This window comes from Rattus norvegicus, chromosome 4 (assembly GCF_021556685.1).
Source record: "Rattus norvegicus strain SHRSP/BbbUtx chromosome 4, alternate assembly SHRSP_T2T, whole genome shotgun sequence".
Lineage (NCBI taxonomy): Eukaryota > Metazoa > Chordata > Mammalia > Rodentia > Muridae > Rattus > Rattus norvegicus.
The window spans coordinates 22,134,357-22,711,072 of NC_141537.1; the positions used below are offsets into that span (position 1 = coordinate 22,134,357).

General features: G+C 36.5%; 2 protein-coding genes across 7 annotated transcripts; both read right to left on the reverse strand.

Annotated features, from left to right (window-relative positions):
- Positions 1-9,999: 9,999 nt before the first annotated feature.
- Positions 10,000-472,615, reverse strand: Sema3a (semaphorin 3A). Of its 6 annotated transcripts, XM_087656813.1 has the most exons (20): positions 472,361-472,615; positions 368,373-368,454; positions 307,697-307,781; positions 217,603-217,796; positions 151,588-151,745; positions 146,631-146,693; positions 132,001-132,120; positions 91,844-91,937; positions 83,226-83,345; positions 55,078-55,220; positions 54,582-54,696; positions 54,428-54,497; positions 52,145-52,289; positions 48,368-48,587; positions 44,090-44,181; positions 35,526-35,567; positions 32,081-32,238; positions 27,850-27,917; positions 15,468-15,610; positions 10,000-14,089 (listed from the first exon to the last, which is right to left on the reverse strand). In XM_087656813.1, the coding sequence occupies exons 4-20, from the start codon at positions 217,712-217,714 to the stop codon at positions 13,634-13,636; spliced, it is 2,319 nt and encodes a 772-aa protein (XP_087512939.1). In that variant the 5' UTR covers positions 217,715-217,796; positions 307,697-307,781; positions 368,373-368,454; positions 472,361-472,615; the 3' UTR covers positions 10,000-13,633.
- A 64,922-nt stretch (positions 472,616-537,537) lies between these two features.
- LOC147994709 (uncharacterized) lies at positions 537,538-543,095 on the reverse strand. Its single transcript, XM_087659860.1, has 2 exons — positions 542,711-543,095; positions 537,538-539,155 (listed from the first exon to the last, which is right to left on the reverse strand). The coding sequence occupies exons 1-2, from the start codon at positions 542,968-542,970 to the stop codon at positions 539,044-539,046; spliced, it is 372 nt and encodes a 123-aa protein (XP_087515986.1). The 5' UTR covers positions 542,971-543,095; the 3' UTR covers positions 537,538-539,043.
- Positions 543,096-576,716: the final 33,621 nt, after the last annotated feature.

Below are 576,716 nucleotides of genomic sequence, written 5' to 3' on the forward strand. Positions count from 1 at the left end.
ATGTATGTTTGTATGTATGTATATGTGTGAAATGGTTACAGCCTGGTTGCTGGAGCTTTGCTCTTACCATTCTATGTGTGAACGTGTATATATCTTTCTGTAAGTCTGTCTGTCTGTTGTATGTATGTACTAGTGTGTATGAAATTATTGGATTCTGCCTTTGGTTCATCCACTCAGAGTATGTGGGTGAATTTTTTTTTCTTTCAAACCAGCCCCAAGGAAATAAAAGAGTTCATAGGTTTTCTGCTGGTCATAGGAGTGCCAGCCACAATAAATTAAGCTTTGTTCTTTCAGAAAAAGGACCAAGGAGTAACTTCTCTAATCCTTGGTTGTCATTGGCAGTAGCCTGTGTAGGTGTCTGCATCCACCCCATTAGAGCTCTAAGGTCTGATCCCTAAGGGCTGCCTGTTTCAGTTTATCCACCACATGGATGCCAAAGCTTGTCATTAGCAGTTACCAGCTCACATCTTTTATTTTTTCTGGTCACTTTTTTATTAGAAATATTTCTTTGCTTACATTTCAAATATTATTCCCTTTCTGGGTTTCCTGTCCATATGTCGGTGTCTCTCTCCTCTCCCTCCTCCACATGGGTATTCCCCCCCATCCACCCGCTTTACATCCACCCAACATTCCCCTGCACTGGGGGTCCAACCTTAGCAGGACCAAGGGCTTCCCCTTCCACTGGTGTCCCAACAATTCTATTCTCTGTTACATATGCAGTTAGAGCCCTGGGTCAGTCCATTTATAGTCTTTCAGTAGTGGTTTAATCCCTGGAAGCTCTGATTGGTTGACATTGTTGTTTTTATGGGGTTGCAAGCTCCTTCAGTGCTTTCAATCCTTTCTCTAATTCCCCCAAAGGGGGTCCTGTTCTCAGTTCAGTGGTTTACTGCTAGCAATGACCTCTGTATTGGACATACTCTGGATGTGTCTCTCAGGAGAGATCTATATCCTGTCCCTTTCAGCATGCACTTTTTAGTTTCATCAAGTTTGGTGGCTGTGTGTATATGTGTATATATATATATATATATATATATATATATATATATATATATATATATATATATATATATATATGGACCACATGTGGGTCAGGCTCTGAATGGCCATTCCTTCAGTTGCTGCTCTAAACTTTGCTTCCATATCCCGTTCTATGGATATTTTTCCCCCTTTAAGAAGGAGTGGGAGCATCTGCATTTTGGTCATCCTTCTTCTTGAGCTTCCTGTGGTCTGTGGATTACATCTTGGGTAATTTGAGCTTTTGGGCTAATATCCACTTATCAATGAGTACATACCAAGTGTATTTTTCTGTGATTGGGTTACCTCACTCAGGATGATATTTTCTAGTTCATTCCATTTGCCTATGAATTTCATGAAGTCATTGTTTTTGACAGCTGAGTAGTACTCCATTGTGTAGATGTACCACAGTTTTTGAATCCATTCCTGTGTTGAAGGGCATCTGGGTTCTTTCCAGCTTCTGGCTATTATAAATAGGGCTAATTGGCAGATGTTATTCTAATGATTATTATACCTAAGGTGACAACAACTTTCTCAGGTCTCGGAAAGGCAAAAGCCTCTGCAGAGACATTGATTTGTGACCAATGGATCATTAGTGTGTAAAAGTAGCTGTATCTGTATCCCTCACACAGGATTAGACCTAAGATTAGGTAAATGACAGAGGGGAGGTAAATGGTCAGACATTTATGTACACAAAAATCACACAAGTACTGAGATATGAGTTCTGATTTGGTCCGTTAGGATCGGTGTAACAAGTGTGAACTGCCAGTTGATGCCAGGGTCAGTGGTCCACACCCCTATCCATTGGGTTTAGTTTTCTGGACTTAGTGGACACTTGATCAAAGTAGCAGGAAAAGAAACTAGAACTTGTAGAAAGCAAATAGTGATGGGGCGGGAAGTCAGGAATTGACACTGGTAATAACATTCTGACATCTTTGTACCTTTCATGTTTTTCTTTCCTTTGAAGGTCAGCACATCTTCTCTTGTTCCCCAAGACTCTAGTCTCCCTTTCTAGTTCCACAAGAGTTAGCATATTCTGTTGATCATCCTCTTTTTTTTGGGGGGGGGTTGAGAATTACAAAATTCATTTTCTGAATGTCATGGTAAATACTTTATGTCATCATGTGGCTAATGACTGAAAGGAGAGCACACAATGAACAGTGTTGAATGTTCTGTGTACATCAATTCATCTCAAGGCTTTCCCAGGCAGCACCAAGAAACAGGCTAGAGCTCAATAGGAGAAAGCAGATCCTCCCCTTCCAATAGCTGACCCTCGTTTTTCCACACTGCCTACCATGAATGTGTGTGCTGCCTATTAAATTTTTTACTTTAATGTGTTCTTCTTAGTTATAGATAGCATGAAATATTTGTGTTTGGTTCTGATTCTCCCTGACCCTTCCAGATTTTCTAAATTACACAATAGCCTTTCCCGCGGACCTGCCGGGACGCTTTCCTAAAGTTCCTGGGAAAAGGATTGATTATATTTCCAAGTGGGCCTTATTGTTTCATCTCTTTAGGCTGCTTTTTATCAATTTCCAAGATAGTTAAAACCGAAAGATGACAGTACTTCAAACGAGAGGCAATTACTTCAAAGGCATTGCCGAATAATTGAAACCAATCAGTCTTCACACTTTGGGAACTTACAGTCCTTCCTTACAGCCTTCAAGTCCGTCAGCTTTCTCTGAGACTTTTAGCATCTGCACCGCGTCATAGCCGCCTCTGATTCTTGCCTCCCGCAATACATATGGTTTGTTTCTGGTGTTTATCCCTGGCGTGGCAGGGTTTGGATGTGTCAAGCTTCTTTTCATCTTTAAAGGGAGCGTTTTTGCATAAATTATTATCCTTCTGGGCGTGAACTATGGCGCTTCTCCTTTGATATGTGATTTAGAAATTTTGAGTAAATGCCTGCTCTTCTGGCGTATTTCTCTATGAAAGATATTGTTTAAAAGAGTATAATTTCTTTTATGCTAGACAGGTTTTTTTTTTCAGTTCTGACTCTGCTGTTGTAAGTTCTTCATCAACATTTTGCAATTGCTCAGATATATGCACTCTATTTTTAAATACAAACCTTGCTTAATTTCGCACACTTCATATTTTCTTCTATATAAAAATTATATAAATGTACACAAGCTATCGATATATATTATTCACATAAATGTTTCCCTTTGGTTTTGCCAATATGAACTTAGAAAAGTACATAAGAAGTTAATAGTTACTCAGCATCAGATAATATGACTAATTTACTTTAAAAATAAGAACAGGGTCCTAGCATGATGAAGACAAGAACTATGGAAATGAACACTACTGTGTAGGGGAGAAGATTATAACTCTATGACTCTTACTTTGGAAAGGAAGCAGGGAATATCACAGGTTCAAGAGAGTGAGTGACACAAGTGGCCATGGAGACAGAGAGTGTCCCATCATATCCCAGAACAGTTTTCTTGGGAACCTGAAGGAACATCTTTTTCCAGAAGACAAAAGCAGAGAGGCAAATGGAGATCATTGTCATTAGTGTGTGCTCCACACCAGGGATCAACAGTGCTCATGCCACAAGGAAAAGTGAAGAGAGACCATTACCACAAGTGGGTGCTTCACACCAGTGCTCATCTGTCTTCATGACCTCCATCATTTACCTCTTTTACAGACAGAAATTAGAAATCCAGTTTACAGATGAAAGATCTGGAAAGTATACAGAAAATTACCCAAAGGAATCACCAAGCAAAGAAGTGAGCTGACACTTAAACCAGGTGGCTGGTCTCTGGAACCCTATGCTTGTCCTGCTGGCTCCTTAGTATTTGATCACTTCTATTGCAATAGGAAGGTTGGTCTTCCCATCTTGTTCAGTTAGCCCAGAGTCCACTTCCTCCTTCATCTTCTAAGACTACTTGACATTAATTTTTTCTCTTCCCACATTGTATTTTTCCTAGAAATATATTTAAAATACCCTGTTATCTTTTGAGACACACGGATAGATGATCATAAACTATAACCCATAACCTGGCTAGGGATTTATTTCTATTGCTCTATTGCTTGTGTTTGTGTGTGTGTGTGTGTGTGTGTGTGTGGGTGTGTGTGTGTGTGTGTGTGTGTGCGCACGCGTGCGCGCGCGCACATGCGTGCGCACGTGTGTAAGAAGTGGTTATTGAATTACTATCTTGCACATTTTGTTTACTGATAAAAATAAGACCTTAAGCTCAGTCTTTTAACGATTGACTAGAGTAATAAAACTAACCTGATAATGAAAACCGTATGTTGTATCCTTTAAGCTGCTGTTACTATTCTTATTTCAATGGCTACAACGATGCTAGGTGTCCTCTTCGACGAAATGTGCTGAACATTTGGTTTCTTATTTTACAGCAAGTTGGTTCTCAGGAACTAATTTTTACTCAGCATTTACTCTTGTGTTGGGGCCTTAAGACACTCTCACACAAAGCGAAGTGTGAGCAAAGTGTGAGCAAAGTGTGAGCAAAGTGTGCCTTTGCTCACTTTCATCTGAGTCCTGACTGTCTTCATTGGCCTCAATTGCTCTTGTGCTCTTGTTTATTTCTAAAAAAATAAAATGTTCTCAGTTGTTGAGATTGTGTCTGAAGGTCCCATATATACAGAGTGCTATAGCAAGGAGGGAGGAAGAGGATGAACAAGGAGAACATCTAGCAACATAAAGTTCTTATGTCAATGTATCGTCACTTCAACTCAGAAATCTGCCAGGTTTCTTGCACTCTGACTTTTTAAAATGTTTTAATAATTAAAAATTTGCTCATGGAATGATGTCTCTTATCAGACTGATTTCTGTACAAGACCATGCCCACCCAACTAGAATTTACAGTTATTTTTAAACATAGTAATGAAAGTGTTATATTTCAATAATTACTTTCATTTATAAAACAGAGAATTGGGTGATACATGATAGTATCATAGCCCCTATTCTGCTCACTCAGTCAAATCTTTTATTTTGTATCAATTCAACCATTATTGGTATATTTAAACTATTTTTTCAAAATTCATAAAGCACTCTATTTTGTTTGTTGTTTAGAGAAAACACATTATAAGAGGCAGTTAAAGTGATGTGATCGAACAGTTGGACGGGATTTGATTGCTTCATTCATTTTTAATATCAAGTTATCCCAAACCTGAGCCAATAAATCATTTATTTCTGTGCACATTATTCCAAAACGATCCAAACTCTAATATTCCATATTGCCTGGTAATTTATTATACACTTTACATTTTGTTTTTTGACATGTACTGTATACCATGATAATAAAATGTTCACTTTTCCCATAACATAACAGTTTTATAAGTTATTTGGGAATTTCATACAATGTACTCCAATTACCTTTGCTTCCCGTTCCTCCCAGGCTTACTCTTCTACCGTTGTGCCACCCCATACCACTACCATCAAGTGCAGTATCTGTTACCCAGGTACTCTCTGGAGCAGGACAAAATTTCCAAAGGCCACCCCCTTGCTCCTTCCTACCCCTCATGAAGCCATCGACTGTGAAGAGCTATACTTCAGTGTCTTTACCATAGTTTAAAGAACTCTCTTCAATAGCTTCATGTCTGAACTCTTCCTGTATTTGTGTGTGTGTGTGTGTGTGTGTGTGTGTGTGTGTGTGTGTGTGCGCACGCACTGATGTTAATGGAGATTGTCACAGAGCCTTCAGTGCCTCTCATTCTCAGTTGAATCTGCAGTCATCAACACCAAGGCAAAAGAAAATTCCTTGCTCATAGTCGCGAGCTACAGCATGAATCATAAACATCAACATGGTTTCCTGTGGCAGCAAGGATCCAGGGCATCAAAATATTCTCTTTTAATTGAATCAAATTACAATCAAACTTGCTGGGTTTTAAATGTAAAGAAAATTTGTACATTATTTCTCTCCTTGAAAGATGCATTGACAAACATTTTCTACTTTGTAGAGGAAACTTCAAAATATACTCTGAAAACACCTTTGTTGTTGTAAAGTGATGTCAAAATCTATCACTTCATCAAGCAGTAGCCTTATCAGAGTGTATATTAATGCTTCTGAATGTCTAGTTATTTTGAAATTACTCAATAATGTAAAGTTAAATTATAATACACTGTAATATGTTTCAAAGACAGCTTGTCTAAGTTTTGGGGTATACTATCAATCACTAGATAATTTTATAAGATATAGATATTTTCTTTAAAATGTATGAATACTTCACAATATTAAATACTGACCCACCTGACATGACATGTTCAGAAGCGGTGTTAAGTGACAAAGAAGAACATAGAAGGGAAAAAATATGAATAGAGTCACCATGTATATATTTCAGGTTTCAAAGATGGCAAGGAGATGTAACAGTAACGGTTATCATAATATGAGATATGTGCCCTGTGCTCTAGAAACTTTGAGTTATAGACCTAAAAGAGAAAGAACCTTTAGGATGGCATATTTCAATGCCAAATGAGCAAACAACTATTTAGACGGAAACACAATTATTTTTAGTATCTGCATACACTTATGCTTTTGAGTGAACACCTTTAATAAATGGAAATGTTCAATATAGCCTTTAATAGTACATTTCTTCATAAAGATAACAGGAACCTTTTTTCCTATTCTATTTAGTAATTATTAGATGATAATTTCACTCACCTAACTAAAACCAAATACAATTAATTAACTTCAATGGACTTGTCATTAGGGTCAAACTACCTTAAAGATGAAAATATCCAATGAGTTTGCTCATAGTAAGTAGATAAAAAATTCAAATGAAATACATCAATTAATAAAGTCCAGGTTTGATAGAAATGTGGGAAAAGTGTACAAAGAGTAAGGACTAAATAGATGTGTGCTCATACTTGGCAATAGCTTGAGTCATTGCATGAATAATTTGATGATAAAAAAGTTACTCTATTTTGGACTCTTGGGAAGCACCCGCTGTTGGAAAATAAATTACTTTAGAAATGTCAACTAATGTAGAAAAGCTGTTTAGATTTGAAACAAGTTTGTCTTTTAAAAATTAAAACTTTTCTGAATTTAGCTATCAACAAGATAAACCATCAAGAAATAGGCTACACAAACAACATGGGTTTAAAATAATTTTACTGGTGTCTAATGCTCAACAGAACTTACAAAGAGAAGGGGGGTGAGTTAAAACTTCAAAATTACTCATGCTGTGATGACTTGAACATATATATGAGGATTTTTGCTTAGGTTCTATATAAATAAACATTATTTCTATTCATGTCCTGTAAAGATCAAAAGAAATAATATACATTTTCTTCTATGAAAATAATAATGACAATTTAATATAATAGTGTGTGGTTGACAGACTCAAAAGGAACCTAAGACTTTTACTTTTGTTTCTATTGTAGTTTTTCAAAATATATATCTTAGCCTTCAATCACATGTGCTTGCCTGACATGTACTGTTGCTTGACTAGGAATTATTCCACCGGAAAGACATTGAACAAACATGCAGTTCATACTTGAAAGGTGTTTTTATAATAGCCATACTGCTAGCTAGCAGGGCTAAGCTGGTTATCAAGGCCACATCTTCCAGCACTAAGAGAGATGAAGAGAACAGAAATTATCATTTGGACTGAATCAGTGCACAGAGGGTTTAAACAAAGAAGCCGGCATCTTTCTGTCACTCTTCTGTGGAACTCAAAATTCTAGCTGACACACATGGTGACCAATCTACCTACAAACTTTTGACTCCAAATTATTTCTGGTTAACAATATGCAGGGATTAAGATGGAGCAGAGACTGAATGAATGGCCAATCGGTGACCGGCTCAACGTGGGATTCATTTCATGGGCAGGCACCTGACACTCTTAGTGATGCTGTGTGCTTGTAGACAGGAGTCTAGCATAGCTGTCCTCTGGGAGACTCTACCCACTCAAGACAAATGCAGATACCCACTACCAAACATTGAATGGAAGTTTGAGGACCCCCTACGGAAGAGTTAGGGGAAGGATTGAAAGCCGGAAGGAGACGGCAACTCTACAGGAAGACCAAAGTGTCAACTAACCTGGACCCTTGAGAGTTCCCAAAGACTGAGCTACCAACCAACACTGGCTGATCCGAGGTTCCAGGCTCATATGTAGGAGAGGACTGTCTTGTCTGGCCTCAGTTGGAGAGGATGTACCTAATCCTGCAGAGACTTGATGTACCAGGATAGGGAGATGTGGGAGGGGGGACATCCTCTCAGCTACGAAGGGGAAGAGGATTGGGGGGGGGCCCATGAGAGAGGACCGAGATTGGCGTTGCATTTGGAATATAAATAAATAAATAAATTTTAAAAATACAGAAAAGATACTGGCAGAAAATATTTTGAATGGCTATTGTCATTGTCCATTGGCACAGCCCTGACTGAGGAGAGACACATGAGTTCTGTATTAACGAAATCAAGACATAGGAGTTGGATGAAACAAACAGAAGGGAACGTTCCAAAAACAAAGGTACAAGAAATAGTGACGCACTCATTAGATTCTGTTTTATCTAATTTAACTATTATTCCTTAAGAGCCTGTTTGTTTTCTAATGAGAGACAGAAAGAGAGTGGATTCCTATGGAAGAAAAGGTTTGGGGGAAAACTTGGAGGAGGAGACATAGGGGAAACTGAAACCGGGGATATATTATATGAGAAAAAATCTATTTTCAATAAAAGGAAAAGGAAAAGAAAAGGAAGGAAGCTAAGGATGTGTGGATAAAGTAGTGAAAAATAACTGACCTATCATAATATAAGCCAGGGAAGGCAATGTGGCTGAAACCCAGAGGGCAATAGTTCAAACTCATAAATTAGGACACCATTTTGACTTAAAGGAGTGGTATTTTGTTTGGTTTTTGTTTTGTTGAACGAACACTGTTCTCCATTCATGTGGGATACTTGTTCTCTGGGGGAAAAATAGAAAATTTCATTGTTCCCTCTTTAGTTGTATTTCTTCTACCTGGAGGTGCTTTTCTTTCCTCTTCTAGGAAAATTCGACTGATAGTTCAAATCGTGCCACTTATTCTCTGAAGCTCTCCTGGACTCTCCTCAAAACTTTGCTTCTCCCTTCATTTTGAATGACGGCATTTAGGCTGGGAAATTTAGTTTGGCACTTAGCACATTCCAATGTGGTTCTTTTCAGCACTGATTTGCCGAGTTCCAGTTTTATTTGGCATCATACAAGGCACCAGAAAGAAAAACAACTGGCCAACAACCCTACTAGGTACGGTGATTCATGTTTAGAACACTCAGGAGGTGGGGTCAGGATGATCAGACTCAAAAATCATCCTGTTGGCTAATGAGTGAGTTAAAAATCATCCTATTGGCTATTGAGTGAGTTCAAGGCCAGCCTGAGCTACAAGTGACCATGTCACAAACAAAACCAAGCTCTTGACTTCCAGGAAATCTCAGTCTAGAAAGGGAAATATGTACATAGCCGGTACATCACATCACTCTGATAAGTGCTGTAGACAAAGTGTAAGCAGGGCCAGGTGGTTTTTAAGGTAGATGTGTTGCTGCTGTCTAAGGCTAGTTGTAAATAAGAGGATTGTCATACATTGTGATGGCAAGCCCTGTCACCATTCATTTTGTTATGAGCTTTGTGAAATCAGAGTCACACCTCCTCTATCTTACCATCACAATGCCTCATGAGTTCACAGTCATGGGCTCTCTGTAAGATGTGAACAGATAGAAGCATAGTTTTGAGCAACGAAGTGTCTAGACAATATACTTTAATTTCTTTCTAATCATTTTGTTGGTTTATTTGTGGTAGGGTCCCATTAGTGAGCCCAGATGGACTTCCCACCCACCATCCTCTTGCTTTATCCTCCTTTTGGAATTGCAGACTGGTGCTGTCATATCTGGCTCCCAATATCTTAAAAACCATCCTTTTATTGGTTTAGTTTTATTTATACCATAACCTGTGTCTGTGCACTGGATATTTGAAATGAGGAAATAAGACTTTTCTTTGGTTAGGCAGATCAGGAAAATTGATCAGTTATAAGAAAACCCATTTCTGCGGCACCTTTCTTTCTCTCACTTTGGGTTTGTCTTGATTTATTAGTGTACGAATATGTAATTCTTGAAGTAACTAGTGTAGGAAAGTTTTTAAAATAAAACTAATAGGGTTTGCATACTTTTGAAAAACCGTTTTCTCCTTTAAGGAAAGATATACTGTAAACATTAACATTGAACTTAAATAATTATTACCAAGTTAAAATAAAAAGCATTGGATTCTTTGGCATCAGGCCAGTTCGTAACTATCATGTTGTTATATAATAAAAGAGAAATACTTGAAAACATTACACTAATAAATCCACATTAATACAATGCTTGCCCATGAGCTTCAGGATAGGCCTCTGAATGCCAGTCATCTGGAATCTGTATAGATCTCGAAATAGGATGTTTCACATCATAATCCATTGATTAAAGACTTTCATCCCTGTGTTTTCTTTCCAGGTATGACATAAAGAGAACAGCATTTAATTTAAAGGGCATAAAAGTTCACATCATAACTATAAATATAGAACACAGTTTATAGAATACTACAATGAAGAAATCTGTTAGCTAATTATATAGCTCCCTGACTCTGGTTCTTGAAGGTTTGGAAGCTTATGTTCCTCAATACCATATGTTACAGGGAACAGTAAAGACATCTGAATTCAAATATTTTGAAGAAATGTATATTTAGCAACTGAATACATGCTAAGAAGGAATAATTTACAGCAGCAATATCATTACATTTTTCTGTCCAGTTTTCTAGTTCCCATCTGAAATGCAATGATAAATACAGATACGGAACAATTTATGACCTGGCAAAAAGCATGCTCATGGAGGGGCATACCCTCTCTGCCCTTAAGTAGTACATAAGCTACCGCATCACTTGTATGGGAAATCTTTCACTTGAGGATGATGGTGAACAAACTGGGATGGAGCATCTCTAGAAACTTGTATTTTACAATGTTCTTTCTACTCTTTCCAAAATTATTTACACCTCTTTGTCTAATGTGTAGGTAGCAAAAATATTAAACACATACCATTATAAATCACTAAATTATACATGAAAGAAGCAATAAGTGTGCATTTGCATGCATTTACACTTTGCATTTGCTGTCAGCGGGGCCCGCTCTCTCCACCGTGATGTGTCTTTTTCCACATGAGACTATTTTAAGATTGCTGTAGTAATTTTTTTAAGGTCACATGCATCTCTTAGGCAGGTCTTACCAAATGATGATACAAGCATATGCCAAAGTCCATCTAAGTTACTTAGTTAATGGGACATTCATTCTTCTTCGTGCAAACTGTCCTCTCTCAATACACAATGGCAGGTTATAACTGTCGTAAGATTTATTTATTTATTTACTTATAAGTTAGATCAATAACTTTCTTTGAAAACTTAGACATGGTGCTTGATTGAGGCGTGTCAATATAGTTGCTTGTTTGCAACACTTTTAATTGAAACCTAAGTGGTGCTCTATTGCTAATTCGTAGAGCTAAGCAAAATGCATTCAGATCCTGAAAGGCATCCATAACGTTATCATACAACCTTCATTCTATTAGTTCCTTTATTGTTAAGAGCTAGAAAGAAATGGGAGAGTTATGTAATTGCAAATAAGCATGTGTCAGCTGCAAATTTAGAATGAAATATAACATCAAATATTTGGACAGTTAAGACCCTATTAAATGAGAGAATGGTCTACTTGGAGCTCCCTCTTTCTCTGACTTTATGTTCCTTTCATTTTTGTCTGTTCAGCGTATGTTCTTCAAATACTTCATCAATTCAGCCTACCTTTGAGGACTTATTTCCAAAAGCAACACCATGTTGGTTAAGGAGCCTAACATCAGATGTAGAGTGACTTTAGGCTTTTGTTTGAAAGACATGTCAACAAGTTGTTTATTTAAATAATCATTAAAGCTGAAACGTGAGCTTCTGTCTGTGAAAGACTGCAGGGGAAAGGGAACAGCGACTTGGTGTAGTGGAATTTGGAGACAACTAGAGCTAAAATAGCAACTCCACTTCATTAATTAGCAAGAAGATATTTACTTCTCACTTTTGTGCATGCTGAAGGGTGGAAGGAGGAATTCCTGCAGTGAGGCAAGGAGCACCAATTAGTTGTTCTATAATGTACAAGTCCTGAAGCATTTGGAACTCAGTGATCTCAGGAAACCATCTCCAACCAACAGAGGGCATACATTTCGAAATATTTTGTGTTATCTTATACTTTATTCATGAAACAAAGAACTTTGCACTTTCTAAGTGAAATGTATGATCTGATAATAGTTTATAAACTCACTCTCATTGAGATAAAAACACTTATAAGTTGTTCATACAAACAATTATATGATACAGGGTGGATAAAAGTTAGCTGATTCACAGAGAAAATGGTTGAGAAATGTGTCATTTTGTTGGTAGAATGTGTTCTGAATGTCACTAATCTCTCTCTCTCTCTCACCTCTCTCTCTCTCTCTCTCTCTCTCTCTCTCTCTCTCTGTTTCAGAAATTATTAAATGACTGAAACTAGAATCTTTAGTGGCATGTGGAATCATGAGAAAGTCCTATGCCTCACACATCATGCAAATCTTCAAGCCAATGGTAAAGGACATTTTATTAACACTCTGTTAAGACAATGTTCTTTTCATGAGACACAAAGCTCTTTTGTTTTCCCCCTTGATCCTTCCGGATGCCTCTAATGACTCTTTCTGTCTCTTTTGCGCTGTCTTAATTTTTGGTTGGCTAAAGAACATTACGTATGTGAGAGTTAACTTAGATAATACCTTTACAAGTCAGGGTGATAACCTTCTATCTGTTTGGTTTCTTCAAAGGGGAAACACATAATTCTTGGTGTCAGAAAGTAATAGTTAATAGTGAGTATGGGCCTAAAGTGATATACTGCCTCTTACAGAACCCGAAAACACAATGTGAAAAAAGCAGCACACGGTTGGAATTTTTAAACAAACGGTATAGCATGGTAACTGCAAGACAAAACCTACTCTAGCTTAGAAAACAGCTAATCTTTACTGCATGTTTGCCATGGTACATTTAAATTATAGCTTTAATAAAATACATCTTTAGATCAAAGCTGAAAGAAGACATCAGTAGTAGATCAGTGTACTCCATTTCTCTTCCGGATGATGGATGGTTTATGTTTTTATATCTCCTCAGACTATTTCACTCAGTTCCATTCTCCTTTTTTTTTACTACTCCAGTACATATAAACACGAGTGCTGGTAGACAAAACATCCTTGACTCCAATCACGTTTTGGAATAGTCATCTGCTTACTGAATCCATGCAGTTTATTTTCAACTCTCGCTTCGATAAAATGGCTTTGCTGATGCAGTTTTTCTCCTTTCGACGGCAGCATGGCAAATGACATTTTTATTTCTCAGGCAAAGAAGAAAGCAAAATGAACGCTCAGAGGAAACACTAAGTCAGCGGACATGGACACCTACGCTCACCTGTGATCTCTGTCAGGCGTTGGTAGTCTGAAGAAAGCCTGCTGGAAAGGTTCCTCGCGGACTTAAATTGGTGGAACATGGTTGAACTTCCCACCATTGTAAACATCCACATAATGCCATGAAATGGTCATGTGTATTGCATTTTTTCCAGTTATTATCTAAGCAAGTTTGTACTTGTTTGAGGTTTTGGGAGGTGGCGCAGCTCAGACACTTCTGGGTGCCCTCTCAAACTCGTGGGTCCTCCTGTTTCTACCTTTCTTGCTCTCCTGCATGTGCTTCCACTTGTTGCTGCTCCCTTGAGAGTGCCCCGGCCTTTGTCGGCGTTGTTTTCGGTCCCTTTTCCACACTTGTTCACAGAACTCATCCATTGTGTTCAGGTTGGGGTGGTTGATGAGCTGCATGAAGTCTCTGTACCAGACCTTCTGGCTGGGCGTCATGCTACTGGACATTTCTTTGGTCTTAGAGCCATCTCCATCGTCATCTTTATGAAGAAGTTCCTCCAAATGTTCTGTATCGATGACTTCCAGGGTCACCTTAAGAAGAGTTTGCATGAAACCGTGCTCCACGGCGTGACACAGGTAATTGCCTGAATCCTTCTTCTGCAGACTACGAAGCAGGAGCCCCTGTTCTGTCCTGATGATATGATCACCCACTCTGATCTATCAGGAAAAGGCAGAGGAAAAGGCATGCAGATTTAATAGAAACGCAATAGCTGACATTCCGGTTAGAAAAGCTTAGATATCAGTTGAGGTAGGTTTTAGAAATTAACAATTTTTAAGATAAATTAAAAAGACTATGTTTGGACAAGAGATTTAGTGTCTGCCAATAGTTTTATAGACCCATTTGAAAATTTCTACAACACTACTGTTTTTATAGAATATCTTATAACTATTAAAAATATTCAGCATAATTGGAGGGAAGAATCAAGGTACACTTGAATTTGAAAGCAAGTGTATAAATATGACACAAAGTCAATATTAGATAATGAAATGGGAACTATATGAACGTAAACCTAGAAAACATTGTATTACAGTGAATTCATAATATGACTTGTAAAGAACAAGATGAAATGTCAGCATCTGAGCAAAAGGAAGAAAACTTGTTTTATATTTTAGGTTTAGTGAATTATTTATCAGTTCACAAGGTGCTGCTTGTGGCATAATATGAGGACACACTCTGGAATATATGTCGCCTCATGTTTTCTTTGAATAGAATTCATAATATAAAACTCAGACAGCATAACCTATCAATGTATAAAACCAGTTTACATTGTTACAATATAATTCTACAATTTAAAACTTCTTAATATTTCAAAAAACAATATCAGCAACAAAAGAACCCCACAAAACAAAGACAACAAAAACTAATGGGGTTGCTCTTACGCTCATATTCACATTGCATTTGTAAAATTATCTGTACTTAACAATTTTTACAAGTAAATGAAATAATCTGGTTACCTTTATTTACTAGGTATAAGTAATTAAAATGTTGGAGCTCTCTGTGCAATTTTCTCTGATTTCCTTGGTATAAATTCTTACAATTGTCAAGGGATCTATCGAGGAGAGAGATCTTGAGGCTGTTTTAACAGTTAACACCAAAAGTAATGGTGGGACTCAACTTCTTCAAGTAAACCAAAGTACTCAACTTTCTTCCAACTTTTCATTTGCAGAAAACAAAAGGTTTAACAGAAATCAGTGAGCTAAAACTAAAATTACCAAGGGAAACCTGATTTTTTTTTTCATAATGTAGAAATGCAGGTAACACAAGTGCTTCATAACTAAACCAAGGCAAGAAATAAGTACTCTAAAATCTGTGCTCAAAGAGCTTCCTGGGCTGGAACGCTTATCAACTTCTACTTGTTTCTCATACACAGCCTGCTGTACACCCAGCCCACACTGAGTGGTTTTTCTAAGGAGCTACTGTTTGGTTCAACAGTGTGTTGGAATAATCAGTACTTTTCCGTCCTCCATGTCTATGATATTGGGGTGACAATATGTGTAACAGGTAGAGACCATTCGGTCAACTGAAGCCCTGTACCTCCTCCTTTCGATCTTCATTTCGCCTCTGAAATTGCCAATATACCAAGGCTCTCTGTGACTTCGGACTGCATTCCAAGAATGTGCTACTATTTTCTACTCCATAGATGATTCTCTCTTCAAGACTGTGCCCATGATGATTATCTAGCCAAAAAGAAGTTAAGTGAGAAAACATTAGCTACTTGCATTTTCTAAATATTAATTTGGAAATTCGGGTGACAAATGGTTGCCTACTTTAAAGTCATTTTTCAAATTGATTAAAGATAGTAAATATGTCAAGGATTTCAGACTCCAAATACTTATCTCAATAGATTAATCACTTTGGTTTGGACTGTATATGCAGAGTTTCATCATAAGTCAAGTAATATGACATGAACTGATCTGTTTATGTCCACTACAACCTTGAGTCTTTGTACTGTGATCCCTGCATTCTCCCTTTTCCTTAAACCTAGTTTTCTGGAAATCTGGAATTTTGCAGAGAAGAGCAATTTCTGAGAGGTTAGATTGCTGCTTTGTATTTATTTTCCAACTGTAAAATTAAATTTACCTACCAATATTTATCTAGCATTTTACAGAAGGCAGAGTTTATGATGTTTATACCCCCCATCAATAAACCTTAAATAATTCACAAGTTTGTCCTGAAGTCCAACTGGTGTGAAATGTTTGGGATGGCTCAGGAGAAACTCATATAATTACAATGCAATATGGTTTCAATTGTTCTTATTTTAAAATGACATACCCTTTGTTATTTTCCAGAGTTAGGCTATGGACCATGGCAGGAGCACATAATAAAACACAGCAATACAAAAATCTGTTTCCTGATTAAGTTTCTATTATTTTACCCTTTGTGTAACCTCCTTCAATGTGGTAACTGAAACACAACTCAGATCAAAAGTATGACACAGAGGGGCTAGGTACAACTTAGTGAGAGAGCAAAACTCTGTGTTATCTTGTGTAATCCTGTTTCCATTATGACATCCTGAACAGTCTGGAACTCATTAAATTAATTTAGAAAATAATAAATATATTTTCACATGCACAGAGAGCTGACAGTGAAGACAGATGAAAATTTTCTGCTCTCACCTTCAAATTCAGCTAAGATCTTAATTTTAAAAATGTTTTCCCTCCTCCTTGGCTTCACTTTGACAGCTTTACTCTTGTCTTAATCAACTTAGTGCTTTTGTCTGTCATAAGCAATAGGATTTGCTTATGCTAGGTTTAAAGCTTTTGAAAACTGTTTCCATTCCAGTCTCTGGTGTAGCCTATGCTTTCCACTGACAACTCTCACCGTGCTGCAACGACTTTTACCACTTCACCATTCTAAATGCCTTGGTCTCACTGCCTGGTTAGCAAATGCCCTAGTTGGGGACAAAAATCTCTTCTGACACTGAGACATTTCTGTCCCTTCTTGTTACATATCAATACCCTGAAAACAAAGAAATAAACAGCAACAATTGATTCTGTGTCACATTGCTTATCTCATATGCACACACACACACACACACATACACACCCACACACACACACATGAACGCACAAACACACACACAAGCACACACACACACTGACACACACACACACAGATTTGCATTTGGGTGCACACGTATATGCAGACACTAAGTTCTATAATGATTAGGATAGGCCTTTCCCACTCTATGAGTCTCTGTGCTGTGTGGTAAGACATCTGTGCCCTGGTGAGAGGAGTGTTGAATTGTTATGTGAGGCAGTGCCTGTACAACCTACCATGAGTAATGAGTGTGGTTTGCCATGTAAGGCAATAGTGTTTATATTACATATATATTTTTGTTAATTGCTCAACAATATAAACTTGCTTGGTCAAGAAATCCTTGAACACTTGGAAAGATATTGTTCAAACTGTCTCAAAATTTTGAATTACAATATATGTGAGTCAAGGGTGACAGAAAACCCTATTAAATTTTTGTTTATAGGGATGGAGAGATGGCTCAGAGGTTAAGAGCACTGGCTGCTCTTCCAGAGGTCCTGAGTTCAATTCCCAGCAACCATATGGTGGCTCACAGCCATCTGTAATGGGATCTGATGTCCTCTTCTGGTGTGTCTGAAGACAGCAACAGTGTACTCATGTAAATAAAATAAATAAATCCTTTAAAAATTTTTTTTGTTTATAGCTGTATCCTCTAAGCCAAATATTCTCATGTCAGTATCTACAGTGATAAGGGAGCCATTTGTAGATGCATAGGTAAGAAGACCAATGTTGACTTACTCTCATGCTGGTATCTATAATAATGAAAAACTCTTTGATAGAGCTTTAAGATACGTGTTTTTGCTACACACAGGTAAGTACAATGTGACTTAAATACTAGAAGAGTTCTTTGCAATAAGTGGTATCTGTGAACCTGAGAGATATTTCAGCAGTTAAGGGCACTTGTTATTCTAGCAGAACACCCCAGGTTTGGTACCCATATAACAGCTAACATCTGTCTTGTCTGGGATGTCTGGGGCTGTCTACTAGCCTCTGTCAGTGCTGCACACATAAAATGCACCTGTATACATGCAGACGAAATCCTCATGAACACAAAATTTAAAAAAAATCTAATAGGATTAAAACACAACATAAAATTCTCGAAGAACTAATCAAAATACTTTTTTAAAATCACGGTCTGACTTGCCTCTTTGCCAATTAAACCATATATTCCCGATAGTGCTGGAAACAAATTCAGTTACTCTTTTACAGTACGAACAAGACTTTCTGAAGTAGCCATAAAAAATCATCTTAATAACATGTTTCCTTATGTTTATAAAATAACTCATTCTCTTTTATGGTTAAATCTCTTATAAAATGATGTATGATTTAACAGAGAATGTATGTACTGTGATATGATTCTCTTTAAAAAGAATAGTGAGGTTCTTAATTCCCTAGCGACAAAACAGCTGGTGGTTACTTTGGTTCATAGGCTAGATGCCTTTAGTTAGTTTGCTTTGATAACTACTCTCATAAAGACTTTTAAGGACTCTTTGTCTATTGAGTTGACCCACTTTCCAAACAAGAAGAAAGAGAAACATCTTCTAGCTAGTAACCAGTGAGACCAAATTTCCTCTTCCAGTAGCCATAAAATGTAAAGGGCACATAGATGTCCTACTGCCTTTATTTGGTTACAGATTCTTCTATTTTGTGCTGTTACATTGGTTTTGCTGCACCAGCCAGGAATACAAAGACAAAATTTCTATGAGGTTCAGTTGTTTCTGTTAAACTCTCTGTAGTAGGACCTCGGTACCAATATCAGTGTCTAACTTAGGACCAGAACCTTCATGTAGATAGCTGTACTTCAATACTCTGACGCAGTGACATTGTCGTATTTATATTCATTGCAATTTATATCTTAGAGCTTACTGTGTAAACATTTTGAACAAAATGATTAGAAAGCAATGAGACATCTATTATTGGTCCGGACTTTGCTTCCCCATCTACTTGCAAAAATGTTGGACAGCACCGGAAACATAAAGATACAATGACCTGCTTCATACTCTCACTTTTCTCCCTCACCATTTCCGTCCATCTTTGCTCTCTCAAGAAAAAATGTATAAACAGGAGAATATTATTTCCATTGATATCTTCCCATCATACTGGATATTTTGATTACTATCAATTTTCAGAAATGCTAGTCATTTGTAACAGCAGCACACTGTACTTTCGCAGAGCACACGGAGGTCACAGTTACTCCATTGGAGTCACAGGCATTACTGAACTTTGAAGACTACTGTTCATTTCCTGAAAGATACAAAGTCCTGCATAGTCAGGATCAGTATAATCTGAGACCTTGCTCTGGATCAAGCAGCAGCTGACCTGAGGGCTGCTGTCCTACAACATACAGTGTTAATAGATAATTTATTCTATCAAAGTGTGTTGAATGTGGAACCAACCCAGTGGAAGCTGATGGGCCCCAAAGCAACGCACTGTGGTACTACTTATCATGTTTCTGTGACAGCATTCTGAGTGCTGAGTGTGCTGTGCCTCAGGGCTTTGAGGATGTCCACCTTTCGGAAGTTGTATTTTCTGTTTGAGGAACTATTGAGATTATCTGATAGCAACTGTCCAGTAAAATGAACTCTTGCGATTCCACTTCCCTCTCCACTACCTTAGGGAACAACATCAAGCAATATACCCATGACATCTCAGTAAATGTGCTCTCGCCACATGAAGCCTTTTGTTCTGTATGTGTGCCTGTTTTTCTTCATCAGCATTTTTTTTTACTTTATTTTTGCTTTAGTAAAAGAAAAATGATTATAAACTGTCTTGGATGTATTATAAAGATCCATGGCACTTAAGGAATATGTGAAGTTATAACTTCAAAATATTTTTTTTCTTAAAATACATGTTGGTTACTCCATGATGCAGCCTCCATAACATAAAAATGTCCTTAATGCATGAGGCAGCAATGCAGTTGCTTTGGGGTCACCCACAAGCCTCATCTGCTATGTAGCTCAAGGCCAGCATGATACACACGGTCCTTTTGCCTCAGCCCTCCCAAATGTTATAACATCTACTACAATTTCTGGGTTAACTAAGAAAAAATGTTTAATTATATTTCTATCTTAAGAAAATGCCATGACTTTACAATCACACTACTAGTTCTTATATAAAACAACTGGACATGTTTTAGTTATAGAATTTTCTACAGAAACTGCTTATAAGGAAAGAAAGCAACAATTTTACGACTTAAATTTCTCAGACCATTAAATTACAAAAAAATATATCACTATAAAATTGTTAATTAAGGATGCAAAGAGGATTCAGCAATCATGGGAGCTTACTGTGCAATCAGGAAGTTCTAGAATTCAAATCTATCCCTGTAACAAGGTGCCCAGCAGGGTTTCTTCTTCTGGTCTTTGTGTGCATGCATGTGCAAAATTGCATACATATATGGACACATATAACAAATAACTTCTTCAAAAGTGAAAATTTCGATTGTTAGTCAATGAATAGGATTAAAATTCTACCACTGCTGTTTTATTATCAACTTCATTTTAACTTCAAAATAGCAGAGCTACTATTGAGAAAGGATATTCAAAGTTCTTAGTGTTCTCCTACTGCCTTCAATGTGTTTAGCATTACACAAACCGTTTAAAAATATTTACATGGCCATCTACCAGTCATTTTTCTGCCTCTTCTGGAGTTGAGAGAGGGAGCACTTTAGATTGCTTGTTTCAAATTCTAGAGAACTTGCAGTTGTCTCTCTTCTACTTATAGTTTTCAGATTTGTTTTAAGAGGCACACATAATAGAGACAAAAGTATCTAATTATCACAGTGCAAAAGCATAACAAAAGTTATTTAATAGAGCGTCTGCACACAGAACAGTTAAGCATGATTACCAATGATATTAATGTAATGGCTGTTGCCATAGCTTAAATTGTACAGAAGAAAATCTTGTGTTAAGAGTCAATACTGAGGTGCCCTTAATAGCCTCCTATTTCCGTGAAAGTATAAAGAATTAAAGAAAATACCTCAGCTTCAATGCATCCTAGAACTGTTCTACTCTTAGTGGCAAATGTAGTTTTATTATTTGCAATTGTTAAACTGACCATCTCTCTCACTTTCTGTGTCTACTGTAATTGTAGCAGAAAGACAGTCTTGAAATCTCACCAGATATTTGCCAAGTGACAAAGCTAAATGAATACACTGAATTTAAAAGCTGAAATCTCAAACGATTTTTACAATCACAGGCACAGACTGTAAGCCCAATCCATGTAAAAGGGAAAAGAAATTATAGTCATATGTTGATAGATTATTTCATTAAACTGCAGTTTAGATAGAATATTTGAATGTTAGTAACTCTAGAATAACTTATTCAAGAAATAGTAGGAGCAGATATGTAAAAATCAAGTATGTTCCACATTGAAATATTGTACTATGAAATAAAAAGATGATAAAGGTTTAACAAGTTACATAAATGGTTTTACCTTCTTCATGGACGTCTATGGTAGCAGTGGCTCATGGAAAATGTACCCATCCAGAAAGAAAAAATATAACTACAAAAACATTTTAAAATGTATTTTACACTACAGCCCTTTGTCATGTAAACCACCATAGACAGTAAGGCTATAGTTATTAAACTGAATAGTTGGAGCAAAATAATTAAAATTATTTAAAAGGCACCAGTGTGTTTGCATAACACAATGTTTCAATATGTTGCAGCTGCTAATGACAAGAAATAATGTTTTTGAGGAAGCAATCTTCAATTAATCATTTCCTCCTTTAGTGGGATAATTTATGGAAATGAAATGAGACTAATAAAGCAGAAAGAATGGGAGGAAAGGACGAAGTTAAATAAATTGCTTCCTTTTGTAACAACAGAAAGTCATGATATCCATCATTTGGCCAGAAATATCATGTTGCTTAAGGCCTTACTTAGCATTTGATTCTCTTCCAATAGTACAGAAACAGAAGGAATCACATTTCAGCTTCCCATTTATTTCATTCTTCATTTTAACCCCATAAGCGTCTCCTAAGATTGAAATGTGAACAATGTAACAATCTTGGAAAATGTAATGTCAGAATGGAGACAGATGGATGAGGCTGAGAGCCGCATAGTCATTCCTTCCTTGATTTCTGGTACTAGGTTTTGATGGTTTTGACCCTTATTAAGAGTGGAGTTTTCTAGGCAATAAATATAAAAATCAAATACAAGTCAAAAGAGTTGCAGACAGATACAAAGTAATTTAACTAGCCCTTTTAGCTCCTTGGGAAATAGAGAACTATTACTATTAGTAATAGAATTGATTTGTATTCAGACAAATCAATTCTAGTTGTTTTACAATATTGCTTTTTGGATATTTTTCATTTATATTCCCTAGAAATGGTCAAGCAACACAAATCAAATATAGCCTACAAATCTGGTGAAACAGAACACAATGGAAATGTGTTCTTTGGCACCAATAATCATTAAGGTTTTCTTACTGGTATCTAGATGACTGTCTAAAAATACATTTATTAGCAAAACATTTTCAAGGATATAAAAAATATATAGCAGTGGTCGATTACAAGGTGTATCATGGGTGAGAAGATATATTTCATAAGCTAATATAAAATTAAGAATTAAAATGAAGAAAAACTCATTATAACTGTAGCCTTTCTATACATTTTATATCTGCATATTTAGATGGCTAATAAGCAATTTATCAGTTATCTATATTTTGGGGGCAATTAAAAATCTAAAATCTAAATTATAATATAGAATGTGAAAGGAATCATACTTGTTTATCAATAGAATATGACATGTTTTTACAATGTCTGTACTGATGGTTATAGCCACTTATCTATGTAAATGTTAAAGGGCGTTTTCTCATGCAGACTTGTGGAATGAAGAATAGTGGATGTGGGCTGACAAGAACAAAATCATCAATGACACCTTGCAGAAAATATAGGCATATACAATACTTACTTAACAAAGCCAACCTAAATTATACACTATATCTTAGGTTCCAAATCAAGATGTGTTTTTGTGCTGTGTGGTACTCATCAACTGGGATATAGCATTTCAAATTCTAAAATTCAGACGGTTTTCAGTATTTCTTGTAGTGATATATTTATTTGGTTAGATTGATTTTTGCAATGTGTTTATCACTGTATAGACAGTGAGAGGGATACACAGACTAGGAAATTTTAGCTATATCTTTTGGAAAGAGTAATTTTATTGACAAAGTATTTTTCTAGTCACTTAATATACTACTGTATCTTACTTTTAGAAAAAATTTTGGAATAATGATGAAATCAATGTGTTATGAAATATTACATGAGGGGTTGGGGATTTAGCTCAGTGGTAGAGCGCTTGCCTAGGAAGCACAAGGGCCTGGGTTCGGTCCCCAGCTCCAAAAAAAAAAAAAAAAAGAAATGTTACATGAGAGTGAAATAGTTCCGCTTGCCACAGCTATATTCACTTGATCGTATATGGCACAACTACAGTGCATCTTAGTTAAGGGCATGATGAAACACAAAAGCTTTCAGAGAAATTCCAGTATGCATATATCAACTGTAATATTATGAATCTATGTGCAGCATCTGGTACATTTTATTTTCGTGATTTTGTAGTGAATGCATTACCAAAGAAAGCAAAATAATCTATATGCCAAAGCAGGATTGCCATAAGAGGAATTGTTTAAAAAAAAAAAACAGGAAACATAGGATTTGATCTTTCATTTTCTTTCCCCAAGCAATTTGATGGGAGATAGGAAACAATCGTTTGCAGAGGTGGAAACCTCCCATAAACAATAATGAAAATACTGTCTTGTATTATAATGATATATAATTCTTATAACTTTCAGAATAAAAGGGAAATATGCAGACAGCTTAGAATCTCCATTCATAATAGTTAAATTTAAGGGTATAAATAGATTATCTTGGACAGAATGATGATTTTTGTAAATAAAATATTGGGTGAAAATATTGCAAACCTCAAAGAGGGTTTTTGTCCCATTTCTTCCACATATGTTTATGTCTGAGATAGACATTTTTACATTGTTTTCTCATTTTTACAGAAGTTTATTTCTCACCAGGATTGCATGTGTGAGATTGAATCTAGGATCTGGCACTCAATGACATTCCTGGACCATTTTATTTCTTAGGAGTCCATGGTGCAGTAGTATATTTAATCTTCACTATTTCCCTCACAAGTGGTATTTCATAATTTATGGAACTTGGAGGCTTAAAAGGATAACATCAGTTCCTAGATGAAAATCTCAGGGCTCCTCTTTGGGTTAAATGTTCATATTCATATTTGGAACATGGTAAAGTACAGACCATAAAATCATAGACAAAATACTAAATTTATGTCTCTCTTGACTGGCAAGACGGTACTGCAAAAGACAGCTTATGAAATTTGGGCATGATTTTGATGGCAATCAAGACATAAATTGAGATGGGCTAGGTGTGGAGATAATTTAGAAGATTGACTTCTGTGGACATTTTATTGTGGGACATTAAAAAGGAACTTCATGTGTGCAGAACAGCCAAGAAAACTATTAGAAAGTGAAATCGAATGATACCACTAAATTAGAAGATAGGGCATAAAGTATCCTCATGATCCAGGAATATAAGATGATGGTATGATTTTCAAAATTTAGTCATTTGCTTTCTGGACATATAAATCATAGATTGTGTTGCGGTCCATTTTGGTTTGTAAGGAGGGAAAAAAGGCAACAGCACAGATGTAATTTATGTGGCCAGTCATTTTCTTAAATGTAAAGTTAGACAAGCTCCAGTTTCAGGCACACATTCTCTTTTGAGGGAAGGAATGGAGTGCAAACAACCGGAATACTCTGCTAGCATCTTGCATGGAATGAGATTGGAAAGAAAGATTTCCCAGCACACATGTGCTATTAGGGTTGATACTAGGTTTTGGCTGAATGGCTATGGTGATAGAAAAGACTGTTTGAGATCAAGAGAAATGGACTGGATTTTTGTTTCTCTCAGAATAGTTCAGCCCAGTGCAGTTTTGCACAACAAGGAATTTCAGTGAGGGTGTGTTGAAGGTTTCATCCAAAGTGCAATTTCTTCCACCTTAATTTCAAGCTATTTTTATATAGTCACTTTATTAGAATCTCAAGCTATGTAAAATATAGAGTGTTGCAGACTATGTTTACCATTACAGCTGGAAGCGATCATATCGAAGTGTATAATTTGGCTTCATGTTGCTTAGAAGCTTTCTGTTAAATAACATCGCATATCTTTACTTGTTTCCATATGAGCACATATATTTTGTTGAATGTGAGAAGTGACATTAGCAAGACAACACACATGATTTAAACAGGGTTGGGCTTTGGATTGGAGCCCATTTACGTTCAAATATTGACATCTACTATTCTGAGATAATTCACGGATCCCTAATGGTAGGACTGAGCCTGGCCAAATGGGGATTCCTAACTTACTTTCCACACATTTGAACTTTACTGTAACCTACGGTGAATATGCTTTATGTTTGTTCAATTAGCAACACAAGCAGCCAAAAGGCACAGGGATCTTTGAGATAGAAGTGTTTTATTGCAGTGGAATTTTGTGGGCTGTTTGAACCCTTCCTCCCATCTATCTTAAATGTAAAATAAAAGTGCTTACCAATCAAAAAGGAAACTAAAAATAGCTCTTGTAACACTAAACTATCACAATTCTATTTCATCTTAAATTATAAATTTTAATTTCATTATCCAGAGAAGAATTCATTCGCAAAGACTTTACTGTATATAGCCAAACAATTCTGCATAATTTTCATAGGCTCGAGCCAATATAATGCCACAAAAACATATCTTCAAAATAGGCAACATTATCTCAAGTAGAAGCATTAAGTGACCAACAATTTTATTTAAGCACAGTCTCCCTTCTGAAAAGTCCTTGGTCAGTTTTCCCACTTGTTTATGAGACATTTCTATCCCCAGTAGGTTTTATTTTGAAATAGTATAAGAACTTTACTTAAAAGGGACTGGATTGCTAAACAAATGGAGCGATCATCAAGATGATGCATGGATAACTGCTAATGGTTCCTAGAACAGCTTCGTGACACATTCATAATCAATTATTATTAGTTGAATGATAGCTTATAGTGATAATTATCTCTCGCTGTGTGCATGCAGGTATGTGTGCACATTATGTATTTGTGGGTGTACATATGTAATGGTGTGATTCACATATATGCACATAGAGACGAGAGGGTGATCTCCAATGCTGTTCCTTCTCAGAAATTGTCTTCTTTAGTTTTGGAGGCTCCCCTCACTGTGACCTCAGACTAGGTAGTTAGGATGTCTAACTAGCCAATAAGCTTCAAGCCTCTGCCTGTCTCTGTCTCACGAGTGTTGAGATTACAAAGACATCCCTTGATTCCAGTTGTTTACATAGGTGCTGAGGTACTTTACTGAGACATACTTTAGCATTCATAATGATATTTTGTTAAAAACAACATTAAGTTTACCGAATGTTTCTTATTTTCCCAATATTATATCCATTACATCAATGTAACAAAGCCCATACAGAAAAATAGATTATAATCTGTTCAGAAATAACTTTGAATTTTTTTCTCCCGCTTTTGTTTCCAAGAATCATTTTTAACCCTCAAGGTACAAGTCCATAAATTCTTCACTAAAATGAATTAATAATTAATAGTGCTTTATTTATGAAGTGATGGAATCATATTACAATAATTTCACTTGAAATAAGTTCATGAAAACTGAGTAAACATTTGGTCTAAATGGAGTAGTAGACTGTGTTACTCATGAAAAAGGAACAATATACTAATATAGGCACTTCCCTTGGTCAGAGACACAGAGCAACACCTTTGTTAACCTTGTTCAGTGGTCTTTTTCTTCTTCATTGTCGGGAGAGTAACCCACAGGAAAGCAGCTAATGGTCACGAATGTTTAAAAGTGACTGATTTTAAAGCACTTTTTCTAACATCCCCCATTTTTACCCCTAGTTCTACTGAGAAGAGGATTTATAAGTCTGATTTCAACACGTTGAGATTACACACAGAGGGGTCTGCCTTTGAAGAAGATAACAGATTTTCCTATGGATATTCAAGTGCTACATATGGCATTAGTCCCCCTTTAACATACATAAAGTAACAATATTCTACATACCTAGTAAGTCAAATAAAGATTAATTGAAAACACAGAGAGTGTTTTGTGATCACTAGAAAAGGCACTTGAAGAGAAAACAGAATAATTGTGTTCAGTTACAATGTTCATGCTTCGCATATTAACTCTTATTTTTTTTAGCTGTTCATTAGTGCCATTGTCATTGAGAAGTTTCCCCAGCAGAGGGAAGCACAGCTTCATTATTATCTCATAAATTGCAATAGGGAGAAAAAGCTTACACAGCAATTTATGTATATTAAATGGAGGTTGTGTGATTCAGCTTAAATTAGCAACTCTGACATTAAAAAATGTTTCAATATCTTGGTTTCAAATTGAAGCAATATATTGGTTCCAAATTGCTCACTCAAGGAGATATATGGCTAGTATTTTAATGTAAGGATGTGGTTTTGCTGTGTATTTGACTCAGACATTCAGAAAGAGTTAAAATCATCAGCATTAGATATATGGCTTCCTTGGTCCATTTTAACACTATTTATTATTAATTTATTTGATATATTTTGATGAAAATTTCTGTTGCTTATCTCTTTGTGTTGCTAACATCCAAGGGTATGTTCATAGACTTGGCTGCTTTGGTTCATGTAAGCCGTTTCAGTTCTATATCTTGTAAAGATCTAAAATCTTGAATTTTCACACCTTTGATCAAAATATATATTCATTTTGTGAGTTCATCAGCATCTTCTTCATTCCAGACCGCATTTCCCCCTAACTATTCTTGGAACGATATGTGCTCTCCTACCACTTAGCCCTGGAGGTGTAAAAAGTGGCTTACCATGATGCTGCAAGTCGGAGCAGTGAGTCAGTGGGTCTCCATTCCTTATATCCTGTCGTCTTGTGCGCCTAAAAGAATTGCATTCAAGAGACATTATTCTAAATCTCTGGTGTGAATGAAGAATCAAATCTGTACTGAATCTGATGGGCAAGGGAGTCTCATACATTTGTAGCTTGTGTGGCTGGATAAGGGGACAGGAAGGTGAGCAAACTGGGAAATGAATTCCATCCACTGCAAGGAAAGGGACCTTAACCATCAGGAGTAGACATTCTGATTTGTCTTCTACCAGGAATCAGCCAATAAAAACCTAACACTGAAAAGCTCCAGACTTAATTTTAGAGGAAAAGAAGATATAATATTTTGAAAGGTCAACCCATTTCTTCAATAAACCTAAGAATTGCTCTGATCATCAATGTGGGTGTAAGCCTGAACATTAGAATTCACATGAATGACGACTTTCCTCATTGTATATGTATTTCCTCATTGCTCCCACAATTCTCCAATGGATTTATGAGTCTGATGCTAACACATTGAGATTACATACAGGGTGAGGCTATATTTAAACTTTTGAAAATATACTATTGTCTAACTTTGATATATAATCTAAGAATTCTTCTACTGCTTTTTATTTTTCATCACTATTTTATAGGAAAGCATCTTTATTGGATCTTCTTTGATGTGGTGCTGGGTATTGAACAGAGAGCCTATTGTAAGTGTTACACCATTGAGTTATGCCTCCAGCCTTTGGTTTACCTTATTTAAGATTCAGTCTTATTCTACAATCATGGCTAGCTTGCTGGGGTTTCAAGGTGTACACAACTGTGACAGCCCTGTTATATAGTTATGGTTGTACATCAATTTATTTATGCCATGGAGAAAGGGGGGGGGAATTACAAATTTTGAACTTAAGGGCAAAGTCTCCTTTGCTAAGAGAGTAGGTAGACCAAGATGACCTTCTCTTTTACTGAAAAGCAAAATATATACATTGAACTCCAATTAGCATTCTTCTCAAGCTCTTCAAACTGTATGTGGGGGTCCCATGCAGTTAGATACACTTGAAGGAGAAAATGGGTCCTGCTATTAGATGCAAAATAGATGTATAAATTGAGAGATCAGAGATAAGGAGAATGGCTATGAAACACAGAAAGTGTTGGCATCTTGACTGATTTTTTCTTTTTAAAATATCTTGCTACAAAATTACTTGCCATCATTCAATGGCCATTGAGAAGTGTAAATATGGAATTCATTACTGTATTTATATATTTAGAAGTCTAAAGTATTTATAGATTTCTATTTGTAGAAGTTGTGCGACTATCAAGCAGATGTGTATATTTGAAAATTGAGCCAACAAAAGAACTTGTGAAACATGAATCCCAAAGCATGGGGGAAAGCCTTTGCCAGTCACTTAAACTTCAAAAAATGCAACCACAGAGAATACATAAATTGCAAGGCCTCCATGCATCCTTTTCAAAGACATATCTAGTCTGAGACACATGAAATTAGGTTAAGTAAAATCCATAATTCACAAGGAAAACAAGAGAACTTATGAAAATTCTTTAGGTCTTAATTTATGGTTGTGTGAGAACCACTTTCAATATATAAATACCAGTTCAAATTAGAGTCATGTTTATCTCTTTTCTCATTCTTTGATTAAAATTCAAACCTATCACCACCAAATCACGCAATGTTCTTTATTAACATTTCTTATAAAGGGAAGATTCCTCACTTTAGCTCACATAGGATTTCCATGTGCATATTTGAGTAATACAAAAGGCACCTAGAGATAAATAGTTTTAAGAAGTATAAAAATTTAATCTTAAATAATTTAGAATTATCACTGTAATAATGGTATATGTCAATGTATTAACTAGTTCTGGTTTCTTTAATCATTATATATTATCTTCAAACTAAGATTTTTCTAATATAAAATCTCAACAGATTGTGGAAGTACTAATTATAACACTGAAATATGGAATTTTGAAACAGTAAGAAAACTGTTTTATGTATGTAGTCTACAGTAGGAGTTTTACATTTAATATTACTGTGATTCTGTGTTCTAATTATATGACAATATAAATTAAGCTCTAGGTAATTGTTTCAAAAGATTCTTTCTTTCTCCTTTCTTTCTTTCTTTCTTTCTTTCTTTCTTTCTTTCTTTCTTTCTTCCTTCCTTCCTTCCTTCCTTCCTCCCTTCCTTCCTTTTCTTTCTTTCTTACATGGATATGTTTGGGAATCTCTGTGCACTTCTACATACCTTGACACCAGAGAGGAGTTACGTGCTCTAGTGCTAGAGTTATACATGACTATGAGTCGTCTGTGAGAGTCTGAGAACCGAACTGGGTGCTCTGTAAGATCAGTAAGTGCTCTTAACCACAGAACCATATTCTCTCCAGCTCTAGATTTAGATGACTCAATATTCAAACAATAGTATCTAAAACACCAATGCAAATAATTAAGTAGAGGTTACTTGTAGTTAGTCGATGCTTTCCTATAATATTTGTAATATTAGAAATGCTTCAGATCATTCTTCACTACTGTGAAAGACTGACAGGCAGAACTGCTCTGGAAAGGCTGACTGTGCTAAAACAAAGTCATATTGCTCCAGAAGTGCAGTGGGTTAGGGATGGTGGTGACCGAATCTATGTTTGAAAAGGTCAGTGTGCATGGTGGCAAGCTTGCAGGAACTTTAACAAGATTCTGTATATTCCTTTCATCCATCATTACCTCTTCCTCAAACAACATATATCAATAGAGAAAGGCAGCCATCAGCAAACAGGAGAGAATATGATATTGCTGCTTTAAAAAATTAAAAACTTTTTATTTTATTAAACACTAGTAACATAATTTGTCTGCAACTTTAGAGTATATCTAAAGAGGAAGTTTATATAGGAAGCTGCAGTTATATCTAATTTATATGTATTGTTCTCAATACATTTTTGGCTATGCATATATATGCCATATATGTATTCTGTACACATGGGTGCATATATATGTGCTTATTCTGGAGGCCAGAGGTTGAAAATGGGTGTCTCTCTATGTTGCTCTCTATCGTCATCAACCCTATCACCATCACCATCACTATCACCATCACCATCAGCACCACCACCACTGCCACCGCCACCGCCATTGCCATCGCCATCATCACTTTGAACCTGGATATCTCACTGGATGTGGAGTGCACTTATTTGCTTGAAACTGGAGCTCACCAATTATACTAGAGAATCTGATCAGTGAGCTCTCAATATCCCTCAGTCTCTCTACCCTTTCTTCTCAGTGACTCTAAACTAGGATTTCCCCTGGGTTCAGGACCTCGTCCAATAAGGACTTTACACATCAATCCATCTCCCATGCATCTGTTAATAACTCTCCATTTATTTATTTATTAATTAATTAATTAATTTATTTATTTATTTTATTTTTTGGAGCTGGGGACCGAACCCAGGGCCTTGCGCTTGCTAGGCAAGTGCTCTACCACTGAGCTAAATCCCCAACCCCATAACTCTCCATTTATAACTTAAGTTTTATTTCAAAATTTCCTCTAAAATAATTGTAAATAAAATATTATCAAGAATACACTTAGAATGCATGAGTAGTACACATACTTACACATGTACACACATGCGGGTGCACACACACACACAAAGACCAGACTTTATTATGTAGTTTTATGTTTCGAGTGAAAATCCTCTAAGTATAAGATGATGCAGTAAGAACAGGGCAATTAAAAAATTCTTGAGCTAAATAGGAGATATATTTCAGAATATTAATCACTTGAAACCTACGAACCTTCAGTTGACTGTCTTATGGTCCAACATGAGCTGGCACACATTTTATGCTAGTCACCCTGAAGCTGAATAACTTGTTATTATCCTGGATGCTTAATTGCAGTACCACTGGAGGCAAATTTCTTTTTAAATGTCTTCTCTAGTTTCTTTTTATTGGGGTCATCAATGACCCCTTGAATGGTTCTTCTGCCATTTCTCAATCTAACATATTTCACACTCAACATTCTACTTTTGTTCCATCAAATAAAATATTTTTATAAAGATTTAAAAAAAGAATATTAGCTAATCAATATTAATGCATTGAAGAAATCAATGCACCTTGAATTCCACCAAAAAATCTTATCTGCACAGAAAGGCAATATGCTTATTTATCAAGGGCTGGTCTATGAAACAAATCAATCAGGCTGCTAAGAGACATTATATTTCTCCTTTAATGTTCACCTTACCTCTTTGCAGTAGGAAAATAGCGTGAGCATGATGACCCATCCCAGGCACAATAAGGGTCCCGAGCAAGGCAGCATTCTGCACAGGCTTTGCCATAAATGTCACAACGGTGTAGAGGAAGCTGTGCTACTCCAGCAGTTGAGCCAATGTACAGTTGTTGCTTTGGATGAGTTAAGAAAACATTCATCTGAGTCTCCTTTATAAACTAACTTACTTCTTTATCAATAAATTATACTTATGGATCAAAATTGTCTTCAATTATTTCTTCTAAGGTCTAGTGGAAACTCCTACTTTAAGTTAATTAGAAACCAACTTTACACATCTGACGGCAACAGGGACAAGAGAGATATGCTATCCTTGCAGTAGAGAATTGCTTGATGATAAAATGAACCTTAAGAAAAAGTTATATAAATGGTACTCCAGAACACAGTTAATCAGATAAGCATATCTGCTGCTACGCCTGATATTCTGATGTATATTCCAGGGACCATATGATGGGCATAAGAACTGATTTCTGACTCTCACATTCATGACTGTACTGTGATAACCCCCACACATACAAGATGAATAAATATGCAATAAAACTTTAAGAGTTATGTAAATACTGAGACATGTAATAATAACCCACAGAAAAAGACATCAAAATATTTTTTAATTTTATGGGATTTAGATGAAAATTGAGTATTAGAACAACTTTATTGTGAACAATAGGATGCTCTTTGACATTATAAATTGTCTAATGGAAATCAACATAGTCAAAATTTCATTTTCAAAGATTCTCGCTTACAGAGTATATATATATATATATATATGAATATATAAGTTCTGTAAATGAATATATATTGATATACATATGTCATGTGTGTGTGTCTGTGTGAAGTTGAATGTAAGCTGAAGTATTTACTGAAATCTAAGTAATTATTACGGGAATGCTTTTATAGATAATGTACCTGTGCTTGAAGCTAAGCAAAATACTCATATTGAAGGCTATAAACCAGCATAGTTTAGGAAATAATGTTGATTCCTTAGTAAGAGAACATGTTCCATCTTTTAAAAATAGATTTCACTGGAAATCTATTGTATAAAAGCAGTGTCAGTGAGATGGTAAATGAAGCAGGTATAAAATATTTAAGCAACTACGAGATTACTTAGAGAGCTGCAGCAATAACCAGAAGCATCATTGGTTACAATGAGCAGGAACGCGATTGCCTGACACTGACATCCCATTTTCTTTTGATACTTTTGCGATCGTGTCATACAGACTAGCCTAGTCTTAAGCTCCCGAATCTCCTGCCGCCAATTCCAAAGTGTTTGGATGATGGGTATAGCTGTTAGCCCTGACTTTGTGATCTTGCTTGGAAAGGTTACTGACCAAATTAGCAATTCTATCAAAAGATCTTGTTTGCCTAATAATGTTTAAGAAGCCTATGCCGAACTCATAATTACAGACTTATATGACATTTGAGTAGACAAAGAATTACTCAAACGAAGTAACTATACCAGGCACATGCGTTTAAGAGAAAAAAAATGTACAGGAAAAGTGAGAAAAAGAAAAAAAACAGTATAGTCATCCAAATGATTTATGGTCATGAAAACCTAAACTCCAATAAATTGACCTAAATTAAATGCAATTCAATGTCATTTTGATTTTATCATAATTCTTCAGGATTACTAATGATACCTAAAATCATCATGCTATCCACACGAAGCATAGGGGCTTACAGGCATCACTGAACATAATCCAGTGACTAGCTAGTAACCTGATGTGCTTTTTCTGCCCAATTTAACATCACCGCAGGAGATTTCACTAGCCTCCTTATGACATCATTGGCCATGAGCTGGGTGTGATTTCATTATCTAGAAGGTTAGTTTCATCACTGCTGGTTCCTCTTGAAATACCGTCTCACTTTAAAATGCTTCTAAGAGTGAGCGCAATTGTGTCACACTGACTGAAATCCATCTTCCTCCATGAATAGCAAATGTGAGTCAGGGATTCCTTCTTTTAGTTGAATGCTGTAATAATAGGCAATATTTTAAAATATTTAAAAATCTTATTTCTTTTTCTTATTTTTTATTTGAAAAAACTTTAATTAATTAATTAACGCATATGTCTATATGCGTTAGTGTGCATATATGGAGGTCAGAGGACAATGAGTGGGGAGGTCGTCCTCCTACCACATGAGTTCTAGTTTCAAACAAGATGTTTTACTAAATTAGACTTAGAGGTAATTTGGTAAGGATTGGCTCTGAAGTCTCGCAGAGAATAAATATAAATAAATACCTTTAAAATCATTACAGGAAAGATTATCCCTGTCTAGTTTCCATCCTGGAAAGCCCCGGATTTCCTTGCCAAGATGTGACAATTTTTAGATGTGAAGAACAGGTGAATACATGTTAATGAGGTGTAAGATAGCAGTATCAAGTCAATAATATCTGCACTCTGAGTTTAAATATCTGGGAGATTATCAATCTATTTTGATACATCTGTGTGGAAAGTGTACACACTGCACTTTGTTGGCACCATAATTTAGTGTTTCGTTCAGGAGGTGGAACACTGTCAAAAGCAAGACAGGCAATCAGATCAGAAATAACTCTAGCCAACTAACTCTTAAGTTCACAGTTCCATAGACAATATTTTACAGCAGTAAGAGACATCCTAGTTCACTTTCGTCTTTATACTATACTTGCTAATAGACCTCAGTTTGGTATATTAATTTATTTCTAAAATTATATTCATTTAATGAATTGAAGTAGTGATATAGAAAATATGATTTTTAGAAGTCAAGCTGTGTCATATCTCTCGCTCAGTATTGGGAAATTAGTTGTTTTTCTTTCATGTCTTGGTGAAACATCCATTTGTTATAAATGAAAAAACTGATCATGAGTAACTCTAGAACTCTGAATTCTTAGAGTTGTAGAATATACTAATTGGTAGTGCTTGCTTGTATGTTTAAAAAAATTGAACACTTTTTTCATGAATGTAGGGGCTACTTCTTAAGATCTTCAACCAGAATAAGCAACTGCTTACTTTGACGAACATATAAAGTAATATTTTACAATCCTATGTGTTGTATGCTGCCTACTCATGCAAAGTTAAGTAAAATTTAAATCTTTTACTCTAAAATGATCTAACAGTATTAAATTTAAAATATGTGTATAGATACTGTTAAAATATAAAAATAGCTCTTGAATAAAACATCTCTAGACCCCGAAATACTATAAATCTACATTTAAAGATCACTGTTACTACTTTTCAGGGAAATACTTTCAAATGGCGCAGATGATAAAGCTTTTATTCCGTTAGCTTGTTATAATAAACCTTTTCCACTTCACTTTTTTTTTTTTACTACCAATTGCCTAACAATCTTCTCTAAAATATGCTGGATATCAAGCTCAAATGCAAAAGTAACAAAACATAGGGCAGACTATAACATATTATGATAGTACCTGTTTAGTAGAAAGCTCCATTGCTGAAATAGTTGTTGGTTCCTAAAACATAAACAAAAGAAGTGTTGGATAAATGAGAAAAGTTGGTTAACTAATTGGTTAATACCTTTACAAGTTCTGCAGAAATAGTGTAACCAAATACAACAAATACTCTAAGAAGAAATAGATCTGTGAAAGAGGCCAATGAGGTAAGTGCTAAATATGTGAAACAAACGAGAAGGGCGCACCGGCATCATCCAGATATCTTTGGGGATCCTGCCTGCAGTTCATCAAGTTGTGTTTGTTGCCCAGTGAATGGACCTAGAGACAACTCAGTAGGTCTATCGTAAGTCAAGAAAATGTAAATTGTCTACATTTCCCCCTTCTTTATCTATTTCTTTAACTTGTTATATTTTCCCTCTTATGTGTATGAAAGACAAAGACAAAGGCCAGCAGTATATGTGTTCTTTGGTTCTTTAGGTAGACTCTGAGCATTCTAACCTGACTGCCATTAGGTCTCTCCACTGCTCTGCCCTCTCCGTCCAGCCCTTCCTCTATATCCCCTCTCATCTTCAGAAACGGAATTCACCAACCGGTTCCATTATGCCTCAAAAATCCTTTTTGATTGCTTCCTTTTAGCCTTCCTTGTGGTCTTCTTTGTGCTTCTCTGACAGGTCTGACAGCTTTGCCTTCCCTTGCCTATTCTTCACACTCTGCTTTCCTTTTACTGAGCTGGGCTGCTCTGTGCTCCTGCCAACCCCACACGCACAGGCAGTGCTGACGCGCTCCACTTCGGAACTGAGCACATGATTTTCTTAATGACTTCCGTACAACCTGCCTGCTCACCAGTGAAACAAGTGATGAAGGAGACGCATTTCCTTAATGGAGTAATTTAGAGATTCCCAATACTTTTCTACTTTATAGCTTAAATGAGTGATAAGAATTACCAAGTACAGTAATGATTTCTTAAAGAATTACCAATCGCAAAGTCAACTATGGTGAAAGTTGTCATGGAACTGTATCTATACAGAAATGGTGTATTTACTACTTAGTAGTATCAAGTCACAAAAATAGAATTTATATTTCATTCTCAATATTTTGTTTTAAAAGGAGTTTTTAATTTCTACAATATTGGTATACATTAAGTATAACAGAAATTAAGAGTCAGGAGAAATTTCCATTGCAACTTTCCCCTCTCTAACTTTCCCATGAGACTTCATCATGTGCCTAAAGAAATAACTAACCATGCAAGTCTGTATCAAAGAAATTATATAGTCATCTAGGCATAGAAAAGACAACACCCCAATACAATAAAAATATGAAGTCTAAGCTATTTGAAAATATAGTTGATTAAATTTTTATTTCCTATTCATTGATTATGCAAAAGCAAACATTTATGAAGCAGATTGAAATGGGTCTCAACATATGTAAATTGTAAAACATGAGACAAACTCGAACATACACCAGATTTGATGAGGTCATATTATGCTGTCAACATTCTAGATTAAGATTATAGTATCCCTTAATTAAAAGAAATGTACCTGTTATTTACACGAAGAAATTAATAAGTTTAGAATATGTACTGCCTACAACTGAATTTTAATGTACAATATATTGCAATGACATCCATTTAAATAAGCTATAAGTTTTCTGAGAAATAACTGGTGACAAATATGAGTTCCATTTAAAGAAGAGGCAGCCTCATAAGCATTTTTATGACATTGGTTCTGATTGCAAATTTAATTGGTCTTCAAGCAAAAAAAATTAAAAACAGCATCTTTTCAAGATTTTCTATGACTCACATTCACTGTACATCTCATAGCTGTTTCAATTTAGTCATTATTAATCTTTTGCACTTGCAAGGCTTTTCCACCTGCTGACCCCAGGAGATTCTGACTTAGCTTACTAGCTGCTCAGCGCCTGGAGAGGAAGCTCCTTCAGAAGAAGTTAATAGGCTGGAATTTGCAAAGCATCAATTATGTTTTACATTTGAATGAAAATTAAACTCTTTTTTTGTTTGCTCAGCTGTTCACGGAATATTGCATAAATTGGGTGGAAAATGCAAGTGTTATTGATGGGACTTCCTTGAAATCTTTTGCAGTCAATAGGACTATACATAAACTCTTTTTGTCCCCGTGGCGCCATGACTGGATGTCGCACTGAATTGACTCAAAAGGAAAGTTCATTGGAAGGATGGGGAGGCATACTGTCCAGCGAGGGTGAAAAATTACCATGTGTCCAGCTTTTTATATCTTCTTAACTTAAGAAAAAGACAATGATATGGAAAGATTGAATTCCAGTATTCTGGAACAGATTTTTTTTCATGAATAACAATTTTTTTTATAAACTAACATTTACCAGTTAGCTAAATTTTACTATAAAAAGAGAATCTTTAAGAGTTCGTGATTATAATCTACATGCTAAGAAGAAATGGATGCTCCATTTACTAACCAGCTCACTCAGAAGCACATAGTAAGTAAAATACTTTCAAATTCAGATGATTGATGTCGAGTTACAGTTAGACTCAGGGTGTATGTTAGTGCTACAATGCTGTTTTGAATAGGTATTGGCAGAGCTGTGGGTTTCTTAGCCCAAAGCCAATGTTGACTTTACTTCACCTCTTATCATCTATTAAAATTTTTACTTTGCAAAATTTTATTGCTGAAGAACATTTTTCTTTCTATACAGTGACTGGAACATGATTTCACCAGAATAAAAGAACCTTGTAACCAAAACCACTGGAATGCTCTGTGATTAGCTGGCGTGTTTTCTTAAAACTGATCTCAAGATGGCAAGGCGTATGTACTGGTTTTAATCCAAGAATTTATGAGTTATTCAATCTGAAAGAGACTCATAAGGACATGGTCCCAAGAAGGTGGTAATATGGGTAAATTAGCCTAACATTAAATGTGTTTAAACGCTACAAAAGAGTAAGCCTGGATCATGACCCTAAATCTTTATCTTGTGTATTTACCCTATCAAGCTGTTGTAAAGCTCCGTTGATCTTTTTAAACTGTATTTTATTTTAAATGGAATGACACAAGTGCCAAATAGAAACATAGAAACCATAACGCTTTCCTGTTTTTTCAATGTATGCGGCTATCGCTTTAATGTGTTGCGGTTTTTCCTTTTCTGTCCACTGCTGTGAAATTAAACAAAGCTTGACAGTGAAATACTCCAATTGCTAGCCCACAATATATATATATGTGAACTTTGGCTGATAGAACAGAATGCTGAAGTAAATATTTCTGTAAACTCTGCCTAAAGATGTTTTGTCTGCTTGTGTGCCAAAGAAATAATTGTGGCAATATGCAGAGTAGAAATCAGTAGGAGAGTGAAAGCAGCTTCTAGAGAAGAACTTGTACTTCCAACTGCAAAAATCTTCTAACAAAATTTAGATCTCTACACAGTTTCTTCCTTTATAGTACAATGTTACGTATTCATAATTGTTAGAGAGTTATAAAGATTTTTTTTTCTCATTATACCTTAAGTGCCATAGAAATGTCCTAGCAGTCACCCCAAGTGTAATCTTGAAATGTATTGCTTTGGAAACCCCCAATTCAGAACCAAGTGTTGTAGATATTAAGTATCTATATCTGCTAGTCTGTTGGCTCATACCATGCTTTTGCTAAAAGCCCTTTTAGCTTAAACTCCCTTTAAATTGGAATTTTCAATAATATATCAAGAAATACAGTAATATGTGAACTATAAACCTCAGATGCCAGGAACACTAAGAAGGGAATTTAACTACAATGTTAAATTCTACTACCAAAACATGCATGATTTATTTAATAAAGAAAACTTAGAAAAGAGTGAAAAGATAAGAAAAATTATTATTTATGAATCTCATAACATGACTAAAATAATTCTACACAGCAAAATTTAACTCTACTAAGTGACAACAAGCATCAGTCTTTGAAAACGAAATGTATAACCAGAAGACCTTTTCATCCGAATGAGGTCAGAGACTGTGCCCAGAGTGGACATCTCTCCATCTCTATGTCTGCATCTGTTGCTTTATCTCTGTCTGTCTGTCTCTCTCTCTGTCCTTGTCTCTGTCTTTTTGTCTCTCTGCCTTTCTCTCCTCCTCCAACATATGAGTATTTAAAAAAGCATGGATGCATGAAAGGTGAAAAGAAGTGTAGTTGTCTGTGAATAATTGGGTGTTTATAAGGATATTGTGCTAGTGTGCACAATGAGTTTATTTACAAAAGTTACATTGATGATTATTTAATTTTTTTCCCTTTCTATTAGAGAAGAATACGGAATCAGATCACCAGGAAAAGATTGTGCTATTTCTGAATCACCTTCCCGATGATCTGCAATCTTACTTGAAGACTAGATTCTGTGAAGAAGGTCCTTACAATCTTTATCATATTTCACTTTTGTATCAATATTGTTTCATTTAATAAATGTTGACTGAATTTATACTTTAGCCTTAGAGATAGAACAATGAATACCAGGCAGCCATTTATAAATTTAGCTCTCAGTGCCCATAATGTGTCTGCTAATCTAAATGGGCCCATTTGGACAATTATAGTTTTCAATTAATAGGCTAAGGTTCCAATGTGCTTTCCTTTTAAGGTAACTCACTTGGCATAATGTCTGGCCAAAATAAGTTCACACTCTATAATCGACACCTAAAAATGGCCAAAGGAACATTGAACTGCCTGAGGATCCAGCTATACCTCTCTTGGGCATATACCCAAAAGATGCCCCAACATATAAAAAAGTCACGTGCTCCACTATGTTCACCGCAGCCTTATTTATAATAGCCAGAAGCTGGAAAGAACCCAGATGCTCTTCAACAGAGGAATGGATACAGGAAATGTGGTACATCTACACAATGGAATATTACTCAGCTATCAAAAACAATGACTTTATGAAATTCGTAGGCAAGTGGTCGGAATTGGAAAATATCATCCTGAGTGAGCTAACCCAATCACAGAAAAACACACATGGTATGCACTCATTGATAAGTGACTAGTAGCCCAAATGCTTGAATTACCCTAGATGCCTAGAACAAATGAAACTCAAGACGGATGATCAAAATGTGAATGCTTCACTCCTTCTTTAAAAGCGGAACAAGAATACCCTTGGCAGGGAATAGAGAGGCAAAGATTAAAACAGACACAGAAGGAACACCCATTCAGAGCCTGCCCCACATGTGGCCCATGCATATACAGCCATCCATTTAGACAAGATGGATGAAGCAAAGAAGTGCAGGCTGACAGGAGCTGGATGTTGATCTCTCCCGAGAGACACAGCCAGAATACAGCAAATACAGAGGCGAATGCCAGCAGCAAACCACTGAATTGAGAATAGGACCTGCGTTGAAGGAATCAGAGAAAGAACTGGAAGAGCTTGAAGGGGCTCGAGACCCCATATGTACAACAATGCCAAGCAACCAGAGCTTCCAGGGACTAAGCCACTACCTAAAGACTATACATGGACTGACCCTGGACTCTGACTTCATAGGTAGCAATGAATATCCTAGTAAGAGCACCAGTGGAAGGGGAAGCCCTGGGTCCTGCTAAGACTGAACCCCCAGTGAACTAGATTGTTGGGGGAGTGCCACAAGGGGGGGAGGATGGGGAGGGGAACACCCATAAAGAAGGGGAGGAGGTAGGGGGATGTTTGCCCGGAAGTCGGGAAAGGGAATAACACGTGAAATGTATATAAGAAATACTCAAGTTAATAAAAAAAAATGGCCAAAGGAATCAATTTTTTAAGTCAAATTTGTGACATCACTGTTTTGAATATTTAAATTAAGGCTATGCAGAACATATATAAGGAAGTCATTCCATTTTTAGTTTTTATAGGTAAAAGCAATAAAAAGTAAACATTAATGATATTTCAGGTAAGCACTGTGGCATATGCCTGTAATCCCAATACTTAGGTAGTGGAAGCAGTAGGATTAAAAGTTTATCATCATCCTCAGCTACATAGTAAAGTCAAGACCATGCATAAGGAGATACTATCCACAAAGGAAAAGAAAAACAAATACAATTCCACCAAATATCCTGATAGCATTGGGGCAGCCAAAGACCTCCTATGTCTGTGTTTTTCAGCTAGAATATACTTTTAATCACTCTGGCTGGAATATATACATGCCCTTAGTACCCAACTTTAATCCCGAACAATGAAGTTAAAGTTAGTTTGTTAAAGGAAGCAGCCATGTTTGAAAGTAGCAACTAATTGAAGGGCAGACAAAGAGATGAATCAGAGAAAGACTTGACAGAATGAGTCAGAGATAGAATAAACTCTCATGAGAACATATAGGAAAGAGAGGTTACTTAAGAGAGCTGTTCTTTTTTTTTTTTTTATTAACTTGAGTATTTCTTATATACATTTCGAGTGTTATTCCCTTTCCCGGTATCCGGGCAAACATCCCCCTCCCCCCTCCCCTTCCTTATGGGTGTTCCCCTCCCAACCCTCCCCCCATTGCCACCCTCCCCCCACCAGTCTAGTTCACTGGGGGTTCAGTCTTAGCAGGACCCAGGGCTTCCCCTTCCACTGGTGCTCTTACTAGGATATTCATTGCTACCTATGAGGTCAGAGTCCAGGGTCAGTCCATGTATAGTCTTTAGGTAATGGCTTAGTCCCTGGAAGCTCTGGTTGCTTGGCATTGTTGTACATATGGGGTCTCGAGCCCCTTCAAGCTCTTCCAGTTCTTTCTCTGATTCCTTCAACGGGGGTCCTATTCTCAGTTCAGTGGTTTGCTGCTGGCATTCGCCTCTGTATTTGCTGTATTCTGGCTGTGCCTCTCAGGAGCGATCAACATCCGGCTCCTGTCAGTCTGCATTTCTTTGCTTCATTCATCTTGTCTAATTGGGTGGCTGTATATGTATGGGCCACATGTGGGGCAGGCTCTGAATGGGTGTTCCTTCAGTCTCTGTTTTAATCTTTGCCTCTCTCTTCCCTGCCAAGGGTATTCTTGTTCCCCTTTTAAAGAAGGAGTGAAGCATTCACATTTTGATCATCCGTCTTGAGTTTCATTTGTTCTAGGCATCTAGGGTAATTCAAGCATTTGGGCTAATAGCCACTTATCAATGAGTGCATACCATGTATGTCTGTCTGTGATTGGGTTAGCTCACTCAGGATGATGTTTTCCAGTTCCAACCATTTGCCTACGAATTTCATAAAGTCGTTGTTTTTGATAGCTGAATAATATTCCATTGTGTAGATGTACCACATTTTCTGTATCCATTCCTCTGTTGAAGGGCATCTGGGTTCTTTCCAGCTTCTGGCTATTATAAATAAGGCTGCAATGAACATAGTGGAGCACGTGTTTTTTTTTTATATGTTGGGGCATCTTTTGGGTATATGCCCAAGAGAGGTATAGCTGGATCCTCAGGCAGTTCAATGTCCAATTTTCTGAGGATCCTCCAGACTGATTTCCAGACTGGTTGTACCAGTTTGCAATCCCACCAACAATGGAGGAGTGTTCCTCTTTCTCCACATCCTCGCCAGCATCTGTTGTCCCCTGAGTTTTTGATCTTAGCCATTCTCACTGGTGAGAGGTGAAATCTCAGGGTTGTTTTGATTTGCATTTCCCTTTTGACTAAAGATGTTGAACATTTCCTTAGGTGTTTCTCAGCCATTCGGCATTCCTCAGCTGTGAATTCTTTGTTTAGCTCTGAACCCCATTTTTTAATAGGGTTATTTGTTTCCCTGCGGTCTAACTTCTTGAGTTCTTTGTATATTTTGGATATAAGGCCTCTATCTGTTGTAGGTTTGGTAAAGATCTTTTCCCAATCTGTTGGTTGCCGTTTTGTCCTAACCACAGTGTCCTTTGCCTTACAGAAGCTTTGCAGTTTTATGAGAGCTGTTCTTAAGAGAGGGAAGGAGGGATAGGGACTGGGAAGAGTAGGTTGGTATATAATATATGACAGAAGAGTAAATTAAAAAAGAAGATATGAGACAAATACAAAACTATAATCATTCTACAAAAATACTGGTCTACAATTTTGCTGAGGAGAGGCAGATTTACTGGGATAGTTTTATAGAGACAAGTTCAGAAAGAAAAAGCTAGACACATGTAAAGACAGAACAGGCGAGAGAATAAGCAGCCAGAAGATAAGAACATATTGTCAAAGTTCATATGAGGCCAAGCAGAGTCATTGTGAGAAGCCTAGAGAAGCTGGATTGAATCAGTCAGCTTAAAAAGGAATTTTTAGCCAGAATGTGTGAATTGAACCAGCCAGCCAGGATTCAGAGAGAACTAAAAAAGGTGAGCTTTTCCTACAGTAAGCCTCCAATTGCATCTACCTCAGTACACCTAGGACTGCTTACATACCATGCCGGATTCACTATAAATTGAGAGAAGAGATTTTGAATGGGAAAACATTTGTTCTTCAAGTTTACATATAAATAATGTAAATCACAGATTTAATTATTTAAAATAATAAGAAACCAGCCAAGAATTTTTCCATCTTTACATTTAAGTGCAATGATACTTCCAAGGTTCATTTTGTCTGGGTTTCTACTTGACCAACTAATTAGAAAGGCCTACAAGAGTACCATGTACTATGGCTTCAGGGTGCAGTTGTTCTAGGGGATGACTGGAATTAGGCAGCACTCACCCGGAAGACTGTCATTTCTTCCAGAAGAACTTCTTCTAGGTCATGCCAAGTCTCCTTGGGGACTGAAACCACTTTAAGGACAGTTCCAACATCTTTCAAAGAAAGCAGAGCAGAGGTTACAACTTAAATAGATTGGAACAGAGGTCATCCCTAATGTAAACAGCAAGGATTTTTGCAAAAAAAAAAAGTTGTTTTTTTTTTGTTGTTGTTATTGCTTACTTTTTAAACTTGTGAAATGGGGAGCGTGTGTGCTTGCCACAGCACACATGTGCAGCTCAGAGGAAAACATCTAGAAATAAGTCTGTGCACTCCACATTGCTAGAGCTGGGTCACTGTCATTGTTTGCGATGCCTTGCTCCCTATCCTAGGTTAACTCGTCTTCAAGCTTCTGGGTATCCATCTTTTTCCTCCCCATAGAAATGCTGAGATTATCTTATATCTTTCTGTGATTTCCAGAGGTCTGAATTCAAGCACTCACCTCAAGCACAGCGAGCACCTTTCACCCACTGAGCTGTCTCCCCAGTCCTAACCAAACAATAGTTTACCAACTTCACATTTCTTTACATGAAAATTATTTTATTTATTTATTTGCTTATTTAATAATTTTTACACTCCACATTTTATCCTCCTCCCAGTCTACCCTCCCTCTGTTCCACATCCCATACCTCCACCCTGCCCCCGCGTCTCCATGAGGATGCCCCTACCCCACCCACCCCACCAGACCTCTAAACTCCCTGGGCCTAGATTAAGAGCACCGACTGCTCTTCCAGAGGTCCTGAATTCAATTTCCAGCAACCACATATGGGTCATAACCATCTGTAATGTGATCTGATGCCTTCTTCTGGTGTGCCTGAAGAGAGCTATAATATATTCCCAGACATAAAATAAATAAATAATTCTCTTTAAAGGAGTGGGGAGGCTGTAGTGATGGCTTGATGGTTGAGAGCACTGGCTGCTCTTCAGAGGAGCTGGGTTCAATTCCCAGCTCCCACACGGCAGCTTACAACTGTCTGTAACTCCAGTTCCAGGGGACCCAACCTCATGTTTTATATTTCCTTTCCACGTGAATACATCTGTAAACTTCTACATAAAAACCCATTTTACCCCTCTTAGTTTATAAACTATAAAGATAAGCTTGGAAGCATAAAAAACAAAATTTAATACTATATCAAACTTTAAAACGTTTTTAACCTAAAATGTACACATTTTCAAAAATACAATATATCCAATGAAAACTGCCTAAGTTAGATATCTTTTTATTTGAATTTTTTTATGGTTTATACATTCTAGAGAAGAGGAAAAAAAACTAAAAAAAGAATTTCCAATTTGACATGACAGACTTTTCCAGGCTTATTTTGAAAGCAGAATGTGTCCACAAAGGAATTTGTAGGTGTGAAATGTAAGGGATACTGTTCATCTCCAGGTATAACAAGAACGTCAGTGTCCATCAGCACACTCCTCTCCAAGAAGAGCTGTAGTACTTACAGGCCCTTAAGTCAGGTTCAATGATACTGACTTGACAAATGACGATGTGACTTCTCAAAATAAACATTTGAGACTACATACCATAATAGTTTGTCTACAAAACATACACTGGGCAATCAATTTTAGAATCTTAAGAAATTTAGATATAGGAATGCAAATTATTAAAAAGCATTGATTAAATCTTTATAGGGATTTGGGTTACTATCTAAATTCCATTGTCAAAAGAAAAGATGGCCAATGAAAACATCTATCACTTTTATTTAAAGTTTCATTTATGGAATGTTAATTTTCCCGTATTATAGGTGTGATTCAACTCTTTGTGAGAAGGCAAATAGGGTCTTCCTTGGTTAAGACGTTGAGTCTAAACAATTTGAGCTTTTTGTAAACTTGATCAATTCTTTTCAGTTCCAGTTGTTTCATTTTAGCAAACTTTTAACTTTTTCCAAAGGAAATCTTACTGCTGCGCCAGAAGTATAAACTAATATATTCATTCTATTGGCAACTCTTCTCAGTGAATTGTAACAATGTACTCTGTGTGATCAGGGTTATCCTTTCAAGAGTTTAAAAATAGTCCACTTTTAAGAGGACCCTTCATTGTTTACAGGACCCTAGTAAACTCATAACACCAAAGATTAAAGGGAAATTAGGTTAATCTACTTAGTCCCTCCAAAGGGTCTGCTGGACCCAAACACAACTTATCTGTGTTCCAGATCAAGTTTTACCGAATAGTATTTCAAACAATTTCACACAAATTGAATCAGATTACTCAACAAGGATCAATGTGCTATGAAGTGAAACTTAGTTAAAAGATAAAATTACTGTAATCAATTTACTTGCTGACAGATGACCCTGGTCCTTACTGACATACAATTATCCACATCATAGGACATTCAACATCCTCATGAAAATGGGACCTTTAAAGGCAGTGTGAGTCCTAGAGGAATTAAACGCTCATGATTGGTTTTCTTTGTTCACATACCCGGAAATAACCTTGTTGCTTTGAGAGTGAATAAGGGACTTCTGAACCAGTTTAAGCTAGAGATGGAGAACAAGGCTGGTGTGATATTATTAAACAAACCAATTACTCTTCAGAGACTTAGTTATAAGTCAACATTAAAAGATAAGCTACTATTTACTGAAAAGGAATACTGTCTTATATTTCTTGGTAGATATATTTGCAATGTTAGGCCCTACTCACAGTCATATGGAGTCTCATTAAGATTCTTTTACTTCGTAGGAAAATTTTCTTATCCGTAAAAGTAGACTTTAATGTGCTGCTAAGAACCTGACACTATTAAACCTGATATCATCAGGATTTTGCAATTAAGGTATGAAACTTTGATTCTTTAAAGTAATTTTACTAACTGCTATCATGCTGTAGTAGATGTAATTTTCTCTCTGTTCCTCACCAAGGGAAAATACATGCTATCATACAATGCTTCAGTGGAGCACTCTGTTTTTGTTGATTTATGTCACTTAATGAAGACTAGGGATTTATTACCTTGAAATCTGACTCTAAGTAGCAAGTTTCAGATTTGTAACTGGTACTTTCATAAATAGCACCACCATTTAGGGAGATTTGGGAAACAAAATAACATGTAATAGTAATAATAAGGTTGATTCTGAAATATGAACCTGCAGACATTTGTTTTTAAAAATAAGATGAGGAAAAAGATATCATATTATTAAAGAAAGGTATCTGATGAATATTGCATAGACTTTCTGGTAAAGATTTTTTTCTTAATATTTCACTTATATGGCAGAAAGAGTGAACAAAGTATTTGGGTAACCCTCTTTTTGATGGAAGGTTTTCATTGGCGGTAATGGTAAGATTCAGATAAGCTTTGTAGTTAATATATTCTTGGGCATTTATTGAGTATCCTGGAAATTTTAGTCATGATTTGAACAAAATTGTGTGTGTGTTCCTAACCAGAAAAATTATGCTTCAATTATGATAACTGATTACTTAATTATTAAATTTACTTGATATTTGTCAGTCATCTTTAATCTGGAACTATCAATTTATTCATAGATGTGACATTTTGAAAATTGTAGACCAGTATTTTTGTAGAATGATTATAGTTTTGTATTTGTCTCATATCTTCTTTTTTAATTTACTCTTCTGTCATATATTATATACCAACCTACTCTTCCCAGTCCCTATCCCTCCTTCCCTCTCCCCCAGATCCACTCCTCCTCTGTTTCCCTTTAGAAAATACCAGGCCTCCCGAGGATATAAACAGAACATTGAATAATAAATTATAGTAAGACTAGGCACATACCCTTATATCAAGGCTGGGTGAGGCAACCCAGTAGGAAGAAAAAAGTCCCAAAGCAGACAATACTCAAGAACATAACATATATATATGAACTAGCGCAGTCCAATACAGGATTCCTAATTGTCACTTTAGTCTCTGTGAGCCCTGATGAAACCTGCTTTGTTGATTTTGTGGATCATGTTCTTGTAGTGCCCTTTGACCTCTTGCTTCCTAGAATCCTTCCTCCCCTTCTTCTGCATGATTCCCTAAGTGCTACCTAATGTTTCACTCTGGCTGCAACTGCTCCTATCAGCTGCTAGATGAAGCCTCTTTGAGAACAATTATGCTAAGAAAATAAATTATCTTAAACAAATGTATCTTTAAAAATGATACCATATTTAAAATGGTAGACTATTGTTGTACCTCGACAATGTATATAGAACTTTGCCTTGGCAGCCTTGGTTGTCAGTATATTTAGTCAGCTAAGTACACAGTATTCTGAAGGAAAATAAACAGTTGAAGCACAAAAGTGTACCTGTTCCGATGAACATAACATCATACTGGCCATCTTCTGCATCCACCCGGTCTACAACAATTTGTGTGAACTGATAATTTACATCTGTTTTGATCATTATTGGGCGATTATTAATAGGAAACACTGGGTTGTACATGGCTGGATGGCTTCTTGCAAAGGTTATGACATCATCAGGAAGGTCCTTTGTGGAGTCAAATCCACCAAATGTTTTACTGGGACACTGTTAGAAAGAGAAGAACAGCTTTTAAATAATGTCTAATGAATAAGCTTCTAGATTATAAAGTATTGCTTCTTCAATGGTCTAAATCTAACCTTGTAATTATTTCTTATTATCTATATTTGAAACTGGCTGAATAATTAAGCTATCACCAGCTTTTATATAGTTAAATTTGCAGATGAAATGATCAGTATATATTTCTAAATAAATATCCATTCTCAGTGTCAATTGGTGTTTAGTCACATCACCATTTCTGACAAAAACTTGAAATGCATCTGAGAATTCAGTGTTTAGGAGGAGCCTGATGCCTCTGCTAATTGCATCAGCCTGTACTTCATTTCTATAATAAATGTGTTACATAATGGGTACACTATGCTATAATCAAAAAGCAGCTAGGATGTTTAGAGAAACAATACTTTTATTGAGTTATATTTAACTGTTTTTAGTTTAGAATAATACCCAAATATTAATCCCAGGTAAAAAGCAATATAAATTATTCCTTATTGTCTGACTCATAATTCTGAAAACATATTCCTCATAACTTTAATAAAATAAAATAATCCAAAGGTTTTATTTAGTGTTTATAAGTATATGGCACAGCAACTAACCAATCAGAATGGAGTCAGCATGGCTAAGATAAATACATACTGGTACAAGAAGCAGGAAAGAAGACACAGTTGGGAACTGACAGTATACGAACTCTGGATAGAAATATTCTTATAAGTCAGTAAATAGATTTGAGGAAATCAGCTTTCATTGTCCTGTCATTGTAACTGATTATGTAGAACAGCATTGTAGAGCACAGTATACCCAGTTTCATGTGTCTTATCCTACAATTCAGTCATGCTTAACATTTACTGTAAGTGCTTTATAGATAAAATATTATTATGAGATGATCCTTATAAGATTAGAATATGAAATCAACCTCTTGACAGTTACTTGACAAATTCATTAATAATTCATGAGGAATTAAATAATGTTTTCCGGTGAAATATTATATGTATGTGTATATTTGACATATACATGGGTTAGATATGATAAAAATAATATACTTTCATATAAATTAGAATTCATATTAGTTTTCATATACATTAGGATCTTTGTCCAGAGAGGACTTTTCAGGTATTGTACATATGCGATGTATACACATATGCAAGTGAAACACCCACATACAGAAAACAAAGAAAACATTATGTAAAAGAATATATGTGGTTTCCTTTATATCATGTAAGGACATCAAGCACAAATTTAGAAATATGAGAGTAAAAACTTTAACACAAGATCATTTCAGTTTTCCTATAACTTGTTTTAGCTTTTCCCCTACTGTCTGCTTTTAAAATATAAACTATAATGAGTTTATAGGATTTTCTTCACATTTAAACAATAGCATATTAATTAGAGTCCAAAATGTCACCTTTAATAAATTTATTACTTTCTCTTCTTCCACTCCTGCATTAAGCCGTGGAGCACAGTACTTGTTGGCATAGTTTCTCATAACAGCTTACAGTGAAAATAAGCTCGTATTAGCTCATGAGATGAAATGCTGGCACCAGTCCTTAACATAGTTTTATCATTAAAATGGGAAAAATAATTGGCTGTTTATGTCTATCCTGTGTGTGTGCATGTGCACATGCATGTGTGGTGCACATATCTACTCTAGTGTATAGCATATCTCATAGAACAAAGTCAACCATAGAGTAATTTCCACATTTGAATTGCTATTATTGATTTCACATACATAATTCATATTCATATTAAAAGGTACTTTCAGCAGAGAATTTAAGATATGGAGCTCTTTCAGCCATAGGAATAAAAAGTTGTCTACTAAGTAAAAGAAGACAATTTGATACTAAGAGCTGGAATAGATATGTTGTATTTTTATAAATCTCATTTGTTTTCTCATAACCAAAAATATTATATCTAGTCATTTATTATTCTCTAGTCCTATTGAAGATTTTCTTACAGCATTATTAGCTAGGAGCAATTTTTATAAAACACGGGGTATCTAATTTTCTCATAATAATGTTAGAAATGTAGAAAAAATGAGAGCACTAAATGTCCTATATCTAATGAAGAAATGAAAACATACTTTACTTGAATTCATCAGACTATTAAAACACTGAGGTGAAATTAAAGTAGTAGTTAAATTTCAAATGTAAACTTTTTTCCTTGTCTAAAATTATTGTCCATAAATGTTATTTTGATCAGAAATGTTACTTGTAGTTGGGATTGACAAAAAAAATGACCTTGGTCATGAGCTGCATGAACAGAACCTCTGACACACAGGTAGAAGGGTGATCTGTTCACTAAAACCTGGAGGACTGCCAAGCTGTGGCATAAGCCATTGTAAGTAGTTATTCAGAAGGGTGAGGCAAGGGAACAAGACTTAGCAATTTAGTGAGAACACAAGAGAAGGTGGAGTCACTAGCCACATAAGTCAGTAGAATACATGTCAAGCCCTCTAGTGTCTGGGGATGAAAATCCTGAGTACTGGGGTAGAAGGTTACTTATAAGTCTTAATCACACCAAGTAAAAGAATTCTTAGTGTTTGAATAACTGAAAGTTGTGATGGTCAAACAGACAAACTAAATGTTAGAGTTCAGTAAAGTAATGAGGCGAAGGAGACATTAAGCCTCCAAAAAGACACAAGAGTTCCGGACTCAGCTTCATATTAGGATTAGATTTAGCTCAGAGTTACCTGAGAGCTTGTCAGCTGGGTTTGGCTAGATTGGACTGGTTTATGGACCTGCCTTGAGGTATATGATTAGTAACTGATGGAGGAGAACTCTGCTCACTGTGAGCGATGCTGTTATAGTCAGGAGCTCCTAGGTGGGAGAAGTGAACTAGTTCAGTAGAAGCTAGGGTGCTAGCCATTGAGAAGCTTTCTCCCGTGTTTTCTGCCTCAAGCCCCTGCCTTGGCTTCCCTTAATGATAGACTGTAACTTGCCATCGGAAATAGACTTTTTCTCTGCTATTAATCTCCCTGAAAAAAATGTTAATTCTGACTTGGTTCTTAGGGTGAATGCCTTGTATTTCTATTATAGCCATGTGTTCCTTTTTTATGGTTTTTAAAATAATATTTTCTTGCATGAGGTTCTTCATTTCTCTTGATATAGATTCATTGGGATAATAATGTTGCACGTTCATTCTAAACCCAGGGAATGATGAGGTTGGTTTTAATACTGTCTCTTTGAGCAAAGCCCACTATATATTTAGAATAAGCATCCTCCTGACCATCAGAGGGAGATAGCCCCAATACTTCCTATTAGATTCAGTGTTCCTTGGTCTTCTGTTCAGAAAAGAAAGTGCATAGGCTGATTATTCTGGCTTTATGAAAAAAATTAGGAACATCGAATCACAATCAAATAATTTAAGTACTAACATGTGTAACAAACATGGCTTTACATGTAGAATTATAGGAACCTCATAGAATCCCAATCTCAGTTCTATCAAAGTCATAGACTCTTTGTTCTATAGTGTGTCAATGTTTATAGCTCCAATATTTGTTTCCTTTGTCAAAAACATATTCATTTCATATGTTAATTATCAAGGTTACTTACAGTTCCTGGTCGTGGATAAGGGACTCTTCCTTGGTAAGGTACCCACTGATAGTTGGGACCATCTCTGTGAGCATATGGACCAAGGAACACCCTTCTTACATCACTCATACTGTACATACACACAGCAGAGCCCTTAAAGATGTTGCTAGAAGAGAGTAGAAACTTTTTTAACATATAGTCAATGGCAATGTGGTAGCATACACTGAGTTATTAGGATCTTAACGATCAAAACAAATATAAATTTTTGTAGTCAAAATATTGTTTAGGATTTGTTTGATCTCATAGATATATTGCATCAATTGGTAAAGAATTAAATGATAATTTATCCCAAGCATGTGAAATAATATTTGGTATTCACTAAATATATACACATTCATATTAAATATAAATGATTAAAGATGAACAAGAAAGACATATACAGATGATCACCTGTGAATGAATAGTTGGTTTTGATGTCATAAAGAAATAAAAACTGAAAACTTTTAACCTTCAAGAATTCTTACTGAAGAAAGAAAACTATCATGGTATAAAGACTGTTTAAGAAGTCATTTTAAAAGCTAAAATGGATGTTCTATTGAAATGTACAATGACACATGATAGGACATATTATACTATTTTAAATTCCTAAACCAATGAGGTAGAAGCTTAAGTAACAGAGCTGGTTATCTGTAATCAATGAGGAATTAAACTTTATCTCCATACACCACTGAGCATAGGTCTAAGGTCAAATTGGAGAATCAGGGCAGTTATTTCTATCATTCCCTAAATCAAAAACAGGACATTGAAATAACTTTAAGTTTGCCACCGAGATGAAACCATCTCTTATTTTGTTCACAAAACACAGTTTTTATATTCTATAAAAATGTAACAGATGCATGCATTCATAAGTCTTATTGTCACCTATAAGTCTTATTGAAATCAGTCGTAAATCATGCCACATGAGAGCTATGACTTCTTAAATTATAAAAGTTGTTCATTAGCAAGCAATGATGCATGAAGGAAGTTACTGTTTATTTTTCTCTGCCAACCACTGATCATGATGAGTACTTGGCTGAGTACTAACCACAACAAATATGCATAACATTTATTATTATTTTCATGTAGAGTAAATAACAAGCTAACACATTGATATACCCCCTTTCAGTACGAGTTAGCTGCAAAAGCCCATTTTTCTTGCTACATATTTAGTCACCTATTGGGGAATCAGGTAGCTCTGAGGTTTGATACATACAAGTCAGAGACATTCATCGTTAATAGCCTACCTCATTGAAAAAGAGAATAAGCTATTTCACCATTCAAACTGTGGTAAGGAACACGTTGGTTCCTAAACAGTAGCATGAGAATTATCTACAAATTGGTTAGAGATTTAGACTCTTAGATCCAGCTCATTCTCAAGGGGTCAGAGACTCTAGTTGGGATAAACAGGATGGGTTTCTATCATTTATATTTTACAGCTAAAATTTGTACATATGATTTGTAGAATAGAGAAATTGTTTTAACACGTTCTTAGTGATTCTCACATACACTGAAAACTTGAGAAATGTTTGTTGCTCTAGGAAGTGAGGAAACAGAAAAACAGATTGGCACTTGCCACTCACTTCCCATAATCTTTATTGCAGTTGTCTAGTTTTAACACCAAAGCTCATTAATACATAGGCATAAGGACGTGCAAACAGATTTAGTAATATAGGTTTCTTCTTTTCCAAAGTTAAGTTTATTAAGTAATGATGTCAGTGTGATTTATAATGCAATATTTATAAATAAATCAGATTTAGGTTCTACAACTTATCTTTCTCTTTAAATGGCCATAATTATCTCCAGTACTGAGTGGATTCAATATTACTTTAAATGACCATAGTCACCTATAACACTTCTGATTGGAATCAATATTATTATCATTTTAAATACTTTGCTATCTCTCATTGCATTTGCTTACTAATAGTCATGCCAATATGTGTTTATATCTTCTAAAAAAAATCTACAGATAGTTTGCTGCTTGTGCATTTAGAATTCAAAGGACAATTTGCATAAGTCACTTCTCTCCTTCTACCATGTAGAACACACCAGAACAGGCATCCAACTCTGGTCATGAGACTTGTTAGCAAGCAGCCTTACCCCAGGAGCCTATCAGCAGCCCAACCCCCATGATGATTTTTAAAATTGAAGAACTAATTAAGTCAGTATTAATTCATATCAGCAGCAAGAATTCACACTCAAAAACCAACACGATAAAAGAAGCTACCGTCTGCAATTTACCTAAAATAATAATAAAAATCCATTTACCTTGATGTTGTGAACACTCCATAGACAATTGGATTTTTAGGATCTTTAGAGTTCATTAAGAATACATCCTCTGTTTGAAAACAAAATCTATTAGTTTATAGTTCTGATAAATGCTAAACATATATATCTTATGCATCAAACATCGGCCACTTACGTAATTCATCAAAATGTGTGTCAATGCCATTGGGACCTGGCACAGAGCAAATCAGGCGTGCTTTCAGGAAAGTTGTCCATTTATTCACAAGACTTCTGTGTCCTCCAAAGTCATTCTGAAAGATAATAAAAGTCATTCCATAGAGAAAGTGTGCACAGTAATGTCAATATGCCTTTATTTTCTATTTCTTAACCTCAGACACATAAATATAATCTTCATTTTTCAGTTCTAATTTTTTATTATTAAAGAGTGATCTTTGTAACCAAGAAGTTCCTCATTCTTCATTTCCAAATGTGTCATAGCCATTCTAATTGATTACATATAAGCTATTATCTCATTTATTATAGAAGCTTCTTCACATTATGACTTTTTCAAAAGCAATTAATTAGAATATAATTTTCAATCATTCTTAACATTTATATATTTGGCATTATACTCTTTTACATCAGTGGAAAAGAAATGAAATTGTAAATGCTTTTCCCCCCCTTTACCTCACCTTGCATATCTGACCTATTCTAGCATGAGTGGCTTTTCCAGAATGTTCTCCATCTATTGCATTTTCTCGGAAGAAAAAATATACTTTGTCATCTTCAGGGTTATCACTCTCTGGGATGAGATGGGCACTGATGAATCTAGGATCTGAGAAAGACATGTTTATTAATTTGAAATTGAATGAATAATAATATTACATAGTATTCATTTTTACTTCTTTCTGACTCCTTTGTGACATGTTAAAGTAAAACTTCCTTGCTTAGCTCACGTTTTTCAGGCTCATTTGACCTGATGCTCATCCGTTATAAATTATATCATAAATTATATTGATTTCAACAAAATCACTTTTTTTCCAGAGTGTAGATTGCAAAAGCCACATAGTTAAAAATATGATAAAATGACAAATGACATAGAATCTACTAATAATAGCAGAAAGTATATTAGTAATCTTCAGATTACCTCTGTTAAAATACTTTTGTGTACAACCGAGTTGGTATGACTGAATATCCTATAAACTAAAATTGTGTGATCATTTCAGGTGTTACCATGCAGTTTGCTGTGTTCAACTCATAGAAAATATTTTTAGAAATAGTGCAGAGATCTAAATTCCTGCAGTAATACAATTTCACACTGATGGTCAATTATGTTATTAACCTAATAACAGAATATATATTACATTAATTATATAAAATTAATGAGCAAACCATAAAACTAACTTTATCCATGCCATCCAGTCCTGACCTAAACCCTTAAATAATCATATGTTCTAGACTTATGACATCTTCTAATATGCTCCACAGTGTCCTTCACAAAGATATACACCTCAACATTTCAGCCTAATTATATAGACTCCGGAAGTAATGTAGAACATGTGAAATATTTCCCATGAACAAGAATAATGCAGCAATAATTTAAAAATAGAATCACCTAGTGCTAGAAGTCTGAAGGACTCTTATAACAACAAGTCATTTTCAGGTTAATTATTGATAAGCTTGCTTTAGTAAATAGAATTCTATTTGATCATCTGCCTCCATATATTTACATATGCATTCCTCATGAGGAATGGCAAGTAAATATGTGACATATGTTATTGACCAAAAATTACTACTACACTGATGAGATTAACTCTTAGAACGTGTGTGTGTGTGTGTGTGTGTGTGTGTTTAAATCTCGTGTACATAGACAATGCAGAACAATTTTGAATCTGAAAGAAGTCTATTCAATCACTTGTTATTTTATGTAGTCTTTGCAAATTGCTTTTCTTCCAGAATTCAGGTGCTTAATTTTTAAAGTGGTTTTACTTTAATTTGAAGTGCTTAAAATAACGCTCTAACATCTTTTTTATCCTAAATAGTTTATATTAAAACTATTTTAAACTTTAGGTATGAACATATGATGTTAACGTGTATGCAATTAGCACTGGTGTGGTGCTAAAAGAAGTCTTACACTAATCCTGGAAATGGCGTTCTAAGGCAGATACAGGGGAATGGTGAAAATTGCATCGCTCTGTTTTAAGACTAGAAAAACTGAGGAAGAAGTGGTCAAATGTCACCTTCTACACTGATGCTGTTGTTTCTACAAATACTGGAGTAGCAAAGAATTTAAAGTTACCAAAGTTAACGACCTTTAGTTGGTTGGATTGCTTCTTGTAGAAAATAATTTATTTTGAATCTAAGTATTCGGCAAAATCCACATTTGTAAGATCACAATTAACTAAATAAATTTGAGAGGGAGGTAAGATAATATATAGCACATCCTCCCGTGACCAAGCCATCAGCTTCAGAACACATAGCATTGTAATTATAATTCATCTTTTATTATTTTGCCATTTTATGTTTTTAAGAAGGAAGACCTTGTGTTTTCAAATTGATATTCAAATAAATTTTTCATGCATCTCTTACTATCTGCATTTTCATTTTACTAAATAACCTCTATGTATCTACTCTTTATTTTGATTATAGAAGACCAGAGGCTACTATGATCAGTATTTTCTGTCCTCATGATGGTTATCAACACTCTCAAAGAAGAAAATACTCTAATTCTTAAGTTTCACAAGAAAGAGCCAAACCAGGAGTTCAGGAAGACAATAAAGAAATGGTTGTACTTTTTTCTCATACATTAAGGTGTGAGGAACAGAGTGTGTCTCACAAAGAAGGCCAACATGTACAAGATGACAGAAACAACAGAGAACATTAGGTCCACAGAGTAGGGAAAGTGGTCAGAGATGCTGACAGGAAGTTAAGATTGAGGAGATGAAGTTCTCTTCAGGGATGAGGGTTTCCTCAGAGCAGTGGGAGGAAGAAACAACCAGGCATTGGAAACGCACTAACATTCCTATGTTGCTATGTGGAAGGATTGCCACTCTGATTGCTTCAGATAATAAAATAAGAAAGAGGGTGGCAGAGAGCCGAGACAGACACATCTCAGAAGCAATAGTGTAACCTGAGTGAACAAGAGACAGAGAAGAGTAAGAAAAGGATACATGGATTGATCATTTAAAATTAGACTTGCTGACTTATATTCACTTGTAGAAAGTAGAATGCATAGAGTAGTGATTAAAACAATGGGATTAAGAAACTTCTGATGTAAACCAGTGGCCAAAGAAGTCCCTTTAGAGAAAGAGAGAATGAATAAAAGAGGGCCAAATGGAGTGGAGAAGAAACATGATCTCAGTTTCGTGCATTTAAGACTGAAAAACGTATGACTTTTCTCTTACACACACACACACACACACACACACACACACACACACACACACACAATTATTCAGAAGAAAGATGACCGTATTTGAAGTTATTTGAAGTGGAGATGATAAAATGACCTGAAGGCTACCTACTAAAGGAGAATAGAACTTAGGTCTTGTGGTTGGAATATAAAATGCCAAGCACGAACTCATGTGTTTGCACACTTGGTCTCAACTACCAAGGCCATTTTGGGATACCTTTAACATATTAGTGTAACTGAATGAAATGGATTGCTAGGAAATGTTCTTCATATTTCCAGTCCAGCCTCATTTCCTGTCCCCTCTTTCTTCAGTTTCTGAGATGCTCTCAGGACAATTACCACTGCTCAAACACAGCACTTCCCTGATAGAATGGACTATGTCCAGTACATTATGAACAATTAAACTATTGTCCTCAGGCTCCTATAGCTGGGTGTTTTATTAGAGTGACAAGAAAAGTAACTAACACAGACACTAAATCCTGAAGAAAAATTATTAAAAGTAGAAAGAAACTAAGAGGTTGCCACAGAGGCGGTACTCTGCGGACTTTATCCATCTTCCCTCTTCAACAACCCCTTCCTTTGACTTAAAGTTTCCTTTTTAAAGTTTTCCTCTTCAGAATGGAAACATACCCACAGGCAGAGACTTAGATGGCATTGGAACGTCTGATGTCCATCAGAACACAGCACCAATGCACAGTCCCCAGTTGCTATCTGCTCTCCAGTTCCACTAACTCGTTCTTTTCATCTTCCCCAGCATTTCCTTGTTAGGCATCAGGAAACACCAAACCATCCAGTAAAGATTGGTTTGGATGTGATTATCTAGTGACAAAAATATACTCAGGTCTTTCTACAATTTGCATTTTTTTTTTATTTCCTGAGGTTTTTGTAATACTGAAATTGAGTTGTTAGTTATCTAACCCCATTCTTCCTTTCTATTTTTTCTTCTTTTTCTTTCTTTCTTTCTTTCTCTCTCTCTCTCCCTCTCTCTCTCTTCCTTCCTTCCTTCCTTCCCTCCTTCCTTCCTTCCTTCCTTTCTTTTTCCTGTTTTCTAAACCTCTCAACATTTGCACTTTCTGAACTTCTCTCTGGATGATGTTTTTTCCTTTCCGCCCTTTAAATGAATTGATCTTCTAGTTTTCCTTCCACTACTCTGTGATCTCAATCTGCTTATTTTATTGTTTCCCTTTGAGCACCTATTATCTCAACGTCTCACATGTTAGCAAAGCACATCCCCATTGCTTTCTTCTCATATCCAAATTGTGCACTCCGTGGTTCAGGTTAAAAGTTCTCCTCAGTTCTATATTTCCGACTTGCTGTATATGGCCTCCTGCTGTACTTTCCTTTCAAAGCTTTCTTGTTCTTGCGGTTCTTGTTTTGTTCGGTGCTCACTCTAGTGCCTTTATATAAATAGTCATTTTGCCTAAATAGTCTCTGCTTTTTACAGAAATCCCCTCTGTCTCCTAAATCCTTAAAACTTTTCTCTACTGTTTCACAGACACAGTCCTGCTCTCATTACTATATAGACATGTTTTCTGCACAAATCTAGTGTCCTGGTATCATAGATAGGGCAGAGCCATCATAGTAAACAAAGATGACACAAAGAGAAACGTCACACTGAGACACTGGTTATTACAGCCGAAGGTGGTCAGTACATATATACTTGAGCTCGGTCAAACTTTTTACTATAAGTGATCTACAACAAGAAACAAGTGGTAAAAGAAGCTGCCAGTTACATTAGTCACAATATACCTAAGTTAGAAAAGAAACTATGAGAATGAATGCTGTCCACAATCTAAGCTCCACATCTCTTTCCCACAGAATAGACCATGTCTCCTTCCGGTATTCCTTCAATGAACTGTTCACTATCTAAAACACCTCACCAGTGGCTTTCCCACCTGTGTTGTTCACATAGAATGACATTTTCTCCTGCTCATGTAATAGCATTGACTTCTTTTCCAGAATTCTTACTTTTATAGTCATGATAGACACTTATTTGATATTTCCAACTCCCTCTCTTTAGTTTCTGCATATAAGAGGGTTTCCTCTTAGCTTCTGCATTTTCCCTAGATCTCTGTTCAGGGGCCTATGCCTTTGTCTCTTCTCTCCTGGGACACACATTTAATGTATCTTCTATGCTTTCTGCCTCACCTTCCCCTGAAATTGTCGTACCTTCTTGCACCTCTCAGTATGTGTGGTAATTTGACTGAGGATAGCCTCCAGAGGCTCATATACTTGTATTCTTAGTCACCAGGGAGTGGAACTATTTGAAAGGATTAGAAGGATTAGGAGGTGTATTCTTTTGGAGGAAATATATTATTGGTGGTAGAAGTCCAGAGTCTCTCCCTCTGCCTACATATCGGGACGTAGTTCTCAGCTATTGTTCCAGCATCTGCCTGCGTGCTGCCATGCTTGCAGCCATGATGACAATGAACTAAACCTCCTGAACTGGTAGAAAGACCTAGGAAAATGTTTTCTTGTATTATAGTTGCCATAGATGTCTCTCCACAGCAATAGAACAGTGACCAAGACAGTATGCAAACCCACTCTCTGGCACCTGGTACATATACCACAGCTGGAATGTATAATACTCTAAAACTCTATTTTCATTATTTGTTTTGTCTCTCCTTTTTAGTTGTTCCTATTTTTTCTGAATATTGTATGGAAAACAATATATAATTAAAAACCAAATAATTTTGTGAATGAATAAGTCTATCAATAAGCTAAAATGAATTAAAAGAAGGAATAACATTTCCTTTCTTTGTTGACTTACATTTGTATCTGTTTACTTCATGTGCCAGTCTATATTTGTGTGGGAACAGTTATCCATGCCGTGCTAGAGGAAGTCCAACTTGTTGGACTTAGTCCTCATGTTTAACTATGACAGGGTCCCATTGACCTTTCTGTGATTGTCAGGCTTAGTGGCCAACACCTTTAATTGTAGAGCCGTTTTGATGATCCAAAGGTTACAACCAAGACTTGCCTTGAACTCATGATATTCCTTCCTTTGCCTCTTTTGCATATCCTAGGAGCATGTGCCACTACAAATAGCTTCCTTTCCTTTTGACATGGCTTGCTTAAGTTATTTTGATGGCACAAACCCATTATAGACCCAGAAACATTTAGGTTTCTGGGTCTAAAAGTGATTAGACATGGTTCTTTAACTGAAACTACTTTGAAAAGTTATTGCACAATGACAAGTTCTCAAAATGTTCTCTGAAAGTCTGTGAATGTTCTTTGAAGCTAGGAAAAGCTTTTCTTTTTTGATCTTATCCTTCTGCATTAAATAATTAATGAAGTAAAATTAATTTTCTGTTCGTCATATTTTCAAAATTAGATTTCATCAGTAAGATTGAAATAATCTAAAACATGTTCCTCTGTTCTATGAGCTAAAAACAACACATACATTACAGGCCAGAGATTCCCATCATCCTAAGGATCATCAGGCAGTTCAACAACTTGCCTTGCTTCCAAATCCTCCCAGACAAAAGTTTTCCCAGACCCTTCCAATGGTCCTGATTTTCTACTTTATGAATTCTCCTTAGGAGTCTTAGACTTCTCCTAGCATTCAAAAAGAAAGCTACTATTCTGTCCAGCTACTTGTAGAAGGGGGTTACAAAAGTGTAACACACGCACAAACAAACAAGCAAACAAAAATCCACCTAGTTGGTCCAAAAGGAAAAGCGACAATTTCCATTTCTCAGATAGGAATTCTTGTTTCACTCTCCCACCAAATCCACTGAAAGTAATGTAAATAAAACGGACTCCTAAGAGCGTAAAGCTGCAGCTTCACGAGCTACTCTCAAACGTTCTCTACTCTGTGAAGTCTGCCAAATCCCAGGTGATAAGGTTCAAGGAAATCATCCACCTCACACCCTTTGGACTAATTTCTCGGGATGTGGAGCAGGAAGTTAGTGATAATGTGTACTGAAACCTAAACATCAAACGAAGATGGCAAGATCCATTCAAAGAAGATCAAAGGGCATGAATCTCACCATCATAAAGCTTCAATATAAATACCATGAAAGTAAACATAGTTGTAAAGCATTCTCTCATTTGGGTGGCTTGAAAGGCATGCCTCTGGCAAAGGGACTTTGTCTTCACAGATACTCGGGTGCCTTTTGCAATGCTGTGGGCATACAGTAGAAGCTAAATAAATAATCTTATTTATTAATCTTGGGCCAAGGCTGTTAAGCGAAGCATGGAATCTTTAGTCTCGTTAATGACAATAAATCCTGGGTACACACAACACTGTTTTCTCTTCGTCTTTATCTCCTTCACCACCCGCTTGACATTCTTCCGTGTCTCATCCCGCAGATGGCGGTTCTTGCAAAATTCACGTTTGGCACCACCTGCCACTTGTAACAGTACCACTCTGTTGAAATATTTTTAGCAGCTGCAAATTAATCTGTCCTTCAGGTGCAATCTCACACTTAATGAAAATGACAACTTGGCACGGGCCACGTGCTGTGTTACCTTTATGATTCATTTGAAAGCTTTAGCTCATTTAAATAAAGAACCATATTGCTACTCTCAGCACTAGAATCAATTTGCACATGAAATTCACCCATATTTGGGCTAGAATCTGGGTGGACTTTTCCCCTCAACCAACCAGCTAGGGCAATGATAAGATTGTTTTGTTTTTGTTTTCTGAAAATGAATTAATTGTATAAATATTAATCAGAATTTCAGAGTAATCTGTTGCATTTTAAAGACAGTTATTGGTTATTTTCTAAGATGTAGTTTTTACATAAATTTTGGTTTGAAAAATGTGGAACAGTGATTTTCATCTCCTTCACATAAGTACCGAAAGGCCTAGTGAATGTTCCTAGTGAATCAGACACAGACAGTTGTGGTGAAAGTTCTTCAGTGGTTTCTGAGCAAGGCAGGGGAAACATAGCATGCCTGCAGAAAAACTACCAACCAATAAACAACCCAAGTCACATAGTTCTCTCAATGGCGGCCCATCTAAGAAAGTAAACGTGAGAGAATGACTGTTTGGAATGTTGCTGATCCATCACACTCACCTATTTTTTTTTTTAACAATTTCAGTGGGATACTACTGACACTAATACAACGTGGTATTCCATGATGGGAGTTAAAATAAGATAGAAATCATTTTTCAAACTCACTGAGTATTTAATATTAAACTATATCAAGTAGAACAATGTATGGTGGTATGACTTAAAATACTAACGTTACAGAAGCTGAGGCAAGAGAATTATGAGTTCATGGCTAATCTAGGCTACCTAACATTCCTGAATGGAAACCCTGTTCCCCATCCAAGTACAAAATGTGAGTTAATGTCAACTAGCTTCAGATGACTGTCAAAAACTAGCTGTCTCCAAGGAATGTTTGGAGAATTTAAAAAGCGATAATGCAGTTCTACCTATGTCTGTCGAAAGCATTCCATGGGCTTTCAAAACTGCCAGCAGCTATTAATTTATAGCACTGTTTATAAAACTCAGTGATGTCCTATAAAGTATAAATGTTTAAAAGTTAATGATAGCATAAACTTTTACAGCTAGCAAAGCAAGTTGAATTAGACACTGGTTGATAAGGAAGCTATAAACCTGTTAGGAACCCCCGAGAAAAGTAGACTCTTTGTAAATTATTTAATGGGCAACACTCTTTTGTTTCCAGGATTGAAGCCTCTGGAGTCAAAACATTTACTAAGCAACTAGCTGGGCTGTTGGTTCGGGGAAAAGTCATCAGAGATGGCAGCCAGCAACCAGAATAGCAGGCAAAAGTGACTGCTTTCTTCCTTTAACTTTGTGCAAAAGGGTAAACAAAAGTCCCAAAGAACCAGCAGACCAGGAACAAGGCCCAGAACATTGGGAATGCAAGGCATGTAGCTTAAGGTCATCCCACATTCTTGGCTAACAGCCTAAGCAGAGTAGATATATCATTTTTGGCTGTGGAATAGAGAAGCGTCTGGCTGCCAAGGAACAGGCCTGGAAGAAGTTTTGCAGCTAAGTTGGCTGGGTAGCTGTGAGAAGCCCTCCCTTAGTATAGTTTAACCCTAGGAAAATTTGAGACTAGTCACATCTTGGAGAGGGAAGGGAGGATTCCGAAGGAAAAGGGACAGAATGAAACAAAAGCACCAGCCAGTGCTGCTGGTGCAGCTTCCTGGGTGGAATGCACATCCCTCCAATAGTCACTCACCCTGGAAGAGATTCAGATACAGAAGATGTCAAAGTACAAGCTAGTTACTGACAGAACGTGAACAGGCCCAAGCCCTTTCTCCGGCCTCAAGCCTCATCGGCTCTCCACACCAGTCATCCTACTGTGTGCAGCAAGCTGTACAAGCTGCTGTACTGTGCGGATTAAGAGTCTTGCTTTTGACATTATTGAAAGCTGGTAGAGAGCTTACTTCTTTCTACTGTAACCCAGTAGGGCTGTTGGAACTGAATGGCCGTAACCAGTCCAGATGTCTGCAGCATTCCTCACCCGAAGGGAAATGACAGCAGAGGAAGTGAAAGCCTTTGGGATATTGGACTTATTAGCATAAACATGTGAAGTTATCAAAACCATCACAGTGGAGTGTCACGCCTTCAGCCATCCATGTCAAATCACATTAATCTCCACTTCCAACCTTTTCTTTCTTGATGCCGTCATGGAGGTAGGGAATGTCTTTTCTATGAATTCACACATCCTGTTTAAAGCACCCCTATTCTGAAACATTCTAGACTATGCTCTTTCCATCAAAGCCCACACTCTTCCAAGCATGCTCCTTCCCAATCACCGTTGCACGATATTGACAGGACACGTTTGGGAACATGCACAGAGTACGAAGCTTTTCCGTGGGCTTAAAAATGTAGAGTCCATCCAAAGTCATACAGCTATTCACCAGCCCAAAATAATTCTAGGTTCACCTCCCTTATACTGTACGACCCTAGCATCCCGGACTCCAAATTTCTCCACTTTTTAAAAGTTTTATTTCTTATTTTATTTATTATGTACATTTCAAACGTTATACCCCTTCCTGTTTTCCCATCTCTGCTTGCCCCTGCTTTTTTTTTTTTTTTTTCCGGAGCTGGGGACCGAACCCAGGGCCTTGCGCTTCCTAGGCAAGCGCTCTACCACTGAGCTAAATCCCCAACACCTTGCCCCTGCTTCTATACGTGTGGTCTTCACTCACTCCTGCCTCACCACCTTAGCATTCCCCTATGCTGGGGCAGCAAGCCTTCACAGGACCAAACACATAACCACCATAAAGCATTCTGCTTATCAATACTCCAAGGAGCATATTCTTAGTTCACGAATCTCACCAGAGGCAAGAAGCCCTGACAGTACATTGATTTCTTTAAAAAATGATTATTGGTGTATGGAGACTAGAGCATCTATAGATAGAGGATATGGGAAAAAAACTTTAAATCTGTAAAAAAATATATAGAAAGGGATAATTCGTTTTACGGTAAAATTCTTTTATTTTTTTCTACTTGGATTTCTCATATTAAAATATCAGAAAAATATTTCATGAGACTCTTCAGACAAAAATAATATTTTTTTCAACCTTCATCAAAAGTGAACTTAGGACTTAAGGATTAAGACAAAAATTAAGAATATTGAACACATAAATTAATCATTGTTCAGACATCTGTGCTTTATAATGTTAAATATGGAGGAGAGACATTTTGTTAACTTTATATTTAACCCAGATATATCGACTATATGTTTATTGGCATTTCTATAATTCTGCATATTTATGCTTTCTTACCTGAAGGAACCTACAATATGTTTAACTCTATTAGACCTTCAGTAAGTAAATTCATGCCATAAACGTGCTCATTTGTCTTCAAATATCCTCTCACCATTCATGCTGTGCTTTTGAGTTATATTGAGTCTAAAGTACTATATGATTAGATTAAGTAATTTGATCAAATAAAATAAAATTTCATGCTGTAAGTAATTTCTAGGAAGAAAAAAATTAAATTATTTCACAATGTTTGAAGGCACACTCAAATTCCATTGAGGCATTGATTTTTATTTTATTTAAAGATTTCAAAGACTTAAGTCATATTTTTGTATCCCCCTCAAATTTCAATAAGATTACAAATATTTGGAAGAAAAGAAACCATCATGCTCTTATATGAGATTTGAGAAATGAATCAAATATATCCTTCTTTAAAGAGAAAACTTTGAAGCAAATGGAGACCAGAGTCACATAGAAAATATTTTTATAAATTAATATTAAAAATATCTTTACTTGAAGAAAAGCATGTTCTCATACCTTTATTTCTATTAAAGTAGAGCTTCTTGTTTAGAAGGCTCCATGATAAGAGGTAATTCATGCTTAACCAATGATAATACTAAAACCATCCCTTAATGAAAAAATTGGTAGAGTTTCAAGAAACATGACACTTTCTGACTCGCCTCATTTGAAATTAAAGCATGTCTTTCTTCCCTTTGCCAGAAAAATCTATCACAGTTTTACATAGTGTGCTTACTCTGATTTATTAAATAAATGTGATTTATTATTTTTAAAGTTTTTGTGCCTAGTTAAGGAACTAACACACACACACACACACATACACATACACACACACACACACTCACACACACACTCACACATATACAAAATACACTCAAAACACCAAGGAGATAGAGTACAACTATAGTTTAAATTCCACTGAAAGGGAAGAAAACCCTGGAGTACTTCCTTTTACCAGCTCCTACCATACTTCACTCCCTCCTAAGACTGAAAATAGAGACCCCAAATGCTGAGATGCAGCTCAGATGATTTCACTTGGATTAACATTGTCTCCCTGTGCATTAAGAACTTCACTTTGGGTTCGTTATTTCTTCATATCATGTTAAAACATTTTTATATAACCCTAGCTCATGTGCTTAAATCCACCAGTAAAAAATTATTCATCTTATTTTTAAACTTGTATTAAAACATAGAACCGATATATTTTCTTCTTCAGTATTTACGTGAAGAGATTTCTTATTACAGAACCATCTTTACAATATAAGAATTAATTTTTTACTTGTATATAAATTCTTCATTTGTATTCATTCTGAGCTTTTCTTTTTGTCAAGCACTGTGTCAGTCTCAGTATTAAAGTCTGGTATAACATGAATAACAAAGATTTCTTCCTTCAAGAAACTGAGGAGGAGGACAACATCATAGAAAGACCAGCAGGCTCAACCAACCTGGATCCCTGAGATCTCTCAGACACTGAGCCACCAACCGGGCAGCATATACTAGCTGGTACAGGGCCCCCAACACATATACAATAGAGAACTGCCTGGTTTGGCCTCAGTGAGAGTCAGTGCACATAACCTTTGAAAGACTTGAGGCCCCATGGATGGGGAAGTTTGGCAGAGGGGGGATGGAGTGGAGAAGACATCCCCTTGAAAACAGGGAAGAGGAGGAAGAAAGGGATGAGGAACTGTAGGAGGGCAGACCAGGATGGGGATAATGACTGGACTATAAAAAAAGATTGATGATGATGATGATGATGATGATGATGATGATGATGGTATTATGCAATTATGCAATTTTCTTATCTTATATCTGGTATATGATTCATTGACAGACTGGTTGATGAAGTGAAATTGTGTTCCAAAATGAGCAAGCAAAATAAGTAAGCATCACAAGCATGAAGTGCCAACTTAACCCACCTAAAATATAGGCATTTATTTAATTTCCAAACATAACATTTTCCTGGAAGCAAGTCATGTGGAAAAACTGGCTTTTTGAGTCAGGCTTTCATAAATAAAGACTAGTTTCCACATCATTCTAATAACTACTGGCTAAAATCTTTCTGAATACATCATTACATAAAATGTTTTTCACTGTGAAAATGTAAAGATGTCTTGTGACAGATGGAGAAGCTATGCGTGTGATGCCTGTCCTTTTCACAGGGCAACCAGCAGTCTCTGGATTCATTAAATGTTTCTAGACTGGCAGGGGACCTTGCCTTCCTCCATGCTGGAGCCCATGTCTCTGTGCCTATGAAGACATCCCTTAGAGAATGCAGTTTGCTTTATAGCATAAAATAATGATTCAGGGACCAGGAACGATTTAGGTCAAGCTGCATTTGACAAGCGCTTTGGCAACTTCGTAATAACTTGAGTGTTATTACAGCTAGGACATAATTATCCTGATTACAACACCAGAGAAGGTTCAGTATTTCCATCGTTTTCTGGTCAGAAAATGTTCTCAAAACTACCGGAAAGTCAGGATCTTAGCAGAAAAACGGTTTTGACTGCCATGTAATTAGCAGTTTCTATGGCATTTGCTCATAAGAGGCTGTGATACTTTTGATTCTTAGAAAAATGTCTAATTAGATGTGAAGACAGAGACACATACCTCTTATAACACAGTTTTTGAAGTAATTTGATTTTGCAGAAAACAATTATCCTATGCCTTGTTAACTGAAATCTTTTCTCTTCAGAAACAATAATTCGAGTTTTACACTGAGACTTTTTGTACTTTCCTAGTCTCTTCTTACTTAAAATACATTATTACTTTTTATATTTTTGTTTCTTATCAGTGTAAAACAAATGGTAGGATGGTTTTAGTTGTATCTATGCAATTTTGGAAATGTTGGGCTTCTTACTTAGACATGCCATTTTTTAAGTGAACAAATTTAACACAACACTACTCAAATATAATTTGAGATGTAATATAATACAAAAGTTATAAGTTGTAACCTAATATTTGTATTTGTGGCTTTATATTTTTATACCCTTACAATTTTACATTAAAACCTTTTCTAGATTAAAAAAAACCCTGTTTCTGTTTTATCACCTGTGTTGTTATTTAAAAGAAAATATTATTCCTGAACAAATTCTGAGAGAAGACAGTTAATTCATCTTAATCTAAAGGCAATTTGGGGGAAGGTATGGACTATTGTTAGGTGTTGAACGATGTTTTAATTCTTGGTGCAATGCTTTAGCACTGTGGGTCTTGAGTGATTATTGCTAGAAAGTTCAGTCCATGCCCCTATTTAAATGACTCATTTATTTTGTGATTATATAATTCCCCATTCAGTGAGGATAAAGCTTACTGACAGAAGAAGGTCAATGACAGAATGCAGAGAAGTAGATTACATCATGGGCAAATCTAGTCTAAACAATGACCTCTGCCCTTATTCTACCCCTGCCATAGTTGGGACTATAAAACCTGAGGGATCGAATATTTTATATTTCATCTTTAATATTAAATACTATAACATATTTTGTTAATTTGGTTTATTCCATTATAACTTTTAATGGAGAATTTTAGATAGAGCATACATTCTGATTTAGTCATTATGTATGATCTCTGAAACTCCCCCTTGAATACTTCCCCAGGAGACATATATTGCTAATTATTCCAAAGGGCATACATGTAATAGCAATTTTTTAAGATAATATTTTAGTGACTTAAAATATGTACAAATAAGACAGCTCTTCATTTGGAGAATCACTATGGGATAGAATTCTTTAACTTTGTGTTTTTTTAAATTCTTCAAGAAAAGTATATTACTCTATTCAAAATGCATATAGGGCTTAATATGTATTTCCTATGTCTTAACTTTGAAAACAGCAGAACTAGCCAACCATGGTGGCATTAACCTTTAATCCCAAACTTGGGAGGCAGAGGCTGGTATATCTCTTGAGTTTGAGGTCATCCTGATCTGTCAATCTAGTCCAGGATAGACAGGGCTCTGTTACATCAAGAAACTGTCTTAGAAACCCACAAAAAATAAAAAAAAACCAAAACAATAAATATTAACAGAACTATGCGCATTATATAATACTAGTGAATCATGTAAAATATAATTTATCATATAAAACCATAATAATAATATAGGAAAGCAAATGTAGGATTCAGTAGCTACTTTATCTTTACCACCCAGAATAGGTTATTGCTAACCTCTCAAAGACTACACTATTTTATTTTTTAGATTTATTGTATGTATGCGAGTACAATACCGCTGTTTTCAGCCACATCAGAAGTCATCCAATCCAATTACAGATGATAATGAGTTACCATGTGGCTGCTAGGAATTGAACTCAGGACCTCTGGAAGAGCATGCTGTCAGTGCTCTTCAACACTGAACCATCTGCAGCCCAGGCTACCCTATTTTTATTACTTGAAGCACTCTGCGGGGTATAGGGAGGAGAGAATCTCAAAAAAGTCCATTGAAAGTCAATAAACATTATCTTATAGAGGATTTCTATAGTACAGCATTTCAAGTATTTCTCTCTGAATAGATCTATTTTCTAAAATAGCATTGAATTGTTAAAACTTTAAAACACACAATATGATGACCATGTGGGGAACAAAATGACCATTCATGGTAAAACTGTTACAGAGGCTAGTAATCTACTCTTAATCTTTGTTCAATGAACATATTGCAGCCACTCTATTCCTTTTCCTTTTCCTGTTTAGATTTACAATAGAGATGTGTTTCGATAGATATATTGAATAATAAATGTGTCTGCTAAACTTGATACCTTTACCTTATTTTAAATAAATAAAGGTTTCCCTCAGTACATTTTAACATGACTAACAAATAATGATCAATGTGTTTAACCTAGATTAAACATAAGTGTGGTTTGCTTTTTAATCAATCTACTTTTATATTAATCATTGAAAAATACTAAAAATATCAATTATTACTATTTCTAAACAATACTGTGTTTGATAGTATCTTATATTAGCTAGAACAAGTTTAATAGGGATTTTGACAGAAATGCAATGTTGATATTAGTTGGTTAAAGGAAACAATGAAAAATAAAATTCCCTGATTTGAAAATGGTATTTGTAAGATATTATTGACACTAATAGAAAAGGTTAGAGATTATGTGAAAATAAAAAGACAGATATAATAACATAAATGCAACTTAAAGGTTTATATCACAAGTCCTCAAATATTGGTATATTACTGTATATTTTGATTCTTTAATGATAAAAACAATCAAAATATTGCTATGTAACGGGTTAATGATGTAAAATACCAAATAGTATATTATAACTCTAAAACTAATACTTAGTCTCTTCTGATGGTGGAATTATAGGAAATGTAGTCAGAACATATTCTTTTAACTTTCCTTTTTCCTTTAATAAACGTTTACTTTATTGTAACAAAACTGTTCAGCTAAATGAAACACGTATATTCTTAGAAAATTCAACAGCTACAAAGGTTGGCTATGATTGTTTTATGTGTTGATTTTAAAGTTCAGGCACAGAAGGGACTAAATATTTTGTTAACAGTGCAGGGTTCCAATTGTTGAACGCTATTGTGAAGAAAATAAAATGTCCACCATTTTCTTTTGGCTCCATTTCCAATCAATTCCTTTTATAGAACACTCTCTTCATCATGTTACAATTTTACCTGTGTCTTTCCTTAGGTTTTTGTTCATTTGATTAGGGCTGTTTACCTGGAAAATACTATCTCTTTAAATATCTAGTCCTATTACCTGAAGTTTTCCTGATTCTGGCTGATTTCTAGTTTGGCCTCAAATAAAAACGAATTTCCAATTTCTCTCCATTTTAAAGTCTGTTACACATACATGCTAACAAATAATTATGGGTATTTGAACATAGGCCACATACCCTTGTGTTTTTGACTGTAAAACCTTTAGTTTGTGTTTCTGATCTTCATTTGAAAACCTGGAAGTCAGTTAGTGTTCTTATGTAAAGACCGAACCCGTTTTTTCATCATTTTGTCAAGGTGACACAAACAAATGTGTTTGCTTTGATTATTAACTCTCCTGCATGACTGTCCCTCGGATGCACATCTCCATTGTGATTCCATTCCTGTGGTCTTTGGGTTTGAATTCTCTGCTCATCTTCAATGTCATCATTCGTATTTTACAATCAAATTCTAAGGGTCTTTGAATAAGGAAATATTCTCCTTCTCTCTCATATGTGTTCTGACATTTTTTTCCAGTCTTCTTTTAATTCTTTTGATAACTTACAGAGCACTAGCATGTAACAAAAGATCAATAAGGAACTATCAAATATTAAAAAAAATCTTAAAATTAAATGAATAAATAGTTTCACTAGAAAGGAGATGGAAAGTAAATTTCCTTTACCAATTGGGCTAATAATGCTTTTTAGGTACAAAGACATTTTGGAAATATAGGTTTATGACCTTAAAGAGGTGATAAGTACTTCTAGAGTTCTTTACATTCTTCGTGCTTTATGATGGAAAGCGTGTACTTCTCCTATTCAGCACTGTGTCTCCTGAGAGTCTTAGTCCCTAGTGAGTACACATTGCATGTAGAAAATAGAAATTAGCCACAGTAACTCACTGGTACCTGACAAAGATATATCATATATTATTACATGGAATTCTAGAAGGACACAGAAAAGAACAATAGGGAAGGAATTTGAGAAAAATAGCCTATGGTATTGATTAAGGTGATTGATAAACCTACTAATGTATGGATAAATAGGAATAACTGTTGGGCAGGGTCAGACTGTGTTTCAGAAAACTGAACCTCCTCATTAAAAATAGATAAATAGTAATGGAAATTGATAGGTTAATCTCCACCAAAATATCTTTTCTTAACTCCCTATTAATAATGCAGTTCTTTTACCTCTATAATATCATATTACATAGGGTCTTAATTGTTTTCTTACTGACAACCATATGGTTAGTTATAAAATGAGACTCTGAGTACCCTTGGAAATTAAAAGGTTCCAATAAAGTTTCACTGTTCTCTAACACTGAAAAAAAAATCCTTCTGTGTGTATGAAACCTAGCTTGCATTACACACCTGAAGGTTAAATCCTTAGATAGAGGAGTGTGTCACGGTTTTATTGGTATTTATTTCAACCTTCGAAGGCACACATAACATTTCAGTGGTGCGTCTATTCCATTTGACTGACAATGAAGTAAGTCTGATTAGGAAATAGATGATCGATTAACCTGATTTCTATTCTCTTCTCCCTCTTTTTTTTTAAACTTTTTTAAAAATAGTAATGGAATAGAGAGAAATGTCCTTTAGAAATTGTATTTTTCTGTAGTACTTCCACACCCTAAAGAACATTTAAATATTCTAAGTAATTAAAAGTGTAATGACTTGGTTTTGACCTCTGTGTTAAAGAACTGTCTCAGAGAGGGGCTGGGATTATAGCTCGGTGCTTTAGGGCTTGTATAACATACATGTGGTCTTGGGTTCATTCAAGTCTAACTCCAGAAAAAAAAAAGAGTTATCAGAAGAAATTTCCTTTTGTTGCTAGTATCAGAATATTCTTTAGCGACTGGACTTAATAACACCTTAAACATAGAATATATGTTTCTAAGAGGAAAAAATGATTGGGTAATTAATGTGTAGTTTCAAGACAGGACCATTAAATAAAGCAGCTATACATTTTTATATAAAACCAAGATGATAAAATCATTAGCAAGGACCACTATGGTCAAAATTGCTAATCCTCCATAATGTGGGTTATTTGTTCTTCAATGTTGCTTCTGAGTATCACAACCGAATGACAGCTGTACTACACTGAACACATCCTGAGACTGTATCGGCCTGATGAGCTTTGTTCTATTTGCCAATGCTGTATTCCTCACCCTGGACAGCATGCCCATGGCCCTCTGCAAATGTGTGTATCGTATGAACAAGGAAGGAAATAGATGCAGGTACTACTATGAAAATAAATAATAAAATTTCAGTGTTTAAACCCACTTATTAGGCAATCATATTTTCATATCAGAAGAGCAATTATACTATGATGTTCAGATTATACTATATTCAATTATACTATATTCAGATACCTGCTGCTTGATCAAAGTTACCTGTACTTATCATAATATAATACAATATGTTATTATATTCTTGCTTAATTTTAAAAGGAAATAAAGAGAAATTAAAAAAAACAGGAAGACTGTGCATTGGACTTTTCCTGAAACCGTAATTTTGTTAGCATATTGAATTTTCCTCAGCTAAAATATTTCATATGGTGACAGCAAAATCAACAGCAATTGATCAAATTCTTAATGCAATTGATTGTCTCATTGGCCCATCTTAACTTTATAAAATTTTCAATAATATGAATTGTTAGTATAGTAAGATTTTTCTTCCATATATATACAAGTCAATAAAGTTTTGTAATAATTAGTGTATTTTGCTTTCTAATTTCAGAACACACACACACACACACACACACACACTCACACACACACACACAGAGTCTAGAATGAACTATGTAGATCAGGCTGTTTTCTAAGTGAAAGAGTCATATATATATATATATATATATATATATACATATATATATGCGCTTCTGCCTTATGAATACTGGGATTAAAGATTTGGGCAAACAAGCTCTGCATTTATTATTTTTGATTCTTATTATTTTTATTAAATTATACTACACATTGAGTCTGTCTTTTCATAGGTTTGTGTAACTTTTTTGGTTTGTTTTTGTTTTTTCTTCCTTAGTATGGTCGCACTAACTATATAGAAGTTTGACATCAATTTGATGTTAGCCTCGTAACTACTTAGCTTTAAGGATCAATGTAAGAAAAATTCACTCGTTTTTGAATGAGTCAAGAAATAGCATATAAGCTGGAAACAGACTATGCAATTTTAATATTATACAGCAAGCTAAAGAGGCTCTGTATATCCCAAAAGAAAAAAAATCTTTCTGCTGTCACCAATTTTCTGTACACATTCTTTTTATAACTTTATGAATATATAAAAGGGGTAGTTCACTTTGATGTGGAAACCCTAGAATCCTTTGTAATTACTCATTAAATGAACCAAAAGGAGTATTTGGCTTTACACAAATATAGACAAATTTTTACACATATTGAAGAGGCATGGCTTTGATGGATCCCTTATGCTGTCAGCCTGCATTAATTCCAAAAATAGTTATTATTTAACAAATCAGCCTGTAACATAATGAGCAGTATGCTTCTGATGTATAACACTGTGTCCATTTCATTTATTAAATTACTATAATAAATCCTAATTCACATTCTAGGAATATAATTAATTTAGATATTTTTTAAAGAATCATAATATCAAATGAATAAGGTCACATGTAACACATATGCAGAAAACAAAATTTCCATTTGATAAACAGTATATTGCTTACAACTTGGGAGAAAGGAGACTTGCCTAATTTTTTCTGTCAAATGGCTTCTCAAACACTATATCTTGAAATGTTTCTTGTAAGAGTACCTAATGTACACAAACATTCTTAGTAATACTATCAGATATTAAAAATATTTAATATCTTTCCCTTGGAAGATGTGGTGGATGTATTTTCTTCAGAATGCATAGGCATCATTGAAAAAACCTTACAGACTTAGGTGAAAAAATAGACATTGAGTTAAGTCACTTTCACTGGTTTCTTCTAGGTGTTAGCTCATGGGAGAAGCTTACTTTAAAGTGACATGATCTACTTAGGTAGTTTTTTTAGCTCAGAACCTGAAAATTCCAAAAGTGTTCTGAAACCAACTAGCATCAACTGAATTTTGATGCTTTTATTTCTGCCATGGTCACTTGGCCAAATTAAATGTTTAGTCATCCACAAGCTTCGCAACATAAAAACAAGGAGGGCAATTTTTTGTTTTTGCAATTTTGTTTTTGTTTTTGTTTGTTTTAAAGAGGAAGGGGCATTTGAGCATACATAATTCATGACAGCTGCCTGCCTACCTCAGCTAAGGCACAGGGGAGGTAGCACCGTGAAGAATCTTAACACCATTCAAGGCTTGTGGATGTCTCCTTGTGAATAATTTGAAAGTTAAACTATGTGGAATCAGAAAAGTTGGTTTTCCTAAAGTTACTCACATAGGCAGCCACTATTTTGTCACAGTAGACAGCGATGACTATCACTGACATACTGTCACATGTTAAGATCATAAGACTAGAATCTTAATGGTATAGCTAAGTGGTAGCATTGTACACACGGAAACCAAATTAACATTAAAAACACATTTCCTCAAGTTTCACTTTTGTTATTGTTGACTTGAAAATTGTCTGATAATTTTGTGAAATACGATACGATGTTATTGGTTACTTTAAAGAGAAAATATGTACCGCTCTCCGACGTAAGCACAGGTGCTTCATGTAACACAAGTGGTTATGTAAGAAAACAAAAGAGTTTGAGACATTAGGGAAAGCAATGGTAGCTGAGCCTGCCTTTGAGACCCTGTGAGGCCCTATGGTCTGTCAGCCTTGGTCTGTTACCTGCAACTATTCCATGTCACTACATTCTGCTCTGAGCACCCACAGAGGCAATTTCACCCAACCACAGAAAACAATATGAAATACTGCTAAACCATGAAAAAAAAAACATATGCCCATAGAAGACACGCTTTCCATATTCAAGTGGGGAATTAAGGGGCACTGTGATATATACTGATATACCTTATTCCAGGGTTTATGAGGCAGAGTCATTAAAGACTTTCTTATTTAAGAAATGCAGATGACAGATCCTGTGATAAATATAAATGTGCTTTTAATTGTTCCTGAGGCTCAAAGTGGGGACATTTAAAATCCACCTGGAGAGTGGTAAAGGAAAAATTAAAAAACAAAACACAAGGAAATATCACAGTTGAATCCTATCAGCTCGATTTGAGTTGATTCTATTAAGGTTTAATATGGGAGAGGTCCCAGAATTACATGATAACTGTCTTGGATGAAAGGAAAATCTAGGTTTAGGGTGTTTTGAAAATTAGATGAAAACGACTTTTTTTGAATGGGAAAGCACTGTAATAGCTATCAGATAGCTTGTTCCTTAGGGAGATATCCACAAGCCGTACCACAAAGAGGAAATTATATGTGGCTTAAAATGTTAGGCATATTATAAAAAGAAATATAATACACTTTGGTTGAAATAAAATTTTATTATCAAACATTTCATTTAGAATACTTGCCTATGATATTTGTATGCCTATAATATTTTTAGGTATAATTATGTAGGCTAAAATGTATAAAGTAAATAGCAGAATATACATCTTCTGCATGAATATTTTTGACTATGTTTTCCATTAATTTTTGTAAGGCACTTAAAGATTACACTTCAGGTAATAGTTCAAGTTGGGCAAAGGTGCATTTTATCTGCTTTGAAAAATAGGTTATTTTATAGCTTTTTAAATTTAGATACCATCAGAGCAGCTTGGTTCAAATAAATTTCCTTCCATTTTGAATGCTCCTGTACTCTTTTCTGAAATAATTTGAATCAAGCCTATACACAGTATTCAATAATATTGTAAAATGATTCCTCCCATTCATGATTCGAATGTAATAAGTGGCTGTTTCTGGTGAAACTGCCTCTGCCATTAAAATTCAATGGCGTCAATTCCTGTCATCCAGCTTTATCTGGCTGAAATCCGTTAATTCCCAGCCCCTGCTGTTGGGGATCTCTAGGCTCATCATACTTAACCTCTGCAGAGCCTTCTCAGAATGGAATTTGTTTCACTCCATTCAAGGCTTCAATAGCTGAGCAAGCCACACGCAAGTATGCACTGGTCTTTTACCCTGAGCACACTAATCTGATTGTTTTTCCACTCTACAAACTCTGGGTCAACAATCAAGCTGCCGCCAGAAACTAATTAATTTGCAAACGGGCTTCTGTCTTCACAGAGGGAAAGCTTTTGAGTTCGATGTCAGGGAGGCCAGTCACACCATGGTTACAGGCATTGTCCTGGTATCTACTTCTCTGGGTAAATCTCTTGCCTGATGCCCCTGCACAGAGGACCCAGATTACACAGTTGGCAGTAAATCCCTATTGAGGACAACAAGGCTCAGAATGCCTTGACACTGGAAGAGGATATTGGGACAGACAGGAGCAGCATTCACCAAACTGATTGTTAATCAAGAGGGAGAGAAATGAGGGGAAAAGGAAGTGGGCTATAAGGAATTTTCTAAGCTATCCTCTCATCTTTTCTTATGCAAGTTTAATTTCAAATCTAAATAAACATTGCACTACTTACCTTACCTTCTATTCTTATCAGTCAATTAGCCTGTCAATAGGTGACTCAAAATTAAACTATACATCAAATTGGAGAACAATATTGCTTGGACCGTCATACAAAGTATTAAAATCTTAAAAGTTTAATTTAGATATGTTTTTTATAAAGGCTTAAAAAGAATCAATTTCATAGCATGTTTATGATAATGTCTTAAGCTTAACAGTAAATAATTTTTTACCATTATTGATTTGTTCAAATAAAACTGCTTTAAAGTAAGATACCTTTTTTTTTTTTTTTTCTTTTCTTTTTTTTTCAGAGCTGGGGACCGAACCCAGGGCCTTGCGGTTGCTAGGCAAGCGCTCTACCACTGAGCTAAATCCCCAACCCCAGTAAGATACCTTTTATACTAACGTAATACAGCTGGTGCGAGTCTGGTGCTGGGGCTACATGGTAGCTTTTGGTTCTTTAAAAGAAAGGCAGGTTTAGTAATTTCATATTGTATTTAAATTATTGTATTTAAAGGCTAGAACAATTTCGTGGTATACATTACAGATTATGCTATTGTGAGATATGTACTCTTTGTTAGATAATATTTTTTGGCAATCCATTCGTGGAAAATACAATGTGTGATGCTGAAGACACACTGAAACATGGAAGGAGACTTTCATGGCCCAATCCTAGAAAAGGACCTGAAACAACACCCCCCGGGAAAACGGCTTCTAATTGGTTCTCTGGTTGGTTTGTTTGTTTTGGTTGTTTATTGTTGGTTCTTTTTCAACTAAAGGAAATTTCAGCCTCTGGATACAGCACCTTTTCATATAACCACAAGTAAGGTTGATTCAGAAGCTTTCCTCCAATGGTCAGAAAAATATTCTCATTTACTAAAGCCACGGAAACAATGAAAAAAAATGAAATAATGAAGAATTCTGAGATTGTATAAAATAGGTAATTCATTCTGCTTATTAAAAAATTCCATTGGACCTCTGACATGGTTTATATCTTCAACCATGTTGGAATTAAAATTGTTTATTAAAAGTGTTTTACAGGCGATTCAGGACTGGGCCTCTGGTTCCAATATTAATCTGCGCTCTTGTAGTTTATTTGAAGTCATGTTTCTCGGTTTTATTTTTCTAAAAATGCATCCTGTGCAGAAATTTGAATCTTTGGAGAATGTGCAATATCCTAGTACATGACCACAGAGGAAGTTCCTCTGGTTCCAATGAGGGCAGAGCATCCTGGTATGACTGTGAGACTGGGAAAGGAAGTGGAGTGATGACTCACATACCATTTCAATTACAGGAGTGGAAAAAAAAGAAAAAAAAAGAAAAGAAAACAAGCGGGCCAGTTTATCCACAGGCACGATCCTTTTAGGAAATTCCACTAAAAGAAAACAGGTCTTCCTGAAATGAATGGGAAAGCCTCACACTCTGGGCATGTAATTAGGTCTGTTTGTGTTCACCAGGCTCGGCTCTCTCAAGGATCTGTGCGGTTTCATTATACTGAAGCCAGATCAGGTTGCCCTTTCACCCTCTCTCCAGGATAACCACTGACAGAGAGCCCTACACATCTCCCCAGCGTCCCCTGGACAAAGAAGTGTGGTACAGGACAACGCTAGCGAGAACGGAAGTCTTGCTATGACTCTGAATCTCTGTGCTCTTTGTATATTGGAATGCATCCTTTTTCATTTCATAGTCAATTATAGGTCGTGGTCAGTATTACCTTTCCATCACACATAAAGGTTAAAGTCAGGGAGAAACATCATTTTAAAGCTGATGGATTTTCATTTAAAGTATACAGCAGTCAGTATTAGTCGAGGACATGAATGATGTGGAAAACAGTCTTCATCAAATAAAAAAAATGTGGGATGGATGTAGCCATCCATCTAGTCTAATGAATGACTAAAGAATACAGTAACTAGATAGCCCACTAGGCAGCGGAAATTTGTTTTCTAACCACAAATATACGCAGAAAAAGCTAACCTATTTTCTAAATTATTAGAAGCTGAAATTAGAATCGAAGGTTAAAACTAAAACATATTGAGAGAATTTATGAAGCACAGAAGGGAAACATGACTTTTAGCACATATCAAACCAATCTTGTATATATTTGATTTCAGAAATTATTTTAATCACTAGGAAAGTCAAATTAGGGTTCTGTCTTTGATCTAAAACACAAGGACAGCTATAATATACTAACTTGTAAGAAAATCCCGTAGATTTCATATATTTAAAATTTTTAATGTCAATGTATGATTTCTTCTAATTCTTTCAGGTTCAAAGTAGACTAAAAATATTATTGGTATTATTACAAAAGTGTGGTTTTTTAAAATATTAAAGTAGTGCGGCTATACTTAAAAACTCAAGATATTTCAAGATCTACTTCTAGATAACAATATTTTTGCTTCTCTTTATCATGAGCAAAAATCGTCACCTTACATTGATTCATTGGTTCATCTAAAGCCATAAAGCAGTTGGTGAAACACAAAGTGAGATGTGCTTCCAAATTGCTTCAATGCCCTGAAGACCACTGAACATTGTCTTACAAGGCAATATATTATATGTGGCAACAGTGATGATTCTGTAGTGTGTGCCAATGCCTCAAAAGTTATTCATTTTATGCACACACAAATGTGTAAACATTATGTTTCCAATGTTCTTTTTTTCTTTCTCTGAAATGCTATCTCATTTCCCCAAGCCTGTGTTTCACAGGCCTCTGGCCCTGTCATGAACACGCCTGCATCCCCACACTCACAACAATCTGGTTCTGCACCCTGTCAGATGGAGCCTTTCTGTTAATTTCAGAAAAAAAAAATCAGTTCTCACATTTAGTGCTGAGAGACTGATAACTGAATTCTCAAATGAACCACACATTTTCAGAGATGAAGTACAGAACTGTGGACAATGCCTGTGTTTTCCCACAGTATACATTCTTCAGACTCATCTGTCAACATGTGTGTGTGTGTGTGTGTGTGTGTGTGTGTGTGTGTGTGTGTGTGTGCATCATGAAAGCAACTTTAGCTTGATGACTTTTTCCTTAAGGCCATAAAACATGAAATGGATACTATGCTCTCTTTTGTGTTATTCCATCTTCTAATCAGATTTTGTTTCTCATGGACAGCGAAACCCTCTAAGAGTACTAGGGTTCTTAGTAGATCAAAGACGCTTTGTTCCTGAATAAAAAGCAAAACAAACATTTTCTCTCCCACACAAATATTTCCATTTGAGAACAGGCCAGATAGTGATGTCGTACAGGGGGTTTTCCTATGAATTTTGCTTTCCCACACCATTCTAGCTGCAATGATTGGTGGTGGATAGTCAACAGTTCTCTCTCTCTCTCTCTCTCTCTCTCTCTCTCTCTCTCTCTCTCTCTCTCTCTCTCTCTCTCTCTGTGTGTGTGTGTGTGTGTGTGTGTGTCTCTCTCTCTCTCTGTCTCTCTCTCTCTCTCTCTCTCTCTCTCTCTCTCTCTCTCTCCATGCCTTTTCATCCAGTCATCATCTCCTCAGTTCTTCCCTGGGATTTCCAATTTCTCAAAGCCTGTAGGCATCTCGATATTTCCTATCCTGCTAGTAGGGTAGAAACTTGACTCTATGTCAAATGCCCTTTTATTGTTGTGAGGTTTGTACTCAGTCATGAATATCATCATGCTTATGTATAATTAAAACAACAGAAACTTTTGGGGGAAAAAAAGCAAAATTTGAAGAAGTCTGGAAAAGCAAGAAGTAAGTTGCTTTGGCTTCTTTGTCCATTTCAGGTACAGTGGAAAAATCCTCCACAGCAGATCCTTAATGGAGCTGGATGAAAAGCTACAGAAAATCAGGGGTGTACTTTGAAAAACAAGGTCACGAGATAGACTATTGCTGGAAAAAGTTAAGTTCAAGTCAGTTGACAATGGGGGAAAATCTTGTGGATAAAAGTCCCAAGCAAACATTGAACTTAATCATACGTAAAGACACATTTTTTTTTATGTAACATAATGGTATAAAAATTCCAGGTCAGGGGGAGACATTTTAGCAAACAGAAACGTAAGAGGGCAGGGTAGATGACTCAGGAGTTAAAGATAATATGTGTGGTTTCTGCTAGGTGTGATGGCTTCCTCAACACCCACATGGTAGAAGAAAACCAACCCCTGGCCCCAGAACTCACACACTGTGCCCTGTGCACACCCACACATGTATGCATACATACACACATGTGCATACACAATAAGTATAATGAACACTAAAAGAGATAAGAACACCACAATAAATTCAGTTTAGGTGAATTAGGGAAAGCAGTAATTCAATTAAGAAAAAGGCAAAAAGAAAACATGACAGACACAGTCCACATCTTTGCAACTGACACCTAAGCAATACAATTAAAAGCATTGACAGAGGAGGAAAGAGATGTTGAGCAGGGAGACTAGAGCTCTATTTTATGCCCTGAATGATCACTTTGAAGGGACTGATTCAAAATAATAATGATTCCACCCTCCCTTGAAGGTTTCCTGAGGTCTTGATGTGATTTTTCTTTTTAAATGGTCAAATGGTTAATAGAAGTAATGGCGTGGGAGGTTATGCTGCCCAGAAGTGCTGTGGATGCTTAGAGAACAGAGCTAGCATCCTGCTGAGAATGTAGATGACCATGAACTTTCATTCATCAAGGGAGCCTGTACAGCGAAGTCAAACTCCAAATATGAGACATTAGAACCTAGCAACATTATTTCATGTGATTAAGGAAACAGATATACAAAATCTAGATTAAGACATAGAAGTCACTGCCTTAATATCAGATAGAAAATTATAGAAGCATTTGATTGTTTCATGGGTAAGTCAATAATCAAAACATAATAAACTATATATAAATATATATTTACCGTCTAAATCACAATATGTATTATTATTTAAGCTTATATATTTTGCACATTTAAACAATGCTAAAATAAGTGAGAGCAATTTTCAAAAAATATTTTTCTTCAAGCGGTTAAACCAGCAGTGCTTGACACAGAGGAAACTGAGATCTCACTGCAGATCTAGACTGTATTGGGTAGATGGAGCTCTTCATTTGGTTACCTATAAAATTAAATCTTTTTTGTTCATTTGTTTGCTTGCTTGTTTTGCTTTTGTTTTTTGCTTTATTTGAGAGATGTAAGGTTCATTTAAATTTTGAAAACATTAAAATGTCATGTACTTAGCAGGGAAAAAATTTAATTATGACAAGCCTTGGAATGAAACTCTCAAAGCAATGACCAAACACGTGGAGGCAAACAAAAACTGTCCCTGAGATATGTTGTACGTCCTTGTAGGACGGTATCTTTTTTCCGTTACCTCCCTTCCGTAGCTTCGGGCCAGTTCCTTTCTTTCTATAGTTGACTACTGGCACAAAAACGAATACTCCCTAAGTTGTTAATCATCTTTTCTTTTTTTCCCATTTTCTCACACCCACAGTCATGACGTCAGCACCTTTATCTTAACAGCCGACTAAATCTAATGTAACTGTGTGTCCCATAAAAGAAAATATTTTCAGTGACAATGGGTGACATGCCCTGTGCCTGTGATCTCACACGTACAACCTACCATTGAGCCACCGGGAGTCGTGCTGCTCGGTCCTGATGGGATGATGGTGCCCCAATGTTCTGAAGATAGCAAAGTCTCGTCCCATGAAATCCGCAGCAGTTCCAGAGTATAACTCACCATCTGTGTTGTGACAAAGGGAAACCAAGCACATATTATTAATTGAAGGGATGCAGGGAAAGCAAGCAGCAATAGTATAATTTTCCTGTTAAGACAAATGCTATTCCCATCATTATGCAAAGCTACTTGTATTCTATCCTTAAGTCCTGAAAGAAGGGGGTCTACAGAATGAACATTGCTACGTTACTCATTCAGGAAATAAGAATGAAGTCTGCTTCAGTGACCATAGCTAAGCATGACATTTTTGTATTTTCATCATTGATGTACTTACACAAAAATGCAAGAGTTAAAAATTATATTCACTGAATAGTTTGCTTTTGCATGGGTAAACCTCTTATGGCTCAAAGAACCTTATTTTGCTCGGTGAAACAAATATCTGAAAATGCCATGTGTATAACATTTTAATTGTAATCAAATGTTTGGTGTACCATTTTCCAGTAGAATGAATATACAATATTTTATTGTAAAAACTAATGTTTTTTCTTGACTTCTTTTTTAATTTAATTTTTACACCAGTGCACTGGTGTTCATGTATGTGTGTGTGTGCACATGTGTGTGCATATGTGTGTGTGTGTGTGTGTGTGTGTGTGTGTGTGTGTGTGTGTGTATTTCCCTGTGGATACGTACACATTTCTGTAAGTGTGTGGAGTCCCAAACAAATTAACCTCAGATGATGTTCTCCATTCCTTTTCAATTTGCCCTCACTGAGCAAGGTTCTAGAGAATCTAGAATTTACCAGTTCCAAGGAGTTGGCCAGATGGCTCCCCTGAGTTCTTCCTGATTCTACGCATTGTGTATTGTGGTTACAGGTAGCCTTTGCAATGCCGGGCACATTTTTCTGTGGGTTCTAGAGAACCCAAAATCTGGTTTCCCACTTGCCTTGCTATTACTTTATCCACCTAGCTACCTCCCAAGCTTACATTTTATCTTTGAATATTTCCAATATAGAACACATTTCAAACTGGTATAAGACATTGTAAAGTCCAAATCTAAATCCTCAATGGGACCTCAGATTTAACAAAGCTCTTGAAGCATAAGCAATTCTGGAAACCCCAGATGGAACTCGGTGAGTTTAAGATTCTATTTCTTTTGGTGATTTGCCACAGAAACGGAATGGACCCTCAGTCATAGTTTAAGACTGGAAGAGTCATTATCAGGAGCTAAAAACAAGAAGCAAGGGTGGGAAGAGGAGGACAAGAAAGAGAAGTTACATTAGCTGAGTCCCATTCTGTGCTTTCCAGGAAGACAGCCTCTGCCTGGATGTCTTCAAATGATCTCACTCAGTTCTGTTGAAATCCCATGGAGAAAAAAATAATGTTGCCCCTGATTTACACTTCAGGAAGGCTAAGGTGTTCAGCTCAATGTTTAGGGAGCCAGGGTGAAGGTTCAAATCCAGGCCCCTGCTTAATTCTAAGGCTACCATGCTAAAACATAGACCTTTCGATTAAAATGAAGATTGCCAAATTTATGGTTTTTGTCATTGAGTCATATTCTTTCTTCTAGATAACACGTAATTGCCAAACTACTTGAAGTGAATCACTGTTTTTATGAAGCAAAATAAGTGAAGTGGTAAAATATGCTCCTACAAATAATACACAATCAATTAAAAGACATTAATATTTTTGATTATTAGAATGGGCTAATGCTCTCATAATTATTAACTTGGAAATAGTCACAAAGTAAAAAGATCATAGAGAAACAAGTTAAATGTTTATAAATCAATCATTCCCCAGATACTTCTCTATTAGATAAATATAAAATTTCTATCAGGAATAAATATTTAACTAATATTAAGTATTTAACTAATATCATTACTTACACCGTATCGTTTACTTATTCTGTTTCCACTCACAAAAGCTTTATAACCAAATGGATAGTCTCAATGATGTCACCCAAATCAGCATTATCAGTGAAACTTTTCATGTCTAACATATTTGTTGTTTTGTTTGTTTGTTTGAGACAAGGATTCACTATGAAACCCTGGCTGGCCTAAAGCTCCTTGTGCTGACCAGACTGACCTGAAACTCAAAGATATCTACCTGCTTCTGCCTCTAGATTGCTGGGATTAAAGATGTATGCCACCATGTCGAGCTTTCTGAACTGTTTCGTGAACTTTGAAGAGTACTGAAATGTTGAAGAATAGGCAGAGGAAAAAATCTCTTTACAACTAACTGCTTTTCTTGCTTTTTTAATGAACTTTAACATTGATAATTTGATTTAGATTGTGTGAGTCAAGGTAAACAAATTGGTGGTTAGACAATAATTTGTTACAAGTTGTAATCAAACTCTTAGAACTTTTAACAATACTCACAAATCATCCTATTTATGGTATCTTTGGAATTCCAAAATACCTTGTACTTCCTACTTAATTGTTAAATGGAAATATGACTTATTCACATAAATTATGATAAAGCACTATTTTGCCAGACAGAAACCTAACACTGTAAAGGTACTCATTCATTTCAGAGGCTTTTTGGAATACTTGAATGCTTATAATTCCTTATAACACATCTATATTTAAGTATTTTAATATTTCAATTCATTAAAACTTAACAAGGTTTTTTTTTCATTTCTTTTTTTCTATTTTTTTTCTTCAGTGAGAACAAGAGGACATTGTTTAAATTGTCTAGTTGGAGTTGTGGCCCTGTTACAAACCCTAGGAGTGGACTTCTTGTGCTTTGTCTTGAGATTTCCAAAGTGTAAAATAAGTTTTTGACATTTGCTATTGTTATGTTGTGAAAACTGCAAGCTGAGGAACTGAGCAATGTTAGTTAATGTAAATTAATCATACCCAACAGGATCCTACATCATAAGTGGAAAAAAGTATAATGCCAAGTTGTAGAGGTTTGATCTCTTGCTATGTATTGTAATGTTAAATTCTGTCTAGGCCTACAAGGGAATTCTCACATTTACAAGCCTTTGTTGTGCAAATCTTGTTCATTAATTTAAAACTATTGGTTGAATCAAATGGCTACAGCCAATTACTTGAGGGATTAGAAATAGTTGAATTTTGAGTTACGTAGTTGAGCTTACTTTTCTTGTTCACTATCATACAAGGAAGAAAAAACTCAGCATAAGGAAAAGAATCAGGAGGAGAGACGGATATTCTCCCGATTTTTACAGGACTTAGAAAGACAGTTTGGGAAGAGCACAAGAGCTCAATTGTTTTACTTTTTACTGAGAAGGTAACTAAATTTAAAAATTGACTTTTGAACAAATGAGTAGTTGAGGTTTAGGGATCCCTTGCCTGCAGCCGTGGAAAAGCACCTTCCACCCAAATATTAGTGCCAGAGAGTAAGTTTTGGGGGATGGATCATTTTAGATAATTGTGAGGAATTTCAGGGCACAATTTCTTCTAATCCATGTTCATTGTCAATGGCCGTTTTATGCTTTCAGCCTTAGATAGACTTCCCTGCTGAGACTTGTATGAGGATTCTTATTATAGGTGATGGTTACAGAGAAGATGTAACATCTTTGTTGTTTTGGCTGATGGTGAAGGAGAGGACATTGCTTAAAATTGTCTAGTTGGAGTTGTGGCCCTGTTACAAACCCTAGGAGTGGACTTCTTGTGTCTTGAAATTAACAAACACCCTCCTCTTACTTTTTTTGCTTGTTGCTAAGCAAGACATACAATACCAACCCTCGTCTGTGCCAGTTAGTACATTTGATTACTTTCAGAATGTACTGCAGTTGTGCCACAGTCTGTGGCTTTCTAAAATGATCTAGGTAGTTTTGAGTTTATATAATTCCCAGTAGCTTATGTTTGGAAACAGGTAAGTAAAACAATAGCACAAAACTGAAGTTTTGTCCTTTCTATGCCATTTATGAAGTAATCAAATTATATGTTGATTCTTGACCACAGTGTGAATATGCATTTTGGATACACGCTATTGAAAATATGAATATGTATTGCCTGTTTTGAGTGGCATTACTGTTGACATGTACCCTTGAGCTGTCTCTGTACTATAAGCCACTAGTGAAAGAAAAGATGGAATTGTGTCTAATTTTTTAAAGTTGATGGTAGAATAATATACTCAAGAATTGGACACCGTCTTACCAGCAAGAACTTAAAGCATCTGTGAAAAGAAATGCTCATGGAAAGGTTGATGGCTCAGAAACAGTGCATTAGACTATGATACACAGCGCTGACAGATAGAACTAAACTATCTAGAATGCGGCAAAGACCGTGAGGACTCTTTGAGTACATGTCCATTCTGTCTCCGTGGTGACCTTTTAAAACTGTGTCTAAAGGAAGCATAATTTACTGGGACGAATGAAAACAGCGTTGTGACCTCCACGTTAACCACAGCTGACTTCCTTGAGAAGCGTGCAGTAAAAACAAAGCTTCACATGCAGTCTAGGTCGCTGTTCACAGTTCAACGTGAAGTAACAATGTGGCTTAGATCAGCTAATGTCTTGGATTACGATTCCTAAGAAGGGTGTGGTGAGGTGAAACTGAAGAAGGAAAAATAAATTTCCTGATGAAATTGCAGCGTTTCTGGCACAGGTGAGGAGGGTGAAATGAATGTGTGCAAGTATCAAAGAAATGAAAAGACCAGGCCATTATGTTGTTAACACCTTAAGCAAATTCTACTCACAGAGGAGTCGGTAATAAGAAACAGAAGAATAAAAGTTTATCTCTCTCCTTTTCTATTCCCAGCACGCACTACAGGAATGAGACTCAGAGTGTAGTACTATGATGCAAAGAAAGTTTGACATCTTCCCTCCTTACTGACTACTCTCTCTATAGCAACACGTGGATTCCAGGTTTGCCCTATAGGCTGTTCTTTTAGAGCTGACAGCTCTCTGCAACGATGTGTTCATGTCGCACATTTTTAAAACATAAAGCTCATAAGGTACCAAAACATGCTTTCTAGCTTCTTCAGGGACAGCTATTATGACTAGATTTGTCTGGCCTGACGTCACATACCTTCAGAAATGCAGAAACACTCCAATAGCAGTACTGTATTACAATGCACGATTTAACTTTCTCAAGAAGCTGCTGGAATTAGCCAAACATACTGTTTTATATAACAGAGAACTGAAGTTCAGAGAGGTTCACACAATGTTCTCAATTATATCTAATCACGTGAGGGAGTACCTTTTTTGTTCTAATACCCACTGAGAGCATGTTTTAATGCCAAATTATCTTCTTTCCTGAGGCAAGGCAGAGTTCCAGCTTTAAAGCAACACTCCTTCCTGATGGAATATTTCTAAATTATTAGTTCTGCATTGCCTGGGAGAGATTTCACTAAGCAAACAAAACTGCTCTCAAGTTAGCTATTCCTCCATATCATGAAAATGTGAGCTACTATTTAATTAGTGTGGAAAGTACTAGGTTTTATTCTTGTGCTCTGTTCACACCTGGTATTTATATTGAGCAGGGGAACAAATGCTATCTTTAATAAGGATATTTTAAACAAAGTCAAAAAGTACTTGCAGGTGGAGGAACTAAGATATATTTTAAAAATAAATTCTGCCACACATCCATTATTTTAAAAGTTTGAAAAATTAACTTTATGTAGGTGACTTCACAATTTTAGAGCATGTAATTAGATTTGGGCACTTTTGGTAGCTATGGCTCTGTCAACGGAAAAATCTGGTTGTCTGTATTCAACATTTAAAAACACAGGACATTTTGCAGAGAGGTTAGTAAACTTTGGGAGTTTGTATAAACTACATTTTTAATTGTTCATTGACTTTTACATTTAGTATTGGTTGGACAGTTTCATGCTGGCATTGCAAGCATAAATACTTACTAAGTAGTTTCACATCATCTGCTGAGATAAATTCAGAGACATTTTAAGTGAAACCTAGATTTGTAGAAAAAATTGGCCTTATACTTTCTCTTTTATTAGCTGAACTGAAGAGGGATACCCATTATGAGAGAAAGGAGAACTTCCCCATACCTACCTTCTGATATGTGAAGTACCTCCTTTAGATTTCAGAGTACTTAGTACTCTATATTCAAGTTTGGTTATTGAAGAAATATTTGTATTTAAAAGGGCAGTAATGGGGGGAGGATGGGGAGGGGAACACCAATATAGAAGGGGAGAGGAAGGAGTTAGGGGGATGTTGGCCTGGAAACCAGGAAAGGGAATAGCAATTGAAATGTAAATAAAAATATTCAAGTTAATAAAGATAAAAAAAAGAAATGGAAAAAAATAAAAGACTCACAAAATTAATGAGTCATATTAAGACTAAAATTTATAATACAGCAGTACAGCAGAAAATACCTAAAAAGTCAATAAAGAGAATTTTAGGTACTATGAGAAGGAGAATTTGCAATATGCATCTAAAGCAAACAGCCACAGTAAAAATGATAGAGCTCTTGAATTAAAATGGCATTTCATGGGAGGGAATGATGGACCAGTGGATAACATGCTTGCCACCAGTCTGTCCACCTGAGTTCGTTCCTCACGTGATAGAAGGAGAGAAGCAATTCCCAGGACATGTCCTCTGACCTCCCCATGCAATCTGTGGTGCTGCCTCACTGGCAGCCCCCCATACTCAAAATCGATAAATAAATATTAAACCATTTTAAACATATCATTGTGGATGTTTTAAGGGATTTTACCAAATATGGAGAGGGAGCTGTTATTATTTCTGCCTGTTGTGTTTGTTTTAACAGAATCAGAAATTAATTTATTTTGCTTTATGAATCAGCATTTCATTACTCTGAAAGTTTCTGGCCACGTTTTGTTGTAGTGGGTATCTCAGTTCTGGACTCTCGTGCCAACCCTGCATTTGTAAAAGGTCTATTGTTCTTTCTCAGCCACGTCTTGCTAGACGTCTCTCTTTCTCCTTTCCTTTTCAGCAACCTATACATCTTTTTCAAAGAAACCCCAATATAAAACCAAACTTTGGAGGTTCTTTTTTTTTGGTGGACTTTGTGTGGTTGCATACCATAGGAACTATGTAATCCCAACTGTCATCATCCTTTCTCCGTGGAATAATAAAATAAATAAGCAAATCCCTTCTGCGGAGCACACCACAAGCTAACACAGCTTCAGGCACATTTTTACAGACTGCTTTTGGAATGATATTTCTCATTTTTACTGTGCAATTTAAATAAATACAGATTACAGGTTAGAACAAGGTAAGATTCCTCCTCATTGTTTAAGATAACTTTCAAATTTCAGTACTGTATGCAGGAGCAAGGCATCCATGTGTAAACATTAGGTCGTCCATGAACAGGGAAATTATAAATTTGCTAAGTATAAAGCTTTTCTTCAGGTTTAAAAAGTTATTTAAGTGCTTTGTAAAAGGATCAAATGGGTTAGAATTGTCTAGATTGAAAGGCTATGAAAGAGATAATCTATATTGCAATGTTTTATTCTAAAGGGAGCAAAGATTAGTGATAAAGTAAACACTGGACAACAGTGGACATGTATCTCTGTGGTTTATGCGGTTGTCTATATGATTAGAGTTTTATTTTTGTGAGTATATCTAGCAATTTCAAGAAGAACTGAAGAGCCTTATAGATTTATAAAAAACAAGTTAAGCACTAATTTACTTTAAAAATTCAACTAAATAATTTTTATTAAGTTTTTATATTTTATGTAAATGTAAAAAGTACAGAAATAGAATGTGTGGAGGGTTGTTTGTATGTTCAAAACTAAAATAGGCAGGAAGAATAAAAATCTTAAAAGGGAAGAAAGAAGGAGTGGGGGGAGGCCAGGTGAGGAGGAACCGCACGATTCCTTACTTTTAGCTTGTCTTTAAGACCAGCTTTCAATATTTAAAAATCTCTCTAGAAACTCTTTACCTTTCAAAACACACTAGCACTCCGACTTCTCCCCCTGCCTTTAACCTTTGTACCATTAGGCATTCTCCAGTCCTCTGCAGAAGAGATAAGCAAGAAAAATCCAGGAAAGAGAAGATGATCATAAAAAGGGAAGTCGCCTACACTGCTATGCTAGTGTTTAAGCAAAGAAGATACTGAAGCCAGAGAACATACGAGAGAATATTTTCCTTAGGCTCATACATATGACAAGATACTTCAGTGAGTCAAAGAAAATACCACAAGGGAGTCTCTGGCTTCCAACTCCCCTTAGCTTCATCATGTGGATGGAGTTGTCCAAATGTTGAAACAGCAGTGTCTTGAAGTGCAACTCTCATGATACACTGAATGCTGTTCTTTTTAAACCATATCTCAAAACTTTCTACTCTGGGTTCTCATGAAATGAAAATAAAATACATTCTTAAAAAATGAGAAAAATTAAACTTGAACCAAAGAAGTATAATGATTCAGCCATCTCTTTTAAAGATACAGATAAACTGCTTTCTTGAACATGATTCAGTTGGAGTGGGGCAAACATCAGACAACAATTGGTGATTTATTTTTCCTTTACAAAAGTGTATTTGTGAATACCACAGGTGAGGTTCTCCTCCTGACATTATTAACAAATAATAATTGAAAGTCTTGGCAGGTTAAAAAACAGGGCATCTTGTTATTAGTTATAACAGATTTGCTATTTAATCAATTGAGGGCTACATACCTATTAGAAGAGAGGCAGTCAGAAGTTTGGGGTCATAAGGACTCTTCCCACGACCGTTTTCAAAATGTGAGTCCTGCAGTTTAAAAATGTTGTCCTGAAGAATAAAACAAGAAAAATATTTCATTTATTTATAAAAGAAGCATTTTTCAACATGTTAGTAAATCAAAGAGAAGCTGAGTATTCACATCCAGCTTGGAGTACATTAATTTGTGTAAACTGTGGAAATGACAAAATAAATTAAATGGATTGAAAAGCTTACGCTAGCACACCAGACAATTAGCTATTTAGTTTTTTTCCAATCTGTGAGCATGCTGCAACTGAAAAGATACAAACGAAGACCAAAGTGCAGGATTTGTTATTGTAGGATTAGGGTGGTCTTTGAATGTTTCTAGTATGGGAAAAACATGTAATGTCATATTCAAATGGCTTTTGGAGAAGTAAAATTTAGATGTAACTGAAGCAACTCATTTTCTTTATTACATAGAAGACAGTAACAAATTACATTCCTAGACAATTTCTATCTGATTTTTGGTATACATAATCCATTATTAAAAAGTAATTAGCCAGAGCAGTCAATTCCCCTATTCTGTTCTCTGTGAAACTTATATGCTTCTCCTAGAATTTTCTGACACTTCATTATCTAGCAAAGGACATAAAACCATCCTTGTCTCTTTAAGGAAACCACTGGACTTTTGGCAGAGTTTGCCTGTGGGGCAGCATGAAGAGAAGTGAAGTAACCCAACCACAAAAGAACACACATAGCATACACTCACTGATAAGTGGATATTAGCCTAAAAGCTTGGAATACCCAAGATACAATTCAAAGATTACACGAAGCTCAAGAAGAAGGAAGACCAAAGTGTGAATGCTTCAGTCCTTCTCAGAAGGGGAACAAAATTACTCACAGAAAGAAATATGGTGACAAAGTGTGGCACAGAGACTGAGGAAAGGCCATCCAGAGACTATCACACCTGAGGATCCCTCCCATATACAGCCAGAAAATCCAGACAATATAGCAGATGCCAAAATGTGCTTTGTGACAGGAGCCTTATACACCTGTCTCCTGAGAGGCTCTACAGGAGCCTGACAAATACAGAGGTGGATGCTTACAGCCAATCATTGAACTGAGAACAGGGTCCCCAATGGAGGAGTTAAAGAAAGGACTGAAGGAGCTGAAGGTGTTTGCAACCCCATAAGAAGAACAACAGTATCAACCAACCATACCCCTTAGTGCTCCCAGGAATTAAACTACAATCCCAAAAGTACACAGGAATGGACCTATGGCTTAAGCCACATACGTAGGAGAGGATTGCCTTGTTGGGCATCAATGGGAAGAAGGTCCTGTCAAGGCTTGAGGTCCTAGTGTAGGGGAATATCAGGGTGGGGAAGTTGGAGGGAATTGAGGGGGTAACACCCTCATAGAAGCAGGGGGAGATAGTGGGTTTCTGGAGGGAGGGAGAGAGAGAGAGAGAGAGAGAGAGAGAGAGAGAGAGAGAGAGAGAGAGAGAGAAACAGTGAACACTTTTTTTTAAATAGGTAGGTCACCTCTTTTGGGGGATCCAGTACCCAGGTGCAGGAATAAACTTTTCATTGCATACAGAAGTATGTTCATGGCATATGTAACATATGTAACTTATGTATGGCATGACAACAAAAGCCTGTCAGTAGGTCTTAGACTTGTGGCTAAGAACCCTCTCTCTCAATGTATATGCTAGGTATATGTGACAGCTGAGTAAAGTCAGGAGCATTTTTGGCATTCTACATACATCGGTGACCCGGTATGAATTAGGTCAGAGTATGTATGCCTTTTCCAGTGGTGCATTAACATGTGCATAGATTAAATAAAATAGCAGTCTTGGCAATTTTTCTACTAATCACATAAAAGTATTTTCTAACTTCCAATGGCAAACGATTCATTTTATGGTCAGTAAGGATCACTTTAACACTTACTATTTCTGATGGAACTAATGGCAGTGTTTCAAGTTAGAACTCTTAGGATCCATTTCCAATGACAGAGAAAAGTACAAAAGGAAGGAAATTGAACCACTCTGAAGCTCTTTGCTGTGACCGTGAATTACCTGTCTTCTTCATCTTTCTGTTCATTGATTCAGTATTTTGTATCAGCTGGCTGCTAGCAAGATGGTGCTTGAGCATTATTCTGAAATTCATACCATGTAATAATTTATGGGTTTTCTTAGAATCTTGCAGTTATAGCGGGAATGTTGGTGATCAAGGCACCAAGCCCAGCTTGGCGAATAATCAGACTCAGATTTCATGTGGCCATACTGTAACTCTGAACCTCTTGTCTAAAAACTCGATTTTAATATAAATGTTTAACCTTATAGTATTACCAGGAAAGTCGCTATAAAATTTATATAAAGAATCTTAATGCAGAAAAATAAATAGCAAGGTATTTGCCTTTTAATGCTGTTCACATGATCACTCAAAGAATATGCATATGTAAAAGGAGTTGCTATTCATATTGTAACATCTTTAATGTGATATGAAAGAAATGATACGTTACTACTTAATTATGATTGAATAAATTGCCAGAGATCTAACCTTATTTTAGATATTTCTATACCAAAAAAATACAACATGAAAATTATTAACTTACACTAATGAAGGTACAAAAAAACATACATAATAGCTTGATTTCATGTATTTTATTAAAATTAGAAACTCAAAAACAAATTTGTATATTTGGGAGAGTCTATCTATACTTGAGTCTATAGTGCAGAAGTCAAATAAAATACTATTATAATCACTAAGTATGAGTGTTGAAAGTAGAAAAAACACTGAAAGAAGTCATGGAAAGAATGGAAATAATGCTGTCACTTCTTTTCCTTGTAGACATTTTACTACACTCTCTGACAGAGACAAGCCATTCTTTCAAAGTATGAAAGGCATAATGTCTAAGATCCTGTGTCCAAGTTAATTAAACAATGCCAACTTAGATGAGCTGAACTCATTCCAACATCATGTAGTGTTTGATTTACGAAGTAAAAGTTTAGGCTTCAAAAGTTCTGCATGTCAGTCATAGTTTAAGAGAAAAAAAAAAGACCATTGGTCATGGTAATCTATAATATACCCAGAACCTGCTTTCTTTTTCATTAATATCACATATGAATACTAAGCTAATTACTCCTCCTGCTGATAAAATACCTTTCTTTACTCATAACTGCTATCGAAATATGTTCTCTGTTTTAATAAGATTCTACAATGCTGCAAACACTTGCAGTTTTCTTTCCACTTTGCTGAAATGTGGTCATGGAATATATACCTGAGTTCTATGGAGAGCGGTATATAAAGTTACTTGCATACACACACTTGTAGTATAAAGTCCATACCCATTGCATATGGAAATAGGTCCAAAGATGCTAAAATTGGACAAAATGGTTGTTATTCCTGGCTCTGTCTTTTGCTAGCTTTGGACCTCAAACAAGACCCTAAGCCCTTCTAAAACTCAGATTCCCTATCACAGTAGAGTAAGAAAAATCTCAGTTTTATGTAAAAATGTGTTGTGAAGCAATCTAAAAATTATAACCTATCCTATAATCTGTTCCTTTTTTACTATAGTAAAACCATTGTGTTTCATACTTATCAAAATTTCTCATGCCACAGGGTGAATGTCCCTACATGTTCACAAGTAAAACTTAGTATGGATTTTCAAAACCTATTTAAATATTTGATCTCTCAAAGAGCACTGAAATTCATTCCTCTTGTTGGATGAAAATATACTTGAAAGACTTTATTGTAAAACAAAACAAGCAAACAGCATAACGACCTTCAAAGTGCAAAAATGTTGATTATCTCAAAATACGTGTGGTTTTCCTCTTCCTTAAATTAAGGTAGAGGGCAATTTGTTAAAAACACTTTACTGATAGCAGTACACCCATTATCTTAATACTTGGGAGGTAGAGGAAGGAAGATCAGAGGTCCAAAGATATCCTTGGCTACTTGCGAAGTTTGAGGCTAGCCTGAACTACCTGGGATTGTGTTTCAAAATGTCAAGGGAAGGAAAAGCTAATCTCTAGAAATCGCAATATTATTAAATAAGATACCTACAACAATACTCATTCTTGCAACATTCACAATTTTTAACCAATTAATCTTTACAATTATACTCCTAACAGAGTTAGCACTTATATCCTACAAATAACCAAATACACTGACTTCAAAGAAAGCAAATATCCCAAAGTTAAAAAAAAAGGGGGGGGTATAAAATAAACAGTCAATCGCCAGTAGATAGACAGGGTTTCAAGCAGAGAGATGCTGTTATCAACCCGCAGTTAAAATTTCTGACCCAGAAGTGTTCCTGTCTAAAAGAACTGCAGGAACAAAAATGGAGATGACAGATGGAAAGGAGGTTCAGTGACGGGGCCCCACTGGGGTACCAGCTCATGGAAACACCTAGGAACTATTACTGATGCTATGATGTGCTTACAGACAGGAGAGCCTAGCATGGCTATCTTCTGAGAGGCCCAAGAAGCAGCTTACTAAGACAGATGAAGATGCTTATACTCAACCACAGGACTGAAGTCAGGGACCCCTATTATTGAATTAGGGAAAGGATAGAAGAAACAGAAGAGGGTGACCCCATAGGAAGACCAGCAGTACCAACTAAGATGGATCCTGGGAGCTCCCAGACACTTAGCAACCAACCAGGCTGCATATCCCAGCTGCTCAGAGGCTCCGTATACTTAGTTAGCAGAGGACTAACTAGTTTGGATTTAGTGGGAGTAAATGCATCTAATCCTCCAGAAATTTGAGGTCCCAGGGAGGGGAGAAGCATAGTAATGGAGGAGCATCGTCTTGGATACAGGGGAGCAACAGGAATGGGGTGAGGAATTGTGGGAATTCTTTATTAAAGACACTATAGAAATTCATGTGGAGGCTTCTCAAAAAGCTATTATACAAACTTTTGGGGATGTACATAAAGGACACTAGATCTTACTGTAGACCATGTTCATTGCTGTTCTACTAATAATAGCCAAAAAAAAAAAAATGGAGACATCTTGGTTGCCCATAAATTGCTGAATGGATAATAAAAATGGAACACATTTATATAATGGAATATTATTCACCAAGGAGAGGAAATTATGAAATTTTCGTGCAACATGATGGAGCTAGAAATATTCATCATGAATGAAGTAATCTAGAATCAGAATGCAAAACTGCCATAACCACGGGGTTTAGGTAGTAAGAGATCTGACTGTGGGGGATTCTTCTAAGGAATAAAATGCAGTATTATGAAGGGATAAAGAGGGATTAGAACAGGAGGATTACATGGTGATGAATGGTGGAAGGTCAGGACAGAAGAGAGAATATCTGAAGGAATAGTTAATAATAAAGGCCTTTTAAAGCCATATGGAAACCTAGTACTATTGAAGAATCCAAAAATACACACAAATATGCGCACGCGCACACACACACACACACACACACACACACACACGCATGCACGAACCAACGTGCACACACACACTGAGAGAGAGAGAGACAGAGAGACAGAGAGAGACAGAGACAGAGACAGAGACACAGAGAGAGAGAGTTTAAATACTCTATAATGGGGAGACAATGCCCCAACTGGTTATCATATGCTATCAAATAGAATTCCCTCGTATTATGAATGGGTTATGACTTATTAAGTCATTGGATAAAGAGGTTTCTTAGACACTCTCCCAAATCTCATAGATTACTGCCAATGCTATCAGTTACCCTCTGCAACCTGACAATTATCAATGACCCTATTGCTAAATAGACCACTTACTTATGACATCAAACTTGAAAAGATCTAGTCAGTGTTCAAGTAGAAGTTTTGATCCTTTGAATAAAGCATTGTACTGCAAGTCACTATGAATATTACCAGAAGGGAAAAAATCATTAATTTCAATCAGCTAGGAACTCTGCAAGTTACACTAATGACCATTTACAGGATATACCCTCTGTTACCATGATAGCACAAATGTTATGTAACTCACCAACTACTTTTCTATTGGATTTAAGGCCTGCTTCGTGATATAGAATCCATACTAATACTGTTAAGGAGACTGTGAACCTGAGACTAGCTAGGTCATGGATTCCAGAGCAAACGTGCTAATATCATTCTGTTAACTGAGGATAGTAATGACTCCTAACAACATATTTCCATACCACAGATCAGTACATAGCTAAACCTTTATCAGATAAAATTCATCTACAACACATTGTACCGAACGAAAAGACCTAGAACTGGACAATTCAAAGACAGCGAGGGTCTTTGGAGCATTGTGCCCTAACTGAGTTGTCTTTACCATAGTTTACTCCTCAAAGCTCAGAGATCTATGCCAAAAAAGACGCAAAGATTGTGTGAGCCAAAGGTGGTAGACTAATCAGGAAAGACTGTTTTCCAGATACAACAGGGCATTTGCATGAGAATGCAAAAGTTTGTGATAACATGCAAAAGATATGCGTTAACTTCAAGCCAGACGAAATGACAGCACCGAGAAGCAAAAGGGGACACAAAATTCATCCCTGTCCAAAATGGTATTTGCAAGTGATAGCTTCTGGGAGCGGGAGAATCCGTTTTCTTCAATGGAGTTACATTGGCTATATCAACAACATTCAAGGCACGGTTCATGTACAAGGGTTGTTGGCAACACAAATAGATTCTATGTCAGTTTTAAGTGTGTTTTAAGTGTGTGTGTGTGTGTGTGTGTGTGTGTGTGTGTGTACACATGTTCTTTCTTACTGTTTTTGTTTTGATTTATTTTTAAAAGAGGAAAGAACATGACGTTTAGTGGGTAGGAAGTAGGGAAGGATTTGGAAAGTCAGAAGAATGCAAGACTATATTTAAAATATCAATGTATTTTAAATTTTCCAAAGCTCATCAAAATTTATCCCTTTTGAGCTGAAGCAATAGCTAAATGGTTAGGAACATATATTTCTCTTGCAAAGAACCCAAGTTCAGTTCCCAGTACCCATTATCAAGCAGCCTACTTACAACTCCAAGTCCAGATATTCTGGTTTCTCTGCACACAAACACACATTTGCATTCATACACTTTCTCACAAACTGACACATACAAATAATTGATTAAAAAAAATAAAGTGGGGCTGGGGATTTAGCTCAGTGGTAGAGCGCTTACCTAGGAAGCGCAAGGCCCTGGGTTCGGTCCCCAGCTCCGAAAAAAAGAACCAAAAAAAAAAAAAATAAAGTGATTCTTTTTATAGGTAAATATCCCATCTAGCATGTGGGATACCTTTAATATTGCTATTTCTAATTTTTTGATGAGGAAGGCCTATAAAACTTACGATATTTAATCACTGTGTAAAACTCTGCCACAATATAATTATATGTTAATTTCCCGTCTAGAAGTTATATATTACATAGTTCACGGATGGTCTCTACTCAAAAGGTCTTTGGAAATCTGGTTGATACCCAATAATTTTCTTTATAAGAGTGCTAAACATACCACATATGCAAATATTCACTAGAGATCCCAAAGCCGGTGAGCATAAGTAAAATACATGGCTTCTTCAATTTACTTACACTGAAACAGTTATTCATTTTTAGCAACATATGAACTCACTGCATGGACTCTAATGGCTTTAGCAGGCACTACACAGACACCGTGTAAGTTATTGTGCTATATTTTATTACACTATTGCATCAGTTTTCAACGACTATTTTTTAGCTTTCAAGACTACTCTTTCCCCTTTGTCTTTTGGATTTCCTGAATGTTACTGGACTGGTGAGGTAAGGCATTAGAGGAAATAATAACCATGCTAATGTCTACTCTAAAGTCTTATAAATTAGAAACCATTGGTGACATCATGGCAATAAATTTTTTAAATCTCAATCTTGTCCAAGTAATAAATTTTGTCAATAATATTGCAATTTAAGATATTTTATTTAATGATTAAAACATGAATGATATATAAAAAAATGAAAGGGAAATAAAAAGCTGTCTACATGAAGAAGAATACACATTGTATTGGGAAATTATAAAATGTTTTGTGAAAAAAATGTACATTAGACAATTTTTAAAGAATATATATTTTTGAGCTTCTTTATTTCCCTTTTTTCCTCTTCCAGCTTCGCACAGAATATATCATACTTCAAAGATAATTTGATTTCACAGTCTTCCCTTACTCTGCCATGATTCTGTGATCTCTGTGAAAAATCTCCCCTTCCTCCCTGACAAGTCTGTTTCCAACCCTATCATGACCTTCCCTTACAGACTAACTTTAGAAGTCACTTCCCAAGAGAATTCTTTATTGGTTTTTGCAAACATGTTTTATTACTTTCTTTGTGCACTTCTTAATTAACAACTGCAAACAGGCAATGATTAGACAGGGAAAATCTGTGGACTTCATTTGAGAATGAATGCAATAAGATATCACAGGAAGTATTGTGGTATACTGCTCTTTGACAAAGAAGTTCCTTTTGGGATCAAATTCATCCGGAACTTACTCTCCCTAACAGGGTGATTCCAGACTAACACTGTGCAACTATGTACAGCCATGACTCATGTCTCCTACTTTAATTTATATTAATTTAAAACAGGAAAACTTCCACTGCTTGCTGGCATTAGTCGCATTTCAAGTGGTCCACAGTTGCACATGGCTTATGGCTACAGCGCTGCAAAAGCTATCTTTAACAGGATCACTTTATTGCCTGAATGGATCCTTCCTCTCAGTAGCAGATTAGAGTTGGCTATTCATATATTTTTCATGAACAGAAAAGTTGACATCAGTCCCAAACCACCACATGTGCAAGGAAAGATCCTACTGTAAACTTCAGTTAAATTTTATTTTGTTACAAGAAAGCATTATACTCTATAATCCTTAAGTCAGTACTGACAGATAAACTCACATCTGTTGCTTTTAACCCCCAACACTGCCATGTTTGTATCCTTGTTTTTTATTTGGGCCTAGTATTTCATCATTTGCGTATATCATGTTTTTCAGTACATACAATGCCTCTCAATGTAGCCATGTTCCCGAAGGGCTCACCTCATTAGATTGTAGAATATTGCCTTCCTATTTTATGCCACATTTCCCTTGCATGTCCTACCAGCCAAGTAAAGGTTTTCTATATGATTTTACTCAGTAGGATTTATTACAGGTGTGTCTGGGATGTAAACATGTACTACATGAAACTGAAGAAACTGGATCTTATATACATGACTTTTGTTAAGAGTGGTACATAGGGTTTTTTTTTCCTTTTTTTGACATAAGCTCTTAGTATGTTAACCTGTCAAACCCAGCTCTTTCTATGTAGAACATGTAGAACAGACTTTGAACCCATAGCAATCTTCCTGCCTCTGCTTTTCAGGTGCTAAGATTAAAGGCATGTGCCACCATGCTCAGTCAAGGCACGATTTCTTATAGGTAGTTTCACGTTATATTTATTTTACAGAATTTGCTAATCCGTATGTTTTTAAAGTACTAGTGTAAATATTGTTTATGCAATAAATACACACTGAGTTTTTATTACGTAAGGTATTTATCTGAAATAAGAAAATGAGAGGTCTACTAGTCAGAATTGGAAATTATATCAGTAATATCTAACAGCAATGCATCATCGCCATTATTATAAAGTTTAAAAGTGCCCGGAGGCCATTAACCAACATTGACTATAAACTGAGAGCTCACTATGTGGTCAGCACTTGAATATAGCACTTCATACGTATTCCTAACAGAATTACTGCCATTAAACCTACTTACAGCAGCAGAGAGGAACAGTGGGTGTGACAGGAACTCAAGGAACTGTTCTGCTGCAGAAGCTCAAGTGTGGCTTCATTTGACTCAACTCTTTTTTTTTTTTCAGAGCTGGGGACCGAACCCAGGGCCTTGCGCTTCTTAGGCAAGCACTCTACCACTGAGCTAAATCCCCAGCTTGACTCAACTCTTGAAAGATGGTTTGAGACGTGATGAGCATGCTTATGTGTTTTTGCACACTGGGGATGGCTAGGGGCTTCAGCGGAGTCCACAGAAAGTGCTAAAGACAACGGGGAGTCAGATTTTGCTATCTGAAGGAAACAGAATGGGGGAAATCCCTACAGTAAATAAATGTGATCCACGTTTGAGCAATGACACAAAGTCGGGTTTGCACAAGGAAGTATACATACATATATTGAGATAAAAGAGAACAATAAATTTGGGTCCCAACTGGAAAGTTTTCTGTGCCAACACAAGCTGTTTGTTCTGGCTTCCAAAGGTGTGAGTGATAGCTCCAGTTGGATAACAATGGCATCAAAGAGGCTCGCTCTTATGACGAATCTGACAGTGATGTGGGATGGCGTAGAACTTGCCCCCGGGTACAGAATAACTGCCACAGCCTGGGGAGGGAAGAGCCCAGTCTCATTAAACGCCAGAACAGCTGAAAGAAGTTGTGTGTGCATGTTGTGACTTGACCGAGTCTCTTAGCTTATTCTCAATGTGTGCTTCTTAATCCTTCTTGTATCAAAATTCTCCTTGGTGTTCCAGGATATAGATGTCAAACATGGCTATGCTTTATAAGAACAGATAAGGGCTTATGTAACTCATGCAATCATTGTGGAACATTCTAGGTATCATCTGTGAAAACAGACTATTTCACCACAAGTTGTGACTCTTGCTTGTGTCTTTCTGAGCTCTGCAATTGCTTCTCTTGTTGCATTTTTGACCCCCACCTGCCCATACATATAGATGCTCTCTGAATTCAACTACTCTGTTGTCTGTACAACTGACAAAAATGTCTTTCTCTATTCATTCTAAAGTTCTGTTACTTGATATTAATTAATTAATTATATTTTATTTTTTATAAATTGAAGTATTGAACTTCAGCCCCCTGAATTTCTCTCTAATCAAGTTGTTCAAACTTAGTTTCCTGCCTTTTACAAAATCTCTTTATTATGCACTGTTATTTTAAAATTGAGAGCTATTAAGAGTCCTTGGCTCTTCAAAGGAATATAAGAGCAATCACTATAATAAGCTTCATAAAATTACTCTGTCAGAAGTAGTTATTTAACAATATACATTGCAGAGAGACACAAAGGAATTGTAACTTTGGTCTCTGTCACCAGTGCTGAGAAATTTTCAAAGGCAATGAACACTACGTGAATACACATGTATAATGTTCCCCCAATTATAATATGTTAGCCTTGCTTTTTATTTAGCAGATTTACATTCATGTCATATTCGAATTTTATAATCCCTACAGTAGAGCAAGCAAATGTTCCTGCAAATAAAGACTGTGAGGAGGTAAAAAGGAAAGCTGGTAAAAGATAAATTGAGGAAAATACGTACCCGTAAAGATAATCAGGTATATAAATACTAATAATTTCTTCTTTCATTAATGTTTTGAGTTAGTTGATAAGATGTATAATAACAAAAATATTTGTTACCCTAAATGCAGGTTCTGAAGCAAAAAACTTAAGTCAACTCATTCCATGGAATGATTTCTACTCTAAAACTATTACATAGCAACATTTCCATAGAAAATATAGCTATAATGCCAACTATATGATCACTTTTATAAAAATTAAATCTACCTATAAAACAAAATATGTTCATAAAATGTTAAAAGAATGCATTAATGAGGGGTTGGGGATTTAGCTCAGTGGTAGAGCGCTTGCCTAGCAAGCACAAGGCCCTGGGTTCGGTCCCCAGCTCAGGAAAAAAAAAAGAATGCATTAATGAAATATGATACCATATAATATTTATTAAAAGATCACCTTAAATTCTAATTCTATCTCTAATTCTAATCGCTCAATCTCATTCTACTGTAAGGTCCCATTATACTGAGTCATAAGGTATGATGGCATGGGTAGCATATGTAAATCATACAGAAATTTGAATATCAGTAGTTTTATTTGTCATAAATGCATTGTTCGTTGAACATGGCAGCTCATGTCAGTAATCTTAGAACCCTAAAACTCAATGACTGAGGCAGGAGGTTCCTATCTTATTCACTTCCAAGTAATCAGTCAATAAATAAATAAGTAAATAGATAACTATGTGTATCCTTGTTCTGACAGTGTGAGGAGAAAGCATTTAAAAAAAAATAGCCAGTATCTGTTGACCATATTTCTTAGCATTCATTATCAAGGTGCTTGTATGCATTTTATACCATATAGAAATATATATTATCATTAAATCTATATGTCTTTGTAAATAGAAAACAGGCAAAATGACTTGTCTACTTCATAGGACTAGTTTGTAGCAAAATCAGATAATTTGGTTGTGGACTCACTAGTACAAAAACAAAAATCTCATGTTTTTTTCAACCCCCTAAGAACAACAATGTCAACCTACCAGAGCTTCCAGGGACTAAACCACTACTGAAAGACTATACATGGACTGACCCAGGGCTCCAACTGCATATGTAGCAGAGAATAGCCTTGTTGGGGCACCAGTGGAAGGGGAAGCCCTTGGTCCTGCCAAGGTTGGCCTTCCAGTGCAGGGAAATATGGGGGGGGCAATAAGGGGGATGTATAGGGGGAATACCCATATGGGGGAGGGGGGAGGTAATGGGGGCTTATAGACAGGAAACCCAGAAGAGGAGTAATGTTTGAACTGTAAGTAAATAAATATATCTAATAAAAAATTAAAAAAAAAACAAAAAACAAAAAAACAAAAATCTCATGTTTTTCACTTGATTCATTTTTCTTGAATATACAGCATGCACACAGTGCACATATAATAAGTAGGTTATGCATATATTAGCATATATATGTGTATATACATATTTAATCTAGGACTTACAGTTCATGAAGCTGTCAGGTTCCTAATTAATCTTAATTGACTTGTCTCTGATACATAATGATGCACTTAACATTAATATTCATTCTGCTATTGTCCTGTGTATACATCAAAAGCAATGTGAAAGAATGAATATCCTACTCCATTTGTTGAAAAATCCATGAAGTCACTTTGTTTCAACATTCGTGAAAAAGTAGTATCTCTATTCCCCCCTTTCCTAGTAACAACACAGCATGCCTTCCAGTTGGATTAAATAGGATTTGCCCTCTCAAATTTAGGAGATCTGAATTTATCTGGGTTCCCCACACAACCCTGGGCCATAATTCATCTGCTTTTTGTCATCATTAAAATTAATGGTATAAACCAAAGAAAACAGAAAGCACATGTGTTCATACTTCATGCAGATTATGTTTTTAATGGGAGCTTAATTTGAGTTTATGCAGATATCGTATGCCTGTCATGGTATAATTATTCAACTATGAATGTCTGTTAACTCCCAAGGTGTATAATAATGAAAGAAAAATTCCTATCTTGGCTAGAATGAGAAATTCCAGAACATGACCAATTTACTCTGCATAGTTTTGCCACAGTGAGACCTAGTAAAGCAAGTTTGGACAGAAAAAAAATCAAAGAGGCAGAGAGCAATGAAGGGATGGCCCACTTATCTTTTCATGTTAGTATTTTTTATATTTCTTTTTATGTGTGATCTTAGCATCCCTCAAAGCAAACAAAGTGTCTGTATTACATGTGGGAATACAACTATTAGTTTATTCCACCTCTTACAAACTCTCCTCTGACATCTATTTTAAGGTAACACTGAGAAACCATACCGACTTAAATGTAAATCTGTCAACAAAAAGAGCATACACACACTGAAGAAAAATCTGAACTTAATCATATGTCTCCCCTCCCCCTGACAGATGCCATCAGAACACGACGAGGCCAAAATGATGATCATTTCATTTATACCAAACTTTGTTTAAGCTAGAGCTTGTCATTCAAGTGTGCTGTCATGATACGATAAAACTTTGATATTCTTTTAACATGTAAGTAGAGGTTTCAACCATGATCACTACTACTTTGGAAGAAATATTACCAGGAACAAGGCTTGCGGGTTTTGGTAAAAAATTAAACATAGAAGATACTTTAGGGATTGAAAATGTCCACATGACTTAACTTGATTATTTCACTTCTTGAACTATATTTTAATGGAAAGGGAAAGAACACACTCATTGCAGTGGTATTTAGAACATTGATCACTTTAATGCCAGGAAGGAGAATGGTAGAGAGTGGAATGTGTGCACAGCTGCTTGGTAAGCAGGAGATAAAGGGGCTATTTAAGCTTAATGCATACAAAACTACAACTTCTGTTCCTTATTACTGTGGAGTAACATAAATTATATTAAATATATGGAGACAAAACCTCAAAGGCATTGTGTGAAATATGTTCTGTAGTTTATGTTTGGGGTATTGTTTTTATTTATAACTTCTGTGTTGTAATACTTTCTAGAATTGAGCAGAAAGCATATATATATATATATTTAAAGTACAGGTTTCTATAATTTATCACATAAGTAAATATTAAAGAGAGCACTTCTTGGACTTAATCTAGTCCAGAGTCATAATTTATTTACTCAACATACTTTTTAAAGTTTAGATTTAATCCCAGCACTTAGGAGGCAGAGGCAGGAGGATATCTGAGTTTGAGGCCAGCCTGGTCTACAGAATAAGTTCTGGGACAAACCAACATTACACAGAGAAACCCTGTCTTTAAAGAAACAAAACAAAATAAAATAAAACAAAATTTTAAAAAAAATTTTTAAAAAAGTTTTGTGTAAATGCCGCGTCTTAAGACATGTAACTTTCTGTGGGGCAAATTGATAGTTCCATTGATTGCTTTAGGCAGTTCCTCTTTTACCTTTTGCTCATGTCTCCATAGCAACTCATAGGTATATTTCATCTAGATAGTTGTAATTCTACAGTTTTCCTTTGAATAATAAAAGTTATAGGAAAAAAAAAGTTATAGGAAGATTGGGTCATATTCTCATATAGTAGCATGAAGCTATTTTGTGATTTATTAGTTAATGGCAGTTGAACATTTAACCCAATAAAAACTTCAATATTTAAAGGTATAGTTACCATAACATAATAAATCATACTTGTACCCATTATTTCTTGGGTAATTAAACTGATTTTTGATCACAAAGGTTTTTCATACATTTTCACTATATATTAACATTCTAACAGAGTAACATAGTTATGGATGATTTGACTGCTTAAACATATATGAATTTACATCTTAATAATCTAGAATTTTTAAATAAGGAAAATATGATTTGCAAACATGATTAATAATGAGATAATGCATGTAGAATAGTCTTTTCCTTTTTGATGTGTCTGAGTTGTCTTGACGTTGTGCATGGATACATGCCATTTGCATGCCTGGTGTCTGCAGAAACTAGAAGAGGGTTTCAGATAGCCTGAAATTAGAGATCCATGTGTACTAGGAATGGAACTCTAGTCCTCGGTATGAGTAACAAGTACTTTTAACCACTGAACTATTTCATCAGTTCCCAGGGTGGTCATTAGACAAATAATCAGAAAAAATTGAGTGGATTCCTTGTCAGCACATTAATTACCACAGAGATATTCTGTGTCATCTGTTGAACTAGCATTTGGTAATAATTTACAGTCTTTTATAGTGAACACTTGAATTATTTATGTGAGTGTCTTGCTCCTAAATGTCAGTTTCTGCCTAAGGAACAAGACTTCTTTGTTTTAATTATCAAAATATAGTCATACATTTGATTTTACATTTTAACTAAAATGCTTGAGACTGAGGAATAGGCCATATGCTTAAAATTACCATTCTTGTAATCTTGACATATGTATAAATACATATATAATCAAATTACATTTTCAATTTGAGAAAGCATAATAAAGTCTTTAAAATGTATTTTTTATTTATAGTAGTTAATATAGTAATCTGTTATAACTAAATATATATGCATTGCTTTCAAAACATTACAATTTTGTAGGGAGCGAAGTTTAGAGAGATGTTTAGGAAGGCCTGGTATAAATGGTACATTGATTTAATAATAATGGAAAATTTAGCAAATGACATTTTCTAGCTGATCACATTCAAAACAGCTCATGTAATCTATTCCTTTGATTTCTGTATAGTATATTTATCCATGTGTAGTACTTATCATGTCGTATTTTCTAATCATGCCATTTACATTCATCTATAAATATGGATGCATAAATCTTAGCAGATAATCCTGAGTGTTGAGAAAAGAGAAATTTAGAATTAAACTAACAGATTGACTACCAGATTACTGCTTTAATTTCTGTTCTTTCTCGTTTTTGGTTTCTTTTTACAACAGCCTTGGAACAAAGTTGAGGGTGGCTTGCATCATGGTGGCAGAAACAGAAGATTAAAAAATAGACTCTATCTGTTGAGTTCTGGGACTCCCTCCAGGTTTGCTTTAGTGTATTTCTTTCAGTGCTGAGTCACCCATACAAGCCAATCTCTCTGCCTTCTTTGTGCCTAAATAGAAGAATGGAGAGTAGAATCCAGAGACAGAACAATATTCTACATCCCTTTCATGTTCAGGCTGTGAGTACTTTGTTTAAGCTATGTGTTAGCCAAAAAGCTCGATATCAGGATGAGCCGTGAAAGGTGAGAGGGGACCTTGCTAAATTTGTCATTATTAAAACATCAAAGAGGAAAAGAGACACAGTTTATCACACATTACCCAATAGTTAAGAATGTAAGTAATATTGTATTCCTACAATATGCTATTGTGTTGTAACTATATAAGTTTTGTATTACAATCTAAAACAAAAAATTGAAAAATAAGTGTATTTTCTTAGGTCATTTTTACATATGATATTACTTATAAGTGGTGAGCCTTAATTTAATAAAAAGTTTTTGTACAAATATTTGTAAAAATTTAATCAAAAGCTGATCATCCAAGTAATGACTAAGAAAAAGTTCAGAGGTTCTTGACCTTATAAAATTTATAGACAAGGTTAATGATGTCGTTAATTTTTGACTTTATGAGTTGCTCCTATTAACCAAGCTCAAAAGAAATCAAACACACTTAAAATTGTTTCTTGACAGTAGAACTAAATTTTGATACTATCATAATATTAAAATATTACCAGTGCCATAGTCTCCAACAATTATCTATGCCTAAAATATGTAGAAATATTGCAGTTAAACTTGTTCTTTGTGTTAATTATTATCCACTGCAAGAATGCACTGATGTATGGATAAAGTAGTGAGTCATTAGATCCTGAAGTGGGGGATGACTTTAAGAAAATACTGTTGTCTAGATGGAAGAAGACTGTTAGTTGGACATATAAACTCACAGAGATTTTGACAGCATGTAAAATACCCCCAACGTTTGACCAGACAAAAAGGCAGCATGGAGCAGGTGGGTATGCATAAAATTCTACCACTAGTTGAAGACCTATAAAAGTAACTTTTATATCAGCAACTGTAATTGTCATCTCATAGGTATACCGCTGAATAAACTCACCCTTTCTAGTTCTTTCCGAATTCTAGCTGACTGTTTCAGTGCTGCTGGTCTGGCTCATAATTTCTCTCCAAGCTGACTGATTCACACTGGCTTCTTCCAGCTTCTAGCTAAATTGCTCTGCTTAGAAAAACCTCCTCTGAATTCCAGGAACTGCACCACACTAACTGAACTCAACCACACTGCATGAACTCAACTCAACTGCATTCACTGCTCTGCCCTCCTTCCTAAGTCACACAGCACTGCTCTGAAGTATTTCTTGTCTGTTCTGATGACAGTTGTGTATATTTTATCTCTGACTGATCCTGTCAAATGTTCTCTGATTCTTTGCCTCGTCTGCCTCCCTATTAGGCATTAAGTTCAAACATGGCTGCTTCCTTCTGCAAACTAACTTCATCTTCATTGTTTGGGATTAAATGAATGTACTGAGAGTATGTCTGTATTCCTACCAGAGTGATTTGAAAAGTGTACCATTCCACCTGTATCACACAGACCTAGAAGGTCTTTGTATGGGACCCTCTGCCAGAACAGCTATGTTGCTGGATTAAAAAATCTCCTCTACAAGGAGCTATTTCTTGGCTACTTTTAAACTTTTTATGATTTTATTTCACACGTACGGGTTTATTACTCTATGTATGTCTAGGCAACACATGTATTTCTTGTACCCACAGAGGCCAGAATAGGGTTTCAGTTTCCATGGAGCTGGAGACACAGATAGCTGTGAGCTGCCATGTGTGTGCTGAAACTTGAATTGTAGATCTCTGGAAGAGCAGCCCCAGGCCCTAAACTCCCAGTCTTCTCTTCTGGTCCAAACATTAACCTTTCATTCAAAAAAACCTACCCATATTCCATCTTTTACATTCAGACTTAATTATTTTAGTAAGGGTCTGTGGGATACAAATCACTAGAGGAAAATGATAATTTTATTTATTTTGAGACTAAATAGAATGCAAAAATTAGCATACAATTAGCAACCCTTCACATGTAAATATTGTTATGATAGAAGCAATTCGACAAGTGTATTCAATGTTTTACAAATGTTTTCTTTTTCTTGTCAAATGTTTCTACAAATAAAGTCTAGAATTTCAAATTAAATGGTTGGACAGTAGCTTATAACCTTAGCACACAATTCACGGTTTCCATCTTCTCTAGCTCTGCTGTCGTTCCTTTCTCCCTGCCCTTGTAACACCTCTTCATCTCCATCTGGGTTTACTCATGGCTCTCAGCACAGCCCACCAGTTACTTTTTTCTCTCAGAGTAGTGTCTAGGATTTTATGGTGGATTTCAAAGCTCTGTGTAATATGATACCCTCCCACGGCTATGTTCTCATTTCCTAAAACACCCCCTCTTATCCTCCCTTTGCTCATCCTAAACTGCAATGTAACCCATTGATGCCATTAGCCAAAATTATCTCATCCCAAAAGTAGCATCCTCCCTTGTTAAAATTGGCACATCCTTCTCCTCTGCTCCTAACATCCCTTGAAAAGCTTTTGTTAGAAGTTCCAGTATCACATTGCATAGGTACTCTTGTGTTTCTACCCACTGTAAACCTCGTTTTTCCAATGCTTTGGCAGTGTATGATAGCAAAGGGTAGTAACTCACATGTAAATGTTTACAATTCTGGTTTGTGTTTGAGTGAAATCTTTTTCTAACCTGATCTATATTGAAAAAATGCACTTATTTTTATGATTACCTCTCTATTTTGTTTTTGTACAGGTCACAAACTTTGTGTCAAGTCTTAGGATATTTGAGATAAATGATGCTACTAAAACACATTAAACAGATACAAAGCTGCATCAATTTTCCATATTTCCTGACATGCATTAGCTTGTGTCAAGTTCTGATCAGTTCTGATGTCATAGCTTCACATAGATGTGGCTTTTGTCATTGTTGGACATATTATTTCTCTAATCACAAAATAGGCACCCAAGAGCCCAGAATAATATAGCAAACTTTTCTTTTTCTATATTTCTGTGGCTATAAAATGTTGGCATGAGGCATGATAATTTTGCAGAACTAGCTCATAGGTAGCAAAGACATAAGCCATGCTGCAGTTGGTGTGACTTCCACAGTCACCTCCTTTGCCAAACCTTGCCATCATTCTCCCCAAGACCAGTGTTAAATCACAGCCATGAAACCTGCAAACTGATTATCATTGCCATGTGTTAAATGAGTGGCCCCATGTTTGGGAGATTTGCTGTTCTGTGGATAGTTAAGCCTTACATTAACACCCCTAAAACTGTTTTGCTCCATATGATAGTCGCATCTTAGCTCTCTGCTGTGTTATTATTTTCTCCTATTTACAACTTTCACACACGATCTATGAAATTAGTCTTTTTTTCATTTTATAACTAAGGCGGTAGTTTGGTATATGATACAAAACCAATAATAGAACTGGATTTATTGTGTGAATGACCAAAAGATCCTGATAGAAGAGAGTAGGCTCATATGAATACTCTTTTAGAAAAACCATTTATTTTAATTCATGCGCATTGGTGTTTTTTACATGTATGTCTGGGTGTCAGATCTTTTGGAACTAGAATTACACACAGTTTTGAGCTGCCATGTGGGTGCTGGGTCCTTTAGAAGAGTAGCCAGGACTCTTAATCTCTGAGCCATCTCTCTAGCCTCTAAGAATATTCAAATTTATGCTCATGAAACAAATGGCTTTAAAAACCCTTAGCAAATGGGATGTGTTGGTAAGCTGAGGAAATATACTGGGAACAAGAAACCATTCTTTGTAATCTTAGAATTGTCTTAGATTGTTCCGTCACATGCTCAAAATGATAGCCAGAGGTCTGTTCGGCAAATGATAGACTTGAGAAACAGAGATAAGTCCTGCAATTTTTGAAGGATTAATTTGCAAAGATATTCAGACTCATAAAGATAAATTTAGCACGTTGCACAATTTGTTTTCCTCGTTGAATTACACATCCTGGAATCTGATTCCTTTTGCAAATGAGCCTCTGAGTTATACTGTCCTCTTTCGTCAATGATGCCTTCCACATTGGCTTTTATTGGAATGGCATCGTCCCATTTTCTATACAAGGAATGTGGAGAAAACACATGATCAACTTTTCTTGCAACAGTTTCAGGGTTTGTTTCGTGTGTTTGCTTTGGCTCCTCTTGCTTGGAGTTTTTACTGCATTTGGAAATTTGGAATACCTACTGCAAAGTATTGCTTTAAGATTTTACTTTGTATTTGTTTGGCCTATAACTTCTTTCTTTTTCTCCATTTTATTCCATAGCTACTCATGTTACTTCAGTGGACATCCAGAAAATTGAAAAGTTCCAAAACTGATGCTACTTCTTTTTCAACCATTTATTTATTCTTTTTATAAAAGTGACCTTGAACTTCACTTTTTGTTTTTGTTTGTTGTTTCTATTTTAGTGAATTTATTTATTTTATGTACGAGTATACTGTTGCTCTTTTCAGACACACCAGAAGAGGGTATTGGTTTCATTACAGATGGTTGTGAGCCACCATGTGGTTGCTGGGAACTGAACTCATGACCTCTGGAAGAACAGAAAGAGCTCTTAACCACTGAGCTATCCAGCCCCATATTTATTTACCCTTGAATGTTAAAAATTATCACTTAGAATGTTTAAAGTCATGACTCCCAACTATTAGGATTCAGACTAACAGCTGAGGTGCAAATGTCACATACCAACATGGACCCGGCCTGCAGATTCTTCCAGCATCCCTCAATATACATGCATACTTCACCCTCTTCCCTGAACCCAGTGGCTGGCCTTCCCCTCCCCCATAGACTCTTTCCTATATGAGGTAGACATCTTGGTCTCTCCCTATTTTCTCTTTTCTCTCCCTCTCTGCATGTTCTTTCTTCCTGAATGCACAAGTAGTTCTTTCTATCTTTCTCTCCCCCTCCTTTCTTCCCTAGCCTCATTCCTTGGGACCAATGAACCCACCTGAGAACAACTTTCTAATAAACTTGCCTTTATATCCTCTAATCTAGCTTGAATTGACTCATTTTCCAGGCAAAGAAATATCTTATCACAACTAAACAACAACTTCTTCTTCTTCTTCTTCTTCTTCTTCTTCTTCTTCTTCTTCTTCTTCTTCTTCTTCTTCTTCTTCTTCTTCTTCTTCTTCTTCTCCTCCTCCTCCTCCTCCTCCTCCTCCTCCTCCTCCTCCTCCTCCTCCTCCTCCTTCTTCTTCTTCTTTTCCCTTTTTCTTCTCCTTTCTCCTCTTTCCTCCTCCTTCTCTGTCCTCTTCCCTCTTCCTCCTGCTCCTTTTTTTCAGATAGGATCACAGTAAAGTCCTGGTTGTCCTGGTATTCACTATGTAAAGGAGGCTGGCCTCCAACTCACAGACATCTATATGTCTTTCTTTGTTTCTAACTGTTGGGATTAAACATGTATACCACTATTCCTGGCTCTACATATCATCTTTCTATCACCTGTAAAAAATACTCCAGAGAAACAACTTCAAGAAACATATTTAGTCTCATAATTTGAGATGCTTTAATCTATGAATTGCTGTTTCTATTATTTGGGCTTATGGTGACATTACTGTTGGCAGATAGGCTGTTTACCTCAAGACAGACCGAATACTGATGTATGTTTGTGGGCTGAAATATTAATCCTGAAAAAAGCAATTAGTCAGTTTACAATTGTTAGAAGAAAGAATCCATTTATGCAAAATTCACCTCAAGCAATATATTGCTGCATGCAATATTTTTCAAGTAAAATACTCCTTTCATACTAGAAATGGAAATATCTAGATGTCATATAAGCTCAATGTTCCCTAGTGTTCCAACTGAAAGAGAAAATGTGCTTTCATACATAACATATATATCACTACTGACAGAAATGGTAAAATAAAATTGGACATTTTGAACATGAATAAAGTACTTACTAAATGTAAATACAAGTGGTTTATAGTCTTGGAGTAACTCACCTATAATACTTATTACTTGTCTATTAATAAATGCAACCTAGCAAATGTTATTAAAAAAAGAACTTAAAATTATTGATTTTAGTTCAGTTACAAACATGAATATAATATTGAACTGTTCCATGGCCTTCAATTACTTAACTCAGATGCTATACATCTAAAGTACATAAACATACACACTAATTTCATATTCCCCAAACACCTAATAAAAAAACAGAGCTCTTCTGTCAAAGTACTTATTAGTATTTCTTATGGTAAATGCATCTTGAACACCATTTTACAAGTGACTGCTTCTTTTTTAATTATCCAATGAAAGTTGCATGTATGTGCATTTGTATACACACACATGCACATGCAGAAAAACTCACAGTTTGTTAACTATTTGTATCTTCATAGATATAGGTTTGCTTGTTGCAAAGATGCTCATTTTTAAACCTTACAAAATGTACTGATGGGACAATATTGAAGTTTGTAGCAGAAGCATTAAGAATATATGGAGAGATAGAAGTAAGACAATTTGAAAATTCTGCTTTTGAACTTTGAGCACATCTATTCTCTTAATAAGAATTTTTCAGAACAATAAAAGAATCCAGGCAATAAAAGTCAATTTAATTATTTAAAAACAAAGATGAAGATGTATGTTAAGTAAAATATTTAGAATTTGATGATCCAAAAAACTAATGGTTCTTGGACCGTAATCCACTCTATGGTACTTTTCTCCATTACTTGTTCTTTAAATGATGCAAGAGCATGAAAAGGTTCTCAGATAACTTGCTCAGATAAATTCATAGCATTAGTGTGCCACATGACAACCCGATGTTCTCATTTCAAGCAAAACAATTAGCTAAAATATAGAGACAAGAAAGCTTAGAATACAGTATTGATAGAAATGTTCATGAAATATGAAAGCTTAAACAGAAAAGCAATGAAAAATCGCATCTAAATAAGACTAAATGATTTTCAAAACTAAATTATTCCTTTTCTAGCAAAAGAATATAATATTTGAAGTCATTTATCTATGCTGATATCAGTAATTACATTTATTTATTTGTTTGAGGTAGCAAATATTATTATGAAGAGTTTAAATGTGTCCAATAATAGATTATTTATGTTTAAATTATAATAGATAATTATATGCAGAGATAGAAAAGAATATACTTCTTTAGAGATGGCTATCTATTTTCTGTCAGGCTAGAAATGTAACATATCAAAGAGAAAAGCACACACCATATCATTGCAAATGCCTGGGTAGGGGTATAAGTTTGAAATGAGAAAACTCATAGGATGATGGCAACTCACAGAGCACCCAGCAGATGGTTTGATTGGACCATGCACATTGGTAGCGACATTCCCTTGAGGTAAAATCATTAAGCCTATAATATAATACTGCAACTGAGTCAAAGGGTTTCTAACAGTCAGGACTACTGAAACTCCTTCACCTTGAAAGAAGATTCTATCTCTGTCAATCTCTCCCTCTGTCTCTTTCTCTCTTACTTTCCCCCCATTTTTGGCAATGTCTTCAGACTTTTCTCTATGAGTACCCAGGAATGAAGCAATTATTAGCATCTACTGAGTAAAGGGCTTAAACACAGAAGATGTTTTAAGGATAATGTTTCTTTCTCTTAAAAACTAATCATTTAAAACTCTCAGAGGGTTCTGTTAAAAATCTAAAGAACTTATGAACAAATACAATTCTGTTATATTAAATGACCATGGTCCTTAATAAATAGAGATGAATATTTCTTCTGAAAGTTACCTGAATGATCCTCTACATTTTGGATTACAGTCGGCTCACAATCTTCCCTTTTCACATTGTAGCGGATTAAAGTCTTACATATGTCAAACACACACTGTTCATACACAGGCAAAAATAAAAGGCACTTAAAGGGAGTTGAAGGAAAGTTGCTTCCTCTGGATTGAAATCCCTGATTGTTGGGCGGGCTGTATCATCTTGTGCCAATTGAAATCCTAATGGGGGAAGATGAAAGGCAACTCTTCTACCAAAATAAAATTTGTCTTTATTCTAAGAAGGCTTTAATTCCAAACTCAAACAGCAGAGTCCATTTTCCACATAATGGTACCTCGAATTATTATCTTCTGAATGTTAATGTGTATACTTACTCCCTTTGCTTCTCTCCTTTGTCCTTGAAAGCCCTAAACTTTGACCTCTCCATGCTTGAAAACACAATGCCCCAGATCACTTTAGTTTTGTTCTCCTATGTATTAGTCTTTCTTTTTAGAAACAAAAGCTGGTTCATTTTTAATCACTTTCCTTCAGCTGTGAAACTAATAGCCAGGAAATGAATGTCAAATAAGCAACCATAGTAGAAAATAAAATATATTATTAAGACCTCTAAGTCAATACTCTTGTAACTCTGAGTTGAAAGGTCATTTGCTGTCCATATTGACATAGATGAAGAATCTTCTATTATTCTTAATTCTCCAATAAAATGTCATGAGAGGAAAATTGGGACAATAATGCAGTAAGGACATCGGTAGGAATATGATGTAGACTTCAGTGTGGATGTGCTGCATTTTCTTAGTGCAGTGGCTAAGGGAGAAGTTCTTATACAACCTACTGAAGTACCTCTTTCCAAGTATTGATACCTATATAGGTCTAATCCACCTGAACCTAGAGCTCAGAATAAACCCAATGAATATTCTTAAGTGATAAAGTCTATGTCTAGCCATATCAGTTTTTCCAAACTTGATGTTGAGGCAGATTTTTCCTCTCTTCCCTCTTTTGCTTCTTTATACTCGCTCTTCTTTTTTCTTTCCTTTAGATGAGGATTTATTTATTCTCCATCTATCCCTAGTATATCTTTCTTGACTTACTGTCTGAGGACTCTTTGCAACAGAATCAATGAACATTTGTTATGAGAAAAATCATATGTAAAAGTTATAGAAAATCATTTGCATGTACTGTGTACACAGTACACAGTTTACGTATGAGTGCATGACAATCATATTAAGCAACACAAAATTTTTCTATAAAACTTTAAGGTCATTACTTGTTAATCAGTGTAAATTATTTTTACCTGCAAGTAGTGTTTTATGCTAAACATACACAGATTTATTTTCTGTATGAAGAGGCCAACTCTTTGTCTGATGAAGGCTACCTAGCTCTTTAGCTATAACTTTAAGATCCTTGTTTTTCATGGTTTTGTTGTAACTGGAACACGTTTCCTAAACACACACAGGTTAACCCCAAGAACATTAACCTTGATAAATGAAGAAATGATACTCAAGCATTCAGATAAGCTATGGGGATAGAATCCAATCTGTAGCCTGCACCCTATGTCAGACCAATCTCTAAGTCTTGTTACAGCCCTCATCTGCATCTGCTGACTGCCTCTGCCTAGATTAGCTACTAGATAGTATATATTTCTTGTACTACTGTAGAAATAATCCATGAATTGAACTCTGATGAATTGGACTCATTGGAACAGATGTATAAGAGATCTCTTCAGGAAGGAGAAATAAATGAAAAAAGCCTTCAAGGGCCAGACTAGGATTGGTCTAGGATTGACAAGGAATTGAAGGAGGAGGAGGGTGAGAAAGAGATCTCCACAAAGGGTGTGGAAATAGGAAGGACCCAAGCCAACAGTCACACTTTACCTTAGTTTCTGGTTCAGTGTGGAATAAAGTCCTTAAACAGGATGATGGGTGGCCTTCAGCTCTCCATAAAGACTGATCTGGCTTTGCCACATAAAGAACTGGATAGAAAACTGGTGGAGGTGAAGGAGTGGAGGAAGAACGATGGGATTGAAGAGACGTATTTCTTCAAGTGAAACCATATGTCTTGGTGCCCTTTTAACCTCTGCTCTGATGTAAAGCAGAGAGTCCAGAGAGTCTGTTACATGAGGCACCATTTTAGAGGCCAGTGTCTTCCGTTTGACATTTCCCAAATGCTGGCACACTACATCTGTGACTGTGCGTCTTCCTATTGCAGCCATATGACATTTTTCCAATCTTAAACATACCGTGTACTTTTAAACTTAAATGATATACTAATAAGGTAGATTTTTCTTAATATTTTTAGGTAATATGAGCCATTTCAGTTTTAAAACTATAATGCCTGTAATTTATTCATGGTCTTAATACAGCAGCAAGGATGTAATTGTGGTCTTGTGCCCAGGAATTGTTATATCTACATATACCATTCATGAGACATGATGTTGTTTTTATATTCTAACAGTAAGAACCACTTAGTCACAAGGGAGCAGGATCTACGCTTCTGTATCGACTTTGAAAAATCACCCCAATCTACAGTAGTACTTCCATGTAAAATCTCACAAACTGGAAAGTTTTTCAAAACTTTAAATGTACATGACTTATCTTTAGAGGACTTATAGCTGTTGAGAGATGGACAGGGCTCAGGTAAATCTAAACAGGAAGCTGAGTTTATGTCAGTTACTTTTCCATAACAAATGTCTATTTTCTCAATTACAAAAGAAGTTCACAGAAACATGTGTTGGGCGATAAAAGTAACTTATATTCTTAGTATCACACTTATATATTTTCCCAAGATATTTTATCTATTGTTGATACAAGTACATGAAAAGTTTATACAAATTTCCACATATAATAAATTTAAGGTAGATACACAGTGAATGATTTGGTCCCATTAAAGTTATTTGTGGAAGGCTAATGCAGGCTTCTGGGTGCTTAGGGGTAAATCAAAGTGCATTTATTTTAATGTTATTGTCTTAAATCGGAATATATCTCCTCGGACCGTGGAGGTCTGTGATGCTAACCATTCTGCAATTCATCTTTCTTTGCTTTTCTTACGCTCTGTGTCAACACTCAACTAGCCTCCACCTGTTCATTAAACCTTTATTCTAACAGATGCTGCCTCCTCTCCCCTCTCTTTTATGTTAGCCAGGGAAGATCAAAGCATCCAGTCATTCCTGTCCATTTTCTGCAGAGGTGTGTGGGTGAGGTTCTTCATGATGTCTGCATTCTTGCTGCTTCTCTAATGTGCTCAATAACTTTCTTTGATACTGTTTCATGTGCTGACTTCTTCACCTAACCGAAATCAACTTAAATCCGGTATCTTTAGTGAGAATAAGATTAAACGATATATCTAAATCATAGGTATTCTGGAAAGATGATAATTCATTTTTATAAGCAAATATTCTCCTTATGTGATAAATAATAATGACGTTCTCCTGAAACACATGATATGATACATACTCAGACATTAGATGCCCAAGAAAAAGAAGGTAAAATACATATTTATTTTATAATAATTGTTGAAGTTACCAGCAGAAACTGAACTTTTTAATTTTGAAAAATAAAATGATATGTACAATCTGCAACTTATCCAAAATTGTGACTCTCATTTCTTTCACAAGGTAGCAACACTGGCCAAATAATAAGTGTGCTATGACAGAAAGGATAGTGAGTTAGCGTTGAGGGAACTAAGCCTCATACTTGGCTTTACTATGAAGTTGCCACAGATTTCCGTGAGCTATTCCAACACTGTAAGTTTACCTTTTCCAAAGACTTATATATTACTCTTTTCAATTATGCAAGTGTCCGTGTGGGCATGCATGTGGCATGAGTGCAGTTGGCCACAGAAGCCTGAGGCATCACGTCCTCTGGGGTTAGAGTTACGGACGATTGTGTGCTGCTCTAAGTGATCTGGGAATTGAATTCAGATCCTCTCAAAGAGCAGTATGTGTCTTAACCTCTGAGTCATCTCTCCAGCCATTATAGTTAGTTAGTTAGTTAGTTAGTTAGTTAGTTAGTTAGCTTGTCTCATTTAATAACCTGAACACTATTTTGGATAGAACTCAAGGCCTGCTATATGCTAAGAAAGCACTTTACCATTAAGCTTCATCTACAGTCATTATGTCTTTTTACATTTAAAAATAAAAAGTAGAGATTAGAGGAGCTGCATAACAACTATTTGATAAATGTATTTTGAACAGATATGGAAGTTGACACGACTTATCAGCAGACATATGCTTTAAACAGAGAAACAGCAGACAGTTTTAGATTTGAGAGAAGTGGAAAGTGTATAAAGATTTCTCATTCAGTTGATAACTTAATATTGTCCAGATCAAACGAATCTTTTGACAATATAGTTGAAAATGCTTTTAATGTTTATCTTAGGAGATATGTAAATCTGACCAGGTAAATGGAAAGAATAAAGATCGTGAGGATGGACTATGGTCATGTATGGGGCAACATGGAATTTGTTTTCTCCTAAAATGTACTTGGCAATGATAGAACATCACAGCTTGCTTCTGGTGTATGGACACGGCACTCTAGGCTTAGTCTGCCACATGTTACAAATGGCTTGCTCACTGCTCACAAAATCTATATATAGTCTACTGTCAGATAAGTTATTATACATAACTGAAAATATTGTCTTTTTCATATATACCTAAGGTATTGGGCAAGTTCAGCCATAAACCAGAGATAAGATTCCATATGACTGCTAGTGAAAATGTGACGTGGTGACAAGGAGATATAAGGGACTTCTATCAGTCTGACACTGTACAGGAAATGGGGATTCTTCACTTCAGAGCTGACATTTGTCCCCTAGATTTAGGCCAGCCAAGGGCAAATAAATGTGGGGCACTAAGGATCTTTTTTTTCCAGGTTAATCAATTTAAATATGAGGTAAGACAGCTACTCAATGCCAACAAAATGTAAATCAAAAGAAAAAAATTACTGGGATAAAAGCACTTAAAAGGAGCTTGAACCCTGGCACACATACAAAACTGCATTTGCAGTACTAGAAAGAACAGACTCCCAGCCTCTGCATAGCTCTTAGGAAACCTCAGGTGCAGCAGTTAGTTGACGGAGACACCAGTCTCATGCTTTGTACTGGGTTTATCTACATGGTACCTATTAGATGGTGTATTTGTAACAAGAGGCAAATACTGAGGTCTGAGATGCTGAAGAGACCAATTTCATGTCATTTTAGTGAAAGCAAGAGTTGCACAATGTCTCAGTAGCAGAGCTGTGAATTGATTTTTAGATCCCATTAGACTCCCTTTTAAGCAGCTTAGCAATTCTCGAGATTGCTTTCAGTGGCCAAGGATGCACAATTGAATTAGAAGGGCAGATTGAAAAATAAAAATAAAATTAAAATGGAAAGTAGTCATTCTACGTGACTTGGTTTCTGACTATTTGCAATGCTATTATTTTCTGCCTAAAGTGTCCAGTTATCAACGTAGGTTGAGGTAGTAGGACCAACTTTTCTAGTCTTTGTAATTCAAAGGTTTTCTAAATTATAAAAGGTAATAGCAAATATAGTAATTATGCAAATATAAGCCTACCTAAATTAAAGTTGAAGGTTCATGCCATTCAGTTTATGACCTATGATTAAAGAATTATCTTTCATGCAAATAGATATTTCTCTAAGTACATTGATCCTAGTTGAAAAAATTTTAAGACACCCAACCAGAACATTGAATTTCAGTATAATGCAGCTATTTTTTTAAGCATTACAATATTTTACCATATTTATTGGCCTTAACACAGAGGCAAGGGCAATTTAAATCTTGACAACAGAAAGATAATTATGGCTGTTTACTGTTATTTAGTAATTTGGATGCCATATAAAATTCAGTACTATTTGTTTTTTAGACTCCTACTTTTTAAATTATGGATGCCTTTCAGTATAAACTGGTAATCTGTAGAAGTTCATTTTCAAAACATTAGAAACCAAGTCTTTATGCTGAAACTTTTCTTGAAGTTTTGAAAAGCTCACCAAAATTTGTATATTAAGTGATCGACTCAAAATGCAATTCCATTAATGTTGTAGATTCTAATCTTTCTGGTAAAAACAGATCACAGGTCACAGTATCACAAACACAGTCGTATTTGTCTCTGGACCAGTAAGAAATGGCTTCATTCATCTACCTAATCCCTAGGTCATCTCTAAAGAGAAAGAGTATCACCAGATGAAGTTGTTTCTATGGGTACCATACACTTGTGTATAAAAACAACATTCCCTGATTATTTTACCTTTATAATCTCTTAAGGGACTATGAAGAAGTCCTTGCCAAGGAATTTTACCAAAATGACATGGACTGTCAACCTTTTAGCACTAAGCATTTAGTGATTTCAAGAATATTCTGTTAAACTAAATGGTGGCGCACTAACTTAAAATGCAATGTTTTGAAATGATGCAGACTTGAATGTCAATAAACACATGGCATAGCATCCTACTAATGGTATATAGTATTGATGCCACCAGAAAGGTCATATGTTGTAATGGTGAGGAAAACACGTTTCTCATTGTGTGATAATTCAATGTGTCTGAATCTCCATTCCCCCTCACCCCCAAGGGAAAATGAAGGAATTTTCACATCTCAGGATTGTGAAATAAAATGTTTCAATGTTGATAAAAATTCATTCAGTATATCAGGTCTGATAGACACTGATACTATTAAGTAAAACAATCATCTTAGAAAGTCATTCTAACCAGAGGGAAACTGAATAGATTACCTCAGAGGTTGTTATGAACAACATTCCTTAAATGCTTCAAGTACACAGATACACAACAAAAGTTAAAGATAGCATGACAGTAATTTTCATTTTAAAATCCCTATTTACAGAGATATATCAAATATTCTTGTTTTATAGGTTTTTGTTTTAGGACATTTTTGAATAGAATGAATTTGCAATGTGTTCATAGTAAGCCTTATATAACACACTTCTCTCTGGATTTCCAAGTATAGCCTACTCATTTTTTGTAATTGCCAGGTTAGGTATTCCCAACACATTTGTATGTAACGCCTTAATGTTTTTGAATAACATGATAACATGTATGGTCTTTATTCATACACCCTTGTGTAGAAATTGAATATATCGGAGCTATAAAGGTTTGCCTTATCATCGCAAGAGAATTTGAAACCCATCCTCCACCTAGAAAACTCCCATCATTGCACTTATCCCTCACTAATTTATGAAATCTGAAGGATGTTTTGACTTCTCGTTTTCCTTTGAGAATCTCAGTTTGTCCTATGTCTCTCACCTGGTCTCAGTTTAGTTTTTTCAGTTGGTACTAGACCTTTGCCATAGCCTCAAAACGGATGTTTGGACTGCTCTTTTTCTCCTCTAATTTATGCCCCAGATATATATTTCTGTTTGAATGGTGGGAATAGTATCACTCTCTTGGTAAAACCTCACAACGCCCTCAATTAGTTTTCCTCAACTCAACCTTTAATGCAATTTCCAGCTTCCGTCCTTGAAATGTTCCATGCATCCTGTGCTATTCCCTCTTTCCCTGCAGACTGTCATTTCTACCTCTGTCCTTCGAGCCACTGCTCACACTGTCTATACTACCTCCTACGACTATTCATATGCCATTCAGTTTTCAAATTCCATTTTGAAGGTGCCAGCCCTTGCTTACTTTAACTGCCTCTTTGTCCACACTTGTCAAGTGGTCAACACTAGACTGAAATATAAATATATAAAATTAAACTTGACTCCCTATCATAAAACAGGATCAATCATTTCAGCTCTTTGTTTTCCTGCGTTCTGTAAGTCATCTTTTCATGATGCAGGTTTTGAATACAGCCATAAACCATAACCATTGCCTCCATGCTGGATTCAGGTGCATAAAATACTTGAAGAATTTTAGCTTTTTCATTGGCAAAACATAATTAATAAGAGTATCAGTTTCATCAAATTTTGTGATGAATCAGTATAGTTGAAACAGACACTGCCACAATACATTGATTGCTCAATAAATCTTACTTTGGAAGAATATAATTATTATTTTTGATGTTATAAGCTATAGCTCTTATGTTATGAATGATAATTATATACCTAAACTTCCAAGAAAAACTTCTTGCATAAGACTATTTGCACATAAATTATGGCAACCTACCCCCAGTTGGTTCTGATTGCAAAATAAAGATGCCAACAGGCAATAGCTGGGGAGGACAGCTGGAGGTGAGATTTTAGGATTTCCTGGCTTGAGACCAGGAGGAAGGGGAAGGGAGAGATCCACCATGCCGGGAGACTGTGGGGGACAAGAGAGATATCATGCCTGAGGAAAGTCCAGGACTGAGAGACATAGCCACTACATGAATGATACAGAAAAGCATGGGTCAGAGGGCTGCTCAACAGGGTCCAGGGCAGCCAAGACAGGACATAGAATGAATAAATATTAAGTCAGGATTAAATGCATGGGGGTTAGACAGTGGCCAAGCTATTATTGTTTAAGACAGCCTTAAAATATAAAGACTGTCTGTATCTTTCATTTGGGAACCTGTATCATTGGGGCAGGTAGCAACCCCACATTGGAATAATTAACATTAATTAGTTCTACCTAAAGCAATGTTAAAGTTAGAATTTTTTTGTGTGTATGTAGAGTTTGTATATTTGTAATCTTCACCATTACAGAGATTAGACACATCTTAGTATCTCATCTAGATGATATTCTCCATATTTTTACCTTACTACAACTTGTTACTTATTCATTGTTATTCATCCCTCGTTACTCAGCCATGGAGTAAAGCTTCACAAATAAAGAGATCTTCCCTCAGTTACTTTCTAATATTCTCCCAAATCTAAGAAATAAAGGTTCCATGCCAGGGATTTACTTGGTTTATTATGATCATCTTTGAACTGTTCTCATTATCACATGCTGCCCTCCTCCCCAGTCTCTGCTGGTCCTTCCCGCCTGGCTAGCCTGTGTCCAACTGCTAATGTGGACGTAATAGTTGTCAGTTATTGATCTTTCTACCATTATCATACCTTGTAGACTGGGCTATAGCTGTCAGCCACATTGGGTCACTGGGCGCTCTAAATCAGACTAGTCTAAACTGAGCTTAGTAAACTTTATAGTGAATTTCGTAGTAAAATAAATATAAATGTTGCTAATAGTACATGTAAACAATATTTTGAATACTTTTATCTAATTAAAATGTTATTAAAATTAATTCCATCTTCTTAGTTTCCCTTCTTAGAAGAGAAACCACTATCCCGTCTTTTCCTAGACCAGCATAGCTTCTAACTGTATTCAAAGTACTTATCCTTATAGGTTGTAGGTTAGTGTAGCTCTCACAGTTCATCAAAGAAACTTCTCTTCGCAACAAATGGAGACAATCACAGAAAACCACAACTCATCAAAATTCTGACAACCACTTATAATGGGGTGTCAAACCCCAAAGGCATCTATCTACAAGACAACATCTTCACTAAGGCTCAGGACTTGCAATGAAAAGGGGCTGAAAGACCATAAAAGTCAAATGGCCAGGAAACCTGTGGTAAGATACTATTTCCTAGCAGTGAAGAAGAAGCTAAACTAGACAGAAACTAGAAAACTGCCTAAACAATGACAATACCTGATGTAATTGTCATCTCAAACACTTAAAGCTGAAGAAGCTCACCCTTTCTAGTTCTTTCTGAACTCTGGCTGACTGGTTCAGTTTAGCGGTGCTGGTTCAAACTCCTCTCCAAGGTGACTGATTGCTCTCTGTTTCTCACTGAATTGCTCTGCTTGGAAAAACTGTCTCTGAATTCCATGAACAACTGCACTGACTGCAAGAATGAACCAGAATAAATGGAACTGTAGGAACTCAATTGAACTCAATTTCATTCAACTGAACTTCACCAAATTTACCTGAAATCAACTGGATTCAACTGAACTTCACAGAACTGCACTGAATTCAACTGAACTGCACTCCATCAATTAGACTTCCTTTTCAAAGGATGCTGAAAATTCTAAGATGTGTAAATCAAAGATTACTATCCTCCAAATGAATATGGGTAAAAAGATAATAGCATTTTTTTTACAAAAACAAAACAAGCAAAGAAATACTACAAAGCATTTTGTTAGAATGCTGCAGGGATTAACTTCCAATGTATATTCTCTAATAGTTGTTAAATTTGTAAATATATAAATATTATTTCCCTGCTTAAAATTAAACAAAAGCCAAATGAGAAAATGAATACACTGAACACAATAGCACTAGTGAAACTATGTGGCAAGATACTGTGATACTTCAGGTAAAGCAAAAGCCTTTTGCAATGAAAATTTGAGCCCCAAATAACAACCTAATACCGGGTCTACAATCCTACCCTCTCCAGCACCAGGGAGGGCTTACTGCATTCACCATTTTTGTTTTTGTTTTTGTTTTTGTTTTTGTTTTTCTATTTAATCAGGGCATACAATCTGCCTTGACTTTGCCCTTTATGTGGAAAACAACATGTGTGTAACAAGTGTGATTGTGTTGATTTGAATCACAATGGCTCCTATCAGCAAATATATTTGAATGTTTGGTCACCATGAATGACACTACTTTAGAAGAATCAAGCATGACTTTGTTGGAAGGAGTGTGTAAGGGATAGCCTTTGAGGTTTCAAAGGTCCAAGTCACACACAGCTCTTCCTCATTCTGCTGCTTGCAGTTCTGGATCTAGGACTCTCAGTGACATCTCCAGTCCCATGCCTGTCTATGTGCTGCCATGCTTTTTGACAATAACAGACTATACATCTAGAACTAGAAGCAGGCCCCAAGTAAGAGGCTTTCTACGAGTTGCTCTGTGCAATAAAACACTGATTATGGCAACAAGTCAGCCTTTGTCTCTCATTTGCCCAAGAAACTTAAAGAACATTCTTGGCACTTACAATATCAGAGACTTCACACAAATGATGACACCATGATTTATACATTTTTCATGGTTATAGAGTAGTCTTTCTCTTAAAACGTGATCAGTCATCATTATATCATTTTGACTTAAGAAAACCTTAATTTCATCCATAACCTTTTTCTTGTAACAGATAAACCAATCATTTTGGGAGAAAAATCAATTAAATATATGGACATTTCTTTTTTTTTATCTTCCACTGTTTTCAAGAATAACACCTGTGAGAAAAATTGTGATGAAAATGTTTGGTAATTGAATGAATACATTATAAAGAATAGAAGAATGTTAATATGAAAACTATGAACTTTTAAAACAAGTACTCAGGTCAAATCATGTGACTTGAACCATTTAAAATAATTATATAGACACTGCTAATTTAAATTCTCTTATTTTTTATTAGCTTTGACTATTTATTCTATTCTCATGTCATTAAAATCCATGTTAGCTTACCTCCTAACTCAGTCTCTGCTCCTATTAATTTTAAGAAATTGTCTTGTTGGAAGTACTTAAATGTTTAATGGAGAAACACATGTTTTTGTTAAATTCTCTTGGAATATATGAAATGGAAAAACTTTCAAGTACAGATAGCAGATAATTATAAACTTTGATTTGTGATGAAAAATGGAAGTATTGTTTATTAAATAATATCACACATGGTCAATTTTTAGCATGATTCAATTCTTTAATTCTTTTTTACAGAAGAAAATAGACACCATATAGGACTTAATTCTAATATGTCGTAGCTCACGTCAGCTGTGAAAAGGAAGAACAAATCACCTCTGGTAAAAATAATTAACAGCCTGAAAGAAACTGAAGAAGCACTCTGACATTTCTCACAGAGGCAAAGGTTCCTAGATGTGGTTTAGGGAAATCAAAAAGTGGTACAAGAACAATTTGTCATTAGTTTATTTATGCTTATTAGAAAGAAGTCTGTGCTTCATTATACCAGATGTAATAATAAATGAGAAAGATACCAGAAACAGAAAGGATTAGAAATCAATTAACTAACAGAGCCCTACCTGCTTTTTAAATAACATGTATGCTACAGACTTTCATATAAAACAAATTCTCCTTCATAACAAAAGGAAAAACCAGACAATTTTAGTTCCTGGACAGATGCATTGGCTGTCATTGCAAAAATGACCTGAGAGATAGCCATTAAGACTCATTGCTTTTCTTAATGTCCCCTTGGTTCTATCATAAATTGAGACTATGACATTATGAGAGTATTTATAGAGTTAATACTATCCAGCAGACATCTGGGTCCACCTTTCTTTAGGATTCCTGCCAGTACATAGAAGAGACCCATTTGGAATTCGAGACTATATCCAGAGACTTCTTCGAAAAGTTATACTCCTTCTAAATTTATACATTTTTTATTAACAGATGTAAATTTGAAGGGGAAATACCATATACTATAAGCCATTTGGGAATAGCTAGCCTCTAAAGGATGACTTACAATTTGAATGGCAGAGATGCTTAAACTACAGCTCCAAGCTCATCTGTGCTCTTGTCTGAATCACTCCTTCTGTGAACTCTGCAGGCATTTATGACAAATGTACACATGTGTATCAGGCATGTGACCTTGTTGGCAGTTATCTGCTGTGTCAAGGGCTATTGGCAGATGACCAAGAATTGATTGACACATATCTTACAGAACTGGAGTTAATTAATATGTCTACCAATTCCCAAACGTACCACAGGAAACAGAAAATCTGTTTAATACAGCAATCAATGGCATACTGTGTGTGGTCAAAAGGCATTCACTAGCAGAAAACTAGATTTTGGAAGACGCTATTCAAGAATGTATATATATATTTATATATATATATATGTATCAAAATGCTAGAAATGAAAAGACTATTTTTATAACTACAAAGCTAAACTTTGCAGTATTTTGGAAATGGATTTATCACTAGAAATAGCAAGTGATAATGTTTTTCTTGTAAGATTCAAAACTATTAAACGATGACTTGGGCCTAGCATTTTTTTCAAAAGTAGTGCTTGACTTTTGTGGCATGCTTCATAAAGATGCTTAGTCCATATGCAGTTTTCTAATAAGAAGCTGGGAAACCAAGTACAGGCAAAAGGGACTTTTAGGGAAGTGTACAGCAAACAGAAGTTGACTCCGGGAGTGTTGCTTCCTAACAGTCTTCACAAATGTTAAAAGTGAAGATTATTCTCTTCATAAAATATAATTATCTGTAGCCTAGAACACTGAATAAAATCGTTTTCTTTCTTTTTCTTCTAGCAGGAAAATATACATGTAATTTCCAGCCCAAAATTTATATATAAAACTAAAGAGAAAGAGGCTGGAATGTAAAAGAGAGCTGAGGGTTTGGGTAGGGGACAGGGGTTTGGAAAGAGGAAGGAGAAGGGACAGAAGATGTAATTATAGCATAATCTTATAAGACATAAATGTTATTTTAAAGACAATTTTTAATGATGGTATATTCAAACTCCATGTGTGCGTGTGTGAATATTAACTCAACATTCCTAGCCTCTCTCCTGGTGCCTCTTTTATTTTTTTTTCCTTTTCCAGGCTTTCCATTAGTGTCATTTTTTTCCCTAACAGTATAAAGTGCACATTGTCTCTTTTTCTCAACTTCATAAACAGCAAAATTGGTTAAAGCCAAGGGTAGCATTTTAAGTAATAGTATAGATCAATTTAAAGCAGATTGTCTCAGAAGGCAGCTTAAGCATTGAAAATTAAATTTGATGTAGTCTAGACAAGCTCTCCTGATAATATCTTTTCCAGAATTTCCTAGATTGCCTGTCTAGACTGCTCCAAATTCCCCAGGTAATTGCATAATCATCTTCTTTCTGACCTCCTACTCTGGAATGGTATTTCATAATTTATAGTTTTCATGCAAATCAAAATCACTGGGCTTCTCAATTTGGACCTGTTCGAAACTCTGAATTTCTCAGGAAAAAAAAAAACAAAAACAAAACAAAACAAAAACAAAAACACAAAAGAACAGAAAAACTTGTCCCTCAATATGTCATCTCAAAGGAGCTCACATAGGAAACTAGGCTTATTTACTATTTCAGTGGAGGGGAGCCTGAGCAATGGCCTGTAGCCCTTCACTCCACTACCAGCCCACCCAAAGAGCAGCAACGCTTAGTTGACTTGAAAGATAATATATTATTAACAACAGGAAGCTTAATTATAGGAGGGATGGGGACATCGTCATCAGAAAAATTTTAAAAACGCATGCAAATGCATAGAATTTTAGCATAAATACCAAAGTAATGGAATTCTCAGCTTTTAGGCATGGGAGATTTAAGATGAGTACAGAGAGAGCCTACAAGGGGAGCCTAGTGACATTATTAATAATCACAGACGAGGAGGCAAGGAAATAACAGGTAAGGTGGCAAAAACGAATGAGACAAATTGCCAAGGCTTCCAATCTGACACACATTCATAATTTCGAGTACTAGCTGTTCGTTTTTAGCAAGGATCTCAAACATCCTCATTCCAATTCTACATTAGACAGAGATGCGGGGAAAGAAGTCCCTGGTTCTACATGGAGCAGGTAAGGTTGAGTACAGGGAGATGCCGGAAGTAAATCCTGAGACCGGAAGAACGCTATGCTTTTACAATGAAACTAGAAGTTTTGAGTTTGTGTAGCACTAATTGTTAGGCGGGTGGAAGGCGATTTGAAGTAATGAGTTAACATAACTCTAATTTAACATATGTGGATACCTAGGCAAGGAGGGTTTTATTTTGTTTTACACTTTATGAGCAGAGACTATGAGATGTTAAATAACCTTCCCAGGGTTTCAAAGCTGATACTTTGTGGATTGAAATCTGCAGACTATTGTGACACCACCATCGATGTTTTTCTGTGCAGCTAGGGAAGGAGATTCCTGAAAGTGCTACTGCATCCTTGTGTGCTGTCCATCAGGGACTTTAGGACTCCAGGTACAAAATGTGCACCACAATGGGTCCAGCTTTATTGGCGTCAACAGTTTCACATTTGGGATGGTATCACAGGGGTGGTTATTTAATCAGAAGTGACTAAAACCACAATCTATAGTTTCTTCAGGTTCCAGTGTGCTGACTGATTCCTATTCTTCCTCAGTGTGAAACAGGAAACACAAAGAGGACTCCATTCCTAAAACGTCGCATCATGATGAAACATCTTGTCCACCCTAACAAGTATTTCACACATACTTGTGAGGATGAAAGAAAGAAGAATACAAGGGCCGGTGGGCACAAGCATACATTTACCTACACGGATGAGTCCTCAGGAAAGTGTCTTAAACTTTCCAGTCTTGTCAGGGAAGCAACAGCATAAACCATAATGCATAAGTGATTGTAGCATTTGAAACACACAGTCTGTACAGCATTGTCTTATATAAAGAAGATAAAGCATGAAATGTTTTGTTTTCTTGTCTTTGGAATCGATACAACACATTCCTATCTCATAGGACACCCTAAGAAAACTCAGCTCTAGTCAAGCTGAAGATATAAATGGCTGACATGTAAATTCAGTCTTATCTTTAGGATTCCAGAATATTCTGTGAACAAACTCTTTCTTTGTTGAGCATTTCTGAATTCCAATTTGGAAGTAAATTCTGTAGCAGATCACTCTCAGCACACTCACTCTCGGCACACAAACACTGTTGTTCTGAAGATTTAGTGCCAGAACTGACAACAGTGTTTATAGTTGAGGCAACTGAGAACAATACGCTGCTTTTGATAGGAGCGAGGTCTCCTCATTTTAAATTTGATTTAAATTTACTTAGCTATAATTCTCTCACCAAAGTTTCTCTCAACCACATCTTTCAGTAGAACAAAATGTATTTATTTCTTTTCCATGCTGGGAATATAATCATTGAAAAGATAAAGGTAAAACTTAACAAAGCAAGAACCCACATATGAGATTCCCATCTTGGAACACAAATAGAGAGAGAATCCCTATTACATCTCTGGCAGAAAATAACAACAAATATAAAACTAAACAAACAAGGAAAGACAACAAAGCAGTAGGAGGCAGAAACCTTTGGCTGAGGAAGTTAGGCGGGGGAGCTACAAATAAACAGATGAGGAGAATGGAGAACACCTGAAGCTGGTCTCCCTGGGTCTGATAGAGAGGATGACTCTGAAACCCAGGGTGAGGACAACTGTTCTCCTCCCTTCTCTTGCCCCACAGTGGTTGCTGAGTGATGGCATTGCTGTTTTATATTCACAGAATAAAATTAATAACAGCATCTGAGTTGGAAGTAGGTCCCATGTATAGTGAACAAGAAACTAGATGAGCTGAAGAAATCAGCAATGGAGCATTTGCACGGGAAGGAACCAGGAACGAAAAGCATTTTTACAAGTTAGCTTTACCTCAGGATGATGTCCAACTTCAATATAGGTGCAAATTGGATGGAAAGCCCCCGTTCCACAGGCGTACAAGTGAGTCTGATTATAAGCCTTGAGGACCTTGATGAAATTTGCACATTCTTTCTGTGAAACAAAAGGCAAACCAGTTACTTCCAGCACTCAGCCTGACTGAAGAATCCAGGGTGTTGGGCATGCTGGGACATTTTGTAAGTACACCTTTCTCAATATTTGGGGCTCATTGATGATTCTGTCATTTTGTTCACATCATTACATGCCTTAAACATAAAAGCCTTAAACTTTGAGGGAATACGTATACTGTACTGTGATAGTTATACTATACTGTGATAGTTTTATATCAACTTGGACCAGCTATAGTTACCTGAGAAGAGGGAACCACATTTGAGAATCCATCCATCAGATTGGTATGTAAGCAAGCATATGAGGCATTCTCTTAGTGATTGATAGGGGAGGGCCCAGTCCCTTTTGGGTGGTACCACACTTGGACTGGTGGTTCTGGGTTCTATAAGAAAGCAGGTTAATGAGGAAGCCATGGAAAACAAGCCAGTAAATAGCAGCCTCTATAGCTTCTACATGAGGTCTTGCCTCCAGGTTCCTTCCTTCAATAATGAACAGTGATAGGGATGTCTAAGGCAGATCTTTTCTCCAAGTTGTTTTGGACACAGTGTTTCATCACAGCAATAGTGACTCTGGATAAGACATGCACCCTTCCAAAATCTCTCACCAAAACTATTTCTAAAATATTGTCACCTAACGGAATAAATGTTCTGTGTTACCAATAACCGTGGATGACTTTTCCACACAGTTCAGACAACCACCACATCTCTAGATAACAAATTATTCAATTGAGATTATGGTGAAATTCTTATTACAAAGGTGACTTCTGAGTTTAAATTTATAAAACAGGAACTGAAATAAAGGATAATACAAGGCCAATCATCACTAGTAATATATACTGGTTTCTTTCTAATAAATATACATACATAGGATACCTAATAGATTTATTCAAAGAGTTTTTCTACATTTTGCTCATAGTTTTTAAGAAAACTTTCAGTTGAATATTTAAAAGTAAGCCCTAGAGATGGAACTATAAACTCCCAAAGCAGTCTACTGTATAAATGAGGCTGGCTTGCTCACAGAATGGAGAGCCAGGTTGAATGTTGTGTTCCAAAGTGTGTTATGCCCTCAAAGCTTTCTATGTGACCCGTGACTTCTTAGGTGTGAACGCAGAGTGCATCTGGACTTATGTAGTCGGTTAGAGTTTATAAGTGGAGTGTTATAACTTGCTGAGTACATTTCCACATGACATGTGTATCCAGTACTTACAGCTGAAGACTTGGGCCCATTGGCCCATAAAAAAAAAAAAAGAGCAGGCAACTTCAACAGAATAATTAACATTTAAACTCAAGAAAGTGCCTGCTGTACATTCTATCTAATTGTTCTAGGATGAAACCTGGTATTGTCCTTTGATTTTACTTCTTTAAAGATGAATTAGATTTATTTAAAACAAAATATAAGTTTCAGATGTGAGTCCCCATGCATTTTTAATAATAATATATAATTTCAGTAAGTAGAAATTACAAAAAAACCAAAACCAAAAAACCAATTCCTTTACTGTTTTGTTAAATAGACCCAGAATGTATATTTTTTCTTTTGGGCAAGACATAAAATTTTGCTCTGAAATCAACTGACTTTGCAAATTGTTCTTTTATGAGGAAGAATTTCCTAGCTTAAAGGCTGTACGTATACCCTTCCTCATTCACTTTGAACAGGTTAGTTCCTGTTCAAAATATCATCCTGTGAAGGAGATAAAACATAACTTCCCTTGTTCTCAAAGCCCAAACTTCATTTTGTATCAGTTCCCCCTCCTTTCCCTACAGGACACAACATGAATGTCTATGCAGAGGAAGGAGATTGGGGAAAGGAAACATCTGATAAATTCATTTACAAATGAAGCATTCATGAGTTTGCCCACAGGATATATTCCTACTCCTTTAAAAAAAAATCTGTCGTTTTCAAAGGAGGAATTTTTAAAAATATCTTTCTTTGAAACATGTAGGTGGCCACATATTCTGCTTTTACAGCCATCCCGCATTGTGGGCTCAATATTATTATATTCCAGAAGATAAATAATGAGTTCTGGTACCGTATGTCAAAATCAAGATATTGGCTGAGCATGCATCGTTAAGCAAATGGATGTTCCAGTAAATAATAGTGGCAGACTGAGACAGAAGACTTGTTCACTTCAGAAAAGAACAGGACTTTACTTGGTCTGTGAATTGCTTGTAAAGGCTCACAAGCCATTTTGCATGTAAACCTAACTTCTCCAGTTCCATTATTCACATCGGACACCTCATAACAATTTAAAAATAGACTATGGTTCTCTGTGGTATAAAAGCAAAACATAATCATGAGTAAAAATACTTGTAAACACAAAAGGAGGGTCATATTTCCCTTACCACTGTTATGAATTTAATACTATAGCTTTTGTGAGTTCATTATTTCTTATAGATTAGATAACCAATTAGCAATTTACCAGCAACTAAGGCTGTCTTTCTAAAGAAACTAGCAGGTTATAATTAACACAAGAAAAACTCCCTAAGCTCTTGAAACCCACAAAATTGGACTACATTGAATATCAAATTCTCAATTTGTTCTCTATTAACTGTTAAATAGGGAACCACTATACTATGACAACCATTCTTCTACAAAACTGCTGGAACAAAATCAATCATGGGACTCTAGCCGAGAAACCTGGCAAGGAGTCTGACTGAGTGTGCTGATAACAAGTGAGTCTGAGTTAGAGAAAATGGAGCCCCACCCTATTGGCCCAAGGCCTAGAATGATCTCCTTAATTTCCCCCCTGAACTCTCCCAATTGACAGCATGTTATACTGTTTGCCATGCCCTGAGGCTACCTTAGTATTATTTTCAAAGTAAAGGTTGATGCAAATAGAGTACGGAGCAATTTTTTGGACTTAGAGGGTAAAATGAAGGTTGTAGGAAAACAAAGGAGTGGAAGGAAATACTTTCAAGATTGGTTTGAAAATAGCCAAAGGAAGAACCCTCAGCATGAGTGGAAGAGGAAAGTAGACAAAAGGGACTGAACAGAGAGGAACCCAAAACTTGAAAGACATTCGCTCAAGAATCTGTTCTTAAGGGAATGTCTACATAATAGTGTATCAATCCAGTCATTCATTTGCCTCCCTTCTCTAGTTTGTGGCTGCCAAGCCTGGTGAGTATTCCAAACAGGACATTCATTTTATTCTGAGCCTGCCTGAACATTCTGTTAAACCAGGGGGAAGCGTGGCAGCAAAAGGAAACACACTTCACACATTGCTGCTCTGGGGAGACAGAAGAGGAGTGTTTTTGACCTTTCCTTGAACCATGACGTTTCTCAAAACTCAGAATGTAATGTACTTTTTGGCATTAAACGACTGCACTGCTTTGCTACACACTGGAGGATTTACAGTGCAATAAAGACAGTGCAGTCAGCTCAAAATGAATTCATTTTTCAAAACCTGATCTTATTTCAAACTTAAGTTGATATACACAGGTGAATTTGGTAACAAGTTGACATCCTGAGAGTCAGTCAATCTCGGGGACCTTCAGATCAACAGCATCCCACGATCATTAGTTTCGAAGCAAGAGCAGTTATAATCCAATAAAAACCCAAGCCCACACCTGAGGAGCCTTGATAAATCATCCTGTATGACAAGCTGTTTGAATTTGAGTTTTAGGGGGCTCTAGCCTTTTTGGATCACATGAATAGAAAAATTATGCATAAAAATATTGTCCCAAAGAATCAATGTTAAGAAAATATCTATCCTTGAAAAAGATATAGGAGCTGAAAGCAGAATGAATCAAAAACAAACATCACAGATACAGCTACGTAGCACAGATTAGGCTGTATTGCAGACTTTTCCTGGACCGTTACAAAAATAAAGCCCATCCATCTGTCAAAACAACTGCTCCATGCATGAAAATTAGAAGAGCATTGAGGTGTTTTTAACTAACTTCCGATCATTATGCTTTCTATAAAAGAATATAATTTACCTACAATTCCAATTACCTCCTTCCCTGTTCTTAAACTATGGATGAAATAGTGAAAATTTAATCTATATAAAGAAGCAGCTTTTTAAAAAAATGGGGAGGAGACAGTGAACAAGAACAATCTCTATTCAAATATATTCAGTTCATGATTAAATCAAGCAAACTTGTGCTGGTTCAAATATAAACCAGCCCCAAATGAATGGGGATAGTGTAGCACTGCCTCAGGTCAATGACAATTCATTTTAAAAGGAAAAATCAATAGACTCTGTGTCATTAGCTGCTCACGTGGAATTATTTTACTGTATAACCTAGCAGCTGGGAAAGCAAAGGAATCCCTGTCTATCAGGATGGGTGGATACACTCTGCAGGAAAATCCATTAATAAGCTTAATTCCTGAAGTTAATCCATTGACTCTTTTCACTGGTCCATTTATTTGGCAAGCTGGCCACATACTCCAAGGCTCATGCCAAAGCAGTAATCCGCAAGATTGTTCCTGTCACTCACTTTATCCCTCTTCTATTTAAGATGCCCTATACTTATCTGGCAGTAGTGCTTTGTCCTCCTAAATTGTTCTGTTACAACTGGGATCTGATCATTCTTGATCCTGTCTTCCCAACCCTTCACATTCACTACAGCTTGTTAGAGGTTGTTAGAAATCTCTTCATAGAATTCATACACTGTTATGTTCTCATTTTTATATTGTCCATCTAATATTGAATTTGTGACTTCTAACTTATTTACCTTTATCATAAAAGAATTCACCATGCTAACAAGAGATACCCCCTGTCCTTACACTGCTGGGGAGAAGACATAGAAAAAAGTCCAGCTTTTAGAGGACTCTTTGGTGTCATTGTTACACACCTACTTTCTGCCGTCTGCATTGTTTCTTATCAGGCTAGAGTTTGTTTTGATTAAGAGCCATTCATGTTCAAAATACTAAGCACATTATATAGTTAATAGTATAAAGTGTTCATACAATTCTCCTAGTAAATGGAGATTCTCTAATGAGTTTTCGAATCACAACACAGGTAGGATGTATCAGACTTCTGGTGAAAGTAGATTCTGTATATGAATAGTCAATGCCTTTACTCTTTTTTTCTTTCTTTCTTCTTGCTTTCCATTTGAAGAGCCTATGATGCATTTCCTTTATGATGATCCTAAGACATGAAATATGTTATCAGAAAAACATATTTCCATTTTTTTTCTGTCTTAGGATTATGGCAATCACCATGTACAACAGGCTGGCTTAGAAGTAGTTATTTAGACCAGACTGGCCCCAAACTCACAAAAGTTCAAATGACTCTACCTCCTGAGTGCTGTAATTAAAAACTTTCACCACCATGTACAGCAAGAAAGATTTTTGTAATAATATTAATGTGCTGAAAATCAATTAATTGCCACAGAGTCAAAAGAGCAATCTACATGCAGAAAAAGAGTTCTGTGTTGGCTTCAACCGTGTTACTTCAAAAGTCATGGCTAGAAGCCCTTGTCTAGTAAACCTTGAACCTGGTGATATCTGCAAATAGACCCTTGAAGACCTAAGTTAAGGAAAGCCCTTAGGGTGACCCCTATGCAATCTACTTTGTTTTTCTCCAGAGAGGAAGGAAAGGCACATAGAGGGACATCAGGGTGAAAGAGTACAGGGGGATGAGTACACAGAAGCAGCACAAGAAGGACTTAGGAACAAGCCAACGAGAGGGCCTCAAAGCCAGCCCTTCTGATGCTTAGCTCTTTTGTTTCCAGTTGTCATGACTGTGACAAAACAAATGTCAGTTGTTTCAAACCATACCGTGATTGTGTATTATGGCATCCTGGGAACAAATACAAAAGAGACTGCAGTCATGCTGATTAGCTAATGCTATAAGATGCTTGGTCAAAAGACTTTTACAGTTATTGTTAAAATTCTTTAGCCAAATAAAACATGTAAGGGAAAAGTTTTGATGTAGGCTATCTAGATTACGGTCTTCTACTTTATACATAATTAGATATTAAAGGGAAATTTCACAAATTTCATTTGTTCAGCTTTTGGAAAAAATACTTCTTCAAATAATTTAGGATAATAGAGCAAAGAGTACAAACATATGTGGACATATATGTTCATGTTTATGTGTATTACTGTATACACATATATCTATATGTTAAATTGTAGAAATTATTTCTGATTACGGTTATACCTAGGAAATTTAAAATTTGGTATTTATTCATGTTCAATGACAATTTTGGTTTCTTTAGAAGTATGGAATATAGGCTGGTGCTGGTACAAGTCTTTACTTTTAACATTAGCCAGGAAGCAGAGACAGGTGGCTTTCTGTGAGTTGGAGGTCAGCCTGGCAGTTAAGGCTACAAAGAAACCCTGACTAAAAATAACCAAACCAACAAAAAGTATGAAATATCTTCTCAAGAACATTTAGAAAATCTTACAGATCAATTCAAATGAAATTTTAAAGATAAAATCAAAACAGTATTGAAATAGCTACCTTTATCCATTTCTGAGGGGTGGGCTGGAATTAACCAGAGAATCTTCTGCTTTCTGTATGATACAGGAAGGTTATTCCAGATTTTTGACCTTAAGTGTCCTCAACTAAACCTGGATTAGAATGTATTAATGATACATTCTAACAAAGCAATTACGTGCATTCGTTAACTGGTTATCCTTTTTTTTTTAATTGTTGTTTTTGTTGTTTTGAGAAAAAGTCTTCTGCATAGACCTGCTTTCCTGAACTCACTACATAGATCAGACAGACCTCATCTCATAGAGTTCCCTTGTGAGTGCTGGGATAAAAAGCTTGTACCACCATGACGTGCAGTTATCCTTTCTTAAAATTAGCATGTCTTTATTGTTTTGAATGCTTCAAGACTGTTTAACTTTCATACTAGTCTGCAACCTATACCACTCTATACAACTATGCCAACAACTCAAATGTGAGTTCTTCATTTCTGATAAAGACGGACTTGCTTTAGAGTGCTTTGAATAAGTGTTAGTTTGTTCATTAGAATTGCATCGTCTTGCTTGCATCGTCTGCTTTGAATAAGTGTTAGTTTGTTCATTAGAATTGTCATGAAATTTCAGTACTCCAACAGGGGAGGACTCTCAAATATAGCCATTGTTGTCATAATATGGGCCTGTGGTCATCATCTAATTAAGCAGCAAAACACAGACATTGGTTTTTAGTAGCTGTAGAGGAATTGTACTGTGTCAACTTAGTAACCTAGCACCCTCTGGTATGAGTATCCACATTTTCTAAGTAGAGTAATGTTTGCATCCATACCCCTTCCCCTAACTCTCATTAAAGGCAGTATATCCACACTAACATAAAATAATACTAATGAACTTTGGGAAACCTTTATGATGTTTTGTAGATATATTAATTTATCTAATTGTTCCCTTTTGAATCAAATTAAAGTTAAACACAGTAAAAAACTGATGATAATATATTTCTCGTCAGACAGAGTTTATCATCTATAAGAAAATATTCCTAAAGTCAAGGTTCAATCTACAATGTGGTCAGTGTTTCCACAAAACTATGTAGAAATACATTTATATACATGACATAAGAGAAACAGATGACTATCAGATATCATCAACGATGACTATCAGAGCTACAAGTGAGTGTAACTCAAAGGACTTCTCACTATGAGGTAGGAAACCCTTTCTGTGGAATTTCCAGATATTATGCTAATGAATCATGCAGAATGGCAATGCCACTCTCCCTTAAAGTGAATTACCAGCCAGTCTAAGTAATAATTCTTTGGCTAGTGCCAAATGAATCACCTTCTTTGAGGCCACTTAAAATATAAATGAAATATCCCAAGATGATCAAATTTAAAATCCCTTTTAAAACTGAAAAAACGTAGAGGTCTGTACTTCAATTGCTAATATTATTTTGGAAGTAAAATGTTAAAGTAACTTACAATAATTGCAGATGTAAATCCTTATATAGGAGGTCTGTTCTGGGTAGATATATAAATGTTTTCATCTTTTTTGCTTCAATAATAAAATTTTCATTCAAAATTTGAATAATATCTACATTCTAAATAAATTTAAAGGTATAGTCTCATTTGTTGAGCATCTTGTAACTGACACAGGAAACTGAATTTCTTAATAACCTCTAAAACTAGGATGTGTTTGTGAGAAATGGGCTGTTTAAGCATGAGAAACTCTATTAGGATCTCTGGAATCTATGAAAATAGTTGGGTATGGTGGTACTTTCTAGAGAAGAAGGAGGAGGAAACTCTGGGCTCAGTGACCAGTCAGTCAGTCTAGGCAAATAGATGAAATTCAGATTATGTCCATATATTGAATATGTGACTGACCAAGAAATAGAAAATCAATCTGTAACCTTCACTAGTATGTACACCCACATACAAATGTGCACAAATACACTCAAGAAGGAAGCATTGTCCATGATAGATCAATTACTCTAATAAAATGTGCTGTGGTCAATATCAAGTATCCAGAAAACTCTCAGTTTTTGCAGTCAGGACTGTTGAATTTACACTTTAATCTGTAAATTCACTTTGTGTAATATTTCTCTCACAGAGGAATGCACACAGCACACAAAGGAATTTAAAAGTCTAAGCTCAAGTCTGTGTTATTTAATGAGTCAAGAGCTTTGTTGGTCTTCATTTAAAATTTGTGAGTACGTGATTGCAGTACCATCAACTTTCTCCAGGACTCACATTTGGAAATACGCTCTCATAGTCAATTGTAAGATCTTCTTCCTTATCAATAATCAACAATTATGAAGTATCAGACCTGGTCTACTTAAAGCAAGTTATTCTGCTATGGTTTTATGGATACTTGTAAAACATACATGGCTTCCGGGTCAGAGACAATGGTCTTATTACTCCCAGAACACACTAGCCATTAAAATCAGCATGAATTGTACAGTTTGTCCAGTTCCATTGTGGCAGTGCAAAGAGAACCAGGTAACAGCTACCTAGAGTTGGTTTTATACCAGAAGAGTTATCGTACAATAATCTTAATTTTTAAAACTAGGTGGGTTAGGATGCCTTTGAATTGAATGCGATGTTATGTCACTATCCAGTCACTCCACAAACAAGCTTCAGTCTCCAGAGGAGATGGCCCTTGCTTTTCAAGGCTGTTTGAAAACAGCTAATGGCTTCTAAGGAGTAATTAATTTTTTATTACTCTTACAAAAGCACAATTGAAAATAATCTGTGACATAGGTAGTCAATGCTACCTCTCAGACAAAGATGTGACACAAATATATGTGTACAGAGAGAGAGAGAGAGAGAGAGAGAGAGAGAGAGAGAGAGAGAGAGAGAGAGAGAAATTTTGATATTCGGTGAATGCGTATGGGTTTTGCAGGCTCCAAAATTTGAAAGAACAATAATAGCAACACAAACAACCTCACTTGCAAACTTTTATCAAGCTTTGAAATTCCTAAAACCAAGCAAACAAACAAAAGCCCTGAAGTTTAGTGACAGCTTTGAACTTTGAAATATTAAGTAAAGTATAATGTTTGGCATGCATCATTAACATGTATGAGATAAGGGTGACTTAAAGTGTGTTACTTGTCAAAGATTAATGCTGTTGAATTCATGAAATCTAAGTCATTTCCCTGGAGATGTTATTGTACACTACAGTTTTATATGGTCCTAACAGTTAGGAAAAGGAAAATAAACTCCTTAAAACTGAAGAGTCCCGAGGTTCAGGTGCATAACACTGCTCTCTGAAATGTATCTGGAAAAGAATTCTGAGAATCCGCGCCTTTTGGTTGCTCTCAGATGGTTGAAATTTTGATTTCCAATGATGTTCAAAATATTTCTAGCAGTCATACGGTTGCCATTTGGTTTTATTGAAACAGTGCAAAGAGAGATGGGTTAGTAGGATAAACAAAGAGGATTCAGAGAGCTATTGATTCAAAACAGATTCTTTTACCAGCTTAGCACAAATTCATTTTGCATTTGCAAACCATGGTCAAGGAAGCTAAGCCACCACGAAAAATGTACTGTGAATAACTCAGGGCATTTAAAGTCTTGGAAACATCAGCAAAGGAGACAGAGGGCATTCAACGTGCACAGATTATATTTTGCTTTTCTCATCAAATTACCTTTCTAATATAAAATATATATTTTCCAGCATCTCTGGTAATAGTGATAGTAAAGGTGATAAGCACTTCATACCTCTAACAAAAATACCGTAGTTTAGTGCTGACACATGAAGCAAAGAGTGTATTAATTAATAGGACAGTGTGTTTTTTAAACTATATTCACTTCAAGAGAAAAACATTAAACTCAGATTAATGTCAGAAATGTCCTTTACTTGCAGTGAATGGCAACATATCCCACTGAGTGTGTGTGTGTGTGTGTGTGTGTGTGTGTGTGTGCGCGCGTGAGAGAGAGAGAGAAGGAGAGATTGGGGGGGGGAGTGGAAGAAACAGATTGCGTCTTTACCAAGGCCTTCACTTTGCAATAGTTGCTGTTAATAAATGTTTGCTGTGTATTGGCACGCAAAGTAATGATGGGTTGGATCTTCCCAAATACACAAGAGAATAGGGAGGTGGTAACTTCCCCAGATGAAGTTATACCCAGAGGCAGAAACTATGCAGGTTCAACCCCATGACATGTGGTAACTCCTGGATGATGATCCAGTTTCAGGCACAGAAATGCAGCACTCTCTTGGCCACTTTAAAAGTGATACACGCTGCAGGTTTATAATGATACTTGCTGGTTTTGTCTCACTTTTCGTGCTGCATTCTTCCATTGAACTGAGTTCTGAAAGGACTGACAGTACTTTCCCAGTCTAGAGATTTTACTTCCAAGGGAGTTGTGGAAGCAACCAGACAGGAAAGGGTGACCCACATTTTAGAAACCAGAGAGCACTCTCAAGGAAATTAGAGTTTACTATTCTTGTAAATGTGAAAGGTCAATTTTTATTGTGATTACTGTTCTGTCTTGAAGTCCTGATGGTTGCACACCCCCCCCCCATGTTTCATTCTTGTGGTTTCCAGCATCACAAGAGCACTGTGAAAAGAATTTCTGTCCATAAATCCCCACTGATCACTATTTACTTAAGATAGAGTACAGAATTTCCACGAAACTGCCCAAGTGTTACTGCATAAATCAGCTATTGAATGAAATATACTTTTCCTATCAGTCTTTCAGATTAATTATTTATATTATTTCTTAAAATAATAATGGTGCTTGCCCATGTTTATTAAGAAAAATCATCTCATCTTTATCTCAAAAACACATGTAGAGAAAAAAGATGCAGAAGTAGATATATAAATTTAAGCCTGAAAGTAACAAAAAATATTAATGTATTCAATAAGACATGTATACATTGAAATGGTGCCTAAGGAGGCTAAACACTAAAGAAAATAAATTTAAATAATTTTTCAGTGCCTCAACTGTACTTTCAATATCTGGACAAGGGAAGTCAGTATTAAACAGCCAGATACATTAAACAGAAGAACTATATGGGACACACTTTAAAGTTAAGTAGAACTAAAAAATATTTTATTGAAATAACACTCTTGTTCTTTTATTTTCTTAAATAAAAATTACCGAAGAGAATAAAGGAGTAGAATGAAAATTCCCTTACAAGAATATGAAGAAATATAAAAGTGCATAGTCACAATGCTATATCCAACCCTACATTGATTTCCTGTTAGGCCACCATGAACTGCTGTTAACTTTAGAGAATGTAGTGTGTCTGTCTCTACCATACAATCTGGGGTCATCAACATAGCATACCAGACACAGCCGACACCAAACATAAATTCTCTTATTCGTTTTAGTTCTTCGGCATCCATAACCATTTTTAATGAACTTTGAAAATCTGGAGTTGCTCTCCTAGGGATGCACTTATCAATTTAGGATTGTATTACATACATATCAGGGTATAGTGAGGACATGAGATTTTTTGTAGTAGCTGAACAGCCTGCATGTCAGCCAGAAACCTAATGTCAGATGTCAGAGAGGCCAGGAGAGATAGGGAGAAGGGGAGGGGATGGGGGAGGGGAAGAGGAGGGGAGGGGGGGGGAGGGAGAGGGGAAGAGCTTTAAGTGTTGCTAAGATGAATGATTTGGAAACCACATAATTTTAATAGAATATTTACACATTTGTGACATCTGAATATCGTGATTCACTCATGTAATCGAATGTACTCAGTACTTGGTAATTGCATTTAGTATAAAATTTACATAATTTGTCAGACAAATATCATTATTACCGTCACTGTTCTGACAAAATCAATTGATAACAGTATAACTCTGGTGTGGTCCAGATCACAATGGAAGCCTAAACCAAAGGTTGCACTACATATATATGTGTAATAATATATATATATATTATTGCACTACACACACACACACACACACACACACACACACACATATATATATATATCAACAATAAAAAAGACATGACTTTTGGTCAGCATTCAGCATTGATTTTTTTTAATAACTAATATGTCATAGCGAGTCCACCCGTACCTGTTTCACGTTTATAGTAATTCTGCTACCTGTTTTTTGTTGAAGTCAATGTTTCATGAATCCAGAAAGTACAATACTGGTGACGCACACTTGTTAGCCATTTTTGTTTTAGTGGAATGATTCAAATCCAGATTTTTCTTTTGATAACAAAGATATTATCATCCTGTTCCTGCTTTTGTTTGTGGTGCCAGTGTGTGTTGCGGGCCCTCGTTAGTGCGCATGTGCTCATATGTGGGCACTTGCACACGGGAAGGATGGAAACGGGTGTCCACATCACTTGCTCTCCACCTTTCTTGTTTGGCATAGGGTCTCTAACTGAACTTGAGGTGAAGCTCATAAATTTTGTTAGGCGAGCTGTCCAATGAGCTTCAAGAATCTGCCTGTCTTTGCCCATTCACAGGCCAGGATTCCAGGAGTGCTCTGCCACTCCAGGTTTTTATTTTGGGTCCCGGGGATTCATTTTTTATTGTCCCCTGCTTGCATAGTATACCCCTTCGTAAAATATTCATCTTCTCTATCCAAAGAAATACTTTTTTATGTTAACTTCTTATATAAAATAAAAATGTTTGGAAGATTTTGAATAAATTAGTTTTAAATGGGTATTCTGAATTACTTTCTTTGCTGGTTTGAAAAAAAAAAATGGGATCTTGCAGTTTATAGCTGCACACTCTGACTTCTGACCCAACTGCAGCCAGGTTTCTCTGAACAGCACACTCAAGATTTCTTTGTGTATCCCAAACTGTCCAGTTTAGCAAAAATGAGTCTGGAAAGTTTAGAGCAACATCCTTGGCCTCTAATATCTCACCAACTTCACTCTCCGTCATTTTTAGGCTTATTACTCTGGGTTGTCCTCAAAACCAAGCTTTTGAATTCGTTAGCCAGAAATTCTCTAATCCTTGGCGTTCTATCATGGTAATTCACACCAAACCTCACCCCAATTCTTGACTGGAAATCTCTACTTATCCTTATAGTTTGACTAGAATCTGATTTTTCTACCCATTTACAAATCAATGGAGTAGGGCTCAGCATCATTAAGTAGTCTCATGAGTGTTTTTTAACATACTGCCTGTGTTCAACAGTTAATCTCCAATGGCAGACTTCCACTTGCTATTGATAAGCTGATACACCAGGGTTGGGGACCTCTATGCCTTTTTGTTCCTCAATCTATCTTCTTTCAGCAGTGTCAATGCCATTAACTGAGAGAGCCAGTGAATTCAAGTCTACCTATTAGGCAGGGGCTGGCGATCAATGGTCTTTTGATGACATCTGCTTAGACATAGATATATGCCTTTAGAAACATGCTGGACGAATTCCTTCTAAATGATAACATTTAATATAGAAAAAAAAGCTTTAGCTATGACACTGTGTTTCAGATATCCTGAAATATTGATAAGGCATAAAACAGAGTTCATGTTATAATGAAATTAGAGTAATCTCTTTACTAATAAAGTTGAAGTGATTTTTTGGTTTGTTCAGATTTCAAGCTTTACTTCCAACCCATTGTGTACTTTGTCGTCAAGTGTACCTAAGGAAGAAATTATCTTATGTAAAAGTTACTTGCCTATTGATGTAAATTCATTATAGCATTGCATAATATTGTTTGACTCCTAGTGTCTTGATTACTTTAAGTTACATAGCTGATCCTTAATATTTATTTGAAAAAATAACAGAAAGGGTAAAAACACAAGTAACAAAATGTAAAAGAGAGATAAAAGGAAAAAAAAACAAAATATAATGTGTAAAAAGCAAACAAAGGTAATTTAATAATGATAACCCAGGGATAGTATCACTCAAGAGAAACAAATGTGATTACCATATTTAACTGTACATGCACAAATCATTTGCCATTTAGTATAGGCATAATATTAATATTATACAATATTGTATTTTTAAATCATTGTCTTCACAATAAACCATCAAAGAAATTGTTATTACCTACTTTCTTTATATAAAACTATGTTAATATAATTGAACAATATCACTTTTCCAATGATCAGATTGACAGCTAAAGAATGGTGTTCAAAGGAATACGACAGAAAAGATCACATAGTAATAAATTACTTAAGAAATTACTAAAATAATTTGGCAGATTAATACTTACCAGGATATCTTTTCCAGCCCACTTGCATTCATCTCTCCTGGTATAAGATACTGGCCACACAATCTAAGGGCACAGAAGAATCACATTTTCATGCAATTAAATTTGTCAAGAGATCATATATATATGTATATATATATATATATATATATATAAAATTTGATATTTGTTAGGTACAGCTTAGGGAGAGAAATACTATATCCAGTAATCTCTTAAATTTGACTTTCTTTTAATAATAGCTAATATATTTCTATATACTAAGGTCTTGCATTCGCCATCTATAAACTACTTTTTGCACTGTATCAAATTAGAGTTGGAAACCTATTAAAGGGATTCATTGGTCTGAGCAGTACAGTATGAACAGAGCTGCTACACTGCATGGAAAACAAAGATCTTCCTGGAAAATATGAAGATCTACGTGAGAACTGGCAGAGAACATGACTCCCATTCTTTTAAATTTCCCAGTAGTCATTGTGAAATAGTGATTTTGAGAATTTAACAAAAGGGTACTCTGAATATAGCTCTCTGAACCAAATTCTAGCATGGCAATAAAGGGTGAGACCTGAAATATTTGAAAAATACAGCTCATAAAGTAATCTCTTTCTTGTTTGCTCTCTTCCTCTCTCAATGTGAAAATAAGAAATATTGAAAAATAACAACATATGTTTTGAGATGATAAAAGTGAAAACAAAGAAAAATTATAGTTCTGAGAGACTTCTTCTTTGACTGGGCACAGTGTTTATTAGCTATAATCCTAGTACATGGGAAGCTGAAAGACTTCCCAGGACTTCATTTCTTATAGATCCAGTCACAGTAGACGAGTCATGATGCTACTGATGGTGGCTTAGACAGTTGAATACATTTTCTCTATAATAGCAATATATATACTCTCTTCCAAAATTTTCCAAGTTCCAAGTCCCAAAAATTTTCCATGGGTTTTAATTTTAATAGGTCTCTTCTCCACTGGGCAGAACAAGTTATTATTTCTCCATCAGTTTTCTCTTCTAGTTATATTTGTTAATTTCCAGGGGGAAATGTCATACATTAAATAAAAATCCAGAGTCAGTGGCAGTTTATTATTTATGTGTGCCAGAAAGCTTTTAGTCTCTGAATGATTGATTACCATTCATTTGAAGCCTCAAGATAATTCACCGTGAATGGTCACAAGCTCAGGTAAAGATTGAGATTTCAACCTAGGGAATTGGAACCCCAAGTGCAGCATACTTATAAACAAGAGTTTAGGAGTCATTGAAATAACATATGATTCCTTGAGAAGTGCATTTCCAGTTCATATCACAAATATGATATTTAAGAATACAATGGATAACTCATCATTTTTGTTACTAAGTTCTTAATTTGTTCGTTCTCTCCTAGGTGATTTTTCTGCACATATGTGTTTGTGTGTCTAAATTAAAACTGAGATAAAACCTGTTCCACATAATGTAGTCACATATTGAAGACATTCAAAAATACCTCATTGATCATATTTATGAATGAACATCACCCTGAACCTTGACATTTTACAGGACAATCCCATGGCCATCTGTCTTCACGTTGGCAATTGAGGTCAGGGGGGTTTGTCTTTTAAATTTGAAGTTCACAGTGGTTGCAGATAAAATATAATGTTTTTATATCCAACAGTAAATGAAGATTTATTCGATGTCATTGCAAACTTCTGGTGAGTTGTGTTAAAATTAAAGAATTTTATTATATATTGATTTTAGAACAAATTGATTTTAGAAAACACAAGTTTTTCATTTTACTAGTTCTTAATTGTTCTTGCTAAGCAATTATTGGTCTATTTTGTATTTTTCACTTCTTTCAAATATTAATAATTTTATAATCATATTACATTTTATTTTTTACTTGAAAACTAGTTAACTAGAAATGTCTTAGTTTCTGACTCCATTATTAAGGTATTTCATAATCTGCTTTACATATGTATATGTTTATGTGAAGATGTGTATGAAGAAGTGTGGACTCTCGAAGCTAATTTTGGGCATCATTCTTAATTGTTATCTGTTTCATTTTTACTGTAGCATTAGTGAACCATGAGCTCACAGATTTGCCTTGACTGTCTGATCAGCACTTTTTTTGTTCCTCTTGTCTCAATCTCCCAAGACCGATGATTACAGGACTATTCTATGATCTTGGCACTTTCAGTGGGTGCTGTAAATAGAACACAGTTTGTCATGCTTGCTTATAATACACTTGGGTCTTTCTTACTTACAAATCTCTAGCATTTTGATAGACTAGTTTTGTTCTTTTAACATTCAGACACAATTTATTTCATGGCAAAGTTCATAACATGTGTCTAAAGGAAAGTATTAAATACTTCACATGGTTAGAGCTAGTATGTGGGCATATCATCTCTCTATCTACCTACCTACCTACCTACCTACACACACACACACACACACACACACACAGAGGAAGTTTACAAAATAACAAAACTTATCTTTATAATTTTAACAAATAAGATATCCTTGATTTAAAATAGCAAATGTTCTAATTTTCTCTTTACTTAACAAAGAATGATTTCTTCGTATGAAATATCCACACAAATTTTCTTCTTATTTTTTGACCATTTAAAAATCATTGAAAGACAAATTTATCATTACATGGTCATTTCCTGAGTACATTTAGAAATCACCCGTTTTCAAAAAACATCAGATTAAAAATATTTTGGTTATGATTTAATATCTCATTTTTACTATAAAATATATCATCTTTGAACTTCAATGTTTTATGAATATTATAGTAATTAAAACTTTAATATATGTAAATAAATTTTTATGTTTATGTAATAATAATGATAAAACATGTCTCAAAGTAGAACAAAATCTTTTTACAGTTCATCCACTTTTAAGAAGTTGTCATCCAATGTGTTCTCCATAAATAGTTCTGCAAACCACATTAATGCCTTCATTGGTAAGGAGCAAAGACAAATCCAGAGATACGAAGAAACATGCTAGTTGAAACACACTAAGGGGTTCTCATCGAAGCTGCTCTAGAAAGACTTCCTTCCTCAGGGAATTAAGGCTGGAAAACTAAGAAAATTTGGTTGACTTACAGTTATAGCACGTAGACGAAGCAAAACAATTCTGCCTACTTTAAAAATCTATGTTTTACATTTCATCGAGTGGTTCAAATGATGCAGAAATCTAAATGAATATTTATAAGAATATCAACCTTCTGATATCTAAATAATACATTTTGCAAGAATATTGATGCCCTGAAATTTGATTTTATATGAGGATTTCCAAATTTATTATTTAAAATGAATGATTGCAAACATTGAAGGCATTATGGGCCATGTGATTTGTTACAATTACTCATCTCTGTCATAACATTTAACATAGAAACATATAAATAAATGAGAGTATCTGTATTCAAATAAAACTATGTTCAAACGCAAGAAGATCATCAGATGATTGCTGGATGAACCTTTAACTAGGTGACAATATGGAACAATGGACAATGTAATGTAAATTCAGTTATGATATATTTCTCCAACATTTCAGAGTATATGTTTTCTCCATAAAATCTTATTCTATAAATACTCATGGAAGAAAAAGCTAGAAGTTTTTTTTTGTTGTTGTTGTTGTTTTGTTTTAGTTTTTCAATGACCATCAACAGTAATATGAATTTTTAAACCTTGGTGATAATATGGCTTAATATATATACTGACATATTATTGTTATTCATTTTATATATGTCTGGAAAAATAATTTTGAAATGATTTATGTTGTTCTGATATTAAATTGCTGTAGAGTATCATAAAATCTTCAGTGCTTAAGAATAGAGTAATAACAGCCAAATGGTGGATGGAGCTTAGGGGATCTTGTGTAAGAATAGGAGGAAGGATTGCAGGCCCCGAAGAGGGTAGGAATTCCACAAGAAGAGCAACAGAGTCAACCAACATGGACCCTTGAGGCTTTCAGAGACTGAACCACCAACCAAAGAACACACCCAGGCTGGACCTAGGTCTCCCTGCCTTCATGTGGGTCTGGACAACTGAGATGGGGCTATCCCAAAAGTTGTTCCCTGTCTGTGGGATATGTTCTTCTAGCTGGGCTACCTTGTCTGGCCTCAGTGGAGAGGAAACACCTAGCTTCACACAGGCTTGAAGTGCCAAGGTGATGGGATACCCAGGGGAGCTCACACCAGGTCAGAGGGGAAGGGGAGAAGGAGATGGGGGAAAACTTGTAGGAGTCAGTGATCAGGAGGTAGGTAATGAACAGGATGTAAAACAGTAAAATTAAATTCGTTTTTCTGTGTTTTTTTTTATGATGTGGACCTCAAAAAATTTTTTTTCTTTATATTTATTTATTCCTCCTTCTTCTTTTACTGTGTTTTAAAATAATTTCACATTTATATTCTTACTTCCTGCTGCTATTCTCTTTTTCATCTACTTTAATTCACTTATTAGCCACAGAATTTCTCTTTGTTTTTAAAACTATTTTTAGTCTCTGAAATCTCTCATTATGCCCATTACTGTTTCTCCAATTTTAGTGAAATTTTCTGTTAAAGTAACCTAAGTTCCTTAAAACACTTATTTTGTCCATTAAGTCTGGACAATTGGCTCAGGGGTGAAGAGTACTTGCTAAGACAGTGACTAAGACACTGATGGGAAGTAGTAGATAGGTTCTGAATTTTTAGATTTTTGATGGTCTATTCAACCCTGAAGTCTACTAGAATATGCCCAGTGCCCTGAGCTCTGGGTCTATTGTCAAAAATCTTGACGTAAGATCTTCACAGTTGATTGTTGGGGGGAGGGTGGCAATGAGGGGAAGATGGGGAGGGAACACCCGTAAGGAAAGGGAAGGGTTAGGGGGATGTTGGCCCGGAAACCGGGAAAGGAAATAACACTCGAAATGTAAATAAGAAATACTCAGTTAATAAAAAAAATAAATAAATCTAAAAAAAATCTAAAAAAAGAATAGAGTAATAAGAGTACCTTTTGAAAATCTTTAATATTCACCAAGTTGAATGAAAATATATGATCCTTTGCTCCAACATACAGTCTACTCCGTTCCTCATCCAGAAGAAAAGTGTGATAACTGGAGCTGTTGGCCAAGCCATTGAAAGTGATCACATTGTTGGATTCCAACATTTCTGAAAGGTAAAAAAAAACCATGACAGTGGTTATTAATATGAGGTCCTTTATAAACAGACACTATTGATACATAGTAACTCGATGTTTTACTGTCAGTGGCCGGCAATTCTTATTCTTCATACTATTAAGAGATTCACAAAAAGCATTTTTCTTTATTATTCTTCAACATTGGAATAATAGTAAACACTTTCTTGATCTCATTCCTAAGACGAACAGGCCTAAAGAACAAAAGTGAAGAAATAATCTGTGATGGAAAGTGGTCTAATATAGTAATAGTATCTTCATATGTTCACGGACTAGTGTCCTGGACCAGGAGGGCAATCTTCAGTGACAGGTTCCTCAAAAGAAGCACCAGGGGATCAGAAAATAAAAATGATGGGTAAGTTACTGATCAATCAGGAGATTGTGCACAAGATATGTCTCATTCGAAGATGCTTTATTATTGAGTTCAGCACTATACATACACACTTCAGGGAAAATTAGACATACAAAGCAGAAAATAACATTCAGTGGGGCAAAGTCATCAGGAAGCCAATCAAGCAATGTACAAAGGGAACACAGTATATCTCAAGTAAGTTACAGGTTGAGTGTTGAAAGCCTTGGGTCTGTCACCACAGCCCTTCAAGGTAAGAACAGTCATGTTCTCAGGATCTAAAAAAACCATAGTTCCTCTGAAGCTGTAGTTCCAGGTCATGGCTTGCTTTGATAAGCAGGTACCTAGTTATAGACAAGTTCCAACTAAGTTCCATCTCCATATGTCAGAGCCTCAGGGAAAGGCCTGGATCAGGCTGAGTCTCAACAGAGTAGAATCTTGTATATGTGTTTCTTTAAAGGTGTGATGACTCAAGTGGTTTTACTTGTCCCAAGCTATAGCTATAAGGACACTATTGTATCACCAAGTTCATGGTCTTGTGGAATATGCATCACTTAACTTCCTAGGTTGTTTAAATGGTTCTACTGGGACATTTCAATGTCTTTTGACCATCTAATTTTCTATACTACATAAACACTGTAATACTTAGGACCTAAAATATAGATATCAAATCATTTATTATATGAGTTCATTTTTATATACTTCTTGATTGTATTTTCTTTCTTGTAGCAGCATCTCCATGTGACAAAAATGCTGCAGTGTTTCAAACTGTACCCTGAGTTCTGTCCCATGTTCCTTCAGTGTACACTTAATGCAAGTAGAAATAAATTTTGTTTTGAATCTACAAAATACAGGTTCTTCCTATGGGAGAACAGCAATGCAAATAACGTCTCTTCCTTAACCCCTAACTTACAGGAAAAATGAAGGTAAAAACCTTGGCATGTTAGAGACTGCCTTGCTTTATGTATGTGTCTACTCATTTTTTAAAATAACTAATATGAGTTCAAACAGGGGAATATGCATCAAACATTTTAGTATTTAGGTCAGCCTAAAGCCATTTTCACTTATGTATCCTGTTGTATCTTCTGGTGTCCTCAGGAATGCAATGAACACATGATTTACCTTCATGCACCCTTTTCCTTTAATGTCATTGTGACTCCTTAAACTCCATGTTCCCTTACAAATGTCACCTACTCTTAAAATCTATCTCACTGTTCTTCCTATGTTTCAAAACTATAATATACCCTATTTTCAGAGAGTCCAAATTATAGGTACCCAAACAAACTTAAAACATAAGTTCTATAAAAGGCAGTGTTCGCACATCCCTTTAATTTCAGTGCTTTGGAGGCAAAGGCAGGTGAAACTTTGAGTTCGAGGCCAGCCTAATGTACAGAGTGAGTTCCAGAAGAGCTAAGGCTGCACAAAGAAACCCTGTCTTAGAAAACCAGAAACAAAAGTGTCAGGTTGGCTAAAATAAATTTTAAAAAACAGTAAGCAATGGGTCATCTAAACATGAATTTTAATTACAAATACATAGGAAGTTCATGAGAGAGGTTGACATATGAAAAATAAAAAAATTAAGGAAAAAATTAAGAAAAAAATTGCTGGGGTTGGAAATTTAGCTCAGTGGTAGAGCGCTTGCCTAGGAAGCGCAAGGCCCTGGGTTCAGTCCCCAGCTCCGAAAAAAAGAACCAAAAAAGAAAAATTGCTACTTTTTGAGCTACTCTGCTATAGGAGAATGAACATCACCAGAATTCCTATGTATTAGGAAGGCACACTACAACCAACTCTTTACACTTTGGACTTCAGTATTATAGAAAATGGGATGAATAATAAATCTCCCAAGAGTTATTATCAAGAAAAAAATAGAATAGTAGTTTATATAGTATGTATTAAATTAAAGATTATCTGTATAATGTAAAATGAATATAAGTATCTTCGATCTTAAAAATTAGTGTACACCAGCCAGAATACAGCAAACACAGAGGCAAATGCCAGCAGCAAACCACTGAACTGAGAATAGGACCCCTGTTGAAGGAATCAGAGAAAGAACTGGAAGAGCTTGAAGGGGCTGGAGACCCCATATGTACAACAATGCCAAGCAACCAGAGCTTCCAGGGACTAAGCCACTACCTAAAGACTATACATGGACTGACCCTGGATTCTGACCTCATAGGTAACAATGAATAGCCTAGTAAGAGCACCAGTGGAAGGGGAAGCCCTGGGTCCTGCTAAGACTGAACCCCCAGTGAACTAGATTGTTGGGGGAGGGTGGCAATGGGGGGAGGATGGGGAGGGGAACACCCATAAAGAAGGGGAGGGGGGAGGGGGATGTTTGCCCGGAAACCGGGAAAGGGAATAACACTCGAAATGTATATAAGAAATACTCCAGTTAATAAAAAAAATTAGTGTACACAACTGAGATGACTTTAGCTAAAATAAATACTCAACACAGGGAAGATAGAACATATAGAGACAACTTCCAGTAGACAGGCATGGCCCCCAGTTGAGGGATGAGGCCATCCATCCATTCTAAAAATTTTCATGCAGAAATATTCCTGTCCAAAGAAAAAACAGGGACAAAAGTGGAATAGAGACTGAAGAAAAGGCCACCCAGAGACTGCCCCACTTAGCGATCCATACCATCTGCACATACCAAACCTAGACACTATTGCAGATGCCAAGAAGCACTTGCTGACAGGAGCCTGATACGGCTGTTCCCTGACAGATTTTACCAGCTTCTGATGAATACAGATGTAGATACTTATAGCCAACCATTGAACTGAGCCTGGGACCCCAATGGCCCACCAAAGAGTATACATGGAGGAATCCATAGCTCCAGATACATATGTAGCAGAGGATGACCTTTACTGGCATTAAAGGGAGAGGAGGCCCTTATTTCTGTGGAGGCTTGATACTCCAGTATAGGGGGATGCTAGATTGGTGGGGTGGGAGTGGGCAAGTGGATGGAGGAGCACCTTCATAGAAACAGGGGGAAGGGGAAAGAGGAGGAATGGCAAGGGGGTGTTGTGGAGGGGTAACCAGGAAGGGGAATATCATTTGAAACATAAATGAATAAAATGATTAATGAAAAATAATTAGGGTCCATATGGAATATACTTTAAATAATACACTTACATCTGTCCTACTCAGAATTCTGTATTAGACACTTCATCCCTGTGTCAGATGTCTGAGCAAGACAATGTATGGGCGGTTCTATGTGGACTGACAGTTTCACAATTTGTACTTTGTGTTCTACTGGTTTCGTTTCTGCCAAGCCTGTGGCAAGGAAGAGTCATCATGGATGAAGGGCACAGCAATGGAAAGCTATTCACCTCAAGGTAGCCAGGAAGCCAAGGCATCACACAGGAAGAGTGACAAGAGTTATTTTTCAGAGGTATTCCCTCAATAATGCCTTTTGTACATCCATGGCCTGCCTCTTAATTCCCAACCCATATATAATGCCTTGGCATTATAAATCCATTAATAAATTAATGTACTGATTACATCCAAGCCTGCATGTCTCAATGTGGGAATTGATCAACTAGGGACTAAGTCTTCAATACAAGAGCTTTTGAGGCTACCATATTCAAACTATATCAGGTCTTAACATTAACCCTGATAATTTTATATAGAAAAGGAATAAGTGATAGAGGCATGAAATATTATATACTAATGCTAAAATATACATAACATTAAACATATGGATTTTGTATATTCTTCAAGAATGATGAGGCATTTTGTTATCTTCCATATCATCAATTCTATATAATAAAATGACTTTGTACACTATATTTTTAAACAATGAAGGGATCATTCCTACTGAAAACGCTGTTACTGGCTGAATATAAGTTTGGCAAGAATTGTACATTTCTACATATAGACAGTTACAGTTTTGGTAGTTTATATATGAAATCACCCTGGAAACAAACTACACATTTAAAAATGGACCTGTGAATTCAGTTCATTAAAAAAAGAATATTTTCCTTGGTAGAAGTTCTTTCCCATTGTCTTAGAATGTACTTATTTTTGTATCAGTCCATTTTCCCTAAATTTACTTTAATAGAAGCATTTGGCAAAAGATATGCGAATTAGAAGTAGATCATTATTTCTGTGATCCTCATGCAGTAGTCAAAATGAACTTTCTACACTACTTCCTGAGTTTGAATCAAACATATTTCCTCCACTAATATTATTCTCAATATTTTCTTTTCTTTGTCTAAATTTATGATTTTGATGTTCTTAGTTGTCAGTATTATTTGTAATCATTGGTAAGTATTTTCAACTCTGAATTTCCTTCTGTAAAATCCAGGCTAGTCCTTCTTCATTTCTGGTAAACTTTACCCTGACATAAACTGGTATTGGAGCCAAAACAAATCTTCTGTAATATGAGATGCTGTTTAACATTCTTGTACCTTTTCACGTCTTCCTGGTGCTCACACTTTGTCAAAGAGCAACTGATGGCATTTTTAAAACAACATGTATTTCTAAGGTGTTAGTGTGAGCACAACACATCTGTGTAAACTACAGCTTTTAGGGTGGAATTAATTCTTAGGGCTATAACTCAGTATCATTGTGAGACATCACTTCCCCTATTTCATGATGTACTAGGCATATTGAGAAGCAATCAAAGGATTAAAATCAAATTATATATATATATATATATATATATATATATATATATGTACACACACACACACATATATGACAAGTTAGTTTAAACCAGTACTTCATTTGCCATACTTTTAGCAAATAATATATTCTCAATGATTTGTTTAACATTATAGTGGAATATACACTGATGTAAGTCCATGAAGTCTGCACCCAGTAAGTTATGCAATCCAAATTGTGACTCAGGACAAAGTAGACAACAAGAATAAAGATATAGCAGGCTATATCTTGGCAGCAAAATCAATTTATATCATTTTAAGCAGCATCGTGATCAATTATGGATTACATTTTCTTTTACATTTTTAAAAGTGATGCCTAAAATCCTAGAATTGTAGATTTACTTGCACAGAGCAAACTAAGAGACTGTACCCTCTGTCTGCCATCAGAGTGTACTTCATGGGGACATGGCAGAAGAATGCTGGGCTATTTACTCTACTCCTTTCTGTTTGTAAGTGCTCCAATTTGCTTTCCCACACCCTTACCTATTACACATTTTCTTATGATTCATTTAGAAAAGAAAAATATGAACAGAAAACAATCATAAAACATAAATACTATCAGTCATTACTTAAGATACTGAAACATAGTTTTATAAACTACCACTCCTCAATGATTTACCACGTCTTACAAAATAGGCAGTTTACCTTAAACTTCTACATGACGATTCACCTCTCTGTAATAAAATATATAGTTTCAGAGGCATTCTGAGTATATGTAGAATAAACACGGATTTATACCCATAATTGTATCCACATTTTAATGACTGAGTCAAATTCTAAGAAAGGTAGTGAAGTGAATATTCATCTAAACACTCGAGACTGGCCAGAACTCAGCTTCTTTTTGTGGGATACAGAACCCTTGTTTTCTGCTGTCTCACATTTGTCGCTTTTTTCCTGGGGCATTCCTAACCAATTCATGCTCTTCCCTCCTGCCTCCCACCTCCTGTTTCTCCCTCCTCCAAGTTTTATAGCCGGAAGGATACCAGGACCCCACAAGTTGCTAGACTCAAATGAATTGCTTATATTCATTGATGGTTTTAGGTTCATGGACTTTTCCCATGACTTAAACTTTTTCCTTTTCTTACAACAAACATGCCTTTTAAAAATCATCAAAGGCTGGGTCTATAAGATGCCAAAACATTTTGACTAAATGATGACCACCTCTAGATATTTGTAAATATTGTGAAGTTCAGTGAGGTTAAACAAGTTCACAGCCTACATTTCAGAGTTTTGTAGATACTCCCCCTCCTCTTCTTTCTCAGCCTCACTCAGTCTTTCACTGTTCTATGTACCTTGCAAAAGTAAAACCAAGGGCTACTTTCTACTACTATCTGTTCTCTTCATTTTCACTTCAGGTTTTTATGTTATTAAATATTAAGATTTTAAAGCTTCCCAACACACAGACCTTTTCCACAGACTCATGGTGGCCAACACTGCTGAAATATAAACCTCGTGAAGCAATGCCTACACTCTTTCCATTTCTGTCACTCAGTAATTTCATTGCATAGGCTGATCCAATATACATCATTTTGTTTCTCAGGTGATTCTCTGTATATTCTCTATTTATAATTTTGGTAAGTATTACTAGAATATGTCTCAAAAACTCTATCTTATAATTTTAATAGTAACAACCATCAAAACATATAATATAATCAGAAGCAAACTTATTTGACTAAGGTACATGACGTCTAGAAACAGTAGTCTTAACCTCTTTGGCTAATATAATTTATTTAGAATCCTTTCAGCTTATTTCTTTCTGCCACTGAAACTATATCAGAACCCTTCTCTGCCAGTTGCTATACATATTTGTGAATGACAAGAATAATCATCATTTAAAAAAATCTCAGATTGGCCCCCAAAGGAAGGTCCTAGCTGTACTTAGTTGAGCCTTGAGTAAAGGGACTTTTCTAAACTGGGACTGCCCACTGTGATTCTGGTTCCCATACTATATGCAAGTATCAAGCATTTCAACTCTTAGTGCAGGAGATGAATGTTATGATGCCCAAGTCCCCTTAAGGCATCAAGAAATGGTCTATTAGTGATAATATTTCTTAAATTATTATTATTATTATTATTATTATTATTATTATTATTATTATTATTATTATATCCATGCCTTGCTTTAACCTGTAGATCAGGCTGGACTGAAATTCATAGTCTATCATTCTCTGACTCTTATATTTTTCAGGGATGGGAGGCCTCTGTTCTTGCCTATTTCTAATAATTCAAATGTTACATAATTATTTGCTTCTCTATATTTAATAGTGATTATCATATTTCAGTGACATATATACATACATATGTATCACCACAGTTTTCCTTAAAACAGTAATTTGTCCTGTGTTTGATCTCCCTCACTATAGTTCCTTGTAGACGTAACACATCAGTCAAGAAGTATGTAGAGTATGCCAAGAGCAGCGGAATCTTGATAAAAATGCAGAAAGATATCCTTTGGGAATGTAGAAACTAATAAACAACAATTTTTTCTCAAAGAACCAGCTCCTGGTTTTGTTGATTCTTTGTATAGTCCTTTTTGTTTCTACTTTGTTGATTTCAGCCCTGAGTTTGATTATTTCCTGCTTTCTACCTCTCTTAGGTATATTTGCTTCTTTTTGTTCTAGAGCTTTTAGGTGTTCTGTCAAGCTACTAATGTATGCTATCTCCTGTTTCTTTTTGGAGGCACTCAGAGCTATGATTATTTCCTCTGCTTTAGCACTGCTTTCATTGTGGCCCATAAGTTTGGATATGTTGTATCTTCATTTTCATTAAATTCTAAAAAGTCTTTAATTTCTTCGTAGACCAAGTTATCATTGATTAGAGTGTTATTCAACTTCCACATATACATGGGCTTTCTGTCACTTTTGTTGTTATTGAAGACCAGTCTTAGTCCATGGTGATCTAATAGTATGCATGGGATTATTTCAATCTTCTTATATCTGTTCAGGCCTGTTTTGTGACCTTGTATGGTCAGTTTTGGAGAAGGTACCATGAGGTGCTGAGAAGAAGGTATATTATTTTGTTTTAGGATGGATTTGTAGAAAGATATTGTGTAAATTTGTTTTTGTCATGGGATATCTTGGTTTCTCCATCTATGTTAATTGAGTTTTGCTGGATATAGTAGCCTGGGTTGTCATTTGTGTTCTCTTAGTATCTGTATGACATCTGTCCAGAATCGTCTGGCTTTCATAGTCTCTCGTGAGAAGACTGGTGTAATTCTGATAGGTCTATCTTTATATGTTACTTGACCTTTTCCCCTTACTGCTTTTAAAACTGTTTTGTGCATTTTGTGTTTTGACTATTATGTGACTGGAGGAGTTTCTTTTCTGGTCCAATCTATTTGGAGTTCTGTATGCTTCTTTTATGTTCATGGGCATCTCTTTCTTTAGGATAGGGAAGTTTTCTTCTATAATTTTGTTGAATATATTTACTGGCCCTTTCAGTTGGGAGTCTTCACGCTCTTCATTGTATCCTGGATTTCCTGGATGTTTTGGACTAGGGGATTTTTGCATTTTACATTATCTTTGATGTTTGTGTCCATGTTTTCTATGGTACCTTCTGCCCCTGAGATTCTCTTTTCTATCTTTTGTATTCTGTTGGTGATGCTTGCATCTATGACTCCTGATCTCTTCCCTAGGTTTTCTATCTCCAGGGTTGTCTTGCTTTGTGCTTTATTGTTTCTATTTCCATTTTTAAATCCTGGATGGTTTTGTCCATTTCCTTCACCTTTGCTTGTATTTTCTTGTAACTCTTTAAGGGATTCTTTAAGGAATTTTTTTGTGATTCCTCTTTAAGGGCTTCTATTTGTTTACTTGCATTGTCCTATATTTCTTTAAGGGAGTTATTTACATCCTCTATCATCATCAGAAAATGTGATTGTTAAATCCAAATCTTGCTTTTCTGGTGTGTTTGGATATCCAGTGTTTATTTTGGTGGAAGAACTGGGCTCTGATAATACCAAGTAGTCTTGGTTTCTGTCGCTTAAGTTCCCGTGCTTGCCGCTCACCATCAGGTTATCTCTAGTGTTGGCTTGTCTTGCTGTCTCTGACAGTGGCTTGACCCTCCTGTAGGCCTGTGTGTCAGCACTCCTGTAGGCCTGTGTGCCAGCACTCCTGTAGACCTGTTTCTTTCAGCCGGATCTGGGAAAAGAGAGTTCTGCTCTCAGGCGCATAGGCATTCCTGGTGACTGTCTTTTCAGCTCTTGGCACAGGCAGAACCTGGGAGGGTTCTGCCCCTGACTCCTCATAGGTCTCTGTGCACAGGGCACACAGATGGCACTAGGCAATTTCCTCTTGGGTCAGGAACGTGGGCAGAAAGTATTTGTCCAATAAACAACAATTTTAAAAAGGCATACCAAGTGTTAAGGAACCCAGGAAAAGAGAAAAAATAATCCTTGGAAAATAAGCTAGTCAATTAAACCTGACCTCCAAAACAGAACCATAACAGAAGAGGAATAATGAAACAATGTAAATACAGGACATGAAAAAAGACCATATAATATAGGGAGAGAAAGACACTACCAGTGCTAGTAGACCCAAGCTGCTAAAAGAAATATTAATTCATACCGAACAATGCTATAAAGGCAGAATTCTCACTTATCTTTTACCCAGTGGAAAAACTCATTCCAGCTAGCCTACTAAGAATATTCTAGATCATACAACAAGTACGTGATAGAGTGAGGATATCTGTTTCCACCTGACATGAGAAGTAAGGCTCTCTGTTTTCCTTCACTGTCTTTAAAAAGACTGCATTTTGGAGGATATTAAAAGCTAATGAGTGGGCTGTCTGGTTTCTTCTTTCTATCACATCACTTACTCTAGTTAACAGTCTCTTAAATATTTATATTACTGTATCTACCCTGTGCTTGGTCTCTTTACAAAGAAGAAACTCTGTGGGCAATTTTATCTACAACTATGCATTTTACCATGAGCAGTATTTTGATGCGCATCAAATGTATACCTTGTAAGGCAGATTACCCTCCCAATACCAAAACAAAGGCTTACTAGAAACCTCTGTTTAGATGTTGCACAAACATCTTAGACTCTGGATGATTTAAACAGAACTCTCCACTTTTGTTCTTTCTATTACTGACATCACCAACATTCTGCACGTTTTAAGGCAGTTGCAAGGATCACTCATCCACAGAGATTCACACAAGCTAGAGCTCCTTCATCATCCCCAGATGCAATCTATCACCACAGTTTTACTTAACACAGTAATTTGTCCTGTGTTTGCTCTTGCTTACAAATGCCTTGCCAGTGTCTTAGTTTAACTCCCCATAACATTTTCCTTGAATAATTGTAGCTTTCTTCTAACTGAACTTCCTCTCTAAGTTTACACAGCAAATGCACTGACCCCAGAGGACTCTTTCCACAAAACACATATATTTTATACTGGCTAGAGATGACTAAGATAACAACATGTTTAATCTGTCTTCTTCCTTGTATCTCAGGGGAAGGGAGAGGGATGGATGTACAGAGACACAAGAAACAAGGAAAGAATACATACAAGATGAAAATGCATCTAAATAAAGTATTAAGAATATGAAATATAAGGATACTTGAAATATTTTGACATAAAATTTTGAAATACTAGTACAAAACTCCATATATTCCAGATCACATAGAATGATTAAACAAAGTGGTAAATCATAGATGTTTCATCTACAAACTCTTTTACTCTAGAAATAACCTTATAAAACATCCATGCCTATAACATTATTGATAAAATATCCTTAGATGAAATATGTGGAGTTAAAGCTAGAGAGGCATCCACAGAATTAGGTCAGAAGTCATTCTATTTATACACACAGCACCAACACACACACACACACACACACACACACACACACACACACACACACGCTGCATTTATTTTGTTTCTTTTTATAGTAATTAATAAATAAGTTGAGTGAAGAAAGAGTGATGTCAAGGCTAGTTCACAGTACATCTAATGTGCTTCAGGAGAAAGACATCCATTGTCAAAGTATGAGGGGAAAAGTCTGTAGAATAGGGATTTCCCAGCAAGACATTTTTTAAAAGTTATTAAAGGTTGTAAAGTATATGTCCAAGTTAAACTAACACCGAGGCTAGAAAATCCTCCTTCTCACCAGCTCATGCTCTCAGTCAGATGGAAGGGAAGGGCTCACCGAAATGTGACCCAGCAGTATAGGAAAGAAGAGGGACTGGGGAAGAAAATATGACCAGCTCTGCTTGCCAAGTTCCTAAAACAATGGAAAGTGCAAGCGAATTTTACTTAAATTCATGCCATTGCTAATGAGGACTAAACAGATGTTTATCCCTCTCTGCTCATTTCAAAGGACTCAAAGATAGATAGGTTTATAAAATATAAAAATAGTGTTGAATGTACAGACTTGAAAGGTATCTTCCTGCCAAATCCCATCTACAGAAGGAATAACTACTGATAAATAAAAAACGCACCAGAAGAGGAATGAGGAGGAGATAGGGTAGGGGAGGAGGAAGAAGAGGAGAAGGAGAAGGAGGAGGAGAAGATGAAGAGGATGGTAAATTCTGAGATCCATGTTAAAAGAAAAAGCAAGTCTTGCACAGAAGGGAAGAAAGTGCATAGACATAGACATCAGACTGACATAGAACAAGATCATCTTCCTGAAAACAGAGAAGAAACTAGTACAAATATGTAAATGCAAGCATCTATGACTTAATCACTTAGCGCCCAGTAACTTATCTCTGATAAGAGAGACGTCACCACACATTTCTATATATTTAAGAGTGAGGAATAAAGCATGCTTTGGGACACCACAGTAATAGCAGTCCTCCCCGATTTTTGCCTTTGATGTTTGTTTGTTTCAAGGTAGTTTCTTTTCTGTGCAGTCCTGGCTGTCCTGGAACTCACTCTGTAGATCAGGCTAGCCTTAAACTCACAGAACTGCCTGCCTTTGCCACCACACCTGGAAGGGAATAGCAACTTTTTAAACAATCAGTTTTATTCACATGAATGCAAACCAAAGAACTCAGAAATCATATTACATGTCCAAATTTTGCCTACAGTGTTTCATTATCTATATAATCCAGGCTATGGAAATTCTCCACACCGGTTCTTTGTTTGTCTTATTCACTCATCAATACTGAATATGTATATTGACATTCAAAATAAGCAAGAATATTTATGAAATGTGATTATTTCAAATTAACGCAACAGTTATAATACTCTTTATTGACTAAGTGCTCTGTCTTTCCACCCTTACACATACAGAGTAAAATCAGTTTTCAAAAGCCATTTTAGCCCCTCTCCTGAATGTTCTGACTCAACAGCCAATATAACCAAGTGCTCTAACATATGAAGCTATTTAATTTGCTACTTTATCTCTTAATGCTAGAGTTAAAGTAGGCTGTTTTCCACAATTTTGTAGGTCTTCACCCAGAAACGGCCTGTGGCGTAGAATTCACCAACAACCAAGAACACGTCTCAATAAGTATTACTTGGAGAATATTTCACTTTTTGAAATTCAACAAAAGCTCCAATAAAAAAAACCTATAATAATAATATATGGAACAAAGCAAATATGACTATGTTCTGTGTCAAACTACAGACTGTTTTTCCCTGTTACTCAGATGTTAACTTCAAAGGCCATATTCATAATGTAAAAAGCCTTAATTACTTACAAGCTATGGCTATTTTTAATGTAATAATTATTTAGCCCAAGTATTTGAGAGTTCTCTCCTGCTGGTGGGACTTGACATCAATGTACAGCAGTGGAAACACGGCTGGCTCCTTATTGTTTCTTACAACTTTAATATACTCTTCAAGTCACCAGCATATAAATTAACCAGAGCTTAATTTTGAAAAAGTAATTACTTTTATTAAAACAAAACAAATCACAGTGCCGACACCCAGCCCCTTTGCCTCAGTGCCGACAGAAGTTATAGCATCTAATTTTCCCTTGCTACCATGTTTTATGGCTGTTCTCAGGCCTCTCCACGATTCCAGTGGCCATTTTAGTCTTCTGCAAAGTTGTGTGGTTCCTTGCTGCTTCTAGTTTGTTTTTCTCATTCTTGTCATTCAGGGGGAAATTAGACGCCATCTCCCTCTCCTGTGATGGGCTTGTAAGTTAACATGTATTTATTACTTTTTTTCTGATCTTTACCATGCTTGAAGCACAGAGTAGGAATGGGCTGTGGATAGTTAGTATGTACATGAATATTGAGGGACATTCGTTAGAAATAAAGATTGTCACAGTATCATACAATCAAATTGTGAGTACAAGAAGTAGCTTAATTAGATAATCATGGGATTTGAGATCTGGATCTTTAACTGAATTAAGTCTGTCTATTTAGAGAGAACATAACTGTTTCTGCCTCAAAGAGCTTCAGAAGTCAAGAATAAACATATCTTTACTGGCTTTAAGTTCAAAGTTCTTGTGAGTAAATTTGGAGGGACATTTTAGGAAAGAATCTATATTTGATATCCTGTCTTTGTTATTGACTAGTTTTTTGCATATATGGACTGAAAAAATTAAACACTTTAAAACACTTTAAACATTTCAACGTAAGTAATATGCCATTAATTTTTATTTATGATTTAAAGATTAAAATCTTTTAAATGGATTATCACATTAGCTAACTAAATGGTTTTATGTTGACAAATGTAGTTAATGCAAGTATACACTGCTATTGGTTGCTTATTTTCTGTGGTGGACAGTTGGTCTTTCTCTGAGAATTAAGGTTAGTGTCCATGGTGAAAATTCACATTTGTGTATATGTGTATGTGTGTCCCTGTGTGCATGCATGCATGCATGTGCAAATGATCACATGTGTGGTTTTTGAGAGAACTTATCAAAAAAGAGATCAAAATCTTGTTTTGGATTTTTAGATCTCTGTCCTGAATCTCTATGACCTTCCTTAAGTCAGGTGTCTAGTCTCTGCTACTATATCACAGGTTGAGTTCTAATGCACAGGGATTGTGTGTCATCAGCAGCAAAGAGTGTGTCTGCCTGCTTCATGAAGTGGAAAATTTAATTTGTCAGATACTCATGACCAATAATTTGGTCATCCACAGCATCTGTTTCAGTGTGTCTTCAAATAACTAGATTTTACATGGCTATAAGAAAATGTGTTCTCTGACATTTACAAATTGTATCTCATATTTTCTGGTAGTAAACCTGTTGGAAATAATTCACATATGAAAAATTAAATAACTCATCCACTCATGCTTTATCTGTTGCATATGTCCACGCAAGGTCAATCTTATAAAACAAACTCATTGAACTGAATTTTCTATTGCTGAGCTTTAGTTAAAGAAAGAAACCAAATGTTTTATCCAGCACCTTGTACTGCTTCCATTCTGACATATTTGCACTATACAGTAAGCCCATTCATTTGTTAATTCAATGGCAAAATTATTTCACTGAAAAGTAGACATGTCTGGGCTAGAAAGATGGCTCAGAGTATGTACTGCTCTTCTAAATTAACAAAGTAGTTCCCAGCACCCATATAGAACAAACAGCTCTCAACCTCTCATAATTCCAAGTATAGAGGGATCTGTAACCTCTGGCAATGGACAATGAGGGCACTTCACTTTGGAACACACACACACATACACACACACACAGACACACACACACACACACACACAAACTCATAGTGAAACTTATTCACTTTAGTGTTTATTGATCTAATTTTTTTTAATTTAGACAAGTCAGAAAACTCAGAAAATCACGGCTATATAAATTCAAGGATCAGCAAGGGGCTTTGAATATAACACAGTGTTATATTCACAGTAGTAGAGTGTTTAGAATGCATAATTACCAATGTCTAGTATTAGAGGAAAATGAGGAAAGAAAATAGAGAATAAAATCAAGTAATGAAATAACAAAGTCACAAAGTTGATGTCTGCTTATTTTATGCCTTTGTTTGGGAGAGGGCTGCTGAGAACTGTCATATGCAGCTCCCAGCCATGTCCTTCCCCTGTAGTTAGAATAGGTACTCTGATTATGAAGAGTGTTAGCTTCCCAAGAATCAGAAGTCTTTGCAGCAGGATGGGAAATAGATTGGGAGAGGAGGATGCTGGCAACTGGTAAGAGCAAAACAATGAATATCTAAAGAAACTACAGGGTGTTTTCAGGCATTTTAAGCTCAAGAATAATAGTGTACTAGGTGTCTTGTCAAATTATACATTTTTTCTGTAACAGTCTATTTTAATTATTTTTGAGAGGACAATTATCATAATTCATTGAGCAGTTGAAGTCAGTCAAATGTCATATTAAAACCTGGGCATAAATTTGTTGAATTTTAAGTTACATGGTACTTATTTTTATGTATTTTTGTATTTGTATCTGTATGTCTATGTGTCTGTGTATGTATGTGTATATGCAAGTGGACACAATTTTGTGTAGTTACCATGTGTAGGTCAGAAGATAATTGTGGAAATCTTTTCTTTCCTTCTACTATGTGAATCTAGGGAATTAAACTCAGATCACCAGGCTTGGAGAATAACTTTCTATATATACACATAAAACCAGGGTAGGGAATGAAGGTATCATAGATGTTTCAAGCAAATTTAAGTTTTCCTAGATCTAGCTTTCATTATATAAATTTTAGGAAAAAAAATTAACTAATAGGATTACCTATTGCTTTATTTTGATGTCACTGTACAAACAATTACAAAAACCATTTTATCTTATGTAGAAAATAATGCATATCTAAACTGTTCTATTTTATTTTTAGAATGCTTTCTGATGTGAACCATCCTGGAATTGAAAAATATAATGCGATCCAGGCTCACTTTAAGACCCCTAAGGACATCTCATACATCCCCAGAAAAAAGCTAAGAATCCAACTGGTTTGCTAAAAATCCCTGCTCTCCCAGGACCCATTAAATCAAGCACACCTTTAGGCTAGACAGGACAATAGTCAGTGAAGATTCTACAGACCAGTCAAAGACATACAGACATATATTCCCATAAGGACAGAGGTCTAATTCAGGGCCCAATTTACCCTTTCCTTAAGATTTGAGAAAAAAAAATACCATTAGATGACTTTTCATCGAGCTCCCTTCTACACCTCATAAAAACATGATTGTGTCCTTTTGCAAAAACAAAATACTGGTGACGATGTTAGAATTATAAATGATAAACACCGTTTAGAGTGAAATATGATCTCCTTTTGGTCCCTGCAGGCCACAGGTCTTATTGAGGAGGAGGCCCTCCCAGTAGTCAGGAGGTAAAGGATAATGAGGGAAGAAAGTTCAGTCTCCTGGTGAAGGCTGAGCTCACCTTTCGGTTCTGTAATGTTCAAGCAAACATGGCCCCCAATTCACTGTAAGCCAACAAATATGTGATGCTAAGACACGTGTGCACTAAATTGTTCTCTTTCATATGCAAATTAACTTTGCATGTAAACAGTCAAGAGAGTCTTGAGTCTGCAATTGGAGTCTGCCAATCCTTTATTATGATAGAGTCATCAATAAATTTTGGCTTAAACAATTAAAAAATACTTTATATCAGTAAAGCAAAAATATGTATTTCTGGGGAACATCTGTTAGTTATTATTTGTAAACTTCTCTTCAAATCATCATCGGGTTACAAAAATAACTATCTATGTATTTTCTATTTCAAAAGCTCTGAGATTTTTTTTTTGCAAACATATTTTTTTTTCTTTTTTCTTTTTTTCGGAGCTGGGGACCAAACCCAGGACCTTGTGCTTGCTAGGCAAGTGCTCTACCACTGAGCTAATTCCCCAACCCCTTCGAACATATTTTTACAGTTTTTTTATAAGAAAATTATTTAAAGTAGACATTTGTTTCTTATTAGGGTAAGTGTCATGGCTGATAAAGGTTAAAAAGTCATAGTAACTAGGAGAATTAAAGAACTGAGAGAAAGAGAAACATGAAAACAAAAACAAAAAAGGAAAAGCGTAACTTTTCCTTATTATAAGTGTTCTGCAAATCCAAATACTCAGGGTAGAGACATTTCTCTTACTTAAAAAAAATAACAAATGTAGAAATTTGTTTATTTGTAATTTGCACATCATTTAGAAAATCAGCACTTAGAACAAAACAAATCTGAAAAAACAGTGTTTGACAAGGCCCTTCCTTAAGCTCTGGAGTTTTTCGATCCTGTTCTGCTAAGAACAGGGAAGTGCTATTGATACCAATATTCCTGATTCACATAATTGAAAGGTTCCTGTGACAAAAGAACAAACTATGAGAACTCTTGAAGTCACACATGGTCTATGGTAATAGGCATAGCATCTGCAAGCACAGCACGGTCATAGCCATCAAAGAGAGGAAGTGCATTATCACCATTGGCAACCGTCTCAGCATCCAGGACAACTGCAACCTTTGTGCAACACTACTGCAGGCCTACCATCTACTGAGACTTCTTTCGCTAGAACCATGGGATGACAAGGAAGTAAAAATTAAATTAAAAATGCTTGTTTTTTTCCCCAAAGCATGACTGATCTAATATTTTCTAACATGCATTTTAGTGTAAATTCTTATATTTGTCCTTAAACTATTTTATATCGATTATCCCCTATTTATATTTATATAATTCTTTCTTTCTCAAATATGCCTGTCAGAAACATTTTCTTTGACACATACACAATTTGAGTGTCAAAAATTTGGTGAATTTTAATTGTCCTGACCTTCCTCCTAGTCTACCTTCTCTCAGAAATCTGTAACTCAAGAAGCAAAACAATAGAAACAAAACAAATGGCAGGGAGAAATAAACTGGCGTCAAAACAAAATGAAGCAAAAGCCTTAAATCTCTCAAAGTAAGAAGATATTTCTCATGCTACTTCTATGTAAGAACTATGGTCTTTTTTCTTTTTCTTATGAAAACTAATATATATGTAAATATAATATAATTATTATAATATAACATATCAATATATAATATAATTATTAAGTAATATATATTAATATAATATAATATATATCTAAAAGAATAAGTGATTGTTTATTTGTATTCTCACTAAAATAGTTAAGCAGTATATTTTGAATTTATTAACTTATTTCAGATTTGAGGGATTTAGCTCTAAAGACAAAACTTCATTAAACATAGCTTTCTAAACATATGTAATTAGAACTCATTTTTATAAATGATAACTTTAATGAGTTTACAGGTAAATCATGTATTAATGTCAAACTTGAGTATTAAAATGCAGTGATATTTATGAATTATTTTTCTGCTGTTAAATATTTTAAGTAAAGTTACTTTAAAGCAAGGAATAGTGCCTAAGCTACTTATTCTAAAGCAAAAACCATTTTCTTTATACTTTAACGTGATCTATCATATTTATGGTTTTGATACATATTGGTATTTTAACAATAATACTTTGTATTTTTAGTATGTTTGGATGGTTTTTTTAAGGTGCTTATTTCCAAATAGAAGAATAAAATGATAAATAGACCTTTGAGGGAAGTGATAAAATAAGTGTAATAAATATTTAATCTCTAATTCAGTTGAAATTGGTTTATTCATATTGTCTGACTTTAAATTTTGGATGGCTTCCTAGAAGTTCACTCATGTGGCTAGAACCGAACACTGAAACATAAGCCACTTAATATTTATTGTCAGCTTTCAGAGATAATAATTTGAAAAGAATATCTAAATCAATATTGTTTTGGTCAAGCCTTTCTGTGATGGATTTATTTCAAGGAAATTTATACTTTCATGCTGAAGTTGAGTGTCTCAAATGTGTAAGTCTATACATGTACCTCTCTTTGAGAGTTGTGGAATCCGTAAAATGACAGTAGCTTGGTTAATTCCATTTGTGTGCAAGACCTTTTACAAAAGCAGCTGTTTTTCATGGAAGAAGTCCAGGTTTTCTCCTCAGGATATAAACCAGTGACCTCATACTTCCAACACAAGACCTATCTATCAACACTCTTCTCCATGCAAGAGTTCCGTTATGCAGCATTCTTCATACAGTTGGCCCAGCATATCCAGGACTACATAAAATAGTGTCTATTTTAATTAGAGTCAAATGTGCTCAGCTCCCACTAGGCTTTTTATAACAATGCCTTCTATTTACCACGTAGTTTCTGTGAGAAGTGGAGTGTGTTTTACCTTTCATCAAACCCTATACCTTCCCGTTCTTACAGCTTGCACCTTATAAGAAGTTGATGGACTTTGAACAGAGAATGCTTCCTTCTTCCCAAACACCTTAGCAAAGTCAAGGGGAAGGTAAATAGGCTATCTTTTCCACTGTGGAAATTTCTATTGGGGTACAGTCTTAATGGTGCTGATAATCACAGGCTGTGGGGTTATCAACTGCATTCCGCATGCTTGCATTAGATGTTTCCACTTTACAACCGTTGCCTTCTTTTAAAGTGATACGCAGAGGAAAGGAAAGGTCAAAATGTACATGCTGTAAGCATACTGTTAATCTCAATTTTCTAGTAAAAGTCTATGTCCTCTAATTGTCAATGAGGTGGTATTATGTTTTCATTCTGTTAATAGACTCTTTTTTATGTTCACATCAGCCTGATATGGTTTCTACCTTCTATCCAGTGTAATGGGAAGAATAAGAGATCTCAAAGCTCCGTTTGTGCTTTGAGCACTATATTTAACTTTACAGTTGATTTATGGTGCTGCTACTGGCAAGAATCCTCATCTTTCTCTGACTCTGTCAGACCACATGTGAAATACCTGCCCCTAAATACTTCTCAGGCAAACTTAAAAAGGAAAGGATGATGTAATGTCTGAACATTTTAGGTCCCCTTTCCCCCTAAAGATGTTAAAAAGATTTTAATTCTTTAAAGGTTTCTGAACAACTCTTTTGAATTTGAAGTTCAATTTCTGGAGTAATCTCTGTTTGCTACCCTCTTCTCTTCTTCAAAATCAAATATTCCTGATCTTTAGCTAAAACATCTGAAACAAAGCAAATGGAAGGAAAAAGATGATGTTTGTGCTTTCTGTATTTTCTGATCAATACGTAGAGCTCTTTGCTTCTACTATGAGAACTACTTCATCACTGAACATATTATTCATGATGGAAGGCTCCACTAGCAAGCTTTAAGACTCAGTAAGCTTTTCAACATTTATCTGGGATAAGTTATCATGATCTCTGAAAGTATGATACTTTACAAAATGTTACTGTCCAAGCCACGATGGTATCTTAGATTCACGGTATGACTGAGATAAAAACACATTCAAAATAATTTACCAGGAAAACAATTTAGGTTACTGTTATGCGATTGAGGGATTCATGACAAATAGCATTATCACATAGTTTATACTAACTGAGCTGTTGAAAAGAAATTATGTGTAAAATGCATAATCCTATTCTATGTATGTGGGTGGTATGCTTCAATGAAAATTTTGAATGTATATAAGCCTGTATACATTGAAGATATACATGTCAAGGAGACATGAAATGTATGTCAGATGATTATGTGCATTGTTTTAGCAGCTGTGTTTCTAGCAGGGGACTCTCTCTCTATATATATATATACACACACACACACACACATATGTGTGTGTGTATTTCACTAGTAGTCATAGTTCTCCATTCTGACCCACATCATTAATCCTTTCAAGAAAATTTATTTCTTTTTAAACAATGTATGTGTAACATTATCACAGATCTGACTTAACAGTACTTAATTATCAACTTCTGACTTATAACTACTTTTTCCTCATTAGGAACATGGCAAGATTTAAAATTTGTATTATTCATGACAGCATTAATTTAAAATGCATATACAGGATGTATTTTTTTTGAATTCCTGAAACATTAACAATAAACATTAAAGTTTTACAGCTTGGTGCATTTTAATCAAGTGATTGAATATTCTTTGCAATTTTGACATTGCCAGGAACATATTCATAGGCAAAAATGTTCTTCTGAATGGTAGAAGAAGCAATCCTGATCATTAAAATTCTATTGGATATTGAAATTTGCTATAGTCCCCTTACCTAAGATCACCCATAATATTTTATACTACTTTAGCATATGTATTTTTGCATACAAAACATATATGTTACTACTAGCTACGAATAGTTTTCCATGTTACAAAATGATGACATCATTTGAAATATTATTGTAATTCATTGGTGAAAAATGAATAACATCTGTGGAGACTTCAATAACCTTGGGTTAAAGCCCAGTGGAATACTAATTTGATAATTCATGTGCAATTTGTTGATACAGTCCATGACCACACACTGATACAATCTTAAAAGGACCTGATAGGCAAGACTTGTAGAAAAGTTTTCAATGTAGATGCTGTACTCTTTACTATATTATTTGGATTTGCATGAGTATGAAACCATAACTAGCCTTCTGTTGAAGATCTAGGGTATGTGACAAATCCAAACTATTTCAATATTTTAAGAGATCGTTAGGAATTTAACTAGTGGCATGGTTGATAAAAGAACATAGTTCTCGCAGTTATCTAAATTTTAAACCAAAGTTAATTCTACCCTTACATTTCAAACCTGTACATCTTTTAATTGCCAACCCTATTCATCTAATTCCCTACATATTTCTCTTACCTAAACTAGACATCAGAAGTCTAAATAGGGTTCTTGACTTGACTCTAATACTTGAAATATTCCATGTGATTTTTAAACATAGATCATAAGTGGATAACTTGTACACCCAGAGCTTATGAGTATTTTGCATTACAGTTGAAATTAATAACACAGTCATATCCATAGGTCAATATCTGGCTACAATATAGTCATAATATTACTCATTTCTCTCTCATGTATTAATTTGGTACAATTATTTTCTATCTCAGGTTTTCAGTGTATAAAACTTTGGCTCGGAAATTTATCTTTCTCATCTCCACCATATATGGCTAACACATTTCATATGATTCTTCATTAGCAATGTCTTCCCTGAAATTACAGTGAAAAATATCACAAAGTCTTTTGTTTTCTTAATTTACTTCCTTTTCTTCAAATCACATATTGTAGTCTAGAACTTCCCGTGTTTCTTTTTACTGTGTCTCTCGTCACTGTTCATTTCCCCAGAAAGATTATGACTTTCATTTTGGTAAAGTCATATGTTTGAGTCTCCATGTCCCTGATGTGCATAATAATACAGTGCCCAAAATACTAACGATGCTAACAAAACTGACCAAATGAACAGTAAATTTACAATTGAAACCCTTGGTTCTTTCATTGGACCCTGCATATTGTGTTGTCACGTTTTTTTACTTTTTTCTAAGAGATTTTTTATATTTTTTTCTGACAATCCCCATCCCATCCCCCTCCTACCCTACTTCTATGAGGGTGCTCCCCCAACTACCCATCCACTCCCTCCCACCTCTCCACCCTGGCATTCCCCTACACTGGTGCATCGAGCCTTCACAGAATCAAGGGCCTCTCTTCCATATGGCCAGATATGGCCATCCTCTGCTACCTATGCAACTGGAGCCATTGGTCACTCCAAGAGATTTTTAAAGATATGTTTTCTATGGAATATAAATAATTTAACAGGATAAGAATTAAAAAATTACATATACTATGTTTTTTTCAGTGCCAAGATTTCCAAACTTTTATAACAGTCTAGAATATCACTAAATTATACTTCAACACAAAGTCATAAATTTATTATTTACAAAAGATATAGTTAAAAATATAAAGCATCTATTTGCCTCCACTGGTTGGGCATAGTGACAATGTAACAATATTACTAGTATGTACCATATTTTCTTTTCATTTTTTTCAGAGAATACCTTTACAAAAATACCTATTTCTTATTAAAATATTAGAAGATATGCCATCATACTTAATACTCTTTTCCATTGTTTTCCAACATATTAAAATAATCGATTTCAATGTATTTCTAATTTATAATTTAGTGCTAAATATAGTACTGTTGTAGTGAAGAATTGTGCGTTTACCTACAGAGGAAGTAAGTTACATTTTACATGAATAGTATTTTCTTAAAAAATGTTTTCAATGAAACTTTTATCTTACAGTAATTTCTTTAAAAAAATAGGGTGACATTTCGGAATAATGATATTTACAAATGAATTTCTCCCCAAGAAATACTGCACATGAGTCCTATAAGAAACACAATAGATACAACATTCTTACATCTAGTCCTCTCAGTCTCCTCTTAATGTATTTCCACAGGAGCTGACATTCTAATTGTGGGAAAAATAAAAGGACATCACCTCTTCACACCAGTTAAAGAGAAGCATTCCAACCTGAGGGCCATTTTCAGCAGAGAAGTGTGCGATACTTAACGATACCATAATTCAGTCACAGAATGAACTGTCAAAAACAGCTCTCTTTTAGCTCTTGATGCAGTCTGAACATTAATAATTCTGAGAACATGAAGACTATGAAGACACAATGTTGCCATTAGCTTTAGGTAATGGCGCCTATGGTAGCTAGGGGAGAACAATTCTGTCTTTATGGCTCAATATAGTGAGCTTCAAATTTGGTTATTTTGCTGTAGAACTTTGAGGAGGCAGGGAGAATGATTCCAAGCCAGTATGAAAGAGTTGTGATTTTTTTTCCACAACTATTGATGTAAAAAGTCACAATTATCATGAATAGATCCTGAGGTACTATAAACTTACAGTGAATTCAAACCACTATAAGGATTCCACTTTTATTATCACTGCCAAAATTCTATCGGTTGTACTTATATAGACATCTGCCTATAGGCCACGTTCAAACAAAATAATAATTTTCTTTTGTTCTGCATTATATCATGTGTCTCATTTTTATTTCTTATATGATCCTTTTTAGTAGTTTAATGGAGTAGATGTAAGACTGATTTTCAGGGATATAAAGGATGATACTGAGAGCTCAAGTATTCTGTGTCAAGGCCCCTTGAACAGAAAGTTCCTTCAAATTATTCTGTTGAATTATTCTTTCTTGTTCTAACAGACCACTTAGGACAAAGGATTGTCCTTTGAAACCAGTGGAAGTAATGAATCCTTTTTAATTGAAGAATTCAAAGGAAATTCTTTGTAGTAAGCAAATGCAATTTATAAAACCATGAACATAGCCTACATGAAAATATTCTCACAAGCAACACCATGGGACATCAAGAATTCCTGACTCCTCTATACATGGAAACCTAGACTAAGGTTCCATTTTTCTAAAACAAAAGGCAGCTGCAAGTCACTGAAATATGTGCTTGCAAGTGATGTGTGAAATGCTGGTTTTGTGCAGTGTGCATCTTACTGGGCTTTGGAAATTATTAGAAATGCTAGAAATATTAGCAATTATATTGTGGAACTGATACATGATAGACATGTTCATTCATACATAAAATGGTTTTGCACATAATTTTTGCTAAAGTTCAAAACAAAAGGATATTTAAAACAGAAAACATTCACAAACCCATTATTGAAAAACAAAATATGTCATTGTTTGACATATTCTAGGAGCAAAATTTTAACATATTTAGTTTATTAATGCATTGTTTTGTAGCACAGTGATACAAACTTATAAAAGAGGCAACAATAAATCAGAAAAGAATTGGGTCTGCTGCCAAATTTAGTTGACCTTATTTACCACTCATGAGCTTAGCCTGCTTAATACTTGGCCCTCAACATAGAACCTTATTGGATTTACTGAAAACCAAATGTTTACAATATTACTTGAATGCATGGAGTAAGAATGCACAGCTTCCTGTACTAGTTCTTCAACACTATTCACATATATTTTGATAAATTACTTTTAGAATTGTATGTGGCAGTTCTTGAATAATCAGAAATTGTTCCAAATGCAAATCGAGTGTTTCTGTTTTCCACTAAGAGAAAAGAGTCCCTAGGAACAATGAGATGTGATCACTACCTGTGTATGGCTCGCAAAGCTGTTGCCATATGTGCAGTACAGAAAGATTATGCAACGGTAGATATAAGAAGGATGTGGGGGAAGGGAAAGAATTGGAGTGGCCAGCTGGAGCCAAGCCTGGAATCCATATTTGGCTGAATTTTAAGCATTAGAGCTAGGAATCACTTATATGCTTTCAAGCCTAGGAAGAGAGGGAAACTTCTTAATCCTCAGAATGAAGAGGCAGTGTTAAGAACATAAACTTGTACTTCCACCTTTTTTTTCCCCTTCGATTATTTCCTTAATAAAAAATGCCCCCACAGTACATTTGGATGGCTTACTATCTGTACGTTGCTACATGCAGACCCAGATGATTCTGTTCTGTTCCGACTTTTTTTTTTTTAGAAAAATAAATACTCAAGGACAAATTGAGAGGTTTCCTTTCCTTAAATCACATTCCAAAACTTAGATGTTAGGCTTAATGGCTCTATGTCATACTGGGTAGTCCAGAAGGAAACACTGTTTTGAATTTTCCACCAAGAGTCACAGAGCTTGGGCATCTCAGGGTTTAGAGTGAGGACGCCTGGTCAGTTTTGGAAAAGGTGACAGTGAGTACTTGCTGACTGAATGCAGCTCTTTTTTGATTCACAGCTGTCATACAAAAGCACTGTGGAGACAAACAGCCAAGTAACAGCAGCAAATGGCAGGTGGCCCATGCTCCTTGATTAGATTTGTTATTGGCTATTTAAGATAACAAGTGGTATGTTCTATATCTAGGAAAAGAACTGCTGCACAGATATGGGGGTCTTGCATAAGAAGCTATGCATCAAAATCAAGGAAACACAGGTGAATAATGCAATTGCTGATAAGTTTCTTAGAATCTCAATTACAGACTATTATCAATATAAGGACCACTAAAGCTCTATTCGTAGATTAGCAGGTAAGGATGCTGGTGGTTAATATAACTCTCAAAATCCTCGAAAGTTGCTGGCTTCAACTTTTAGCATTACTGTATTTTCTACATTTCATCTGTAAGCTTATATTTGTGTGATTTCAAATGACCTGTGCAGTTATACACAAGGTCAGTTGTGACACACAGGTTTCTGGAGGAACATGTGACAGGTGTGTTCAGATATGTACAACCCCTTTAAAATATGCATAAACAATAAAAACAATGTGCACATGTTGGGAACAAATACTAAGAAGCAAAATGAAGGAAGACAGTTTTCTTTATGCTTTATGAAATATTATTTGTAAACTAATACAATTTCAGGGGCTGGAAAAAGTGTGAACTTTCCTGACTCCAAATTCAACTTCAATAATGGGGACATTATGATACTAAATATGTATGGAAAGCATTTGAACTAAATACTTCATTAAACAGGACAATGGAAGAAAAAAGTATTATATAAGTAATACCTTTTATGCAATCATAATAAATAAAATTGAGCTAGGAAAATTAGTATTATAAAGATATTATTCAGATAGTGATGTGTCTCAGGGAGTAAAGAAACTTACTACGAAGGCTCGAAAAGTATTTGGAAGAAGTCTTAGTTTAAATTAAGACCCCTATCTGATCAATATCTGAAGATTGGAATGATTTCTTTCTAATTGTTATTATATGTTAATTTACTAATAAATGTATGTGTTCAGAGAGAAAACTTTTCTAGTGCCTCCTAGGTATTATATATAGTTATAACAATTACAACTGCATTTAAATAATTATAGCCAAATGTGATGGTTTGACAATGTATGGTCCCCATAGCCTTATATGTTTGCATGCTTAGGCAATACAAATTGGCACTATTAGGAGATGTGGTCTTGTTGGAGTAGATGAGGATTTGTTGGAGGAAATGTGTCTCTGTCAGGGTAGACTTTGAGGTCTCCTATGCTCAAGCTATGCCCAGGGTGGTACACAGTCTCCTTTTGATTCTTTTGGATTAAGATGTAGAGCTCTCAGCTCCTTCTCCAATACCATGACTGTTTGAACTATGCCATGTTTCCAACCATGGTAATAATGGAAGAAACGTCTGAAACTGTGAGTACTCCCAACTAAATGTTTTCATCTTTAAGTTTTGTTGTGTTTATTGTGTCTCTTCACAGCAATAAAACCTAACTAAGTTAGAAATTGGTACCAGGAACTGGGATCTTGCTATGATCTGCCTGATCATGTGTTCATTCGGAGGAATATATATAGATTTTCAGACTATGGATTAGGAAAGCAGTGGAATGCTTTAAGTACACTTTATTGGGCCATACTAGTAGGAACATGAAATATAGTGGTGCTGAGGTTGACTTGAACTGTGGGGTCCTGCCTCAAAAGATTCCAGAGGAGAAGAATTTCTGTATGTGGCTTGGAAATTGGTTTATGATTTTTTGAGCTAAGAATGTGGCTGCTCTTTGCCCTTGTCTAAAATGTTTACCTGAGTTGAGTCGAAGTAGTAAATAGCAAAACAGCCTAGTATAGACTCTGTTGTGTAGTTACTATTGTAATATTGTGATAAAGAAGAGAAAGCTGAGCAAGGAAAATTACAAAATGAATGATTTAAGGAGAAAAGAAACATTGGAAGTGGAATGGAGCTAAATCCTATGTTCAAGGTGATAAACATATTAAAGTAGAATAAAGGGAGCAGTAACCTCAGTCAGACTAGCTAAGATTTTTGTGAAAAGAAATTTAAAAAGTTTAGTTCCAGGTATGGCGGTCAGAGCCTTTAATTCAGCACTCAGGAGACAGAGGCATGCAGATCTCTGTGTTCAAGGTGAGCTGGGTCACAGAACAAGTCCTAGGACAGCCAAGCTTAGATCCACTGAAACCAAATTAAAACAAAGGAAACCATTGGAAACACAATGCTGTTGCAGATCTAACTGAACAAGGGGTCATATTACAGCCCCAGCAACCAGCATAATTTGCCAGCTTCTGCATTCATATCAAGATGTAGAACTATCAGCTCCTTTTCTAGTGCCATGCCTGCCTACATTCTGCAATGTTTCCTACTATGATGATAATGGGATGAACCTCTGAAACTGTTAGTCATCCCTAATATTTTTTTATGAGTTATCATGGTCATGGTGTATCTTTACAGCAATAAAACCCTACCTTATACACCAAATACATATTTACCTTCTGCTTTTGCTTTCTATCATCTATAATCAAGAAAAGATAATCATATATTATTATTTCATTTTACTACATTTTAACCCATGTTCATACAAATAAACTACCAAAAGTATTAATGGGTAATATCCCCTAATGTTTTCCTTTTACATTGTGCTGGTGCCAGAACAGAACATAACATCCATAAGTACCTTTCTGTCTCCCTTCAAAAGATGATATGATACATTATTTTCAGATACTAAGCAAAACAGAAACATACAATATAGACTCAACTAAATCAAACTAATTAGATTATGTAACCATATCATGAAGGGGAACCAATATGAATAAGTAAACATAGCAAAACAAAACAAAACAAAAAGCGACAAAAAAGATTTATTATGTAGTTAAAATATGAGATTGATTTGCTATTCTAGATTGGCAAATAATTATTTGAGATTTCCCTTTACATTATAGGCTATGTCAAGGCATCTTTTGATAAAATCTTTCAGACTTTTAGACCCGCCTACATTTATAGTAGGCATGAGATGAATGATGGGATGAAATGTGAAGATAAAAATGGAAGGGTAAGTGGTTGGGGATTTAGCTCAGTGGTAGAGCGCTTGCCTAGGAAGCGCAAGGCCCTGGGTTCGATCCCCAGCTCCGAAAAAAGAACAAAAAAAAAAAAGGAAGGGTAAGAAAACAAGGATGCTTGGATACTGTTCTGTCAGTGCCATAGGCAGTCCTTGTTACAAAATAGTTACTGAAGAAATATTTTTGCAAAAGAATTTCTGATTCACTGAATTTTACTGCCATAGCTATCTACAAGAGGTCAAAGTCATTAACGATAAACAAGTAGCTCTGGAAAAAGATGTAGTGCCTCTTACGAGATATAGTATGCAGTATAGAATTTATCCAGAAAATGAAGAGAAATAATTGATATGGAATAAGAAACAGTAGTACCTCTATCATGAGTGAGCTTCCAAAAAGGAATATATGGCTCCCAATCTGCCTATGGGAATTGTGCTTGCTGGGTTCATGTTACAGTTAGTGGTTGGAGTCATTATTATTTGCATAATAAAACATTCATAGCTTCCCTCTGAACAATGAGTGGTAGTTCACTGCCATTCTTTATGCCATGAAAGAAAATTTAATTAATGAGGTCAGTGGCTGACACAGGTCTATATTCAGTATGACTTCAGTGAAGTCACGAACACAAATACTTTTTCTATAGAAAAATTTTGTAAGAAGTTCAAACTGGAAAGAGTCAATTGTTGGGGCTGGAGAGATGGCTCAGCGGTTAAGAACACTGACTGCTCTTCCAGAGGTCCTGAGTTCAATTCCCAGCAACCACATGGGGGCTCACAACCATCTGTAATGGGATCTGATGCTCTCTTCTGGTGTGTCTGAAGACAGCTATAGTGTACTCACATACATTGAATAAATAAATCTTTGAAAAAATTTGAATGACTGTGGTGGGACTTGATGAAGTCAGTAACATGGTCCCACTGTTTGCTTTAGTCACATCTATTACTTGCATTCCCATAAATTGTACTGAAGGAACTCTGTAAGTTAGTCATTAGCTAAATATACGTAAAAGTGCCATCAGTTTAATGACAATAATTCATGCTTAAGTGTTTACTTAATTAGAAGGCATTTCATCCACAAAAGGACAATGAAAAATGAACAAAGAAATATCCTACAAAATGACCCTTCGTCTGGGTTGTTACAACCTTCATTTGTTAGGTTTTAACAAGAATCAAACTAAGTCAGTTTCTCTATCTTTCCACAGAGTTTATGGTGTATTTACAAATCCTTACATCTGATTTCAGTCCCAAAACAGACCAGAAATACATGTTCTGCTTTTAAGCCTCTAACCTATCGATATTCATATTTTACCAAATTTTATATTAAAACAGTCAAGCTTCTATAATCTATAATGTCATTTTATACATTAATAGAACAATATTTTAATTCTGTACAGATATCCCATATTATACATAATATCTTGTGCTGGAAGGTATATCCCAAATGTTTCATCAAATACTTAAATATAATTCTATTCAATACATATTTATGAACTGATATAAATTTATTAAGATCACTTGGGTTTCTATTTTAAATTGTATCATTAAGATTATATTCATCATAAAATAATGGTTTACAGTTATTTTCTTGTATGTAATTTTATTAAAATGTCTTGAAACTTTGACCATTTGATTATGTCACATGACAATCATGAGAAAATTTCAGGATAATTTAATTTATTCCTTTTAATATTAGTATCATGTATTATTGTGGAACTTTTTAGTAATCTATCAGAAATTGCATACTGAATCTGGCACCTGAACCTGCTCAACCTGCCTGCCTGTGTGGATCCCTCAAAAGGTCAGAGACTGTTGGCAACCTAACAGACTTCAAATCAAGGAAGTGAAAAGTGGCAAATCATTCTAAGGCACAAATTCAAAAAGAAGACCTTCTAAGAATATAGTCACTCAACACAAGTGTACTCAGATTTTTAGACTAGACACAATAAGATAGTAGAACAGAGATTAACCTTGACACAATAATAGAGGGATATTGAAGTGACTTATTGTCACCATTCGACAAGACTTCCCAGCAAAAATGGAGAACCATCCAGGCTAAAATGATACCATATATGAAATAGCTGTAACAGCAATCTCTAGGTCATTCTTTGCTAGTTATATATCTGCAAAAGGAGGACTATCTAGAACATACAAAAACAAATAAAAAAATACAAAAATGAAACTAAAATTAAAAAAGAGAAAAATTCTTAAGCAAACAAGCAAATGGCACATAGTTTTAAAAGTTTTCAATATTTTTAGCAACCAGGAAAAGAAAACTAGAACCTACTTTGAGACTTCTTCTCACTAAACAAAATTGGCTATTGTTTATTTAAAAAAATCAGTTAATGTTGGTGAGGATTTGGGGATAAAGATTTATTCACTGTAGTTGATATTGTTGACTTTTGACAGATTTTATAGAAATGAGGTCCTCAAAAACAAACTAACTAACTAAAAAACCCAAATAGATCCATACTATGAACCAGAAATAACACTTCTGAGTTTATATCCATACAACTATATGTCCTATCATGTAGATACCTGCAGATCCATATTAATTTTCATTCTATTTGCATTAGTTATAGAACTGAATAGCCTGGTTGTCTCTCAGTTCATGGGAATGTAGCAATCTACCTTGCAGAATTTCATAGTGGAACAAGAAAAAGAAAACCTGGGGCTATGAGGAAAGTATACTGAATTGGAATTATATTGAATTAGGAAACTAAGGCTGTACATTATTCCTTCATTTAGTTATACAAGCTCTGAATTTTTAAACGTTTGTTTACTTAGGAGTGCATGTTTACGAAGGCCATAGAGGTTGGGAAGCAAGATAAAGGAAGAGGGAAAAGAATAGGAATTCATGCTGTGTGAAAATAGAGGGAAAAATACTGAGCATGGAAAAATGTGAGGACAAAGACAGAACATGGGAGCGGGTGGGGGGGGAGGAAGTGGTCATGGAAGTGTTAACCTAACTGAAGGAGTATGAAAAAGATGCATGAAAAGCCACTATTTTGTAAGCTAACTTAAAACATGTAACTAAAGGAAAAAAAACATTAATAGAGGAACAATGTATGAGTGGATAATCTTTATACCAGAACCTATAAATTATTACATAAGAATCCCAGTGCCAGAGGTGAGATATCACCTAACCATTTTGGTCAGGTAGCCATGAAGACAAGTAAACAAAATAATCTCATTTCTCATCACTTGTTTGCCCAGAGGTTAAGACCGTATTGTTGACAATACCCTTTGGCTTGGTTTTCAGACAAGGAGAAAGAAAACTGGATCCGGATAAAATGCCTCCTGCCTGCTGGCTAACTTTCTAAGTGCTGGGGGTATTATATAGATTGCTATTTGCAGGGCGGGGGAGGGGTGCTTCATGCCAGGGACTTTGGCTCAGTGCTTGGGTGAGGGGGAGTGGGAGAGAACTTAGGCAGGGAGGGCAGACTGCTTCTGTTACCTCTGCTGCTGGTCCTGCTCCTTTCTGCTGCTGCCATTTTGGGAGCACTGACTAGCCAGCAGTGAGGGGTGTATGGGAGCTTCTGGCAGTGATTTCAGGAGAGCAGATCTCTTCCCAAAGTGACTGTGTTACAGCTCTTATGAGAGAAGCTCTCGGACAATGGGATAATCCCTGCACACTTTATTCCTGAACACGATTCTTAACAGTTTTTGGATGGGTCAGTGTCTGACAGCAGGTACTTCCTATTGGTTTGGCCTAAGAGCTTGGGAAGACCTCATCTACATATTCGGAGGAATGTCCTGTTTCTATGATCTGTCTTGAGCCTATCCTCACCTGTGGAGGAGGAGCCTGGGGCATTGACCTACATTCTGGTCTGTCTCAAACTTCTCTGTGGTATGTGGGGGGCTGCAGCTAGTGGGGCCTTATCTCATGGGAGACTGGGAATACACCTGCCGTCCCTTTTAGGGTCTCCGGGAATTCGACCTATCTTGACCAGGAATCAGGGTACCTCTCACAGCCCACAGTCCCAGAGGGATGAACTTTAAGAGGTTCATCTTGCTGAGAACCTGGTAGGCAATAAAGTCCTTGCAGTGACGGTAAGCCTTGTACTGCAAAAGTGGCATTACTGTTGTAAGGGTCCAACTTCTTTTTGATAGGATATGATGCCTACTCCACAGAAGAGATTCATTCCTGGTACTGTAAATTGGCACAATGACTTTAACTGAGAAGTCATAGGCACTAGGTGTAGAATCAGTATGTATGTTTCAATGAATGGGTATGTTTTGCTCATCAAACTTATTTTATGAATAGGTATATTATGTCCATAGATGAGTGTTCCTCTCAGCAGTCATCATTGAAGCAGTGGCTAGTACATAAATCCATAACTGGTCAAACCACTTATAATAAGTGATTGTTGCATGCTTAGACTAATGGAGACATCAATATCATCCCTTTGAAGGTTCAGGGAACACTGAAGAAGATGAAGAAGAAATAAGAACCAAAGAACGGGACTATAAAATGTTGTCTCATAGTGAGACAGAAAATGGGAAAGTCTGATAGGAAAGCTGTTTCCTAGACAAGACATTGCTTTTGGTATTATGAATTCATAGCAGTTGCAGTTGTCTGTATAGGACTGAGCCCATCAACAATTAGTCCTGGATGGGGAAGGAGCTCATGAAGCCTTGAATCATCCCGGAAGAGTTATTGCACTTCACAGTTGTGTGAGCATGGGGAAGTTTTCCTTAGTGGTGAACCTTCCATGCTCGTGTAAATTCATCCTTTCTGCCAAGTTCACACCAGTAACCCTAATTAAGCCCAGATTTTTAAAAATAATTAAATAAAATACTCATCAATAAGAGTGTGAATTTGGGAAGAGGATCAGTGTTTCAATGTCATGGGAAAGAAAATGTAATGGGTAAAATGACCAAACACATTAAATAAGTGTATAAAATTGTTAAAAGGTTAGTTGAGAAAATGCAGTACAGTGCTTTTCTTTTACTATGGCTCTGCAGTATAATTTGAGTTTTTGTGTGACTATGCCTCTCTGTAGCATTTCCTAATCTCAGGCTTGCTTTGTAAATGCTTTGGCTTTTATGGGGATTTTAAGACAATTTTTTAAATGAATAATGGCATAGGGATTGTGGTTGAGATTGTAATGAATCTCTAATTGTTTTGTTTTATTAAAAAAATGGCTATTTTCACAATCTTCATTTTTCCAAGTCTATGAATGTGGTTCTTGTTGCCTCTTCCCCTTTGGAGCTGTACCTCAATTCCAATCAGAAGGATGAAATCATTTGCTATGTGTACAGAGCTCTAATTTCAGTTCTACCAGCTGGACCTTACAGAGTTAAAATACCAATACATTTTTGAGGTTCCTTAAGTAAACACACTGGGGATATACTCCAACTCCCGTACCTGATAGTCCCACTTATCAGCAAACAGAAAGATTAACCATCACTCCAATTTCTCAATGGCTGAGGGTTACCTTGCCAAAGAAGAAAGAGGATGAGAGCAGTACAGATATAAAAAGCCATCAGCTTGTTTTACAGCTTGTTTTACCATTAGTAGGTAGTTCTCATCTTGACCATGGCGCCTTCCCTCCTGAGTCTATGAAAACACACACACACACACACACACACACACACACACACACACGACACTTTGTACAACCTTGGTAATGCTAGAATACTAGAACAGGAATCGTTAGGACTTTTCCTCATTAGTATTTAAAATACTTGGAGCAAAGGTGAATTTATCAAAGCTTTGTTGATGCACATTAAGGAAAAGCTATTTCTTTTCCATCTGAGTTCTATATCTGACCTTGGAAAGAGAGATGACAGATTGATGCCCCAAGGATTAGACTTTTACATATTATTGCTCTTCCCCTTAAGAGTTAATCCAGCAGAGTCTGTCAGTCATCTAGACATATAGACTGCAGACGACTCCAGAGGAAAACTGATTCACTCAAAGACATGCCAAGACATTGGAAGGAATAATTACCCCTAATGAGATAATATATTTATACTTCCCAAGAGCCCCCCCCACCCCAGGAGAAGCTGCTTACAGTTCCCAAGTTTAGTCCTGCTAAACTTGCTTTTTTTGTTTTTTTTGTTTTTTTTTAGTTTTAACTAAAAACATTTAACTGTTACTCTTCTTTCTTCCTTCTATCATTTTAAGACATCAGTCTAAAAGGTCAGGTGTGCCTTTTCTGACACTTTTGATTCTAATTCTAGGCATTCTCTGAAACTCTCAAACCCCTATCCCTGACTGCTACTTAGCTACCTGATGACTTCTAACACTGAATATGCTTGCTTTCTTGAAGCCAATCTCAAAAGGTATGGCTTTATCTTCTTTATTTCTTCCTTCTCTTTATCTCTCTTTTTTTATCTTTTAAAATCATCTCATTTGTTTATATCTTAGATAATAGCCTACTTCCCTGTTACCCTTCCACAACCCCCCCATCCCACAAACTCTCTCTCCTCCCTCCCCTTTGCCTCTATCTACCCCTCTGTGGCCCTACCCCTCCTATGCTGGGGCATCAAACCTCCACAGGACCAAGGGCCTCCCTTCTCATTGAGGTCAGACAAGACCATTCTCTGCCACCTATGTATCTGGAGCCATGGATCCCTCCCTGTACACTCCTTGGTTGGTGGTCTAGTCCCTGGGAGCACTGGGAGGTCTGGTAAGGTGATGTTATTCTTTCTATGGGGTTACAAACCCTCTCACCTACTCCATTCCTTTCAATAGCTCCCTGACCAGGGTCCCTGATCTCGGTCTGATGGTTGGCTTCAAGCATCCTCATCTGTATTGGTCAGTTGCTGGCTGAACCTCTCAAAGAGAAGTTATACCAGGTTCCTGTCAACAAGTGCCTCTTGGCAACAGCAACAGTGTAGGATTGCTGCAGACATGATGGATCTCCAAATAAGGAAGTCCTTGGATGGCCCTTCCTTGACTCTTTGCTCCACATTTTGTCCCTGTTCCTCTTTTGGACAGGAAGATTTCTGGGTTAAAAACTTTGAGATGGGTGTGTGGCCCCACCCAGCAGCAGGGGCTGTGCCTATCTACTGGAGGTGGTCTACAGGTTCTGTCTCTCCTTCTCTGCTAAAATCATTCCTGTTGGGACCTGAGAGACTCTTGCTTCCCTGACATCCCTTATCCCTTCTCACCACCCTCTATTGATTTTCTACCCAAATTCCTCTAAATTCAAATTCTTGAGCTTCTTTCTGACCCCCTTGAAGATATTTTTTACTAACAAGCCTAAGAAACTAAAAGAGAATATCAAATTTTTATTTCCCCTGTAAGAACAGTGGCCCATATCTACAATTCTAATACAAAGCTGATAAAGCAAGAGAGATTATGGTACCTTCAAGGTCAGCTTGGGCTATGTTGCTATTATCCAGCTAGTCATCGATACATAGCAAAACTCTAGTCACGTGTTTATTGCTATGACACCAAACACCTTTTAAAAAGAAAGCACTTAATTTGAACTCTGTTTTAGAGTCTATGACTCTCATGACTGGGCCTTTGGGAGCAGGCAGGTCATGATGTCACTGGAGCAGTGGCTGAGATACCAGATGTTCATTCATGAGCAGAAGGCAGAGAGGGCTACCTCGAAATGGCTTTGGCTTTTAAAATCTTGAAATGTACCCCCAGTGACACACCTCCTCCAATACAGCTCACTTCATAATTTTTCCTAATAATTCTATCAAGTGGGGGTACAAGTATTCAAACATGAGCCAATAGGGACTATTCAGATCAACACACTGCCTCCGAAACAAAGAAAGAGCAAAACAAAAATTCTGTGTGTGTGCTTGTGTGTGTGTGTGTGTGTGTGTGTGTGTGTGTGTGTGTCTGATCTCTGTTGGTAACTCCCTGTATAATAGGCTACATAAATTTAATAAGAAAACACGGGTCCTTTGAAAGTTAAGTTTGACCAATGCAATTAGAAAGAATGATAGCATTAAATGCATCCACATGCATAATAAAGATGAGGTCAACTAAAAACTGTGCCACTCTTTATTGCAAATGACAACATCTGATAACAATTTCCTTAGAGAACCCTAAACCCTTTTGTGGTGATTGATATTCCCAGCACCTCAATTGGTACTTAGGAAGAACCAATAGTTCTTTTTTCTTTTTCTTTTATCGGCTATTTATTTTATTTACATTTCAAATGTTATCCCCCCCCTTTCCAGTTTGCCCTCTGGCAAACTCCTACTCATACTCCCTCCCCCTGCTTCTATGAGGGTGCTCCCCTACCCACCCACCCATTCCCTCTCACCTCTTCACCTTGCCATTCCCCTTCACTGGAGCATCAAGCCTTGACAGGACCAAGGGCCTCTCCTTCCATTGATGCCCAACAAGCCCATCCTCTTCTACATATATGCCTGGAGCCATGGCTCTGTCCATGTGTACTCTTTGGGTGGTAATTTAGTTCCTGGGAGCTCTGCGGGGTGAGGGTGGGGAGCCTGGCTGGTGGCAAGGATCAATAGCTACCTTTCTATGTACCTTTGTACTAAAGTACCCTCAAGAAGTGAAAATTCCAACAAGAAAAACAAAAAATAAAAAATAACAAAAAGGGTCTTCCTGGTTGCTGCCGCTGCAGAGAGCCCGTGGGCAGCACCCCACGAGCGAACTTGAGCCCCGGGACCACAGGTAAGACCAACTTTTCTGCTGCAAGAAATCTGCCTGGTGAGCTTGGGACACACGGAAGCAGAATTCCTGTAGAAACGGGCACGTTCTGTGTTTACCGGAAGTCCCACACCCGCGGATCCCGGCCCGCAGCAGCTCTCTGCCCCCAGACCCTGTGGGAGAGAGACCCAACCGCCTGGTCAGGTGGGCACTCCTGAGGCTGCAGAGCAGAAGAGACCACCAACACTGCTCACCCCTGCCCACATCCCTGGCCCAAGAGGAAACTGTATAAGGCCTCAGGGCTCCCGTGGGGGAGGGACCAGGAGCGGCAGGACCCCTGTGCCTGAGACACCACCAGAACCAGAAGGAAACAGACCGGATAAACAGTTCTCTGCACCCAAATCCCGTGGGAGGGAGAGCTAAACCTTCAGAGAGACAGACAAGCCTGGGAAACCAGAAGAGACTGCTCTCTGCACACACATCTCGGACGGCAGAGGAAAAAGCCAAAGACCATCTGGAACCCTGGTGCACTGAAGCTCCCGGAAGGGGCGGCACAGGTCTTCCTGGTTGCTGCCGCTGCAGAGAGCCCCGTGGGTAGCACCCCACGAGTGAACTTGAGCCTCGGGACCACAGGTAAGACCAACTTTTCTGCTGCAAGAAAGCTGCCTGGTGAACTCAAGACACAGGCCCACAGGAACAGCTGAAGACCTGCAGAGAGGAAAAACCACACGCCGGAAAGCAGAACACTCTGTCCCCATAACTGACTGAAAGAGAGGAAAACAGGTCTACAGCACTCCTGACACACAGGCTTATAGGACAGTCTAGCCACTGTCAGAAATAGCAGAACAAAGTAACACTAGAGATAATCTGATGGCGAGAGGCAAGCGCAGGAACCCAAGCAACAGAAACCAAGACTACATTGCACCATCGGAGCCCAATTCTCCCATCAAAACAAACATGGAATATCCAAACACACCAGAAAAGCAAGATCTAGTTCAAAAATCATTTTTGATCATGATGCTGGAGGACTTCAAGAAAGATGTGAAGAACTCCCTTAGAGAACAAGTAGAAGCCTACAGAGAGGAATCGCAAAAATGCCTGAAAGAATCGCCAAAATCCCTGAAAGTATTCCAGGAAAACATAAATAAACAAGTAGAAGCCCATAGAGAGGAGACACAAAAATCCCTGAAAGAATTCCAGGAAAACATAAATAAACAAGTAGAAGCCCATAGAGAGGAGACACAAAAATCCCTGAAAGAATTCCAGGAAAACACAATCAAACAGTTGAAGGAATTAAAAATGGAAATAGAAGCAATCAAGAAAGAACACATGGAAACAACACTGGATATAGAAAACCAAAAGAAGAGACAAGGAGCTGTAGATACAAGCTTCACCAACAGAATACAAGAGATGGAAGAGAGAATCTCAGGAGCAGAAGATTCCATAGAAATCATTGACTCAACTGTCAAAGATAATGTAAAGCAGAAAAAGCTACTGGTCCAAAACATACAGGAAATCCAGGAATCAATGAGAAGATCAAACCTAAGGATAATAGGTATAGAAGAGAGTGAAGACTCCCAGCTCAAAGGACCAGTAAATATCTTCAACAAAATCATAGAAGAAAACTTCCCTAACCTAAAAAAAGAGATACCCATAGACATACAAGAAGCCTACAGAACTCCAAATAGATTGGACCAGAAAAGAAACACCACCCGTCACATAATTGTCAAAACACCAAACGCACAAAATAAAGAAAGAATATTAAAAGCAGTAAGGGAAAAAGGTCAAGTAACATATAAAGGGAGACCTATCAGAATCACACCAGACTTCTCGCCAGAAACTATGAAGGCCAGAAGATCCTGGACTGATGTTATACAGACCCTAAGAGAACACAAATGCCAGCCCAGGTTACTGTATCCAGCAAAACTGTCAATTAACATTGATGGAGAAACCAAGATATTCCGTGACAAAACCAAATTTACACAATATCTTTCCACAAATCCAGCACTACAAAGGATAATAAATGGTAAAGCCCAACATAAGGAGGCAAGCTATACCCTAGAAGAAGCAAGAAACTAATCGTCTTGGCAACAAAACAAAGAGAATGAAAGCACACAAACATAACCTCACATCCAAATATGAATATAACGGGAAGCAATAATCACTATTCCTTAATATCTCTCAATATCAATGGCCTCAACTCCCCAATAAAAAGACATAGATTAACAAACTGGATACACAACGAGGACCCTGCATTCTGCTGCCTACAGGAAACACACCTCAGAGAAAAAGACAGACACTACCTCAGAGTGAAAGGCTGGAAAACAACTTTCCAAGCAAATGGTCAGAAGAAGCAAGCTGGAGTAGCCATTCTAATATCAAATAAAATCAATTTCCAACTAAAAGTCATCAAAAAAGATAAGGAAGGACACTTCATATTCATCAAAGGAAAAATCCACCAAGATGAACTCTCAATCCTAAATATCTATGCCCCAAATACAAGGGCACCTACATACGTAAAAGAAACCTTACTAAAGCTCAAAGCACACATTGCACCTCACACAATAATAGTGGGAGATTTCAACACACCACTCTCATCAATGGACAGATCATGGAAACAGAAATTAAACAGTGATGTCGACAGACTAAGAGAAGTCATGAGCCAAATGGACTTAACGGATATTTATAGAACATTCTATCCTAAAGCAAAAGGATATACCTTCTCCTCAGCTCCTCATGGTACTTTCTCCAAAATTGACCATATAATTGGTCAAAAAACGGGCCTCAACAGGTACAGAAAGATAGAAATAATCCCATGCGTGCTATCGGACCACCACGGCCTAAAACTGGTCTTCAATAACAATAAGGGAAGAATGCCCACATATACGTGGAAATTGAACAATGCTCTACTCAATGATAACCTGGTCAAGGAAGAAATAAAGAAAGAAATTAAAAACTTTTTAGAATTTAATGAAAATGAAGATACAACATACCCAAACTTATGGGACACAATGAAAGCTGTGCTAAGAGGAAAACTCATAGCTATGAGGGCCTGCAGAAAGAAACAGGAAAGAGCATATGTCAGCAGCTTGACAGCACACCTAAAAGCTCTAGAACAAAAAGAAGCAAATACACCCAGGAGGAGTAGAAGGCAGGAAATAATCAAACTCAGAGCTGAAATCAACCAAGTAGAAACAAAAAGGACCATAGAAAGAATCAACAGAACCAAAAATTGGTTCTTTGAGAAAATCAACAAGATAGATAAACCCTTAGCCAGACTAACGAGAGGACACAGAGAGTGCGTCCAAATTAACAAAATCAGAAATGAAAAGGGAGACATAACTACAGATTCAGAGGAAATTCAAAAAATCATCAGATCTTACTATAAAAACCTATATTCAACAAAATTTGAAAATCTTCAGGAAATGGACAATTTCCTAGACAGATACCAGGTATCGAAGTTAAATCAGGAACAGATAAACCAGTTAAACAACCCCATAACTCCTAAGGAAATAGAAGCAGTCATTAAAGGTCTCCCAACCAAAAAGAGCCCAAGTCCAGACGGGTTTAGTGCAGAATTCTATCAAACCTTCATAGAAGACCTCATACCAATATTATCCAAACTATTCCACAAAATTGAAACAGATGGATCACTCCCGAATTCCTTCTATGAAGCCACTATTACTCTTATACCTAAACCACACAAAGACCCAACAAAGAAAGAGAACTTCAGACCAATTTCCCTTATGAATATCGATGCAAAAATACTCAATAAAATTCTGGCAAACCGAATTCAAGAGCACATCAAAACAATCATCCACCATGATCAAGTAGGCTTCATCCCAGGCATGGAGGGATGGTTTAATATACGGAAAACCATCAACATGATCCATTATATAAACAAACTGAAAGAACAGAACCACATGATCATTTCATTAGATGCTGAGAAAGCATTTGACAAAATTCAACACCCCTTCATGATAAAAGTCCTGGAAAGAATAGGAATTCAAGGCCCATACCTAAACATAGTAAAAGCCATATACAGCAAACCAGTTGCTAACATTAAACTAAATGGAGAGAAACTTGAAGCAATCCCACTAAAATCAGGGACTAGACAAGGCTGCCCACTCTCTCCCTACTTATTCAATATAGTTCTTGAAGTTCTAGCCAGAGCAATCAGACAACAAAAGGAGATCAAGGGGATACAGATCGGAAAAGAAGAAGTCAAAATATCACTATTTGCAGATGACATGATTGTATATTTAAGTGATCCCAAAAAGTTCCACCAGAGAACTACTAAAGCTGATAAACAACTTCAGCAAAGTGGCTGGGTATAAAATTAACTCAAATAAATCTGTTGCCTTCCTCTATACAAAAGAGAAACAAGCCGAGAAAGAAATTAGGGAAACGACACCCTTCATAATAGACCCAAATAATATAAAGTACCTCGGTGTGACTTTAACCAAGCAAGTAAAAGATCTGTACAATAAGAACACCAAGACACTGAGGAAAGAAATTGAAGAAGACCTCAGAAGATGGAAAGATCTCCCATGCTCATGGATTGGCAGGATTAATTTAGTAAAAATGGCCATTTTACCAAAAGCAATCTACAGATTCAATGCAATCCCCATCAAAATACCAATCCAATTCTTCAAAGAGTTAGACAGAACAATTTGCAAATTCATCTGGAATAACAAAAAACCCAGGATAGCTAAAGCTATCCTCAGCAATAAAAGGACTTCAGGGGGAATCACTATCCCTGAACTCAAGCAGTATTACAGAGCAATAGTGATAAAAACTGCATGGTATTGGTACAGAGACAGACAGATAGACCAATGGAATAGAATTGAAGACCCAGAAATGAACCCACACACCTATGGTCACTTGATTTTTGACAAAGGAGCCAAAACCATCCAATGGAAAAAAGATAGCATTTTCAGCAAATGGTGCTGGTTCAACTGGAGGGCAACATGTAGAAGAATGCAGATCGATCCATGCTTATCACCCTGTACAAAGCTTAAGTCCAAGTGGATCAAGGACCTCCACATCAAACCAGACACACTCAAACTAATAGAAGAAAAACTAGGGAATCATCTGGAACACATGGGCACTGGAAAAAATTTCCTGAACAAAACACCAATGGCTTATGCTCTAAGATCAAGAATCGACAAATGGGATCTCATAAAACTGCAAAGCTTCTGTAAGGCAAAGGACACTGTGGTTAGGACAAAACGGCAACCAACAGATTGGGAAAAGATCTTTACCAATCCTACAACAGATAGAGGCCTTATATCCAAAATATACAAAGAACTCAAGAAGTTAGACCGCAGGGAAACAAATAACCCTATTAAAAAATGGGGTTCAGAGCTAAACAAAGAATTCACAGCTGAGGAATGCCGAATGGCTGAGAAACACCTAAAGAAATGTTCAACATCTTTAGTCATAAGGGAAATGCAAATCAAAACAACCCTGAGATTTCACCTCACACCAGTGAGAATGGCTAAGATCAAAAACTCAGGTGACAGCAGATGCTGGCGAGGATGTGGAGAAAGAGGAACACTCCTCCATTGTTGGTGGGATTGCAGACTGGTAAAACCATTCTGGAAATCAGTCTGGAGGTTCCTCAGAAAATTGGACATTGAACTGCCTGAGGATCCAGCTATACCTCTCTTGGGCATATACCCAAAAGATGCCTCAACATATAAAAGAGACACGTGCTCCACTATGTTCATCGCAGCCTTATTTATAATAGCCAGAAACTGGAAAGAACCCAGATGCCCTTCAACAGAGGAATGGATATAGAAAATGTGGTACATCTACACAATGGAATATTACTCAGCTATCAAAAACAACGAGTTTATGAAATTCGTAGGCAAATGGTTGGAACTGGAAAATATCATCCTGAGTGAGCTAACCCAATCACAGAAAGACATACATGGTATGCACTCATTGATAAGTGGCTATTAGCCCAAATGCTTGAATTACCCTAGATCCCTAGAACAAACGAAACTCAAGACGGATGATCAAAATGTGAATGCTTCACTCCTTCTTTAAATGAGGAAAAAGAATACCCTTGGCTGGGAAGGGAGAGGCAAAGATTAAAACAGAGACTGAAGGAACACCCATTCAGAGCCTGCCCCACAGGTGGCCCATACATATACAGCCACCCAATTGGACAAGATGGATGAAGCAAAGAAGTGCAGACCGACAGGAGCCGGATGTAGATCGCTCCTGAGAGACACAGCCAGAATACAGCAAATACAGAGGCGAATGCCAGCAGCAAACCACTGAACTGAGAATAGGTCCCCCGTTGAAGGAATCAGAGAAAGAACTGGAAGAGCTTGAAGGGGCTCGAGCCCCCAAAAGTACAACAATGTCAAGCAACCAGAGCTTCCAGGGACTAAGCCACTACCTAAATACTATACATGGACTGCCCCTTGACTCTGACCTCATAGGTAGCAATGAATATCCTAGTAAGAGCACCAGTGGAAGGGGAAGCCCTGGGTCCTGCTAAGACTGAACCCCCAGTGAACTAGACTATGGGGGGAGGGCGGTAATGGGGGGAGGGTTGGGAGGGGGACACTCATAAGGAAGGGGAGGGGGGAGGGGGATATTTGCCCGGAAACCGGGAAAGGGAATAACACTTGAAAAGTATATAAGAAATATTCAAGTTAATAAAAAAAAATAACAAAAAGGAAGACCAAGCAAATATGAGTTTCAGCAAGCACAACCCCATTTCACTTTTCAAGCTTCAGGGCTGAGTGAGCCTTCAAGAGAAGAGAGCCCCGAAGAGAAGGTGGACCCGGTAAACACTGATTCATTCTTCTGTGGTAAAGCATTTAAATTTATATGTTATTCTACTCTTTACCTATCTTTCTACTTACAAAACTCCTCAACGTTTTATTTAAAAAGCAATGTGATTTTGGTGATTCATATAGACACAGAAGGAGACTTACTCATAAATCACCTATACAGTTTCTCAAGCTGATACTGGTTCATGTTAGTGACTTTAGAACAGAAATTCCGCTTAGTATGTATGGTGCTTCGGTGTGGTAATGAGGTTGCATGTGGAAAAGACTGTGACTTTTGGAATTATTTAAAAGAGTCCACTGTATAATTTTTCCTGCCATTTTCTGAGCTGGTACTGGTAACAACCACACAAGACACAGGATAGATGTATAAAAATTACATGAAATGGAATATTTTCAAATATTTTTCATAATTCCTTGAATTTGTTTCTATTAACTACTTCTCTATATATTCAAATATGTGAAACAAGTTTTAGACTTTCCATGAATTTCCATCTTTGATTATTGGATCTCCTCAAATGTGATCCTCCTGAAAAGCTACTGCTGCATACAGGGATTTCCAATCTGGAAGCAGACAGTGTGTGGCTTTATGTCTGCCAAGTGTTGCCATCTTAAAATCACGACTGTTGAAACAATAACATTTTGGCTGCTTTTATGACACTCTTTTAATGTTTACAGTTTGGTAAATGTGCATCTTTCGAAAACAGAGAGCTTACTTAATTAAACTGGACCAGTGTAAGAACTAGGTCAATGTATTGTGAACAAAATCATCTCAATATGGTTGGGTTGTGGAACAGCTCGTTTTGCTCATTGAGTTCTATCGATTTTTGGCAGAGAAAAAGAAAGAAAGAACAGATGGTGAAAGACAGAAATTGAGCTGCTGGCGATGGGATACACTATCACACTGAATTATAAAGAATGGAGCCCCAAGTGCCTGAATAGCTATTTAATTTAGAGTACAAAATCAACACACTGCTTGCTTGTGAAGCACCAGAATGTTTTCAGCAAAAAAAAAAGAACGTAGAAATGGATTTCAAGTTATGACGAAGCAGTGTTAAAATGTGATATCATGGTGAAGCGAATGTTTACTTCCTGCAGTTGGTTCAAATAAATGATACATTATATTTTTTGTTTGGGTTAGGGAATACAGAGGACTTTATACATTCCCATTCACAATTTTAGTATTCACCAGTGAGGAATTTGTTTATTTATTCACTTACTGACTGATTGACATATGATCTCGTGCAACCCCAGATGGTTTCAAATTTATTATCTACAAAAGTCTGGCTTTGAACTCCAGATCTAGCTGCTTCCACATCCCAAGTGCTGCGAGAACATCTAGATACCACAATACCCAGCACCCTGGGATTTAAATTATGTAGAAATAGTCTCTCTCTCTCTCTCTCTCTCTCTCTCTCTCTCTCTCTCTCTCTCACACACACACACACACACACACACTCTCTCTCTCTCTCTCTCTCTCTCTTCGAGAAAATAAGAATTCATTCTTCAATTTTACAATTATGTGTATAGAACTGAAGTTTGAATTAAAAGTATAATGATTATATTGTACAATATTATTCTTTTGGTTTTGCTTTTAATCATTCAGATGAGTAAAACTGCTCTGAGCTTTGAAACTGTAAGAAAACCCCCAGCAGCCTGGATTTATCCCATAGCCTAAAATTGGCAACCTCTGACTTAATCTATTGTTGTGTTTTGTTTTGGCAAGTACCAAAAGAAACATGAATTTCTTTACTGGGGGAAGTATAAGCCTTAACTTGAGATGTTTTTGTTTTTGTTTTTTCTCTGTTAGAGAAATGTTAGAAGAGTGTTAGAGAAATATTAATCATCTCAATGGCTAACATAGAATTAATTCTTTGACTCTATGCGTAAGAGAAAGAATAATTTTTTACTTCTCTTTGTACTTTATAATCATAATTATTAAGAGGATATATACATTGAGAAGCAATGGCTATGTTGATGTCAAAATCTTCAATATTTTTTTCTTGGGTGTACATTGAGTTTTTTCCCTGTTGTTTATTTTTATGTCATTTGTTTGAGTATAATTATAATCATTAGAAAATGGAAGGGTAAGTAGTTCCATGAGTTACTATACGTTATTTTTTTAAAGTTCTTAAAAGTTACTATTTGGGGCTAGGCATATAATAAGCTTATGTACCGTGTGTGAGGCACCAGCTTTAATTCCCAGTACTGAAAACAAAAAGAAAAAGTCATCTGTTGCTTTATTGGCAGAAAAGATGTAAATACATCTATATCGATATATAAACATCAATATCAATATCGATATAGATATAGTTAGCATTACACAAAAACAATTACTGGGGATGATGGTACATGTGAGGCAGAGGCAGGTAGATCTCTGTGAGATCTATGCCAGCCTGGTCTACATCTAGCCAGAGCTCAAGCAAAATAGCATGACCCCCTGCTCTGCAGTGCTGGATAGATGAATGGTCTATATTAGTAATGTTCAAGTCAATTTGATTGCATTTAGAATCCTCTCAAAGACCCACCTCTGGGCAAGTCTGCAAGGCTCATTCTCCAGATGTTTGAGAAGCAAACACATGAATATGAGCATCATTATACTGAGCACCAGAAACCAGAATAGGAAAAAAAGGGAAGAAAAATCAAGCCACACGCTAACACTCATCTTGCTCTGTTTGTCACATCATAAACCAACGCAAAACCTTTCTCCCATAGGATGCTTTTGTTAAGTATGTTGTCACAGTAAAAGTTCTGTGACTTAATCTGAATAGTAGAGGACGAGAGGACTGAGTCTGAGAAGGGCCGGAAGAAACCAAGCCCACAAGAACTAAGATTGGTACACCTGATCCAGAAAGAGAATCCCAAGCCACAAAGAGCTGTAGACTTAAGATTCAAAGAGACAAATAAATCCTGAGATCCTGACATTATGTGATCAGATGCAGCCTGTTAATAGTCTAGGTCCTTTGAGGTTTATAATTATATGACACAATTGCTCATCGGGTCAATATTAAACTTACATAGAATTTCAGATGAGAGAACTAAACTCAAAAGAAATACAGGACCAGCATTGAAGCAATTCCATGAACTTGGTCTATTTACCAGCAATGCTGGGGGGAAAGGCATATGCTGGGAAGGTATTTAACCTGCCCTGAGCAAATTGATTGGAATGTCTTTTTTTTTCTTGGTTTTTATAAATCAGCCATGATAAACATCCTTCTACTGAGTTTTTAATATAACTTCATATACATATACATATCTATGTATATATGTGTGTATGTATGTGTATATATGTACATATATATAATATAACTTCATATATCAGTGCTTTTAACTAGTGAGCCATCTCTTTAGTTCTGAAGTCTACATTTTAAAGTTTTCATTTATTTAAGGATCTTGAGTTAGCAATGTAAATTTTATTTTAGGAAAGTAAAACAATATTACATATCCTCTTTGAAATACAATATTTCCTGAAATATTTAGTGTCTCCAGCTTAATATTTAAGACTTTAAATAGAAGACAGTCTAACTTGCTAAAGGTCCTTTTTCTACCCTAATGACTCTATATAACCATGGAGTTCACAGGAAAATGTAAGCAGTATTTTCTGATCATAAAGTGATCACAAAGCGGTAATTGTTGATATTTTCAAATCATCATATATAGAAGTGGAAACACGGAAGCTATGTTTTTATCTCCCTAGCTTAATGACAATCGTTTTGGAGTTTTACTTCAAACACAGTATGCATCAGCAGTAGGGAACATCCATCACACCAAGTAAAGGAGACACAGAACAAATGTCCAGCTAATACCACATTATGCTGTCCTATTGAGTGATCAGCCTGAGTCAGCTTTCCTTTGTGTTTGTGGAATGCACATTCACAGGCCACGCGGAAGCAAGGTTAGTAATCAGCAGTCTTTGGGACTTGAAACTCTGATTCTAGGATTCAAAACAGAAATGTCCTTTTGGACAAGTCTGAGTCTTTGTTGTGTGTGTGTGTGTGTGTGTGTGTGTGTGTGTGTGTGTGTGTGTGTGTGTGTGTGTAAGGTTGTGATAAAGTCAAGCATAGGAATGAGGTTGCATTTCTCGAAGGTAGCTGACAAATGTTTTGGTTGGAAGATATAGCAACCTTCCCACACTTGTAAGCTGTCATACCCATTAATCTGATTAAAGAAACCTGATGAATGCTGGATCAGGTGGTCGTGCGCTATTAAAAGCGTTCTGGTGAGCTCTAATGTATGGGAATGCATAGAAAGCAGTCTCTAGGTAAACCTTGCCTGCTTGGTGAAGGAATGCTCTGAAGTTTTATGGCAGCATTTATTTATGATCACAGGGATTCACCAACACTAACAAGCTTCCCGGCTTCATGGCTCTACTATCACCGTATACCTGAATTTAACACAGAAAATGGGAAACACACAAAAGCTGACACGGGTGACTGTGCATTAAAACTCACCATGTTGTTCTCTAAGGTACTCCCTCAGCTTATTTTTCCCTTTTATCAACTACAGTGTGTACCTTTGCTTTCTGGATTGAATAAATGATGTGGGGAACAGTTCTTATATTTCAGTTGATAGAAATCTTGGTACAAAATGCTCATTAAGAAGTTATCCTGTGGTATGTGGTAAATTGCTGATGCAATTTAATAAAGGCCAAATTAGTGCAAATAGCAAAAAAAAAATTAAATAGTATGAGCAGCCAAAGTAAAAAAAAAAAAGGTTATCCATTGTTGGAGTAAAGAACAGAGGGTTATAAATATGTTTTCCATTGGTATTTCTCCCACGACAGTTCTCTCTTCCTGCATTTAATGGGAAACATACCATGAGTTTGATGTATACCTATCAAAAATGAAAGAGCCATGCACTATCATCTAAGATACATAAGCATGTATATTAATTAAAGATAGCATGGGAACTGTTGGTTGCCAGAAAGTCTATTAGAATTCTAGATTGGTGGTTTAAAAATGGCTTCCACTGCCACAGGCAGGATAGCCAAGGAAAGTAAATATTAAATGTGTAAGTATAGAGCATAAAATTTAGAAAGAGTCCTGTGCTAGAAATTAGAGTATTTCTACAGACACTGCAGGAGGGTCTGTCCAACAAGTAATCTGTCATATTTGCACTTCATTTACTCTTCTAAGCCACTATGACAATGTTAGTTTGTGAGCTGAAAGGAATGGTTTTGATGTGAATTTTGAGAGTCTGATCTGGGATCATTTATGTCAGGAGCATGTGTGAAGTTTGGTGTGTACAACTTATGTTTCAGTAGTGAAAGAAACAGACCAGAAACCGGGAAAATATTACTCATTTAAACTTCCTTTCATTGTTTAATAATAATTCCTAATTTGGGGCCTTAAAATATGGGTATTTCCGTGGAGCTACCACGTTTCTTAGAAATGACTCTGGGATAATCTTCTATTATTAGAATCACCCAATCAAATGTTTCTTCAAGCATTAAAAAGGTGTGATTCACAGATACATATTTAAGTACAACTAATACTTGGGCACCAGTCATGTGCAGGAAAGTGGTTAAAGGAATGCACAGGTATCCAGGTGACTGTTTTTAGAATTGTGGTATCCCAAGAGAGTGGGAATAGGATTCTACCCGCCAGCTTCATTGGTATTCGTGATATATCAGAAGACGATGTTACAAATCAATGTTGACATAGCATCCCTGTGTGATGTTTGCATCAATAGGCCATGCATTTTTTCCCCTAAGAAAATTTTGTTAAGCGATCATCATAGTCCCTTAGTTTCAGTGTCTCATATTATATTACATGAGATAAAGCAAGCCATCTCCTTCTCTGGGCTTAAAGAAACAACATATTCTTTCATACAATCTCAAGTATAAGTCAAATTTAATGAAATCATTGGATATGCTAAAATGTATTAAAACTTAATAAAGCAGATATTACTCTAAGAGCTACACATTGTTATAGTCTTCTTTCAATCAAACATAGTTTATGCATTTACTGAATTGCTAACAGCACAATGATACTTTATGTATCTTCCTGAGAGTTTCCTTTCCATCCTCAGCTCTTAACTCACAAGGTGTGAATAATACCTTGTTCACCTTTTCATTATCCTAATGAAGCCGTTTGCACTTTTATCATTTGATCTGATTGCTTATATCTCAGAGTACACTTATACTTCTCTACTTGTATTTAATATTTAACTGATCAACAATAGCCTATTAATATCCACGTCCTGCAATCAGTGTTCAGGTCTAAGTTTAATTCTCCATAGTTACTAGCACCATCCTCCTAGTTAACTACAGCACTCTACTGATTTGACTGAGATGATGGTTCTAGACTTTATGCTTTGTAATTAAAATATGTTGATTAAACATTTGTCACATGACAACATTTTTGGCATATTGAGTTACTTTCAGTGAAATCTACTTGTTAAAAGAGTAAACAGTGATTGAGTATATCTTTTGTGACATGAATGGGCTCAGACAAGAAAAATTACTTGCTCAAGGTTGGTTGTCCAGTCAGTTTTAAACCAATCTGGCCTGATGTTTTTCAATATGTCTAAGTAACAAAAATACTAAATGTGCCATGAGAGGCCTTTGTCACTTTCTCACCTTCTTACTTATGCTACTTTCTTCTCCTAGAATGTTTTTTTTAATCTTACCTTTCCCCTTAAAACAGCTAATAAAGGTTCTGTGTTGCCCATCACAAACGTTCATCTCACATAAGCACACTGTTGACCTTTCTTCCGTCTGAGATCTAAGTATTCTGAATTCTCATAGTACCTACTTGGGACACATCACTCTCCACATTTAACCAATACAGTGTGTTTTGCACCACTGCCTAGCTTTCTCATGAAAAGTAAGCTAAGTTAGGCAGAGCAGATGCCTCACATATCTGCGTTACTTTATAACCCCACAGCACTATAAACAATCCTAGTCCTCTTCAGAGAAATGAACAAAGATGCAGATTTCCTAAACTGGTCACATCACCTTCTAGTCTGCTATTGCTCTCCACGTAATGCACGATTCATTTTCTGCTTGTCAGGTACTCTGTAGATAGTAATTGCCTCATGACTACACACAGTATGGTTCTACTGGAAAGCCCTTCTGCATTCAACCCTGCAAAATGGATAGCCTTGCATTCAGGTTAATTTTCAATCCCTGTTAAATCCTTTTTCTTTATGCTCAATTGCACACCATGGCATAATTAAGAACTCATTGTCACCTCTGAACTTAATCACATGTTCTTTGTATTTGAGTGGCAGGCCAATTTGCTTTATTATTGTGCGGCATGTTTCCTTCAGTACCATGTTGCAAGGTCCTTGAGATCAGGCATTAATCCCATGTGTTTTTCAAGGCCCACTATTTATTACCATGAGTAATGTACAGCCATACTTAGTAAATATTCATTCCATCAAACGAGATTTAGAGATAGATTTAAATCTTTTAAAAGAAAACTTCTTGGATCCAAAAAAAAAATAGTAAGAAGCAAGAGCACAAAAAAGAAATATGAAGAGAAGAAGAGGTGTATTAGAACTCTTAAGAAAACAGCAACAATTGGAAGTACACACATACACACACTCACATGCACCATGCACGCATGTGTATACACATGCACATGTGCACATGGGCGCACACACAGCAGCTGAATGTTATTGTCCCCTCTGCAACATTTACATGCAGTATATTTAACCATTGCTTTTCTGTTTGATAACATTTTTCATGATCATTTTCTCACTTTACATTCTTCCCTATCAGTGTAGGAAATAAGCTCCACTGAAATTTGTCTAAGACAATGTGGAATTAATTCTAAATTTAAAAATTTTATATAATTATAATATATAATATATATTATATATATTTATAATTATATGTCACATCATATATCTATATATATGTATATATATTCTCTTCTTGTGAACACTGGCAAGTGCTACTTCACTTCTTGATTCTTTTTCGCTAGTAAGCAAATCTGGATCATAAAGAATGACTGTATAATGGGTCTTTATATAAAAGATAGCAAGAGATTTAAAGAATAGATTGAAGGAGCCAAAGGAGTTTGCAACCCCATAAAAACAACAATACCAACCAACTAGAGCTCCCAGAGACTAAACCACTACCCAAAGAGTACACATGGACAGACCCATGACTCCAGCTGCATATGTAACAAGGATGACCTTATTGGGCACCAATGGGAGGAGAAGGTCCTCCCACCAATGGTCCTGCCAAGGCTTGGACCCCCCAGTGTAGGCAAATGTCAGGGTGGGAAGGTGGAAAGGGGGGTTATTGGGAAGGGGAGGGGGAGGGGGAAACACTCCTATAGAAGAGGGGGAGGGGGATGGGATGGAGGCTTATGGATGGGAAACCTGGAAAGAGAATAACATTTGAAATGTAAATAAAAAAATGTATCCAATTAAAAAAAAGAAAGAAAAAAGATAGTAAGAAACCTGGAGACACAACTTAGGGGGCAAAGTACTAATCTGACAAAATCAAAACAAAATAAAATAACAACAAACCTAAACAATCAAAAGAAGAAGAAAAATAAAACAGATGGTAAACTAGTATGTAAATGTTTGCCACTACTTTATTTTGCTGTTTTCACCTCCTACTATACTATTTCTTTGGCGCGCGCACGTGTGTGTGTGTGTGTGTGTGTGTGTGTGTGTGTGTGTGTAGCTCCCTGGCCTCTGTGTGTGTGTGTGTGTGTGTGTGTGTATGTACCTTGGCCTGTGTGTGTGTGTGCATGCGTGTGTGTGTGTGTGTGTGTGTGTTATTATGCCTATGTGTTACATAGCTTTGTATTTGTGGTATTATGATATGTAGCATTATATACAGTGCCTGATAAAATCATTTTTAAAGAGAAAGAATGTCATCATATACTAATGTTGCACAGTTATGATCTTGTGAAAAGGGGATAATTGCTCTTTCATTTTATCTACTTCCTTTTCAAGAGAATATGTTTTGGGGCGTGCATGCAATATTTTTAAAATGTTAAATCTCTTTACTTGGGTACACATATGCACCAGGAGTAAACATTACCCAGGGAACAGTTTACATGGTATGAAAGAAAAGAAGTAGCTCATCACTTATGTTAATAAAATAATAATAATAATTGTAGTCAGTATGAAGCACAAGCCTTAGTGAATACGGTTAGAGTAGAGTGACGTAATTATCCCAAACTTCAACTCCTTACATTAACAGCTACTAAACAAGAAAATAGTCCCTGACTAGTGTGTTTTAAAACAGTTTACATTTATAAGAATTTACTAAGAAAACAATACTAGTTTTACAAATTTTTTTCACTGATTATTTTTACACCTAAGTTACAGTTAAAAGGAAAGTTGGTCTTTGTGATGTGGTGAAAATTTATAGCCACAGACAGTCCAACTTCTTACTCAAAAGCTGAAGCTCACCTTCACATTTCATTTACATACCCTGATTACTTCCACATGTCTGGCGTAAAGTAAAATAGTTTATGAGCATTGTAATACAGCTAAAGCCACAATGAAATAAAATTCATCTTTGTCTAGAGTACCTCAGAAATTTATTCATGCTAGTGCATAAAGTGTTTTCAAAAGGAGCTCTGTCCGGCTGAAAAAGCCTTTAAAAGCCAACGGTGGTTAGTGTCGCCTCCCTTTCTAACGATGTCTGGATTTCTCAGTCTGCTTTCCCAGTGTCTTCTTCTAGACAAAAGCCCCTTTAAGTTACTCTCAACATGGTCTTCGTTCTATTTACCAGCTTCAGACTCTAAGTTTATTTTCCTGAGTGACTGAATATCCTCTTTCCTGAAAATGGGTTATTCGTAGTCACAGGTGGTTCACAGAATTGGTTGCAAAGACTCAGCCCCTGGATCTACAATGCTTCATTCAGACTCGGGGACATACAAAAAAAAATATGTTTATTCCTATGAGGATTCAATGTTCATTAAGCTAACATGAGGTTGTGCCTTCATGGAACAAGTCATAGGAAAATAATATTGAAAGCAATCATTGCCTGGTTCAAGAGGATATGCAAATAAAAGTAGTCATTTCCTGCTGCGTTTTACTGAATATTAAATGACTGACTATTTAATGTTGGAAATGTGAATTAAACATGTAATCTATAGCCAACATTTGTGGGCAACTCTTTTCCTAAAAGGCAGGTGCTTCCTTGTTCAACCTGGCCATAACTGCTCACAACCACAGGACTGTAGTAAAAGTCCCCTTCAATCCCCATTATTAGTTCTGCACAACATGATACCACCTAGATTGCATGTGCGCCAATGGAGGCCTATACTAAAGGTATCAAAGGTAGACGGAGACCTGTCTAATGTTAGACGTAGCTGATATTTTCTATTGTTTGCTTAAGGTACTATATTTTTTTAGTTACAGGATTCTATATACTCCAAAATGAAGCACAGAAATCTAAAGTTCCAACACTAAGTTCTACATCTGACTAAAGCATGAGCTATTTGTCATCCTGTATCTGGGAAACTTCACTCACTGTATTTTCAGCCCCATCCACTTGCCTATAAATTTCATTTTATTTTGCAGATAAATAAAACTCCCTTTCTGTAGTTATTACATTATCATTATTAATTTAACAGTTATAAACATCGAGACTGTTTCTATGCTATCACTATTGAAGCTAGAGCAGCTTTGAACATGGACAAGCATTGGAAGAGAGAGGCAAGAAGAATCTTAATGGGGAGGAGGCAATAGAACACAGTTGCTCTGGGGGGGGCAAATGAAAGATAATGGAAAGGGACCATTAAGTGGTGATGGGGATTGGAGAGACAGGGGAGGAAGGAGTAGAAAATATATAACTAACATTAAGGATGCTTGAATATTGTCTCTATGAAAACAAAATTTTGTTTGGTAATATGAAAAGATGATGGCATTCACTATACTGGAAAAAAATGAAGCATTATCTCCATCCATGATGAACATTAAATTGCTTAAAGCATAGAGTAAATTGGAATAAATAGGGCATTGATATAGGTAACTTTGATCCAAATTCATCTCACATGTATAGGTCTGAAATGTAGACTGATATCCAAAATGGCAGGGTAGAGCTTCTATCCCAGCATCAGAATAGCTGAGAAGACCTAAAGATAAGAGCCAAAAAAAATATTATAGACTGAGATCTGTCTAAGGATTATTTGAGCATTACCAAACTCATTTTTGGAGTCACCTTAAAATAACTAAATTAATAGTTTAATAATTAATAAATTAATAATTCCATAATTAATGTTCTGATATGTGTGGCTGTGAACAGATAAACAAAATTACAGTAGACATTTTTTGTTCATATTGACATCAAAAAGGCAGAGCTAAAAAGATAAGTATTAATTAACTTAGGGTTAAATAATAATGCACCAAAACAACACAGTGACTCTGATTAACTACATGATTCAGTAGGGGTAAAAGAAATGATTCTGAAATAATTTGGCCACATATTATTATCATATAGAAGTTCTCTCTAAATATAAACAAGGCAACTGAAGTACAGAAAGAGGATTGGTTTGCTTATGTATCGAGCCATCTCCTCAGCCCCAAGTTACAGAATTTTAAAACCTTAACATCCAGGTAATCCTCTATGTCCTCAAATAAGTGTAATTGATAATTTACTGAAACAAATTTCCACATACATTAATGTGTCAATTCTTCAGCCTCTCTGTCTCATCCTCATCTTTATTCAGACATGGACAACCATAGGACCTCCTGCAGTATCCCTTTGTCACTGTAACAGATCACTATGTGTTTGGGACTTTAATCAGTGGTGATTTCGATATAATAAAGGCATGATGAGATTTTGAATATCAAAAAGAACCATAGCCAGAAAGAAGGATGGCAATTAAGGATTCTCATTATTCTACTAGACCAAATGATGACAAGGGTGTGTATTAACTAGGAAGAAAAGAAATGGCTTAGAGAACTTTGGTACTATGCATTTATGGGTGTCCCCAGGTATAAGTGAACAAGTTAGTAAAAAATGAGCATTTAGGTTACAGTTTTAGAGACCTTACTTCTTTTCCTTTTCTTTTTGCTCTTCTGATGATTAATTTCTCAAAAAAAATAAAAATAAAATAACAAACTTCAATGTATTACCAAAAGGAACTAGAAATAGTAATTATGATTATTCTTTTATTTTCAAAGTCTGGAAATTTTTTCCATTTACCTCAGGCAGAATTTTAAGAATTTTATTTCACAAAGGGTAATCTTCACTGAATGAAATTTATTTGCATAGTCCAGGCAAATACAGGTTGTAGATTTGTGTTTCACAGAAAATATAGTGTTCTTTTGATTTTTATGTTATGGGATCTATAATTAACACTTAAATTATTGTATGGAGGGAAACTGAGTTCTAGTTGCATCTTGCATATTATGGTTGAAGGTCCTGAGAATAAAAATGTTTTGTGTATCACTACAGAGCCTGGACAATAAAGGCTATGTTCTGAAGCAAAGATTATGGGGAAGTTCAATGGAAAGGCCTTGGAACTTGCATTTTGGCAACTTTCTGGAGCATTCATGTCTAAGACAGAATAGCAGATGAAGTTTGGCAATAATATCAGCAAATAATATGTGGTCTATGAAAATTGGAAATAATACATAGAAGATAACAGCCCAACCTTAATGGTAAGGGGCTGAAGACATGAACCAAATGATATAAGATCTCACAAGACTACTGCTGCCTCCTGCAGTCACATGATTGACATTCCATGTTCCAAAGCTCTAAATTAAATCTAGTATGAAAAAGAAAGCAGCATTTTGTGACTTCCTCCCATTTGAGCATTAGACCCAATGAGTGTATATTTGTGTCTATGTAAATAAAAACCTACCAAAAATGAAATTCTTGAGCTATATAACTCCAAAAGAAGTACTTTTTTTTTGGTTTATATTGACAGAACATTAATCTGAAGTGTGGCCTATCATAATATAAAACTGTTTCAAGATTTTACAAGCTTTGCTTTGAAATTCTTATTATACGTTATAAGGTGAATCAGAGAAACATCTCAAATGGTAACCAAGCACGGTACAGACTAGCAAATACACAAGGGATGCTTTCACATTAAAATATAGTGGGGTATAACATGGGGAACCACAACTAAAGTGTCACATATCTGGTATCCTAAGTAGTCTCCTCTTAAAACCAAGTAGAAAACACTCTTTGCAATGTGCTAGCAAAATAGTAGTATAAAGCAATAGAAATTAGAATTATTTAGAGGAGAAAATGAAACCAACATTTGAGATCAGTGTAGTTCTCAAGGAACTGTAGTAGCAGAATCTCTTATAGTGGATACCCAAGTTCAAGTCCCAAGAACTTTAGTTAAAAGGAAAACTCACTCATGTATTTGGAATGTATTCCACGAGAACACAAAAATCTATGGAAGTTCTTATAATATACGCCACTTGGCCATATTGATTTATTTTCAAGCCAATCTTGATATCTACATATTAAACCCATAGAATGCCTACCCAGCTTACAGTTGTCTACTGTATAACATATATAAGTTACAAATCCCATAGCAATGACACTTTAAAATGAAAAGATCACCAAAATATGTGGAAGGCTTTGAATTGTGGCAATCACTCCATTCTTCATTTTTACCTTCCTGGTCATTCAAGAGTGATTTTCTTATATTGTGTTTCAAAAACCGGATAGATACTAATGTAGATATTATGCCATCTTCTTTAGAAGCCATTCTAAATTACTGTTTTAGCCAAAAATAAATCATTCACACAGAAACATAACAGCTAGGCTATGGGGCCATGTGTGTGCATCTGTCACATAGAGTAAGAAATCTCAACAACTGATTTTTTGTGAACAAGAAGCCAACTGAGGTAAGAGAAATGTACTCTTTAAACCTGACTCATACATGATGGTAAAATCACAGAAATGTTCCTTGGTCAAGACTTCAAGTTTAAAGATAAAACCTTTAAAAATTCATCATAAACATTCTGTCTAGCCAATGGCATTCCAATAATTTAGACTTAACCTCAAGCAGGAACAACTTTATTTTATCATTTTTAGAGTACTTAATGCTTAAGTATATTAATGTAGTTTAGAAGCTATGCTATTGTCCCTTCCTTTCTTACTTGGTAGTGAGGTTGTAAGGAATCTTCCATCGAATGTTATGAATGAATTTAGATTATAGCTATCAAGCTGTGGGACTGTTGAACAGTCTAAGGAATTCCTATCTTCTCAATTATTTGACATCTGAAAATTAAACGAAGAACTTAGGATGAATTGTGTGGATTCATACATTGGAAAAGGTTCCTCTGGCTGCTTCCTATCACATTCACTGCCCAGAAAAAGGAATTTCAAGACCTGCTCTAGGATTGCACTCCTATCCTCCTATCACTTAGAGAAGTGATTTGTTGACAAACCCTGAACTCCTCTGGGTAAAGACATGACACTATTCTTTACTTTTGTCACTATTTGGTGTGAGATTTCTTGCTTCTCCCTCTTTCTTTCTTCTTCCCTCCTTCCCTTCTTCCATTTCTCTCTTTTTTCCTATATGTACCTCAATAGAAGAAGGAAAATCAGAGTATTTGTGCAAAAAGGATGACAGAATCCTTCAGTTCAGTAACTGGAGTCTTCATACATATTTTTGCTATATATTTCCTATCTCAGAGCTATAGATGACAAAATGACCAGACACTTCCTAGTCTGGTCCGGGAAGAAGTTTGACTTGTAAGGAGCTACCATTTATGGAGATGTTCTGCTCTCACAGGTTTCCTGAACAAACTGTTTCAAGCGGTTAGTTTTACTGTAGAAGCTTGCTCAACACTCGCTTCCTCTAAAATGTCATCTCCTAGTTTCATTTTGTTAATATGATAAAATACAATGAAAGGAAAAGACCAAAGCAACTAGGGGAGAAAGGGGTGTCTAACAATTCCATCTTCCAGTCCATTTATTGTGAGGGTAATGAGACAAACTTTAAAGTTAATCATCTAGTAGACACAGTTAAGAATCAAAAGAAATTAATGCAAAAATGCTCACTTGCTTTCTTGCTAGCTTTTGCTCAGCTAAATACCTTCCATATTATGTAGTTAAGGATCCTTTGCCTAAGGAATTGTGCTTCCCACAATGAGTTACATCTTTCTCCATCAATTAACTTAAGAGAATCCTCCATAGACATGCCCATAGGCAATCCATTTTAAAGTCTCTTTTTCAGGTGATTGTAGGCTGTGTATATTCAACAATTAAAATTAACTCTAACCATCAGACTGTTCAACCCACTGACTACCAATTCACATTCTTAGTATATATGAAAGGAATTACATTTTTATCAAAGTGCTTACTTAAGATAAGACAACGAAGGCTAGCAAAAATGCACAAAATCAATCAACAAAGACTGACTCTGTTCTAACCACAAAACATATAAAACACCAACTAGTAATATCTAGCCTTGCAAACATCACAATATATCAGAAGCAAGATGATTCATGTAAGTACTTTCAAAGAACTAAATACTCATTTGACATATTCAATAGCCTTTCTTTAGCTTTCTTATGAACTCTCAAGTGGGTCACGTTGTAATTCATCCATAGACAAATTTGTGATTGCAGCTGTACCTTATCACTATTGAGTTTGGTTAACACTGTTTCCCGTGCCCACATTTAAGCAAAGGAAACCTAAAGATCCAGTTTTAATGACTCATTCAATGGATGACAAAGCTGACTGAGTTAGTAGCCTTCCTGGGTTTTACACTAAGATTGTGGAAAATAGAAAGAGCAAATCATTCTTCATATTTATCAACAGAATTTTATTTTTGCTTATCTTCCTTCCCTAGTTCAAGTATAAACTGTATATTTTCTTATCCTGGATTTGACAGAGTCCAGCTTTGTTACTGTTTGGGAATAGCGCGTGAATTTTCTATTTATAAAGATGTTTATGTCTTGGCAAAAGAAAGAGATAGTAGCTGGAGACATTCAAAGTTATTTGTGCTAGATAGAATTTACAGATTCTTCCATACGCTTGATTGTAATTATAGTTAAAAACACAATAAAATTTAAGGAAGTAGTTACTTTGAACTACAATGGAACTTTCTAAATATGTTATATATTCTCAACTAGCTCTTCCATAATTATATAAATTATGTGCCAAAATGTATCATATGCCAGATAATTCTTCCTTATAAGCATATTTCATAATTCATATGAATATGTGCACATGGAAATTGTGCAACACACACAAATACACACACACACACACACACACACACACACACATACCTGGTCTAGCCCAATCTAATTGTCTGTAATCATTATTCCACTCTTTAGGCTATTTAACTATAGGTAATTCTGTATTTTATGGATACATTATTTTTAATATAATTCTCATTTAAATTAAAACATACTCATCTCTTTCATACTTATAGCCACTTACTTGTATGTGGGGAAATATGCTAATAAGTTCACCCTGAAGAGCACATCAAAACCCTTAGTAAAATTCCATCCTCACCAATGTTCCTTTCAGTTCATGTTCCATAACCTGACTTGTGTTTTCCCAGGGTTGGCCTTCACAACGTTACTCTGTGTGTATTTATCCTAGCAGCCTGCCTATTTTCAAACTAATGAAAGAGCTGTCACAAATTGCTACTGCCACCTATTAGCCAGAGCACAGAACTGCAAATCATGGTAATTCCTTAAAGGAGTGCCCTAGAAGCAGGGAAGGGGTAAAGGCCATCTAGATTACCACTTATTCTTACTTTTATTTTTAACTACTAGTTTATCTTTTCAAAATAAGCTTTAACCCAAGCAATAAACGCAGCACAGTGCTGACATAATTTTGGAGGCTTACATATAACTTGGTGTGTATGTATCACAGGATTATAGATTTTTTTAAATAAAGGTTGGTGATTGTAATTTTGTTACTACAAAAATTGCCAAGATATAGTACAAGGACTTAGTAAATTAAAGTTGTTAGATGATGAGCAATTTATAATTTATTTTAGACAAATCCAAGTAGAAATTTTGTTTAAAAAAATCTTAAATTTTGACTTAAAACTTTTAGAACTGTGATTCATGAATGTTTAAATGAAAAAAATCTGAATAAGAAGTTAAACCTCAAATTTTCTCACAGACACAACTTAAATTGTAAGATTTTTTTAAGTACACATCCAGAAATACAATATAAAATTTAGTCTATACAGTTATATGCTCACACTAATGATGTCTTTACCCAACAGTTTAAAACTTGTTTTTGGCAGTAGGGATACACATAATCACTTCTATTATTTCTACTTAAATTTTTCCCTCAATGGGACTTCAATTACAAAACTTTTAAGTATATATTTGTTAAATAGAATTGACCCTAAGTCATACTGTGTCTGTTAAGTATATTCTGATATTCAAGTATCAGAAATCAAAGAATAATTGACACCACAGACCTATGCCTGTTTAGTTCATTAAATCACTAGAATAAACATTTCTATTGCTTATACCTGTAGTGAGAAGTCAGAAATCTCAATGTTAAGCCATTCAGACTTCAGGTTTAATTATCACAAGTTGTCATGGTAGAGAGTTCTATAAAACAGTTTCACAGTCTTAGTGGTTTTCTGTTTCTTAAAATCTATATTATATTGACTGTCACTTCAATGGACAACCTGCTTGACAGACTTAACAGAAGGGCCACAAATTGAGGACTTTCAGGAACCTTCATTTTATGTCACCTGAGTTGAATGACAGGATACACTTGTGTGCTATTATATGTTCAACTGCCATGATTTTTGTTAGGATACGTCTTGAATAGATTTGTCAAAATCTAGTTTTCACCATCTTAAATTCAAAATTTGTTAGCCAATATACGATTTGAAAGCAAATAAAATTTGATAAAAAAATGTATTTTTAAAAAGACTCATTAAGTCAAAGACCCAATAACATGCAGTGACAGTTTGATAAAGTTGTTAAAAGAACTATAATTTATAAATTCATCATAAATTTGTGCATGTGCGCCTCTATATATTGTAAATACACATTTCTAGATATATTTTACTTGGAAGGGGATTATTAATGTAGTGTAAAACTTATGTTTTTGTTATTGTATGAGAATTTAAGAGCTCCTTGAAATATCTTAATAGTATCTAGAAAGTCAAATCATATATATATGTATATATATATATGTATACATATGAAACAGTGTCTAATAGAGTGGTTCTCAACTTTTCTAATGCTGTGACCCTTTAATATTGTTCCTCATGTTGTAATGAGCACCAACCTTAACTCATAACTGTAGTTTTGCTAGTGTCATGAATCATAATGTAAATATCTTTGATATAGAATGTCTGCTATGTGACAGCCAAAAGGGTTGTGACCCACAGGTTGAGTACCACATATTATGTAGGTGTGTGTTTGTGTGTGTGTGTGTGTGTGTCTGTGTCTCTCTCTGTGTGTGTGTGTGATTTAAAATAGTTTTATCACAAATATTTTTTCACATTATCAATTACATAAATTTATTTAACAATAAATAATATCAAATATGAAGATTCACTTATGATAATGGCATGGAAGTAACCACACAGGTATGTTAATACTTGTTGGTAAATGCTTTTTAACAGAAAGAAATAAAGTTCTATAAACCGGCAATCATATTACTTTATTTTAAGGTAATCATAATATATGGAGCTAAAGATACAGCAACTTTCGAAACTTTCATTTAAAATTTTAATTAGAAAAAATTGGCTATTTTGACTTAAAAGGCAATCTCATTTTCACAATAATTAAAAAACTTGATTCTTGGAAAAAGAAAAAAGCAGTGGAATAATGAAAAATCCTTTGAAATGTCTGCCCTTAACTTTAGTGCTGTTTACTAGGTCCCCCATATGAAGGAAAGGTTAAAATCATTGATTTAACCTTTGGATTCACCAGACACCATCATACTGAGACTTGCATGTGTCTTTGATTTCTCCTCAATCTGAGGCACATCGTGTACTGGAAAAAACCATTACACGGAGTGATGGAACATTTGTTACTTGTTTAAAACCTCCAAACCTTCTTTTTCCCTTCTTCTTCCTGTGAATCATACAGGTTTTTTCAGAAGATTTTATTGTACCATGATTCTCAGATGAAAGATCACGTGATTTCTTAGTATTTCATAAGAGGGGGTAAAATTGAGTAATTTTGTAGATGAAATAAACAGTTATGTACACATTTAAAAGAGGGGGGTTTGAACATTAAGCCCGTTACAATTCACACACTCAAGGAGGGCAGACGCATCTCTCAGTGAATGTTTCTTGAGGATAATTTCTGTGTGACGCTGAGATTTACAGAGTTCTCACGTTTTCTTCCCCCACAAGGATTCTAAATCAGACTGGTTCAGAGCAGAAGCCAACACACCCCATTTTTCTAATATTATCACTTCTCCAGATGGTTCTGAAAACATCTATTCAGCTCCCTTTTCCTAGAAAGTAGAGTTACCTTATTAGATATGTAAGCACATGCATTTCAGAAGCTGACTGAGTGCCTTTACTCTTTCTCTTTCTCATTTAACATATCAAATCTCTTTCATCCACTCCCAGGCAGACTGACAAGGAGAAAGCCAGCACAGCGATTGCCTCAAAATTCATCTTGGCAACCTGAGCAATGACAGAGTTAATGGTGGATCTTTGAAGACAAGTGACCATGGGAAATTAAGGTTGGCAGGGATTTAACTCTTCATGAGGCATGTCGCAATATTTTTAAGAGTGATGCAGTGGATATTTTAACTGTGTTTGACATCTAATTAAGTCAGGGAAAAAAAAGAAGCAGATTTAAAAAGAAAATCTCTCTCACTGTTAGAAGCAAATTCTTGACAACTGACTATCAGGCTTGTGCTTTGGCGAAACAAGCGTGTGCTTGAAGAGACAAAAAGGTAAAGACACGCCAACGTAATGACAGAAGAAGTCTGCTGGAACCCTGCCTCCTATTTCTTGCTGTTGTCCACTTTGCAATGTATTTTATCAGACTGCCAAGCTCTTGGTCTATCAATAGAGTCCTTATAGAGCTCCGAGGAACATATAAATTTAAAGGACAGCCCAAAAATCCTGCCATAGGGAAAACCTGTGAGACTTACAGAGACAGTGTTGCACATATATCTCCTGATAATGTATACAGTCCTCATCATCAGACGGCTTTAAACCTATGTCCATAAAAAGAGCAGTTGCAATTCAACACTATCTACATGGTTTGAATGGGTAGACATTACAGGTGCCTCCCCTCTGACTGACTGTAATTATTGGCAAGAAAATGAAAATTTCACAAAATAGGAAAATATAGTGAATTTTAATCTTATCTTACATTTTTGTCAACAATTAGAAAGCTCTAAGACTATTAGATTCTTAAAATATATTTTATTATCGCAAATTTGCTAATACCAAATTGTAGCATGTAGCCATATGACGTCTTAGAGACCCAAACCTGAGAATCACATTTTTAAAGATCAAAGTTGAATGTGAAACTTACAAGAAGTATAAGCTTGAATAAGATAAACTAGCAATCTATAGATAGCTTGATGGTGTCTTCTCCATGATACAAATCAAAGACCAATGAAAATGTACATTATTTTATATGATATGTAGCTAATTTCAATATAGTTATATAGAAACACAGTAGACACTTAATGAAATAGTTAATGTATACAATGATTTTTCAATACCATGTAATAATCTAACTGCTTATTTTGTATTAAATCTATATGCTGTTAGGTGCTCAATGAAATATTATACTAAAAATAATTTTCCAAGTCAACATATTCTATCCTAAGTTGAATCCAAATACACACATTAATAGGTGTTTAATTTTCTCATGCAGAGTGTGAAAATTATGCCTCTTTCTTAATTGATATCCCTATTCACACTAAAGAACCCAGAAAAAGTTGTCCTGTATCATGAGAAAATTAGAAATCCATTTTCTCTGAAACTTCATGTATATAAAGGAAGTGTGTGTGTCTAGAATTAGCCAATGCTCTTCATAGATCTTGTAATCTGAATATATAGCAGAGGTGGAAACTACTCAGTGCCCCACCCCCACTCAAGAAATCCGAGAATCATAGGAAATCAGCACCTTGGGGAGTTAAACTATAAGAGTTAAAACGGTTTAATCTTAAACTCCATTTAATAAGATATGAGTTAGAGAGATACCTTCTGTCACTAAAAGTTTTGTACACACACACACACACACACACACACACACTTTAGGAATTGTTTTACCATTACTTTATACATTAGTCTTTGAAATTTATCCAGGCAAATACTTTCTTTAAAACTGTCATCTGAAAAGACACACACACACACACACACACACACACACATAAATTTGTAACAGAAAGTATCATATAACCTCACAGGGTTCTCTTTTATAAATTTGCACTTAAAAGAAGTTCATGAAACTAGCTGTGTCACCAGAGAATATCATCCCTTGAATTCTCTCTTAACTACATATGGAATTAAATAGCATTTTATTTCAAAGGCTAATTTTACACCAATTAGGGAAACACAGTCTTTTCGCCATCATAACAGTGTGGAAAAACTAGCCTGTTCTCCCCAGTTTATATTCTCTTGGCGAACCATGATCTACTGCTTATGTTAAGCATCTGAGTGTCAGATTGGAACAAACTGAATATTCATGATGACGATTAACCATTTAGTGCCTACAACTAAGGAGATACTGTTCCTTGCAATGGTTATGCTAGGTAAGGCATGGATTTCTATAAAGACGGCATTCTTATGCATTAGGAGTCATTTAAGAATATTTTAATAGACGAAAAGTGAGAAAAATGAACGGCACACAAGAATGATCAGAAGGTACCCAGATCAGCATGCACGGAGCAAGCACACAGCTAGCTCACTGTGATTAAATGTTCTTTGTTTGCATTTAAGTTGTCACATATCAAACAGAAGACGTGCTTTTTTTGTTGTTGTTTAAGGGAAAGTATTTAAATTTCCACGGAAATTTTCACCAAATGACACAGGTTTCCCAGGTTAAACTAAAGCTTTGATGGTTAGCGTTGGGAGTTCAAGGAAAGAAAGAAGGAGGCATTACAAAGATAGCCGGATAAAATAAAAGGAGAGCTTTACCTTTGTACGATAATTTCAGTCTTGGCACATTGTTCTTTCCGTTTGCATAGTTTGCTCTTGCTGTAAGTAATATACCCCAGAAAAGACAGGCAATCCCAGTGAACCAGCCCATGCTGCAGACGCTGGAGGTCCCTGAGCTGCAGCAGCCTTCCTTCCTGTATTGTGCGGCCAGAGAAGTTCAAACAATCTGGAAACTGGAGGTAACAGGTGATTTAGGTCAGTTTCATTCATAAATGCAGACAATCAAGACCTCATGGCAACACTAACGTCTCTTCTTCTGTAACAGTCACGGAATCACAGAAACTTCAAACCCTCAAAAAAGAAAAAGAAAGAAAAAAAAAAATCGAGCCAGGCACCGGATAATGAGGCACAACTGTTGTGTGGAAAGAAGAAAAAAATTAACAAGGGCTGCGGCAGTGGCGCTTAAGAAGCAGTTCCTTTTATCTCCGCTCCGCTGATAGCCGGTGGCTGACTCTAATCCTGCTCGCTCTCCCTGCTTCATTCGGCTCCGAGGAAGCAGAATGAAAGGGAAACAGAGAAAGAGAGAGAGGAGAGAGAGGGGGAGCGAGCAGCCTTGAGCAGCGCGGACTTTTCCTGTGCACAGGCAGGGAGAGATGACACAGGATCCCGCGGACAGGTTTTCCCAACACTCACTAGACGCGCTGACAATGGGAGAGGAGCGAGCTCAACCCACTCCCCTTTCCTCTTGTCACACAACACATGCAAAAAACATCTCGCAGAGATTAGAGCTGGGAGCAGAACCCTCCGGCGTGCCTGGGAGAGGCATGGGGCTATAAATTTACCTCCTGAGGCAAGCGTTGTTTTATAGCCATTTGGGGGGAGCAATTGTGATTTTTTTTTAAATCGAATGTGGCTACCTACAGAATTTACAGTCCATGCTCATTACACAGCCTCGCTGAACTTGTGCAGTGTGTGTGTGTGAGTGTGTGTGTGTGTGTGAGTGTGTGTGTGTGTGTGTGTGTGTGTGTGTGTATCCTCGCACCAGTGTAACTTTAACCACGGAAGGTTTTAAAGCCCCCTTAGAGATTATTCCCGCCTCCACGCAAACCCCCTTGGGTTCAGCCACCCCCTTCCCCCCCCCCCCCCCGCTGTACAACAAGTGTAGTGAAGAAATTCCTTGGAAAGCCTATATAAACGATCAGTTCAAGACAAATATAGGTCCACTGAGAATTATAAATTACAACAGGGGATTCGCGAAAGGATACTCCAAATTTAAAAGTGCCGGTGGTGGTGGTGCAGCTTCTGGAAAGCGGTGGCTGACTGCAAAGCACCACCTCTTATTAATTAGATCCACTTCCCTAGTGCTGGCTTCAAGGGCAGAGGAAGACGACAAAGTTCCAAAAGTCCCTGCTGAGTGTCAAGGACCAGAATTAAAGGAAAAGTGTGTTCTTGTGTCTTCATGAACTGGTGAGGGGTGACTCACTTCTCTGTGGGGCACAATCATGTATTCCGAGCCGAGTTGGACCTCATTAATTCTCTGCCATATAGGAATGCTGTCTGTGGGGTCTAAATTTTCTCTTTTACGTTTCTTTCAAGACCCCTTGACATCTAGTAGTATTATGGGATTTGAGAAAGACTTGTATAAAAGCTAGAAGAGAACACCCTCTACATTTCCTGTAATCTCTGTATTCTGTTTTCTACAACCGCCTCTAAACACTTGAAATCCGGAAGAGAACTCCTGTTTGATGATCTGAACGTTTCTTGGCAGAAAGGACAGGGCTCCCTTCACAGTCAAAAACACAAACACCTTTTGAAAGTCCTCATAAAAGTTATCTAAGCATTGCCATGAAAACTTCCCAACTGTCTGTATACCAACAGCATTCTTCCCCTGACCTCTGTGTGAATGTAGAGAGAGGAGGATTTAAGAGAGGAGGGGGAGGGGAAGACAGAGCCTACTACACCAGATTGATTTGTCAAGCAGATCTTATTGTATTTGTCAGTTCCTGAAAGCCTATTGATCAGTTAGTATTGTTAAGAATATAAACTCCAAAATCATGTTGATTTTACTGATTCCACCCTTGTTATCCTGACCACTTTTCACGCTTTAGGCAAGGGATTAAGACTACAAAAGACAAGGGACATGTTTGCTTGCCTTTATAGACACTCATCCTGCAAAGGAATTCAGGCCCCGCTTTGGATTATCGAGAGAATTCCAATAGCGAATTATCCCAACTAAACACCACCATTATCACTTTGAAGCATTTCGCCTTTCTATTTAATTTATTTCTAACTGCATTAAGATATCTCTAACATGTTTCTTGTGTGACGCAGGGGAGTAAGTTTATTTCTCTCAACACGGAGCAGGATAAAATATTGTGTATCTATTTTGCCTGTTAAAAAGTCTAATCGTTGAAATTTTCATATGTTCTGCAGAAACTGATAGTAAATTTCAATGGGAAAAGCTCAGATTGATTCTAGAGGAGGGACATGTTATCTTGAAACTGAACAATAAGAAGGGAGAGCATTACTGAATTGTGCAGAATAAATAATTTATACTAAAGTTAATACTGTAATCAGATACACGACTCTGTTCATATTTATAAACACCCCTATTCTTATAACTTTGATGCAATTAATTTCGGGGCCAACATAAAGGCCTTTGGGTCCTAGGCACCTGCTGTTACCTCACCTGACTTTAGCAAGATTAAAGTTGTTTCCTAACTTTACAGCTTTACACACAGCAGAGAGAGAGAGAGAGAGAGAGAGAGAGAGAGAGAGAGAGAGAGAGAGGAGAGAGAGGAGAGAGAGAAAGACAGAGGGGGAGAGAGAGAGAGGGAGAAAGAGAGAGAGAGACACACAGAGAGAGAGAGAGAGAGAGAGAGAGAGAGAGAGAGAGAGAGAGAGAGAGAGAGAGAGAGGATTAAGTTTAAGCTCCTTTCTTAGCTGAAATAGAAGGGAGGCTGCAGAGTACTTGCTGAAGAGTTTGTGAAAACACAGGACTTAGCTGCAGGGACGACAAACAATTCGGATTTTGATCCACTCCTTCAGCTGTTACCATTCACTCAAAGAACCTGTACCCTAAGGCATGGCTTGATTAAACCTGCTGGACGTGCCACTAAACATGCTGAGTTTTCCCTCTTTACTGCCACACCTCAAAGCCAGAAGTAGCATCTTGATCTTTTAATACTGACTCTTAAAGTACAGAAAAATACTGTTTCACACAAAAGCATCCTATTGTCAGTAACACTCCACTTCCCAGCCTGTGTCTCATACCACAGTTAAGCCTCTTAGTAACTGAGTTCCTGGTACTTCTAACCTTCCACGTTTTCAGATGCAAGTGCTGCCACTGGAGAGGGATCACAAGCTTCCTAGGATGGTGTCCCTGTGCTTGTTTTGGAGAACTCGCCCATTTCACACTGTGATAGGTTATGCAGAATTTTCTGGGTGTTGTACTTGATTTTCCAGAGAAACTGTACTTCCAACTTTACGACAAGTTAGGTAACTTTTATTTATTTATTTTTCCCAATGTAGACTCAGCTTCAGAAGTTACTTGTTAAAATATTTCTTTTTGTGCAGAGATGGTTTTTGCCTTGGATAAAATAAATGGGTTTATTTTGAAGGGCCCACTTATAAATTATAAAATAATTTTTATAAATTATAAAATAATTTGAAAGGACAAAAACCTCTGTTCTTTACACCCAAATTTAAGGCTGGGGGGCGTGGTTCAGTGGGTAAATTACCTGCTGTGAAAGCATGTGGATTTGAGTTCAAATCCTTACTGCCTCTTAAAGCACACCATGGTGGCATGTATCTATCTATAACGGTTGCAAGAGGTAGATCCCTGGAGTTCACTGGCCGGGCAGTCTGGTCAGTCAATGAGGTCTAGACTCAGGGAGGGATCCTTGTCTCAAAAAATAAGGTGGGAGCAAATAGAGAATAATGTCAGGGATGGCCTTTACCAGGCAACTTCCACGAACATGTGTACCCACTCAAACTCCCTCCTCCACAAATTACAGCCCCCCCACACACACACCACACACACACATAACACACATATCCAACACTCACAAACATGCACAACACTCATACACAGGACGGACACACACACCACACTTACTTTCCTAGAGTATAAACGCCCTGCATTTTCCTGAGCGAAGACATTTGTTGCATTTGTAAATAAAAGACTGCAATGACTGAGCATGTTTTGAATGCATTGCAATGATCTAGTGTGGAAATCTACTCAGGGTAGACTTGATGGGACAGGCATACTTACAGTCTCATTTCATTGTAATTACAGCATTTCCTCCCACACGTGATCACTATTAGAAATTAGTGACCTCTTTAAAGAAAATTACTTAACTAGGGAATTTTTAAAAAGTTTATTAATCAGATTTTCTAACAAGACTAAAAAGACAACAAAACATGATTTTTTTTTACTTCTTTTATTAAGATGTTTTTGATCAGGTTATATTTTTTTAAAAAAATAGCATCTGTTATTTCCTGTTATTTTTTTTCAAAAGGCTGCTTCATTAGTCGTTGAGAATCTTCGTAAATGCCAGAGTTAAAGCCAACCTTCCCCACTCTTCTGTTGAAATTTGTTTTTAATAAACGTTTTTCTGGAACTGGGCATTTGAACTTTTTTCTCTAAAGATAATTAATGTAGGTGGAAAAATGCTTTAGAAGATCAGAAAATATCCTATTAATTGAGATGCTTTCCAAACTAAATATTTGATATATGTTCTGTTCAAAAATGCTCATTACTTAAGGATTACTGTAGTCAGGGATGGGAACCCAAGGGTGGCAGGTTAAAAGCAATGTCTTTGAAATTAAGTTACACTTTGCATAATCTGACCCTTATGAATGCTTTTAGCATAAACAATATCTGTGGAAGCATGTAGTGGAGAGAAGGAATTGGTAAAAGGCAAAGGGAATTCAGTCTCTACAGAGGCATTAACTCCTCCCTTCCCCCTAATGCCCTGGGAATACAGACATGGTAAAATAAGCTTGTCTTAGCTCTGTATTAGACTTGCAACACAGTCAAAAAGTGCTCATTTTGCAAATGAACTGTAATAATAAATATTAAATCAATGCAGAAGGGGATGAGAAACTGACCAAAGAGTTATACTGTTACTGTATATCATAAGAAAAACCCAGATAATTAAAGCTGTCAAAAAAAAAAGTCACAGGGAAAAAATGTGTACTGGTGACCATCTCTCTCCTTGAGAATTTGTTTAGTGGAACTAGCAGGTGGCCTTCGTTAGCTTAGTTAGTATGTCAGAGTGGGGAAGAAAGAAGTGGCTAGAAAAATAAGCTGAAGTTACAGTTTGTGTCTAAATTGCCCAAAATGTCTAAACTAGTCTTAGGAAGATGTTTTGATTGTTTGTTCTGTTTTTTTCTTTTTTTTTTAAATTATTTTAGAAAACCTGTTTTCATTTCCATGGTCTCTTTCATTTTATCATATCACTCCATCATGTATTACCATTTCACAAATGTTTGAAAGTGGCACATCTTTTCACCATTTCAATTCCTGCTCAGGCTTGTCACAACCCCACCCCCACCCCTATCTCCACCCCCACCGCTATCCCCACCCCCACCCTGGCTTCTTTGCTAGATCATCTCCTAAATGAGTTCCCTAATCAACCAGATACTGCAAATACCTGTTAGTGGTGGGTTTTAGTGACAGTCTCCACCTCAATGGAAAGGGAACAGGAAAATTTTCAAGTGAGACAAAAATCCCATTGTTAATAGTGATTAGCAGAGGCTCAGCAGTGAGCTGGAAAAAAGGGCAGCATCTGCAGAATCTAAATGACAAGAGCAGGTTGGCCCCCAAGAGTTTCAGGATATGAAGTTATTCACGTTTTTTTTGCTTCCAAGAGGCACATTACACACATGCTCACTGAATAAATAAATAAATAGGTCTACACTAAATATACAAAGTGTAGAAGAAGCTGGCAAGGCTGCACAAAGAATTACTTCCCATCTGACTCATGCAAAGGAGATGCAAAGAGTTTCTCTGTTAACCTCTGCACAACAATGTTACACCTCCCATGTTAGTCTGCTACACTCTATGTGCAGGGACTGGGTGATTAAAATGCTTTTCATTAGCTTGAGATTGATAATGACAGGAAGCAGAAACTCCTAGGAAGATTCAAACCTCCACAGGAAGGAGAGTGTGTTATAATGGCAAAACCAACTGTCTTGTAACAATAGTTCCAAAACTAGCATGCAGTCGACTTTCCAGGATCACAAACTTCCCCAAATTGCAATAGGTAAAAAGGAAAGGCTAAGCCAATTCTTTACTATCTACCCTATTGCATATTGCCTCCAATGTAAAGTACCCTATGGCCTGGCCCAGGCCTCTCCTCTTTTCTTTCTTTCTTTCTTTCTTTCTTTCTTTCTTTCTTTCTTTCTTTCTTTCTTTCTTTCTTTCTTTATTTTTTTGCTATGGGGCAGAGTCATAACCCACGTTCCTGTCACTGCCTTGGCTACAGCAGCAGCAGCTGCCAGTTTATGGGAGACATTAGAAAATGCCTTGTTTATTAGTTGACAGTGGTGTTTTATACTCACAAGGATTTGTTAAAAATTTTCAATTTCCCATCTTTCTTTAGTGTGCATCCATAAAATTAAACCCCGGGAAACAAAAATTGATTGATAGGACTTCATTTTCTTCCACTGCTCTTTCAGAGAGAGAGCAGCGTTCAGTCTATAGCTGTTTATCTCCTTGAGTGACAGATCCCAGTTGGAAAGGTGTGACTTGGGGACTTTGATGAAACTGTTATTTACTTGATTGTTTTCATAAAATTTATACATGATGTAAGAGGCTTAGGGACTTAAAAAACAACGATTTCTAACTGAATTTTAGAATTCTCCTTTGGCACAAAATATCTATAAGACCTAATTGTATTATACACAATTGTATAATGCACAATTTTTGTTATGTTATCTCAACTAAAGCTTTGCTAGTAAACTAATATAACATGCAGATTGGCAGAAGGAAAATATTAGTTTACCTACATACTTATTACTTTAAATGATGAGAATTTCTTTTCTCTTTTAGTAAACATTTTTCCATATCATATATTCTTTTCAGATTTAGGCTTTCCCGGTTCCTCCTTGGTCCTCTCTACCTGCTCACACATCTAACCCCAGGCCTCCTTTCTCTAGGTTTTTAGAAAACAAAGAAAACATAAAACAAACAAACAAACAATTACAACAAAGTAAAGCACAAGAAAAACACACACACACACACATGTGTACACATACATGTTTGGAAAAGAAACACACAAAATCAGAAACCATAATATACAAGCAAAGGACTGGTAAGAAAATAACGTCTCAAAAAGCAGTATGAAAATCACCAAAATATCATTTTGAGTTGACCTTCTCCTGCTGTGCATGTAACCTGCCTTAGTGAAATTCTGGGAGAAAACTGATTTTTCCTTTGCAAGCTTCTATGTTGGGGGGTGGGGCCCTTCTTCCTCTCAGCACTAGGGCTGTCTGACTTGAACATGTATAGGTTCTGTGAATGCTGCCAGCCTGTTAGAGTTCACATGAGTCAATCCTATTGTGCCTAAAAGACAACTTCCTTGGTGTCATCCACCCCACTCTGACTCCTTCAAGATCTCCACCTTCTCTTCCTTTTGCATAGTTCCTCGGTTCCGAGGGAATGGTTCTGATGAGGACATTTCATTTAGGACCAAGTGTTCCAAAATCTCTCACTCTCTGTCCATTGAAGTAATGGACATAATTCTGATTGCTTAAATTTCCACAGGTAATTGGGGGCTGGGGATTTAGCTCAGTGGTAGAGCGCTTACCTAGGAAGCGCACGGCCCTGGGTTCGGTCCCCAGCTCCGAAAAAAAAAAAATTTCCACAGGTAAGACATTTGCCTTATTTGATAGTTTTGTACCAAATGTACAGTTATTAATACATTGAATGTTGAAAAGTGTTTGGATAATGCATATAAAATGTTCTTACCACAATAACAATAACTCTGAGACAAGGCACATAATAATTAACTATATTTTTTGTAATTCCATAGTATATCATAGTAATTAGTAACATTTAAAAAACTTATTTATATACATTTTATGTATCTGATATATATATATATATATATATATATATATATATATATATATATATATATATATATACCTGCATGCCAGAAGAGGGCATCAGAAATCATTATAGATGATTATAAGCCACCATATGGTTGCTGTGAATTGAACTCAAGACCCGTGGAAAAACAGCCAGTGCTCTTAACCACTGAGCCATCTCTCCAGCCCAATTAACAACATTTTAAAAATGATTCTCTAGTATATCATGTTTCAGAACATTACAGGTCACATACTGAATGTCAACTTTGCCAATAATTAAATGAGGTTGTTAAAAGAACCTGTTATTTTGGTAACATCTCATTGACTTCTACATTAATCACTGTAAATTCAATGATACCATGAAACCTGTTTCAATCTCAAATGAAAAAAAGGTAGAGAAATATGTGTAAAACTGAATGGCCGAGCTGAACGTGGTAGCCCATTTCTTAGGCAGATGCTGGGCTTCAGGGAGCCACAAGACACTGCTCCAGGGGGCGAAAAGCACATTCTGAGATATGAGAAAGCAGGAACTGGTATTCCCTGACTTCTGGGCCCCCAGCCGCAGCTAGAGAACTGCACAGAGAAGTCATGAACGAATGTTGTGGGGTACCTGGACCTGCAAAAAGGACAGGGCCATGGCGATCCTCAGACTCTTGGACATTTAGTCACCGCTGGCTGAGAATGAAATCAGGGTCTAAGAACTGATGCCAGGAAGCTTCATGAGGTAGAGCCAGTCTGAGACCTGGAGACTTGGTGGGAACACACCTGAGACTTAGGTGGCTCTCCCGCTTCCTGGCAAATTCCTGTCCTGGAACACGTGCCACACTCCCCACATAAGGAAACACCACCACAGGTCATGTAGGCCCGGAAGAGAGTTCTCCATGCTGCGGTCAGATTTCCATATGTGTACCCACCAAGTAAGTCTCCAGGTCTCAGACCTGCTCTTCCTTATTACGCTTCCTGGCATGGTTTACCGTCCCATAACCAAGTGTAAATACAACCGTGATGCCGGCATCACTATGTAGTTTTCTCTTGCAGACAAGGTGCAGTCTGACTGCAGTCATATCCTACAGATAGAGCTGAACATGGGGTAAGGGGTCCATATAGAGATTGGGAAGAAAATGCATGGCTCTAAAATAGCCTTTAACAGAACAATTCTTAAAAATGACTGCAGTGGGTACCAGACAGTGTATTGAAATGAGGGAGATCTTGGCTGCTGTTAACCTTACGGTCTTAAAACCATGTTCTTTGAATGAGGTATTTTAGAGTATTAAATGCAAAGAAATTTGCATATCGTGAACAATGTATTTGACCATAAAGGATAAAATGACACAAATTATAAGGGGAAGAGTATGGAGGGATACATGAATGCAGAAACTGTGATCTAGACCAGCAAGCATGAGGTTGCCTTTGTTAATTAGCCTTGCAACTGCAGGCAGCTGCAGTTTGAAGGAGAATAACATTTCACCACTTAAGGAATTGCTGGTGACTCCCTTGGCCAGATGTGAATGTGAGATCTTCCACCTTTCACAGCTTGCGCAGTGTAGAAGAGAGTGGTGTCTCTTTTGCCAAGTCAAGCCTTAAACTACTAGAAGACCTCTCACTAGTACTGGCTAAATCCTCAATATATGATTGGGTCTTAACAACCTAAGGTCCAAGCCTCGTGAGCTAGTCTTATTTCTGTTTGAGGGGAAATTATTTTCCCAGATAAGTGCCATACTTAACTTGAGGAAACAGAAAAGTTAGGGTCAGTGGGTGACACACCTGTACAATTATTAAGGGGATATCTCCTGCTACTACTTGTATTTTATGTTATTACATCTCAGGTCAATGGCTCTCTGTAGTGTTTTCACTGTTCACTGTGTTTTGTTTCATGCTGCTTCTGAAACTCGAGGGAGTCCTGATTGGCTGGTAAATAAGTTAATTTTTCATCCTGGAGGAATTTGTGCTCTAATAGCTTCAACAGGAGCCCTTCTACGTTTCCTTCAGTGTTCTGTGTCAATGCATGGGACAGAATTATGAGACAATGTTTACCGTAATGTTATCCGTTTACCACAGAATGTCACTTTAAGTCATAGGATCAGTGATATGGATATTTTGATTTATAGAGTAATGCACGTTGAGTTGTTCACTTTTTCATTAATGTTTTAATTATGATAATTCTTAAAAATGGCACAATGTATGGGCACGTTTATTGCCTTCTGAATAAAATGGTAATTTTTATGCCTAAGAACAGTTCATAGCAAGGCTTTCTAAAAATACTGGCAGTTGGTAACAGGATCAAATATAGTTTAGGAAAAAAAATCATGAAGTTTTCGAATCCAACCCATTGTTTCTTTTTAAAAACACAGCGTTCCAAATGTGGATTTAGTAGATGAGAAAACTGCTCCCACCTCTCTCTAAACGGTGTCTATCAGAGAGGGGCTCAAATGTCGCTAATTATTTTATAGGAATAATCATGTTGAAGCTTTATCCAAGCGAAAGCTTTAGCATGCTTTCGGACTGGCATGTCGGGATGAAAATAAAAACCCTTCTACGGACGTGAAGCTGATTGAGTTACATTTAACAGGATGCAGGGCAGGGCGCTTCAGCAATCTAACAGTGGTGGGCTGTTTGCCACCCCAGAAGCAAGATCATGTTTCCTCTGCCCCATGCGATTGCAGAAAGCTTTCCCGAAAACTTCGTGATTGACACTATGGCACTCTTCCCGACTTGATTTATTTGAATGTTACTATCACCATGATAAATGTACACTGTCAGAGTATTAGAAAAGAAAGGAAAATAATCCAGCCCCTCTCTTGGTGAGTTTTAAAATGCTTAGTTTACGCTGTAGAAGCTAAGACAGCCTTTTATTTACACTAATGGTTTTTCTCTGATGGCTGTTGAGTCTTTATTTTTATTTTTATTTTTTTTTACTTTCATTAAGTGAGTTTGAAATACATTCTACAGGTCTTTCCTGTTCACATGTAAAAGTGAGTGACTGGAGACAATCAAATGAGGTAGTAAGATATATGTAAAACGTAGTAAATATGTCATTCCTTAGGGTTGTCTAGCATCAATTAAGCTATCCCTCTCTTTTTATACAATTTCTTTTTTTTCAATCTCACGGAACAAAATGCCTAAACTCGGGGGCATCGCAGCCCTGATTCTGAACTGTAAGCTAACCCTCTACAAACAGACTAGGTTTGGGGCCTGTGTGGAGGGACTTACAGTGCCAGTCAAGTCAGATTTCAGAGTTTGCTTTTTTCTTCCTCCATCTTTATTAAATTGGGTATTTCTTATTTACATTTCAATTGTTATTACCTTTCCCGGTTTCCAGGCCAACATCCCCCTAGCCCCTCCCCCTTCCCTTCTATATGGGTGTTCCCCTCCCCATCCTCTCCATCCTCCCCATCCTCCCCCCATTACCGCCCTCTCCCCAACAATCACATTCACTGGGGTTCAGCCTTGGCAGGACCAAGGGCCCCTTACACTGGTGCTCTTACTAGGCTATTCATTGCTACCTATGAGGTTGGAGCCCAGGGTCAGTCCATGTATAGTCTTTGGGTAGTGGCTTAGTCCCTGGAAGCTCTGGTTGGTTGGCATTGCTGTTCATATGGGGTCTCAAGCCCCTTCGAGCTCTTTCAGTCCTTTCTCTGATTCCTTCAACCAGGGTCCCATTCTCAGTTTGGTGGTTTGTTGCTGGCATTCGCCTCTGTATTTGCCGTATTCTGGCTGTGTCTCTCTGTCTCTCAGGAGAGATCTACATCCGGTTCCTGTCAGCCTGCTCTTCTTTGCTTGTTTTATGTAACAACACAGTTTGATTTATTTATTTATTTATTATTTACTTTTCAAGATTTATTTAATGTATGTGAGTACACTATAGCAGTGTTCAGACACACCAGCATAGGACATGGGATCCCATTATAGATCATTGTGAGTCACCATGTGGATTCGAGGAATTGAACTCAGGACCTCTGGAAGAGCAGTCAGTGGTCTTAACAGTTGAGCCATCTCTCCAGCCCCCAACATCGCAGTTTTAATTACAACTCCTCAGTGGTGAAATTCATATAATCTGCTCCCTTTGATTCCATTGTTCAAGACCTTTCACCTAATGAACTCAAAACACTGAAGTGGCTGACTTCACAGCCCTTGTCTTAGTTCCTGGGCAATGCAGGATTAGCAAAAAGAAACAAAGCTGACTTTGAAATTTGTGATATTTGGATGACTGGCCAAAACGGGAAGGAAAATAACTTCTGAGTGTTTTCAGAGAGTCCCATCTTTCTGTCACACCTTTTTTCAAAGTCTTCAATAAGTTTCATGACTCATTAAGATTCATCTGAAATTCAATGTACAACATTCAGACAATGGGTCATCATTTCGTTTTACAGAAAGGTTAAAAGTGTATTTGCTAACATGGTTGAACTAAAGGTGTTTTACTTTGTGATGTTCAAAGTCAGGTGTTGCACAATTTAAGAGGTAAGGCCTCTTCTTGTTTAAGTAGGTGTGGGAAAAACGTGTCTCCCTTTTCCCAAGAGGTCAGTGGGTGTGTTGGTACAAGAGACAGGTTTCCTCACAACTACTGTGCAGTTGCGACTGTGGCTAGAAAAAGGCTGAGAGGGTATACAAGTAGAGGATCTTAGAACAATGATTCGGTGAGGAGAATGAGGTTATGTGTTTTTCTTCTCATAGTATTATATATTTATAAGTACACACATATATATTATATTTGAGTCACATGTGTATATATCAGCATACATGTATGCACAAGTATGCATGTATATATATATATATATGTGTGTGTGTGTGTGTGTGTGTGTGTGTGTGTGTGTGTTTGCTTCTCTCTTGCTGTGATTAGATTTAATAACTAAGGCAGCTGATAGAAATGAGAGTTCATTGGGGCTATGGTTCCAGAGAAATTGAAGTCCATCATACCAGGAAAGCATGGCACTAGACAGATATTGTGGCCGAGCAAGCAGAGAGATTGCATCTTCAAACACAAATGGGAAGAAAAAACAGAAAACCAAAAGTAACACAGGACCTAGGGATGTATTTCCTCCAGCATGTATGCTTTTCCCTTCAACGAGAATGTTCCTCCTTCCCCAAGCAAGGATGCTTTTCCCTCCAGCAAATGTGCTACTCCTAAGCCTCCCTTAACAAACACCAATTGGGAACCCAATTTCACATGTCTGAACATTTGGGGGTCATTCGTCACTCAAACCAGCATCTATCTATATGTATATACTTACAGAGTCATCCATACAAATATTATATGAATATGCACATGTATACATTCAATGTAGTTCAATAATAGTCATTAAGCTCTTGTAGCAGGTAGTATGCTCAAGTTGTCAGAATTCTGAGATCTGTGAGCCCACTAACATCCACCCAAGGTTTCCAGTTCAAGGGAGACACAACATAATCTTACCTATTAGGGAAACACAGAGAAAATTCTCTTAATGCCAACATATAAGATTTAAAACATATTTTCTCCTGTCTTTTAAAAGTGTTTGGTTAAAACCAGATTTTCTAAGTATGTGTCATAAAATATTTCTCTCCTATATCAAATGATACAAATTCCTCTGATACTTGTGGCATCTGAGGTGTTGGTGGAACACTGGGCCTTGGTCATTTTTGTAATAAAACTTAGTTGACCGTGTTTACCTTTACTGGTATTTACAAAAAATTAATAAGAAATCTCCCTGCAGTTTCTTTGACACTAAAGTTCTCATAATTTTATTTTTTAGAACAGCCTTTATCACTTTTTTCCCCAAAGTCAGAAATTAGAGTAATTCAGCAAATAAGGATGTGGGCCATCTCTTTATATCTTATTACTTCATTGTAAATTCTAATAAAGGTAAACACATTCAACTAAGTTTTGTTACAAACATGAATACCATGTATTAATAATACATAGGAAAATAACATTAAACATCTAACAACTTTGCGACTGTTGTAGTTAAGGTAGTCTACTTAGTGAATTCAAATTTAACCACCAGAAGAATTCTTTGTAAATAATGAATATTATTTTCATTTTAATATTTCTTTCCCTTCTGGTTATTTAACTACATATTTCCTAAAGATGCAATTATTTCTCTTATTTTGTATTTGGTACTGATTCCTTACTGGAATTTGAATTAAAATAGAGAAACAGGAAAGAAAATGCTAAGGCAGCTTCTTAGTGATTTCACTGGTTTGTAAGATGAGCAGCCTGCTCTCCCTGTTGTCAAGTAGGAATAACAGCAGAAAACTTCAATTATTCCATGTCATGAAATAGATGCGTTGGTGTGAATTTGTATGTGTGCAGACTTGTGTTAAACATAAATGACAGATTACATTGTTGAACATGTATAAAATAGAGAACAGTGTGTTGAGGGGAGCCCAAGCTGAACACTGCTACTAGTTTTGGACTTAATCAGTTATGGTACTGCATAATGATTTTCTTAGACCGTCAATGAGTTGGAGAAAATAAACCCAATCCCCAATTCCTTCTAATTCTGACAATACCATGTTCTAACACATTTATTTGCTATAGTGTAAAGTTTAATTGTATTTTTGGCAATATTTAATTATTTTGGTTAGGACTAAAATCTAATGAATCAAATTTACCTATATAAAGTTATAATTTAAGTTTGCATATATATATATATATATACATATAGTATTTTTAAGATACTGTCTTTCAAGACAGTGTTTCTCTGAGAAGCTCTGGCTGTCCTGGAACTCACTCTGTAGACCAGGCTGGCCTCGAACTCAGAGACTCCCCTGCCTCTGCTGGAATTAAAGGCATGTACCCCCACCACCTTGCATGTTTATTTTTAATGTCAAAATATTCTCATTAAACAAAAATATTTATAATATATTCTAAACTAGAATATATGATACTAATTTAAACATAAATTCCATGATTCTGGTGTTAACTTTAACTATGATGGTTCACAAGTTTTAGAGGTGTTTGTATAACATTTACCATTCATATTTTTGTACTCTCATTTGACCTTGTGAAGATATACATTGGTAAAGATAATATTATTGGGAAAAGTAACTTACGTCAGCAAATGTTTACTGCATTTAAACATGGAGATCATTTTTACACACTGAACTAGTTAATCTTGGGAAGATATTTTAACAAGATTGCATTCCTGCTCTTCAGGGAGCCTAAATTAATAAAATATACTAAAAAAATACAAATAGAACATATGCCTTCCTTGTCCAGGTATCACAGCCAATAGGCATCCAGCTCAATGAGGTTTTACAAGGGGCTTTCTGTGGGAGACAGGGCCGTTGCTGGAGTTGTTCTCAAATGATGAGTAAGAGCAGCTGAAGAAAGAGGAGGCGGTCACACCAGGACTGCAGCCAATGCACAAAGCCGCAGAATAAGAGAGCATGTGTGAGTGCAGGAAATGGGAGCAATTTCGTCAGTAAAAGGATGTAAATTGCAAGGAGAGAAAGGAGAAATCAGCAGGGTCCAAATCAAAAGGCATCTCCACTGTCACGCTTGTAATCTTGATGTGGGTGATGAAATGCCACCGAGGATGGAAAGGAGGGGACCATCATAAAAGATCTGCCTTGTAGAAGAAGGTGTCCTATTTCAGAGGAAGACGTATTCAATGGGATACAACTGGGAAACTAGGCGATGAAGGAAGTTTATTTTAATGAGTGGCATACTAAGAGAAGAGACTAGACAAATTTGGGAATACAAAAAGAGTCAAAATTTACTAACTCTTGAGAAACGAGGTTAATGATAAGGATGGATATATGAGATTTTTCTAACAGTTTGATCAATGATTATGACAAGAGCCATTAGCCGATAGCACCCGGAGAACATGAACAGATATAGCTGGGACAGCAAGGGAGTGCAATTCTAAACTTCTTGGTTTAGGATAGAATACCAACGATTTCTTTTTAGGTACACAAAGACAGTTGAACAAATTAGCTTAAAGCTCAAATGCCAAAGGCAAAAATAGGAATATATGTAGGAGTGAAGGCTAAGATAGAGAGGGAAAGTGCACTAAGTACAGAACTCTTGAATATAGTAAAACACAGGCAGAGAAGAGAAGCAAAAAAAACAAGAAAATGGGACCAATTAGGTGAGGAGTGGAGGATGAAATGCCTGGACAGTCTAGGGAGAACCATTTGAGGAGGTCAGCAAAAGTGGGAACAGGCTCTGATGCTGATAGACCTCTAGGGTTTGAAGGAGGATGGAAATCATCTATGTGTAAAGAATGAGCTCAGTGTTGGCAAGAGAGTCCAAAGAGCTGAAGGTTGGTTATACACAGCACGCCATAAGCAATTACTCTGTCATTAGCTGGTTTTGGCAATTTAGCCTTCAGTCTTCTCAAGTCTCAAAGGCAGATGGGAGTTAAAAATTATATTTTATCCTCAACTTCATGATGAAATTTCGAAGACGTACCCTTAGTGACACTACAGCACACGAGGGTTTGCATCCATTGTGGCAGCATGGAACCAATTAATTCTTTTTGTTTCCACATGATTGAATTTGTTTCACCACTCCACTCTCCCAAGTGTCTCCAAGGCTCCAAACACAAATTGATTCTCTGATCAAAATGTAATAGTATGCCCTTAGCTTTCCATGTAGGTTGATATAATAAATGACCTGGTGAGGAATAACCTTACGATGTCTGCAAAGCAACTATTCATTATAGGAGTCAACATCTCAAATAATGGTATACATGATACAGCCACTTCTAGAACTTAGTGCCAGGAAATGTTTTTCCTAATGAAGAGCTGATATGCTCCACCTTATCAGTTAATGGAAATGTATTTCCTTTTTAACCTTGGCACTGGGGACATTTCAAATGAAATCTAATCCTTGTGTGTAGAAATTGCCTTCTCTTTTCTAGCTAGCAACTGCACATCTTCTTTTCTTTTAGTACTTCTTTCATTCAGTAATATTTTACTTGGATGTGCATATCCAAGGGCATGTGTAAGCCTGAGCAGTCATTAATCCTCTTACAAATACAAAGTGAAATTAACAGCAACAAAATATGTGAACAATGAAACATTTTGTAGGAATCTGATTTCTTTTTCCTTACTATTTTTGAAGTTATCTCTTTTCTCCTATGTGTCTCAGAAGGTACTTTTTGCAAAGAAAGGTTTATTTCTATGGAATTATATTAAAATATAAACACCTCTATTTTGGAATTTCTAATCAGTTATCTTTTTCTTTACCTCTACACTTTTAAGAGAAAGGATGCCAATATCCCTCACCTTGAAATACTGTCTATTCACTTACTGTGTTTATCTGTATTCTTAATTATATAATTCTAACCCTGGTAGCAATTAACACAAATATCACTGCTGATTTTCTTATACTACACTTAGCTGCATTTAGAAGCACTTAACTTTGTAATCTAATTCAAGTAGATCCTCTGACAGTCAATCTTAATAACACACTTTTTGTATGTGAAACTGCTAATGCCTCAGATTCCTTAAACAGGGCTTCTGAAGGGCCGTGCCAAGGGTGGCGGATGTGAACAAAGGATGGCAAGTTATATTCGAAGTAATGGAGAGTTTAAAGTGTTAATACAAGAACCAACAAAACCTGCTTTTCTCGGTTGAAAATCCCAAGATATTCTTCTTAGATAAACGTCTTTCTGTCTTCTCGGACTGTTCTCAAATCAACTCTTTTCAAATCCTTGCCTCCAAACCAAGCCCATTATCTGGACTCCTGATACTTTGTCCTTAAACACCAGAATGAATCTCAAAGCATACTTTTTTCACTGTATTTTAAACATAAAATGTATACATTAATGTCCAGTCTTGAAATCTGAACTGTAGGAATGGTTCAGTAAAAGAATTAAGAAGTTCCTTTTGTAAAAATTGGAGACAATAGAGACAATAGAGTTTCACTCTCAATCTCAGATATTTAACTTTCTGGGTTATTAACATAATTATGCATTTGGTAATGGCATTCTACCATTGGCATGAGGAGGTAAGAAAAATGCTAATAGCAAGAACATAAAAATTTGGTTAATAAAAGAGACTCTTACGAACTCGATGTTAAATCATCAGACTTCCCTGAAGTGACAGTTCAATTGCCTTCAAATGATTGAAGATATTTCATAAGAAAGGAACTTCCTAAACATTTAGCCTAGTAAACTATCATATGAAAAACCTAAGCAGCTAGTTCATACATAGGGACACCAAGAAAATGAACCAACAGTCATTTCTTAGAGTTCAGCTGCAATTCACCTCTCTGCTGGCAGCATTGAAAAGGAACTCTGTCCTATGCTGCTAGCATGGTGCTCTCCCTACCCCTGTATGACACCAACTTGTTTTCTTTAATTTTCAAATCATCTGCTTATAAGGAGAGAATATGATTAATATGAAGACATGTACGTTATAGGTTCTGTGAATTTGAATTTTACTGTGTAGTTTCCAAGTAAACAGTTTGAACCCATGATGAATCAGATGATGGATTTCACACTCTCTCCAATTGAAGCTTAAGGTCCCCAACCACAGCATGATAGAATACAAGAGTTCTACAGCTCCATTTTTGCAGGTGGCAAAATTGAGGGATAGAAATTAACATAATTATATATACTAAAATGAAGCTTCTACTACAGTATGTTTTCTATATTATTACAATCAACTGACTTTATACGGGTCTACACAGTAAGACGATGAGATGACAATATTAGAAAGTTCTAGAATTTTGTATCTGTACCAATTTAATCATAAAATGAAACCAGGACTAAGTGCCTGCCAGTAGTATTGTCCTTTCAAATGCATTTTTTAAATTACAGTTTCCTATGCTTGAAAAATTGGAATAGCTAGACATTAACTTTCAATACACAAAGGACGAACCGAATTATGCTAAATACATTCTCCCTCTCACCTTGGAGGAGGATCTAGAGTATGAAACTCTAAGTTGCATCCTTGGACTTTAATGAAAGGGGGGAGAATTCCAGCTCCACTGATTCATAAACTCTGTCCGCCATAGAGCTATAGAGTGCATTGCTTTGGCCTCGTCATGTTGTGAAGATGAATCAAAGCTTAGATTGTGAGTGAGGTTGCAGTTTCATTATTCTACCATTTTTAAATTGTCTTAGCATCACCTGACATTATTATATGGGATCCATTTTCTCCATCAAATGAATGTCCTCTGTACCTTGAGTTTTATATCCATCATCCCCAGAAAATAGAATTGTATCTGGTACATAGGAGTTATCTGGTCATATTAATTACATGAATGAGTTTGTAACACATCCAGTTGTATCACTGGAAAAATAATGGCCAAGAAAATACTATAGGGTCATATGTACATTTAAACATGCATACACACACACACACACACACACACACACACACTACCCTTTATTCTTTTCACAGCTATGACAGTAGCAAGGAGAGTAGTGAGGAGAGTCACTCTGTGTACAGCACTGAGGTCTATAGAGTAAGGCAATTTTTAAAGTACTTTTCAAAACCTGATCTTTTTCTTGGCGTGAAGTTATACTGGTTTAGATTAAAACAGCACCACAGAAAACTAACAAAAATTTATTCCACCTAGAATCAAAAGGGAAAGAAATGGGGTAGCAGCCATGTCTGTGAATCATGTTAGGCAGACAAACGAATGCATGCTGAAATATCTAATGTCACGGGGATGCCCTGGCTTTGCACCGATGTCCATAAATATTTCGTTCATGCTTGAAATAAATGGTTGTCCAGTGGACAATTACTCCAAGAAAATTTTAACATTAGATACCACATCTAAACTATGGACAAGAATTTAATGGAAAGGTGTGTTCTCAGAGATGTCCGGGTCATCATACAAAATGACGTTTGTTGGCTTCCATTTAGCCTTATATTATGAGCCATTTTTGGAAATACAAATGATAGCACAAAGAACAAATACTGAGGCATCGATCCCCCTCATATTGCAATCCTTTGGAATAACAGTGGCTATGTAATTCATGTTAATTGGGCCAAAACAGCAGCAGCACGAATACTAAATTATTCATCATGTTCACAAACTGTCAGATAAGGCAAATAGCCAACTATTCAAAATAATTGCAGAAAGACTGGCACAGCTGTACTGTGTACTCAGTGTGCCCTCCATAGTTTTCCGAACACCATTGTTCAATGAAGAAAGGGAAACCTCTCCTTGGTAGACTCAGAAGGGAATTTAGAGTTCATTCACAAATATTTTGAGAGGAAACTAATTAAATCAATTTATAGTATAATTTGTCCCTCTCAAATAAATTAAAAATAACAAAATATTTCCAGATTAAGAGACATTAGCAGTAAAAACTGATACCTCAAATATATGTTGACAAGACACTGAGAAGACACTGTTTCCCTTACGATTAAAAGTGCACAATGTTGCAATTACTAGATTGCAGATTTATATGGTGATAATGAGTACATTGGGTCCCTTGTAAAAATTCTACTTACCATTCTAAATATTATGTTATAATATGGGGAAATGTAATATGTGGCAGGGTGCATCAATAGGCTAAACTTTAAAAGATGAGGCAGGAGAGGACAGGAACAGAGTGAGTCACAGATGAGGCAAGACAGAGCGAAGTAAGAAGAAAAGTCAACCATGATTCTCCTATGTTCCTTAGCATTTGGCTAAGGTCAAGTGTAAAACAGCTCCATGAGGAAGATAACACCTACCTCTTAAGCCTTTGTAGTAAGAATGAAGCTATGACTAAAAGAAGATCTATTTTACAATGTAAAGATAAAGCCTTCTCATTTGCATAATTCCTTATAGACAATCACTGATTTTATTTATTAAAAATAATATCAAACAATTTCTGCTCTAGATGAGCACATAGGTACTCCAAATACTTTCTTGTTACTGATATATTTTCCTGAAGGTTTCAGAAACATCCTCCTGAATATTGAAAACTATAAAGCTGTTAATTGTGCTGTATCTCTAGAAAGATATATTATTTTTATTTATTTTCTTCAGTTGGCCTCCAGTAAATGAGGACAATGAATGGGAATTTTTTCATCAGGAAAAATAATGCAATGTCAATACGCATGATGATTTCAACAATCCAAGAAAATTAAAATGTAACCTTTAAATTGAGTGTACCTTCCTATGTTTTGCTTCTCTAATTTTTTCATAATTTGGTGGAACCAATTCTATCTCAGTAGGGAAGACATTTTATATTTATCTTCCCTATCATAGGAGCCATGTGCCCACCTAACCTCAATTATGATAACCTTAGACCTGTGTGTCTTTTGGTGTCATAAGGAAACGGACAAGTAAAATAATTGGAATACTATTTATTTTCCAAGGAATTATATTTTTATACATATCCCAGGGATGGTAAATGGGTCTCAGTGGCTGGGAGAATTACAGAATCTGTTAAAGCTCTAAGTGTGCCATATTCCCTACGATAGTACTTATGAGTCTGCTTGGGACTTGCTAAGGAGCACAGTCATGCTGTCTCTCGGGACCACCAGGCTTTCTGGCTTGATGACAAGATTCTCCACTGCATTGTTAGCACAACCTAGTCATTATGTCAAAATTCACTTTTTTTACCTCTGAGGAACTTCTTAAAATAGCAAGATTTATGTCAAGAGACAAAGACCTTTAGGTTATCACAGATTTTGATCTTACGTCCCATCTCACGTTATTCAGGGAGGTAATCAAGCAGTAGTTATACTGAAATATGTTTTCAGAGTCTAAGACTGCAACCCTGTCATATCTATGCTATAAATATCACACCCTCCTTCATTATCTCCTTTCTCTTATGGAGATAGTAAAATGGTATGCTCCCCCGTGACCACACCGAAAGCCATGGCAGGCTATCAAGATTTTGCTTGTGCACACCAAAACAAAATATGGAGGGCTAGAAGCATAACCTGTTGTTTGTAAAATGATCAGCAGGTAAGAGGAAACAAATAGCAAATACGATAAAAATAAATAAATAACAACATTTCAGTCACATATCACCTTAGGAATTTGACATATTTGGAAGTGTGGCAGTGATTGCTCCTTACGAAGGAATTTTTAGGGAATTTGACCTTATTCTAAAACAATATATAAGAGAAAGCGTGGGGAGGGATAAATTCCACACAAGCAATAGTTATTTTTTTTAGTATGTTATATTTGTTCTAATATAAAAAGAAGTAGTTCTAGGTGGTTAAGGAATATATGACTATTTAGCTTGCCTATTGCATGAATTATGGCAATGTAAACACTTAGTAGTGTGTCAGTTCTTCTCAAAATGCTTGTATTGATGTGACTAGAGAAGCTTGAGCAGAATACAAACAAAGAGACTTTCTCAGGCTCAAGGGCATTGGGCATAATTGAGGTTCTCAGTGTATTTTCATTTAAATCAATGAAATGCTTCTGAATATTGACTTATCATTATATAATTATTTTCTGACACATATATAGTTTATAATATATTGTATATGTATATATAATATAAAACATCGATGGCAAATACATAGCAGACTCTATCACCATGGCAAACTAGGAAACAGGTTAGGCTGTGTGGAGACGTACATCTTCATTGAAAGGTTGAATGCTGACAGGTAGAGGCAGTGATTTTAGAATATATGCTAATGTAAAGATTTCACAGTCTTTGTAAAAGAACAGGTGAAGTAGGAAGAACAAGGATGAGGACAGTGATCTGGTTTGGTTCTGGTTGTAGTTTGTTCCCTGAAACTCGTGTGTACCAAGCTCAGCCCTCAGTGTCACAGCACTGAGAGATGGCGGGACGTTGGGTGATGGTACACAGTAAAGTTATGGGTTGAATTAGCCCACGGTTGGAGTGATTCATGTTCTCTACTGAAGAGTGAGTTAGTGCCTTTGTGAAGGGGTTGTTGTAAGGGATGTAAGCATCTCTTCTGTTTACCCCCTTTCCTACTGCTCTATATGTTCCTACAAACTGTCACTGAGATGCCAAGGCCGTCTTGTATGTAGCAAAAAGAGATCAAACAAATGCCAGTGCCATGCGCTTAGACCACCAGAATGAGCTAAACAAATGTTTTCCCTGTGTTAAGTATTCATTTTCATGTATTTTGTCTGAACAGCATTCATTCAAGGGATAAAACAGGTGACAGCGAAAGATGGCTAATTATGATCATGTGCAGAGGTGTGTAACTGTGTCTATATGAGCTGTATGTATGTCTATATAATACATGCATTACTTGAGTTAAACTTGTCTTTATAATTAAATAGGTTATTCATTCACAGGTTTCAAATTTTATTAAATATGCTTCTGACATCATAATTCTGTAACATTTCAGAATAAAATAAGCCTATTTTAAAGGATCAGCACAAAATACTAATTTCTCTCTACTTATATATGTGTATATTAGAGAGAGACAGAGAGAGACAGAGACAGAAACAGAGAGACAGAGAAGAGACAGAGACAAAGAGATTAATTGAAAGCTATAGCATGTGTCTATGAAAAAATGGGCCAGTTACAAGGGGGTTTTAAAACCGTACAGTACAGGCTTCTCAGGACAGTATGTAAAATAAGAACCATCTTCAACATATGAATCCAATATAGAATAAAGACGATAAAATTAACATGATAGCTAGAGAATTTCAGGTACCATGAACCTTAGGAAGGAAAAGATGATATCATGGCTTAAAAATAAATTAGAAATCTTATCTTAACTGAACCCAGTTGCAGAGTTCACCAGTAGAACAGAGTGTAACTTGTGGAACATACAGCTATTCAAATGCATACCCAAGATTATACAAAGGTAGTGTTAAAAGAACAAAATCATGCCAAAAGATATGACTAATAGAGATATTTAAAAAGCACACAGATAAGAATCTTTTCCAAGTTTCTCTAGGCATATTAAAATAAAATGACCAAATACTTCAATAAAGATAAAGATTGTCCAAATATTAAAAATAAAACATAAACATTTCTCATATCTTTCTTCATCTTTAACTTGATTATTCATTTTCCCATTTACTTTAAATGTTCATGGTCTATGAACATTTATTTAAAGGTGACAAAAAAGGGGGGAGACTATAAAAATGATCTATGTATTATGTCCCCTGAATCAGGTTTTGTTAATCATATGATTTAATAGAAAAAAATTTAGGCAATTTTTTTTCAAAACAAATCAAAATTTCTAGATTCAGTTATTTATAAGAAATTTTCTCGTAAGTATACCGAAAGGGCCCAAGATCTCATAATCTTTTCTTTATTTAGGTTCTTAAAAAAACAAACTGCATCATGATGAATGGGCATTGACACAGAGCAAAAACATTCCCATAGAAACATATATTATGAACTATATACAATCCATTAAGCAAGATGAAGTCCACCCATGCAAGGCCCCTCTCAGTCAGCATGAGTATTAAGGTATGTACAGGACACTTTTCGCACATTTTCAAGTGCCACTAATGAAATAAATAATATCTGTTGTCACATCAGCCACTGGGAGGGAGGTGTGTCCTCATGCTTATTCATTTGTCACTCCTTAGTTGAACAATGTCTCCTTTAGGACACACATCATTTCCCCACAGCTGGCAGCTACCCACAAAGAAGTTAATTGAGTCATTCATTTCCCCTTGAACCTCCTAATGTTTGGGATTGTGAACCATCAACACCACATGTAATAAGGCGGCAGTCCAACCCTGTTACCAACACAAGTTGAACTTGCTTTATATTCTGCTCAAGTATACATAACTGAGCTGTAAGTCTGTAAAAGGAATGAGTTGTGGAAGAAATGAATCGTGAAATGCAAAATGAGACCAAGTTTCTGGTAGGCTTACAGGAGATACTTTAAGGCAGGGGATTTTTTTTTGTGCTTCCAAGACAAGTCTGATTTTTTTTTCTGATTGGCTTTGATTTATGAGCTATAACTTCTAAGGTTATAATTACCAAATTAATACAATTTCATAGAACTTTGTAAATACTCTGAAGAGAGATGGGCCATGATGAGGGCCGCTAAGTGGTAGGCATATCACAGAATAAGCCACACAATATGCCATTTGGTCATTGAGCATTTGGTCACCTCACGCCAGTGCTACTTCACAGGATTTTCTTGGACAGACAAACTACTAATAGAGTTCTGAAAAGAATTGGAATTTCCTAAAAAAAAAAAAAAACAAAACAAAAAAAAAAACACTTATACTTTTGGAGATCACAAGATTGTTCCTTCGAAGGACTCATTAGAAAGCAATGAAAGAATTCTCAGTGATTTTGTTATTGATGATGATCTATAACAGAAAGAGATGGTGAATGAGGAAGAGGGAACAGACTTCTCTTAACCAGCAAAGGAAGTTCTATTCGTAAAGTAAAAATACTATTTTACCAACTCAGAGCTCATGTAACATATTCAGCCATGTGCCTTACTATCTAAACATCTTTACCATTGAGGATACTGCTTGGAAAAATATGGAGTGAGACACAAATACACTCAGGAATGGTGAGCTCTAACTTGCGTCGCAGAAATGTCTGGAAGATTGTGGCGGTTGGAGAAGCTTCCACAAGGATGTGGACATAACAGTGTAGAAGAATCCTAAGTTGCCAGCGTTGGATAATAGCTAGAAGAAAGTGGCATAAACAAGATAATACGCTGTCTACTTTACAAGCATTTCCAACAAGATTAATGGGCTAATTTCTGAGAAGCACTTAAACGGTCATAGATGCTAAGTTTAAACAATCTTATTTATTAGTTGGCTATATGGCAAGTTTCCCCTGAGAGCACCACGGGAAGTCACACAGAAATGATTCTTACTCGATTCCAATATGCATATTTTATATAAGGTAGTTGTAAGGGAACATTTAGAACACTGGTAAATCATCTCAAAATGAGAACAAAGAAAAAATAACTTGGAGCTTCCTCAATATTTAAGCAGGAAAGGATCAGAAATTAACCTGAAATGAGAAATCTGTTGTCACTGTCCCTAGAGAACAAGATTGAGAGAAGGGAACATAAATTCAGAATGTTACTGCTAGGAAAAGCAAAGGTGTCAAAAATCACACATTTGGTATAAAGTCCCTTATGAGATGGTCTCGGAAGAAAATGGCTTTACATGTGCAAGCGGTGCCCATAAAGCTTTACCAAAACACAGAAACATGGGGAAGCCAGAGCCCCAAAACTTACAGAGAAAATTTTAACCACTCACAAATTGTATACAACCAAGTTGTGAGAATAAGTTGTAATAAGTTATTATAATAAAATTATAAAGTATAATGCTCATATAGTAAACTATAAGCCTATAAATATATGGTCAATGTGCCTATGGTCCAACAAAGTATTTTTAATAGTGTTGGTTAAAACAAATGTGAGATTTCAAAATGTCTGAAGTGGTTGGGCAACGATTTCCAACCCAGATCACGGTAGTAGAAGTATTATAAATACGGGTAAGGTCTTATTAAATTTTTGGATCAGATCTACAGTACCCAATACTTAAAGGAAAGATGAATTTGGCTAGATGTTCTTTAAAAACATCTAGCACAAATTACACATTGTTCAATTCCTAATGGCGTGACATTTGGAAAATGAAGATTTATAGGTGGTTATCATTGTCTATAATTATAGAGCTGCCATTAAAGCCTCTGTGCGTTAAGTATGCCTCACTGACTCCACCATCATTATTTGTTTAGTGCTTGAAGTTTATTCTTCAGATAAATCAGATAAAGTTTATTCTTCAGAAGCCATCAGATAAATATTCAAAGGAAAAGCAGGCAAGATATTTGAAACTTACTTGGATACAGAAGACATTTTGTTTGCCCTCTGATTGTGTGAACAACAGAAAAGGCAGAAATACTTCTTAGCATTAATTGTGTACTGTATAATCGCTAAAAAAAAAAAATGAATGTCAGTGGAAAATGTGCCTGAAAATTCACTCATCCCTCGATGTATCTCTGATAAATCAAGTCTTTTGATTAACTGAAATTGACTACTAAAAAATAACTTTCTATCCCCATGACTGTTTGTCCAATAACTCTGAATAAGCACCTTGTCATGTGTTCTCTGTTAAGGCGTTAGTCCAGCACTTGGAGGGTGGGTGGGAATGTTTCCTTACTGACAGGGCCACAGATTTTATGATTTGAGTAGAAAAGGAAGATTCTGCTTAAAAAAATACATTTATCACCAGACAACCATATAATTATGTCCAATTTTAACGGTTTCAAAGTTTAACAGTTAGAAAGTTCCCCCATTTTAGGTACTAGGGACCAGTGCGTACTATGTGTGTATAGGAAGTTGCTGAAAGCTTCTATAGAATTAGTAAGAAAAAGACTCATAGCAAGAGAAGTAAGATGGGTCTCAATATAAACCTAGCACTTGCCTTTGGTATTGCTAAGGATACGGTACGGCTGGGTTTAGCTGGATGCAGAGAGCTGGCCTCATAGATGTCTGTCAGGACAGAAGTCAGAGTAAAGTATAATGTCATGAACTGTCTGAGTTAATACAAATAGGAAGGTAAACTAGGACTGGGGACTAAGGGGCAGAATGAACACCTTATTGTGGGGAAATGTCAGTCATTATTCTTAATTTAGCCTAAGATTTGGAGACCTTAGGAGGCTAAATTGCTGTTCCCCATGAAGCTAATATTTAAATACTTATCTGTTGATGAGGACTATTAAGAAACGTAACCTCTCTTATTAAAATGATAATCTGTTCATATATAAAACTGAGTGCAATTGGTAGTTCCCATCTGCATTATCATGTCCTCTTTCCCTTTTCCTTGTGTTAGAATTCCCAAAGAGTATAGTTCAAAATGCAACTGGATGCCCTGGATTCTGATAGGAGTGTGCCAAGGACAGGCATTAGCATCAGCTCTGACTAGGTATGAAAAGGGTTGGAGAGTAAAGGCCCATGTTTATTCGCTAACATTAGCCCTGGATGGTTTTATAGGCTGGCTGCCTCCCTTTCCGTGTTCTGTAAACACTTGTTCTGTAAACACTTCTGCCAGACACATTTAAGTTCTGTGACAGGGGATGGTTCTGAAAAATAGCACCATTCCACATGGACTTCCTGCTCTCTCCCACACCTTCGTCAAGAGTCCCATTTCGAAACTCCTCAGGTTGCCCACTGTGTGTGGGCCAGCTGCTTTCCCCAGAGGTTGTCTGCTAGGCACACTACGTGTGCTGCGCATGGATTTCTTTTGTTCTTAAACTCCTCTTTCATGTCACCCCAATGCTGTGTATGTCCTCTGTAACTGTCAACACATTTAAACATGGCGGACAGGATATGGATATAGTCACAAAATTGCTTTAAAATTCTCAAATTCGGCAAAAACATTCTCAAGCGTCTTTTTTGAATACAATCATTTCGTTATGAAAATAAAGGGGGAAAGGCCAAAGGCTGATTGGCCATCGTGGGAAGTTATAAAGGTTTCTTAAAGTTTAAAATTATCAAAACTTCAAAAGACAAACTATAAGAAGGACTTCCTCTTCCCCGTTGTATCTGTAGTAAAACAATAGTAATTTGCTTATATGGTACTTTGTTTTCCTTTTGGGTAGTTTTCAAACTTTAATCCTCAATTGCTAATTACATATAATCTCATAATGAAAGAAATTGGTTTCCAGATAGATTCTCTTAAAATGCTTATTTTTTGTGATAGCCATAATGGAGTCTTGTATTTTGCATAATTGTCAATGCCTTCATTTCCTACATGATTATATCAATGCTGGTCCTTAGCAGAAGGTTTTCTATAGAATATTAACAAAGAAATAAAATATACCCTAAATTTTATAGTATAAAAGTATTCATTTCCATCTCATAAAATATGTCTACAGAAATAAATATCACTAAATCCCTTGGGGATTTTGGAGATATAGCCTCTCTTTTATCTTTTATAGTTCTTCTCTTGAAAGTCAATATCATGATGTTTTGGGAAGAAAACAGATAGAGTGCAGTGATGAGCAGATTCCTCTCTTCATAGGGCTACTGTTTACAGTGAATGTCTATCCACTCCCTTCATAGGGCCACCAATTACTATGACTATGTATCAAACCCTTTATAGGGTCACTGCTTACTGGGACTATGTATCTACTCCCTTCATATAGGGTCACAGTTTACTATAGCTATGTATCCTCTCCCTTCATAGGGCCACTGTTTACAGGAGATATGTATCCATTGTCTTTTCAGCCACTCTTGTCAAAAGAGGAGCGGCCAATGCATAATGCATCTATTGTTATTCTTGTTCAGGTCCTTGTTCCATTCCCTTCAAGAAGTGGAATACCTTAAGAGGATCACCAGCAGTTTCCTGTTGTAAAAATCATTTTATATCAAATCTTGGCATTTGATATTTTGAATTACTAAAATTCTTCCACTAGAAACTACCTCTCCTGTGTTTAGCATCATAGAACTCTTAACACATCTCCAATTTAACGGATTTATACCCCCATCACTAATATGGAGTTGATCTTTCTATGTGTGTCTCTGCCTCTCCCTTCACAAAACACACACACACACACACACACACACACACACACACACACACACACACACACCACTCACACCTTTGTTTGTATTTTTATGTAGTACCACTGTATAGACTTGGCAAGCTTGGTAATCATCAAATAGCTTACACTGCCTTTAAATTTGTTTCAGTTTTCATATCTTAGCTTCCCAAGTGTTGGGGTTATCATAACACAAGTCTTTTTCTGTTACTCGTTTTGATTTTTTTCTTTGTTTCCTTGTTTGTTTTGTACTACAAATCAACTAGGGTCAGACTCATACAAAGAGGATATATATATTTCTCTCTTCTGCAATCATTTCTACTTAGATAACTTAAATGGAGATTACATTTAACAAGGACAGGTTAAATCTCTTGTTTCCATTCTTTATACTTTCTGCAGTGAACATAATCACCGTGAAAGCCCACTTCTTTCTATCCTTCCAGTATTCTAAGCTCAAGCATCCTGGACTTATAGTATGCATAACTGAATTGTGTTGTCTGGAATTTTATGCTACTATTTCTGATTTCTTTTAAAATTATCTCACCTGATGCTACATCCTTCTCTGAATCTATTCCCAGACCTCACAATGAATTTGAGCAACCATGGAATGAACATACATACATACATACATACATACATACACACACACACACACACACACACATACATTGTCCATCTGTTAATTTATCACATATTTATCTGTTCTGATATCCTCTACCTATCTTCAATCTTTGTATCTTTGAGTCAGAATGCTTAATTGCAAATATATAGTCTAAGTCATAATGTGGCTCTCCTGACCTCAGGAAGTGTCCTGGTTGTTTTTAATTTCTTAGTTGTCTTGGTGTCTAACTCAGTGTCTGACTCACTGTGACTGTTGAATAAATATATGTCCACCCACAGTGTATGAACGTAGAAGAAAAAAGCACAACAGATGATAGTCTCATAATAATACACCACAGAGGGCTGGAATAAGAATACATGAGGTTAAGCAGATGCACAGAGAGTGTGAGTCACCATTGAGGAGAAGATCAGAATGAAGAAAGGATCTTTAGAGATAGTTTTCTGGGGTAGAACATACAAAGTGCAATATCATTCTAACATTTTATAATTAAATGATACTTCTTGATTCCCCTTTGCACTCCTTCAAATGAACTAAGGTGCTGCACAAACACGGATTCCTGTTTTACAAATATTTAGTTATCTTCACTAGTCCAGGTGCCGTCCCTTTTATTTTTTGTTACTGTACAGACTCTTTAATATGTGATGTTATAAAACCCAGTCTCTTCATAGGAAAAAAGGAGAGAAAAACAAATTGATAATTATTATCATTATAAATCTGTGAAAAGGCCAATGATTAAGGTGAACTTCAGTTTTGGAGTTCCATTTTTATTCTTTTTTTCCCCCATATTTCTCTAACTTGGTTTTCGAAAGTTAATTTGCTGATTGAATAAAGTAACCAAGACAAAAACTCAGGGCAATTTGAGATTTATTAAACAGGTGGTGTTCCTCTTGTTCAATCCAATTTCTGTGTTTGGTTTTCTTTAATAAAGATGAACACATCATGTATCCCAGAACAAATATTTTCTTATTTTGGTAACATTTACATTCTGAAAGTCTAGGAAAACAGTGTGTGTGTGTGTGTGTGTGTGTGTGTGTGTGTGTGTGTGTGTGAGAGAGAGAGAGAAAGAGAGAGAGATGTGTATATGGTTTGTATGTGATAAGCATATGTGTTTATGATATGTGTGTGATGTGTGTGTAATATATGTTCATATATGTGTGATGTGTGTGTACGTTGTGTTTCTTGTATGTATGATATGTGTGCATGCATGACTCTGTGTGATATTCTTATGTGTATGATATGTTTGTGTGTATGTATGTGTAGGCACAAATGCCAGTGAAGGTCATACGACAATCTAGGGTGTTGGTGCTCATGTCCAACCTTGTTTGACAGTATCTCTGTATTGCTCAGCACCGTGTACAACAGGGTTGCTGGCCTAAGAGTTTCTGAGGATTCTCTTATCTCCATCTTTTAACTCAGTAGAGTAGCACTGAGATTATAGACATAATTAACTACATCTGGATTTATGTGGGTTCTGGGAATACGAGTGCATGTCCACACATTGTGGAACAAGCAAGAACATCTCTACCCAAGCCAAGTCAGAAACAATTGAAAACATGATTTAAAAAACAGTTTACATCCCATTAAATACCTGATTTATCTACGTTTTAAAACTTTGTTCTATAGGTTTCATATGAAAAAATAAAAAGGAAAATACAACTTAGAGTTATGAGGATTAAATGTGTGCAGATTATCCTCCCTAAGATATTCTGAATGTTACAATTTCACAGACATTTCTCTGTATGCAATTTGGCATATAAAAGTCAATGAACTCTGAGACTAGTCAGGATCAATGTACGTCTGCACTGCCAGCTCTTGGGGCGACAGAGTAAAAGAATCAGAAGTTCAAAGCTGGATCCTGCTACATAGCAGCTACAAAACCAGCCTGGTTAACAACAGGAGATCCTCTCTTCAAAAACCAATACATTAATTAATTTGTCAAATTTAAAATTTGGGTTTGGACAATGAACAATATTTAAATAAATAATGGAGTTTTCACATAATCATAAGTAATAAAAGACCCACAACATCTAAAATAAAAAGATTCTGACAACGATCTTGTGGCTTCACTAATATATTACCAGAAAAAGAAAAAAGAAAAATGAACACGTTACAATGCTGTCACATTTCCCAAGTGCTTCTGGTAAAGCATGGAGGTTTTCTTTGCATTTTATCTCCTATTTTAAATAATTATTAATCAAAAATTCAGTCTATCAAAGAAAATAAAACCTAGAGATGTTATTAGTGTGCATACAGAGAGTATTTCTGAAAAGTTCTGCTGCATAAAAACACCATGTAATTAGTAATGTTCCAGGGTTAACTATTATTGCAAATAATAAACATTTAGTGTTTATTCAATTGCCTGTTAATTCTTATTAATTGAATACTAATTCATAATTTTTAATCACATCAAATTAAAATTATTCTAAAATACTATTGCTCTCATGTGAATTTAATAGATGTGCATAAAACAGATTCCCACTTTTATGAAGAATTTGAAAATCACAGTGATCAGATGATTTTAATTTGATTTTTATGGTAGTTACTTCATAATCATAAGATGAGATGAAATGTCAACTGAAAATTATTTGATTTGGTTATGGAGGTATGTAGTTACACTTGTTCTTGTCCTCTGGACACTTAAAAATCTAATTGCTATTTGCAACAGTCTAGGACTTTAGATGTTTTAAATTTTCACAATCTATGACTTTACTTCCTTGTGTGAACCAAAACCTAATTATTCTGACATCATTGTCCCTGGAGGCTGCTCAAGCCCCACACTCATGACTGGTTAAGGAAGCCAGCATTCTTTACTACTCAGTGCCTGTTTTCACTTATCACCAATCACTCCCCTTCAGATGCCACACTATTCAGTCTGGACTCACCCTTTGCCTTTATCTCTTCCACGTCATTGACCTTGTCTTTTTTCCTCATTGATTTATGACTACTTTAATCACAATATTCTTTGATCACCATTCTCTTTTCTGGTCTTTAATGTTCAGGTTAATGAACCTTTAAATTGTTGCTTCTAGGGTATAGCATAATCCACATACCCAAAGAGCTCTAATTGTGTTATCTCTTTGGTTTTCTTCATTCCAATACACCCAATTCTTATAATTTTGTTCTCAATTCCACCCTCAAACCTCATTGCATTCGTCCTGTCACTTTTAACGTGCAACAGGTTTTGACTGACTCTCTGTATCTGTTATTGCTCCTTACTCTCTGACCCTCTGTATGTTGTGCATATGCCATTTCAATATTAAAATCTAGGAAAATATTATGAAGATTAAGAAACAATGTAGGGGTTGGGGATTTAGCTCAGCAGTAGAGCACTTGCCTAGCAAGCGCAAGGCCCTGAGTTCGGTCCCCAGCTCCGGAAAAAAGAAAAAGAGGAAAAAAAAAAGAAACAATGTAATTATGTCCACTGCAAATAAATATCAACTAGTACCAGCTAACATTCTGTTTTTCTGTCCTGTGATTCTACATGTGTTCTGTTGGGGTAATGTAATGCAACTTGTCTAGAGCATAACTTGGAAGAGATTCTGAGAAGCCTCTCAACCTTCATTCTAAACAACCTTTGCTCATATTTATTTGATTCTTGTGTCTCCAATATTCTATTATTCCCTCTATTCTCCTACAGCATAGACTCCTTTCATTAGTGGCAATCATTTGACCTCAGAAAACAGTTTGTAATTAATTTGGAATATAGATAATTATAAATTTTGCCTTACTATCTTATTTGTGTAAACTAATATAAATGTAAATTCTATAAAGTAGAAATCCCACTTTCACCTATTTATTCAAGAGTTATTATCAGAGAACTTCACAAATATACATGCTTTTTAGTTGTGTGTATATAGGTGCCTACCTATTGCATGTATACATTGTCCTGATATGATGACTTCATTAGTGGATAAAATGAACCATAGTAAATTGTATAGTAAATGCCTTTAATTTCTACATGAATACATATCAGATAATGTGTTTATTGTTTTGTCTAAAATTACCTGTAAATAATTACATAAATTTAGAATCAGAAAAGTTTTATTTAATTATTACAAATTATTGATTTTTACTATTTCTTTGTGCATTATTTTTATATTATTTTTCTTATTATTTCTCCATTTATATTAATATTAATGAAAATCTATGCATACATATACATTATTGCAAAAAGAAATAGTATTGCTATACAAAGAACTGTAGGCTTTGAAGCAAGGCTGAAAGTGGAAGAAATAGTTTTCCTCAAGAATGCACATATAGATTGCTTATCAAATGCTAAATAGTCAGCCCTAAAAACCTACATACAAGTAACATTGCAGACTGAGTAGGTTATATTTACATATATATATATATACATACATACATACATACATACATATATATATGCCTCTATGCATTTAATAACAGTTAATGAAGAATGATGCCAATAATTAGGAAAATAAGTATAGGAGAGGATTTAGAAGGAGGGAAGGGAAAGGGGAAATAATCTAATTATATTATAATCATAAAAATAAGAGAAAAAACAGATCAAGGAAAGAAAATATGATTGAACTAAGTAGATTTTTAGTAAAATAGCAGTTTATATATAATTGATTTAATTCCTCTTCTATATTTTGTCTCTAAACAGACTGAAACCTTAATTCTTGACACCGACTATTCTACTAAAGGAATTATCGGAAGTAGCAGGATATGTTGTTTGTATATTTTAGGCATTTGAGACAGATTCTGGTGTCACTGATTCTTGGCTCTGACACCAGCCTCCTCCGTGTCCTATGAGCAGAGCCTGGCCTGAGATTTTACATTCAAGTGCATCCCTCCCCACTCTATGAAGTCATCGCTGATCCAAGTCTAAGTCATCGCTGATCCAAGTCTAAGCGCTACCTAAACATCAAAGGCGCCCGCCTAATTGCCTGTTGTTTACTGTATACATAAGCCTGAAGTCATCTCAAATTCTGTTGGTACGAACCAGATTTTGTTAGTTTCTCTTCCAAACATTCTTTTTTCCAAGCTTTTTTAAGAGTACTGCCATCCTGTCCTCTGCTTGGATTTAAAACGTCAGACTTCTTGAACTTCCTCCGTCCCTTATGCCTCATTACTGGTCTCCATATCTGTATTAATGATGTGTCTATCCTGTATTTGTCAGTGGGCAAACGAAGTGAAGTTTTGAATGAGGTGCTACTTCCTTTACGCTCCCAGTTGTACTGACCTAAGGTGGCTATCAATCACTTCTACCCTAGAGTTCTGGAATAGCATCCTACCCAAGTTTTTAAACTTTTTTTTTCTTTAGTTCTCTCAACTGGGTGTTAAGTTTTTAGAATTCAGATTATTGTGGTCTCCTTTGGAAAAATAATTTAAAAAATTTAATGTTAATCTTCCCTTGAATTCCTTTATTATATAATTTGTCTTTATCTCCTCAATCAAATATTAGGCTGATATGACTAACCATATTCCCTAATACAAGGGATTCATCCATCTATGATAATACTTTGACCTATAAAGAATTTACAATTAACTTGAAATATAGGCAACCAATCACTGTGGTCATCTGAGTTGCTTGTTTTTTTTTTCCTCTTGGCCATTAAAACCAGTTCAAATACACTCTTTTCCTCTACCTCAAAAATCCTCCTTTCTTTTCTCTTTTTAAATGAACATCAATTTTAGTTACTTTCCTTGTTGCAGACACTTGACAAAAAAAAAATAGATGGGAGGAAGGGCAGCTGGCACATGAGAAGAACAGGTTGTGGAAGGAAGAGTTTGTGATGGTTTACAGTTCGAGGAGATCATCTCACAATGGGCAGGAAGACATAGCAAAAGACAGAGAAGGCATGAGTTCAAGCGGAGGTATTGACTAGTCGTATTGCATCTCAAGATGCAGAGAGAAGTCAAGTTAGGATCACGGCACAGTGCCTCAAGTGTGGCCGCCCTACAATGATAGTACACACCATACCACCAGCTGCAGATCCCATGTTCAAACACATAAATCTCTGGGGGAGGAGTATTTCATATTTGCATTATAACATTCAGCCCTGGGCCGGGAGAATTCATGACCATCTCATTCTATAAAAATATACACTCAGTCTAATATTCAAAAGTTCAAAGTCTATTCTGAAACTCAAAACTGTGATCCTCTGTAAAATAAAATTTAATGGCAACAACAGATGACATACTTCCTCTATATAGTGGAAGAATAAAGGCATAACAAAGAAAATCTGAACGAAGCAAGGATAAAACCCAATCGGCCAATCCAAATCCTGAGCTCCTTATCAAACATCTGGGAATTATGATGGGATCATCTGGAATCCAAAGGAATTGGGTCGTCTCTCTTCCAGCAACACTGTGGATAGCCTACACAGTATTTCCTTGAGCTTGCTCTGTTTCATGTCTGCAACTTTCTTTGGTGGATTCGCCCATGTCTGGCATGTCCAACATACTTCCTTTTCCACTGCAATTCAGGCTTTCCTTTCTCAGTGGCATATAGTGGCTTCATCATTATTGCCTTTTGAAACTTCAATTCAGACACACATTGCCTGGCCTCAGTAGCTCTGTATTACCTTTGTTGTAGAGTCCTGGTGATGGTGAACACTGGGTGATGCCTTCAGTCTTGTAACTTTTATGCTCTAAAAACAGTGACATTTGGATAATGTTGTCAAGTCCGAAGTCATATACAGCCAGTCTTTGACCCCAGGATGACAGGTGCAGAAGACGCTGAATGATGACCATGAGAAAACATTTAATTGCTTTCCAGGAGCAGGGAACCCTTTAGATATTTAGGCTGCTTCTCATTAAATGATTTGTAAGGCTGGAGCTTTGAATGGTGTGGCTATATTGTCGAGGAGTCGTTCTTTTTACTCCAGAATGCAGAACATTAGCTCTCTTTTCATTAGTTATAGCAGCTTTTTAGAATATACGGTCTCACTTTTAAACTTGTTCAAACCTATTTCCATGACAAATTGCATAGACTTTCTTCTTCTTCTATAGTTGTTGCTATTTTCCTCCTTCAAACCTATATATGAGTAGTTAGTAATAAATATGTATTGGCATTTAATCCTCTACCAAATAAATTATCCTATTACTTCCAAAATGAGTCTTATGCAAGTTCTCAGGTCATATGCAGAATTGATTTTTTTTTTTTTGGCCTGAGTGTTAGAAATAGATCTACAACCCACTTCCTGTTCTCCTTTAAGGCCCCATGAGGAAGGCTTCCACTCTCTTTATTTTTCTCAGACTTTGGAACATTCAGACACCTACCAGAGCAGTCCATAATCTCTGATTTCGTATTCCAGAGTTTTTGGACTAAACTCCCTAACTTTGCTCTATACTTCCCCCCGAAAAATCCCAAATGCCTTGAACCTCATGGTAAAGTTCATCATAGTAATGACCACCATCCTGACAGAAAACTTAGCATTTAGTTATTTTTCTTGCTGCTGGGACCAAAGAACTTAAAAGAATCTACTTAACAAAGGAAGGATGTGCCCTGGCTTACAGTTGAAAGGTATCGTTCTAGCACAGTAGAGAAGATATGCAACCTGGTAGCGAAAAACATGGCAACAGAAGCAGTTGGCTGACTGTTCATATGGCATCCACATTGAATCAGTTGCTTATTCACGGCTGTGGTTAAACACAATGCTCAGGGCAACTTATAAGAGGAAATATTTATTGGACTTATGGCTCCAGAGGGATAGGAGATGATCGATATCATGATGAGGAAGCTTGGCAGCAGACAGGCACGATGAGAGCAAGCTGAGAGCTAACCGTTTAAGTGACAGAAAGGAAGCAGAGGAAAAGCTGGAAATGGTAAGACTAAATTTTCTATTCTGGCAACCAGGACCATGCTTCTTCTTGTAAGGCCACACTTCATAAATCTCCCAAATAGCACTATCAATTGGGGACTAAATGTTCAAATGCTTGAGATTATAGTGGGTGGTTCTCATTCAAGCTATCATAGATACTCAGAAAACAGAAGAAACATGAAGTTTGCTCTATGGATTTAGCTTCATGGTAATTTACAGTCCAATTTTTCTGCTGAGGTACCAGATTTTCTGTTTTAGACAAAATTGAAAAAGTAAAAATAAAAAAAAGTGCCTTGCATACACTCTTTTTTTTCTCAATCTCTGCCTCTTTCTATTTTTCTAGAGTTAAAAAGATTACGTACAGTTGGCATCAATAAGATTTGCAGCTAGAAAAATGACATAATTTTTCTACAAAATGAAACACAGCAAGGATAAAATGAGAAAGTTAATATACAGTGAAAAAAATCACATAATATTTACAACACATTTTGACAGACCACTCACTGCCATGTAGCAGTATCCTTTGAGGTCAAAATATTCCATCTTGCTGGTTTGCTTCTTCAGACAGAAAGTAAACAACTCAGAATAGCTTAAGGAATTCCCTGAAATTGACCAGGTTCACTTCATCCCTTGGTCCCAACAGTAAACTATTAAAAACTCTTGAAAGTCAGACTCAAACAAGTGAAGACATCAAGAGGATTTTGAGACCAGACCAGCTGCCTAGAAAATGCTTCAACCGACTAACCTGTAACAGAAAACCTTTTAACCTATTGAGCTGCTTTCAATGAACACAATGAATACCAATGAATACCTACAATGAATGCCAGGTCCTTTGCTTTTGTGAGCTTTCCCATATACTAGGGTGGGCTTTGGTGATGCGTCTGTCCCTGACCCTTCCTGCTTCTGTAAGTAATATCTCACCTATATTCTGTATGTAACCCCAGTAACACTCAATGGTTTACCATGCTAGGCTTTGATGATATCTGTACTTTGGTCTGCTGCGGGCTTCCTAGGCCAGAGTTTTATCTTCTTGGAGCAAGACTTGTTTCACAACCGTCCTGAAAAGCAAAGAGAGTATCTGCCCCCTGTTTCCAATTGGTTTGAATGAGGTATGCAAACTAGTAAGTTTAAGACCAGAATATCTGCCCCATTCATGTCACCTTTCCACTGGATAGCCGCGCCCAAAGCATGATGATGCACAGGAAGTGACTGTCTCAGAAGAAAATCAGAGCTACAGATGGTGATGACTCAGTGCTGAGAAAGTAAATAAGCTGACTTTGGATTACATCCTCAAGATTCTCCAGGCATGTTCTCCTCTTAGGACTAGATCCATATGAACTGGTTGCCTAATTATCCTTGTAGCTGTCAGGGAAACTTCTGGATGGCTTGTGCTTTGTCTTTCACTGTAATGCAAAGTAGTCATTTCTTGTCATAAATAATAATCACATAAATAAAAAAATTTCTGTTGTGTGAATGTGTACAGGTGTGCATGTATGTGTGTATGTGTGTGTGTGTGTGTGTGTGTGTGTGTGTGTGTGTGTGTATGTGTTTGCTTATTGCCTCAAAAAAGAAATATGGGCCTTGGAACATGGCTGAGCAGTTAAGAACTGTAATGTTATCCCAGGACCCAAGTTCGGTTCCCAAAAGCCTGGAACTCCAGCTCCAGGGGATCCAAAACTTCCAACTACGTTGGATAACTGAACTTACATGAGTAGATTTCCTCTGCTGCCCATACACATAAGCCCAAGATTAAAAGATAAAAGTCATTAAAATTGCTCCAAATTCTTGATCACATCACAAATAGTAAGGTTTAAGAGTGCTTTTCTCCTCGTGTGTGTCTTTTAGGGACTTCTGCAAGCAGATACTGCAGACCAAATGCAACAGTGAGACCCATGGTCAGTTTGGAGTTGGTGTCCTGTAGTCAAGGGCTACACTATAGATGGAGCATTCACTTGTCTTTGTGTGCCAGCAGATAACACACACTAGCACCTTTCAGAGTCTATCTCATTCCTTTTCATGATACAAAGTTGCAATTTTTAAATTTAGTTTTCTTTAAAAGTTAAAATAGTTTCGTTAGACACATTTCATTAAACAGCATGTCAGTGATTGTTTAATAGTACTAAAAGGTTTTCTCTAAGCAATCTAGTAAAAGAAACTCTCTCTCTCTCTCTCTCTCTCTCTCTCTCTCTCTCTCTCTCTCTCTCTCTCTCTCTCTCTCTCCTCCCTCCTCCCCCTGGCTCCACCTCCCTCTCAAAATATATATCTTGTGTTGGGTGTGTAAGATATTTAACTACGTAGTAATAGGCTTTAAGCCATCATAGAACAAAGTCACAAGCTATTCCTCAAACTGACCAGTTGTTCCCTGGTGAGTGATCTGGGTCAGTGAGGCCCATACGTAACTGGCATCTGGGGCTTATGTTCTAAACTCATTTGAGATGGGAAAACTATATGTGTCCATCCTTATGCAAATCTGTACAGCCCAGTGTTCCTCTTCCCTGCTTCAGTGGAGACAGGGATTTTCATCCCTTGTCTGAGGAAAATCCTCCAGCTCCTCAAATGTCTGTGTTCCTTCCAGATCTTGCAGCTGTGGTGAGCACAGAATGTGAGGTATCTCTGGAGAGGCCACTCTCAGACCCACCCAGCCTCAGCACTGAACCTCTTTTAGATTCCTTTAGGCAGGGAGTATTTGTTTGAGTTGCAAAGAGGATCAAGATAGAGAAGGAATTTAGTAAAGGAAGGACTTTGTGTTGATTGTCGTCTAGTATGTCTAACTCATTTTTTGCCAAATTTGTAACTGCAGTGAACACACCCAGTTTTACATTGCTGATTTAAAGGTCTAAACTGTTGCTAGTAGCAATAAAACACTATTCTTTAAGAATATCACCTAATTAATAAATACACAAGCACACACACATATATAAACACATACATACATATCCATATGTATGTGTGTGTTTATATACATATAAAACTAAAACTCAATGACACATGAAAGGAGACATACCATGTCTTATAGTCTGTGACATATAAAATTATCAATGGGTTTTAATCCGACCCCAACTCTTATTAAATATGTGGCCTTGGAGAAATCACATAATATTTTTAACTTCATGTTCTGGTATTAAAATTGTCAAGGTTCCTTCTCCTTTACACAGTGACCTTACCATTCAAAGAAAATAGTGGGTGTAACAATTATCTATAAAATTTATCCTTCAGAACTTGAGAGATGCCATTCGGTTGGTAAAGTGCTGGCTATTCAAGAATGAAAAGCTGATGCAACAGTTGAGAAAGCTGTATGCCATCAACCTTCAGCCTGCAAAAGCATATACACACATGTGCACTACCAACCGTATAGACACACCTAAACATGTACATATATATATATACATATATATGGATAAAAATTAGTTTATACTTATACATTACTTTATATCAATTTTTTTAAATCCATGATTGGTCATGTTCCTCATTGACCATATTCAAATTAAATCGATTTGTTAATCATAAATTATAGACTGCAGAAGGCCTCTAGTAGCTTGTTATAAAATAGAATTCTTCTGACTCGTTAGTATTCTGATATATATATATATATATATATATATATATATATATATGAAATAACCTGTTATGGTTATATTTTTAAAATTAGATATAGTAATACAGAATTAGTCACAAAAGAATTTCTCATGTATGTCTTAACTTAGAGATATTGAAAAATTTACATTTTCGTTCAACTAATATTTTTCTTGGTGAATAAGCTTGGTTTAAAGCCTTCCCCCTCACACAAAAAATATGTAGCATTATTTAACTGCTTAATTACTTCCATTTTGTTTGAGATACTTAACCTTAATATAACCTTTATGGCTACTGTGCAAGTTAAAATCAAATGGCTTTGACAATCTGAGTCCCAGAAAAATAAACTCTTTGAGCAATAAGGCTGTCCACCTCGAGCAGGGGGAACCAAGCAGTCTTCAACTTGTTTGTGTTCGTTGATTGATAATGAGCAGTTTCTCTGTCTACATCTGTGTGAGACTATGTGAGGTCTGTTGTAGCCTGCTGGGAGTTGAGAGGAGGGAGTGACAATCACAGTGGGCTTAAAAAATTGTTCTAAAGATGACATTTGGGAGGCAAATATTTTGGCCACAGGCCAATAAGATTTTTTTAAATGCTAAAACAAGCCTGGCACTTTACATTATCATTTTAATCTGTTTTCACAATGCAATGTAAGTCGACAGCTTCACTCTTTTAAAGTAAGAGAAACATTCCACATCACATCTACCAATAGTTATTTTTAAAAACACAGAAATAATGCAGCTTTCCAGAGCTGTTTTTCTATTTAATCATTTGCCACAAAGCCTGCTAGGAGTAACCTCTTATTTGTTAAGTGTGGGATATCTCAATTCTTACATTTCTTTTCATTTTAGTTTGAAAATAAAGATGCATGTCTGATGAACATACACACACACAATTTCTTGGAGGGAGTAATCACTTTTTAATAAAGGGAGATGAATATGTAGTGGTTATATTCATAAAGCGTATTCTTTGCCTTTTCTTAAGAATTTCACAGCATCAATAAGTACAAAGGTAAACTCTGCCCCATAGTCATTCATGCAACAAGAGACATATGGGTTGGATTTCAATGTATTGATACCTTCCATATCACTACTGATATCTTTATTCTATTTCACTAGCTTCCTTAATTTTTATCAGTCCTGTGGTTCTTTCAGTCACATTTGGTGATAATAAAAATTATCATTTGCTAACCCAAGGTGCTGTGTATTGGAAGTGATCAGGGAAGCAGCTGGGTTGGACCTTCTAACTGAGAAGCAGCAGGTTAGAAGCCAGGAGGGGCTGCTTCGCTTAGCTGAAGCCAAAAGTCTGTTTCCAAGTGGAGATGAGGACTTGAAGCCAGTGCACATGGCCTAAGGAAGGACTCCAGCATAGCCATGCTCTCATTTATCCTAAGTGAAGACATTTATGCTTTAGTGAAGACAGGAAAATGGTCAGTGAGCCAGAGGCTGACTTACTAGAGCTTCATTTCCTTAGTGTATGATAATCTGTTCATCGACCAGAAGTCCTACCTGACCACTTGTATTTCATAGACCAAGCTTATCCCTTGACCCAACTACTACTACATACCAGTATCCCCTCGAACAGTATCAACACTTTGTTTCAATTTCAGAACAACCTCTGTAGGATTCCCTGCACTTCTCAATCTATAGGCATGACTCAAGTACCAGGTATTCACTTCTGACTACCTTGGTCCAGTTCTGACTAACTTGGTCCAGTTCCTGTGAGGTCCTTACGGTTAGCTGAGTGAAAATAATAAGTTATGTTACTCAGTATCCAAAACTGAAATCTTAAAGAATTTCAAATAACACATAAACTATAAATCATGGATGTGGGACATGTACACAAGACCCCACTCTTTCTTTATGAACTATGGGCTACTGGTAGATTATAAAGGAGGGATAGTTATCATCTTCCTTACGTTCTCATTGTAGCCTAACTGGCTCCCATGGATGGTTCCAAATTCAAGATCACATAGGCATCCTAGGGAAACTCATTTAGTTTAAAAACAGTAAGACAGTTGTATTTATCTATCTGCTGTCAGAGTTTTGGTTCAGTTTTTTGGTGGTTATTATTTCCTCTGTTGCAGCAGGGAACTAGATGATCTATGACAATAAGGGATTTGCAAAGTTGTGAGAAGGACAAAGACATGTGCTGGAGAAAACTCACAGAACAAAGGAATGATTCAAACATCCTTAGGCAGTCTATAGCTGGGTACTGCTAGGCCCAGTTAGCACCTTCCATTGATCTGTGGTTTTTCTCTAGTAATTCTCGTGGGAGCACAGAGATGATAGCGTGTTTTACCTGATCCAAGATTGGGGTTTGGCAAAGAGATGGAGAGCTCAGCTCTGTGGCAGAAATAGCATACTCACATAAGAGTGACTGATAAGCTAGCCAAGGCACGGAGTTAAGAGATGAAAAATGATCACAATCTAGAAAATAAAGAGATCAGGCTTCTCTGTTAGCAAAGGCAACGGGACTAGTCTGTTTAAATGTGAATGCGTGATCCGGGGGAGGAAGGCAACGCCATTTAGTCATTTCTACCTCCATTCCAAATGCCTCTTTAGTGATGACAAGGCCCAGATGTGACTATGGGATTTGAGGTTGAGTCAAGTGGAGATGAGACCAGAGAACTGAAGAGGCAAGTTACCATCTGTGCAAGAACAAAGGCAATGAGTTTCCTTAAGATTGCAATAGCATTTTTGATGAAGGAAAAAAGAAAAAGAACATAGACATTGGTGCTAACGTTGCAGCAAATTACAGGAAATTACTTGAAGGGGTGTAAGGAGGAGATAGAAAGGGAAAGCTAAGTGATGCAGTTAGAAGGACACAGTGTATAACTGAGAAGAAAGTCAAGCAACCTAGAGGCTTCTTGAAAATCTGAACTAACAGAACAGAATCTGTAGTATTCCAGTGTAAATTCTTATAACACTCATTTCACAAAAAAATTTTAATTCTAGGTAGTTTTCTCTTAATTACCATGAACATCTCTGTTTTGGAAGATTGATTACCAAGTTGAAGTAGTTTATGTATAATTGGCAAGTCCTCACACAAGGGTCATACCTACATGGACACAACTAAGGCACAAAAGATTGTCAGTAATATCGATGTTGGCCTTATGTTTTCTTTTAGTCATTAACTACTCCTCAAAACGTGATGCCACTAATTAGAGGTTTAATTACTGGGCTATTTTTTTTAACTATTTTCCTGTTTGTATGAAGAGTTTGAGCATGTCTCTTGAACTGTACATGTGTAGCAAAAATCATTTGTAGACATTTATACCAGAATTATTTGTAATTATCATCTTCAAATTTTAATGTAAAAATCATCGCAAGTTTCTCTATTTTAAAAGCAAATGCACATTGCTAAGTTTAAGATTCTGAAGTAATTCTGAAGGAGAGAAATTCAGAATTAGTATGTGGAACTAGAACCATCATAAAGAAGGAGATCCCCTTCTTGAAGCATGAAGAAAAGTACTTGGGAATATTAAGTGCCTGGAGATGTGTATGAACTTTGGTCCATGGATAATCCTTGACTTAAACATAATTTGTATTAACCTGACAGGTAACAGTTAATTTTTACATGTTTATCATAATGTGGATATTATTTTAATAGTTACATATATTAATTACTAAATAAAATAAGTTTCTGTAATTTTGCTCTTCTACCATAATTTTACAACTGACTAATCCAAAGCATACATATTAGAATTGCAGAAAATAGACTTGGGCACCCTGGATTTCTGTGCAGATTGTCTGTCCCAAAGGCAACACTTTCTCAGAGCAAGACGTTATGTACGCCTTGGCATTCTTATGAAGACTGTAGGATTCTTTCTAGAAATAAAAATAACATCTCTTCCATCCCTCCAAGTAAATCTAAAACTAGCAGAAACATTCAGATTTATTGTCATGAGCGAATACTCTGCAGCTAACATTTTCCCTTCTTTGGTCTCTTCTGGAAAGCATCAGAGGTTGGTCTTCTCTGTGTCCTTGTTGATATCTGTTACTTGCAAAACTTTTATGATTTTTTTACCTTCAATCTTGCATTCATCATTAATCTCATTATTAGAGTCAATGCTGCAAATAAGAAAAAGACAGATGGTACATAGCTTATCAGCCATACCAAGTAACTTCCGAAACTGAAACCAGAAATGCTCAGTAACTCTGCATTGATGTTTTCTGATCCTTTAAACAAATGCCAACTGGTAAAATAGGCGAGACTTTGATATTTTTAATGTGTTCTTTTTGTGATGGCAGATGAAACAATCTTTCTTGTATCACTTTTTAATTTAAATTTACTGAGTATCTTGAGATTTATAATCCTCCTCACAGCACAGGCATAAAATGTAATGTGCAATTAGTGTTTAGAATGGTTTGAAGGTGATGTGGTTGATGGGGCGGCAGAGATGATGTGGTGAAGTGAATACTACTCAAAGCTATGATCGCTTGACAATGCACAGTTGCAATTCCCAAATTCGCCTAAGTATACATAAAACAGAGAAAACATGGTCATAATTTACATGAAATGGTGCTGTGGTGGGTAGAAGAATGTGGCAGACCGTATTTAACCTCATGTAAATGGTGTGTGCTTTTGTAACACAGAGCAGGATCCAATAGGTATCAAGTCTTATACCATTTAAAGTTGTTATCCACAGGGAATGTTCTATCTCAGACTTTATTTTTTTCAACAATAAAATGATGCATCCTTAAAACAAGGTAACAATTCATTGTAAATGATTATTGCCTTGAGGTTCACATATTGGGTACTTCTAAAGCTATAATTTTCCATCATTATTTTATCTAAAAATATTGCTTTAAAAAAGGCATCTAACAAACACAAGAGCCCAGTGAATTCCGGCATCTGTTTGAGAGTATTCTCATTAGCTACAGTAATAAAAATGATATGATGTAGTATGTTTGCTGAACAAAGGGAGCCCACAACACATGTCAACGGAATAGTGAAGGGGTTACTGTTTATCATCGTGTAGAAGAGGGTGGAAAAATGCATGCTGGCTCTCAAGTTCAAAGGACTTGAGCGAACTTTGGTAACTTTATCCCCTTTAGTCGCAAACTGTGAGACGGCATATGGTTAACATCCTTTTTTGGTGTTATTTTTAAACTTGTTTATGACACATAAATGAAAAGTATTCTAAATCCCATAATGACTTTTTTCCCCTCTGAGTGGAAACTCAGTGGTGTTGGGCCAAGCAGCATCTCACGCAGCCAGACTCTTTGAGACATTTCGCATCTCTGTTGAGACAGGAATGGACACTGGACAAACCAACATCTGAAAGTAATGTATTACCTTGCTCTTTTCCTTATTTCTCCTCCCCCACCCCGAGTTTATCTATTCTAGAATTAGACATATAAGACAGGTGAAAAGGTGATTTAGCCAACTATCAGAAAACACCTAGGGAAAGCAAGTGTCTCTACAACTTTCCACAAATCCAAAGGGAACAAGGGGGTTTCATTTTCTGACTAGCAGTTTCCGAGTCTATAGCTGCCAGTAGCACAGTTCTCTTAAATCATCTAAGATCTATATTCAGCAGAGGAGAGGGACAAAGGAAGTAACAAATGTCAAACTCTCGTCAAACACTTGCTGGGTCCTTACATCTTTCCTTAAGGGAGAAACAGACTACAATGACCTGTTACCTAGAGGACTCTCATTTCATTGATTTTCCACATATATGTTTAGAATTCCATGCAATATAGTCAAGTGATCTTTAAAATACTGAGACTCATAAATATGTGGACACTATCCATGATGTGTAAGCCATTTGTTTTAGGATAGAAATATGAGCTCCCCTGCAACTAGCCTCATGGAGACAGCCAGAATCTTCCAGCAGAGTTTCAATGGAACCTGGTCATGTTCTCTTGTCTATTTTCATTCTGTTTTTTATACCAATTTTCATTTAATTAATATAGCATGTAGAAAGAAGTCAAAACAAAATTTTATAAAGCTACTCAGCCCCTTCCCCTTGGATATACTTGTCGCATATCTGCGATAGGTTATTTTCTAGAAATGAAAAAAAAAATGGTTTCTATGTGGTCAATATTGTTCATGAGTCATACAACTTAATAAATGCATGAAAGGAAAATATACTAACATGTGATTAAAAGTGATCTTTGACATGTATCAAATGGGATGATATTTTCTGTCTTGCTTTTCATGCCTTCTCTGAAATAATTAACATTCAATAGTGAATAGTCCTGTGATTTGTGTGGCATAGGGCACAACAGTCACCTGAGGCTTTGAGATGGAAGTAATCATCTGTATATTCAAAAACTTGATTGCTACCTTTTTTTCTGGCAATGCTCTCATGCACAGGGTCAGCGCATGGCTTGTTCACCTCCTTTATCACATGAATCCATAGCCAACAGTTCATTTATTTAGGTTGACTCTCTGTGAAGTCACTGGTTGCAAGAAAACTTTGGACCTCAACTAATCTTCTGATTTGAAGCTCCTCTTGCAAAGGTCAGATGCTGTACTTGCTTAATGTCACCATTATTAAATCTGCCTCACTTCCTGTGTACAATGAATATGAGGTGGATGTTTAGTGACATGCTGTTTCTACAGCACACTGAAGGAATTCTCTTCCACCATGTGGAAGTTCAAAGGTACAAAGAACTGTGACACAGTAATCCAAAGAAAGATTCATAAGCTGTATTTTGAGAGAGTCTACGTTACACTCTCCAAAACTCTCTGATCCTTGTCTGCAGAAAGTCAGAACTACCATTTTGTATTCTGCAGTTATACACTGACAGTTTGGTAAAGAAGAACATTTAATATTTTTGGGCATCTGATATTTGATAACAATATTTTAAATACCTCTGGTGACAAGAGATGTTTGCCCAGTGTGCTTTCTACAGGGCTCTGAAAGCAGTGTGTCAATATTTAGTCGTTAACCAGTATTCTTTTGCTGCTCTAGAAACAGTGAGTAATGATGTAACCATAATTAGAATGTAGGATGTCCCACTTCCAGTTATAAACTCCAGCCACAGGATCTCACTCTTCCTCCTAAGGTCCTGCTGTAAGAAACCAGGATCAGCCCCATGTTAAAACAGTAGAGGTTTTCCAAACCAGGATTTTATTTTTTTTTCTGATCTGTGGCTTTACCATCTGTTATGTTTCCCTTGCTTCACAAAACTGGTTTCTATGACCAAGAAACTAAGGTTCCTGCAATGTAACAGGCAAGGTATTTTATAATTATTTTTATATTTGACAACAGTATGTCTGAATCACCTCCACACTGAGATATATTTATGTTACTATTTCATCTTACATATCTTCAAAGATCGATGTATTTTCATCTCCAAAATCTATAGTGTGCTTCTAAGATGAGGATATTAGCGAGAGTGGTCAATGGTTTCCTCAGGTTATACTTAGAGGCTTGGCTATACAAGTTACATAAAAAAGAAAATGCTCTGTCATTTTTAACACTCAGCTTTTAAAAGTGACTTCTTTTTATGCCCTTATCTGGAGATTTCCCCCTCTTTTAAAATACATTACCACCAAGGAAAAGAGTACCCTTTCTTACTCTGTCATCTTTCCATCCCGTTTAGTTAAAGAGAAACTGATTCCCTAAACTTACACAAGATAGGCTTCTCCTGTGATAGGAATGTAATATATGTGTGTGGGCACTAATTGAAAATGGTGGTGGGCGGGGGCAATTGATGGAGAAGGTCGAGGGAAAGTTATAATATGAATATACCATAAAAAGAAAAAGCAAACATAAAAATATTGAAAATATTCCTTTTTTTTCATATTGAAGTTAGATATGGCAACCCAAGAGCAGGCATAAGAGTCAGAGACTCACTCATTCTCCAACAGAAAGGGAGTAGATCCCGGATTGGGAGGAACAAAGGGCAGGACTATGGAGGGAAAAACTAATATAATCAGGATATATTTTATGAGAAGAGAATCTATTTTCAACAAAATAAAAAAAAAATCACAACACAGCCCAGATAATTAGATTAGAGAGAAAAGCAAGTATTTGTGTTGAGCGAAGTGATTTATAGTCCCATGACTACCTCATTTCCTAAGGGAAGATGCAGATGACACAAACAAGGTAACAGCGGATGGAGAGGTAAGCGATGCAAGTGAAAATGAGAGTGAGCATCAGGGTAGAGCAAAGCCACAAGTGAGATTAGAACCCGTGACGCTCTGTGGGGAACTGCGCTAGCACGGAGCCGGGCTCAACATAGTCGTTCCCAGCATGGCTTCTTACTGCTCAATTTCATGACATTATCACAGGCTGAAAGCCTTGTAGGCTTTTCCTTAGGCAGACTTTTATTTATAAATCTAATAGTGCTTGTTATACTTAGCACAGAAGGTAGGAAAGAAATGTTTTTAACTGGGGAAACAGGTAAACGAGTAAATGGATGAGTTAATGGATGTATGTGATGATGACAGAAATGTTTATTATTAGGATATTTTCAATATATCCATAGGAAAATAAGTAAAATATCACTCTGTCCCAATAATATCACAATATGATTATCGATCTACACTAACATTATATTAGGACATCTATTAAGCTGACTATTTGTAGTTTCTTTATATACACAAGATCCTAACACATTTAAAGGACCTTTTGAAATAAGAGCACATATAACTCTACTTCGTGCTTCAGAGGATATATACTTCTGTGGAAGATCATCTCCAAGTTATTTTAATCACGTTAATGTATTAGACCTTTGGAGAAACCATAGAATGTATCTTTTACTTTGAGGCTATCACACATTCCAATGTTTCGAGATATAATCGTGCTATTTTATATATTTAACAAGACATGGTTGCATACTGATGGTCTAAAAAGCAAATCATGTCTTTTACATTAAAAACCTGCCCATGAGAGGAAGACTTAAGGAATCAAGCCCCATCATTGGTAAATTTGCCTGTGGGTATGGCAAAGAAACTATCTTATGAGTAAAACCAATTGAATAATTTAAATGTAAACCAAGTTCCATTCTCTAATGTGCAGTATAGTATTGCAGTATTTAGATGCATAATCATTTTTGGTATGTTTTTATGTCATTATCGTTACAGGCTCGTTAGCAGCCGCACGTGGAGCTTGTGTAAGATTGTTCAATGTGGTCGACTCAGATTCACTAAAAGCAGGTATTTTCCGGATGATCTATTAAGATAACAAAATAGGGCAGTTTATTTTCGAAGAAGACAGACATAGCACTAATGATCTTTCATTTTGAAACTTGTAACTTAGGAATTTAAGATGTTCTGATGTGTATTTTCTTTTTGACAAAAGGTAATATGGAACGTATGTCACCTATGGAATTGAGGTTTTCAATTATTTAGTGTGTTTTACTTATATGTACCTCTGCAGTAGGTTGTGTTTTCCACTGCTGTAGTTATGTTTAGAAATCCTGATTCTAAATTACACATGTGATATGTTTATGGGACAAAATCTGTGATTATATTAAATCCTGTGGACCAAGGTCAGGGTTGTCGGGCAGGAATACTTGTGGTCTGTACTCTGAATATCCCCTTTTTGGAAAACTTAAAGATAGTGCTGACCTCAAGGTCAAGTGTCCTTGAACCAGAGCTAGAGCAGAGACTCCACCCTTCCAGAGCCTGTGACTGGAAAGTTGCAGGAGAAGCCTTGGTATTTCCTCTCAGGTTATGTTTGCTTTGCTTTTAGCTTGTCCTGCTTAGGTGATCATGTTTTGTATCCTTCTGCCTCGGTGACGTAGTAAGGTATACCACACATAATGTTGCTCTAAGAATTAAATTTGTTTATATATATGCATAAACTAGTATACTTTTTATAAAACATTCACGAATGGTTTGTCACACAGTAAATGACAATTGTTCTCCCCCCATCATAAATCTCTGCTCCACGCACGTATGTACAAAGCCTTAAAAGGTTATGCCTGAAAGTGCTGCTCCATTTTCCCTGTATCCGGCATTGGATTTCAACAGTGTATTTCATAGTGTAAGTTCTGTTTGATATCCCTCTGGTGCTTATTAGAAAGAGAATATATATTAGAACTGTATTATAATTGAAGAGTAATTATATTGATACCACTTCCATATAAGAAGGCAATGTTTTCTTTACAAGGTGAATTTTAGAATCTAAAATCTCTTCTGTAATATTCAAAACTGTTCGGAAAAAAATACACTAACTAGTTTCTTTTAAATTCTGAATTGAAAATCATTCTGTCTCAGTCACCATTATGGCTTCTGTCCTGGATCTGAATCATCAGTGTTCCCCTCATGATAGTGATATTTTGTCACCTTTATTTCTTGTATTGTTTCACCTTTAATCTACTTTTAGTCAGATAATGAATATTTCAAATATCCATAAGTCTGCCTTCTTTTTAAAACAGGCTTACAAATTCTTCTCAGCTATGGAGTAGTGAAGACACTTCAACATCATGGTTCCAGAATGTGTTACAAAAGAATGTAAATATTTGACAAAAAAAACCAACCTAAAGCAAACTACTTGGGAGGTCAATGACAATGAATGTCAGATTTCCCCTGTTCTTTAATTAACACATTATGCTTCTGGCTAAAGATTAATGTAGGAATACTGAAGGTCTATGAGAAGAAGAAAAAAACATGCTGTGGGGATTTTTAAACTTCTTTCTGTATTATCAGTAAGCCCTGGGATATTAAGTATATTACAATAACATTTTCATGAAATTTCGAAGCAAATTGTGGACATCCATGGTTCAGATAAAATGAACTTGGATGAACAAACCTTAGCGTCTCATCCTTAGCCGATTGATTTCCAGTGTCCTGGAGTTATTAGTCATGAGTGCAAGCTACAGTCACACAAAGAGAACTTAGTATCCCTTTTAGTTTTGGTTGAAAGAGTAGCACTGGGAAGATATGAACCCTGTAAGGAGGACCTGAAGATCAACACCCTGTTCCTCTACGTGCTTGTTTCAATGTGTACACACAGGCAGGAAGAAGTGGTCTCTTGACATCTTTTCTGGGTCACAGGCTTTCAAAGTTTCCTAGTTTTGTTTGTTTGTTTCATTTTGTTTGTTGAGATGACTCAGACTCAGAGAGGAGATAAACTTGTCCACCCTTCTCTACAAGTATTTTGTTGTGTTTTTCTTCCCTAGACTATTTTGAGATCCTACCATATCATGAAACCACCAATCTGTTCCCTAGGAATATGGGGTGCTGCTAAATGCTCTTTCTTCCTGCAGAATAACACTTTAAAGATCAAAACCTCTACTTGACTTTTTCTCTGTGTTTGAAAAGCTTTAATGGATCAGAGAAAGTAAGTCGTGTCTCCCCTCTACATCCCAGGAATGATCACAAATACACAACAATGCTGAGTTATTACTCCATCATCAAATCCACTTAATCCAAAAGCTCAAATGGATTTTATTACGCTAATACTGCTTCTTCAGCTTGAGTCTTTATGTCTTTGAGTAAGAGACACAAGTATCTAAACTGAATTCTAGAATGTAGCCCAACAACCCCTGAGATTGCGTGAGAGTTCTACAGAGTTGTCATGATCCCCAAACATCCCCCCTTGAAACTATGTTCTGTTCTTTTGATAAATTTAGAGCTATAATGCTCCGTTGACACATTATGAATTAACTAGACTGCCTATGTTCTACCAGATCACCATCCCTGCCAGACTATTTGAAAATATTTTTCCTATTTTGTTGGTTAAGGCTCATAGGACAATCTATTAGTAACATAATTTCACATTACCACAACTGACCACTCCTCATCCTGTGATCTAACTGGTTTGCAAAGATGAACTCTGTAGGAACTGAAGCAAAAGAAATGGAATGAAAAGTCATGCCTATAACATGCAGGTCTATCTATGGAAGTAATTGTTTAAATTATTTGAAAGCTACTTGGACTATTTTCTTCACATGAAAGCCTAAATAATTTTAATAAAATTTAGTAAGTAAAGAAGAGGCTAGCTATTATACTAACATAAAACAGTTTTTCTTTATTTTTTCCTTTTCTTTGTTTCTTCCCTTCTATTGTTAAACTGCAGATTGTATGTTTATTTAAGACCATTGTAATCACCATGCAAAATTGATCGCATGCTTCAGTGCATTACTGCTTGGCTTCTGTCCCCATCCTCTTCCCCAATTATTGAAGGATTGACTGTTTCAGAGACTGGACACTATTTCCTTTTCCAGCCATGTTGGTTAAGTGTTCATAATGTGGGCAGTTCTGCTTTCCCTTCTATTTGAAGAGTAGAATTGTTTTTGCCATTAGAATAAAGTTAGAAATTTTTTAGTTTGCTTGGAAATATATATTTTTCATAAAATATATTCACATCATGGCTTCTCCCCTTAAAGATCCTCCCTACCTCATCAACAGCTTAATTTTCCTCTTTTTCTTTTTTTTCTCATTTTACAAAACAATTGAACAAACCAGAATTTAAGAGAAAGCAAACAAAAAACACAATAAAGGCATACATAGATATACAAGCATGTGCACGCACGCACAGACGCACACACACACACACACACACACACACACACACATATGCAAAAAGACCAGTTAAAACAAACAAAAATGCTCAAACAAAGCAATGTGAGACAAAAAATTCACAAAATACCGTTCATTTCCTTTTGTTTTGGCATCTGATAGACCACGAGCATACTCTTAAATGTGGTTTGTGTATCCATGGCGACTCCATCGAAGAAATTAATTTTTCCTTAACAAATGTATGTCAATTGGAGATGGCTTCTTTGTTAGAGATGGGAGCCTATGTTCCCTTCTCCTCTCAGCAGTAGGAGCCCCATCTGACTTGAACCTGTGCAGGCCCTGAACATGTTACCCCATCTCTGTGAGTTTATATGTTTGTCATCTGGAAGACACTATTTCCTTGAAATCGTCCAGTCCCACTGACTCTTAGCATACTTTTGCCTTCACTTCCATATCACTCCCTGAGCTCTGAGGAAAGGATTTGATAAAGCCCCCCCACTTAGGTAGGACTAAGTGTTCTAACGTCTTTCACTCTCTGTGAATTGTCCAATTGTGGGCTTGTTTTTCCTACGAGAGAAAGTAGTGATCACCATTATCTCTTGGATGAAGTCTGAGTGAGGCGCTGGTTGATTGGTTCCAGTTTGGCTGCTGGAGATCCGAGGTAGAAAGTGTTTCTAGGTATTGGAGGTTAAGCTAAAGGAACAGGAATGGGCTCAAAGGGAAGGCTGAGAGGATCAGCAGGGAGGAGGAAAAAACAGAATACCATTTTAGCAGAATATAAATTCACAAGACAGTGATTCAGAATAATGTGTGCTTTGGAAAGAATCTGTAACTATGAATTATCGTGTAACAAATCTGAGGGGTTCACAACTTTGAATTGAGAAAGATGTAAAAAGATCGAGGTTGGGTAGGAGTCCATGAGTCATCTACTGAGAAAGAGGTGACACCTGAAATTGGAGTAATATGGAAAGCCAAATCTATCTCCAAAAATTAAAAACATAATTGAAGAAAAATTTGAGGTGCCAACTGGCACACACATTGAAGGAAATTGCTTTAACTGGTGAGTGAGAATACAGGAATGATGAATTAGCTGAAGCATGGGTCCTGCAGGACTTTGAGAATGCTGTAGAATACTGTGAACCTTACTCACAGAATTTACTGAGAATATTTACAAGTCAAATATAATCATTACTTAATCCTCAGTAATGAGGATTCCTTAATCCACAGTAACAAAATATTGGTCATAATTATAGGAGATAATACTATAGCTTGTAATGAAATGCAGTCAAGTTATGAAATACATTTTGTATTTCTTAATTTTATTTTTAGTATCAGTTAAATATACTTGTTAAATCAATTCCATCGATTTTAGCAAAGTATATAAATGACATCACCATCCAAATACATGTACATTACTAAGAATATTAGCAAAATAATGTCTTCATACCTCTTTTAGTTTGATATCTCTTCTATATGATTTTTCATCATGTAGATTATTTTAAAATTACATTTCCTGAAGTTAGAAATTTTGTCGAACCCAGAGCAAATCTGTCAGTAAATACTTCTAATCAAGTTCTTTATCTTACTCAGCAAAGAACACCTACCCATAGCTTTTTAAAGGCATTTTCCCCATAAAAAACATAGAATATGCACATAGATATTTACAGTAAACAGTTATACACTATTAGGGAGAGAGAAAAAGGAAAAAAAGGAGAGGTAGGGACAGGAGGGAGGAAGGAGGGAGAGAATGAAGGGGGAGCAGGAGAAGGTGATGGTTTGCTTTGCGTATTACAATAGATGAATGGAACTGAGGAATTTTTAGTCTCCAAATGTTACTGTATGGATGGTAACAACGTAGTTAAGTAAAAGAAGTTCTTCCATGTTTTCTCCAGAGAAAGGCTGTTCTTAAGCAGCCCTTACTTTTAGCAATGTATTTGTTCGTAGTGCAGTTGTATGTGTATAATGTAGATTATATACAGTGTCCTTTCTCTGTGCTTAAAGTGATTTGTCTACAAGGTGAGTTACCAACCTTGGGACACAAAGTCCTTCCTTGACAAGTTAGACAGTGTGTGTGTGTGTGTGTGTGTGTGTGTGTGTGTGTGTGTGTGTGTGTGTATGTATGTATGTCCATGTGTGGTATGTCTTGCTATTCTCCTGAAAGTCCCAACAAGACTATATCAAATAGTGACATTGTCAGCAGATCAGCCATTTTGTCTACAGGAAAGAGTAAATCCTGTATGGGCCCACGTAAGAGGAATAAAATAAGGCTCAAAGATACTTTCCCATGTCTACTCTTTAAGTCAGAAGCCAAGCCTGGTGTTTTACTTTTCACTGAGCTGAGTTTGCATACTTTTCAGTGTCCTTGATTTTTCTCAGCTACAGAAATACTGGCTTTCAAGGTTAGATGTAATTTACAGCCCTCCATTACTCCACCCTTTTTTAAGCAAGAGGGTTATTATTATAGGCTTAACCTGAATGTGTTCTGATTTACTTTAAAGAAAATCATTTGCCAAGTTTGCTCCTTTAACAAATATCAAATTACTTGAAACTCACCCCCGTTAATCGTTATCCACCAGTCCATTCAAACTGCTCTTGAGAATTTCAGCTACAGCTTAAGGAAACCAAATGGTTCTAATTTGCTCATAGCCATGGCTATCGCAGAAGCACCTCAATAAAAGGTCTTGCTAGAAAAAGTGACTTTAACATATAATTAGAAGGGATGCTTGCCCACTGTTACTGTCACACCCACTCCCTCTCTTTCTCGCTCCATTTCTTCTTTCTTTCCTTTTTTCTTGCTTCCTCCTTCCTCGCTTCCGTCTTTCTTTGATTCTATCTCATTTCTTTCAAGAATGCTTTATCATTCTTGATCATTACGTCTTCATTATTGGTTACTAAATAGCGAGAATATAGAAATGAAATATCTATATTATGTGATAGGAGAGGTAAAACAAATATTACAGTGAACATCTCTAGTTTACTGAATTGGGTTAATTAGAGTTGAAATATTAATTTAGTGATACATTTTACATTTAGAGTGTGTGTGTGTGTGTGTGTGTGTGTGACACAAGTTTTCTCTGGTTAGCCTTGGCCATCCTGGAACTTGCTCTGCACACCAGGCCAGCCCAGAAATGAAAGATCAACCTACCTCTGCTTTAGGAGTATTGGGATTAAAGGAGTGCATCATAATGCTGTCACTTTATATTTTAACACAGCCTAATAAGACTTATTGGCCTTTAAAGTCCTCACTCTGGATGTTTTTAATGTGAACAAACCCTGATAAAAACTGGGCCATGTGAAATTATAGAGACGGAGTTATATGAGGTTAGTTTCATAGCATCGTATACTTAAACCTATAGGTACCTCAGAGGTAATGCAGTAACTCTCCAATTTAAAAAATAATTGAATTTTTATATAAAAAAAGTTAGGGGAATTGCATAAGATTCATACAGGTGATACAAGAGCACAGTGAAAAAAAGGGTTATCTGCTTCATAAGTCTGACATCTTGCTTCTATTACAGAGTCTATGCTAGGGTAATACTAAAAAAATAAAGAATATTATTTTCATGTTTATATAAGCAGCTATTCATCTGCATAACATGCAATTTTCTTTGAAATATGTTGACTTTTTTCCAATTTAACTGATATTCATCTCAAATATAGGCAATTAATTGATTGCAATATTCAGTATGTTTAGAATATATAGTTTTTCTTATCAGATTTCACACCTTAAGTATAAGTACATTATGATAATCATTTTATTATAAAAATGTTATTCTGAAGAAAATCATTTAAACTTGAACTAAAACTAAAGTTGTACATTTAGCTTGAGATCACATTATCTGAAAACAACAAGCAAAAAATTATTTCGTGCCTTGCAAAACTTGCTGGGCCAGTGTGGTTGGAAGCAGGATATTTCGATGCGGAATGTGATTTGGTATCCCCCTGAGGGAAGATCAGTTTTCAAAGGATTAAGCTTGGAAATCTTCTCAAATGATTTACCTGCTTGTCTTCTTGGCCATGAGATGTGGGGTGGCACAAATCTTGTTTTATTTTTTCAGCCTGGGTGGGCTGAACTCTGTGCATCAGGTAGAGGAATTTGTATGACTTGCCTCCCCCAAAATTTGCTTTTGGCATGGTGGAAAATAAAATCTGAAACACCTGTGAGCAAGTACAACCATCTGTAAACTTCACAGAATATCTCTGTCCTACACCACATCTGAGACCTCGATTTGACCTGCTCTTCAAGAAGACGCAGGCATGAAGAGCACACTAAGAACACAGGGGACACTGAACATGATTCATTCCTCTTTCAGAAAATTTAACTGGTTGTTTAATAGGTTTGCTGTTTATTGGCACTTGGCCACAATGTTCTCCTTCTATTTTTCTGTTCTTATCTTGTGTGTCTTTTATTTATTTGAATTGCATTCTTCTACAGTAAACTTCAGTGAGACAATAGGATTAAGTGTTATTCATCATGGGAATGAAACCAAGTCGAGCATGAAACTGTAAAATATACTAACATTTTTTCAGAAGGTGAGTAACACAGAAATGCTATATACTTTGTAAGCTCTATCAAAATGGTGATTTATAGAAAACTAAAATATTAGGTAGATTACATTCTTCAATCTCAGGTGAACAGCTTCATGTACTGAATTGGTTAAGTGATTTTTAAATTCACTTTTAAATTCCCAATTCAATTCCATTTTCAACCCACATTTCTTAGACAATTTACTGCTATGGTACACACTGAAAAAGCATTATGATTTCCTAGGAAATATTCAAGAACAGTATATTAGTCTCAGTATCACCTTTATTATTATTATTATTATTATCATTATTATTATTATTTGAGCTTCCTTTTCCCATGATCTCCTTATTCTTTTCATGTTAACTACCTGCCATGTATGAGTTTCAGAGATACAGGCATTAAAATTCAAAGCTATTAAATTATGAAACCCAGAGATGGAAAAACAAAATCAATCAAACAAATAATCAATCAAACAAACAAAACTGGCCTAACACTTTTCAATTCCAGTCAAAATGACCTTTAAGAAACCATTATTACATTTTTTGTAGAAACGTGCGCGCCTACAATGTTAACCAAAAGATAAAAATACATAGGGAGGAACACAGAGAGATTTTTCTGACTCCTGGCTGACCGTGTTAGGTATCTAGGGTGTTCTCATACTTAAGGGTAGTAATAACAAACACAAATCTTAAGAAACAGAGGAAAACTATGGGCTGTTCTTTTTTTTTTCCAGAGCTGGGGACCAAACCCTGGGCCTTGCACTTGCTAGGCAAGTGCTCTACTACTGAGCTAAATCTATGGGCTGTTCTTAATTCTACCACCACACAATTCATCTGTTTCACCTGAACTATTTAAGACGCAGGAGAAAGTCCAACTAGAAGTGGATTCAATGGCAGGGAACAGAGGCAGGGGCAGACCTCCCTCCCCTGTCACCACTAAGTGGGAAGAGGTTGCCACAGGGTGGGGTGATATCCAAGGTGTGTGTGCGGGGGCGGGGGGGTTATTCCTTTTTCTGAGAAGTAAGGAAGAAGGTACTGGAAGGAGAGGAGGAAAAGAGGCTGTGATTGGGATATAAAGGGAATAAAACATTATTATTAAAAAATATCAGTAGACAAAAAAGAATGCAGGGGACACAAGTGAGGTGATGTAAGCAATCTCCACAGGAGGGCGTGGGCTTCTCAAATCTACTCAGAAATTCCTCTCAGAAGTTTGAGAAAACACACCATCAAACATCCAAAAGTTATCGTTGCAGTAGCATATTTTGCCTAATTCAATCTTTCCCGTCCCTGTGGGAAAATAATGTAAATTTCACTCAGTTACTAGGGGCAGTTCTTTGCTGCTATCTTTACAGTGTCCTCGAGTGGAACTCTGCTCAGAGCATCCAGCATTTTAACTGACCCATCTTGAATAACTGACGTAGAAAATGACTGAAGTGACAAAAATGACTGAAGTGACATAGTCAAGTTAATATTTGCTCAAGGCAATGCCACTAATTGCATATATAAGAGCCTACAAATAAGTATAGACAAAAATACACCATTTCGAATCTATAAAAGAAAGAAAGACATATTGGACAGCTAGGCTAATTGGAAATGGACCATTCACATCTAATGTTGTTAGTAATTAAAACAAAATCGCTGAGAAATAACAATGATGAAGTAATTTTTAAAACATTGTTTTAATATATTATCTAAGCCAAAATAACTTGCTTCTGAAAAAGTAGATGACAATATTATATTTGACATATGCAAGTGTCATTTCTTTCCAAAAATTATATTTACATCATTTTATTTTTAATACTATATTACTTATACTGATAGCAATTGAGACCAGATATACAGTATGGTACTTGAAGATCTTTTCCCACACTTCTACCAAGTTACCCGTCATCCATGCAGGTCAGATTACACTATTATCTCTGAGCATCTGGAAAAGTATACTATTTGGTCCCTGGGCACCAAGAATCAAACCTTTGGGGACCATTTTATTTTTCTAGCTCAACTCCTTTTTCTCCCTAAGAAATAAATAATAATTATGTGTTGACGATCGATGCTGTTATTTTCCAGTGGTATGTTATGTTATTCAAGTAGCAACTGTGACCATTTCTCACACTCCTCTCTGCTCTTGTCAGTCTCCTTCCAGAGCTGTGCAGTTGATTGAAAAAGAATAGCTGCACAGTTTATTGATATGTACTAGCTTTTCTACCATCACAGATTTTATACTCGAGTGTCTCGGTGTATTTGGAAGACTGCCTTACACTTCTTTGGTTGATAATCTAATGTAGGTATAGACTTTCCATAAAGATGAAAGCCTACTCAGACTTAAACTCTCGAAACCCACAAAAGCTTTTGAAATATGTCTCCAAAACTATTTTTGAATTTCTTCAAAGTGAACTGTGTTTGTCAACACCCACTACATGCTAGCTAGTTGTAGCCCAGTAACCTGCAGGGAAATAATAGTATTCAGAGTAGCCATTCAACCTGATGGTTCTATAACTCAAGGTCTATAATTTAGTAACAGAATTATAAAGGGGAAAACTTGTATATCTACTTAAAGTGAGACCATTAAGTATGAAGATATACAAAATGAATTTTTCATTAGTAACTGAGTAACTATACCCAGTCAATTCAACGTGGCAGTGTTTCTCTCAAAGAATACTGGAAAACCTGATCTCTGAAGGAACACATTTTAAGAAAGGTTACGTCTGCTCATTATTATTTAAATATTACTAAAATAGTGGTGTTCATGTCTGGGGATGCTGATGAAGCAGTTAATCTCTGACTGTGTATCTACAGTAGAATACATATGCATGCAATTTAAAGTCTTTAACTTTCTACATGAACCTTGATTTTTTGTTTTTGTTTTTTGTTTTGTTTTGTTGTGCTATGTGACTAGTTTTTGTAGGACTGTACCCTGAATCTAAGTTTTCTCTGTGAGCCATATATTTCAGATAACCTTTGATTCTGTGATTTCTCCACGTCAGAGCACGAACTCATTCATTCACTTTGCCCCACACTTTGTGTCGTCTGTCTTCTTCTATGGAACACTCACGTTTCACAAGGAAATCTTCAGAGTGTGTTTACCCAGTTCTCTTCAATATAAGGAATAATAATGTATTTCCACAAAAGGAAAAGAATATATAGGCAAACTTTATTTCTTTAATATGTAGATGTTTACAGGTCTAAAACACTCTCAGAGGCAATATCAACCTACTATTTACAATAAGGTCCATTTTCAACCGTTTCGATTTCGTCCTTTACTCCTTAAATATAGATTTTTCTCTTTTCTGCAAGTAAAGATCCACAAGCGAGCCAACCTGAAGTAGCTGTGCACTCGGTGGAGACTCTCATGAAGCATCTTTCCGATTATTCTTCCTTGACAGGCTTGGGAGCCGCCTACTGTTGCTATTATGCCTGTGAGGGCAGGAAACAATTTGATTGACAGGAAAGGCCTGTGTAATTCTGAACAATTATTTTCCCTCTTCCCACAATTCTGGGAGTAGAGAGAGAAAAGAGAGTAGACGGAAGTTCACAGCTCTCCTCAGACTGTCACTTTGCATCAGTGTGAGAGGGAACACATACTCACGCAGCCTGAACTGAATTGCCCGGAACAATTAAGCAGGGTCTAAGGGTGAACCTAGGAAACATTCCAGTCTCCATCAAAGCAAGTACTCATTGTGGAACATTCCAAAAAGGACAGTGAGAAAGACCAAATATCCACCAGAACAGATGCCCATTCACTTTAAAATAATGTATATATACAATTTCATTTTATATCACTTGTAAAGCACCCAACTTATAAATTTGAGTTATTACTATGTGGTCCAGTGATTGATACAAGACTTCACTTTTTTCAGAGAAAAACATGATGCTATAAATACAGTTCTATAGGCAAGCTATGCAAATCAGAACTTCCTAGCAAATGTGAATATGTTAAAAGGGAATGGAATTAAAAATATTCATGTCTTATTTTGCTTCATATCATTGCTTCATATTATTATTACTAGGTGATACCTAAAAAATTTAGTATTCTAATCATGTAGATCCACATTAATTATAGCTGATATATACTTATTATTAGCATATTAATATTAAAATTGATAAGGTATACTTAACAAGTAGTACATACTTGCTCTGCCCTATTTAACTTTCATTCCTACACCAGGTTTCAAACAATCTGATAGCTGAACCAAATAAAGATACCACAGAAAGTAAAGTATAAAAAATACTTGTGATGACTGATTTACTTCGTAACCTAAATACTGAGTTAACTTGAATATCACCCACCATAACTCCAAAATGCCTAGCAGATTTCCAAGACTCACTACAAACCTGAGTATAAAATAGTTAAATAATGACTGAAATGCTCACTATATATAAATTCTGGCTGACACGAGTTTAGCCAAGCATGGAGCTATATCATCAACTTTATTGTGACCACAGAAAACTTAAAATCATTTACACTGACCATAGTATATTTCTATTGCACACTGATATTTACTTCATACTACGTTTAGTATTCCTAGATTATTTTCCCATATCTTGTCCCAAATCTCAGCAAAATATAATTTGATACTCACTTAGTAACTGTTCATAAGAAATGTTTATTCAACAGGTATTTATTGAGTGCCACCAGTAATATTAGTTCATACTGGGATATTACAGAGAAGAGATACATACCATGCTAGCTTATAAATATAACCCTTAACGTATAAAGGGTAAAATTTCTTTCATTCATTAAAAATACCGTTTTATTTAAAATTATTTGCTGGATATTTACTTTATAGTTCTATATTGTTTTATACATTTATACTTAAAGACATTTTATTGTTATTAATTATGTGTATACATAATGCTGGTTGAATAAGTGGGGATCTGAGAGATAGTGAGGCTCATGGGAGAAGTTGCAGGGAGGAGAGAGGTGTGGCAATGATGAAAATACAAAATCCATGTATAAAGTCTTGAAAAAATAATTTGAAAATATATTCTCAAATTCTATTGTGCATAGTGTACTGTTTTTTTGTTGTTGTTTCCTTTTGCTTTTCTTTTACTAGTGAAGCCTTTGCTAACTTGATTTAATGTCTATATTTTAAAGTACAACATGTAGCACAAGCCACTGTGGCATGGAGTTTTTAGGAAATGACATGGTGAATATTTCAGATATGAGATGCTTCCATAACACAACTTATCAATGAATGCATTACGTGCTCTTATGTGTGTGTATTGGTCACAAAAATTGGGCCTCGTCTATTCTAGGCGAGTTGTCTCTAAGAGGCTTCACCTTGAGATTAATTTAATTCTGTAACCCTAAGATCGTTTTAATTTGATTAGCATTTAACATGGTCTATTCCAGGCCTCCTGCTGTTATTACAAATGTTTTATGTTCTAAAGTATCACCAATTTCATCAGAGATAAAACAAGTTCAGCAAAATTTGATCGAATCTTAGTTCCTTATTGCACTTGAAGGAGCTCACTTAGCATTCTTGGACATTGGTCTCAAATGGACTTTAACCTGCCGCTTCGTGTTTCTATTGAAAATGTTTAGAGAATCATCTCAAAATATAGTGTAAGGAGCATGACAGTCCTGAAGAAATATTACCTCAAAATATTGTATCCCTAGGCACGTCATTTCCATTTCAGTAAGTAGCTGTAAATTATATTTAGTCAGTATGAAGTAACTTAAAAATTAAAGGAGAATTTCTCATTTTACTTTTATATAAATCTTCTGATTTGACAAACACATTTTCCTTCTCTGTCTCAATTATTTTAGGTGTGAAATACCATTCTTAGATTCAACGAGCTATCATAGATGTTGATAATGTCCTCTAAGAATATCAGTAATAACCAATGCCTCCTTTCATTTTTTCTCATTAATTTCAGTTCGAGCCATGAGTGAAGATAGATTTGTTGTTTTAAAGACACAGCTTAATATGTAGATACAGGTGGAGTTAGAAAGAAAGACTGATATGTAAAGCTATGTGGGCCTTTATACATGCCTTAGTACAATTTCCATTTCAGACCAGACATATGATTAATGAACACAAACCTCCAATAAATATCTCATTCAGAATTTTGTTTCTACAAATTATTAAAAAATAAAAATCCTGCACTTGCCCAAGGGATGGGTTGTGTTTGAAAAATGCAAGGTGACTCTGTAACATTATATGGAGCAGGATAGCAACAGTGCCTCAAAACTTGTTTGGACATGTCAAACTAATAAAGGAGTTAGTTTAAAAAATGTCTATTAAATAACTCTGGGGCATTTGTAGCAACACTTCTCACACATTAAATAAAACAGGACTTAATTATTTCATATAATGTAACAAGATTACAAATATGTTATAGGAAACATTTTCTTTGTAAAATATCAACTAATCAATGTTTTTAGACAAAGAAAATTGTAAAACAATCATTTGACAATGACAGAATATTGTGTAAAATTATATTTATTTATTTGTGCTTCTGTGTGTGTTAGTAATGGGGACATTTGTTGGGTCATATTGTACATGTGACGGTCAGAGGACAGCTTGTTTTAATAATCAGTTCTCTCTACCATATTTATTCTGAGAATCTAATTTAGGGTGTAAGCACCTTTATTGGCTGAGAGGTCATGCTGCTTCCAGTAATATTTTCTCTAAACGTGCAGGATAAAGCTTTATTTCCTAGAAAACCAAATTATAATGTAAAAATTAATTTTTCTTACTCCTGCCTTCTGTCAAAAGTTTTCTGAGTTGAGACATTAGATGTAGGAGGCTGGGAAGAATAGTGTTGAGATCCAAAGTAGCTATCAAAAAGGAGGACTTGATGTGTCTAGAGTCATTGAGAAATTCATGTCCATTACAGAGAGGAAGTTAGTCAAGCAGCTTTTTAGTGACCATAATCTTGGTAACTAAAGGTTGATAGAAGTGCATACAGATGACTCACAGGATGACTCATTTCCTTCTCAAGAAAAAGGAGGAGGGATGACGATCTCATTCATGAAATTCTGGGATCCTCATAAGCACTTTTAAATGGACTAGATTAAAATTGTTACCATTTTCTCCTAAGTTTGCATTATTATAGGTTCTCTTGCTATTATAAACAGACTTTGTAGCTGCAGTTTGGAAGGGTCATAGGTGAGTTCTAGTGTTCATGGGATGCATAACATTGAGTGCTTTCTTTAAGTATCCCTTCCTAATTTCGTTGGCTGTCAATGGTAGGAAAGGGGGTAATAATAATAAAGTACTTCCAAAAAAAGAAAGAGAAGCTGACTCAATATGCATATTGTTGGCTTCTCAATCAATGTTCACTAGTATTAAAATATCTTTATAGCATCAAGCTATTTTTAATTCTATCTCTTCAGGATATAGAACATAATAGAAATGGATCATCATCTTGCTTCTCAGAAGCCATAGAAAACTAGAATTCATCGGACATTCATTTACCATCTCTTCGACAACATGTACATCTATCTATGTCTTAAGCTAACTTTGCTTTAGGAAGGTGACAGGTGGAGAAATCTACTATTTGCCTTTATCTAAGGACCACATCCTTTCTGTACTAAGTCTAATAATTTCAGCTATATGCTCGTGATATTCAAAATTATTTATTTATTTACTGTGTGTGTGTGTGTGTGTGTGTGTGTGTGTGTTGAGCACACACTCATGTCTGTATATGTGTATGTGTGAGAGGGTGTGTATGTGTGTTGGAGTCCTGTATAGTCCAGGCTGGTCTCAATACACACACACACACACACACACACACACACACACACACACACACACACCAGAAAAGATGACGGGTGAGACACGTGAGACTTCTGATCATCATTATCACTTACTGAGTGCTAAGATTACAGTATGTGCCATTGCATTCAGCTACGTATCGCTGACTCAGGTCCTGTGCATGTTAGGCAAGCACGTTACTCGCCGACTACATTTCTGCCCAGCACTTCATTTTTAACTACTATGTTATCCTCAGAACTGACTGAATTAAAATTTCCCTATTAGTTTCCTATTGGAAGGAAGAATTTTCTTTTTCTTTGTGACTCCTATAAGCTAATAACATCCGGAAGTTACCATATCATTTCTGAACAGTTAGCATCCAGGAGTTTTAAAATAGACTCATTTTATGAGGGGTCTGATTTGTCCCTACCATGAACATCCTCTGATTGTCTTGGAATTCCACAATGTTTGTAGTGATTTCCTATATTTATTAACAAACAAGAGTGTCTCTCCTCCTCCCCTCAAAATTGCTTACATTGCCTCCCATTCATTGTTGCATGCTTTGCTGACTCATTAGCACATCATGAAGCTGTGTTCCCTGTGAGAAGAAAGGGTGGGTTTAGATGACAGCAGCAGCACTACCCTCAACTTCCAAAAAAAAAATATTCCAAGGTCAACTAAATTTTGAAAGAACTGAATGGAACTATTCTCTCTCTCTCTGCTTTCTCTCTCTCTCTCTCTCTCTCTCTCTCTCTCTCTCTCTCTCTCTCTCTCTCTCATAGACACAGACACACAAACACAAGGACACACACAGACACCTACACACATAAAACAAAACTTACAAAACCACAAAATCAGAAACATAATACATCAGGAAAAAAAGTAGTAAGGGAAAAAAAGTTAAAAAAAAAAGCTACATGACACAAAAAGGTATGGCATCTACACTGATGTGTGGTTTGTTTTCCTGATGAAACTCCTTTTGAGAAAATCAGTCCTTTAAAAGTGGTGCCAGTTGGGCTGGGGATTTAGCTCAGTGGTAGAGCGCTTACCTAGGAAGCGCAAGGCCCTGGGTTCGGTCCCCAGCTCCGAAAAAAAGAACCAAAAAAAAAAAAAGTGGTGCCAGTTGGAGTAGCTTCTTGATTAGGAATGGGAATTCATGGTTACTCCTGCCTCTCACCAATGAGACCCTGTCTGACTTGAGCATGTTTAGTCCCTGTGCAAGGCAGAGTCTCTGTGAGTTCATGTGTGCCTCAGTCCTGTTGTGTCTGGAAGATGCTGATTCCTCAGAGTCATCTGTTCCTTCCAGCACTTAAAATCTTTCTGCCTCCTCTTCCACATAGCTCTCTGACACTGTCACACACCACTTTCTTCACAAAACACAGAAAACTGTACCACATGCTTCTTAACTTCAAGACTTTAACTTACTAAAAGTGGGCAAAGAAAATCCAGAAAAGTCCGGAAACAGTGGAAAGGGAATTACATGACATAGTACACTTCATGGAATTGCAAAATAGGAGAGAGAACTGATTGTTCCAGATTGAAACAATAATAGCAACAACAAACACAAGAAGGTATTAAGTAAAATGACATGTTAGAAACAGTATACAGACTTAGCTATTTTGTATATTTTTAATCTCTTCCAATAATTCACAACAGTGCTAATAAGCAGAATAAACCAATGGCAGGAAATGTAGTTATCCATCTAGAAGAAAACCTCTATGTATTCTTAATTCTCTAGCCTCCGTGAAGGTTTGATTTTGAAAATGACAGCACAGTTTCAAGTTACAGGAAATTATAAGACCAGACAGTCTCCAAGTGTTACATTTTTTTGTTTTGTTTTGTCTGCTGTGTTTCTTAGTTATAAAATGTAAGTTTATTTCCTTCCTAGTTTAATTAGTTATTGTGATAAAATGTCTTGGCCACAGTCAATTTAAGGAAGAAAAGGTTTATATTACAATTTAAAAAATATATCATTATTTTACAATCCTGGTGAATAACTCATCAAGACAGGAAGTCACAGCCTATGGAACTTGAGACAGTTGAATATATTGTATCCTCAGTCAACAACAGAGAAAAGTGAGGCTTGCATGTTTACTTGATTGTGCTAACTTTGATTTCTCTAGTCTTACAGAGTCGGGACCCCCTGCCTAAGCATAGTGCCACATATAGGGGGGCCAGGTTCTCAAATTAATTAACTTAATTTAGACAAACCCCCATAGGCATGCAAACAGATCAACTCTATGTAGACAATCCCTCACTGGGTGGTAGATTCTAGGTTTAATCAAGGTGACAATTAAAGCCAACCATGACAAATTCCTAAAATTTTCCCAGATAATGGACAATTCTTTTTCAGGACTAACTTGCTTGTGAATATGTTGTTTTGAGAGATGATCGGTGGTGGAAGGAAGGAATGCTAAAATGCAAACAAAATATTTAAATGAGAATGTAAATGTTAACTTTAGTTCAGAAAATGAGCATCCGTTCCTTTTCTAAAACCAGATGGTTTCATGATACAAAGAAAGCAGATGACTAATTTGAAGTGAATTTAAATTTGTCCTCGTTTTTGCCTGCATACGTAAGCAAGTATACTTGTAGGTGCCCTCTCCCTGGGAGTATACTTCGGGCCAGAGGTTGATACCAGAATGCCTTTCCCCATCATTTCTCCTCTTTACTTTTTGTGTACCTCCCTAATGCCGGAGTCAGAATGGCTGTCTAGTGAGATTCCAGAAACTTCTTGGTACCTCTGGGAAACACCGAGGTTGTAGACCCACGCAAAGGTGCTCAGTTTCTTTCTTTGTTCTGGAATCTGAACTTAGGTCCTTGTGCTTGTACAGAAAGTAAGCACTTTACCCATTAAGCCGTCTCAACAGTGCACAGGTGATACTTACACCGTGAGCGTGTCTGTGAGCAAGCGTTTATGTTAACCCTCAAGCTATCCCAGGGTGGGAGAACACTAAAGCAACCATCTCCTAAGGAAATACTCTCCCTCAGAATCAATCTCTCTTATGTCATCCTAAGACTTGTATTACCTTCATTTAAATTTTGTTAATATTCACGAATGATTATGGTAGTAGTATGATGCACAAAACCAAACAAGTCAACAAATAAAAAACACAGGAACCCCTAATTTAATCCCCTTGCCATCGGTGACCATTAAGGTCATTGAAATCCTCTTACAGCATACTGAGGAAAGAGCATAGAAATCCTCTGTCAATTTGTGGAATGTAATGTTCTACTTCCTTTTACTCATCACAATCTAAAACAAAACTTGCCCTTCGGCTCAAATTCCCCCTTTCTAAAGAGTGTTAAGTGAGTTAAATAGAGTGTTGGCTCTGTGTTAGACATTGTTTTCTGAGAACTCAGCGGTTTTCCAAACTCGCTGCTAGTAAAGGGCAGAAGGAGAAGGCGCATCGTTTATTCAGCTCATAATCAAAACTCCCTCTCAAGTTTCTAGATACTGTTGCCTTTTGTCTCATAGGTCTATTATGTGTCCTGGGATAAAAACCAGACAAACACCATGCTGAAGGTTTCCTTTCCATACACAAATTCTAGTCCTGCTTAACACAGTGGGGAACACTCAGCATTCAGAAAGCCCTTGCCTGTGTTTGTGTTTTCTTACAATTAGATGAAAATCAAAGCCATGTGGCCTCCAACCGGGCAAGCAGCAGGTCGGAAGTGCGCTCGCAGGACACATTTTGTTGTGCTCCTTATGCCTGTACATTTGTTTAGTGCATGGGTGGACACCTTATTTCATCTTATTATTTGTGTTGTTGCTGAGGCACCCATTTGTTGCTCTGACTTATATAGTTTACCTACAGTTCCTGGCGATTTCCAAGAAGAAAATCGAGCTTCTCTGCAAAGAGTATAATTTCCTTACTGTTTAAAAACAGAAGGCGGTGCAGCAGGTGCTGGAAAATCTGTAAGAAGATGTTAGACCAAAAGCAAATACAAATGTCAGGCTCTATGCCCTGCCAAAGGCCGTTTTAAGAAATGAAGGTAATATGCCTGTAATAAAAATATGTGAGAAAAACATGTGTGGTGTGTGTAAACACACACATACACACACACACACACATACACAATTTGTGCCACAATTGGATTATTCAAACATGCAGAAATGATAGTGGGAATTAATAAATTTCAATTTGTTAAATAGGAAAATTATATTTCTTTTTCAACTAATTACTAAGACAGGAAAACAAGAGTTGATGTCAAGAGCTTTAAGGGACTAATATAAAAGCTATCCTGTATTTCTGGATTACTCTTTAGATTTCTAAGACTTTCGTCTTCCCTTTACCAAGATGTTTCATATTAAAGAAGTTGCATAGAAAAGGATTTTGATAGCAGACTTCTCATTAGGAAAGCAATAAAAATAGCTGTTCATAAGTGTAAAAGCAGAAGCCATCAAAGTCCACATATAAGTTTTGTTTAAAATTATAAATTCTTCGCTTCTTTCTACTTCAGGCTAACAGATGCCTACTGGTCAAATTTTATCCTAAGGGAAGAAAGAGGAGAAAAACCGAGCAAAGTTTTATGCTGCGGTAGTGACTTTGGTTTGACAGCCATCCAACGCAAACCGCTTCATTCACCTCTTGAGTTTTCACTGAACTCAGTGCCAGAACCTGAAGGAATGCTAGGCAGAGAGGAAAGGATACAGATAAAGGGAGGAATGAGTGAAAATTGGAATTCGGTATATAATACCTCTCTCTCTTTAGAGAAGAAGATTTTAACGATTGCTGAAAAGAGTTTTTCTAACAGAATAGACTCTGTTAAGCAAGACATAGCAAACAGGAATGGCTCAGAGAGAAGAGGGAAGGCAGCGTTGATAACCACTCAAATCATAGCCTTAGCTTTAGGGGAGACACAAGAGTTAGAGAAACTGTGCAAAAGTGCAGAGGATGAGGACAGTGGCACTAGAATTCAAAAGCAGGAGATGTGTTCAGACCCCTCACCTTTCTTTCACTTAGCCTGAATGGTTGATTATTTCACTCTACTGTTCTAGGTCATAGCTATGCTATCAGTATTCAGATTTTTATTGCAAAGAACTATGTTTTAACTATTTAAGAATCAATAACAGGATTGACAAAGAAGCAATGTAGTAAAACCCTTGCCTACTGTGAGCATCACTCTGGCTTCAGCCCTCAGAGTCCAAACATAACTGACACATTCACTTGCATTTTCAATGTATTGCCATCTAATTTTTACCCGTGCCATGACCAAACCCAACTACACAATGAATTCTCAAGTTTCTGTATTTCCCGCATCAATCTGACGTTGCCTCTTCCTATGGATCGCCTTTAATCTTTTCATTACACTTCCTCGCGCTGTTTGATATTGCAAAGATATTGCCAATCATACCTACTGATATTTCTGTTTGGTTGCTCTAAAAGCAGATTTTTTTTAAATTTAGAATTTACTTGCTTTATATGTGAATTATTAGCTTCTGGTTTCCAATCATTTTAGAACAATCATGTCTTTGAGAACTGTTTTTATTTGAAAAATTAGAATGCTAAGACCTGCTAACCAGATCTTAGCTACCGTACCTCTGCATTTCAGTCGATACTTATAAAGGGCACATATAGATGGTATAGTGTGATATTTGAAACATATAAACTTGGTATATAAAATAATCTAGGTAATGGGAAGGAACTTTTAATAGTTAATAAGGTTATGGTTAATTACATCCTACTCTTCTAACTTAAATTCACTTTATATACAAATTTCTATAAGTTTCTCCAATTTTAAGATCTATGAGGACAAGGTCTATATATTTGTTTACATAGAGAATTAAGTAGGCATCCATAGCTGACTATGTGCTACACAACTGTGACATCAGCACTTATGAGGTGGAGGCAGGCTAATCAGAAATTTAAGTTTATCGTTGGGTAACTATACAATGAACTGAAGTTCCACACTGGCTGCGAAGGACTCTTACAAATAAATAAAATTAAAAGAAGAATTTCTAGTGTTCTGTGCTGGGGCCACTGTGTAAACAAACTAGAGTGCTTCCACAAGTGCTGCTTACTCACAAGAGGCTGGTCTTCCACCCTGCAACTTGCATGTGCTTCTATCGTTTGAATCACCAGCAAATTCTAACGGCATACAGAAATAGTTATTAAATATAAATATTAAAATAACAGTTCAGTGTTGGATCATATAAACGGGATTTAAGCTGTTTTTGCCTTCATTCCAACGTACACCACTGCTCCGTACACAAATACAAGATTGAGATCCATTTTCCTGTATTTCAGGTACATACAACACACACACACACACACACACACACACACACACACACACACCACACACTCACAACAAACACACACACCCACACCCACAGACACACACACAATCTTTTAGTAAACACAAGGTAATTTTACTAATCACATTCAACTTTAAATGATTCAAAATTTGTGTTATATACTCTGTCATTACAACAATTAGTCGACAGAGACTTAGCCTAAGCGATTTGCTCTACGTAATGTTTTAAAGTTTTGGGATGCAGGTTTTCATGTATTCCAGGATGGCTTGGAGCTTTCTGTGCTGCCAAGGGTGACCTTGACATTCTTATTCTCCTACTTGTACATCACAAGTGTTTAAATTACAGACATGCACCAATGCACCACCATGCCTGAATTCATGCTGTAATGGGGATCAAACACCGAGTTTCATGCCTGCTAAGCAAGCAGTCTATCTACTGAGCTACATCTGCACGTCATCTGTTTATGAATGAACACTGAGATCACAGAAAGTCTGAGAGCACCTCTTCATTCTTAGCCTGCTCTTGTACCAACACTCTCTTCTCTCTTCTCCTGGAGGAGTCTGATCTTTAGCAATAATTTCAAGGTATCTCACTCTACCTTTATAGTTTTATGTCAGAAAGTTATTGGACCTTTAAGGTCTTTGCAAAAGCAGATTGAAGACTAACTGGGGACACAAAACCTTTTCATTTGCAACCAACTTTTATTAGCATTCTTTGTCTATAGTATTATGTCATTATACCCTAAAGTTGTTCAGGGAGCTGAATGAAATCTGACAAGTTTGGTTATTAAATATATGACAGAACATATATTATAAAGCAAAAAGAGAATTTAAAGACTTTACAGTATATACCTTATATTAGTCAAACCAATTTCAAGTAATTAGTCATAAATCCTTCTCAATGGACTATTTTAATTTTATTATATTAATCCAGAAGGTTGATTATATTATTCCATCCATATCAAGTGATATCATATGAAATGAGGTCTAAAATATAAAATTTATCACATAAATTATTTGTCTAAAATATAGGTAAAATTAATTACTTATTTTCTTACCATAGATGATTGGATTTCAAATTATATAGATCCTGTTAACTCTTTATTCATGACTTATTAAAGTTATTGGCAGAGAAGTCTGCAGAAATTTATGAATGCAAGGCTGCAAAGATTGTGTTGGCCAGATGGCTTATAGGTGAAGTTGCCTGCCATTCAACCAGGTTCAATTTCGAGGTCCCACATGATAGAAGAGAACTAACTCCTGTCAAATGTCCTCTGCACCTTCACCACACACAGTGTAAGGTGTTTTTTGTTTTGTTTTGTTTTTATTTTTACAATATAAAGGCTATCAATGATGTCTCATATTCCAATTATATTAAAATTTGCTTATGGAATTGCTTCCTATCATTTGACATCTAATTTTCATATATGAAAAACAGAGTTTGTAGTGCTGTTTTATACATTTTAATATGAAATTCTAACATTTCAAACATTATATAATTCAAACTTAAAGTAATAAATTTACCATGTTTTTCAAAGCTAAAAAGTAAGACGGACACAGCATCTCAAGAAAGTGCCACTTAGGTAAATAGGACACCATTTTCTTTATGTACATGGCTTTGTTTTCATTTGTCTTTGGGCTTAGGCTACTGGTACCCCTCACTGGCCATTTCAGGTCAGATGTGGGTAGCTTCTTAGCAGGCAAAGCTGCAGCAGTCCATTTAATTCCCTAACAAGTTTATTCCTTTGGGCCAAATAGTCATGTAGGGCACCTGCCGTGCGAGTGCTAAAGAAGTATCAAACCAAACCCCGTCACAGCTGTGCTGTAATCATTGAAGTGTGCCCAGTGCATAATGGCACATTAGGTAGGGCATTGATCTCTGCCAGTTTATGAGGTCTCTTACAGAATTAGCCAGACTCTTTCACTGAAACCCATGGAGCAGAAATTGCTACTTCTAAGCTAATCCATTTTCAAATTACCATCCAATTGTGACTGATGACCTCACTACAAATCCGCTTATCTAACTGCAACCACTCAACCACGGAGGCAGAATCAGACCTTTTTTTATATTATTTTTTACTTCTTTACCAAACACTTTTTGCCATTCTTAGTCACCTTAGGTGTCACTGCATCTATGAAGATAAACATGACAAATGTTAAATGCTGCCTAATTGTCAGTGATAATTTGGAAGGTTGAAAAACGGGAACAGAGACTAGGCATTTGGAAAGTAACACTTGGATCTAAATAGACTGCTATACATTATGACTCTTTCGTTTAAAATAATGAAGTCAGAATTAAATTATACTGTCTTTGACGTGATAAAACAATCCATCATCATGATATGTCATAATTTCTTGATAAATAGCCTTGGTGCCATCTAATTATTCCAGTGGATCGAACTACAAATGAAAGTTAAAAGATGACCCTTTATTATGAAAAACAGAGGCAGCGCTCAGAATATTGTTCAACCAAAACAAACTAAATGGAAATCTGCAGAGTCAATGGACACAAAATTAGAACTCACCAGAGTTGATTGTTAATTCCCCTGAGCAAATCTTGTCAAAGAGGTTGACACTAATGGCCTTATAGTCTAGAAAAGTCAGTGATTCCAAGAATGTGTAAAAAGAGAATGTATAAAGGTGATACTGACTACCAGTTCTTACAAAGACAGTCACATACTGTATATGGGTGCTGAAGCCCTTTGGACATATTATTAGGCTCCATAATTCATTACATACTTTATGGTTACTTACATTGTGGAGTATATCTCATTCTATTCTGTGAAACTCTTTCATGTTGGCCAGTTAGATGAACTAAACTTGGTGAATATGTTAATAACTGTATGGAAATACCATTCATATAATTCATGGAACAAATTATACCCAAGGAGTAATCGGAACACAGTTGCAGAGCAGCAAAATGACAGGATATATGTTTACAAATGAATGGGACAAAGCACTAGTTAGGAAAATGTCAACCAAGGCATGGTGGTGGTTGAGGAAGAAAAATAATTATTTCCATGTCTATAATTAAAGCACATATTTCTGAATACTTCTTAGACAAGCATAATCAGAATGTAAACATCTGTACCAATCCAATCACTGCTGTGAAGCACCATCATGCCTGTTTAATCCACAGTGCCCTGTGCAATGGACTGGCATAATTGTCTATTCAGAGCTGGTAGCAGCACTTCAGTGTTCTGAAAGCCCATCTTCTCAAAGGCCTTGGGGCTGCTTTCTCACACTTGCTTTCGAATGATGGACTATGCCAGGAGTTCCTTCTGAATGCTAATCATTGGCATTTCAGCTACTCGTAGTCTATAGTAGAGCAAGTCATTTGTGTGGAAAACACTACACGCTCAAACTTACCTGCTAGTTAGCAGAATGAGCAAGACAAACAGCAGATGCCAAAAAGGATTAATATGTCCACTTCTATGAAAAAAACTCAGATTTTAAAAACAGTATCATGAGTGATTGCCTGTGCAAGGACATGGGAGGAGTGCCCCAAGTGTACACACTGCAGACAGTAATGAATACTATTTCAATTGCATGCATGGTTTTACTTTTTAACATTTCTTTGTGTCTTTCCAATCCCTTATATTTTAAAAGTCAGTCTCCAGTCATTTATGAACAAGGATGTCAAACAACCATACCGCTCAGAGCTCCCAGGGACTTAAACACCAACCAAAGAGTACACATGGACTGACCCACAGCTCCAGCCACATATGTAGCAGAGGATGGCCGTGTTGGGTATAAATGGGAGGAGAGGTCCTTGTCCTGGGAAGGCTCAATGACAAAGTGTATGGGAATGCCAGGGCAGGAAGATAGGAGGGAGTGGGTAGGTGGGTGGGTCGGGGAGCACCTTCCTAGAAGCAGGGGGAGGGGGGAGGGGTAGAGGGTTTCCAGGGAGGAAACCAGGAAAAGGGATAACATTTGAAATTTAAATAAAGAAAATACCCAATAAAAGAAAATAAAAAAAATTAAAAATCCAAAAAAAAAAAAATTAAGACCATTCTTTGACTAATTCTGTCTTTTCTACTCCCGGTTTCCAAAATAAGTCACAGAAGTCAAATTGTGTAGCACATCAAGCAGCACATCATTTGAAATATACACACAAGTCCATCGAATGGATCAAGTTTTTTAAGAATGAGAAGTCTTACAGGTCGCATCATAACACTTCTTAAGGTAGTACCCTTTTAGTATAAAATATGAATCATAAATGAATGCAATAAAAGCCATAGCTCTCTAACAAGTACTTCAACTTAATAGATAATATCTAACAGTACAGATCCAAATCACACAGGTTTCCTCTTCACTAACGATGGGCATCTGTAATAGTTCTGGAAGAGTCTATACTCTTGTCCTTATTGACATGTTTTAGTTATATATTTTTTCTTTTTAAAAATGTGTAGCCCAGGCTGGGCTCGAACTTGTGATCCTCCTGCCTCTGCCTCCTTCACCAAATCCTACCGGCGTGCGCCACCACAACCAGCAGTTATATATTTTTTAAATTACACTTTTCTGTTTTAGTGCATATTCACTTGTTTCTCTATCAGAGGACATGAATTCAGATACTAGCACACACATGGTAGTTTACAGTGATATGTTTCCCCAATTGCCCCGTCTTTACTACACTTTGCTGACCTTCCTAATCACCAGGCATGTAAGTAGTACACGTACATATATGTGAGCAAAACATTCATACTTATTAAAAATGAAATAACTAATTTTTAAAATAGAACTAATTAGCACTTTTTATAAGCTTGCTGCTTGTGTAGCTTGACCTACAATTATATCCTATTTATATGTTTTATCCAGCTTTACATTAGCTTATTTTTTCTATATTTATAATTAAATAGATTGCTAATGAGCAATCTATTAGCATGCTAATTGTAATTAGGAAAGCAAGCTGAGGACTGAGAAAGTAGGCACTCTACAGTCTTTGTCCTTTACATATAATGTACTGAAATTTTTATAGCACAGTTCTGATAATGACATTCTTTGATTGTAGAGCGTTTACCCTATGTAGAAAATTCTAAATATTCAGGAAATAAATGATAAAAAGAATGTATCTTTAAAAGAACTGTCTCTTTTCTATTCAATCAAACTTCCAGAGAAGAAACTTGTTATATGGTTTCTGTGTGTCCCACAAAAGATGTGCAGAATACACTTTTGCTTTAATTAGATTTGTTAGTTTCTTAGTCTTAAAACTCTTTTTCCAACTTCCCTGGTATTCCTGTTAAGAAGAGGTGGATTTCAAGTTTAAGAATCACTGTAGCATGCAGGGAATTTTTCTCCTTCCTCTGTTCTATGTGGGCTCTGTGTGCAGGCTGTGGATTTAATGTGACGTTTATCTTAGCTTCTTTACATTTCTACTTTGATCATTCCATCCCCAAACTTGGCAATCAATAGTTGAGTGGAATTTCAACTAACACATCTCAGATGTGTGTGCTCTTAGCCTGCGGGATATGGAAGGACTTAACTCAGAAGGTATCCCCATCTTGCACCAAAGTCTAGACTAGCAATTGGTCTAGAATATTACTGTAACTTGGTGGTCTCTTAATTCAAAATACACATTAATCAAAATGCTGACAGTGTCCTTTTGTAGATGAGCGGCATCAGGTTCATTGCTTTTGTTGGCTGACTCTGTGTTGTTAGCCATGAAATAAAGGTAAAGATAAACTTAATTCATAGAATGTAAATGTCATAATTTATCTTTTACCTCGGGCAAGATTTTTTAAAAAATACATTTTTAAATTTAGAAAATATTGGAAATGAATACCACATGCTTTCAATAAGGGAAAATCATCTTAGTAAGTTTCAAAAATTTTATTTCCATGTATAGGCTTTCTTGAGTGTGAGATTTGATACAAATCAGTTTGCTTTTCTTGTTTCTTCTCTATACTTAAATGGATGGTGAATAATTTTCTCTAAATAATATACTAACCCTACATTTTATTTGTTTCATAAAATGAAACTAATACATAAACACATAGCAAATATATTTGAATACTTAAACTTTTATTTTTCTCTTTCTCTTGTATGTATTTGATAGGCTCTAAGATATAATTAAGGTATTTTTCTTATAAATGTGAGAAAAAATCAATTAACATGCAAAGATAATGTATGATAATAGATACTGTCATGCAACCTTAGGTTTGATAACAATGTCTATGGATAGAAGTCAACGCCATTTTATAGACAATTATTCTCAAATATTATTGTAAACAATATGAAATTATGTAAATGACACCTATAATATTTTAACAAATGTTCATCTAATAAAATAACTAACATGTTAACTTTGCAATTGTGAGTGAATAAAACATCAGTGACACATGCAAAAACCACGCATTAAACAGGGTTGTACATGTACTAACTGTTACAAAATACTGATATTTTTCCAGAAAACATATTTAGGCGAAGCTCAGAGTTTGCATAAAGTTGGGGAGTTTGGGAAATAGGGTTAATATTGATTAAAAAAGGGATCCCAGTTGAAATAATCCCCTAATAAAGTCCCATCAAATTTCTCACCTTAAAACTTGTCAACGTCAAGCAATATAGTCTTCCAATCCTTAAGATATTAGATGAGAGTAATGGAAAGAGTGAAAGTGTATACTGTTCTACTATCTAGAACACAAATGCAAACACTTGATCATATGGTTATTATCCTTTCTTTTCTGATGAATAAAGGGCAGAATGCATGTTTGCTTAAAGTTAGTGTGGCATAAGAAATTTAGTCTGATCTGCAAGACAAGTGAGGATAATGATGAAATTATAGAACTGTAATTGGTTTTGCTCATGTGAGCATAAGTCTTTTGGTGTCCTGTGATGACCGTGAGTGTACTTGTTTATTATACTCATCTTTTTATTTTGTGCATGATTATGATAGCCTTATTTACAGTAAGCAATGACAACTTGAAATTATGAGGGCCCTAATATTATAAGATGTCAAGGGACTGCTGTTTTAGATTCTTATACTGCTATTGTTTTCCATGTTGCTATTGAAAATTCTTTTTAACCCAATAAGAAGAACAACAATATCAACCTACCAGACACCCTAGAGCTCCCAGGGACTAAAGCACCATCCCAAGAGAACACAGGGGTGGATCTATGTCCCCATCTGCACATATAGCAGAGGATGGCCTTGTTGGCCATCCTTGGAAGGAGAAGCCCATGGTCCTTTCAAGGCTCAATGCCCCAGTGTAGGGGAATGCCAGGGCAGGGAGGTGAGAGAGAGAGGGTGGGTGGATGAGGGAGCACCCTCATAGAAGCAGGGGAAAGGGGGATGGGATCAACAATTTCTGAAGGGGAAACCAGGAAAGGAGATAACATTTAAAATGTAAATAAAAAATCCAAAAAGAAATAAAGAAAAGAAAAAAGAGAATTATAGTTGAGTGGAGTCTTCAGAAAATGTTAGCCTCATGGTCCTATTCGTAAGGCAGTTTTCTGAATACAATTTCATAGTTTCGTTTTGTTTTGTTCAAGACATGTTTGGGAAAGTAGAAATAAAATACAGAATATTTAGAGATATCAACTTAAATCTTGTCTCTTAGCAAAAAATAATTGTATACTTTGGTCTGCAATTTTTAGCTTGCAATTTTAGAAACAACGACAAAGAGAACTTGATTATAGAAGCTCAAGGGAATGCACATCAGCATACATAGAATGATGTCGAATAGGGTTTGAGTTACAACTTTTGAAGTTTAGATTAAATTGTTACATTCTAGACAAGTATTTATGTACAATATTCTACAAATACAACTATTACTAATACATTGTTCCCTTATATTCATTTCTTCGTTGTTACAATCATTTCTGGTTAAATTCTATAAAGTAATTTCTATAGAAGAAAGGGCTGGGGCTGGGACTGTTTCCATAGTAACTACCTCAGACCTCGGGCAATTCCCCAATGAATCTGGGTAGTACTTGTAGACATAAATTGTTTCAAAGGCCAGTTGTGGTCCAACAGGAATATAGTTTTGATGAAACCCAGATGAACTGCAACTGTATTTTAGTCTATTCTCCCACTTAAGCTATAGCCAGTTATCTGTGGTAATAGTAGAATCGAAATAGCATGAGTAATGAAATCTTCAGATCACCCCAAAGCATGATTCATTCAATAAAATCGAAACCCTCCTCCATCAACTTCTTAAAGCAGCTAAGCATGTATTAAAATGAACAGATGTGACTTTCTTTCTCTCTCTGTGGTATAGGTGACAATAGTGATATAAAGTGATGCTTAAAATTTGGTCACAAAAGCGAAAAGACACAGTATTCATTGTTACTCTAATCATCTGCTTCTGAGATGTACACCAAGAGCTTCTATCCTCATCAGATTTATGTATATATATATATATATATATATGTATATATATATATATATACGAATTTCATGCAAATTCCAATTAAATCAGGCAAGTCTCTCCTGCCTCTCTCAATCCCAGAGGAAGGTATAGCAGACTGAAAAAGTCGACATCCCTAGATTGCCCTGAAAATATTAACAATCAAATGTTTCCTTCGGGCAAGGTACCAGAGAAATTAGGAATCAGTAGATAAAGGATTTTATATTCACCACTTGGTGTCCACAGTGAAATATTTAGGCAATAGTTTACAACCCAAGCCTCAATTTCATCTCCAGCCTTACCAGCAGTTACAAAAGTGCTCGGAGATCTCACTCATCAGTACGAATGGTTATCCGTCCATTATTTAACTTATGGAAAGCAGATGACAAAGGTAACAATGACAAATGATAAGAACATATGAAACAAATCATTTAAGAACTCAGAGGAGACGAAGACAATGAGGAAATGACCAATATGACAAAGTCTAATTGACTTCCCAAGAAATAAAATATTTTTGTTATGTTTCATCTTGCATGAACAAGTAAACCAACCAGGTGGAACTATTGGGACTCGAGGCTATGAAAAATGAAATGATGATAGTTTAAAAGTAAGGTTGAAAGACAAAGTAAAAATATTTGTATAAAGCAAAACAATAAGATTACAAAATTGAGTCACAGAGGCAAACTAAAAGTAGTGGATATATTAAAAAAGTGAAATATCAAGGTTTTTAGAACTCCTGAGTTTTATAAAAACAACCAAACCAAACGTAAACAAACAGAACAGGGTGAGTTACCCAGCAAGCAGTGATCCTTCATGCCCATTGCTTTGCTTCAGTGTCTGCATTCCTGCCTGAGTTGTTGTTCTGACTGACTCCATAATACACTAGAGTTTCAGGCTGAATAAAATAATTGCCTCTTTAATTGCTTTGGTCCTTGTGTTTATCACAACAGAAAGCAAGATGACACACCATTTCTTTGTTTTATATATAAATATATATATCAAAGAAAAACCTTACCAAGGATAAAACAAGTATCACGTAATGATAAGTGTGCTAATTTTGCAAGAAGATACCCAAAGCATGAGAATCCATAAAACAACCACAAACTACAATAGGTAATATTTTGCATAATCAAAGAAATAAAATTTTGCAATATTAGGAAAAGAATATGCCAGATGCTATAGAGAGAAAATACAGAAAACAAAACACACACACACACACACACACACACACACACCCACACACAGGCGTGAAAAACAGGATCTAAAGAAGAAAGTCAAGCAGTATGAATCTAATTGCTTTGTAGAACACTAACAATCTATCTCTGAAGAGGACACTGGCTTCTGGCTATCAACATTACAGGATCTTCAATCATCTAGGAGGCAAATATTAGGCAAGTCTATGAAGGATTATATGGATGCATTAGTCAAGATGGGAAGACCCACACTAAATGTGGGCAATGCCATTCATTCCTCAGCCTTGGGAAAGGCTAGTTGAACTTCAGAAATCCACAAAATTTGAGGTTTAAAGTTATTTATCTTTTGTTGAGACATATCTGCTCCTAACAGTTCCCCTTTGGCAGATTTAACAAAGAACTTGAACATCTCTACCTCCAGGTGAGGCAATACTTTGTGACTAGGCAGCCACTGAACAAAACTGCCTGTTTCATCTACAGACTAATACTGTTCAGAAAAGAACAAATTATGCAGAATAGTTGACTGACAAACTCTGCCAAGACAAGGTAATCAGCCTTTCAAAATCTGCATTTCTAGAGTCTGTCAGTTGACTTTGGGCCAGAAGGCTGAAGACTTGAGCTCACATGTTGCTAACAGAGGACTGTGCTAGTGGAGACCTGTCTCTACAACCTCTCAGTTCTAGAAGCCATGTTAGGCTTCCTATGTGTATAGATATTTGGTCATTCTCAGATTTCTGATGGAGTTGAAGACTGATTATAGTCTCATAGCTTATCAGGGTGTTTAACTCTGAATATACATATTTTATTGGATAGTTATCAGATAGTATATAAGCTAGCCAAGATATAATATAGATTTTAAGCCTTTCATTAAGTTGGAATGGATAACTAAATGTTCTGTTTAACTGATATAGTGATGGACTGGGTGTTGAGTATATCATATGCTTTATAAATTGTAGAATGGTAATAATTGTACTCATTTTTTATATGAAAATTTATATATGAAATTTATTTATAAAGTGAAAAGGCTTTTTAACTGGACAAAAAGGGGGAAATGTTGTGGTTTGCCCTGAAGTTACTGATTTTGATGCTAATTCCACTGTCCCAAGGACAGCTGCCTAGTCACATACTCAGGAATCAGGTGACTTCACCAGAACCTTGCCATTGAATTTGTAAAGTACAGGTGAGGGGCAGGTACAGGATAGAAGGAGGCCTGTCATTGGAGGAGAAGGAAGGATGGGCGGGAGAGAAGTTTGAAGGAAGAGGAGGAGACTAGAGGAGAAAGGAGGAGACAGGAGAGAGGGTGAGAAGCCATGGCAGGTGATGCTAAGATTCTGCTCTGTGTATTTACAGGTTGTTATCAATGTTCCTAAGGGATGGATGGTACTGGTCTTTGTATGTTTAAGTGGGCAATTATATCTTACCAATTGGGTCAAAGATTATTGTGTTGTATGTTCTTTTATGTGAGGGTTTGAGTGTAGGAAAGTGTGCAGCTGGGATGTGTTTCCACTAAGATATCTAGCAGATATCTTGGGGCACCGTGGTGCGGACCTAGCGGGGTAAAAAAGACAACTTTACTTTTTTATTTTTATATTTTTACAAAACAGCTCCAGTCTTGTTACAGGCCCAGGGACCCCTGAACCAGCTCTGGCTTTTCCATATCTCAGACTGTGCATTCTCACTCCCTTGAGTGGTGTCTCAGAACATCCCTACCACCTGGCACCCACCTTGGCATGATGAGTAAACCCAGTCAAACCCAATGTTCCACCTCCCCAAGAGAAGCTGACACCAACCCACACTGGTCATGGTGAATATGGAATCTGAACTGGCTATTTAATGTAGCAAGGCAAGGAAGGAGTTCAGTGTTGGGCTGGGCTGTATTCTGATGAGTTAGTGGCCAAGGGGTTCCCATGAATGTCTGTACACAACCCAGGTTGATTCTAATACAGAAGACTCTTCTCTAAAGACTGACATTTAGTTCTAGCGCTGAGGACAATATCTGTACAGCTCATTGATACTAAAGAGATGGAGTTGGTTTCTGCATGTAGTCTTCAACCCTACATTCTAATCTCTTTGGGGCAGGAAGATACTGTGCAGGCTATGGAATAGGAAAACTGGACACCAACCCAGCCACAAAAACCTCCACTGACACTCTGTCTTACCTGCAAGATGTTCTGGCACAATGGTGGCACAGAACCCATGGGAGTGGCTGACCAATCTTTGGTATAACTTGAGGACCATGACATGACAGGGATCTCATGCCTACACTGAATCTTTAAAGGATCAGAGTCTATTTCTCAGTACCTATTTTGGGTATCTCATAATGGTCTATAACTTTCATTCTATAAGATGACTCTAGCCTCCTCAGGCATAAACATTACACACTTGTGAGTCCTGAGAAACACACACACACACACACACACACACACACACACACACACACACACACAAAGGTATTACAACATCTCCATCTGTGATTAAAGTAGCTCCTGTCTTGCTTGCAGTGCTTGCTTCTGAGCTCCTAAACTGCTGAAACTCACACTATTAAACCCATTGAAACTGAAACGCTTTTCTTTATCTCAAACGCTTTTCAGTGAAGTGAACAAAGCAAATATGTAGACGTTTCGTCACAAAAGGAGGAGGAAAGTAAGAAAGGAGAAGGAAGGAAGAGGGAGGAAGAGAAGGAGCCTCAATTTGTTTTGTGTAGTGTTTCGTGTGTCACGTATACAGCAGGAAATGGTAAGACAGCCTTAAAATACCATTCCTAAGCAATGCTGTGCTCTTGAGTCACACGGTGTAGATGTCTGCTTCTCTTACTGATTATTTTTTGTCTGTGAATTTTTACTCACTGGCAGAGCTTGCTTAGTAAAAGAGAACACTGACACATTTATCACATCCTGTAAACATAACTGTCTCTTGCTGATGATGCTGCTCAAGCCTGTAAGTAATGGAAATCACCAACAGATACCCAAAATTAATGACGAGGAAAGTTAAGTGTAAGGAATGATTTGGGAGCAAGATTTTATGAACTAGGGCCAGGCCTCTAGAATCACTGTGACTTGTGATGCTTCTTATGTAAATGATGGTGTGTTCTCCTAAGTTCCTTCTAGCTCTGAAATCCATCAAAGATACAGCATGGGTTATCAAAGACTGAGAAAGGTAACAATGTAGTCTGAAGAATGAAAAAGTGGGTATTTAGCAAAACAATGAACCATGAAGCTTAAGCTGAAATTGGATTTGTGTCATACAGAACATGAAAATATTCAGAGATAGATCACATGACCAGCTTTTCCCTCCCCATTTCCACCATACCAGATCCAGGAAGTGTGAGGCACATGTGCTACATACTAGATTCTTTCAGGAGCACCAATCCTCAAGACCCCATATGACCTCAGAGGAACCAATATCCGAATCAACGTGTGGAGGGGAGAGCTTGACAATTAACCAAATCACCAAGGTTACATATGTATCCTGTTCTAATATTATTATTTTAGCATTTCCAATAATCCATAGAGTTCTCACATCCTGTCCAGAGAATATTTGAGAAGATAATCCAGTCCCTTAAAAATGTTAGGTGTGGTTGTAATATATATTGAAATATAATTATGCTATAGGTCAAGTTATATATTTAAAAATAAAAAATAAATAACAGTTACAACAGTTCTTAATACTCTAACACACAGTCCAAAGATTTCTTGTGGGAAAATTATTTTTTAATGCTTTATACTTTTATACCATTCAGAAAATGTAAATAATTTATGATTTTAACTGAAATTGACTAGGACATTTCTGCAGAATTATTCCATTTTTCATATACTCAGTGTTATCTGTCCTTTAAAAATGGAAGTGATCTATCTCTAGAGACAATTTTATTTTTGAAAATACAATTTAGAACACAAAAGTAAGACTCAGTCATAAACAAATAAGGCGAATCTTTAAATAGTCAGTGTTAGTATACATTTATCAGGAAGGTGTCCTTCAAAATCCATCCTTTCAAAAATGCTTCAATGTATATTAAAATGAGTGTGAAAATAAGACTCCTATTAATAGACCCAACTTGTGAAGAAAACCAAATAAGGCAACATAACTCTCAGATGGTACTCAGTAACAGAATGGAACCCTCTGAAGGTGCACAGTATCAGAATGGAACTCTTGAATATTCTGTGTCTGGGCTCTACAGTTGTAGAGCACAAGAGATCCTCCCCACACAGCAATCCACCATTACTTGATAGCCATGTGAAAATGACAGTACCTAACCTTGAACTCAATAACAGCTCCACGCTATTGCTGGTCGCAGCATTGCTGTTACACCGTCTTCCTTCCCATTCACACATTTTTAATTTCCCTTGTGAAGTGATGGAAATTGTATATTTTTTCTCTTCCAAGTTCAGTGCTTCCCTCTCTAACCTACTGACTCCTTGATGACCCTGTCCTTATTGAATGAGTATCCAAGGTGTTAATAATAGGATATCCGCATATAATAACTGTAGAATTATTTAACATCAAACACATATGAGAAAATGTATAGCCAGCACTCATAATGTGAAAGAACTCTTCTTTTAGTCAGAAATGAATGTAAAAGCCATTATGGACCTTGCAATGTTCATATTATTGGAACATATATGTGTCTTAATAATAGAATATTTGAGCCAGAGAAATATATCATCCATCTAACCTTAAATTTTTAAATAAAAGTTTCATAACTTATTGATAATAACAATAATCCTCTTCAGATTACTTTTGTTAAAAAATTGAGAGCACAATTTTTTACACACATCTCCTAATTTTCCCACTTCTGGTAATGATTATTGAATCATTCTATGTGACACATTATTATATTTTACGTATAGATAAAACCATAAACATTTGCTTCTCTATGCAGTCTTAGCTTCACATAATGCTTCTAGCTTCATTTGTGTTGTTAAAAATGAGGGGTTTCAAGCACCATGTGGGGGGCACTTGGTCCTGGGGAAATTTGTGCCACAGCATAGGAAGATGCTGGAGTGGTAGGGCAGGAGGTTGTATGTGTATGTGTAGGGAGTACTCTCATATAGACAAAGGGGAGGGAAAGGGCAGATATGGGAGGGTTGGTGGAAGAGTAACCAGAAAGTGGGATATCATGGGATAGGAGGTTGGTGGAGGGGTAACCAGGAAGTGAAATGTCATTTGAGATGTAGATGAGTGGAATGATTAATAAAAGAAAAAAAGAAAAAGGAAAAAGAAATTGATGAAATTTCCAACTGTTGAGGGTTTTCATATGTATTTTTAAAAATAAAAAAATGTTGGCTATCATAAAATAAAATAAAAATGAGAGGTTTCCATAATTGTCATTCTATATTTTATTATGAAATTCTCATATATATTGGAGAAAAATTCAGAAATCTATTAAGAAGCAAATGCGGTGAGCTGGGAGAGAGAAAGATGTCTTCCTCCCACTCACCACTTACAACCTGAGGTCATGAAACAAAGAAAATTGCTCCTACCCTTCATTGGCTGCAGTACTCATGAAAGTGGGGCCTGTGTCTCTTGCTTGGATAGCTTGCCCTTCTGGTGCTCACAGTAGAATTTGCCCTGATGCTCAAGGTCTATAGGTGAGCTGGTCTAAGGCATGCGAGGCAGGGAGAGATGGCCTTACCCCTTGCTGGCTGCCACATTGGGTGAGTTAGCTTGGGCAGTGCTGGAGAACTCATCCCGATGGTTTGGGTGCAGGACAGCTGTCTGGCTGATCAACTCAGCTACCACCCAGGCTCAGATCCAGAGCTTAGAGTTGTCGTACCTCAATATCTACATCATGTATGAACTGCTGAAACATGCAGAAGGACAGGCCCGGCAGGTCAAAAGCTGCAAGGCCTCCACAACACAGAATACCAGCAAGATATCTGTGAGGAGTCCCAGTGAATATCCAGTATTGATGGTGTCTCAGAAACCAGAGGCCTGGAACGACACCAAGGGCTCACTGCAATGAACATTTGCAAGTAAAGATGTGTGGACCGAGGGGACACTAGGAAGCACTATGACACACTACAGCTTCCAGGATGAACATTTTTAATGTTTTGTTTCCTTTATGTTTGTGTGTTTTTTATTTTCTCTTGAGGGACTGCAAGAGTGTATTAAAACTCACAAAGAATCGAGAGAGAGAGAGAGAGAGAGAGAGAGAGAGAGAGAGAGAGAGAGAGAAGCATGGCAGCTACAGCATATAAATTTATTGATTTCATCAGAAAAACTAGAATAGGTGTTAAGTGAGTATTAATAAACATAACCATGAATGATAATGTATCAGATACTTGTCCTATCATTGAATCGAAATGAAAAGACAATAATGTCAGGCACTAAAATTGTAATTGTATCTTCGGTAGAAGATAGTTTAGGTAATGTCTGGCAAATGTTCTTTTGTATATCCCCCCGCCCCCCGAATTTAGTGTTCTTTGAAATAAAAATCAGAGAATCAGAAACTGACATTATGGTGAAAATAAATTAAATGTTTAATATTGATATATATGGCTCAACCACAAAAACAGGATTCAAGAAATTAGTAGGGGATGTGTTGATAATGATATTATTCTAACAATGGATATATATACTCATATACATGTATGCAGTCTTTACTCTTCTTCCAGTTATATATATACTCTTCTTAAGATTATATTCTCAGTAAAAGAACTAAGACTCTATATACTGTAAAGTAAAGCTTATAATTCTAGCATATATACTGAATCAATGAATCTGTACCTTTGCTGATATGAGACTTTTCTACATAGTCAATCTACCATAGCCGTGTTTACGTAAACTGTTTTCAAACCAGTCTTACTTCCCTCATACTACTATGAAATATCTAGGAAAAGTTTACTTGTTTACATTATAAATGATAAATTTCAAAGAAACAATTTAAAACTATTATAAAAATAAAAAACTTATGAATTAATTTTATTCTACTTATACTATTTATATGATTCTTAAAGTAAGAAAGAAACATATAAAATCTGTGGGATGATGTCATACAGGTGAGGCAGGTACAAGATAGAACGAGGGCTGTCATTGGAAGAGAAGGAAGGATGGCAGGAGAGAAGGGTGAGGGGAGAGAAGACTGGAATGGAGAGGAGAGGAGACTGGAGGAGACTGTGGAGAAGCCGTGGCAGAGAGAACATGGAGGCTGACGTTAGGATTCCACGCTGCACCTTTACAGGCTGTTATGAATGTTCTTAAGGGATGGATGTGTACAGGGCTTTGTATGTTTAGGTGGGCAATTATATCTTACCAATTAGATCAGAGGTTACTGTGTTCTGTGTTCTTTTTTGTGGCGATTTGACTTTGGGAGAGTGTGTGGTGGCAGAAACACTAGGCCACCTCAGAGTTGGGCTGTGTGTTTCTGGCAAGATATCTACCAGATATCTTAGGGCACTGAGGTGCAGGATCTAGTGAGGGGGAAAAAGACAAACTCTTTTTTTAAAATAATTTTACAACAACAAAAATCGATGTGTTCTTTTCTCCTTTTCAGTTCTATGCACACTCACTGACATAAACCCACACATATTTAAACTCCCGTGTTCATTCCCTTCATTCTGATACCAACATGTACACCAAGGCAAACATCACAAGTTTAAGGCTGATAAACTCTGACTCTACTTTATACAGAAATTGATTCTTGAAAAGATTCTGAAATGGACTACAATAACTAGTGTGTCCCTGTTCAAGGCTCTTAACTGTGGTTTGCTTTAGGGGCGAGAGCTCAGTTTCAAGTCTACGGTGAAAATAAAGATAACGTTTTCAAAGTGAGTAGCTCCCTTGTGTTCAGCCCTGTAGTCTTTGAACGGATTCTGACTGATAGTAACCATATGTGCCCCAGGAAATGCAGAAAGGGCAGGTTAGCCAAAGGATTCCTCTGAATGGCAGTCTGCTTGCACACTAGCTACCTCTCTTCAGGAGCCCCTGGGAAAAGTGGCCAACCTAGGGAAATTCCTAAGCATGAGGATTAATAATAATAATAATAATAAAAGAAGCCCAAACTATTTTCTGATGTTTATTCTAAAATTGAATTGTAGCCTTCCTGCAGAGTATTTTTTTTTTAAAAGCATTGGAACTTTTTCAAAATTCCAAATCGCTATATAGAAGAATATCTTGTGACAAAATGAAGTACTCTTACCTTTTAAAAATCGTGTTCTAAATAGCCTGCAAAGATATATATCAGAATATCTAACTTTGATGAGAATATTTTATACGTTAAAACACATATTAAAAAGCCTTACCTCTTCCAAGATTTTACTGCCTAAGACAGATTTCTTCAGTTCAACTTGTTATTTTAAGGACCTGGCCACTTGTTATTTTAAGTTCCTATGAAAAATAAACACAATCCTTGTTAGAATTCAGTCTAATTAAACGTTTAGTGTCCTTAAATTGGGATTTTTCAAAACAAATGTTACCCTTAAAATGCATTGAAATACCCCTATACCTTTCATGGAAAATCAAGTGGAAAACCAGCAGAGGTACCATAGGAGGCAGAACTTGACTTTGAGTGCACAGAACCAGTAAACAACTTGAATTCACTAAGTAGATTTAGGGGTCCCTTAAACATTTTAGGCTTGAGTCACTGACTATGTAGAAGGAGTATTTTATATTACTCTATTTTTCAGAATAATAAGCTATTGATGTCTTAGCATGTTCTGTTTGTCTTAAAGTTAAGATGTCCTCAACATTTTCATCAACTAAACGCTTCTACTCCCCATCCAGCAAAACAGCGACTGGGAGCAAGTGACTGGACTTTGTTTTGACAAAATATGTTGTTCATTATTTATATTGTTACTCTGACTGATGACAAAACACAGGAGTCACTGCTGAAATTTTCAAATGAAAATGCAAAGCAAACTTTAAGCCATTAGATTTTCCTATTCCACACATTTTATAAAGGTGACTAGGTATTTATTAAATTGAATAAATAGTAAAAATCAACATATAGAAACAAGTAAAAATAATTCAAATATGATCTAAGATTTAATATTTTGTTATTTAAGAAAACAACTTTATCAAAACAATAAAAGAAAAAGGAGAACTAAAAATTCAGTAGCTACAGATTAACCTTATTAGACATAATTGAAGTTTTTAATGTCCCAAAACTCAGTAGTGTGTTATGATGAATTCTGATGAATTATTACTACTAGTTATGATGAATAACTACTTAATAGTTATAAGCAACTTTTTCTTCTTTCACTTTACAGTTTTGAAAAATAAAGAGTATTTTATACCCTCTATTTTTGGATATTTAAGTGGTTCTATATTGTTGCAATCAACTGATATTATTACCATTGTTTCATAATAATATTAGAAAAACACTCAAGTTAATAAAAGGATAACTTTTTAATCCTAATTATGTAGACAAATATCAATGTTGTGTTAGACATCTCTTGGATACATGTATTATAAATGGTGAGATTACTTCAAGTTAGTAATTAGGGCAACAAAAACCTTACGTCAGAACCCATGTTTAGCAGACTCATCTGTTTGGATCCTTTTGTCTATCTGAGGCTGTGGTTGGAAATGAAAATCTTATATATGATGAGTAGCTATGACAGAGCCACAACCAAAGTCTTCATGAATGTAGATATGGAAGTTACGAAAATCTAAGGTAAGAACAGCCCCTGAGAATGTTAGAAGGAAACAGCTTATATCTTAACAGAAGAGGGAAAGTGTTAGCACTGAGTGGAAGAATTAGGCTGAGCATACAGCATTTGCCTAGCATCTTGCATGGAAAAGAAAAAGGAAAAAAAAAAAGAAAGAAAAGAAAAGGGTGGGGGAGGGACAGCAGGATATCAAGGCTATCTCCTAATGGCATGAGAACTTGCCTACGGCTTTGGGAGAATAGACTCCTCAGGATGTGACACTGAGGAGCTAATAGAACACTATCTCACCTCCAATCTTAATGATTTAAGTGGTGTTAGGTGGAAATAGCCACCTCTTGAAAGATGGCGTGAGAAGCAGTCATGGGGCTTCAGGTGCAAAGAAGATAAGGGAGAATACACAAAAGTGTTTGAAGATTGAAAGGCTTTATTGGGGAGGTCCGGAGAGCATACTGAGACAATCAGGAGACAGAACTAAATGATCAGGATTAGTTTTAGTGATGGGGACTACGTGAAAGTTCTGGGGGTTTTTTAGTGACTGACATGATGCAGGAAGGTGGCTATGATAAAGTAAGTCCTGAGTTTCCCCAAACAGACAACAGTGATTAGTGTGAGTGTCAGTAGGATTAGAAGAATGCTTATGAGTTTTGCTAATAACGTTCAGAAGTATCCCCTGGACTGTTGACCTGAAAGTGGATGTCTTCTACGACAGATCTTTCTAGGTTAGCAAAAAGTTAATCATGCATGACTCTTGAATTGCTTGCCTGTAGAAGTATGTTTACCACATGTGGGCTTCCTTCTTGCATACATAATGAAGTGGAGTGAGGAGGACTAAAAGTGTCTAGAAGGCTTAGAGATGTCCTCTCTTAGGTGGTGGCATTTTATCAAAGATCCGAAGAAAGACCTTTGATAAATTATCAGGAAGCAAAGGAGCAATAAAGAAAAAGTCTCTGAGGTTAGGTCAAAAATACCTGAAACACATAAAGTCATGAATACTAAAGGAGCAGGGTGATGGAATAGAGGCAGAACTGCCAAGCATGAGACAATTACTACTGTGAACCAACTCTCAAACAGAAAAGACACGATAAACATTCTTGACACCTATTCTATAACTGTAACTTTCTAGCCTGTAAGAATGTACTAGTTAAGTGGAAATATTGCAGAAAACACACACACACACACACACACACACACACACACACACGCACACGCACACGCACACGCACACGCACACACACACACAAAGAGGCACATACGCACACATTGTAAAGATTATAATGAGAACAGCTTACTTCCACAATGCACTCTTCATAGCACACCCACGTTTTTGAAAAACTGTTACTCCATTAAAAAGACTGCTCAAAATCTAGATACAATTATGATCAAAATATATTTATTTGGCAAAATCAGTTGACCACAGTCTTTCATAGCCCAGAGACTGTCCTGGCACAGATGAAATATCCCACCTCTCTGGGGAAAGATTAGATGAGCCAGTGAGGCACCTGCCGACACAAAGTAACTGTTCCAACCTGACAGTTCTTTTTATATAATCCATACCATATAATTTTTCTACAAAAGAAAAAAAATTTCTGTCAAAAGAAGCTCCATTTGTGTCAGGTAAAGGTTTCCATGGAGCAAACTTTCTAAATTGCTGTAAAATGATAGCAACAAGTGAAACTTAAATGGGAAATTCCTAATGTAAATAGATTACAATTCCTTATCTTATCTGTTTCTTCCCTTTGATCCTAGCCTTTTCCTGGAAACCCTAAAGGGATGTGACTTTGACAAATACAATGTCTGGTAGTTCTTGCTGTGATATTGTATGAACAAATAAAACATTCTGCTCTTTCCTGAACCTGTTTTTATTAAGCAATGATTTACTAAGAGTTTTGAAAACTGAAACTGATACCGGCTATTTGATTTAAAAACCACAGTACATTTATTAGAAACACTGAAAACTGGTATTAATATTGGTAGAAAAGTTCATTTCAAATTTAAAACATCTTTCTCTTTCCCTATTTTCCTTCCTTGCTTTCTTCCTTTTTCTTTTTCTCTGTCTGTCCAGCAAGAAAGGGAAAGGAATATAAGAGAATTTGGGCAATGTCTTTGAATACGTCAAAGTGTGTGAATTGAGATTTAATTAACATTTTTTTAACATTCAGGATCCAAAACAGTTTTGATTAGAAAGTGTAGATGGATCATATTTCTGATAGCACAAATATTTTAACATTTAAGTTAAATTCAAGTGTGTTAAGTTATTCAATTTTAAGAGTTTTAAATCATATTACTTAGCATTGCCTTTAGAATACGTATTAAACAAATCAAATTAATTAGGACATTTTCGCAGTTTTGACCATGTTTATCCTTTCTGTTTGTTTAGTTTGGATTTTGAGACAGGGCATTACTGAGTTATATTGGCCGGTCTTCGTCTCTCATATGCCTCAGGAGTAACTGGTATTACAGGACTGTACCACTAATCGGTTCTCTTCAGGAAATGTTTTAACAGAAAAATTAATTTACAAATTTGGAATTTCTGCCAATTGAAGGTTCTAATGCATTTTAAAGGCTTAGAAGGGTGTTTACCAACACAAATCAATGACACATTTTGCCTTGGAGGACCTAAGAGAGTTTCTTCTTTAATTGGATATTTTATGTACTTACATTTCAATTGTTACCTCCTTTCTACCTAACCCCCTCTCCCTGCTTTCCACCTCATCACCCTGGCATTCCCCTACATTGCGGAAACAAGCCTTCACAGGACCAAGGGCTTCTCCTCCTACTGATGCCCAACAAGGCCATCCTGTGCTACATATGCAGCTGGAGCCATGGGTCCCTCCATGTATATGCTTTATTTGGTGGTTTAGACTAGTCCCCTGGAGCTCTGGGGAGAGTGGGGCTCTGGTTGGCCAATATTGTTGTTCTTCCTATGGGTTGCAAACCCCTTCAGCTCCTTCAGTCCTTTCTCTAACTCCTCCATTGGGGTTCCTGTGCTCAGTCTGATGGTTGTGCAAGAGCTTCTAACATCTATACTAATGCTTGCATTAACAGAGGCCGTAGAAAAATTTGATTTCCTTAACATATAACTGTGCAGTCTCTCTTTTAAGGAACGGTATTACACTTTGTTAGATCATCCTTTAGAGTATCCCTGAAATAAAACATTTCATTATTGTATTTTACATTAAGATTACACTGCCACATCAGAAAAACTAATATGAATCCTTTACAATGAATACCACCCTGAATTATCCTTATTTTATTTTTCAGCAAATGTTAAACTAAGCCTAAATAAATATTGGGGAAAATCTGAGGCCATTGACTGATCATAAAGGAAGCCCCACTGGTTATAGATGGTTATAAAAGCTTCTTTTAGCAAGAAACTGATTTTTTTTAAAAAATAAACACAAATTATATAAATTGTTATTGAAGTAACCATTTTTCACTCAAGCACTTAAATTCATGTATTTGTTGACACTATCTTCTAAATTTTTATTCATGTATACCTTATGATAGCCATAAATCATTTGTGTATAACTGAGCCTTATGAAACATGCTGTATCATTACTTCTAATGATATTCTGTTATAACAGTCCTTGCTGAGCCATCATTAGAGAAGCTTCCTCCTGCCACAGATGGGAACGACAGACAGACATTACTTAGCAAATGCAGAGTTTGAAATACTTAGTCCTAAATAGGATGTTATTATCATAGCCTCCCTTTAGGGCTCAGGAAACTCTGTGGAAGAGGGGAAAGAACGAGTGTAACAGGTAGAAGGAAAGGAGGCCATAAAGAAAACAAGTTTCTCTAAACTAACATGACCCAAGTTCATATGACCTCATAAAGACTGAGGCATAACACAGGGGTGTACACGGTAGAGTTGAAAGGAAAAGTAGACACTTGTTCCATCCTAATTTAGAAGCTGTCTCCAATCGATAGTTTCACTGGGAAACTATCTGTCTCCAAGGAAATCTCAAACCACCCACCCCCAGAGCTGAGGACTGAACCCTGGGCCTTGCACTTGCTAGGCAAGTGCTCTACCACTGAGCTAAATCCCCAACCCCAAACAAACTACTTAGGCTGCATGCCCATGATTAGATGGTCTACAGAAAATGATCTCAAAGGCATCTATAGCAATACTCTGTCTCATAATGTCACATCATGCCTCTTCCTTTAATAAACATTCCTATTATTTTTTATTATATTTTGTTTATATATTTTCTTCTCTCTGCTAACCTGCAGGTCCTTTGTGTATATATGATGGATTATAGTTTAGTGTTTTTATGGAACTTCTGGGTGTGGGAATGAGTGAGTCTCTTTTGTTGTTGTTGTTTTGTTGTTTGTTTGGTTTGTTTTGTTTTCTCTTGAGCTTGTTTCTTTCTAATTGTTCTGTCTAATTTCAATATGCTAGTTTTGTTTTATCCTATTTATTGTATTTTATTATTATCTCAAAGAATCTTTGTTTTCAAATGAGCAACAGAAAGGGAATGGATCCAGATGGGAAGCGATGTAGGGAGGAACTGGGAAGAGTAGAAGGAGAGGAAATTATTCTTGGTATTCATTATGTGAGAAAAAATTCATCATATACCTTATCATCTGTACATCGTATAAATAACAGACTCAAGTGCACAGCTCATGCATATAACCTGTAGAATCCCTAGATAGGTTGTGTAGACTTCGTTATGATTTTAATTTAAAAAAAAAATCACAGTATCTCCTGATGGTCTAGCATTCTCAACATTTCTAGAATCTCTATCATTCAGTATTTCTGTAATCTATTTCAGGAAATTCTTACCTCTTTAACATGGTGAATGTGGTATTTAATCAGAGCTAAAAACATAACTAAAACATTGGTTCCTCTTTATGTTTGTGGCATTTCCTATCCTGAAGGTGGTTTTCCAACATAATTTACTAATTTTAATTTTTAAATTTAATCTATAGATTGTTGATTCTCCCTTCACTAGCAAGTTGATTTTTAACTCCATTCTGCTTTAAAATTGGTCTATGTTTTAAAAAAAAAAACCCAACCTTTAATATTTGCTTACTCCAGCATTCTATTACCATCTCTATGAAAGTGATTAAACTCAGGGTAAACAGCCAAAATCATACAAATGAAGACTATGACTCTTGAACTAGATAATAGTTCTTGAAAAACACAGCTATTAATCTGTAATTCTTCAGAGATAAATCATGCTGATTGTTTCTTCTGGGATTTTGACATTTGATCCGAAGGCTTTCATTTCTCAAACTATTTGCTTTAACTGGTATTTTTTTTCTTTTATATGAGACAGCAACATCTAAGTCTCTACTGTTATAATAATGACAGTTTTAAGAGATACAAAGAAACATCCTTGAGCCAGTTTGCATTAGCTCTAGAGTATATGCTGTAAGAGTATGTTGGCCAAGGTAAGTGCAGAAAAAAACAGTTTTCTTTTTAAAATAACTTTTACCAAAGATACTACACCCACATTTTCTACCATAGCTTGTTAAGCTCACTCAAAACCTGTCCCTTATTTTATGTACCACATGTTTTCATTTGTACACTCAACCATAAACTATAACTCTAATAAAGTTAAGGATGAAATAATAGATACCAGAGGCTGGGGCAAACAGGTGCATGGGATGGAGGATGTTCACCAATTTGTTCTTAGTTTACATTTGTGATGGAGAAAGAGGTCTAGATTGTTATTGCACAAAAGGCCATTACAGAAAACAGTAATGTACCATCCATGTCTGAAAACCACAAGAACGGATGTTAAAAGTTTTTCACTACAAAGAAAGATCGAATGTTTAAAGAGATAGGAATTTTTAAACTTCATCTGCACATTAAATAACATACCTAAAAGTTAAATATACTGTTATGTATGTTTGGAATTTCAATGCAAGCATTGTGAAGGCTTAATAACTCATTGTAGAATACTTATTTACTTAATATTCTCAAGGCTTAGTCCTTTCTCTAGCACTCCCCTTCCCCAAACCAAACTCTAAACTTAAAAGTAATAGACTTATCTGATTTCAGTGGGTTTACAGTTGTGTAATAGGCATAAAGTGTTAATCTACCTACTGATGAAGCAATCTATGATCAGCATTCCTGGGAATGTCACAGACATAGAAACTACGAGAAAACCATCACTGCACAGTGATTAACTTCTTGCAACCTCATCTTCACACATGGTGCTTTGCTCTTCATGGGACAAGGGGATGCGATTCCAGCCTCCTCCTCCTCCTCCTCCTCCTCCTCCTCCTCCTCCTCCCCCTCCTCCTCCTCCTCCTCCTCCTCCTCCTCCCCCTCCTCCTCCTCCTCCTCCTCCTCCTCCTCAGTGGAGCAAAATCTTCAGTAGCTAGCAAATGGTGTGCCACGTGTGCTTTTCCTTCCCTCAGGAGACCAGTGTGTCTCAGGCCGAGGCTGATTTGTTTTTTAATTTTAGAGTTATGGCACATAGCCTAAGCTGTCCTGTGATGGATATAAAACATGTGCAACATATAAACTTTATTGTTTCTAGGAACACAGATGTTGAGGTCATCTTTTCCTTTCTTTTTCTCTCTCTCTTTCTTTTTTCTTTCTTTCTGTCTGTCTGTCTTGATTTCTCTCTCTCTCTCTCTCACTCTCACTCTTTCTTTCTTCTTTCTTTCTTTTTAATACCATAGTACAAATTAGTTTCACCTTACTTATGAACCAAAGTAATAGAAAGCACACAAGGTGAAAAATGTTAAAAGACACACACACACACACACACACACACACACACACACACATATACACACATGTCACCCCATGTCAGAGATGATAGCCAATTTTGTCTAGCCAAAAAAAAAATTCTGCTTTAGTCAGGATTCATTTTGTACTGTCTACATTGACAAAGATTCCAGGGAGCTGGCCGCTAAAAATGGGTTTGACACATATTTTCCTAAATAAAGCAGTTTGGGTGGAGTTTCAGCACAATAGTGAAATACTTGCTTAGCATTCATTAGACCAGAGTTTTAATCTCCAGAGCTAAAAAGGAAAACTTTTTGAATATACAGGAAGGAATGAGAATAATAATGGAGAATATGATTGCATTTGCTTTCATCTCATAATAAATCTAACACTGTACAGTAGACTATGAAAAGAAGATGAATATCAAGCTAACTGAAGAGAACATTATCAGAATAATTGAATGCTAGCTATAAACACTCTTCTATGTGTTCTATCTAATGGAGTGGGGTAGGGAGCCAATCATCTCTGAGTAGATAACCTAACCAAATCCAATTTCACGTCATTGAAAATGAACATATCACGTTGAAAGTCCACAAATCTATAAAATGTCAAAGATGAACTTGTCAGTCACTGAACTGCGGTACTACATGAACATGGGTGTCTTAAGGAAAAGGGTAGCAAATGTTATCTGTTTTTTTTTTCCTTTTGACAGTTTGTTTTTATAAATGACCTCTAAATCTAGGGACAAACCCCAATGAAATGGAGACCACGAGCTCTGAGAATTCCAGACTAATATCTCCATGGATAATATTCTCAACAACATTATTACTTTCAGGCAATTTTTAAAAATAGAAGGTAGTTGTGGCAGAGGAGGTGAGATTGACCAGGGCACCCTCACCATACATAAGGAACACAAAGAAGCAAGCAAGGCTGAGAGTGAGAGGGCTAGCCTTCCCCAAGGAACAGCATTCCAATTAATTATTCAAAGCCAAGTGGTCAGCCCAGAAAATATATATAAAATGACTTTACATAGACTGAGCAGCTTGCATTTATGTATTTGGGAATATGATTATATGCACAATTGTAAATATATAGTGACAAAATGTTGCTATAAATTTAAGAGAGATCAAGGAAATCTGTATGGGATCATTTAGAGGGATGAAAATGAAGGGGAATGAAATAATATAATAGCAAAACAAATAAAAAGTAATTCACAGAATTACTAAGATATTAAACTGTGGTATACAGAATAAAAAACTACCTAGATCATTTCTTTACAGATAAGACACATAATACTTTAACCAATTCTTAAATAGTTCACATAAAATTTCAGTGACTAAATCTCACATTTATTCCTCTTATAAAAGCCATAGTACATAGTAATTTCTAGTGAATAGTATAAAAATTATTTATTCCAGTAATAATTTTATTATATTCAGTATATATTAATAAGATAATTGTAACAACCCTATTATCTTTATAGCCTTACTTATGAACTCTGTCTTTAACTCTCTCAAAATGACTTATTTTAATAGATTCAAGTTTGTGTAATGTGCCTTATATTAATCTGATATATAGTATAAACTTTTCATTATTAATGGACTCAATGATTTAAACATTTTATATAAACACCCACATTAAATAAAACAATAATTGACATATGTAAAATTAAGTGTTCCATATTTATTATTTTTTCTATTTCTTTTTTTCTTACTAGGATGAAATTGTTCAAATTGAATGAATCTAAGTATTTTAATTTATATTTACCTCTAGCTGATATAAAAACCTATTTAGAAACAAATAAGTTAACATTCCCAAATTATAATAGTGTAAAAATAAAACATATAAAACCATGAAATGAGCAGAGTACTTATTTCACAATACATAAAATGACTGCATACAAAATAAACCCGTAACTTACAGCCACACAACACAGCCCTTTGTTTTTGAATCTTACAAGTACTACCAAGCGATATAATAGAGCGGGCCTAAGTCCATATATTAAGTTATTATCAGAGAAGAGCAAGACAGAGAGAAAGAGAGAGAGAGAAAGAGAGAGAGAGAGAGAAAAAGAGAGAGAGAGAGAGAGAGAGAGAGAGAGAGAGAGAGAGAGAGAGAGAGAGAGAGAGAGAGAGAGAGAGAGTTACCATTAGGTGTTTCTGTGAATCTTCGTTGCTGTTACTTGCTGAAGACTTCACAAAGCTGAGTTTTTTTAATCTTCCAGGATCATATTTTTTTGTTTTAAAACCAGAATGGGATATTTTCCCCTAAACAGCCGGTGTCCAAATATAAAAAGCACCCGGGAGTGGCGGTAGGATGCCCTCAATCGAGGTGATTAAATACAGGATCTGCACTGTGTCAAAACCCTTTTTGCTGCCTCACATTTTCTAAAAATGGAAAACGTGAAGCTTTCACACGTAGCGGGCTCCAAATAAACAGTGCGCCCAGCACACGGCTCGCCCGTGATACCAGCAGAGACATTTTTTTTTCACACATCAGGAAATTCTTCCGCTAGCTGGTCCCCTCAATCTTAATAGGACATTTCTCCATATTAATGTGAAATTCAGTGTAGGGAACCTGACAATCCTACATCCCTCAGGCTGTGTTTGTCCCAAAGAAGCATTAGCCACAGTAGCCTTAAGGGACTTTTATACAAAACTTACTGGAGTAACATATAGTTTACTTGGAAGAGAGGGGGGAAAAAGACGGAATAAAACTGGGTCAGTGTGGTGATTGCTTATATCATAAACCTATGAAAGCTATTTTTATATTTTGATTTCCTTCCTTTTACCTTCCTGTTTTATAGATAGAAGCATTGTGTCTAGAAAATTAAGCCTGAACTAGATGATAGTTACCCATGAAGTTGGAGATCAGTGGCTGAGATCTCTGTTACCTTCTGTGTATTATTCATGGACTCAGCCCTCATGCTGAAATCGACAGGAGAGTGTTCTCTCTTCCTTTATATTTTTATTTTTTTCTAACATTTTAGTTTTAACTCTTGTGAGATGGTCACGGTTTCTTAAACCTAAACAATACAATGTTTTGTTTTTTCAGTTTGAAAACTGAGATTTAACTACAATGCATTGGCCTAATGGGCATTCTGACTTGTCTTGGTGCGCACTCTTTCTATTCTAATATTTGCAGTACATTTCACATTCACTATACTTCACTACCCCTTGTCTCAACATATTTCATCAGCTATTATGGTTGCTGAGTTGCCAATAAATAATTTAGCTGAAATAACTGTTCTCTGGTGGAGAGCACCCTGAGGATGAACCCATCAAAATGTAACCACCCCAGCATTCACAGAAAGCGTTCACTACAAAACTGTATTGAATACATCAGATTTCTAACTGAACTTTAAAATAAGTGTGACTTAGAAAATATATTTGCTTTCTTAAAATTCAAGCAATCAAGAGATATAAATAACAGTTTTAGTGTGGAAAAGAAACTATGAATAATTCAATAAATATGACACTTTTCAAAAGTTGTCATAAAAATCCATTTTAGGTCATATCAGAGCCTCTGTCCTTTTTTTAAAACTCGATATGAATAAGCAACAATCACTTCTTAAGTGTTTAGCACGAAACTGATGCTTTTGAACACACTAAATGAAAACGTAAGCATTTGAAGACAAAGCTTGCTTGTTTTTGTTTAACTCCATGATTTCCTTAGCTTCTAAATGATAAAATCAAATTGATAATCAGAAATTGGTTGGTAATATCTTTGAAACCCTGTTAAAAAGGCAGATCATTGAAGACTGGCTGTATTAATAACTTAGTGTTTAGGCTTCGCTTGCTTGTGAAAACTTTCACTGTTATTTACCAGGAGGTTTGTAAGAAGTAAATCCCTCATCATAAGGAGCCATTTTGCAATTGCGACATCTTAACCGGACCATAGACAAACAAAGAATAAAACCCCATGAATCTGTTCTCTCTCATTGTCACTATCACACAGGGTTGGTTCTTCTGCTGCACATCTCTCTATGTTGTCCACTCTTGATATCTATATACTTTTATTACTTTCAAGTATAATAATAAAGATATAACTGCAGCAGACATGTACAACGTTCAAATGCAGCTACTCTCGTCTTGATTTCTTCCCCTCCGAGCATGTCTCATCTCGTGTTATCAGTTGGAAGACTGCCTTTTAGCCTTTCCTGTAGTCTGACAGGTTCTCTCAGCGTTTACTTAGCTCAGTATCTGTTTCTGTGACCTTCATTTCTTTGTGGGCCATGGTATTTTTGGTACAAGATTTTCCTTTGAGCATCATGAACAATTTTTTGTCATTCTCTCTTGCTCTTTCCCGGTTCCTTGTGTGGGATTTTCTGCTAGTTGACTTGCTTTGGAGGTGTCTGTTTTATTGAGTTTCCTTCCTCTGTCTCTGATCTCTTTATCTTCCACCTTTGAGAGTTTGATTATAGGATGTTTTAGGGATTCAATCTGGCTTGTGATCTTTGGCTTTTCTATTCTTGTGCATCTGTAGCCTTACACTGTAGAGTTTTCTGTTGCTACTTCTTTGGGTAAAGCTGCTAGCTTACCGGCATTCTCAGGTCCTTTCAACTACAATATCCATCTCCTCCAAAGTCCCCAGTGCATTTCTTTATTGCTCTTTATTTGTTTATCCTTCTTTTCTTCCTGCTGTATATTTTAAAATACCCAAGATTTAAACCACAGATTGATTCTTCTATGTGATTATTCTGCTGTCGAAATCCCACATATCAGCATTCATTTCATTTAGTGGGTTATACCCCTCAAAGATTTGCGTTTTTTTTAATTGCTTGCACAATGGTATTTTTTTTTCCTGTTAGAGTACTGAGATATTGTCTTCTCTCTAATGAAAGTCCATTAAGATTATTTCAAACAATGGTTTCAAATTATCCACCTGAGAATTCACGAGCCTTGCTCCCTACCTGGGAACAATAAGAATCACAATATCCCGATCAAAAGTTTTCTAAAAACTTATGCTATATCTGTTTTTAAAACATTGAAGGAGTTTTAGTCCACTTTGTTTGTGCTTGTCCTTCTAGAAATTCCATGAGTGCGTGAAACTATAGCTATTTCTTCTTAGCAGTGGTTAGTTGACCACTCAAGTGTCACCCAATGCCTGCTTTCATGTGCTGTCACATCTTTAACACCAGAGAGTCACACAAATCCATTCTTACCCATAATTCACATTTTTTTCATTCATCATAAACATGTAGAGCATCTTATAGTGCACACATCCTCCACAGTCCCTTCTTCAGAGACTACAGGATGTCCAAATAACTCTTAGGAGGCCTTTGCTTTGCCTATGCAAAGACACTTAGAATGCTGTATTATAAAAACAGTATGTGAGGAATTTCTTAGGTTAGTGTGAAAACTTAAATAAAGTAAAATAATCATTACAATTTATCCAGGAGAAAAACATTATAGAAAGACAGGGCTGAAAAAATGTAGTGTGGGCAGGAATGCTGAGAGATGTTTGCATTTATTAGCATATTTTAGAATAGTGGGTTAGGTTTAGATTTACTTTCTTTATGGTCATACAAATTTGCAATCATTTCAAGGTAGCTAGTTATAATAAAATATATTCTTTTCTAAGCTCTATTGTAAATATAAAGCAAACATTTAGAAACAAAAAACCTAAATAATCAGATATAAATCCAAACACATTGCGAGGATAAATCGTAAATGAAAGGGAAGACATTTAAAAGAGAAGAAAAAAAGAAATAAGCCATAGTAAAGCTAGAAAAATAAGTTACAAAATAACTATAGTAAGAAGTCAGGGCGGGTAGGTGGGAAGGGGGGTGGTTGGGGTGGGGGACACCCTTATAGAAGAAGGGGGAGGAGGATGGGATAGGGGGCTTATGGACAGGAAACCTGGAAAGGGAATAACATTTGAAACGTAAATAAAAATATCCAATAAAAAAGAAGATATCTATCTATATATCTACCTAATTATATTTTAAATAATGTAATGAATTAATTTATTCAGTTAAAAAACATATAGTGATGAAATATATAAAGTCAACAAAAAACAAGTTGATGATAAGAAACTTATTCTGCCTCTAAGGGCGTGCTCTGAACTCAATAGTGGTATGGAACTAATTTAGTCACCTGTAAAATGACTGTCTCAGTACTGCCTACCAGTTAGAATTACATCACTTAATCCTGTCAAAATAACTGTGGGGAAACAGATCATTACTTCTTTGTTACCTTCCCCAACACTATTGGCTTTACCCATTCTGAATTAATTCAATGAGATATTCTATTTGAAGAATGATACAACTTATTTTGATAACTTAAGGTAAAGAGGAAATCAGATTGGTCACAGTAGGCTCATTGTAAGCTTTTGCTAATTTTTTTTAAGTAGTGAGAAGCAGAAAAAGAAGATTCATTTAATGTGGCTATGATGGGAAGAGGGGCAAAGAGATCTAGTCTTTCCTACAAGATCAGCTTCTCCTGCAACTTCATCATTTTAAAGGAGCTTGCATTTCATGAGCAACACCAGGACAGACTAGCACCATAGTTCTAAATATTGATGAAGCCCTCGTTGTCTAAGCATTCATCTCCCTGTATAACCCTGGTATATGACAACGACCTTGATCTTTATGCTTTGACACTTTACATGAGAAAATAGTGTATTATTTACCAGGTTCTCATAAAATTATGGCATATGTTAATTAATCTCATCAAACACTTCTCAATGCTCACCAGTATTAGCAGCAAACTAAGAATATCTATTTTATGATCTTGAAAGATATCCTTCTACTTAGGTATCTATTATGATAAAACACTTTGACCCAATGCAACTCAGGGAGTAAGGGGTTTATTTGGATTTCAATTCCTGTTCACAATCCAGTAAGATCTGGAGGTAGGGATGGATGCAGAAGCCGTGGAGGTAGACCGCTTACTAGCTTGCTCCCACTGCTTTGCTCAGCTGCTTTCCTTACATATCCCAGGGGTGGCACAGTCTATAGCAACCTAGGTCCTCCACAGTGATCATTCAAGAAGGCACCCCACAGATTTGTCTTCTGACCCATCGGATGGAAGTGTCTTCTCACAAGAAGTTTTCTCTTTTAAGGTGACTTTAGTTTGTTTCAAGTGGACAACGTCTAACAGTTACTAACAGGATGAAACTAAACTAGTTGCGTGCTTTCCTCTTTATTTCCATGCCTTGAAAACATTAATAATCATCAGGAACACACAATTCCTTTTGCAAAAGATGCAGCCCCCTGGAATTTATGGCTAAGCTGGGCTTATATTCACTTTAGCAAGCCTGTTGGTCTATGGCACTAACCACACTGTTCGACCACTCACGTCAACAAAGACAGATAGACCTCCTTCAGCCAAATAGGAGTAAAAGTAATATTCCATTCTTAAAAATATTTGAGGTGTTGGGGATTTAGCTCAGTGGTAGAGCGCTTGCCTAGCAAGCGCAAGGCCCTGGGTTCGGTCCCCAGCTCCGAAAAAAAAAAAAAAAAAAAGAAAAAATGAAAAATATTTGAGTGATGAAGAGAAATCATATTCTTTTCTGAGTAGACTTTCACAAGAGCATCCCTAAAGCATGTAAATAAAAAATAAATATATAAGAATCGTTCAGAAAATAGACAGATAAATGAATGAAAGGATGGATAAATAAATAAATAAATAAATAATAAATAAATAAATAATGCACGTGACTTCCTTGCTTTTAAACCCATTCCTAAGCACAAATCCCTTCAAACAGTGAACTGTAGGTCTCTAAACAAATGGGAACTGGAGAGCTTAGTCTCTGATGATATTTCTTCATGAACCTTACGGACAGATGTGAGCCTTAGTCATGCATCATGGTTGATTACCATCATTTCAGTTTATGCAACACAGACTAAGGCTTTTAGTTTTTAATTTAACATTTAATTTATTTGGTATTACAGTAGACAAAAAGTAATATCCCATGGGTTTTTTTCTTTGTTATAGCACATCTGCACAACAAAATTATTTATGTCAAATGTTAGGTCAAAAATATTTACAATGTGACTTGAAAATCATGTATGTCTGTTTATTCTCTGTCGGAAAGTAATCCAATTTGTATTTTAAAATGTGGCTTAAGAGACATTTTTTTTAAGGTTTTATATGTGAGCCGTTCCCTGGCGCATCTTCCTAAGTGGAACATTCAACACCGTGTGCAAATGTGAAAATAAAATTATCTGAAGAGCCATGGCTTAGATTAAGATAACTCAACTATGTTCCTAGCACCGAGAGCCAAAGATTTTTTAAATTACAGGGCAATGAAGATGTTTTAAATATGGCTGAGATGTAACAGTCTGACCTTGCTGTATGGTTATATCCACAGTTGGGTTTCTCAGGTGAGTAAGCAGTAAAGGACAACAGAAATCAACTTGGGGTTTTAACCAAGTCATTTGCATTAGTACAGGAGCTAGTAACAGGGGACATCAACAGGAGATTATGCAATAGTTTGTGAGCCCACATTTGACATTGGTCATGGATATAAGGTTAATGATGAATTGACTACGGAATTCAAACCATTATACTAATCTACCAGCTCTAACGAAGGAAGAAAAATGGAAATGCCACAGAAAAAAGAGACAAGAACATGTGTCTGACAGGATGCAAACGATGCTTTTTGGCTGACAGATAAAACAAAAAAAAATGGTGTGTGTGTGTGTGTGTGTGTGTGTGTGTGTGTGTGTGTGTGTGAGAGAGAGAGAGACTGCGTATGTGTGTGAGTGTGTATTTGTGTGAGTGTGTGTGTGTGTGTGTTTCTAAAACATTTGTTTTAGAAATCATCTTTTATCAGATGAGAATTTTATAGAACAAATTGCAAAATTCTTTTGATTGTTAACAAGAAAATTCAGAATGATTTCAGTTTATCTTTTTAACTAAAATTTATTTTGAGGTCCCAAAAAATAAATGACATTGATGTGTTTATTTGTGTGCATATGTATCAGTGTGCACCTGCATGGTACATATGGGGAGATAAGAGAACAACTTGTGGGAGTTTGTTCTTCTCTGCTATGTGGATTGCAGAGATCAAACTCCAGTCACTAGGCATTTACCTGCTGAGTCATTTCACCAGATCTATTATGTGTTATATCAAAATTCTTTTTTGGTTTAAAAAAACTACATATCAAAATATGCTTAAAGGGATCAGAAAATGAAGATTTATAAGTAAAGTAACAATTCATCTGAAAATATAACCGTCAATCAAAAACTGTGATTCTTTTAATAATAACCATTTATTGATTAATAAAATGATTGTGTAATAAAATAGAAAAGATTGAAAGCTTTGTAGCAACAAGAAATTTACTTTGTCAAAAAACTTTATCAGAATGACATAGATTCATGATACCAAAAAAGTATAGACACAAATATCTCAACAAACAAATGCTATGTGTACAATAATGTATATTTGCTTGTATTTATATAACAGACTATGGATTTATAGCATAGTTGGGTTCACATTAAGAGAGCTCCAAGATAGGCGGTCTCTGTATGAAACTGGCGTGGGAGCGACCTGCCTTGGGAACTAGATGGGTAGAGAGATTGCTGCCGGGCTGAGAGAGTAGCCATCAGCAACGGGAGATTGGATGAAGCTTAGTGGGTGAGACGCTTTGCTGACTGAAATGAAAATACCCCGCAGATGCCATGTGGCTCTATGTACGGTGCTGGCTCTAGCATGGGATAAGAGAAACCGTTTTTTTATTATTTACCGCAATATATTCACGTATGTATCATCCATCTATCATCACCGTTATCTGCTCAATGAGCGGTGGGAGTGCGCGTAGTTCTCAAGTTTATATTTAAGGCATCGAACAAATAAAACATCTGCCCTTTCACCAATAACACTCAAAGAAGAGGAGATGGATGACAACGCCATAGAGCACAGGAAGAAAGCGAGTGATCTGTGTCGCTATCTTAATTTAAGTGAGTAGCAAGTTCCTGAAGTTTTCTTTGCAAATGCTCTACAATGAGGAAGCTGGCCTCAGAGCTACTAACCTGAGGAAGAAACTGGACAAAGCAGTACACAGGCCTGGAGTTCCCTAAGCCAAGCCACCATCTATTGATTAGATCAAAGAAGAGAAAAACCTGTCTACCGAAAGCCACTTAGACATTGTTTTGGATGACTTTGAACAGAGTAGTGAATAATAAACACATTCCACTTACATTTTCAATATTTACGCAATTCTAAATGGCTGACTATATTGAATGTTTATCAACACATTGATTTAATATACATATATATTAATAAACACATCACTACTCATACTGGGTAATGGATTCCCGGGACTACATCTGTATCCTGTGAAGAGACCTGCGTATTTCCTTCTGACCACGTCCCTCATACCCTCTGTCCACTGTCTATAAGACTGGGCATTATTTATACTATATACATTATGAAATCCTACAGCACTTGACGCTTTTATCTCTGATATAAATGGTTAATATCATTTCACATGATATCTTCCACATTTATTGATTCAGTTTCATTTTAAGAGGCTGAATAGTGTTGGGTTTTGTTTTGTCATTTTAAGTTTCGTACATTTTGCGAGATTATAATAGCTGTGTTTTCCCTCTACCTTTTTCTCCTCTAAGACCTTCTGTGTACATTCCCCTGTTCATTCATGATTTCAAATCATCTCTGTCTTAAATTAGTGTTTCAGGTTATATATAATTTTTTTAAAATACCACTCTGAAAAAATAAAAAGGATGATTAACTGTTAGAGTTTCTTGTTCAGACTGGCAGATCAATCATACAATTGCATGGCCTTCACTGTAGTCAAAGGAAATATGCTGGCTGTATATACAAGTATATTCACCATGCCAATCCTTACTTACAGTCTTCTAGTTAGTTTTCAAATTCTATACATGATATAAAAATACAAATTCTTATTTACAGCATAAAATATTATAAACTAAAATTAAATATTTCATAACCTAAAACCACAAGATATTTTCTGAAATTGTTTGCTTAAACTTATTTCAGTTTTTTTCCAGGTTTTAAAGATATGAGTAAGTCCCCCCCGGACAAACCACAGTAAATATTATAATGTTAGATTCCTTGATGCTGGAGTTACATGCTGTGAGCACACTAACATTGGTGCCTGGATACAAAATCTGGTCCTAAAGCCAGAAAGCAAGTTTTCCACATCAAGCCATCTCTCCAGCTCCAGTATTTTACTTAATTTTGTAAAATGTCTTATTACAAAAGGGGGTATATAGTAAGAGATATCTGTCAAAACTTTTACTCATGTATTTATTTAATTTAAAAATTATTCTTTGTGAATATTCATGAGCATTTAAAATAATCAGCAAGCTTTCAGTAGAGGTATGGTATGATCTGGTTAACCACATTTAAACTTTTTGTGACATAAAATTATCTTACACATGTATTGGAAAATAGTTTCAGAAACTGTATTCTGGAATATGCAAAATTACTATACTACATGTCTCCTTTTAACAAGATTTGCAATATTTCCAGTAAGTTAAAAACATATATATGAGAGAATACCAAAATATCTTTCAAACTAACATATCTAAAAATAGTTTTTCCAAGACTGCTTCACATATCCCCTAACAGTAAAGAGGCAACTAACTTTAATTGGAATAGTCTGGAAAGACTTCATTCAGAAGGGGCTAGAACGAAAAACCCTAAAAAAAAGGACAGAGAAATAAGGGTGGAGAAGGAAAAGCAGCAATGAAAAGAAGAATTGAAGCCATGATGCATAGAGAGAATTATACTCGGATTCTTTTACAGAGTCAAATTAGCATCCGTGAGATGTGCAATCTATAACAGAAAGCAGGCGAGCATGCGAAGCATTCTCTGGTCTTACATACTGGGTTATTCTGAGATCCTTTAGATGGAGTGCCTCTGATATTACTATAGGCATAAAGATATATGCATTTAATTTCTCCAAGTATCATCAATTTGAATGAGATCCAGTGTTATAACTTTCGCCACTGTTAGCTCAGACACAAAAATGTGCCATTTAATCACACATTTCAAGGCTAAAAGCATGCAAATGGATGAAACTTCGATATAGGACAGCAGCTAGTGAAACGGTCTGCGTGATGAATGGACAGACCTTCCTACTGTTTGTCTTTTTATTTAGGACTGTAACCGTGAGATAACGTGCAAACCAGGATTAATGGCACCGTACATGCATTTACCAGAAAATAAATAAAGCACAAAGATAGTTATAGCATTTTCTAATGTATTAGGATGATAGTTGATGTATTACAGTTTTGAGTTTATGAATTAAATCTTTTTAGCAGCTTCATTTATCTTTAGTGTGTTTTATTAGTGGCATATAATTCCTTTTGTGATCATGTGTATCTTAAACTGTAAAAGAATAAAAGGGCAGATATAATCATTGGGAACATTAATTATAGGACCAGTAATGGATGAGCAGGGTGGAATTAATGAGGCTAGTTAATTTTTATTGGCAGCATGTGTGGAATTAATATCTACCGCCATTATCTTTACAATTCCAAAATTTGATTTGTACCACAATTAGGGAGTTTGTTAACCATAAGTAAGCGCTGGTGATAGATGTATTTAAGATGTCCTAGAGAAGTCTCAGACACAAAATAAATGTACAAAAGTTGTGAGAAAGAAAGGAGAAGGGGGTGATAGAAAGAGGGAAAGATAAATAGTCTTTGAACTCACAATGTCCCCATGTGTCTGAACCCTTGGTTCCTGGCTTGTGGCACTACTTGGGAAGGTTATGTAACCTTTAGTTATTCTAGCCTTCCAGGAGAAATACATCACCAGGGGTGGGTTTTGGGTTTCTAGCCTGCCACCAGTTCCTCTTCACTTCCTTCCTCTGTTTTCTCTGTGTGTATGAAATGTGCTCAGCCAGCTTCCTGAATGGCTGGCGAGACACACTCTAGATGCTCTGCCTTCCCAGCCATGACAGACTGCATCCTCACAGGAACTGTAATCCTCCCAAACCCTTTGTTCCCTGTGTTTCTTTTCTGTCAGGTTATTAAATCATATCAACAGAAACTTGGGGATAAGAAGCTGACATAGGAAACATATTGCAAAAGACTGGCTGGGACAGCAAACACGGCATAGACAACAGAAAATATAATTCCAAGTCAACAATTCTGTGAGTAATTCATGGATCCTCAGTCAAGTTTAAACCAGATCACTAAGAAACATCAGAGTGCCCCTGCCATGATGGAGGTAAAGGGAGGGAGAGGTGTCAAAGAGATCTAGGAGTATGTAGGAATATGTTATATTTGTATGAAGGCTTGGAGAAAATGAATCTTAAGCTGCATGTAATTTTAAAAACATAAGAACACACATGTCAATGAGACTTTAAGACATTTTATAAGTTTTAATGAGAGGTTTAATTTTAAAAGGTGTAAAGGGGATTGAATTCAGAGACACATTTGGTCACAGCACAGTGGATACTCCTTGGAACCTAGAGGACCTATGTAGTCTTATAACAGTATCAGGAAAAAAACAAGGAGGATCAAAGGTCACAGGGTCAAAGGTCTGTTCATCAAACTTTTGCAAAAAAAATATGATTAAGAATCATTAAAAATCAAAGTTATACATGTTTTAGTAAAAATCTAACATAATTTACTCCTCAAAGGGGGACATGCTATCTCCTAGCTCTTCTATCAGTATATAAATGTGGGACATTTGGGGTCTTGAAAAATAATTTTTACTGCACTCCATTTTTTATATTTTCCAGGAAAATTCTGGGATTGCTACAAATTATTAACAAATAATTCTCAACATATGATTATTTTAATAATGTTGACTTGGGACCAATCCTAAGAGTCAATAGAATGTCTGATACTCTTGCCCCAATCCCATAGAAAACAAACATTCATAGTAACTCAAGTGAAATATGAAAAAAAGGAGTTATGGTCAAAGAGTTTTACTACATCACTATTTCATAATAGTCAGAGATAACATGATACATATTCAATCTCATGATATTTAACTCATTGCTCTTTTATAAGTTTCATTAAAATATTTAAAAATAAATACAATCTAATCCTAAATAGATTCCTAAAAGCTTTAAATATTTTTCATAGTTAGTATTAGAATTTAAAAGTAAGGATGACAATATTTTCTTGTCTGAAACAGAAAATATTATAAAACTGTAAATGTATCATGTAAGAAGTGAAACGTATAATACTAAACTTTTGAAAATATTTAAAAACTCATAATGGCATGTTTTTTTAAAATTAAAATCATGCACACTTAGGTATGAAGAGATATGTATTTTCAAAAGTAGATTAAGGGTTAGGAAAATATCCTAGTTGATCATTTTGAAATATCAAAACAGAGGAATAAATTAGAAAGAGACATGGATTTTTTTCATTTATGTGTTGAAAGATGTTTATTATAGTTTTTCTTTTTCCATTATTAATTGAAACATATCTTTCATGGTTACACTGTCTTTCTTCTGTTCTCTCCCCTATGGCAATAAAAACTTGGATTATTTTTATATGCTTAGAGGGATAGTTGATTTCAATTGTTCTCAGTGCCATGCTATTTCCCCCTCTATTTTATGCAGAAATATCTTGTTAGACATTGTGATAATCTGCCTTTTATAATTTGACATATGACACCATACTTTTTTTTACTGAAGATGCAAATTTATAGAAAGGAGTCATGCCCTGCTTCTCTATCTTTACATTCACGTCGGAGGGCAGTTTGCAAGACATCTAAGACATGAGCGAGCAGGCTACAGACAGCATGGAACAAGAGGAAAGAGAGGGCAGATGCATACGTGGTTAGTTCTATATTCAGTCTTCCTATTCTTTTTTCTTGTTTACAAAATCATGACCTCCATAGAAATGTATAGCATTTCAACTAGTCAATATTTGCAACTGATATAACCAACAAAAATGCAACCTGCAAATTGACTTTATGAATAATCTCCACATCCTACTTCGTAGTCACTCAATATGGAGTTCAAAAGATAGAAAAGATATCAGAAACTTCAGGTTATTGGAAAAGAAATGTTTAAAAGAAAAGGCTTTTCCCAAATGTCCTTTAGCTTGAAACAAAGCTTAATATTTTCTGACATGAGCTCTCTACGTTTGACGGTAAAGTCTGCTCAGTTTCTGCTTCAACCTGAACCCACAGTTTTGTAATAAAAATTTGAAACAAGACTCAAGAGACTGTTGTGCTGCTTGTTTAGAATTTGCTTCAACTTCAAGTTACATTTTCATGATTTCATCTGCTCAGTGCATTGAATGTGTTCCTTATCACCACCGGTTTGCGGTTTTATACTTTTCTAAATAAGCATTGTTCATGTACCAGAAGAATCAGGTTTCCATGTACGGCTTGAGATCATTGTGCATGGGCGGGTGGTCTACAGGTGCCTGGAAGCCACAAAGCGAGGAAGGAAAGCAGCCAAGATTAAAGTTTCACAGGTCCAGATGTTGTTGCTGCTGCTGTTTGTAAAATCTCAGACCTTGGTATTTCAGTATCACAGCTGGCAAGTACCGAGAGAAAGTGAAGTCTATGTGGCCTGTGCATGCCCTGTTAGTGGTGGGCAAAGGAGAAGAGAAACAAAGAGTAAAATAGGAATGTGCTTGAGAGCCAGCCACACTTGATTGGAAACAGGGCACTTCCCTATCAGAGAAATGTTCTGACACATTGGAAAAATGTCATTTTTATAGAAACATATGCATAACTCAGAGAATGATTGTTCATACTCCTTTTCAGATTGTTCACAAAATTATCACAACCTAGATTGTTGTTTCTTGTGTCATTGCCTTATTTTTACAATTGTTTGGTTATCTTTCCTTTTAGAAAGAATACATAAAGGATTCAAACTGCAGAAGTCATTAAAGTATGCAATACTAATATCAAAGAGCTTATAGCTTATGTTCTTATTAGGATATTACAAGCACACCAGGAAGTCCATTCCCAATGATTCACCTCCAGAAAGAATGACATCACATATGCTGCACACAAAAGTGTAAGACACATAACTGCCAATTTCTAGGGCTTATTATTCATGACACTATAATCTACCACCTATTATTTATAATAATGATATCTATATATAAAGAAATTGTCCTAATTTTATTCCAGGACTTTCCTATTCTAGTGGTCCATAAGAATCTGGACTCTACACTTATTAAAGGCTTTCAATGTCTAACATAAAGATATGGGAGTTAGGCTGCAGGCCAAATTACAAGTTTGCACACAAAATAAAAGCTTGTAGTATAAGAGAAAAATTAAAATATTTACCTAATGTAAAGAGCCTAATAGGTCTTTTCTCAGGTCACAACTCAGTAAAGTCCTTTAAAAGACGTAATATTACAATAGGCTATACCCATGTGTGTGTGTATGTGTGTGTGTGTGTGTGTGTGTGTGTGTGTGTGTGTGTAAATTTATGCTAGAGAGAAAAAGAAAATAATTACTTAAGTTTTGCCACTCTAACCAAGAAAGGGAAAGATCTGTATGACAAGAACTGCAAGTGTCTGAAGAAATTGAAGAAGTTCTCAGAAGATAGAAAGACCCCCATGCTCATTAATTGGCAGGATTAATATAATAAAAGTTTTACCAAAAGCGATCTAGAGATTCAATGCAATCCCCATCAAAATACTAACTCAATTCTTCATAGAGTTAGAAAGAGCAATTTGCATATTGATTTGGAATAAAAAAAAATCCCAGGATAGAGATAACTATACTCAACAATAAAAGAACTTCTGGGGGAATCACCATTCCTGACCTCAAGCAGTATTACAGAGCAATAGTGATAAAAAACTGTAAGGTATTGGAACAGAGACAGGCATGTAGATCAGTGGGACAGAACTGAAGACCCAGAAATGAACCCACACACCTATGGTCACTTGATCTTTGACAAAGGAGCTAAAACCATCCAATGAAAAAAAGATAGTATTTTCAGCAAATGGTGCTGGTTCAACTGGAGGTCAGCATGTAGAAGAATGCAGATCAATCCATTCCTATCACCCTGTTCAAAGTTTAAGTCCAAGTGGATCAGGGACCTCCATATCAAACCTGATACAGTCAAACTAATAGAAGAAAAAGTGGTGGAGTCTCGAACTCATGGGCATTGGGGAAAATTTCGTGAACAAAACACCAATGGCTTATCCTCTAGGATAATAATTGACAAATGGGACCTCATAAACTTCAAAGCTTCTGTAAGGCAAAGTACACTGTCATTAGGACAAAATGGAAACCAACAGATTGGGAAACATCTTTACCAATCCTCCATCTGATAGAGGGCTAATTACCAAAATATACAAAGAACTCAAGAAGTTAGACTACAGAGAGCCAAATACCCTATTAAAAATGGGGTACAGAGCTAAACAAAGAAGTCTCAGCTGAGGAATATTGAATTTCTGAGAAGTACCTAAAGAAATGCTCAACATACTTAGTCATCAAGGAAATGCAAATCAAAACAACCCTGAGATTCCACCTCACACCAGTCAGAATGGCTAAGATCAAAATCTCAGGTGACAGCAAATGCTGGCGAGGATGTGGAGAAAGAGGAACACTCCTTCATTGTTGGTGAGATTGCAGACTGGTACAGCCACTCTGGAAAACAGTCTGGAAGTTCGTCACAAAATTGGATATTGCACTACCTGAGGACCCAGCTATACATCTCCTGGGCATATACCCAAAAGATGCTCCAACATACAACAAAGACACATGCTCCACTATGTTCATAGCAGCCTTATTTATAATAGCCAGAAGCTGGAAAGATCCCAGATGCCTTTCAACAGAGGATTGGATACAGAAAATTGTGATACATTTATACAATGGAGTACTCTTCAGTGATCAAAAACAATGACTTCGCGAAATTCATAGGCAAATGGTTTGAACTAGAAAATATCATCCTATGTGAGGTAACCCAAGACAGAAAAACATAAATGGTATGGACTCACTTATAAGTGGATATTTGTCCAAAAGCTCGATTTACCTTAGATACAATCCACAGACCACATGAAATTCAAGAAGGATGACCAAAGTGCAGATGTTTCACTCCTTTAAAGTGGGAACAAAAATATTCATAGGGTGAGATACAAAGGCAAAGTTTGGAGCAGAGACTGAAAGAACAGCCATTTAGATCCTGCCACACATGTGGCCCATATATACACAGCCACCAAAACTAGATAAGATTGGTGAAGCTAAGAAGTGCATACTGACAGGAATTGGATATTGATGTCTCCAGAGAGACATATCCAGATCATGTCAAATACAGAGGCGAATGCTAGCAGCAAACCATTGAACTGAGAACGGGACTCCCATTGGAGGAATTAGAGAAAGGTCTGAAAGAGCTGAAGGTGCTTGCAATCCCATAAGAATAACCATGCTAACCAACCAGAGCTCCCAGGGACTAATCCACTACCCAAAGACGGATTGACTCATATGACGGCTTCAGCTGCATATGTAGCACAGGATGGCCTTCTTGGGCACCAAAAGAAGGAGAAGCCCTTGTTCCTGCCAAGGTTGGACCTGGGCCCAGTGTTGTAAGGGAATGTTGGGGGTGGGGGAGTGTAAAGGGGAGGGTGAATGGGGAGGGGAACAACCTTATAGAAAAAACGGAAGGGATGGGATAGGGGACTTATGTGCCTGAAACCGAGAAAGGGAATAACATTTGAAAGGTAAATAAAACATATCCAAAAAAAAAAAAAAACCAGTCACCAGAGGAGGGGAAAAAGTAAGAAGGCATTTACTCAAGGTTTTTTCCTCATTTCTCTCAAGAGGTACTAGTAAAAGACACACTACAGAAGCTCTGAAATAAGAAACTACTTCTAAGGTGAACTGTGATTAAAATTATTCTTTTATGACAATTTCGGAGAAACTAAGCTTTCTGACCAAAGCTGTTGGGATATTAAGATAAACCCACTAAAAAAAGAAAACTTTTGTCACTGAATAAATACTAATGCCTCTTGAATATTCTGAAGCATCAAATTATCTAAATATTCTCTATTTTATAAGGTATGTTATTCATATTATAATACAGTAGTTTAGGGCTAAGAATTATTATATTAGTTATATATATGAAATAACAATCTCAATTTTTAAACTATGACTCAAGTTAAACCTGGTACCTTGAATCAGATTTCATTTGATTTAGAAACTGAGTTGATCATATTTTAATAAATTAATATAAAAATTTGAAATAAAAAGTCGATTTTGAAAGAAAGATTTTTATGAAAAGTGGAAAAGTGGTCACTTCATTCAGAATTTTGAGAAAAGTTTCAAACTACTCCTTAAAATGTTAGTTAAATCTTCCAAAAGCTTTAAAATTCTTCCTCAGCAATCTCTAAATCTGAGGCATACACTCCCACCACTGACATATGCAACATTGGACCGGTGCTCCTTTTACAGAACAATCACTTCCAACAATTTCTGAACTTTAAAACCAGTATATTTATAATTTACCTCTACACCAACTCCAATCCTCATGATATTCATTTTCTCTTTTGTCTTAAGTCTTGGATTCCAGGAGAAGTTGAAGTCGACTTATAAAACACTGAGTTTTCACTAGGAGGTTCTTGCTTATTCCTGATTTCCCTGTGAGAATCTCTAAGTTCCAAACACTTCGTGTCTTTCCCGACATGCCCAACCTCCACAGAAGAAAACAAAATGAATAAAACACAGCTTGGAGACCAGAAGTCAGAAGGATAATCTGGTAAGTGTGCTGCTTTTAAATGTTTTCAAGACAGGGAAATTTCAAAGGCAGAATGCCTATGAGCAGTGACATTTCTTCTCTTTGTTTTTGTTTTGAGACTTTCATTCAAGACATATGCTATAAATACAGAGTGACTAAATATCTGGTATAATTTACATGAATTCTAGGCCTTGGGGCATCTACAAAGTTATTATAAAAATTCGAATGCTGTACAGTGCATTGTGTTTCACTGCCAGAAATTTAAACTTAGGCCAAGAAAAGAGCATGTAAGGATTTCCAGGTAATACTGAAATGCTTTCAAACTTTTACAATCGACTATAGACAAACTCAATAATACTATCACTTGATCTGTGGTTTTAAGACGGAATTTCCAGAAACCTTTGTTAAAAGTATGGAACAAATAACAGAATAATATAAATATTAAATGAATCAGATAAAAAATATACATTGCAATAATAAGGGCTAATAAAAAGTGATATATGGTAATGTTTTTTATTAAAATGTTTAAAGCAGACAAATACTCTCTAATAGTTGGGAAATATTAGTGATAGGAATATTTACAAGCATTAAAATTTATTAAAATAAAATTTTCTTATTATTTATATTTTCATATTTTCTTACAATGAAGAATTATTCTGAAAATGTTAAGTTATTTGAGATGATTTGGACCTATTCTATAGATAACATGCAAAGACATATTAAAGGTCTCAATGCCTAGAATTTTCCTGAAATTTGTACAGGGCCTTTTTAACTTTGACAAATGAGGGATGCATGTAAGTCTATAAAACAGATGCCCTCACATTTATAATACCAATATGATATTAAGATGGGCATTCTTTTTAATAAGAAATGTGTGCTTTATGTCTTCATTGTTTAGAATATGCATATCTTTTGCATATAAATTCTTATTGACTTCTTAAATTTTTACTTTCAAATTGTAAGCGTAAATTATAGTTATTTAGGATTTTATAAGATATAGTAAAAAAAAGTCACTTTATTGTCATCTGTGTCTTTTGAGAACTGCAGTGAGAGAGGGATCTGCAGCTATCATACCGATTTATTATCTCATGTGTATATAGTGCCATCAATCCTGTTTTGAAAATAAAGAGAATGTGATTAACATATTTTGGGGGAAATACAAGTGTAATAAAAGTACATGATTAGTATTTTTGAGTGGTGCAGATGTCAGTGGAAACAAAGACATAATAATTGACAATAAAAATTCATATATACATTAATGAATATATGATTTGCTATTATTTATTTACTGGCATTTCAAATACCATAAATGATCTTAAAGCTTCCCTAGCTAGTGAGATAAAGTATATAATATGGTTTTATAGCCCTCAGATTTATACTTTAAAAGCAGTAATTTAAATTATTTATTTTATAAAATAAATATTTTAATTTGTAATAAAGTAAAATATTGAGATATTTTACATCATTTTTCTTACGAACATTTAACACTTTACAGCTTGTCTCAGACTAGCACAATTGTAGGTTTCAACTTCTGTACATAGTCCCAGGGCAGCATCGGTCAATAGGATGGCTCAGGTTGAGGGGCTTATGATCTTCATTTTGCCATCTGAGGCATCTTCTTCCTAAACACTATATTTAGAGGAGCATAAGCAGGCAACTGTCACATTTAAATATCACAATGACTATAGAAACACATCCTATATAAGTGCAATTAAGGGGAAACTTTTCAAAACAGAGAGGGTAATTAAGTAGAAAATGTGTGGTTAAATCCGCAAAAAAAAATGTTGGATGGAAAGATCCCTTTGCACACAGAAGAACACCAAATATGAAAGGAAAGGGGATGGGTAGAAACTCAGCATAGGCAAAAATTACCATATTTACTGAATAGAAGGCCAGTTTGGCTCTGGAAAACTTTCTTTTCTTCCCCCAAGAGAGAATGGCTACAAGCCAGTAGATACAGACCTAAAATAGAGCATATACCATGGTAACCATAGTAATGAGTAGATGGAAGTAAAAACGCTGGCCTTGGGTGAGCAGATGTTCAGTCAAAGCAAGAGTGAAAACATGAACTGCAATTCATAGCCTCCATTTTCCTACATACAGTAAGACAGTGTTCTGAGAGTCTGTGGGAGAGATCTGCCTAAGGAGGGGGAGGAGCCCGAAAGCCAGAGGTACATGCCACAGATACAGACACCTTGCTCCTGCACAGGCTAATGAAGGATGCTAACTATTCCCATTTCATATTTGCATGCCAACTTCATTAAAGAAAATATTGACTTACAGTATTATAAAATATCCCCCTTCATGTTATTTTAAAATTTTTGTACTGCTACAATAGGCTTCAGGAACTCTAATCTAAATATATTTTTGCTAAGAATACCAGAGGACTCATCTATATTGTGCCAGCTTCTTCCCTAGACCTCACACTGTACTTGCTACAGTGGTAAAATGACTGTGGTTAGGAGCAAGAGTACTAGGTAGACAGCCTGGGTTTAAATCTGGCTCCTTAGGTGTCTTTGGACAAGTAATTTCAATTTGGTAAGACTCAATTAATTTACCTAGAAAATGTGATTACACTGTGAAACCCTATAGCACTGATATGTTGATCAATATAAAAAAGAAGTGCTTGAGGAATAGTTACATTGATATTTTGTTAATTCTTATGGTTTTTCAATCCAGTAAAACTTTTTACAATATATGTTAATAAATTGCAAAATAACTCTCAAGAAAAATACTAAAATAAACATAGGTTTTATTTAGCTAAACACATTTTGTTGATATGTCTAGTACATAGACAGACAAAACATACTGCAGATACATATCCACATACTTATATGTTCCCTTCCTTGAGACAGGTATCCTGAAAGAACAACGGAAGCCATGTACAGATAACATTCAGATCTTCTCCCACCTCTGCCTGTCATCCTCTTGTATTTCATGGACAGTATTTCAAAATGAAGCTGAAACACCACAGAAGCTCTGAATGCAAGGATTACTGAATCGTTATTAACACAATATTAAAGTTGGATGGAAAACTTCAAAGTCAATTTAACATAAAAGGGTTTGGGTGGGAGGAACATTGTTTTGAGACAACAATGAAGCAAGTCTGCATTTTTTAGAAAATTATTTTATTTATTAACATTCCAAATGTTGTCACCTACCTAGTTCCCTCTCCCTCAGTTCTTCACTCCCTCCTCCTCCTCTTTGCTTCTGAGAGGGTTCTCCTCCCCAAATCAACTCACCCCCACCTCACCCACTCCAGTATCTTCCTACCCTAGGACACCAAGTTTCTACAGAATTAAGTGTATCCTCTCCCACTGAGGCCAGACAAGGCAGTCCTCTGCTACATATGTACTGGGTGACGTGCACCAGCTCATATATATTTGGTTGGTTGCTTAGTCTCTGGGAGTTTTGAGATGTCCAAGTTATTAGATACTCTTGTTCTTTTTGTGAGGTCCCAATCCCCTTCAGCTCCTTCAATCTTTCCCCTAACTCTTCCACAGTGATTCCTGACTGCAGTCCCAACTGCTAGTAGGGCCTCTCAGAGGACAGCCATGCTAGACTCCTGTCTGTAAGCACAACATGTCATTAATAATAGTGTAAGTGTTTCATTCCTGCACATGGAATAGATAACAAGTTGGATGGTCTTTTCTTCAGTCTCTGCTCCATTTGGAAATAATTCTACCTGAAGACCCAACTATACCACTCCTGAGCATATACCTAAAAAATGCCCTAACATACTACAAGGACATGTGCTCCACTATGTTCATAGCAGTCTTATTTATAATATCCAGAAGCTAGAAACAACCCAGATATCCCTCAACAAGAGAATAGATACAGAAAATGTGTGTTTCATTTGCACAATGGATTAAAATTCAGCTATTAAAAACAAGGACACCATGAATTTTGCAAGCAAATGAATGGGACCAGAAAATATCATCCTGAATGAGGTAACCCAGATCTAAGGGACATGAGTGGTATGTCTCACTGACAAGTGGATATTAGTCAAAAAGTGCAAAATACCCATGATTCAACTCATGGACTGTATGAAGCATAACAAGAAGGAAGGGCCAAGTGTGCATACTTTGATCCCATTTAGAAGGGGGACAAAATAATCACAGGAGGCTGAGAGAGGGAGAGCCTGTATGGGAGACAGATGGGAGAATAGAAAGAGGGGCAGGATCAGGTATGTGAGGGAGATAGTATTAAAGCTCAGAGGGCAAGGAGAATTAATGGAAATATGCAGCACTGGGGTTGGGGGTTGAGGTGATCTCTAGAAAGTCCCAGAGACTTGAGATGTGAGAGGCTCCCAGGACCCAACAGAGATTACCTTAGCCCAACAGTAGGGGAATGGGACCTGAAGAGACCACCTCCATTAGATAAATATGGGCCTCCCACCCATCTTCAAATTTTTTTATCAAGAATTGTTCCTGTCTAAAGGAAATAAACACAAGTCTGCATTCTTGATCACTGGATACTCCTTAATAAAAAGTCTCCCTAGATCGTTAAGTACCCTATGAAGCTGGGGTGTGAGGTAATTCTTTCTTTGTTTTGTTTTCCTTTTGTCCCATTTTTAATCTATCTATCTATCATCTATTTATCTATCTATCTATCTATCTATCTATCTATCTATCTATCATTCGTTTATTTATTCATTTATCACTGGATTGCTGCCCTCCTCCCATTCTTCTGCCTCATACAATCCCTCCCTCCCCCCTTCTTCCACTGAGAGGATGAGCGCCCCCTCTTCCCTGGCATCCCGCATCCCTGGCACGTCAAGTCTCGGGCTAGGCACAATCTCTCGAACTGAAGCCAGACAAGGCAGCCCACTTAGGTGAATGGGAAGCCCAGACTGACAACAACTTTAGAGACAGCCCCTATGCCCCAGTTTTGGGGGACTCACATGAATATCAAGCAGCAGCACATCTGCCACATATGTGTAGAGGGACTTGGTCCAGACTGTGTATGCTGTCTGATTGATGGTTCAGTCTCTGAGAGCCCCGAAGGGTCCAGGTTAGGTGACTCTGATAGTCTTCCTATGGAATTCCTATCCCCCTTGGAACCTCCAATCTTTTCTTCAACTAAATGAGATCACTAGGATACTAATTGGAAAAGGAGAATTCAAAGCTGTTCACAGATGGTATAATAGTATACACAAGTGACCCCAAAAACTCTACCAAAGAAATCCTACGGCTGATAAACTCTTTTAGCAAAGCATCAGGATACAAAATTACCTCAAAAAAATCAGTAGCCTTCCTTTATATAAATGAAAAATCAGCTGAGAAAGAAATTAGTGAAACAACACTCTTCACAAAAGCTACAAATAATATAAAATCTTGTGATTCTAATTAAGCAAGTAAAAGACCTGTTTGACAAGAAATAAACTGAAGAAGACCTCAGAAGATGGAAAGATCTTCCATGCTTATGGATCAGTAGGGTTAATGAACTAAAAAGACTCATTTTACAAAAAGCAATTTACAGATTCTATATAATCCCCATCAAAATTCCACCACAATTTTTTATTTACAGACATTGAAAGAACCATTCTGAAATTCATATGGAAAAACAAAAACCTTAGGTTAGTTAAATAAAAGAAAATCCTGTACAAGAAAAGAAGTTCTGGAAGTGTCACCATGTTTCATTTCAAGCTACAAAATAGAGCAATAGTAATAAAAACATGGTATTGGTATAGAAACAGATTGATCAATGGGATAAAATTGAAGAGCTAGAAATCAATCTACACACCTATGGACACTTGACTTTTCACAAAGAAGCCAAAGACATACAGTGGAAGAAAAGAAAGTATCTTCAACAAATGTGGCTGGTATAATTGGATGTCTGCATGTAGAAGAATGAAAATTTATCACCCTTCACAAAACCGAAGTCCAAGTGGATCACAAACCTCAACATAAATCCAGATAGACCAAATTTAATAAAAGTTAGAGTTGGAAATAGCCTTGAATTTATTGGTACTGAAAACAACTTTCTAAACAAAATATCAGTGGCTCAGGCATCAAGGTCAAAAAAAAAAAAAAATAAATGGGACCTCCTAAAACTAAAAAGCTTCTGTAAGGCAAATGACAGTGTCATTAGGGCACAACAGCAGTCTATAGATTGGGATGTTCTTCAGCAACCCTACGTCCAAAATGTCCAATATTTATAAAAAGCTCAAGAAGTTAGATACCAAAAACACCGAATAACCCAATTAAAGAATATGATACAGAGCTAAACAGAGAATTCTGAACAGAGGAATCTCAAATGGCTGTGAAACGTTAAATAAATGTTCAAAGTCTTTAGTCATCATGGAAAGGCAAATCAAAGGACACTGAGATTCCATTGTACATCCATCTGAATGGCTAAGATCAAAAGCTCAATTAGCAGCACATGCTGCAGAGGATGTGGAGCAAGGGGAACATTCCTTCCTTGGTGGTGGGAGGGCAAACTTATACAACCACTCTGGAAATCAATCTGGCGGTTTCTCAAAAATTGGATATAGTTCTACCTGAAGACCCAGCTATACCATTCCAGGGCTTATTAAAAAAATGGTGCTCTATTATATCACAAAGACACATGCTCCACTACGTCCATAGCTTCTTTATTTGTAATAGCCAGAAACTGGAAACAACACAGAGGCCCCTCAACCAAAGAATGGATACAGAAAATATAGTTGTTTTAGAAAATGGAATACTACTCAGCTACTAAAATCAAAGACAGGTGAGATTTGCAGGCAAATAGATGAAACTAAAAAGTATCAACTTAAGTAAAGTAACCCAGGCCCAAAAGAACATGTATGTTATGTACCCACTTACAAGTGGATAGTAGCCACAAAATACAGAATACCTACAGTACTCTCCACAGACCCAAAGAAGCTAACCAAGTAGAAGGAGGGCCCAGGAGAGGATGCTTGAATCTCACTTAGATGGTGGTGGGGGGAGAATAAAATAATTATGAGATAGATAGAGGGAGGGAGCTGAGTGGGGGTGCAGGATGGGGAGAGGAATATCGGGGGTTCAGAATCAGATACAAGTAGAGACAGGAGAAAGAGGAGAGAGGGCCAGAGGGCATTTCTAGGATATGTCAAAGACCAGCGATTAGGGAAGCTCCCAAGAGTCTATGAGGGGGACTTTAATTGAGATTCCTAGCATGAGTATATGGAACCCTACATGCCCACCTCCTGTAGCCAGGTAGGGACCCCAGTGAGGGATAAGGACTCCAACCTACCCATAGAATGTTTGCCTCAAGACTAGTCCTCTGTACAAAAAAGTGCAGGCACAAAGATGGGACAGAGGGAATGGCCAGCAAATAACTGGCCAAACTCGAGACCCATCCCAAGGGTGAGCACCAGTCTTTGACACTATCAACTATACTCAATTATGCTTGCACACAGGAGGTTAGCGTATCTGTCTTCTGACTTCACCTAGCAGTTGACTGAAATAGATGCAGGAACCTACAGCTAAGTATTGGGTGGAGTTCTGGGTGTCTTATGGAAGAGGTCATTCTTCTCACTGCGTTCAGTTTGAGAAGGGCTGACAGATGCTTTGGATCGACCTTCAGTGCTAAGTATTCTCCAGGAAATTGCAAACAAATATTTCTATAATGACCTTGGAAGCAGTGCTTTCTGGCAGTGAGTTTCAGCGAGCTGTGAACTACCTGTGTTGGAGTAGACAATCTGAAGCAAAAAATAAAATGATAGGGTTCCTTGGGTAGTAATTGTGTCTCCCATCAAAAGTCTAATAGAAGCTTTATTCACACTAACATTCATAATTACACATGGGGCACACACACACACACACACACACACACACGTAAAATACAGTAAAGTATATGCATATATAATTAGAATTGTTTCAATGGTAGGCAAGTAATTATGATATACATAAGTGTTCTGTGCTTCCATAAGATACAAAAAAGGCACATACTTGGCGTTATAGTCACAGCATAAAGATCTGTAAGTTCCTTTTTCACTGGGACCATTAAGTTTAGATAGAAAATGGAGTTAGACCACAGATCAAATAATCATTATTTTTAACTGTCTTTCAGCTTCACATCATGTCTCTCTTGCACCTTAGTGGCAGTCTTTTTATTACATAAATGTTGACATTCTTTGGGTTATATAAATTAATACACCAGATAGTCAAGCACTTGTCATCCTGGCATTCTGACTTAGCACTTCAATCACTCCCATAAATTACTTGTTTTGTTTTTAACTCTGGGTTTATTATTTCGCCAGTGAATGTGATAATTTGAAGAAATGAGAAGTTGGACACAGAGGCAGGGCACTGAATCTGGTGTAACGGGACTAACAGGCAGAATCATGGAATCAAGTTGAGGCATCTTCATGACAACTAAAATATTTAAATGCTGGTCTTATCCCTGTGGTGCTGCCCAATAACATTCATCATCTGTAAAAAGTTAGAAGGTTAAATAAAAGAACATGAGATTACCAATTTCCAAGTTTCTCACCTTCTTAAAAAGAAAGGGGAAGAGTTTCAAAGTATAAACTGAACTTGTTTTGATCTTTGATTGAGACAATGATAATGTGTGGCCAAGTATAGTTTTTAAAAAAAAAATGCAAGAATAATATGTTTTAGGTTATTTTCACCAGATGAAGAGTTTCACTTGAATTTGTTCTTTTGTTTTTAATATAGTTGAGTTCTGATGTCACTGGGAGTTTTCTCTCTCTCTCTCTCTCTCTCTCTCTCTCTCTCCATATATATATATATATATATGTTGCATTATATATATGTATATATAATGTATACTACATTTCTAGTAATAATTTGATGCATTAGACTTCTCAGGAATTAAGTATTTAAGCAGTCTTCCTTTGGATAATTACCATTCAGAAACTAGGCACTCACTAACCAATGTAATTGCCCTTATTTGGTGTGGGTTTGTGTGTTGAAAGAATATGTAACTCTAACAAAAGCAAATGATTTGGGGAGTAATGAAAGCACAACGAGGGGATCATACTGTCCCTGTAAGGTCAATTAGGTACTGCTGGCACAAATTCCCTCCTGCCTAATGGCCTTAATATAACTACATCTTCTTTTGTGGCTCTAACGTTATTGAACATATGTAATCTGTGTGTCTGCCTTTGTGGGTCCTTTCAATCGTTCTACTCCAGGCAGCTGTACTTGAAGCTTAAGGATTTGCAGCTGTTGGAAGCTGTATCAGGAACGTGAGGGTTTGGCACTAGTTTCCATAGTTCCTACTGTGTAGAAGTTTGGCAGGAACAGTGGAAAGGGTAGGGTGACTCAAATAATGCTTATAAAATGCTTCTTCATAGTTGCGGTTCTGAGCACAGGCGATACGAAGATTGAAAATATAAGGGTCATTATTTTGATTTGGGATTTCGGTCTCATCCATACAATTAAGATGAGAGCAAACACTGCAAGATTCCTTTTCTCTCTGGTTTTTCTTTGATAACTAGAGTTTAGAAAATAATTTTAGGACACTGTTAGGAGTGTTCTAATTTTTCTTCTTTGGCAGTAATGTTCCAAACTTTAAGGCAAACATTTATTCTTACAGTATCTTTAAACTAAATAATAATGTTAGTGTTCCTGAAAACTTAAAACACAGAACAATTGAATATAAAAAAAGATTTTGTAAAAGCTAACTTTCAAATAACTAAGTAGAAACTGTGAGGTCATTTTGAATAGCTATGAATCATGAATGATTAAATAGTTCTGGAGAATAATTCAAGGAATTTCACCTTGGCCCTTTAAAGTATATTTTACAAATTTCAATCTTGTATTTTTAATAACTTTGGTTATATTATTTACATATTAAAATAAATAATTAGTTAATATAATTTTAAGTATATAATTATGAAGAATCACAACTTCACAACTCTTGAGCATTAAAGCAAATCATTAAAATGTCTAACTGTACATTTATTTCAATGTAATTGTAAGCTATGTGTTTTCAGTTGTCTTAAAGGGTTATAAAAAAGTAATATTTTTTACATAGATTTTAAACACTAAGGCAATTTAATAATCTGTTGAGATTAATAATAGCATTTGTTCTTAATGTATGTTTTTCAAACCAATCAACTTGAAGTTCTTCGTGAACAGTTCATTTTATTAGTCGTAGAATTGTATTAAGTTCAGGAAACGTTGATAATGCTGAATTTAGAACAATATAAGTATATTGAGAATATTTGAGCCAAATATTATTAATATATTTATAATTGTCTGAGAAATCCTGGCAAATTTATAGTAAAAACCTTGTATATACATTTTCAGAGAAAGTACTCGAGTTTTATACTGGCATTAAAAATTAAATTAAAAGCAAATTATCATTCTTTTAACTTATAAAAATTAAATATAAAAGACAAGCTTGAATCCTGACAATTTCATAGCAATCTTTATTTATCTTATATATCTGAATTCAAAGCAAGGAAGAAAGTAAAAAAAAATAAAGAAATGATCATTTGAAGAAAAAGTAATCCTTTGAAATATATTATTAGAATAAAGGGGTAGTCAAGTTTTCATTTCACATAGTGTTATGTAGGAAATCCACAGTACTTATGATAGGGAAACTATGCACATTCTAGTGTTCTGAGTGACAAACATGGGCAGTAATCTGACTTTGACAAGTGAATCCAGCATCACCACCTCAAGCATTTTCTAAATGTGAAGTATCACTGGTTACAGTGTACCAGGGACTTTGATTTCCACTCATTCTTTGCATGAGATCTTATAGCTCACTTTTCAAAATTCTCAGATATGATAATTTTATTCATCATTGCCACATCAGCTTTATTTACTCTCAAAGTTTGCAGTTGAATTTTTGCCAATCTTTATTTAGTATTTACTCAAGGAATACTATAAATAGAACCTTGTTTGATATAAGGCATTGAAAGTGAAGAAACAGGACCAGACTTCATATTCTATTTTTCAGTTAATTCAACTTTTGTCTGAAAAAAGTAGGTTCAAATATAGGAATAAGAAAAAGTGCATACAGCTATGCACACACGTCTACTAATATTTAATACTGTCCATTGACTTATTTCAATAGTAAATTTCCTACATTTCATAAATAAATGAATGTACTAGCCAGTTAGTTAAGTATATGTCCATTCTTTTTGAGTTATTAATATGCAACAAAAATATGTCTACCTATAGAAACAAGTAAGGAATTGCAGTGTATAAGCTTTAGAAATCAGTTTGATGATATAAGTATTCTAGTAAATCCAACAAAAAGTTTAACAAACATCACAGGCAGTGGAAAATAAATAACAAATCATGTCCTTTTAGGTGTGCTTAATATTCTTTTGAAACCCAGCTAATTGTTAATAAAAATCATAGTAAAAAGAACTTAATTATTGATTACTTTCCAAGCAACAAGTCTAGTAAGCTTTGAAATTATACAGTCATTCAATCATTTTGATTATATAATATAGGCACAAATATTACCATCTAATTTTATATACCTAAGAGGTTCAAACATTTTTAAAAAATCATTTTGACAAATTTTATTGGAATGTGCATCGAAGGTATCAACATATCTAGCTTTAGAGTCTAAAATCCTAAGGGATAGAGGGGTATGAAAATGGACCCATACATGCTGTCAAATTATTAATTAAATACTACATTTAAGAGTTTACAGTAAAGGATAGATAAACGGGAATGTCTGTAAATAAAATAACAAATCTGTTAGAAAGATGCCCATGGGCCAGATGATAGGTTAATGAAGGTGGCATGATTAAATTGCCAAAGACTACAACAAATTGGCCATATCATGAGTCACTCACTCAGCAAATTAAAAATAATTTTTGTCAGCCTAACTAAAGTTCAGTCTGCTATGTGTAAAGTCCTATGTTCAGTGCCTACTACTACAAGAAAAAGAGGAAAGGGGAAAGCAAATATATAGTTATTTCATTCTTCACTAGTATTCAAGCTGTTGTTTGCAATAAAACCCAGAAGGAGTTGGATAAGGATAATCTGTTACTAAATGGTGAATAATATACCTATTAGACAGCTGATTCTGAATGAGGGAAAATTAACAATACAAGGGAGATAGATACCTTGGTGAGCAAAATGCTTGCCCTGGAACCTTGAGGAGCTGAGTTCTGAGCCCTAGAACTCACACGCAGTCACACAGTAACATGCATATGGAATCTTGGATGGGGGCTCATCGGCAGTGTGAACCACAGGAAGTTTCCAAGCCAACAAATATGACAAATGCATCAAAAGGAAAAAGAACAAGAGATCTTGTCTCAAACAACATAGGAGATAAGGACCTTCATTCAAGTTTGTTCTCTGACCTGCACACACCTTTCCACAATCAGACATAGCGCACCTAAACACACAAAAAATATTCCCAAGAAATTTACAATCTAAATCAGGGAATTATCTACAAGAAAGGAGTAGAAATTATGAATCTTCACATAGTGAATGTTTATAAAATAAACATCTTTCATTAAAACCATGCAAATGTTTCATAAAAAATAATAGAACTGTGGAGTTCACTGACATTACGGTTGATATGAAGGCCTGTCAATACATTTAGGCTAGATCTTTGAAAATGGTTTGAAGATAATAAAAAATAAAATTCAGTGTTTCTGGCCAATTTGTTGTAACTGTAGCCATTCTCCTTTTAGTGACAAAGAACAAAAACAAAGTTTCATAAAGACACTGTAAAAAATTAGGAGGACCATTTTTTTTTCTCCCAGGAGGGATGCACAGGCAAGTTCCTCATTGACACTAACTTGCTGGGGATCTGAGACTACAGTATGTCCAAACCCAAAAAATTAAAGGTAACATTCTCACTGAGTTGAGACTATAGGTAATAAAGTTTACAAAGCTCAAAATTGCTAGATTCTGTGTGTATTATTAGTAAAGGCAGAGGAGGGTGAGGGCAATTCTTGCAGAGAGGTCTCCACAATCTTTGCCGACATCTCTCCTACTCTATGTGTATGCAGACTCCCTTAAGGGGGAGAAGGAAATACGACTTAGAAATCTGGACACAGAGATCCATTTTTCTGGCTGGAAATCCTAGGAGATGATGTGATAGCTAGAATTTTTAGACTTGAAACCTTCAACTTTTAAACTGTGAACGACAATATTAAGCAAAGAAAAACTCAAAGGACAGAAGAAACCATTTTAAAACATGTGCCTGAAGAATTTGTACCCACAATACATACCTGGCTGCTACAATTTGGGAATACAAAGAAAGCAAGTCTGTTTATACAATGTGGAAACATTTACACAGACAATTGCCAAAACTCACAACTGTCGAGTACACACATAAAGTACACACACATGAGTCCTGGCATCCTTAGACATTAAAAAATATTGTAAAGTGTCAGAACAATAAGTCACCAATAGAAACTTCCTTTTATGACTGACCTTAAGTGCATTGGTAATTCCAAATGTTAGTGAGTATACGGAATTCATTCGCAGCATTCCTGTGAGATACGCACCAGAATAAGCATTATTTACCCAGAAGGAAAACAGACTTTCACTAAAGCATTACATTGAGAAATTTATAGCAGTTTTATATCCAAATGACAAAGCTGAAATGATGGTGAACAAGACATACTTTGATGACTACCTGAACTAACTGTGACACAGCCCTTTTCCCCACACAATGGAACATTACTTTCCTAAAAAGGGAACGACCTACATGGGACAGGATGATTTAGAAACTTTTCGAAGTAGAAAAGTCAAGTCAACTATGCATACATTCTTTGGGATTTCCTGAAGTTCTAGAAAATACAAATTTCCCTTTTCAAATGTAGATATGTGGTTGCCAGCAACAACAGCAACAAAAGGGCGTAAGTAGAGAAGATCCCAATGGACTCAGAGGGTGCTCCCAGCCACAGTTTTCACAGTGGCTAGATGATTACACAAACCTGTCCAAGTCCATCAAATTGTGCACTCCCAGCAGGATGCCTCAGCAGGTAAAAGCACTTGCCACCTTCCCCGAGGAACTGAATTCAGGCGGCAGAATCCCACATGGTAAAATGACAGAACTGAATCCCAAAAGTTGTCCTCTAACCCCCTGCCCCACATTTTATTGCATGTGCACATGCACACATGCGTATCAAATAGTTGTGAAAAATAAATTTCCTCATACATCCCATAATGTCTTTCTTAATATTTAAAGCTGACTGAAGGTCCATGACAGTGTTGACAGAGGGAGTCTGGACCCATGCAGGAGAACAGGGAACAATGGGAGCTGGGAATTTTGAATCCAATTATTTTGTCAAACAAATAATTAGAGAAATTATTAGAAATAAAGTATATAAAGATGAATATCACCATTAGGGAATTAAAAAGAACTGAATAGAGTTAATAAAGGAGAAAAATACAACAGAGGACAAGAAGTAGAATATTAAGATAATTCTTTTTTTCTCCAAAATTTAATATGATAAAAAAATAGATAAATAAAATAAAATGCACTTTAATAAAGAGATCCGTTATGAGAAGACCTAAATGTGGTTTAAATGAACTGTTTGAATTTCAGCTCATCTACTGTGAAAGTGTGAGGAGGGAACTTCATGGCCAGGAAGAGTTCTGGAGGTTTCTTACAATACACTATCCTTATCTTGGCACTAGCTTCACAGAAGGTGTATGTCTGTGTGTCACTGAATTATTTTTCAGTTTGTTCATTTAGTTCATGCATGTTGCACATGTATTGTGCAATTTTTGAGTCAATCCTTATTTTTAATAGTGTTGGGGGATTTATATTATAGACTTCTATTACCAAGGCCTTTTTTTTAATCCCTTGTCTATGAGTTATCTTCTTTGTTTGTTGTAGTTTAATAATACATCTCATCTCCTCATATTTTCTTGTTCTCAGCTCCTTGAAGTTTTCTTTCCTTCTCCCCTTTTTGTCTTGAACAAATTTCGAGGCTTTAAAATATCACATATTTTGCTAGGTGCAAAGAATGTGAGGGCAGTCTAAAAATAGTTCTGCTTTTGTAGTTAGTATATTCTAAAAATAGAGACAAATATTAGGGAAGTTAAATTACAAATAAACCAAGGAAAGGCTATTATTTTTATAGAATCCTTTAATATAGGAAATGAAGTAAAGCCAGAAAGGGTTTTCCTAAATTTGTAAACACAAGCAGGTTAAAAGGGAAGGGATCTTTGGCTATAGAGTACAACACACACGACAACATTAGAAGAAAAATATAATCATAAGCGACAAGGTTTCTGTCACTCTAATAATATCTATGCCCACTACCTGCATAATATAAGTAATGCCAACTGTGGTTTAAAAGCACACTCTTAGCCTGATATCTTGTCAGCCCTAGACTTTATTATTATTTTTCCTAGCATATATATAGACTTTTTTTTCTGTTTTCTAACACAAAGGAACAATTATAGAAAAGGCAATGTTAAAGGGGTAATAAATTAGACAATTGTCAACCCCTTCCTCACCTTCCTACTTAACAGATTCTCCAGTTTGTAGTTCCAGAAGGATTTAGGATTTTTATGATTACCTCATAGCATATTATTCCTTAGATGAACCTCTGAAAAGAAACTCTAAAACCGGGTTCTTTCCCAAAAAACTACATTTGAAGTTATTTTTATTTTTATTTTTAATATTATTCAATATAACTTTCAGTTATATATTCTAGAAGGAGAAAATGTACAAAGGTACTTCAAATAGTCAACCAGACATTTAGAATGGAATATTTTAGCAAAAAGAAGAAGAAGCAGAAGAAGCAGAAGAAGCAGAAGAAGCAGAAGCTGAAGAAGCAGGAGGAAGAGGAGGAGGAGGAAGAGGAGGAGGAGGAGGAGGAAGAGGAGGAGGAGGAGGAGGAGGAGGAGGAGAAGAAGAAGAAGAAGAAGAAGAAGAAGAAGAAGAAGAAGAAGAAGAAGAAGAAGAAGAAGAAGAAGAAAGGAAGAAAGAAAAAAGAAAGAAAGAAAGAAAAGAGGAAATAAAGAACTAAGAAAGTTTTCTAATATAGACAGTATATTAAGAGCCAAACAGCAAGAGTCATGGAATGTCTATAAATACATTTTTGTGTAAGGAATAGGGAGATTTCATATATATATATAATATTATTATAGAGTTAATATATTAATTATAATATAATATATTATAATAATTAATATAATATTATAGTAATCAATAATGCAATTAATAATATAATATAATAGATAATACTAGCACTGTGTGTGTGTGTGTGTGTGTGTGTGTGTGTGTGTGTGTGTGTGTGTGTGTGTGTTTATGAGACAGGGCCTCACTATGTAGCTCTAACTGTTCTGTAACTACATAGACCAGGCTCAAACTCACAGAGACCTACTTGCTTCTGTCTTCAGAGTGCTGAGATTAAAGATGCATGCCATTTCCCCTGGCAAGAGATGTATCTTGTTAAAAAAATACAGTTATATCCTAAAATATCACTTCAGATTATCAGAAAATAACCAGGTTGGAAACTGACTCCCATGTCATTCATTCATTTTTGTTGAATCTAAAAATTATTATCAGAGTCAAATAAAAAGGTCAAAACCATGAAAAAAATGTTTGGGTTTATGAGGAAAAACATCAAATGAATCTGCACTAAGATTTATTATAAGTGGGTAGTGTAGTTGTACACATGGATACTTCTTTCTCTCTCTCTTTGGATCAATACTTGTACCAGATCTCAGAATACACTGAAATAAAATAAACACAATTCTGATAGAAGATTTTGTATAAGAAAAACAAACTTTTTCAGTCAAACTCTGTCAGTCAAACTTTTCCACTGTATCTTTTCCACATCCCCAATGTATTTCTGTAATCCTACCTTACATAATCTGAAGGCAAATTTTAGAATGCTACTCTCTACCCAAAAGAGAATTTGGGGGAAAGCCTAACAAAGCATTGATAATCACAGGATTAAACTGTCATAAAAAGTGGGGTCTAACTTGAAGTACTTTTGTATAATCATTACTTTGCATTTTGATTGTGGATTGTAAAGCCATATGGTAGGATGCATGTACTGAAATTACATCATTAAATCACATTTTTCTTCTTTGATCTGTCACTTATCTATTGAGAACATATGTTATCTCTAAATACTAATATTATCCTCATTACATACTATAAACTTAATGTAATAAAAATAGAGAGATAAAAATGCCACCATGTTCTCTTATAAAATGAAATTGCATCAAGAAGATATTGTTAGTATTTTTAAAATAAACTCACCTTAATAATTATATAAATCCATGGGTTTCCTGAACAGTACGGGACATACTAAAATGCACTGGTCATAGCTTCCTCAATACAAAGTAACAGCTTCTTCTCTTGAATTAGCTACACAGCTGACATACCTTAGAACAATATATGTGTTCATTTCACAACATACTCCTTCTTAATAAATATTTTAGTGTACAGTAGTAGGTTTTACCTTGGCATACGTTGCCAGGGAGAAAATAACACGGTGAGAATCTTTGTGTTTGGAAAGGTGGAGAATGTGAATTCTACCAACTGATCATTGATTTCCTGGTGGTCTAGAAAATCAGTATTTGGAACTTGTCTTTTTACATGTGATACATTCTTTTCTTTCTTTTTCATTTTAATTGGACATTTTCTTTATTTAAATTTCAAATGTTATCCCCTTTCCTGGTTTCCCCTCTGAAAAATTCCCACTTACTCCTGCTTCCATAAGGGTGCTCCCCCACCCACCCAACCACTTCCTTCCCCTCTGTGCCCTAGTATTCCCCTTCACAGGGCATCGAGCCTTCACAAGGCCAAGGGATTCTCCTCCCAGTGATGCCCTACAAGGCCACCCTCTGATACATTTGTGGCTGGAGTCATTGGGTCCCTCCATGTGTACTCTTTGGTTGGTGGTTTAGCTCTTGGGTGCTCTGGGGTGTCTGGTTGGTTGATATTGTTGTTCTTCCTATGGGGTTGCAAATCCCTTCAACTCCTTTGGTCCATTCTCTAACTCCTTCATTGGAGATCCCATTCTCAGACCAATGGTTGGCTGCAAGCATCCATCTCTATATTTGTCAGTCTCTGGCAGAGTCTCTCAGGAGACAGCTATATCAGGCTCCTGTGAGCAAGCACTTCTTTGCATCCACAATAGTATCTCGGTTTGTTAACTGTATATGGGATGGATTCTCAGGTGGGATAGTCTCTGGAAGGCTTTTCCTTCAGTCTCTGCACCACACTTTGTCTCTATTTCCTCCTATGAATATTTTGTTCCCTCTTCTAAGAAAGACTGAAACATCCATGCATTGATCTTCCTTCTTTTTGAGCTTCATGTGGTCTGTAAATTTTATCTTGGACATTCCGAGTTTCGGGGCTAATATCCACATCACTGAGGGCATATCATGTGCATATCATCTTTTGTGATTGGGTTACCTCACTCAGGATATTTTCTACTTCCATCCATTTGCCTAAGAATTTCATGTAGTCCACATTTTTAATAGCTGAGTAGCATTCCATTGTGTAAATGTACTACATTTTTGGTATCCATTTCTCTGTTGGGGGACATCTGGGTTCATTACAGCTTCTGGCTATTATAAATAAGGGTGCTATGAACATAGTGGAGCTTGTTTCCTTGTTATATGTTGGAACATCTTTTGGGCATATGCCCAAGAGTGGTATAGCTGGGCCCTCAGGTAGTATTACGTCCATTTTTCTGAGGAACCTCCAGACTGATTTCCACAGTGGTTGTACCAGATTGCAATCCCATCAACAATGGAGGAGTGTTCCTCTTTCTCCACATCTTCACCAGCCTCTGTTCTCACCTGAGATTTTGTTCTTAGCCATTCTGACTGGTCTGAGGTGGACTCTCAGGGTTGTTTTGATTTGCATTTCCTTGATGACTGAGGACGTTGAACATTTCTTTTGGTACTTCTTGGCTATATGAAATTTCTCAGTTGAGAATTCTTTGTTTAGCTCTATAGTTCATTTTTTATAGGGTTATTTGATTCTCTGGAGTCTAACTTTTTGAATTCTTTGTATATATTAGATAATGGCCCTCTATCAGATGTAGGATTGGTAAAGACTTTTTTCCCAATCTGTTGGTTGCCATTTTGTCCTACTGACAGTGTCCTCTACCTTACAGATGCTTTGTAATTTTATGAGGTTCCATTTGTTGGACCCTCCTGGGTCCCCTACAGTGTTTGACCCCAGCTAAAACCCTGCTGATGCATGAGAAGCCTTTTGTTCCTAATGATGGAATGCTCTGGCTCTGAAGTGACATGCCTGATTGGTACAACTGGGCAGTAATCAGTTCCTGTCTTTTGTTCCTGAGGGCATAAGCTGATTTTTCCACTGTGCTTCCTGGATTTCTCCCTAGTAAACTTGGAGCACATATTAGGCCTTTGTTCCTGAGGGCTTAAGCCAGTTATCCCACTATGCTTCCTGGAATTTTCCACCCAGTAAGGTAAACTTGGGGTATATTTTTAGAGAATAACGTAAAAGATTTTGCATTCTCATGACATGAATGACCCGAGTATGTGTTTTTTCTTAAACCTCGCAGGCCTATCTATGCCCAGCTTTTGGTACCGTGTCAGCATGGTGTTCTACTCAGGAAAGTTTCCCTAGTGCCCATGTGTTCGAGTCTCCTACCCACTTTCTCTAGATTCAGAGTATCAGGTTTTATGTGGAGGTCCTTGATTCACTTGGAATTGACATTTGTACAAGGAGATAAGAATGGATCAATTTGCGTTCTTCTACACGCTCACCTTCAGTTGAACTAGCATTATTTGTTGAAAATGCTGTCTTTTCCACTGGACCATTTTAGCTCCTTTGCCAAAGATCAAATGACCATGCTGGGTGGGTTCATTTCTGGGTCTTCAATTCTGTTCCACTGATCTACCCGCCTGTCTCTACCAATACCGTACAATTGTTTTTGTCACTCTTTCTCTATAATACAGCTTGAGGTTAGGGATGGTGATTCCTCCAATTTTTTTTTATTATTGAGAATAGTTTTTGCTATCCTGGGATTTACATTATTCTGACTGAATTCGCTAATTGGCCGTTCTAACTCTGTGAAGAATTGAGTTGGAATTTTGATGGGGGATTGCATTGAATCTGTACATTGCTTTTGGCAAGATGGCCATTTTTACTATATTAATCCTGCCAATCCATGAGCATGGGAGATCTTTCCATCTTCTGATACCTTCTTCGATGTATTTCTTCAGAGACTTGAAGTTCTTGTCATCAGTGACTTGAAATACATGTAATACTTTCAAATGTTATGTATTCTAAGTTTGTAATATGCAAATATCCCTTAGGGAACAGTGGATGTATAGCTGGTATTTATTATGAAAACAGAGAAGCACCCAGAAGAAATAAATGCAGATTAGTTAATTCCTCTAAAATTGATACAAACACACTATTGTTATTATTATATTTAATATATATATATATTACTCTTAAAATAGTCACAAAACAATATTTTCTACTATTATAATTTCTTCAGAATAACTGTACCATGACATCTGTATAACAGACCTTCATGGCTGGACAAGAACAACACAGATCATTTCCAGTTAAGATTCCCAGGGAAATTAAGTATACAGAATGGAATTCTGTCAGAGGAGCCACAATATCAGAGCAGGAACTGCTTTGACCAGAAACCAGACATCCAGTGTTTCACAAGTTTACTATAATTAAAACAATGCTGCTTTGAAGCTGGAGGTCTTTGGTTTTAGAGTGTTTGATTTTCACTCACACACTGACATAAATTATAATTTATATTCATAAACATATGTGGATTACATTTGCACCAAATGTATGTTCTTTTGACTTTGCTTTAGTTGCTGAAATGGTAGCTGTTACTAGATTGTGAGTCTTCATTTTAAAATTGCATTCTGCTATTCATTATACATCTATAGACTTATGAAAAATTTAGCTATATAGTATGCTTTCTACAGGACAAATTACTATCCATACAGAGAACACATTTTTATGCAAATTGGAGAAAACGACAGAATAAAAAAGAACAGTGTATTATTAATCTCTAAATTAAGATAGCAAAACAAGCAATTGAGTCATAATGCTCATTAGTAACCCCTATGAATATTCGCTAAAAACAACAATTCATCAATTCAAAAACCAATTATTACATTGATTTTATCAACAATTTCTTAGTAAATTATAATTCACAATCTATTTTGAGTGAAAATCATGTTGTTCAAACTTAGAAATTTTTTTTGTATATTGCTTACAGTTAAGGATGAATTAAAGAATACAGAGACTATATGTGCTCAAGATGAAATGTTTAAGACAAAAGAACGGGGAAAATACCTATTTAGATGTGCTTAACAATCTGATTCCTTAATCTACATTACCTAACTAGTGAAATGTGAAAGCAAAAAAATGTAACAGTATGTTTTCCTAGTGTTTGGAATGTTATAAATTATAAATAGAAGGAATAGAAACAATCTATACTAAATTCAAATATGTTAGAAAAAATTCCTGAAGAGCAAACAATATTACACTACTGTTTTGCTTCATTTGTAATCAAATCATTGAGTCTAACATCTTATTTCCTCATTGTGCAAAATAAATGTCATAGATATTTAAATGTTAAATATATTATAATTTTGTCTTGAAATACATTTAGTGATTCAAAATATGTATCTATTTAGATTTTTGAAAGAAAATTCCCTTAGTGGGTCAGAGTGATGTAGTTATTTGATGTATAAAACCTAACTTCCCACTTTTTATTCTTAATTATTTAATTTACTATCTTAAACAGAGTCTTGCTATATAACTCTATGTGGCCCAGCACTCACTCTTTTGACTATGTTTGCCTCGTAATCAGGTAAATCTGTCTGTACCAGAAGTGTTGAGATTATCCGAATGAGCTATCAGGTTCCACTAACTTCCCCTTTAGAATGGAGTTTTTCAAGTAATATAGCACTTTGTCTGTTGAATCTCGGTGCTAATTAGTCTTCTTCTAAAATATATCTAAAAATCAAATCCAAAACTAGCCTTATTCATTTACTTTAATTATACCAGTATAAATAGCTCTCTTTGCATATCTTAGACTCTATTGTAAGAAAATGGTCTTCGCTTGAAAGAGTAAACTTAGATATCTGTTTAAGCATAAAAGTTCCTGAAATGCATTTTTAAAATTATAACTGTAGATATAGTGAAAATTTATTAAAGATTAGGAATTGAATTATATAGGACATAAACCAGATCATTTTGAAATCAAGACCTTATACTATGCGTTTTAATATAAAGAATACACAGCACGGGGTTGGGGGTTTAGCTCAGTGGTAGAGGGCTTGTCTAGGAAGCGCAAGGCCCTGGGTTCGGTCCCCAGCTCCGAAAAAAAGAACCAAAAAAAAAAAAAAGAATACACAGCACAAACAACTGCATATTACTTAAATAGATATGTTTGACACCTAGCAGATAGTGCAAATAAAAAATGATTTCCATTAGATCATTCAATTTTAATACTGTCATTTTCAGTTACATTTGATTTAAATAAATATAAGAAGCAGAATTGTCTTGTTGTGAATCATCTGAAATGTTCACAAATTATTTCCTAAATCTTTACAATGACATTTACATTTTGAATTTCTTTTACTACTTTGTCAATATGGGAAGTTCTGAAATTTCAGGTATGGATGATGCTCTGCACATCAGGCAGATGGTCAAATTAAGAAAAAACAAACAAACAAACAAACAAAAAACAAAAAAACTGTCCTATGTCCTTCATGAATACAGAACTTGCCAAAAATAAGTATTTTAGGTTAACAATGAATTCTCAAATGAATAAAAACTTCTAAGTTCTTATTTGTTAAATTTGGAAGATGTTATACTAAAGGTAATTATAGTTACAAAAGTATCACTGTTTTTCTCACGTTTTCTAGTTAAGTTGGAGCATATTCGTTTCATTCAGGACTGCACAGTTAATTAGCCAACATAATGCTAATGTGCTCAACTTTTAAGGATAATAGACAGCTTCACAAACAGTAATTCTATTCCCAATTTACAAATGTAAAATTGTATGGCAAAGAATTACTTTGAAAAATATAAGAAATAAAATTTCACCCTAATAATTTTTTCTGTATTTTTCTTTCTTGAGTATTATAAACTATTTTCAAATATATTAGCAATTACATATTAACCTAAGAATTATTAAGAATCTTTAATAATCTCTGTGAGTAATGTTAAATTATGCAACAAGAAAACTAAATGGTAAATCCAAAGAAAAAGAAAACAGAAATAAGAAAAGATAGATTTCTATTCCTCAATGATATTAAATTTCTACAGGCAAAGGTATAACTTTGTTAATTGTTATTATTTTCATGGAAATGTAACTGAAAAATTTTTAAATATGAAGTAAACATACAGCCAACTTTAAAACTAGGGAAAGAAAAGAATGGAATGGAATGCAAATGAGAAGGTATCACACTACATAGAATATCAGGGAGAACAAATCAAGTTATTTATGCTAATACTGTTTCAGTTAATGGTGCATTAACCAGACCTTGCAGAAAAGATGGCTAACTTTGAAACAGAAAACTTTCTGGCAACAAACATGAAAATTTTACAAGGAAATTGATGTGTTTAATCACCAGAAAAAGAAAATGTCAATATTTCAAAGAGATAACAACATGATTTCTTTTTCTTTCCTCTATCCTTAGCACTTTATATTTTATTCATCAGATTCCTGCTCAGCCATGTTCACTGGCACCTTATTCACAATGACTAGGAAATGGAAACACTCTAAATGTTCCTCAGCTTCTGAATGGATAATGAAAACATGAACTATATACACAATGGTTCCCATTCAGCTGTAGAAAAATGCAATTTGTGGGTAAGTGAATGAAACTAGAAAATATATTAAGAAGGTTAACTCTCATTCAGGAGGACAAAAGTTCCATGTTCTCTCTTATCTGTGAATTCCAGCTCTGAATTTTAAGATGCCGATACACAACCTGGAGTCATGGCAGAAATCAGGGAATTAAGAAGGCTCCATAACTGGGAGAGAAGAAATCTTAGAGGAGGACATAGTATACTACTATGGTACTATGAAGGGGAAAGTGATGAGGAGGGGAGCTTAACTGAGAAGGAACAGAGGAGTACACTGAGTTTGAATGAGGAAAGGGGATAAAGAACGCTAGAGATAATTTTAAAGGTCAAGGAGAAACATGATTTTATGTTCACATAATATGCCTATTTACATACAAATGAACAATTCAAACGAAATCACACTGTCTGGGGTAACAACTCTCTCCCAACAACCACTGCCTGTTTAACACTATTACTCATTACCTGGGCCCAGTGTTCAAGCTACATATACAGCAAAACTATAGAAGGTCTCCCTCTTTAGGAATCTCACCGATTGACTAGACCTAAATCGTTTGTTTTCATAGAAGCAAATTTAATTAACTTTGTATAATCCTGGAAGATCCTGCAATTTGGGCATGTTTGACAATTAACTGACTTTCAAATCTGGTTCTCATTAGTATTAATTGGTTCCCTGTAGATCTCAAGAAAGGTTGAAAAGCAACCCAATATTGAAAAGTAACCAATATGAGTTCAAGCAAAACTTTTAAGGTTTGACATGATTAGACTTTTAGCAAAAAATAAGCCATTTTCACAGGTTTAAGCCAGATTAAGTGAGCCCTGCTGAATGTTATCCACCTTTGCCCCCTGCTTCTGTAAGGGTGCTCTCCCACCCACCCACCCACTCCTGCCTAAGAGGGACCACATATGTAGCAGAGAATGGCCTTGTCAGATATCAGTGGGCAGGAGAGGCCCTTTGTCCTGGGAAGGGTCGATGCCCCAGTGAGGGGAATGAAAACCTGTTGTAAAAAAAAAGATATACAGCCACCAAACTAGATAAGATGGATGAAGCAAAGAAGTGCAGGCCGACAGGAACCGGATGTAGATCTCTCCTGAGAGACACAGCCGGAATACAGCAAATACATAGGCGAATACCATCATCAAACCACTGAACTGAGAACGGGACCCCCGTTGAAGGAATCTTAGAAAAGACTGAAAGAGCTTGAAGGGGCTCGAGACCCCATATGAACAACAATGCCAACCAACCAGAGCTTCCAGGGACTAAGCCACTACCCAAAGACTATACTTGGACTGACCCTGTACTCCAACTGCATATGTAGCAATGAATAGCCTAGTAAAAGCACCAGTGGAAGGGGAAGCCCTTGTTCCTGCCAAGACTGAATCCCCAGTGAACGTGATTGTTGCAGGGAGGGCGGTAATGGGGGGAGGATGGGGAGGGGAACATCCATGGAGAAGGGGAGGGGGAGAGGTTTGGGGGATATTGGCCCGGAAACCGGGAAGGGGAATAACAATTGAAATGTAAATAAGAAATACTCAAGTTAATAAAGATGAAAGAAAAAAAAAGGAAATAAACAAAGCAGAAGCATATCTCACTAACCTGCCTGGAAGTCCATCTGCTAGACCTTAGACATCCCCAGTACTTGGAAGACTTTCAGTGAATGCATACAATGATTCAACACAAAAAGGTACTAAATTATTACAGCACAATGAGAGGGACAAAAACAAAACAAAGAAAAACAAACAAACCACGGTCACCACCACAACGAAAAATCAATTAAATAATATAAAGCTATTACCAGGAAATTTTACAACAGTTACACAACTTTACATATATGCAAGAAAATGTGTTTATCTTTACTGAACTAGGGACTAAGATATCTTAAATATGAAGTACTAATGCACTGAGATAGATAAATGGGCATAATTTTGGAGGAGGTGTGAAATAAATATAGTTAATGTATTTATTTCTTTATACTATTTATACTCTTTATACTAAGGCTTTCCATGTGACAGTAAGTCTCAGACTCTCAGACAAAGTCAGGCAAAACTCAGACTTCTGGCAATGGACATGAATAACCCCAAGATCACTGACAACTATTACGCCATGTGGATTGAAATGACATGTTCATGTCAAAGAAGGCAGTAGTGTGGACCTGAACAGTCAACAGAAGGGCACACCAGAGAAGATGCCTCTCTTTTTATCATTGCCTCCTACTGCCAGTCCTAGAAGAGAGAACTGAGACATAACTTGGTTCTTCACTTTACTCTACTTTCTGTTTAATATTTGCTTGTAATTAACTTGTTTGTTTTTGCATTTTATTTACATCAACTGTAGATTTTTATGCTTCTCACAGTAATTCTGTAAATGCTATTTAATGGCTAAGACTGCAAAGTCTGAAGAGGATCCTTTGGGGTAGCAGCTCTTTCATTATATCAGTGCAGTAACATTAGGTTCATTTCTTCAACGCTGAATTACCAGGGAAAGTGATTTCAACTCTTTACTCCTGGCAGTATTGAATGGGTAAAAAGACCCTCTCAGGTTTATATATCCAATAAATACTCAGCAAACATTGATTTCACATTATCATAAACAAATGAGAAGTCTGTGAACATTAGAAGATATTTTAAAAAATTCTTCTGAAACTTTTGGTGAGAAAAAGTTCTCTGTCAAATTTGTGTAACTATTTCAGACACTGGCCCATAGCAGACACATATCTGCAGATAAGCCTTGTTTCACTTTCTCATATACCTCTGCAGTTATGGCATCTAAGGTCAAGGCCTGGAATATATACTTCTCTTCTGTATGTACAGAATTAGCTATTGCCACTTACATATCTATATAATACAAACCATTTTCTATTCCTTTGTTTCTAGTAGCTAGCATGAATATGCTTGTCCATCATTGATGTTAGGTAAACGCATAACACATTAGGATGTAACTGCTCATTTAAACAACAGATATAAGGTGTTGGTTGTCACATGTGTACTGCACTCAGGGCTACTTCAAGTTAGGCCTTTGAAGGCTCAGTGTTTTGTGCTGTGGCTTCAGCAGAGAAGCGCTCACTCTTTTGGAAACATGGTACAGATGGAGTGGATGCAAAAAATGAAAACAGTACCCAGGAAACCTCACTGTGGCTAGTTCATCTGATCAAGCAGCTGGATAGAAGAAATAGATGATGTGTTTGGACACAGATGAGCAAACTGGCTCAGAAGCCCAACTAAGTAGCAAGGCCTTGTGTGTCCATGCACATCTGTTGAAATTCTCTTTCAGCAAAGCCACATCATCTCACAAATTCCCAACACACATTATTGAAGATTCCATTCATCAAAGATAAAGGAAATGAATTATTTGAGAAGCATCTATTCTGGATCTAATTTTAAGAAAGACACAACTGATTCATTAAGTGTGAGAAATAAGAATCCTAAAAGAAAACTGCTTAGTGGACTAAAATTTCAACACCCTCCATGGATTTTTTGAGAAAGAACATCTACACTAGAAAATGTGGTTCATTTACACAATACAATACAATACTACTCAGCTATTAAGAACGAGGACATACTGAGTTTTGTAGGCAAATGGATGGAACTAGAAAATATCATCCTGAGTGAGGTAACTCAGACCCAAAAGGACATGCACGATACGTTCTCATTAATAAGAGGATATTAGGGGGTTGGGGATTTAGCTCAGTGGTAGAGCCCTTGCCTAGGAAGCGCAAGGCCCTGGGTTCGGTCCCCAGCTCCGAAAAAAAAGAACCAAAAAAAAAATAAAATAAAAGGATATTAGCCAAAAAATAATAAGTACAGAATACCTAAGATACAGTCCACAGAACTCACAAAGGTCAACAAACTGAAGAGTCTCAGTCCCACTTGGGAGGGAGAAGAAAGCAACCACAAGCAGGGAGAGAGGGAAGGACAAGGGAGGGAAAGGGGATGGGGTGAATGGAGAGGAGAACATGATCTAGTATTGGGTGAAGGAAAAGGTCTAAAGCCCTGTGGGCCAGCAGAAAGAATGGAAATATGCGACCTCAAGAGGAAGGAGGTTAGGAGGAAGCTCCAGAACATACAAGAGACTTAGGATGTGAGAGAGCCTCAGGACTCAAACTTGGCGGGTGGGGCTGGGGGGGGGGGGGCTAGATGAAATGCTGAAATGCCCTACAGTGGGGAGAGGGAATTTATTGAACCTACCTCCAGCCGAAAGACAGGGCATCAAGTAAGGGATAGGGTTGTTTCCCCACAGTCAAAGCTCTGACCCATAATTCTTCCTGTATGAAAGAAATACAGGGATGAAAATGGAAAAGAGCCTAAGGAAAAGAAGATCCAGCAACAGGCCCAAAGTGGGATCCAGTTCAAGGGGAGGTCTCAAGACCTGACACCATTACTGAGGCTCTGAGGGACACAAAAAAAGGGACCTCTCATGATTGCCCTCCAAAAGACCCAACAAGTAGCTGAAAGGGTCAGAAGAAGATATGTGCAACCAACAACAAACGAAGAGAAGATAAAGACCCCTCTGGTTAAATTAGAGAAAAGCTGGAGAAAGCCAAGGAGGAGGGCAACCCCGTAGGAGGACCAGCATTTCTCAATTAACCAGGTCCCCCGTAACCTCTCACACACCAACCAGGCAGCACACAGCAACTGAGATGAGGCCCCTAACACATATATACCAGAGGACACACAGGTCTGGATTCTGTCAGAGAAGATGCACTTATTCCTCAAGAGACGGTAGGTTCCAGAAGTTTAAAGGTCTGGTGGGGTGGGAGGAGTGTGGACATCTTCGTGGAGATGGGAGGGTGGGGGACCGGGGGTGGGGATGGGCAGAGAAGAGGTATGGGATGTGGGTAGACCGGAGTAAAATCTGGAGTGTAAAAATAAATAAATAAATAAATAAATAAATAAATAAATAAATACATGAATAAATAAATAAATAAATAAATAAATAAATAAATAACAAAGCTTCAACAGTAGAAACTTACTGTGAATGCTGTGAGGTTTACAGATATAATATAAATAACAGAGTGCAGGTTTAAATACAGCAAAAGTCTATCATCTCATGATAGCTGGTCATGTAGTGACAAAACATCAGACCCATGGAAATGATTTCAAGAGTACTCAGCAAAGGTGCAAATACATAATAAAATGATGTAATGATGTAATAATGTGCTGATTTTACAAATATATTAGAATACATCTTTTTCCTTTTACTATAATCAGTTACATCCTTAAACTAACTACAATAGTTGAAAACAATCCATGCTGTCCAATTGTCACATTTCCTTGTGTGATTTAGTAGACAACATCTAGACTTCACAGTCCATTAAACAAGATTATGGGACACAATTTTTCTGCCTGAGTTAATTAGCACCACATGCCAATAATGCTACTAACCCCCCCACACACACATTCTTAATGAAATTCATCTAAAAACATTGGGCAAATGGCTTTCTGTGCATTAAAAATCCATATGACATTTTCTGAAACACTTTAAGGTCTACCAAGACAGAACTTGTCATAGCTCTCCATAAGAATGAGATGTTTCGAATTTAGTTACTTGATTCTACAGCTATTTCCTGACAGATTATTACAAGGACAGACAGGTCATCTGGGTAAAATAAAATAGGAAAACATTGATGCAAATAACAACAACCTAAATCTTATAAACCAAAAAACATCTATAGAACATTTCATCCAAACACTAAGCAATAAACATTCTTCTCAGCAGCCTAAAGATATGTTGCCAATATTGAAATAAATCTAGTATTCTATCTGACCACAAGAGAATAAAAATAGATATGAACATAAATAGAATTACAGAAAGTATATAAACTCCTGCAGACTAAATAGCACACTGTTGAGTACTTCATTAGGTGAGTAGAGAAGGCCAGAATACAAAAGTTCTGATAATTGAATGAAAAAAAAAATCACAACCTACAAATCTTTGAAACCCAATGAAGATGGTCATTTTGTTTTGTTTTTGTTTTTGCTTGTTTCGTTGGTTGACTTTCAAGAGAGCACTTCTCTGTGTAGCATTTGTTGTCCTGGAACTTGCTCTGAAGACTACAAGTTAGCCCCAAACACAAAAAGATCTACCTGCCTCTGCCTCCTCCTAAGTACTAGGATTAAAGGTATGAACCACCACTATCTGGTAATGAAGACAGTCTTAAGAGCTATAGCATTTAATGATTTCATCAACAATTTGAGAGAACTCAAATAAATAATATAATACATACTAGGCTTGAAAAAACAAGAAAAATTAACAGATGGAAAGATAGTTCAAAAATTATACCAAAAATTATTTTAATATAAAGAAGTAAATAACAATAATGCAAACAAGTGAAAGAATGTGTTGGTTCATTGAGAATGTTGGTAAGCACTTATCTAAAGTTAGCAGACTCCAATCAATAAATTTAGAAATGAAAGGGAAACATTACACATATAATAGTGAAATTAAGAAAATCCTAAGAATATACTTTAAAAACCCATATTCCACAAAGTTGGCAAATACAAAAAGGATGAATTTCTTGATGCATACAATCCAAAAAATGAAATAATATAACTAATTTTAACATGAGGTTTCACAATACCTGACTCCATTTTTTTTATAACTGGGCAAAGTAATTAAAAACAGCAGGGTACTGGCACACCAAGAGACACAGATCAATGCCACAGAATTGGGAACCCAGATATAAGTCTACACTGCTATGGTTACCTGATTTTGACAAAGAAGAGGAAAAATACAGTGGATAAAGACAGACACTTCAACAAATGTATTAGGAAATGTGAATTTCAAAATAAGAAGGAGGAGAAATAGGAAGAGGAGGAAGAGCAGAAAGATCAGGAAGATGAGTGAGAGAAGACGGACAAGAAAGAAAGAAACTAGATTCTTATATTTCACTCTGCACAGAACTCAGCTCTAAATAGATCTTTAAGTATATCAGAAACCTCAACATAAGACCTGATAGACAGAAACTACTGCAGGAATAGAAAAGAGATGGAGGAGGAGGAAGAGGAAGGGGAAGAAGGTGAAGAGGAAGGGGAGGAAGGGGAAGAAGGGGAAGAGAAAGAAGGGGAAGAGGAAGAAAAGGAATGGAAAGAAGGGGGAGGGGAAGAAATGGAAGAGGAAAAAGGGGAAGAGGAAGAGGAAAAAGGGGAAGAGGAAGAAGGGGGAGGAGAAGAAGGGGAAGGGAAGGAGGAGGTGGAGGAAGGAGGGGAAGGGGAGAAAGTGGAAGAAAGCATAAAAGAGGAAAAGGAAGAAGGGGAAGAGGAAGAAGGGGAGGACAAAGGAGGGGAAGAGGAAAAGGAGAAGGAGAAAGGGGAGAAGAAGAAGAAGAGGAGGAAGGAAGGAAAGAAGGAGAAGGAGGAGGAGGAAAAGGAGGAGGAGGAGGAGGAGGAGGAGGAGGAGGAGGAAGAAGAAGAAGAAGAAGAAGAAGAAGAAGAAGAAGAAGAAGAAGAAGAAGAAGAAGAAGAAGAAGAAGAGGAAGAAGAGGCCACAACATGTAAATATAGGTGTATAGGTACAGGCATAGGTAATGATAGGTAATGACTTTCTGAGTAAGGTACCAGATACACAGGAAATAAGACCAACAATAAACAAATATGATCTCATTATAGACATCTATATTAGACTCTAGGAAAAAAACAACTCAGTTAAAAATAGGCTATAGATCAGAACACAATATTCTCACAGGAAGAATTACAAATGGCTAGGAAATACTTTAAGAGTGCTAAATGTCCTTAGCTATCAGAGAAAAACTAAATCAGAAAGTAAATGGATGTGAAAATCCCTATGGCAGCCTCCTATGACAACTAATGAAAAGATGTATGTAGGGGGCGGTAGAGGACACAAGTGAACTAGAAAAGTGAGGAGTAGTGAGCATTAAAGGATGAAGTGGGGATGAAAGATGAAGGATGGGCACGATTGGAATTTGGGATAAGAGGTATCTTAACCTAAACTAAAAAAAGTCTATGGAAAGCCTAGTGAAAACACTATAGCGTTTAGGTTAATCGAAAAATACAACTTTAAAAAGTAACTCGTTGCTGTCAAATAGTGGAAGACATTTTAAGGTATTGTAATACGGATCTTCTGGTCACTTTACAGGGGATCTTCATGTCTAAATCTTGAAAATGAGTACAAATAAAAGGTTGCTTGGTGTGAAAAAAAATCTTTATTGCAATTACCCTGCATGTATACACTTTCCCTCTCAAGTGACATGATTTATTAATTAAAAGTCACAAGACAAAGCACCTCCTTTTGAGTTCCTGTACAGGAGACCCCCAAATGAATCAAAGTAACACAGGCTGTGGCTGGGTAGATCATGGGCCCTAATATTGCTATCTTCCTGAAAGATCATACTTTCTATGTGTTTATGTTTATAATCACCCACCAAGGCTGTGAGCAGCGTTAATCAAGCTTCTTTTCACAGTGGACAGCAGACAATGGAAAGAAGAACAACTGGTTAGAGTGCTGCAAACATGAGAGTGAGTGTTAAGCCCTAAGCCAGACATCTCTATTAACCCCACTGTCATTAAGGGTCATGAGCACAGAGGAAAGGAAGGAAAGACTATAAGAGCTGGGGGGTGGGGGTGATGGAAAGGCATGCTGTGAGGTGTTGTCTTCTAGATACAACACTGCTCTTATGATAATGAGCTGACTGTAGCTATGGTTACTCGCACAAGACTTGTACAATATTGACCTAGGATGGGAAGGGATGATCTCTAGGCCTTCCTTCACAAGAAGGAGCCACTGCAATTGTTAGTTGCTGGAGAAGGAAGAAGTGTTCGGTTTTCAAGCTGTGACCACTGGTAGGTTTCTCGTGCTCCAGTGGATGGCCCATGCCTATGCAAATATGGGTATCATTTTAACTGGATTTTATGGTTTACATATGATACTAAAAGATTATGTCATGGTAAATATGAAGAAAGTTAAGGGAGGAAATACAAGGTAGATGTGATTGTATTTCATTGCATGTAAAGTAGGAAATTTTCAAAAAAATAAGTTAAATTTTAAAAGAGCATGTAAAAGAATCGTAATGGATATTTCATTCATTAATTCAAAGAGTGTTCCACAGTCAGGAAACAATATTCCATATAATAAATAGGACTGTGAAAAGTAATGTGATACTTGGTTGTGTTTTTACTTTCTTCTCACATTGCTGTGCTAAGCACTCGGGCTTTAAAGCCATAAAGAAGCTACTAATCTCCTCAAAGAGATGTGGGTTTCACTTGAAGTCAAACAGCAGCTGGGAGCCCAAGGCCTTGTAGAGAGTCCTTCTCTCCCTTACCTGCAGGGATGAAGATATTTCTTGATGAGGTCTTTTCTTTGTCACGTTACAGGCTGTCCCATGGATTGTGCTTTAAATTTGCCTGGAAAGTAAGACAAATGAACAGAACCTTAATTTTTGACCTTTGTAAAATCCCCAACTTCCTTTTTAAGCTTTTATTGTCATTATTATAAAAGTCCATTCCCTCCGTACCCAAAACTGTCTCTGAACTGTCTTCAGCAATGCAAAGCTCTTTGTTCTCTCATCACTGGCCACTCAGGGCATGCTTATCTCCCCCCTCTTCTTCCCAAATTGGATCCCAGAGATCATTTCCATCATTTCCGTGTTAAATTTGGCTCATGTCTTCTCACTCTCCATTTAGCTGACTTATCTCTTCAGGCAAAAACTGTTCACCCTTCAGCCACTAGCAACATTTCCGGCCTTCTATCTTCACTGTGCTTCAGGACTCAATCTTTCCTCTGCCTCTGCTGAACTTGCCATGGGCAATCCCATCAGGATCGGATTCCACAGCAAGCATGCTATTATGCTTGAACACAATTATTTACAAATGGTCTTCTTAAAACTTGATGGCATGCTCTTTTGGAAGAAGTTGAATAGGAATTCTGGATTCTGGTTGTCATGCTCGTGTGACACAGCAGCCACAGCTTTGGTCTCTGTGGTATGAGGGCGAGGGGGTGGATAGAGTGGTGACTAGTTTAATGAGTCACTCACGGAGAGGAGGTTTTAGCCCTGGAAACGGAATCCGCAGAGACACACGAGAGAAAGAGACTCTCAGAAAACAAGAGCAAAATAAGTTTACAGCAAGAAATGATCTGACCAGAAATTCATTGGTATCCTTCCTTCCCTCCGGAAATTAAAATGTCTCCCTTTGGTATTTATTCAAACAGGACTACAGGTTTATGTCTTAGTTGGGAAACGATACATTTTCAGACAAAAGTCAGTTGCTTTTGGTGGTGCTTTTTGCCACAGGACAGGGGTGGCTTTCGCCACTCTGACTATGCCTTTGGTAAAGAGATTTTGTTTTAGAAACAGAATGTCATGAAAGTAACAGTATGTTAACTCCAAGCATAGAATCAAAGACATATGTTGCTATTTGTTTTCTTGTGGTTTATTTTTGCCAGAAGATATATATCTCTGGCTAGGGTGTTGATAACAGAAAAATGATGAGAAATTCATGCAACAGGAAGGCCATGGCCAAGGGGGCTCCAACCAGTCCACTAGGCCAGTGACAATGGCCAACCTTCTGAAGCTGCAATCAGCTGACCCTAGGTGACCCCAGGTGTCTGATTGCAGTTTTGGTAGAAGACCATTGAATTTATCATGGCTTCTTTTCCTTGTGTTATACTATACTTTCGATACAATAGTTTATCAGATGAAATAAAAATTATCTGCAACCTAGTTTCAATTCTAACTTCCCCTTGTTTATGTCAATGTTCTTTCACCTAGAAAAAAGTTAATTTTTCATAATGAAAAAGATAATCCTGAATGACAGGTTTTTGTTAGAAACTAATCAGAATATGCTACAATTATATGATCAACACAGGCATTTTTTTATCTAAATTTCTATTTCTTGCTCTACAATAATGTATCAGTAGAACCAATTACCAGAATTTGCTTTGAAATTCTAATAAAGTCCCATGTTTGTTTCTAAGTCTTTCAATGTGAGCCTTAAGTTACAGTTGTCAAGAAGAGAAAAGAAACAGTATAATCACAGAGCAACAATTGCAGAGGTGTTATGCAGAAGCTATTTGCCCTTAGACAATGATTAAGATCTTGTATTTTCTTCTGAGTCTCAGGGTTTTATCACAAAGAAGATATTAGAAGTAGCAGTCAACTATTTATATATGTATTAATATTCCTTCAGGTATACATCAAATAGACGTGAATAGTACTATTTGAATGTTTAACTTATACTTACTAACGTCTAATGTGTATTCTTGTGTTATATTACATCTTTTAAATGTAATTATTGATATTTAACATGATATTATTTAGGGAGACAAGGAATCCAGCAAAAAAAAAAAGTCTAGTATAAAGCGCTATTATAAAGACATGATTAATAAGGCCTGAGTTTGAGATCAGGAGAGTTTAAATGTCTCACACAACCTTTCTAGGGAAGCAGCTGGGAAGAAAATCAGGATAAATGTACACTGAAGGGTACAATGTCAAGATACTGCTGCATTACTGGAGACAGAACAACAAATATAGATTCAGGAAAGACAGTTTATGTTAATATAAGCATCACTAGCCAACAATTCTGTTTAGGGAAATGAATTAAAATAGTAGCAATAAATTTGGGGGGAAAGATACTTTCACAAAACTTCATAAAAGTGGAAATAGAGAACATCTATGTCCCTTTAAATGAAATGTACTTACTTTATACAATATGGACACCACACATAGATGCCTATTTATTAGACACACATTTCATGCATATGTTTTTTTAGCAATGCACATGTGTATGTTTGTTTATAACTATGGCTTTATTCAGTGACAATTCATAAACATATCCTAATGATATTTTATGAAAGAAAAATTGTAAACTTTTCCTAAATATGGGACACAATATACAGATATACATGGATGCATGGTAGGATGTTTAAAAAGCCAATGGTCTATTTACTCAAATCTGCTTTTTAATTAGTTATTAGTATTTCATAAATTTTATGATCTTTATATTTTGTAGTATATATTTTAATAATGATAAAATAATACCTGAAAATTGAGTTAATCAGAAAAATACACAATGATATATTTAATGTTTCTCTACACACATTACATTTAGAACAGATAAGCTCAAAATTTAAAGAAGTGAACTTACAGTAATATTCTAATAATGAATTGATAACTGTGTATTGGTGATGCTTGGTATTGTTTTTTTCAGAGCTGGGGACCGAACCCAGGGCCTTGCGCTTGCTAGGCAAGTGCTCTACCACTGAGCTAAATCCCCAACCCCGATGCTTGGTTTTTTTAGTGAGGAATTTTATTGTTTTTAAAATAGATTATCAAGTATCTAGGGAACCATAATATTATTGCATTTCTTAGATATATGCAACTCGGATATATACTTGCTCATACATGTGTATGACAACACTCTATACCCTGGATCATGTACTAGACCACTAAGAAGGTATGTGGATACACTAAATAAGTAATGGATCATTTAAGCAGAAATTTCTGAGGACAAAGCATCATTGAGGATATCAAGTGTGCAAAGTACACAGATACATTGCTTATACAGATCCTTTCTTCTTATTCTTCTAAATACCTACGCAGTAACATCTACCTCCAAGTCCAGATTTGTTTAGTATCAGCCATTATGGGGCTCTGGGATATCACTCACAAAGCTCCTTGTCAACTAGCTCACTTAACGACGTCTCACTCTTGTTCTGTGGATAGGGAATATTCTGAGGAGCTACAGTCCTTGCCTGCATTTGAGCATGGCATGGGCAGAGCAGGAACTTTATAGTTTAATATGAAGTGTGTCCACATTTTTATGCACTGGCATCTTTTATTTGTCTGCCATACCTGAACTGTCATATGAAGACAGAAAGGAAAAGTTCAGCCATTAACTCAAATTTGAGGTACTAACCGAATCATACCTGTGACTCCCCATTTGGTGAGTTGCAACTGGAGTACCCTTATTTTCCTCATGGCCAACCTGACTACTGCTGATGAGAAGGTATTCATTTGATGCTATCCTATCTACCAGTGAGGTAGAGCACTTCCTTAGGCACCAGAATTCACATGAGTTCTTTGGTATGTCACTGTTCCAGAACCTCTTCTCTGTAGGAAAAAAAAATTCCAGGGGGGAAATTTCCAGGGATGATAATTTCTGTCCCACAGTGACAAGATTAATTACTTATCTGCAAAATACCTTCCTATGAGTTACAGAATTCTTATTTAATTTTGTACTCATTTATACGACTCATAAAAACAGAGAAAGAAAAACATACATAAAAAAAGAACATAGATGTAAGAGAGGTGAGCAATTGGAAGGGAAAACTTGGAGGAATTAGGCAGGAGGAGTTAATAGTGAGTATGATCAAAACATATTATTCTAACTTTGAAAGAATTAATAAAAACTTAATATGAAAAACAAATTATATTTTGATAAGATTATAGGAACACATATTTGTTTAATTTCTGTTGACCAATTAATTGAAAACTTGTAATTATCTTGCTTTTAATTGAATGCCAGAGTGGGTAGGTACGAATGGGTGGGTGTGTGCATGAGGGAAAAAAAAGTTTCATCAAACTGCAGGGCCTTTTAATTGTTAAAAGATGCATTTATAAGTCTTGGAGGTCATTTACAGTTCCATAGTTAGTATCTCCAAAACTAAACTAATAGATGTCAGCACATGCACGCGAGATAAACATGTGCATGAGAAAAATATCGTCAACAAGAAAATCATATTCAGACTGAATTGTCTCTATTCATTGAATTCTAGAGTGAAGTTCCAAAGAATTGAGTAAACTGGTCATTCAGTTCAACAAAGCACGCCATTAGATTCATCTACCAAACATGTGAAGACAATTGACTCTATTTATAAGAACAAAGTACAATTTCAGGAAGTTCTCTGGTTTGAAAAGATCCTCAAGTCAACAACTTATTCCATACAAGAATAAGGTGGAGAAAAATTAAATTCTCTTTCCATCGAAATTAATATGGAAAAATTTATCCAATTTTGTAGGCAATAAACTTCAAAGTATTGGTGGCTTTTGACTTCCTATTTTAATGCTTACAATTTTTTCCAGTTATGGATGATTTGTAAGAAGTAAGGCAAAAGCACTGTAGTATGACTCATACACAGTTACTAAAATCATAAATTGGATTTCTGTAGAAACTAGTTTGAGACATTTTGAGTCAAACAGAGTGATGGCTCAGTGCTGACATGCACTGGTTGCTTGTGCAGGGGACCCAGTTTTGATTTGCAACAACCATTTTGCACTTTAAAATTGTCCTCAACTTTAGTTCCATAGGATCTGAAGCTCTCTTCTGATTTGCATGGTTATTATGCAACTTAGTTTTACATGCATGCATACCTACATACATATATACATACATACATGTAGGCCAAAACATTAATACAGATAAAATTAAGATAAATAAATCTTTAAACACACACACACACACACATAAATATATATAATGAAGCATGCTATATTAATTGGAACTCAGTTCAGAATAGTAGACATTGTCAACATTTTCTTTTAATATTTTATTACTTGTGTGTGTGTGTGTGTGTGTGTGTGTGTTTATGTGAGTTCAGTGCACACCGCAGCCAGAGGCATTGAATTACCCAGGAGCTGGATGATGGGTTGTTGTGAGATGTGTAAATGGTAGGATTAGAATTTGGGTCCTCAGTAAGAATAGGAAGGCTCTTAAATACTGTCTCTCTAGTTTCCAGAAATTTTATTTCAGTGAAGTTCATAGCAACATGAAGAGTTTGATTTCAGGCTTCTTATTTTGTGCAATAAAAATATTTATTTCAACGTATGTTCCCAAGGAAGTAGGACTGATATTCTGAAATATATAACCTTGACTATTTACATTTCAATGAATATCAAAGTGACACAGTGAAGGATAATGAGGAGGTGCTTTTACACCTTAACCATTTGTTGAATGAGGCTTTGGGAGATGGCTCGGTGTGCAAGTCATTTTTGCATGCCATAGATTCAGTTTTTAACTTGACATACATAGGGAGAACCTCAGTTGAGGGATTGCCACCGCTGGATTGTCCTGTGTGTCTGTTTATGAAGCATTTTCTTGATTAATGTTTGATATGGACCCAGTTTATGAAGGATAGTGTCTTCCCTGGGTAGGTGGTCCCTGGTTATATGTAAAACCAAGCTGAGCAAGCCAAAGAGAAAAAGCCAGTAATAAGCCATACTACAAGGTCTCTGTTACAGAGTATTTCAGACTACTGTCTTGACTACATCAATGATGGACTGTGTTATGGAACCATAAGATAAAATAAAGCCTTTGCTCCCTTAATTGCTTTTGGTCAATCTTATATCACAGCCAGCAGAGAAACAAACTAGGACGCTATGTATATGTAAGAATCTGAGTTCATATTACCTGAACCCTCATAAAGTTACATGTGGTTTTGTAATACCAGTGTTTCTATAGTGAAATGGGAGATGGAGACATGAGAGTCCCTGTAAGCTTATGGATTAAATAACCTGGTGAGTGAAATAGCAAATAAGAGATTCTGTCTCACTCAAGGTTGAAGGCAAAGATCAAACCTGAGGCTGTTCTCTGTCTTCCATGTGCTTTTATTCCATATGTATGTCCCAAAACATGCTCATGAACACTCAAAGTTAAATATATATGTATTTATTTAATTGATTACTGTCTATATCCAAGTAATACAAGAGTCATTAAAACATTGATTGTGAAGATGCACAGAAAGACACAGAGATCACCATGAATCACCTCTGTGACTTGATCACAAAATCTTTTGTGAAAATAATTGAACAAATATCCAAGCGTGGCCCTTCATGGTTCTATTTTAATATATGAGCCAAATATTTTGAGAGAAGTACATTCAGAGATGCCCAAGTTATCTCAATCTCTTAATGCTCAGACAATTCGGAGACAGACTGAAGGAAAAAGGACATTTTGAAAGTGATCCTCCATGGATTCATTGACTTTGTATGATATGAGATTATCTTCTACAGTTGTGAAAATTATCAAGAAGTTAGTGACCTCAATTTAATATATGACAATTCTAAAGAGGTAGAAATCTGATTCTTTGAGTCGAAACCAAGACAATAACAGGTGGACTTCCTTGCTGGAGGCTCACTGAAGGCCTTTTCTTGTTTCTTCAGTCTTCTCTAATCCCTGCCCAGAGACTTTCTATTTTAGGAGAGGGGGATATAACTACTCATTGGCAACTCCCAGTAAAGTATTCTGCTTCTAAGACCTTATGGCATTAGGTTGGATTTGTCTGGAGAATCCAGTATTATCAAGTCCATTTCCCTAAACTGTTAAGTTTTTCATTAACTACATACAAGAAGTATGTGGGGAGGGGGGTATTGTGATAAATGTTGCTTCAAAACAACTTTACAACATTATTTCAAAGATATAACAGAAACATATTAGTCAAAGTGAGAACTCACTTACCAATGCAAATAATGTCCTTAAATAAAATGAGAAGTGATATAATTATAATTTATGCAAATCAGCTGCATATTGTAATAAAATAGCACAGATTGTCATTCAACCTTGCATGGTATAGATAGGGTTGTAACATAAAATAAAAAAAATAGGTTCTCTTACACCATTTTGCAGTATGCAAAGCATTTGCAGAAAGAATATTTTCACCATGAAAAAAGTTAAAAGATTTTACATCTAGACTTGCTACAGTTTATAACAGCTTAGAATGTTTTTTTATGAATTTACCCTTTTATTAACTGAGAATGATAAATCCTTTAAGAAAAATAATTATGTTTTCAGATACCAAATATTATACTGTATCATGAACTATTTAACAGATGTCTCCTTTTTTGCCTGGGCTTCACAGGTTTGGCTAAAGCACACTTTTCTTCCCTTCATGTCAGTCAATTTAGAGTGCTAGGAAACCTCATAAATCATTCTTGGAGGGTACAACTAGGACACAACTGTCTCAATTACAAATAGGGTCATATGAAAGTTAATGAGTCCTTTAAATAACTCATTGGTTCCTTGTTCCATTTATTTTTGTGAAGATGTTAGAGCAGGGATCACTTTTCTATGACACTGGGAAATTTAAAAATAATCACCTGCAGTTTTCACATCGTTATGACTTTGTCAAATGTGTTAAATTTTATTTTAGGTCTCCAAATTACAGAGACTCAAGGATAAAAACAATTCTACCAATGTAACACTTCATATTAATAATATATTAAAATAAAATTGAACAAGTATTCATCTATTAAAATACTAGTCAAACATGTTTTTCCTATCCACAAACAATGGTATACTATTTAAACATATTTTATATGAGTAACTTTACAGAAATATATGAGTCAAGAAAGATAAATTGATGCAAAATAACAATAAACTCTCAGAGTCTTGACAGAGATTTATTTCTCATGCTCACAAGTGAATTGTGGAGACAAAGGACACACCAACATCACACTTTTCTTCTTTGCAGTAAGTCATTAACCCAGGCTTCATCCACCTGCTGACTTTTTTTCTCTTCCTCCTTGTTCTCTTTCTTTAGCTAGGGCTTATCACCCATGCTGGCAGGGAACTTGCTATATACCTGAGGATAACCTTAAACTCTGAATGTTCTGCCTCCCTAACTCCAAGCTCTAGAATTATAGGTTCACAATACCAAGTAGAATTTTATTGGTGCTAGAGATGGACCCCAAGCCTCCTTCATTCTAGGCATGCACTATAAGAGCTCACTATGTTCATTTAGCACAAGCATTTACTGTTGCCTACTTAAATATTTTGAAAAATCAAGTAAGACCCAAGTTTTCTTGCTCTGTAAGTTATATGTATCACCTTGTTTTATTGATGAAGGAAAACCTCTGGCCGCTCCTTAAGACTGAAGCACGCAAGTAAGGGGCTCAATTGATTTAGCTTTTATTATTTTGAGGGGGAGGGTCGGGTCACCAAATAACATATACTACTAGTCTCTAATCCAATAAAAATAATGAGTCAGTTGATGCTTATGGGTCTCCCAGAACTCTAGCCAGCATGTGAACATGTCCATAAAAGGTTTAGATGTTACTTCTTTATTCTAAACCATATACATCATGAAGACAAGTTGAAGAAAACCCTATCTCTAAAACATAAGAGTACATTTACAAAAACCCTCAATAAAATGAACAGAATCTTAATAGGGATTTCAAAGATAAGAAACATAAAATGCAAATAGTCTCTAGACTCATGAGAACTCACAAGCAGGTGATCTCAGAGTGCCGAGATGGAAGCGTTTGTGTTCCTTATTGTGGGTTCTATCTGATCATCTCTATAGAATGTTCTGTCTGCTCTCAGTACCATTTGTAGGGATGCTATTCCTATTTTTATTTTGTATTTCTTGGAGAGTGAAGGATGAGTGTAAGGAAACATCTTAGTTAGGGTGAGGAAGGGGTTGATTAGGTCTACACTTCCAGATAATAGTTCATCATTGAAAGAACATAGGACAGAAACTCAAACAGAGCAGGAAAGTGGAGGACTGAGGTGACACAAAGACCATAGAAGGTTGCTGCTTACTGACTTGCTTCATATGGCTTGCTCAGACTGTTTCTTACAGAATCCAGGACTACAAGCTTTGTGGTGGCCCTATCTATAATAGGCTAGGCCTTTCCACATCAGTATCTAATTAAGTACATGTCCTATGGGCTTACCTATAGCCTGTTTTTATGGACACATTTTCTGAACTGAGGCTCCCTCCTCTCCTATGACTACAGCTTGTGTCAAGTTGACATAAAACTAATGATCATAGGGGATATTCTCTTCCTGAAATCTGAGGAGTTTTCATAGCTGCTCTTGTATTTTAAGAATGTAGAGCATGGTCATGTCTACTATAATACTTCTTCTGACAAACTCAAACTCAGTTTTGTTGCTCATATAACTTTTAAAACCATGTTAGCGTTAATTGCAGACTTCTCCATGTGTCTAGACCGTACACAGATATCCAACACATTTTGCCCTTTGTATAACAAATCTCCTACTCTATTAGCTCATTCTTTCAGTAAATTAGGCTGTTTGAATATCTCAGAAAAGCTGTATTTATAATGTAACTTTTTTCTCTGAAACTTCATACCCCATAATTGAGAGTCACCTCCTTATTATTTTGTTCTTTTATTTGAGGCCATTTGCTTAATTGGAAATATAATTAGACATTTATATACAAGAGGCTCTCATTTTAGTCTTAGCATTTATCAACCAAAATTACTGTTTTTGTTTTCCTACCTTGAAAGACTCAGTGTTGAAATATTTCTTCCCATTTGATTTCTGCTTGCAAATTAGCCCATTTTCTTCTGAGCCAATTTCTCTTATATTTTGCCAAAGAATTTGTAGCAGACTACACACATCATTGGCCTTATACCTTCAAATCGGAATCACAGTTACATAATCTATTCGTCAAGTTTCTCTAAGAACTTGTATAAAGTAAATCCCATGTGTGCAAAGGCCTCAAACCCAGACTTTTTCTGCTTACATACTGTCAATAGCTAATGTATTAGTTTTATAAAAATAAATATTATTTTGTAGCATTTTCTATAATAATCAAGATAAGCTACAGTAGACAGAGAAACAGAAAATACCCACAGTTTAATGTCCAATGCAAGAAAGACCTATTATTGAGTTCCTTTATATGTCCAAGCAGCTTTTGACACTGCTTTCCTTCTAGTAACTAATATATGATCCTCCAGGTCCACAGAGCAAGCTCCAGAAGTCACTACAGAAGGGAAGAGGGAGACTAAATAAGAGAGCTTTGGATTTTCTCTTTAATCCCAGAGAGGCAAAATATGACACTTCTCATGTCCCCTAATACAGTTGTTTAAAATAATATTAGTGATAAGGAGTAATAGAGAGGACACTGTTACTATTTAGTCAGTTGGACACACTGCCTCAACAGCTCCCTCCTCAGTATGATTCTCTAAAATCTTAGTAGAAACACACTAGAGTCTAACAGTATCATTTAAAGTACAAAATGTAATTAATTCTATCACATGTAAAAAAAAACTGAGTCATATATTCCAATAGCTATGAGGATAACCATTCCTGGTTTTCGAGGTACACATTCTGTGCTTCAGAAAGTTCTGACAAAATAATGGGAAGGAAACAGAATATCTATGAGGTATTAGATCATATTACCTTCGCTTTAAATGACATTTATTTAATGAGTATGAATATGTTCCTGCATGAAGTTAGCGCACTATGTATGAGTATATGCCTGCCGAGACAGAAGAAAATGCTGGATCCCTGAATTTGGACTTACAGGCAGTTGTGAGCCACCTGATGCAGTTGCTGGAAAGTGAACTCAGATTCTTTGCAAGTGCCATAAGTGTTTTTAAACAATAATTCATTTATCCAACCTCGCCTTTAATCTTAAAATGCATTGTATTAGCATTTCTTTCTCCTTTTATAACAATAAAATGGGATGAATTCAATTTTTTTTAAAAAAAGATGATCATATAAATAGTCAAAAGGATGGAGCTAAAAGAACAATCATGAGGTAACCTAGACTCCAAAAGACAAACATTGTATATATTACCTTATATTTTCATGTTAGCCATACACCTCCAATAGCCGTGCTAGAGTCAAAATAATCACAGAAGTTAGGAATAAAGTAAGGGTATGAAAGTGATGGACAATCTCCCAAAGCAGGAGAATATGGTTGAGAGATAGGGAAATATTGGAACAGGAAGATTAAATGGGAAGGGGGAGGAAGATTGGATAAGCAAAGAAATACAAGAAAAACAATAGAAAACAAAAGCCATTTGAGTGGACATACGGAAATTTGCAACTGTAAGAATTCTTAAAATCCTCATATATATGAAATAAATCAAAATATGACCACCAAATGATGGGAGAGACGTCGCCCCAACTAGACACTTATTACCACCTGAAGAAAGTTCAATTGCCAAGAATGGATTACATGTAATTAATTTGTTAGCCGAAGATGCCTTCATGCAATAGCCTCAAACAACTCAGGCTAATGCCAGGCTTCTTTGTGCTCTCCATAAACTGATGGTAAGGCCTCATTACTTATGTATCTCATTATCTCAGTGAGCACATATAAGTGCCTACCTAGAGGCTATACTAGTGTTCATGGTACTAGAAGATACGCCACACACTATCAAAGGAAAAAGGTAATGACCTAGCTACAAAACATGAAATTCACCATGGTGACCTGCCCACATGATACACTTATACAATAGTGCACAAACATTGTTGAAGTATCTAACCTCTGCTTGATTGTTTTTAAGGCCCACTACATAAAATGGAGCCTATGCCCTGGACAGAATGGCAATCCTATTTAAGGGAATATTCTATACACTAAGCGCAAAGTAGATATAAATTAAGTTTAATATGTGTATTATGCTGAATCATTATCTAAAAAGCAGAGTATTGTGAAGTAACAATAATGGCACACTAAATAAAATCAATAGTAAAATCATAACTACAGCAAGCTAAGTTTTTTGATCCCCATGCATTTGAGTTGATACTCTGTAGAAGTTTCTTAGAGGGCAAGTAGGACCTTAGCTCACATAAGAAATCTGATCTGAAAGCTCTTTGAAAACAGTGATTTAGCTCTTACTCTGTCCTGGATGTAGCTGTTTTCAGGCAAGTTGGGGACTAAGCAACCCCAGCCACTGTGTTCTTTTACTTCTCTTTAATAGGGAGTGGAAACATTTGTATGCTTTGGAAAATGAAGTAATCACAGAACGACTCCTTTGGAATCAGAACTCTTTTTAAAACACTTTCTTTTTAGCTAAGAAGGTTCATAAATATTCCAATTAACTCATTATTAAATGACTATAATTTTTAGATATCAAATATATTACTTATATATTTTCTGTATTTTAAAAATAGCCAAATTATTAATATAACTAGCTTCAGTGTAATGCATTATGCAATATTCTATAGTAGTAGAAAAAAGAAAAGGGTTAACATTTTACCATATTAGCTGCTTTCCCTAGTTTTGGAGCCATACTAGGTTGTGCATACACAAATACATAGTTGGGATACAAATAAAGAACTTTTGGGTTAGTAAAAGTTGATTTGAGGATTAGATAACAGGTCCACTATGTTTCTTCTGAAGGTGTATGAATTTAGGAAACCACCAGCTATTGCTCAAGCCTTGTTAATATGATGTGGAAAATCTCAGTTAATTCAATTTTTTTCTCCACAGTTAACATCATCTGGAGCAATCTGGAAAGATCAAAGAAAAAAAACCATTTCTTGACTTCATCAATATTTTAAAGGTTTAGTGCCTGTATATATATTTAGTGCCAGATCCCCAGATAGAGCAGGCTCTGAATGGCCATTCCTTCAGTCTCTGCTCCAAACTTTGTCTTCATATCCCCTTCTAAGAATGTTTATGTTCCTACTTGTAATAAGGACTGAAACATCTGCACTTTGGTCTTCCTTCTTCTTGAGCTTCATGTAGTCTGTGAATTGTATCTTGGGTAATTTGAGCTTTTGGGCTAATATCTACTTATCAGTGAGTGCATTCTGTGTGTATGGTTGTTGTTGTTGTTTTGTTGTTTTGGGTTTTTTTAATGATTGGGTTACCTCTATCAGGATGATATTTTCTAGTTCCATCCATTTGCCTATGAATTTATGAAGCCATTGTTTTTGATAGCTGAGTAGTATTTTCTGTATCTTTTGTTGAATGGCATCTGGGTCTTTCCAGCTGCTGACTATTATGAATAAGGCTGATATTAACTTAATGGAGCATATGTCCCTGTTATATGTTGGAAAATCATTTGGGTATATGACCAGGAGTAGTATAGCCTGGTCTTCAGGTAGTACTGTATCCAATTTTCTGAGGAATCTCCAGACTGATATCCATAGTAGTTTTACCAGCTTGCAATCCCACCAACAATGGAGGAGTGTTCCTCTTTCTCCACATGCTGATAGGAGCCTGATAAAACTGTCTCCTGAATGGCTCAGCCAGAGCATGACAAATACAAAGGTGAATTCTAGCAGCAAACCATTGAACTGAGAACAGGGTCTTCATTGGATGAGTTAAAGAAAGGATTGAAGGAGCTGAACAACAATACCAACCAAGCAAAGCTCCAAGGGACTAAACTACCATCCAAAAAGTACACATGGACAGACCCATGGCTCCAGGTGCATATATTGCAGAGGATAGCCTTGTTGGGCACCAATGGGAAGAGAAGCCCTTGGTTCTGCCAAGGCTGGACCCTCTAGTGTAGGAGAATGTCAGGATGGGAAAACAGGAAAGGGGGGTTGGGGATGGGGAACACCCTTTTAGAAGAAGGGGAAGGGCTGATGAGATAGGAGGCATATGGATGGGAAACTGGGACAGGGAATAACATTTGGAATGTAAATAAAAATATCCAATAAAAATAACAAAAAAAGTTTCTTGAGACTGGAGAGATGACTCAGAATCTCAGAGTGTTTACTGTTCTTGAAGACTGTCAGAGTTCAGTTCTCACCACTCATGTCTTGTGGCTTATAACCCTACTGTAACTCTAACTACAAAAAAATGCTCCAGACTCTTCTGCATTCCACATGTACCTGCATTAACCTGCACATTCCCACACAGGCATACATGCAGACATATTCGATTGTAAGAGCCAGTAGAACAATACCTTTGCTGTGAGATAGGGTCTGTTACATATGATAAGGAAAGTGCTCCCAAGAAATTTTAGTAATATGGCTGTCTAAGATCTTCACAATGCCAACAACAGCTGTCTTGTCAGTGTGGGTGCACCTGGCCATACAACAACCTGCATTGGTATGAACAGTGGTTGCTGAGAGTAGGAGAATCAATCTAGTCTTGGCACAAACCTTCTGATAGGTTAGCACATATCAAGTGGTTAATGCTAACATACGTGCATATGAGCAACATGAAAATGACTCAGTGGAATATACATTTATACAAATATAAATAACAGATATATTTAGCAATAATAATTAAACAAACAAAGCATAAATTTGAGAAATACTAAAGGGAGACACGAGAAGAGTTGGTGGAAAGAGAGGGAGGGGTGATAATTACATAAATACAATATGCATCTTTAAAAATCAAAGGGAGGGAACTTAGATGAAATGCCCTACAGTGCAGAGAGGGAACGTGTAGAGTCTACCTCCAGGAGAAAGACAGGACATCAAGTGATGGATTGGGCTGCCATCCCACAATCAAAACTTTGACCCAGAATTGTTCCTGTCTGAATGAACTGCAGGAAGGAAAATGGAGAAGAGCCTGAGGAAAAGGAGGTCCAGCTCAGGGGGAGACCCTGATATCTGACATTATTACTGATACTATGGTGTGCTTACAAACAGGGGCCTATCATGACTGCCCAACAAACTAGCTGAAAGAGTCAGATGCAGATATATGCACCCAACCATTGGACAGAAGAAGCTGGTGACCACAGTGGTTGAATTGGGGAAAAGCTGGAAGAAGCTGAGGAGGAGGACAACCCTATAAGAAGACCAGCAGTCTCAACTAACATGGTCCCTGTGATCTCTCAGACAATGAGACACCAAACAGAGACCATACACCACCTGACATTAGGCCCCTAAAACATATACAGCAGAGGACCACCAGGTCTGGACTCAGTCAAAGAACATACACTGAACCCTCAAGAAACTTGAGGCCCCAGGGTGTGGGGAAGTCTGGTGGGGATGGAGGTGGGTCATAACATCCTCTTAGAGACATGGGAGGTGTGTGGGAGGGGGGGTTGGGGGAGAAGATGTGGGGTGTGGGATGTGGAACTGTCGGAGGGTGAACTGGGAAGGAGATAAAGTCTGAACTGCAAAAAATGATTAAAGAATGGGGAAAAATGAAATTTTTAAAATTGAAAGTATAACCTGGATAACATAATATGAAAATTTAAGATTATTGATTATTAAAAAAATTCTAAATAAACATTTGTAATAAGACAAATATAATGGTAAGTAGAAAATATGAACTTTATATAATCATGGAAATCTTTGCTGTTTTTTTGTTGTCAAAGAGAGTTCTTACTGGCATATATTGAAATATATTCATTAGAAAATTATCTAAAAATAAATACATTATATAAGGGGGAAATCTTTTTTAAAAAATGCCCCCTTTCCACTACTATACATTTTTCTCTTTACTTAAAAAATTTCAAATCTAAACACATAATTCAAAATGAACCATGAACTGTATGTAACACAAGTGTAGGGTAAACAGAGAGCATAAACACTTTGCACAGCTGACATCTGTTTAACAAGAATGAGTCTCATGTTCCTGCCATGTCACAATGCAAGTCTGATAAGAAGCCTTAGAAGACAACCTTCAAGGGACACTAGGGTTAATGTTAATGTCTTATTTCCATAAAGAGAGACAATGAGAAAAGAAGCAGTTACTCTAACATGTTAGTCAAATATTGGACTCAGTTTGAAAACTTAGAAAATTCTATAACCACACATACACTTCCCATTCTCAATCATTTTTGATTTTATGAGACAGCTTCTTATATATAGTCTGGATTGGCCTTCAACCTGATTGTTCGGTTTTAACCGCCTGAGTGCCTAAAATGTAGGTATGTACAACCACAACTTACCTACTATGTGTAGTCTTAAATATTTTCTTATGAAAACAACAGAATTTCATGATATATAATGTATAAAATATATAATGTACTATAATTACAGTGAGACAAACACAAGGACAAATTACAAAAAGGAGATATCATGTGGAGAGTGACAGAATAAATAAGCCATTCCTATTTCTTGGATTATATGTCTGTAAATATTGTCAGCATGAATTTTATATGAATGACACTAAACTCTCTGTCTACAAATTTTAAATAAAGTGAAGAAAACACCATGAAAATTTCCTTAGGAGGGAAACAGATATAGTTGAAATTGTTTTTGACTCTCTGGGTACACTGCAGTTGCTAAACTCTTGTGAAAATGTGTGCTACTTCTCTCCAAGTGTCAAGAAGATATAGTCTGATTTCTGTCTTTGCTGTTGACAGGAAGGAAGCTTATTTTGTGTGTCTGAAGTATGTAATGATGCACCCTGAGAGAGCATTTGGAACTCTCGTCTATGTAGCTTTTATGACTTCGTTTTCCCCTTTTGATTTTCAAGTATGTAATTGTATAACTCAATGGTGCACACCTGCCTGCTGAGTAGTCTTAACATGGCTGGCAAAAAAAGAAAAAAAAAAAACTATTCACAAACTTCCAAAGTCTTGGCAACATTAATATGTCAAGTTCAATAAAACTGTACAGAGACTCTAAGCATACACGCTGACTGTTGATTGGAGAAGCTTTTCTAGGTATAACATAGGTTATACATTCTTCCCCAAATATAATTCATTGTTTAGGTAAGCAATTACACTCAGAACCTTTAAAAGCCATCATGATTGCAGAAAAAGACATTGAGTGTATGGGGTTGAAGAAAGTATTCCCCCTGTTTATGCTGCCATATACCAACAACAATTTTCTTTAAATGAATCTTAACGAATTTATACGTCATCGGACTGATGAGATCTTTCTTAAACAGAATAAATAGTAGGATAAGCATCTAGGTATATATGTTTTAATCCAAACCAAATGTGTGTGTGAATGAGAGAGAGAGAGAGAGTCAGAGACAGAAGAGATAGAGACAGATAAATTATACCATCCAAGAAAAATTTAAAAATCCCTTTTATTTAAGGGCATTACATTTTTCTCTAAATGGACACTGACTATGTAAGTAGATTTAAAGGAACTCTAGGCTTTTTAATAACCTTTTGCTAATCTTTTAAATGTAGTTATGTTAAACTCAGTTTAATATGTTTTTAACATAAACAAAGCCATGAATAGAGTATGAATAAGGAAAATTAAGCATGTAACCATTTAGGTGGAAGATTTTGTATTTAGACTGTACTCATAAGGCAATGCAATGCCTTCTTGTCCTCAGTTTTCTATTGGGACTTCTCATAAAGCTCCTTGCAATTCAGGTGCTATTGTGATAGGATACCTATGCACATTGGCATGCAACGTATATTTTTTATTGATCCTTTAAAGTATATTCTACTAATCAAATTATCACCTTGTGACATTTAAGGTTATTATCATCATAATAGCTGGTAAAGACTTACTGCATCAATTTCAGCACCATTTAGAATACTAACTCTTTAGCACAGGAAATAAAAAATAGTCCTCATCAAATTTACTTGTGGAATTGATGTACTATAGAATATAAACAGGAAACTACTACTAAACCACAACAACTACTAAAACAACTACAGTCCAGTGAAATTCCTTTTTCTTGAAGGTTTTTCACAGCTAAATACTGGTAAGTCATTGTCCTAATTTGATTTCTGCTGCTGTGATAGATAAAATTCTCTCCAAAGTCAATTTGAGGATGAAAAGGTCCCCATCATAACCCATCATTAAGTGAAGCCAAGTCAGGAACTTAAAGTGGGAACATAGAGGCAGGAACTAAAACAGAGATCACAGAAGAATGCTGTTTTTTGATTTGCTCCACCTGACTTACTCAACTATATTTCTTCAATAGACAAGTCCAACGTCCCCCTCATCAGTTAGCAATCAAGAAAATGTCACACAGGAATACCCACAGTTCAATCCAAGAGAAATAAAACAAGACAACAATCTCAATTCACATTTCCTATTCCCAGGTGTGTCAAGTTTACAACTGAAGCTCTAACAGTCATTAATCCATTCTTATGCTGAAAAGCAACAAAAGATATGAAAAATCAGATATTTGTACATAGACAAGAAAGATGTTCATGTAAATCAAAAGACCATAATGTTCTGTGAATTAGGGGCCCATTTCTGAAAGTTATGAGATAGTTTGCATGGTATTTCTGTGTAAACTTCACAGGAGCTAGTTCATTATACAATACCCAGTGCTGATTTCATATATGTGACTAAATCTCCATTTCTCTCTTCTCATTACTTTTACTGAAGAGCCCAATTTGATGACCAATTAAATGAACAAATGAATTTTTCAAAAAATGAAGTATCTATTTTGTACAATAGAAAACAATGTTTATATAAAAGCATGTAAGAAGATATGTGTAAGTAGTTTTGAAGGCACAGATAGGAATATATTGGCAGCAATTACTAAACAGAACTCCAAGTAGACTTTCCCAGAACACTAGTGATGGACATAAATGCAGAATCTTTGAAAACGCATATATGTTGTAAAATAAAATAGACAATATATAGAAGTTAAACAAACAAACAAAGATCAGTGAAAATAGAACACTAGATTTAGGTTCATTGGTGGCCTATATCTTTTCTCTATTCACTTAAATCAGGAAGGTATAATTTTGCATTTCACAAGCTATTTGTGATACACAAAAACATCAGATGAAAGTGGAGTATGCTTAATACTGGGAGAAAAATGTATAAGCCCAGATTCCCAAATATGAAAATGAACTTCCTTACATCACTTTATAACAGGGAAACAACTATTGTATAAGAACCTGTGGCCTGAAACTGGTGCTGACTTAATACCATGGTTCTCTGTATCTAGATCCCCTGGGGAGACAGCAGGACTCTCAGAAGTATGGACAATCCCAAGAGCACAGGGGAGACTACCACTTCTGCTCACATTCCTGGCCCATGGGAACTGCATGGAGCACTCTGGACACAGGAACCAAGGATCAGTCTGGGACAGTATCCTTCCAGTCTCTGCCTGCACCTGGAGCTGAAAGCCAGTCTCCAGGAGCACTGACACATCTGAGAGCAGAGGTAAGGCTACCACTTCTGCTCAAAGGAACCTATCTGGAGCCCTCAAGACACAGAAACTCAGGAGCAGTCTGGGACAGAATCCTTCCTATTTCCATGTGTGCCCAGAGCTGACCCAGTTCTACAGCTCTCTGTAACCAGACCCTAGATAATAGATAGAAAATTCCAACACAAGAGGGAAAATAAATGCTAGAAAAAACAAGAAAGTAATTTTGAAAAAAAACCAAAAGAAGAGAGCTATACAAACATAATTCAACATCTAAAAACAACAACAACAACAAACAAAAAAACAAAACAAAACAAAAAAACCCTGAAAACAACATTCACTATTGCTTAATATCTCTTACCATCAATGGACTCAATTCCCCAATGAAAAGACACAGACTAATAGACTGGATACTTAAAGCGGACCCAGCATTTTGCTGTATACAGGAAACACACCACAGTGACAAAGACAGACACCATCTCAGAGGAAAAGGCTGGAAAACAGTTTCCCAAGCAAATGATCCCTAGATTTGAGCTAGAGTAGCAATTGTAATGTCCAATAAAATCGACTTTAAACCAAAAGTTATCAAAAAAGATAAGAAAGGTCACTTAAGATCATCAAAAGAAGGGGTTGGGGATTTAGCTCAGTGGTAGAGCGCTTGCCTAGTAAGCGCAAGGCCCTGGGTTCGGTCCCCAGCTCCGAAAAAAAAAATTCATCAAAAGAAAAATCCATCAAGATGACCTCTCCATCCTGAATATCTAGGCTGAAAATGCAAGGGCACCTACATTCATAAAAGCAACCACATTCATACATTCATGAATCTCAAAGGACATATTGCACCACATAGAACAATAGTGAAAGATTTCAACACCCCACTCTCATCAATGGACAGACCATGGAAACAGAAACTAAACACAGATACAGAGAAATTAACAGAAGTTATGAAACAATGGATTTAACAAATATCTATAGAATATTTCATCCTAAAACAAAAGAATATTCCTTCTTCTAAGCACTTCATGGTACCTTCTCCAAACTTGACCATATAATCAGTCACAAAACAGGCCTCAACAGATACAAGGAGATTGAAATAATCCCATGCATCCTACCAGATCACCATGGATAACACAAAAAATGACAGCACACTTACACATGGAAGTTGAACAATGCTCTACTCAATGATAACTTGGTGAAGGAAGGAATAAAGAAAGAAATTAAAGACGTCTTCAAATTTAATGAAAATAAAGACAAACCGTACCCAAACTTATGGGACACAATGAAAGCAGTGCTAAGAGGAAAACTCATAGCTCTGAGTGCCTCCAAAAAGAAATTGAGAGAGCATACATTAGCAGCTTGACAGTAAACTTAAAGGCTCTAGAACAAAAAGAAGCAAATACACCCAAGAGAAATACAGGGCAGGAAATTATCAAACTCAGGGGTTAAATCAAGAAAATAGAAACAAAAAATTATACAGAGAATCAACAAAACCAGGAAGGACCTGGGTCTTGAGAAAATCAACAAGATAAATAAACCCTTAGGCAGACTACCTGAAGGCATAGAGAGAGTATCCAAATTAACAAAATAATAAATGAAAAGGGAGATATAACAATGGGATCTGAGGAAATTCAGAAAAATATCAGATCCTACTACAAAAGCCTATACTCAACAAAACTGGAAAATCAGGAGGATATGGACAATTTTCTAGACAGATAACATGTACCAGAGTTAAAGCAGGAACAGAAAAACCATCTAAAAATAAATCTTAAACTCCAATAAACCCTAAAGAAATAGAAGCAGTTATTAAAAGTCTCCCAACAACAACAACAACAACAAAAAAAAAGACCAGGACCAGATGAGTTTAGTTCTATCAGACTTTCAAAGAAGACCTAATAATACCAATACTGTCCAAACTATTTCACAAAATAGAAACAGATGGAACAATATCCAACATCTCCTATGAGGCCACAATTACACACACACACACACACACACACACACACACACACACACACACACACATATATATATATATATATATATATATATATATATATATATATATATATATATACCATACAAAGACCCAAAAAAAAGGAGAACTCCAGAGCAATTTCCCTTATGAATATTGATGCAAAAATACTCAATAAATTTCTGGCAAACTAAATCCAAGAACATATAAAAATGATCATCCATCATGATCAAGTAAGCTTCATCAAAAATGATCATCCATCATGATCAAGTAAGCTTCATCCCAGGGATGCAAGGATGGTTCAATATACAGAAATCCATCAAGATGATCCACTATATAAATAAATTCAAAGAAAAAACACATGATCATGTCATTAAATGCTGAGAAAGCGTTTGACAAAATTCAACACCCCTTCATGTTAAAAGTCTTGGAAAGAGCAGGAATTCAATGCCCATACCTAAACATAGTAAAAGCAATACACAGAAAACCTATACCCAACATCAAACTAAATGGGGGAAAACTTGAAGCAATTTCACTAAAATCAGAGACTAGACAAAACTGCTCACTCTCTCCCTACTTATTCAATATAGTACTCAAAATCCTAGCTAGAACAATTAGACAAGAAAAGGAGGTCAAAGAGATACAAATTTCAAAGGAAGAAGTAAAAAATCACTATTTGCAGATGGTTTGATGGTATACTTAAGTGACCACAAAAGTTCCACCAGAGAACTACTAAGCCTGATAAACAACTTCAGTAAAGTGGCTGGGTATAAAATTAACTCAAACAAAGCAGTAGCCTTCCTCTCCTCAAAGGATAAACAGGCTGAGAAAGAAATTAGGGAAACAATAGTTCCAAATAATATAAAATACTCAGTGTGACTCTAACCAAACAAGTAAAAGATATGTATGGCAAGAATTTCAAATCTCTGAAGAAAGAAATTGAGAAGATCTCAAAGGATGAAAAGACCTGTTGGGGACCAGGATGGACTGCAGGACTGGGCAAAGTTAGAGCCCTGCCCTGAGCAGATTCCTGAGAAGGGCTTGACCTTTTCAAAGAAAGAACATGTCCCAGGAAGACTGTTGCCTCATTGTCTAAGGAGAACATCATGCTGTTTAATGATTCACCTTATGTCCTTGGGCACTTCCCAGTACCCCCCTCCCCCGCCCTAAGCTTCAATTCCTGCTTTAATTCCTGCTTCAGAGCTTTAAATGCTGTACACTCCTCTCAATAAACAGACCTTGACAAGGACACGCTTGGTCTCGATCCTCTTTCTCGCCTGTTCTCCTGCAGGTATGGGTCCCCCTCAAACCCCATGAATAACTAAGTCCCCGCTGGTGGGGGCAAAGACCTCCCAAACTCATGGATTAGCAGGATTAATATAGTAAAAATGGGCATCTTGCCAAAAGTAATCTATAGATTCAATACAATCTCCAACAAAATTCCAACTCAATTTTTTCATAGAGTTAGAAAGAGAAATTTGCAAATTTATTTGGAATAACAAAAAGGCCAGGATTGCGAAAACTACCCTCAATATTAAAAGAATTTCTGGGGGAATCACCATCCCTGACCTCAAGCTGTATTACACATCCATAGTGATAAAAACTGTAAGGAATTGGCACAGAGACAAGCAGGTAGATCAATAGAATAGATTTGAATACCCGGAAATGAACCCACATACTTTTGGTCACTTGATCTTTGAAAAAAGAGCTAAAATCATCCAATGGAAAAAAGATAGCATTTTCAACAAATGGTACAGGTTCAACTGGAGGTAAGTATGTAGAATAATGCAAATTGATCCATTCCTATTGCTCTGTATAAACTTAAGTCCAATTGGGTCAAAGACTTCCACATAAAACCAGATACACTCAAACTAATAGAAGAGAAAGTGGGGATGAGCCTCAAACACATTGGCACTGAGGAAAATTTCCTGAAGAGAACATCAATGGCCTATTCTCTAAGATCAAGAATTGACAAATGCAAAGTTTCTATAAGGCAAAGGACACTGTCATTAAGACAAAATGACAACCAGCTGAATGGGAAAAGATCTTTACCAATCCTACATCTGATACAGCTCTAATATCTATTATTTAGAGGAACTCAAGAAATTAGACTCCAGTGAAATAAATAACCCTATTAAAAATGGTGTACAGAGCTAAACAAAGAATTCTCAGCTAAGGAATATCAAATGGCTTAGAAGTATTTACAGAAGTGCTCAACATCCTTAGTCATCAGGGAAATGCAAATCAGGGAAATTCCACCTCACACCAGTCAGAATGGGTAAGATCAAAAACTCAAGTAAAACTGATGCTGGTGAGGATGTGGAAAAGAGGAACACTCCTCCATTGTTGGTGGGATTGCAAACTGGTACAACCACTCTGGAAATCAGTCTGGAGCTTCCTCAGAAATTTAGACATAGTACTACCTGAGGAAGCAGTTATATCACTCCTAGGCATATACCCAAATTATGTTCCAACATATAAAAAGGACACTTGCTCTGCTATGTTCATAGCAGCCTTATTTATAACAACCAGAAGCTGGAAAGAACCCAGATACCCTTCAACAGAGGAATGGATTAAAAAAATGTGGTACATCTACACAATGGAGTACTACTCAGCTATCAAAAACAATGACTTCATGAAATTCATAGGCAAATGGATGGATCTAGAAAATATCATCCTGAGTGAGGTAATCCAATCACAAAAATAACTACACATGGTTTGTATTCACTGATAAGTGCATATTAGCTCAAAAGCTCGGGTTACCTATGATTTAATATACAGACCGCATGAAGCTCAAGAAGAAGAATGACCAAAGTGCAGATGCTCAGTCCTTCTTAGAAGGGAGGACATAAACTTTCGTAAGAGGAGATATGGAGACAAAGTTTTGTGAAGAGACTGAAGGAATGGTCATTCAGAAACTGGCACACCTGGCAATCCAGCCCATATACACACTCAGACAATATTGCTGATGCCAAGAAGTACATGCTGAGAGAAGCATGATATAGCTGTCTCCTGACAGACTTAGCAACAACATGACAAATATCGAGGCGAATGATCACAGCAAACCATTGAACTGAGAATGGGGTCCCCATTGGAGGAGTTAGAGAATGGATTGAATGAGCTGTAGGGGCTTCCAACTCCATAAGAACAACTATACCAACCAACCAGAGTTCTCAGGGACGAAACTATCATCCAAAGAGTACACATGCACAGACCCATGGCTCCAGTTGCATATGTTGCAGAGTATGGCCTTGTTGGGCACCAATGGGAGGAGAAGCCCCAAGAGTGAACCCTATAGTATATGGGAATATCAGGGTGGGAGGTGGGAAGGGGTGGGTAGATGGGTGAGGGAACACCCTCATAGAAGGGGGTTGATTGGGTTGTGGAGTTTATGGATGAGAAGGGGGATAACATTTAAAATGTAAATTTAAAATGTATCTAATGAATAAAAATGCCTAAAATATAAAGAACTTGTAAAAAAAAAAGTTACTTTTATGTACATTTTGATCCTCAAATTTCAACAACTCAATTAATGGAGGGAATCACCAGGCTACAAAATCTGGATTTTGTACCTGAATGTATGCATGGAAACACATTAAAAAGTTCAAGGGAGGGCTGGGGATTTAGCTCAGTGGTAGAGTGCTTACCTAGGAAGCGCAAGGCCCTGGGTTCGGTCCCCAGCTCCGAAAAAAAGAACCAAAAAAAAAAAAAAAAGTTCAAGGGAAAATACCATAAGAAAAAACAAGCAGAAGTTCGCTTTCTGATATATCAAGTACTAGATTATGTGAACATTCCGAATGTAATTATATTTGGTACATTTCTGGAAATATTTGAAAATGTAAATGCCGATAAATAGTTAGTAATTGCTGCAAATTGAAGAGGAATCTAGTTAGAGCTTCTGAGACAGAAAAAATTAACACTCTGAGCATATCAGTTCATTCAAACACAATAAATAATTGAAATATAAATTAATAAGAATACTTTTGAGATAATTCTCAAAAAGAAATCATAATAAATATCAGATATCTCTGCTGTTACCTACCACAGAAGAGACATTGAGGGAGATATAGTAAGTTCAGTGGAGTTGCCAGAAAATAAAATCATGAATAGGAAAAGACATATAATATTTATTAATGACACAGAATTAAACTTTGAAGCATACACACATGAACTATAAATAATATTTTAAAGAATATATCAAATAACTCTGCTTTTATGCAAAAAAGGTTAAGAAATCATCAGCAAAAACTTTTTGTCAACAAATCAAAAATACTTTGTAAACTTTGCCCTCACTGCTGCATGGAAAATTGTTTAATTTTTAAAGAGAAGCACAGATAGCTTTTATATTATTATTATTATTATTATTATTATTAATTTATTTTTACAGTCCAGTCATTTTCTCCCTCCAGATCCACCCTCCAAGATTTCCTCATCCTATTCTTCCTCCCTGGTCTCCAAGAGACTGTCCATACTGCACCCCTCCTCTAATAGACCTCTGCAATCCCTGTGGCCTCAAATCTCTGACAGACTAAGGGCAGCTTGTGTTACCAAGACCAGACCAGTCAGTCCTCTATTATATATGTGTCAGGGGCATCATATTAACTAGTGTATGCTGCCTGATTAGTGGTTGAGTATATAGAGATCTTGTGGGGTCCAGATTAGTAGAGACTGCTGGTCTTCCTCTGCTAACATTTAACATTGCTTTGTGGCATGCAGTCAGAGGAAACCAGGTCAGTCATGTAAATAAGTTGAGTCCAATGTATTTTAGATTCCTTAAATGCAAATTTGATTTATTATATGGATATCACATTCCTGGGCAAGAGAGGCTCAGGCCATGCTATCGTATGGTAACCAACACAACACAAATAAAAATGATATAGACCATGATAAACAGAATTATTGACTTCTGCACCTGCGTTTCAGGCCTTGTATTGCATGATTCACAGATTGTTGGATTTCAGTTGTTGCTCTTAAAAAGCAGTAAGTAAAGTCAGATTTTTAAGATATCGCCAAACAAAACCTATTTTGATTGCTATCCCTTTTAAAATATTTTTTTGTCCTAGTTTTTCCAAACACATGTACTTTGGTCACTTACCTGATTTTCTTTGTAGCAAAATTCTAAAATAGATGTCGTCCCAATTCTTGTTAGCTAAAGTAGTATTTGCCATTTTAATATACTCTAAGACCTTTATGGTTTATGCAAATGAGCCTGAGTTTTTTCTTACTCTTTCTGTCCTGATGATGACACTGTGCACATAACATTCTTTTCGGCTTTTAGAGAAGTGCTTTACTCTTGGTTCCAAGATATCTTACATTACAAGCCTAATGCCCTTCTTTTTGGTACTTTCCTGAAGCCCATAAATCAGTCAAAAAAAATGCAGTTAGAAGATAGGGAAGGCAAAGGAAAAATGGCTAAGGAAGAGGTGGAAGAGAATGGACTGTAGATACTTAGGAGACACTAGAGGAATGAAACAGGAGAAATTTTTATACACACACACATACACACACACACACACACACACACACACACACACACACACGTCTTCTCCACTGGAAATCTCAATAGCACAACTGACATCAAACCATTTGATACTACAACTGGCCAGGGGTTTTCAGATCAAATTTTCAGAGTAAAAGAGTCATTTAAATTATTACTATGTGATGAATACTAACTCAGGCTTTAATAGTTCTCTTCCCTGGAACCCATTTAAGAATCTGTGGACAGAAATACCTATTGTTTAAGATGCTTTTAAAAGAATGAGACCAATTCTATTATGTTGGGTTTAATAGTTCCCAAATGAGAATGAAGTAAATGTGCTTTTTCAATTATCATTCCTGAACCAAACAGGTTCAGTGAGAAAAGAACAGCTTTGGCAAATTATGTATAGAATCAGGTATCCCTGAAAATAATGATTTTTATAGGAACTATTAAAATTATGTGTGCATTCCATTCCTCAGAGAATGACAAATTGTGACTTCAAGATTCTTATTTGGTAAGGTACAAACGATTTTAATTTTACTAATAGAAAAACACATATTTTATTTAATCTTTCACTATAAGCTATGTATTTTTTTCTTTAGTATTAATGATTGATATGAAGCCTTCGGTTAGTGGCAATTAAATTGTAACTAATATTAAGTAAATTTTTTGAGAGAGAAAGCTAAATGAAAATACAAAACCTATCAACTCTTTTTCATGAACAACTAGTTTATTGAATAAAGAAGGTGTTAGTAGAGTGTAAATTAATGTAACTTATTCATGAACATAGTGGTATTTATGTTTCATGGATGCAAATCAGTTTGTATTTATTAAAAAACTATCAACTTTAATTCCTACGAAAAATTTGCAAAAGATCATTTTTATCTTCTGGCATTATATAATTAAATATTTATTATGAAGAGAAAATACAAATCTGCACGAAACTTTGTAGTTTTATGCAAATGTAATAGATGTGCATATAAACAAACATGCCATGGTTTTTCATTTGCAAGTAGTATTCATGGCTGTTCATCAGAGGGCTCGGTTCTCTAATTTCCAAGATAAAAGGCATTCCTCTACTGTCAGAGCTGTGACTTTGTGGTTATACATTACATGATTAAGCCAGAAACCTGGATTTAATTCCAAGCCCAGATTGCACACTCCCCAGGTCACTTTGTTCAACACCTGTAAAGACAAAAATTACTTATATTACATAAAAGCACTTTTTAGTTTTAAGGAGAGGTGCTAGTTTCCAATAAAGGAATAACGTGTGATTTCTCTTTGTTTTGTGTTGGAAGTGCTGCAGTGTGGCCTTTCAGCAGGGACCATAAAGCTACCCCACAAGTGTTCCCTTCCCAGCTTATTCATTGCTCTGTGCCCTGCCACATGGTTTTCCCATAAAGAAAAGAAAAATGCAGGTATTAGAGATTCTAATTATATGTTTCTACAAACTGAATTAACACGGAAATGGCAAATTGCTTGGGGGAGCATTTAACCCAGAGCTTTTAGAGCATTCAAGAGTATTTATGTTTCTCCACACTCAGAATCTTGAAAGACGTTTGAGGGATTTCCCAGGATACCTGCACCTGTGAGATTTGCTGGGCAGAGACACAGTAGCAGCCATTAGATAAAAGTCCCAGTTCTACATGAGTGTGGCAGCTTTCCCTTGGCCTCAAAGCTGAAGGTTTAAAATGAAGGACTACAACTACCAGTGTATTTGTATATGTTCCTATGGTACGTATTTGTGTATTATTGTGTAAGTGTTTATAAAACCTTAAAAGTCTCACCATCTCAAAAACATCAACAGGGTGTCAGGTGCTGGCTCATTGGCTAAACATAGTTATTGCCAGGCCTGACAACCTGAGTCGCATGTCTGGAATAAACAAGGTAGAAGGGAGACAAAGACCAGAGATGAACAGAAGCAAAAACAGAGAGAGGCAGAAACAGAGGCAGAAACAGAGACAGAGACAGAGAGAGCAGAGAGAGTCTTTTTCACTGTGACTTTTAATAACTAGGGTAGAAGAAACACTAGCTAAAGATTTCTTGATATTTTGTATGAAGATAATTGTGATTAATAATTTCTATTTAATTGCATTTGAAGAATGCAGAAGAAAACTAAATCACTGGATACAAACAGGAATGGGATCAAATAGGATATTTCATTGTCAAAAATAATTTCTCTTTTATGTTGGAATGCAAGGTTACTTTTGTTAATAATCACAATGTATTCTTTTTTCCCAATTACTGTATTTACCAAATGTGAGAGAACTGGTCTTTAATATTAAATCTACTTGAAAAAAATCAGTCTGATAATGTAACTACATGATTTTTTAAAATTTTAATATCTGAGTGTAATGATATTTGACATGTCTAGAGATTTCTTTGAAAATTCTATCTATCTATCTATCTATCTATCTATCTATCTATCTATCTATCTATCTATCTATTGTGTCAACATTATGAAACATGGGCCACCTGTGAGTAACACTTTGATGAATTAAATGCAACTTGTGAAATTTAATGACTATAGCTAATATATTATAAGTGGATTCCTTCATTTCTCTCTTTATTATTCTATTCTTTTGTGGTCATTCCTAATTCAAATGTACATTTATTTTATAACAGATAGATGATTCTACAAAGTTCTACAAAACATCTTGTTGCATTTTCTATGATTCCTATTATAATTTTTTTACTGTGCTGTGCAAACTTTGAACTCCAAATGCAATTTATGACAGCTGAAAATGAGCACCTTGATGAGGCCATAAGGCTGTAAGGGCTGGAAAAGGCGGGTGTTGAAAAGATTAGTAGGGAGGCAGTGTTAACTATACAGAGATCAGGCACCGGGCTATAGGAGGCCACAGGTTTTGAAGTAGTCCAGGTCAAGCAGGGTCAGATTGGTTACAGACAATTGCATAGCACATTCTTTTCCATGCATCTGCAGCTCAGTCTCTAATTAAGACCCACACAATCAGGGCTAAAGCACTAAAGAGTGGACCTGTATTGTTCCATGGTTAGTGCTTAGCAGAAAAGCTGGAATTTGATACTTGGTCATAGTTTGCAAACAATGTGGTTGAACCACCTGAAGGGTCACATTTTTACATTCTGAGGCAATTTATTAGTAATGGTACCTGTCACTCAGAAATCCCCCCAAAGCTCTTTCATTACCAGAAATGACTTTGATATAGGAATGGCTCAAAGCAAAAGGCAAGTAAAACAAGAGCTAGATCCCTTACAAAGGAACATCACTGCATCTCATGATCCCTTCCTGAGCAGAGAGCTTTGAAGCTGTGCTCTAAGTGCTATAAAGATCATCCTGGATGGGTTGGTTTAAAAGCCAGGGTTTGCATTTTATCAGGGGGGGGGAACTGTTGAAGTTTCTAAGCTGTTTTCCTGATTACTTCCTTTTAACTCAACATGAACAAAGAAGGAAATGTTGCATAGTTGTACAGTTGAGATATTTTGTACATTGATGCTGTCCTCAGCTACAGTTCGATAGATAGGAATGGTTCAATTTAAACATAGTCTTCCATAAAGTTGTCTCATGTATTTGTGCAAAGCGAACATTATTACATACACACAGCCATATAGACACATGCATGCACGAATGTTTAAACAAATTTACATTTGTGAAACGAAGACTATGCATACTTGATCATAAAATAATATTTTCTCAAAACAAATATGCCAAATTCTGTAAAAGATACTGTCTATTCTTCAAAGAAAATATTATCTTTACTAAGGACAAGACATATTTGAATAGTTTCATAGTATTTTTTCCATACATTTACCTGGAATAAATATTTCTCTTTAATTTTCCTTTGGGAACCTCACATTCCTATCTGCCATATTATGAAAGCTAGAGTGTAATTATCACATAAAGAATAAGCTACAGTTTCCAAACTCTAAATGAATTCTTTCAACATAAAAAGTAATACTTTATATGAATTTTTTTGTGGGGCATCTTTGAAGGAAGAGCAAAATATTAAGGTAATGTAAGAGTAGAACAGTCAGTAAAGATAAAATCCATTTATTGAAATTGCATGTACAAAGAGGTAAAACTTGAAAGTAGCCTAGATTTCATTCTACCTACCATTTTGTTTCATGATAATCATTAAAACATAATGAAAATGAAAACAATATTTCCCTTGATTACTCAAAAATATAAAAATTTTAAAAAGAACCATATTTAATACTTTTGCTACATACCTGAACATATTCATAATTTATATATAGCATTCCAATTAATATACAAATATTTCATGCACTATTTGATTCACTATGGTCCTCTGACTTTGATATTTTGATTCCTATCTAACCAGATGAAGAAACTTAGACCCAACATAACACATAATCCCACTGCAAATACCTGATAACTTTCTCAGTGATAATTTATAAAACATGTTAAGACCCTTACATCTCATATACCTAGGGCAACTATTTTGGGTTCAGGTCAAACAATATTAGTATCCTTCGGTATTTGCTTGCTTGTTTAAAACAATAGTTTTCTAATATTTTTATTTATTCTTTCATACTTAAAAGTTGTATACTTGATACAATACTACATCTTTTGATTGCAAATGCAACCTTCTTTAACCTTGTGTACACATTTATTTTAAACCAATTGATCCATATTTATAAACAACAGCATAATGAGTAACTACATTAGGGATCATTATAAGGCATTAGTAATGAATAATGTATGGGAAAACACATAATCATACAAACCCAACACAGCACTAGATAAGCATCTTGAAAATAGATAAAATAATACAGAAATAATGCAGAAATCATGTTAACTAACTTATTAAACTTAGTACCTTCAAAATATACACAAATTGTCATTGTAAAATGCTATGATATAAATGTACAATATTGTAAAGAGTAAAGCTGTAAGTTGTTTAACATTAATTTAATCTCCACCAGACCCTCAAATAGTTTCAATCTATTAGACAATTAGCCTTTGTTTCTGGATAAAAAGATGCCTCTCTCTATATATATATACATATATATATATGTATATATATATATATATATAAATGTGTGTGTGTGTGATGGAATCATGTCATGTACACAAAAGAAACAAATATAATAGCCATGATATAGAGTGTTTGATTGAACTCAGGATTAAAATGATGAAAGATATATAACTAGAGAAATAACTACTAAATACTTCTAAACTGGGAAAAGTATGAAGTATGAAAATACAATTACTGGCAAAATGCAAATCAATTTGAAATCATGATATAAAATATACTTACCAAAATTTTTAAATATCGCCTTAATTAACAAGGGAACAGTAAGTGGTTAAAATCAGTCTGGATATTAGATAAAGAGTTATGTTTATAGAAACTAATTAATACATAAAACTATTAAGAAAATACTGCTTGATTAGATATCAAACTGGGGCAATTAACTCTAACTCTTGGGATTATTGTTTAAACAGATAGAAATAATCTGTGCCTATTATGTTTGGATGTTAAGTGCTACCTCTCCCAAGCTGAAAGCCGGGTGTCTTGCATTGGTTCCTCTGGGAGTTTATAAAGTTTATAAAAATTGAGGGCTGGGGATTTAGCTCAGTGGTAGAGCGCTTACCTAGGAAGCGCAAGGCCCTGGTTTCGGTCCCCAGCTCCGAAAAAAAAGAACCAAAAAAAAAAAAAAAATTGAACTCTGTGTCATTAGGTCATGCCCTTCAAATGAGAATCAGGGTCCTGGTCCTCCTCTTTCCTTATCTTTGCTTCTCAGTCTTGATGACTTGAGCAGAAATTCCACTGGCTTCCCCCATTGAATTCTTCCTCACTATGAGTCAAAAACCAGGACTTCCTAGAAAGATGGAAGAATGGAAGTTTTCTGCTTGTAACCTGGTTAAGAGAAGGGTCAGTGTAAGAAATAATAGACTTTATTCCCAAGAGAGAAGGAAGAAAAGCTTCAGAAATCCAGAGGTCTGAGAGAACAATTTGAAGAAAAATCAGAAGGATACAGTAAACCAGTAAAAAGATGACCAGTTCAATAGAGTTCCAGAATTCTCTATAGTTGTGGTTTGCCCTGGAGTTATCTGTATTTTGATGCTAATTCCGCTCCCTCAAGGAGTCACCTAGTCACCTACTCAGGACTCAGGTGACTTCACCAGAACCTTCTCCCCATTGAATTTGTAAAATACAGGTTAGGGGCAGGTACAGGATAGAAGGAGGCCTGTCATTGGATGAGAAGGAAGGATGGGCGGGAGAGAAGTTTGAAGGAAGAGGAGGAGACTGGAACGAAGGAGGGAGAGGGAGAGAAGCCATGGCAGGACAACATGGCAGGTAACAATAAGATTCTGCTCTGTGTATTTACAGGTTGTTATTTATGTTTTTAAGGGATGGATGGTACTGGGCTTTGTATGTTTAGGTGGGCAATTATATCTTATCAATTGGATCTAATTATTGTGTTGTGTCTTCTTTTATGTGATGGTTTGAGTGTAGGAAAGTGTGCAGTGGGAGGAGACACTGGACTGCCACAGAGCTGGGAATGTGTTTCCGCCAAGATATCTAGCAGATATCTTAGGGCACTGCAGTTACGGACCTAGTGGGGATAAAAGACCACCTTACTTTTTTTTATTTTTTATATTTTTACAACAACACACAGTGGGTAGAGGGGAAAGAGATATGTCATATAAAGAGTAAGTCAAGAATTCTTAGTTAAAAGGCAACAGCAGTTCTATAACCAGGACGAGTCCAACGCTCTCACAAGCCTCAAACTTGTGATTACAAACCTTAGCAAGACAGGGAGTCCTCTGATGAAACAGCAAGTAGTAAACAGAATGCTACCTGTCACGCTATGTAACTTAGTAGGGAGTTGTTTTGTGTTTTCCCAAGAATGAATCCACAATTGGAAACTAAGCTACTTTGGGAGTCAGAGACCTGGTAACAACTACAAATCTAGCTGGTCACAGCCCAAGTAAGAGACAGCCCTGAAACGCAAAGCTGTAGAAGATGGGATGGCAGAATGATGACAAACTGAATAAAGTGGATAACTAGATACTCAGCTCATACAGAGAAGGGCATGACTCCACCTCTGGTGGCCTAGAGAAGAGTTCAATTGAGAATGACCATGGAAACTGATAGCTTTGAATATTAAATCATCAAATACATAGACTAACCTTCGGAGGCACATGTCTGCCATTCACTGCATTTACTCCCAGAACTCTATGGTACATACTCCTGGCAGGATAATTAATACTTAGATCTTTATCTAAGTATTAGAAGTCATGAAGACAGGTCCTCAGCTTGGACGGATCTCAGTGTGGTGGTTTTCTCCTCACCCTCTTGAGAAATTTCTTTATTTAGATTGTTAGAATCTCAATCAGCTCAGGGAATGTGATCTGAGAAGTTCTAAGAGGGTAAGAAAACCTGTTCACTTTGCATACTGAAAAGCTAATCCAAAATGGAGACCACTTTGGACTACCCAACCAACATGTGTCTAAATACAAGATCAACACCTACAGAAACTACATCAAGGACAAGGGTCCACAAGCTCAAGTGATCTTCTCAGTAGTCTCAGACATTTAACTGATAATATCAAATTTGTGTGGAGGAGTAAAAAAAAAAAGTGCTTGTAATCCTTACCCCTTTTTCCCTAACTTATTTTTTCTTTTCTTTTTTGTCTCCTACTCCTTCAGTCTCCCTTTCTCTATACATTTTTATAGTGTATATATTTTGTTGTATTTCAAGAAGATATATTTTTATTTCCCTTCATATATCTACTTCCTTTGATTTTATATTTCTACTACTATTTGGTAATCCTTTTTCTTTCTTTTTTGTTTTCCATTTTTATTTTTCATAATTCTCATTTTTTCCTGTTTTTCTAGCATTTTTAGTTTATCTTATTGTACTTTCTTCTAAAAAGCTTAGACTTTCATTTTTAAAAATATTCTTTGTTACATTCATCAAATTTACCTTCAAAGTTGAATGTTGAGAATGGGTTCTGTTACAGCTTTTCAGCATCACCCACCTTCATTCCTCTTCCCTGCTGTAACACTTTTTAATACTACTTGCTGTCATCCATTACCTTTGTTGACTTCCTTTTTGTCTCCCTCTTCAATCTCATTTATGTTTCTAACATAGTTTTTAGCACATTTTGTATTAGTTTTGCTATTTTCTCTTTATGAATATTGGTCGATTGCTAGTTGGCTTAAGTTATTTTAAATATATTTATGCATTATACCCTTGGTCAGTGTGGGTATTGCAACAGCTATTCTTTCTCATTTAAGTGGTGTTGGAGACGGAACCTTCTAGAGCAAGCTGCTGGATAGAAAGATGCCCAGATAAAACCAAAAGGCATATGCAAATAAGATACACAAATAGCAATGTAAAAGAGAAGAAATATGGAAAAAACAAGCAACATGATTCTTAAAAGTATTTCCCTTTACTGTATTTAAGGGTGTAAAAAAGGTGATAGTTTCAATAACAATTTAGAAAATCTGTAAAAATGATCAATGACCTCTAAAAGAATAAATAGGCATATGTATTTAAATGTGTGGAAAAGAAAGTCAGAAATGTAGTTGATAATTTCAGTAAAAATGAAATAGAAAAATCATAACATGGATGAAAATGTAAGAAACTCAGAAGAAAAAAATGGAGACAGAAACATTAATATACTCAACCAGGCTGCCAATAGAGTGTTGAGGTACGAACCAAGGTATAGGTAGTGCTATTTCCAATATTGTAAAGAAGATAAACAGACAAATAAGAGTAATCACCCTGCCAAGAACCCTGGGATATGATGAAAAGATCAAATGTAACGTCCAAAATATACAAGAAATAAAAATGACTAAAAGCAACAACAACAAAAACCTGAAAACCTAGAGAATATATTCAAAATTGAATATAGTAAGATCACACCAAAGCTAAGATAAAATGTGCCAAGAAATACTAAAATCTGGGCAGCAATGAACAAAATGGAGTTTAGTAACATGACACTGAGTGTCAAAACAAAGCATGGATTCTTTGAAGAGAGAACAGGATGGATAAATCATCAGCCAAATGAAACAAGAGAAGGGGGAGATTCAAATTAATAAAATTACAGTTCAAAACACTGAAGTTCAGCAACAGATTCAAGCAAATTCCAAAGGGTGACTAGAAATTTTTTGAATACTTATATTTAAGAGAATGGAAAATCTAGAAGAAATGAAAATTTCTAAATTCCAAAATTAATCCAAAAAGAAAAAAATGAAAAAACAGAGAGAAAAACAAAAGATTCATAGATAGCATTGAAGTTGAAGTAGTAAGTTAATTCCCATGTCCTTTTTCTTAACTTCTTTAAATATTTAAAAAGATTTAAACATAATTACATCCTTCCCTTCCCTTCCCTTCCCTTCCCTTCCCTTCCTGTCCCTTCCCTTCCCTTCCCTTCCCTTCCCTTCCCTTCCCTTCCCTTCCCTTCCCTTCCCTTCCCTTCCCTTCCCTCTCCTTGTTACCTAAGCAGTGTTGGGCATGGGTTCCCTCTTGTGGAGTGAGTCTTAAGTCTAATCAGACATTGATTAGCTATTTCCACAAGTTCTGTGCTGCCATTGCCCTAGTATATTTTGCAGGCAGGACAGATTATAGGTCAGAAGTTTTTGTGGTTATGTTGATGTCTACACTTCTCTTTTAGTAGCCTACAGAATATTTTTTTTTTATTGAAGAGACTAGAATGTATGGGCGAGAACTCCAGATAGGCACCAGCTCAACTCCTCCATATTGCATGGATTGTGTGTATTGTCATTGACAAATGAGATCCACTGTCAGTTTGCAGAGAGCAATGCTATGTCTTGCCAACAGCAAGTGTATTCTCATATGAACCTCACAGCCAACAACTCAAGTGAAGGTTACCCAGGCTTGTCACTGGAAGCTCTGCCTGGGGATCAGAGATGGCCACTTGAGACTCCATATTCCTGATTACCAAGTCTCCTGAATCAACAAAGCAAGGTACAGATGAGCTTTTACAGATTTCTATTTCCTCAAAATGGAAAGGAACTACACAATACTACATTTATTTCCCAACGTCAGTATCGCTTAATAATCAAATGGGTTATTGAAATGAGTAATTGGCATTGAAGCCTGATAACTGAAGTTTAATCATCAGAATTAACATGAAACACACCAACGGCCAGATGCAGGAGCAGCCCTATAGCAAGGAGAGACTGAAGCAGGAAACAGGAACTCTGCATATAATAACTTTTAGCTTTGAGGGTCTCTGATGCTGTGCCTGCTCTTAGAACACTTCCACACTGTTAGGTAACTATGTCCAAATTTGATTTAATAGCTTGGGCCTTGTCTTACTGTATTTTGTCATGTTTGGTTATTATATTTATGTTAGAGAAGCTTATTCTTTCTCTATGATACCAGTTTTTATGCTCTTTGCTAAGATGCTGTCTTGATCGTCTTATTGATTCTTGGAAACCCCAGGCACATGTATGACTTGAAGCATTTATGACCCCTTCAGCATAGACAGAATGTGTGCATAATATTACTTTTTGCAACATGTAAGTGTATGTAATATTACCACAGAAATATTAATTGAATTAATTCATTCAAAAATGTTTTGCAATTGTCTCTGAGCACTTTAAATTTCAATATATTCACTAGAGCTCTCTTTATTTTTAGTGTTAAATTCATGCATTTTCATTAAAGCACTATTTCTGCCAAAATAAATATATGCTTCAGAAAGGCACATATTTTATCTGGTTAGCTGATTGGCATGTGTCTATAATCTTCAAAAAACTGTTCAATGAACCAGAATGAATATTTCATGTAAGAATGTAGTCAAATAGACTTGATACTCACAATGACTAATTCAAAAGCTGTGAGAAAGAATGATCTGCAGAGGAGGCAAAAGGCATTTTCTTCATCTTTATACACATCTTTTATGCTTCTTTTCTTAATTCTTTGAGGGTTTATATAATGTATTTTGATCATAGTCAACCTCTATTCCCCCAAATCTATCTCAACCTTCTTAAACCTCAAAACTTATGGCTCCTTTTAAAACTTATCAAGATCAATTTGTTTTGCCCATAAACTAATTGTTTTGAGACCTTTTATTAGCATGTGGTTTACCTCCCTCGGCCCGTACCCTCTATAAAAATCAAGTTTCTCTCGCTCAGTAATTAGATCACTTGTCATTGTTATGCCAGTATTTTTATTTCACTTGATCTTATCTAATTCTTGTGTGTGTTATTATAACCACTGTCAGTGTACCGTTACAAGTGCTTGTCTTACTGTAGTCATCCACTGATTCCGTCTCTTAAATTTTTTCCACAGTCTCTTTCACAACTATCCTTGAATGTGGTGGGAAAGGTTGTGATATAGAAATTCCATTTGGGACTGAACACTCTGTTGCCTATTGTTATCTGTACCTTGACAAACTGTAGTTAGACATTTCTATTGAGAGGTACTCTTAACCATGGTTATATAGTCTTACATTGGATGCCATATGTAGTGTGTGGTTGTTTGTACTTCTTTGTGTTCCCTGATGGTCTCACGCACTCACCCACCAAGGGTTTATCTCAGATCCACGGATAAAAGATACACACACATTAGCTCATTTTTAAAATTTGTGTATTGGCTCTGTGGCTATGCTCTTCTAAGCCTTCTGCAGCTAGTATCCCCTTACCTTTACTCAGAGCTCAACATCTTTAAATTTGCCCTCACTGTAGTTACTTAGTTACATTTACTCCTATGTGGAGAGCTTCCGGGGCTGCCTTGTAGAAATTTATCAGGAATTTGACTTTGGGCTAGAACTCAGGAAGTAGACTCAGATAAGAATATTTATATCTGAGCTAATACAAAGCTCAAGGTAAACTCAGCAGAGAATTTGTGGGCTTTGTTTTATCTTGAACATCCTGATAAGCCCCTAGAAACAGTGATAGTGATAGTAGGACTTTGTTTTTTGCCTTGCTTGTTCCTTGACCATTTGTGTTTATTACCTTTTTTTGCTCCTTGACCTAGAATTGACCTTATTCTCTGCATGAACTGAAAATGGTAAAAAAGCAGGCTGGAGCAATATAAACCCAGTTCAGCTTCAGCACTGACTGGAGTCACATTATAGTGTTGTCTAATTGTCTTTTTCTTTTCAATGCTAGTTCTTTCTCTTGAGCTGAACTGAACTGGCTTAGTCACTCCTACCTCAAAAACTCTAAATCTTTCTTGTGGTTAATTGCCCAATTACCTTCTGTGAAGCCCATTGGTCTTGCTGCCCAAGATTCTTTGGGGCTTTTTTTCCCTTTCCACCTACTTTTTGGGAGATCTCTGTAGCTTTGAGTCTGCCCCATCTCTTTCTCCCAGGATTCTTGATTCTCCTCCTCTCCTTATCCTGCGGAAACCTGGAAGTTCTGCCCCTTTCTTAGCATCCAAATGTTGGCCACTAGCATCTGTATTGATATATCAAAAACCAACTGGGGGCAAGGACCTTCAGTGCCAGTAAACAGATTCCCCATGAAAGCATCAGAACCATCCCTCTATTATACAGCAGTGTTACTAAGAATCTAAATTACTAAATAAGTTTAAGTTTTAAACTGTATGCATATTGCAGAATACTATCAGGTTCCCCTAGAGCTTATGATCTATTTAGGCATAAGTTTTTGGCCCCAGTATTGGTGGCAGGCATGGATTCTGTCTTGCGAAATGGACCTAAACTCCAGGAAGAATATAGTTGGTTACTCTGGTAACATTCATGACACAGTTGTAATTATGGACATAATCATACTCAGATGTATGCTACAGCAATAACAAGCAGCCTGACAAATTTTTACTAATCCTAACCTTTTCCTTCTTGAATATCAAAAATGTAACATTTTACTTATAAAAATTTTTGATACTAAGTAAAGGTTTTATTATAATTAAATATAATTGACAATTAATTATTCATTATAATTAATAATATAATTATACTGTTAATAATCGATTCATAATTATTTAAAACATAATTTATATTTTATTGAACAATTAACTGCTTTAGAAGAGAAATTTGCATAGATTTAGATGATCAACATGCATAGTCTATCAACCCTTATAATCTATCAATTTACTTATATTTGGAAATCATATGATTATTTGACATAAACTTGATATATTTATTTGTACATTATGAAATACTTGGAAACTTCTACCTAGTAATTATCAAATATAGAAAATAATAATTAATTATAATATATATCCTAAAGTTATAATGCATCCTAAAAAATATCCTATTCTGAACTTTATTAGTATGAAATTCATAGTTACTTAAATTTTCTAGGTCACTTAATGAACTTATCATGCAGTGATTATTTTCCATTAAAATTAATCATATATTTTCCATTCCAACTCTATAATTCGTAAGTTAAAGAGTAAATAGAAGTGAAATCAGATAAAATTATATACAGCACTATATTGCTATGTATAGCTATACTAGATATTAATGAATTATTTAATAACTAACATTTAGTAAGTTATGATTTTACATAAAAAATCTTGAGATTTATTTATGTAAGTGTATTGTATGTGCACGTAAGTGTACATATATGAATGCATATTTTTGTTCATGAGTTCAGAAGAGGATGTTTTATCCCCAACTAGTCTTATAAGCTACTGGAGGATATCTGACTGTTACCTGGGTGCTGGGATCCAATTTTTGGTGTTCAAGATTGAGTATGCAACAAGCATTTTTAGCTACTATCCATCTCCACATGCCCAATAATTTGCAAGATAAAAAATTATTTAATGAGAGGAAGAAAGAAACAAAGTAAGAATTCCCATCTTCAGTGTTATTTCCAGGAAATAAAGAATTTCCTCAAGAATATTCTTTTCATATTCTCCATACATTGGGTCAGTAGTTTTCCAACCTTCTGAATGCTGCCAACCTTTAAAACAGTTTTTCGTGTTGTAGTGACCCACAGACATACAATTAGTTCATTGTTAATTTATAACATTAATTTTCCTATTATTAGAAATCATTATGTAATATTTGATATGCAGGATTTCTGATAAATGGCCTCTATGAAAGGATTATTTGATCCCTAAAAGGGGTCACAACCCAACGGTTGAGGACCACTGCTTTAAGATATATCAAAGAAAAATGAGGTTGTTTTAAATTTTTCACTATATTTAGCTTGAAAATATGTTTTATTCATTATGCTTTGATTATGTTTCTCTATTTCCCTAACTCCACTCAGATCCTCTCCACCTCCCTAATCATCCTCAACCTTATGTTCCATTTCTATGTCTCCTTAAACAAACAAACAAATAAAAATGAAACGTAGGTATACGTATAAGCCTCCCCTGACACACACACACACACACACACACACACACACACACACACACACACACACATATATATATATATATATAATTAGAAATGAACAAACAAAAGACCAATAAGACAAAACATATGTTTAAATGAAGTAAAATGGAACAAAATATTTACAGAAATACAATTAAGTTCATTTTGTGTGCTAGCAAACCACTCATGGGCATGGGTCTGCCCTGAAATGTGACTCCACTAGAAAACTCCATTAGACTACTTTGCCGGTAGATATCAATTGTAGGTTGCTTCTTACTTAGGGATTTATGAAAAAAAATTTAAAAGCCATGTAGAAAGAGGAGGTCCCCAAGGATAGGTTCGTTTTCCTCTACAAAATGAGTATTATAAGAGAGGTTTTAAATTAAAAAATCTTGAAACATACTAACAATTGTTTTCAGTCCTAATTAACATATTTATTTACATTTTAAATTCTGTTTTATTAGTGCCTCAATCAACAATTTTAGAACAATTTATATTTTGCTTAATTAATCTATAATTATAGTTGCATGGCTTTACAAAATATTTTTCTCTTTTTTAAAGTTTTTTAAAGTTTCTTAACAATAATAACAATAAAAAGAAAAACTACTATATGAACAAGAGATTATGATTATTTTGATCTTTCAAATTATTTTATACACAAAAGTTAAAAATTCTGATTAGCATGAAAAGAGTTATATAGTCAATGTCATTTTAGGTTGTTAAAATAACATTATTATATGAAAATAGAGACATTTATTTTTTAAATTATATACATGCCATTTTATTATATATTATTTTTCAAAGTTTTTTTTTATTTTACAGCCATTTTTTTCTCCAAGTAGGATTATAGATTATAAATTTTTCTCTTGAGGTGTACATAGGTCAAAGAGTTTTATTTAAAGATATTCTATACAAGATGGATGAAGCAAAGAAGTGCAGGCAGACAGGAGCCGGATGTAGATCTCTCCTGAGAGACACAGCCAGAATACAGCAAATACAGAGGCGAATGCCAGCAGCAAACCACTGAACTGAGAACAGGACCCCGTTGAAGGAATCAGAGAAAGAACTGGAAAGCTTGAAGGGGCTCGAGACCCCGTATGAACAACAATGCCAAGCAAACAGAGCTTCCAGGGACTAAGCCACTACCTAAAGACTATACATGGACAGACCTCACAGATAGCATTGAATATCCTAGTAAGATCACCAGTGTAAGGGGAAGCCCTTGGTCCTGCTAAGACTGAACCCCCAGTGAATGTGATTGTTGGGGGGAGGGCGGCAATGGGGGGAGGATGGGGAGGGGAACACCCATAAAGAAGGGGAGGGAGAGGGGCTAGGGGGATGTTGGTCCGTAAACCGGGAAAGGGAATAACACTCGAAATGTAAATAAGAAATACTCAAGTTAATAAAAAAAAAGAAACAAACAAATTCAAAAATAAAAAAAATAAAGATATTCTATAGGCTAAGATACACAAAATAGACATTTAAGGTAAAGTAAGATATTTACATTATTTTAGCATAATTTACCATTACATCAAACTGGAGAATACAAATCAGAAAGTGGATATGGACCACACATTTAACGAAATAACAGAATGCTAATGTTAGATAACTTCTTATCATGGTGCCAAATGCCTGTCCAAAATATTGCAAAGGGGTTTTGCCCCAGGGTTTCAGAGGTTTCTGTTAACAATTAACTAATCCCATCATATTCTGCCATAGCTATGGCATGGTATGGAACAGAAGAGAGTTTCCCTTTCATGGCACTAAGAACTGAAAGTGAGAGCCCAAGAAGAATGGGCAGAGGGTGACAGAAAAGGAGAGAAGAAAGGATGGATGGAGATAGACACAGAGAGACTGGGAAAAGGGAGAGGAGAATGGAAGGAAAGAGGGAGAAAGAGAAAGGACAGACAAGAGGAGAGATGAGACAGAGAGAGACAGAGGTGGAGGGAAGGAGGGAGGTGGAAGGAAAGGGAATGGAGGGAGGGAGGGAGGTGGAAGACAGAAAAACATCTAACCTCCAAATGTATTCCCTCATGCTTCTACATTAGGGCCTCACCACCTAGAGTTTTCATCACTTCTTAATATAGAGCCACCAGCTGGTGACCATGACTGTAATGGGTGAGTCAGTGGGTAATATTTCACATTCAAGCAATGACAAGTGGCTTAAAACACTTCTGTGGTACACGAACAAAATCTTTTTTGCCATTGCAAATGATATTTGCAAGAAATAGAGACACTAAGTGAAAGTATCCATTCAGAATGCTGAGGAACATGATAGTGGTAGGAACTCTGTCTAACGGAATGGAGACCCATTTGGGGAAGCTCTATCTGCAATCATCCTTTCACTTATCATTCAGTATTTTATTTTATTTTTTGCCGAGTGCTCTAATTATGACTCTACACGATCAAAAGGATATATGAATATTTTAACAGCATTTAGCTACTAGAGCAATTAAATTGAAATGTACTTGATTTTTTCAGACAAGTGAAAATAATTAAAATTTTTCAACATGCATACTATCTGAAAAATATAGGTAGCTAACTAGCATGCTTTCTAAACAGGGAGACATTTGTGTGAGAAATCTTTACAACATGTAAAGAAGAGAGAGCAGATTGTCGCTTGCATATGTGGTTGATAAAGCATAAAGTAAGTATAATACCATGCATAATATAAATGAATAACCAATTATAAGGATATACTGATGATCTGATAAGGATGTGCTTTCCAAATTGCATAAGTCATTTATATTACATCAGTTCACTTTTGAAGGAAGTAATAATTTGAACACAGTAGCAGTGTATTTTATAATTTATTAAATGATTGACCTTAAGAAGGCTCATACCCAAGAATCTGATTGAGAAGTCTACTTTCCTATCTGTTTTTCCATAGTCACTTCCAAAGTCCATATTTACTGTATAAAGAAATGTGAGGGTAGAACAAACATGTTTATGTACCCCAGACTTCATTTTCCAAAACAATAATAGAAAGTAAATTAGGAAAATACAGAAATGTAGTAATTATTCTACTACTAAGTATGGATCCTTTATATTTTCAATAAGTTTATAGACTGTCAACTGCTAAAACCCTTAGAAACACATGCCACTTTTAGTATATATGCCGCTGGAGTATTTAAAATATGTCTCTTCAGTATTATTTTTCCCAGGGTCAACTGTTACAATGAAATTGTGCATTAATAATGATAATATGCAATTATTTAGAAAATTAGTTCTAATATTCCAGGTGTCTAAATGTACTACAAAATGTATTCCAAAATGAAAATTTTTGTTTTAAAATTATATTTGACATTTCTATGTGGGAGGAATCTTAATTTATACAAGCCTCTTCGGCATATACACACTTGAAAAGAAACTTGCCATAAATATGATTTATTGGTATCTAGTTAATCTAATGGTATTTAGGGTGTCATGTGATGTTAATGAGGACTTCAAAGTCTACAAAGTCTTTCAAAATCCCTGTTTTCTTTGAACTAAAGAATGACCTTTTCCAAGTTTAGCCTCTGTTTATTTTTCCATAAAGCTTTTGGAAGCAGAATTCATTAACTTCAAATGTCATCAAATGAAGTAATCATCTTATTATTATTTCCCAAGGCAAATATTAGTGAAAATTCAAATCAACTTGACAAAATTAAAGTCTGGTATTGTAGTGTCTTAATGCCTATAAAGAATTACAAAAATCCAGTTTAAGCATGATAAATGACAGACAAAACTAGCTTTAGTTATTAATAACAGACGAGGATATAATAAGATTCAATTTATTTAAGAAGAATCCATTGATATTCCCATTACAAAGTCTCCAAGCTGGAAAAGTACCCAACTTTCAAAGGATTTACAGACGTAGTACAGGAATAAATGTAGAAATATGATTACAATTAAATTTGATAATAGTATTGATAAAGTTATATGTAGAGAGAACAGGAGAAAGAGGTTAATCTTTCTGGAAAGTGTGGTGCATGTAAAATGATGATGTATAGATGTAAGTAAAGTAACATATGCTCAACAAATTTTTGCATAAACAAAATGACTATAGATTATTGATATTAAAAATATCATCAGTAGTTAGCTATTGTAGTGTATGCCTTTAATCACAACTCTTTAGAGGCAGAGGCAAGTGGCTCTGTTCAACTTTTAGGCCAGCCTGATTTACCTAGAAAATGATAGACAAAGAAAGGCTAAATAAAAAGACCCTATCTTATAAACCAAAACACAAACAAAAGCAACAAAAAAAGAAAGTTTTATCAGAACAGAGTTTTGGTGGCAAACCCAAATAATTGTCACTCATTAATCTTGAATTAGATTAGAAAATTCTACCCCATATAGTGTCGTAAAGATAGGGGACACACAAGGTTCTTAAACCACGATGCCTGATGCAGATCCTAAGAGTAAGCCTGATCTTGATGAGAAACGGGAAAGTTTGTGCATTGACTTAGCGTGGTACGTGTTGCAAAAGTTAATGTAAATCAAAGTTACTTAGATTAGATCAAAATTTCATCTCTCATAGGGCTGCTGGGAAGATACAATTCAATTTTATCTCCTCAACACTTTTCTTTATTGTTTCTATTATCTAAAGTATTTTCTTAACTTCTTCAGTATAGATGACACTTTAGCATAGAATGCTTCAGTTTAGCCTCTATGAAATTCTAAAATTTCTTTGTACTGCACAGATATATGTTTGAGTTCTTTATGTGGTGATTGAGTAACATATTTAACTTTTTGCTACTATCAGTTGAATTTTGCCTACCTGATTAGCATAAGGAATTAGATCATAAAACTTATTGTGGCTGATCTGAATATAAAAAAATAGTTGTTCATGAAACTATGCCAAACTAACCATATTTACAAATTATAAATGACCCATTTTATGTTTCTTCAATGTCTATGAATATGGGATGGATCTAAAAATTAATCGTTCTGAAAGATAAGTTGTTTACTTATGCAAAGTTACTTCTATTTAATTTCCCTTAACATTTAAAGAGCCAGTAAGGGCTCACCATAGAAGGTGCTAGTTTCCTTGCCTTTTGATTTGAGTTTAACGCCTTGGATCTGCATAGTTGAAGCAGAGAGTTGACCACAGCAAGCTGTCCTGACATCCTCAAATACCCTAGTGCATGTGCATTCTACTCCATGCTAAGTGATTCAACTTCACCTCAGGAAAGCCTGTTCCACTAAAAGACAAACGAAAAGAAAGAAATGAAAAACAAAAACCAACCTCAGCAACTCAGTGACTTATTTAAAGTAGCTCTTCAGCCTGTTCACTGTTAAACAACATCCTCCAGAATAAAAGATTATGGGATAGCAGGATGGCTTAGCAAATAAAGGTACTTGCTGCTAAATCTATTAGTCTAATTCAATCCCTGGAATGGTAGGTGATAACCAACTGCTGATGTTCTGTGACTTCCACATAAGTACTTCAGTGCCTGTATGCATGCATGAAAACACACACACACACACACACACACACACACACACACACATACACACACACTAATAATAATAATAATGATGATGATGACAGCAATGATAATAATAAATGTAAAAAGTAATTTCAGAAGAATAAAATCTCACAACTTTTTTTAAAGCAATGAGATATATAGATGATTGGGATAATCCCTGAAGACGGAAAAAATGATAAGTAAGAATAATTTCATGGGAAAGTAATTGGGGACAAGTTTGTTTGGAAGTTCAAATATGCAGCAAAAGTAATAATATAATGGTTTGACGTTGACAAAGGTGGACATTTAGTATCTTTGAGCCAGCAAAAGTTTTTTACAGATACTACAGAAAATAACTATCCTTTAGTTATTTTCACTTGAAAACTTCTTTCTAGTTAACAGTGACTTAAAGTGATACTGTTAATAAGTCATTCTTTTAAAATAAACTCAAAGATTGGCTTCAATTTACCTTTAGATCTTAGCAGAGTGAAATTCACTTTTAAAATATTATACATTTTATGTTAAAAAAATTCAATGCTTCGACAGCATTAATGTTCAGCTCTTTGCTCTGTTTTGTTTTTAATAAAAAGGGTGACTTTAAGACACATTTGATAAAGTACATTTTAAAACTTGAAATACATTATAATACATGGAAGCCGAGTATTCCAGAGATGAAAACTGTGGTCTGATAATGTGAAGAAGAATATCTTGAAGTTTTCAAGCAGTCAGATTGCAGAATAAAAACAAGTAGAACATGAGGAAGGGGTAATTCTAATCCGTAAGCCCATCAAAGTGCTTCTTATAACCGACAGTGTTTAGGAAGGGTCTTTGAGAAGTTTTTGAATTATTTCTCAGCTAGGTAACAACAGGGCACTGCCTCCTAACAAGTACATGTTGAAAACAAATACACAATTTCAGGAAAAAACAGAAAGGTACATGTTTGACTGATAAAAAATAAAGTATTCTCCCGTGGGGGAGGGTCCAGGAGCGGCAGGACACCTGCCTGAGACACCGCCGGAACCTGAAAGAAACAGACCGGATAAACAGTTCTCTGCACCCAAATCCCGTGGGAGGGAGAGCTAAACCTTCAGAGAGGCAGACAAGCCTGGGAAACCAGAAAAGACTGCTCCCTGCACACACATCTCGGGCGCCAGAGGAAAAAGCCAAAGACCATCTGGAACCCTGGTGCACTGAAGCTCCCGGAAGGGGCGGCACAGGTCTTCCTGGTTGCTGCCGCTGCAGAGAGCCCCTGGGCAGCACCCCACGAGCGAACCTGAGCCTCGGGACCACAGGTAAGACCAAATTTTCTGCTGCAAGAAAGCTGCCTGGTGAGCTTGGGACACAGGGAAGCAGAATTTCTCTAGGACCGGGCACGTTCTGTGTTTACCGGAAGTCCCACACCCGCGGATCCCGGCCCACAGCAGCTCTCTGCTCCCAGACCCGGTGAGAGAGAGACCCAACCACCTGGTCAGGTGGGCACTCCTGAGGCTGCAGAGCGGAAGAGACCACCAACACTGCTCACCCCTGCCCACATCCCTGGCCCAAGAGGAAATTGTATAAGGCCTCTGGGCTCCCGTGGGGGAGGGCCCAGGAGCAGCAGGACCCCTGCCTGAGACACCACCGGAACCTGAAAGAAACGGACTGGATAAACAGTTCTCTGCACCCAAATCCCGTGGGAGGGAGAGCTAAACCTTCAGAGAGGCAGACAAGCCTGGGAAACCAGAAGAGACTGCTCCCTGCACACACATCTCAGACGCCAGAGGAAAAAGCCAAAGACCATCTGGAACCCTGGTGCACTGAAGCTCCCGGAAGGGGCGGCACAGGTCTTCCTGGTTGCTGCCGCTGCAGAGAGCCCGTGGGCAGCACCCCACGAGCGAACTTGAGCCTCAGGATCACAGGTAAGACCAAATTTTCTGCTGCAAGAAAGCTGCCTGGTGAACTCAAGACACAGGCCCACAGGAACAGCTGAAGACCTGTAGAGAGGAAAAACTACACGCCCGAAAGCAGAACACTCTGTCCCCATAACTGACTGAAAGAGAGGAAAACAGGTCTACAGCACTCCTGACACACAGGCTTATAGGACAGTCTAGCCACTGTCAGAAATAGCAGAACAAAGTAACACTAGAGATAATCTGATGGCGAGAGGCAAGCGCAGGAACCCAAGCAACAGAAACCAAGACTACATGCCATCATCGGAGCCCAATTCTCGCACCAAAACAAACATGGAATATCCAAACACACCAGACAAGCAAGATCTAGTTTCAAAATCATATTTGATCATGATGCTGGAGGACTTCAAGAAAGACATGAACACACTTAGGGAAACACAGGAAAACATTAATAAACAAGGAGAAGCCTACAGAGAGGAATCACAAAAATCCCTGAAAGAATTCCAGGAAAACACAATCAAACGGTTGAAGGAATTAAAAATGGAAATAGAAGCAATCAAGAAAGAACACATGGAAACAACCCTGGATATAGAAAACCAAAAGAAGAGACAAGGAGCTGTAGATACAAGCTTCACCAACAGAATACAAGAGATGGAAGAGAGAATCTCAGGAGCAGAAGATTCCATAGAAATCATTGACTCAACTGTCAAAGATAATGTAAAGCAGAAAAAGCTACTGGTCCAAAACATACAGGAAATCCAGGACTCAATGAGAAGATCAAACCTAAGGATAATAGGTATAGAAGAGAGTGAAGACTCCCAGCTCAAAGGACCAGTAAATATCTTCAACAAAATCATAGAAGAAAACTTCCCTAACCTAAAAAAGGAGATACCCATATTCATACAAGAAGCCTACAGAACTCCAAATAGATTGGACCAGAAAAGAAACACCTCCCGTCACATAATTGTCAAAACACCAAACGCACAAAATAAAGAAAGAATATTAAAAGCAGTAAGGGAAAAAGGTCAAGTAACATATAAAGGCAGACCTATCAGAATCACACCAGACTTCTCGCCAGAAACCATGAAGGCCAGAAGATCCTGGACTGATGTCATACAGACCCTAAGAGAACACAAATGCCAGCCCAGGTTACTGTATCCAGCAAAACTCTCAATTAACATTGATGGAGAAACCAAGATATTCCATGACAAAACCAAATTTACAGAATATGTTTCTACAAATCCAGCACTACAAAGGATAATAAATGGTAAAGCCCAACATAAGGAGGCAAGCTATACCCTAGAAGAAGCAAGAAACTAATCGTCTTGGCAACAAAACAAAGAGAATGAAAGCACACAAACATAACCTCACATCCAAATATGAATATAAAGGGAAACAATAATCACTATTCCTTAATATCTCTCAATATCAATGGCCTCAACTCCCCAATAAAAAGACATAGATTAACAAACTGGATACGCAACGAGGACCCTGCATTCTTCTGCCTACAGGAAACACACCTCAGAGACAAAGACAGACACTACCTCAGAGTGAAAGGCTGGAAAACAACTTTCCAAGCAAATGGTCAGAAGAAGCAAGCTGGAGTAGCCATTCTAATATCAAATAAAATCAATTTCCAACTAAAAGTCATCAAAAAAGATAAGGAAGGACACTTCATATTCATCAAAGGAAAAATCCACCAAGATGAACTCTCAATCCTAAATATCTATGCCCCAAATACAAGGGCACCTACATACGTAAAAGAAACCTTACTAAAGCTCAAAACACACATTGCACCTCACACAATAATAGTGGGAGATTTCAACACCCCACTCTCATCAATGGACAGATCATGGAAACAGAAATTAAACAGTGATGTCGACAGACTAAGAGAAGTCATGAGCCAAATGGACTTAACGGATATTTATAGAACATTCTATCCTAAAGCAAAAGGATATACCTTCTTCTCAGCTCCTCATGGTACTTTCTCCAAAATTGACCATATAATTGGTCAAAAAACGGGCCTCAACAGGTACAGAAAGATAGAAATAATCCCATGCGTGCTATCGGACCACCACGGCCTAAAACTGGTCTTCAATAACAATAAGGGAAGAATGCCCACATATACGTGGAAATTGAACAATGCTCTATTCAATGATAACCTGGTCAAGGAAGAAAAAAAGAAAGAAATTAAAAACTTTTTAGAATTTAATGAAAATGAAGATACAACATACTCAAACTTATGGGACACAATGAAAGCTGTGCTAAGAGGAAAACTCATTGCGCTGAGTGCCTGCAGAAAGAAACAGGAAAGAGCATATGTCAGCAGCTTGACAGCACACCTAAAAGCTCTAGAACAAAAAGAAGCAAATACACCCAGGAGGAGCAGAAGGCAGGAAATAATCAAACTCAGAGCTGAAATCAACCAAGTAGAAACAAAAAGGACCATAGAAAGAATCAACAGAACCAAAAGTTGGTTCTTTGAGAAAATCAACAAGATAGATAAACCCTTAGCCAGACTAACGAGAGGACACAGAGAGTGCGTCCAAATTAACAAAATCAGAAATGAAAAGGGAGACATAACTACAGATTCAGAGGAAATTCAAAAAATCATCAGATCTTACTATAAAAACCTATATTCAACAAAATTTGAAAATCTTCAGGAAATGGACAATTTCCTAGACAGACACCAGGTATCGAAGTTAAATCAGGAACAGATAAACCAGTTAAACAACCCCATAACTCCTAAGGAAATAGAAGCAGTCATTAAAGGTCTCCCAACCAAAAAGAGCCCAGGTCCAGACGGGTTTAGTGCAGAATTCTATCAAACCTTCATAGAAGGCCTCATACCAATATTATCCAAACTATTCCACAAAATTGAAAAAGATGGAGCCCTACCGAATTCCTTCTACGAAGCCACAATTACTCTTATACCTAAACCACACAAAGACACAACAAAGAAAGAGAACTTCAGACCATTTTCCCTTATGAATATCGACGCAAAAATACTCAATAAATTCTGGCAAACCGAATTCAAGAGCACATCAAAACAATCATCCACCATGATCAAGTAGGCTTCATCCCAGGCATGCAGGGATGGTTTAATATACGAAAAACCATCAACGTGATCCATTATATAAACAAACTGAAAGAACAGAACCACATGATCATTTCATTAGATGCTGAGAAAGCATTTGACAAAATTCAACACCCCTTCATGATAAAAGTCCTGGAAAGAATAGGAATTCAAGGCCCATACATAAACATAGTAAAAGCCATATACAGCAAACCAGTTGCTAACATTAAACTAAATGGAGAGAAACTTGAAGCAATCCCACTAAAATCAGGGACTAGACAAGGCTGCCCACTCTCTCCCTACTTATTCAATATAGTTCTTGAAGTTCTAGCCAGAACAATCAGACAACAAAAGGAGATCAAAGGGATACAGATCGGAAAAGAAGAGGTCAAAATATCACTATTTGCAGATGACATGATAGTATATTTAAGTGATCCCAAAAGATCCACCAGAGAACTACTAAAGCTGATAAACAACTTCAGCAAAGTGGCTGGGTATAAAATTAACTCAAATAAATCAGTTGCCTTCCTCTATACAAAAGAGAAACAAGCCGAGAAAGAAATTAGGGAAACGACACCCTTCATAATAGACCCAAATAATATAAAGTACCTCGGTGTGACTTTAACCAAGCAAGTAAAAGATCTGTACAATAAGAACTTCAAGACACTGAGGAAAGAAATTGAAGAAGACCTCAGAAGATGGAAAGATCTCCCATGCTCATGGATTGGCAGGATTAATATAGTAAAAATGGCCATTTTACCAAAAGCAATCTACAGATTCAATGCAATCCCCATCAAAATACCAATCCAATTCTTCAAAGAGTTAGACAGAACAATTTGCAAATTCATCTGGAATAACAAAAAACCCAGGATAGCTAAAGCTATCCTCAACAATAAAAGGACTTCAGGGGGAATCACTATCCCTGAACTCAAGCAGTATTACAGAGCAATAGTGATAAAAACTGCATGGTATTGGTACAGAGACAGACAGATAGACCAATGGAATAGAATTGAAGACCCAGAAATGAACCCACACACCTATGGTCACTTGATTTTTGACAAAGGAGCCAAAACCATCCAATGGAAAAAAGATAGCATTTTCAGCAAATGGTGCTGGTTCAACTGGAGGGCAACATGTAGTAGAATGCAGATCGATCCATGCTTATCACCCTGTACGAAGCTTAAGTCCAAGTGGATCAAGGACCTCCACATCAAACCAGACACACTCAAACTAATAGAAGAAAAACTAGGGAAGCATCTGGAACACATGGGCACTGGAAAAAATTTCCTGAACAAAACACCAATGGCTTAAGCTCTAAGATCAAGAATCGACAAATGGGATCTCATAAAACTGCAAAGCTTCTGTAAGGCAGAGGACACTGTGGTTAGGACAAAACGGCAACCAACAGATTGGGAAAAGATCTTTACCAATCCTACAACAGATAGAGGCCTTATATCCAAAATATACAAAGAACTCAAGAAGTTAGACTGCAGGGAAACAAATAACCCTATTAAAAAATGGGGTTCAGAGCTAAACAAAGAATTCACAGCTGAGGAATGCCGAATGGCTGAGAAACACCTAAAGAAATGTTCAACATCTTTAGTCATAAGGGAAATGCAAATCAAAACAACCCTGAGATTTCACCTCACACCAGTGCGATTGGCTAAGATCAAAAACTCAGGTGACAGCAGATGCTGGCGAGGATGTGGAGAAAGAGGAACACTCCTCCATTGTTGGTGGGATTGCAGACTGGTAAAACCATTCTGGAAATCAGTCTGGAGGTTCCTCAGAAAATTGGACATTGAACTGCCTGAGGATCCAGCTATACCTCTCTTGGGCATATACCCAAAAGATTCCTCAACATATAAAAGAGACACGTGCTCCACTATGTTCATCACAGCTTTATTTATAATAGCCAGAAAATGGAAAGAACCCAGATGCCCTTCAACAGAGGAATGGATACAAAAAATGTGGTACATCTACACAATGGAATATTACTCAGCTATCAAAAACAACGAGTTTATGAAATTCATAGGCAAATGGTTGGAACTGGAAAATATCATCCTGAGTGAGCTAACCCAATCACAGAAAGACCTACATGTTATGCACTCATTTATAAGTGGCTATTAGCCCAAATGCTTGAATTACCCTAGATCCCTAGAACAAACGAAACTCAAGACAGATGATTAAAATGTGAATGCTTCACTCCTTCTTTAAATGAGGAAAAAGAATACCCTTGGCAGGGAAGGGAGAGGCAAAGATTAAAACAGAGACTGAAGGAACACCCATTCAGAGCCTGCCCCACATGTGGCCCATACATATACAGCCACCCAATTAGACAAGATGGATGAAGCAAAGAAGTGCAGACCGACAGGAGCCGGATGTAGATCGCTCCTGAGAGACACAGCCAGAATACAGCAAATACAGAGGCGAATGCCAGCAGCAAACCACTGTACTGAGAATAGGTCCCCTATTGAAGGAATCAGAGAAAGAACTGGAAGAGCTTGAAGGGGCTCGAGACCCCAAAAGTACAACAATGCCAAGCAACCAGAGCTTCCAGGGACTAAACCACTACCTAAAGACTATACATGGACTGACCCTGGACTCTGACCCCATAGGTAGCAATGAATATCCTAGTAAGAGCACCAGTGGAAGGGGAAGCCCTGGGTCCTGCTAAGACTGAACCCCCAGTGAACTAGTCTATGGGGGGAGGGCGGCAATGGGGGGAGGGTTGGGAGGGGAACACCCATAAGGAAGGGGAGGGGGGAGGGGGATGTTTGCCCGGAAAGCGGGAAAGGGAATAACACTCGAAATGTATATAAGAAATACTCAAGTTAATAAAAAAAAAATAACAGTAAAAAAATAAAAAATAAAAAAAATAGAATGCCTTCTACAGAGACTGAAAAAAAAATAATAAAGTATTTATAAATAAAATAAAATTAGTCCTCAACAGAAAAGAGTTGGAGAAAAATACATAAACAGTAAATATGTTCAATAATTTTATAAATCCCAAACTATAAAATATGTTAGGTAATGACAAAGATGTTAGGAACAGTCCTTCAAAATCTACTAAATTGTATTGGCTATGTGCAGGTATAATTACTATTCAGACAGGCTGCAATCATAGCACTGGTCTTCAATAGATCCCAGTACACTCTCTTTATATGTTACATGTATTAATGTCCTTGAAATGTTAATTGAATTGCAGCATCACAGGTCACTCTTGTCTATCTTTATTTTGTAATATACCTTATATAACTTCACATGCCTACACACTCTTCATGTATTTTTGCAGCAAATCTGTATGCATTTCATTTAAATCTTCCTTTCTAATGTGCATAGAATATCAATGTCAGGAAGACATTGAAGTGTGAGTTACTTCATTATATAAATCATAATTGAGGGACAGCCCTGTATCTTTCCAAACAAGATTTATGTGCATGAGAATTTTTCATCATGTCTGGATAAGGACCAGGATTAGGTATCCAATACCTACATACCACACAAAGAGCTTAAAATTAGAGAGAGTATCATTTAAGCAATATTTTAATATCCATAAGCTACATGAATATTTGTTAATCTATTACAATTGAATGTGATATACTAATATATACCAATATATTTTGATGAAATTTTTGTTATAATTCAGCTTATGACATATTTCATTAAAAATCGTTTTATAATACTAAATATCAAACCCAAGGCCTTGCACTAGCAGGGAAGGGTTCTACTCTTTAGGGCTGTAATTCTAGCCCTAAGTATTTCTCCATATGATGATTTCTATTCATTAAATATATAAGAAAATTGTATTGAGAACATATTTGTGTGTCCCAACTATGCAAAAGAAGTGGTAGGAAGGTACCTTCCGATTGGGTTATGTTGCTACAGCAAGACGAGAGCAGCTTGCTGCAGAAGGAACAAGACTCCCAGAGCCTCAATGTCATCTGGAATAAGAAAAACATTGCTTGAGCCCATTTTCGCCGTCCCTGATCTTGGTAGAGACATCTCTTCATTATTTTCCCATGAAAAAAAAATCTTTGAACTAAGGAAAAAGAAAAAAATAAAGAAGGGTGAGAGAGAGAGAGAGAGAGAGAGAGAGAGAGAGAGAGAGAGAGAGAGAGAGAGATTTTCTTAGAGCTTGAGTCTTTATCTTCTATATTCAATGACTTCTTTGTTGGACAAAGTACGGAGTTATAGTAACGAACATGAAGCACCTGGACATTTGAGCTGCTGTGAATTTAGGATTTGAAATAAGACAATGACCAACAGCTTTTCCTCTTGCTACATGTAACCCTTAGGATATAGCTCAGAAACGACCTACTTGCTCCACTTTTACAAGCCAAGGAACAATTTTCAATGTTAGAGCACAGAGATTATTAGCATAGAAGGCTGACCTAGACACCAGGAATTGAATGAATCTACAGGGACAGATTTCTATATCCTTCTCAGTCCTGCCTTAAGCCTGGGTATATTTCACGAAGCAAGACTGTGTTGCTATTTTAGATTATAGATCACAGTGCTTGCTTCATCCGCAGTGTTTCTATTGAGCGTGGTCAAGACAGCAAAACTTTTATTCTATCTTGACAGAATCAATATGTACCCTGTGACATTTTTTCATTGCGTCTGATAGTAAGACAGAGCCTTGAAAGTAGATGTTTCTGATGAGACTTTTCAAACAGGGATTGTCAAAGGTTAGCCACCCACCAAGAAGATTTAGATAGAGGCTATAAAAAGCTTGTTTATAGAAGAACTCACTGGGAGAAAGTAGAAAAGGAATTAAGTTTGCAAACACAAAGGATACAGAAGAAAGATGGTTGTTCATATTAAGGTTTCTACAATGTATAATGCTCTCAGGATCATAAAACACAAAAAAGGCATATGAAATATTTTTATTATGTGTGTCTAGACATGGTATTATTTGAGATCATCATAGTTTTGGTTCGTTAAACTTTTAAATATTTATATTTATGTGCCATCAAATTTGGGGAAAGTCTGCTGTCTATACACACACAAGCAGTTATATACACGGACAATGAAGAATCTGAGAAAGAAACTTTAAAAATTCATTTGCAGTGGAATCGTAAAACACAAAACAGCTTAATAATTTATCTAAAATTCAGAAGGTAAAATCATGTATAAGAAAAAGTGTAAATTGTTTCTAAAATTTGTAAAAAAAATAAATGAAGGGAAACCAATTGTGTTTATCAAGTAAAGACAATATTTTCGTCATGTCACTGTAACTGTAAGTCATCTACTCCCATAAAGGTTCTTTCTCATTTCTTTTTAAAATTACTTCTTCTTCCTTGAAAATATGGAAAAATCTCTCCTGTAGCCCACAAGATGTTTAAGGGGACTGAAGAACTAAAATAACCATGAATAAAAAAAAACAAATATGGAGGAATTTCTTTTCTGTGCTTAAAAAGTTTATGGCAAAGTTAAAATGAAAAACGTCAGATCAACCAACAGAGTAGCATCAGCCATGAACTCTCACCTATTTGGTGAAATGACTTTCCAAAAACGTGCCCAGGCCCTTCATAGGAGGAAAGAGAATACTTTCAACAAACAGTACTGGGCAAACTGAACATCCACCTGCAAGAAGTTAAAGTTGGATCATTATCAAAACCTCACTCAAAAGTGAGAGGAAATGGACCCGTAGTCTGAACATAAAACTCCAAGATGTAAAACTGCAGCAGAACACAAGGCCTAAACCTCAATGACATTAGATTTGATAGTGAGTTGTTGGCCTGATAGCAAAGGCATGGGCAAGAGAAGCAAACAGTTACATGAACTTGCATAATTATAACAGTAAATAATTGCCACCATATAACTAATAGGCAGTTAAGATCCAAGACATATACAGAATCGAACAAAGAAGAAACAAACAGGGTAATTCATAAATAATCAAAGACTTGAGAGGACACTTCTCGAGTAAGTGCTCACTTCTCTAGTGAGCACTAATATGATTATCACTGATATCAATACTCAGGAAAATTTAAGCAATTGTATAAAGAGATACTTCTCACACCTGTAAAAGTGGCAACTGTCTAAAGCACCTAGTGTGTGGAGAAATAGATCCTCTGAGGACTGAGATGGGCAGACACAGAAGTATAGGATAGGTAGAAAACAGCATGCAAGGCGATACCACCAAATTTAAATGGCGTTAGGATTCAACTAGTTCACTAATTGCTTCTTTTGCAAGCAGGCAGGCCTAAGTTTCAACCCCCAAATTCACACTTGAAAAATCGTGGGATGGCACGTACTTGTCCTTGTGATCCCAGCCCTGGGGAAAAAGAAGACATAAATGATCTCTGTGGTACAGCAGACAAATCGTCTGTTATACTTTCTGAGTTATAGGTCAGTGAAAACTCTGAGCTCCTCTATCAAAAATAGATGTACTCACAAAGTTGATGCCCAAATATATATATATATATGTATATGTGTGTGTGTGTGTGTGTGTGTGTGTGTATACAAGTGCAGAGAGAGAGAGGGAGAGAGAGAGAGAGAGAGAGAGAGAGAGAGAGAGAGAGAGAGAGAGAGGAAAAGGAAAGAAATCCAGTCAACCTACTTAGGAATGTCTACACTCACGATTTAGACTCTGCTTTTCTTTATCAGAATAATTTAAATAAGGATCTCAAAAATTATTATACATGTGTGTTATTAGCAACAGCACTCTTGGTAGTGACAGCATGGATGAAAACACACTACTTATATACTAAAAGATCAATAAAAATGTGTGCATACACACAAGAAAGTACTTTCTGATTTCTATTATTCCATTTGAAAACATTGAAATCCTTATGTATGTCATTTGCCTCTTTAAATTTAAGCATAGTTTATTGATGACATTGCAAATATTTAATTTGTTTTTCATATTCCTAATTTGTGACATATAGGAATTCAAGTAACTTTGTATAAACTTTGCATACATCGTCTTTGCTGAAATAATTTACTTAAACTAACAGTTTTTAGTGGAACTACTGACTTTTCTGTAAAAAAATTTATTTATGTACAGAAATATTATTTTTTAATCCCTTTCACTTTGGTTGTCTTTTTCCTTGCCTCCCCCTTATTCTCTCTGACTGAAGCTTCAAGTAATATGATAAACAAATAATATAGATAAATCCTTTTCTTGCTTCTAAATTTAGAGGAAAAGGTTTCTGTCTTTCATTAGATGGAATTATCTGTGGACTTTGTTATATTTTAGGCCTTTAAAAAAGAAGAAAGCATATTCTGAGGACATTAACTTACATATAATAAGGTAATAAAACGTGAAAATATTTTGTAAACATTTTACAAAATTGTTAATAAATTGTAAAATTCCACTGGTACAGCTTATATAATGCCACTGTCCATTGCCTAGACACAAACAGGAAGTAGAGACTAGAATGATGGTTGCTAGGAACTGGCAAGAGATAGGAAGGCATTAGTTTCATCTTTGCAAGGTGATGAGTAACAGAGAAGAACAGTGTCGAGGTTACTACAGTAGGCTTATACTCGATAGCACGCAACCATTTCCTAAGCATGGAAAAGGTTACATTTTGCTTAACTATTAGCCCAATAAGATGGGGTAAAAGGGAACCAGCTCAGAATCACAGATCAAAGACAGTACAGAGGCTTGTTTCTTCCAAACACATTGAGACTAGAATTCATACTATCATATGACATCAATTCTAAGAGCAGCATGCCTCCCGCTCAGTATACTTGAGACATTTTCTTTTATAATCCAGACCCACCGCGGAAGCACACCTGATGCTGTGCTGCATATGTTCTGAAATTTCGAGCTAAATAATGTGGAGTAACTCCAGCATTCCTGCACACTAGCTGCATATATGTCCTAACTATAAACATTTGCCTGCCAAACATTTACCGAAATTGTATGGCAAAGAATTATGACATCAACATTTCATGGTATGAAACATGTAGCTAATATAGAGACTTTAATAAAATACTTAATGAGGAAGTATGGAATGTTATATCTTAGCCGCCATGTGAGGGCAGTATAAAAAAAAAGACGGTAAGATTTGGGGAGGAATTATTTGAATGTATAGGTTATGTTTGAAAGCTTAACACCACCTGTGGATCTATGAACACACAACAGGGGTCCTCTCATTTATTTCTTCCTTAGCACATTTAGAAGAAGCATGTTGTATGCTATGTGGTGTGAGATTATCTCCATTCTGTTACTCTCCTGTCTTTCCTGTTCAGATTTTAAATCTATTGATTGTGTGTGTGTATGTGTGTGTGTGTGTGTGTGTGTGTGTGAGTGTGTGTGTGTGTGAGTGTGCACGTGTATGTGTGCATGCATGTGAGATATGTATGTGGGCAGGGTTGTCATTTCTATAATGTGGTCAGAGGATATTTTGTCCAATTAACTCTCTCTTTCAGCCTTTGAGTTCAGGAATCAAACTCAGGGCAACAGATTTGTACAGCAAATACCAGTAACACTTGAGTCAGTTCACTAATGTTTCTCTCTTTTTTTTTTACTTTATTTTTTTATTGACTATTTTATTATTTACACTTCAAATGTTACCCTTTTTCCCGATTTCCCTTCTGGAAACACCCATCCCATCCTTCCTCTCCCTGCTTCTAACTCACTAATTCTTAACACCTTATGACATTAGTATAAGTGGGACTTTTTTTTTTAATTTGGAGTTGTCCAATATTATTGAGTCAAAACAGAACTAAAATTTGAATTTTGGTTTTGCATCTCATAGCTTTGTTGAATTTGCTTATAATACTATTTAGGTTTTCTATAATTAAATTATCTATTAATTTTGATTTTAGGTTTTATTTTGTTTGTTTTCTAGTCCTGTGTCCTGTGTCTCTTGAGGGATTACTGTAGCTAGAACTTCAAATAGTGTTTAGAGAGAAGTGTGGGGAATTCTTGCTTGGTTCCTCATCTTTAAGATAGACATTCCATTATTCTATCTGCAACGCATATTTTTGCTACTTACAAAGATATTCTCTTAATATATATCTTAAAGGTAAGATTGATGGGTGAAGAACTTTTCACACACTATCAGTCTTTTTTCTCCAAACGTGATTTTCTTTCTTGTTGAAGTCATTTACACAGACAAGGTAATGGAGAAAAGCCCTTCTCTCAATTTTGAATTATTTTAGAGCAAATTCTTGCCCAGCTGTCACACCCAACATCTAAATTCACTACAGACGTTAATATTTCTAGCAAACTGTTGAAAAAGTGAAGGTAAGTGGTTAACCTGAGATTCAGAATGTGTTCTTGATAACAGCAATAAGTCTTACAAGACAGCGAATAGCAAATTGCCCTATATGTAGTCAAATACTTGGCACAGTAGGAAGGAAGAGGTCTCTAAACTGGTAATGTTCTATACTCCTTTACAAAGTGACGTTGTTTGAAACATTGCAAATAATTTATTGCAGAAAGTTTGTCTTGACAATCCTACTCTTAGAAAACGATCAATGTCCACATTTCCTTTGCTAAGTTAATGTTTCCATTCAAACTTTGTTAAAAAGTAAGAACCTGGATTCACTTTTTTCCAATTCATTTCCCTTTGACTTTCTCCTAAGTTAAGAAGTTGAAAGGGAAATTAGAAAACAGAAGTTTTCTAATGTAGCCTACACACTCTAATCTAATAATGTTGCCTTCTGTAAATAAATGGCAAATTTCGCATGGATCAATTTAATCCAATTTAATTTAGTATTTATTTAATAAGCCAGTTTTCAATTTATTTTTAAGAATTATAGCTTTTAACCTTTTCTACATATACAAAGTTAATTTTATAGGTCATGTGTGGTGATATATTCCTTTAACCCCAAAACTCAGAACATTAAATATAACAATCATGAATTCAAGGTATTTAGTGAAACTTAAAAAAACAAAAAACTAAGTATTGTTAACAAATGCTTTTAATCCACGCATTGTATATATAGCAGGAGTTTGAGGCCATCTTGGTCTGCGTAGAGACTTCCAGGACACATGGGTTATTTAGTGGGACCTTGTCTTAAGGGAAAAAAGCAAATACTTTTATACCTACCTTTAATAACATGGCATGAGGGAGTCCGAATTTAAAAGATTTAAATCAGGATTACACTTTCATTCTTTCTCCTTTTTTATTTAAATGCTCAAAATTGGAAAAGGGGAATATTTAATCATATAGAAAAAATACTAGATAATTATTTAAGATGAGTTTTAAGAATAGCCAGAAATTAACAAACAAGCTTTGCTATGATTTTGGGTGAGTGATCTACAATATCACTCATTTGGATCAACAAGCTCATAGGTATCAAGTCGAGAAATTCAATCTCTTTTTTGTAGGCTTGATAGTGTCCCCAAATGGGTAATCAACATATGCCTTCTCAGTAGGTTAAGCTTATTCAAATATTTCATATTAATGGAAAATATTTTTCAAGATGATGTGTAATAATATAACTCAGAGTACAAATCTGTTTTCCTCCTGGACCAGGTAGATTATATGATGAATTTCATTTCAACTTCTTGTTTCTTTCCAAATGTTGATACTCCTTTGCATTGACCCTTGGTATGTGACATGATGTTACATTTTAAAAGCCTGAGGAGTCAAATTGTGTAGTAGCATACTCCTTGAAAACTATGCGTTTTGCCTTAAGCCTTGATCTGTGGGGTACTACTGATGAAAGAGTTGCAGACAGCAGCTGCACTTTACCTTGCTGTTTTCCTTACAGAAGCATGATGGATGTGAAGTTCATTTGTCACTGACCAAAGCTATCATTTTTCTTTTTGTTTCGCAACTTGTCTGAACTTGGTGCAATGGGTCACTTGTCACTGCATGACCATTTGTGCAAGCAAACGAGAATTTTTGTCCCCTGGAAGGAAATCTTTGTAAAGTGTCAGGTTCTTTCCTGTGTGTTTTAACATGTATGGTAACATCCCATAAACGTTTTCATCAAGTTCTTTCCCAAAACTATTTTTTCTATATTAGACCTATCTAAAACCACATCAGTTTTATGTCTTTCTTTAACAATACAAATAGACCATGGAGAAAATTTTGTACTTTTTTACACATTTTTTAAAACATCAAGGAAGAAAAACAACAAATACTCTTTTTCATTGGATATTTTTTATTTACATTTCAAATGTTATTCCCTTTCCTAGTTTCCCATCCATAAGCCCCTTATCTAATTCCCCTCTCCCTTCTCATATAAGGGTCTTCCCCTAACCACTCCCCCTTCCCACCTCTCCGAGCTGACATTCCCCTACACTGGGGGTGTCCAGCCTTGGCAGGACCAAGTGCTTCTTCTCCCATTGGTCCCCAAAAAGGCCATCCTATGCTACACATGCAGCTGGAGCCATGGATCTGTCTATATTTAGTCCTTTGGTAGTGACTTAGTCCCTGGAGTTCTGGTTGGTTGGTATTGTTCTTATGGGGTTGCAAGCTCCTTCAGCTCCTTCAGTCCTTTCTCTAACTCCTCCAGTAGGGACCCTGTTCTCAGTTCAATGGTTTGTTGCTAGCATTCAGCTTTGTGTTTGACGTGCTCTGGCTGAACCTCTCAGGAGATAGCCAAATCAAGCTCCTGTCAGCATGCACTTCTTGGCTTCGTCAATATTGTCTAGGTTTGGTGGCTGTATATATTTGGGCTAGATCCCCAGGCAGGGCAGGCTCTGAATGGCCATTCCTTAAGTCTCTGCTCCAACCTTTGTCTCCATATCCCCTCCTTTGAATATTTTTGTTCCTCCTCTTAAGAAGGATCAAAGCATCTGCACTTTGGTCATCCTTCTTGAGCTTCCTGTGGTCTGTGGATTGTATCTAGGGTAATTCAAGCTTTTGGGCTAATATCCACTTATCAGTGAGTGCATACCATGTGTGTATTTTTATGATTGGGTTACCTCACTCAGGATGATATTTTCTAGTTCTATCCATTTGCCTATGAATTTTATAAAATCATTGTTTTTGATATCTGAATAGTACTCCATTGTGTAGATGTACCACACTTTCTGTATCCATTGTTCTCCTGAAGGGCATCTGGGTTCTTTCCAGCTTCTGGCTATTATAAATAAGGCTGTTATCAACATAGTGGAGCAGGTGTCTTTGTTGTAACAGAGACAAATATTCTTTATGCAAAGGATTATGGGTGATGATGCTTAGTTTCATTTCTTACTGCTTCAATCTTCCTTGTAGCTTTCAGATAATGATTTATGGGAAAGTCACCTGTAGAACACTGTCCTCATTTACCTAAAGTCACAGTATACTAAAGAATAAATTTATAGTGTACATATTATTTCACTAAGGTAAGTTCATACTCTCTTAGCATACACACGTTCTAAACGTTTTTGTTAATAGGTCAGGAAAGTACTTATGTGGGAATCACACTTGACCTATTATCCAACCTGACTAGTTTGGTAACTTAATCCTTGCTCTCCCTTTTTTGGGGGTAAACTGAGATATCAGTGCCCTTCGGACCAGGGTCAGAAGACAAGAAAACCTTAAGGACTTTAGAAGGATGAGAAGGGAAAAAAGCATTCCCAGAGGATCTCTGTTGCTTAAAATGAACTTCAATGAAGCTGTTAAACAAGAGGACACCTGTGCAGAGATACCTTAAAGACGATAAGCTATACCTCCATGGGACAAAAATGTGTGTGACCTTGAGTTGTGTGTGTGTGTGTGTTAGTGTGAAGAGAGAGAGAGAGAGAGAGAGAGAGAGAGAGAGAGAGATACCTTGATGCTCCTCTCTCATTCCTACATCTAAATAATGTGCCTCATAAAATCACATTACAATTTCATTTACAAAAGTATTCAAGGGAAAGAAAATTAAGTAAATTAGCTCACATTAATTTTACTTAATCCTTAACCTTTGCTTAATAGTTAAACTTTTCTGTAAAATATATCCTTTGAACAATATAAATTAAATTTTGAAAAAAAAATTGAGCCACCAGGAAGGGTTAACAGGTAAAAGCACTTGATGTGAAAACCTGAAATTCAATCCACAAATGCAATGTGTGTTAAATCTCTGGAACCTACACTAGAGAAAAGAAAAAAGATAAAAGAAAAAAATGGTTCCCTAAAGTTTTCCTCAGAACTCCAAATACATGTCATGTCATTTCCTTGTCCCCAAACACACCAAACACGTGAACAAAGGAAGGTGGAGAAGGAGGAATGGGAGGAGAAGAAAAAGGAAGGAGGAGGAAGAGGAGGAGGACAATAACAACATCAATGGCATTATTTGCTGTTAAAAAAGATGATTGAATCACACATAGTCGTTATAAAAAATGAACGGCTATTTCGTTTTCTTAAGGCAGTTGATGTCTTAGGTGCATTCTGTCTATTGACCAAGCACCTTCTACCTACACATGAAATGTGTGTCTCCTGTTAGTAAGCTTGGTAGCTTTACTTCATTCCTATCTTTTTTTCCTGAAAATGTATATGTCACACCATCAAGGTCAAGTTAATCTTGAGTGGAGATCCCAGGCTGGGGGGAGGTGGGATAGCTTCTTTATATGACAAGACAATGTAAAGCAAGATTATGAAGAAGCAAACAATGAAGGAATTCAGTTGAAAAACTCGGAGCAGAAAAATGCACCTATTGTGCAATTGCTACACTTACCTAGTTAAAACACATTGGTGCTTATTTTCAACTATACTTTCCTGGGCTTAAACTTTGGTAAAGGCCTGAGTTTATTAAAGCCACTTGAACAAGAAAAGGCATATATGAAAATATTAATAAAAGAATAAGTAGATATTATTGTTATACTTGCAATTACTTTTATATTCAAATGATGTCAATCTGAGTTAAACTAAAACTAGATGCTAGGAAGAATTTTTTCAAGGTGTGTGTCTCCACTTGGTCTTGGTCTTAATGGAAGAGTGCAGCTTCTTTTTCCATTTATTTTTCTATAACCTCCATATTGACTCTTTGTTGCTAACACAGTACAGTTTATCTTAACTCTTCCCAGCTAAGACATCTAGAGAAAGGAACCAAGCAACTAGTTATTTGATTATGGAAAGTGTGAAGATATAATACCCATCATCAAGAAAGTCAAGTGCCAAGAAAAATAACTTTGATTATAATATTTAAACCTACCGAAAGGAAGTTAACATAAATCTAGGAAACATTTACAGCATAATTAGAATGATATAAGAAAAATGTGTTCAAATTGAAGTTGATGATTTTAAACAGCAAACAGAAAATATCTCAAATGGCCAGCATACAAACATACACACATATACAATATACCAAACAAACCCAAAAGAATTCCTTCTTCATGTTCCTTAACAAAACTTATTTTAATTCTGAATTTTTCTGCCATCTGCTGGCAAGATTAAATTTCATAGAATACACATTCAATCATATAAAATTCTCTCTCTTTTTAAAATACTTTATCACTATCAAAATACATGCAAGTTGATTTTATGACTTTATGGTAAATGATTTCAGAAGATTGTTTTATGATACAAACCAAATATTATTTTAATTGTATTAATGAGCTACATAATTCAGTATTTAACACAATCTTTAAATTATATCAAATATTGGACATAATAAAATAAGACCAATATAAAAGCTGGAAGGCACACTGGCATAATTTGGAATAATTCGTTTCTTAGCTGGCTATACTGGCATATGTCTTTAACATGCAAGAGGTGAGGAAAGTGGTTATCTCTGAGTTCAAAGCCAACCAGATCTACAAATAGAGTTCTAGACAGCAGAGGATAAATTCTGAAATCCATCCTTCTTATCTTACTAATTAAATATGAATTCATGTCAACCATTATTATTCTAACTCCTATTATAGTTGGCTATTATTAAAAGAGGAAATATAGTTTAGGAATGACATATAAATGTAACAGTATTTATCATTATGGAGGTGAAGATACTGATGGACACATCCTTATAAAATATTTCATTACTATAGGTAGTTTTGAGGTGAGTTAAATAAAGTTTTATTCATACATTTTAATTGCCCCATAGCCTCTTCACAAATAAGTGAATCATTTACATAATTTTGTAGGATAATTTTACTTACTATTTTCTATCCTGGTAAACTAACAAACTTAGAAGACTATGGGAATTTAGTATGTATCAATGTTTGATTAACAAAAAATGTTTATAATGTTTTTAACTATAACTTGAAAACATGTTAATTTCCATGAGTCCTGAGTGAGTGAAAACACCCAGAAGCAAACTGAGATTTTCACTGAGGTTGTTTTCTCCAGAGGGATAAGCTCTTAAATTTCTTTGTAAATCTTCCCTACTATTTGTCTGAAGCTTCTCCTAAACGCATTTGTGCAAAGGATGACAGGTTACACGTTTTCATCAGAATTTAGAACTAATTTACAAGATGATCTTAAGTTTGTTCCATGAACAGCCTTGGGAAGTTATGAGTCATAGTATTCAGTATTTTACAAGGAAAGCTTGTGTTTCTTCTCATGTAAGGGAGAGGGAAGAGTTAGGAAAAGACTGAAGAGGGGTAAGGACCAGGCAGTGCTCCAAACTGGCCTGTCAGGGAAAACTTTTGTAGGTAGCTGGTCCTAGACAAGTGCCAGAACAGCGCTTGACAGCTGAACAGCTGATCCATGCAGGTCATATGCATAGAATCTGTCTATACAGCATAAGCAGAAATGGAAATTTGGCAGCTGCCCTGTGCATGGGATCTTTGAAATTCAGGCCTGAAAGTAAATGTAGCATTGTGATGAGAGGCTTGAATGTTGGAGATTACATTGTAAGGTTATTTCATGCAGGACACAATTTGTTAAGTTCTCTTATGGAAAACAATATTCAAAATGTAGAATACATCCTCCTTGTTTCATCTAACCCTCATGTTTATAAATATATGTCTATGGAATGAGTCACAAACTGAGATACTCAGAATTTTTAAAAATAAAATTGTTTGGGCGTTGAGATACATGAAGTTCCAATGAGAGTAGAAGCCTTTGTTATATCTTGAAGACTGAAGGAAAGTTAGTTCATGTTACTTTCATGTTTCTAAATTAATATATGAATAATTTATCAAAAATTTTAAGATTTATGAAATAAAATCTCTGAGTAATTGGACAGGAGGAGGCATCATTGGTTAGCACTTAACTTCATACTAGATATCAATTGATAATTCTACCATATATAACTAGGCCTAAGAATAACTAAGATAACTTTTTAAATTTTTCAGTTATCTGGTTTCTCATAAGTATGCTGTCTTAGGGAACAGCATAGCTATGTATTCTATGGTCAAACATTTAGAACACAGCTTCCTTCAACAAACTGTTCATTAAAAGACATAGAACTGATTCTTTTTCCAATCTACACTAGCAACAATGAATTGCTGGCTATGTTCCTGTGTAACACCTGCAATGCTATTTCAGTGTTTTACATAGGGACGTAAACAAATACAATTAAGTCTCCATTCGTAGAATATATTCATATGACTAATTTAGTTTTTGAGCAAATTTCTAGGGTAAATAGCTTTAAGATCTACAAGAATAATAATAATAAAAAAAACCAAAGTAAGTTTTTTGGCAGATTGGGACTTGTTAATGTCACCTTATATTACAAAGTCAGAGCTCAGAGCCAGATGTGTGCTTTTTTGTTCTTATCTAAATATATGGTTTTTTTTTTTTCGGTCCAAAGATGAATAGATCTTACTCTTTAATTTTATGGTGGTGGCAATGGTGGTAATGGTGGTGGTGGTGGTAGCGGTGGTGGTGGTAATAGTGTGTGTGTGTGTGTGTGTGTGTGTGTGTGTATGTGTGTGTGTGTGTGTGTATGCATGTATGGGTGTGTGTGTATGTGTGTGCATCTGTGCATATGTGAACACTCTTCATGACCTGCTGTGCCTTAGTAGGTCAGAGGACAACTTGTAAGAGCTGGTTTGCTCCTTCCACCACATGAACTCTGGGATCAAGCTCAGGTTGTCTGGTATCAATGTTCTTTACGAACTGAGCCATTTTGTCAGTACTATCAATGGCAATTTTAAATGTTCAGTTCTGTAGCACCTGTATTAAAACATATGATCAGGAGTAGATTCCAAGATCTTCCTGAAGTGAGCACTCAATACTGGAGGACTTAATACTTATTAAAAGAGGGAGATTTATCAATTCTTTCATAACCAGCTCATATATTTAAAATTAAATTATTGTAATTGACACCTGAGCATCCATACAGAAGCAATCGGTGATCATGAAGATTCTGAGTATGAGATACATGAAAGTGATACCTCAAGTTTACAAGGGTGCATGTTTCCTTCACTGCAGTTTTGAAGAAGAAACACTTTCTAACTGGTCATTTAACATGAGCAAAAGCTCATTACTTTCTTCTATATAAAAAGGACTACCTTGTTTAGCTCCATTCCTTTTTAAATTTCCATTGTAATTTTTAAAATTATACGGGAATAAATAGGAGCATGTTCCTGCAAGTCCCTAATTTACTCTGAGCATAACCACTGTTCTCTCGTCTCACCTTCTTCCACACTAGACAGATTATTGCTCACCATTTTCCTTCTATTTCATCATATCATCAGAACACATGTGATATTATTTATGTATGTTTTAATTTATAAAAATGAGTTAAATGCACATTTGTAAGAAAATGCTAGAAATAAATAATTGGGAAGGACATTATATATTTTCATGAATGTTCTAATATAGTCTAACAAAATGATTTATCAGTTTATAACTTTTGTCTGCTTTGAAGCTTAGACGCTTTACATTCCCCATCCTTCTTTAAAAAGAGTATCTAGGCTTGTAGGTTTGTGGTAGAATTTCTAAGATCTCTCAAGAGTTCATATTTAGACTCAACAGCTCACTGTTACACTACATTTATTTTGAGATGACGGCACTAGTGTCCACCACTGTTCCAGAAGTTTAGTCTGTATGCAAACCCTCAGAGCACCCGTTAGCTTTCCAGCATGTCATTGATTCTCACAATGCAAGAAGCTGTGGTATTTAAGACAACAGTCAGACAGGAAATGATAAATGGCAGGTATTTAAGAACCCAACTTCATCTTTCTAAACGCCAGTTTAAATCAGGAGAAATGTGGAGTATCCATTGAAACACTAAGAGTAAGAAGAATCTACCAAATCTGTGAAAACAAAGGGAAGTCCATCAGAAGGGGTACCACTGTGAGTTACTTCTTTAAAATGGTGATGATGGGTTTTAAAAATTTAAATTATAATGTATCGAAACTGTTTTCAGACAATACATCAGCAGCCATTCTAGAAGATTGCAAGTTGTCACTGTCGACCTTAGCATAGATGGAAAACTAGATAAAATATCAAGATAAAAGTGTGAGGACAATCCATAAGCAAAATGATGAAAATAATGCACAGGGATTTTAACGGGGTGTAGTGAGACATCCTGCAATCTCAATGTGAGAGCTGAGACAGAAAGATAATGGGTTGAGTTCTAGACCTCCATGGAGTATACACTGAGAATCTATCTTAATATCTGTACGGAGTTACTCATTCTTTGAAGATTCATTTGCCGTTCTGAAAAACTATTTGCCTTCAAGACCAGTTTTGGAATTTACACATACAAACATTACAATCTTAACGTACAATTTTTCTCCACATTTATCTTGAGAAAATCAATAAATGCTTAACTTTCGTTACTGGTAACTTTTTGGAAGCATCAGTTTAACAAGTCAGTTCAACGATGCTAATTTTGCTAATTTGCTAATTTGAAAATTCTAATTTTCAAAATATTAAGAATTAAACATGAATTCAGAATTTTATGGCATATATTAATAGAAATTATTAAATCGAAAGCACTTTTTCCACTGAGTTTCCTAATCCTTCAAATAGAAAGGTAACTAAGTATGATTCCTTAGCATACTTAGAACCTCGTAACACAATGTTCAGTTTATGTTAGGTGTTAGCTTTTAGATGGTTTTCCCAAAATGTCAAGAACTGTGAACTACAATGTACTGACCCTGTGAGTGCAGGGCAAAGAGGAGAGATAAGGGTAGTAGTAATCATTTTTAAGCCTTTTGTGCAACTCTGAGGCAAATATGCATCATTTTTTAATAATGCAAGCATTTAGTCAGATTGTGCAAAACAACCATTTGTGAAGCAGTTTCATGGGCCCAGCCCTCTGGGTGGCTATAACCTGGAAACCAGCAACTTGAATTATAAACTGCCTTCATGTTATTGGCTCAAAGCTTAATTGCATGCTACGTAATATAAGACATACAAAGCTGTGGGGATGGGCAGGGATCAAATTTCCCCCTCCAGGAATAAGGAAGATGAGGCTCAGAGAGGAAATGCATTTAGGAAGCAGGGAAGACAGGGCTTTTGCACTGTGGTTTCAGGTGTTATTTTCTGACTTCTTGTACTGGTACCCAAGTACGCCAAGTACAGAATTGAGTTACACAGCTTCATTGAAATGCTTCTCCTGGCATGCACAGATTGCGGTAATTACATTGCAAATCAAGAGAAATCCCCAAGACATTCAGTTGAAAAGTGGACTTATTTAGTTCAAAACCCTTGAAACAATTTTATTTCTTTAAAATTATTTTAGCATCTCAAACAGAAACTTAAAATTCATGGGATGTATACCATTTGGCTTACTTAGGAAAAGTGTGATGTGCTTCGAGTATAGTTTGTCCTAAATGCCACTCAATAGACACAGTGCTCTATACACAAGACGTGAAATGAATTGTAGATTAAATATGTTGATAAATGTTCTTCGTGAGCAGCCTGCAGCTGCCTTATGTCTCAGACATTTACATCTCCGAATTGTGTTCTTACATTCAATATGTTTAAACATTCAAACAGAGCAAATGTTCAAGAAACTTCACTGGCGATCCTGCTGTGTTCCCCTGGATTGACAGTCAGCAGAGGATGAGGGATAAGGGTTTGAGCTTTCTTAACACTACACTGTCACGCTGTGCAAACAGCATCTTCTTGTTCAATAATTTTCCGGTATGAATATGTATTTTTTTGAGGCAAAATACTTGGAAAGATCTTTTTTTTTCTTTTCCCATGTCTCCATGGCCTTTAGTTATGACTAACTCTAGACACAGAAATGAAAGCACATATGCATATATGGTTTATGACTCTTGCATGGCGATGAAGCATAAGACATAACAGTGATGATAATTAGATGTTTTTTCTTTAAACTTTAAACTTGTATATACCTTTGGGACCAAAATAAACCATGACGCTTCAAAAAACTGATAAATCTACTTTAAAATTTTCAACTGAGTCCAATTCAATTAATCAAAAGAGTGTTAGGGTGGAATTCTTTCAAACGAAGGAAACTAATGTAGGTAGTGAATGATACGGAATGCAATCCTTATTGACATAAAATAAACACAATTTTGTTTTTAACTATTATTTATCATTGAGTTCCACATCAGCTATTACCCAATTTGTATTTTCCATATTGGCAACAAAAACCAACAATTTAATAATAGAGTTTGAAATTTTTAAGGAGACTTTTTTTTTTTAGAATGCTTTTGAATGCTTATCTGTGTCTTAACTGGTGTTTATATTTTTTTCAAACATAAATTTTTTTTGATTATTTTGGGATTCTATTTTTTTTTTTTTTTTTTTTTTGGAGCTGGGGATCGAACCCAGGGCCTTGAGCTTGCTAGGCAAGCGCTCTACCACTGAGCCAAATCCCCACCCCAACCCCTTTTTTATTATTTTGGAATTGCACCTCAATCACATTTAATTTCCAGTCCTCTCTCGTCCACGCCAACCCTTGTGACCTCCCACCCCCCCCCAAAGAAAAAGAAGGAAAAAATTCAAAGTCTAATGTTTGTTGCCGACATATTCACTAGAGCATGGTCAAACTACCAGTGGCCAGCCCCTCAAAGAAAATTTAATTCTTCTACTTTTAAAATATTATTGGTTGTGTCCACTATAGCTTAACCATTCTGCTATAATCATAAATATATAAATCTCACAGCTTATACTTTATAAAGCATTTTCTGTGTGGAATTATGTTTTGACAATTACATACTGAATGATATTTTATTCACGAAAGTAAACTAAGTAATATTAAGCTTTCTGAGGAATTAACTGAAGATATATGGCCTGCTGCTCAGCTTATATTACATTTTCAGAATACCACTGCAGCAAGAATTTTAGAGTGCAGCCTATAATTCAGGAGTACATATTAATCAAGCAACAAGAAATGACAAACTTTACATTCAGCAACTGTGATTTCTGGAATCTTCCCAAGTAATTTAAGGTGAAGAAGCCAATGTAGCCTTGAAGGAATGTGGAGAACTAATGTTCCATGATCACTGATACTGACACTGGTTTCATGAGATCATCAGATTCAGTCTTTAGAATTAGTCTATGGTCTGGAATTTTGTCTATGGCTGATTTCCTTCAAATCATGTGTATGTTTCCTCATAGTGTAGCATTCTTTGTTAAGAATGCTCCTCAGATTTAAATTTTGAGTGAGTCTATACAGAGCAGGCCATTCTGAAGAAAGAGGGAGGTAAAATGTTCTCATGAGGAATCAGCGATGAGAAAGTACACTTTATAACAATGATCTGGTTGGCCTCACATCTGTGAGTCCTACACCTTGGCAATTGCCTGGTAGTCTTTCAGCTGTCCTTTGTACTAACTTATATATTTATTTGTTTACTTGTGTGCTTTTCATAACTCCCACTATTATGTGTATGTGTGTGTGTGTGAGAGAGAGAGAGACAGACAGACAGACAGACACAAAGATAGACAGAGAGAGAGACAGACAGACAGACAGACACAAAGATAGACAGAGAGAGAGAGAGGCAGCACATTCATTTCTATGTGAGTACCTGCTCCACCATGTCACAGGTAAGAAAGATAGAAGACCTTGGGTTTCAACTTTGAGACAGGGTTAATCTTAATTAGCTTTTCTATTATTGTGATAAAACATTATAAGCAAAATTTCTTCTTGAGGAAGAAAGTGGTTAATTGTTATTTCTTCTTATAGCTTGTAGCCAATCATGTGGGAAAGTCGAAACAGGAACAGCGATAGAGACTACTTACTGGCTTGCTCCCCATGGATGCCCTGATACATCCTAAGAATACCTGCCCAGGGATTGCACCCCTCAATAATGCTGGGTCTTCTTACATTTTTGCAGTAAATATTAAAAAATGCCTGAACCTTTTATCCCGTGCTGCCATCCACACCCATAGGGTCACATGGCACTGTGGGTTATCTTTATCTCAGTGGCTCCATTCTGCCCCTATGTACTTTCACACCGGGCGATCCGTGAGCCATTCCAGCCTGGCATCTTGCCATGATGGTCCTTACTTCCCGCACCTGTGGGGCCATAATGAACTAACCACAATTGACCTCTAGTTAGTATCTCTCCCAGCGACTCTCTACTAGCCACGAACTCTCTGGTTCCAGCTACCCATTAAAAACAAAACTCAACAAACTGCAACCCAACAATCAGATTTATATGTTAAATTCTCAATCCACAAACATCCTCACAATAAACTCACAACCAATTGATAAGGATATAAACCACCCACCTAGATAAGATAAATTGACCTAAAGAAATCCATCCCTTAAGAAATATTCATAACAACCTCTATCTATGTAGAGATGCATGGGAATAGATCGTTTATGTCTGGCTCTACGTTGCCTCTCTCTTCTACCTTTCCCTTTCCTTCGAAAACCTCTGTTACCACCTCCCTTCCTTCTTGCCCAATGACAGGCCTCGTTTTATCTTGTGTCTGCCTTCACCTGCATAAGGACATCAACCTATATTACATCAATAACTAATTAAGAAAATTCCCTAGAGACTTGTCTACAGGTAAATCTTATGAAAACATTCTGTCTGTTTATAGTCTCTCTTCCCAAATGATTCTAGTTTGTATGAAGTATAAAATTAACCAGGACAGTCCCTCTATCCCTCCCTCCTCCTCTCTCTCTCTCTTCCCCCTATCCTCCCCCCTCTCGTGTGTGTGTGTGTGTGTGTGTGTGTGTGTGTGTGTGTGCATATTTCCCTTTCAACACAGACCAGCTGGTCTAAGAGTTTTGAGAGGTCCTTTGAGAGGTGTCTGATTTTCATCCTATTATAGGACCTTGGATTTCATTCTATTGGACGCAGATTTTTGTGGATTCTGGAGTTTCTAACTCTGGTCTTCACACTTGTGTGAATTACACGGTTGGTTTTAGATCAATCAATAAAGGTGCTAGTGGCCAATGGGTGGGTGGAAGAGGCAGGACTTCTAGTTTCCCAGGAGTGGAGAAGAAGTGGAGAGAGAGAGAGAGAGAGAGCTCCACCAGCTGCCCGACTGGGCCTTGGGGTAGCAGATGGGAGATTAGAAATGTAAGTAAGCTGAGGCAGATTTAGGGTGCTGAGCTTGGACTTAAGGTAACTGAGCAATTAATTTGAGGACAGAATTGGAAACGTTGAGCTGGGAGTGAAGATAAGGGCATATTAGCCAGAGGAGGTTTAGAAGTGTTCCACCATTGAGGTCAAAGCATATTAAAAATAAGCTATGTGTATGTGTCTTTCATTCACATATCTGGAGTAGCTCCTGGGCAAGTATGTATGTGTGTCCGACTGGGAACACAGAGCTGGTTGTGTCTGGTAGAATGGTCTACCCAGAGTTTAAAGCAGGGTAATAGGAATTACACACAACAATGGCTCTTTTAATGAAAATTATAATTTTACAAGAGCTCTCAGACTGAAGATGCCATATGACAGAGGCATGAGGCAAACATAAAATTTCATTGATGCTTTTCCCCAAAAAGTGCCTACTAAAATTATGAAAGGGAAAGGAATGGAAGGTTGATGTGAAGAATTATCTTTGAACTAAAATCTGAAGGATAAGGAGGTTGGCCTAGAAAGATGTAAAAAAAAAAAAAGCAAACAAACTATAGAATGAAAGTAAAAACAATAAGGCTTTCGTCTAAACAGTGCGGTGTCAAGAAAGAAGAAAATGAGAGTGCTCCCGGAGAGAGTTAATGCTGTAGACAGGTGGGTACCATCAATCCCAAAATATATAGTAACACTTGATGCTTCCCAGTTTAGGAGTTGAGTAGTTATAAGGCCTTTATGATCATTTGTATTTAAATATCACTGACTAGAACTAAACTACAGAAAGAACAAATACTAAAACAGAGGATATTCCATTACATACACATGAAAGTCATATTGAATTAACTTGGAAGATAGAGACAAAATAATTTTCCTATTTGACCTGGGAATAGACATTTTTAATAACAAAGGAACTGAAAGGACATAAGGAGAAAGATTTGCTTAATGACTGTGTGACTGAATAGACTTTTTTTTTAAAAATCAAAAGTCCCTTGCCATGTTGCTCTAAGATATAAAGAGTCTCAATAATCAGCACCCCCTTTTTTGGACAAAGCCAATTTTGACTTCTGCACTCATATTTTATATTATCAGTTCTCTTTGTATTAAATGAGATTATAACATGCACCTATAAGTTTCAAATTGTTCTTAAAAGGGCTCTGCAGGGATTGTAGGCTATCCGAGTCTATTAATTTGTAGGTAAGTAATGAACTGTTTGAAGACCATTGTCAAATCACTTTCTTTTTTTTTTCTGATGTATGTGCTAAAATCACACTATCACACAAAAATGAAACTTTAAAATACTAAATGATCTGAGAACACATTCTGATATATCAAATAAATTTAATAATGACCACGTAGCCTCCTTTTTGTAAAAGTTGTTAATATCAATACATGCTATCTTCATAAAAAAAGTTGTTTTATTTCTATGATAGTTTCTTAATGCTCAGAAAAACACTGAACACATCATAGGACAAATCTAAACACTTGATATTACATTACCATTTTTAGTATCCAGACAGAAAGACAATAGAATAATCATATATATTTTTGGTTTTCTCATTCAGCCCACCTGTCTAGAGACTGCAGTAATCAAACTGCTTAAGTCAATTCAGCACTGTTTTGGTGATAATTCCTGACTGTCCCTGCCATGTTTTTTTTGGAGGACCTTACCTGGCTTCTCCAATGACTCCCTCATCTGACTTTTTTCTTCCCCAATGCACACCTTCATAAACTTCATCTCAGAACTGCCTTCTGATCTATAAGACTAATCATTTATCACCACACACAGTGACTTCCAAATGTATTCAGTATCTCACTTATCAAACTGCCTTTCCCCTTGAATATGCCCTCAATATATGCATGCAATTCCTCTGCTCTTTTAATATGCATCTCTTGAAGGTGACAAGTTAGTTTGTGATATGATCAAAATACAACTTAAATTGGTCTCCCACTATTCTTCAAAATAATCTTTCTGTTACATTTTCCTCTCCTTCATAGAAAAGTCTGGAAAAGTCAATAAGTTCTCTACTCTTTCAAGATGATAGTATGAACATTTAACTAATGTGAACGTAGTGTTAAAATATAAGTTTTCAATTAAGATGAACTTCATACAATATCAGACTTTATCACACCCGCCTGTTTTTACCAAACTGGTCAGGGAGGGAGATGAGGATTCTGGATGAGGATAAAGGAAGTTAGCTATGGACTGCCTTTGTGCAGGATTTAGAAGTCTGCAGCAGTGATTCTATCATTTGAATTTCTGCTCTGGGACTATGGGATTATGGTGGTAGAATTATGGGAACGGCCTTTGACAATTACTTTCCAAAGATCTTCCTGAAACCCTTGTTTCCACACAGCCTTTCATTCTGGAAGATGCTTCACAATACAGGTAGGACACTTGTCTTGTGTTTCGAAATGTTTTCCAAATCTGCATGTGGGAGTTTAGTAGATTGATTTCAAATTTCACATTCTGTGTGGGTTTTTTTCTATAGTTGATGTTTCAATATTAGTATATGTTATGTAATTTCTTCTACTCTACAGCCTGAGAAACAGAATATTAAGTAGTCCTCACATGCCATGAAAATTGGGGTTGCAAGGATTTAAGTAATATTGTGAGATACAATGTAAAAAGTATCTTTTGCCAGATGTAACTGCTGTTTTAGAAGCTTACTGCTGAATAAGCTCACCCATTTTTGTTCTTTATAAATTCTAGCTGGCTAGTACCACTCAGCTTTTCTGACACAAAATCCTCACCAACCTGACTGACTCAATCTGGCTTCTCTGGGCTTCTCACTGAATTACTCTGCTTGCCCTCAAATTTTTGTAATTTCTTCTAATCTTTAGGCTCTTTCTCATTCTCTGGTTCCTTTTGTCTTCACCTGTGTCTAATTTTTATCTCTTTACAAACGTTCTTTGTAAAACTGTACAGATAAAGCTCTATCCCTCTCTCTGTCTCCCTCCCCCTCTCTCTCTGAGTTGCTATCTTAAGGAGTTTCTTTTTCCTGTCTGTTTCCTAGAATTGTATCTCCTGACTCATTCATTCTGTTAAATCTTTCTCTGATTTCTCACTTTGCCCCTCCATTAGAATTCACTTTCAAATATGACTGCTTCCTTCTTCAAACTAACCTTACCTACATTGTTCAAGATGACAGGTGTGTCCTAAAAGCATGTCTATATTCTAGCCAGAGAGATTAAAGGTTTGCTTGTATTTCAGCTGGATCACACAGATCTAGAAGGTCTTTGGATATGATCCCAGAACAGCTAGGTTTATGGATTAAATTTCTTCTACAACACAGATCTCATGTAATACCTTTAGGAACAAGATCCAGGAACCATAACTCAAGGCCAGGACACCATACTCTGAACTACATACATACCTGTACTGGCTAGTTTTGTGTGTCAACTTGACACAAGCTGGAGTTATCACAGAAAAGGAGCCTCAGTTGTGGAAATGCTTTCATGAGACCCAGCTCTAAGGCATTTTCTCAACTAGTGGCCCAGCCCATTGTGGGTCGTGCCGTTCCTGGGCTGGTGATCTTGGGTTCTATAAGAGAGCAAGCTGAGCAAGCCAGAGGAAGCAAGCCAGTAAGAAGTATCCCCTCATGACCTCTGCATCAGCTCCTGCTTCCTGACCTACTAGAGTTCCAGTCCTGACTTTCTTTGGTGATGGAACGGCAACTTGGAAGTAAGCTGAATAAACCTTTTCCTCCCCAACTTGCTTCTTGGTCATGGTGTTTGTGCAGGAGTAGAAACCCTGACTAAAACAACAGCTATGCAGGTCCTTTTATGATCCAGCTTCCATTTTTTCGGAAGCTACTTTCCACTTTCAGTTTCAACATCATTGGTTTTATAACTTTTTAAACCTCCTTTCCTTTCCTTACTTTCTATTTTACATAGTTCTCTGCCGGATACAACCTTCCTTATCTCTTCCTTCTGGAGGTTACCTAGTGAAATAGTATTTCCTACAGCTGCTTTCTCAATATCAAAAAGGCTTCCCATATGAAATGTTTCCTATAATATTTCACATATAATAGTAGATTCTTCTTGTAATGATCTGTCTAAACTTCTGTCTTTCCTCATAAGATTTCGAGACCAAAGGCAGGTAGGCAATATTCTATGTATGAAATTCTTGAGAACAAATAAATAATATATTGTATGCAGACTACCTCCGGTGTCATCAAATTTTACTGATAATCCTGAAAGGACAGTAAATTGAAAACTATCTTCTCCAACAAAATTATTTAGGAATTAGGAATGTGTAGGACCATAGAGAAGAAAGCCACCTAGGTCAGGCAATCAGCATCACATTTTAAATCTCAACCTTTCTTTTATTATAACTTGCAGGATTTTTTTTTTTTTTGCAAATTCCTTATTTGTACAAAGCTTTGAGCAAGGTCATGTGGCACAGTGCCAACATGCAGAGCCCTCATCCCAACTCCCTAAGATCTCACAGATGTGACCAGGCTGTGCCAGGACCACCTGGGAGTCATTCCTGAGTGGGAAGACTGTCTTATTTATGTAAAGGTCACAGCTACAATCCACAGCAGGTGTTTACTTTGCTGCATTTAAGGTCATTACAAAGGCACTTTTCAAGGTTCCTAGATGTAGTGCAGCCTAGATCTTTCTCTAATAACTTATGTTACAAAGGCAACGTTAATTTGCATCGCTCCCTTTTTATATTGTTATCGGCTATTTAAATTGATCATGTACTTCAGGTCCTCTCAAGAGATAAACTACAAATAATGAGGGAACAAATGCCACATAAAAATTTACTCTCCGTTGAGGGGAATGATTTCAAAACAAAATTGTTGCTAAGCAGATGCAGACCTCTTATCCTCATGTTCAGTAAAGATCACAAGTTTTAAAATGTGATTCTCAGTGATGTTTATTTTATTCACTTAGTCTTCAAGTTTAGCTCATGATCATACAGACTTAAAATAAAATCCTAGGTAATTCTTTTTTTTTCTTATCTATCTCTTATCTATCTATCTGTCTGTCTGTCTGTCTATCTATCTACTATCATATCAACATCTATCTCTCCCTTTCTCTTAGTTTATCTCCTTTCTCTATCAGTTCATAAGACTAAATAAAATGGTCAATTTTTAGGAAATTTTTGGCTTTATGAACTGAGGAAACAAGAGAAGGATCAATTTTACAATAGGAATAGGTTGATATTTTAAAGAGGAATCAGCATATTTTCTCTTCTGAATTTTTGAAGCCTGCTATCATTTTCCAGGAAGCCTGTGCTTATGCACATAGATGGATAAATATGGTTGAATGACTGCCTTCTCCTGAAGACCTTCTCATTAGTCGTGCTGTGCCATTTGAGTGTAGCCCTGTGTAATCTGTAAAGAATGTTTTAGTCATGGGCCTGCACCTTACAGTGATTTCATCCGGATACAGTTTCCGTGAGCTTTGCTGGTTTGAACAGAAGAAACGGATTGTTGACCATCTGAATAAAATAAAATGTCACCATTAAATTAGTTTTTTGTAGCCTAAGGTATGTGTAACGATATTTTCCCAGCAGCTGCTTTCTGTTGCGTTTAAAGCTTAGGAAAAGCTTTGCATCTGATACATAATAATAAAATACAGGTTGTGTTACTTCCTTCTTTTGTGTCTCAAACATAAGGAAAGTTTTTGTGCTCTTACGTGGCAACCAATGGTCATTAAGAATATTGTTGCTGCTGTTGTTAACCTAAATCACTGTCCACATCTGCTAAAGCAGGTAAATATGGAAAATCCCTTTAGAAAAGTAAAAGCATTCCTCTGGTGTCTGAGAACGAAGCCTGGATCGATTTCTATGATTTTTTTTTCAGTTGGAATCAATTCTACCCATAAAAGTGATCAATTATTTATGGCAAATGAAATGTCTTTGGGATGAATTTGCTGATATTACCAGAAAGTAAGTTCTCACATAGACCCGAAGTGAGTGATTTCACTTTACAATAATGCTTCAAGTTATGTATATTTCTAGGAATGTATGTTTTTAAATAACATGTTACAAATGATTTGAAATCATGATTCTTTGTGTTAACTAGATTTCTTTCATAACTGTTAGTGAAACTAGTAACAAGACCAAGACAAAACACGTTGAATATTCGCAATAAAAAAAATAGAGAGGGACTCATTTCTTGCACGATTAGAGTGAAAAATTATATTGAGTGAAAAACTAGGTTTTTGCTTAAGTATTTGATATTCTAATGCTTTTATACTGTATAGCATGTATGTCTTTTTTCTATTATCAAGATTCATTAGCATTAAAAAGGTGTCTTACTGGACCACTAAGGGGCTGGCTTATATGGTAGTAGATGGCAGAAGGAGGGAGGCAATTCATGCAAGCTCTCTTCTGCCTTTACATATACACAAGTGGCTCATACTACACACACACACACACACACACACACACACACACACACACACACACACAGATATATATGATTGAAAACATGTTTTCAGGTAGGATTAAAAATACATATTTTGGTCTCTTTTTATTTGATTTTTAAAAAATTTCCATTAATTAATCCAAGTTAATATTCCTAACACAAAATGCATTTTTAATTTAGATTAGAAGGCAATATAAAAAAACTTTCAAGGCCACAAATTAGTAATTCTGACAGCTGCGAAACTTTTTTTTAAAAAATAATTTTATTTTTCTTGGATATTTTATGTATTTACATTTCAAATGTTATCCCCTTCTGCCCTCTCCATACCTCCTCCCCCATCCCTCTGTTTCTACGTTCCCATTCCCACCCACCCACTCCAAACTTAACTCCTTGGTATTACCCTACATTGGGGAAACAAGCCTTCACAGGATCAAGGGCTTTCCTTCCATTGATGCTGGACAGTGAGATCCTCTGCCACATACGTGACTGGAGTGCTTTTTTAAACTGAAGTGAAACTTTTTTAAACAACAATGACAAATCATGAAACAAATCTGTGGGAGGAGAGAGCAGACAGATGGATGCTTGCTGGGGGAGCCTCACCTTACTGTGATGAGTGAGGCTCCCCCAGGTAAGGCCAAAGATGCTGCATTTAAAAATAAAGCTACTAGTTTGTGAGGAAAAGTTAACTCATCTATAGAAAAGAATCGATGTTTGGCAATGAGCCTCAATTCCAACATAATAAGAACTACAAGTCCTCTTCAATTGTTCTCGCTTCAAAACTTCCTCTTTAGTCTTCGTTTAGTCACCGGAAAGAGCAGCCTAAGAGTAAAAATAGGCCCTTCTTCACCTTGTCCCTATGCACTCATTAGGTTGCCTAAGATTTTAATTCTTTCTCCTTATAGACTACCCTTGACATCTTTTTTTATAATTGGATTTCACATGCAAAATTATTTGGGTCAAAGGGAAAAAGAGATGATGATTCCGTACTGGCTTGCAACCAGTAGGTTAACTAGAACAAGGAGGGGAAAAGACATAAACATTTTTAATCAGCATTTCAGTGAGCACATAAAAAAGACCAGATGAGCAACTGTGATGCTATAATTATGCAATCCAACACTTAGAGGCTCATGTTCAATAATACACATAAAAAGTAATAAATGAAAAATAAAGTAGATAAAGCTGGTCAGAAAGATGTGGAGTTTAAATCATTTCCCACTATCTCTCGTGATTTTCCTTTTCTGTCCAGGGTCATAAAGTATTAATATTTATGAGTTGCCTTGAAGGCAAACAGATATTAAATCTCACTGTTGTTCCCCTTCAATGGTATTTCCTCTCAGTCATCAGTGACTGCTTGACACAATATCACTTTAAAAGATAGAAAAATTTCCTGACTCATCACATTTACTTCTCCTTTATTATACAGATGCATAAAGCTTTAAAAGGGGACAAAGAAATCCCTGAGGAAAGGATGTTTATGTATTTTTTTCTTTCTTTAGTGCAAGGTTTTAAACAAAACATTTGAAGGAATACTTGATGCATCCTATTTTTCCATAACAAAAATGAACTCAGTGTATAGGAAAAGTGGAAAGACCTTGAAATTTATAGTAATGTTAAAAAGCAAAGCTTGCATTTATTGGACAATAATTCTTGTCTTTTGAAGGGTAAAAATAGAAATTGTGTTAGCAACCCATCCCAACGGCTTTACATCCTCAAGAGAGAGAAGGAAACAAAAGCGTTATGAAATCTAGACCTGGAATTGCTCAAGTGCAAAAAGAAATCCCCATTTCCCCAGTCAAAAAGAGATCGTCTAAGCCAGCCGTCTCTCTCTCTCTCTCTCTCTCTCTCTCTCTCTCTCTCTCTCTCTCTCTCTCTCTCTCTTTCTGTGTGTGTGTGTGCGTGCGTCTTCTTTGTTTCTAAGGAAACATATTTTTATACATGAGACTGACTTGGGAAATCTTTCTTTTTTAGATCCCTTGTTCCAATAAAAATTTGCTACTTATAATTGTAAAGATTACACTTAGGATCAGCCAACCTCCACATCACCTGACTCTCAAATCTCCCCCTCAATCTCTTAGGTTAATGATCGGGATCATTATTAATTGAACTGACCTGCCACTGATCACCAGACTAAATTTGATTTAATAGAGTTTGAAATGACTAACTCAATGAACAGTAGTTAGTAGCTCCTGAGATTATTTACCTCAAATTGAGTGCCCAGTGCATCATAAAATATTAATTTATGGCCACAACAGGAAAGAAGGCGCAGGTGGAAGTATACCTGTGGTTACATAGCTAGGTAAGTAAAAATGAAAAGAAAATAAGAAGTAAGGAAGTAAAAGCTTTGCTAAGCAGAAGGAAGGTGGTATTTTAGCAGGACCTCAGGGCAAAGCTTCTGTTCTATCAGACAATCAGTAAGGAAGGTCTTTCACATAGATCTGGGGTAAGAACTTGAAATACAGATGTAGATGTTTAAAAAATATCTTAATTTTAAAAGTTAAGCTAAGAATTACTGATGGCTTCTAGTTTTCCTTGTCCTGAGCCCATTAGTTGTACTTTTCCTCCTGAACTGCCCTCTGATGTCTTTCTCACAGTGTTGCCAGGACCCGCGGATAAGCTATGATCTTCCCCTTACAAACAATGTCCTACCCTTTCCTGAGTCCAAATTGCCTTTAGAGCTAAATAAAAGGTTTTGGTTAAATGAAAATCTTCATGCTTCTAGTTGTCATATGCGGTAAACTTAAGTCACAAATCACCCTTTGACATTATTCTAAAAATTTCACCACCTTATATCAGTGGAATATTCACTTTATCTAAAACAAGGGCACAGTGTAAAACCAGTTCAGACCATTATGATTAAAGAAGTTAAATATCAAATTCAATGAAACCTTGCTACTCAGGAAGGAAAACTGTGTGTCCCCTGTGGATGATGGTAGAATTCGGAACCAGTCCTCAGACTTTTATCAGTGCAGGGTTGTAATAACAAGGACAGTAGCCACAGCATAGAAGTTAGATTGTCCACTGATGCTACTACACTGGGTTTGGTAATTAAGAGGCTGGCTTTGGATTGCTTTGAGCTGTCTACATATGATATGCATACAGATACTGGGATTAAAGAAAAACGTAAAGCTGCGTGAGTACGAATCTAGATGAAATGTGAAGTATTAGATCTCTCCCCTTCCATTCTGTCGGAAGTTTTCACCATGTATTTTTGCCTTTAACAACTTTACTGTTTTCCGTAAGTATATTGAAAAATGGTCCAATCATATGCAGGAACAAAAGGGTTGAAAAATAGCAAAATTTCATATTCAAAATCACACATTATAAAATGGATTCATTTCAGTGGGAATGATTAGACATTAAATGTCAGGATGGGAAAAGTATGAAACAAATGTCAAATGATAATTAGAAATTCTTCTATTATAAAAAAATGGTATAAAAGATTGGCCTTAAGAGTAAAATTTTAAGGGGGGGGGGAATAGAAAACACATACCTTCACCTTGCCACATGAAGGCAGATGTTAGTATGGTCAGATTTTTCTCACATTTACTGAAATAAGGACATGCTGTCTGAAATGCATTCAGATCAAGATTTTGCTGGAAACCAATGTTACATCATCTTCTGCACTCTCCGTGTGTCCCTCTCTATTAGGATGCAGGGGTATCTTAACTCACCCATTCCTTATCTCTTGGCTTTTAAACAGGACGGCTTTTTCTGATGTCTCTAGGTATAACTCATTACTACAAACCAAAACGATTCAATGATATAAAATAAGATGACCCACTTCTCTTAGCAGAACAAACATCCATCACAGTAGTTTTAGTGGAAACAGGGATGAGAAGAATAAATTGGGATTTACATTGCAAATGACATTAGTGAGAAATGAAACCTAAGACTAGACCCTCATCATGACAAAAACAAACAAACAAACAACAAACAAAAAACAAAATAAAACATCCTAGACTAAGGAACGCAGAGATGCTCTTCCTCAGTCTGCAGGCTAATTCTGTGACTCAGGAAGGACTGGTGTCATCCTAGGCAATGTCCAGGGAGAGAGGGGGTAGTAATCTCTTTTTCCTTCCCTAATTGCAGGGAGTTCTGGTGGGTGAAATTCTTCCTCAGCCAGCTCTGCCAAAGACTGCTCTTTTCTTTTGTTCCCATAAACATTTGCAGCCATTCTTCCTAGAAGCTGCTTTTACACGTGATACTTTATCCTCTAGGTAGGAATAATAAGAATGTTGCCTCTTTGTCCCCCCTCAGGAGGGTGAGAGGGAATAAACTCAGAACCCAAAGGGGAGAACAGAGGTAAATTATTACTGTTTGGCATTTATATAGTGTGTTTCCTCTGAAGAGTGAGAAGCACATCGTAAAATGTTAATTAATAGCCAACATTCACCAACAGGTCCCCAGAGACCGCAAGTGCAGGTGATGATGCCAACACCAGGCTTCTACCCTGGGAAAAGGGACGCCCCATCCACCCCAAGGATGGAGAATATGTACAAAGGACCATTGGGAGTGGATGTTTATGTTAAGATAGTTGCTCTCATTTAGAGGCTCAAGCAGATTCAGTAAAATGTAAGTGGGTTTGAAAAAAAAGGATCAAAACTTAAAAATAAAAAGAAATACTTGCAGGTACGTGAGCAGAGACGGAAGTTGAGAGGATGAAGGGAAAACACAAAGAAACATCTGTGACATCATTTTTCTTGCTGAAGGTCTCTGATGGACTAGAGGCGCCAGAGTTCTGCTCCCCTCCCCGGAGAGCGCTGGGTCTCAGGAGTGCTGGAGGTGTGCGAGGTACAGTTCCTCTTACAGCCTGTGAAGTTTCCTTTCCTCACTCTCTTTCTTTCCTAACCTTCCCTTTCTTCCTTCCCTCCCACCCTGCCTTTTTCTCTTTCACTCACAACCTACATTCAGTCTACCACACCTGCATTAATGACTTGCCAAAATCTGTTTTTGTAGCCAGTGTTTTGTTTTGAGACTTTGCTTGTATGCTTGTTTGTCCATTTGGTATAAGGGGCCTGTGAATGTGATGAGTGGTTACAATGTTTCTTGTCACTGGGTTTGGAGTGATGGCAGTTTGTTGGCTTGCTCTGGTAGGGCTTAAAACTCATGTGAAACATATCATTTTCTTAAATTTTTTTAAATTTAACATCCAGGGAAAAACTCACGTGTAAAAAGCAGTCATATAGATTCCATAATAGATCTTATTGTGTCCCACTTGACACTCTGACCTAACTCATTTAAATAAAATAAGATGGGAAAAAATTCAAGGACAGTTTGTGGAGAAAAAAAAATCTATGTCATAAGCAACCCATAGTTCATTTTGTAATGTGAAAGATGTTTATTTTCCCAACTATTTTGTAAGTGATTTGTTCCAAGCAAAATTTTATTAACTGATTTATAGCATGCACAGGGCTATGGGTTTATTTAATAACCTCGTGATTATGTGTGGCATAGTAACCAATCTCTTCCTGGATCAAGCGGAGATGGCCTAACTTTCTCACTTCTGCTTACAGAGTACTGTTAAACCTTGGGGTTCTCTGCAATGTTTAAATATTAATTTTATGTCAGCTTTATATTTAGTTTCCACATGAATCAAATAAAATACATGTGGTAAATATATAAATAAAGCCATATTTGCTAGAAATATGAGCTATTCAAATTATGTAGCTATACTTTCTTTTTATAAAATTTTTCATAAATCATACTGCATGTTGACCATATTCTTTCTCATACTACCCTTTCCTGATCTCTCCATAACCCATAATACTCTTGGGTATTTTTCCAAGGATATATTATAATGACACTCCCACATCAGTGTTCACTCTTCACAATAGATAAGCTATAGAAAAACCTAACTGCCTAATAACAGAGGAATGAAGAAGATATGTGGTATGTGTGCAGTATGTAGCAGTCTTCATCAAGAAAGATAAATACATTTATATTATTTGCAGGAAAACAGATACAAGTGGGGATTATCATGTTAAGCAATTTAAGACAACCACGGACAAATATTACATGTTTTTCTCTCCTTTGTAATTCCTAGATTTGAATTAGAAACATATCATCTGAATATATATATATATATATATATATATATTCCACATATATTATGGAAAGTAGAAGTAAACTGTATAAGGGAACAAAGGAAAATTATTTAGGTTTTGTTTTCTTGTTTTTTTTTTGTTTTTTTTTTTAGAATACCGAAGATAAAGTCCATAGAACTCAAAAAGGTCAACAAGCTGAGGGACGCAAGGGCCCTCAGTGGCACTTGGGAGGGAGAAGAAAGCAACCATAAGGGGGCTGGAGAGATGGCTCAGCGGTTAAGAGCACCCGACTACTCTTCCAGTGGTCCTGAGTTCAATTCCCAGCAACCACATGGTGGCTCACAACCATCTGTAAGGAGATCTGATGCCCTCTTCTGGTGTGTCTGAAGTTTTATATATAATAAATGAATAAAAATTAAAGAAAAAAGAAAGCAACCATAAGGTGGGAGGGAGGAATCTGGGAGGGAAAAGGGTGGGGAGCAGTGGAGGGGAACGTGATCTGGTATTGGTGGGGGGAAAAGGACTGAAGCCTTGTGGTCCAGCAAAAAGAACGGAAACAGGCAACCTCTGGAAGTAGGAGGATAGGAGGACCCTTCAGAATATACCAGAGACCTGGGAGGTGAGAGACTCTCAGATTCAAAGGGAGGGACCTTAGATTAAATGCCCTACAATTGGGAGAGGGAACTTGTTGAGCCCACCTCCAGCAGAAACACAGGGCATCCAGTGAGGGATGGGATTGCTATCCCATAGTCAGAACTCTGACCCATAATTGTTCCTGTCTGAAAGAAATGTAGGGGTGGAAATGGAGAAGATTCAGAGGAAAAGAAGGTCCAATGACAGGCTCAAAGTAGGATCCAGCTCAAGGGTAGGCCCCAAGGCCTTACACCATTACTGACATTATGGAGTGCTCACAAAAAGAGATCTATCATGACTGACTGCTCTCCCGAAGACCCAACAAGCAGCTGAAAGAGTCCAAAGCAGATGTGTGCACGCAACCAGTGAACAGAAGCTGCTGACCCCTATGGCTGAATTAGGGGAAAGCTGGAAAATCTAAGGAGGAGGGCGACCCTGTAGGAGGACCAGCAGTCTCACCGAACCTGGACCCCTGAGATCTCTTAGACACACGATTGATAGATTTTTAGGATCTGGTTATAAATTAAAAATAAGTAAAGGATATTTTTAATACCTCTTAGTTGTTCAAATGTCGAGCAATCAACCACATTAGGAATTGTCTGTAAAACATTCACCAGCAAGAATAAACCTATTTGGAAGACTTTCTTTGAATTTAACAAATAGCATGAATGCTTAATACTTTACAGACATTTCAGATCACTAAAGATTCAAATAAATTCTGCGATCGATGCTGGGAATGTAGTCTAACTACCTTACAATTGACCTAATAAATATTAAATATTGAAAGAAGCACAAAGTGGGACAAAGTAAAAGAGGAAGGAACACTACTAGAAAGGCATGCATTTTATTTATTCAGGCATGCATTTTATTTATTCAGATTAAGAACTGCAGATTGAGCCCAGGGCAAGATGTTAACTGGCTGAATATCAACAACTTACCTTGTTTTTAATATGGTATCATTAGGCCAAGTTTTATGACACACAGGTAGGGCTATAATTACAACTATTCTGGATTTTAAAGGGGAAACAAAACGGTAAGTAAAGCGTGACCAGTTTTTAAGAATCTAAACTCTGGTAAAACATTTATTAACATTTGTGTTTAAACATGTCTAATTCTCAATGTTCCTATGCAAGTAAAAAGCATTACGGAACAGTGTATACCATACAACTGTAACTTTGACCAGGAATTCTCTGTGGTGTGTTTACATGAATGACTCAACAATGGAAACGGCATACTACTGTGTTAAAATATCCAGCACTTCACTAAGTTTCAGTAAATAGGTAAACATAGTTGAAAAAGTATCACACAAAAATTAGCAGAGATAATGTCCATCTGTTTCTCACATTCTGAAATTGTACATATTTTTTATCACTTTCTGTAAGAAAAAAAAAATCAATGTATTTTGATATGTCTGGGCTATTGTTCCACCTGCACACAGGTGCTAATACATTGAATATATGAATGAAAAACAAAATAGTATATTATGATCATTTTGGGTTATTTGCATATCCAAAGGCATTTCAAGACTAGATGGCAAAAATGTCAAAGGACAGCAGTTTCTGAAAGCCATCTAGTTACTGATCAATTCTCAAATCACATGGTCAAACCTGACATGTTATGCCCCCAAGGTAACTTATTGAACCTGGGACCTTTTATAGCAAGTCTCCTGCACCCTGCCCAACCCAATTATTAACCTCCTTTTCGGTTATGTAACTACAAAATTCCAAATGAACAGTTAAGTAGTCCAGTGTGGGGAATCACACACTTCTGGCTGAAGTATTCACATTACACTGGTTTGTTGGTTGAGGGAGATTTCATATTTGTTCAAATGTACCTTGACATCAGTCACAAGTGAGACCCCTCTCTGCCTGTGTTTGCTCACACCTTCTAGTGTCAGCTCGCTAGGGGACTTGGAGCAAGCTGAGCACTCTGGCAATTCTAAAAATAATCAGTCCATTAGTATTGGGTTTCTTTCCTGAATACAGCAAGGTGTTCTTTCTCCCTCAATTGCAGCCACCCTCCCACTACACTCTAAGATCTATTATATTTGAAACACAATGGGAACTTCACTGACTTACTGTTTTCACCCCAAAGCTTGAGGTCATGAAATAAAATTGCATATAAAATTACATAGAGAACTTTTCGTAACTTAGCAAAGCTGCTTTACTACATCATAGGTGGTAAATGTAGACTTTGGCAAACAGAATCTATGACATGGAATAAATGCACAAAACATTTGAATCAATTAAGAACACTTCATTTCAATAGTTATTCTATGGTTTTTTTTATAAAAGAGATATAGAATAGATAATGTAGATTTCAAAGGATTAGGAAAATGATCTGTTACTAGTTCAATAATGCTGGTTACAAGACAAGAATACTTATAAGAACTAATCTAAAGTGCTACGCTTAACAAAAATTTCATTTATCCATTTTCTTTTGTAAATTAACATTCAATAGAAATTATTTCAAGTAGTCTATTCTTAAAATAGCTAGCATTGTTAGGCTTAGAATTAATGTTAAACCTGATTTTTAACACTAGGTATAGGAAAATATTCCTTAGGTTTCATGAATTTGTGGGGTTATATAGAGTATATGACATTCTTGTGATTAACAACCTCATGTGTCAAATGGTGATTATAAAGAATTACCTATTTGTTTTCTCATCAAACAGTTGCTAACATGTTCCTCAAATAATTTTTCTGTTTATCTCTCGTTGGGTGCATGGAAAATTAATTGGGACCTACGAAAGGAAATGGACTCAAATATTTTGTTTAAAATGCCCCTTTTTACAGCCACTCTCAGAACAATAAAAATTGTTCTACTGAGATTCTTTTTCATGCTAAGAAAACACTTTGAGTAGGGTCTGTTTTGGGGGATTGTAAGGGGAGAAACCTGGGGTGCTTTAAGGTTAATGGACAGTGATTAAGGTTAATGGCTGAGTGCTTAAGGTTAAGTGCTATATTTACATAGCTGCCAATTCACCAAAAGACGAGAAAAGGTCCTTATGTCTATCAATCCATTGCAGCTAATAGTCAATTAAATATCAAATGGAAGATAGTAATTTAAAGACCCTTCAGCATGATTTTACAGGGTACAAATGTCAATTTTTGATAAAAAAAAACATTTATCCAACATCTACTTGGTCATGTCTGCAAGACACACGAAGAGTTAAAAGCGACTTAGTCTGTGTTCAGAAAGATTAGCATTTTATTGGGATTAGAAGTAGGTATGAACTATATCAGGAACAGGAATCTCTGAAATAAATCACATTGGTATGACCTGTTATAAAATCCAGAACCTGAAAAGACAATCTCAGGCTAGATTTCACGGAGTGAGACAGGATATTTAAATAAACCTTAGAATAAAAGCTTTCCAAAGAGCTATAATTCATTCTTTTAAAAATGTGTACAATTCTAAACAAAATGAGCATGAATCATTGCGGATATTGGAATATATATCGTTCTGAGCTCCTTCTATTGCACCCGAACAATAACACTAATAAACAAGACACTCAGGAGGAATGCACAATGCCCCTTTTCAAACAACAAGCTCTTGATGAATTGAAAGTCAGGACAAAACAATTCAAGGAGCCCAAGAACAGCTCAATTAGTGTGGTAACTTTGAAGTCAGTGTAAACATTCTGAGTCTAGGCAAAGCTTCAAGGTTTGGTTTAGTGAAAAGATTTGGGTACCCAGCAGTAATCCAAGGCAAACTCTCCCTGGCCCACAATTGGACACTTGATTAATTATATGGATGGATTTTCCTAAAGCAAGACGAATGTTCATCTCTGCAGAAGCCACTGAGAACAATAGCTTCACACATGAAACAGCTTCATGTCCAGCCACAGAGCTTCGTGGGTCTCTCAATTTTCTCACTCTCCACAACTTCATGAACCATTCCAGAGGGAAAGTATCCTGGGGTGGAGGATGGGTCCAGAGGAATTCCTGTACTGAAGAAGCATTGACAATGAAGCACACCCGCTCTAAGTGAATGTCAGAACTCTTCTGGGTGCTTATTTCATTCACTGAGGCTGTTCTGTTACTTAGTGTCCTGGTTTGTTTTCTATTGCTGTGTTAAGATAACCATCAGAAACATCTTGGAACAGATAGGTTTTCCTTATCCATTCATGTACAGCCTATCCCGGAGGGAAGTATCAGGACAGGATCTCAAATCAGGAACCTAAAGGGAACAAATGAAGCACAAACCATGGAGAACAGTGCTTAGCAGTGTGTTTTCCAGGTTCACGGTTAACTACCTGTCTTACATTTTCCAGGTCCAACTGTGCAAGGGTAGCACATCCCACAGTGATCTGGGACTTCCAACATCAATCATCAGTCAAGAAAATTCCCTACAGACCAAGCTGAAAGGAAGTGTTTTTTCTTATTATTGCTTTCAAACATATGATTAAGTGAAATAAAATTAAAAAGATATTTTCCCTGTTTTCCCTCTTTCTTTCCGGAACTCCGAATAAGTGCCGCCTCCCTTTAGCCCTCAAATATCATTCTTCCTGATAATTGAGAGACTTTATTCTTTTGGTTTAATTATTATTCGTGTGTGTGTGTGTGTGTGTGTGTGTGTGTGTGTGTGTGTGTGTACACATATATACTTACAACCTGCTTAGTTCAGTTATGCTGTTTCTGTTTATATGATTACAGGGCTGACCACTCTGCACTAGATGACCAATAAAGTTTCCTCTTTCCTGAGTCCCCCCACTAGACAATGGATCACAGGCCACTAAGGACTGCTGAGAAGGTGAGAATAAACCTCTCACAGCAATGAGCTTTCTTACTGGAAGCATTTTCTGAATTGAGTTCCTTCTTTCCAGATGACCCTAGCTTGTGTCAAATTGAAAAAAAAATCAACTTTAGTAAGGAAAATATGCAATAGAAAAGAGGTTAGAAAAAGAAAAAAGGAAAAACAATCACCTAACCAACTACTGAGATTCAAATCATTTATAGTGCAAAAGAGACAAAGCTATTTTGGAATGGGTAACAAAAAAATTACCAGGGACATTTAGGAGATACAGATCCCTTGGGTGGCAGGATGCAGTTCCTCACCTGGACCCAGGCCTGCCTGGGACAGAGATGAAAGATGAAGGGAATCCAGTGGCATCCAGCTCTGGACTTGAATCTCAGCTCTATAAAATTTTTATACAGCTGGTTAAATAATTACTAAAAATCAAAATGTTCTGAATTAAAAAGATCTAGTTAAATGTAAATTCCACCAAAGTTTTAGAAATCCATTTATTAAATGATATCCCATAAAAAGTGTTTTTCTAGTGCTGTGTTTAACTGGCTTTCCTTTTAGAACCTCGCAGTGACTGTTATGCCAAAAGGATGAGCTTCTGAATATGGAATTCATGGGAGAAAAAAAGAGAGAAACAAGGCAAATAATAAATTGATATAGGTGCATGGAACTTTTTGAATGGATGCTCTGCTTTTGGCAGAAGTTCAATGTTGGGAAAATCAAAAGGCTAGAAAATAAACCTATGAGAAAGATGACAAAAGTGGGGAGAAGTCACCCCTGGATTCAGACAGGAGTGATAAGAGATGAGAGAGTATCTACAGAGAATTTCATGACACTTTGTATTTGCTAAGGAAAAGTTCTGTTCCTTATATGGCTTTGTACACACTGACAGGACAAAAAGTCCACAGAAGCATGTGGTCAACCACTGAGGATATGCTCGTGACCACCTTCAACTTCATGGAGCTACCAGCCTTTCAAATATTCATTATTACCACCCCTTGGTATGTGTCTCCACTATTAATGGCCTGTACCTCACAAATTGGAATCAAATTCAAATAAAGGTGAACATTATCTCTAAGCACTTATAGCATAGGGTGAGGAGCCTTTCTGAAATAAGCAAATCTTACAATGTCTAAGGGTGTCATTCAGCTGAGCTAAGACAGCTAGCCACTACTGAGGTTGAGTTCCAATATCCGTTATAATACAATATAGTCCGTATAATACGGTGTATCATAGGCAAAGGGCTGAGTGGAAATTTCACATCTCTGACAAATTTTCTAAAGATTTCTAGTTTCAGTAGTAAAATAACAATGCAAGGCAATTGTAATTAATTCTTCTATTTCTTTAAATATATGGTTTCAATTTTTCTTATTATAAAAATATCAAGATGAATTAAGTTCACTCTTCTCATTTAATTATACTGCCTCTGCCTCCATTTCATTATGGTGACTATACATTGACAGAATAAAAATTGCCTTTAATAGATTAAAGCAAATTTTTATTCATTTAAATTATGAGAAATACATTTTAATTTCTTAATTCGTAATAAACATTTAATAGAAGTGAATACAAGTAACTGAGAGAATTGATGGTATAATTTCTCAACATTCAAATAACTTGGGGATATTTAATTATTCTCAAGAATAGTTTATCAATTCTTTCATGACACTAACTTTGTTATTAGAATTCACTATAAAATAGGAATAATTAAAATGTATCTTTATGAAAGTAACATATCAAAGTTTGTTTCAAAACTGCTGTTCCCCCTTTTAGGTCACTATAACTGAAGTCATATTTGGTCACATTTTTAAAGTTAGAAGACAAACTATATTGCAACATTTATTTTAAAAATTATTTTGTAAGTGAAAGCACTGAAGTAGAGCTTTCAGTGTTAGTACAACTCTGTTGTGAAAAACATAATGGCCACGTGCAACTTAGATGAGGAAGGATGTGGATCACCCCACTACCTTTTTAAGAGCCCAGGCTCACATGGCAACAAATATCACAACTCAGCGTGGACTGGGATTTCCCATATCAATAAGCAATAACTAATGCCTCACAGACTATCCAATGGAGGCCACTCCTCAACTAAAATTGCCTTCTCTCTAGGTGGACCAAGCTGACAACTCAATTTAACTATTGCATGACTGTACAAGTGCAAGTCACGTTGCTGCTTAATCTAGTCCTTGTGAGAGTCTGACATTTACTTGAGCATCTTGACTAAGCCATTCCGAGTCTTATTCAAAAAAAAATCAATAAGGTTGAATATTTTATGAAAAAAAATTACCAATGACAAAAAGTGACCCTTGGACCATTCTAAATGAATCAAGATAGGGAGAAGAGTAAATATTTGATAAGAACCCTAGAAAAGGGGTTTTCTGAATATAATCCATAGTTACAAAACATGTCGACATTTCTATAGAATGAGGCTTTGTATATAGTCTGTTGCTACCTTAACACAATTTTGTCTGTTTGTGCCTGAGCTGGAGGGACTAACGCACAGAGCTTCTCTGAGTAGACACGATAAATGGTAAATTTCATTAGATGGCCAATTTTAGGAAACTCAAAAATTCAGGAAACTCCATTGTTATAAAATATTTATATTTATGTTGCTAGAAAAAGGGCTATTAATCTAGGGTTTAGTGAGTTTGGCTGTTCAGAACATCACCTAAAGGACACTATATAAACCATGCAAGTTTTGTAATAATCTAAAAGAATACTCATAATTTCCAAAACAATATTTTAAAAAGTATTAAAAATATCATTCTCAACATTCTCTATTTGACCTAGAATTCCAACCCCTATGTGATCTAGCTGTACTATTGCTTAAATTGACAGAGAAAATAATAAAACAATCTAATGCTCATACATCAACAGAGACTACAAGTGATTAACATTAGTGTGCAAAACTGACGGAAGATGAAGTAATCCAAGAAACAAATTCTTTGATGCATAGAATTTTCATATCTGAGCTTGTGGCATGACTTTTATTTAAGGAGCGTGTGTTAGTTGCTCATGACTATAAACACGTCTATGGTAATTTGTATGCCCCAGAGGCTGATAGGGAGTGTCAAGATTAGAAAGTGTGGCCTTGTTAGAAAAGAGTATCACTGGGTGCAGACTTTGAGGTTTCAAATGCTCAAGTCAGTTCCTGTACCATTCTTCCTTGCTATTGCCTGCCAATCTGGATATAGAACTCTTAGCACCATGCCTGCCTCCATGCCACTACATTTCGTGCCATGATGATAGTGATCTAAACCTGAACTGTAAGCCAGCCCCAATTACATATTTTTCCTTTAAAAGAGTTGCTATGTTGTGTGTCTCTTCATAGCAATAGAAACTCTACCTAAGACCTAATCACTCTATAGGTAAGGTAGAAGGATCAGGAGGTTGGCATGAATTAGGTACATATCAGAACTTTATTAGAAGACAAAAGCATGAAAGTAATAAAAAGTAAAATTAAACAATATAATAATCTAACATAGTATTTTAAGTGAAAAAATATTCAAATTCATTATTTTAGAATATTTAGTAGAAATATTACCAAAGAGAGAACTTTACAATATATCTTCATTGTCCCTTGCACGTTTCCATACTTCAGAAGCAAACTTTTCATTATATTATCATACAAATGTTTTAAAACATAACAATAAAGCTTAGTGTGAAATCTACCATTTTGAGCTTGCATAAAAATGCCAAACTAGTACGTTTCTCCCCCCTCAAAAACAGGGTTGTATTATATAAATACAAAATGTAACCATACAATTAATGCTGTCAAGTCAGGTTTAATACACGCATAAATTACATGTGCTCATCTTGTGGTTTAAACAGGAAGCATCCCTCAGAGACCTGTGTGCTGATTGCCTGGTCGTCAACGTAGTATTGAGGTCAAGTCTTGATAGGATTCAAAGGGCTGTACCTTCATCAAAGGATTAGTCCATTGAGAATTCAGTACCAGATAGACTCTGCAGGGATGGAAATGGAGAAGAGCCTGAAGAAAAGGTCCAGTGACAGGACCAAAGTGGGATCCACCTCAAGGGGAGGCCTCAAGACCTGACACCATTACTGAGGCTATGGGGCATTCACAAAAAGGGACCTATCATGGCTGCCCTCTGAAAGACCCAACACGCAGTTGAAAGAGTCAGATAGAGATATGTGCACTCAATCAATGAACAGAAGATGCTGATCCCTCTGGTTGAATAAGGGAAAAGCTGGAGGAAGCCAAGGAGGAGGAGGGCAACCCTGTATGAGGACCAGCAGTCTCAATTAACCTGGACCCCCGAGATCTCTCAGACACTGGATCACCAACTGGGCAGCACACACCAGCTGAGATGAGGCCTCCAACACACATCCAGCAGAGGACTCTTGGGTCTGGGTACACTCAGAGAAGATGCTCCTAAGCCCTAAGCGACTGGAGGTCCCAGGAAGTTTAGAGGTCTGGTGGGGTGGGTGGGGTGAGGACAGCCTTGTGGGGAGGGTGACAGGAGGAGGTGTGCGATGGGGAACAGTTAGAGAGTGGACGAGGGGAGGAATAAAATCTGAAGTGTAAAAATAAATAAATAAATACAGTTTAAAAGAGAAAGAGGGTCTAACTGATGGAAGTAGATCATTGCTATATGCTAATAAAAGGCATAAATTTTGGGTGCTCTCTGTTCCTCAGCTTGTAACAGGTAGGAACCTTTGCTTCACTGAATTCTCTCTGCCATGGGAATCAGCCACAGCACAAGCCCTCAACAGAGTCAACTAACATTGGAGAGAAAACTCTGTAATCATAAGTTGAAATGAATCTCTCCTTTTTTGAGTTTCTCAGTCATTTTGCCATGATAATATAAAACTAACACAACTTGACCTTAAACTTTATGATGTAACAGAATAAATAGTTCAGGCCCTGGATCTCTCTAATAAACTTAATAACTACTATCCAGTTTCTGTCACAGTGGGTCAAATATGGAAACACATTATATATCTGTACAGGTTTATAGCCTTTAATATTATATTAGTCCTTCATATGTATGTTTATAGGTCTAATATACGAAAAAGCCTTAGAAATAAGTTTTTATGTATAAAACAAAAACAAAACTCTAATCTTTCTAAAAAATGAGAAAAATTAGACATGTCTCCTACTAAAACATGTCACTGATAAAATTAGTGTTTATTTTCTGCACTTACTCATGTATATTATTTTATCCTAAAATAAGACTATTTGCATATAAAGTCATATCACTGAAAATATTATTTAGTGAAATTAGCTATAGTCATGATAATATAGTCTTTTATCCTAATTTAAGCAGGTAAAAACAAATCTTGCAAAGTGCTTCGTGGGATAGTTGAGAGCAAAGGCATATAAGCCAATATTTTATGTAAACTTTAAGAAATGTTTTGTAGTAATAGCAAATAATTTCTTTACCTTGTACCAAGGCTGGGTGGGAGTGAGTGTTATACTAGGACCAGTTTGAGAATTGATTCCTGGGGACTCGCTTGTAGGATATAAAAATTGTATATTGTGTTAACTTTATTTTGTCTCGAAAATTGTATATTACTGAAGTAGAGAAAAAACTCATCAATAATTACCATCACCTAAATATGAATGTTTAACAAAATTGGGAAACAATTTTAGAAGTATTTCTTTAGTAAGACACACTTATTCACTTAAACTTATGCTTGTGAAATGAATCTGAGCTCAAGCAGTATATGCAAAGTAAACATTTCAAAAGCAAATTTTGAACCAAAGGATAAATATTGTTATGTTTTATGAAATATAATGTAAATTATATGAAATATTTAATCATAGACTACATATAAAACCTATTATAAGTCTTGCAAGAGCCTTGTATGTGTATCTATTGTCTTAATGTCCAACTTCCAAAATTATCTCCAAAAATCATTCTGATATAATCATTTGCCAAGTGAATTCTTTTCATCATGAAAGCAAGACTGTACTTGTCCAGCAGCACATAATGTATATATTTTAGGCTCACTACTCCATAGAACCTTAGTTTGGTAATTCAGTCAAGTATAACTACAGATGCAAAAATAAGTGCATAATTAATAGTGTTTGACTTACATAAGAAAAACTTATTCCCACAGGACTCAAATACTATTTTCCAGAAAAATCATTGATGTGAAATTAAGGTGTATTAATATATGTCACCATAAGTATGTTCTCAGTCACAAAATTTTGACAGAAGTGTATTATAGTCTAATCACTCCCTGTTCTTTCCTTCCAAAGACAAAGTTTGTATGATTAATAATAAAACACATGTTGGTTACTAATTAGATTTCTCTCTGGATTCTGGCTTACATGCATCTGAAACATCTATCCTGAACACACAGCCATGACAATGTGCTCCTAAATATAATTTAAAAGTTCAAAGTCGTGCTAGTGGAGGGGGATGCAAATTTCAATAAACCTAGAAAGAAGATAAATACTTAATACAAAACAGGGTTGGAACCAAAACTTTTAGATGTTGGTCATAGATATGAGCAGGAGTCTGGCTTTTGTCATGGAACACGGACTGCAGTCCACCATGCAAAGAATGGATGATAAAGTAGATTGATTTCTATGGTTACCGTTTCAGGATCTGAGGTGAATGAAACTGTGGAATGAATGGAGACGAGAGGCCTCTCTAGATCAGGGTTCCCAATATATCTCTGAGATAGAAAGAAAGAACTAATAGAAAAAAACATCTCTAGTGTGGTGGAAAGATTGGAATGTCATCTTAGGAGAAAGGAAGTGGAAAGAGAAATGACACGGAGGATAGAGAAAGAAAGAAATGAGGGATAGAAGGAAGAAATTAAGGAGATGAATGGGGAAGAGTGGACTGGGGGAATGTCGAGAGAAGAATGAAAATAGGGAGCTGGGGGAGAGAGGTGGGGAGGGGAGTGGAGAATATCCTGAAAGCAGGAAGGACAGATGAAGGAGGAAAAGAGGTTGAGGTGGAAGAATAGAAGAACAGAAGGGAGGGGAGAGGGAGAGGAGGAGTGGGCAGGGGAGGGAAGAGGAGAGGAAGAAGGGAAGAGAGAAAGATAAAGGAAGAAACAGAGGAGAGAGAAGGGAGATAGGAGAGAAGAGAAAAATGAGAATGAAAGAACAGAAGGGAAGAGGAACACTAGAAACAGAAGAGAAAAGGGGAGGGCAGGCACAGAGAATAAGACCCTCAAAAGTGATTCATGAGGATAAGATTGGCTTCATGGAGTGAGCACATTGCTCTTTTGACTAAGAACCATGACAGTGAAAATCTTGACCTATGTTTAAGGTAATTACCTATCCTTAAAGCTATCTGGACATTAACGCTTAAAAGTATCTAGAGCTTTCAGATATCTTTCACATGCATTCATTCTTCCAAGGTCTTGAGACTAATTTTTAAAAATCACCTTTTCCTTCACTGTGTTAAAGATCTGAGAATAGACTCTAACTTTATATGTGCCAGTCATATTTAAAAATATTCATCCAATAACTCACATCAAACCAAAGGAAACAAAGGAGCGTTTAGAGTCAGTCAGTGTTGTAGAGAGAATGGGTATGATTGGCTTCAACTTTAAGTTCCTTCCGCTCATTTACTTCATTTTTCACATATCTTAGGTTTACTAACATAAACAATGTTCTAACTTAAAGGTTTTGTCATATGACTTGATGAAAATAAAATACAGGTCCTAGAGTAGTATTACTTTGTTTTGATCTCATAAAGAATATAAAGACTCAAAATATTAAAAATTTATCATGAAATACAAGGTATTTTATTGTGAATATTTTATTTTTCTTCCCTCACCAAAAGTCTGTGTTATATTTATTCTGTCCATCTTGGGAGAAAGTGGTTTAGCAAATAAATAAATAATTTATCTGGGATTCTAGCATCTAAACATAAATAATCATGTGTTCCTCCTGAACAGCCAAGGTCTGAACATCATTGACGATAACCCTCAACTCACTGTCTCAATGTTGAAGGTAGAGGTATTTTTTGATGACCATAAATGAGCTGATATTGTGATTAGTTTCCTTGCTGACAGTTCCTCTGACCTGCCTAGAAATATCTTGAAGAGACAAGTTTCTCAAACCCTCAGATTAACAGAAACACCTTTTTAGCAACTGAGCAATTATGGACGGAGTACATTGTCCTGTGATTTCTCAGATATAGTTATAATTTTGTCTGTGCATGCCATAAAAGCTTGAAAAGTAGCATGGAGTCTATGTGCCCAGTGATGACATAACAGTTTAAAATCATACTCACTGTTTGGCATTCAAACACTATTGCTGGATTAACAACTTTCACTATTAATCTCTTTTGAAATTTATATGGTTTCATGTAGTATCCAGAGGTAGATTTGATTTTGTTCTGAGGAGGGAAGGGCTTGTTACAGAAGAGGCCTCAGTGGAAGCAAGGTGAGAGGGTGGGACACAAGGCAGAGCTAATCTGAACACACATTTCACAGTTCACAGACTTTGAACAACTGGAATGGAACTGTTATTCCATTCACATTTATGAATGGGCATAGGAATATTACATACTTTATTGAGCTATAAGAATTGGACAGAAAAGTAGAGCCTTGTGTTCAACACATTTTAGACATACAGTTACTATTATTCAATGAGCCCTATCTGTAGTGGTAAGTTTCTAATTCAAAACAGGAAGCTGTGAGCTAAGTAACATGCAGGGCATTTAGGACTCTGTGAACACTGCCCAGAGCTTATTATATTGCCGTCCCATTGAGTGACCATTAGGAAATCCTTTGGTGGCCATTATACTCAAAATAGCATATTATACCACACTTACTATCTGAATCCCTTGATTATAAGTAAACATGGGGTTATTATTAAGTTATTTATATGTTGACTTAAGTATTAAGAGAAAAACATTTAATAGAAAAAACGATACAAGTTATGATTCTCAAAAACACAGAAAGGCAAAAACCTCTTTTCTCCAGAACTACAAACATCGCCTATAAAGTGTCATAATATTTAACTAATTACAATGCAATCTAATTGTATTTGAAAATATGTAGTAATAAAACTAAGAGGTTAAATATACCTATGTCACTAAAATGGTTACAAGGTCATATTTGAGTGCTGTGTAATTTATAATTGGATCAAACTTCAACATGCATGATCAAAATGTTATGTCAGTCAAAAATAATTCAAAAATTTTCAAATAGACAGTATTGATGTTTTTCACCATAGGTCATATTTAGAACAATTACAACAAAACTACTGTTGCAAATATTTTTGAAGACTAAAACTGCTTCTTTGTGGCTCATCAGTAGAGTTAGAATTATTCTGATTAACTTCACTCAACAGAATTCTTCAATGTAATTTACTTCTGTGTGAAAAGGTTTTTTTTTTCCACAGCACAGAACAACCATTTGCCTTTTTATTGCTATTACATGGCTGGCATTTAATCATTATGAGCTTAAAACATCAAACCTTTCCTCCCTTGTACCACCTTTCCCCAGACAGCTTCTCGAAAGTTGATTAAATTAACTGAAACGCAAGCAAAGACTGTGTAGTCTAACTATTTGGATAAAGAGTGAAATTTTCATTCATCATCCACATGCTCTCCATGATTGGTTTGATGGGTTTTCCCACTTGATATTTTTCCTTTCCTAAGCCAAATACAATAACTGATATTTTGTTATCATATTGAAATAACAATCACAATGTGTTAAAAATGTGCAATACGGACCACTCAGTTTTTATTATACTTTGAAAGGCAAGTGAATAAATCAAGAAGACACAAACCTAAATGCAGTGCTGAAGTGAGATCCAGCCTTTGAAATTGGCTTCCTATTAATCATGGGGCTGACCTTTTCATTAAGGGGCACTTGTCAGAATCATTGACACTGTTACAGCATTCATATGTGTGAACTGTACGCTCTAGCATTCATATTCTGAGGAAGGCATAGTGAAATTAGAATCTCTCCCTGTAGGGGGTAGACATTGACCGCTATTCAATGCCAACAATTGTTGGTTAAAGCATTCCATGAAGAATGACTTTTAAACTGCATTTACTCCGCCATCAGTAATGTCAAATCCAATCCTTAAAGAAATATATTTAACTAAAAGTAATTAATTAAACCTCTCATAGCAGCAACTTTATCCTGGCTAAATCATTTCTGAAAATACACAAAGGAGTCATCAAGGCTCTACCGTCATGGTTTTTAAATCATCGTTTACAATGAGGTCCATCTATAATAGTCAAAAAAACAAAAGCAAAACATTGGCCAGTGGGAATTATTTTAGAAAATACAAGCGTATTTTGTCTGTGTTTTCTTATATACTGTATCCGTGCACATCATATTATGAGATGACAATGGTTTCCAGACTGCATCATCAATACATAAAATCTACATTTAAAAGTTCTTTAAAGAAACTACAAATAGAAGTGAAGTACTGACAGTCTTTATTGCATTCTTTTACAGTTTGATCATGTTTGGCAATATTCGAAGGATTAATCTTATAACTTGAATCTTCATCAGGGGATATGTTGTATGCATATTTCCAACACACAGTGTCACACATTTGAACGGCAAACACATTCTTTTACACTGACTGACATTTCACCTGAAAGTCCACCACAGTCAGCTTGTTAACACAATCGAGATATATAGTGTAGTAGTAAAAAGATTCCCTGTAGCCGAGTAAAATTCAGAGCAGGGCTCGGGGAACATGGCTTGACTTAGGTCGCATCTGAACTTGAAGTTCAAACATAGTTTAGTGGTGAATCCAAAGTTGTAAATGCAAAGTAAACGCAATGTGCAGGCTGCTTTAAACCAAGCATGAGAGAGCAAAAAGTCACAGTTGAGATTTCCTACATCTGTTTTCAATATCTCTTCCTAGGCTATTAGACAAATGACCTTTGGTTTTCGTTTGTTTCTTTTAACATTGCATTATCATTGCCATTGAAACTACAATCTAGGGCCACTTTTAGTTTTTAAGATAACTTTTTTAGGAAGAGTCAGGGCTCAGGGAAGAATATGTTATGCAAAACTTACAGGAAAATTCCTTATATTGATGTCTCAAGGAGGATGGAATACTATAGTCAGGCATGAAAGTTGAAATCCGTTTTCAAGTAGGGTAGTTTCTTCGGTGTCTGAGCACTGTGACAGTACCCTTGTCACCAGCGTTTCTAACAGTAATAAAGGATATTTCACCCAGAAATAGCAGTTAATAGCCAGGCTACAGGATCGAATTAGCATTGTTATTAGCACCACATTTCAGTCCAGCAGACCTTCCGAATCAGGAGTCACTTGTGGAGTATTTAAGCTTCAGTGACAGTTCCGGGACACTGTGCAAAATGAGCTGGGACACTGAGTGAAACGACTCCTGGGGAAACCCACAGGGCTAAGAACACAGGCTTCTTTGGCTGGTTCACTTTTGCTCAGTCTTTAGAGGATTCCCTGAGAGTAAACAGCCTTAATTAATTCCCAAGTAAAAGAAGGAAAGGTAAAATTTCCACTTACTGCATCTGTGGTCCTTTGTCCTTGAGCTGGAGTCCGAGGGCTGATCTGTGGCTCCTACCTAGCTCCAGGTTGCCCTCTGGGTTAGGCACAGACGTGAGCAGCAAGAAGCATGTTGACTTTGTAACTGTACAAGGAGCAGCCGGTGTCAGCGTAGCTCTGGAGAGCCGGTCAGGACAGAACACTAAACTCCAGCAAGCAAGCACAGCATCTATTACCCCTGAGGCTCTACCATTTCACCTACACCTGGGCGGATCTATCAAGCTTCATCTCTATTAGAGCTATTTGACTCTGTGGTTTAAGAGGGAGGGAGGAGGAGGAGGAGAGAAAGAGAGAGAAAGGGGGAAAAGAGCCTTGCCGTTGTCACACTTGTTTCTTATTAAAGAGCCTTACGGTGGATTGAGTAATTGTGTACGAAGGTAGTCTGGCTGGCAGATGTGTGCAGCCCCAGCGGAGCACTAGATTCAAGGCAGATGGGCTGTACCAGGGCGCAAACAACATTGAGAGAGAGAGAGGCGTGATTAAAACAGCAGGCCTCTGTTTTATAGTGCTGGAAGTGGGGTAGCATTAAAGCCCCTGGGAGCCAAAGTTCCCCAACTGGAATTGCTCTTTAGTAAGGAAAACGATAAATTTGATAAAAAATCGGAGGATGTCCAAACCCCAAAAGTTATAGAGATATGTGTAATATTCATTATAACTATTAATGAAGGATTGATCCCCACCCCCAAATATCTTGAGAGAACTTAATTAAAACTACTCAATCATGGGTCAGAGTGGGTTATTGATAGTGTTAACGTGACAGATTCGAAACAGATCCCTGATTCTGGCTACACAAGCCAAGGTTATCTTTTTAATCTGAATTAAATTGCCTTAAGGAGATTTACACTGTCAGGCAGATTGACACTCTGCAACTGGGCATTTTTTTCTTCATGTGGCTGAAGCCAACTGTTTGGGGGCGGGGGTGAACTCATCGTAAGTATGTCTGCATACTCCTCATTATATTGGGTAAGTTAACCTATGGAAACTTCAGACCTTTGTGTGTCATGCTTTTTGACAATAAAGTGCATTAAATAATCAGAATGAGTACAATTTACATTTAAAATTCAGGACCATTCCATCTACGGCCCTATGTTTATGAGAGCTACTTTCTTATTTAAGTGGTTTGTAACAACTGATACTAACGGCTATGATGGGGATGATAAATTGATATGTAAGTCTCTTCCCCATCATCTCTGCTGTGTCCTCCTAGGACACCATGGGGTTAATTATACCATAAACCTATTTTAAAAACACACATAGTGAAAACAGCTTTGAGAGCTGGTCTGAAGATCACACATTTCCTGTAGTTGATAGCAGGGTTCAGTCTGTCTCTTGTATCATCAGGACAATCTCTATGTAGACTAATTTCTTTTTTAGCCTGCACAAACCAGAATGGATACCATTAATGTTTTCACAAGGAAATTTGGAACGTAAAACTTTTCTGTCACCGGACAGTCATGATTCTAATTTTATGCCTAAACCTGTCATTGAAATACAGTCCAGTATACTGATAGAATCCCATAAAACATTAAGGCCATCTAACATTAAGAATTGTCTCATAATATAATGCATTAATTTTAACAAATACCCCAAGAAATTACTTATTAAATGATTTCTGATACTTAAACTTATTTAAACAAATATCTCTTACTGGCCCTGCTTAGTTTTCGTAAGTCTAGAAGGAAGATATGTGGGACTGAAAGACTAACTTTGCCAAATCCAAACAGGGGTAGTAGCTTCTGACACTAATCCCAGAACAATGAAAAAATGAGACAGGAGAATTAACACAAGTGTTTTGCCATCTTGGTCTACATACAATTCTAGGTTAGCCTCAACTACAAGTCTTACAAAACATCCACACCATTACTACCATTACCACAACCACCAACAACACGACCAACACCACCACTACCACCATCACCTCCAAGGCCAACATCACTATAACAATGTTAGAGAATGCTTGATTCCATACCAGTGGATCTGTTATCTTCCTCATAATTGGCTTGTGAAGAGATGTTTTTATTTTTCATAGCATTTTATTTTACTTATCAGCAGAATCATATATACTTGAATGAGAAATTCTTCTAGTGATGACACTGATATTTTGGATGAGTAAAGTATCTTGATCTTATTGATTTCAGACTTCTATATAACACACTGAAGTAGTGTGTTAGAGTAACAAACATGATTTAGTGCTTGATTTTAAGTATTCATAAACACTTTAATTACCAATTAGGAAATCGCCTCCCTATGATTCCATCTAAAACAAGATAAGAATGAAAGTGTTTGGGGGAAATAAAAGTAAACATTTAAAGCTGACTGAGTAAAAAGACAAGGCATAGGGAAATATGACTAAAGCAACAACAGAAACTGTGGAAATAGGGACATCTGTGAAATAACTGAACTCAAGAAGAAAATTGGTTGTGATTTCAAGGTAATCCAGACAGATAATGCACTTTAAAGATGCATAAATAGATAAGAGTGTGTGTATGGTTCTGGTGTGAGGCAAAGGGGAGGGTGATTTTAGTGAGTGTCTGTGTGAATATCTAACCATGTATGATGTATGCATGTGTGGATTTTTATGTATCATGACATTAAAAAGTTGACATTGATGTTAACATTTGAAAGAAAACCTACTACTGTGAGGAACAAATCTCCTATGAAATATTATATAGGAGAGCAATTAATTTCTATTTTCTCTATTTACAGTTAAATAGATTAAACTGAGGTTTAAGACCAAACTGTTTTATCAGCTTCAGCAAATTCAGAATTTAAGCTTAAAAAAAATTCATCAGGAAAAAAATAATGAGAATTTTACATTTTCACATTTCTCAGTTCCACATAAAATATCATAATGGACTTTCGTTGAATATATTTTTATATCTTGGCTAAACATAGAACATGCTGGAAATATCCCAAGAAACAATATCCTGGAGAGCTGTTAGTCTAACTTTTATATGTACATTTGGATAAGATTTGGAGACACAGACAGACTTCATACGATTGGTCTCTGATTTTACCCGTAACCCATCATGCAAACTTGTACTCAAGAGGATTATCTTTAACAAATGTTATCTAACATATGAACCAAAGGAACTGGCATTGACTGTTTTGGCTTTGTGTTCTAAGAAAATAAAATAAGAATTTTTCATATCCCTCCAAAGGTTTAAATGCCCCCATCTCTAAAACCTCTTTACTATCTCTATTCCTGACTTATCTGAACATAATTTACTGTTTTTTATTTAACTTAATTTCAAATAGTTTTCACTTATAATGCAAGAGAAACAGTTCATTGAATGTGAATACTTAAGGTGCTATGTTGTTTTACAGCAAAATTCAAGTTATTGTTTATCTACATAGTTTACCATTTGATTCTTTGTTAAACATATGCTCTCTTGGGTCAAGACTTTGACACCCAAGGTGTAAAACAAGTTGAGTTTACCGCAGAGTTCAGTTGGGTTGTAGAATCTCATGCTAATTCCAAGGAGCAAGCTGATATTTCTGACAAAAAATACTTTATTTCCTAAGTATAAATAGGGTTAATATTAATTCCTTCAAAATTTCTAAAAGTCTGCTTTTATAATCTACAATTTCACTGTTGGACCACCTGTGTAAGACATGGATTCACTATCTCTTTTATATTTGTAGGTCTTCTTCCCTGTACGGTGAGGTGAGGTAAAATTACTAGGAAAGACAGGATTGGATGAAATATGCACATATGTTCATCTGAAAAATATTTGGAGAGTTCTCAATTGGGTGAAAAAATTGATGAAGAATTCAATAATTATAGTTTCTTTTATTAGACTAAATATAAATTGCTTGGTATATCCAAATGTGGATGGTTGCCTAGAAACTGTAGCAGCCAGCAGAAACAAATGCGTGACACAGATTCTTCCTCAAAGTCCAAGAAGAGGCTGATCCTGCTCGTTCTTTAAGATTGGACTTCTCAACTCAAAGACAAAATCTTGAAGAGAAACAAAGAATTTTTACAAATATTAAGTTTTGATCATAAAATTAAAATGATTGATCCTTGTCTCCACAGAAAGCGGAAGCTATATGTTCACAAAAGTCACATGGGCTTTTTTATATCTTGCTAGCCTTCAAGTGATTGGAAGTGCATCACTTGGCCTCCTGATGTGACACACTTCCTTTGTAATTATACGCAGTCATGTGCATGTATCTGAGTGGTTTTGGTAGCCTTGGTATTGAGAATGACGATTCATGTTTAACTGCCTGCCTTATGTCTTTGGGGAAAAGATAGCTGACCATATTCCCAAAGTTCAAGAGTGATCCATGGGCTTCTATGAAACATTAACTTTTTTCTACCAAAAAGAGCTAAATCTGTCACAATGATCTAGTAGAAGCACTGTGCTGTGTTTGGATTGTACATATGAATACTCTGCTCTGAAGGGAGCCGAGTACTAAGGCTTCACATCCTCAAGGAAGGAAGTAGCAAAAGAGTGAGAGCTGGTTTTCATTGTTCAAATAACCATTCTACAGTATGTCAGCATTTCACAGTGGCGTACTACATGTGTTGCTTTATTTATGTGACGGGAAGGTGTGAGGTGGAATAGTCTATTTAGGAGATCCAGATTTGGGTAGTGAAATCATCAAGAACAAAATCTTTATTATCTCATGTACTCCTGTCGAATCAAATACTAATGAGCCTGAACTCACAAAATTCGTCCTACTCATTTAAACTTACCAAGCATCCCTGTCAATCAAATAATTCTCCAATCACTTAATTGAGTTCCTGTTATATTCAGTAGGGTCAATATAAAGTCATACTTGATACGACTGGAGAAGGTAAGTTGAGAATTCTAATGATCATGAAACAACCAGTTGAATTATTAGTCATGGTTTTAAAAAAGTACCCTTTGATAGTCTCAAATTAAAAAAAATGTTTTATATATTTAGATATGTGTGTCTTTGTGTGAACATATATATATTTATATATATGTGTAGTTTCCATGGAGTCCAGAAATTGGATCCCATGGATCTAATTATAGGAGGTTATGGGTAACTAGGCATGGGTGTTCAGAACAGAACCAGCACCATCTGCAAGAGCAATAATGCTGAGACATCTCTTTGGACCCTGGGTTTGTTGTTGTTGATGTTGTTGTTGTTTTAACAGTATGTTATGCAACATCTCTAAGTATCCTTTTACAGTATCCCTTAGTGGCTGTGGTGTTAATAGCAAAAATATAAATACTTTAAAATAGCAAAGCACACTTAGGTACACCACATTCAAGACTCCATTATTAGCTCTATATACTGTATCAAAAGATACAAGGAGAAAAATACAAAACTACTGACATTTTTATATTAATTCTTCAGGGTTGTAGCAAATAAATATAATGCTTCAGATAATATGCATTAAAAAGTTATAAGTCCCAGGGGTCTTCTGTTCTTGGAGATGTCTGAAGACACTGAGGCTATGAGAATATGATATTGGCCAAGATCACAGATTAGCAAATTAATACTAATGCTAGCAACAAAATGCATTGTAATGTATCATCAAATGTCCTCGGTTATGCTAGCTATTACTCAAACACTTTCATAACAATGTGCTTACCAGTGCAATGTAGAGAAGAAAACAATCAAGAGTAGATCTAAACACCTCATTGGGATTTAAGTTTTGAGCATTGCACTGGCTGGTTCTGTGTCAAGTTGACACAAGTTAGATTCACCAGAGAGGAAGGAGCCTCAGGTGAGGAAATGCTTCCATAAGATCCAGCTGGAAGGCATCTTCTCAACTGGTAAGTAGGGCCCAGTCTATTATGAGTGGTACCATCCTTTATAAGAAAGGGGGCTGAACAAGGTAGGAGAGGAAGTCAATAAGTAGCAGCCCTTCACGGCTTCTAGATCAGCTTCTGTCTGCAGGATTCCACCCTGTTTGACTTCCTTTCCTGACTTTTGTTGATGAACAGCACCATCTTGCTTTTGGGTCATGGTGTTTTGTTGCAGTAAAAGAAAGCCTAATAAAGAAAAGTATCAAATGAAGATCATTGTAGACCTTTATAATGAGCCAAGAGCATGTTTAACAAAACATTTTCCCCTAGAAGCTTCACAGAAAGAAAACCACCATTTTGAAAAATATGTTTTCCCACAGCTCATCTATTGTTACAATGGTTTGTAGCGATGCTTTGCTTCGAGCTCTAAATGTAACACAAAACAAAGGAGACTGCTAAAAAAATAGCATGAAGAATAAAATCTGAAAATTACTCGGTATAGTACAGAGAATACGAATACAAAGAAGACTTATAAATACGTGCAATCTGTCATCTGACAAAACAGAGTGACCTCCTATCTTTCTAATGACAGTGTTTACATAAGGTGACACTTAAGAACTGAGTACACAGACACAAAATATCAGTCTTCATATACAAAAGAGATTTGATTTATAAACAGCATCATATGCTGTTTTCCATTATTGTTCTGTAACAGAAGGCAACACAGGTTTTTTTTTATTTCTTCTAAAATTATAAGTCTTCATTACTCTGTTACTTTGAGCCAACAATAGCCTCTGGGCGAATGGCTGCCCATATGCAGAGAAGATTCCTGATGAATTGTGTCAGGCGGGGGAGATATAACCAGAGCTGTTTGAAGGGTCACCTTTGGCTACAGCGGTGCTTAAGTGTTTCTCCAATGGCCTGGAAAATGAATTAGAGAATAATCTCATCAGCTATGCAAGGGAGTACAGTACTCCAAAGTGACAATAAGCGCAAGGCGCTCCTTATGAACGATGCGTTCACTATTCAAAATTAACTTGGGCAAATTTAAAAAGCAGTGAAAAATGACTGGAGCTAAGTTCAAGTCAGTTCACCTCAAGTTAAACGTAACATGGAGAGCAATCTAACCCCAAGGACGTAGCACAGCCTCTCTGTACTGTTGGGGAGGGTGGTGACTTGAAGTGTTTCGTTCGCTGAATTCTTGGGCAAAGCAGAAAATACATGTGCATTAGTTGGACTTGTGAACTAAACATTCCTGTAGATTTTATTTTCTCCCTTATTTCTACATATCAGGTGAACTGTGCATAGTTATGTAAGACGTGTAGTAGAACAAGTGTAAAAGTGGGATATAAGCTTAATGCAAATAATTTAAATCAAGCATTTAAGAAAAAAGTAAAAAAAATGTATGTTTGCACACAACGTGATTTGCATGCTTGGTTATGCAAATTTCACTTACCATGCTTCCAATACTCTCTGTCCAGAATACTCTAAGTGTCTCTTGACACTTGTGTTTGGTGCCATTGGCTATTTACATGGAGGCGGCACGTGAAGAAAGTGTTGAATCTCTGATAACTGTCTACGTCAGCTAGAAATCAGCAAACTGCCTGTGCAGAACCAGATAGGACACATTCTGAGCTACTCTCACCCTGTGGCCCCTGTTAAAATCAGCCAGCTTTGTAACTTTCATACGGAAAGCCATAAAGGACACATAAACACACAGGTGTTCTCATGTTCTAAGGAGAGTCCCTGAGATTGCTATCATGTGCTTTTGTGGATGGACAGGCACTAGAAAAGTACAAATTGGTATAAATGAAATCATAGGCTATCATATTGGAAAACAGAAAGAGGTGGAAAAGAAAAGAGCAGGTTTAGAAAGCTTAGGGTGGAAGGCATATTTCAGACTCATCCGAAAGAGGAATACACGCTTGCTTGGCGAGGCCACAGAGTAAACGGGGAGTATGAATGCTCTTGGACAGAAATGCCTTTATGCTGAGAGGCCCCAGGAAGATATCATACAGTCACAGTTGTCAGAGGACCTATTTTGAGGGAGACTAAGGTGATAGGTGAAATGGTACTGCCACATAGTGAGCAGTTTCAAAGGACTCAGAGGTACCAAAGGGAGACAGAATTTCAGACACTGAGCAATTCTAACAGCACAGCAGTTGGAAAGATAGTATATTAGTTGAGAGGAGAGTTGTCAGTGACCAGGAGCATTTGATACAAATGCAATAGGCATAGACTAGAAAACACATGAATGAAGAGAGATCCAGACTGAGAAATGTGTGAAAGTCAAGTCCTGGGTGGGGTGATTCTTGCTATGGTGTAGGACCAGAGCATCTCAGAATAATGACATACATGTCATGGAAAAGACTGAGGGTGGGCGGCAGAAGGAAAGAGTCTATTCATAGTTTTGCATTTTTCGTGTTTGCGTTATTTCTTAATAGATCTTAGAAAAAAAGTGTACTATGGAGTTGAATACATTATTGTGTAGATCAGAGCTAATTAAGTAAATGAAAGTTTAAGCCTAAGAAAGAGTTGTGGTTATACTTGAGAGGATAGGATGCAGTAATTCTTAAAAAGATTCCTAGGAATATAGGTCTTGTGTGGGGTTAGGCCTATCTCCAACTAAGTTCAATTTTATCCCAAATGGCTCAGCCTCGTGTTCTTGTCCAATAGATAGCCCCCTTTAACAGATGTATTCTTGCCAATAGAATTTCTCTGGTAAGGATCTCAAATCCCCAACCCTATCTTATGCAATTAGTTTCCTGCTTTCTCTTAAAAGACCCAACCATCAGCATGCACCTTTCCCATTCTAATCCAAGACTCTAAAAGGAGACCTAAATCTTTCTAATATTGTAGATATGTAGACTATAGAACTCTAGACTGTCCAAGGGAACAAGTGGAGCTCTGGAGCCCATGTCCTTCTCTGTGTTTTATGCTACTTTCTCTTCAGTCAACCTTGGGTATGTGCTGTGACTGCAACTTTCTTGACTTGTAATTCTTTTTTCCATTAATTAATTAATTAATTAAATAAATTATTCACTTTATATTTCAATTGATGCTGCCCTCTCCTCCTAGCCTCCTGTCACGTGATCTTTCCACCTACTTCCTGAACCTTCACCTCTGAGTAGGAAAAAGTCCTCCCTGGATAGCAACCAACCTCGGTACGTCCAGTCACTGCAGAACTAGTTGCGACCTTTTTCACTGAGGCCAGACAAGACACTCCTGTTACCAGAGGAGGGCCCACAGACAAGCAGCAGAGTCAGGCTAAGCTTCTGCTTCAGTTTTTAATAGAGGAAACCAACCGAATAAAGACCCCTATCAAGCCCTATTCCAAAAGGCAATGCCTCTTGCATAAAGTAGATTGTGTAGTGCTATAGTTTGAATCTAGTATAGTCTCAGAGGCCCACATGCTATAGTAAACATGGTTTGGAGGTAATAAAAGCTTTAAAAGGTAGGGCTCAGAGAAAGCAAGGTAAGGGATTTTGTGTGTGTGTGTGTGTGTGTGTGTGTGTGTGTGTGTGTGTGTGTGTGTGTCTGTGTGTGTCTGTGTGTCTGTCTGTGTCTGTCTGTGTTGTGTGTGTCTGGGTGTGTGTCTGGGTGTGTGTAGAGTAGGTGTAGGTAGTCGTTCTTTAAGGAATATTAAATCCCAGATTTCCCCTCCTGGACTCTCTGCGGTGAGTAGATTTGTGCCACCCTGTGCTTCCTGCCATGATGATCTGTCTTTGCCTTAGACCCACAAACAACAGAACAAACTGACAGTGGACTGAAAACTCTGATACTGTGATGCCAAATAGATAGTCTCCACTTTCATTTGATTATCTCATGTATTTTGTTACAGTAATAGAAAACTATTGCAGAGGCATTCTAAAATAAGAAGTTAGAAATGCTAACAGCATCATAGCATGTAGGGCCTTACATGGCATATCAAACAGACTGTATTTTAAGTGTACCAAGAGGATTCTAAATGATCTGTTTTCTTTTATTTTTCTTCTTTATTTTATTTTTCTTTGTTCTTTCTTTTTGTTCCTTCTTTTTTTTTTAGGGAATAATTTTATTGATTCTTTCGGAACTTCACATCAGTAATCCCAGTCCCACTCACTTACCTGTCCACACTGACACCAAAACTTTCATGGAAACTCATGATCCACCCTCCTGATGACTATAAATGGCAAGAAAGCTACTGTTTCTGTGACACTGAAGATTACAGACGCACAGATGAGAAAGAGAGACATAGAAGACATGTGTGATGCTGAATGGTTTTAAATGGTAGTACAGTCTGCTTTGTTATGAATCATTTGTAGATTCTGTATTTGGGCATTCAGATATTCATACCTCCCTTCAGCAACTCTCATACCAAGTTATAGCCAATTGTACAACAGCAAAAACAAAACAGCGAATCCCGACAGAGTCATAGGCTATTGATAAAATGATAACCTTCAATCAGATTTCAGCCTTCCTGCCAGTCTTTTGTAGTGGCCTTTTGTGTTTCAAGGCTTTTGTTTGCTTGTTTGTTTGTTTGCTTTATCCTTGTTGTTGCCGCTTTTATTGCTGACTTCCTGCTTAAAACAGCCAGTATGCTCTGTAACAGTGTGGGCTCAGCATGACCCTGATGTGCCTGGAGGCAAGGACACCAGTGTTACCTGCTTTGAAAGTTCAATTTAGCGTGCTTTCAGAGTCCTAAACTCAAAATAAAGGAATCAGCAATACATATTTAGTGCAATTGAACAGGGTGTTTTAAATATAACAGAACAGAAACAGGCCTAAAACACAAATATATCTTGACTGGTTGGTAAAGAGTCTTTGAGCAGATGTCCACAGGAACCTAACTGTATTTTCTCCAGAGCATTGGCTCCTTATTCATTAATTCACTGTTTGCAATGACTTCCTAGACAGTAACTGGCATGGATAACAAGAACTGACTGTATTTCTCAAAAGAAAAAAAATCTAAATTGAATTATATCATGGAACAGTTGGGCTTATTATAAAGAAGCTTTTCCTGTAACTGTATAGAACGTTGGCAGGACTTTAGAAAAAGAAAAAAATGCAATTTAGTTTTCTAATGGCTGTTGTTAAAAAAAATACAAAAAAAAAAAACCAGTAGTTGAGTAACTGAATAGCTGTTGGTTTATTTTATCTGTCTTTAGAAACAATGGAAAGTGAAGTTTGTTTCAGTTGGTCTTTTCAGCCGTGGCCTTGAAAGCACCGAGTGGAATTATGAGAGTATGTAAGAGGAAAGCCAAGTGCTTAACACCATGTGTAATAAATAATCCTTGCTGACTCTGCTACTTCTGTTCACAGTGCTCTATACTGGAACACTAGGGCTCTAGGCTGAGATGGCATTTGCAAGAGACTGAAGTGAAAACCACCAAATGGCTCCCTAAAGGTAGTGTGACCACCCACCAGTCTGTGTGTCCATGTTCCACCCAGCATTCCATCTAGCTGGTGGCCCCTGGTTGATGAAATAAATCATATGCATATGTTATTAAGAGATGTTTTACCCATAAACACATGAACTATGGATTTATCCAGAATTGCTGTCACTTAGCCTTGGAATTGGCTCAGTAAGGGACTAGGAGCTGGCTTATCTTCTAGCATACCATGCTCAAAGCTTTAAGTGAATGTTTGACAGCTGCCACAGGGTCAAGAGGAGGCAGCAATGAAGGTAGGAAGTGCTGGAGGATGTCTGAATTGCTGGGTAGTATGTTGCAAGGGAGTGATCAGGAGGTTGAAATTCCAGGAAAGTAGATAGCAGGAAGGGATAGGAAACAATTAACAAACTACAAGTATAAAAAGTGAATTCTCCAAGAACTCATAAAGAATAGGGAAGCATAAAAGAGAGTAGTGATTAAAGTCAATGGAGGAACACTTTGCCTAAAAACCTTTTTGAAAAGCAAGCAAGGAACAACAACAACAAAAACAATAGACATTCACACACCAGGTGTTGTAACTTGTACCTGTAGTCCCTACACTTGACAGTGTAAGGCAGAATTGCATATTCAAGGCAGGCCTGGACTAGATAGATAGATAGATAGATAGATAGATAGATAGATAGATAGATAGATAGATAGATAGATAGATGGATGGATGGATGGATGGGTGGGTGGGTGGGTGGGTGGGTGGGTGGATGGATGGATGGATGGATGGATGGATGGATGGGCACATAGGTATATCTACTACACGATACTTTATTCCATCCCCTCTGACTACACATTGACTGGATTTACTCACTGACCAATGCTTTACCTACAGCATCTGTTGTTTTTATTTCTTTCCCCATCTGCTCATCAATCTTCAGCTATAACAGCCTAATCTGTTTTATCCCTGGTCCCCATCTCCCATCTACTCCTGGACTGACTATTATTTTGCTTGTTTGTTTGTTTTTCAAGGCAGAGTTTCTCTGTTTAGCTCTGGATGTCCTGGAACTCCATCTGTAGACAAGGCAGATCTTGAACTCGCAAAGAAACAACTGCCTCTGCCTCCTAGAAGCTGAGAATAAAGGCACAGGGCACTGTTCCTTGGCCTGTTTACATTTTTTAAATGTGAAAGTCAAGTGTCAGTATACAGTTCAACCATGGAATTGTGTGAGGAGAATTCTGAGTGCTTTCAATGAAACTACAACAAAACCGGACAGGAGTCTTTTGATCTCAGCTTTTTCAAAACGTAGAATCGCTTTTGGACTATTCCTTGTTCTTCCCAGTGTAGCTAATAGGAGTGAGTTCACCTCAGATTATTCATTGCAGATGGCTCTCGATAGGTTATTTCTTTTGCCTCCACCAATGAACCCATTCAAACCAGGTTAGATTATGTTAAAGGTAGGTTTATTGGGAAGCTGCTCTTGGGCCAGTGAGTTCACTGGCCCCATGGACTGACGTCAAGAAAGTCACCATGGGGAAGAGGGGGTATGAATGCAAACATAGAGAAGGAGAAGGGAGGGAGATAAAAATGTCTAGATTATACATGGAAGCGCCTCTAAGGGAAAGAGCAGCACAGCTATTGTGCTAGAAAGTTCAGGGTTGGGGTTTGGGTGTGCCAGGTAGTGAATGGGGGCTGCTGGAAGAGGTCTGCTTTTGGTATGTAAAATATGCACCTCAGTCCCTTGTCCCAAGGAAGAAATTAAGCAGCTATCCTTTGCTTACTTATGTTCCTCTATGGAAAAATATGTTTTTGCTATATGGGGCTTTCTGTGGTAATTGGAAATTTTATTCACATGATTCCTCTTAAACCACGAAGTATAAGTTGTCTTATGCTGTGAATAAAGTTGACTATTTCGCATAAGGGTGGACAAAAAAATTTTAAGAGCAGAAGTGGTAGATGACATCAAGGCAGCTGCCTTTTCCAGGCATAACAACACTGATGGACATATGAATTCACAGAAACTGTGAGCAAATGTGGACTTACACAAGCTGAAGCCAGAGGAAATCCAGCACGGAAGGGAAGTGACCACAAAATCTCCCTCTTCACTAAGGAACTATTTATATTGGTAGCTTCTAGAAGAAGAAAGAAATCTTTTTCTTCAAGTCCATTGCATTGGGTATGTCAACCATGATCCAGGCCTCATCCTCTGAAGAGGTTGGCCAACAAAAATCAAACTCCATTTTATTAAGGGAGAGAAAGAAAATAAGGTTGAATGAGCAGAGGGTTGTTGGGGAACCAGAGAGAATTTGGGGAAGGGAAGAAAGAATGTGATCAAAATATGTCATATGAAATTCTCAAATAATAAATAGATTATTTTATAAAGATGGGGATGAAAGTGTGTTCTCACAATCTAGTACAGCCTTTGAAAATGACATGAAGTTTTTTTTAGTTGTCCAGCATCACCTAGAAGGGGAGAAGAGGGAAAGCAAGTGAGCTTGTTCTCAAAACAATTTTTTGGAGGGGGAGTCTCTCTCTGAAGATACTAGTTGACGAAACAGAACCTCTGTTGGAGTGAGCAGGATGACAGCTTAAGAAGAGTATAATTTGCTACGGCCATGGTCAAAACAAAGAACTAAAGAGAAGTCTACACAGACAGATATGTGGTTGGAACCAGGAGAGGAAGAGGAGTCTGACAAGACATGAGTTGAGCGTGAAATGAACTCTGATAATATAAGAAGTGTGGAAGCAGCAAAATCAGTCATTCAGATTATATTTCCAGAATATCACCCTCACAACTTCCATAAGGCTTTAATTAAATAACGTATAAATGGTGTCTGTGGGAGGGACACCCCTTGGGTCCAAGCTATTGCCCATTTTTTCTCTCACAGTATTTCCCTTTTCCAAACACACATTAAAATTTGTCATTATATATTCTGCCCTGCATAATGTGTTGGGCATCATATTTTCTGCTCACAAGTATTATAAGTCCAAAGTAAAGTGTCTTTGCCAAGAGATTTTACCTGCAGAGTTGATAACATCTCTTTGTGGTCAACAGACACAGTGTCTTGCTAGATGCATAGGCACATAATAGGTATGAAATAAAAACTCGATGTTGAAATATTAAACAACTTTATGATGCACTGTTTTAGGAATAAAGCATTAAGTCCATGGAATTAAATACTTTGCCCAAATAAAGTGGAATAGTGGGAACTGAATAGGTTTTTATTTGACTTTGAAGTCAAGTAGTCTTTATAAAGAAAATAGTCTGTCAATGTGTTATATAGTTTTATTTAAAATATGTATCAGTATTTGAGTAATGACTTCATGGAAGACATAAAATATAGGTAACTGCCCTCCATCTCAGGTGGGAAAATCTGCACTGCTTGCTTATTTAAAGTTTCATTTCCCAATGTATTTCAGGACTTTGCTGTATACCATAGATTTCATATACAAAGGATACATTGCAGAAAAGCAATCTTCCTTCTACCCTCAAAAATGATGGAATACATTTCAAAAGACAATTGTGGTTTTTGTTTATGACAGCATTTAGTTCTCTAGGGACCTGAAACATTACAGTATATCTTAGACTCAGGGAAGGCAGGATAGAATCCTTTCCAGGAGGTTACCTAATACTACAGAAGGCTTTTGCTGAGTCCCAAGTGGTCTGCACTAACATTTTACTGCCCCGTTGCTATAGTTTTTCATGTGTAAGTATACACAAACCGTTTGAGAAGACGTCAGAGTGAACATTAACTGACAATGTTACACCATCAGTATTGCATAATAGGAAAAACTGCACATACTTTGCTCTGTTGATATTCAAAAATCCTATCTTAAATTTTCTCTTTTGTTCTAGTTTGAAATAAAAACAGTATATATGATGCTAAATTTATATAAGAGGATTTGAAAAATACTTTTTAAATGGAAAGCCTTTTAATAACATGCTCATTTGTCTAAAACAAGTCAAAATCAATTAAGCAGACCAAAGAAGGAAGAGGCAATACAATGTGTGGTATTCCAATAGCTATACTCCTAGAATACAAGAACTCACAAAATGCTAATGTCTGACATAATATTCACGTGCATCTATGTATTTTCTATATGTTTATGAAGAAAACATATGAGGGTGGGAAGAAAAGTTTAATAGATTTAAGAAATCCGTAGAGGCTCAAAACCATTATAAATGAAAGCTGACTTAAAACATAGAAATTAGCCCATGATATCCTTGACTAATAAGAAATAGTGTCACGTTCTCATGACATTTTTCTGATGCAGATTACATTACTGTCCAGACTCCTGTATCCAAGGAAAAATATGAATTGTTGCAGGATTGTTTAAAAATTTTTCCTTTCCTTGCTCCCACTTGAGAACACTTGAGATATCACAGATATGATTCCAATAATGTAATTCCTGTTGAGCAAATCTCATTTTCTCTTTGCAACAGAATGAATCTCAAGAATATGAGGCAGTTTTGGCCTTCAATATTTCAGTTAAAGACACACTTATATAGCTTAAATTTACTTTTTTAATTCATAAAAATAATTCCCGATAAATATTTGTAGTTTCACTTGAATTTATATTCGAGTATACTCAAAAGTATATGAATATACTTTTCGGTTTATATTAAAATAGAACACTTTCATTCAGAGTTTGGGCCCTTTTCTGCTTTCCCTCATGAAAAGAGTAAGAGAAAAAAAAACAAGAAAACACAGAAAGAATTAATTTAGAGATATATTGCTGAAGAAATTTCTTGCAGCATAGTTGCCAGCTTAAGGAGCCTGCCAGGTGGTTTATAAAGTTTCATACATTTAAATGTTTCATCAGTGCTGTGGGCATAGAACTGGTTACAGCTTCTGGTGTCTGGGATATGGGTTCTTTTTCTGTCAAACCACAGTCATTTTTATTTTATATATCGCCACTTAGGAAGGAAGTCTATTTATGGAAAAAAATGTACTCCCATAGAGAGAACCAGAGAAGAAGTAAAATGCTTGGAAGTCATACAACACATTGTTTACAGCAGTATCCAACAAGCTGGATTGTGCATGGCTGCATATGGTTCAAGTCTTGTTTTAATTCAACCCTTGGGACATCAGGCCAATAATGCAGCCAAATATGCTCTTCTGAGTCAGTGATAATAGTCGAAGTAAGACAATGTGAAAGCTTTTCAGCTTGTAAGTGGCTTAATTTTTCTCCATATTGTAAGTACATTTCTATTAAAACAATCACACATAACACACATGCCTACAACATACACACACCACACTCCCCCACACACAGACATACATACACACACACACATACACACACACAATATGTGACTTAATTTATGATTAGACTGGAATTCTATTATAGTAAGCAAATATGCTTACTTTTGAGGCAAGCACCATGCCTTCATCGTCCTCTAAGTTCCCCTTTGTCTGTAGTGCACCTGAACACATCTGACTTCTGTCCTCCTGTTAGTGTTTGAACTTCTTCCAACACAGCTACACATTATTTTGTTACTCAGGTGCCTCCTGTAATCAATGAAATATGGAAGGTTCAAACATAATATCATCTACAAATTCGACTGTTGCTTTCTCTGGATCTGTTTCAGTGGTTTTTGGCCCAAACATAGAAAGGTGTCTGCTGATTTTACAAGCCAAGTCTGACATGTGTATTGTGAGGGAGGGAATTCGAGAATGGAAAAAAGAAACTTGTTCGTATTTGAGTCAACACAATAAGAAAGAGCAAGAATAATTACAGTCTGTATTAAACAAGATGTGCAAAAGGCTTGCTCTCTTTATCTTTTTCTACATCCGAGTATTAATTATTACCCCAAGTGTGCCTTTCCTTTATCTTCAGTATCTTCCATAATTTGTGAATGAAAGAACATTATAGGTTAGCAATGCTCTCATTAAAAGGTAAACGAAGTATAAGTACCACTTCTTTATTACCACAAAATAAAAGGAGGCAACAGAAAGCAACATAAAAGGTTAATGTTACATATTTTCCACAATGACTTTATATATATCAAAGTGGACAAATAAGACCTTAATACTTATGTCTCATATCTGTCATTCATGAGTTACCAAAAGGAAGCAGATGAAAGAGATGTTTCTTTTGTTTATAACATATTTTGCTTCTCTTAATCTCATGATAAAATTTCATTTGATATCTTACATGTAAATAGTGTACTCAAGCTCATTTACCCAAGTATTCAGATTGATTAAACAAAATATTTTAAAAGCCATGTCTAAAGACTAAATAGTAATAACTTCAAAGCTCTTTTGCTCATTAATATTTTAACCAGAAAAAAGTTTTGTATCCATTCCCATCAGAGTTAGTAATTTGTTTCTAAAATCAAAATCTCAGTGTAAAAATTAGTGAATCTTATTAATATAATTTCTATAAAAATTATAATAATTTCTCATCAATTTCTATTCTGCCACCAACTTTCATGAAAATCTATCAGGAAAGGGTGTGATCATTATTCTGTTTGTGTATCATCCAAAATGAAATGATACATTGTGTTTAAAAAAATAAGTAAATGGCCAATACCAAATTGTGTAGATATATACTCCTTAATGTAACCATTTATTTTTGATGATTATACCAACCAAGTTCAATACCAAGTTCAATAAGGTAAGCCGACATTTTATAATAAAAGTCCTGCTGTGTAAAATATAACTTTAAAAGGATAACTATTTAATGGTTCTTGTTATATGGAGTTATACATCAAGCAACTTACAGTGGTAGTATTATAATGACTTAAGGAATCTTTGCTATCTGCATGTAGCTAGGAAGTTCTAGCAAAAGATTTCTCATGTTACTATAGCCAGGTGAGAGCTAGAATTGTAGTGAGCAGGGTGATTTCCAGTTGAATATCTCAGATTGTTCATATACATAGAAGATATTTGACACATGTCAAGAGCTAGGCACTGTCAGTTATAACAGTGACACAGCTTGCTCCATGGACTTAAGATGGCACCATAGTTAACGTCAGGCTAACATCAGTCACATTCAAAAGCAATCATTCCACAAAGTTAACGTGGAAACTGCAGAAGGTCTTTGATTCTCAGAAGGATCTGAACATTATTTCTGTTGCCATTTCATAATGACATGGACAGTACTACAATTCTAATTCAAATGTCAAAGGAATGAAATGTTTCTACTTGGTGTCAGATACTGAGTGCACGTGTGAGAAATGGAGTGATTTAATTGAAAGTGACCACATTTCACGAGTATCTACCTTAGAATTTGTCAAACTACAGGTCCCTGACAAAATCCACCTTACTTCCATGTTTCTGTATTGCCGTTTTAGTGTAGTAGCATAGCATTCCTTTGTTTATGTATTGTTCATGGCTGTATTCAGTCAGCTGGGGCAGAGATGAGTAACAGTGACAGAGAACACATGTCTCATATGAAGTCTAAAATGTTTAATATCAAAGTTTGTTGAACCTTCCTTTATTAGCAATATCCTGAAATAAACTGTAAGAGAGGTGGAAACTTGAAACCTAAAAAAAAAAAATTAACAGAGCTAATGTGGCAAGGTGAAGAAGAGAGGTAATTGTCATTAAATGTTCAAGATGACAGGATGTGGGAGTCAGGTGAAGAGCAGACAGCTGAAAGCAGACTCAAGCAATAATGGAGGAATTCTGGCTACAATTATTTGGTATTTCTGCTCTTTTCTAAACAAGACTCTTTAGGATAGTAGCCAAATGAGAAAGAAAAGGAAGGAAAGAGAGCATGTGATATCCTTTAAATGACATGAGAATGATTATCAGTTCATTTAACTTTGTGATTTTTTATAACACATTATCATTTGGTCATAGTCTTTCTTTTCCTCAACTCATCCCCAATCTTATCCTCCTTCCTACCCACTCACCTTCATTTTCTTCCTTAAAATTAATAAAAAAAGAAAATCAACAAACAATGAAAAATGAAAACAAAAACAAACTCAAAAATAAAGAAAATTAATGCAGCAAGAAAGTGCACACACATACTTTTGCCATTTGTATGGAAAACTTTTTGACATGTGTAGTCACTGCACTGTGACACTTCTACACACAATCTTTTTTGAGACCGTCACTGATGGTTTTTGGTTGGTGTTTGAATCATAGGCTATAGGGTGATTGCCTAGGCTAATGTGCAAAGACGCCCACAAAGGTGTATGCAGTACAGATAACTGTCATGAGTGTGTAAATCCTTCAGTGTGAGTTTTCATTAGGCTGTTCTAAAGTACCACCATAAAATTTTTATGTAACTACAGAGAAAGGTCTCCATATGCAAGTATTGTTGAAAATCCAGACAGATGATAATTTTCTCTTGAGCTGAATTATCTCTCCTGTGCTTGGTAAATAGATGTTTTCTTCTCTTATATGATTGATTAGTTTACAATGATAGAACCTCCAATATAAAATATACTTTCGGCTTATTTACACTGAAGATTTACTCAAGGTTGTGGTCTTCTTTATCTTATGGTTTATAAATAAAAGGGGGACCGGTCGATCTCCTTATCAGCCATGTTTATACTACAGATTTTCTTGATGTCACAGCAAAGAGAACATGCCTAGCATGCAAAAGGCCATAGATTCATTCTTTGACCCTGCACATAGACAAACAATATTACTTTAATAAAATGTCTTCCTACCACAGAATGTAGCTTCATTCCTCAAAATTTAGGACTTGACTTTGTACTGACTGATCCTCCCCCACAGCCTGTGTCCTCAGCCTTTCAGTTGAGTGTCTTTTCTATTCAATCAGAACAGTGAAGAAAGGGTTGTCAAGACACTACCACCAAAGTGCTTCATAAAGTGCTTTATGGTTCTTTTTTCATCATTTGCTTCCTACACACAAGATGTGGTGATTAGAGTGTCTGATGCAAACATGACCTGTGAGATGGGCTCTCTCCATTATCAAAATTCATCACTTCATTGTCTCTTCTCTTCTAAGCATTATGTATTTTCCTATTTACTACACTTTTTATGTTTTCTTTATTTTTTTCAAATATTTGAAGACATTTTTGTAAGAGCAAAACAAGAATTGTTTTTCACAATACAAGGTTTCTCTGGCAGCTGATGGCAGTGGGCACAGAGGTACTGAGAGTAATTCAAAGCAAATTTGAAAGGTTTCTCTTTGTGTACACCTAGGGTGTGTATGTTTATCTGTCTGTGTGTATGTCTATGTATTTATATGTGTGTACATGTGTGTACATGTATATGATTGTGTGGTCATGTGCACATGTTTATACATTGGGGCCAAAGGTTGATCAGAGAGGAAGTTTAAATTGAAGTTCTCCATGGGGTTCTTCCCCTTGGAGATTGGGAAACCCTGTTGGAGAGGGAAAGGAAAGATTATAGGAATCAGAGGGGATGGAGGACACTAAGAGAACATGGCCCATAAAATCAACTAAACAGGGCTCACATGGGCCCAGAGATACTGAAGTTACAAGCCCTGGGCCTGCATCGTTTTGCCCAAAATCCTCTGTGTATATATATATTATGACTCTTAGCTTGGTGTTCTTATGAGCCTCTTAACAGTGGGAACAGTTATATCTTTGACTCTTGTGCCTGACACTGGGACTCTTTTCCTATGACTGGGTGTATCTTGTCCAGTCTTACTAGATGTATCTTGCTTTGTCCTGTGTGACTGTCATCTTAGATGCCTACTCTTTTCTGAAAAATAAACAAAGGAGAATCTAGGAGAGAGAAGGAATGGGGTGGCTAGATTGGAGTAGTAGAAAGAGAGGAAACTGTGATCAGGATGTATTGTATAAGACAAGAATGTATTTTCACTAAAAATAATGAAAAAAGGAGTAAATTGCAAATTTTGCAGTTTGATATATATGTGTGTGTGTGTGTGTGTGTGTGTGTGTGTGTGTGTGTGTGTCCATCTGAGATTGTTTGATCTCAACTGAATGCCAGCTAGAGTCATCTGAAAGAAGGGAACCTCAGTTGAGAAAATATTTCAATAGTAGGGCATTTTGTTAATTAGTGATTGATGCAGGGTGGCCCAGCCCATAGTGGGTGGCACCATCCCTGGGCAAGTGATCCTAGGTTTTATAAAAAAGGAAACTGAGCAAGCAGGTAATGATGAGCAATCCAGTAAGCAGCACCTCTCCATGACCTCTGCATCAGCTCCTACCTCAAGATTCCTGATCTGCTTGAGTTTCTGCCCCAACTCCCTTCAGTGATGTACTGCATGCAGAAATATAATACAAATAAACCTAACCTCCCCGACTTGCTTTCGTCATTGTGTTTCATTAATGTGGTAGTAACCCTGACTAAGATACTAAGATGTATTTACATTATAAGAAATTTTAATATTAAAAATTAAGGAGTATCTTATCAAGAATATGCTATTTGGAAGTAAGATTGACAATTTTTATTTACTCTAAGAAACTTTCAGTAACAGTGAAAGCTTATTAAAACAACAACAGAATGGTATATAATTTAGTATGTCAGCACAAGAGCTACAAAAATTGGCTGTCATCAAGAGTTAAGGGGCCTTAATAACTCTGTCCAAAAGTTTCAAAACCAACAAAAGGCTAAGGATTCCTGACTTCTAGACCTATACAAAGTTTCATGCCACAGTTATGGAAATTGATGATCCACACACCCTATACCTAAGGTCTTTAGAACAATGATAAAATGAGATGACACCACTTAATGCCTGCCCGCCCCTAACTGCATACTGCAGTGGCTTTGTGCAGCCATGTACTGAGAGGAATGCAATGCAAAAGACTGGCAAAATCAAAAGGTTTCTTTCTGTGTACACATAGAGTGTATATGCATATCAATCTGTGTGTGTCTATGTATCTATATGAGTGTGCATGTGTGCTCCTGATTGTGTGGTCATATGCACATTTACACATGGAAGCCAAAGGTTGATCGCAAGTTTCTATACCAATTGCTTTTTACTTTAGCTTTTGGAAATGGCCTCTCACTAAACCTAGAGTTCAACACACACACACACACACACACACACACACACACACACACACACACCATATATATATATATATATATATATATATATATATATATATATATATATATATATATACAGAGAGAGAGAGAGAGAGAGAGAGAGAGAGAAGGAAAAAAGAAGATAGGGAGGGAAAAAGGATGGCCTCAAATTTACTATGTAACCAAGGTTAGCCCCGAATATCTGAACATCCTAATCATCTGTCTCCATTTTCCAGTTGCCGGGTTACAGGCACATTCTACCCTGACTGGTTCTTACCAGCAGTTTCTACCTCAATAGTGCAAAAGGACTCTGACCATCCTACTGATATCATCACATGAAAGGCAGTTATTTTAAATGTTTGGAACCATTGTGAGCCATGAGTAAATACCTGTTTCTGTTATTACTTCTGTTTATCATAGCTTAAAAATGAAAACCAATTTAATACACTACATTATTTATGCAAAAACTTCAAAGACTTAACAAATGTCACCTCAACACACACACACACACACACACACACACACACACACAATGTGGAAGTATGAGTTAATAATCTAAATATGAAAAATCTGAGAATATAGAATTTAAATTTTGTTAATGATCTCAAAAAAGAACTTATTGATTTAATACATTTTTGTTGTTTCCAACTTGAGGTACTTGCATATATAATTTCATGGCTAGGCTGCCTGTCACTTCAACTGTCTTTTTGATATGCTTATATTGAGATTTCCACATAAACTACAAAACTTCTCAAGATATAATTTATAGCCATTATTAATGGTCTATTTCACCTGGTACATACTAGTCACATAGGAAGTATATAACATCTGCTAAATGGGATAAGGACTTCTGATCACCAACATTTATTCTGATTCATATTTTCCATTGTTTGCTCATAAAGCTGTCCTACAGAATATAAAAGTATACTGAGATGAAGCTTTAAGTTACAGATTCAAATTTTTGTTTTTGTTTCATCTTTAACATGGAAACGAAATTCATAATAATTCTTTAAATATGATTATTATCATTGTAATTTTTGAAACTAATTTTGATACAGTCAATTAAAGCCAGAGATATAAAAGTACTCTCTTAGGGTTTTATTGGTGTGAAGAGACACCATGACCCAGGCAGCTCTTCTAAACATTTAATTGGGGCTGGCTTAATGTCTCAAAGGCTTAGTCCATTAGCATCATGGCAGAAATGATAGCAGCCTGCAGGTAGAGTAGTGCTGGAGGAGCCAGGCGTTCTACATCTTTATCCAAAGGCAGCCTGGAGGATGTTCTAGATCCCAATGACCAGACTTGGGCATATATATGAGACTTCAATGACCAATCTCCAAAATGACACAGTACCCTACTGCAGGTAGACCACACCTCCTACTAGTGCCACTTCCCATGGACTAACCATAGTCAGACCACCACAAGTACTGTATATGAACCTCATCTACCGCAATACAATATTTCATTTTAAACTATAACGGATTATTATTAGAAGCCTGAAGGAAAGAATACTTCAAACAGAAATATGCATACCAGAATTATTGAAAACCCATCTTTCTTAATATAATAGTTTTAGAAAAACTGATTCAAAAATATCACAGTGGCAATTGAACTGTTCAGATCTCAGGCAATTTCCATTTAGAAAACAATTTTTCATATTCATTCAAATGTAAACAAAAAATAGACAAATATGGGCTTTGAATGGATTTGTAATGTAATAGGAAAAGAAAAAAACAAGTGGAAGTCAACTTCCTAAATTACTTCACTGTATATTGTGATATTTATCAACCTCTGAAAGTGCAATGGAAACCAGGCAGTGGTAGCTTATACCTTTAATCCACCAGTACTCAGGAGGCAGACCCAAACGGATCTCTGAGTTCAAGGCTCACTGGTTTGTGTGTTTCAGGTCAGTGAAGGCTACACAGAAAAACCCTGTCTCCAAACACATGCTTTAATAGTTAAAAAAAATAATGCTATTTAAGTACTTGTGAGCTGATAATTATTACTTAGATAGTCTGTTTATTTATCATCACGTTTATGGGGTAAAACCACTAATCGTTCCTGCATATTTTGCAAAATGAAGTGAATCATGCAAATTTCTCTTAAAGCAGTGATTTCATTAGTGGTTTACAGTATTTTTATTTGTTTTAGAGCTGTAATTAGAAACATGCTCACTTACTCAGACCCTGCCAAGGTCATTGCTCCACTGTGAATGAACAATTCCTAGCTCTTCCTCAGAGGCAATGGTGCTATATCACATTGTTGGCAATATCCTTGGGTATAGCGAGTACAGAAATTTTTGGGAACAGTCATTCACTGAGGAATTTTCAGTGTTAGCTTTGACTGCTTCTTAGCAGTGTAAGAACAATGATGTCTCTACAGTAATCAACAATTACGAGCAATTCATCTCCCTTTCCTACTAGGAAAAATTCATGAGTAGGGGGTGTAAGTGTCTTTTACTACTTTTAGCATCTTCATTTAAGATAAAAATTCTTATTAAAATTAATACAGACTATGCCGCAGTCCCTGGGCAGAGTTTTAGATGTGTTCTCCTTGTACCTCTACCTTCATTTGCTTACAGAAAGCTTGCAAGACCACAAGAATAGTCATTTCTCCTAGGCTTTGCAGAAGTGTGTACGTCAACTGACATGGTAATGCCCCCTTTACATTTTAGGTGTTGCAAAGAATGCCTACATTACCAGACAACAATAGATATATTAATCTTGTCACTATGTACATGTGCATTTTTTATCTTTTCTGTTTCTCCTCATAATTGATGAATAACATTGTATATTTTGAAGTATTATACTGTTGCTGTGACTTTACCTCCATTTATGTCCTTTCACTACTTGATTTTTACAGCCAGTGAGAACAATCCAATATTATATTTTGATTCTAATGTCCTGGGTTTTGTGCTTATAATTTACAATATATTTCTTTTTTTCTTTTTCTTTTTTCTTTTTCTTTTTTTTTTTTTTTGGAGAGGGAAGGGTTTATTTAGCTTATTTCCATGCTGTTCATCACCAAAGAAGTCAGGACTGGAACTAAAGCAGGTCAGGAAGCAGGAGCTGATGCAGAGCCAATGGAGGGATGTTACTTACTGGCTTGCTCCCCCTGCCTTGCTCAGCTTGCTTTTTTCCCCCTCTATCTTTATTAACTTGGGTATTTCTTATTTACATTTCAATTATTATTCTCTTTCCCGGTTTCCTGGCCAACATCCCTCTAACACTTCCCCCTCCCCTTCTCTATGGGTTTTCCCCTCCCCATCCTCCCCCCATTACCGCCCTCCCCCCAACAATCGTGTTCACTGGGGGTCCAGTCTTGTCAGGAGCAAGGGCTTCCCCTTCCACTGGTGTCCTTACTAGGTTATTCATTGCTACCTATGAGGTCAGAGTCCAGGGTCAGTCCATGTATATATAGTCTTTGGGTAGTGGCTTAGTCCCTGGAAGCTCTGGTTGGTTGGCATTGTTGTTCTTATGAGGTCTTAAGCCCCTTCAAGCTCTTTCAGTCCTTTCTCTGATTCCTTCAATGTATAATATATTTCTTAATCATCATAAGAAAATTCACATTGTCTTTGACATTTCTCAGCACAACTCGAACATATGGTGGAGTAAGTGTTACTCACCAAAATATATTCAGACAATACATTGACTTTCAATAAGTACAAAGTTAAAATATCTAGTGATATTTTAAAATTTTGTCTTTTCTATAGAGCATGATCTAGTTTAACATAAAATGAACTGCATAGCCTTATGCTTAAATTATTGTCTTCTACTAGAAATATTAAAATCTTAAAAGTGATTGATACATTATGTATCAGCCTTAGAAAAAGAAGCATACTTTTGTCCAAAGCATAAAAATGGAATGGACTTTATAGCCTTACTGGAAATGAGATTGGAAATCACACTGAATAGTTACACACAGTTGCTGCTCACTGATGCCTGAAAATAGAGCAGGCAATGTCTCTTCTTCAGTGAACTGCATTTGGAGGCTGGAGAGATGGCTCTAAGGTCAACACTGTCTATTATTCTTCTGTAGGATCCAAGTTTGTGGTTTTTGGCACCCATTTCGTATATTTCACAACCTCTTGTAACTATAGTTCCAGGAGATCCATCATTGTCATCTGGCCTCTTTTTAGGCACACACACACACACACGCACACACACACACACACACACACACATACACACACACACACAAACACACACACACATACACACACACAAACACATACACACACAAACACATACACACACACAAACACATACACACACACAAACACATACACACACAAACACATACACACACAAACACATACATACAAACACAAATACACACACAACAGATACATATACAGACAAACACGCATACACATAAATAAAAATTATTCAAAGCAAATCTTTAAAATGCACTGTATCTTATCTACTTTTTTTCTTTCTGTTTCCATGACCTGTCCATTGCTGAAAGTGGTGTGTTGGAGTCTCCCACAATTATTGTGTGTTATCTAGGTTTGATATCTTTGCATTTTCTCAAGTTTTCTTATTTGTTTTCTAACTACAAGAACTTATAGCCTGAATATAAGCAAAATTAGAATGTAATTGTAAATAAAAATATCCATCTCTAAATATGCAAAAAGTAATTGTAGAAAGAATCAACATGTTTCTAGTAGCTTTATACTGTTAGTTTATCATAATGGGTTATTAAGATTATTCTAACCTTTTCTAATGAAATGAATACTTACAAAATAAGTCATAATGCTTGTAGGCATGTAACATAGTATGGTATTAATATAGAGCAGGGCTCCATAAAAGACAGAATATGAAGTTCTGCTTGATTCAGAATTTCTATGCCTAAGGATTAATATAAAAGTAATGAGTGAAGTGAATGAGCAGCAGTAGGATGGTCAGCCATAAACAGGTCCAGTGACTTCCATTAGGATATGAAAGTGACGTGAAAAGCCGAATCATGAACAACAGCTAAATAATAAATAAAACAGTTCTGGGTCACTAAGATGTTTTCATACATCCAACTTATGATCAAAAGTGCTAAAGTTGTACCAATAAACAAACCATTGCAAAGTAATATATAGAGGATATAGAAGATAATCTTTTTTATAAATACATGTGTGTTTAAATTATTTTGAAAGATATAAAATATTTTCGAAAACGTTATAAAAAAGAGAAACTCAGACATTTCATATTACAAGAAAATTTTGTTATAAGGTATTTTATATCTTGTTTCATGATTATCTAGTTTTTGTTTCTTTTTCTGGTGGAAGAGAGAAATTATTGGTAGTTAGCTATAAACTACTTCATCTTCTTATTGTGTGCAAATTAAACAATTATATAACTTCCCAGCTTACAAATGTTAACACTAACAATCACATCTATAATGGAAAGGACTACATAAATCCAGAAGAAATATGTGACTTTAAGTAATGGTTCTTTGCATGTACACTGTATAATGGAAAATTATATGAAGCAGGGCAAACCTTTTCAGAATAAACATTTATCTGTGTAGGCTCTTTCACAGCAGCCTATGTCTGTTCATTTGCTTGGAAAATTATTGTTCTATATATAGGAGATATATATGTCTCTATATGTAGGATTATATATATATGTATACACACACACACACATATATATGCAAATATATATATATATATATGAAAGCGAGAAGAGGATCAAGGGAAATAGCAAGATGAAAGTGCTCTCATAGGGGAATGAAAAAGAAGGGACAAATTTGGGAAAGGAGAAAGAGATAGCTACAGGAGAAGGAGGATGGTAGGTAAAGTAACAATATATAAGAAGTCACAGGGTCATACTTTTAACTACCTAAGGGTAAAAGCCTATATTTCATGGATTTCAGTGTACAAATATACATATATACATATAAATATTCAAATACACATACATGCATATGCTTATGTTTTTATGAGCTCTTTTCACTTGTACTGAGAGTGTTCCTTCCAAGAATAAAAGACCACCTAATACAATCTTCAATACCAGACATAAGAGGCCTTCTTTTGAGTTGTTGGTAGAAATGTCTAAGACAGTTTCAAAACACACACTATTGTTGTTGGTCCTGTGTTACATCGTAGAAGTAGAAGAGACCATGCTCTTCAGAAACAGGAATTAGAGATCCTTGGGACAGAACTGACCTGAATGTCTCCTCCCTGATAGCTAGCTTCCATGATAGTGGAAGATGCTATGCAGGCTTGCAAAGGTGAGAACCAACTAACAGTCACACTGAGCTATGACAAGAATGGCACAATCGCCCTAAGCATGCCATAGTGGCACACAAAACTTTGGCAATAACCAACAACTCTAAATAGACTTAAGGTCCAATTAACATGGGGCATACTGTGCTGGGTATTGGAGATATAGCTAATAAAGTGCTTCTAAAATCGTAGTCATTGAATAAGAATCTACAACTGCTGAATTACTAACCTGGGACAATAGCTACCAATGATATAAACTCTTATACACACACATAAATGTAGTCCTCATTCCTCATCAAGAGAACATTTGTATGTCTGTGACACAGACTGAGATGACTACAGAAAGCAGTAACAAGCAAAATGTAGTTTTACAGCCCAGTCCCAGTGGATAAATCTATGAAACACTCCCACATCTAAGGCTCAGGGAACATTGCTGGGGGGAACGTGTGGAGGTGTAAGAGTCAGGGGATCAAGAAATTTGCTATGAACTTATATGTCCGAGTAACATTAGAAGCTATATCCGTGAATTCTTACCAACATGACCATCCAAACATGAAGTGAACAAGAAGGACACCAACAAACATGCAAAAGTAAGGGGTAAATGCCATGGTGGCTCAACCCTAGACAAAGAACTGTAGGAAACTATGGAAAGTTGAGATTGGAAAAGATGGGTGAAACTCAGAGAAAAGCACTCCAATTAATTCTCCAATGCTAAGTGATTAGCTAAAACACCATATGTACAAGTAATATTGTATAAACTCAACAGTTTATATTTAGTAATATACATGTAAATACAAATATGTATATTGCAAAAACAATGAAAAATGAGGCCATCAATTTGAAGCAGAACAGGAAAGATTATATGGGAAGATGTGAGGAAGGAAATGGAAGAGAGAAGTATATGTTCTTTTCTTTGGGATTAAAACAATACCAAATGATTTTAATTTCAAAAATTGTATATATGTATGTGTGTGTGTTTGTTGTATAAATCATGTATTTAATGGGTATATTATGCACATGCGTAAGTACTGATACATATTCATATATATGTATCATATGTGTATGTAAATATACATATATATATATATATTATGTTAAAGCTTCTGCCTAGTGAATGTGGTTCATTTACACAATGCAATACTACTCAGCTATTAAGAATGAGGACATCCTGAGTTTTGCAGGCAAATGGATGGACCAGAAATTATCATCCTGATTGAGGTAACTCAGACCCGAAAGGACATGCACAATATGTTCTCACTAATAAGAGGATATTAGCCTGCCCCCCCAAAAGTACAGAATACCCAAGATACAGTCCACAGAACTCAAAAAGGTCAACAAGCTGAAGGGCCTCAGTCTCACTTGGGAGGGAGAAGAAAGCAACCACAAGGGGGCAGTGAGGGAAGAACAGGGGAGGGAAAAGGGATGGGGGTGGGGGGTGGAGGAGAGGAGAACGTGACCTGGTATTGGGTGGGGGAAATAGACTGAAGCCCTGAGGGCCAGCAGAAAGAATGAAAACAGAGGACTTGGGGAGGAAGGAGGTTGGGAGGAAGCTCTAGAATGTACCAGAAACCTGGGAAGTGAGAGATCCTCAGGAGTCAAAGGGGGGGGGGGACCCTAAATGAAATGCCCTACAGTGGGAGAGTGAACTTATTGAAACCACCTCCAGCAGAAAGACAGGGCATGAAGTAAGGGATGGGGTTATTACTCCACAGTGAAAGCTCTGACCCATAATTCTTCCTCTCTGAAAGAAATGCAGGGATGGAAATGGAGAAGAGCCTGAAGAAAAAAGATCCAGTGACAGGCCCAAAGTGGGATCCAGCTCAAGGGGAGGCCCCAAGACCTGACACTATTACTGAGGCTATGGGGTGTTCACAAAAAGGGACCTATCATGACTCCCCTCCAAAAGACCCAACAAGGAGTTGAAAAAGTCAGATACAGATATGTGCATTCAACCAATGAACAGAAGATGCTGACCACTCTGGTTGAATTAGGGAAAAGATAGAGGAAACTGAGGAGAAGGGCAATCAGTAGGAGGACCAACAGTTTCAATTAACAAGGATCCTCGAGATCTCTCAGATACTGAATCACCAACCAGGCAACATAAACGAGCTGAGATGAGGCCTCCAACACATATATAGCAGAGGACTCTCAGGTCTGGGTTCAGTCAGAGAAGATGCCCCTAACCCCCAAGAGACTGGAGGGCCCAGAAAATTTGGAGGTCTGGTGGGGTGGGTGCAGTGGGGATGTCCTTGTGGAGACTGGATTGGAGCTGGGGTGGGGCAGGAAAGAGGTATGGGTTGTGGAACAGTCAGGGAGTAGACCAGGAAGGGAATGAAATATGGAGTGTAAAAATAAGTAAATAATTTTAAAAATGATGTTAAAACTAAGTTTAGCTCAAAGAATCTCTCTTGATTTTGCTCTAATAATCATAGCTTACTTAATAACTAAAGAAAGTTGTGTTTGGTGTTGGCTTAAATTTTAAAATGCTAATCAAAATCAGAATACAAGAAAATGTGTTGAAAACCCAAAATAATATATATACATATGTTATTAAAGTATATATATAATATATAGATAGTAAATAATTATATATGTGTGTGTGTGTGTGTGCATGTATATGCCTCCTTAATAACTGTCTTCCTCAATGCTGAATGCACACTTTCTTCTGACAGTGATGCCAAAAAATTGCTCTTTGTTCTCCCAGTAATTTACCCATCCTATATTTTTGGACACCAGATTGTGGGTGTGACAGATCTTGAAAGAGTAAACAGAACATTTGAACTTCAGTGAATCATTTTTGCTGTGCAGAAACATTGGTAGGTAAAATATAATTAACTAAAAGACACAAATTATGAAAATTATTTCTATCTTAAATACTTCTTCAGCAATCAGACAGAGGTAAGAATAATTTCTTATTAACTTAGGTTTAGAAGTAAAATATAATAATAATAATAATTAATAGCATTGGAAACTATAAGTATAATCAACATACATGATAAACGTGGTTGCTTTTTCAATCTGAAAAGTCACTTACTTAAAGTGCAAATTAAATATTTACTGGAGTTATAAAAGGAAGTACTGGTAATAATCGAACAATCCTTTTTCTAAAGATGTATTTATTTATGTATGTGAGTATACTGTAGCTGTCTTCAGACACACCAGAAGAGGCCATCCGATCCCATTACAAATGGTTGTGAGCCACCAGTTGGAACCTTATCTCCAGAGCTCTGGAAGAGTATTCAGTACTCTTAACCATCTCCCCAGCTTCCAATCCCCCTTATTCTTAAATATGAAACCTGACTTAAAGAAATGAGCAAGATTTGTGTGTGTATGTGTGCCAGATGCATATTTCTTTCATTTTGTTTTATCCTCACACCTGTACAAGAGATCGTTTCAGGTCACAGTACTGGTGTGAATACGGAAACTTTAGTCAAGCCATCTGGGAAAGGGAAGATTGATAATGCACAACAAACTCTGTGAGCTCATATGTTCATCAGTCATGCCGTGTCTAGAGGGCTTTGTTTCCTTTGTGTCTTCTATCCCCTCTGGCTCTTAAAATATTTCCTTCTCCTCTTCCACATCTCATTTAGGAGCTGTGTTCCAAGGTCTCTCACTCTCTACACATTGTTGACCTGTGGGTTTCTATATTTCTTCTCTGTTAATGGCTCATCAAGTCATTGATTATATTTGTCTTTTTGGGTAGCTTCTTTATAAAAGCAAATATCTCACATGTTTTTCTTCATCTGAAATTAGAGAACAGTAGTTTGTTCTTCCCCACAGTATTTATGGCCAAACTAGTATGCTAGTTACTACTGGGATTGTCACATGCAACTGAGTTCAAGGAGCAGAAGGTACACAACTGTCAATCACCCACGTCTGAGACCAGATGAAAAACAAAACAGTTGGACTATAAATGTCATCATTAGGGTCATTTTATATATGTACACCTATATTAAAATATGTTTTTGGTATGTTCATATTTGGCAATGAGTCACAAATAATCTACTAGCATCTTTAATAACTCTTATTTAAGAAATGCACAGCATGAGGAAGTAATGCAATCCAGAACTCTGAGTAAACCCTGCCACAGTTCACTAGCATTTCCAGTAGTTATTGAAGTCCATGAATGTTGCGAGCTTTTCCTAAAGTCCCTCTGAAAACAGGTCTGTCCTTGAGGTGTCAGATTAACACTCCACTCTGAAGACAAATTGTTCATGGGCATACTAGCCATATGAGAGCCATTAGATCATGTGCTATGCATTCTTGAAAAATGAAAAATTCTAGGCAACATTACATTTTATAAATGCAAGATGTTTATTATTATAGTACCAGCAATAAATGTTTAGAAACTGGAGAGAGTTCACGATGGTTCTGACTAAGAACATATGCCTATCGAGTTCACTGGAAGCGAAGCCATTGATTTTTGGCATTAAACAAAGTGTCTGGAAGCTATTATACATTTAGGCTTCTATGAGTATTTAATTATATCAATAAGAGAACACAATTTCTGTTGTGCGCATAGTGACGAATGTCTCTATTTATTCATGTTACCATGTGTGATAGATGAGTTCAAACCAGATGCTTGAAGTTCCATAGCACTTGACCAAATTATTTAAATTATATTCTTTTGGAAATTCAGAAGATAGGATCATGAACAACATTTAAGGAAAGTTACCCATAGAATCTGTTTATGGATTTCTCTAAGAAAAATAAACAAATTAAAACACATGAACATATCCACAGAATTGTGTGTAAACATTTCTACCCCTTGAGGTAAACTGATAAATACAATTACATTGCTGTTACACTCATGCGTTTTCTCAGATCTGACATTTTTCTACCTTTAAGTGATGTTTGCTTGGATATGTGATCACTGCTGTTTATTTCATGTATGCCACTGCACTCTTAGACATTATTCATTCAGGCAATGCAAAACCTGCTCTGGAAGAACCTGTCTCCATTTGATTGCAAGCCAAGATATAGTTTTGAAAAGTGTTAAAACAATGTGTATTAATGTTCTCATCACCAAAATGACAACTCTGTGATATAACACATTTATGGATTAATTAGACATAATCTCACTCTACATGTAGTTCTGAACATCAATCATCAACGTATATTTCATAAACCATATGATTTTGTTAATTGAAAATTTTAAAGAAGCTCCAACTTTTAAGAGATTGTTTTTATTTATTATGCAGTTTTTATCTTATCAAAAAATGATTTTATAATATAATTTCTACTTTTATTTTTCTCTCCTTAGAATCCAGTAAATTTCATCTCATCTCCCCCCACATCTAGATTCACCCCTCCTGACTCTCCTTAGAAAACAAGCAAGTATCTAAGGGATAATAATAAAATAAAATATAGTATAATAAGATACAACAAAAACAAACCAATTAGGAAAGGACTCAGCAAACAAACAAACAAACAAACAAAAACAAACCTAAGGAAAGAGACTAAAAACTTCATAAGAAATACATGTAGACAGAGACACGCACATTCATACCCATGAGAATCATCCAATGAAAGAAATCCTGGTAGAACATTTTATGACGAAGAAACTCCAAAGATGTAACTGAGTTCTTTTTCTGCTGAACATCTATTGCTGGGCATTGGGCCTATCCTTAAAGTGGTGCTGGTTCAACTGGAGGTCAGCATGTAGAAGAATGCGAATTGATCCATTCTTATCACTCAAGTCCAAAGTGGATCAAAGACCTCCACATAAAACCAGATACACTGAAGCTAATAGAAAAGAAAGTTGGGAAGAGCCTTGAATACATAGGCACAGGGGAAAATTTCCTGAACAAAACACTAATGGTTTATGCTCTAAGATCAAGAATCGACAAATGGAACCTCATAAAATTGCAAAGCTTCTGTAAGGCAAAGGACAAAATGGCAACCAAAAGATTGGGAAATGATCCTTACCAATACTACATCCAATAGAGGGATAATATCCAATATATAAAAAGAACTCAAGTTAGAGTCCAGAGATCCAAATAACTATTAAAAGTGGGGTACAGAGCTATATGGGGTACAAAGAATTCTCAAGTGAGGAATATCGAATGGCTGAGAAGCACTTAAAGAACTGATCAACATCTTTAGTCACAGGGAAATGCAAATCAAAACAACCCTGAGATTCCACCTCACACCAGTCAGAATGGCTAAGATCAAAAACTCAGCTGACCACAGATGCTGGTGAGAATATGAAGAAAGTGGAACATTCCTCCATTGTTGGTGGGATTGCAAACTGGTACAACCATTCTGGAAATCAGTCTGGCAGTTCCTTAGAAAATTAGATATAGTGCTACGTCAGGTCTCAGCTCTACCATTCCTGGGCATATACCCCAAAGATGCTCCAACATAAAACAAGGACACCTGCTCCACTATGTTCATAGCAGCCTTCTTTATAATAGTCAGAGGCTGGAAAGAACCCAGATGTCCTTCAACAGAGGAATGGATACAGAAAATATGGTACATTTACACAATGGAGTACTATTCCACTATCAAAAACAATGACTACATGAAATTGTTAGGCAAATTGATGAATCTAGAAAATATTGTGATGAATGAGGTAGCCCAGTCACAAAAGAACACACACGGTATGCACTCACTGATAAGTGGATATTAGCCTAATAGCTCGGATTACCCAAGATACAATTCACAGACCATATGCAGCTCTAGAAGAAGGAAGACTAAAATGTGGATGCTTCAGTCCTTCTTAGGTGGGGTAATGAAATACTCACTGGAGGAAATAAGAGACAATGAGTGGAGCAGAGACCAAAGGAAAGGCCATCCAGCAACTGCCCCACATGGGGACCCATGCCACATGCAGCTTCCAAACCCAGTTACTGTTGCTGATGCCAAGAAGTGCTTATTGACAGGAGCCTGATATGGATCTCTCCTGAGAGGCTCTGCCAGAGCCTTGATACAGATTAAGATGCTTGCAGCTAACCATCAGACAGCCTGGGTTCCCCAATGGAGAAGTTAGATAAAGGACTGCAGGAGCTGAGGGGGTTTGCAACCTCATAGGAAGAACAACAATATCAACCAACTAGACCCCTCCCCTCCAGAGCTCAGGGATTAAACTACCAACTAAAGAGTACACATGGAGGGAATCCATGTCTCCAGTCACACATGTAACAGAAGATGACATTGTCTGGCATCAACAGGAGGAGAAGCTGCTGGTCCAGTGAAGGCTCTTTTCCCCAGTGTAGGGAAATCCCAGGGTGTTGTGGTGGAAGTTGGTGGGTGGGAGGGGGAGTATCCTCATATAAGCAGGGGGAGAGAGAATGGGAGAGGGGATATCTGGAGAAGGGGATAACATTTGCTATGTAAATACATGAAATATCCAATAAAAAAATAAAATAAAATGTTCGTTTTCTTAGTTAAAAAAATTAAGTAGTTTGTTTCCACAGTGAGACTACCTTGGGGGAAAACTTTTTTTTTATTTGTAAGAAGTTATAAATTGGAGATAACTTCTAGGTTAGGGATGAGGATATGTGTTCACATCTATTTTCAGTTCTGGTATCCCATCAGGTACTGGTCCATGCTGGCCCTGTGCATGCTGCCACAGTGTCCTGTGTGTTCATATGTCTGTTGATCCTTTTGTTTTTAGGCACTGTTCCCTGGCTCTCCTCCATTCCTCACACTCTTTTTGCAACCTCTTCCATAGAGTTCCCTGAGCTCTAACGTGAGGAATTTGATGGATACATCCTGTCGTTTTAGGAGAAATGCTTCTGTGAATAAAAGGAACAAAGATTACATTGAATATTTTCCCATGACTGAATAGATGACACCTAAGAAGTCACTGTACTTACATATCAAATGGATGAGCGAGTGAATAAAGGAATGAGAGTACTGAAGACTCAAAAGTAAAAATTAATTAAAAATGACACAGTGTTTGTCAGGGTTCTGTTGCTATGAATAGACACCATGACCTCAGCAAGTCTTATAAAAGAAAGCATTTAATTGGAGCTTGCTTATAGTTTCATAGATTTACTCCATTATCACCATGGAGGGGAGCATGAGAGCTCACAGGCAAACTCTGAGCTGGAGAACTAGCTGAGAATTCCACATTTAGATCAGCAGCAGGAAGAGAGAGCTACTGGGCATGGCGTTAGCTTCTGAAACATCAAGGTCTCCCCTCAGTGACAATCTTTTTTCAACAAGGCCATACCTATTCTAGCAAGTCAATATTTCCTTCTCCAGTAGCCCCACCAACTTATCTAATCAGATACCAAATGTCACAAATAGCATTATTCACTTGGAAAATTAAGTTGATATAATCACTGTTATATAAACTCACAAACTATAGCACAAATTGTCCCTTAAAAACCACTTTATTTATAGATTTCTATTTACCAAATGAAAAGCAATTGCTGAATTATTGCTTTGATTAACATAAAATGATTAAATGCTGGTTTATATTTGTTTCAATTTTGCAATTATGAAGTGCCATCACAATAGTAAAACAAAGTAAAAATGAAAGACTATCCTATGTGGTAGACTTTCTCCACTGTGAAGATCTTCAGTTTCCAATAGTATGTTTACAATGAAAAGACCTATTTGTTTATTTATTGCCTAATCTTTCACAATATTTTGTAAGCCTCAAACTTAAAAAGTTAGTAAATATTTAATTGCATTGGTGGACATAGGGTGGATCTGTGATGATGGGTGAAAGACTAAGGGGAAAGAAGAGGGAATGAATATCATAAAAATGTATACATTTACAATGTAGCATTAACACAATCAAGAATAAAGAACATGGCAAAAACATGCATTGATTATTCCAATCTATGTAACCTTGCAATGTCCGGGAGGACGTCAAGAAAGTTAGTAATTGTGATTCCAGCCCATGATTCAATGTCATTTGTGACTAAAAATTTTTAACCTGGAACTGTCCCCGTCTAAAGGAAATGCAAGGACAACAACGGAGCAGAGGCTGAAGGAAAGGCCATCCAGGGCCGACCCACCATGGGATACATTCTATCCGCAGACAACAAATCCCGACACTATTGCTGATGGCAAGATGTGCTTGCAGACAGGAGCCTAATATGGCTGTCCTCTGAGAGACTCTGCCAGCACCGGAATAAGACAGATGCGGATACTCACAGCCAACCATTGGACTGAACCCAGGGACCCCAATGGAAGAATTAGGGGAAGGGCTGAAGGAGCTGAAGAGATTTGCAACCCTATAGGAAGCACACAGTATCAACCAACTAGACACCCTAGAACTCCCCGGGACAAAACCACCAACCAAAGAGTATTCAGGGGTCAGTCCACCGCTCCCAATCATGATTTCTTTAAACAGCAATAATTGAAAATTTCCAAGATGAAACAAAGATTTCATCTAGAGCTATTAGTTAATTTTAATAGGTATGCACATATTTGTAAAAGATTTTCATATTAAAACACGCCATGCTTTGCCTTGTAATCTGACACTTTGAACAAAGCACTGGCTTTGATCTAAAGGACAGAAGTCCTCACAAAACCAAAGGCAAAACAGCAAAACCATGTTCGTCTGTGACATAATTTGCTTTGACACTTTCTTTTACACATCCATTCTTTTTGCAGCGCTGTTGGCTAGCACTGGGAAACACTTCAACGTGTGGCTAGCCAACTTTCAGTTCTGTGGAGAAAGTTCTGAAGGAAGCACATATACAAGTAATCTGCTCATAGACTAAGAACTTCAATGCCCTCATTACTCCAAATGCAGAGTCTCGGGGAAGGCTCTGGTTAAAGAACGCTTCATAACTGATTAAAAAATAAATAAATCTCATATACTTCAGAAAAGAGGGTGAGAATGATGGAATTTCAATAAACTTGTGCTTTCTGGAGTTTTTGAAATATCTTATTACTATGTTTCATAGATAACATATTCCATTGCCAATCAAGTACCATACTATAGTAATGGAAGGCTTTTCTTCTTGGGACTTTTAGCATGTAATATAGGACTTGGTTTACATGTAAAATGTGCCTCAAAATGTCCTTCATTCAATGTCATGGTAGGCAGCTGGTGGAGTTTTTTCGGGTATTTTGTTGTTGTTGTTGTTGTTGTTGTTGTATTATTTTGACAATTATGAATTCATCTATGGATTAATCCGTTCCTGGAATTATGACAGTGTTTTAAGGTGAAGTACTCATGAAGGGCGTTCTTGGAGGAGATTATTCTCTGAGGCCACTCTTATGACAGTGTTTTAAGGTGAAGTACTCACAAAGGGTGCTCTTGGAGGAGATCATTCTCTGGGGCCACTCTTTTGAAAGCCATTTGTCATCCCTATAACTTCTTCAATTTTTCTGCTTGTTGTTTACCATTCCATGAGTCACCTCTTCTGTCATAAAATTATGTTACCATGATATTCTGTGTTGCCTCAGATTCCATGCAATGGGGTCAAAAATCAATCTTTCCTATTTTAATATATGTCTCCCAGAGCTTATTACATTGAGGTAAAAATCTGGCTGATTTTATATCTAGACGAAGTGATGCTCTAAGTTAGAGAGAGCCTCCTGGTTCAGGCTCTCAAGTGCAGGCACCATCACGCCTGGCTTGATACACATCCATTTCCTCCTGATCTATGATTCGAGAATCTTGGGAAAATGATCTAATCTCATTCCAAAGTATTATTTAACCACAGCAGTGAATTTTCCTACTTCTTAATACGTATATAATAATTCCCTTCCTTTTTGAGGGTAATTACCATGAAAGTAAAATAAAATAAGAAATATAAAAGTAACTACTAGTATGAGAATCTCTAAATTGAACACAATATGATAAAATGTTTTCTTAGATGTTACCTCTTTTCTCTAAGTATCTAGGTGATTAAATGTCACAAAACATAGTTAACATTTTTACTCAAAACTTGTAAAAGAAACTCCAAATAACATGGTGGAATTATGGGGGCTGAAACTGAAATTCAAATAAATTGAACTTTCACGTTTTAACAATACAAAAAAATTACATTTAATTATTTTGCAATCCTACTTTCTGTTTCAATTTTGAGTTAATAATATCTGGATTTAGTAAAACAGAAACCATGAATGAAAAATTTGCACATGTGCATCATATGTCATTGAGAAAGCTCAGAAAGTTAACACAGATTGAACAACATGAAACCTACTAGGAAGTATTAAAACTGTCTTTTATGGGAATTATTAATGTTCAAATTCAGCAAATAAGTACCTGTCTAGGCTGCATGAGACATATAACAGCTTTAAGAGTACTGAAAGGCAAAGTGTGAAAAGATACAGCAGAAAATTGAAGGAAATTTAAAAGCAGTTCATTTCTAATAGGTTACAAGTTAGGTGACAGATATTATTAAATACAAAAAAATTATTCATCTAAGCTAGTAAAGAGTCCACTTCTTAAAATATATATTTTTTATTCTCCTTCTCATTTGATGCATTTTCTACTGCCTGGAATGAAGAACCAGGACATAGATCAAAGACTTGGAAAAAATGTCAAAACCAAACAAAATTACCCTCTTCTCTCTTCAGTAATCATTCCTTCTCTGGTATTCTAGGAATTTAGATAACTCCTTTTACAGACATCTATTATTTACTGTGCCTTGGGGGAAGAGGAGTTCTTTCTTCTTAAGTGTTTATGGCAGAAAAGTATAGTTTTCAGCAGACTCCTTAATATTATTTGTTACACATGTACCCCAGGCTCCTCAGAAGCACGGACTTGACAACTTCATTACTAAAATCTAAATTACTTGCTAAGTGTTTTGTCATTTCAGACATTTCTGTAACAGAGTCCTAGTATTTTTAATAATTCCAACATCTCATTTATGATAGGATGAATATGCTTTTCTTGCTTGAGTTTCATTTCACAATGAATTCCATCACTGTGTATGTGAAACTAATAGCAAATATTATGGGAACAGAAATAGGATTTATTAGAGGAAGGAGAAGATGAAGTAAAGCAAAAGAAGACAAGGAAAGATAGAATTAAGAGCCATTATGATGCATGCTACATGTTTTGAACATTCTAGATTTTGGTCTACATATATTTCATGCCTTCTCTGATCCTGTGAATAGCACAGTCATTTTAAAGATGAAACAATTGTTTAATAAGGTTATACAAATTAACCACTATCTCCTAACAAATATGGATACCATCATTGGTTAAGATATATGACCCTTTATTTTTCTCATAGTGATTATTGGCTGCAATAGTTTCTCCCTGGAAACTATTATTTAATATTTATTTTTCATTCTTCCAAACAAAATCTTTGTGTTTCTTAGTTTGACTGAACTAATGAATATGTATCTATGCCTTTCTATTCAATTAACTATCAACCTTAAGGATTAGGTCAACACATGTTAGTTACTAGTCTTGTAGAAGACTTAAGTATTTGTCTCAGTACCCATGTTGGGCAATCCAGTTTCAAAGCATCTGATTCCTTCTTTGGGCCTCCACAATTACCTGCATTTATATGTACATATCCACACACAGGCAAATATGCAGACACATAACTAAAAATTAAATAGTGTAAGAAAAAAATTCAACATTGGCTTTGTTTGCCTTTTCCTACTGGAGCAGAAATTTCAAAGGGCTCCTTGACTTTTAGGGGATTCTCTAGTTAAGGTATTTCCTGCTGATACCCCAAAATGTTACCTCTTAATCCTGTTGTAATGTACATCTACTGTACAACAGTGTGCTCTTACCAATCATTTTGTCAAGTCCACAGACAAATATTATAGCATGTGAAAGTGTGATTTTCTTTGTGAACATGTAGATCCAGAAATACTGGAAGCGTCTGAGCTGGAGTAATGAAGGCTATTTTCTCTCTGGATCCAGTCAGAACTTAGACACCATTTGAGTTGTGTAGACTCTTGGATCTCTACCAATAATGCGGGGAAGCCAACATAATACAAATAGCAGGAGAGGTAAGAGGTTCGGATGGTGATACCAGATTCTATTTAACCAGTGACGACGCCATAATAAATCAACTCTTCCTGACACTATTTACTGAAAAGATTACCAAGAACACTTTTCCTTGCAGTGACAGCTATAGTCTAAGTGACCCTTCAGAATTACCTGACTCTTAAGGGATAATACTTTCTGTTGAAAAGCAGTCTAAAAGTTTGACCTTGAATAACCAACTTTCTCCATTTCCTCCTGGGAACCTAGGTAACACAAGATGGGTAGAACAGGAACAGAAACAAAATGAAGAAAGGGGTTTTAGCAAGTGGTCACAATAGGAAGAAGTGGTGGTTTTCCCGGATGGACATTCAGAGTGTCAATGACAGAGCTGCTGATTTAGTCACATATAAGATCATGCCCATGCAGGTAATACTGGTCAATTTCAGTGAATCTCAAAACAATCAAGCAAGCAAACACAAACCAATAAGATGTAAAGGTGAGAAAGAAACTTGGAAGGAAGAAGGTTAAGGAGAGGGGAGGGAGACTAGAGAAGTGGAAACATGGTAGTCAGAATGGGTTTTATAGATATATAAGTCATCAAGAAACCATTTCCAAATTTTTAAGGTTTAAAAGATGCACCCATGTTACAAAAAAAGGATTTTCTTTCAAGAATTGGGAAATGGTGATATCCCATCTTTTCTGTAAATTCAGAGGCTCTGCCTGAAATATGAAATAGATATCTGTACTCCATGTATAGACACTATGATAAGACATTATCACATATGAATTATCTTTAGAGGATAAAACATTTATCCTTCATAGCTTTAGAGTACAGAATGCTAAAATCAAAACTACAAACTCCCAGCTCTAGAAACCCTGCTAATAAGACAGGAAGACAATGAGAGAGACCCCAGACTACTTTCTTTTCTTCTTTTTCAAATAAGATAAGGCAGAGGAAAAGAAAAAAAACGCGACGAACACAAATTGTTTGTCATTGAGGTCAACAACCAAATTAGCAAGTAGCAGACAAACTCAAGCAGGCTTGGTCAACATTTGAATTGAATATCCACATCGAGAGGTTACAAAGCCTTCAAGGGCACTCTGGCTGCGGTGACATGCAAATCTCACTCTAAAAGTGTACATCCCAAGAAAACATAAGCAGAGAGAGATGCATAAATTTAGTAGGAAGGAACGCTACAAATGTGGGCCTTTCCAGGTGGCAGGGATGGTACCTTCAAAAACCTTTTCTGTTCCTGTGCTTGACCCTCTGTCTTATTTCAAATATCTTAGTTTACCCACTTTACTCAGTTATATACAAGAAGCCAAACCCGTTGGTATCATGAGCCAAACACTTAGGGGTAAGAAAACTTTATTCTCTGATAGTTCTATCTTACTTTTTAATTACATTTTTAAAAAAGTAATTATGACCTGATTAGAGTTAGCAACTTTTGGACTGGGCATGCAGTTTAATAATAATAGTAATAATAATAATAATAATAATAATAATAGTAGTAGTAGTAGTAGTAGTAGTAGTAGTAGTAGTAGTAGTAGTAAATGGTTCCTTAGCATATACAAGGCCCTCCGCTCCCTGTAGAGTTTACACACCTGTACACTCGCACACACATGGAGGAAGTAAAGGTGAGGGATGCATGGAAAAGTCATTGGGAGTGAGACGCTCTTTGGGAGGGCCCTGAAGAAGAGCCTCACCAAATTCCACAGTGCCTTTCTAATGAGAAAAAGCTATGCCCCTTATGGGAATCTCATCACAGCTCAGGCACACAAGTCCATAGAGATGCAAAAATACAGGCAAACACATGTGCACACATACACAGACATGCACACACACACACACACACACAAAACCCATATACATACACATTCACACATGCACACATACACACAAACACATACATACACATAAATATGCGTGCACACAAAAACACAGAAACATACACAGAAGGCACATAAAGACATTCACCAACACACAAACACCGACACACTTAGACAGAGAGACATACACATACACATGCAGAGCTGTATTTCTTATCTGATGTATATCCAAGTAAGGTTAAAATAATATTTTGGGCAAATAATAGTTAAAATGGGGATAAAATTGGTCAAAATGTACCTTAGAAGTTATTTCGTGAAACAAAGGGCTGTAACCCAAGAAATGTAGAAAACCTTTTTACACAACAAATACATTGTGACCTTAGTTTATCTTCACACAATCTCAGTGAAGTTGCACTTACTCCAGGTGCAGGAAGATATCTCCAGACATCTCCAGAGAATAGGCGATTCCATGAGCGTCCCAGCCTGATTTTTCTGTTTTCCTCTCTGATACCTTTTTGTGAATGTTCATCTCCCAGCAACGAGGTTCACAGCACTCTCAAGTCTTGGTCTGGTTTTCATTTGTTTATGACCTTAAACCACTACTGACTTTAAAGTCTTCGGCATAAAACCCAATTTGTGCTTTTATTCATTTACAACAGATGGGGTCAGAGTGAAAAGGGGGGCAGATTAAGGCTTCCCTTTTTTGTAGCCTTTTTATTAAAGTAACTTGCATCGTTTTATAAAGATCACACTTTTTTTTTCTACGTTGTGTTTTCCTATAAAGGATACACACTTCATTTCAGAACAGCGTAGTAAGCAGTAAACCTGGCCTCTCAAAGTCTCTATAAAAACTTATAGTCAAAATGACCTTCACCTTAATCATGGTCTCCAAACCTAATAGCTTTCCAGACACACAGAGGCCTTCAGAGAATGAAATTCCAAAGGCCTCTGCTGTGGTTGCAGATGCTGAGGACGAATGCTGCGTGCAACAAAAGAACCAAGCACTCTTATGTACCAGGGTGACAGAGGAGGTAAAAGCATTGCCCGTCATTTTGACTAAAAATTATATTGTCAATCTGCCAAAGGATTGGTACTTAAGGGTACTTTCAGATGTGTGCTGCTGGGAATATTCTTAGGGATCAGCCGTCACACATGTATCTATGTATCTTTGTTTTCTTCCAATTCTTATTATAATCTAAATGGAGACACTCAGAAAAAACCCAGTGAAGGAAGACTCATTCCTGGGAAGTGTGCACCGGGCTAGTTGGACTGCTAAAGAGATAGCAAAGAGGGAGAGCTTAGAAAGAGGAAGCACGAAAACACATACTCTGTGACTAAGTGTCTTTCTTGTCTGTCATGGCCTGTGTGTCATGGGCTCCTGTACCATCTTTATAAACTTAATTTATAGCATGGAAGCTCTGTCATAGGTTGTGTTGTTTTGGTAAGAGTGGTCATGGGTTGGGTCACTGAACTCATTTTCAGGATAAGGATTATGTGAAAAGTCCCGCTAAGACAAGTCAACTGAGCAGTTTCTACTTTATATATTTAGGAGAGAGGAGAGAGAGAGAGAGAGAGAGAGAGAGAGAGAGAGAGAGAGAGAGAGAGAGAGAGAATGAGAGAGAATCTGTGTGTCTGTGTGTTTGTGTGTGTTTGTACAATCAAAGAAAAAAGTCCATGAATTTGAGACAGAGTAAAGGGCACGCCTGAGATGGAAAGTGGAGGAAGGAAAGGAGGTGGCATTAAGATAGCTATGATTCTAAAAATAAAATAGTTATAAAAAGAATCAAAGAATAATTACAGGACCTTTCACTGTTAATATAAAAGGCAAAATATTTTTTATTCTACACAGAAAAATGTAAACAAAATTTTAGTTTTGTCACTAATTCTTTTAAACAGGATATAAGCAAGTTTATTAACAAAGGTCTTTGAGTGATAAATGGTTTGAGAAATTTTAGAAATTAAAAACTACAAAAGATCTGGCACCACATAAAACCACTTGTCATGTAAGTTTGATTACCTGAATTTGATCCCTGGTACTTATGTTGAATGGTGAGAACCAACTTCTCAAAGTCGATCCACACTCACTGATTGCAAATATATCACATACAGACACACACAGATATGCACAGACACATAGACAAACATGCACATGTACACACACATGCGCACACATACAGACACACACATACACACACACAAATATACACACTAAGTATGTACAAATAGGAATAAAATAAAAATTATAAAATAATATAAAAACCATAACAAAGTAAGTGATAATTATTTCAGTTTTGATTCAGTTCATCAGTATTCTTTACAACAGTATCTTTTGTACGACATAGAACTGATATTTAGAAACAACTAGGAAAATCAAGGCTAACCTTGAAGATTGTGGTAGTGCTCCTGCATTCATGTAGAAGAGAAATTATCACCTACTCTTGTATATTAAAACGACAAAATAAATGTCTATATTTTTTTCTTAAGTAGGCTTATTTTTTGTGAAGGAATAAGTAGCAATTCAGAAAAGAAATTTAGAAAATAAATACAACAAAATAGCGGCATTCTCTCAAATGAAAAAATGAGTAGTGATTGTCCCTATATCAAAAAATAATGTGGAGGGCAAATGAGCACTTCACACGGTGGCCATCTTTAAGATCTAGATCCATGCCCACTTTCATGACTACACAGCATACACACAGAAGTATGTAACATATACATACATACACATATATATAACATACACATATTCATAATGTCATATACACATACATATACACCAGCAAATTATACTATGCCCATTCTCAAATCTAATACGCCTAACAATATATAGTTAGAGAAAATGCCTTAATAATTTTGAATACTCCTTTTAGCAATTTCAATATTTCCTAGTATTTTATATACCTTACCATGTATGTTACACTAATTGCACTATAACATTTACAATGTTTTGTCTATATTTCTTACCTAGATATATGGCAAAACTATATTATTTTATCTGTAATTTATTTAAAATAGCTTCTCTTGCAAGCAGTGGACATTTTGAGATGAGGTCGAAGCAAGAGATTGTGAGAATACAGGACACATGATGTATGCTACTCGATTTTTCTATAAATTGTTTCCGACATGAAGCATTTCTATCATTAATGTCTGAATGATTTACCTTCACCCACAGGGATGCTGCTCAACTTTGGGACTTTATTCGATGTAATCTGTGAGAAATTCTATCTCCAGCTACATTGAGTTTGCAGGTTTATTATTAGGAGCCTAGCAGAAAATCCTTTCTATTTGAAAGACGTTTATATTATCGGTTTCATCGTGGTGTTTGCATAGTTGGTTGGCTTTTCAATACTGTAGGTTCTCATTGACTTAGAAAGTATTGGTGCATTGCATATATTAGTCTTTATTCATTGTGAAAACTAGAAATTTATATTCCAGACTTCCCTTTACCTTTTTTGCAAATATTACTTGCAGTCATGCTTTTTGGTGAAAATGCTTTTACACAGCCGCGAAGTATCGATATTTCTCATTATTTTTCATTAAATGAAACCACAGTTTTTGTGAATATTACCACCCTGGATGTAAAATTCATGGGCAAAGATCCATGTATATTTTTGTTGTTGTAAAAATATAAAAATATGGGTTGTCTTTTACCCCACTTGGTCTGCATCGTGATGCCCCAAGATATCTCCTAGATATCTTGGTGGAAACACATCCCAACTCCTCACAGGCCCAGAGTCTCCTGCCGCCGCACACTTTCCTACACTCAAACCGTCACTTAAAAGAACACACAACACAATAATCTTAGATCCAATTGATAATATATAATTACCCACTTAAACATACAAAGTCCGGTACCATCCATTCTTAGGGACATTAATAACAACCTGTAAATACACAGAGCAGAATCTTAACATCATCTGCCATGGCTTCTCACCCTCTTCTCTCTCCTGTCTCCTCCTTCTGTGCTAGTCTTCTCCTCTTCTTTCAAACTTCTTTCCCACCCATCCTTCCTTCTCCTCCAATGACAGGCCTCCTTCTATCTTGTACCTGCCCCTCACCTGTACTTTACATATTCAATGGGGAGACGTTCCTGGTGAAGTCACCTGATTCCTGAGTAAGTGACTAGGCAGCTGTCCTGTGGCAGTGGAATTAGCATCAAAATACAGATAACTTCAGGGCAAACCACAACATATTTTCTTCTAGCATTTGTCAAATTTGTGCTTTTTAAATTGTACTATGTACCTGAGCATTTTGCATGTATATATGTCTATACAAAGAAGTCAAAAGAGGGCACCCAGTTTGCTGGAACCAGAATTAGAGATGATTGTGAGCCTCCACTGTGGATGCTGGAAATCAAACATAACTTCTCTAGAGTAGCAGTTGGAGCTCTTAACCCTGGGCTCTCAATCTGGGCCCTAGCCTTTTTATGACTTTTTACATATTTAAAATTTATGCTGGGTGAACTCTGGAGATTGATTCCAATTTGCTTTTGCACCACAGCTATCTTAGTGTATAGTCTCACTTATTAAAATGTTTTTCCACTAATTTAAGATGCCTTCTAAGGAAGATATTTTCAAAACAAATATAATGACATAATATGTAATATTCTCTTATAGGTAATTTACCATCATTTTGCAAAGGATAAGAATCAGAACCTAGTTCCTAGTTTAAACACCTAGTCTAAGGTAATATCGTAAAAAGATAAATGTTGTTTCCAACCTTTGGGACACCAATGGTGATTTCTTTCCAGTTTTGGTGTGGAGAATAGTTTCTTTTCCATCAGTCCTGCAGTCTTCTAACTTCCAATAACTTATGACACCGATGCTGTATCATTGGCAAATGCCTCAGTAGATTTCTTACCTGTCTCATATTCTCCACGTCTTACTTCATCCAATTTTCGTGTCTTCTTGATCAGCTACCCATCTTCAAAACAACATTACCTGATGAACCTGGGTCTTCTACAAGTGCTTCCTTGATTTCAGTTACTCTCCTGATAGAATAGTGTTTATTGACAACTTTCAAACTTTCCAGGGTTGGGCAGGGAACCTCATTCTTCTTTGTCTAACTTAAGATTGCAGTAAATGTCTCCTGAAGTATCCTGTGATAGATGATTGGTTCTTGCTATTTCAATACCATTCTCTGTTGTTACCCATTAACATTTTTCTGTGAATTCACTCACTGTGCCTCTAGGCCACTTGAAAGCATGGTTTAGCTGAAACCATAGTGGCCCATATACTCCCCATCAGGACCCAAGGCCATGATCACAGAGAAGATTCTTCAGATATCAGGGTGCAGGGTAAAGTACAAAATGATTCCTTATATGATAATAGCATGTCAAGGTTCTAGAGACCTAGATGGCTTTCAAAGACCTCTAGGAAACACTGATGACCTGTTTTATATTTTCCTCTTGATATTCTCCTGTAATATAATGTAAAAGTAATGTTGATAAGATAGCTTTTAAAAGAATAATATATAGACAAATAAAATTTCAAGTCACAATACGTTATCTAAAATTATAAAAAATAATTAAAGAGTAAATTCGAAAATTGTGGTTTTGCCCTCTTTTACTTTTTAAAATTTACATAAACTGCTATGTATACAAAGATCTAATCTCTTTAAACAATATTATTCCAACTCAATATCTCATCTGTACATGTATCTGTGGCACACTTATTATTTAAATACTTTTCCATTTTATTTGTTCCCTTATTCTATGCAAAGTGAATTGAACAAAAGGGTGACATAAAGTTTTACATCAATTACTATTAAATCCAAGTTTTAAAAAATGACTTTCTGTTCAGTAGGGTTATTCTATGTACAAACTCAATATAACTATTTCTTTAATTACTTTTGTTGCTATGGCTAATAGAACTTATGGGAAACAATGGTTTCCCTTTGCTCATGCTGCAAGGGAACAGAGGCTGTCTTCAGTGAGAAGCTGTGGTGGTGGCAGCATGAGACAGCTAGTCCCACTGAATCAGGAGTATAGCAGCAGATAGGGATAAACGCTGGTGCTTAGCTGACTTACTTTTACTTCACTGTTCACTCTAGAACTCCATCCGAAGGGGTATTGGAGCATAGCAAATTACAGGCATTCAGAGTAGGTCCTTCCTACCTTTAGTTGAAACTTATAAGCACCATTATAAACATGCACAGAGTTGAGTCTCCAAGGTGGTTACAAATCCAGTCAAGTTTACAACGCAATAAACCATCACAAATATAGTGCATATGTTGATAATTCTTGAACAAATCTCTATTCATGGGACATCTTTATTTTCTTTCTATTTGTTTTGTTTATGTTTAATCTGTAACTTGTATCTATAATCATCATTTTATTTATTTTCTGAGTGTTATTTCCACTGACACAAATGCCAGCAATTAGGAATAACATTTATATGTTCAACAAACAAATATATAGCAATTAGAAGAACTTTAGCATAAATTATCAGTCAGTTTATAGAAGTTTTTCTGAGATACATGTCAAAATTATGTTCTAAAATTGAACACAGTTTTAAATTGTGTTTTAAATCAGAAGTGCTTATAGTGTCCAAATAGCTAAAAAAAAAAAGTGACCAACATAGTCAATGTGATGTGTATATATTCAAATAAAATTATTCATTGGAAGAGGGGAAAAAACTAAAACTACTTGCAAACATAAAAGAGCCTAAATAGAGTAGATAGATAGATAGATGATAGATAGATAGATAGATAGATAGATTGATTGATTGATTGATTGATAAGTAAATAATTCTTGAATTAAAATAACAATGCTGGAGGGGTCGCAAAACATAATTTTAAATTATAACATAAGGTCATAGGAACAAAAACTTCAGTAGACTGTCTTAAAAATATTACTTGGTCAATTTAATTGCCTGACAAACTCAGTTAGGTCCCTCTTCTATTTTCTATAAACAAATGTTGAAAACCACTCATCATATAGCAATGATCAGAAACATATATGCCCATAAAATTTTTCACATTAAGATCTATAATGTGTTTAAGTTTTCTTATCAGTTCTTGATATTAAAGTTGTCTCCTCAGTCATCAGTATGTTGGACGCTTTGTTTGGCACACTGGTTTTGGGGGATTTGCTTTTGTTTTGTTTTGTTTTCAGCAGAATCAAAGGCACTACATAGTGCATAGTTCATGGTGTGTGAGAACAATTGGACACAATGATGTAAGGGGTGGGGAAAAGGAAGCCAGCCTATCTTAACTGCCAGTGCTGCTTGCTTGGACATATACATTTTAGCAGTGTTGATAATTGGTATCTGGAAAGTTCCTACAACTATCATCTATGCCTGGTTCTCCTTCTGGAAAATGTACAGAGTCACAAGTTTCATAGCTGTAGGTCATAAAAACGTCATGTATTGAGTGAGACCTCCCAAAATGAAGGTAATGTTATCAGAACAAATGAAGAAAAGTATCAAGAGACTGTCTTAGCAGCCATGGTTTCAAGACTGTTTCTATCATTTCTGTTTGATCTTCTACAAGCTCTTATGCCAAATTCCCTTCCATGTTCTAATAGAAATTACTGAAATTGCCTATTTCTTGGATGATCGTTGTTTGGTCACAATAGGCTTTCTTCATGAAAAGATATAATATTTAAATAATTTCATCCATCACTTAAATGTGGTACTTAGCTTATTTTTATAGTGGTAAGAAGACTTCACAAGAAATTGATGTAATAAGCTTCAGTATGAGTGCAGTAGGCATTGCTGTCATCATATGCTGGGTATTAGCTCTCAGTAGTGCTGCCTAAGATACTATATTTTGCCATAATATTTGTGTATAGTTATGCACTGTATTTATCCTATCACACTATAGATCATATATCAGTGAGAATTAAGCAGATCATCTGACATTGTTATATTGAATAGTGTAGTGGTTAATTTAAATTGTCTATTTGAAGACATCTTGAATCACCTGAGAGACAGATCTCTTTGCATATCTGTGAAGGATTTTCCTGGGTAATTGAGGTGGGAAGACCTTGCCTATTGTGGGTGCTGCTATTCCCTACGCTAGGATCTAGAACTGTATAAAATAATGAAAATGATTTGAGCACCATCATATGTGGGCATTCATTGTTTTCTCTTTCTGATTATAGATGCTATAAGACTGACTGCTTCAAGTTGCTGTTCCCTTGATTTTCTTGATGCAATGGACTGTACTTTGACCTGTGTGCTAAAACATACCCTTTATCTTTCAAGTGGCTTTGACCAGAGTACTTTATAACAGCATTTTGGAAAGAAACTAAGAGAGGTGGCAAGTTAAACTACTACTAAATGATTTTGCCTAAACGGTGATAAGACAAATATTTGTAGTAAAATTGCACATACCTATTTCCAAATGAATAAAATAGTTTGGGATTGGATAAATGCAGTTGGCATGGCTATCATCATATGACAGCAATGTATGAGTGTCAATAAATTAGAAAAGATGAGACACAGAAAATTCCACCAGATTTAGATGTAGTTCAAAATTTGAACAGTTGTAATTGGCAAGGGTATATTCATTATTTTTTATTTTTTCCCTAAAAATAGTTTTAAATGACTTTCTTAGTTTATTCAAGTGTTCATTTGTACATTTTATGGCCTATTTAATCAGAAACACTCAAGAGAATTTCCTTGACAAAACAAATGAGTGTAGATACTAATAAGAATGTGGTTGGCAAGGTACCTGTGGCATCTGCCAAGTACAGGCCTCTTCTAAAGGACTGAAGATACTGTAATGAACAAAACATACTCACTTACAGAGCCTTAGAACTATGTGTCAGGAACATACACCAAATATCAAATATGTTGTCAACCTTTCACTTAACCACAGCTATTCTCATGGGCTTGAGATTAGACTGATGGCTTCTTCCATTACTCATTCAGCTGTAGGATGAGTTAGTGTGATTAAACATTGGCAGATTTCAGAAGTATTCTCATCAGTTGCTTGAAATTATCTGTGAAGTAACGTTGCATATGCATTTTTCTTTTGGATACTTTTACTAATGGCTCTAATAGCAGTTAATGAGATGATTAAAATTTATGTAAGAGGATAGATTTCCTATCTAAAATATCTGGGAGTTCTCATTAGAAGGAAATTAGTACAAACAAATGGATAAGCATGTGTTTCAGAAACTTTCTAACTTGTGTTACTATGTCTCTTTTCATAGACACTGGTTATGAAAATCCTCCATTGTCCACTGCACCCTGTGCAAACAAAATGAACTGGTTCTCTTTCCATCCAAAGACACTTAGTTCTAAATGTGTTCCTTCAAGCCTTCTTCCCCATAATCACTTGTTCAGATAAATTACAGTTAGATACACATTATGCACTACACATAGTTCAACATTGCTTATACATATATGAAGAACCGTAGAGCTGGTTGAGAGGGAGTTCTATGGTGCATGCAAATTACCAAGTGAATATTATATTCTTAGCTTAATTTGGGATGGTTTAAGACTGAGGTAGTAGCAAATTTTTCCTTGATTTAATTCTGGTGGATGACTAAAAGAATTCTGGCATTCAATTGAGAAGACAGAATGAATCACCAGTCACGGAAAACTAGCAGAATGCAGTGTATTCTGACTTCAAAATCCTGAAAAGGGTCCAGCTACAAGTGGAAAAACCATTGTAATGCCAAGAGTGCAAATGTTTTGAGAAGACAAGAATTCTAATTAACTGGGATGGGAATCCCGCATGAGGCTAAATCATTGGTTTGATGCTAAAAGTGGTTATGCTAATGACTGTGCCATTAAGGTTGCATAGTACCATTGTGATAAAACAACTGTTAAACATATCACCCACCTCAGAGTTTCCTAAACAGCACTTTACAGCTTATAGAGAGATGTAGGAATACAGGTATATATTGTAGTGTTTCACTTCGTTGGATTCCCTAATGAATTTAGCAGTTTTTATGTTTAGTAGAAAATCTGGACTGATCATCTGAAGTCTGCTTTCCTTTTATTTTGTGGAGTAGGGGTTTACTTTCAGACACCTAATAAATCACGACCTAACATCTGAAAAAGAGACTTACTGCCACATTGCTAAATCAAGGGAAGAAGGAAAAAGAAAACCATGGATGATTAGAACGCTTTGCTAAGTTCTGAGTGCAGGACAGTAATGAGCCAGGAAGCAGTATTCTTCAGTAATAATATGTTACACTCCATTAATGATATGTTATTGCCTCCATCTTATTACGTGAGGTTAGCAATGGTTTATGTTGGAAAAATGTTAATCTTCCCTTATTTGTAGCTCACCAAGGAATACAGCCATATGCAGCGCCTTTCTATTTCAGGCAATGCCTTCACTGTTGGATAGATTGCTGTTGACAGCTTTGACCAGAGGGAGCCATTAGATTTTGCAGGCTGGCAAACAATTATAGCTTTGATATGAACTATGAAGTAAAGATTAAAAAGAATACCAATGCAGGAAAATATGTTGGCTCTTGGTGGTCTCCAGATCCTCCTTAGGCAAATGAACAATAGCTATAACAACTAATAAAAGAAAGAAAAGAAAAGAAAAAGGAAAAGGAAAAAGAGAAAGATGTCTTGAACTTTCCAGGTTTTTTTTTAACAGAGGGAAAAATCAACAGTGGGTCTTATGAGAAGAATTGTGGAAAAGTCATACCATGGAAATAATTCCAAGGAATTATTTGAAGACAAGAAATAAGTGAACAGCAGACATTGCTGGTGATAAAAGGTTGCAAATTATTTTTCCTTTGGAAAACGTATCACTTTGCTTACTTGTCATGTAATCTTTAGGTAGTTTGTACATACTTTTAAAAAGAGCAGTCATGTGTGTCAACAAATGCTTTCAGATAATAAAATACTCTGAGAGTTTCTGTTTGGGTAGTTGCTAAACAGAAATTAAACCTAGAGTTCAGAAATTGGAAAAAAGAAACAAACTGACAAATTTAGGACTCCACGGATCTTGAAAATACACACACACACACACACACACACACACACACACAAACACACACACACACACACACACACACCACACACACACACAATCAAGTTTAAATGTTTATATAACTAAACCAACTTTTACTTACCCAAAAAAGAATTTTACTTGGATACTGAAGTGAGTTTCTAAAGTAATTTTACAGAGCAAAAACAAAAATGTTAACTTCTTTGTTGTTGAGAGTTTTATAAATTTGCTCCATGTAGTGAGTAATCTTCAAGTCATATTTCTAATAAAGTGATGTAGATATCCTCAGGATAGAAATTTATACTTTCTTACTGGGGCAGGATAAAGTGTGTTAGAATATATAAAACTTCAGAGATTCAATAATTTTTTTGATTTTAGGTGTATATAAATTCAATTGGCTATGTTGTCTGCCTTACTCTGGCCTTTGGTGTTGGATGGATTAGAACTTAGGTATTAAACAGCTGAGTGCCATGGTAGGAGAATCACATTGAAATTTCACATAGTAATACTGTCAAGACATCAAGAACAAGAGAATTCCATAATATATTGACTATGCTCTTATTATATTAGTCTAAAATGTATAGTTTTACAGTTTTCTCATGTTCCTAAAGTAGGCATTTTCTGCAACTAAAAAAGCTACCTTACTTTGAAACAAATTCATTGACTTTTTCCCAAAAGTATCTCTAAGAAAACTTCTGAAATAGCTCTAAACACTTCAAATTTGGCTGCTATCCCTTTTGGTTATTACTAATGATCTGGTTTCAAGGGATAAATATACCATATGTTATCATTGATATCTTGAAACTTAAAGCAATACATCCAAGCTAAAATTATTATTAATTAATCAACATGAAAACAATGCAAATTCATTTCAGTAATACTAACTTAATAGGAACATTTCCTGGTACAGAACTGTTCTCACCTGACAAAAACATGGACAAATTAACAACAACAACAAAACAAAAACAAAAACAAAACAAACAAAAAAACAAAGAAAAAAAACAAGAAGAGGGTGGAGGAGTGGAAAATGAGGAGGGAGAAGAAATAAGAGGAAAAAGAAAAAGAAAGGAAGAAGGAAGGAGGGACGGAAGGAAGGAAGAAAGAAAGAAAGAAAGGAAGGAAGAAGGAAGGAAAGAAACAAACAAACAAAGAAACAGAGAAAGTAGATATTTTGGAAAGTAAGTGAACATTGTTGATTTTGAAGAGTAATAAAATGTGGAGGGATAAATTATGACATCGTGGTGAATATGGACTCAATGTTACTTGATTTTACACCCATTTGAACATAAAACTATCCTTCAACTTCAGTGTCTAAATGCTTGACTTTAATTTTCTATGGCTCTCTTTAACCCTCTTCTTTCCTTAAGAGCCCATTTCTCTAGTCTAATAGGATTTGCTTAAGATACCACCCCCCATGTGCAAACCTTCTGTACATACAGTTGTCCTGATGATTCTACTAATTTAAGCAATATCTAAAATCAGTATACTTCTATCTGTCTATGCTGCTGTCATTTCTTGACTGAATAGTGCCAGCCTTCTATTTATATCTGCTCATCTTATCTTGTCTCTTTAATCCAGTTTTATTAAGGCAGAAGTAGTATTTCCCTGATTAAACCGTAGTCCCATTGTATCAACTCACATCATGTTTCCTCTACTCAAGCACAGCTGGCTTTCTATTTCAAGAAATTCTTTACCTCTTTTTAGACATTCATCACAGAATTTTCTTTACTTGCGAGGCTCTTCTCTCAACTTTGTCGTAGGGAACTGCTATCTCGGCAATGAATATCTCAATGTAAAGTCGTGGCTTCAGAAAAGCCTTTCGTAACTAAATAATTTAACATGGTACTTTCCTTTCTTCTTCCTTAGAGCTATAATTCTGATTTATGAAATCAATATTGCTCTCTCATTCTCTACCCCTTTTATTTTTTATTCTCCATGCATTTGCTTTCCTTATGACACAAAAATATACGAAATACTGAGAACACTCAACTATGTATATGGTTGAGATTTAGTGAGTCCATTTTTGTGAAGGATGGAAAAATACTCTTAGCAATATTTTTTCTAGATGGTGCATTTGCTTTATGTCCTCTGCAAATACACCAAAAGCAAAGGCATTTTCCATCACTGTAGTCTTGGTTACATTAGCAAGTCTGATGGGTGCTATATGATGTCTCCTACCTGGCACTTGCTTTTCATCAATGCCTGACTTCTTAGGGAGTTAGCCCTCTCTCCTTTTACTGCTCAGATTTCCTCATTCACTTTCTAGCATGCCATTTCATTTGTTTGTTTTGTTTCTTTGACACAGGCTCTTTATAGTCCAGTCATGCCTAGAACTTTATTTGTTCCCTTGACTGGTCTCAATTTCCTGGAAATCTTTCTGGCTCAAGCATCGGGGTAAATACTGAGTCATGTATAAGGGTAAAGAAAAAAATTTTTCTTCTTATAGAGTTTTGTGAAAAAAACTTGTACTCTGGAAGCTTCCATAGATGAGATTTGGCTATCTGTCCCCCAAATGCGTTGATTAAAAAGGCATGTGATGGAAAAACATTAACAGAAGAGATTTGCTCAATTTGGCCATATAAAAAGAAATAAGAGGATTTAGTGGACTGCACTCTGCCATTAGGGCAAAGATGAGATTGAATAATAAACAAAGGAAAAATATATGCGTAATGAAATAGTTCTGGTCTGATGATCCATATTCGTGCATTGTTTTCTCATCTTCATCTCTCCATGGTGGTTGGCCATCTAAGGTAGTCGAATAAATTGTTAGTCTCTTATTTACAGTCTTTGTTCAAGAGAATAAACCTGTACTTACAAGATGAGTGCTAGGTTTTAAGGTGCACTCTGCCTTTTGTGGATAATTACTCTTATCTGTGGGGCCACCTTCTGGTCCCTGACCTTCTTCTCAGGTTGGGAATGGAAGTTGTGGGAGTTTGAATGAGAATGACCCACTATCATTTTATATATTTGAATTCTTGGTCCACAGTTGATAGAACTGTTGGGAAAAATTAGTGTGGACTTGATGAAGATGGTGTATCACTAGAGATAGACTTTGGTGTTTCAAAAGCCCAGGACATTTGCATCTCTCTCTCTCTCTCTCTCTCTCTCTCTCTCTCTCTCTCTCTCTCTCTCTCTCTATCTCTCCCCTTCCCTCTCTCCCTCCCTCCCTCCCTCCCTCCATCTCTCTCCCTCCTTCTCCTCCTCTCTTCCTCTGTGTCCCTCATCTCTATATCCTGAACTAAATTAATAATTCCAAATGAACAAAGAGATCACAGGCTTCAGGTACCTTACAGACCCAAAGGAAGAGTTACAACTTGTTTTTTAATCTAAACCAGCTTTTAACTGCCTGTTCTAGGTAGTTTTTGTCATCTAAGTTTAAATTATATGTAAGTATTAAAGTTTGTAGGTAAAGAATGCTGCAAGTCAGGAAGTTTATGGAGTTAAGAGGAAACCTATCCATGCATTGTGACACATACCTGTAATTGAAGCACTGAGAATGTACAAAGAAAGAGATCCTAGTGAGTTTGAGACTGGAATGGAGTACACACTATGCTTTAGGCCAGTCAGGGCTATACAGAGAGACCTAGTCCAAAAGAGATGGGGGGGGGGATAAGAGAGAGAGAGAGAATAGACTTGAAAAGGAAGGACAGATTAAATTTATTAGCTAAGCATGATAGAGGAATCACAGGTCTGGAACATTGGTAACATTACAGTAGTTCAGGGAGAAATATTGCTCAGTTCAGAATAGGAGTTGACCCCTGGAAAGGATGTGTGACACACGTTTCTAATGGTGCCATCTGGAGACTGAAGCAGGAGGACTGTGAGCTTGAAGCCTGCTTGTGAGAACTTGTCAAAAATAAATGAAAAGCAAACAAAACTCAATTGTATAAGCTCTAGGGGAATGAGCAAGACAATTTTGTTAGGTTTTTCCTCTGGGCTGATAAAGAGCTGGAAACTGATTGCAATTGTCACATGGTAGAGGTGTTGGAGGACATTGGTAGAAAGCTTGTAAATTGACAGCCAGGACTATCCTTATCTTAGCAATGGGACTATCAGAGCTCTATCTCTAGGAAGGGTTGCAATATTCTGAGTTGCTGGGCAAATTATTCACTGCCATCTAATTCTTGAGCTGTGATTCTGTAACTAGACAGGATCGTTATCTTCTAAGAGGCTTTTTGAGGAAGCACAGAAGCAGACAATATTAGGATGCTGTAAAGAGTCAATCCAAATGGGCCTTGCAATCAGAGCAAAGATTTTACTCTGGGAAAGTCTAGAGACTTTAATTATAGCCTGTAGACTATCTCAAATGTAGATCTGCATGATGTTTCTTACAGTCATTTTCTATTGTCCCCAACAATAGAGTGTATTGTTTATGTGCTCTGGAGTATATAAACTCTATATACTCTGAGAGTATATCACTGTTCTTGCCATAAACTCTATTCTCTACATGATGCTCTCTTTCAGTGTCTCCACTTCTCTACTGTTGTTATAAGAACTATGGTCAATGAGGGAAGCTCAGTGCATGATCTCAGTGATAAGCTAGGCCAAATCCTCTAAGAGGGTAGAATAAAAATGTGTATAGGCAAAAAAGTGAAACAAATACTAATAAACCATATTGTGAATATCGTTTCATGAGAATAATCAACTTCATGACCCAGGTCAATGTCTGGGATGTGTAGCTCATTTGTAAACCCCAAGTCACAGCTAAACTCATCCACACAGAATACACAATGCTCTTTCCATCAAAATAATTGTCAAGAGCATAGTATGACATAACTCAAGGGGAACCTTTCTTCCCTCATCTTATCCCTGGAAATATATAATATTAACTGTCTATGAAACAATTTGACCAATTTATATACTGTCTGTTGAACTAGCATTTCTATCACCTCACCTATCCAAGAACATTGAGAGTCCCCAGTACAACCTAAAACCACTAAGGGCTGAAGGAAACAAGGATAGTGGTTTGACCTAGTGTAAGTTATTCCCCGTAGATTACACTCTCACTTTGCAATGGATCAAAATGCACAACTCACAGAACCTCCCTCTGGAGCAAAAGCATTGGTCATACATCTGAGGTTTAAAATGCCCAGGTGCTATTTAAAGATCTGGCTTCTGTCTTCCCTGTTGTGGCTCTGACAAGGCTCAGTACATCTGTATTCTCCAAAGATGTCTTCAACCCCGCTCACTTCAGAGCGATAGACTCAAAGAGCTGAAGATATCTGTATATGCTCTCTCTAGAGAAGAAAAGAGTTAGGCCCAAAGGTTATTAGATTTTAAGTTTCAGTGAGTTTTGAAGCTGGCTTTTGTCTTGCTTATTTTATAGAAATATCAGAATGCATCCTTTAGCTACTTGTGATATAAATAAAAAAAAGTGGAAAGGGGCAAAGAATTGTGGTATGACCACCAGAAAAAAATTAAATGCATTATACCATCTGGCTTTACTAATTGCTGATTGGTGAAGATTCTCCTCATACAAAGGTAATTTGAGCAGACTAGGGAATAATAGTTCTTTTATATGTAGATTTGAACAGCTAATGAGTGTTAGAGAAAAAATTTGAACATTAAAAAATTAATATAAACAGCAAGAAGCAAAACAAAAAAAGAAAAAAAAAGAAAAAAGAATTAACCAAGCTGAAACTGTGGAGTGAAAAAAATATACAAGTAAAAAAATGATTCAGTGGAGATGTTTCAACCCCAGACTAAAGTGGAAGATTCAGAATGTCTAAGATCTAAACCTCAGGTGACAATACACGTTGGTGAGGATGTGGAGAAAGAGGAACACTTCTCTACTGCTGGTGGGATTGCAAACTGGTACAACCACTCTCAAAATTAATTTGGATGTTTCTCAGAAAATTGGAAATAGATCTCCCTGAAGACATAGCAGTGTCACTCTTGGGAATATACCCAAAAGATGCCCCAGCAGGCCAGAGGGCACTGTGTTCATAGTGGCCTTTTATGTGATAGTCAGAAGCTGGAAACAAACCAGATGTCCCACTACAGAAGAAAGGATACACAAAATGTGGTTCACTTACACAATGGAATACTTCTCAGCTATTAAGAATGAGGACATCCTGAGGTTTGCAGGCAAATAGATAGAACTGGAAAATACCATCCTGAGTGAGATAATTCAGATCCAAAAGGACATGCACAGTATGTACTCACTAATAAGTGAATATTAACCAGAAAAAAAAGAAAAAGGTACAGAATACCCAAGATCAAGTCCACAGAACTCAAATAGGTAAACAAGCGGAAGGGCACAAGTGAGCACACCTCAGTGCCAATTGGGAGGGAGAAGAAATCGACCATAAGGGAGGAGGGAGGGAGGGATCTCGGAGGGACAGGGGACAGGGGAGATGGAGAGAGGACCATGATCCTGTGGTACTGGGTGGGGAAAAAGATTGAAGCCCTGAGAACCAACAGAAAGAAGGGAAGCAGGCAACCTCAGGAGGTAGGAGGTTGAGAGGACCCCCAGAATGTACCAGAGACCTGGAAGGTGAGAAACTCTCAGGGATCAAAGGAAGGGACACTAGATGAAATGCTCTACAGTGGGGAGTGGAAACTTGTAGAGCCCACATTCAGCAGAAAGACAGGGCATCAAGTGAGGGATGGGGTTGTGTTGCAGTAAAAATGTAGAAAGTGGACAGAACCATTTTCCATGCATACCCTTGTGGTCGTGATCTCACTAGTTCTAGTTCTAGCAGGCCGTTGAAACTAGCACTTATTTATCTCAGCGGCTCCACGCTGCCCATAAAGTACTCCCTGATTCAGGCAGGTTGTTGCCATGCCAGTGTCATACAGAGACTGCTTATCTCGCAGCTCTCTTACGGTGGACTCTGTTCACATTCCCAGCATCCATTCCCTAATAGTTACGGTATAAAGTCCCAAAAACCCGTTAAAATCAAGACTCAACAAACTGCAACCCAACAATCACATTTATATGTTAAATTCTCAATCTACAATACATCCACACAATAAACTTAGAACTAATTGGTAAGGATATAAACCACCCACCTAGATAAGATAAATTTGCCTACAGAAATCCATCCCAGCTACCTTGGCGATTCAAGACCACCCGGATCTGGGTCATCTTTCTCCATCTCCATCTTGATTCCTTTCTTCTCCTACTATCCCACCTTACAAAGACTTTGTCCCCGCCTTATTTTTTACTGTCCAATCATGGCGTTGACCTAACTGGTGCCAGCCCTCACCAGCATATAGATATCAAACTACAGGGTTGCTATTCCATAATCAAACCTCTGACCCATAATTGATCCTGTCTGAAAGAACTGCAGGGATGGAGATGGAGAAGAGCCTGAGGAAAGAAGGTCCAGTGACAGACCCAAAGTGGGATCCAGCTCAAGGGGAGCCCAAGATCTGACACTATTACTGAGGCTATGGAGTGCTCACAAAATGGGACCTTTCATGACTGCCCTCTGAAAGACCTAACAAACAGTTGAAAGAGTCAGATGAAGATATGTGCTCACAACCAATGAACAGAATATGCTGACCCCTGTAGTTGAATTAGGGAAAACCTGGAGGAAGCTGAGGAGGAGGGCAACCCTGTAGGAGGATCAGCAGTGTCAATTAACCTGGACCCTCAAGATCTCTCAGATATTGGATCACCAACCAGGCAGCAAACACCAGCTGATATGAAGCCCGCAACACATATAAAGCAGAGAACTGCAGAGTCTGTGTTCAGTCAGGGAAGATGCACCTAACACTGAGGGGGCTGGTGGCCCCAGGGAGTTTGGAGGTCTGGTGGTTGTGGGGGCAGGGAGGAGGTATGGGATGTGGAACAGTTGGAGGGTAGACTGTGAGGAGAATAAAATATGGTGTGTAAAAAAATTAAAAAAAGAAAAAACCCTAACATTTAAAACTATATAATATTAAATTAAAGTAATAATGAAAACAAAATAACAAGAGTATATAAAAAGTGTATAAAATGCAAATTTTCCCCATATACATACTTACGGATATGTATTGCATACAGGAATGAGCTGGGCTGTGCAGCAAAAGCTACACTGTGCACATAGTTACATCATATCAGAGCATGGACTGGAAGATCAGGACTCCTCAGAGATTCCTGAAATCTACTAACACAATCAACATCCTAGAGAACTCAAATGAGATGAAACTAAAATAATAAATAAATAAAATCATATCGAGATATTAAATGAGACCTTGTTCATCCCACCACCACTCACCACAGAAATATAAAGAAAGAGGAAGGGAAAGATCAATGAATTTCATTGGCGGAGTTTACAAAATAAAACAGTTAAGAAACATGATCACCTTAATCTGTGTGCTAATACTATTTGAGATATTTGAACACATTTTCATGATGAGAATAAATGAAGAATAGAAGGAGATTTCCTCAACAATTGCAGTAAAAAGGCCATACCTTAAAAGCCCACAGCTCCTGCCTTAGATAAGGGTGAAAAACTGACAGTGTAAATTCAAGACTGAGTAAAAGATAAAGACACCTTTCATGTCTGATGTAATATGGAAGATCCTAACAGAACAGTTCGACAAAGTTAATTTTAAAATACCCAAATTGGGAAAGAAAAAGGATAATTTTCTCTGTTGACAGATATTATCGCATATCTCTTAAGGAGTCCAGAAATAAGTGCATAAAAACAAGTCCAACCAATGAACTAGCAGCAGGGAAAATCTTGTGGAACTAATAAGTAAAATCATACAAATAGCCAGAAGGTATTTAGAAAAGTTTCCCAGCACTAATGATCAAAGAATTACAAATCCAAACCACAGTGAGCTATCAAACCGTGCATTCTTAAGGATGACTTTTATAATTATAATAGTGACTTATAAAATATGACACGTTGTTGGAAATGGTTTAGAGTAATAGAACCCCTGCACCCTTCCTGTACAGATGTGCAACTGTACAGCTCTCATGGTAAACAGCACATAGAGTCCTCCCAGACTTAAAAATAGAAATTCAACATGATTAGTAAATCTGACTTCAGGATATTTATCCAAATTACGTGATATTAAGATTCTGAAGTCCTCTGAGCACCCTGTGTTCATTAGGGCTTAATTCACATGATTCTGAATATAGAAGAAGCAAATTACATGTCCACTTTTAGAAGGCAAAAAAAAAAAAATCAACAACAGCAGTTTGTAAATACAACAGAGTATTCACCCTTAGAAAAGGAGATGTTGCCTTTTGCAATGATATCGTTGAACCTCAAACATGTCATAAGTGATATAAACTTCACAGAGAAAGACAAGATCACAGGATTCTTCTTATGCAAACTACCTAAGTTCATCCACAGAGAATAAAATAATGGTGTACTGGGTCTAAGAGGGAGACTGAAAAGGGAATGTAGGAACCAGTGTGTATAAAGCTTTAGAGATGTAAAGTAAATCCCTATTAAGGTTGTGATGTGAAATCCTTGACCCTGAAGCTTGTCAATGTATGGTATGGGTTAAATTCTAATGAGGGAAGGAAGCAAACTTGTGTTATTGACCAAAAGATAAATAGATGATAGAGAGATAGATAGGTAGATAGATGGGTAAGTTGATAGATAGATAGATAGATAGATAGATAGATAGATAGATAGATAGATAGACAGACAGACAGATGGACAGACAGGCAGACAGATAGATAGAAGACAAATGCATTTTAAACTACTTTACAAGGTGAGCAAGCTCTTGGTCACTTGACTCCATTTTGGCAGTCAGGTTAGAAGGTAATCAGTTCCTGTCCTTCATAAATGAGTCTAGAGTGAACAGACCATGGAGTGAGAGTGGATCTGAACACCGTGAAGCTTGTAGTCTACACCCAAACTATGAGGACATAGATCCAGAATTAGGAAATTATTTTTATGTAGATTAAATAAAATTAGGGGTCTAGGATCACTCTCACTTCCTGATATGAGCAGAGAAGAAAAGAGGAAACACCATGTTTTTAATCAATTTATTTGGGGGACTACAAGAGATTAGAATAATAACTGACACTTGTTACATATCCAGACAACTTAAATTTATGTTACACCCCACTCCTGAGTCCTCATTTGCATGCATCCAACAATTGCGTAAGTGCTTTTCATTCAGCTGCACAGAGAATGACCTCATGCCATCTATTCATCAACTTTCTCTCCCCGACAAGCAGTGATTGAATGCACTGTGTGTCAGAAATATGCTAGAGTCTGAGGTTACAAAAACATGTCACATGTGCCTGTCCTCGAGGAACAGCCTAATAAAGGATCCAGACATTTAATTAATGATTGTAATGTCATAGTGCTGTGATTAGAATATGATATGAGAGATATCGAGTTACAGAGAAGCGGGAGTATCTAAATAAATGATTTCCTGAAGAATTGAAGTGTTCAAAAGAACATATAAATGGTGGTAATAACACGGCAGACATAAAGTTCTCAGAGTTATTAAGTGATTCACAGGGGGTCACAACCACAAGGGAAACAAAGGAATGTTCTTTTCTATATCACTAAACCATGAAATATTCATATTTTACTTTATGCAGATTCTGCTTGTCTTGGTCTTTACAAATGGGCTTGTCTAGGATGGTAAGATGGCTCCATGGGTAAAGGCGCTTTTTATCAAGCCTGAACCTGAGCTGTCTTTAGAACCTATGAGGTAGAAGGAGAGAAACAACTCCTGCAAGTTGTCTTCTAACCTCCACACAGGTTCCATAGTGATCACAGCACATACATAGACACACAAATAATAAATAAAAATAAATAAATATTAAAGTACAAATCTCTGTCTATTAGTTTCTGTGGCAAGACTGCTAAATGACCCTGGATGGCATTGTTTTTCTTAGCAAGGACACTCTGAGTACAGTTTCGTCGAAGACCCGATACCACATGCTGCTAAGAACTGCCTGAGATTAGCTTTCACACAGTACAGAAATAGGCTCAGTGCTTTCCGACAGCAAGTGTAAGCCCTCCTTCCTTTTCTCCTAAAGTAGCACAGTATAGCTATGTTGGACTGGTATCGAGAATCCTCTGGGACAGTTCAGTAAAATCCACAAGCTGAACAAAGTAAGAAAGTTGCTCATAACCTTGAATGCAGGAACGGCCTAGCTAATCTGATCTTTTACTGGAGAGAGAAAAATGCACACACTTGGAATTTTTCTTTTAGCCAGTTTGAGCCAAACATACAATCTAGGTTTTATAAAACCTTAGATTGTCTTGAAAATTTGTAAGAAAATTAATCAGCATAATACTTTGTCGCGCGCCCAATGTCTCGCCAGCAAGAAAGACGCATGGACACCAGGATCCTTCTGCAGCAAAGCGTTTATTACATCTTGAAGAGGAGAGACCCGAGCCCCAGAATGGCGCTGCTTATATACACCCTAGCGTGGCACGTCCACACCTGATTGGTCGCTTACCCATGATCTCATAGGCACGCCCCGGAGTGGGCAAAGACCTGGCACAAAGGCACTCTTGCACATGCGCACACAGTTAACTTCCTGAAAGGAAGCCGGCTGGCGCGGCGGAGGCCAGCGCCATCTTGTAATGGCGAAAGCTATCCCAGCTTTCCATGTGGGGCGCAGTGGAACCCAGCGCCATCTTGTGGTTGCGAATGTTATTGCGGCCCTCTACATCTCCCCCTTATTATTTTATTAATTAATAACAATAAATTATTGTCTAGGCTGGTCTAGGTCCCTGCAGTTACGTCCATCTGCTGTGGCTCCTGTCTTAGGTTGTTCCTCTATGTCACAGCCTTATCAAAGGGTAACCCTATCGCCACCGGACCCCGGGTACTGTGCATGAGGAAAGTTCCCCGTCTTTGGATACCACAGTGCTGTGTGACAGTAACTGTTAACGACCTAGGGTGAACTCTAAAAAGAGGCCAGCCAGAAAATGAATTAGTGGGGAAATCATGATCACCCTATCGCATGCAATGAGGAAACCTCAGCGATGTGGAAGGGCTGATCAAAGAATCATTGAGTCTTTCTCATCCCAGTGCAATGGATCCACAGATCCATGGGGTGCAAGAGCAGAGAACTCTGATACCGACTAATTTTTGAGGATAGATAACCAAATTTTAGGGGAGGCCCCTTGTACAATGGCCACAAGTGCTTGAGTGATAACGGCCTTGTCACATTTCTGTTGAGATCTGAGTTTGCAAACCAACCATAGCATGAACACTAATCCACAGCATAGGGCTGCACCAAACAGAGCCACTCCCGATAAGTAGTGGGCACCTCATTTGGTTCACCTCAGCTGTTACCACCAAGGGCCGTAGTCAAGCCGCTCCTATAATAAAATTTTGAACTCCCAATTGTTAGGAACTACTCCAGAAAGTTCACCCACTGTGTTTGTCTAACAATAGAATGGGGGAGGGTAACTCCAGACACTGTAGACACAATGGCTATAGCAGTAAATGGCTGCTACAATAGCAGCGAAAGTAACAAGGTCTTTCCCAGGACAGTTCAGGATCAGCCATTCTTCTCTGGAACAACCAGCAGGCAATGGAACCATGTCTGAGATCTGCATAACCAGGGCAGAGTTTCCCAGTCCACAGCAGCTTCACGCAGATGCCATTCCTGTGAAGCAACAGACTGCCAGATGACAACACCAGTTAAGGCAGCAAGAGTCACCAGGGGAATGAGGGGGGCAGCAACGGCTGGAGTCCAGTCTTCTCCAGCAAGCAGCAGTGCACAGAGGGTCAGAGAGCAGGCCACAGTGGGACGGGACACACGCAGCGGTAACACTGACTGCAGCAATGCCAAAATCTCTGTGATGACAAAAGATGAGGGGGACTCTTCCATCTTCCTCTCAGGGCAGGAATGACTCCAGGGACCCGAACCACGAGAGCTGAATCTTCATGCTCCCAGTATCAGCAAGTCTCAGCAACCACCTCTGGCAGCTGGCATACTCTTGTAGCATCCTGTAGAAATAACACAAACATTCCCTCTTCCCCATATAAAATATCTGGACAGGATCATGTCAATATGTGCATCTTTCTATTTCACCTAGGCAGAAGTATGCCTAGTTGTAGGGTGCCATAAACTTTGGCATCCAAATTTTAAAATTGAAATAAAAGGAGCATTATTTAGCATACAGGGATAACTCCCCCTATTTATTTATTAAGATATAAATTGTCTAGTATCATTGTCCTGCCTCATTAAGGGGTCCAGGCAATCTAGTTTGAGTTCTTAAATGGCCTCTAAAGGAACAGTATTTAGTGTTCTTAACCACTAAGCCATCTCTCTAGCACCTCACAAACTTTATTTACCTAAACATAAGCATTAATTAGAAATGTCAAATCTTGTAAATATTGTCCAGATTCAGTCGTACTAGAAATCCCTGAGCTGGCAGGGTGAGGCTGGGCATTGAAAGTAAGCAACTGGAGTCTCCCTCTTTTCGTGAGAGTGTGTTATCAACTCCATTACCATTTTCAAGGAGCTGGGTCTATGGTTTTGTTTAGTTGTCTGAGCCAGAGCACTGAAAGGACAGTGAATTGTCAGACAATTCACACTGAAATCATCACTCACTGATTTTATGTAGAAAACCTGCCTCTAATAAAGCATTAAGTAATTGTAAAATTTGAGGGCTAGTAGTATCTAAAAAGATAAAACCTTTTAATCAATTGTAAACCACAAGCCACATATTGGCTATCAGTATATGAATTGAAAGCTTGATTTTTTAACATTTAAAAACAGTGGGCTACAGCATGTAATTTTGTTTACAGGAAATACAAAAGCCTGCAAAGAGTAAAATTATAAATTTTGCCTGAAAAATTTGTATATGTAATAGGCCAAATATCAGTATTTTGTTATAACCATTTAACTGTTGTTTGGAATAAGATATGTTTTATCAGGTTTCTTTTTAAAATACCTCCATGACTCTAGTCCACAACTCTGTATTAACACAGCTGAAGTTTTATCTCCAATGTGCATAACAAAGACCTAAGTCCTCCGGTAAGGTGAGGTACTTAGCCAATTAACATATCCTTAGAAGCTTAAAATTAGCTTCAAATATTCTTTTCTGGAGTAGTGCAACAGCTACTCCCCAAATATTAAAGCTCATTTTGAGAGCAAAGGTTTGTAGTAAAAATTTCCACATACACTGAAAGATTTAAGTTCTAACTTCTTACATTGAAGAAGCAACAAAATTACATAATATAAGGCTATTAGCCATTCTTAATGATATCACTCTATGGGCTCTCTAAAATTATAAGCAGGCTCACGAAATGAAAACTCAAAATCAATCCTCTAAATCTATCTTGAAATGGCAGTTGTAGTAAGTAAACTGGCTGTAATGTTCTCACAAGTTCCAAAACCTCATCAATCCTTCGTAAATCTTGGAACAATCTCTACCTGTTTGATTTTTTCTTAATTAAAAATAAGTTTGAGTTAGTCAATGTAACACTGGCAATCCTTTATCACAATCTTTAAGTTCTCTTGTAACACCAGAGCACAACCACAAGGTCACCTGAGTTCTGAGTAGTGACTAGGCAGCTGTCCTGGGGGCAGTGGAATTAGCATTAAAATACAGATAACTTCAGGGCAAACCACAACTTTGGAAAGCAGAACTCAACTTCTAACAAACTAGCTTCTAAAATCTCTAAGACACCGAGTCTATCCTTTATGCTACTAAGTTTGACTGCCAATTCCTACATATGAATGCACGATGGTGTAGTCTCCAGTACCTCAACAAGGAGACATTGTCCTCAATTCTTTTAGAAGCCTGGTTTCTAGGATAAGAATTCCATAAAAATATTATCTCAATTTAGATCTGTTTCCCTAGGTTGGCTCATGCCACATGTTGTCTAGAAATGACTCCATCCAAATTACCAGCTTTATGCCAACTTTCTGTTATCAATATTATACCTTTTTAACCATATCCAACAACTTGATAGCCAATAGTCCATAACCAAGGCAAGTATTTACACATTTAAAACCAATCAGAAACAAATTGAAGTGGCTACACATATCTTTAATATTTAGACCAAACACCATTTTTACCTTTTTAGCTATGATTTTAAGAGAAGCACCTTGTCACCCGTTGAGTCAAATAATAAGTCAGGGATTTCTCTAAGAGAAACAGCTCTCAACTCTTGTACCAAAGAAGCTGAGAAGCTGCTGGCGCCTTTAAGATCAGCTCGTGCAGACGCTTAGCCTCTGGGCAGCTTCTCCAGCTAACCTAAACTCCTGGCTGCAGGTGTAGGGATCTAAAGGCCTGATTGAAACTGTTTTTTATTCACTTGTTCCTTTTTGAAATGAGTTAAAACCAAGTCAAGGTGTGAACGACCAGCAGATAAAGTTTTTACCATTTTTTCTTTTTCTTTTTTTTTTTTTTTTTGGTTCTTTTTTTCGGAGCTGGGGACCGAACCCAGGGCCTTGCGCTTATTAGGTAAGCACTCTACCACTGAGCTAAATCCCCAGCCCCCATTTTTTCTTTTGAACATGAAACATAAAACATTTAAACGACGAGAAACAAGAACCACAGACATAAACTGACAGACATGGGGACATCCTGGTGCACCAGGGACAGACAATAGACAAAGAGGGAAGAAACCAGATGGTGTTTGTGGTGACTATCCACTCGAGTGGAGTTGATATGGACGATGGATTGTCTCAATTCCTGGACTAGTCCATCAACGTGTTGAAACCCAATTCCTGTAAGATACTGAGATATATTATCTGAGCAGCACGACTGACATTCACCAATGGTATGGAAGTGAAACACAGTCCTGAGTATTTTTACTCACAACCCAATTACATTAACTCCATCAAGCTGTCCATGGGCGTTGAGAATTGAGATATCTTTTTGTTTGATTCTCCTGAGTAAATGTTTCAGGCAGTCTACCTCGATCAAATCTGATCAGTATAACTCTGTGAAGTTTCCAGAGCCTAATCACACCTTTTAAAAGCACAAAGACAAAATTTTTCTCCCAAAATACTGTGTTCCTTTTATCCCCCTTTCTTTTCTTTTTTTCTTTCGAGACCTTTTCTCCCTCCGATATACTTTCTTGTTGCTCTGCAAGGATCCTCTGACCTGACCTTACGGCTGTAACAGCTTCCCACACAAAGAAAAAAGTAAACAAAATTACCAGCCTTGCCCACAAAGGATCCATAACTTTTGGTTTCTTCACAGTGGCTCTCCACCTAGGCCCATATCTTTCTTCTTCATAGCGAGCTGCCTCATCTTCTAAATCCTCTTCCTCAGAGGGGCTAAGCTCGTCTGTTTCTGAACTATCAAGCCCCAAAGCCTCTAACTCCTTTACCGGATAAAGGCTTTTCCTTTCCGGGGCTTTCTCCTCCTTTCCCTGTTTCTCTCCTGGGGCGTCCTTTCCCCTATCTCTCCCTTCCTCTGATCTAAAGTCCTTGGAAGGGCCTTTTTTCTTATGTGCATCTTTTCTCTTTGAGCTCTTTAATCTTTCATCCTGCTCTGTTTCTGACATGCTGTATCAAGACCAAACATGCCTCTCAGAGCTTACCTCTCGACCTGCAGTTCTGGACCCTCTCCACGAGCAGAGGCTCTCCTCGGTGCCAGCGATGGTGTGGCATTTGTCCCGGGTTTCGGCACCAAATGTCGCGCGCCCAACGTCTCACCAGCAAGAACGACGCGCAGCCACCAGGATCCTTCTGCAGCAAAGCGTTTATTACATCTTGAAGAGGAGAGACCTGAGCCCCAGAATGGAGCTGCTTGTATACACCCTAGCGCAGCGCGTCCACACCTGATTGGTCGCTTACCCATGATCTCATAGGCACGCCCCAGAGTGGGCAAAGACCTGGCACGAAGGCACTCTTGCACATGCACACACAGTTAACTTCCTGAAAGGAAGCCGGCTGGCGCGGCGGAGGCCAGCACCATCTTGTAATGGCGAAAGCTATCCCAGCTTTCCATGTGGGGTGCAGTGGAAGCCAGTGCCATCTTGTGGTGGCGAATGTTATTGCGGCCCTCTACAATACTTAAACATTTATAGGCCACTTTTGGTGGCATAACACTTTACTAGATGTGTGCATCTTCTCCATGTTTCTCAGTGCTCTACAATCAGACAGTATTACAATTAGTTCCAAACTTCAGGGCAGAAGTCTGAGGACCACAGAAGACGTGAAGAAAGAATACAGATTTAGGCAGAAAGCTTATGTCATGGACTTAACTCTTTACATAAAGAATTGGTAAATAAGTTAGTGTATTTTTTTATAAATCCTCAATGAAAATCAATAAATTTATTCTGGTTTTCCAAGGTAAGTTTTCTTGTATTTTGAAAAATAAGCATGCAAAATTATTTTAATGTAAGCTGTAGGAAAATGAAACATATTAGCTATGTTCAGAAAAACCTATCAAAAATGGAAAAACAAAATATCATATAGTCATAAAACTGATAAAGCTACAAATTAGCAAATGTTTTAAAATATTGATATTTTTAAAAAGTTGCCAAATACAGGTTAGTATAGCCATTTTTATACTTTTACAACTGATACATTTATAGTTAGTACTCATGAGCATGAATTTTCCTGCAAAGTATAAGTAGTCATATATTTTGTAGCCTACACTGGGCCTTTGAGAAAAATTAATAAAACGTCTAAATTATTGATAAAATATTGGTTGAAGAATTTTGAAAACTGCATCGTAATGAGTTAGTATGAGTAGCTATATTAGTTCTGCTGATTACAAATTCAGTAATAATTACTTTTCAACTCTGCTCAAATACATTGCTTTGGTAGAAAGATAGGCATATTAATACCTGCCTACATTAGTAACCAGTGTTCAAGATCACAGCCACTGATATGTTTTTTAAAGCAGTAGTTTTACTCAAATTTTAAAATCACTGTTTTCACTCCATGTATTGGCCATCCATGGATTCCTAATCAGGTCCTGGTTATTGGTCAGTTTGTCAATAACTGAAATAGTATACATCATTGTATATTTTGCCTTTTGTTGTGAGTGAATCTGTATTTCAGTTCTCTAAATATTGGAAGAAGGTGCACTTCTCAAATGCCTTGCTCATGTACTGAAGCATCTCCATTTTCACTTCTTAGTCTTTCCGTCCTATAATCAGGGCGACTGTACTCTGGACCTCAGGCTAACTAAGGAAGCAACTCTGCAACTGAGCTGTAACGTTAGTCGTCTACCTTCTTTTGATTTTGAGATAAGGCCTCACTAATTTGACTGAAGAGAAAGAAAGAATAAAATACCCATAACTGCCCTGTGTTAATCAATCCTCTAGTTGGAAGAATGCCTTATAGATGGAGTAGATGAATCAATTAAGGAAAGGAGAAAAGAGCTATGAAGATTCAATGCAATTGACCTCACTGAAATATGAGTTAAAGTCAAGAAAAAAGAAAGAAAAACATTCTTTGAAAGCTCTCTCTCTGTCTGTCTCAGTCTCTCTCTGTCCTTGTCTCTCTGCCTCTCTGTCTCTGTCTCTCCATCCCTGTCTCTCGATCTCTCTGTCTCTGTCTGTCTCTCTGTCTCTCTGTCTCTCTGTCTCTCCCTCTGCGTGTCTCTCTGTCTCTCTCTTTCTGTCTCTCTCTCTCTCTGTCTCTGTCTCTCTCTCTCTCTCTCCCTCTCCCCCTTTCTCCTCTCTCTGTGTCTTTCTTTCTTCGTGTTGTTCCCTTGAAAATATTATAAATGTTTTAGTGAAAAGCCACTAAGAAAAGCATTTGAGGGCGGCAGATGACTCAGTCACTAAATAACTCGACATTCATTCACCGATACCCAAATTTGGGTCCCCAGTGTCCATTTAAAAGTCAGGTATTGTGACAGGCACCTCTAACCCTTGAGCTTGGCATGCAAAACCAAGATGACTGCTTGGGCTCATTGACCATCCTTCCTAGATCATCAGTGGGATCCAAGTTCTTTTGAAAGACCTTATCTCAACAACTAGGTTTAAGAAGCAATTGAGGAGGGTTGGGGATTTAGCTCAGAGGTAGAGTACTTGCCTAGCGAGCACAAGGCCCTGGGTTTGGTCCCCAGCTCCGAAAAACAGAAAAAAGGAAAAAAAAAAGAAGCAATTGAGGAATAATCCTGGTACTAACTTCTTACCTAAAGATAGATGCTTTGCACCATACACATATACAGACTTGAATATACTACACATACACACACACACACACACACACACACACACACACACACATATATATATAATTCATGAACTCATGTGAGATATCTGTGAATATTTATTTGATTTCACAGATATTTCACATACATTTTTAAGCATGGTTAATATTCTAGAGTTTGCTAAAAATTAAAAATAAATGCTCATGAAACTGGTAAAAAAAACCCGTTAGTTATGGTACAGGGTTTATGCTCTAGGAAAAATACAGCATAGTCAAGAGTCCACACTTAAGGGTCTTAATATAAAGTACAAAGGAAAAGCTGGCTTAATGCCTTCCGTTGAAAGGGGTCACATTTGACGCTCATCAGCACGGCCAGAAAAGATGAGAAGGTCTGACCCGAATCTACTCCCAGTCTAAACAGAATCGCCAACTTCTGTACAATTATTAGCTAGGTCTTCATGAGTGGTCTGGAACTCATTACTAACCGCTCAAACAAGCTCATAACTGTGCATTAATTTGTGAGAGTTTAGAGAATTTTCATAACTTAAAAAAAAGAAAGGAAAGGGGAGGGGAGAGGATGGGAGAGAAGGGAAGTGAAGGAGAGGGACACCACCTTGTGCTTGTCTGTTTCCCATTTTGATGGTTTGAGAGGCATTGGTAGAAAAGTAAGAAAGTTCTGGCAGAAGTTGAAGAAGGGGAAATGGATGCTCAAAATATTCTGTATGGAAAAATAATAAAGACACCTGGCAAGTCAAAAATTCTCAGGCAGCACAGAGGCATGCTGTGTTTTTGGGGTATCTAATTTGCCAAGCAGGTTTTACAGCATCTCAGCATGGTGCTTAGAACCCAAAGGCCCACTGCAGATTATAACAATAGTTGCTGTTTATGGACCAGCCCAAACTGACAACCGACAACTGCTGCCTAAGTTATTTCAGGAAAATTGCAATCTTCTCCTTGGTAACCCATCAGTGTGTGTCTAATAAGTGTTCAGCAATGTTTGGGGAAGCAAAGTAAAATCACATTTAGATATAAAACAAAATAAAATTAGAAGGCAAACCTATAGGAGGAAAATGTGCTGCAGAAACAAAAACTAAGTGTGAAAGTTCACGTTTTCCACAACAGAAAAAAATCACCTTTTAAAAGCATGGATGATTCTCAACAGGACCATTTTTTATTGTACTTTTTACCTTTACAAGTAACATCAGACTATTTTAAGAGTGGATGGGCATTCATCACTCTAGCTTTGATGGAAGGTGTTGATACATTTTTGGTGGTAGCTTAGATACATTGTTCTCTAACTCCCTCAGAAGTTTTAGATGAAGCCTATTTGAACTTTGTGATTTATGGCCACTTAATTTCCCATATTTTTTCAATCAGGTCTTTGTTTTGATTTCTCTGACAGTTTTTACCTTCCTTCTCTGTACAAAGTAACACCAGGGTAGAGAATTCTTTATGGTTGCAGAAGGCAAGGTCAGGCACAAAGCCCCACACAGTCCCTATGCATTCTTCAAACTTTACATGAGGCTTCATTCTTGGCATAGTCTAAGATCAGGACTATCTTTGGTGGGCTTCACATTCCTGATACACTATCTTATCTCCAAGGGATTGCTATATTATACTCATGATAATATAAAAAATGTCCCTAAAGATATGTATTACATTCTCCTCTTACTTCTCTTCTATCTGCCCCAGCCTTTAGCATCTGACCTTCATTTTATTTATTTACCTCAATGTTCAGAAGCCTGACATTGCAAGCCCTTAGGAAGCTTCTATTCACTTGAACTTGCTTTAATTTCCTATCTTTCTCTTTGGGAATTTTACCAGATAACATCCTGGTGTTTTTCTTTAAATTTCTTTTGTCACAGTTGGAGATTCAAACATGCTTTCATTACAATAAGAAGGAGACAAGGCATAGCATTCCATATTAAGGGTTCCAAGCCTCATTGACCTTGGCTGCATTTCTCCCCATTCAAGTTTCTTAGTCTCTGGGGAAAAAAGGTAATTTAAATAACTAAAAAAAAAATCTTTGATGTACTATTCTCTTAAAATGTCAATGGATTACAGCATTGCTACTGTTGATCTATATTTTATCATTTTTGTTCTTAAAATAATAGGTCAACAGGGAGAGAATCCATACTAACCATGTCTAAGAATCTTGTTAAAAAAAAAAACAACAAAATGTTTGCCAAACAGCAAGAAAAATTCCATAATATTTAACAATGTAAAAATGCCACTATGGCTATGTCATCTCTCTAAATATGCCATTCATTTCAAAATAGTCATCCAGAAATCCTTCGCTCCCTAACTTCCACTCTTGCCCCATGCTTTCTGCAATCTATCTGTGCTGTAATGGAAAGCTTATGCCCTGTATTTCTGTGTGATGGATCAATCACAATGAAGCATGGGTTTCTTATTAACATGTGCCAATCACTTCGTGGTCATCCACCAACACTTACGTATAGAAACCGTATTTTACCCATGTAATGTAAGTAAAGCTTGTATCTCTTACTTTTCCAAACATACCAAAATAATGTCTGGTACTGAACAAATCAAACTGTGCAGTGGTGACTTTTACTTACTCATTTCAGATTGAATAAATATGACCAAGCTATTTTATTTTACCACAGACCTTCCTTAGCAAGTAACCATGGAGAAGAACTAGATTTCTAGTAGAGCTGGCCAACAAAAGACGCTAAAACATGAGACCTTCTCAAAGGAAACTAGGAATCCAGCACACGCTTTGTTGTTATTAGGGAAATTATCTGTGAAATTGGTCTGCTAACACCTTAACAGTATCTATTTCTCTTGCATGGGTCACCCTATAAGTTTTGTTATCAATAGTTCCCAAGAGCCCATGGCTCACAGAAGCACACCCGGTTTTGTGTGCAGGTGGTAAGATCTACACCTAAATTCCTTGGACATTCCAGCCTTTTACAAGATGAGAAAGATTTAGACAATGTTCTTTATGCGTACAAATCCTATCCTCAGTGCACCCGGACAAGACCAGAACAGCTGGGACAAGAAGGATTTGCAGTTTAAGTTAAGAAGTCACCAGTTCAAGCCCAATACAGCTGGTGTTATTATATTTGGGCAGAGAGATGCACACAGAGTGAATATTGGAATTTGGCTGCAACAGGCAAGGAATAATAAGAAACTGGGATAGAGGATTGGAACAGATTTTTTTTCCAGTTACCTTCAGAGTGAAGAGAGCCCTGTGGAGAGCTTTGCCTTGGACTACCAGTTTCCATAATGGTGAAACAAACCATTTCAATTCAGGACGTAACATCACTGAAGCTCCTTATGATTCTTTGTTATACTCCTCTCAGATATTGAATGCAGCAAAACACAGTGTTGTTTATGAATAACAAATAATGAATCAGGAAAATACAAATGGAAGATTTAATTTTCTAAGGACAGTTCTTTTAGGTGATTAGTTAACAATCAGTTTGCTCTGTTTGATCTCCTCAATACTTGTTCCATTTCCGTGCCAATCATGCGATCTCATTTGTCTTCAGGCTTGAGTCTCCCACTGGCATGAGATCTAAAAGGACTGAAGCTATCTGTAGCTTCCTCATCTCAGAATCTTACAATTGTACATGGCACATAGTGCATGCTCATAAAGTATCTTCAAAATATCATGAACACAATCTGCCATGGTATTTTTAAGATTTTATGCCGATTATCCATCATGCACGCTTTTTATTTAAATGGTTATTGGTTCCTATCTAAGACACGAAATATTCAGCAGAGTTGACCCTGGCTGTCTTTCCTACATAAGATAAGTAAAACTGAGATATATTATCTTCTTTAAAGGCCCATAGAGTATCAACTGTACTGATGATAAAGTGAACTAAAAAGTAAGAGAGAAAGACAGAAAACAGTCCCCGGCCACTGACTGGATTTCTATTTGTAGTTTCTTATTTGTTGTCTGTTTCTCAGAACCAAGAGATGCAAGAGAATATAAAAACATTGCCATGTGTTAGCCTCCATTCAAGACCCAGATCATCCTGCCTGGCCAGGAATGGAAATACACAAGCTGAAACATGTGTCTTAATGTGAACCAGACTCGATGGGGCTTTCACTGCCGCACTCTTCCAGGTACTCGTCTTCCAGATAGTTCTTGTCTTTTGATGATCTGCCTATAAATTTTTCTGCCTCTGAGTCTGAGCCCAGTGCTGCTCCTTTTCCTCTTGTCTTTGACCTCCATTGGTTCTCATCTGCGTTATGCAGCCTGACACAAAGCTACCAGGGTCTAATCTTGCCTTCGTTTCTCCTGCATCTGTTTCATCGTATAACCTGGATCGCTGCTCTGCGAAGCACAGACTAGTAATTTGACCCTGCTCCTGATAGATAATTCAGTTTCATTTTTCTGACTCTGGGTCTTAACCTACTAACAGATTCTCAAGGCATAGCAGTGCGTGTCAGTGTGGGGGCATAGAATTGCAACCTCGATCCGCAGATGTTCTGTGAGAGGCTCTGCATTTTATCTAGGAAGATGTGTTCCCAGGGTACCCTGCTATGGACATGAGCAGCTTCTTGTACATCAACTACATAGGAAGAAATATATAATCTATAAGCACAGCAGTTCTCTGTTTCACAGATTTATAACAATGGTTCTCTTCATACAGCACGTAGAGAAACATTACTTTGTACAGACATAATTTCTTGGCACAGAAATACTTTCTTGTAGGTTTTTTGTGTGTGGATTTTCCATAAGATTTAGGTTATTTGGGAATTTGGGAGAAGGGATTTCCCAATAGTTTGAGGGAAAATTTGAAAAGTTATTTTCTTTCACTGCAAATAAATATGTGACATACATACACTGATGATTAAAAATATTTGATTACTGAGTATTGAGAGCTGATGGGTGGTGCATTGTGTATAATTTACAGTTGTGTTTCGTTGTCCTGATAACCGGTTTCTAAATCCCATTAGTCCTCTATGCAGAATATCTTCTACTTCACCTCCATTTTCTTGAACCGAAAAATCCTGAATGTCCAATTACTTTTGTGAAATAGAACATAACAGATTCACCAATGTGATGGATCTCGTCCCACAGGTTTGACGCAGCTCTGAAATGCCAGCTTCAGTTTTCTAGAGTCCCTCCCAATCTTTCTTAGACCTGCTAAGCACCTTTAGACTATTGCCATCTGGGTAGATGCAAAGAGCTCAGAGAAGTTTGATTTTTTTAAAGAAGTTGCCTTGCTAAGTAGATTAGTTAGATTAGAAACCATGACAATCCTTCTACAGGAACCTTCTAAGTGTGGGTTTTGGTTGACATCAGCCAATATGAATGTAGTAGGTTTCATGTTTTAATACTTTATCAGAATGTTTTAAGTCCTAAGACTTTTACGTTCCTGAAAAACACTTTTTTTACATTTTTATTTATTAATTGTGTGTGTGTGTGTGTGTGTGTGTGTGTGTGTGCGTGTGTGTGTGTGTGAATGTTGGTATGTGAGGGAGGTCAGAGAACAACTGTGGGAACTAGTTCTTCCTTTCCTCTTCTGAATCTGGAAAGTGAAATCAATTCCTCACCCTTGATATCAAACACCTTTACCTGCATGGTGAGCAGACCCCTGGGTCCCTAAAAAAGAAAAGTCAGCGAAAGATGTTTCTTTTTCACATCAAGACATATACACTCCATTTAATCTCCACAAGACCGGATTTTCTCAGTTCAATCTACATAATACAAGTTTTGGCCATTGTTACCTATAAGACTTATAGATGTTGCGATTTAATTCAATGTCAACAAATAAATAAAATCATCATTAACTTTTGTTGTTTGGCAGCAATAATATTTTAATCCTTTTTTTTAAAGAAAACAAGAACATTTTCTCCTGAGAGTGAGAGGAAAAACCCAGACTTGTAGCCACATATCTTTGCATACAACCCACCGCATCTGAGACTCATTAACACAAAACTGTGGCCAGAAAAGGCTTCCTATCTGATCCTCTCCAGTTTTCTGGGTTTGATTTCTCGCTTTTCTACTTGCAAGGTCTGTATCCATAGACTAAAGTCATTGTCAGTAGCCCTCCATCTTTCCATTCTTCACATTTCGAAACTTGTGTATAGGATTTCTAAGTAACGACTGAATACCTTTAAAACCAGGTATAAGCCTCCACTGTACATCACAAACTATAGTCTTCAGTAGCAAATGACAAAGTCTTGATCATAACACCAATATTATATAGTAGAAACATTTTATTTAAAAAAATTAGAATTGTCAAACCCATTGCTTTATAGGTGGGATACTGACATATTTATATAAGTGTATATTTATATACACTTTATATATTCTTTACGTTGTCAAATTTCACATTAGAATCCTTGCCTAGTTATCCGACTTTATAGTGTATTAAATTATAACATAGCTAATTGATACCTGAAATACACTTCGTACCGTATGTCCAAAATAAGCATTACTTCTCCCATGGATAATGGCAGTTGGGAAGAAAGAGTACTCACTCTCCTTTAAGTCAGGCCATCCGCCCTTCCGTTTGTGGCTTTCTGTGATCAGAATATGTTAAACTAATGCCTTTAGCTTCCGTTCCTCGTCCTGTAAATATTTCTCATCACGGATAGTTAAGATTTCCATTCCAAAATCCCAAACTCTGCCCCAGTTCAATGCAAAGCTGCAAAAGAGATGCTCGCCCACATCCCGTGGAAATGGGAAGAGGAGTGGTAGTTCAGAAAGCAGCCATGCCGGTGAAAACACAGATCCATACTGTAAATGTAAATAAACGCCCCCAAACAACAGACTTACCAAGATGGTCATTGTAGAGGAATGTAATGTCCTGAGTTCAGATCTGGACCTCGTGTCTCCATTTCTGACCTTTCCCCTAATCGTGCCTTCTTTCACTTTTTACCCCAGTATTTTCCTTGAGATTCACCTTCCTGGCACACAGCAAGCACTTTACCCACTGAGCTATGTCTCCAAAACCGACTTTTAGTTTGAGATGATAAAACTTGCATGCATTTCTCCTTTTAAAAATACTTGCCCTCTGCTCCCAAACCCCGTGGGAGAGAGACCTCACCGCCTGATCAGGTGGGCACTCCTGAGGCTGCAGAGCGGAGGAGACCACCAACACTGCCCACCCCTGACCACATCCCTGGCCCAAGAGGCAACTGTATAAGGCCTCTGGGTTCCCGTAGGGGAGGGCCCAGGAGCGGCAGGACCCCTGCGCCTGAGACACCGCCGGAACCTGAAGGAAACAGACCAGATAAACAGTTCTCTGCACCCAAATCCCGTGGGAGGGAGAGCTGAACCTTCAGAGAGGCAGACACGCCTGGGAAACCAGAAGAGACTGCACTCTGTGCACATCCAGACGCCAGAGGAAAACACCAAACGCCATCTGGAACCCTGGTGCACGGAGGCTCCCGGAAAGAGCAGCGCAGATCTTCCCGGTTGCTGCCACAGCGGAGAGGACTTAGGCAGTACCCCACGAGCAAACTTGAGCCTTGGAACCACAGGTAGGACCAACTTTTCCCCTGCAAGAAACCTGCCTGGTGAACTCAAGACACAGGCCCACAGGAACAGCTGAAGACCTGTAGAGAGGAAAAACTACACGCCCGAAAGCAGAACACTCTGTCCCCATAACTGGCTGAAAGAAAACAGGAAAACAGGTCTACAGCACTCCTGACACACAGGCTTATAGGACAGTCTAGCCACGGCCAGAAATAGCAGAACAAAGTAACACTAGAGATAATCTGATGGCGAGAGGCAAGCGCAGGAACCCAAGCAACAGAAACCAAGACTACATGGCATCATCGGAGCCCAATTCTCCCACCAAAGCAAACACGGAATATCCAAACACACCAGAAAAGCAAGATTTAGTTTCAAAATCATATTTGATCATGATGCTGGAGGACTTCAAGAAAGACATAAAGAACTCCCTTAGAGAACAAGTAGAAGCCTACAGAGAGGAATCGCAAAAATCCCTGAAAGAATTCCAGGAAAACACAATCAAACAGTTGAAGGAATTAAAAATGGAAATAGAAGCAATCAAGAAAGAACAAATGGAAACAACCCTGGACATAGAAAATCAAAAGAAAAGACAAGGAGCTGTAGATACAAGCTTCACCAACATAATACAAGAGATGGAAGAGAGAATCTCGGGAGCAGAAGTTTCCATAGAAATCATTGACTCAACTGTCAAAGATAATGTAAAGCAGAAAAAGCTACTGGTCCAAAACATACAGGAAATCCAGGACTCAATGAGAAGATCAAACCTAAGGATAATAGGTATAGAAGAGAGTGAAGACTCCCAGCTCAAAGGACCAGTAAATATCTTCAACAAAATCATAGAAGAAAACTTCCCTAACCTAAAAAAAGAGATACCCATAGGCATACAAGAAGCCTACAGAACTCCAAATAGATTGGACCAGAAAAGAAACACCTCCCGTCACATAATTGTCAAAACACCAAACGCACAAAATAAAGAAAGAATATTAAAAGCAGTAAGGGAAAAAGGTCAAGTAACATATAAAGGCAGACCTATCAGAATCACACCAGACTTTTTGCCAGAAACCATGAAGGCCAGAAGATCCTGGACAGATGTCATACAGACCCTAAGAGAACACAAATGCCAGCCCAGGTTACTGTATCCTGCAAAACTCTCAATTAACATAGATGGAGAAACCAAGATATTCCATGACAAAACAAATTTTACACAATATCTTTCTACAAATCCAGCACTACAAAGGATAATAAATGGTAAAGCCCAACATAAGGAGGCAAGCTATACCCTAGAAGAAGCAAGAAACTAATCATCTTGGCAACAAAACAAAGAGAAGAAAAGCACACAAACATAACCTCACATCCAAATATGAATATAACAGGAAGCAATAATCACTATTCCTTAATATCTCTCAACATCAATGGCCTCAACTCCCCAATAAAAAGACATAGATTAACAAACTGGATACACAATGAGGACCCTGCATTCTGCTGCCTACAGGAAACACACCTCAGAGACAAAGACAGACACCACCTCAGAGTGAAAGGCTGGAAAACAACTTTCCAAGCAAATGGTCAGAAGAAGCAAGCTGGAGTAGCCATTCTAATATCAAATAAAATCAGTTTTCAATTAAAAGTCATCAAAAAAGATAAGGAAGGACACTTCATATTCATCAAAGGAAAAAATCCACCAAGATGAACTCTCAATCCTCATCTTCGGTTGGTTTATATACAAGTGTGCAATTTCTAGGCTTGAAAGCAAAATGATGCTATCTGGTGCTGGATAGAGGAGCCTTATTTTTTATTATGGCAGCTTGCCATTTTTGTAACATGGTGATTTGGTTGAACACAATAAAGTACAGTAGTAACTGATCTCCCCTTCTTCCTGGATGAGTGAGGAGATGATTAAATGTTGATGTCAGCATCCTTGAGCATATTCAGATGAGCTTCTGCTTCTGTTGAAAAGGATGCTGTGTTTGATTGTGGTCCGAAGCTTTGAAGCACTACTTGACATCTCCTTCCTTGGAGGTCTCACTGTTTAAACATAACAGATTTGATAGCTTGTTGGTAAGGTGAGGTCCAGCTTGTCTCCACTAGGTCATCTTTATGTGAATCCAGTGGTTATACGGTTTTGTTCTAGGGATATTTCATTTTTTTAATAACGGTTTTAGCTGACATTCATGGAGAGAATGAATCCTTAGAACTGTGCCACTAGTGAAAGGAAATCCTGTCTAGAGTATGTTTCTTTACAAAGCTGTGTCACAACATCATTTGGGCCCTCTGCTGGAAAAGTAGAATCAAGTCTCAAATAATGCCTTTTAAATTGTATCCTCTAGTATTATAGATGTAGGACAGTACTGTATCATACCTCTGTGGATGTAAAATAGCTTGTACCTGCTTTATGATACGTAGTAGTGACCGTGCTTTATCAGAGCTGTTTTTAATGATGTTGCTCAGAATGTTTTCTTTCCAGATGATGATTGAGAAGCTAATTTAAAAGAAATTGGTGCCAGGTACCACAAGAGTAACAGAACTGTGCTGTTTTCTCGGGTTTTTTTTTTTTTTACTTTTTTTTTTTTAATGGAGTGTGCTGGATGTCTCTACAGTTTTGTTCAGATGACTGCAGAACCTGGAAAAGCTGTTACTGCTGTTGATGCACAACACACTGCTATTATTGGTCTTTTTATATAAATATAAATATATATATACAGATATATAATTTGAATTTTTTGAAACTTTAGCTGTGCTGTCAACTTTGGAAAGAAGTATCCCCGTTTACTGTGTTGAGTTGGCACTGTACAGAAATTAACAGCCATATTGGTCTAGAAATGTTGAACTTAAGTTTTTTCCATTTGTACAGGGGTAACACACTGTATTAAATATGTAAGGTCTTATCTACGTGGGTTTGATTACAAAAACTAATAAATTATTCTCTAAATTTAAAAAAAAATACTTGCGTTATATCTATTGGATCTGTAGTGACTTGAATTGAAATGGGTCCTAGAGAGTCGTATATTTAAATAGTTGGTGCTCACTAAGAGACGCTGCCTTATTGAAAGGGTGTGTCACTGAGTCTGGGATTTAGGGATTGGAAAGACTCCATTCCCAGTCTCTTGCCATGTAACAAACAGAAAATAGAATTTTTACACACTTGTACTTTTCTCCCTTTAATACTCATGTCTTTAGGCAATTGCTCAACCAAGGAATATTTACTTTTAGAGGAAATATCAAATAAGTCAGGAATATATTTCCAGATAAGGCCTACCCATTACTTTTTGATGAATACCAATAACTTTAAAACACCAGTGTTATAGTCAGATGCTCATTTTAAAATTAATCTTCTCCAAATAACACCACTGCTTTCATCTTTCTTTCAAATTGCTAGAGAAGCAAATTAATTTTCCTAAAAAGAAGCCAAAACCACACAGATAAACAAAGAAGGCAAAAATATTATATTTAAGATTTATTTGCAAATTTTGAACCAAAATTCATAAATATTGACTTTCAAAAAACTGAACAAATACAATACGAATAAACATGTTAAAACGGCAAAAGGGAACCTTATGATGGTCTCATTCCAGGCAGCTAAGGGATGTTGGAGAGGAGAAGCAGAGTTTCCCCAATCAAGAGACCTCTAATTGAATATAATATCAATTCGTCATCATATGCATAAAATAATACAGAACGGAATGGGAAACAAAGGATTATGTGTAACTATAATCATTAAATAATAAAAATATCAGACCCGGTGAGAGAGAGACCCAACCGCCTGGTCAGGTGGGCACTCCTGAGGCTGCAGAGCGGAAGAGACCACCAACACTGCTCACCCCTGCCCACATCCCTGGCCCAAGAGGAAACTGTATAAGGCCTCTGGGCTCCCGTGGGGGAGGGCCCAGGAGCGGCAGGACACCCGCCTGAGACACTGCCGGAACCTGAAAGAAACAGACCGGATAAACAGTTCTCTGCACCCAAATCCCGTGGGAGGGAGAGCTAAACCTTCAGAGAGGCAGACAAGACTGGGAAACCAGAGAGACTGCTCCCTGCACACACATCTCGGACGCCAGAGGAAAAAGCCAAAGACCATCTGGAACCCTGGTGCACTGAAGCTCCCGGAAGGGGCGGCACAGGTCTTCCTGGTTGCTGCCGCTGCAGAGAACCCCTGGGGAGCACCCCACGAGCAAACCTGAGCCTCGGGACCACAGGTAATACCAAATTTTCTGCTGCAAGAAAGCTGCCTGGTGAACTCAAGACACAGGCCCACAGGAACAGCTGAAGACCTGTAGAGAAGAAAAACTACACGCCCGAAAGCAGAACACTCTGTCCCCATAACTGACTGAAAGAGAGGAAAACAGGTCTACAGCACTCCTGACACACAGGCTTATAGGACAGTCTAGCCACTGTCAGAAATAGCAGAACAAGGTAACACTAGAGATAATCTGATGGCGAGAGGCAAGCGCAGGAACCCAAGCAACAGAAACCAAGACTACATGCCATCATCGGAGCCCAATTCTCCCACCAAAACAAACATGGAATATCCAAACACACCAGAAAAGCAAGATCTAGTTTCAAAATCATATTTGATCATGATGCTGGAGGACTTCAAGAAAGACATGAACACACTTAGGGAAGCACAGGAAAACATTAATAAACAAGTAAAAGCCTACAGAGAGGAATCGCAAAAATCCCTGAAAGAATTCCAGGAAAACACAATCAAACAGTTGAAGGAATTAAAAATGGAAATAGAAGCAATCAAGAAAGAACACATGGAAACAACCCTGGATATAGAAAACCAAAAGAAGAGACAAGGAGCTGTAGATACAAGCTTCACCAACAGAATACAAGAGATGGAAGAGAGAATCTCAGGAGAAGAAGATTCCATAGAAATCATTGACTCAACTGTCAAAGATAATGTAAAGCGGAAAAAGCTACTGGTCCAAAACATACAGGAAATCCAGGACTCAATGAGAAGATCAAACCTAAGGATAATAGGTATAGAAGAGAGTGAAGACTCCCAGCTCAAAGGACCAGTAAATATCTTCAACAAAATCATAGAAGAAAACTTCCCTAACCTAAAAAAAGAGATACCCATAGGCATACAAGAAGCCTACAGAACTCCAAATAGATTGGATCAGAAAAGAAACACCTTCCGTCACATAATTGTCAAAACACCAAACGCACAAAATAAAGAAAGAATATTAAAAGCAGTAAGGGAAAAAGGTCAAGTAACATATAAAGGGAGACCTATCAGAATCACACCAGACTTCTCGCCAGAAACTATGAAGGCCAGAAGATCCTGGACTGATGTCATACAGACCCTAAGAGAACACAAATGCCAGCCCAGGTTACTGTATCCAGCAAAACTCTCAATTAACATTGATGGAAAAACCAAGATATTCCATGACAAAACCAAATTTACACAATATCTTTCTACAAATCCAGCACTACAAAGGATAATAAATGGTAGAGGCCAACATAAGGAGGCAAGCTATACCCTAGAAGAAGCAAGAAACTAATCGTCTTGGCAACAAAACAAAGAGAATGAAAGCACACAAACATAACCTCACATCCAAATATGAATATAAAGGGAAACAATAATCACTATTCCTAATATCTCTCAATATCAATGGCCTCAACTCCCCAATAAAAAGACATAGATTAACAAACTGGATACGCAACGAGGAACCTGCATTCTGCTGCCTACAGGAAACACACCTCAGAGACAAAGACAGACACTACCTCAGAGTGAAAACCTGGAAAACAATTTTCCAAGCATATGGTCAGAAGAAGCAAGCTGGAGTAGCCATTCTAATATCAAATAAAATCAATTTCCAACTAAAAGTCATCAAAAAAGATAAGGAAGGACACTTCATATTCATCAAAGGAAAAATCCACCAAGATGAACTCCCAATCCTAAATATCTATGCCCCAAATACAAGGGCACCTACAAATGTAAAAGAAACCTTACTAAAGCTCAAAACACACATTGCACCTCACACAATAATAGTGGGAGATTTCAACACCCCACTCTCATCAATGGACAGATCATGGAAACAGAAATTAAACAGTGATGTCCACAGACTAAGAGAAGTCATGAGCCAAATGGACTTAATGGATATTTATAGAACATTCTATCCTAAAGCAAAAGGATATACCTTCTTCTCAGCTCCTCATGGTACTTTCTCCAAAATTGACCATATAATTGGTCAAAAAACGGGCCTCAACAGGTACAGAAAGATAGAAATAATCCCATGCGTGCTTTCGGACCACCACGGCCTAAAACTGGTCTTCAATAACAATAAGGGAAGAATGCCCACATATACGTGGAAATTAAACAATGCTCTACTCAATGATAACCTGGTCAAGGAAGAAATAAAGAAAGAAATTAAAAACTTTTTAGAATTTAATGAAAATGAAGATACAACATACTCAAACTTATGGGACACAATGAAAGCTGTGCTAAGAGGAAAACTCATAGCGCTGAGTGCCTGCAGAAAGAAACAGGAAAGAGCATATGTCAGCAGCTTGACAGCACACCTAAAAGCTCTAGAACAAAAAGAAGCAAATACACCCAGGAGGAGCAGAAGGCAGGAAATAATCAAACTCAGAGCTGAAATCAACCAAGTAGAAACAAAAAGGACCATAGAAAGAATCAACAGAACCAAAATGTTGGTTCTTTGAGAAAATCAACAAGATAGATAAACCCTTAGCCAGACTAACGAGAGGACACAGAGAGTGCGTCCAAATTAACAAAATCAGAAATGAAAAGGGAGACATAACTACAGATTCAGAGGAAATTCAAAAAATCATCAGATCTTACTATAAAAATCTATATTCAACAAAATTTGAAAATCTTCAGGAAATGGACACTTTCCTAGACAGATACCAGGTATCGAAGTTAAATCAGGAACAGATAAACCAGTTAAACAACCCCATAACTCCTAAGGAAATAGAAGCAGTCATTAAAGGTCTCCCAACCAAAAAGAGTCCAGGTCCAGACGGGTTTAGTGCAGAATTCTATCAAACCTTCATAGAAGACCTCATACCAATATTATCCAAACTATTCCACAAAATTGAAACAGATGGAGCCCTACCGAATTCCTTCTACGAAGCCACAATTACTCTTATACCTAAACCACACAAAGACACAACAAAGAAAGAGAACTTCAGACCAATTTCCCTTATGAATATCGATGCAAAAATACTCAATAAAATTCTGGCAAACCGAGTTCAAGAGCACATCAAAACAATCATCCACCATGAGCAAGTAGGCTTCATCCCAGGCATGCAGGGATGGTTTAATATATGGAAAACCATCAAAGTGATCCATTATATAACCAAATGAAAGAACAGAACCACATGATCATTTCATTAGATGCTGAGAAAGCATTTGACAAAATTCAACACCCCTTCATGATAAAAGTCCTGGAAAGAATAGGAATTCAAGGCCCATACCTAAACATAGTAAAAGCCATATACAGCAAACCAGTTGCTAACATTAAACTAAATGGAGAGAAACTTGAAGCAATCCCACTAAAATCAGGGACTAGACAAGGCTGCCCACTCTCTCCCTACTTATTCAATATAGTTCTTGAAGTTCTAGCCAGAGCAATCAGACAACAAAAGGAGATCAAAGGGATACAGATCGGAAAAGAAGAGGTCAAAATATCACTATTTGCAGATGACATGATAGTATATTTAAGTGATCCCAAAAGTTCCACCAGAGAACTACTAAAGCTGATAAACAACTTCAGCAAAGTGGCTGGGTATAAAATTAACTCAAATAAATCAGTTGCCTTCCTCTATACAAAAGAGAAACAAGCCGAGAAAGAAATTAGGGAAACGACACCCTTCATAATAGACCCAAATAATATAAAGTACCTCGGTGTGACTTTAACCAAGCAAGTAAAAGATCTGTACAATAAGAACTTCAAGACACTGAGGAAAGAAATTGAAGAAGACCTCAGAAGATGGAAAGATCTCCCATGCTCATGGATTGGCAGGATTAATATAGTAAAAATGGCCATTTTACCAAAAGCTATCTACAGATTCAATGCAATCCCCATCAAAATACCAATCCAATTCTTCAAAGAGTTAGACAGAACAATTTGCAAATTCATCTGGAATAACAAAAAACCCAGGATAGCTAAAGCTATCCTCAACAATAAAAGGACTTCAGGGGGAATCACTATCCCTGAACTCAAGCAGTATTACAGAGCAATAGTGATAAAAACTGCATGGTATTGGTACAGAGACAGACAGATAGACCAATGGAATAGAATTGAAGACCCAGAAATGAACCCACACACCTATGGTCACTTGATTTTTGACAAAGGAGCCAAAACCATCCAATGGAAAAAAGATAGCATTTTCAGCAAATGGTGCTGGTTCAACTGGAGGGCAACATGTAGAAGAATGCAGATCGATCCATCCTTATCACCCTGTACAAAGCTTAAGTCCAAGTGGATCAAGGACCTCCACATCAAACCAGACACACTCAAACTAATAGAAGAAAAACTAGGGAAGCATCTGGAACACATGGGCACTGGAAAAAATTTCCTGAACAAAACACCAATGGCTTATGCTCTAAGATCAAGAATCGACAAATGGGATCTCATAAAACTGCAAAGCTTCTGTAAGGCAAAGGACACTGTGGTTAGGACAAAACGGCAACCAACAGATTGGGAAAAGATCTTTACCAATCCTACAACAGATAGAGGCCTTATATCCAAAATATACAAAGAACTCAAGAAGTTAGACCGCAGGGAAACAAATAACCCTATTAAAAAATGGGGTTCAGAGCTAAACAAAGAATTCACAGCTGAGGAATGCCGAATGGCTGAGAAACACCTAAAGAAATGTTCAACATCTTTAGTCATAAGGGAAATGCAAATCAAAACAACCCTGAGATTTCACCTCACACCAGTGCGATTGGCTAAGATCAAAAACTCAGGTGACAGCAGATGCTGGCGAGGATGTGGAGAAAGAGGAACACTCCTCCATTGTTGGTGGGATTGCACACTGGTAAAACCATTCTTGAAATCAGTCTGGAGGTTCCTCAGAAAATTGGACATTGAACTGCCTGAGGATCCAGCTATACCTCTCTTGGGCATATACCCAAAAGATGACTCAACATATAAAAGAGACACGTGCTCCACTATGTTCATCGCAGCCTTATTTATAATAGCCAGAAAATGGAAAGAACCCAGATGCCCTTCAACAGAGGAATGGATACAGAAAACGTGGTACATCTACACAATGGAATATTACTCAGCTATCAAAAACAACGAGTTTATGAAATTCGTAGGCAAATGGTTGGAACTGGAAAATATCATCCTGAGTGAGCTAACCCAATCACAGAAAGACATACATGGTATGCACTCATTGATAAGTGGCTATTAGCCCAAATGCTTGAATTACCCTAGATCCCTAGAACAAACGAAACTCAAGACGGATGATCAAAATGTGAATGCTTCACTCCTTCTTTAAATGAGGAAAAAGAATACCCTTGGCAGGGAAGGGAGAGGCAAAGATTAAAACAGAGACTGAAGGAACACCCATTCAGAGCCTGCCCCACATGTGGCCCATACATATACAGCCACCCAATTAGACAAGATGGATGAAGCAAAGAAGTGCAGACCGACAGGAGCCGGATGTAGATCGCTCCTGAGAGACACAGCCAGAATACAGCAAATACAGAGGCGAATGCCAGCAGCAAACCACTGAACTGAGAATAGGTCCCCTGTTGAAGGAATCAGAGAAAGAACTGGAAGAGCTTGAAGGGGCTCGAGACCCCAAAAGTACAACAATGCCAAGCAACCAGAGCTTCCAGGGACTAAGCCACTACCTAAAGACTATACATGGACTGACCCTGGACTCTGACCCCATAGGTAGCAATGAATATCCTAGTAAGAGCACCAGTGGAAGGGGAAGCCCTGGGTCCTGCTAAGACTGAACCCCCAGTGAACTAGTCTATGGGGGGAGGGCGGCAATGGGGGGAGGGTTGGGAGGGGAACACCCATAAGGAAGGGGAGGGGGGAGGGGGATGTTTGCCTGGAAACCGGGAAAGGGAATAACACTCGAAATGTATATAAGGAATACTCAAGTTAATAAAAAAAATGAAAAAAAATAATAAAAATATCAGAAGTTGAGAGGAAGCAAGAAGGGAGGGCTGAGGAGTGGCCAGAGGAATGAAAGGGGAGGAAAAAAATCTTATAATTATATTCATTTCCAAGAACAAGTAAAGAAAAAAAATGTCAATATGATTAAGTACCAAAAAAATTGAACAATAAATACTTCACTACTTTGTTGTTTTTTAATTCTGTTTAATACCTGGAATTTCTGTGAAATTTGAAGTCATCAGCATCCTACACAGTTCAAACTTTTTATCCTTTTACCTGTACCTTGCTTTTTTCTCACCTACACCTATGACAAGCAACCAGTGTTCTTATTCCCTTTCTTTTCATCCACCCTCAAACACACACACACACACACACACACACACACACACACACACGCACACACACACGCACACACTCACACACTCACACACACACACACACGCACGCACACACATGCACATCTGCGCATTTAAGTGATACCATGAAACATTTTCCTGCAGCTCCACTCCCTCTGAGTCTGCAGATCCCCTGCCACCGAGTACCTATGCTTCTTCCCTTTCCCCTCTACTTTTAGGGTGTATGCCTTCTAGCAATATCAGCCAAGGAAAAACAGTGGGATTTGAGGTGAAGGTACCTGTTTGCCAGAGCAGATAGCCACCATGGCAGAACAGGTCCCTCCCCTCTCCTCCTGCCCCTCCCCCTAGGAAAACAAAAAGCCTGTCAAGAAAACACAATAGATAAGACCTTGATGCTGAGAATTGGAAAAAACACACACCTGAAATCCTTAACCAAAATTTTTCTTGCTTTTTATTTAAATGTTTAATTTTCTCCTTAGCATTCATGTTTTCTCACCTAAAATTGTCCTAAAATTTTCAATTTGTTTAAAATTACCTTTAAGTTTCAAAAATCGTATTTAATATACTCCCACAGGTCAACTACCCTGTTAACCATTATTTAATTCCTAATTAACCACCAGTCTACATTCACATACATACTGCTACTGCCAATCCCAGATATATAATTAACATGGTTGGTATTTTTTCCTCAGCCATCTAAAACAGATAAATCTTCAACTCTTCCCTCTGTTTTCCTTAATACAACACAGGTAACTCCTGATTTAAAAGATACCTTCCAGGACTAAATTTCTCAAACACCCTTGCTTTTTTCCTAGGGCCATTGCAACAGACCATGATGTGCTTCCCCTAAAAGTTACAGGCTCAACATCAACTTTTACCCTATGCATACATCCCCCTGCTAGGGTTCTGCTCCCCTCTTGTGATTACTCTACAGGTTTATTTCTTCAAAAGAGATAAGTCAGTGCTGCCACCCCAGGCCAGATAGAGACCGACCCACTTTCTCCTTGAATCTCCCTGGGGTAGTAAATCTGCTTTTGTCCAGACAAATCATCTGACTGAAGACTTCGTAGACAAACACTGAGACCCACAGATGACGAACGTGGCACCTTCTAGTAGCAGATGAACTCTCTTGCTGGGCCTAATGGCCATTGAACTTGGGAAAACTTACATGATATCTATTTAGATATCTATATAGATGTTACAGATTAACATTACGGATGTTAATACCCTCACAAACTATACAATCCACTGAACTTGGTTCAATAATACCTAGTCTTCCTGGACCACACCCCCTCATTACCTTTCTGTATTATGTTGTGTGTTGTGTTTTATTTTAATGCTTATACCCACCTCACTCAAAATTTTCAGGGCAAATAAAATGAGAGAAAGTCACTCCGATGATACCTTTCTTTCATAAAAAGAAAAGGAGGAGCTGTGGCACAGTGGAACATGCCAGGAAACTTGGTATGTTTGAGGCAATTCAGTCCTTTAGCACACAGGTACCCATCTGATATGGTAGCCGGGACAGCTCTCTGCTCCCTACCAGATTCCTGGCCTGGAACACACACTATACTTCTCAAATAGGAAGCATGACCTGTCGTCAGGTAGCCCAAAACAGAGTTCTCATGCTAATGAGGTATCTAGAGGCCCTGAGGATTTAGCCAATAAGCTTCCCTTCCAGTCATTCCTTCCTGCCAAAGGTATTTAATCTCTGGTCAACCCTGAGAAGATGACCTGCATCCATTTTCAATGATGAGCAGTCAATAAACTGTATGGATAAACACGGAGTGTCTCTTTCATCAACACCACACACACACACACACACACACACACACACACACACACACACACATCTGTGCATTTAAGTGAAACCATACAACATATTCCTTTCTACATCTGGCTCATCTTAATTAGCTTAGAGTCACAAGAACGTGACTAAATGAAACTGGAACAGCCCTCCACAGCATACGCTTGGGTGAGATGTAGTATCTTATTAATTTGTTCCACTGCAGTAATCATTTTATCACAAGTGCTTCTCAAAACATAGTTGACACACTTTAAATAAGCACATTGAAATTTATTTTAAGAAAACCTGAAAACTGAAAGTGATATGTATTAATGGCCTCTTTGCTCAAGGAACATCTTTTGAGCATAGACTGAAGTGATGATAAAGAGTCAACTGTGGAGGAACACAGTCCTGGTTAGATGGAGAGTCTCAACTTATACACAAGTTGTGACTTTACAAAACTGTTAAAGTTTTGAAATAGTGTTAGATTTTTTTTTAAGAGACCTTAACCCACATTATTGATTACATTGCAAAGGTACAGTGTTGGAAGAATAACATCACCCATTAGCTCAAGGATAGTTCTGTAAAAGGTTGAAGATCATGCATCAATTTTCTTATTAAAAATGTATACAATATGTTCTGATTACAGTTCCCCCTCTCTCCACGTAACTCTTCACTCACACAGCCCACTCAGTGCCTCCTTACTCTCTTTATAAAACAAACAACCCATGGAATTAAAAAAAGAAAAAAAAAACAACTTTAAAACACTAGGAAACATGTTTTTGTGCATGCACATGTGATAAGATTAAGCAACTCTAAATCAACCCTGCCATGGCTCCAGGTAAGGGCATTAGACCCCAAGGGAAAGTTTCATGCTCCCAGCCCCAGGACTCTGGTGAATGACTCTGACAGAACACTTCTCAGAAAAACCATAAAATGTACTGGCCGAAGGCTACCTGGGCCCTCTAGGAAAGAAAGGAACCCTTCAGGGGTGATTGCTGTTATTGTAACCTGCCCTCTAAAAATGCATAAAGGTGTTTGTAAGATAGAATCAAGATTGCCTCTGGTCTCTTGCTTGAGAGACTGCTGAAGGTCGATCCAGAGCACCGAAAAATAAATCTCTTGCTTTTGCATTGATCCGAGTCTCATCTCACTTGGGGTCTCCTAGCAGGTAAAGACCCACTGGGGCTTTACAGTTGATGTCTTGTTCAGGATCTCAGACCCCAGAGTGGGCACTGGAGATGACCAGGATCCTAGGACCAGGCTTGAACTCAAGTCTGAGTGTGTGCAGTGATGGAGTACTTCTCTGTTCTTTTACTTCACTTTGGCTGGAGAGCAAGGGAGATAGCAGAGAGGACTATTCAACCGGATGCTCAATTAATGGCAGGCAGATGTGCCTCATCTTTTGTGACTGTGAGAGTTTTGGAAGATGCTCAGAGTCCCTGGTGGAGGAGGTTCTGTTTCTGTGTTTGTTGGTTATCTCATGGTTTCTGTGTTTGTTGGTTATCTCATTCTGTGTTCTTTGACTTGGACTGTCAATATTTTTGGACATGGGACAGACTGATTCAACCCCGCTGAATAGCTTAGTGATGCAGTGGAGGAAAGTTAAGGAAAGAGGAGAGAACCTGTCTGTTGTAGTAAAGTAGGGCAAATTAGTCACCCAACGTTCCTCAGAGTGCCTGCCTTTGGTATAGGGTGCCCCTTCTCAGCCCCAGGGAACTTCAACTTGCCTGTCATCAGGGCATTTGAAGGGAGGAATTTTAGAATGGGACTGCATGGTCACCCTGATCAGGTACAGTATATAATAACTTAGAAGAATCTAGGGAGGACCTCAACCCTAAAGATAAAAGTTTTTCTTTCCCTAAGATAAACCTCCTTGAAGGTTCTGGCTGTGAGGAAAATAAGGAAACATGGGAGGAGGGATCCAGACCTAAGAAGAAGTCAATCCTCCAAGCCCTTTCAACAGTGGATCTGTTGCTCCAAGATCCTCCTCGTCCATATATTCCTACCATTGCCCCATTGCCCTGCCAGCACCAGCACCAACCCTGGGATCCTTGGCCCATATGAGGCCGGGGCCACTGCACCCTTCTTTACCAGATGGAGGAACAGGAGGAAGACCCCAACTTACCAGTCCCACCATGGGGAGCCGAAGTTGGGGAGCCACCTCCTCTGATACCACACTGGCTTTCACTCTGAGGGCATGTGGGCCTCTACATGATCAGGGCAGGTACAGGCTATGCAATATTGGCCATTCTCATCTACTGACCTGTAGACAGTTGCAAGTCTTAGCATTCCCCTTTCTCAGATAATCCAAGGGTTTGATTAATCTCTTTTAAAACTGTCCTGTTTACCCATCAGCCCACCTGGAATGACAAAGAAAAAAGCTTATGAGGATCCTCTTTATCACTGAGGAGAGAGAAAGGACTCTCAATGAGGCCTAAATGAATGTGCCCTCGGGCATGGCCACTCCCTTGGAAGACCCAGCAGTCATTAATGTAGGATTTCCTTTAATCTGATCTGATTGAGACTTTAATTTAGCCAAAGACAAGGAGCAAGTTAAGGTCTACCACTAGGCTCTGTTGTCAGTTCTCAAGGAAGCCAACTAGAGGTCTACAAATTTGACCAAGGAATGTGAGATTTGAGAGGGAACAAAATGAGTCACCTGCTGTCTTCCTAGAGTGGCTCGTGGAGGCATTCCGCCAATATATACACTATGCCCCAGCAGTGAGGAGCACAAAGCTACTATGACTATGGCTTTTCTAGACCAGGCTGCTAGAGATGTCAGGAAAAGGCTTCAGAGGCTAGAGGGACTACAGGATAAGTCGTTAAGGGATTTAGTGCAGATTGCTGAGAAAATCTATCATAACAGGGAGATGGAGGAGAAGGAGCAGAAAAAGAGAAAGGAAGAAAGTGAAAGGGAGGTGAAAAAAGAAATGTGCCAGGAAAGGAATTTACAGAGAAACTTGGCTACCAAAGTTAGGAAAAGTAGAGAAGAGAGACTGCATCTAAAAAGAGACAGAAAACCCCTTGAAAAGGGCCAGTGTTCATATTGCAAGGCGAGGGATCCACTGAGCCCAAGAATGCCCCAACAAATGAAAGCTGGGGGCAGAAAATCCCAGAACTTGGGAAAAGTGCCCCCAAACACCGAAGGTGTTAGCCCTGGTGGAAGATAGCAACTGGAAGGATAGGGTTTAGACCCCTTTCCCGAGCCCAGGTAACCTTGAAAGTGGAGGGGAAACCCACCCAATTCTTGGTAGATACTGGGGCACAATACTTGGTCATCCTCCAAACTGATGGGCTAGTCTCCAGCAAAAAAAAATTGTGGGTTCATAGGGCCACTGGAACTGACCAATATTCATGGACTACCTGAAGAATTGTGAACCTGGGCATGAGCCAGGATCCCACTCGTTCATGGTCATCCCCGACTGCCCAGATCCCTTGCTTAGGAGAGATTTGCTCTCCACGATGGGGACTCAGATCCACTTTCTTCCCAAAGGCACTCAACTGAGGGACCTGTCCAGATCCTTACTATTAGACTGGAGGATGAATCCAAATTGTTTGAGACAAAAACCCAAAAGACAGAGAATAATACTTAGTGGCTGAAAAAGTTCCCTCTTGCTTGGGCTGAAACAGCAATATTAGGACATGCATGTCTGCAGACCTCTGTGTATGTGGAGCTTAAGACCCAGGCTGATCCTATCTCAGTGCATCAGTACCCAATGTCGTGGGAGACACAAGAAGGTATTAAGCCTCACATTGACAGGCTGCTACTACTGGGGGTCCTATGCAAGTGCCACTCAGTCTTCTTGGACACACCCCCTGTTGCCTGTAAAGAAGCCTGGTACTCAGGACTATCGCCCAGTGCAAGATCTGAGAGAGGGGAGCAGCTTCTTGATTGATGACCAATGGAAGGCTGGAGTTGTAGTGGTACAACGGGCATGCCTTCAAGTTGTGTGCATGCATGGGGCTGTTTATCAACAACAGGGATTCCTAACCTCGGAAGACAAGATCATCAAGAACAAACCAGAGATAATTGCCCTACTACAGGCCCATTGTAAATGGGCAAAAATGAGCATAATCCATTGCCCTGGACACCAGAAGAGTGAGGACACCATAGCTAGTGGAAACCACCTGGCAAAGAAAGTAGAGATGAACAAAAAAAAAAAAAAAAAAAAAAAAAAAGGACTATCTTCTTGACAAACCACCACCCTGGAGAAGAGAGCCCAGATTGGAACTTGAGAAATGATTGGCCAGCACCTGGGTATACTGATCATGAGCTTAGCTGATTAAAGGGTATTCCACTAATTATTTGGACAAAAGTGGACATTGGAAGACAGTGCAGGGGAAAACCATCCTACCAGTGCATCGGGCCCTTGAACTGCTTACACAAATGCACAGATAAACCCACCTTGGTAGCAGAAAACTAGAGCAGGCGATCAAGGGGTCAGGTGTCGTTATTTTAAATTTAGGAAAACTAGCAGACATGATAGCTAGAAATTGTGAAGCTTGTCAGAAGTGACTACTTCACTAAGACAACATCAGGAAAAAGACTAAGGGGTGATCATCTTGGAGTATTTCAGGAAGTTGACTTTCCTAAAGTCAGACCAGAAAAATATGGACATAAGTTCCTCCTAGTCCTTGTAGATAATTTTTCTGGGTGAGTAGAAGCCTACAACACTAAGAAAGAAACCTCATAGGTGGTCCTGGAGAAGATGCTAGAGGAGATACTTCAATCTGGTATGCCCAAAACTATTGGCTCAGATTACCGCCAGCCTTTGTTTCTCAGGTAAGCCAAGGAATAGGTAAGTTCCTGGAGACAGATTGGAAATTCCATTGTGCATAACATCCCCAAAGCTCAGGGCAGGTAGAAAAAATGAATCAGACCCTCTAAGAGACTTTAACCAAGTTCTCCTTAGAGACTGGCACAAACTGGGTCGGGCTCCTTCCCACAGCATTGTTTAGGACCGGAAATACTTTCCATCATTTCAGTCTAACTCCCTTTAAGATCCTGTATGGGGCACCCACTCCTTTGACCCTGACTCTTGACAACCCTCAACCACCAGAGTGACTTTACAGGCTGATTTCAAGCTTTCAGATCAGCCACCAGGAATTTTGGCCTAAACTTAAAGCCCTGTACAATGTAAGTACCCCAGAGATTCCACATGAATACCAAATTGGAGATTGGGTATATGTTAAGAGGCATCATGCTAAAAACTTGAAATCAAAGTGGAAAGGACCATTCCTGGTGTTGTTGACTTCCCTGATTGCAGTTAAAGTGGACTGAGTAACTGCCTGGGTTAACATAACTCACCTCAGGCCAGGCCCTGTGCCTGACACAAACTGGATAGCAGGCAGACACCTTGAGGCAACTCCCTCAAGCTCAAGATTACCTGCCCTTCTGCAAGGCCAGAGAATTCATGAGATGGCTATGGTGTATCTTCCTTCCTGTACTGAGTCTCAGCACACACACACACCCAACCCTGCCCAAGTGACTTGGTAAGTACTGTCAGCCACTGGAGATGTAGCTTGATCCACTACAGAGGAACACCAGCCTTATACCGAATGTCTGGACCTTGTCTTTGCTCCCTGTAAGTTAGTGGCAGGCCTGACTCCTCGGATGTCTTCAGCTTAGAGACACATGGGGAGGGATTACTTGAATGTGGGAGACAAGGGACTTGCAAATCTAAACCGTATCCTAAAAGTGGCCTTGGAGGGTGGGGCTTAGGGTGTGGACACCCAAAGTTGGGGAATGTCTTTCAAGAGACCCCAATATATGTGTGTCCCTGAGATGGGAGAAGCTAGCAGCAGGCCTATCAGTGTGTGTCTGTCGGGGGGGGGCAATAACTTTTTCCACCTGCATCCCACCCATACAAATGATGGACTTGTGCCTCAGGATTGGCCCCTTGTGTGCAGTCTACCATCCTGAACCAGTCCTCTGTTTTCTGGGTATTGGTCCAACTGATCCCAAGGCTTATTTACCACCGATGTGGAGAGCTTCTAGAGAGATGGGACAGTACCTTCTATAGAACAAGAAGGGAACCTTTTACCATGCTCACAGTGTCATTGCTCTTGGGACTGGGAGCAGCTGGAGTGGCTACTGGTTCCTCCCTGTTGGTGCTTAAGGTCACCAATACCAGAACTTCAGGGCTGCTATAGATCTTGAATATTGAGAAGACAGAAATAGCCATCTCCTACTTACAGAAGACTGACCACTCTGAAGTGGTCCTACAGAATAGAAGAAGCTTAGATTTACTGTTCCCTCAACAGGGAGGATAGTGCATAGACCATTTCGCAGTACTTAAGGATTCCATGGCCAAGGTTAGGGAAGGTCTAGCCAAATGGGGGAGTGAGAGAGAGAGAGAGAGAGAGAGAGAGAGAGAGAGAGAGACAGAGACAGAGACAGAGACAGAGACAGAGACAGAGACAGACAGAGAGTGACAGAGAGAGAGAGAGAGAGAGAGAGAGAGAGAGAGAGAGAGAGAGAGAGAGAGCAGAATCAAAGAAGTCGGTTTGAATCTTGGCTTAATTCCTCCCCATGGATGACAACCCTGATCTCCACGTTATTGGGTTGCATTTTTATTTTGCAGCTTGTGCTAACCTTTGGTCCTTGCATTATTAACAAGCTGATTGCCTCTGTGAAAGATAGAATAAGTACTGTGCAGCTGATGGTTTTAAGGCAACAATATGAATCCCTAAGATCAAGAGAAGAAGAATATGAGCTAGCAGAGCCTTCCTATCTAGAAGGGCGAGCTCTGTGATTGGAGCTCACACAAGAAAAAGGGGGGAATGATAAGATTAAGCAACTCTGACCCAACCCTGAGGTGGCTCTAAGCGAGGATATTGAGTCACATGGAGAGTTTCATGCTCCCAGCTCCAGGAGGATTTCCCAGAAATGACTCTGACAGGAAACTTCTTAGAAAAACCATAAAATGGCCCTTTGGTGAACAAGGTACCCTCCTGGGATGATTGCTGTTACTGTAGTCTGCCCTCTGAAAATGTATAAATGATGCTTGTAAGTTAGAATCCGGATCGCCACTGGTCTCTTGAGAGACTTCAGAAGAGTGATTCCAGTGTGTCAGAAAAATAAACCAGTTGCTTTTCCATTGATCCTAGTCCCCTCTCACTTGGGGTCTCCTGGAAGGTAAAGACCCTCAGGTGCTTTACGCATGCATGAGTGTGTGTACATGCACGTGCTCGCACGTGTATGTGTGTGTGCACACGCACACACACACACACCAAAACTAATAAAAGTACAAAATAAGAAACCATAATATACATCCAAAAGATCAGTAAAATTATAAAAATAATCTCAAGCACAGAAATATGAGATAAATATGAGACAATAAAAATTGAGGAAACTACAGTTGAGTCTGCATCAAAGTCTTTAGCAAATTTTAAGAGCCAGATCTGTAGAGGAATTTCTCTTAATTAACTGATTGCCTAATACAGATGACAAATAGCCAATTGGTGAGCGAAAATGAGGAGTCAAGGTTTCTGGGCAAGTCAGGAAGAGGAGGGGAGGAGGAGGAGTTGGAGGAGCTGGTGAAGAGAGGAAGACCGAAGGGGAGAAGGTGGAAGGAAGATGGAGCAGAAACTCATGGCCTGGAGAAACTGCAAGTATCAGGGACTTCATAGCTGAAAAAGAAAGTGGTGTAGAGGCAGATCTGCCCAATATAGGCGTGCAGTTTATAAAGATATAACTGGGTTGCGTTTTCCTTGCATGGGCGTATTGGGGTTGGAGATTTACTGCAGCACAGATTAGGGAGTTTGTTGTAAGATTGTGTTGTCTAGTGTTATCAGAAGGTACATATATAAAGTCTTACCTGCATGATTGCCCAATAAGAGCTGAATAATGATAAGACTAATCGATGAGCTAAAATGAATGGAAAAATCCCAATGTGTCTTTAGCCGCATACAAAGAATGACAGGCAAGTCAGGAAAACAGGGAGATCGAGAGGTGGAACTTACAAGGGAAAAGCACAATTGGTTGTCCAGTATCACATGGCTAGTCCTGAAAACATACATACAAGTGACATTATATGGACTGAACAGAGTTTATTTAGAATATGTGTAGGTTGATGTCATTATACAGGTGAAGACAGACAAAATAAAATGAGGCCTGTCATTAGATGAGAAGGAAGGGAGAGAGGAATAGAGGTTTTGGAAGTGAGGGAGAAGAGGAGAGAGAAAGGCCAGGGCAAGGAAGAAGGTGCTGAAAAAACATGGCAGCAGAAGTTAAGATTTTTCTCTGTGTATAGTTACAGGTTGTTATGACTTTTTAAGGAATTGTTGTGTACAGGATTTTGTGTTGTCTAGATGGGCAAATTATATCTTATCAATCAGATCAGAGGATATTGTGTGGTGTGTTCTTTCATGTATGGACTTAATTGAGTTCAAGAGCATGTGTGGTGGCAGGATACACTGGCCCACCGTGGAATCGGGAGGTGTATGCCTGACGTCATAACTACCAGGCTTGGGAACTAGATGGGTAGAGAGATTGCTGCCAGGCTCAGAGAATAGCCATCAGCAATGTGAGATGAGATGGAGCTGTGAGTGAGGACAGGGTGATGCCCGGGTCAGAAGGTACTTGGGGACAGTGTGGAGCTGCTGAAATAAATTAGCACTAATTCCAATGGCTCACTGGAGCCAGGATTAGAGAAAACTACCGCCAGTGGGAACTAGTCATGACTTTTTAAACTTTTTCCCGCAACAAATATGTGTTTATGTGTACATATGCAGAAAACAGCAGTTGTTCATTAAAAAAATAAAGGTCATGAGTTAGAAGGAGTGCAGGGAAGGGTATGTGCCATTGTAGGGATAAAAATGAGGGGGAAAATGTAGCAATTAAAATGTGATCTCAAAGTTAAAATTAAAAAAGGTAAAAAAAAATCTTAATAAAACATGCAGTGTTGGAGAACAAGGAAAAACTGTTGCACTATGTAGATAAGGTTCCTCTGGACATTTTTTAAATTTTTTTTATTAGATGACAGGCAGCAATGCTTTAAATTAGAAATAAAAATGAGCTTGGGTTAGGTGGCACAAATTAGTAATTCCTGTACTTGGAAAGCAGAAAGAGCCCAGCCTGTGGAATTGAAACATGGTCACTATTTCTCCTTGGAGTTGGAAGGAATTCTGGGGACCTCATCTTTCAAATAATAATAAGAAGAAAAGTTGTTGCTGGCCTGAAGCTTAAACATACAAACAATGCAATATAACATTGATATATGATGAATGAAATGAAAAAATTGGATGTGAGCCACTACTTTGCCCAACCTGTAAATAGAGTATTTATTACTTTCTTACTTAGTAGTCATCTTGGTTATGAATAGACCCGAAGTACTACAATGCTTCTGTTCAAGTAACATTTAATGACTATTTTTAATAAGTAAACAAAATAGCATACCTCATCTTGACATTCTCATACATACAAATCTTATGTAGTTTTTATTTTTCTTGAAAATGTCTTCAAAGATTAAGAGTCCAGATACAGAAGATTATATATTATTGTAGTATTAAAAGTATCCCCTTTGTTGCTATATTATTGTACATTTCTTAAAGTAATTATTTATAAACATATTGTTATTGTAGGTTCGTATAAGGACAAAATAAGTATATGAGTTTGATATTATGAGCAGTTTTAGTCCTCAGAATGTATTCCTTGTTGATAAGGGGGTACTGCTCTGTATGTGTAAAGTAGGTATATGTAAGTAACAGAATTCATGTTATGTTTTTGATGTTCTTGGATACTGTCATTTAGTTGTTAGATTTAGATTGCTGGCATATAATGTGATTATTGCTGTGGCTGATTTTTAAAACATATGAAATGCATGTCTGTGTTTAGGAAAATAAACAATAGGGATTCTTAGTCCACCCTAGGGAATTTGGAATGGGTCCACTAATGGTTAAGCTATTGATCAACACAAAGTTGTGACACTTTTCAGGCAAAATATGTGATGTATGATAGAGTTAGAAGTGAGCAACAGGGAAAGGATGCAGAAATGCTGAGCTGAAACGTTGTTTGCTTAACTCAAGGGTTGGGGAAATGAACGAATCCAGATTCCTAGAACCCCAGTCTGAAAACCCCTATTTAGATTGCTAAAGCAAGACTAGGAAATACTGAAAAGAGACAGAAAATGTGTATGTGTATACAAGTCAGTAAGATACTACTGAACAACAGTTGATTAATTCTCACCATCTCCTCTGAGCTTCTATTTAGTTTAGGAAAACAGCTAGTAGGTCTTCCTAATTAGAAAGGAACATTCTCTAATTTACTGACAGCTTTATCAACATGTATCTTCTCATGATATTTGTCCCATGATGTAAATCATGATTATAAATAAGAAACTGAAATAATAATATAAATTATGTTTTTATATAAGATAAGACACCCACACTTTGTGTTTAGAAATTTTAAATTCAGGGAGATTTTGGAAGTGAACAACACGAAGATTTGGTGTGATGTATAAAGTTGTGTGACACAATACAGAGAGAGAGCATCAAGAAGAAAGAAAAACGAAGCAACTCAAAGATCAGGTCTCACAAAGGATACAAATATACAAGAAAGGTATAAAGGCATAAAATTAAAGAAAATTAGGGTTAGGATGGTTCTGTAGGCTTTGGATCCCTGCACTTGAAAGAGCAGGAAAATTGTTACTTGATTGAAATCAGCTGCTACATAGTGAGTTCAAGCCCACAGGGGTTAAAAAGTGAAGGCCCTCTCCCCTACGGAAGATGAAAACGTGCACTCAGTAATCCATTTGAAGATGTGATTCACAATTCCTAGACAGAAAGTCAGCCCTGTCAAGGCTGCATGTAGTTCAAGTTTACTTAACTTTTAGACACAAATTGCTACCTATTCATTCCAAGTAAAACCAAAACACTGAATACAAATTTGGGGAGATTTTGATACTTTGGTACTCTGAAAGTGTATATTAGAACGTTTTATACTGATAAACAAGTAAGTTATAAATAATTTCAATTAATTACATGTCTAAACAAACCTCTGTTATTAATTGCTGTTTCAAGAATGCTTTTGGTTGGAAGTGGCAAAAAAAAGTCAATAAATCCTGCAAGATAATGGCTCATAAATAAAGTTCCCAGGGCCAGTTAGGCATAGCAGGATGCACGATGTCATATAATATAATCAAATATGATACAGTCTTTCCCCGTGGTGTCTCCTCTGCTGGGTTCTACTCTGGGAAGTTTTCATGCTCAAGAAATTTGTCTCCTTGCCAATATCAGATAGTCTGAATTATGCTTAAGTTCAGGAACACCAGAGGAAAGTGCATAGCTCCTATTCTCAAGATCTTTATCAACCTTTCAAAAGTAAAGTAACTGGACTTTTTCTTTCATATGAACTATGAAATCGAGAACACTCAGCCAAGTTGCTTTAGACACCTCTAGGTGAGAGAAGAAACAGACTTTCTTAGATGAAAATAATGCCACGAAGATCAAAACAGGAGATGCTTTGTAAAGGAGACATGCTTTACCCAAGAGGTCCAAGAATCAATATTTGAAATTCATATACATATGTATATATATACATAGAACATACATAGATATATCTCACATCTTTCAATCCTTTATTGTTGTTCAGAATAAATTATAGTAGAATTAATAAAAATTACCTGCTACTATAATGTCCCTTCACCATATATAAATAAATTTAAAGACCTAAAGAAGGGTTTGGATTATGTAGATTCAAACTTATTAACTATT

What these genes read in the sequence shown, in the direction of transcription:
- Sema3a (XM_087656813.1), bottom strand. Translation starts at nt 217,714, where the DNA reads ATGGGCTGGTTCACTGGGATTGCCTGTCTTTTCTGGGGTATATTACTT. An exon ending in GAATAGGTCAGATATGCAAG is followed by an intron (nt 54,697 to 55,077) that starts GTGAGGTAAAGG and finishes ATTATCTTTCAG; the next exon opens with AATGACTTTGGAGGACACAG. An exon ending in ATGAAGATCGAAAGGAGGAG is followed by an intron (nt 14,090 to 15,467) that starts GTACAGGGCTTC and finishes TTTTCCTGATAG; the next exon opens with ATCAGAGTGGGTGATCATAT.
- LOC147994709 (XM_087659860.1), bottom strand. Translation starts at nt 542,970, where the DNA reads ATGGGTAAGCGACCAATCAGGTGTGGACGCGCTGCGCTAGGGTGTATA. An exon ending in CCAGAACTGCAGGTCGAGAG is followed by an intron (nt 539,156 to 542,710) that starts GTAAGCTCTGAG and finishes TTATTTCTACAG; the next exon opens with GATGCTACAAGAGTATGCCA.